The 576716-nt window shown below is 43.0% G+C and overlaps 1 protein-coding gene and 1 long non-coding RNA gene across 7 annotated transcripts; one reads left to right on the top strand and one right to left on the bottom strand.

Moving 5' to 3' along the window:
- Positions 1-92436: 92436 nt before the first annotated feature.
- On the bottom strand, positions 92437-99361 carry LOC144307907 (uncharacterized). Its single transcript, XR_013374574.1, has 2 exons — positions 98853-99361; positions 92437-93188 (listed from the first exon to the last, which is right to left on the bottom strand). It is a non-coding gene; the product is annotated as an uncharacterized LOC144307907 (long non-coding RNA).
- Positions 99362-104938: 5577 nt separating this feature from the next.
- AFF2 (ALF transcription elongation factor 2) lies at positions 104939-575986 on the top strand. Of its 6 annotated transcripts, none has more exons than XM_077888753.1 (21): positions 104939-105204; positions 256644-256764; positions 266045-266905; positions 389809-389853; positions 418124-418210; positions 423851-423887; positions 424250-424283; positions 466258-466354; positions 484212-484249; positions 535729-535888; positions 537652-538659; positions 540223-540344; positions 543861-544080; positions 548816-549105; positions 549662-549725; positions 553233-553369; positions 557716-557787; positions 558138-558231; positions 560755-560807; positions 566035-566225; positions 571300-575986. In XM_077888753.1, the coding sequence occupies exons 1-21, from the start codon at positions 105158-105160 to the stop codon at positions 571419-571421; spliced, it is 3900 nt and encodes a 1299-aa protein (XP_077744879.1). In that variant the 5' UTR covers positions 104939-105157; the 3' UTR covers positions 571422-575986. The 6 variants fall into 6 exon arrangements, with proteins under 6 accessions (XP_077744879.1, XP_077744878.1, XP_077744882.1 ...); XM_077888752.1 differs by having other exon boundaries at positions 256644-256776; XM_077888756.1 differs by lacking the exon at positions 266045-266905.
- The last annotated feature ends 730 nt before the right edge of the window (positions 575987-576716 follow it).

Here is a 576716-nt window from a genome sequence, read left to right as displayed (position 1 = left end):
TATATACCCATAGGCTATAACCTTTAGAGACTGGCTTTCTTCACTCAGAATAAATTTCTCCAGATCTATCTAACAGTTCATTCCTTTTTATTATGTAATAGTATTCCATGATATGGATGTACCACAGCTTACTTAATTGTTAACTCATTGAAAGATATGGGGGGGTCACTTCCAGTCTGGGCTATTTATTAATAGAGTTTCTATAAACATCCATATACAGGTTTTTGTGTGGGTATACATTTTCATTTCACTGGGCTAACCATGAATGCAATTACTAGGTGGTATGTTTAAGGTATGCTTAATTTCGTGAGAAAGTGTCAAACTAATTTCTAGAGGGACTGTAACATTTCAAATTCTCACCAGCAATGCATGAGTGATTTGCCAGCACTTGACATGGTATTTTCAAAGTTCTTTTTAGAACTTTTTGTTTTAAAAATAATTTTAATTTTAATTTTTTAAAAACAGGCATGTATGTATGTATGTATGTATGTATTTATATGTTAGCTCCACACCCAATGAGAGGCTTTTAACTCATGACCCTGAGCCCAAGAGTCTCATGCTCTACCAACTTTTGCTATGTCTGATATCTTGTCTCCTAATCCTATGTCATGAAGATTTTCTCTTATGTTATCTACTAAAACTTTTATGGTCTAACATTATATGTTTGAATTTATTATGCATTTATTATCCATTTGAGGATAACAAGATATGAAGTTTAGATTGAGATTTTATTTTTTTGCCTATAGATGCCCAATTGCATCAGCATCATTTCTTGAAAAGACTATCCTTCTTCCATTGAATACCTGTGTTTCTTTGTTAAAGTCTGTTGGTCATACTTCTGTACATCTATTTCTGGATTCTCGATTCTGTTCCACTGATCTATGTATTTATTCCTCTGCCAGTGCCATGCTGTCTTGAGTAATGTAGCATTTTAGTAACTCTTAAAATCAGGTAGAATGATTCCTCCACTTTGTTTTTCTTTATAAAAATTTTTTTGGCTATTCTAGTTCCTTTACCTTTCCATATGTATCTTAAAATCCTTTTGTCTATAATCTAAAAAATGATCCTGCTAGGATTTTGATAGGAATTGGGTTAAACCTGTATAGCAGTTTGGGAAGCACTGACATCTTTCCTATGTAGAGTTTTCCACTCCATGAACATAGTGCGCCTTCCATTTATTTAGGTTTTTAAATTTATTTTATTAACATTCTGTAGTTCTAAAAATATTTTGTGGATTTTTTATTGGATTTATATGTGAGTATAAAAACGACCAGGGTGATGAAGATGGGGGTTGTAATTTCAAGTAGATTAATCAAGGTAATATTTGAGAAAGGACATGAGGGAGTTAGTCATGCCAGTATCTGAGAGAAGATCATTCCTGGTAATACAAAAACCTCACCAGTGCAAAAGCTCTAAAGCAGGAGTATTCTAAGCATAGCAAGGAGACTAGTTGATGGTTAGGGCAAATGAAGAGGAGTGTAGTGGGAGAGGCAGCCTGAGAAAGAATGGAGGGACAAGGCCATACAGGGCCATCTAGTTCGGGCCTTACGTAAGATTTTGGCTTTTATCCTGAGTGAATTGGTGAGCTACTGGAGGGATCTGTGTAGAGCCGGGCCGTGATCTGACTTTGATTTTAAGAGAACATCTGTAGCAGCTGTGTTGCGAATAGACTGTAAGTGATCAAGGATGGAAGAAATGAGACCACTTCAGGAAGCTAGGGTAGTAAACCAGAAGCGGTTGGGTTCCGAAGAGTTGGTTCATTCAATAAATAAGCATTGACCAATGGTAAAGGCTATAGGAAGTCGTCAATGATGCCACCAAAACTCAGGTAATGATCTGGAAAGTGACAACTCTGAAACCAAATTTGGAAAGGAAAAGTACATTACAACAGCATGAATAACCATCTAATTACAAGTGTTAAAACCTAATTAGTATTCAGTTTATAACACCTAAGGTGCAAACAGCAGTGTGTGGGAAGTGTAGGATGCTGTCGGACCCATCCTCTTTTCTTGGATGAACACCAGAGTATTGTCTGCAATGGGTCTCCACAGAAATATGGATGGCATATCTACTAGCTTTGAAAAAGTTGTAAGGACTCAGTATTAGAAATTAGGCAATTAATTCAGCTGAAATAGTACTGTACCATGGGTTTACTCCTTGAGAAAACCAAAACTTGAATCAAACTAAATCAATCCTGTTAATTTGAGAAGCCAAGCAGAAATTTACTTAGCTTTGTTTCTGCTACTCAGCCAATGATATGTGACCCCAAATTACACCTCCAGTTTTTGATGTGTGCATTCGTAAATGCTTGTCATTGGGCCTGATATAATTAAATGGATTTTGAAATGTTTTTCGAGGTACATTGCCCCTCCATCCTCAGAGCACTATGGCCATTATACCATAGATCCTCATTAGGCAAAGGCTTACAAATCTTCAGTGACTTCATAAGGAAGGATTATAAAATTAAATCAGGGTTTTTAATGTTGAAACTTATGAGCTGTAATTTTATTAGGGCATATTTTTCTTCCTCCGACTGCACATATCTGCAAATAGCTTATACTCTTTGTATAATCCCAGGACTAGTTATAGACTATTTACTTGTTTTAAGAAGTAATTTAGACTGAAATGAATAACTATGCCTTAATAGATATAAAATATGTTGAACTTATCCCTGTGATTAGTTCATCATTTTCAGGAGGCAGGGAGTGGGGGACAGAATTTTTCATAAAGTGATTTAAAACCTAGTGGAAGCCTCCTGAAATAATGAAATAATAAATGTGAATTCTCTAGCTTTTTATAGAATTACTGGACAATGTCAGCTTACAGGTAGAAGGATATTTAGCTGTTATCTAGAACCATATCTTCCAAAGGAACAAATTATTTCGCCAAACTCCCTAAGATTTGGTATCAAGCCTCTGCTTGGACATCCTCACCAATCGGGAGCTCACTACATATTGGAACAACCTATTCTTATCAAATCTGTCTCCCAAGCCCTTCTGCCTACTAGTTCCATTGGAATAAATCAGAGCTGATTTATATCCCTCCTCACCTTGAGAATCCTTCAAATACTTGGGGATCCCTGGGTGGTGCAGCGGTTTATCGCCTGCCTTTGGCCCAGGGCGCGATCCTGGAGACCCGGGATCGAGTCCCACGTCGGGCTCCCGGTGCATGGAGCCTGCTTCTCCCTCTGCCTGTGTCTCTGCCTCTCTCTCTCTCTCTCTCTCTCTGTGTGTGACTATCATAAATAAATAAAAATTAAAAAACAAAAAAAGGAAAAGAAAAACAAATACTTGAAGCCCACTGTTCCTGACCTCTAGACCTTTCCCCAAACTGGTTGCCTTCCTTTGGATGTGTGTATGTTAGTTTGGCTTTGAATATCAACACTTTGGTATCTCATTTGTACCTTTACTGGTGCTTCCTGAGGGTTCTGTCCCAGAAGATCATTTACCTTCATAAGAAAAAAAATCTCCACAATGTTTCCAGGTCTGTGTGGGCTAGAAGGGGAAGGAATCCAACCATTTGGAGTCCAAGCTAGCTCAAGAGTCATGCAGGATACTCTTTAAGTATGGACAGGAGATCAAAGAATGCAAATACAGTAAAATCTTTGGGTTCTCCTACACAGGTATGACCCTCCTCCTCAGGTATAATCACACAAATATATTTGCTGGAATTTTCTGAAACCTTGCAACCCATTCTGCCCCTCCATACTATAGCTAATTGCTAGCTGTTACATTTCATAGTAGTGAATTAGGCAACTAAATGTCCTATTTGATTAGTAAGGTGACATAATGGGCCTACAAATAGGGTAAGGTTACCTCAGACTTCTCAGGGGCTGAACTGGATCAATAAAACATTTGATCCACTATTCAGTGGCTGACCCTCAGAAACAAATGCTACTTTGCTTGGTTTGGGTTTATTAATAACAGCTAATATTTATTTTTTGCTTAGTATGTGCAAGACAATGTGTGAAGCATTAGGTCATTTAATCCTCATAACAATTTTATTATGGAAGTTTCATCATCCACATTTTACAGATTAAAAATTGAATGTTCAGAGGGTCGAGTAATTTGGCCTGGGTCACATAGCCAACAAATAGCAGAGATAGAATTCAAATCTCAATCCATCTCACTGCAAAAGTCTAAGGTTTTGATCCTTGCATTATTCTGTAGTGGTCTGTGGAATACAGCTCTATAGCTGTAACATCAGATTTAAGGCCCATCGTGCAAGTCTGTGGCAAGGGTAGAGGTGGAGTTCTGGTGGATAAATTGAATGCTGGGCCATTCTAGCAGAGATGTTGTCAGTTTATTAACTATGTTTCTATTTTCACCCTTGGTATCATTGTCCAGGACCTGCTGGGTATCCTTTTTTACTCCCACCCCCCATATCTGGATTTCGTCCTTCACAAAAGAGTTCTCTCTGGATTCCAAAATGTGAAATATATGATAGGGTAAATAAGTTCATCCTAATCTGTAAACAAGAGATGGCTAGAGCACGTATGACTCAGAATCTTCTTTATCATCTCTGGTAACATGTTCTTATTTAATGGGAGACTTCTGGCTGCACACCTCTGTGTTGGATGTTTAACCTTGAACAATGATTAAAATGCTGGGGTCTCAGGTCAGGCAAACTCCCTAGCAAGCAGGTGGAGGAGATAATTTGGATCAGATATGACCTTGAGAGCCTTCATTGATTATAGCTTTTGTAGAGCTAATTCTTTTTGTAGATGCTTGATGAAAGCAATCAGTTTAAAACTCGGATATCACATCCACTTTGCATAAGAACATACAATTCGTGGAGTGCCTGCGTGGCTTAGTTGGTTGAGTGTCTGGCTCTTGATTTTGGCTCAGGTCATGATCTCAGGGTCATGGGATCAGGCTCCACATCCAGCTCTGCACCCAGCAGAAAGTCTACTTGAGATTCTCTCCCTCCCTCTATCTCTCTAAAATAAAATCTTAGAAAAAAAGAACATACACTTCATGTGCAGAATCTGGGCAATGTTTCTATATGTGGAAAAGCCACTGATCAAGTCACTTAACTAGGTCAATCAGATTATTTGGTTTCCTAACACAAAAAGTCATACTGAATAATAAAGCCAGCTTCTTAACTGCAAAATAAAAGATAAGGTTGTATGTGTGTGTTTAAATGCATTTCAGATAACAATGAGATCACAATCACGGGATTCTAGGGTCTATTGGCTATAAAGTGACATACTAAATATTGCTTTCCAATTTTTAGTTGTAATGTGTGAAATAGATAAGCACATCCTTTTAGAATAGAAATAGAAAATGCAAATCTATTGGAATAGCGATGAGAACTATATGGTATTAATGAAGAGAGAACTTTTTGAAGGAAATAATAGATGTTTGGGACTTTTTATCACCAAAGATCTGTTTCAGAAGTTAGAGGTTGTATTTTGCAATTGACTCCATGTGGATAACTGTCTTCCAAGAATTGCTCTCATGTTGTTCCAAAGTGAGCGAAGGGGGAAATGTAGAAACTAGGAATCTAAAGAAGCAGAGCAATATAAAAATGATAAATCGGTGGAGCATGTGGAATTAATTTAGCAAACAACAAATACTTTATTTTGAATGTCCAGTCTGCATGGTGGTTATCTAGCGTTTATTCTGAGTAAACACTGTAGCATAATTACAGCTTCATCCTAGTGTTCTTGAAAAATGGTATAGTTGGAGTGCCAGGGTGGCTCAATTAGTTAAGCATCTGGCTGGTAATTTTGGCTCAGGTTGTGATCTCTTGGGGTTGTGGGATGGAGCCCCACATTGGGCTCTGTGCTTGTCAGGGGTCTGCTTGAGATTCTCTCCCTCTGCCTTTCTCTCTCGCTCTCTCTCAAATAAATAAATAAATAAATAAATAAATAAATAAATAAATCTTGAAAAAAGGAAAGTGGCATAGGTATTCATTTGGGGTATCCATCCAGAGTGGATTAGTATTCCATTAGCATTCCATTCTTAAAATAAGCAAAAGAGCCAAAATAATTTTTGTTCAATGGGAGAATAACTGTTCCTTAAGGTAAGCCAAAGCAATAGTGTCTGTATTTATTTCCCAGGGTGGTTTTAACAAACTGCCACAAACTTGGTGGCTTTACACAACAGAAATGTATTGTCTCACAGCTCTAGAGGCTAGAAGTTTGAAATCAAGATGCTGGCCGGACTGTGCTCCTCTGAAGGCTTTAGGTGAAGAAAAATATCTGTGTCTTTCAGCTTCTGGTGTTGCCAGCATCTTTGGCCTACAGATATATCACACCAATCTCTGTCTCACCTCCACATGGCCTACACTTCTGTGTGCCTGTATCTCTGTGTCTATAATCCCCTCTTCTTATACAGGACACCAGTTGTTGGATAGGCCCCATCTTAAGTTGGTTATGTCTGTGAAGACTCTATTTCCAAACGAGATCACATGCATAGGTATGAAGGGCTAGGACGTCACTTGTCTTTTGGGGAGATGCAGTTCAATCCACAGCAGTATCCTATAAAATTACTGTATTCTTGAAAATCTCCTTATTAAAGAAAGAGATGCCACTCAACTACACTTTGAGGGTGGTATATCTGCAAGACAGACTTTGGAAACTTGAATGAGAAATTAACAAAGGGCAGAACCTGGACCTGAATACTCTCTCCAGACTCTGAGAAGCTCTCTTCTCACCTACCACCTCTGCTGCCCATGATACCTCCTAGGGCCAGTGGAGAGTGTCGGGAGTATCTTTGAGCGACCCAAATGCCTAAGCTTCATTTGATCCCCATTTCTCACTGTATCTCTGGTTAACAGCACAGACTCTAGAGCTGGATTGTTTAGGTTTAAATTTCAGCCCCGCTGCTTGTGAACTGGCTGTGTCCCTTAGTACCAACTCCCAGGCAAATTGGAGGGGCTGACACAATTTTTTTAATTGAGTTTCTCACAGTGAAGCTGTTTAGTGACTTCTATCATGTGGCGTCAGACTCACTGCTCTGCCTCTATTATCTCTGGGACACTTTTTTTTAATGTTTTCATCAAAAGAAAAATATACTTCTTGATGCATTCCATTCTTTTATTCGTATACAACTGGATGCCTAGCTCTCTATTCTGAACCTACTGCTCAACGTGGGGTCTGGCCCATTGACCTTTACAGTCTAGTGGAAATGAGCACAAAAATATTTTCTGGGAGTTCTTTTTTTCTAAATATTATTTTTGACAAGTGCTGGATATTTTAACTGATCTTTGACTTAAACCCTGGCAGTCTTATCTTTTATGTCCTCCTTTACTCTTGTGGATGCGTTTGGGTAATTATTCTGAAAAGAATGTCAAAACACAGCAAATGGTTTAGAATAACTCTGTTTATATCCCTTAGAGTGAGAGGGGAAAGGTCTTGGGAGAGAATTAATAATGTCCTATAGCTGCTTGCAGGGGACATCAAACAAATTGATAGTGATCTTGTTTGTAACTGTAAGATAGGACTGAAATTCATAGAGATGAACTAAAGCTGCAGAGCCTGGACCAGATGGAGAGGGTATTTCTGTGTGGGTCTGCATTGCTCATTAGCGTAGGAAGGAAATGCAGAGACAAGATGGGTGGTCAGTAAGCCCATTGGAGAAATGTCTCTGTGAGTGCAATGAGGGTATGATTATTTATAGCCAGCAGCGGAGTATATTTGCTTTTGTCTACATTGTGAAATTATTCTGAACAATTTTGAGAATCACTGGCTTCCATCTGCATCTCAAGGGAATCCTTCCAGGCCACTTTGAAAGGAGCTTTATCTTTTTCTTCTCCTAGGTCACTGAGTATTAATGGGACAAATCAAAACTCCATGGCACCAGCATGTGTAGCAGGAAAGAGCAAGTTGCCCTTTAATAAAACTAGAAAACACCAATATTTTCTCAGAAGAAATCGCAATTTTCATTTTTAATGTGTTCTGATAAAGTCGCAGAAGATTCAGGGCTTTCTCTGCTGCTCTCAGGTCAGTAGGGGTCCTTGACTATTATTTCCAGGCCTTCAGTCGAGCCCTCCTCCACCTCCTGGCCTCCCAAGGAACCCAATCCACACCCGGGGAATTCTATTTCACTTAGAAAGCACAACGTGCAATGAAGGCTCGACCTCTAGGGCAGGAAGTGGCACGAATGTACCTGCAGCTCATTGTAGATGTTCTAGGAGGAAAATTGTTCCCATTTCCAAGCAAAACTTGTACCCGGGAAGGAGCAAAAATTTCCAGAGCTCCAGGCAGGAAGGCGAGTGGCCAGGGTTCCAGCCCCAGCCCTCCCACCGGCTCCCTGTGTGGCCATGAACAGGCAAGTCTCAGTGTTTCCATCTCAAACATGATCAGGTTTGACCAGATGAAATCTAAGGGGGTTTTCTTGCTCTGGAGCCGGTGTGTTTCCCAATACTCTGCAGCTGGTGTCCCAGTGTGGGTTCTTGGACCCATCTCTGGGGCCAGGATCTTCCCCCCACGTCTTTGGGATCATTTCTTTTTTTTTTTAATAAATTAATTTTTTATTGGTGTTCAATTTACCAACATACAGAATAATACCCAGTGCTCATCCCGTCAAGTGTCCCCCTCAGTGCCCGTCACCCATTCACCCCCACACCCCGCCCTCCTCCCCTTCTACCACCCCTAGTTCGTTTCCCAGAGTTAGGAGTCTTTATGTTCTGTCTCCCTTTCTGATATTTCCCACACATTTGGGATCATTTCTATTTCCTCCCCTCCTCTGCTCCTTACCTTTCTCATCATTTTGCCTTTTCTCTGCCTTTTTGCTGATCCCTCCTCTCTTTCCCCTCAGCCTAAATTAGCAGTAGGTGAATTCCCTGTGGGCTTGGCTTAACGTTCAAGGTGGCATTTGGCTCTAACGAGGCTGTCAACCTCTGTTCAACAAGGCAGACTTTTTATTTCAAATCAAGTTTTAAAATGTATTCAGGAGGCTCTTAGTACCACTAGAGTATGATGAGGCATCCAAAAGATACTGCTGCAGTCCTGTTTTCAATCCAGCACTCAGGGGCCCCTTCCCAAGGCTGCTGACATTATGTCTGCTGTCCAAGCCACCACCACCACCACCACCACCACACCTGCCCCAACTTTGGAGGGTTGCCCAGGGCTGGAGAGACAGGTTGATCTGATGGGACTCTTCGCTGAAACCAAGACACTCTGACTGCCAAAGTAAAGATGTTGGTCTGGAAGCTCTAGGGGCCGGTCCACCTCAGGAGCCACTGAGACTTGGTCATGCTGGGCGTCTCCATCAGCTGGCCCTCACAGCCTTGTTGGGGCCACTACTGGGAGAATTTGCCATCCCCACCCCCACACCCAGCAAATAGAGGTCTGATTTGTTTCACTATTTGTACAGCAGACTTTTGTAGCCTTCTAGGTTTTCAACAACCACAAAATTACTCTCTCGGCTCTGTTGTGGGAGCTTGGAAATGAATAGGAGCTAACACATGTTTGCCATGCATTCAGTCCCTCCCCGCCAAAACTCCAGGGGGTAGACAATGTGCTTATCAGCCCCATTCAGTGGCCAAGAAAGTTGAGGCATGACGATATCATGCAATTTATATAGCATGCAGAGCTAAGAAAGAGATGATCCAGGTGTCCAACCTAGGTAGCCTGGGCAAAAGTTTTGACATGCAAACATCATGCCATACTCACATGTGCTTTCCCATTGTTCCACATCTGGGCACTGGTTGGACTGGAACAAGAACCCATGCCTGTCTGGGGCCAGAGACCCCAGCTACCTAAGCTACCATGTCCCCGCTAGGGCCACCTGGGTGGCTCATTTGGTTAAGCATCCGACTCCTTTTTTTTTTTTTTAAGATTTTATGTATTTATTCATGAGAGACACAGAGAAAGGGGCAGAGACACAGGCAGAGGGAGAAGCAGGCTCCCTGTGGGGAGCCCAATGCGGGACTCGATCCCAGGACCGTGGGATCACGACCTGGACCAAAGGCAGATGCTCAACTGCCAAGCCACCCAGGCGTCCCAGCATCCGACTCTTGATTTCAGCTCAGGTCATGATCTCGGGGTCCTGGGATGGAGCCCCACGTCAGGCTCCATGCTTAGCGGGGCATCTGAGAGTCTCTCTCTCCCTCTCCCTCTGCCCTTCCCCCTCCAACTTGCAGATGCGGGCACTCTCTCAAATAAACAAATCAATCTTTAAAAAAAATAAATAAATAATTGAAGTGTGGGGAAAATTCTCTGAAGGCAACCAACAGTGGTAGGTTGCCAGGCTCTGGAGCGTCACTTTGTAAAGCAGAAACATGAAAGTTAATGTACACCTTGAGAATTACAGAACTGCCAAACGAAAATGGCAGGTAAATTGTGATACCTGAAACCTGGGCTCCAGGCAGAAACTAATGGGGGAGGGGCAGGGCAGAAACTCAGTAAAATAGATTTTTAGCATTCATACAATGAACTATCTAATAAACTTGGCAATTGTCATAATATTTGGTTTCATTGAGAACACAGCCTGTTAGCAACAGGGAATAACTTAATCTGTTAATTAAATACAAAATTCAGTTCTCATAAAAACATCATAATTAGCCTTTTCTTACCTTAGGATATCTGCATCAGCAAATACTGGAATTTCTCAAGAAGGGAAATGAGGGGGTTCTTATGTCTGTGATGCTCACTGTGGCTTTGCCACTGTAGCTTTGCAAGTTCAGCACTCAGGAGACTGTTTTTTCCTTCTAGATGCTTTTCTAGCAATTAGGGTATGCTACTATCCAGCGACAGCAGATGACTCAGTTAAATTCATGTTGCTTGAACTACAAAAGATTCATACATTACAGGTCCGAGTCTTGCTGTGAATTTCCACTGCTCTAAACCCGACTAAACCTTGCCTTCTCCCTTGCCACCTCCCACCTCCAGAAAAACACCTCATTTTAAGAATTTCAGAAGCAAGTCAGCGAACCATTCATTGGTAAAGTTGATAATTGTATAGAATGAGATCAAAGGGACAAACACTTGGAGTCGTGGATAATCATAAGCACCTGTGCAGGTCGGATGGCGAAGTGGTGAGGTACCCAGAGACTCTGAAGGACCTGGTTTCACAATCCAGCTCTGTATCTGTTTAGCCTCAGGATCATAGGTAGGTCAATTATTTAACATCTCAAAGCCTCCTTCTCTTGTGTGGAGTTAATTATATGTACCTATTGTAGTTTCATTGTTGTGAAGATTAAGCAAGAGAATATAAATGAGAGGCTTGGCCCAGGGCCAAGGTCACCCCCAGGCTCCAGTCACTGAACCACCTATGTGGTTTTCTATGAAAGCCAGGCTAGGGTCTCGCTTGTCCCTCTCAAGGCCTTCTAGTTCCTTCACCCAGTGGTGCCCTTTGCCTTCTGTCCTCTCCATGCCCTCTAGGCATGCATTCAGAAGTCACCTTCCTTAAGAAGGCTTCATTACTGTTAATTGTGTTAAGTGTGATAGCAATTATGTTTTATAAAAGTCCTTATAATAAGTTGAAGAAGTATAATAAAGTATAAGTGAAATGACAGGATGTCTGATAGGGCTTGAAATACTTCAGGAAGAAAATGATGGGAAGAGAATGAATGAAAGAACTGTCAACAGTTATGAAGCTGGGTTATGGGCGCACATGGTTTTAGTGTACGTTTTGTTTTCTTTTTGGATACATTAAGCATTTTCCAAAAAAAGTACACAGATCTTTCTTGACCTCCCTCCTCAACTGGATTAGATGTTTTTCCTATATACCCTTTAACAATGCCATTCTATCATCCCTTAAGTGCTCTCCGAATCATCTGGTTCCTTGATCGTCCCCACTATTAGACCATGAACGCTGTCAGGGTGGAGACCTCCATATTATTCATTTATGTGTCACCATCCCTGGCACAAAACAAAAACATAGAAAGATCACTTGGGAGCAAACTATTCATTGAATTGAATATACATTTTGTTTGGAATGTCTCTTTTATGTTTTGAAGCCTCCTCCTCCTCCTCCTCCTCCTCCTCCTCCTCCTCCTCCGAGAAGCTTGTTTTCAGGAACTTCCCAAGGTAATTTTAGGAGCTGGTAATCCTCTCCTATTCTAGCCACTGGCTCTGAGAATTAATTAAAGAAAAAAGCCATTATAACACATCTTGTGCTAAGAATCGAAAACTCTCCATCACCAGTTGTCTTTAATTAGAAGGAGGTGATTTTCCACTTTACTCAAAGAATAAAACATCCACCTTCTCCCAACAAATTCAAGCTGCAACTTTGATTTAATACATGTGTACACAACACTTCCTTAACAGTTCTCCGGCAATGGCTAGGGACTCCAAAACCATCTTTTTCTAGATTGTAAATATAGACTTCAGGCACATTTATGACAGTGTTGGTGCTACCTGTGGGTCTCCCAAACATCCGCTGGCCTGCCACTTTTAGATTATGTATAAAAGTAACAACATATATTTAGAACATATGGTATATTCCTGAGGATCAAAATTCCGATGTTAGGATCCATTCCGCTTAATCGCCAAAAGTCTGGAGTACTCTATTGCCCATCTTGAAGCACTGAGGCCTTTCATCATCAAATCATGAAAAGTGAGGCAGTCATTCCTCCAACAAATATCCATTAAGCTCTTCCCATGGGTACCAGGCCCTGTTCTAGGTACTGGCAATACAGCAGAGGACAGACCACACGAACGCCTCTGCCCTTATAGAATCTACACTTTAGAGTTTCCCCAGTCCCATTTTCAGGATGCAAACAACTAGTATTGGAAGTTGTTATTGGGGTTCCCAGTGAGAGTTATTCATGCACTACGTTTCTCCCTTCTCACCTACTAGTCAAGGAGCTTACGTAATAATCATTCTCTCTCTCTCTCTCTCTCTCTCTCTCTCTCTCTCTCTTTCTCCCTCCCTCCCTCCCTCCTTCCTGCATCATTGGTTTTATTTTCTCCTCAGGATCATTGTCATCAGCACACACACACATCACGATGTCTCTCAGTCAAGGAAAAAACAGCCCTCTCTGCTTTCCTTGCCCCTCTGTACAGTAAAAATTCCTTAAAAAACATTGCCTGTACACACATATGCACTTTCTCTCCTCTCATTCTCCACTCATCAGCTATTCCTTTCCACTGGAAAGGCTTTTTGTCAGGGTCACCTATGACCTTTACTTTGTTCAACTCAATGATCAACTTGTCATCTCCTGACTTTCCTCCTCAGTCTCCTCTGCTGGTTCACCTCTTCCCTCCATCCAGTATCTTGCCTCCATCTGCATTCCTCCCCACGCAGCTGTCATCAAATCTCATGGCTTTAAAGACCATCTATATGCCAACCATTCCCAGGTATCTTTCTCTGTGCTAGACCTCTCCCCTGAACTCTGGGCTCATACATCCCCCTGCCTGCTCAATATTCCCATGAAGTAGTAGACATCTTAAACTTCACATAACTCAAATTGACCTCCTGATTCTTCACTCTCCTCCAACGGCTTCCTATCTCCTTTACAGTAAAACTCAAGTTTCTATAATCACCTATAAAACTCTCTATGCTTGTTCCCTGGAATACCTTTCCTGCAGACATCTGCGTGGCTTCCTCCTGCCTTTCTTTCTGGTCTTTGTTCAAGTGTCTCCTTCTCGATAAGACCTTCCCTGATAATCCTATTTAAAACTACAATCTGGGGTGCCTGAGTGGCTCAGTCAGCTAAGCATCCAACTCTTGATTTCAGACCAGGTCATGATCTCAGGGTCCTGGGATAGACCCCCACATTGGGTCAAGTTCTGCGCTCAGCAGGGAGTCTGCTTCTCTCCCTCTCCCTCTGCCTCTCCTCTCCCCCTCAAATAAATAAATAAATCATAAATAAATAAATAATCAATCAATCTACAACCTTCCTCTGCCCTACACTCTCTACCCTCTTTGTTTTTATCCATAGCTCTTGCCATAAATGAACATACTACATATTGTACTTTCTTGCTTATTTTCTATACTCCTCCCTGCCCCCCACACACCCAGAATGTAAACACCAGAAGAGTCAGGGCTTTTTTTTTTTTTAAATCTGTTTTATTCATTGCTGAATCTCCAGTGCATAGAACAATGTCAGGCACATGGTAGGCACTCAGTAACTAGTTATTGATTTCTTGAATGAATGAATGAATGAATGAACACTTCTTCTTAGCCGAGCACAGGAGATACAGTAATCAACAAGACATAGTTCTTACCTGAGAAGCTCACAATGTAAAGAGGGGAAATAGAAAAGTTAACAGAATTTCTATTCAATGTGTTAATTGCAATACTAGGGATGCATACCAAGGGGGCTATGGGCACACATGGTAGACACTCAGTAAATGAATGCCTGGTAAATGTTGAATAAATGATTTCTAATTTTATTAATAACAACAGAAATACTTCTCTTGAAACACTGACAGCCTCCTAATGACTCTTGTCCTTTTCAGTCCCTGGGGAACGAGTGAAGAGAGACCCTGTTGATAGAACACTGTCCAGCTCTACCCTGTACCACCTAAAGCGCTGATCTTTGTTACTTGCTAAAATCACAAAGTCAAAATAGTGTTAAACTGAAAGCAAAAAACAAAAACGTGCCAGGATGCATAGCTCCCTAGAGAACTACAATAAGACTTATTATTCTGCATTAAGATGTAAATTGCATATACTCTTTTGAGTCAATATTTGCTGATTTTATACTTCTTTTAGCCAAAGGTGAGTTGGTTTCAGGTTGGGAAAAGAGAAAATAACAGAAACATGAGTTGCTGAAATGGAACCTTCCTCCTGCTGCTAAAACTTTGCACTGAAGCTGTGTCTGACAACAAAGCAATAGATTGGAAAATGAAAAATTGAGTCAACCAATTGTTCTGTCCACATGGCATGTATTCTTTGACTTCTTTCCCCACTGAATTGATATTGTGTATATGTGGTTTGAAGAGTTGAAACTAGGCCAATGACGGGGGTAGGGGGTATCATGAGAGGCATTTGGCTTTTCTTGGGTGGTGGGAGCTTGGGAGTCCCCATAAACTGTTCTACAGCTGTCCTAAATGCAGTGTGCATATTGGGATCCCCAGTAGTCCCATCTGAATTTCTTCACATCCTGAGAATAGCACCCCTCGATCTGTACTAGAAGCAGATGAAGTTTTCACAGGAGCAATTGGTAGTTGGTACTGTGGGTTAGGGGCACAGAGAAAGAGAAAAGAGGATGAAGGTCAGTCTCATAGGAACCCCTTCATTGAAGGGGCCCCTTAGAGAGAGGACATGAAGAGAACAGTCAGAGAAGCTGAAAGAGTGGTTCATTTCAGTAGTCAGGAAAAGAAAGGATTTATGATGGAGGTAAACAGCATCACATGCCTCTAAAAGGTCATATAAGATGAGGACTAGCCTTAAGTTTGGGTCAACCTAAATACCCATTGACTTATGAATAGATAAGCAAAAAGTGGTATATCCATGAAATGGAATATTATTTCATCTTCAAAAGTAATGAAGCACTGATCTGTGCTATGGTATGGATGAATCTTGACAACATCATTCTAAGTGAAAGAAGCCAGTCACAAAAAGACCACATATTGTATGATCCTGTTTATATGAAATGTCTAGAAGAGGTAAATCCATAGACAAAAGGTAGGTTAGTGATTGCCAGGGGCTGAGGGGGAAAGAATAGTGACTGACCAACACAAACAGGATCTCCTTTTAGGGCAATGGAAAATGTTCTGGAACGAGAGGCCATGGTTGTACATGTGGATACTAAATGCCACGGAAGTGTACAGTTCAAAATGGTTAACTCTACGTTAGTGTGAGTTTCACCTCAATTGAAAAAATATGATTAGGCCTTAGGAGTGGTCATGGGATCAGGAGTTGGTCAGTGAAGGCATGGCTGACCATTGAGGAAAGGGAATGCAAGGAGTATAGAGAAATCTTTCAAGAAGTAGCAAAACAGGGTTAAACTGTGAAGGTTAAAAGAGGATGTCAGTTATTCAATGTGAGTCTCTGTGTTAGCCCAGAAGGAGCCAGTGGAGAGAGTGGGGTTGAGGATCCAGGGAGATGTTGGCTGTCTGATGGGGCATGGTCTCTGCAGAGGAGGTGATGATGGGAGCCAAAGCAAAGCAAATGGGTGAGCCTTAAATAAAAGGCAGAACTATGCCTCCCCTCATATGGGAGGCATGAAGGAAGGATGCCAGGGCAGATGGGAAGGGCAAGAAGAAGCTGCGAACATTCCCATCTATTGGCATTGTCTCTGTAAGATGAGGAGGAAGGGCAACAGAGGAATGATTAAGACTGGTCACTTGAAATGGCCCCATGTGGCTACCAGAAGCTAGCTGACTTCCTTTCCTAGAATTTTTAGTGATGGAACAAAGATTGGTGTCAGGAATCTTTCATTTTTATTTATTTCAGTTGTCTAAATAAGCTCCTATTTTTCCATGTTAAAACTATTTATCCCACACACACATGAATTTAAGTTTTGAATTCCATTTGTCTAATGAGTAAATACAATTGTAATGATCAAAATAACAGTATGTTCAGTGAGTACTCCGATTGTACTAATCTACAAGTACAGTGTCTGAGGCATGGAAAGTTCAACACCTTAGAGAGTTAATTAAATCAAGTTAATTGGAAAAGATCTAATCTCCAGATAGGTAACATGGTTGATTATCTTATTTATGCTTAAACAGAGTAACAGAGGTCATTATAAGACTTTTTAGAAGATTATTGATTGATATATAATTTCTTAATTAATTTTGATTGACAATATCTCTTGCTTCTTGAATTCACCCCTCCTTCTTTGGAATCTCCTCAGCACAGTTGATTTATTGAAATCATGATGATTTAGCAAATTTTTTTTTTGGTTTAACCTAGTTTTAACAACAACAAAAAAAATCCTCTGCCATTTGGCATTTTATTGTGACTCTCTACAAATCAAACATGTGGCATGCAGCCAAGGGCAGAACTGGGAAGATGGAAGTTTCTGGGAGCATCGGAGGTACTAATTCGTGACTTAGTCTCCTTTGATCTTCCTAACTTTTTCCCACTCCCAAATTATGTGAAATAAACACATACTCCTGGTAAAAATCACGTGCTTGCTAGGCAAATGCAATTTGAAGACAAGCTTTTAATCCCTCTTCTCAACCAGTCTGTAACCTGTAAGCTCCTGCCCCAAAGAAATGCCAACATAGAGGGCACCTGGGTAGCTCAGTTGATTAAGCATTGACTCTTGGTTTTGGCTCAGGTCATGATCTAGGGGTTGTGAGATCTAGCCCCCAGGCAGGCTCCCCCACTCAGCACAGAATCTGAGTCTGCTTAAGACTCTCTCCTTCTCCTTCTCCAACTCCCTCCCTCTCAAATAAGTAAATAAATCTTTTTTTAAAAAGGTGCACCTTTACACTGAGTGGCTCAGTCATTTAGGTGTCTGTCTTTGGCTCAGGTCATGATCCCAGGGTCCTGGAATCAAGCCGTACATGGGGCTCCCTGTTCAGTGAGGAGTCTACTTCCTCTCCCTCTGCCCCTCCTCCCTACCTGTGGTCTCTCTCTATCTCAAGTAAATAAATAAAATATTAAAAAAAAAAGAAATTCTAGAGTAATTTCTGACCACTCTGCTTAAGGCAACCATTTCTTTTATTTTTTATTTTATTTTTATTTTTTTTTAATAATAAATTTATTTTTTATTGGTGTTCAATTTGCCAACATACAGAATAACACCCAGTGCTCATCCCATCAAGTGCCCCCCTCAGTGCCCATCACCCATTCACCCCCACCACCCGCCCTCCTCCCCTTCCACCACCCCTAGTCCGTTTCCCAGAGTTAGGAGTCTTTATGTTCTGTCTCCCTTTCTGATATTTCCCACACACTTCTTCTCCCTTCCCTTATATTCCCTTTCACTATTATTTATATTCCCCAAATGAATGAGAACATATAATGTTTGTCCTTCTCCAATTGACTTATTTCACTCAGCATAATACCCTTCAGTTCCATCCACGTTGAAGCAAATGGTGGGTATTTGTCATTTCTAATGGCTGAATAATATTCCATTGTATACATAAACCACATCTTCTTTATCCATTCATCTTTCGATGGACACCGAGGCTCCTTCCACAGTTTGGCTATTGTGGACATTGCTGCTAGAAACATCGGGGTGCAGGTGTCCCGGCGTTTTATTACATCTGTTTCTTTGGGGTAAATCCCCAACAGTGCAATTGCTGGGTCGTTGGGCAGATCTATTTTTAACTCTTTGAAGAACCTCCACACAGTATTCCTGAGTGGCTGCACCAGTTCACATTCCCACCACCAGTGCAAGAGGGTTCTCCTTTCTCCACATCCTCTCCAACATTTGTGGTTTCCTGCCTTGTTAATGTTCCCCATTCTCACTGGTGTGAGGTGGTATCTCATTGAGGTTTTGATTTGTATTTCCCTGATGGCAAGTGATGCAGAGCATTTTCTCATGTGCATGTTGGCCATGTCTATGTCTTCCTCTGTGAGATTTCTCTTCATGTCTTTTAAGGCAACCATTTCTAATAATGGAGCAGGAACTGACTGCTTTGTCACTGGAAGGCAATGCAAACAGGAGAGAGCATCTGTTTGGGAGGCTGTAAGAATTTCTAGTTTGGATAGTTTAGACTAATGTGATCTTCTGGGTGCATTTGATGATAAATTCTTTCATTACAGGATCTACAATAAGGTTGAACCAAAGAGATTTTGAAATCATTTAAGTGTAACTATCTATGTATCTGTGCGTATTTCATTGAAATTCCTGTGGTATAATATTACAACTATTAAAATATTTGTTTATCTCGGGGTGCTTGGCTGGCTCAGTCAGTAGAGCATGTGACTCTTGATCTCAGGGTTGTGAGTTCAAGACCCATGTTGAGTGTAGAGATTACTTAAAAATAAAATCTTTTTTTTTAAAAGATACTTGTTTATCTAGATCCCTGTTTCCTCCAAAATATTAATTATCATAAAATGTATTTCCTACCTTTTCTTAGAACAGTAGTTGTTTCTAAAAACATATTCCCAAAATACATTCTGAAGGCAAATTAGCCTTCTTTTCTGAAATATTCCATATATTAACGTTAATGATTTCAAAGCATCTATCTGGAACACACCACAAGCTTTTGGAGAAAAGGAGCTCACGTGGATTCTAACTCACTTTAAAGTGCTTGCTTCCACATTTCCAAGTTACCTTCACCAAATGTCTGCTATTCTGACCATTTTAGAAGCATAAAAGATGGAGTCCAAATGATCAAATTGAAAAGAATGGAGAAAATTGACAATAATACATAAAGCAGCTGTGTTTAAAAGAAACCTTCAAGTATTCCCCACCTCATCACTGGCACAGCTGTAGGGGAAACTGCTGTAAATGAGCATGTTTTACATTTGGACAGTATAATGAATTTTCCCATAACACTTAAGCAATTAGCTAAGCATTGGTGTTTTGCATAGAATTTTGTCCTTGTTATAATAATTTCTTACATGTTTATATCACTTTAGGGTTTACAAACGTGCTTTGATGTATATCGTCTTACTTTAACAAGTTTCTGCGCCAGGCACTTGGCACCCTCGGTGAGCTATTGCTGTTGGAGGCAGTAGGGTCTGGGATCGCAGTTTATAAATGAGCAGACTAAGGCAGAGCTGGGGTCGGTGCCTTGTCCCCACTGATGCAGTTAGGAAGCAGAGCCCAGCTTCTTGGTCCAATCCAAGTGGCCCAGAACCCATGCTCTTCAGCATCATGCTGTGTGGCCTCTGACGCTTTTCCTTTCTGCGTGCCTCGCCTCCTTTCTTTTCTAACCTGTGGTCCCTTTTTGTGCAAAAGTTTTATTGCTAGTCACTATGAAGGAGTAGTCATAAGAAAGAAGTGCTAAACACTAACAACCATAATTACAACAGTCATAATGGTAATTGCTAATATGTATTGAGCTTGACTGAGTGACTATCTGGCACTGACTGGGGGCTTTAGATCCCTTATCTCATGAAATGCCCACCTCGTGCCTATGTTGCATTTGAACCCGACTCAGTCCTGGGAGGCTTGCAGCACTAGTGTCATTCTTCACGTTGCAGATAAGACCTCAGGTTCCTTGAGCTTAAAGGACATGCCTAAGGTCACAGGGCTTAACAGTATGGATCTAAGAGTCCAGGTCATCTATCTTCCTGTCAGATACCCTAACTCTCCCCACTACACCTCACAAATACCAGGCCTTGGCCACTATGCCCCACAGATGATACTCTGCATGTTTGTTTTGCCATTTTATTTCCACGGCAGGAACCAATACTGCAGTGAAATTAATGATTGTGTCCTTCCTTACTGCTCCTTTATTCAAATTGCTTTATGCCCCAAGGAGAAGCAAGTGATGGCCTCTCTGTGCATCTGTGTCCCTTTTTCATTTCATCTTGTTCCTGACAACAAATTGAACTTCTGATGGGGATAGATAAGATTCTGACTCATTGAGCTGCAAGGCAGGAATGACTCAGTAGAATGAATGTGTTCTCTGGGAAGTCTACAGAAGTGATCTTAAGGAAGAAGAGTATGTACCAAGAAAACTATGCCTCTCTACAGGATAAGAGACTGAGTCAGTGCCCCAGAACCTATAACCCATTTTGTTCAAAGTGCTGTGAGACGTCCAGCTACTTTGCTTCTGTTGTCTAGGAGGAGGTGACAATAGGGAATAGGAGAACTGAGTTCTCAACCCAGCTCTACCACTAAGCCTAAGTCTCTTCATTGGCAAAAGGAGGATGTTGTACTAAATCATCTCTAAGTGAATGCCTTTCTGCATCAAAAAGAATGATGGCTAAGTTTGGTAGAAGATTTTATGAAATGCTTTTATGAACCCCCATCCCATTTACTCATTACAAGCCAGCAAAGTGGATGTTTGTCTTTCTCCATATTATGGATGAGGAAAGGACCAGGGCTCAAGAGCATAAGTGACTGTCCAAGGTCATACAGCTAGAAGTGGTGAAACTAGTACAAACTCAGGGCTTTTTGATCTTGAACTCCATCTTCTTACTATTATCGCATGTCTGTATTTGCTTATTCTATGTCTGGGCAATTGTGCTCAACATTGGTCTGGATCCTACTAATTGATGGGGTAGTCCCAACAGTTGATTCAGTTGTTTGTTTAGATTTTTTTCTAAATGGCCAATCATTACCTTAATTTGCTGACTTCCAATGTAGGACAGAGTATGCTACCATTTTGAGGGAGAATAATCTTTTTAAAAAGTAAATAACCTCCTGAATAGAAGCTATCATTTACAAACATTTCCCTATATTTAGGGCTTAAATTTACTCAGAACTCAATAAACCCCAAAGAAAATTGCTCCTCCTGCAAAGCCAGCCAAGATCTGCTTCTGAACCTCTTGCAACTTCTGCTTTCCACACAAAGGTCTGAGATAGAGATTCGGATTAATATGTGGCCTATCATCCACACCTTGTGACAGAGCCCTGGGGGTTGCAGATGTAGCTAGAAAAACACCTAGATGGACTTTTGGCTGGGTTTCTGTAGGGTAATTCTATCTTCTCAAAAGTAGAAAACATACAAGTTACTCCTTTTTATTACTTGGTGGGGACATTCAGGATCTATGTTTTCAAGTGTTCCTGTTAAGTTTGATTTGATAAACATGCATTGACCTCATAGACAGCAAGCTCTGTGTGAAGTGTGGGGAAGAAGGGATGAAGAGAGGTATGGTTCCTATTCTTAAAGAGCTTGGATACAAGTAGGGAAGACAAGCAAATCATAGTTATAACTCCACACAGGATAGAGTGAGTAATATGTGAAAATATGAACAAGGCATGGGCTATGGAAACCCAGAATATAGAATAAAGTAAATCTGAGTTGGTGTGAGGGGCTAGGGAGGTGGAGAGTGGACTTAGTGATCAAGTGATCAAGGAAGGCTTCATAGAGGAAGCAGCACTGGAACTATGACTTAAGGAAGGGTATGATTGCAAGATATGGAGAAACAGCATCCAAGGCTAAAGAAAAAAAAAAACAGCATGTGGAATGTCACAGAGACATGGATGTGCATACCAAGATCTAGATGGTCTTGAGTTCCATACTTTATTCTATAACTGGTGGGGAAGCATTGCAGGGTTTTGAGCAAGAGACAGATGTGATTCATCTAGAGTTTAAGAAGAAATCTTAGGTAGAGGTTTGGAGGAATGACTTGGTGGGCAGGGGTGATACAGGAAAAATTGGATGTAATCATGAAGTTATTATGACAATGGTGATGAGATTCTGAGTTCCTGAAGAGCAGTAACAATGGAAATACAAACATGAAAACAATTCTTTCAGCATTTTTACACTAAAGAGGGAGAATGTAATCATTTGGATGTGAGGGTGATGGAGAAAGACATATCTAGGATGACTTTCAGGTTTAGGACCTTGGGAACTGGGTCAATGTCTCCCTTCCACCAATAATAAAAATGATTTTAAAAGACACAAAACTTGGGGTGCCTGGGTGGCACAGTTGGTTAAGCATCCAGCTCTTAGTTTTGGCTCAGGTCATGGTCACAGGGTTGTAAGATCGAGCCCCATGTCGGGCTCCACACTCAGTATGCAGTCTGCTTGGGATTCCCTCTCGCTCTGCCCCTTCCCCTTGTTCTCTCTCTCTCTCTCTCTCTCAAATAAATAAATAAATCTTTAAAAAATTTAAAAACACAAATCTTGCATGGCACTTATGATGAAGCAGGTCCTGTTCTAAGTGCTGTCCATAGATGGATTTGTTTAATCTTCAGCCTTTATGAGGTAGAACCTCTGATCATCCCCGCTGTAAAACATGGAGAAGTTGAGGCAAAGTAAGGTATGATTATCTGCCCAAATTCACACAGATAGTGTTGTGGTAAACCTGACATTGGAATCCAGGCACTTCGGCTTTTTAATCATTATGCTAAGCCACCAATAGGACATGGAGTGCCTGTAACCCCACAGCCTTGAAAATACTTCGTGTACTGTCAAAAACTATTGCCAATGTAAGTACAAGAGAATGCCTCATAATTAATTTATATATTTTTATTATTAATAAGTTGGAACAACTTTCATGTATTTACTGACCATTTAAAATATATCCTACCTGTTTATATCGTTCGTTAATTTCCTTATTGGGATTTTTTTCAATATTGTATGAGTATTTTTTTTTTGTATGAGTATTTATATGTAAGGAACATCAGGTCTCTGTAACATGTATTAGTTTATATTACATGAATTTGCCAATATTTAATCACGTATGACTTACAAAAATGGCAATTTCAGATGGTTCTGCTGAATATTTTCATTTCATTAGTCATAGTGACAACTGGTATTTATTTAATACTTAATATTTGTCAGGCACTGTGCTTTACCTACATGCATTACCTCATTTAATTCTACAACTACTCCAGGAGGTATGTACTCTCATCTCCATTTTAAGATGAGGAATCTGAGGGACAGAAGGATTAAGTAACTTGCTATAATTCTTTTTTTTAAGATTTTATTTATTTATTCATGACAGAGAGAGAGAGAGAGAGAGGGAGGGAGAGGGAGAAGCAGGCTCCATCCATCCACACAGCCCAATGTGGGACTCCATCCCAGAACTCCAGGATCACGCCCTGAGCTGAAGGCAGATGCTCAACTACTGAGTCACCCAGGCATCCCTCTTGCTGTAATTTATGAAGCTAGTTGGTAGGCATGAGTGGGAGGCCTATCAAGAGTGAAACATGGTCTTTCTGCCTCAAAAGCCTATGATCCCAACCACTGCACTATATTGTCTTGCATTCTTCTTCTAGAAACAAGTTCCTCAAAAAACTTCCTGGTGGAATTTTAATTGGGATTGTCTTAAGTATAGATAAGTACAGGCACAATTGATATCTTTATACTATTGAGTCCTCCTATCTGAAAGCAAGGTGTGTTTCTCCATTAATTTGAGTATTCTTTTACCCCCTTTTGGAGTGTTACAGATTTATTCATAGAATTATTCAAAATGATTAATTCTAAGGATTTATTGAAGGTTATCCTTTGGGTTTTTAACTTTTGTGTTGCTAATGTGATAGGATTTTTCTTCCATTATATGGTCTAAATGGTTATTATTCATATATGGAAAAGCTATTGATTTTTGGTACATTATTTTTGTAGTTATCCATGTTATGGGATTTTCTCTAAGTACCTCTTCCCTCTTCTCCATCACAAAACCACCATCTTCTCTCAGCTGGGTGACCAAACAGCCTTCTAGCTGGCCTTGTTGCTTCCTGGCTTGCCCCCCTAAAATCTGTCCTCCACACTTTGCCACAGTGATCTTTCAAAAGTACCAATTTCATGTCCCATGCTGAAGACTCTTAGGTCGATCCATCCTTACTGTCTTTAGAAGACATTTATGCCTCCTCATAAGGTATCCAAGCCCCCTTGTGGCCTGCCTTGGTCCACCTACCTTCCCAGTATGTCTCTTGCTACTCACCCACATGGATTCAACATTGGAGCCAGACCCACCATTCATATTTCTCATAGCGCAGCATGAATGCTCATGCCTTGGCACATATTGCACTCTGAATGCTTTCTCCTTTTTTCCACTTCTGCCTGGGGAGCTGCCCTTTGGGTCTTAGCTCCTCAACTCTTCTCTGAGGTCTTCCTTGAGTGTCTCAGGCAAGCTTTTCCATGCCTTTCTTTTTGTCTCCACACCATACCCTGTATATACTCCCATTATTGCAACTGCCATGCAGGAATGTCATTGTTCCTCTACACCAGCTAGTGGTTAAGATGGATTTTTAGAATTAGATAGACCTGGGTTTATACTCAACACAGCCAGCCACTTGCTATTTGTGTGACCTTGGCAAGAATAAATACTCTTGGGCAGCCCAGGTGGCTCAGCGGTTTAGTGCTGCCTTCAGCCCAGGGTGTGATCCTGGAGACGTGGGATTGAGTCCCATGTTGGGCTCCCTGCATGGAGCCTGCTTCTCCCTCTGCCTGTGTCTCTGCCTTTCTCTCTCTCTCTCTCTGTGTCTCTTATGAATAAATAAATAAAATCTTTAAAAAAAAGAATAAATACAGGGCAACTGTGAGGATTATTTAGGGCAGTATGTGCAAAGTATGTAGCCCGGGGCTAGGCACATGGTAGATACTCAGTATGTTTTTAAATTAACAGTGTAGAAGATGAGAAGAACATAGACTAACCAGATGGCATGGGCCTCAGAGACAGAGGTGTTGCTATGGAGAATTGAGGGAAGTTACACTGCAGAGCAGAGAGAGGGATGACTTATCTTTGGGCCATTGTGTATGAGGGATATGGAAGACTGAGCGGCCTCCACTGAAGAGTATTGCTAGACAATGACATTTTAATGGAGATTCAAGTTTTAGTTAAGGCAGTGGAAGTTGCAGAGGGAATACCTAAGGTTTCCACAGGGAGTTGCATGTGATGTTGTACCTGGGAACCCTCACTCATCCTATACCAGAGACCAAGCTGGCCTAACAGTTGGAGGTAAAAATGGAGTGATAGTGGTGAGTCTTGGGATGGAGGCCAGTTGTGGAGCCACTCCACATGCTAGTCAGGTTGGTAGTGACAAGAGTGTTATTTTACTAGCAGCTCAGGGTTCTGACAATCCCGAGGCCTGACACTGAGGCTTCCTTCTGAGTCAAGTACAGAAAATGAATCCCAAAACCCTGCCTCATGATATGAGTTCCCCCAGCCCCTCTATGTGATAACCTTATTTCCGACCCTGCTAACCAGAGGCCCTCTAATTACTTTGTACATTTTCTCTCAGGATAATCTGTATGGCTTTGGTTATTTGGCAGCTGTGACGCCATGAGGATGGGAAAAGAGCATCCATTATCTTCCGTTATGGTCTCTGGCCCTCAGGCATCCTCTGCCTTCTGGGGAGGCCTTTCTGAGGGTGTGGCTGGTATCTTCACTCTGGTGGAATATACACCCTGATACTGTGATGTCTAGAACCAAGGCAGGCCTGGATTGGGGGTTGACCATTTCCTTGTCAATGCTTTTGCTTTTCTTTGCATAGCTCAAATCTTTGCTCTGGTGAGGGAAAAGATGAGAACGAGACAGAGACAGAGAAAGCAAGGGAGGAAGGGAAGGAGGTGAAAACAATTCACTATGTCTTTTCTTTGAAGAGAGAAGCCAGTCAAAATGCAGATGTTGGAGAGGGAGATGGAGGTATAGCCCTGCTTCACTACTTCTGACCTCTGTGGTGTGGGCCTAGTTGTTTAATCTTTTTGAGCTTTAGTTTGTCCATCTGTAAAGTGAAGATCTCATTGTATGACCATGAGCATCAGCAAATAAACATACAAAGAAATGGCAAATTTTTTTCATCTACATAGGAAGAAATTCTTAAAATTTTTTTTTAATTTTTATTTATTTATGATAGTCACAGAGACAGAGAGAGAGAGAGAGAGAGAGAGAGAGAGAGAGAGGCAGAGACACAGGCAGAGGGAGAAGCAGGCTCCATGCACCGGGAGCCCGATGTGGGATTCGATCTGGGGTCTCCAGGATCGCGCCCTGGGCCAAAGGCAGGCGCCAAACCGCTGCGCCACCCAGGGATCCCGAAGAAATTCTTTACAAAGCAAAAACTAGCCCAGAGGTTGTCTAGTTGAAAGCACGTGGACTCAGGATGCACCTGGACCCAGGCTGGAGTCCTGACCAGTGTGATGCTGAGAAAGCAACATCATGTTTTAGAGCCCTGGTGGCCTTCTGAGTGTGAAATTTATTCAATTGCATTGAAGTCGATGTAAAGTGTATATGAAATGCCTAGTGTAGCTTCTGGAATACAGCAGGGCCTTAGCAATTGTTAGCTCTTACTTTTGTCGTCATCACCTTCCTCCTCCTCCTCCTTTCCTCCTCCTTTCCTCCTCTTCTTCCTCCTCATTGTTTTGTGAAAGTTGACCCAAGCAGGGAGACTATGATTTGGGGGATATATACCAAACATGTTGGCTTTTCCAGGTTTGGTATCAATAGCAGCAGCAAACGTTTATGTGATGCTTATTCTATTCAAACAGGTATATTCTGTTTGTTATCCCACTTATTAATTAAATGCTGAATAGTCTCGAGTAATGGAAACAAAAAATGTATGGTGGCTTGGCTTATGTCAAGTCATCACCTGGCAGGATACAGGACAACATACCATCTACAGAGCGTCCCCGGAAGTTCTTTGTCCTCCAGACTATGTCCTGAAGCGGTAGTTATCTATTTCTAGTCCCCACATTAAAGAGTTTTTTCCCTCTTTTGTGTGCATATGTGTGATGAGTGGGGAGGTGTTGAAGGAAACTGGATGAAGAATGGAAGTGGGCCAGATCTTTTCCCTCTTTGTCATTTAAGAAAATGATTCAGCTTTCCATTTGGGGAGTTTCTAAGGGTCACCTTTATCCAATTATGACTCATTTTCGGTTTTTGTGTTATATTCTTAGACTTGAGAACTCGTACAAATGGAATTTTTTTAAAATATATGTTTTCTTAATAGTGGAAGTGACTAAAACTCACTAAAAATCAAAGATCTTTGTGAGCATGTCACTTAAAATTGGAAAAAAAGAAATCTTTTCATGAAAAAAACTCTTTTATAGGTAGTAGTAATTCCCTCTTCTCCAACAATGCCAAGGTGGAGAAGGAATTATTTCAGATTTTTTAAAAAAGTGGATGGATTTAATTTTTCACCTCCTGAATTGTTAACAAAAGAACAATAACAAAATATTTCAGTAGGTAGACATGCACACACACCTGGGACCAATTAAATATTTTCCTTCATTTTAATCAGAATGATCAGGCTTTCTTTTAGAGTAGACCTACATTCCCCAATTTTGAGAGGTTTTTAATGCTATTTTTTAATGCTATTTTTAACAAGCCACATTCAATGATATTATTTGGGGATTTATTTAAATCAAATAAATGACTTGATCTAATGGTAGTTATAATATTTCACATTTGGATTGATTTTACAGATTTCAAATGGCTTTCATATATTATTTCATTTGATTCTCCCACTAGAAACATGTAACAGTCTTGAAAGGTAAGATAGCCAGGCAGTATTTTCTTGCTATTTTACAGGTGAGAAGACTTTTTCCACCAGTTTAGGTAGCCACAAGGCCAGACTCAAACCCAGGTCATCTGACTGCCTATCCAAGTGCTCTTCCAAATGTACTACCTTACTACTTGATCTGTCTTTGTTTCTTTTCCATTCCTTTAAAATGGTGTGGGGAACCATATTAGTTTTCCACAGCAGCTGTAACAAAGTCCACAAACTTGTTGGCTTACAATAATACCAATTTATTTTCTCATAGTTCTGGAAGCCCAAAGTCCCAAATCAAGGATTCAGCGGGCCATGCTTCCTCTGAAAGCCCTGGGGGTATACTTTCCTTCTTCTTCCTCAATTTTGGTGATTACTGAGATTCCTTGGCATTCCTTACCTTGTAGCTACATCACTCCAGTCTGCGTCCCTTGTCATGTGGTCTTTCACCGTGAGGCTCTGTCTTTGTCCAGATTTCTAAGGGTGCCAATGATATTGGATGAGAGCCCACCCCACTCTAGAATAACCTTAGGTTAACTAATGGCCTGTGTAAGAATGCTATTTCTAAGTAAGTTTATATCAGAGGTATTCAGGGTTAGGACTTTAATGTCAATCTTTTGGGGAGACACAATTCAGCCCATAACATGATTGAAATATGGCTCTCTTTCTTTGGAGTGTAATTTGATAAATTATACTAAAGACCATAAAATATTTTTACACCAAGAATAAAAGGACATATGTAGATACTGACAAAAACACACACAAATAATTTAATCTGTGATATGCTGTTTGGTGATCGGAATCTACTACAAATGGTCAGGGGGGTGGTACTTTTAGTGCACTTTCTGGGCATTGATTTGCATGTGGGCATGTTTTATCCCATAAGTGACCTTTTTCTTTGAGGGCTATCAGAACCTTTTAGTTCCCAAAGGGAAGGAAGGTTACTAAAGTTGGATTTTTTTGAAAAACTGTCTTCAGGATTGATTTACATCTTTCATAACATGGATCTGGATATCACAAGAGCTGGAAATGAATTCATGTTGAAGCATGATTCTCATGAGCAATTGCCTTGAGAGGGTGTTTGGAGGGATTTTATAATTAGAGAAGAGTCATCAGAAGGTATTTTGGGCAGCCCAGGTGGCTCAGTGGTTTAGCGCTGTCTTCAGCCCAGGGTGTGATCCTGGAGGTCCAGGATCGAGTCCCACGTCAGGCTCCCTGCATGGAGCCTGCTTCTCCCTCTGCCTGTATCTCTGCCTCTGTGTGTGTGTGTGTGTGTGTGTGTGTGTGATGAATAAATAAATAATTTTTTTTAAAAGAAGGTATTTCTTTCGAATTTGGGTTGGAATATAAGCCTGGCTTTGCAGAATGTCCTGGATCAGTGCTTCGTAGTGCAAATCACCACTACCTTCATGACCACAGGCCTTGCAGAAGGCCTCTAAATAAATCATAGGGGTTTCATGAAATGAACATTTATTGAGCAGTTATCCTGTGCAAGGCCCTTTGCTATGGAGGACACAGGAAGAAGTCAGCCATGCTTTTACCCTTCAGGGAATCTAGTCAAGTTGTTTAATTACAAAATCCTGGCAACCTACTATGTGTCAGAACTGTGAAGACACTGGTGATGTGAAGGATGTGGAGAGTTTGAAAAGAGAAGGAAGAGGGAGGGATAACTTCACAGAAGGTGCTCCATTACTCATGGGCTGGGGAAGGCAAGTGGGAAGCCTTACATAATTCAATAGGATTCAAACTGTGGCTAGAACAGGGCCACCTAACACAGCCTGAAGTCTCAGGCAGAGCCATTGCCTTGCACAGCTCCAAGGGCCTCTGGTCACATAACTCGCAGTGTGGGAGTTTCTGCTTCCTGAGCTGATCAAGTGATGAATTAGACTCAGCCCAGTATAAAATGGAGCAAGGAGAGACCCACCACTGGTTCACACTAGTCTGTACATTAGCCCCTTTCTCTAGGTGGGTGCAGCCTGGTGAATGGAACATCGAAGTCTAAAACTGAGTCTGCCAGCAGGGTGGGGGCACAGCACTGACAACACTGGGAGGGGCAGGAGCTTTGGAAAGATTGCCCTGGCAGCAAAACACAGAAGAATGGAAGTAGGAAAGTGTGTAGGCAGCGAAGCCAGTTAGAGGCTATTTATCATGAGGGTCTGTTTAGACGAGAAAGCCATCATTTCCAACCAGGCCAGTTGCTTGGTCTTCCTACTCATCTGGCCCTGCTACAACCCATACCCCACCCAGCATCTAAATTCAGTGGTTTCAAGCCTAAGTCAAATCATGCCACTCCCTGCTGACCGCCTGTCGGTGGTTCCTTATTGTCTCTTAACACGGCTGACCTTGGTGTCCAAGGCTTGAGGATGGCCCAGCCTCCCTCTTCAAATTCTTCCCACTTCTCTCATCCCTTTCACTTTCTGCTCTCCAGCCAAACCACTTTCTTTTCAGGACTTGAAACGCAAAGCTCTTATCTGCTTTAAAACCTTTGCACTGGCTATTCCCTCTACTTGGAAAGCTTTTTCCCCAGATCTTGTTATTATCCTAATCTTCCAGATTTCAGATAAAATGTCATCCACTCTCAGAGAGGTCTTTACCTCACCACCTTATCTAAAGCATCCTCCCTATTGCCCTATCTCTTCATCCTACACACTGGACATTGCTGATTGCCGAGCCAGCAGGTAACCTCTGGCCCTTCCCCCTTCCTTCCTAACGAAAACTCATTTTGTTCACATACCCATCCTTTCCCCATTCAATCCTGAGTCTTAAGGGAAGCTGATGCTGCCACAGGTCCAGGAACGGACATGCTGGTCTAGAGATTATTTTAGCTCACTTGCCCATGACTGGTTGAGGAATGGGCATGCAGCCCAACTCTGGACAATTTATTCACTCAGAAAGAAATGTTCTGTACACTGTTCTACGTCCTGGGGATGCTGCAGGGAATAAAACAAATAAAATCTCTTCCTTCATGAAACTTGCATTCTGGTAGCCAGACAGGCAAGAAACTAGGGCAGAAACATGCAGAGTGGCTAGAAGATTATTGCAATAGGCCAGGCAAGTGATGGTGGCTGTGTTGACAGTGAAGGGGTGTGAAGTTGTAGATTCGGAGTATATTTTTATGGTATAGTTGATAGAATTTTCTAATATATTGAAAAGAGAGAAATCAAGGGTGATAGCAAGATTATTTTGCCTGAATAACTGAAAGAATGGAGTTGATATCAACCTGATGAGCCAGATGGCATGAATGTTTGTCTCCCTGACCACCCCTCCCCGCCCCCCCCCAATTTTTTTCTTACGTTGAAATCCTAAGCTTCAAGGTGATGGTATTAGGAGGTGAGGCCTTTAGAAGATGATTAGGTCATGATTGGGATTGAGACCCTTATAAAAGAGACCTCAGAGAGCTAGCTTGTCCCTTCTACCATGTGAGGTTTTTTTTTTTTTTTATTTTTTTATTTTTTTCCATGTGAGGTTTAATGAAATGACAGTCATCTACAAGGAAACAGGTCTCGCCAGACACCAAATCTACCAGCATCATGATCTTGCACTTCCCAGCCTCTAGAATTGCAAGAAGTAAATGTTGTTTATAAGCCCCCCGGTTTGTGGTATTTTTGTCATAGCAGCCTGAATAAACTAAGATAGCAGGATAAGCTGGATTTGGGGAGAAGGATAGGACAGAGTGGTCAAGAGTTCAGTTTGGGGCAGTCAAGTTGGAGGTGCCTATTAGACATACGGGTGGGAATATCAAATTGTTAGTTGGTTATGGAGATTCCAAAGAGAGGTCCAGATTAGAGATATAAATTTGAGAGTCATAAACATATAGATGATGACTTAAGGCTTTTTTAGAAGAAAGATTTCATTTACTTATTCATGAGAGACACAGAGAGAGAGGCAGAGACATAGGCAGAGGGAGAAGCAGGCTCCCTGCAGGGAGCCCAATAATGCAGGACTTGATCCCAGGACCCAGGGATCATGACCTGAGCCAAAGGTAGACACTCACCACTGAGCCACCCAGGTACCCCAGTGACTTAAGTCTTGAGACTAGATGGTATGACCATGAGACTGACTATAGTAGAAGCGAAAAGGACTAAGAAATGGGCCCTTAAGCTCAGATGTGCTGCAGATGAGAAGAACCAACAAAGGAGATGTGAAAGAATGGTTAGAAAGGTAAAAAGAAAACCATAAGTTTGTGGTTTCATGCAAATCAAGTGAAGCAGGGTTTCAGTGAGGACAAAGTAAGTGATTGATCAGTTGTGTCCAAGGCTATAGAAAGGTCAAGTAAAGTGAAAATGGAGGAATGACCATTGGATTTAGTCGCATGGCAGTCATTGTTGATGTGGAGAAGAGCAGTTGGGAGAGTGAGCCTGAATGGAATAGATGGGAAGAGAACTTAGAGAAAAAAAATCAAATACTGGGTTCATAGGCTATGCTTTCAGGAGTTTTGCTGAGGAAGGAAGGAGAGAAATTTGGCTAGCACCTGGAGGGGAAATCAGAGTCAAAAGAAGGTTTCGGTTTTTTTAAATTTCTGTCAAGAGAGAAGAAGTAATGACATATTTTTATGCTCATGAGAATGATCCATGAGAAAAGGAGAACTTGAGATGGAGAAGAGACAGGGAAATTCATTAGAATGAAGTTCTTGGTTCAGTGAGAGGGCATGGAGTCTACTGCACAGTTAATCCATCGTATCTGGGCAGAGTATGTGGGTGCAAACACAGGTGGGTGGGAGTTTGTGGGAGTTCTCTTCTGTTTTCTCATTGAAATGGGAAGCAAGGTCGCCAGCTGGGGGGCGGGAAAGAAGGAAAAGTATTGGAGGTGTGACAAGAGAAAGGAAAATATAAAAGAGTTTTCCAGGATGGTGGAAGAGAAAATGGACTAAGAAAATATGATCACAAGGCAATATGAAGAGTTCACCTAAGGTGACCATTAATCTCAAGTGAGACCAGTCATTACGGCTGTATGGTTTTCTCCTGGCACATTCAGCCAAATGGGTAGAGTGTAAGAGAGAAGATGGAAACAGTGAGATGGGGAAGAAGCCTACTACAGGATTTCTGGAAAAACTTTCCTCTCATTTGAGTAGGAGTAGATCCAGATTGTGTGGAACTGCAGCCTATCTGGTTTGAGAAAAATAATACAAAATTGCAAATATAAAATTATTACAAAACTTGATATTTAGAATGAGAAAATACATGAGGGGTTGGGACTTTAAAAATCTGACCTCACGAGTTCAGCAAAGCAGCACATTATTTTTATTAATGGCCTGACAAACCACTAGAATGTTTTTCCCCCTGGATTTTTGGTGAAATACTCTTTAATCACCTCTTGGAATAACAGTAATTGTGTAATATTTTCTATAGAAAGATAAACTAGTCCTTCCTCTAATGTGATTGATTAAAATTTTATGTTTTATGATTGATAACTTACAACAACACTTTCATAATCATTTAGAAACAATTCAAGGCTTTTCACTGGTTGTTTATAATTAGTGAGAATTCCCATTTTGATAGGTGTGAATGAAAACCAAATTTTGTCCTTATGATTTTACATGTTTGATTGTCGAAAAGATGTTCCACAGACTAGCTTCTGGCTTTGGATGTTTGAAACCTTGTTTTTTCCTTCAGTATTCACATATTCCTGAGGCTGGGCATGGTAGAACATAAAATTCTAGAACTCATGCCCAACACCTTCATTTCATAATACAAGGTGAGTCACCACAATGGGCAGTGGGAATATTCCTGAAAGCCATTGCTACTCTGGAATGGCTAGCGATAACTTAAGTTTGTGCAGAAGTAACTGAGAAATGTGTAAAAATATATTACTAGATCCATACTAAATATATCTACAACTCAAGTCTCTCCCTTAGCTGGATCCCTACAGTTCCCATGGTCATGCCAGTGCCCTCTGACACAAGGGGAAGTGTGACAGGACATGCCAGAGTGGAAAGAGACAGAGGCCTAAACGAAAGTTCTTAAAATACCTTATCTTTGCAAGTTTTATGAAAACCTATGATGGATGGGATTGCTAGGCTTTCCCCAGAGCTTTCAAAGGAGTTTGGGCAAGAGAAGATCTCTGAGGTTTAACTGAGCTTTATTAACAGCACAATAAGCCTTCCTCTTTCTTGCAAAGACACCCACCCCCCAAGAATGTCTCTCTTACACTTCTGAAGTTGTAGCATTTTCCCCTGGTGCTTAGAATTGCTGCAGCATCTTGTTCCCAGCCCAAAGATGAAGTCAATTTGAAGATGACAGTGTAGAGATAAACACTAGTTGGATACTTGATGATATTGTTGAGCCATTGATGAACAAACCCTGGAACCTAACTTACTTCCAGACTTCCTGTTACACAAGATAATAGATTACCTTACTCTTTAAACCATTTTGAATGGGAGTTTCTACTACACATAGCTGAAAGCATCCTTATTCCCTTTGTTTATTTTCCTCTAACCTTTAATTTTCCTAAAATTATGTTTTGAATTTATTCCTTTTTTTGGTCTATCTAAATGTAAGTTCCACAAGATTTTATCTTGTCTCATGTGGTAGCTACAAAACCGAAGACAGTGCTCCGTTCATAGTAGATGTTCAATAAATATCTGTTGAATTGGACAAATGAATGAAGTATGGCATTGGCAGTACATGAGGCCAGCAATGAGTCTTCACTTTTGTCGTGCTTTATACTCCCAGCTATGCACCCTCACAGAAAAAAAGTGCATTTCAGTAAAAATATTCTCCTGATATTTTGAGAGTGCTGTGCTGAGGCATTGCCATTGCAGACGTTTCTCTGTTTCTCTCAAGACAAGTGACCCATTGGTTTTATCCTGTCAACAAGGCCAGGCTGGGAAATGGACATGTAAACCCAGAGGTTGCATTGCCTTGTTTCCACATGAGTACTAAATTATGGGCCCCATAGCAGTTTAAAAAGCTAGACCTCTCGGTGGGGAAAAGGAAGGAATTTTCTTTGGAGAGTAACTTTTGGCTTCTCAGTATGCTTTGTTCCTCACATTCCATCTGTCATCATGTTCTGACATTTCCCCGAACAGAACATCATCTGTGTTTGCCCTCTTCTCTTTATTCCCTGAGTTGGCTCCTTACTGGAGTTATCTAGTGCCCTCAGCACTTTTGCAAATGTTCTCCACCAACCCACTCTCCATCTCTGGCCAGTTTCTCCCTTAATTCCCTACGTTCATAATTGCTTTCTGCCAAAGAGTCTTTAGTGGCTCCCTGGAGTCTTGGGGGTTAAGACCATGTTTGTTTCCTCTCAGTTTTAAGAAAAAGTTATTGGATTCCCTGGAGACAAGAATTGAGGACTTATAGAATTAGCACTGGTGACAGCAGCCAATTCCGATTAGAGGATTAACAAGGCACAGAACCATTCTACAAATCAGAGAATACTGCCTAGGTGTGAATCTTTTCTTTCTTCCTTTTCTCTTTCTTTTCTTCCTTCCCTTATTCCTTCCTTCTTTCTTCTCTCTTACTTTCTCTCACTTACTATGTGCCAGACACTAAGACACTGTGGCCAAAGCAGGGGGCCACAGAAAAGAATAAGGCACAGTTCTTATCTCTCAGGGTGCTCACTGGAAGGTCATCAAGCCCACTCCTGGTGACTCAAGCAATACATAGAGGAGGTGAATCCTACAGTCATGGATCAAGGATGAATATGAATTAGCTCAGTTTGGTTAGAGTATTGATGGAAGATATTCCAGGGATGATGAACAGCATGCACAGAGGTCTAAAAGCAAGAAAGTACATGGCACATTCAAGGCAGTTTGGTTGGTAGAGTGGCATTAGATAACATCAAACACATAAGAAAGAGCCATAGCATGGAAGACTTCAAGAGAAATGTTGAGGCATTGATGGGTTTTCAGCAAAGGAATGGCATGGTCAGATTTACATTTCAGAAATGTCACTATGGCTTCAGTGTAGAAAATTGATTGGAGAGGATTCTTACAGCAGTGAGATCAGTCAGGAGGCTGGTGCAGTAGCTTAGGTGAGAGATACCACTAGCTTGACCTGGGATGTTAGTGGTGATTGTGGAAAACACTGAATATATGTGGAACACATTTTGGAGGCATGTTTTATAGGAATTGGTGACTAATTGGTTACTGGGAAGTTGAAGGAGAGGGAGAAATCAAAATAAAGATAGGGATAGGCAAGGATTTCTTACACAGAACACACATTAAAACACACACACATACACACACACACAAAAACAAAAGATTGATGTAGTGACTTCATTGAAATTAGGAATTTCTGTTCATCCAAAGATGCCTTTCAGAAAGTGAAAGGGCAAGTCACAGAGTAGGAAAAATACTAATTTATGTATATCTGCCAGAGAACTCATGTCTAGAATATATAAAGAAATTCTACCCATCAAGAGGAAAAAGGCAATCCAGTGTAAAGTCTGAGTAAAAATCTTGAATAGTCATTTTGACCGGTATAAGAGCAACCGGGTGGATGGTGGTGCCATCAACTGAATTGGGGAATATGATTGCATTCGGTCTGAGTAAAAATCTTGAATAGTCATTTTATAAGTCATTTTATAAGACTTCCACATGGCCAATAAGCACAGGAAAAGGTACTCAACATTATTAGTCATAAGGGAAATGCATATTAAAACCACAATGAGATATGATTATACACGCACAAGAATGGCTGAAATTTAAGCCTGACAATATCAAGTGCTGACATGGTTGTGCAACAATTAGCACTTATATACTGCTGGTAGGAGTATAAATTGGTACACCCACTTGGGAAAATTGTTTGGCAGCATCTACTAAAGTTAAATATACCTATTCTGTGACTCAACAATCCCACTTCTGGGTATATGCCTGAGATAAATGAATGGCCATGCCTACCAAAAACATGCACAAAAATGTTATTATCATGGTGATTCATAAAAGCCCCAACTGGAAACAACCCAAATGTCCATCATAGAATGGACAAATGAATTGTGGTATATTCCTACAATGGGATATTACACGGCAATAAAAAAAACACAAAGTATTAACACATTCAGTGGAATGGGTGAGTCTTACAGCTACAGTATTTGTGAAAGACAAAAGAGTACCTACAATATGAACCTACTTATGTGAACAGACAAAACTAATCAAACCTGATAGATGTCAGAATAGCGATTATCTTTGGATGTTGGTAGTGATCCAGAAGGGGCACTCTGAAGCCTTCTAGGTACTAAAAATATTCCATAACCTAATATGGGTGGGGGTTACATGGTTGTATACATACGTAAGTATTCATTGAACTTTGTACTTCAGTTGTTTGTGCTTTCTGTATGTGTATAATACTTCAGAAATAGTGAATAGGAGTCAAGGATGAGAGGGAGGAGCAAGATGGCGGAAGAGTAGGGTCTTCAAATCACCTGTCTCCACCAAACTACCTAGAAAACCTTCAAATTATCCTGAAAATCTATGAATTCGGCCTGAGATTTAAAGAGAGACCAGCTGGAATGCTACAGTGAGAAGAGTTCGCGCTTCTATCAAGGTAGGAAGACGGGGAAAAAGAAATAAAGGAACAAAGGCCTCCAAGGGGGAGGGGCCCCGCGAGGAGCCGGGCTGAGGCCGGGGCGAGTGTCCCCAGGACAGGAGAGCCCCGTCCCGGAGACACAGGAGCTGCACCGACCTTCCCGGGCGGAAAGGGGCTCGCGGGGAGGTGGAGCAGGACCCGGGAGGGCGGGGATGCCCTCGGGCTCCGGGGACACTAACAGGCACCTGCGCCCCGGGAGAGTGCGCCGAGCTCCCTAAGGGCTGCAGCGCGCACGGCGGGACCCGGCGGGACCCGGAGCAGCTGAAGGGGCTCGGGCGGCGGCTCCGCGGAGGGGGCTGCGCGGCCCCGGGAGCAGCTCGGAGGGGCTCGGGCAGAGGAAGAGGCTCCGTGCGGAGGGGCCTGCGCGGTTCCAGGAGCAGCTCGGGAGGCTCCGGCGGCAGCTCCGCGGAGGGGGTTGCGCGGCCCCGGGAGCGCGAATCCACCAGCGCAGGCGCCGGAGCACAGGGCGCCGGGACACAGCCCAGGATCCCGCCTCCCCCGGGACAGGCAGAGGCCGGGAGGGCCCAGGACAGCCAGGACGCTCCTGCCCCAGCTGAGCAGAGCAGCGGCCCCGCCCCGGAGCCTCCAGGCCCTGCAGACGGAGTTCCTGCCGGAGCTGAATCCAGGTTTCCAGAGCTGCCCCGCCACTGGGGCTGTTCCTCCTGCGGCCTCACGGGGTAAACAACCCCCACTGAGCCCTGCACCAGGCAGGGGCACAGCAGCTCCCCCAACTGCTAACACCTGGAAATCAGCACAACAGGCCCCTCCCCCAGAACACCAGCTAGACTGACAACTTCCAGGAGAAGCCAAGGGACTTAAAGAACACAGAATCAGAAGATACTCCCCGGTGGTTCTTTTTTTGTTTTTGTTTTTGGTTTTTTTTTTTTTTTTGTTTTTGTTTTTGTTTTTTTTGTTTTGTTTTGTTTTGTTTTTTGTTTTTTTGTTTTGGTTTGGTTTGGTTTTTGATTTGTTTCCTTCCCCCACCCCCCCTTTTTTTTTCTCCTTTCTTTTTCTCTTTTTCTTCTTTTTTTTTTCTTTTTTCTTTCGTTTTTTTTTCTCTTCCCTTTTTTTTCTCTTTCTCTTTTCTTTCCTTCTTTCTCTCCTCTCTTTTTCTCTTTTTCCCAATACAACTTGCTTTTGGCCACTCTGCACTGAGCAAAATGACTAGAAGGAAAACCTCACCTCAAAAGAAAGAATCAGAAACAGTCCTCTCTCCCACAGAGTTACAAAATCTGGATTACAATTCAATGTCAGAAAGCCAATTCAGAAGCACTATTATACAGCTACTGGTGGCTCTAGAAAAAAGTATAAAGGACTCAAGAGACTTCATGACTGCAGAATTTAGAGCTAATCAGGCAGAAATTAAAAATCAATTGAATGAGATGCAATCCAAACTAGAAGTCCTAACGACGAGGGTTAACGAGGTGGAAGAACGAGTGAGTGACCTAGAAGGCAAGTTGATAAAAGAGGGAAACTGAGGAAAAAAGAGACAAACAATTAAAAGACCATGAAGATAGATTAAGGGAAATAAACGACAGCCTGAGAAAGAAAAACCTACGTTTAATTGGGGTTCCCGAGGGCGCCAAAAGGGACAGAGGGCCAGAATATGTATTTGAACAAATTCTAGCTGAAAACTTTCCTAATCTGGGAAGGGAAACAGGCATTCAGATCCAGGAAATAGAGAGATCCCCCCCAAAATCAATAAAAACCGTTCAACACCTCGACATTTAATAGTGAAGCTTGCAAATTCCAAAGATAAAGAGAAGATCCTTAAAGCAGCAAGAGACAAGAAATCCCTGACTTTTATGGGGAGGAGTATTAGGGTAACAGCAGACCTCTCCACAGAGACCTGGCAGGCCAGAAAGGGCTGGCAGGATATATTCAGGGTCCTAAAGGAGAAGAACATGCAACCAAGAATACTTTATCCAGCAAGGCTCTCATTCAAAATGGAAGGAGAGATAAAGAGCTTCCAAGACAGGCAGGAACTGAAAGAATATGTGACCTCCAAACCAGCTCTGCAAGAAATTTTAAGGGGGCCTCTTAAAATTCCCCTTTAAGAAGAAGTTCAGTGGAACAATACACAAAAACAAGGACTGAATAGATATCATGATGACACTAAACTCATATCTCTCAATAGTAACTCTGAATGTGAACGGGCTTAATGACCCCATCAAAAGGCACAGGGTTTCAGAATGGATAAAAAAGCAGGACCCATCTATTTGCTGTCTACAAGAGACTCATTTTAGACAGAAGGACACCTACAGCCTGAAAATAAAAGGTTGGAGAACCATTTACCATTCGAATGGTCCTCAAAAGAAAGCAGGGGTAGCCATCCTTATATCAGATAAACTAAAATTTACCCCAAAGACTGTACTGAGAGATGAAGAGGGACACTATATCATACTTAAAGGATCTATTCAACAAGAGGACTTAACAATCCTCAATATATATGCTCCGAATGTGGGAGCTGCCAAATATATAAATCAATTATTAACCAAAGTGAAGAAATACTTAGATAATAATACACTTATACTTGGTGACTTCAATCTAGCTCTTTCTATACTCGATAGGTCTTCTAAGCACAACATCTCCAAAGAAACGAGAGCTTTAAATGATACACTGGAACAGATGGATTTCACAGATATCTACAGAACTTTACATCCAAACTCAACTGAATACACATTCTTCTCAAGCGCACATGGAACTTTCTCCAGAATAGACCACATATTGGGTCACAAATCGGGTCTGAACCGATACCAAAAGATTGGGATCGTCCCCTGCATTTTCTCAGACCATAATGCCTTGAAATTAGAACTAAATCACAACAAGAAGTTTGGAAGGACCTCAAACACGTGGAGGTTAAGGACCATCCTGCTAAAAGATAAAAGGGTCAACCAGGAAATTAAGGAAGAATTAAAAAGATTCATGGAAACTAATGAGAATGAAGATACAACCGTTCAAAATCTTTGGGATGCAGCAAAAGCAGTCCTAAGGGGGAAATACATCGCAATACAAGCATCCATTCAAAAACTGGAAAGAACTCAAATACACAAGCTAACCTTACACATAAAGGAGCTAGAGAAAAAACAGCAAATAGATCCTACACCCAAGAGAAGAAGGGAGTTAATAAAGATTCGAGCAGAACTCAACGAAATCGAGACCAGAAGAACTGTGGAACAGATCAACAGAACCAGGAGTTGGTTCTTTGAAAGAATTAATAAGATAGATAAACCATTAGCCAACCTTATTAAAAAGAAGAGAGAGAAGACTCAAATTAATAAAATCATGAATGAGAAAGGAGAGATCACTACCAACACCAAGGAAATACAAACGATTTTAAAAACATATTATGAACAGCTATACGCCAATAAATTAGGCAATCTAGAAGAAATGGACGCATTCCTGGAAAGCCACAAACTACCAAAACTGGAACAGGAAGAAATAGAAAACCTGAACAGGCCAATAATCAGGGAGGAAATTGAAGCAGTCATCAAAAACCTCCCAAGACAGAAGAGTCCAGGGCCAGATGGCTTCCCAGGAGAATTTTATCAAACGTTTAAAGAAGAAACCATACCTATTCTCCTAAAGCTGTTTGGAAAGATAGAAAGAGATGGAGTACTTCCAAATTCGTTCTATGAAGCCAGCATCACCTTAATTCCAAAGCCAGACAAAGACCCCGCCAAAAAGGAGAATTACAGACCAATATCCCTGATGAACATGGATGCAAAAATTCTCAACAAGATACTAGCCAATAGGATCCAACAGTACATTAAGAAAATTATTCACCATGACCAAGTAGGATTTATCCCTGGGACACAAGGCTGGTTCAACACCCGTAAAACAATCAATGTGATTCATCATATCAGCAAGAGAAAAACCAAGAACCATATGATCCTCTCATTGGATGCAGAGAAAGCATTTGACAAAATACAGCATCCATTCCTGATCAAAACTCTTCAGAGTGTAGGGATAGAGGGAACATTCCTCGACATCTTAAAAGCCATCTATGAAAAGCCCACAGCAAATATCATTCTCAATGGGGAAGCACTGGGAGCCTTTCCCCTAAGATCAGGAACAAGACAGGGATGTCCACTCTCACCACTGCTGTTCAACATAGTACTGGAAGTCCTAGCCTCGGCAATCAGACAACAAAAAGACATTAAAGGCATTCAAATTGGCAAAGAAGAAGTCAAACTCTCCCTCTTCGCCGATGACATGATACTCTACATAGAAAACCCAAAAGTCTCCACCCCAAGATTGCTAGAACTCATACAGCAATTCGGTAGCGTGGCAGGATACAAAATCAATGCCCAGAAGTCAGTGGCATTTCTATACACTAACAATGAGACTGAAGAAAGAGAAATTAAGGAGTCAATCCCATTTACAATTGCACCCAAAAGCATAAGATACCTAGGAATAAACCTCACCAAAGAGGTAAAGGATCTATACCCTCAAAACTATAGAACACTTCTGAAAGAAATTGAGGAAGACACAAAGAGATGGAAAAATATTCCATGCTCATGGATTGGCAGAATTAATATTGTGAAAATGTCAATGTTACCCAGGGCAATATACACGTTTAATGCAATCCCTATCAAAATACCATGGACTTTCTTCAGAGAGTTAGAACAAATTATTTTAAGATTTGTGTGGAATCAGAAAAGACCCCGAATAGCCAGGGGAATTTTAAAAAAGAAAACCATATCTGGGGGCATCACAATGCCAGATTTCAGGTTGTACTACAAAGCTGTGGTCATCAAGACAGTGTGGTACTGGCACAAAAACAGACACATAGATCAGTGGAACAGAATAGAGAATCCAGAAGTGGACCCTGAACTTTATGGGCAACTAATATTCGATAAAGGAGGAAAGACTATCTATTGGAAGAAAGACAGTCTCTTCAATAAATGGTGCTGGGAAAATTGGACATCCACATGCAGAAGAATGAAACTAGACCACTCTCTTTCACCATACACAAAGATAAACTCAAAATGGATGAAAGATCTAAATGTGAGACAAGATTCCATCAAAATCCTAGAGAAGAACACAGGCAACACCCTTTTTGAACTCGGCCATAGTAACTTCTTGCAAGATACATCCACGAAGGCAAAAGAAACAAAAGCAAAAGTGAACTATTGGGACTTCATCAAGATAAGAAGCTTTTGCACAGCAAAGGATACAGTCAACAAAACTCAAAGACAACCTACAGAATGGGAGAAGATATTTGCTAATGACATATCAGATAAAGGGCTAGTTTCCAAGATCTATAAAGAACTTCTTAAACTCAACACCAAAGAAACAAACAATCCAATCATGAAATGGGCAAAAGACATGAACAGAAATCTCACAGAGGAAGACATAGACATGGCCAACATGCATATGAGAAAATGCTCTGCATCACTTGCCATCAGGGAAATACAAATCAAAACTACAATGAGATACCACCTCACACCAGTGAGAATGGGGAAAATTAACAAGGCAGGAAACCACAAATGTTGGAGAGGATGCAGAGAAAAGGGAACCCTCTTGCACTGTTGGTGGGAATGTGAACTGGTGCAGCCACTCTGGAAAACTGTGTGGAGGTTCCTCAAACAGTTAAAAATATACCTGCCCTACGACCCAGCAATTGCACTGTTGGGGATTTACCCCAAAGATACAAATGCAATGAAACGCCGGGGCACCTGCACCCCAATGTTTCTAGCAGCAATGGCCACGATAGCCAAACTGTGGAAGGAGCCTCGGTGTCCAACGAAAGATGAATGGATAAAGAAGATGTGGTTTATGTATACAATGGAATATTACTCAGCTATTAGAAATGACAAATACCCACCATTTGCTTCAACGTGGATGGAACTGGAGGGTATTATGCTGAGTGAAGTAAGTCAGTCGGAGAAGGACAAACATTATATGTTCTCATTCATTTGGGGAATATAAATAATAGTGAAAGGGAAAATAAGGGAAGGGAGAAGAAATGTGCGGGAAATATCAGAAAGGGAGACAGAACGTAAAGACTGCTAACTCTGGGAAACGAACTAGGGGTGGTAGAAGGGGAGGAGGGTGGGGGGTGGGAGTGAATGGGTGACGGGCACTGGGTGTTATTCTGTATGTTAGTAAATTGAACACCAATAAAAAAAATAATAAATAAATAAATAAATAAAATCTGTAAAACACACACAAAAAAAATTCGCATTAAACTAAGACAAAAAAAAAACAAAAAAAAATAAAATTCTAATGGTTAAATTTTTAGGAGAAAATGTTGCACATCCGACTCACCCTTTGGAACTGGTTTCTCGTAAAATTTTCTTGATGGAGGAAAAGGTGGGCTTCTTCTCTGGAGATTCATCCCAACATGCTCTCACCATGAGCACAATCTTTTCATTGCCCTCCTCCTCAGACAGGGAAGGTCGAAGTGGATCTGATGCCATGGGGTCTTTGATTCGTTTGATGATTTCTGAAATTCATGTGGGGTGTAGATAGCCAAATGTCTGCAAACTTCATGCCATTTAGTACACTTCACTTTACACATATGTGCTCTTAAATCTGTAAACTGAATTTTTAAATAAATTGAACAAATTGGAATGTCGGAGAAATCTGAATAATTGATGAGAAATATTCTGAATCCTCCTGGAAAATGAAGAGTCCATCTGTAAAACATGTAAGTGCCTTCTAATGAATCTGTTCTTAGACTAAGCTGTGTTCTTTTTTTCTAATAGAAGTTCTCTTGAAACAAAGCATATGTCTATGTGACTTCAGGAGTGTATAAGAATTTGGGGTTGGAAATCCCCAAAGTGCATCTTATACAATTTGCATTCCATATGAAATGTCACATTAAAGTTATTTTAATGAATAATAGTGTTACCCCCACATGCTGCCTCCGTGTCCAACTTTGCAAATCTAGTTCTTTCACTTCTGCATTGACTTCTACTGACATTTATTAAACATTCTGATTAACCAGAAAAAAAAAAGGAGTCAAGGATGATTTTTCAGATTATTTTTTTAAAGATATAATTTATTTATACATGAGGGACAGAGAGGGGGTGGTGCAGAGACACAGGCAGAGGGAGAAGCAGGCTCCACGCAGGGAGCCTGATGTGGGACTCGATCCCGGGTCTCCAGGATCACACCCTGAGCCAAAGGCAGGCGCTAAACTGCTGAGCCACCTAGGGATCCCCGATTTTTCAGATTTCTAATTTGAGCAACCGGGTGGATGGTGGTGCCATCAACTGAATTGGGGAATATGATTGCAGTCGGCTGAAGCAGGCATAGGGGTCGTAGGAGAGGATGATGTCAGATTTGGACATTCTGAATTACAGGTGCTTAAACACACTAAGGCATATCAGACTAACCTTGGGAAAGAGATCCAGACTGGATTTTTCAAATTAGTGGCTATTTTCCACTATTTGTACATTGTGCCCTTAAAATAAGATAAAAACATGGAGCCCATAAGAGTCACAATCATGAATGATCTCTGCTTTTAGAAACCCCCTTGCAGAAGAGTGTGGAGCAATGAATAACATTGGTGAAAAATAGTGAGACCAGCTGATGAAGGGCCCTAAATCTTCATCTGAAGAGTAAGGAATTGATTCAACATGTAGTTGAAAGCTATTATGGGTTCTTGAGCCTGGGAGGAACCTAACAGAAATACTCCTTAAAGTAGATTATTCCTGTAGCCATGTGAAAGATGCACAGGAGCAGGCCAAGGCTGGCATGGGAAACACCAATGAGGATGCCAGCTGCGGTCATTCAGGCTTGAGGTCCAGAAGGTCTGGCCAGAGGAGTGCCCCTGGGGATCAAGAGGAGCAGATGCAAGAACAAGGAACAGTGAGGAAAAAATCAACAGCACTTGCTGGCTGTAGGTGCGTGAGGGAGAAAGAACACTGAAGTCTAGCTCCAGCTGAAATCGTATGAGTTAGCCGACTTCTTCAAACCAGTACTTGAACCTGTTTCATAGTTATTGGGCATATCTAATGAGGCAATATGTGTAAAGTGGTTAGCACAGGCCTGACACACGCTAAGTATTCAATTAAGTTAGCTGCTATTATTCTATCTACAGCTGCTCACTGCTGGAGAACTTCACACAAGCAGGCGGGTTGGTTCCACTTTAAATTCATGTTTACCTACCTCAAGTGGGTCTTTTTTTTTTTTAATTTTTTTTTTTTATTTACTTACGATAGTCACAGAGAGAGAGAGAGGCAGAGACACAGGCAGAGGGAGAAGCAGGCTCCATGCACTGGGAGCCTGATATGGGATTCGATCCTGGGTCTCCAGGATCGCGCCCTGGGCCAAAGGCAGGCGCCAAACCGCTGCGCCACCCAGGGATCCCTCAAGTGGGTCCTTAACACAGCTTACTCTTTCATTTGCTGTACCCGCCAGTACAAATCTTTCCACCTTCCTCAAGCACCTTGCCTCACTCCACCTTTCATTCTCAGCATATGAGCTAGCCGCTTGCATTATGGAGAAAATAGATGCCGTTAGAAAACCTCTCTGTCAACACCTGATCACCCAGCCCACGTGTTTGTGTCTGCCCCATGTGTTTGTGTCCTCCTCACCTGTTGCTACCATGGGGAGGTGTGCTATCCCAAAGACTGGTACTCTAGACAGCACCATTTCCTGCCTACCCTGGGCACCTCTAGAAAACTTGGGGTCAGCCCATCACCTGTTGCTTCAACCTCTCCATCTCTAGAGCCCAGCAGGTCAATGTAGGGCCCTCACTGCTTGGGTTCATCCACTGGCTTTGTCACTTATCAGCCATGGGTGATGCTCTTTGCCTCTCGGCACCACTGGGTCCTCAACTATGAACTGTCCTCAGCTGTGAATAAGGACCGTCTTCTTGGATTGATGTGAACCTTTACTGAGATTGTGCATGGAAAGGGCTTAGCCAGTGCCTACTGTGTGTATTATCTATGACTTCTTGAGTCTTGCTGTCAGTATTTAAATATTCTCAAGTGTGTCATGTCTAAAAAAAAAGAAAAAGAAAAAAGAAAAAACCTCTGTGGATCCCACAGGCTCCTGTAACTATTGCTTCATTTATTTACTGCAATAAAACAAATATTCTGTGCACGCTGTACTCAGTTCCACCCCCCGCCCCCATTCACTCTTCAAATATGTCCAATCTTGTCAAGGTCACCAATGACTGAAATGTTGCTGGGTCCAACAGACGTTCTTCTATCCTCATCTTATTTAACCTTTCTGCAGAATTTCCATGTTTTCTGAACATGCCCTCATGTTTTAATGCTTCACTGCCCTTGACTTCAGGACCCCCACATCTTAATTCTCCTCCCACCATTCTGGCAGATTCTGTACAGTCTTTGCCACCCGATCCTCATCTACCCACACTTTAGCTATTGGTATTCTTAAGGCTCTGTTCTAGACTCTCCCATGACTTCAATTACCATCCACAGTAGTCAGGTGGGCTGTGTTATGCTGTGGTCACCAATTAGTCCTGAAATCCCAGGGATTGAACACACAACAATGATTTCTTCCTCACTCACTGCCAATACAGGGACTCAGGCTGACACCTTCTCATGTCATCATTTTGTGTCATGGCTTCAGTGACCACCACATCAGGGAGACAGGATGTGGAGAACTTCCACTCCCTCTTAATTGCTTCCAACTTTATAGTGACACCTGTCATTTCCACAGCCAGAACTAGACACATAGCTCAGCCCAACTTCAAAGGAAACTGGGACATTATATTATGTGCCAAAGGAGAAAAGAGCTGAATATGGTGAGTTCTATCAATTTCTAATACACCATTTACATGCCAGTGACTCACCAGATGATGTGTCTAGCTGAGACTTCTCTTCTGACCTCCAAATCTGTTTAAGTCAGGACTCCTGATTGCAAGTGATAGAAATCTAACTCAAATTACTTATGGGGTAAAATAATTTGTTTGAAAGATTATTAGATTGTCTTGAGAAACCTAGAGTCAGATATATCTATCTGATATATCTGCCAGGAATGAACCAGAACCATGGAAACTAGAACCTAGGAATGAGTGTGTCCATCTACCACCTTTTCCCTCTCTCTCTGTGTGTGTCTACTTCATGATTTCCTTTTGATTCTTTCTACCTGAATGTTTCTGACCCCAGTCATCATGGGAGAACATGATCACTGCCAGCAGCTGGGTTTCAAAGTCCTGTTTCAACCAGTAGAAGAGACTATGATTTCTTTTCCTCAGTCCTGTGTCCCAAATGCTGAGAAAGAATGTATATCGTCCAGCTTGGGGTAGGCACCAGCTCCCTGGTTAATTCACTATGTCCGGAGTGTCCGTCAACCAAGTTAGTGATGAGGGGGTGGGGCAGGCAGGGGGAAGACAATCCCTAGAAATTGAGGGCAGTTTGGGAATAAACAAAACAGCAGACATCAAATAAAAACTAGTTTTACATTTAGCAGATAGTTAATGAGTACATACTATATCCCCAAGTCCATTCTGGGCATCGAGCATACATTATGGAACAGGACAGAGCCCCTGGCTCTGGTGCTATATTCTGGTGGAGGCAAACTAAGGTGAAGAAATAATCATATAATTTGAGGTGATGATAAATATGAGGAAACAAAATGAAATAAATGGATTATAGAGTGATAAGGGATGGCATTCTAGCTGGGACAATCAGGGATCTGATAGGACGATCTGAAGAGGTGCTATTTGAACAGACACCTGGATGAAATGTGAGAGCAATTCATGAGAATATCTGGGAGGGAGAGTGTTCCAGGCAGAGAGAAGAGCAAATATAAAGGCTCTGCAACAGGACTGAGTGTGTCATGTCCTAGTAGGAGCAAGAATGCCCATGTGGCTGAAGCAGTGTGAGCTGAGGGCAGAGTGATCGCCACTGAGCTTGGAGAAGCAGGCATGGTCAGGTCATGGAGGGACTGGTTGGCTCTCTAAGGAATTTGTATTATAATCAGAGCATAGTGGGAAGACTTTGAAGAGGTTAGAGAAAGCAGCATGGCATGAACTGATTTATATCTTTTAAGGATTGTTCTGGCTGCTATGTTGGTAATAATCTCTAGCAGGGGGAAAGTAGAAGCAGGGCGCCTGGTAGGAGACTGAGAGACTGTGGCAGCATCCAAAGGAGAGAGGATGGTGACCAGAACGAGGGTGGTCACAGGAGGAGTGATGAAAAGATGTGGTCAGACTGTGGGTGTACTTTTTTAGATCATGGGTATAAATGGTGTAAAAAATGTTTTATACCACATGGGTGTAATTAACTCTACACCCAACATGGGGCTTGAACTTGCTACCCCAAGATTAAGAGTTGCATGCGCTATGGACTGAACCAGCCAAACGCCCCAACTATGGATGTATTTCAAGATAGAGTTTCCAGAGCTTCTGGTGAAATTAGATGTGAGGAGTGAGAAAGGGAGAAATCCGGTGAGAGTCCTACGTTTTTGGCTGGAGCACCCAGATAGATGGTGTTACCAGTTACTGAGATGAGGAAGATGGGGAGAAGCAGCCTTTAGTTGGGGAGTGAGCAGGATTCAGGTTATGTGTTTTTTGTTTTTTTTTTTTTGACAAATTGAATTTGAACCAACAGATATCCATGAGGTGGGAGCCATTGGCAGGTAGATGACACAAATCCAGGGGCTGAATGTGTCATAGCAGGCTTGAAACCCAAGCTCACAGGCTTCCCCCATTCTCTTCCTTGACCTATATCTTCTCCTGAGGAGAATATTCAGTCAATCACCAAATTACAATTTATTTTGAAGCCAAAATAGTCCTTGAATCCCACCACTTCTCATGGAAATGATCATGCCACCCCCTTGCTCAAAACTATCCAAGAGACTCTCATTGCTTCAGGATAAACCCAAATCCTTTCCCACAACCCACAAGGCTTTACGCAACCAACCTCATGGTCCTCTCAAGTTTTCTTCCCCATCTCGGATGCCTCCTTCCCAGCACACTCCACTCCTATCATGCCGGCTTTCTTTTGGTTCCTCGAACACACCAAAAACTCTCCCCCTGGACATTGTTTGTGGCTCCTGAAATATTCTTTCTCGACTTCTGCAATTTAATTTCAATAAGCAGTATTGCATCAGAGTGGCAAGGGCAGGTTCTGCAGCTGCAGGATCTCTGAGAACTGCCTAAATTTACTGCATGCCTCAGTTTCTCCATTTGTGTAATAAAGATATATAGCTTTTGTGTGGATTAAATGTTTGATCATATAAAAACCCTTCAAATAATACCTGTCACAGAGCAAGTACCCAATAAACAGATGCAGTTTTTATTATTTTTTAAAGTAATCTCTATGCCCAACATGGGGCTCAAACTCATGACCCCAAGATCGAGTCTCATGCTCTGCCAACTGAGCCACCCAGGCACCCCCAGATGCTATTCTTTTTTTTTAATTTTTTTAAATTTTTTATTTATTTATGATAGTCACAGATAGAGAGAGAGAGAGAGAGAGAGAGGCAGAGACATAGGCAGAGGGAGAAGCAGGCTCCATGCATCGGGAGCCCGATGTGGGATTCGATCCCGGGTCTCCAGGATCGCGCCCTGGGCCAAAGGCAGGCGCCAAACCACTGCGCCACTCAGGGTTCCCCCCAGATGCTCTTCTTAAATTAGTTCCTTTGGGTCCATTTTCCATGTCCTGTCCTAGATGTGCCCACAGTCCACTTTACACATCTTCACCTCCCTGATCATGATGGTAATTTCCTGTGGTCCTGAAGTTCCAATTCATTCCTTCCCAGTCACCCACTTCTGGTGGTTAAACACAGTGTTTCACCATATATCATGAGACAAAACAGCTGGGTGTCCCACACCACCCAACCCTTTGTACTACAGAGATGTCATGATCACTAAAATGTGCATCCAACTCTGTTAACAGAGTTTCAACATTCATCCTTAAAGAAATTAGTGTGTGTAAAAAAAAAAAAAAAAAAACTAGTGCCCTCATGGGGTGTCACAGAGCTATCCCTACAGGGAGTCATTGGGCACCTAGCTCGGTGGGAAACAGTTTCAACATATGTCCCTCAAGAAGTATACATGTAGCATGTGTTGTTAAACAGTGTTTCACGCAGCTATCACTACAGCGAGTCATCGAGTCATCCATGCACCTAGCTGGGTTATACAGCATTTCAACATATGTCACTAAAGAAAGTAGCACTTGGACCACACACCGCTAACCACACTATCTCACAGAGATGGGGCCATACCGGGAGCTCGCACATCTAGCTCTGTTAAATACAACATCTTTGGGGGCATATTTGGGAAGGAGGAAAGGGTCAAAGTCTACTCCTGAGGCCACAGCTTCTGTCTTGCTTGTTCCTACTCGCTGATCCCATTTCCACCTCATCACTCAGCCTGCAATTCCCAGGGAAGTGTTAAGCTTCATCCCAAGTATGGACGTGATCATACAAGCTTTCACAGGGAATCCACTTAAGAGTTCACTCCAGGGTACCTAGGACTGTTTCACTGTCCTTGAGCTGGGTCCTGTACCGCCCTCAGACCCACACAGCATACCCCTACCCTCAGACCTCCTCTGCAGATTCCCAGAGGGATCAGGCAGGTCATGAGTAGGATCTGTCCTTTCCCTGCTGGGCCACAGTGATTTCCCACAGACTATGTCCCAAACTCGGAGCTAGGTCAGAGTGAATCCTGGGGCTTAGGGTAGGGGCTTCATCGGGGCCTCCAGCACTCATAACCCAGGGCCTTCAGCATCTCCCCGCGGTAGTGGCGGGCTCCCTTACATGCCTCCCCATCTGGGTGACCCAAGATGTAGTTACTGTAAAGAGACATAAGCATACACACAGACATATGCACATCCCCAGAGGACACATCAAGATTCTCCAAATAGGGCTGTCTGAACCCTTATTAAGGAGGAGAAACATTTCCTGACTTTACAGTGATCAGCCCAGCTGACCCAAGACTGCTCTGGAAGTAGCATTTTAGTCTATTATGCAGAGCAGTACCAACCCCCCCTTTGTTCACTTTAGTGCTTTCTAGACTGTGCCCCAGGGCCTATAGGTGCATAAGGAATGGAAGCCATTACTGGGCTGCTTACCTCTTAATGGCCACCACTTAACTACACAAACACCTGGCGGAAGCTTTGAAATGAAAGGGTTTCCTTTGTCTTGCCTGTTTTTTAATTTCATAAATCTGACATATTACATTGTATAAATTTAAGGTGTATGGCATGTTACTTTGATATATTTATATATTGTAATATGATTGCCATTGAAGCGAATTTATCACATCACATCATTCCAGTACAGTATTATTGTCTATATTCATTACAATGTGCATTATATCTGCACAGTTTATTTACTACTCCTTACAAGTGTATACCCTTAAACACCATCAATCTTATCCCCCCCTACCCCCCATCCTCCGGTCACCACTATTTTACTCTCTGGTTTTTGTGCTCTTTTTTTTTCTTCCTAGTTAGAATTTTAGATTCCACATGTAAATGATATCATACAGTACTTGTTTTTCTCTGACTTATCCCGCTTAGGATGTCGTACTCAAGGTCCATCTGTGTTGTACCAAATGGCAGGCTATCTTCCTTTCTCATGGCTCAATAATATTCCTATATACAGACTTTCACACACACACAATATGTATGTATATACATTATATACATACTATGTGTGTGTGTGTATATATATATATATATGGCATATGTGTGTGTGTGTGTTTGTTCATTCATCTACTGAGGGGCATCTAGGTGATTTCTATATCTTGGCTATTGTGGATAATGCTGCCCTAAACACGGGTGGGTACATATCTCATTGAAACTCTTTTCATTTCCTTTGGGTGTACACCCAGAACTGGAATTGCTGGATTACATAGTAGATCTATTTTCAAGTTTTTAAGGACTTGCCATATTGTTTTCCGTAGTGGTTGGACTAATTCACTTTCGCATTGATGGTGTTATAAGTGTTCCTTTTTCATCACATCCTTGTCAGCACTTGTTGTCTCTTGTCTTCTTGGCGATAGCCATCCTAACAGGTGTAAGGTGATATCTCACTGTGGTTTGGATTTGCATTGCCCTGAAAATGTATGATGTTGAGCATCTTTTCATGTGCTTGTTGGCCATTTTGATGTACTCTTTGGGAAAATGTCTTTTTAGTTCTTCTGCCCATTTTTAAATCAGATCATTTTTTGTTGTGTTAGTTTTTTATGTTTTGGATATTAACCCCATATGTGATGCATGGTGTACAAAAAATTTTCTCCCATTCCATAGGTTGATCTTTCATTTTGTTGTTTCTTTTGCTGTGCAGAAGCTTTTGAGTTTGATGTAGCAACAAAATAAAAAATCAACAAATGGGACTACATCAATGTCTTCTATTTTGAAATGTGGTCACTTTGCTGGACAGGATGCTGAGCTGTAATCTCAGTGGGCCCAGGGGGGTCCAAAGTGAAGCTCTAATATCCTCTAATCTAAGTAACTGTCTGGGCTATAGATGCTGATGGGATAACAACATGTTACCCTTGTAGTTACCTAGAAAATGATTTGAATGATTACTTAGCATCTATCTTTGCCTCCCACTGTATTCTCCATGTTTGATTCCATACCTTAATGCCTGGTACATAGTAACTGCTTAATGAATATTTAGTCAATGAATGAATCTTCTGGAAGTATGAGTAGGTCATCATACTTTTAAAGACAAGTGATGAAGGAATTCAGAGAACTAACGTGGTAAGCTGATGGTAGAGGATACAAGATGAGCAGAAAGGAGACTGGCCAAGTTCACTTGGTGTTAAGAAGTAAAGGACTTTATCTAGGAGGTAAATGGGTATAGAATTTGTATTGCTAGTTACCACTGGTCCAGGCAGGAAGGTCAAGTCTAGAAGTCCAGGGCTGGAACACAGACAGAAACCCAGCATCATGAAACGGCAACTTTTCCAGGGAGCAGGCAAATGCAGGGGGAAATGGATGAGTTCCAGATGCTTGAGCAAGCACCCTTGGCTGGGGAGGGCAACAGTACTGGATAATACAGAAGCTGGATACTGGCAAATGGAACCTCAGCTCAGGGCAGCTGGGCAGCAGGAAACTAATCCACAATCTCAGGTGGACTCATCAACAGAAGGCGCCAATTCACACACCCAGAATATGGATCTGAGGCATAGAAGTGTCAGGTTTGAGCAGCGGGCCCTGAATTAGCAACAAAATTTGAGTCTACATCATAATAAAACAGAGGCCTTGCATCCTGTCTAAGGCCAGAACTAGGTTCCAAGTGTTGGCAGGATGGAACTGCCAAGTGCAAACTGACTTGGGTGTGGGAACGTTTACAAACAAAGGGAACCAAGCAGCTCTTGAAAGCAGAGGATGATGGAGTAAAAAGAGCACCCGAAACATCCTGACTTCCTGCACATGGTCCCTTCATTCCTATTAGTGTTCCTTTGGTTTTGCTCGTCTCTTTCCTTCTGTCAATTCCATCCTACTACTTTTATTGTTGTTGTTGTTGTTGTTGTTATTAAACAGGTAATATATGAGTACTTTTTAATATTCATTTACATAAGATTCTGATGGACTATTATTTCTCTGAAGTCCAGTATGTTCTAAAAGTCTTTCTGACCCTGACCCCATGCTGATGTTATAATGGATCCTCTTCCAACTTCTTTTTTTTTTCTCTTCCTTAGAACCTCTAAATCTGTTTTGTTATTGTTATTCTTTTTTTTTCTTTTGTGTCCCATTACTATGACCTCGATTATTGTTACTTTGAACGCTCTCTAGGATTCCATTTATGGCTATTATTGCACGCTTTTGAGGACAGGGTCTAGTTTCTTGGTAAACCCTGTCATCATCAATTCATTCCTTCAAAGCACCTGTTGAGTGCTTAGTCTATACTAGGTGCTTGTTTCATCCAGAGTCATTGCTCTCAGAAGTCATACTGGCCAATATACAGAATATATTTATTGTCTGATACCTCTTTTTTTTAAAAAAAAAAACAAGAATAAAAGAGGAAAGCAATTAATATTGTGAATGCTGATTTAGCAACCAAACTTAGTCCATTTTTATTTTAGGACTAATAGTTGGTCTGGCCTACCTGGATTGGCCTTTTGCCAGCTCTTTCTGCCTGGCCTCAAGTGCAGCCCTCTGATACCTGTTCCACTGACAGGGAAGTTAGCTGTTGTTGCTAAAGGTCATCGTTATTGCAGGCTGCTGTAGTTTATTGCTCCTAACCTGGGAGAATTCCCTTTAATGGGTTCAATTTTCATAAAGTCTTTTCTGCTCTTTGGAGCAGCCATAATTTAGTGCCCCCAATTAATTGAGGGAGCAAAAATTTCATACATAGTTAACTACACCTTCCATCAGTATTTGGTGCCTCGAAAATAAGTCCCCAATGGACATTTGCCCCTACAAGTCATGCTGCACCGAAAAATTGGTGCCTGTGTGCAGACTGTTTCTCCTTCAAATGTTCAAGTTCAACAATGAGAGCAGTCGGCCGAGTGGAGAGTGTTTCCAAGAAAAAGAGCACTCAATGCTACTCTAGGGTATCCGACAGAGAAATGGAAGTGACTTTAACTTCCTCCAGGTAGATGAGTCAATGGTTATATTATCCACTCTTCAACCCATGCTAAATGAGTGAGGGTCCCCAAGAAGCTATCCATTCTCTTCCAATGGGTTGTAAGTGTTTGGTAGAAGCAGTTACTCAACCCAGTGGCTGACAGGACCTCACCAATTATGGATTGTTCAGATATGGCCGCTCAACCTGTACACTCCTTCAAACCCCTGAGAAGAAATATTTTTAAAAGGTTCACACTACGGGCACCTGTCCATCTCAGTCAGAAGAGCGCGCAACTCTTGACCTCGGTATTGTGAGTTCAAGCCCCACATAGAGTGTGGAGATGACTAAAATAAATAAATGAACTAAGAAAAATGGAGTTTCACACAGATTTCTAACTGGGATGGCCACTGTGGGGAAGAGACTCTGATCGTTGTCAACTGTCACCACACAGTGCAAGAGAAACAACTCAAATGCCCATCAACTGGCAAATGGTTCAACAAAATTTGGTCTGTCCCACAACAGAATACTACTTGGCCTCAAAGAGGAATGGAACACTGATACACATAACCGCAGAGAGGAACCTTGACTACATCATGCTAATTGAAAGAAGCCAGACACAAAAGGCCACACACATTATGTGATTCTACTTAAATTAAAGGTCCAGAATAGGCAAATCTGTAGAGATAGAAACTAGATTAGTGCTTGCCAGAAACAGGAGGAAGGGGAACAGAAAACAACTGCTTAATGGGTACAAGGTTTCCTTTTGGGGATGATGAGCATGTTCTAGAATTGAATGGTGGTGGTGGTTGTACATCTCTGAGAATATACTCAAAGCCACTGAGTTGTACACTTTAAAAGAATCACAAGAGTAGCTTGTTGAAAACATGGATTCTGGTCTCCTCCCTTATAGATGTGGCAATCAGGAAGTCAGGGGTGGGTGCTGGACAATCCATATTTTTAACAAGTGGCCAGGTAACTCTAATTGTCAGAGAAATTTATTAAAACACTGTTGTAATGGCTTCCCTTAGAGTTCTTCTAGGTCTCTACTATTTGACTTCTTTGCTATTCATGTTACCCATTTGTTTATCTACATGCTGTGCACTGTACACTTGAATCAATGCACCAGACATCCCTCTGGGGAGATAGAGATGGGTGGTATAGACAGTCTTTGCCCTAGTGGAACTCACATGTGGTACTTTGGGTGCAGGGGATGCTTCTAAATGCCTTGTAAGTTCTAATTCACTTCCTATTGAACAACCAACCAATCTATCAAGAGAAGGCTGACGACATCTACCTAATAAATTCTTTTTTTTAGGTGGAAAAGAAAAATCAAGATATGAAAGTGTGGCTTTCAACCAAATTACCTTCCTTTGGTCTAGTCCTGCAGAGTCCACAGACAACATCCATAGTCCCTTTGATTAAATTAATAATCAAGACACTCAATAGATGGTTTTTCAGAGAAGTGCAATAATATGGAAGACTCCACACTGAGATATCATTTCTGGGGGAGCTTTGGTCCATGGCAACACAGTAGGCTGAATATAGTTGAGGTTTGGGCAGAGAGGCCTTCCTAACTGACCACTGGGAGACGGCCTCGCAGCAGATGCCTCTCTTGGCACTTGGAAAGAGCTGCTTCTCACACTATTAGATGCTGTCGCAAACCCTTGAAAATTCTGAGGTTGACCTTGAAAAACAGTGAAACCACGACACAATGGTGAGAGTGCTGCAGTAATTAATGCTGAAGGTTTGGAGACAAATTGTCTGAAATGATGCTGATGTTTTTGAATGCAATAGAAAAATGGATATTTTCTCTGTTTTTGAGATCTATTTATTTATTTGAAAGAGAGTGTGTAACTGAGATGGGAAGGGGCAGAGGGAGAGAGAGAGAGAGAGAATCTTGAAGCAGACTTCTTGCTGAGCATAGAGCCCGATGTAGGGCTCCATCCAAGGACCATGAGTTCATGACCTGAGCTGAAATCAAGAGTCAGACGCTTAACAGACTGAGCCACCCAAGGGCCCCTGGATATTTTCAACTAATAGCAGGCCTTCGATAAGTTCTTATAATTGAATTAAGGAAAAAGAAAGCATAGCAAAAGGCTTAAGTAGGGGGAGGAAGGAGTGCACCAAAAGGATTCACAGAGTTTCAGAATCCCTGACTAATTCTGCTACTGTCCATCTTCTGTGCATCTCAGAGGCTCCAAGGGTCTTTGAGGAGGGCTCTGCGTGGCCAGAAGACTGAAGGTAGAGGAGGAAGAAAGATGATGCCACCAGAGCCCTCACTTTTCCTGCAAAAATATTGCCACTCTGGAGAGAGCGATTAAAGACCATTCTTTTTTTTTTTAAACTAGAATGCTGGAAAGCTCATGAAGCTCTTCTGGTTCAAGTCCTTCTGTCTCTTGAGAGAACTAGGCAGGGCAAACTGGAACAAACTGGAACCAGAAGCTCCAGGTGGGACTTTCCTCCCTCTGGCTGGCTGCCAAGGAGATTCACACTTATTTCTCCCCTCCACTCTTCCCCCTCCATTCTCTTCTCCTTGCTGTCTTTTCTCTCTCTACCTCTTGTCCACCCTTCCTTGGGCCCTGATCCATGTTCTAAGGAACCAGAGATGAGTTAGCCTTGGTCACTGCCTGCAGGGAGCTCACAGCCTGTCAGATGACATGGACTTTGATGAGGGTATAGGAGGCAGAATGACACCGGCTGTACCAGACACATGGACAGGAGTTTGAACCCACTTGCACCATACACTGTCTGTATGAGCCTTGCCAGGAATGTGAGATTCAAAGGTAGCTGACTTGCTGGTTTTCACTGGGGACTCACGGTCATGTCTTTCCCTTCTTGCCACTTAGCCACAGCCAACATCCTAGGAGGACTTGCTTGTGGGAGATTTATTAAATACTTCAAACTAAATGCAGTCAGTAGAAGAGGATAGAGTTTCCCTTGGAGGACATGCTTTGAAAATGTAAGACCCCTTCTGGATTCCCGAGGGCTCCTGGGTTCCTGGATGGTTGCAACATAAATGTTTTCAGGATGGAAATGTGCCTATTAAAAATCACAGAATAAGAAGGCCTCTCTCTGACTACTAAGTAGCCAGGCTGTGGACTATTGAATGTGACAAGCTAGAATGAAGGCCGGGAGTCTCCTTCTGTCTTTTGTTCTGCAGGATATAAATAACGATGCTGGGGAGCTCGGTCTCTCACACTGACACACCTGTAGCCCTAAGCAGGCAGCACAGGGTGGTGGGCAGTGTCTGAGAGCTTCCGTCAAGGGTGACCTGGAGTTCACACTGATTAATATTTGTTCAGCTGGTATCCAATGGAATCCTTGATTGCACAGAACTGAGAAAATTAGAGCTGGACCAACCCTGTAATGCCTTCTTCCTGGTACCAGCACTGTTAAATCGGTCCTTGACGTCTAGTGTCAGTTCACCAAGCATTGCTTGTATATACACTAGTATCTTCCTCTTTAAAGGCTAAAATCTGAAGAAATGGTAATACAGTCATGAGCTATTGCAAGTAATCCGATGATGAGAAAAACAGAGACATATTGCTTATTTCTCACTTTTTTCTCCTGTTACCGAATGCCCTTCTCTCCTCTACTTGTTTCCTTGTGATTCTGTGCCACAGTTTAACACTGCACATGTCCTAATTCTGCAATACAGTTTGCCGAGTATCTCCAGGCATGGAGAATAGAGCTGAAATAAAATGTATTTTTAGCCCATCATTAACTCCCGATTGCCCATGCACACAGATGCTGTATTGCAAAGGATGCGGGCTTTGCATGGAGTGCAAAGGATGGAGTGGGAGCTGCATGGGAACCTGGTCCCACCCTTCAGGTAACAAATATTCATGGAGCAGCTGCCATTTTTCACTTACTCAGTGTGTGAACTTGGGTAACATCATCACCTGCACATTGGAAATAATAACTACCACTTACTATGTGCTAGGAATTGTTCTGAGTGTCTACACCTATCACTCCCTCAGGCATCAAAACAACCCCATTCCTATTGTAACAGAGGAAGAAAGGGAGCACAAAAAAACTTAAGTCACTTACCCAGGTTCATAAATTTTTTAACCTCCCTGGGCCTCAGTTTCCTTATCTGTAAAATGTGATAGTGATAGTACCAAATTTATAAGACTATTGCGATATTTAAGTAGGCTAAATAGACAGTCATTTAGAAAGAAATGCTTGGTACAGAATAAGCCCTCTCAATTTCCACGTTATTATCTTTAAGGAATATGGCCCTTTCAGAGGTCACCTTGTATATGTGCTTACTTGCTTATTTTCAGCCTCTCTCACTAGATTCTGTCTCTCTCATCAGATCAGGGCCTCTGTCTGGGTTCTTCTCTGTTATGTCTTTTAAATGCCTGTAACAGTGACTGTACATAGAAGGCAGTTAACTAATTGTTTTGTGAACGAATGCATGACCATGTTAATGACTTCTACAACGAACTGCCAAAGAAAATGACAAGTTCACCATGTTTCCATTTATTTCCTCCATGACAAGTGGTTCCTACAGATCAGTGACTTGGTTTGCTGTATGTTGAATGGCCCCATATTCTTTTTAAAAAAGATTTTATTTATTTATTTGAGAGAGAGAGAGAGAGAGAGAGCATGAGAAGGGAGGGGCATAGGGACAAACAGACTCCCTGCTGAGTGGGGAGCCCCAGGCATAGGGCTCTATCCCAGGAACCTGAGATCATGACCTGAGCTAAAGGCAGACACTTAACTGACTGAGCCACCCAGGCACCCAAAATGGCCCTATGTTCTATAATGAAAACTTTTCTACTTTTTAGCTGGCCTCTGTGTAATAAGATGCTAATAATCACACAGAGTTTTTTTTTAAAGATTTTATTTATTTACTTGAGAGAAAGAGAGAACATGAGTGGGGGAGGAGCAGAGGGAAAAGGGGAATCTCAAGCAGACTCTGAGCTGAGCATGGAGCCTGATGCAGGGCTCCATCTCATGACCCTGAGATCATGACCTGAGCCAAAATCAAGAGTCGTGTGCTCAACCAACTGAGCCACCCAGGCGCCCCACGCAGAGGTTTTGTTAAAAGTTTTCAATCTCATGCCAGAAAACAATATCATCCCTGAATCACACCGTAATTCTCTGCTACAAGTCCTTGGAGCAACTTCACCTAATTTTCTTTATCTTTTTTGATGATTTTTAGCTCCTAGCTCAAAGTCACTGTCCCTGGTACTACTCCTGTATTTATTCTTGGTAATTTCAATGTTGACAAAGATGGTCCTTCTGGCACCCTGGCTTCTCAGTTTCTTAACCTCTTCCCTTTGTACAATCAACTTGTTCTTTCCCCTTTAGCCGGGCACCCCCAGGAACATACCAGAGCTCTTGTCATTGCTGATAACTACAACCCTCACAACTTCAGTTTCATGCATCCTAGTCTCTTTCCGCTACTTCCTGTCTTTCTGGTTACTCCCTCTAATGTCCAATTGCCAACCACCCCTTTAACTGTAGCAGACCCTGTAATCCTCTGATCCTATATGCTTTTCATTGTCTTTCTTCCACCTCGCATCCTCTCTCTCCTCCTATAGACATCCTCAACTCCTTTGCTCCCTTTTCACCGTGCTTAGCAACACTACAACCTACTTTGCAACTGTACTTGTGCAACTGGACGTGAATGTGAAAAACCCCACAAAGATGCTGGCTGGTTTGACTTTAAATTCACAACCATGACCCTCACATAGATCCTTAATGTGGCTTAGCAGCCATACACTATTTGCCAGGTCCTTACTCTTTCCCACTCTCAAAGATGACTATTTTGTACCTTCTCACTCCCCAAATTTCCATGTCCTCCTCCCTATCTTCATTTCAGTCGATAACCATGCTTTTTCTTCACTGAGAAAGTAGAAGCAAACAGGACAGTTTCCTCAGACTCCCACCATGACATCCACCTTCCCATCTCCCCTCCTGTTACACTGATCAACTGTGCTAAATGTAATGGTCAAGCTTTAGTTCTCCTCTTACCTGACAGCAACAGCTTGTTCACACACTTGAGCATTCCCTTCTCCTGGAAATGTTTTCTCAACAGTCAGGACCCCCAAACTCTTGGTTGTCTTCTGTTGCTACCTGCAACTCCTTAATCTCTTTGACTGACTCCCCCTCACCTCCCTAATCTCTAAACACTGGAGTCACCCTGAATCAGTGTCTACACTCTTTCCTGGGGTGATCTCAGCCAGTCTCATAGCTTTAAATACCATCTACATGTTGATGACTCCCAATTTATTTTTCCAACCCAGGCCTGATCCTCCTGCATGAGAAATGCAACCCACCCATATCCCCAGCACTGTCACTTCCACTTAGTAGGTTATGTTTCATTCATAGCTTAGCATGTAGCAATATCCAACATCCTAAGTGCTTTTAAAAATGTTTATTTTCAGGACACCTGGGTGGCTCTGTGGTTGAGCATCTGCCTTCAACTCAGAGCATGATCCCGGGGTCCTGGGATCAAGTTCCACATTAGGCTCCCCACAGAGAGCCTTATCCTCCCTCTGCCTGTGTCTCTGCCTCTCTGTGTCTCTCATGATTAAATAAATAATAAAATCTTAAAAAATAAAAATAAATAAAAATGTTTATTTTCTGTCTTCTCTTATTAGAATAAGCCCCAGTGAGACAGAATGTTGTGTCTGTGTGCTTTTTTCATTGATGTGTCCTTAGTGCTCAAAATGGTACCTTCCATGAAGTAGACGTTAAGGCTATGAAATAAGAATTTTCAGAAGAAAAGTCCTGGCAATTGGTTTACTTAACATGGATGCAAGGTGATTGCTGACTATCAGGAAAGTTGGGGGAGGTCTGGCCTAATCAGACCTTCTAGAAGCTGGCCCTTCCTTACCTCCGCAACTTAATTTTGTTCATTCTCTACCTTCCTCATATTGCTCTGTCTCATTGGTGTTTGTTTGTTTGTTTTGAGGTATATCAACATAATAATGTGTTTCAGGTATACAAGGCAATGATTTAATATTTGTATATATTGCAAAAAGATCACCACAGTAAGTCCAATTAAGATCCATCATCATACATAGTTACAGCAAAGTTTTTTTTTTCCCATGATAAGAACTTTTAAGAAATACCACACTGGCTTTTTTATGGCTCATATAACATGCCAAACATCTTCCAACCCCAGGGCCTTTGCAATTTGATGTTCTCTCTGCTAGGAATGTTTTCTGCATGACTTGTTTGCTCAGTTTATTCAGGACAATGATTGAGTTGATGTAGTTTAATCCATTTTATTCAGAGCTAATAAATATTCAGGATTAGGCTTAAAAGATGCTCTAAGAGGTCTTTTCTGTCCCCATCCTCAGTCTGGTGCCTGCTTTATTGTTCTTCATAGCACTTATGGCCACTTGGAATTAGGTAATATGTTTCTTTTTTGTCTGTGTAGACTACAATGTAAAAATAATAATAGCTGGACTATCTTCCAGGTACTATTTTAAGTGCTTTGCATGTAATAATTTTTTTGATCTTCACAACAGCTCTAAAGTTGCTATTACCATACTCACTTTGTGGATGTGGAAAATTGAGGCATGGAGAGGTAAGTAGCTAGCCCAAGGTCACACTACTAGCAGGCAGCAGAGCCTGGGCAATCTGGCTCCTGAGACTGCCTTTTGTTAGGTGACCTGAAAATAAAGATTTATGTCTGTTTTATTTACCATTATATCTCCAGGCCTGAAACATGGTGGGCACCTAGTAGGTGCTCAATAAATAATAGTTAAATGAATCATTTGGGGCTTTTATTAGTCTGTTAGGACTGCTATAACAAAATACCACAGACTCAGTGTCTTAAACAACAGAAATCTATGTTCTCATACTTCTGGAGGCTGAAGTCCAAGGTCAAGGTGTCAGCAAGTTTGATTTATCCTGAGGCCTCTCTCCTTGGCTTATAGGTGCCCACCTTCTCACTGTGTCTTCACATGGCCTTTATTTACTCTGTGTGTGAACACCCCTGGTATCTCTTCCTCTTCTCCTAAGGACACCTGCCCTATTGGATTAGGGTCCCTCCCTAACGAATTTATTTCACCTTAGTTACCTCTTTAAAGCCTTATTTCTAAATACAGCTATGTGGGGTTAGAGCTTCAATACAGAAATTTGGGGGAGACACGATTCAGTCTATAATAGGGTGGAAGCTCCAGTTGCTAGAGAATTAGCAAGATCAGAATTGTTACCAAGGACAAGACATGCCAGGGTAAAGAGAAATTTATACACAATGTAGTCCATTGGCTTTTGAAATCTTTTTTATTTTAATTTTTTTTTGTCTTTTAGTAACTGAAGCCCTTTCTCAAAAGTGATCTCCAGAGGAAGCCTACTACAAGCATGCAAACATGTTTTCCCTTTTGAGAGCTGAGATGGAAGGCCATGTGAGTACTGTACCTGGAAGGCCCCCTGACCAAATCCCAGCACCTCACTTTACAGAAAAGAGTTTTGAGTCTATAAAGCACCTCAAACACTTTCTACATTCTCCATGTCTCACAACAGGCTTGTCAGCTCAAAGAGAGGGTAACTGAATCTCCAGCTCAGGATTTATGGGCTCCAGGTAGAAGCCTGGAGACCTAGGCCACAGGGAGCTAGGTGGTCTTTAAACATAACCAAGGGAGGGAGAAGGGTGCCCATTACAAGCACACCAGGTGTAGCTGGGGAGGCCTGACCTCACCCCAATCAGAATAACGACCAGGCTGCTGCTGCCTTTGTATTAGTAGCAGCTCATCATTTTTATGAAAGGTTTAGGCCAAGTTTGAGTGAGACAAAACCTGGCAGATAAGTTCTCTGATTGTATAGATCTCCATCACCTTCATTCTAAAGCACTGCTGAAAACATTATAAATCACTCCCAAGTGCCTCAGTTCAAATATTATTTCAGTATGCAAATTATAGTCATAAAGCATAATGAAGCACATTTGAATATCTAGTACAAAAGTCACCATATAAATATAAAATAGAAGTGAATGAATGTGGTCAAAGTTTAATTTTATAAATGTAATTTGCTTCCTGAAGCCTTTAAAGAGCTCCTGGACAATACTTGGAGGACCCAGCTAAATCTATGACCAGGAATTCCATTGTTTTCATTTTGAAGGCAGCAAGAATGTGACTATATATATATATATATATATATATATATATACACATGTGGATATAGGTATAAATCTAGATGTAGGTAGAAACATATGGAGGTAGGCCTAATGTCATCTTGTTCTCTACATTTCCTACTGATGCCTGGGTTTTAAGTAGTTTCTCTGGCATCACCATTTGTTGCATCTGAGATTCTCTATAAGTTTGGAGATCAGAAGTATACCTTAGACCACCTTGCTGGCAGGGCTGGGGTGTGGAAAGAACTCAGAGAGATTGGCTAGAGGAACATGTGAACAAGTCAAGGATTAGGCTGCCTTGCTGAAGGGTCAGGGTCCCAAGTAACAGAGCTACAATACTGAAGAACCCACGGGGACTGGAATGATTTTTGTCACAGGAAATGTTAATGTTGTGTCCTGGAGTCTTGCTTGATGCTTTGGTATGACCTGAGTCCCTAGGATTTTGTTTAATCACAAGAGTCTCTACAGATGACTGAGTTTGTATAGCATAGGACCTCAGAAGTGCAAGTCAGATGAAAGAGAATATTACAAGGATAATACAAAAAGTTTTTCTTATACTCCAACCCAAATCTGTGTCCATCTCCAAACATAAATGAGAAGGAAGTTCTCATCCTTGGCCCTGTGCTTTGCTTTTGCTCCTGCCTTTCTTTCCTTCTCTTTGACAGTAATATCCTATTATATCTTTTGGATTACGTAGGTAATACAAGAGTACATCCGTGTCATATAAGATTCTGGTTACCATTGCTTCTGTCAAGACCCAGCTCCAGATTGATGTTTTCTAAGAAATCTTTCCCACTCTGATACCTATCTGATAATTTCATGACTGCCTCCTTGGAACTTTAGGTGTTGCGTTGTTCCCCACTATCAGAACTCATTGTCTATCATTTGGAAACAATTCTAGAGATTTCCTTACATGTTTTATCTCTCTGAGTAGATTACCATCTTCTCAAGCAAAGGGCTATATAAGGGTCTTTTATTTATTTAATAATGTCCCATGCTTAATTCAATAACTTGAAGTGTTTGTGGATTGCCTGCTCAGTGTAAAACAACGTATCAGATACTTTTTACGTTCGTGAATGAATGAATAGCTTTTGGAAGGAGAAGCTTCTGATTAGATTTAGAAGAGGTGAGCTGCAAAGACCTAAGCACCCAAGCTTCATGACCTTCACTGACTTCATTCATAGTCACTTCCTTTGCCCCTGGATTGGGAAGACTCTGTGCCTCTTGGCTTGAGGAACCCTACCCTTGTCCCCGAACTATTTTTTGTCCTTTTATATTTGATTGAAACTGAGTTTCTGTTCACTGTCAAAGCCAGACTATCTATTACAAAGGCCTCTTCAATCTTTGTTCTAGACTATTGTTTGGGCCAGTCTCCCTAGTGTGAGTTTTCTCAATATGTGTGCTTGATAAAATGTAGATTCCTAAACCCAATCCTAGACCTTCCAAATAATATCTGTGATGGGGTCTGGGAATCTGCATCTTAACATATCTATCCCAAGTGTTTCTGAAGCACATCAGAGTTTGAGAGCCCTGTTTCTAGCAGCTCTGCAGCCACTGTGGTAAGGTCTATCTTGACCCTCAGTGTCTCTACTTTGCCTCACCTTCCTTCACTCAAACAGTGCAGACTGCCTCCTCTCTCTGAATGGCTGTTTCTAGTCTGTGAAGTCAGCTCTTGCTTAGATGCAAAGCAGATCTGCCTGCACAGTGGCAGATGATCCCCATCATTTATAAATGGCATTTATATATTGCCATTTTCATTCACTATTTTCCACTAATTTCAGAATGCAGGTGCCTTCAGGAGTGTGGTCTTTCAGAAGCTTTCATAATTTGCTTTCATATTTTGGGCCATACCATAATATTTTAAATGAACATTGATCATGGTGTAGGTAACAGTCCCACCAAGGAAAGAGGAAGTTCTGAGTATATTCAAAGTCGTGTGCTCACACAGAAGCCATTTTCAACATATTCAAAATACTACCTATTTGCTTTAATTCTAGTACTATTTATTGCACACGCTTTATGTTCTGGATATTACACTAGGCAATATGGGGCTAAAAACAAGTATTAATGATCAATTCCTATACATGGTCTGTATCTTCACATCTTGATTGGTATTTGGCTGCTCAGCTTCTTAGACAGTTGAATCAAAATGAAAGAAATCACTTATTCAGCAAATATTTGATGAACACCATCCACTGTGCTAGGTCCTGAAGACACAATGGTAACCAAGACAGACATGGTTGTTGCCCTCTTGGAAATGGCAATCTAATAGAGGATAGAGGTAATAAATACATAAATGAATAGATGAAACAATTATGTATTGTTAGATACATAAACTCAACACAAACCATGGCATGCTATATTCTAGGGAATAGAGTGGAGTTGAAGAGATGTGGATGAATTCAAGATATAATTTGGGCATACAGCCATATAGACATGCTGATAGATTGGATATGGAGGGATCAAAGACCAAAAGTTACCAAAGAAGATTTCTAGTTTTCTGTCTTGACAACTGAGTGGATGGTGGTGTCATTTACTCATATGAGAAAGACAAGACTTATGATACCTGGCCAATAAATGGGTGCTCTAAATCAGATATGCTATAGTTGAGATGTTCTATGAGAAATGCAAGAGTATATGTGGATATGTGCACATGGAATGCAGGAAAGGGTCAGGGCTAAACATTTGCAGTTGGACAGAGAATGTGGAGAAAGAAGAGAGAAACTGGAAAGCTATAAAGTATTCGAAGAGAAGCTCTAACTCAGTAGTCACCTGAGAAATAGAAATTAAAACTACAATGGGATCTCACCCAGTGGAAAGAGGAAGTTTGAAAAGTGGAAAATGGCAAATGTGGATGAAGATATGGGATCAAAGAGCCTCAGGTAGTATTGGCAGGAGTGGAGACTGGAGCAGGCATTCTGGGTGGCAATCTGGTTAGTACATGATCACATTCAACACATACTCCATGATGTAACAGTTCAGTCCCTGAGTGTGCAGCTCAAAGGGTCAATGGGGGACACTAGCAAGAATGTTCACGGCAGCACCGACAATCGTAATAATTGTAGTGAGCTGGAGATAATCTGTATGTGTACCTCTGGGGGAGTGGATAGTCAGGATGTGGTATGAGTAAGCACACCATGGAATATTATGTAACAGTAAGTATAAGTAACAGATCAGATGGATCCAACTAATGTTGAGTAAATAAATGCAAAACAGCATGGCATATATAATGCAGTACCTTTGCAGAAGTTAAAATATGCACACACAAACAACTCTCTGTATTTTATAAGAATGCATACAAACAAAATGATACACACAGAATACATTAGAATGGTTATCCACAAGGCCAAAGGGAAGTGAGAATGGGATATGGTGATGAAAGGGAGTAAACACATAAATAAAACAAGAGAAAGGCTTTGTACAGGCCCCAGATAATGGGTTGTGATCTGAGGACCAATAAAACCCAGTCCTCCAGAGACCCAAATCCAAAGGAAATAAAATATGGGGAAAACAGCATGTGCCACACTGAAGAGCACCAGTATTTAGAGATTGGGGGAGATGAATGAATTAATTAATTCATTGGGTAGGTATCGTGTTCACCATGCCCTGAGACTACATGCAAGATGCACACAGATGTTGGTTCCCTGCCAGAAGACAGGGGTTTCTCCCTTCTCATTTTTTGGAACTCCAACTCATCCCCACTCCACCAAGGTTTTTATGGTTTAATTCTGGAGATAAATGATACACAAATCAGAATGACCATTTCTGATTTGTCTCAGGAGATACTATCCTTCAATGACTTAAATAAATGAGACAGCAAAAATATGTTGTGTCTCAGTTTTCTCAGATATGAAATGATGATCATATGGCCCTCATCATCTCTTGCGGGTTTATACCAACAGCCTCCTAATTGATCTCCTTGTCTGAGACTTTTCCAATCTACCTTCTATGTCACCAGGATGATATTTTTAAAATATAAATGTTATGAAGTCATTCCCTTCATTAAAAATGCTATGTGGCTCACTAGTGTATTCTTTTATTTTTTTAAGATTTTATTTATTTATTCATGAGAGACAGAGAGAGAGGCAGAGACACAGGCAGAGGGAGAAGCAGGCTCCATGCAGGGAGCCTCCATGCCAGGATCATGCCCTGGGCTGAAGGCAGGTACTAAACCACTGAGCCACCCAGGGATCCCCTCACTAGTGTATTCAGAAAAAAATGTCCCCTGCCAGGAACAAGGCAGCATGATTTTGGAAGAAGATCAGGGGCTTGGGAGTTAGACAAATCTATTTGACCACTAATTGGCTGTGTGACCTTATGTAAGTTATTGTACCTCTCTGAGTTTAATTTCTGTACCTCTAAAATATGTAATAAGAATTCTTACCTTATAGGGCAGTGGTTCTCATACTTTAGTATGTGTTAGAATCCCCCAGAGGGCTTGTTAAAATATGAATGCTGGCACCCATCTCTAGAGCTACTGACTCTGTAGGTGTGGGATGGACTTAAGAAGCCGCATTTCTAATAAGAAACTGCATTTCTAGTAAGTTCCTAGGTGATATTGATGCTAGTGCTGCTGGTCCTAGGACCACACTTGGCACACCACTGTTACAGGTTATTGTGAGGACCAGAAATGACGCATGTCAAGAGCTTCCCTGCTACACCATCCATAAATGGATATTACTGTTGTTGCTTTCATGTCCTGCCGTCTCTGGCTCTGTACTTCTCAAGTTTCATTGCCCACCACCAGCCTGCACACATCCTGTGTGCCAACCACAGCCAACCACTCACTGTTCCCTGAACCTTCTGTGCAGTTTTTGTCCTTGGGGGCTTTTATGCCTGTTCTTGTCTTTCTTCCAAGAATGTCCCTGTCTTTTCTCCCACCCTTACCACAATTCTACTTTGGAAGAGCTTCCTTTTCAAGGCCCAGCTCAAATGCCCAGGAAGTTTCTGCCTATCTTCTCCAGTTAGGATTAATTGGTCTTTCCCAATAATGCTTCATCCATCTGTTCATTTATTGATTCATTTTGTAAATATTTATTGAGTGTCACTATGTGCCAGACTCTGTGCTAGCTGTTGAGTGTACCGTGGTGAGCAAAAACGGATACTCTCCCTGCTCTCAAGGACTTCAAAGCCTTAGAGGAGAAAAGAGATGGCACTCAAATAAATACAAATGAATGTAAAATTACAATAGTGACAAGCAGTAAAGTGGGGAGGGTGCTGCTGCTTTAAGTACTATATAACACAGGAAGTTCCACAGAGGCTTAAAATGGCCCATTTTCTATAGGAATCATTGAACTCTGTAAGGTTGGAATGGGGGAAGAATCCAAAAATGACTTGAGTATGCATAGTGTCTTATATACAATGCACTTATTTTCTGGTCTGTTACAAGATTACTTCACTAATTCTCATAACACCATGATATGCAATCTCCCAGCTAACACTTGTTGAGCACATACTATGTCCTTGCCAGTAGTCTAGCTGGTATCAGAGGTTTCCAGATAAATAAGATGCCACATTTAATTCATTCCCCATACCACAGTAAAACAAAACAAAACAAAACAAAGGAACAAACAAAAAACCTAACACAACCACATAACTCCCTAAAAAAACCTTTTAGCTGTTCCCTCTGTGCTCTTGGGAGAAGTCCAGACTCCGTGAGCTTTAAGGCCCTTTGTGATCTGGATCTGGTATATATCTTCTGTTTCAACTAATGTCCAACACCAGTGCCCCCAATGTGGTCCACCTAGAGTTGTGGTTCCTTGAATAGGCCAGACTCTTTCCTGGAAACCCCACTCCTTACTCCTGTCCATTGGCCAGTGCTGGTGCATATAGGCTAAAAATTGAATTTCCCCATATTGGGATAAACCTACCTTTCTTACATCCTACCTTTCAATGGGGATGGGGTGGGAAGATGGAGTTATTTATTACTGACAGTGTCATTAACAATTGAAAGAGAATCCCAATGGTCTTGCAGTACCTCCAGACACTTGTAGCTCCTGATTTAGCAACACCATTTTCAAATTAATTTCAGATGAATATGTGATAGTTTGATGAGTCAACACAACAGTTGCTGCAGAAGTAAGTAATAATGACCCTGTCCTTCAAGAGAATCTTTCCTATTTTGTGAATCAATGAGAGACCAAGAATGTTGTCCCTTGTGCCTCTGCTAGGGACAGAGCATATCTCTGCATTTCAATTTTCTTAACCTATAAATGGAAAATCAATCTGTGTCCTTATCTGCAGAGAGCTTCAGGATCCCAAATGGGTCTGTCCCGTAAATTCAAAGCATACCGTAGAAAAAAGGCAAACACAAAGGTCATGGCCAGATCCTGTGGCTGCTCCTCAAGGGAAGCTTTAGTCTCTTAGGAATGTCTGCATACTCTTCCTGCCATGCTGTTGACTGTTAACACCTGGCCTTTCCGTGCCATAAGAAGAAATTTTATTAAAATATTTTGGCACTTCTGCTTTTAGTAGAACTAGGAAGCCGTGAAGCATGCACACAGGGCATGAAAATGAAACACACCCTGAGGATAGTTATGAAACTTTTTCAGACCCAAGAAAAGTCTCACTTTAGGCTCCATATCAGCTTGGGTGGGAGCCTGCATGATTTCCTTCACTTAGGCCAGCAGATCCACATCTATTTCTGACTGTTCACTTCTTGACTAAAATGGCCTATTGGCCTCCTCAGGGCAGACGTGGGCAATTCTAATGAGGTCAGGCAGTGGACACTTCCAGGTAGAGATGGGCCTCTACTGTCCATTCCCCTCATCCTAAAGAAGTCAAAAAGTCAAGGTTGACTTAAAGACTTCTGAGCAAACACTCAGTAAGCTGAATCAAACTCAGCCAGTTGATCTCATAATATGGCTATTTGTGTGCCTCCTTTCTCTACTAGCATGTGAGCCAGCACACTAACATGAATATAAGCAACTTTCTGATTCAGTAAATTTCACAAAGGCCTGTAAGGCACTGTGCCAGAAGCAGGGGGGTGGCAAAGGGAGGTTGGAAGAGGATAATGCAAAAGATTGAACAGAATCTGATCATGTTAGTATGTTGGCCTCTCACCACAGACCAACCTGTATTTGCTATAGAGTTGAATGCAATGCACCGAGAGGCCATCTGGGACCTCGCTCTTCTGGTGGGTTAGTGCTGCAGTGCCAGGAAGACTTCCCAAAGCACAGGTCCTGAGTCCAACAGTGGAGGGAGGCTTCCAAGTAGCAAAATTATGCCTTTTCCCTTCAAGATTTTCTTTTCATTTAATTAGTGGGAAAAAATTGAGTTATCTTTCTTTCTTTACATGATGAGAAACATGACAGCCGTGCCATCCATTTATAAATATATCACCAGTGAAATATCGTGATGCTTAATTTTCCGACCTCCATCATACCCACATCCTATTTATGAAATGAAGTTAATTCACCTAAAAAAAAAAAAAAAGAAGTGGCCCCTGCCATTCCTCTGTTTCTGCTGGTCTGGCAGGTGACACATAAATTCTTGGACACATTCAGGCAGGACCTGGAGGCATAAAATGTTCCAGGATTGTGAATGATGCTGCAAAACCATTTTGCCATGGCCAATTGGGAGAATGAAGCAAATGGAGCTCTGGACACTGCATTCTGGTAAGCTGCTGGCAACTGAAATGTATGCAGCATTCTCTTGTCCTCTCTGTTTCTAAGAAAGGAGTTATAATTATGAAAGGGCAAACCACAACATTTGGATGCTTAGATAACTGTATCTTTGATGAGAATCCATGCTGTCTCAATGTGGGCTGGGAGCCTGGTTAGATGAAGAGTTGAGAGATTCCCATTTGAGAACCATTTTGGAAGTTTGGGCTTGGCATATCCCTGGAAGGACAGTGTAAATGATTTTCATCTTTAACTATTTATTGTTGTTCTGGACACCAAAAACTATCAGTAAAAACTAACCCAGAAATACATTTCTAAATCAGAAAGTTGAGAAACTGTCAGTTCAGGTCTGCACTGATGGTTCCTATTCAACTGGGCCCCTTTTGAATGAGAATCATTTGCCATATCAAGTTTCCAGTGCCTCTGTCTAAAAATCTTGGAGCAATCCTTGAATCCTTTCACAATTCAAATCCAAGCCATCAGGGAATCCTATTGGCTCTACCCTCAAAACCTGTCCAGAATGTGACCAATTCTGCTTCCACTGGTACTACCCTGATTGACAGCAACAGATTGGATTACCCGGTAGTTCTTTCTTGGATCTGTGGGTTTATACTTTTCATCAAAATTGGAAATCTTTGGGGCACCTGGGTTGCTCAGTGGTTGAGCATCTGCCTTCAGCTCAGGTCATGATCCCAGGGTCCTGGGATCAAGTCCTGCCTTGGGCTCCCTGCGGGAGGAGCCTGCTTCTCCCTCTGCCTATGTCTCTGCCTCTCTCTGTGTCTCTCATGAATAGATAAATTTTAAAAAATTGGAAATCTTCTTACTATTAATTCATCAGTATTTTTTCTCCCCCCTCTCTTCTCCTTTGGGGACTCCAGTTACACATATATCAGGCAGCTTGAAGCTAACTTACTGCTCATCAATGCTATTATTTATTTTTGTGGCGGGATTCTTTCTTTGCTCTGTTTCATTTTGGATGATTCCTATTTCTATGTCTAACCAATGTATTAACCTTCTCTCATGCAATGTTGAATCTGTTACTAATCCTAATCCAGGGTATATTTCATTTCAGACATCATTATTTTCATCCCTGGAAATTCAGTTTGGATCTTTTTTGTACATCTTTCAGGTCTCTGTGTAATGTTTGGTATTTCCCCTAGCTTCCTGAATATATGGAGTACAGTTTTACTGTTCTTATCTCCTAATTCTGTCATCTGTGCGAATTCTGGGTCTTTTTCAATTGATTGACTTTTCTCCTCATTATAGGTTAGTATTTCTCTCCTTCTTTGCATGCTTGATAATTTTCAATGGGATGCTAGACTTTGTGATTTTTTTTTTATTTCGTAGTGTGCCATGTAGTTTTTGATTCTCTGTGGATATTGTTGAGCTTTGTAATGACCATATTTCAGCTTTTTGGGGGGCAAAATCTGTGGCCTTCTCTATGGTACCCTAACCTTTTCTATTAGATAATTAGTGTTACTGTGGTGTTTGGTCCTTTGACAGAAACAACTGTCTACAAACTTTCCTGTGAAGTTTCATTTGAACTAAAATTCTCACTTATAGGGCTCGTTTGTCACTTTTCCCATTCTGAGGGGATTTTATTCTACTATTGGCACTACTTTATTCATCTCCTTCCCACCTTTGCTTCTTCCCTAAGCAGCTATCCCTCCACCGTCCTTGTAGTTGTTTGGGGTCCTGGCCTATGGCTGTTAATGAGCATCGCTGAGGGCCTGTCCAGGTTCAAACTCTGTATCCTCTTCAGTTGGAACATTTAAGGCATCTTTGAACAAATAAAAACTAGATATGGCTAGGTTGATCCAAAGAACATGATTATAAGCAGGGGTTTTCCAAATTTCTTGAGGAAATCTACCCTACTTGCTTCTGATATATCTACAATATATCATAATCAATATATTTAGTAAGTGTTGTACCTTAAGTATATGTCATTTTCAAGCAGATTCAGATCATGCTTGTTAAGGGAGGACTAAATGATGACAAATGGAATGGAACCATAGCATTTCCTGTATCCAGTCTATTGAAATTCACTCTAAAGTGTAAAAAATTAGGTGGCACAAATGTATTCCCTCTTGAAAGGCTTTTGTTGTATAATTTCTGTGTGGGAAAAAAGAAGGATAGATGACAGTTAATAGTTTTTGTAAATGGAAACAGCACCGAGAGTCTGCCTGAGGAGAAATTGTCTATGAAGATCATATTTCTGAATGAAAACAGGATTTCCTTTGTGGCTTAATTCAATGAGCAATTATGGGAAAACATTATTAATTCAGATATACTCACTTTCACAGTGGACTGAAGCTTACTCTTGTCTTGCAAGTTTCTTCTTTACATTTGGCTATTATCTGTAACTTTGTCTTATTAGTCCCCCATCCTTCTTAATTCTGTTCTGCTTTTCATCATTCTAGCTACCTACCCTCCCTCACAGTTCATTTGTAGCTCATGTTCTCATCTTGATCTCAAAGCAGAGACCCCCATGAGCCACATTAATAATGATCTTTTAGATGTATAGAGTGATTTTCACTTTACAAAGACTTCTAATATTTATTTATTTTTGATCCTCACAAGAGATAATTTTTCTCCCCATTTTACAGATAGGAACATTGAAGTTCAGTGTGGTAGTTGTTAATACTGTTTACCAACCGTTTGCACTTCTTCCCCCTTCCCATGCAGATGCTAAGATGGCATTTCCTGGCTTCTTTATGGTTGTGTGAAGCCAGATGACTTGTACTCACCAATGAATGGATAGTGGAAGTGACATGCACCACTTCTAGGCTGATCACTTAGTTGTCAATATCATACCCTACAGAGTAATCCTTTCCCCTTGCCACAGTGACTGGTAATATTTGTGACAGTGGCTAATAATAGCATGATCTATTGGGATTTGGGGGCTGTAAGTTTATTGTAGGCATCTCAAGTGTTGCATTCAGTAATAAATATAAATAGGACTATGATGCAAGTCTCCTCACCCATCCCAGTTTCTACTACACTGGTGTTTCCAAAAGACAAGAATGTCTTCTAGCGAACAGAGTTAAACAGTATTCTCTTTAACTTGGTTTGTCCAAGACTCTAAATACTAAGATACACTGGGAATCTCCAGGAGGTGACTAGTTGTGAATAAATAGTACGTGAAACTTTCCAAAATTACTTGACCAGGAAGATTTATCTTTTCATTTATAAGAATTGCTGGATTAGGGCACCTGGGCGGCTCAGTCAGTTAAGCATCTGCCTTTGGCTCAGGTCATGATCCCAGCATCCTGGGATCAGGTCTCACATCAGGCTCCCTGCTCAGCGGGGAGCCTGCCCCTCCCTCTCCCTCCACCCATCCTCCCTGCTCGTGCTCTCTCTCTCTCTCTCAAATAAATACATAAAATCGTTTTTAAAAATTGCACAATTAGCATTGTACATAACACACTTTGGAAAGCATTGCACTAGTCACCCTGTGCTTCTCTTCATGTACCTTTTTTCATCTTTCTGGGGTTAAAAACTTTGGTTAGAGATGTGGTTAGGGAAGTTAGGTGGAGGTCTTGAGGTAGATTAGGGTTAGACTGAAGACCACTTATCAGCAAGATCAGCCCAAGTTGGGGAGCGTGGTGGCCAGGGGGAATATGTAAAGGAGTAAGACTAAGGCAAGCTGTAGGTTCACAAACACAGTGTGAACATGAAGACAGAGAGAAGGGCAGCTGCCTAGAGAATGCTATAGGTGATGAATATCCAAGTGAACCTCCAAAAGACATGTAGTTGCTGAAGATGGGACAGAAGACCAGTCCATCAGTGAGCATGAGAAAGGTCAGAGGTGTCACCTTGCAGACAGCTTTGATACCAACTAACAAAGCCTGTAGTTAGGGAACTAACTAAGTGCTAGGTACTTTGATTAGCACTTTACATTTTATCACTTAATCCTACAGCTGTTGTTAGTGTCTCGATTCACAGATGAGAAACTTAGCTGTTGTTACTCAAACAGTAAGAGAACAAGTTGGGATTTACATCCTTATCAGTCTAATTTCACCACCAGGTATTGAGCCATAGTTCATGTAGTCCAGTTCTTACCAAAGATACCTCCTGCCACATTGACTTTTCTCTTTAATAGCCTAATTAGTGGACTTGGAGTGTATTGTCAATAGAGAATCCAGAGCACTAGACCTGTGGGATAATATAAAGGGGACTTTTATGTTTGGGCAGCCAAGTATTCTGGTTTTCTTCTCCAAAGTCAATCGTATAGATGAATCATCTTCCAAAATTGTGATAGTAAACAAAATGCCTTCAAAACACCTTGATGAATAGAATTTACTTCCTAATCTAAGGCAACATCATTCTCATGTCAAAAACAAACTGGTTACAACTTGATCTTTTCTATGGATCGTTTCAGTCATTTGTAACTGAAGAAATAAGTTTTAAATTGCTAAGCCTCTGAAAGAAGGTGATTTCTTCTAATTCCAAAGTTTCTTTTTCTTCTTGCACTGCTAAAAGATTGGATTTGGACCATTTAGTACCCCCTACAATATTTAGTTTCCATGATTAGGTCCACAGAATTCAAGAAATATGAGTCATAAACTTTGAAACTAAAAAGCTCTGATTCATCTAGAATTTGTTGAGTAGATGAGTCAGTGTATTGATTAACTTGAGTGGTTATGACATTTTCCCCTTTCATTACTAGTCATCCAGACCCAGATTTGGTAGTGAGATACTGTTTTATGCTTTTTGATCCTCAAACTTTGTTTGCTGTGGTTTGATTAGCATTTTTTAATTTCTTAGTTGTCTCTTCAGGGCTGAAAATCAAGCTATAAACAAAGGCATTGATTGACTCAGTGAGTTGAATCACTTTAGTGTTTAATTATGAACTACTTGGAGATTGTTAAAAATTCATGCAGTCTTGTATTTGTGGTGTACAGGTTTAAAAGTCATTAAGAAACAGCATGACTAGCTTAGATAATTAATATTTGGCTTGAAAAATAAAAACATTGCAATTATGAACAGCATGACCCATGGTCAATTATCTATCCCATTTTTTTCAAGTAAACCCCACAGCTCAAATAGATTCATTATGAAATTAGCCATTCATTCATTCATTCATTCATTCAACAGGCATTTTTTAATGATTATTAACTACTAGGTGACACGAACTATGCTGGAAACTGCCAAGGTTACAGAGATGAACAAAATACTTCTCTGTCCTCAAAGAGCTTATAGTCTAGCAGACGAGTTAATACCTCTGCATACAAAATACCAAATTAATACAAGATACACGTAGAAAATGAGTAATAGAAGGAAAATAACAAAGTAATTCAGAGAAGAGATACCTTACCTCCAGGGGAGAATATAGGAAAAGCTTCATAGGACATATGGGATTCTGAGAAGCAATAGTGGACAGAATAGGCATGATTAGAAAGCAGAAAATTGTGAAAATCAAGGAACACTCAAGGACTGATACTATGATATTTTAACAACTACAAATACACAGTGTGAGGTAGTGCCTCCCAAATTCTATCATTTGTATAAAATGTGAAGGTCTTATGAAAATGGAGATTTTTTAAAAAATTTCTTTGGCAGGTCCAGGGTGGGGGATACGGTCTGCATTTCTAAACAAGCTGCCAAGCGACATCCATGCTGTTGCAAAATGTAGTCCACATTTTGAGTAGCAAGGTCCTAGGGCACTGCATTAGGAGTCAAATAGCAAGGAATGCTAATGGTCAACAGTGGGATACAGACTGGGTTTGATAAGAAGTTGAGGTCAATGAGCACTGGAGTGATTAGAGAATGTTTCAGAAGAGAAGCAGAGCTAGAACTAGGATGTGGAAGAGTCAAGGACTCAATCAAATGTATGTGAAGAGGCAGAGATTCTAGGAAGGTAAAATATAGTGAACAAAGGTGCAGGGGAAGGAATGCATAGGGCGTCCTCAGGTAACAATAAGCAGATGAATCTGGCTGGAGTAGAGGCATTGTGGAGGGGATAAGTGGGTCATAATGCTAAAAGCATAAGGTTAGGACCACATCACAGAGAGCCTTGGCAATGAGACTAAGATGCTTGGGTGTCAGCTTTTCTATAAGCTTGGCATGATGAGAGTACACATTGAAAAGTCAACAAGAAACACAAAAGTACTGTCCGATTATTGACCCATGTACCCACAGCACTGGCCCTGCCTGGAAGAGATGCTTTTTCCATTTAGTACAGAGCTGCATATAAGCACCTGGGAAGGAAGGCTGGTAAGGAGAGTATCAGGCTGGTTTGGGCTTCCACAGAGGGTTTATTTGCTAATTCTTAGTACTCCTGTAAACCAGGAAGAAACATCAAAACTCAGCTGCTCTTTTTTTTTGAGATTTTATTTATTTATTTGAAAGAGAGACAGCATGAGTGAGAGGAGCTGAGAGAGAGAATCTTAAGCAGACTCCAAGCTGAGCATGGGCATGGAACCTGATGCAGGGCTCAATCCCAGAACCCTGAGATCATGACCTGAGCTGAAAACAAGAATCAGACATTTAACCGACTGTGCCATTCTGGTGCCCCAAGACTCAGCTAGACTTAAAGGACTGAAGACTGGGAGGAAGGTCACCGTTTCAGCCTTGGAAGATGATGAAATTGCCCAAGGCAGAAGTCTAGGGCAGGAGGTCTTAACGTTTCCTGGACCCCTTTGAAATCTGATGAAATTTATGGACCCTTTCACCCAAATTAATGCATAGATGCACACGCAAACACAATTTGTCATAAACGTACAGAGATTTCCTGGAAGTCTCTGGAGCCTGTTGGTTAATTGGGAAGTTAGGAAACTCTTCCTTCTAGAGGGGAAAAGAGAAGAGATAGAAGCAAAAAGGCTTGGAAGAAGAAGTAGTAAAGACAAACAAGGAGTTCTTGGTGAGTAAGAGGAGAGTCTAAACACTTTGGTATAGCATTGCCTGCACCAAGGGAAAAGAGAGTTTCTGGGGGACTGAGTATGTCAGCATTATTGTAGGTCAATGATGGGAAAACATGCTGATCAGGCAAAGTCAAGGTTGTTGTGCAGAAGAAATTTTAGTAGTGTGTTGAGTACATAAAACCCTACAAAGACAGTTAAGGTGTATGTCAACCATGAGGCAGTGAAGTTGGAAAGGACTTGAAAAAAAGAGGGGGAGATGATGGAAAAGATGGGTAAGGCAGAGAGGAATTCTAGCATGAATCTGAAGAGAGCTGAGGAAGCTCATGGCAGTAAGTTAGGGCATGTGGTCATTGACCAAAGAGGGCATGGCAAGTGGCAGCTTGAGAAAATGCTGGAATTGGCATTGTGAACATAGAGAGTCCATCAAAGATGAAATCAAGGTTTGCGATCAATACCTGATGTACTACTAACGATGAAATGGATGGTGCTTTTGAGTTTGCAATATTTCTCTGTGCCAAGTGTCCCCAAGGATTGACCACAGATATCTGACACAGTCAATGGCAGGGCTAAATACTTGGTGCAAAAGGCTGGTCATAAAGGCTCCAAGCTGTAATCTCATGTTACTGCAAGTTTGTTTTCTGTAAACAACTTTCCAAGAGTGGTTATTTCACCCATTGAGCCAAATTCTTCCTGTGGAAAGGCAGCGTTATCTGTACAGCCAATCCATTGGAGAGGCAGCTATTGACAGCAAAATAAATTAAATACTGCACCTATTGTACCTAATCCACTTAATTGAAACTACTGTATACACATGCAGATGGGGTGCAATTTCATATTAAAATGTGAATGTAAATCATGAGTATCAGATAGCCAATCAGCAGGAATTTGGAATATATAATGGTTATTGGCATACTACCCAGCGTAGTGATAACAGTCCAATTTGGAGCAGACTAAATACAGGCAGATTTAGGTTTCCTCTGCTTCCTGGCGAAGGGTCTAAAGTCCTGAGGGGGAAGTTGTGTGGATCAGGAGGGATAGAGACTGATCCAGGCTAACATGGTAAGGCACACACACACTTTGCAGACAAATTATAAGTTGTTGGTGCCTGCCCAAATTGTGAGTGGATCTGCAAGATTGATTAAAATGATTGCTGGCAGTGTAGGCTATCAGAAATCATCACTTTCCACTTCTATCCCCTCTGACAAAGGTGCCCACTGAGATAGCACGCGGCCAGCACCTCGTACAGGGCCTGGTAATCACAGGGTATGCACCCAGTGGATTCTCGAGAAGGGCACTTTCTCCTTCCTAACAGGTGATTGCAGGGAGGAGGCACTGCTGTTTTGGTAATAGCACAGTGAACCCAGCTTTAGCAATTAAGGCTTCCACCCATAGTGAAACTTCATTTTCATTTTAATTCATAAATAGTTAGATTTTCGAGCCTCTGCATGAATTTTGTCGACATTTGTCCACATTACAAAAACGCAACACCAGATGACACATTTTGGCGCTGCATTTAATCTCCGTTTGAGAGACAGAGAATTGTAATGGGGAGTTGGCAGAGGTGTGTGTCTGCATTTCTAGCCGGTTGTAGCGTTCCGGTCCTCTTTGAAGCTCTAAAAGTTCTCACTTCTCTGAAGCTGTGAGAAAATGGCCAGACTCTCTGAGATGCCAATATTTTACCATCATCAATTCATCCAGTGCCAAAGAACACACTCACAAGTCATCTACGGTGTTCTAACAAAAGAACCCAAATGGAGCCTTGTAAAATTTGGGGTCCTAGCCTACCAGCCATTCAGCTGTTATGTGTGATATAAGCACAGTACTGCCTCCATCAAAAAACATTTGCTAAAAACCTAATTGGCATTCTGGAGTATTCTAGGAAGAGAAGGACATAAAACCCAGGGCTTCAAAGAGGAAGACATGGACTTGGGGCCCTCAGAGGTCCCAAATGCTACACGAAGCCAGTGGAGCATGCATACAGGGAACAGAATAAACATGCTCGGCCCTGCGTGACCGTCCAGTCAGGCATATGGCAGATAGGCTGTCCTCATTTGGCGTCTTTCCTCTGTTTTGGTATCTCACAACCAGTTAACATCTATTTTTGAGGGCCTACAATGTGCAGACCCTCATGTTAATGTCTGTGGTCTGTGGCCCTCTTCATTACCATGGGGAAAGGGCGCTATCACCCACTCCCTGGGTCAGCACTCTGAGAAGCAGAGCAGGATTGTCGAAGATGGGCCATGTGAGTTCCGATCCCAAATCTGGCACCTTCTAGCTGCATGACCTTGGGCCAGGCAATGCCTCGGTTTCCCCATCTACAAAGGGGTGATAACTATAATACCTGCCTCATTGGGTTATTCTGAGGACTAAATGTGTGAAGTGTTTAGAACAGTGTGTGGCCTATCATAACAGTAATCACTACGTGAGTGTGGTTGGTGAGGGTTGGGGACAGGCCCCAGAGTGATTTCCCTGCAAGCCCAGCATGGTTTTAGGAGCAAAAGATTAGAAACAATGGGGGTGTCTCGAGGCCGAGGGCACAGAGGCAGCCTCCTGGTCTTCCTCAGCTGAAGAGTGGCACAAAAGAGCAGCTGACGTGACATCTGGATCTGAGAAGGAGCCAGGGTGGGAAGAGGGCTCACAGAGGGGAGGGAGGACACAGTGGTGGTGGTGGTAACATGCGTAGGTGCCAGCATGGGAGGATGGTGCGTGCTAACGGACCTGAAGCACTTGTCCCTGGAACCCCAGTGCTGAGTGAGCAGAGAGCCCCTGAACTGACACAATGTGTCCACCACCCAGCAAAACAGGGAGCAGAAAAAGGAGCAACTGTACTCTGTGCTAATTGTTGTTATTGTCACTGTATAGACAAGGAACGTGAAGCCGAGGAAGGTTATGTGGCTTGCCCAAGGTCACAGGGCTAGCTAGGGACGGAGCGAGGATTCCAACCAGGTCCCTGGGGCCAGAGGCGTGGAGGGAGCATGCACATCCAGATCTCGAGAAAGTGGGACTCAGGCAGGCTTCAGCAAATGCTAGAAAGCACGCCATGTACCTTCTGCTGGGCCTCCATCTCTGCCCAGGACTTGAGCAGGTCCATTTTACATGTCAGAATGAACCTCCCAGCCAGGGCCCTCACCTCGGCCCTGCTAGCCTTTCCAAGCTCACCTGGCAGGTTTCCCAGAACAAAACAAGGCAGGGTCATTTCATTGCCAGGAAAAGAGCTAGATAACACTCATTCGAGCTCTTTTCACATGGTGTTATTTCTTACAGTATGAAATAAATATGTCAGACATCAGACCCTCGGTGACAAGAAATCTCCAAGAACATCTTGGATACTGTTTTTGAAAAAAGGCCTAATCCAAAGATTGGTGTGTCATTGGAACAAAGATACTGTAAACCCTTAAGCCTGGAATTGTTTTGGCAGCCAAGCCCAGTGCTGCCTTCTGACTCAAACAGACAGTTCCTCTAATTGATTTATATCTCTAGAGGCTATTTTACCAGGGCTCTGTCTCACCTGTAATGCTGTGCCTGCTTGACTACAGTTTCCGATAATTTTACGTATTAAAGCACGTATGAATCATAGCTCAAAAGGTTAAGTCAAAGAGATGCAAAACCAGACAGAAGAAATTTTAAACTAATGCATTGATCTGGATGCAAGAGAAATCCCAGTTCCAGCATCCACCCTGATTGTTCAAGGCCATGCTTGAACGGAACCCAGAAGATGAGTATAAGCATTGGAAGGCTCAGCTGCTCAGGGTTTGGGTTGTCTGGCCTTGGCCTTGGCCTTGCAAGGGCCCCTGGTAGAGAGCCATTATCTGGGTTGAGTTTACCTTATTCTCACCAAGCTTTACTCAGCTACATAAGCCACAGAATTTAAACACTTTGTAGAAGTGCACATAATACATGATGTGCTTTTATTTGTAAAAAATCTCCCCTACATATGCAAAGAATATTGAATCTTATTTCCTTTCTATGTTTGGAATGCTGGCTGAGCTTATTTAAATCTTCACTGACATACCTTTAAGCAGTATCTCGTTTGAATGCTTTCATTGCCTGATGCTAATAGTACAGTTTTTCTTGATGCTTTTGGTTTCACTTTGCTTCCTACTAGGATATGGCATTTTTAGGTATGAATGATCATAGGCAAAATAATGCAACGGGGATTTAGAGCCACAGAAAAATCTTACTTTGTGCTTTTCGCAGAGGATAAGACTCTCCCCACAGATCTGAAGGCACAAGACTTAGCAGGCGTACCTACTGAAAATAGTATCATAGCGTCAACTCTTGATTATCCACATAGACCTTATCCTCTTTGTGACTTGTTTGCATTAATTTTGTAATGCCCGTATCAGCTTCAACCTTCTTCCAGTCCATCTCTCCTCATTGACTGGAGCCATTTACATTCTCATTTGCTGGGAGTGGTGACTAAAGTTAAAAATGTAAAATAGAATGAGGAAAGTAAGCTTAAGTAAAAGACATAAATGTCCTAAGCTAAGACAGTACACTTCTAAAACCAAATAGCAACGACTTTGGGCTTTTCGGACGTTTTGAGTTACCCGTCCTACAATTCCTCTCCCCTTTATGGCTTACTGAGAGTTGGCTACAATTTTCATTGGTGTTGAATCATGCACATACAAGCAGACTTCAGCCAAGAAGCTTGTACATCTTCCATATGGAGCTGTTACAGAAATTAGCCAGCTGAGGTTGAAACAGTGAAAATAAGAGGCCAATCTCGCTGGAACAGTAGAAGTAACGGGAAGATAAAAGACCAGAGGATGGAAAAGTTGACCTCCATTTTCTTATTTTTCCTATGCTGCTCATTGTTCTAACAATTTTTAAAATAAAACTAGCTGTTGGATATAGAGCTTTGGGCGAAATTCATTAAAAGTTGTGCTCTGGAAAATGTAGATTAAAGTCACAATGAAATGTCAGATGTATTCATTGTAAAATAAATCTCAACAAATTAAAAGGAAGTAAAAAACAATTGTGTTCTGGGTGGGCTCATGTTCTCATCTCTCTGAATCACTGATCATGGTGAAACAAGCCAACTGTGCGTGGATGGTGGTGAACCTAGCAAATCACTCTTCAGATATCTGTAAAAACTTCAAATGTCTTTTTTCAGACTCTTTTTTAAACAGAAAAGTGAATCTGTGCATTTGAGGAAAAGACTGATAAGGAGATGCTATGTATTATCCAAGTAAATCATTAAGCCTTTTAAAAGGATTTTTCTTGGAGACCAAATGTCCGGTTCTGTGAAATTATACAGACGTAAAATGCAATAAGGTCATGTTCATCCAAGAGGAACTTGGAAACTGATGTTCATTGTAAACTTCAGTTAAATTCATTCTTACTTCTTTCCTCTGGGTCTTTGTGAGTAGCTCATAAAAAACATTCTCAGTAAAGCACCTCTCTAAGCAGTATCTCGTCTGAATGCTCTCATTGCCTGATGCTAATTTCACAGTTTTTCCTGGTGCTTTTGGTTTCACTTTGCCATGATTAAAGAGGATAAAGAAGAAAGTCTAACAGTGGAGGCTTTTTTTTTTTTATCTTGGTTTCATCTGGCTTGATGTGGCTACATGACCGAAATACCAGGATTTGCTTTTTGTGCATTATCCGTGCATCTTGCTTTTCTACCTAAATCAGATTATGCTTGGGCCATGAGTAAATCAGCTCTTGCTTGTGATCATGCTGCAAGTGAAGTGTTGAGTTTATGTCCAGCTGGAAAAGAATGAGAGCCAGCACACGAATGACAAAATGTCTTCTTTACTGACAGCAACCATGGACCAAGGCATTTGATGTTGGATTAATTCCTTTGAAATTTGGTCCCAGGTGCACCGCGGGGTTGAGACTCCAAGTTTATTTAGCACGACAGAGCAAGTAAACTAGTCAGAAGCACATCTTTTCAAAAGCTTGAACCAGGAGGTAGTCCAGGAAACAGCCTGAATGGAGGCAAAGAGCAATGGATGAGGGCTCAGGAGAACTGGGGGACTTTGGATCAGTCACTTCCCCTCCTTGAGATGATATTTTTCCTCTGCAAAGTAGGAGCAATAATATGCCCCCTGTGTTCTTGTGAGGATGGCAGGGAAGAGTTTTCCAAGCCATAAAATACTAGGGGCTTGTACTGCATTCTTATTATTGAGAAAGGGGATTACTATTCTCCAAAGAGAACAAAGAGACTGTTGGTTGTTTATCTTTATGTCATATGTAATATGTGATTTGTTGTTGTTTAATAACTATAGAATGTTTATATTCCACTAGGATGCCAGCTGGCAGAGTTTGCACTGAAGTCAAAACAGATAAAGGAGGAGATGGATCATATTAGAAGTAATAGTGGGAGGCTTCTTAAAAGTCCTATCCTAATGGTTATGCCTAAATCAGTTTCCATACCCAATTTTTCAGTTAGGAATTTATGAAATGTGGTTTGGTTTCTTTGAGTTTCTAAATTCTATTTGGATGTGCTACTGTTCCCCGATACAAATTCCCTCATTTGGAAAGTGAATAAGCCATTAACAGTCTTTACAATTCAGTGCCTAGAATATGCAGTGTGCTCCAGGTATTATCAACTGGTGATACTTAAGAAGGAACCAAGTCATTTTCTGGCCTTTTTTTTCCCTCAGTGACACAATGTCACAGTGACATTCTCAATTCTCTTAGTCACTCAGGTCAGACAACGTCACTGACTCTGAGCGCTGTGCCTGGCATGCAAACTCTCCGTGCTTCCAATGAACACCCTGTGCCATCCTTTTTTTTTTTCAGTCACTCATACATATTGGTGTGGCTTTCGATTGCTTCCTTAAGCCACATGAGGCATAAGTACAACAGGCTGATCAGAATGAGAAAAACTTTGAAACATCCTATCTTGGTTTTAGGAAGTAGTCTTAAAGTGTTAGTGACAATGAATGTGATTTTGGAAGCACTTAGACTGGAGATATCCTTGGAGGTCTTTTCCAGAACTACTAGAGGCAACTCTTCTGAAATCATTAGCAGATATTGTTGGTTGGCAAGTTTGACAGCCATTTTCAGCTCCCTGTGGATCCTGGGAGCAAAGTATCTATAGCTAGTTTTGGCCATGGGGGTTCAGTGTGGGACAATGAGACATAGGGGGAAATCTGTTGTAATACCTGGGAGATACTTGTGGTTTCTGGATAACAAGGCATATGTGGCTCCCCCTTTTTATTCTTTTTTGTTTGTTTATTTTTTTTATTTAAGTCATCTCTACACCCAGCATGGGGCTCAATCAAACTCACAACCGCAAGATCAAGAGCTGCACACTCCTCCAACCAAGACAGCCAGGTGCTTCCCACTTTTTATTCTTCTTGCTAAAATGTAGACAAAATGTGTGAAGCTGCAGCAAGTTTCTTATGACCATGAGGTGATAAGACCTCACTACCATACACATATACACACAAAGCCAAAACTTTGAGTGTAGCAGAGTAGAGAGATGGAAAGAGCCTAAGTCCTTGAGGACACTGTTGAGCCATCTGCCCAACTCTGAGACCACCTATTTCATACCTTATTGTAAATTAAGAGTAAATGTTCTTATAGTCTTATAGTTCTATATTCTTCAGGTACTATTTACTTTTTGCCAAAAGTGCTCCCAATGACTATAAAACACAAACCTGCATGACAGTTTCAGAAAGATAAAGAGAGAGGCATTTTTCCTTATAAATATTCATGACTTCTATCCCTTGGCTTGCCAACAAAACTTTATAAAGTATACTGGAAGCAGGAGTCTGACAGTAGAATGTTTTCATTAGACATCATTTTGTATCTAAAAGTTGGATTATCTATTCCTAATGGGGCGGTCCTCCTGCCACAAAAGTAAATTCTCATACTTAATTCTCCACTGAGTTGTAGCAATATTGCTGTTATCTATTACTCCCTTTGACAAAAGGAAGTGAGATTACTTTTTTCCAAGTTGGATTAAAAGCATCTTAAATAATTTAAATAAATAATAAACACAAACTAACAATAAGTAGCTGACAAATAATAGTCCAAATGGATTTTTTAAAAAGGAAGGAAAGAGGGAATCTATATGAAGACCAATCACTCAGCATAACTTGAAGACAGAGAGTACCCAAATTTCAAATAACTGTACTGGAAAACAGAAAATTTACCAGTTCCCAGAATGTGATCTCTCATGGCCCCAACCCATGCCTGCCCTCTGTAAGGCTCTGTGGCAAGCAAAGACAAGAAAAACTTATGAGAGGACAGGACAGGGAAGTTGGCAAAAGGTCCTAAGTTTATTTTAAATCTATTGCCGGAAAGACTAAGTCAACACTAAGTTTGAAAATACTAAAAGAAAAAGTTTCTAGGAAGATCAGAGCATGAACCACAAGGAGGGAACTTCAAATTATACATGATTGAAGTGATACCTCTGGTCAAGCCCTAGTTAACCAGGCAGGCATGATGTAAAAGGATAGGCACGGTATAAAGGAACAGCGTTCAAAACACATAGCTTGGGTGGTGGTGGGGGGCACAAAAAGGAAGAGAAAAGAATCATTTGGCAGTTGGGTAGTCAAGAAGAATACAAAGGAAAAGGGAGAAAATTTAGGGCCTGAAAGAGAGCCACAAAATCTAAAATCTTCCCACCTCTACCATCATTACAGAATTACCTGAACTTCACTATACCGACAGAAGAACTAGCCTGTATTAAGTTGGCTTGAGCTGCCATAACAAATATAATAGACAGTGTAGCTTAAACAATAGACATTTATTTTTGCATAGTTCTGGAGGCTGGGAAGTCCAAGGTCAAGGTCTAGCAGGGTTCAGCTTCTTAAGAGGGCTCTCTTCCTAGCTTGACATCAGCAACTTTCTCACTGTGTCCTTACATAGCCATTCTTCTATGCATGAAGAGAGAAAGAGAGAGAGAGAGAGAGAGAGAGAGAGATCTTCCTCTTCTTCTACGGCCACCAATCCTAAAGGATAATAGCCTTACCCTTACTTACCTCTTTAGAGACCCTATCTACATGCAGTTACCTTGGAGGTTAAAGCTTCAACATATGGATTTTGAAGGGAGGCAATTCAGTTCATAGCAGTGCTGTTAAATTAGAAGTCCTGTAAAATGCCCTAATGCCATAAACATGAACCAAAGAAAAGAAAGCTATAGCAGAAAAATCAGGAAATAAAAAATACATATGAACTGAGGGCAGTACCCCTCCCCCAAAAGAAGACAAAACATGAAGCCTAGAAAAAAAACCACATGTGAACCACCAGACATAATTAAATACACTTAAACAAGTTCTTAAGGCTATCAAAAACTACCTTGAATCAGAAATTCAAAAACTAAAAATAGAAATGGACTGAAAACAAGGAGAAATAAAGAGACTTGAATGGGCCTTGGAAATAAATGGAAGAAAAAGACAAAATTATTTCATAAAAGAAGAATAAATTACAAGGGGCCCAAGGGAGGGGGAGAACAGGTTGAAATGAAAAAAAAAAGGCAGGAAGGTTAAAACCAAGAGAATAAAAATGCTGTAAAGAAATGAATAAAGGGATCCCTGGGTGGTGCAGCGGTTTGGTGCCTGCCTTTGGCCCAGGGCGTGATCCTGGAGACCCGGGATCGAATCCCACATCGGGCTCCCGGTGCATGGAGCCTGCTTCTCCTTCTGCCTGTGTCTCTGCCTCTCTGTCTCTCTGTGTGACTATCATGAATAAATAAATAAATAAATAAAAAACAAGAAATGAGTAAAAACAGTCATGTAGAAGGCAGTAGGAAGGGAAGAGAGGTAAAGAAGGAATAATATTTGTATTATTGGAGTCCCTGGAGAAGAAACAGCAAAACACTGAAACAGAGCTAAGATTTAAAACTATACAATAAGAAAACGTCCCATAAACAGAAGACCTGAATTGGCCCACAGGCACCTAGGGAAATTAAAAGAGAATGATCAGCTCCAAGACATGACCTGGTAAAAGTATTATATTTCAAAAAGAAAAATAAAATCTCTGAGGCCTCCAGGCAAAAAGATCAATTAGCTTATACAACAATTAAGCCGGCATAGACTTTTCAAAGCAGACAACAATGGAACACTGCAGCATTTAAAACAAAACAAAACAAAAAAGAAAACCAAATTTAATGAAAGATAGCATAAAGCAAGGATATATATCCAACCAGGCCATCTTTGAAGTTTCCAGACTGCAGGAGACCAGTGTGCAACATACAGGAACTCAGGGAAGTCTGCATTTCTCAGGTCATTTTGAGGAATACCGTAAGGGGTGACCTTTATCTAATCGTATGGCTGGGGAACTTCTGCAAAAAGACTGGCAGTGGGCATACTAAAATATATCTAAGACAGAAAGGAAGAGTTGTGGTGGGATATTTGTGCACAAAACTACACATTTGGACAGAGTAGAAATAACCCAATTACCATTAGGAGGAGGAAGGAGAATGAAAGACGAAATGGGAAAGGTGATAGGTGTGTGTTACAGTAACTAGGGAGAACAAATACAAAAACCAGACAGTAAAAGATTAAACAAGAAAGCCAGGTATGTTTTTTTAAAAAAAGTATGAACCATAGTGGTAAACACTAGGATGAAAACCAAGGCCTTCCTGAGTAACAGAAAAAAATAATAAACAAAAAAGAAAAGTATTTGTATTTTGTAGAGAAAGGCATAGAAAATATAGCAAAATAAGCATAAGGATATAATATTACAGCACATTTGAGAGAAAACCTATCAGTCATACCAATAGATGCAGATAAGCTGAACTCATCAATTAATTTTTTTAAGAGAGAGAGAGAGAGCACATGTGCACACACATGGGGGTGAGGAGGGGCAAAGGGAGAGAATCTTCAGAAGGCTGCACGCCCATCACAGAGCCCAATGTGTAGCTCAATCTCACAACCCTGTGTTCATGACCTGAGCCAAAATCAAGACTCGGATGCTTAGCCGGCTGAGCCACCCAGGCACCCCCATTAATTAATTCTTAATTAGCACTGTAGTTGGCTCAAAAGAGCCAACTATAAGCCACATACCAAGCTGGACCTAAAACCACTCGATGTGGCAAGGCTACAAACAGAGATGAATGAAAGAATAGCTGACAGATGGAAACCAAAAGAGATAATGAGACTGATACCAGACAAAGCAGGTGTCAAGCCACAGAGCATTAACTGTGACCTAGTAGACAACTTTTTTCTTGACTAGAGCTTAATCAGTTTTATTAATCTTTCAAGGAACCATCTTTTGATTTCACTGATTTTCTCCATTGTGTTCGTCTTCAATGTAATTGATTTCTCTTTTCATCTTTGTTCTTTACTTCCTTTTCCTTGTTTTGGGTCTCATTTTCTGTTCTTTGTCTATTTAAGGTAGAAACTTTGGTGGATAATCTTAGATATTTCTCCTTCTGCCCCCCTAATTTGTGCACTTAATGTTCTAAATTTCCCTCTGGCACCATATTAACTGTGTCCCACTGATTTTGATATGCTATTTTCTTATTTTTATTCAGTTCAAAATACTTTTTTTTGTAGATTTTAGAAATGTATTTATTCATGAGAGACACAGAGAGAGAGAGAAGCATAGGCAAAGGGAGAGGCAGGCTCCATGCAAGGAGCCTGATGTGGGACTCGATCCCAGGACCCCAGGATCACAACCTGAGCTGAAGGCAGTTGCTCAACCACTGAGCCACCCAGGTGCCTCTGTTCAAAATACTTCTTAATTTTCCTGGAAAATATCGCATTCACTCATGGGTTATTTAGCAGTATGTTGTTTAATTTACAAATATGTGGGCATTTTCCAGATATCTTTTTGTTATCAACTTCTGTACTAAAACTGTTATAGTCTAAGAACATAATTTTATTATTTCTATTCTTTTAAATTCAATTTTTGCTTTATGGCTCAGATTATGGTCTATCATGGTGATTGGTCCATGTACCCTTAGAAAGAACATAAATGTATATGCTGTTGGCAGGTGGAACATTCTATTAATATCATTTAGTAAGGTGGTCAGTAGCATTGTTCAGCTTATCTGTATACTTTCTGCGGTTCTGTCTACCTGTTTTATCAATTACTGAGAAAGGAATCTTGAAATCTCCAACTAGAAGGATAGATTTGTCTCTTTATGCTTTCAAACTGATCAGTGTTTTTGCCTCATGTGTTTTGAAGCTCTGTTGTTAGGTGTATAAATGTTAAAGATTGTTATGTCTTCTTGAGCAATTGACCTCTCATCATTATGTAATGTCCCATTTTATCCCTGACGACATTCCGATGTCTACTTTGTCTGAAATTAATATAGCTTTCTTTTAGTTGCTGGTTGTGTATTATATCTTTCTTCATATTTCACTTTTAACCTATCCACTTATTTCTATTCAAAGTGGGTTTCTTGTAGACATAGGGATGCATATTACTGCTAAAAGCCATGATTCACAATAAAGATATATCATTTATGAATATTTATGTACCAAATAAGACATCAACCACCTTTATGAAGCAAAAACTACAGGATATGGCACTAATAATGGAGAGATTAATAAACCACTCTCAGCATAAAAAAGATCAAGCGGACAATAATTAAGCAGAGAGATGAGCTAAACAACACAGTCAATTGGGTAGATTTTATGGAAATATGTTAAATTCCCTTATAAGAGCAAATGTACACTCTCTCAATAAACCATGGCACAGGCACTGATTGATACTAGAGCATAAAAAAATATCAGTAACTTCCATAAAGCAAAAATATTACAAACAATACTCTCTAATAATAATGTAATAAAAGTAGACATTGTTAACAAAACAAAAAACAGAAAATGCTCATCAAATTGGAATTAAGAAAGCCTTCTATTAAACAACAGTTCAGTAAAATAGAAAATGTAAATTACATTACAGAATTTATAAAATAATTACATTGAAAAGACTATACATCAGAATCTATGAAATACATTCAAAACAGTGATCAGAGAATAATTCAGTGCACTATACACCTTTATCAATAAAAGGAAATGCCTAAAATAAATGAAATACTTAGCTCAAAAATAACTAGGGGGAAGCCTGGGTGGCTCAGTGGTTTAGCGCCGCCTTCAGCCCAGGGCCTGATCCTGGAGTCCCGGGATCAAGTCCCACGTCGGGCTCCCTGTGTGGAGCCTGCTTCTCCCTCTGCCTGTGTCTCTGCCTCTCTCTCTCTCTGTGTCTCTCATGAATGAATGGATAAAATCTTTAAAACAACAACAACAACAACAACAAACCAATAATGTCATAATAGGGGTGCCTGAGTGGCTCAGTTGGTTAAGCATCTGCCTTTGGTTCAGGTCATGATCCTGGGGTCCTAGGATCAAACCCTAAGTTGGGCTCCCTGCTCTGCGGGAATCTGCTTCTTACTCTCCCTCTGCCCTTCCCCCTGGCTTGTGTTCTTTCTCTCACATAAATAAATATAAAAAAAAAACTTAAAAAATAACTAGGAAAAAATTTAAAAATGTACAAGGAAGAAAATAATAAAAACAGGAATTTATTCCTTTTTGAAAATTATCAAAATAGTTAAATCAGTAACTAAAGAAAAGGAGAAAGTAAAATTGTACAAAAGAAGGAAAGATAAGAGGGAAGAAATATAAATAAAATCTGAGATACTACTTTTCATGTCTTTATGTAAAAACATTTAAAAACCTTAATTAAGTGGATGATTTCTTATGAAAATCTAGATTACTGAAAATGAGCTTTTGATTTTTTTTTTTGATTTAGAAAGCTAAGCTGACCAATTTTCATCAAAGAGATACAGAAAGTTTAAAGGTTTTACTCCCATACCAAAAGAAACACCAGACTCCGATGATTTTACAGGGGAATTATATCAAATCTTCAATTACCAGTTTGTCCTAATGTGCTGTAAATTCTTCCTGTGCATTGAAAAGAAAGGAAAACTTTTTAACTCCTTTCAGGAAGCAAGTATAACATGGGTAACTCAATGAAATGAAGGCAATATTAAGAAACAAAACTAGAGAACAGCATCACCCATAAATATCAATGCAAAAATACTAGATAAAATATTAGCAAACAGAATCCAATACCATATTATGAAAATAATACACCACGACCACATGAGATTTATTCCAGGCATGTAAGGTTGGTTTAATAATAGGATGTTCATTAATACAGTGTATTAATAGACCTAAGGAAACAAATCATGTAATTATCTCCATAGATGTTGAAAAACCTTTTGACAAAATTTATTATCCATTCATAAATAAAACATTGATGAAAAGAATAGTTTAATATGTGACAAAAGTGTTATCTCTAATCACTGGGGTCAAGATAGTATAAAGATGGACTTTTTCATAAGAATTTCCGGGAAAACTGGGAGGTTATTTGAAAAAAAAATGTCCTTTTTTGTTCACATAAAAGACATAAACAGACTCCAAATGGATTGGGATCCAGATGTCAAAAATGAAACCATACAAGTACTGGAAGACTGGTGGGCAAATTCCTCTTAACTTTGATATAAGGGATGCCTTCCTAATTATAGCTCAAAGTCCAGAGCCAATAAAAGAAAAAAAATCAATGAATTTGACTATGTACAATTAAAAAATACATGGCAAAGAACTATAAACAAAGTCAAAGATAACTGACAAAATGGGAGACAAATATTTGTGACATACACCACAGACAAGAAGGCTTATACCCTTCCTCTATAAAGAATTCTTAAGGGATCCCTGGGTGGCGCAGCGGTTTGGCGCCTGCCTTTGGCCCAGGGCACGATCCTGGAGACCAGGGATCAAATCCCACGTCAGGCTCCCGGTGCATGGAGCCTGCTTCTCCCTCTGCCTGTGTCTCTGCCTCTCTCTCTCTGTGTGTGTGACTATCATAAAAAAAAAAGAAGAATTCTTAAAAACTTAGGGACAAACAACCAAGAACCCAATATAATAAATGGGTAAAAGACACGAACAGACAATTCGCACACATGAACACATAGACACAGACTCACACACGTACACACACATGCACACACACGCATACACTTTCCAGATCTGTCTGCTGAGAGATGTAGGAGCAATGATCCCCTATTAGCAATGAATACACCCAGTGCCCAGATCTTGGTTTCTAAATCCCTTGCTCCCATAAAAGCAATCAGAGACCCTTGAGGAAGTAGTTGATTCCAGAGCCGAAGCAAAGAAAATGCAAGATGAATGTGGAACATGTTGTGGTAACTAAAAATAAAAAATTGCTCAAAACAGTGGGTGCATGTCAATAGGAAAACAGATTTCAAACTAAATGAGCTTCCAATGGCCAAATATGGTACAGTCTGTGAAGGAAACAAAATAATGATAGTATTCGATTATAACTTATAAAAGATAATAAGTGTACATGAGTCCATGGTGATATAAATAATTCAATAAATGGGGGCAGCTCTTCCTTAGAGAATGATGCCAATTGATAAATGAAGAAGGAAAGAGGAAAATAGAAAAATCACCATTAAAACATCACAATAATTGTTGCAGCACCATCCATTGATGGATATTAAAAATGATGGGCAAAAATTTGTGGAGAAAGATTATTTCCACAGTCTCAAAGTGTCTTCCCCAAGGTCTTTATTAATTATGATGGGCAAAGTCATTACTTTATAGTGGAGAAACCCAGCAGACACTTTAACTGGGTGATCAAGGTTAACATCACCAGAGATAACACGTTAGCACCATGAACCCCATGATATAATACACTGAGGAGGGTGCAGTATTACATCTTTGATATTTTTACCAGAATTGCATGACCTCAATCTAATCATGAGAAAACAGCAGACAAACTCAAATTGAAGGACATTCTCAAAATAACAAGCCTGTGCTCATCAAAAGGATCAAGGTCATTAACATCAAGGAAAGACTGAGAAATCATCACAGATTGGAGGAGACTAAAGTGACAGGGCATCTAATGCAACATGGGATTCCAGATTGGATTCTTGAACAGGAAAAAAAAAATGAGATTGGGTGGAAAGGGGTGAGATTTGAATGATTTCTGTAGTTTAGTTACTAGTATTGTACCAATTTTCCTTTCCTGGTTTTGATCATTTTAGTAGGCCTCTGTAAGTTGTTAACATTAGGGGGAGCTGGGTGAGGAGTATATGGCAACTCTTTGTACTACTTTTGTAACTGTTCTGTATGTCTAAAATCATTTGTAAGTAAAAAGTAAAAAACAAAAAGACAGACAGATACACCTCCCCTTCTGAAGCTGTTGTTCTGATGGGGAGAACAGAAAATAAAGCATAGACATAACAATAAACTTTAAAAAATGGAACCTTCCCCGCCCCTCCGGAAGTACCACAACGACCTGGAGCAACACCCAATTTTAAGGTGTCACAGGGATAAAGGGACTTAAAATCCTGCACTTGAATAGTTTCTGTTTGCTGCCTTGAGCTGCCATCGTGGTTCTTTGAGGAATCCTTGCTGAATTCCTTTTTGGATGTTAGTATAAATACATGGAGCCTGAAACAGTTTGAATCGGCCATGACAAGGACTTGGCTGTTGTCTTCCCTCACTCCATTCAATTTCCTTTGATGGAATCCTCTCGAAATCAATTGTCCTTTTCACCCCTTCTGAGGAATATATCTCACTGAGGAGATCACTACCGATGTACATCTCTTAGAGAAACAAAGGCAGGGGCTTGGTCCCCAGGGGAGATTGGCCCTGGGGCTTCTGCAGAGACCCTAGTCCAATCTGTGCACAAACTTTTTGATATGAAAGTTTAATTTTTACAATTAAAAGGTAATACAGGGGCATTACAAAAATTTCTGGAAAGCACAGAAAAGTGAAGGAAAAAAAAATCACCCAAATCTCACTCCCTCATCTTCCCCCAGAGACTACTATATACTTTTTGATGCATTTGCTTCCTCCAGTCTGCTTCCAATGCACCTGTTTTGTGTTTCTCAGGGCCACACTGTTTATATAATTGTGTGACATAACTTTTACATTCTGAACACAACCTTTTTTTATTTTTATTTTTTGGAATATTACAAGCCTTTTGTAAACATAACTGGAGTGCCTCTATACCTCCTCGAGTTTGGGCTATTTCATTGGGAGAACTGACTTGTTGCTCTTTCTAAATGATGCCAACTATTGGCAAGTTTTGCAGAGAACCATGTGATGGAGAGGAACAGGCACTGAGCTTGATGCGGGAGACATGGGTTAGAAGCTTGACTCTGTTCCTTATAAAACTTTCAAACTGTGTTCTGCTCATTTTCCCTCCCTGGTCTTTTTCATTAGCCGCAAAATGCCATAACCGATCCACCATCCCCCAGGGTTCTTCAAGCTCTAACATTCTATGAGAAGAATATTTTATTTTTTTAAAGGATTTTATTTATTTATTCATGAGAGACACAGAGAGAGAGAGAGAGAGAGAGAGAGAGAGAGAGAGGCAGAGACACAGGCAGAGGGAGAAGCAGTCTCCATGCAGGGAGCCCGATGTGGGACTCGATCCCAGGTCTTCAGGATCACACCCTGGGCTGAAGGCGGCGCTAAACCACTGAGCCACTGGGACTGCCCCAAGAAGAATATTTTCATTAAAAATTTTTATGAGGCTTTTTAGCAATTTTCAAAAATTCTGTATGTCTATGTATCAACATTGACATTGAGATTTACATGTTGATACCTCAAAGGTTATATAGGACATATTTATATGGTTCAGAATGTCATGTAATGGCACCCGCATAGTTTTGTTTTGCTAGGAGGCACACTATTTGGCACCTGGGAACTCTAAAAAACTTTTAAAAGTTTTATAAATTATCCCCTGCTTTGTATAGAATGCCCCTGTTTATATATTATAATAGTTTGTATAGTCTTAGCCACATTCTCAGAGGTCCTTGATTAATGGACTCACCATGAGATGTTTGTTCCTTATTTTGTGATTATCTTCAGGTCTTATTGAGATTGGGGACTTGTCCCTATAAACTGTCCTAATGCCTCTTCAGCCTTAGAAAATGTTAACTATAACCAGAATTCTTGCAGAAAGTTTTTATTGTTATGCTATCAGGAAACTTAAAGGAACTACACTTTGATGAGTGCTATGCATAGGTTCTAACTGGCTACATGGAAGCCTATTAATACAGGCTAATGGCTCCGAAAAAAACAAAAACCTCACTCATTAAAAATGTGCTTTAGGTCAAAGGCAGATACTCTAGCCAAAACAGTGGTACATGAAAATGGAAGGAAAATACCAGGTAGCATGTAGGTCCTATATTGGCGGGATTTCCATAACCCACATATACTAGGAAAGGATACCACATTGGAGAAAACACACATTACTAATAAGATTAATGGGAAATGAAAGTATAGTCAGCGCATTTCCCTTTCCAGAGCCCGTGGCTTTGTTTTTGGTTTTATTCTTTAATTGAGAACTATTTTGGTACCTTATAGTCCAGAGTCAGTATAATTCTTTCCAGGAAGGCCTGCTTTAAATAAGGTAAATTGCATGTGTTTTCTAAGAAGAGCTGTGTTTTCTCTCTTCAAGCAGTGCTATGGGGCAAAGTGTCTACCTAACTTGGGATCTTTGGGAACTTAATGAACACTTGTTGACAGTTATTGACTAGAGACCACCAATCCTCAAAACAACCAACCACCTTGAAGATTCTATTACAGACTATTGGATGGAAATTTGCAATTTTTCTCCAAAGGAAAAGACTTTGCTTAATAGGTCAAAGAACAAGTGTTTTATGATGTCATTACAAATGGTGCAAGATGCAACAGCTTGAGATTTCAGGACTGCAGGATTTAGGCATTCTTCAGAGGCTTAGGACACATGGTTATGGTTCTGACTCTGATAGAACTAGCTTTGTGATCTTGGTGAGCAACCCGGGCCCCTGTTGGGCTAGATATAATCAATAAGACTCCCAGTGGTGCTGATGTCCTATGATTCTTTTTTTTTAAAGATTTTATTTATTTGAGAGCCCGATGTGGGACTTAATCCCAGGACTTTGGGATTGCACCTAGAGCCAAAGGCAGACACTTAACTGCTGAGCCACCCAGGCATCTCTGATATTCTATGATTCTATGATCTATAAAACTAAGTGCTGACAGGAAAGAAAAAGGCAATCTTGGGGGCATTATCCTGCTGATAAATTCAAATTTAAGTACAAAAACAAAACAAAACAAAACAAAAAAACCCCTCATCATGGCCTAATAAGTAAGGTCACAAGATCTGGGGAGGTGACATAAGGAAAGGCTACTGAGGCTCCAGGATGACACCCTGAAGTGCTGGGGAAGGGATGTGGCCCTCTTCCTGGCTGTAGTCTCTCAGAAGAAGGAGCTTTGGACTGGAAGACACCTTTTAATTGGATCCCTTTTAGCAGAGCAAAGTAGAGCACTGGGTAGAGACGGGCAGGGCCATCTCCCATTATCGTTGGCAGTAGATCCAGAGGGGTCTGACTCATTGAGGTGGTTGTAGGTTTAGGAAAGGAAAGCCTAAGTCAGGCTGTTGGGAGAGTGGTAGAAAGTCTTCTCAGCCACGCATCTGCTCCAGTCCAGCTGACTGTGGCCCATCATCCCTATCTGGCCCAAGTGCTGTGAAAAAGAGCAAGGGACAGGTGCCTCCCTCCCCCCATAGAACAAATGCACTAATTGTACCTCTGATGCTCATTCTGGACTTTCAGTTAAAGGATGAATGAGTTCTGGGATCTAATGTTTGGCTGATATATAGGGATCTAGCATACAGAACTAATGGTACTATAGTTAATGATACTGAACTGTATACTTGAAATTTGCTAAGAGAATAGATCTTAAGTGTTCTCAACACACACACACACACACACACACGGTTACTATATGAGGTGACCTGTGTGTTAATTAGCTTGATTGGGATAATCATGTTACGATATACATGAATATCAAACCATCCTTTTGTATATCTTAAATATATACATTTTAATTTCTCAGTTATACCTCAATAAAGCTGAAAGAAAGGAGAGAGTACTTCAAAGGAGGAGGGACTTATCAGTGCATTTTACTTCCTGAAAATAGAAAGGCAGAGCAGCTAAAATTTACTGTAGGCAGTCATTTCATGTCTTCTAATGCCACTGCTAAGGATTTGATTGTTAGCAACTTAATAGAAAAATAAAGGTTTCACATGATGCTAAGAACCAGGAAACCTTAAACAAACTCACTGATTTAAAACTCTTAAATGTTTGATTATGAAAATCAATAAGCTGAACCCTTTCCAAAAAATGGTTACCAAGTAAAAAGAAATTTCTATTTCTTAATATTATTTTGACTTACAGCTTATTAGCCGGACTCAGGCACCCACGGCATGTGTGTCCCTTTGCCAAATAGAAACAAATACAAAACAAAACAAAAATACAAAGGCAATCCCTACAAACACAACCAGTGTAGTCAGCACCGCTGATCTCGCCTGATGGAGAAGCCTCTGAGACAGCAACCCTAGGGATGAAGAGAGCACGTATCTATATGCGGCTTTTTACCATTTACAAAACAGTTTCAGAGACATTAGGTTCCCTCTCTCTGACCACCGGGAAAATGCTTACCTTCCCTCTGGAATTCAGCCCTTCAGCCTTGCAGAGTGGGCTCTGGGAAAAGACTCTTGGCAATGCTATGAGAGCAGCCCAGGGACAGGGCTCTGAGCTCCAGGAAGCAGATTTTTCAACCACCGGACCAGGAACGGAGATGATGGATCTGGGTAATCAAGGTGACTCTTCACTTTACCTCTCTCATCATTACAAATTACCAATCTGCACTTGGCCATGGATGGAGGGTGGGCGGAGGGTGTTGTATAAAGGGACTTCAAATCAAGGAGCCCTAGAATGTCAGGGCTGGAGTGTTTCCAACCCCCTTAATTTATAGACAAGACAGTGGAGTCCACAGATGCAGGAGAGGATTCCCCAGTGACATCTCAGAGCCAGCCACCAGGCACTCCCCCACAGTCAGCCTAAACACTATCTTCAACCTAGATTTCTAATCTCCAGGAAAAAGACCCATCTGAGTCTCCTTAAGTGATGAAGCAAGAATTACTCCACCATCTTCTTGCTTCCTGTTGCCTGACTGACTTTCTTTAATATGAGGGCATGGCTCAGCCAACTGCCTTCCCCCACTTCAGCCACAGTTGAGATGGGGGAAATTGCACCATGAGAATTTTTTTTTTAATCCAACAGTTAACTGATGCCACTGCAGTCCCAAAGTCCCAGAATCTTAGAGTTCCTGGGAGTGGCCCTGGGACTGTAAACAGTAAGGTGGGAAGGAGAGCACATGCTGGATTCACAGCCTAGATGACCTTGTCTTAGTTTTCATCGCTCAGTGGTCCCATTGTATAATCTTGGCAAAGTCATTTAACGTGTTCCCTCAACTGTCAAACCGAGATAATGGTCCCTTCCTTGTCGCCTTCCCCACAGCCACTGTGAGAGGAAACCCTTTGTGGGTGCAGAATGGAGGGTGCCAGGCAGCAAGGATGAGTCCCTGAGCTTTGGCAGCAAACAAACTAAATGCTCTGTGACTCTGGGCAAGTCCTCGGCCTCTGAGAGCCTCGGTTTCCTCTTGCAAGATAACATATGATAGTAGCGCCTACCTCAGAGAATCATGGTGAGGAGTAAATGAAATAATGCACATCAAATGCTTGGCGCAGGTGACCTGGGCGGCTCAGTCGGTTCAGCGTCTGCCTTCAGCTCAGGTCATGATCTCAAGGTCCTGGGATCAAGTCCCACATGGGGCTTCTTGTTCAGCCCTGCTTGTGCACACTCACTCTGTCAAATAAATCGATAAAATATTTTAAAAAAAATGCTTAGCAGAGCTCCTGGTACATAATAAAGGCTCAGTTGACATAATCTCTTTTTTCTTATGCTAAATATGTCCAAGAAGTCATAGGAATGTGCCATATAAAATCATAAAACACCATCATCAATACTGTACATCTAAATAGGCAGTGACTGATATGAAGTTTGGTGGTAGGTGATATTTAGGACTCAACGGAAGCCCGGAGCCGGGGACTTTGGAAGATCTCTGAAATGGGGTCTTTGTCTACAATAGTCAGAAAGCCCAAGAGAAGAGACTTTCCACTGTGATATATGATTGAGACCCAAAGTACAAAGTGGTAGAACAAGAGGTTCAGAGAATTGACTTGATGTAATTTCAGTTCATCTCCTGGGATTGCCACCTTAATGGAGACTGGTCCGGCAGGCCCTGGAAGACTTGGTACACAGCAGATCCTGTGCTAGGCTTTGATGACACAGACCTAGGCCCTTCCCTCAAGAGGCTTACAGTTTCTGGGGGCACTGACACAGAACAAGGATGGATATTCTGGATTCTTTTCTCTTTCTTTCTTTTCTTTCTTTCTTTCTTTCTTTCTTTCTTTCTTTCTTTCTTTCTTTCTTTAAGATTTCATTTATTTATTCATGAGAGACACAGAGAGGGAGGCAGAAACACAGGCAGAGGGATAAGCAGGCTCCTGCGGGGAGCCCGATACAGGACTTGATCCCAGGACCCCAAGATCATGACCTGAACCAAAGGCAGATGCTCAACCACTGAGCCACCCAGGGGCCCCTGGTTCTTTCACCTGTGTGTGAGAACTGCCTTGAATTCAGAGTCACATGGGTCAATTCATTCCAAACTCATGACAGCACCAGGCTGCTCTGCCAGAGGAAGAGCCACAGTAGTAGAAGTTGGTGCGTCCCAAAATGGAGCCCATGGAACCCTTCCAAGCATGCTTGTTTCCGCAGGTGAGCTGTTACCTTGACCAGAATTTCTTCCTAGAGAGTAACGCAGCCTGACTGCACAGTGGGTCAGAGAGAAATGCTTCATATTTTAAGCAGAAATCTGAGGTGTGACAGGATGACACATGTATCACACGCTGTCGATTTGTTCATTTCTTGGAACTGACATTCACAGTGAAACTTTCCTAAATTAATCTTAATTTTAGACACTATCTACCAGAACCTGTGTGATAGTGCCTTTACTACAACTGCAAGAATGGAAGATTTCAAGTTCTTTGAAATGAAGATTAGTACCTGGAGACTCCAAATTAAACTCCTTTAGAAGTAATTCAAGTCAAAATCTCACTTTAGAAAGTCTGAGAATCAGCATTTCCATACAATCAAGCCTCTTAGAAAATGATTTCTGGTTTTGCCTCAAGAGATAAAAGACCCATCTAGCCTCTTCTTCGTTGTGATTCTGTTCTCTGGGGCCAGTGGTCCTCCCAGGAGGTTCTTTGGGTCAGGGTTTTTGGATATGGGGGGGATTGGTCAGGTGTGGAGTCCCCCACCCCCTCCCCCGACTGGGTCAGAGAGAATGGGAGAGAGAGAATGGGAGAAGCCAACAGAGCGAGGAAGGCCAAAGGAGAGGGGATTCAGCTTCTGGAAGTTGGGCTGAACTCAGAGCTGTGTGGCCAGACCAGAGAGGGGCTTTTCCAGGCAAAGCCAGAACAGCCTGGCCCAGAGGAATCTTCCACCTTAGCCGAGGTGCCCGAGGAGTGGAACCGGACAGAGGGAAGCAACGTGACCCGAGGGACTGGATGTCTGAGCTGCCAGTAGGACAGCAGCACTTGGCTCTGATCCAAGACAGCCTTATTTCCTTTCTCTTGCTCCTGCCCTCCCTGCAACCCGCTTTCCCTTTTCGGAGCTGCTGCTAAGCGCACTGGAGGAAGCTTGGCTCCGAGGCATATCTGAAGGTCCTCTAAGGGGCTGAGTTCTAAGGCTCTGGGGCACCATCAGAGCCTGAGCTGGGGTCGGGGGGGAGGAGGAGGAGGAGGAGGAGGAGGAGGAGGAGGAGGAGGAGGAGGAGGAAGGGAGAAGGCAAAGCTGCTACCCTGTGTGGGAGCTGATGCTGACAGTGAGCGAGTGCAGGGCCTGGCAGGCTGGCTGGCCTCAGGGACAGCCTGGCCCCTTTGATGCTGCCTGTCTCAGCGGCCTCCCTGTTCCAGGAGGGTGGCTGGGAGTGCGAGCTCCTTCTGCCCAGCCCAGCCTTCCCTCCTGGTTTTGATCTCGGGAAGAGAAAGCCCCTGCCCCTTTTCGGAAGCAGCAGCAGGCACCACTTGTCTCTTCTCTCCTTCCCGCAGGCACTTCTGTTCCGAGTGCTGCCTCTTGCTGGCTCCTTCTGCTTCTGCTTGGTCTTCCCGCTGATTGGGAAGAAAGTGCACCAGTGGGGTGATGGGGGTCTGGAATTCTTAAAGGAGCAGCTTTATTTCTGTTGGAAATTTATTTACCCAGCACATAATTTTTCTTGTCTTTCCACAATCGATACAATCTGGTGAGAAAAGTGAATACAAAGTGACCATAATCACCACATTTAAATGTTAATTGTGGATGTTCTGGTTTCTCTCTAAGGATTTTCTAGCAGATCAAGCCCTAGCCCTGGCAACAATCATTATTAGCAATCAAATCCAATTTGAGAATCGTTTACGGAGGGCACAAAGGTTGGGGGCCACAAATCTGAGCAGGGCAGCCCCTGCCACCTCAAGGGTTCCCAGGCGAGGGCTGGAACTCCCAGGAATAAAGAAGCAACCGAAATCATTTGAAAATCCCCTGCACCAATTTTGCCAATAGCTTTTTTGTGATGGAGGCTTTGAGCAGAGGAGTTTACAAGAAGCCAAACTGGTAAGGCAATCTGAAATGTAGTCTTCCTCTGGTTGCTCCTTGGTCGGTTTGCACTCAGTCAGCCAGTATTTGTGAAGAACTTGTTTTTTTTTTATGCAAAATACATAAACATTTGAGCAAAGCCTCACTGGGTGCTAGAGTAGCCATATCTTAGCCCCCTGTTTCTGTATGTCAGTGATGTGGTTTTTTTTTTCTCACACTGAGATTGCACAAGAATTGAAACTCTGGGCCCCTTCAAGCTCAGATTCTGAAGGCAGCCACTTCTTGAAGCTGTGGTACCTTCTACCTACTTGAAGCTGTGGCTTCCCTGATTCGAGGTTCCAGTCCAGTTTCCCCTTTAGGAGAAATGTCATATCTTGAGCAAAGTACCCAGTCTCAGTGCCTCTGTTTCTTCCGGGGTGGGGGGGCGGAGAGGAGAATAAAGCGAAGCCATTTGGATGATTTGGAGAATATGAGATAGTCTTAGAGAAACATATTCAAACAGAAAGAGAATGGCCAGGATGGCAAGAGCCAGATGGCAGCTGGATCAAGTCTCTATTCTTAGGGATGAAGAAACTGAGCCCCTGGGAAGAAACTTTGCTGAGAGTCACACAGAGAGTCACTGATAGGATCAGAACTGGCACCCTGCTCTGTCAATTCTCAGTCTACTGCTCTTCCTAGGAGTCCCAGCCTTAGGATTTCAATAAGGCGCCAATACGATTTCCTCTGCAGAGGAACATGAAGAAGGCAAGGGAGATGTCTGGGACTCTAGAGCACGAGCGCAGCTGAAACGCAGAGCCGGGTCCCGCCCCTTCCGACACCCCTACTCCCTTCTCCCACACCCCGACTGCCTTCGAAGGCCAGGAAGCCTTACCCGAGGGCATTGGCTAAAGGGCTGCACTCAGTCCTGGAGCACCACTGGCGGCTGAAGAGAGGGGTGAAGCTGCACGTGGGGACAGATTCTCCGGCCAGGAGTGAGACAGGCAGCCGGCGGGTGGGCTAGTGGGCACACACCCGGTGGCTCTCCGTTTGCGGGAGGAGGAAAGAGCAGAAGTCGTTTGCCCCCCGGGCACGTGGCGGCTGTGCGGGGAAAGGTGATAGCGCAACCGACTTTCCCAGCCTCCTAATCACGTACCCGTGGTTCTCACAGGGGCAGTGGCTGCCGCCTACCCGAGCAGCCCACGGAATCCGGGGCCCCGAGCGCGCGGACCTACTAGGTGCGCGCCGCACCCCGCAGCCCGGCACGACACTGCGGCACGGCTGGCCGGCCTGGGTGCGGGCACGCGGCGCCGCGGGGACGGTGAAGGTGACCGCCTTCTCCTTTCCGGCCCCGCGTGCTCTGTGCTGCGGGCCCGAGGGATGCTCGGGCCCGCCAAAGTTTGCTTTGGTGCTCGGGAGCCGGAGGAGAGTCCCCCGGGCAGTGGGGGGTGGGGGCGGGGTCGACCCCGATCCAAGCAGCAGTTTGTGTGCCCTTTTCTGGTTCCCACCAGTAACTCGCGTGGTGGGAATGGGCGGGGGTTCAGAGAGGGGGGGTCCCTTTCTCGGGGCCTGTGTCCTGAGTCCCCCGTCCGCATCCCCGCAGCTGCCCCTCGGGCTCGGGCCCGGGTCCCCAGCTCTGCAGCCGCTCTCGGCAGCTGATTTTGACAGAGGGGGGTCCCGGGCCCCGCAGGCGGGCGCGGCGAGCCCCTGCCAGATCCGGGGCCGATAACGTGCCGGCTCCATGTCGCGGCTTCGGGCTGCCCAGGCTCCGCCCCCTGTGAGTGTGTAAGTGTGTGATGCTGCCGCGGCCGCCGCCGCCGCCGCCGCCGCCGCCGCCTGTGCAGCCGCCGCCGCCGCCGCCGCCGCTGCCGCCTCGGCTGCCGCGCCGCGCCGCGCCGCTGCCGCTGCCGCCCCGGCCGCCCCCGCCGCCGCCGCCGCCGCCGCCGCCGGCCCGCAGCCCGCCAGGCGGGCGGCCCCGCCGGCCCGAGCCCCCAGCGCCTGCAGCCGCAGCGTCGGGGCGCTGGGCGCGCGGGCAGCTGCCGAGCGAGCGGACCCGAGCGGGCGGCCGGGCACTTCCTCGCCCCGTGCCGCCGCCGCCGCCGCCGCTCCGGAGCGCAGGACCCGGCACCCCCGGCGCCCGCCGCCGCCGCCGATGCGGCCTGGGCACTTTTAGCCGGGCGGGAGGGCCGGAGAGCCGGGCCGCCGAGAGCAGCGAGCGAGCCGCGCCGAAAGCCGCGCCGACCCGCCGCGAGCAGGGACAGACGCCCGCCTGCCGCCGCCGCCGCCCGGCCGCTATGGATCTATTCGACTTTTTCAGGGACTGGGACTTGGAGCAGCAGTGGTAGGTGTTGAATTTTGCCTTCTCCGTGCTACGCAGGTCCCCCGGCTGGGGCTGGGCTTTTCGCCTTTGTTAAGAGGAGCCCGGGCTGTGGTGGGGGCGCCCCAGACGCCCTCCCACTTGATCTCAGCCACCTCTGGCCCCGCCGCCGCGACTCCTCGGTCGGGTGCCCGGGCGGGGGTGGGGGGAGGTGCGGGCACAGGGTGGGATGCGGGTCCCCACAGCGTCGCTTGGCACTCCAAGTCCAAAGAGTTGCGTCTGGCCCAAATCGGAACCCGTGCCGCCCGGGGGGTTAGCCGCACGACCTCCGCGGGGATTTTCTCCGCGCACCGCTGGCCCCGGCCGGTCCCCCGGCGCACCGGATCCTGCCCGTCCCCAGTGCCTCAACTTTCCAGGTGTCCAGCCGCGGGGACAGTCGGCGGTAAGGTGCCGCCGGCCTCCCTCCGCTTCCTCTGCGGCCACCTCCCCCGCCGCCGCCACCTCCGTCCCCGCGCCGCGCGCACACCTTCCCTGCCACTCGCTCAGCCCAAGTTCCCCGCTCTCGGGCGCCTAGTGGCTTCGGGGGCCACCAAGCGGGGGTCCCCGGGTCCGGGCCGACTTCGGCGTTGCCTTTCTAGCCTGAGGGGTTTTGAAGTTGGCCCCCCGAAGTCGGCTGCTCGGACGTCTGTGCATATTTGATTGCCGGCTGGACCCCTATCCGCCCCCACTGGGAGGCGGCCGCAGATTTCTGTAATGGGCACCCAGCTCGGATTCCAAGATTTAGTCAGCTTTACCCAAAATACCGTAAACTTGTCTCTGAGAGCGTTTTGAAAGATGGTGCAAAGGTGATTGGGGAGCCGGAAAGTTGTTACTCACTGCATGCTGTGCGCGCGCGTGTGCATAAATAGTGATATACATATCTATTAACTTCTTAAAAAACTCCATCTTCTGCCACATGCGTTATTATTGTTAATCCGTCACAATATTTTAACATATCAATCGCCCCCCCACAGCCCGTGGAATGAGACGGGGGTGGGGGGGAGGATGCGGCTGCACCGATTTAGAATTGCATTCTTGGTTATTGCCTTTTTAAATGTAGTTAGGGTAATCCACAATAGCGACCGATTGTGCGAAATCTTCTGCAATGTTAAACTGCTAGCAGCCGTTGGCTATGAATACTGTGTATTTTTACAAGGATTTCCCTTGCTGATGTGATATTTTAGGCAATTTCCTTCTTTAGAAAAGGGTCATACTCTTAGCCAATAGCTTCATTATACCAATCGTGACTCCCTTAGTTGCAAATCCAAGATAATCAGAACTTAAATACATTTTATTTTATAGCAATTCCGGGTAAATCCTTGAAGCCACAAATTACGCTGTATCAGTATTAATCTGTAAGGCATTTTTGATACCATGCAGGGTTTTATCAGCCCTGCAGAAAAACATTATGTTACAATTTTTAATAACCATGCTGTTATTTAAAAGTAAAGATCACAATAAAATTACTCCTCAATTAAATATTATGCTCTTGCACACAGCCTTTACTCTGCTTCACTAATTTATTTTGCAGACAACTGATAACCACAGCATTACTATTTGCATACAATTTGCCTAATATATGGTGTGGGTAACATCATTAATTTAACAGACATTGTTATAATTGATTTTGTGGGTGTAGTTCAAATGTCAAACATATCCAAGGTATTAGGTTTTTAAAAATGTGTTTGTTATATGGTTTTAATTTCAATTGAATCTTAGACACATGCAGTTGCATATTTAATGTGGATGGGCTCTTTTGATTTCTTTTTTCAGAAAGACAGGTTCCCCCCCCCCCTTGGAGGGCTATTTTTTCCCTTACAAAGGAAAATTCAAAACCTTTTCTCCTCCAGTTCTGTAACTATGCCCCATCAGTTAAGAAACGTGCAGACTTGGACACTCTGTAGATATTATGTGAAATACGGATGAATTAATGTAACACATCTGCATAAATAAGCTGGCCTTTTCCCCCTGTGCACAGGTTCCAGGGAAAATTCTCCTTCTTACTGTTTGATTGTGAGGGGCAAACTTCCTTATGAATCTCTAAACATTTGTAATGAAGTTTGTGCATCAGTTTTGACCCCCCCCCCCGGAAAAAAAGGGGAACATAAATGTGACAATAGTGGATGAGCTCAAAAGCTTGATAGTGCCTTGAATGGAAATCTGTCCCTTTCCAAACTCTGTGGACATCTAGAGCATGCCAATTACATGTTCATTACATGTTCACTTCCCCTCCTGGGGAGTAAGTAGCTGCTTAGAGTGCTGGCATCCATTCCCCCCCCCCAAGGAGGTCCAAGGAGGAAAAAGGCGCCAGCCAAGTGAAGGGTCTCATTTACATTGGATCTTTTCTCAACATTCACTTGTGGAACAGAAAACTCTGAGCTGTCTCTCCCGCAACCCTAGACGTCTGACAACAAATGCATCAGGCCAGCGCAAAAACAAACTCATTTACCTAGACTTAATGAAGGAAGACTTTACATACACAGGCATATGTGTTATTTGCAAACACTTGACTACAGTAAACAAAAAGTACATGCCCATTTATAAACACACATTTGTCAGGATGAATGCAAATGGGAAGGATGGGGCATGAATGACGCTGCAGTGTGCTTCTGTGCTGGGTCTGGGCACGCTCAGTGCCTAAAGGAACAGACCCCTGCACAAACTGCACAAGTATCTTAATGGGTCATGCTCTGGACTCGACGAAAGGGCCAAAGCACAAGTTCTTTAAGATTCATGGATGAATGAGCAATGTTCACCTGAGTATGAATTTAATATGAACCATTCTGTGAAAGAGGAGGAAGGTGCAGAAATCTTGTCTGTGTGCACCAAAGACACCATTGCTGTCACAAAAAAATGAAAAAAAGGTAAAGAAAAAAAATGAAATGGAGCTGTTTTAATCACTGCATAGATTTGCCTCTAGTAACTCGGTAAATGAATTCTTGAGGTGTCTGGAGATCTTGTGGCTAGATTTAGGCTTGTTTACCAGCAGTGGGGATGTCATTAATTCCCATTTAAGAGGGTATAAAAAGCAAAAGCAGAGAGCCTACAAAGCGTACAGCCTGTCAGTCCGGTGAGCACCACCTCCCCCCCCCCCCATATTGATCGGCTATTGCTTTGTGACAGGCCAAGGTCCTTTGTGGGGATGCTTCTCTTCTTTTCATTAATTAAAAAGAAAGAAAGAAAGAAGGACAGACAGATACAGAAAGGGACACATTCTTAAACATCAGAAATGAAAAGAAAACCACCATGGCAGCAAACTCAAACTGTGAAAAAGTCTAGTGAAAATTGTGGTGAGGCAGTTGTGACGGTGGCTGACTTCTCGCGGCGAAGGCCGGCAGCAATTGCTTGTAGTTTTCAGTGATGTCTCACAAGTAGCCTAATTAGAGGCGAGCTTGCACACGGGCAGTTATACAGGAAGAAACTTAAACTCACTAAACTGTTATATAAATAGAAAGTTCAAAGGTCTGCAAGGGGCTGTCAAGGCTGGGAAGGGGCCATGTGCACACCAGGCTTCTTCTCCTGGGGGTGGGGGGAGGCAGGCCCCCCCGGGGGGGCCTGCCCCAGCAGCCCCTGCTTCCCCCAGTTTTCCTCAACCTCACGGGGGAGGGGGAGACCCTGCCTTTCCAGACAAAAGTGAACTGTTTCAGATGCAGCCGGGCATGGCCCGTGCACTGCAGCAGCCTGGCCGCCACCGCCAGCTCCGGGTGCACAGGTCCTGCGAGGCCTCTGTGGCTGGCATCCTGCGCAAGAGGGGAACAGACCTGTTTATAGATGGGAAGGTGGGAAAGGGGTGGGGGGAGAACCCATCCTGTCCTGGCCTTGGGGTGGTAGGAATGTGCAGGCGGCAGGGCAGGTCCGTGTTTTGATTAAGGCCCACAGGTTGCCAGGATTTCTCATTCTCTACCTGCAGCCATTTATCTTTCCCCCTTCCCCTCTGTTTGTCTTCCATTAAAAGGGAGGCAGTCTGTGGTCTGTTTTCTTTGCTAGTACAATCTGCATTCTCCAGTGTGCTGGAGCATTCATTCAGCCACCCATTGGGGGTTGGGTATGGGGAGGCTAGACTTGAGGCCGTGAAATTAGCTGATGTGATAAGGTCTCCCCCCCAACACCCCGCCAACCCCCCCGCCCCAAGAATAAAAGCTATTTCTGTAAATCTTAAAAAGGCCCATCTATTGGGCAAGAAAGAAAATTATCTCATGTTAGAAATCAGTTTAATGATACATGAATTGTTTTGCTAATGATTCAGTCAAGCATTTAACAACTTTAAAATATACAAATCAAGATTGAAAATGACTGCCTCAAAAATGAATCTGTCATTATAGACATAAACGAGATTCCAAACATTTAAGCATTTTGTAGATGGATAAAAATTATATTGTATTTAAACATGCTAATTATTGTTGAATAGAAATGACTTTAATGTGCCGAACCTTTATTTCATGCCCATTATTCTTAGCTAAGACTATTTCTTGCGTGCAAAATTTGTACGCATTTTACGTAATTTCAGAATCATAAAGGTCCAATAAAATGGCCATCTCTGGAACCGTCTAGAAGCTGTAGCCCTGTGAGCTTGTAGTTCCTACCTCAGAAAGCAAAACTGCCGGATACTTGATTAGCCTGCCATGTAGACAAAACAACTGGTACAGTGATAACATTTTTCACTTTTAATTTTGTCTTTCTTTTTCTGATTGTTGTGGGATAAAGAAAAATGAAAAAAAAACTTGTTTACTGTTAATGGAAAGAAATGTGTTGCTGGTTAAAGAACTTGAAACCACAACTCAAGGAAACCTTTTGAAGTGTGTGTGTGTGTGTGTGTGTATGAATCTGTGTGTGTTTCACCTGTGCATATTAGAACGCATCGTCATTGTTGCTACTATTATTTGAGTATTTACTCTGTGCCCCAGGCATCACCGAGTGCTTTAAATAGTCAATCTCACTTTATCCTTCACACATCTTTATGCGATAGGACCTGTTATGATCTCTATTTTACAGATGAAGTGATGGAATCACCAGCTACTTGGTGATGCAGTCCAGGTTCTACCTTAGATGGAGTTGACCCCCAGAGCCTGCACCACGGACAACTGACGTTTTGTCTGAGCCTTTTCGACATGTGGAATCCTTTCCCGTGTGTCACCTCATTTGGTCCTTGTAAAATAGGATATGCAGGTGGTATTCCCATTTTACAGATGAGCAAACAGCCCTAGAGAGGTTGTTTGATTCACTTAAGTTCACGCAACCTGGTTAGTGGTAGAACTAGGTCAGAAATCTACATCTCCTAATTTCCAGGTCAGGTACCTCTCCCTGAAACCTCATTGCCTGTTATTTATTGTTATTGCAGGATTCTGAGCATTTAGCTGTCACTGAAACCAATGGATTGGATTGTGTATATCATACTTGTGTTAAAAAAAATCTGTGGAATTAGCATGTAATTGACTAGCCATGAAAGTCTACTTTTTTCTTTTAAATACAAAAAAGAACAGTTCATGTACTGATATAATCTCTTAGCACTTCTTTGGTGGATGCCCCTTTAATGAAAACATGTGAAAGGCAGATTTTATATATATATAAAGAGGCAGAACTCAAGTCCTTGGGAACTGTCCATTTACATTTGAATGCCTTCAGTTTGAAGATTTGACACTTGCACATAAAGAAGACCATGGTATATTTGGTTGTTTTGGAGCCCCAAAACTGGGAATCGGAGATTGGATGACATTTCTTTCCAAAGCTTAGTCACCTAAGTCCTTTGATTTGATCCTCACGATAACCTTTTGGGTTTGTCAAGACCAATATTGTTAGCTGCATTTTATAGATGAGAAAACTGAAGTTCAGAGAGGTTAAATGCCTTGCCTAAGTTTACACAGTAAGTGGATGGTCTTAGGATTTGTGTTCATTGCTCTTTCACTGCGTTACTGCTATTGCATTAAGTCGTTTATGTTTAAATATCCACACTGCTTCCTAGGGAATGGTGTATCACCCTCTTGCATCATCTAGCACAGTGCCTTTCCCATTACAGGTGCTCAATAAACATCTGTTGATTGATGTTAGAGCCCCTCAGCTCGGAGGGTCCTATGCAAATGCTTGTATCTTTCAAAGATAGTTGCTCAGTAAATCCTGGTGATAGTACTGGCCCTCTGCCTCTTTGATAGTGTTTTAATTGTCTGTAATGTTTTTGAAGGGCTCCTAGCCAGTCTGGCCTCTCTTGCGAATGTAATGAGAAAGAAAAACGGTTACAAAAAGAAGCTTGAGAGGACGAGGCAAAATCAGAACTCATGTTATTTATTGGTGTGATTTAAAAAAAAATTCCTGTGAATTCCAAGATACCCGTAGAACTGAGAAAGCCAACTTTTAAGGCATAGGACACGGGAGCTAACGGACTAGAATTGTGTCTCAATCCGTACGGAGAACGTTAAAGAAGAATGTGTGACAAAAATCTGAAGGAATTGAATGGTGGAGGTTGGGATTCCTCCAGCTTTCCTTGAGTTTCAGCCTTCATGACTTGTATTTCATCACGGGAAGGCTGTTTTTCTACTTAACTGTAGCAGATCCACGCCATAAATTATCATGACTGTTAAACAAAGGTCCAGCACTAGGTTCCTCTAATGTAAAACTTTTATGTTGCACTTTAATGAAATTTTATATGCATGTTCAAAGCAAGGCACGCTTTACGCTGCGGAGAGGGCGATGCTCTGAATTGTTGAATTTATTTTAAAGTAAATCTTTTCGATGACCTTAGCTGCTAACATCCACCTACTTACTGAGCTGAGAAAAATTATCTGAGGGCTTAAATAAAATGGCATGATTTAAGCAGGGCTGACAATAGCACTACAGCGAGAATCTGATTTTGATTATGGATTGCTCGGTTTATGGAATGCCATTTTTTTTATATACCTGTGCATTTTGCTTCATTTGAAAAAGAAAATCAGCCAGTGATTTAAAGTAATTTTTGATTTGGTTCTTCAAGAGGCATGTGCCGGTATAGGAAGGTTTAAAAGCCACACATTGGGAAGTAAGCTAAGGAATCAGGTTTGGCTTTCATTACCAACTCAAAATCACTCATCTGTTTATTTTTTCAATGTTCCCTTTGGTAAAAAAAAAAAAAAAGGATAAGAAAAAAACTCATTACCTCTGTCCTATGAAGAATGATTCATTTTGTTGCATTTCCAAATAAGTTTTGTTGCATTTCCAAATAGAGTTCTCTGTATTGTCTATGATCCTCAGTGGAAACCAGATCTCAGTAGCAGATACTGGTTCACTTGGTGGCCTTGATTAAACTATATGCCTGGAGTCCGAATTTTGTGTTCTATAGGCAGCATATCTCCTGGAAATAGCATTGAAATGGTTTCTTTCTTTCTACATTAATAAAAAGTAAAACTCCACTTATCTGGTAGTAATACTGCAATTGCAGTGTCTGCTTTAACAATCATTGGAAGAAGAAGTTTCATAGGAGTCTGATGTCTGCTTGGTCTGGGGGTCTCTAGCATGGTTTGATTAGACCAGCCAGCCAGAAGAAGCATGTTACGAAGTCAGTTTAACCTTCTGACTGTGGCAATATGTACACGAGGACCAAGCTATCTGGTGAACAATGAAAAATGCAATCACAGAGGCTTTACTTCTCCTTCCAGGATGTCAGTCAACTAATTTTTTAAACAAATTAATTTTCCAAAGGGACTGGTTGTTTTCGTGCCAGGTCGGCACAGCCACAGTAACTAAATTAAATTCCAGCATGATGGATGTTTCTGATGAAGTGCCATGGAATCATGGAGAGGTCTCATCAATTAGCCATTATTTATTTGCTGGCAAAAGGCTTGGCTCTGGTGTTTAGAAATTAATCAATCCCTCCAACCTGGTGCTTAAGAATCGTGTGGTCCAGCCTTCTCATTATACAGATCGGGAGACTGAGGCCCAGGATGAGGAAATTGGCTTGCCCAAGGACACACGATCAGTAAGTGACACAGCTGGGTCGGGAGCCGGTGCCCTCGTTCAGTGTTTGTCAACTGTCTCAAGAACTCTTCATTTTTTTTTTTTTTTGGAAAGAACTCTTTTCACTGTGTACCTGCTCTGTGCTCAGCACTTTGTGAGGTGGCCACTTTCTGGGGGAGGTGAAAGGAATACCAAGCTGACCTCTGGCCCCACTGAATTGACAGCACAATGTAGAACTAGATTTAGGGAAATAGCGTGTCATGGATATAAGTAAAATAGGAATTCAGAGAGAGCGAGAATGTGAACTAGAGTCAAAGAAGTGGTCCTTATTGAGTGAAACTCTTTGAGTACCATCCACACAGTCCAGAGTGTAATGGAAAGCCAGAAATCTAGATTGTTTAGAGGGCCAGGAGTAGCCAACACTCGATAGTAAACAATGACCCTAGCCCCTTGAGTTCTCTGGTTTGACAGTAGCTCACACTTGTGACATCATTACCACAGTTATGTTTCACCATGTGGATGGAGTGTTCTCATTAACACTGACCACCATTTGCTGGAGGGCGACCACAGAACTCTTGACAACTATCTTGACTCTATGAATTATGGAATTATTTGCACAAACATTCTTCAAATAAATACCAAATGAAAATTTGTTTTCCTGAATCAGTTGAAACAAATGCTTGTAAATTGGTACAATTGCTGACAAAATAGCTATTTTCTTTCCTTTAAAAAAGATTTATTTACTTATTTATTTGGGGGGGGGAGAGCAAGCGCACACAAGCAAGAGGAGGGGCAGAGGGAGAGGGAGAAGCAGGCTGTGGGGCTGAAGCAGAGGGAGAGGGAGAAGCAGATGTGGGGCTCCATCCCAGGACCCTGAGATCATGACCCAAGCTGAAGGCAGACACTTAACCAACTGAACCACCCAAGCGCCCCCAAAATAGCTATTTTCAAAAGAAGTGTATGTTGTGGCTCTTGAGATGTACCCAAATATATTTCTTCTTTTGTTTTTCTTCTTTTTTTAAACGAAGAATTAACTCATTTTTCTGGAAGGTGGGTACCAAGATTTTGACTTTTGTATTTCCTTTCCCTAAAGAGTGAGTTGGTGCCTTGGCACCATTTAATTAGGGTTTATATCTGTGTTTATGATTAGTTGTTTGGCCACCAAATAATTCTTTGTCTGGCTATCTCATCTGTCAAATCTTAGCTTGGTCTCTGGGAAGCCACTGGCTGTCATCCCCCTGCCTCCTTTGCCCAACAAACTCCTGCCCTGTCGTGTTAGACTCCCCTCCTTGGTGCTGCCGTATCACCTTGAACATGACTTGTGATGTACCTGAACTGTCCTGAGGGATGGGAATACATATTTTATTTCTGTATTCCTAGTGTCTGATCCATTCAGAGTGCAGCATTATTCATTTATTGGATTCATTCAGGCACTGTGTTAGGTCTCAAAATATGAGGTGTAGGTGGGAAGCCATAGTAAGAATAAAGTGAAAATAATAAGCAGAGCTAACATTTCCAATGGGACAGGCTGGTTTGTGTTATCTGATTTCCCAGTTATACAAGGTGAGGAGACTGAGAAATACGGGTTCAGTGACTCGCCCAAGGTCACACAGGTAGTATATTGCAGAGCTGAAATGAACACATAGGCCACCTGAATCCTCAGCTTCTTTGCTAACCCGAGAGGATACCCCAAGGGAGATGTTAGGCAAGTGGCAAGCATGTTGTGGGGCACCGCAGTGGATTGGGTTGATGAGGTCTTTGTCACCCAGCTTTGGTATTTACAAATCAGGCTGTGTTTGAGACAATAGAAAAATCGGAGATGTAGCTGGCCTGGTATCTACAGCAAGAGACCGCAAGATTCTCTCCTCTTGGATGTAAACAACAGATTAGGTGTATGGCAGGAGACCGCAATGATGTGTAAACTTTGAGTTAATTCAAACTTGACAACAACAGGAGCTCCCTGGGGATGGGTGTTTTGTTTTGTTTAGTTATATTCACTAGTGCTTCGGCAGTGCTCACAACCTTGCCTGGCACACAGTGGGTGCTCAGTGATTTTTGCTAACTGAATAAATGGATGGATCTATGGTAACCTGCTTCATGCTTTGTGTGGTCACGTTTGTGCACAGAGAGTTCAGAGATGTGCAAGAATGAGGTCTAAAGAGAAGAGTTAGAATCACGGTGGTCAGACAGGTAGGTACAGGTGGGTGTGTTGCCTTGCCTTCAATAGATATATTCTTGAAATAGCATGCTTATTAACATGCTGTCAATTAAATGCTCTATATGTGCATCTTGCTTGCCAGGAATCCTGTGGGGAATTCTTTATTAGGGCTCCCTGATAGCCCTAACTAAGCTTACCAGGTTTGTGATTTTAGATTTTTTACATACAGCATTCCCCCACCCCCTCCAATTTATGCCTACATTTAGTATCTATGGTAATGCTGTGATGGTAATTGTGGCAACTTAAAAAAAAGATGTCTTAGTTTATTGTCATCACTGGATGAGACAATTTTTTTTGAGGCTTTTGACTAGTACTAAGTGTGAGTGTCGGGGGAAGAACACACCTTCAACTTTTGCGGAGTATTTTTCTCCACACTTTTATAGCATTTTCTCCTGTGAGCCAGATGCCTTGTTTGTTTGTTTGTTTTGTCTTTCTTCTTTAAAAAAATAGTTTCTGCTTTGATGGCTAACCTAGGATTTGGGTTTTCCTAACATATATTTTTAGACTGAACACATTTTCTATTTAAGCCTCTGGAGGATTAAGATTTCAGTTTTGTCCCAAGGATGTGCAGAAAAGGTTCCATATGTTTTGTGAAATGGTTTGCTAGTCGAGGTATGAGACCCAGCATTTGCAGAGCATCATGTCACATGCTTTACGCACAAGACCTCATTGAACACGCACGCCAAAAGAGGTGTTTTACCCCTGCCTTCACAGAATTAGAATCAGCTATGTCTGAGCCGGACATCATAGAGTTTGATGGGTGATGAGGAGCATCTTTTCTTGTGTCCTTTGGCCATCTGTGTGTCTTCTTTGGAAGAATATCTGCTCATGTCTTCTGTCCATTTTTTAAAATTGGATTATTTATATTTATGGTGTTGAGTTTCATTTTTTATATAATCTAGATACTAGCCTTTTATCAAATAGGTGTCATTTCCAAGTATCCATCAACTGATGAATGGATAAAGAAGTTGGAATATTACTTAGCCATGAAAAAGAACAAAATTTTGCCATTTGCAGTGACATGGATGCCGCTAGAGAATATCATGCTAAGTGAAATAGGCAGTCAGAGGAAGGCAAATACCATAGGATCTCACTCACATGGAATTTAAGAAACAAAACAGAAAAGCAAAGGGAAAAGAAAGAGAGAGAGAGAGAGAGAGAGAGAGAAATTAAGAAACAGCCTCTTAACTACAGAGAACACACTGATGGTCATCAGAGGGGAAGTGGGGTGACAGGATGGGGCAAATAGGTGATGAGGATGAAGGAGGGCACTTGTGCTGAGCACCAGCCAATGTATGGAAATGTTGAATTACTGCATTGCACACCTGAAACTAACAGGACACTATATTTAAGTCATTGGAGTTAAAACCTAAAAAAATATTCTAATGGGAAACTTCAAAGTATTAAAAATAGTCTTGGAAAAGAACCTCTAAACATCTGTTTACTGTTTTCTTAGTGCAAAATTAAAGGTGACACAATGGACATTAAGGAAGACAGACAGATAAAAGGTAATAGAAAAATCTGGGACATTTTAATCCAGATAAAACAGCCAAGTAGTTCAATTAATCAGATATTAAGATACATAGTGGGAGGAGGGACTGTAGGTACTTACAGGTCTTTAATACGTTAGGTCACATAATCAGAAACGAAACATTCCTGAGTAGCAAAGATCCAGGAGAAGTTCAAGAGCTATAATGGACCTTTTTTTTAAAGATCTGCTTATTTATTTTGGAGAGAAGAGTGCAGGGGGGAGGGGCAGAGGGAGAGGGAGAGAGAGACTCAAGCAGAGTCTGTGCTCAGCGCTCAGCACAGAGCTGGACATGGGGCTTGATCCTACCACCCTGAGATCACAACCTGAGCCAAAAAGCAAGAGTCAGATGCTCAACTGACTGCATTCCCCAGACGCCCCCACAATAGACCTCTTTTTTTTTTTTTCCACAATAGACTTTTAAAAAAAAGTTAAATATAGGGCAGCCTGGGTGGCGCAGTGGTTTAGCGCCTGCCTTTGGCCCAGGGCGCGATCCTGGAGACCCGGAATCGAGTCCCACGTCAGGCTCCCTACATGGAGCCTGCTTCTCCCTCTACCTGTGTCTCTGCCTCTCTCTCTCTCTCTGTGTGTGTCTCTCATGAATAAATAAATAAAAATCTTTTGAAAAAAGTTAAATATAAACTATATCCCTCTTGCTACAGTTAGACATTTTGACCAGTCACTTTTGAAGTTCTATAACGGTGCGTATATATTCAGACCGAATAGTAGTAGTCCCCATCTAGAATGATGAAGCCCATTGCTTTAGGATTTTGATTAGTATTTTACTCAGAAATTACACTAAATGCCAGTGCACACTCTAATGCCATTGAAAATTGACATGACTGGCACACTTCTACCATTCAAGGTTTTGTAAACAATTGCAGTTATTCGTGTATTTTCAGCAAAAAAATAGAAATTTGATAACCCTGTTTCAAGAGGTGTAAAAAGCTAAAGTGAATTCTAAATGTAGATTAGTAGCAAATGATGACAGCCAAACTAGTATTACCTCAGTTGATTAATCTATAAGGATACTGGTCAATGATTTTAACCAACAGCTATGCATAGTAGAATCCTAATGGGATCTGTCTGTTAAAATTACATAAAGTAGAGCATTTGATTTATTTCATAGTTTCTCAAGGCTCAATTTTAACTTCATACAAATAATGCATTAGTCACTCGGGATAAATGACACATTGAATAAAGTTGTGATTTTGTCTGCTTTTCATAATCTGATTTAGCACAGGATTACATCTGGCCTCGTAGTTTATGCCTATCCTAAACGTTTGGAGGGAGAGTGGGATCCTTACGTCTCCTGCTTCATATGTCATTAGATGAGAATGGACAGTATAGCCCTTGCCCAGCCTATGATGTGTGTGGAAGTCTTTCTAACTTGGGTGTAGTATTAAGAACTACCACATCTGGGGTCGCCTGGGTGGCTCAGGCAGTTAAACATCTGCCTTTGGCTCAGGTCCTGATCCCCGGGTCCTGGGATAGAGCCCTGCATCAGGCTCCATGCTTAGCAGGGAGTCTGCTTCTCCCTCTCCCTCTGCCTCTCCCCTAGCTCATGTTCTCTATCTCTCAAATAAATAAAATCTTTTAGAAAAAAGAACTACCACAGCTACAGTAAGGCAGATGGAAGGTTTTAGATGTTGTCCCACTTAATAGGTGATGAGCTGACACATTTCAGTTTTGGTTGGTAACCAATTTGAGGTGGGTTACGTTTTCAGGCCTGGAATATGCATTATTATAAAGGACATTTAATGAAAGAACACAAATCACTAAAATTCACTAAAACAAGTTAAAAAGAAAGAGACCACCAAACTTTGCCTAGGTGCCACATTCCAGCCCACCATCTCTGGTCATGCCTTTACCCTTAGCCCTGGGGTTGGGAAGTGTTTCCCTTGGCCCATGAATGGGGTAGTGGTTGCTCCAGGGGGGTATATCCCTCTGAGCCTTACCATGTCACCCACTACCCAATTTCTGGGCCGAGACCTGACAACTTTTTCTACTCTGATCACTGTTATTGCCATCTTTCATTAGGTTCGTTGCCGTAATGGAAGGTGGAAAGGTGAGTTTGTCCAACAGAAAAGCTTTGAAATCTGTTCGGCTTATAGTTGCATACCAAAATTAGAAGAAAGGAGGGGTTTTACATTCATAGCTGACTGGAAATATGTGGGCTTATATTTTTAAGAAGTAAAAAACATGATTAGTAGAAAGTTCCTAGAACTTCATGGACATCAAATAACTCTTAGAAACATGTAAATGATGAAGTATGAGGTAGATTTCTCTAAATTGAACGTAATCATAAAAATTCAGGGAGAAGCAATATATTCTGCAAAATTTATGAGTTTTTTGCGGGGGGAGAGTTTGCAAAGCTTGACAACCCCCAGTGCATCTGGCCTGGCACATTCCTGTTTGTAATGAGAACCTTATGAGGTTCTGGGCTTGCCCCCCAGGGGGTATCATAAATGATATGCAAGTCAGAAACTTCATGGCTCATGGCATTTCTCAGAGATGTTTTAGTTAACCCAGCCACAGGGGCAGAAGTTGGGAAGAGAGTCCACTCATAAATCTTCACAGAGCTTTCATTAAGTCATTTCTTTGCTATTGTTTATGGGAATTAGAGAGGGGAAGACAAAACTGAATGGATATACCCACCTGACCTCACAGAAATGATCCATGTTCTTGGGGTTGATGTGACTTTCATCATTTCATAGCCCCCCCCTTTTTTTTAACAACCACCACCACCACCAGAAAACCACAGAAGTGTAAATACCAGTAATGGAATCTCGAATGTACAGAGGCAGAAAAAGAAGGAAGAGTGCAATGCCAAAGTGATGGCTGTTTTTTTCCAGGTGTTTCTTCTGTCTCATCCTTCCTTATCTTCCCCATGTGCTGTGAAAGATTGGAATCGACCGCGGTCTCACTCGTGTAGGATGGGTGGCGTCCAGTGGCTGGGAGGTCATGTGCCCGACGTTTGTGAATTCATTGGATTTGCTGAACATAACTGTGATGCCACTTTATCATCAAGAGATGGGACCTTATTCCAATCTCGATGCTGCCTTTTGGGGGGGTGGGGAGTGGGGGTGGGAAAAGCTTGAGTTGACTTGGCCTGTGTAATGTTGACCCTTTAACGAGCTCCTACCTCCAACTCCCCTGTGAATTCTTGCCCCTTTCTGCATGTGCCCAGGGCTCAGCAGCCTTTGGGAGAAGCCTCGTGTTGGTTTGAACTGCACCACCCTCCTTCTGGGGTGTGGGGGGTGCCTAGCTGCCTCAGTCGGAAGAGCATATGACTCTTGATTTCAAGCGCAAGGTCCTGAGTTCGAGTGCCATGGTGGGCGTGGAGATTACTTCAAGAAGAAAAATGAATGACACAACCCTCCATCCTCTTTCCCCTGCCTTGCTCTCGCCATCTCTCGAATTCCTGACATCCATTCCTACAAACAGCTTAATTGTTCCAATTTTCTTTGCTTCCTTGGGTAGGTCTAATAACATTCAGGCAAAGACAGCATGGGCATCACTGTCCTTTTCATTGTCTTCCTTTTAATCATATCTGTTACATCTGATCAATTTTCAGACTTGTTTACCCTTTATTAGTGAGCTGGGATACTTACAGCCGTGTTTGGAAAGGGGAAAAACAACACTGCTTTCTGGGAGCCATTTAACTTATTTCTCCTAAGGACTATTTGTGCATTTTATGAGAGACATGCTTAAAAGGTTATAGTGAATGAGGCAGCTACCCTGGAAGACTGAGGAGATGAGACAACAAGAAACATTTTTTTTAAAGGGAAAAAAGAGCAGTTTTCCCCCTTCATAAGTTTATTTAGAAAGGGTGACAGAGAAACTGCGCTGTATCCTCAGCTGGGAAAGAAGTGGCAATGACATCTTGCAAAATGTTTCTGTGAATTCCAAATCGTCAGTTCCAAACTCTTGCAGGTGATAGGGATTTATGCCCTACGAACTCGAAGAATCGGAGAAGGCCTCTCTTATTATTCAAATTATTTGCCCTTCATCTTCAACAAAATGGAAGGACGCTGGAAATGGCAGCCATTTTGCTTTGGCCACTTCAGCCACACTTGTTTCTACTTCCGGTGTCTAATAGTGAGATGGAATTGTCATAAACAGAGAATGGTGGTTGATGGAGGCTTCCTAGCACCAGTCCCGGTACTCTGCATCTACACCTCCGTTGCATATTGACGGGAATTCAGGCTGTCTGGGAGGCACATTTGTTTTCTCACAACGATAATCTCCCATTTCAAAACTGAAATGTAAAAATCATAAAAGCTATAAAAATATAAAAAGAAATATCAATTTTCATGAATCAATTTGAGCTCCTTTTCAGTGGTGTGTAGGCAAAATGATAAATGCAGCTATGGCTTGATTCTCACAAAATGGGAGATCATAAAGAGCTGTTGCTGTCTTCGAACTTGAGGCTCGTGGAGCTCTTGGAGGTTGTTAGAGCGCGGCCCTTTCCTCAGTCTCCCCACCGGTCGGAACCCAGCCTCTGCCAGGCCAAAAAAACTGGAGGAGATTGAAGATATACTTCTTGAGACAGCTAATTCCCTATGTGGACAGTTCTGATAGAAACTGCATGGTATGTACGAAAGGGGCCTCTCTGAGCTTCCAGTTCTGGGTTGCATTTCTGCCCCGGAGACCACACAGAATAAATATAATCTCTTTGGTTCACCCGAGCCCTTCGTGGGTTTGAAGACAGTCTTCCTGTGTTCACTGTGTTCTCATTTCTTAGGGCAAAATGCCCCAGCTTGTGGATAATTGCTCAGAGAGACTCATAGTGACCCTGCCTTGAAATGCAGATGGGAGGTGGCTGTGCCCCGAAGGCTCTCGTCCTGTTTTTTTAGGGTAGTTAGACCAGAGGGAGGCCTCTCTGCCCTGTCCATACAAACTTTTTCAGAGGTTGGGGTGATGAGCAGATCCTCAAAAGCCCTTGCTCGAGGAAACTTCCCTCTGGATAGTTTCTCCTTTAATTGCCACAATATGGGAATCCCAAAGGATGGAAAGACTAACAGGAACTTTTCCAGAAGGAATCAAATAACTAAGGTTGAATACTGGGGCCTCCGGGGAAACTGTATCTCTCTCACTGTGGCCACGTTGGCTTATACTTGGCAGGTGCGATGGCCCCCATGTATTGAGCAGCTACTGTCCGTCAGACACTCTTTCTGAACACTTTCAAAGCATGAACTTTGTTCAACCTTGCAGTAACCCTGTGAGGTAGTAGACATGTTTATCATTGACATTTTTACATCAGGGAGATTGCAGCCCAAAGAGGCTAAGTCAGTTGCTCAGGATCACGTAGGTAGGTGTGGTAGCAGATTCGAACCCTGGCACTGTAATAATGCACTGTAAGACGGCTTCTCGGAGACAAGTCTTGAGATGTTGCTCCACACTGGCCACCTCCTAACAAGCTACTACTTTGATGGTGCAAAAAGCCCCTCTTCTTCTTGCTGTGACCATCACTTCATCTCACACTACACCCTTGACTGGTCACATTCTCCTTGTGGTCTCGACCAAAACCCAACCTTTGTGATAGATGAAATTCTAAGTGTTTGGTCTTCTGAACTGGGAAATAGATGTTCATTCATTCCTTCATTTGTTAAGTATGTGTTGGGTGTCTACCACTGGCCAGGCTCTGGGGATCTCATGGTGGCCACTGTAGAAATGGCCCCTGGAGACTGACCACTAAATGCTGGACGTAGGGTGAGTGTTGGGCCAATGTTCTATCTGAGGATCCTTTCAGTTGTAAGGATTATGACCCTCTTTATGATGACAAGAACAGATACCCCTTGACCAGTCCTACTCAGTACCACTGCTCAGGTTGGTGTGTGCTGGAGATCTACGTGAAGGAGGGAGCATGAGAAAGAGGATTGGCCGGAGCCACCGCAAACCATCTCCAAAGACACCATTCTGAAAGGGCTCGAGTCATCAGTCATATGTGGAAACGTATGGCACAGGGCATCTGGCTTTCTTTGTGGCTTCCAGGAGGCAAGGATGACCTCACGCTGCCTTGAATAGTTTCTTTGGTGTTCAGTACTTATTATTTTGTGCACCTGTTGCATGAGAGGGATCTTAAATCAAAATCTAGCCTCTCTGACATTGTGCTTCAATGTTGGTTACCACAAAGTTTCATTCACTATTCAACAGACCATTTCCTGTACTGCACTACTGATGAATTTACTGTAAAGCCCCGAATTCAGCTGTACGGTAGGGATTCTCTGCGCCAATAGCAATCTAGATTATGAAATAATTTTCTCACACATTATTGTCACTGCTACTAGTGGGGCATCCTAAGATGAGTAATTTCTTGCTACTGAATGCTTTTTTGGTAAATATTTAGTTTAGAATCCAGACCAGAGCCTCGACCTGGAGGATGAGCCCAAGGAGACTTTAGATTCCATTTCGTTTTGGTCCAGTCTTGGCACTGGAGTACGAATTTTGCTGACAAGACCGAACACAACCAGCTGTTTTCTTCCAGAGAGTCACCTTGACTCTCAGTGTGCGTGATAGATGACAGCCGTGGTGTTAAGAAGTTTATTTTATTTAATTGGATGGTGGTCCAATTATTTGTATTTGCAGTGCTTTGCTGGCATGGTCTTCCTCTTCCACAAGAAAGTTCTACATGACCATGGGTCATTTACTGACTGTCAGGCGAAACCTTTATAAGCCCTGTGCTCTTGTGCTCTGTCCCCAGCAGTGACCCCACAGATGTCTGACCCTTGATGGGGAGACTAAGGAGTGGCAGGTGGCGCTTGGTCACTTTCCACTTGAGTAGAGGTTACTTTGTGGAATCTCAGGTAGGGGAGTTTGTATGTCTTGTGTTTAAGCTAAGACTGGCTGACCCTTATCGGGAATGTTGTAGAGGGGATTCCAGCGGTAGATAAAGGTTGAACTAGATGACCTTTGAGGTGGTTTCAACTGCTGAGTTTTTATGATGCTTTAAATTCCCTTAGGAGAAAAGCTGTGGTGTAGGGCACTGGCTATGAATCTCAAGCTTGAAATTGTCGGAAAATAATGCCCCACTCCAATCACGCTACACTCACTTTAAATTTCAGAAATATACGGCTCACCATATTTTGCCTGATTTGGGAGGAGGGACTGTGGTGAGAGGGAGAATAGGGAAGAAGATTACTTGCAACATGAAATACAACAGACAACGAAAATAGCATCAGCACCCCAAACTTTAAATTAAAAAACATTTTTTTAAAGGATTGGGAATCACTGACACATATAGTGTCTAAAAAAATGTTTGCCTCATTTGTGAGCTCGACAAATGGAGCCTGTTAATTACCATTGCTGCGTATTGGCATTTAAATGGTGCCTTATCTAAATAGAGAGAGTGATGCTGGCTGCTTCTCTCCCAAACTTCTCTGTTCTTGCACTCCTGCCTCCATTTGGTTATTGGCAGGCTTGTTACAGAAGTGGCTTAACTCTTCTCTGGGTCAGGAGGGAGATGCTAACACTCTCAGGGTGGAGGATGTGTATTTACCTCCCTCTTAGCCACTCAATTTCTACGTGTCATCAAAAATCAAACCCAGGCGTCTTATCCTTCGTTGTTAATAACACCATGGAATAAATACTACAGTCTTGAAACACATTCTTAACAAAATCCCTTGCAGCGATTTCTAGCTCAGTTTGGTTTATAGTAAATGTCTCCCACTCATGTAGACCCGAGAACAATATAGAGGGGAAGAAACTACAAATTAAAAAAAAAAAAAACCAAATGAGAAAATGAGAGCTTAAAAACGCAGGGAGGAATTTCACCTGTCCCTTGTGTTCACACATCATAATGTTCACCTGTGCATATATATCGCGTAGACTTACACACACATGTAGACATACATATATGTACACATGCGTGCATACAGAAGTTAGCCATAGATTCTAGGCTTTTGTGAAACTTAATCTCTTTAGATATGTAGTCCTGATACCCAGGACCCACCTCCCTCCCCGGTACATACAAACAACCTGTCTTACTCTGTTAGCCTTTTTGTTTGGTTGAGGGCTGTTTTGTCTAAACAACTTATGTCATTATTTTCTTTTAAACACTCTTTCTTTTAAAAACAATAAAATAATCAATGCCAGCTGCCCAGACACTTGTGCATTTAAAGAAAAAAAATGATATAAAACCAGCTTATATCGGAGATGCTTCAAAGGGGGAACTTTTACTATCCAGCATTTCTAACCATATAAAATCTGTTAATGTTCAGGATGCATTCTGGGCCTGATGCTTGTCTAGAATGAGTTTCAAGTGTTTCTGAGTCCAGGAAAACCCCAAATGTATGTTGCCCCATGCCCTTTAACCCTCTTTAGTTTTGAGACCACTGTGTATTTGGAGGGAAATGTAATCCATCTGTTTCTGATTCATTTACACTCAACTCATCAAAATGGTGTCTTGTAAGAGCCATTTGATGTTCAAGAAGCTTTTGTGCATTCTTTAAAATAAGCTTTTGAAAACCTTCCCCAGCACCCCCACTTCCCCTCAGAAAGGCGTGTTTTGCCGAGGATAAGCAGACTGAATTGCCAGGGGGCTTCAGGTGGCAGGCACTGGGCTCCCATGTTTGCGCATTGGGTTGATGGGCTCATCAGGTCACAGAACTCTTCTGGCTCTTCACACTGGCCCAGCTGGCTCTGTTTTGGATGCAGTGGAAGGGATCTCGGAATAAATCTAAACAGAACAGGGAATTGACTGCCCTTAACCAGAACTTTCATTCACCTCTTCAGAGAAGAAGGGCATTTGTCCCAATTTGTCATCTGAAATAATATGTCTGAAAGTGGAAATAACTCCATACCTCACTCAGGTGCAATGTGTCCTTTATTTTTAGACCTTCCAGCTTTTGAAAAAGAATTTAATTTGCCTCACCGGCAGTTAATTTTTTTCTATTTACTAAACAATACGATATAAAATAATCAGAAATCTCTTTGATTTCTGCTGGTGGCAGACAGTGTCCCCAAGAAGAAGTCTGTGTGGAAGTCAGTTTAGTGGAGCATAAAGAGCACACGTTGCTAAGGCCAGTGTGGGCATTTATCGGTGCACTGCCTACATTGCACTGAAAATGAACTTTGGCCTGACAGGAGCAGTACAATTACAGGGGAGCCTCTGATGGTGCCACTGTCACCATTCCTGCACCCTGTGACAACACAGAGGGCTGGCTAATTGCAAACCCAGTACGGCCTCTAGTAATTACTTCAACTCAAGGTACATTCAGGTATAACTCATGATAGCTCCACAGCCTGGGGAAGAAACTTTTGCTTTCTTCTTATTAAGAAGTTCTCTTAAAGATTTATTAATTTGTTTGAGAGAGAGCGAGAGCGAGAGCGAGAGAGAGAGAGAGAGAGAGAGAATGCAAGTGAGCGAGGGAGGGGCATGGGGTGGGGGAGAGGGAGAGAATCCTCAAGCAGACTCTGTGCTGAGCATGGAGCCCAAAGTGGGGCTGGATCCCAGGACCCTGAGATCATGACCTGAGCTGAAATCAAGAGCTGGCCGCTCAACCGAATGAGCCACCCAGGCTCCCCAAGAAGTTCTCCTAAAAAAGAATATGTCTACTTCCAGGAATTAACACTGAAACATATCATAAGAGATCATTTGAGTTCTCAAGAGACATTTTCCTTCTATTATAAACAGTAAGAAAGTCTTAGGATCAAATTATATATATTCTGTAGTGTGTGTGTGTGTAATCTCCAGGAATTTTTTTTTAAGATTTTATTTATTTACTCATGAGACACACACACACACACACACAGAGGGAGAGAGAGAGAGTGAGAGATGCAGAGACACAGGCAGAGGGAGAAGCAGGCTCCATGCAGGGAGCCCGATGTGGGACTTGATCCCGGGCCTCCAGGATCACGCCCTGGGCTGACAGCAGCACTAAACTGCTGAGCCACCCAGGCTGCCCATCTCTAGGGATTTCTAAACTTGATAACGCCAATCCTTGGATTTGTCCTGATGTGGAAGCCAGTGGCTCCCTGACTACCTAGGTTCTCAGTTGGGGCCACGTGAATATTTCACATGAATATTTCAGGTCAGATTCGATCTGCTCATAAGTTCTTATTCTCATAACTTGTGAGTGTGTGGCTTCAGTGTGAAAAAGAGAGGGGTCAAATGAGTTGTGTCTGGGAGTCCTGCAGTGAGGTTGAAAAAGCATCGCATGTGTGGAACAGGCCTCACTCCCTCCACAGACAGCAGCCCTGCCAGGTCGGGACAGTGAGCAGGGGCAGAGAGTTTCAAGTGAAACCTTTGCCCAAATGTAAGCATCTGTCACTGCATGGCCAGTGAGCCGGAGCCTTTCCCTCTGCACTGGGGGCTGCGCAAGATCTTGCAGCTGGCCTCCCTGGGTCCCAGCGGGTTCCAGCTTGCCTTTGGACTCTCAAAACCTCCCCCCAAAAGTTCTAATGCAAAATAGTCAAACCATGGCTGTTATTTGCCCGCCACCTGTCCCGACCTAATGTCTTCACTTCTCCAAGCATGGCAGGTGCACAGCGCTCTATATTTAACTTCGTGGGCTGTCGCCGAGGCAGTTGACAAGGCTGTGCACGCATTTGCGTGGGCTGGATGACCAGCTCTTGTCTCTGGTCCATCTGGTGATAAGGACAGTTTCACATTATGTGTATTTTGGGGGGCATTTTGTATTAAGAGGCGAGAGCGGGCTTTCTGGGCATGTACTCACTTGTTTATATAGAAACAGGCACACAGTGCATCTACGAAACATCAGAAGAAAAAAAAAAACACAGGCTTGGAGGGAAAACTTTAGTTCCTTCCTGCTGGGGCATCATGCTGCAGGGACCTTTTCAGTTTCGTATTCACTATTTTACTATTTGTTCTAGGGCTACATTGGGTGGGACTTAAATTTTAAATGCACATTACGTCTTTGAAAAGACTTTTCACATACCATTGTACCACAGTTGCTTACAATTGATGTGGATTTCCGCTGACCCCTGCTAAGCAGGAGTAGCATCACCAGCCCTGTCTCAGTTTTTGCAAAGAAAAAAATCCCTCAACAACCCTAGTTCATTAAGATATCCCTATCTTGTTGATATGATCAGGCTTATATTTTTAAAAAAGATTTTCTTTATTTATTTGAGAGATGGAGAGAGAGAGCGAGAGAGAGCATGAGAAGGGAGAGAGGCAGAGGGAGAAGCAGACTCCCCACTGAGCGTGGAGTCGGACCTGGGGCTCTATCCCAGGACCTTGGAATCATGACCTGAGCGGAAGGCAAATGCTTAACTGACTGAGCCACCCGGGCACCCTATCATGCTTATACTTTGATTTGTTGCAACCTAAGCTTTTGGGCACGTACTCATTTATAAACCATTCCAATAGCTTAGTGTACACACATACACAGAGGCGTACACATACATAAAAAGGAAACTGAGGCACAGAGAAATCATGCACCTTTTCTGAGGTCAGTGTTTATGTTGGGCATAGCAGTGAGAAATCATCCCTGAAATTGGAATTCAACTGCAGTTGCTAAAGCACTTGCTCCCTGCAGCATCTCTGTGGAATGCAAGGGTGATGTATATACATATAAATCTTCATTAAGATGAATGTGAGATATTATAACTGTTAATGTTAATATCTATTTTCAACATTAATAACCAGATGAGCAAAACGAGGCCAATAAATCTCGGTTCTGTATGTGATTAAAATTATTTATTTTCATTTCAAGTGAAAATGTTAAGTCAATTGCATGGTTTCCTCTGGATTTGTAATAGTGACATTGTAAAACATACACGTGCACATATACCCCATTCATGTAATTAAACCGATTCATCAAACATATTGTTGGAGAATCTCGGAAACGTGTGGGACAGAGGATTAATTAACTCAGAAGCATGTAAACTCCAAAAAGTTTGTCAGTCTATTTTTATTATACATATGCTCTTCCATGTATGATTTGTGACAGCTTAAGGACAGATGGCCAAGTGATTTACAACTCTGACTTCAATTATATACCATGTAGTCCAAGTGAAAATAGCTCTCTTGCAGCCCAAATAGAGATGTTAGCAACCATTTATAAGTGTTTTGAAATTCGAATCAAAGTCGAAGCCTTCTTTGTTTGATTTCAGGCAAAAAAAAAAAAAAAGTGGATCTCCTGTTCTTAAAATAATCTCTGAATATTAATTTCTGTTCCTTGGGCAGTTTTAAAAATGTGCAAGTTTAAAAATGATGGTTTTTTTCCCTCTTTTGTGTAATTCGTAGCAGATATTTCAACCCTGTCACCTCTTAAGAAAACCCTTAGATCCAGCTTCTCCAGATTTTTTTTTTAATTTTTTTATTTATTTATGATAGGCACACAGTGAGAGAGAGAGAGAGAGGCAGAGACACAGGCAGAGGGAGAAGCAGGCTCCATGCACCAGGAGCCCGACGTGGGATTCGATCCCGGGTCTCCAGGATCGCGCCCTGGGCCAAAGGCAGGCGCCAAACCGCTGCGCCACCCAGGGATCCCTAGCTTCTCCAGATTGAGGAAGAAATGATCCACTGCTCGGTGTCATCATGTAGGCAGGGATGAGGAGGATGGTCAAGGGGAGAGAATTCTTTTTTGTGTTTTGACATGTAAAGGCACCCACCCCACCCTTATATTTTCAAAGTGGCAGTGTGATTCTCATTCAAAGCATGGGACACCATGGAAGAAACCCTTCTTTCTTGCCACTTATTGTTAGTATTTCAGTATTGATGCATAACTTATGTTAAAGCCTGTGGGGTATGTGCGTTTGTGTGTGTGCGTGTGCACGTGCGCATGTGCACATGTGGTCTTGGTTGTGCTGGTGATTTGAGAAGTATGTGCCTCCCTCCTGCAGACTATAACCTAGCCTTTTAATGTGAGGAGCGAGAGTAAAAATAAATATATGCCTCAAGAGAGAAGAGGTGGTAATATATTTTTGCCTTTCCATTTTTAATTTGCCCATCCTAAATACCGTTCCAGAAGGGTTTGTATGACTTTATACTTTCCAGAAATATTCTATTTTTGTAGGCTAATGGTTCAGTTTACTTCTCATTTCTTCATTGCCTTTCAGATAAGTACTTCCCCAGGAACTTAGTATTAAAGTTTGCCTTTCCAAATGTACCATATGGAATTCCCAAAGGAAATTATTTTCCAAGTGTCAGTCTCACTCATGAATTTGGCTGTAGAGTTGAGTTCTTTTCCTAGCACAACCCCCCCTCCCCAATTTGAAACATTTTCATAAATGAAAATACAGAGGGACTGAAAAAGGATCCCTGGATACTTGATTTCCATAAACATTTATTCGTGTAGAATTTTCCAGAACATTCCCGTCATAAAGGGAATGTAGAGGCAAAATCTGAACTGACAAACTTAGAATCTAAGAGGCCAGGCTTAAAGAGCACTTTTCCATCCTCAGGGTTGTTTTCATACGTAGATTCAGAGACATTTTCTATGTGTACTGCTGATGCCTTCCAAACAGCAGGCAGCAGGCGGCATGTGTGTCCTGGGATGCCGGTCTAGCCTTCCCCTGGATTCAGGACTTGTGGTTGCCACATCACCATTTGGAGCTACGACTTATAAAGTACTCAGTCTCCTTGTCGACAAGTGTTGCACTCCTCCCTACAAGTTCTAAGAAATCAGGTCAGTTGAATTTTCTAGTATTTTTGGAATGCAAATTACCCCTACAAAAAGTTTCAACTGCAGTTGTAATTGTGGCTTGTTAAAAGTGAAAAACAGAGTTGTCAGAATTCTATTAGGAAGGAATAGTTTGGGTAATATTTTTCTGCTGTATTGACCTTGCTACTCTATAAAAAGCAAGTGAGTACAACATTCAATTTGTGTGTGTGTGTGTGAGAGAGAGAGAGAGAGAGAGACAGAGAGACAGAGACAGAGAGACAGGGAGACAGAGAGAAGTTAGTCACTGGTTTCCTCTTCTTCCTTTCTATAACCAAATGTAAGATGTTAAAAGAGCTTTGACATAACATTTAAAGTCTAAACTACAGCCAATGTCAATATTATGTAGCTAATATTGAGTTTAATCAAAAAGGTCTGGCTAATGTTAAAGCTTATAAAAAACAAACAAAATTGTGACACTTATCACTAAACTACCACTATTCAAGTCTATGGGCGATAACCTCAGCTTAGTGAATGAGCTGACTTTCAGAGATAATGGTGCTATTAGTCAGATTTGGTCCCTTTACCTTATCTATATTACAGATAAATAGCTCATATTTAAATAATCAGAATAGAAGACTTCATAAATATACATTAGGTTTTGGGCTATAGATTTCAACACTGTCTAGCTGTAGATAGAGCTCCAAAGAGATGGATATTAAATGTAGTAAGTTATCACTTAAGTGTTTTGTAGTATCACTGAAAGGGATCACACCCGAACCATAATTAGAAAGATTTTAAATGTTGGAAAAACAATTGAGTGGTGCGATTCACAGGGAAAGGCAGGAAGAATGTTTTTGAACAGTTAAGCCAGCTTGGAGATGAATGAAGGCAGACGACAGGTTATGCGGTGTGTGTGTGTGTGTGTGTGTGTGTGTGTGTGTATACACGTGTGCACGTGCTTACCTATATAATTCATTGCGTGGTGGAGTCCCAGTGTGTTAGTGGGCTACAAAGAAATCTGGAAGTCCTGAGTGCCCTGAAGGCTCAGAACCTCCACAGAGCACGAGACCTTGATTGCCAAGTTCGGGACTTCCAGGACTCTGCAGTCGCCCAGGCACAGCTCTCAGAGACAGACCCTTAGATGTAGTGACATCCGCAGATGTTTCTGAGAGTCGTTGCAGTAGTTGTTTTGAGTCCATGCGATATCTTGGGTGAGCAAGAAAACTGGCTGAAATGGATTAGGAAATCCAGGCAAAAAACTTGGTTTTCTACTCTGAGAGCTTTTCCTTCTCCCTTATCGATCGATTTAATCACTTAATCAGTTGACTCTTATTTTATTCCACTCTCCTCTGTTTGGGAGAATATTATTTTTGCATAAGTAGTCCATCCAGCACAGATTCCTAACTAGCTGGGTATTTCCCCTCTCCCCCGTGGCTGCTGGTGTAAATAAGCTGCATCTCTGCATTGGTAAATAGCACCAACACAATTTTCAAAAATGACTTTGAAAAAAGACATTACTGTCATTTGTATTTATTTCCAACATTCAAGATAACTGTCGATTCAGACACACTTGTCAGAAATAATACACAGAGATCCTCTGTACCCTTACCCAGTTTTCCACTTGGTAATATCTTACAAAACTATAGTACAGTATTACTGTCTCATTATCGTGAAGCACATTGTCCCAGACTTCACCAGTGGGAGACTCTTCAAGTTGGTTCCTGTGTTCTTTTGATCTTTGCACACTTCCTTAATTTCTGATACAGTGAGATGCTCTAGCCCATCTTGTGTTTTTTTTTTTTTCCTTTTTTTGCTTTATCCCTGAGGGGCTTTGATTCCTTTTATTGGAAAATGGTATTTAGAGAACAAGACCTGGGGGTTAGGTGTGCCTTTTTTAAAAAAGATTTTATTTATTTGAGAGGGAAAGAGCACACGCACACACAAGCAGGGAGAGTGGCAGGCAGAGGGAGAGAGAGAAGCAGACTCCTGGCTGAGCAGGGAGCCTGATGCAGGACTCGATCCCAGGACCCGAGGATCATAACCTGAGCTGAAAGCAGACTCTTGACCTACTGAACCACCTGGGCGCCCCGAGCTGTGCTTTTTACTACTAGAATGACATTATTTGTATGTTATCTCAGTACACGCAGCTACAAGATACTTGTATGTGCTTATCCCCAGATATACACATACACATGCATCTGTATCTATATCTGTTCATCTGTATAGGTGGTAAAATACCACAAGGTCGCACTCCTACCACCTATTCCAGTCAAAGACCACCATGTTCCTGTCTTCCCCCTTTGTTAAATGGTAACTCCTTCCTCTAAAATCGAGAAACCTAGCTCTCACAATCCACAATACATTTTTTTATTTGGGTCAAACCTACCATTACTAACCCACACCACTAGGAAAAAATGATTCAGTCAAAAGTCACTGATAGATTCTGAAAGTGGTGGATGGACATTCGAGGAGGAATGAGATATTTACACAATTTATGTGTCTCTGTCCACAAAATATCGCAAGGGGAATAAGAGTACCTTGCATTGGTGAAAGCTGGTGGACACCACCTTAGCCAAGCGATCAAAGGTGCCATTGTTAGATTTGGGACAGGTTGACTTCATCTGCCTCCCGTTATGAGGTATTGGAGAGGATACAACATCACTCTTCTGTGTGGTTCTTGATGAAAATGTGCAACTTGAATCTGATCTTGAAGAAACATCAGACAACAAACCCAAACTGAGGAGCGTTGTACACAATGTCAGGGTCATGAGAAACAGAAGAATGTAAGGACTACTACTTTAGGTTAAAAGAAACTCAAGGCACATGACAACTACATGTACTGCATGAACCTAGATCAGCTCCGAAGTCTATTTTTAGTTTTTTATAAAGTGTATTATTGAGGCAATGACAAACTTTAAATCAAGTTGGTAGATTAGGTCTAACAGAGTATCAACATTTAGGTCTTGATTACATGATAGTTACATTGTGGTTCTGTAAGAGAACGTTTGTATTTTCTGGAAATATACACTGAAGGATTTAGAGATAGAGGAGAATCATACCTTGGTAAAGGATATATGTATGGGCTTTTGTTTCATATTTTTGTGACTTTTCTGGAATTTTGAACTGTTTTCAAACCAAAAATGTTTTTAAAAAGAGGTAAGTGAAGGTCTACTTGTCTACCTCTATCATTTTCTGGAATAGTCATAGGGTCCCTTCTAAGCCATCTGATGCCATCTTGTCTGCTTGCCCTCACTCTAGTTGGGCTCAGATGAGTGTGCCTCTATCTTCCATCACTTCTGACTGCAGAGAAACAATTGAGGGACAGTGTACATATTGCCCCTCTGCTTACCTCTCCTCACAAGCTCTCCAGTGACCATTTGCACCAAGACAGTGATGATGCTTGGGAAACAGGGGCAGTGTCCTCTAAGTGCAGATTTCAGCTTCCCTGATGAGTCCAGAGTAGCTGATGGCAAGTAACAATTTGTGCCAGGAGAAGAGCTAGGATAATTGTAATTAATTTTGTTTCTTAAATTCACCCCTGGGAAAGGAAGAACAACACAGCCAGTAAACAGTTAAGGGCTTCATTCATTTGTTTATTTGGTATTTGCACACACAGGTATATCTCACTTTATGTATTTTGTCTACTTTGGGAAATCATTAGCACATTAGTCAAGTGTGTAGTATTTTTATGTCTCGTGATGGGTTTTCCACTTAAAAGGGAATTGAGGGGTGCCTGGCTGGCTCAATCGGAGGGGAGCATGTATGGCTCTTGATCTCACAGTTGTGAGTTTGAGCCTCACGTTGGTGTAGAGATGATTTAAAAGTAAAATCTTTAAAAAAATAAAGGGGGACTGAAATAAATGCCTTTGTAAAATAAGACATCCCTTCCTACTTTTGATAAGGGAAATATTTTTCTGTGTTCGTCTATCTTTTGCTGTGAAGTGCACTTATCTGTTAGAGATATTCTTATGATGTGTTTGGTGCCCTTAGACAAAATTCTGATCACAAGGTCTTGAAAGGAAGGCATGATGTTATATGGGAATCACCTGGATCAGGAAAGGTTCTAGAACTGTGGAGGGAAGGCAGTGCCTTCCTAGTAACATTTTGGATTCATTTCAGGTCGTTGTGGGTTTTTTTCCTAAGTAACTATAATAGTTTAAAATTATGAATATTGCTAAAAGAAGCCATTGGTCTTCCATTCACTTAAACCAATGTATTCAAAAAGCCACATAGATGTTATTTTCATTCAGAAAATGACACAGCTGGGTATGGAATTTGCTTCAACTTCAGCATGCTGAGTGCAGGGGCTCCTTCTTCTTTTTATTTTTTTTAAAGACTTTTTTTTGGAGGGAGGCAGGTGGTAGATACCTAAACACATACAGACACCATGGAAAGGATTCAAATGAGACATCCCAAATGCTGATAAATTCTTTGGAAGACTTTGCAAGCCCAGGGCTGGCCATGGTGGGCACGGAGAGAGATGTGCGGGTCGTGCCTGGCTCTACCATCTTCACCATCTAGGTAGAGCTTTCCTTCATCCTTCGCAGAAGATGGCATAGGCCACAGTGTTGTCATGGAATGAACCCTGGAGTACGTGGCGAGGGAAGCTCTGCTACCTCCTGGCTCTGGGCTTCAGCTTCTTGAGAGGGACCAGAGAATCTCACAGGCACCTTTCTCGGGCCCCTTCTCTGTTCCCGTGAGACGGGGCTTCTATATGCAAATCCAAGGTACAGATACACATGGCCACAGCAACGGGCTGATGGGTAGATGAGTCGACTGGCTATGCTGACATTGCTGTTCCCAACCTGATCATTAGTTTGTTTAACCGATGGTTGTTAACATATCAAAACCAAGCTTGAAAAGTGATAAATTGGGTGCCTGTTTGTTCTCTTGTCTCTGATGCGAAATGATTTTTTTGAACAACAATCTTTTGATGTGTACAGATCCTCCAGTGAGGTGAGGGTAAATGAATTGTGCTTTGAAGTTTCGAGCACCCTCGCAACCAGGTTTCCAAACCAAAGAATGAGGCATCTTGCAAACCCACCCAGATTTTCCTAAGTATTGCCAGGTGGTCGTAAGGATTATTAAAACAAAATTGGAACATTTTTCTTTGCTTCTGTTGCTGGAAATGAAGAGACATAAATGTCTCTCTTGGCATGGCCTGCTGCTTCCTCATCATGTTAGTCGCCTGTCTCGCAGGGTGGTTGTGGCTGTTGGACAGGTTAATATGTAAACGGGCCGAGAGCCTGCCTGGCTCGTCATAAATAGCTGGGCCTACCTCACAGGGCTCTCGGGAGCATTAGATGAGTTGACACATCTAATATACATTAAAAAGTATCTAGAATGGTTCCTGAGTCATACTGTTATAATTATTACCCTCAGGTCATCTGGGGGCAGGTTTGCTACTCGTTTCATTTGAGGAGTAGGTGCTCAATGAATGGTAGCTATTATTATTCAACAGTATTAGGCCCAACAACATGTAATAAGTGCTCCATAAATATTAGTATCCTTACTATTAAAATTATTATTGTGCTATGAAAACTCCCAGAACTCTCCCATCTGGTCGAGTCGACAACATGTTCCAAGGTAGATGATTTGACAGGTGTTGCCTTGGGGTGATTTGCAGATTGGTCATACTTCCAGTTTGTATCTTCCCCTCCCCGTGTTGTGTCCTCCTCTCTCCATGAGAACTAACCCCATGTGTGGAGATCTCCTTACTCTGGTTGTAATTCTTGTAAAGTAGCTCTTTTTAGCCTGTTTGCAAATGTCTAGTATAGTTAAGCTGCACTTCCTCGTGTCACCAGCAGGTGCTGACGACTAACAGTGTGTGTCAGCCTCAAAATTTCTGTGATTGGAAGCTGGGAATTCAGGGAAACAAATTAATGCCGTGCTCAGTAAACGGGGACATTGGAACTTGTGTACAATGAATTGGCCCACAACAAGTAATGCCAGTAGGTGTGGTACCCTATTTTTTTTAAAGATTTTATTTATTTATTCATGAGACACACACACACACACACACACACACACACACACACACACGGACAGAGGGAGAAGCAGGCTCCATGCAGGGAGCCCGACGTGGCACTCGATCCCGGGTCTCCAGGATCAGACCCTGGGTTGAAGGCGGCGCTAAACCGCTGAGCCACTGGGCTGTGTACCCTATTTTTGTCAGAGAATTTAAAGCTTAAAGCCTTCTGCTCTTGTTTGTTCAATCACTTAGCAAATATTTGAGTGCCTACTATCTGCATGGTGCTCGGTTGAGTACTCTGGGAGCCAATGACAAGAAACCATAGAAAACAGACTTTAACTTTGCCCTGGGGCTTTTCTTTCTTTCTTTTTTAATAGGTGTGCACACACAGGAAAAATGGCTTTAATGGTAGTTTGTCCAGACAAATAGTACTTCTGTCATTAAAACAGACTTTATTGAAGGAGTATCAGAAAAATTAAAGAAAAAAATAAAATTAAAATATAGTAAAAAGGACACCTGGGTGGCTCAGTTGGTTAAGCATCTGCCTTTGGCTCAGGTCATGATCCCAGGGTCCTGGGATCGAGCCCTGAATCAGGCCCCCTGCTCAGCAGGGAGCCTGCTTCTCCCTCTGCCTCTGCCTGCTGCTCCTCCTGCTTGTGCTCTCTTGCTCTTTCTGTCAAATGCATAAATAAAATATTTTAAAAAATAAAATATGGTAAAAATCTGAACAGAACATTCAAATGCATTTTTGAGAATGAGGTAGAGGTGAGCCTTAGATGACACAGTACCTTCCCACCTCCCTTTGGAAGTAGTCTTTATAAAACACTGGCTTTATTAGGAGGACTGAATATTCACTTTCACAAAAGAAGGCAATTTAACTTCATACTGATCTAAATAAAATGAACTCCCATGTTCCAGAACTCTGAATATTTTCCTGCTGTATCTTCCATGTGGCAATGATATACAAGGCACATTTTTCCAACCTGTCCTTTACCTTGTATTTATTTTTTTCTAATATTTATTTATTTGAGAGACAGAGAGAGAGAGAGAGACAGAGAGAGAGAGCACGCACACAGGGGGAGGGAGGAGCAGAGGGAGAGGGAGAGAGAATCTGAAACAGACTCCCCATTGAGTTCAGAGCCCTACACAGGGCTCCATCCCAGGACCCAGAGATCATGACCTGAGCCAAAATCAAGAGACAGATGGTTAACCGACTGAGCCAACCAGGTGGCCCTACTTTGTACCTTAAATAGGAAATTGTTATTTATCAGCATCTTCAGGAGCTCTATGGTGCATTCCACTGGGGCAAGACTGTAAATGTGTATTTATTTGTGCATGACCACCTTCTATAGGTAAAAAGTGACATAGAGGAAGGAGCCTGGGACCTCTAGGAGACTCAGTCTTTCCATCTGTGTGATGTGGCTTTTGTGAAGGCCCTAGGAGACAGTGTAGGCAGAAGCACTTGTAAAACTCTTAAGCACTGGGATCCCTGGGTGGCGCAGCGGTTTGGCGCCTGCCTTTGGCCCAGGGCGCGATCCTGGAGGCCTGGGATCGAATCCCACGTCGGGCTCCCTGCATGGAGCCTGCTTCTCCCTCTGCCTGTGTCTCTGCCTCTCTGTCTCTCTCTGTGTAACTATCATGAATAAATAAATAAAATATTAAAAAAAAAACTCTTAAGCACTATACAAATGTTGGGATTGGTTAAGGGGTTAGTTTTAAATTTGGAAGTTATAGCAGTATGGCATGTGTCTGTCCACATAAGAAGTTGGAAATATTTGTCTTCTTATTACCAGGAGATCAGATATTTGGTGGCTTCAAAAGGCACACAACTCAGCTGATTTCACTCTACTTTTATTTTTATTTATTTTTTTAATAATGTCTGTGTACCTTTGTGGGAAGAATAAGTATTTACAAGAGATCATGAATTGCCCTTTTCAAAAACAAAATATTGGACTAGCGTCTGCCTGTCTTATTTGTTCAAGTGTTGTTAACACTCTTCAGGGGTGGTTTTTAATCAGTTCATCAGCATCACCAAAAAGTACATCATTGAAATCTAGATTTAGTAACACAGCTAAGGCAGATCATACAAATTGACATTTGTACATTTTCCTGATTCTCATCTTGTGCAAAGCTAACTTAAGATGCCAGTAACTCACAAAACATATTGTTTAAACATGTTCAGATTGCTAACAGACCATACTGTTATGCCTTTTAGATTCCAATAAACCATATGAAAATGCTAATTATTGAGTCTACATTAATTTGTATAAATTATGCAAATTGAGTAGCAATTAAGCACTACTGTGGTTGAGGTAGATTCCATGCTATTTTTTAACTTAATGTTGGACTGACATAGACTCTGTTCACTAAAATAAATTGTTTTATTGTTGAGTGTTTACAAAGCAATTGCTGATGGTAATTGGTTGTAGATGACACTATTGTGCATTTCAGTAAGATTTATTTAACCATATGCACTGCAACTGAAACACACGCACATAGGAAGAATGGTCAAGGAACGGCTTTATGGCAGTTCATTCAGAAAAAAAATAGAACTTCTGTCCATTAGCATAGACATTCCTCATGAAAGTCATTTGAGAAAGATGAAAACAAGAGAATGGGAGAGCACTTGGAGAGATAGACTTAGGAATACTTGAAAGCAGACTGTAGCAGGAGGTCAAAGCACAATACTCAAGTCTTTTAAACCGAATACTAGGGAGTAATTATAATTTTATTTATTTTTAATTTTATTAATTTATTTATTCATGAGAGACACAGAAAGAGGGGCAGAGACAGAGGCAGAGGGAGAAGCAGGCTTCCTCCGGTGTTCCCGGTGCGGGACTTGACCCCAGGACCCCAGGATCATGACCGGATCCAAAGTCAGATGCTCAACCACTGAGCCACCCAGGAGTCCCAGTAATTGTAATTTTAGATTGCTCTTTGGTATATGGATGAGAAGTCCAGCCCTGATTTGGTCTAACCAGTTGTGTGTGCTTTGCTCTGGCACACAGTGGTTTCTCCCAGATCTCTGGATGTGCACAAATACCTGAACCACATAGTATGCCTGCATGCACACACCCACACGTGTGTGCATTTAGCAGTGGGTGGAAGGGCATCTTCATACTCGATCAAACATTAAATTATTAAGTGTCATTGCCCTGGGAGCAGCCTATCCAGTTAGAAGGCTAAAACTCTGCAGGAGCTCATGTCCACCCGTTTCTCTGGAAAACAGGAATCTGCAATCTTCTGTTCCCACTGAGCAGACCTCCAGGCCAACCACCTCTTTGTCTTTGGGATTCAGATCGGGTTTTTCAGATGCAAAGGTTAAGCACGTTGGTACAATAATGGCAAGAGGAAGATAAATCCTTCCTTTCCTCCAAAATTATTCTGTGAAAGAGTGTGTAAGTTATGATTTGCAAGTGCAGTAATGGCTTTAATGGTGAAACGTGGCATTGTGGTGAGAAGCAGATCATGTCAGCCTTTGGTAATTTATTTCATTTTAGTTTCTCTAATCGGCAATGGATTTGGGGAATTCATAGCAAGATTCATAGCAAGTGATCTTCCTGAGACTTTGACCAACATGAAGAGAATATGTTATGGAATGTCTACGGAGGTTATATTTATGCCATTATTCTAATAAGAACTTTAGTAAGACAAATCTGGAAAGCGATTAGTTTTACTGGCTTCATAAATGTGTTTTCTGTAACCTCCAAACCAATTTTCATCGGTTTTCCTTGGCTTGAAATATATCAGAATTCTGAAAAATCCATTGAGTAAATCATTAACTTCAGGTTTCGTTATGTAATATTTTAATAATGAATGATATATCTCCTCCAGGACTTTTTCATTTTAAACTTTATGGCTTGAAATACAGCTCACTAAGTCCTTTGGTTTTCCTCTACAAACCATAATTATAATCCCTGTTACTTTTGCCAGATTTTCCGTTTCCCTGGCTAAATCCATCGGGGGGAAACAAGGTTTTAGAGCAAGGTCTGTACTATGAAAATGTCATTCACACTAGCTCACTAAATCATTTAGAGCCAAAGGATTTGAATAGACCTCTACTTCCAGGAAAAGAGGTGAAGCTGTGCATTACCACGGGAGTCAAAACTTTGTTGCAGCTCTCAGATGGAATGGCTGGGGGTGGTGGTGGGCCAGCACTGAGCCAAGAGTCCAAAGACCTCTGTTCCGGACCAGCTTCGTGGCTTCAGACCTATTCAAACTCTGTGCCTGAGTGTCCTCATCTGTGAGAGTCCTCATCTGTCGCTTCCATAAAGACCAAATAATCTGCATATGGAAAAGCTCTCTGGAAATCTGAAAGGATGTCTAAATGTCAAGGATTATCATTTGTCAATAGAGCAAGATATTTAAAAGTCAGCATCACGCGTTGATTGAAGCTCAAACCATGATACCAGACAGGCCTCAGTTTCCACATCTGTGAAAAGGTGAAAAGGACAGATCATCCACCTTATGAGATTGTTATAAGGATTAAACCAATTCATGTCTGGCGCAGAAAAGGCACTTAATGAAGGTCAGTTATTAATGTTGGGACCCATTGTATTACTGTTGACAAAATAGAAGCACTGCTCATTTGTCAGGTACTAGATGTCTGGTAATGTTTTATTTCTTTTTGTGTTTATTGTCTACCTACAGAAGCTTAGATGCTTAAAACTGTATCGAATTCTCCAGGCTACCCCAGATTTGCCAACAGAGTGCCATTTTGCTTCTAGATCATGGATCCAATCTTATGACCTACTTACTCCGTTGAATAGAATGGCCCCACAAACGGCATCTTGAGATGTCATGTAGTGAAATGATGTTTAAAAAGTGGATTTCTGGGATCCCTGGGTGGCGCAGCGGTTTGGCGCCTGCCTTTGGCCCAGGGCGCGATCCTGGAGATCCGGGATCGAATCCCACGTCGGGCTTCCGGTGCATGGAGCCTGCTTCTCCCTCTGCCTATGTTTCTGCCTCTCTCTCTCTCTGTGTGTGTGACTATCATAAATAAATAAAAAAGAAAAAAAATTAAAAATAAAAAGTGGATTTCTGTGGTCAGAGGGGCATGGATTCAGATGCCGACCTTTTTCTCATTGCAGAACGGAGATACTTGTAGTACCTGAGTCATAGGATACCTGATTATGAGATTATCCACACAAGAACTTGACCTATCATATTTACTAATCTTGGCCACTACCACCATCATTGTGATTGTTCTTCCAAAGACATTCTTGTTTTGATTTTTAATAATTAAGTCCAAATTCCCGAGACTGTCCTTGATTGATTGAAGTATAGTTAATTCACAATGTTACTTTAATTTCAGGTGTATAACATAGTGATTCCAGAACCCGATATGTTATGCTGTGCTCAAGACTGTGGTTGCCATCAGCGTACAACGCTCTCTCCCTACTGCTGACTGTACTCCTCACGCTGTACCTTTCATCTCCATGACTCCTAAGACTGGCATTTAAAATATGGCATTTAATATGGCCTACCTCCATTCTTTTCTTTCTTCACACATCGACATTTTAAAGGATAAGTATATCCCAAATCTTGCAGGGGACATCCTTCTCCCGAGTAATAATTGGTTATTTATGTGATATTCAGATGTAACCTGGCGTCCTATATTTTCACTTGCCAAATCTGGCTGCTTTCCTCCCATGTATGCTTCTTCTTTTCCTGCTTCCTCCCCTTCCTCCAAGGGGGAAAGACCTCTGGGAAGATAGAGCCTCCCCACCCACCTCTGGAGTCTCTGCTTGAGAGCTGCTCAGACCCCTGATTGTGCGATTATAGCAAGAAATGTTTTTATTCTTTTCCATTCATTTCTTTTGGTTAACGTTTTTTTTTTTTATTCTTGCTCTGCAAATGTGCGATGTGTAGATGGGGGGCCCACCCACTCTCCTCGTGGCTCCTGGCTGCAGTGGCCAACCTGGGTCACTGCCCTGCCCCGCCCTGCAGCCCCGGGACTCTCCTTGCAGTGCTCCACCCTGGCCAGTGGCATCCGCTTCTCTGGCACCGTGCCCCCAGCATTGGCATGTTATATAAGCTCTCCTGTGTGATGCTGATGTGTGGCTTGGTAGGGAATAATTGCTAAGCCCATGCTGCAAGTTGTTCCTTTGACCTGAGGTGCCCCCTTCATTCCCATGTGCACATTTTTCTCGTTAAAAATACTACCATCCTTGAAGACCCCAAATCCTGTCCCTTTGGTCATCTTCCCTGGACACTCGTCACCACCTGACTTCCATCAGGGGGCAGCCTTCTTGTGTCTGGCACCTTCCCCCATAATGTCGGAAGCCTGGAGGGCTGGGGTGCCAGCTGGGATTCACGGTCCCTTCCCCTTGTGCCACGGTAGGCTGCCCAGTGGAATTGACTGATCATGTAGAGACCCCGACCTACTGTGAAGATACTAGAGACAGAAACTTGGTATGACTGCTCGCAGTATGTTTTCCTGGAGAATTAATGCAGATATTTAGCAATCGTTTTGTAACAAACTAGAATTTTTAACTACCTGTATTAAAATTTTGTGTTTTTTTAAAGATTTATTAATTTGAGAGGGGGTGTGAAGAGGGGCAGAGAGAGAGGGAGAGAGAATCTCAAGCAGATTCCCCACTGAGCATGGAGCCAAACGTGGGACTCGATCCCACAACCCTGAGATCTATGACCTGAGCTGAAATCAAGAGTTGGTTGCTTAACCAGCTGAGCCACCCAGGTGCCCCCCTATATTGTAAAGAGAGTAATAAATATCTTCATAGGAAACATTAATATTAGGTTTTGGTTTCTAGTTTTACCTTGCTACCTCAAGTCCTGTAGAAGTTGTTTCAAAACCAAAAGAGGAAGCATTGAACTGGCTTAATTGTATACTTCACAGTCATGAACTTTGGGAATTGTAGTCTCCTATGTGTGACTCCTAGACACCCATTATGATATCTGTGCTTTTGTTTAAAACTGATTAAGCCAATAGGAAAATAAAAGATCTTTACTCATGTCAGTGAGCAGTGAAATCTGAATCTATAGCTTGCAATTGAAACTATTTTTTTTCCAAAGCCTTTGAGGGCTGTTACTCAGTCTGGTGTAAACAATTTATTGTTAAAGTCCTAGAATATTTGCATTTTAATTAAAGAAAATTTTAATTAAACTAGAAACTTTGTTCAGAAAAGGCAAGTTTGGGCAGCAAGTACACTTGCATGCTAAAGCTCTCATTCAGAGATGATGTACACTTCGGGAATTCTGTGTTTGGTGCCATTTAAATGTGGCATATGTGTCTGTCTTGCTAACTTATTTGAAAATGTCTCCCAGGCACCTTTGGGGATCCTCTGCTGGAGCAGCCAAAGGAGGCTGGCCTCTGAAGGGCTGCAGACTGGCTGGGTGTTGAGATGTTTTAGACAGAGATGGAGACAACAAATTAGATTTTCTTTGGCAGGGGATGGAGGGAGGTTAGAGAATCAAAAGAAATACAAAAGCTATCTTAATAGAAATATTTTAATACATTTTTGTGCACTGTGACCATGGGAAATAGATTTGACCGCACTGAAACTAAGTGCTTTTACTAAATAGCCTCTTAAAATAGCACCCCTATCGGAAGTTGGTCACCACGATCCAGAGGCGTGGATCTAGCCTTGGATCTACAGCAAGAAGATTGCATTCAGGTCTGGCTTCTGTCCCATTTTAAAAGCTGTGTATCCTTGGACAGGCCACAGAATAAAGATTGTAGACCTAGCCTCTCTCTGGACCTCAGTTTCCTTGCCAGTGATCACCTCTGCTCTTTGAACCACACCAGGCTTCTGTGATGGTCAAGTGATAGAATGCATCTGGAAAACTAGGCAGACACAAGGACCATTTACGCGCCCTATCAGTTTAAAACATATTTTGGTAAGATCTGTGAGGAAATCTAATGTAAAGTACAAAAACGGTGAGTGATTCAAACATTCAGGGGAAGTTCCTCATATTGTTGAGATGCAAAGTAGACGTCTTGATCTGTCACGATTCTTAGTCCTGCTAAGAGTAAACCATGGCTTGGGTGTTGAACCCAACTTTCAGGTTGCCCACGGTGATGCATTCATTTCACCTGAATCCGGGAGTCCTCTGAAAGATGAGATGCCTCAGTTTCTCTAAAGAGAAGCGTGACACTGAGAAGGCTTCTTAATATCCCATAAGCAAGTTCTGCACACATGGCGACAGATGTCAAAGAAGAGGTTTGGCGAGCGTGGGTCAAGTTCTGGGGCAGACACGGCTTAGGTGAGAGGTGTATCTCAGCAGGAACAAGCCCTACCTGAGCTCCTCCCGTGTGCTGGGCACCGAGACACCAGACCTAAGGCTTTCCCAGACTGGTGATATGGTCCAGCTCTAAGTTGTTGACAGCCTGCTCTGTGACGGTAGCGGTGGGATTGGAAAGGAAAGGAGGAGAAATGCACTTCTAAGTTGTCATTTGTCCATGGTGTTCTTCCGTCCAGTGAGCGCTTATGTAGGGGCAGTCCTGTGGATCCTGCCTTGGCTCTCTCGGGAGAATAACAGGTAGTGCAGGTTTTTGTTTATTTTCAGGAGCTTTCTTTTTTTGTTTTATTTACTTATTATTAATTTATTTATTTAAATTCAATCAGTCAACATATAGAGCATTGTTAGTTTCAGAGGTAGAGGTCAGTAATTCATCAGTCGCATATAACTCCTAGCGCTCATCACATCACGTGCCCTCCTTAATGCCCATCACCCGGTTACCCCTCCCCGCCACCTCCCCTCCAGCAACCCTCAGTTTCTTTCTCATAGTTAAGAGTCTCTCATGGTTTGTTTCCCTCTGATTTCTTCCCATTATGTTTTTGCCTCCCTGCCCCCATGATCCTCTGCACTGCTTCTTTTTTGTTCATATATTGAAGTATTCACAAATTTTTATTTTATTTTATTTTATTTTATTTTATTTTATTTTATTTTTCATTGAAGTTCGATTTGCCAGCATATAACACCCAGTGCTCATCCCATCAAGTGCTCCCCTCAGTGCCTGTCACCGAGTCACCCCATCCCCCCGCCCGCCTCCCCTTTACAGGAGTTTTCACTGAAGTCCATTCACTGTTTGTGCCCTGGTGGCAGGCCTTGCTTCCCCTTCCCACTGCTTAGCTCCCAGCTGCAGGTAGATATTTGGCCATTTGGGGAGGTGGGGATGATGAGGGGGATGATGAGGGTGTCCCTTTGTCTTGAGATGAAGCTCAGAGAGCAGAGGAGGAAAAGGCAGCAGTTCAGGGAGAAGCAGAAATGGCCCGATCAGTAGCATCAGGATTATTCAACAGTTCTCCTATCTTGTGGTAGGAAATGAGGCATTTTCAGCCGGGCGAGCTCTGATAGCTGTGTCCTTGTGGTGCCACGCAGGATGTGCGGGGGTGTGGGTGGTTTGTAATGAAGCAAGTTAAGAAATAGACCCAGACGTGGGCCATTTTCTCCTCTCCATAAAGGCGGCCTGCAGTGTGATTAGACCAAGCCCCCCCGCCCATCCAAACCTTAAACAGAAACGCTGACAGATATCTGACTGAACCCAAGAAAATCTGCCTTTTCTCATGTAGTAGCTGTTTATCAAGGAATGAATTCAAGCAAATGTCATGGGGGCCTGTAGTGAATGCTTACCGCATGTAAGGCACCATACCTAATACAGTCACTGCACAGCTAGAAGCACACAGATTGCTGGGCTCAGCCCCAGAGACTCAAATAAATGGGTCCATCGTGGGGCCCAAGAAGCCACCTTTTAACAGGCTTCTAGCTGACGCCCACGCTGCTGGTCCGGGGACCACACTTGGAACAGCCAAGTTGAAAGGCACCCTACTAGATTCATGCTTCTCCTACTTTTTAATGTGTTAAAATGCAGATTGCAACTCAGTAGATGCAGAGAGGCACTGGCCGAGTCTACCTGACTGTTTGAGCAAAGCCTCTTGATGTGCTCACCAGAACAATCTGATCCTGCCAAGAACAGCATTTAAAAAGAAAATAAGCCTTGTATCCCCAAATAGCTACCATTTATGAATTCTTGCTGTGTGCAGCATGCTGTGCTAAGTGCTCTGCAGGCCTTCTCTCCTTTAGTCCGGACAAGAACTGACTGAGTGGAGACAATGCCCATTCCACAGATGAGACAACTGAGCCTCGTTGGGATTGCTCCTGTGACATAGGTATGTCAGTGGCAGTCTCCAGACCTGAACCCAGCTGTGGCTGACTTTGAAGCCCTGGACTTCTGGACGATACTGTTGCCTCTCATTGCTACCCCAATATCCCCCTGAAGACTTTCATCTGATACTTCGAGTACCTGTCCTTCGATGGGTTCTCTGCTAAAACAGAATCTTTATGGCTCCACACAGATAAACAGACAGGCTCTGCTAACTGGAAATCTTTGCAATTCTCCAATAAGCGTGTGATGGATTACAGAGTTGTACTTTGTCTTCAACTCTGGGTAACCTTTAAATGTAGTCTTATGAGAGTTATGGGCAGACAAAACAATGTCATATATTAGGCCTTATTATGTACCTTGGACTTTTCATATCTGTTTTTCATTTCCAACTCTCTTTACTGCCCTGAAAGTGGGAGTTATCTCCTCTCGTTTGAACATATGACAACTACAGAAGCTCCTTGAGCTGCTCAGCATCCCACAGACAGAGAGACTGAGCTGTGCCCGGAAGCCAGTTCTTCCTCTTAGGCCCTACTGCCTCTCAGTTCCTTTTCTGTGAAATGGGGAGACTAATACCCATTACTCAAGCAAATCCTAGTGCATGGCATTGAGGAGGTGTTCGGTATAGGGGAGCTGTGTAGTAGTTTGATTATTTTGATGAAGCTCCCCATGGGTCGGAAGCCCTTGCTCCTCTCCCTGCCTCCCCTCCCCACCCCAATTCTCTGAATTGAAATAGACCCTGCCTGGCCCCCAGTGTGGACTTCTGTATCTTCCGGTTTGTGGCTTTGGCTCTTGCCGTCAGTTTCAAAGAGTGCCATTCACTTCCCTTTAATTAAGGTCAATGCCCCATGTCACTTGGAAAGTTTCGGTGTTAGATTCTGAGCTGTGGGTTTAGAAGGACCTGATTGCTAGATCGAGACGTCATTTCTGTTCTCGTAGCCCTAAACACCAGCTTGTTCCAATTAGAAATAACTGTAAGGCATCTGCTGAAAATATGTGCACTTTTGGTAATCTGGGGTTACTCAAGAGAATGGAAAAGAGGTTTATATATTACGCTGGCTAATAAAGAGAAATGTTAAATATAAACAGTATTTCAAGATGAGGACTAAAACAAAATACCTGAAGCCTTACCAACTCCAGCTGGTTCATATTTACATTGCCAGGAGGAAACACTGCAAATGCACACCACCTTCTGCATTCTTAAAATTAAAGGGACAAATCGTTATCTGCAACGAGCCGTGTGCCAGAGTGGGTGGTGGGGGTGGGTGGGTATAATAGGATCGGCCAGAACAAAGACCGTCACTGACCAGCCAAAAAGATGGGCTCCCCCCCACCAACCTCATTTTTTCCTGAATCTAAAAACGAATCCCATTAAGTTGCATCATGACATTAGGACCCAGCTATAACAAAGAAAAGCCAATACCATCACAGAAGCGAAGTTTATACTCTGCACCCCGCCACCCCCGCCTAAGCAGAGATGGGCCTGTGGTATAATTCACATTGACTCCGCTTCCCCTGGAGCAGACCCCACTTTCTGGGAGTAAGTGAAGCATTTTTGGTAGCAGTTCTCCCAGTTGGTCTCAGGCCACTAGGGTCCCATTCACTAAGTTATTGCTTCAGGACACCGAAGGGTGCCCTGGTGGCCCAAAATGAATGAATGCAGCTTCCAGAAGATCCTCACTTTCAGGAGTAGCTGGCACACGAGGAGAATCTGCTTCGCATAAGCCACGCAAAATCCATGCCACGAGATGCTTTGGAAGCTTCCAGAATCCTGTTACATCCAGTGTGGGTAAGAATCGTTGACATCTTTCACAAAAGCAAAGCTGCCTTCTTGCTGCTTCTTGCCCTCTCTGTAGCCAAGGCGGGTGGGCAAACAAGGCTTACAAATTTAAGAGCTTTCAGCTTCGCTGGATGCTTTTGGAAAGAAAGAGCTCAGTCATTCAAACAGCGTGATTTTATGAAGTGACATTTTAGATTATGATATGACATTGCAGATTTGACATGATTGTGCTAATTGTGAGAAAATGTGCTACTTTGATCAGACTGGGATAAAGGAAATAAAAAGACATTGTGGTTCAACTTGTAGTAAAGAGTGGCTCATCCTCATGGCTCTCGGATGGTTGCCATTGGTATCTGCTCAGCATGGCACACACAACACAGTTAACGTGTCCCCACCCGTAGCCTGTTGCGTGCTCATTGTTGAAAGGAATTTAACATGTGAGCTTTCGTATGAGTTGTTTGCCTAATTCTGATTCCTTGTGCTGACTGGCATGAGACAGGGAGCTGGATTGTATTTAACTGGTTTTATTGTGACGTGACTATGATGGATGTGACAAGGGCCTCTATTATTCGCTGGGGAGTGTGGCCGTTAATGAAGCCATTAGCTGAGCTAAGGCAAGTGAGGAAAATAGGGAAATTACCATTATTCTGAAGCCATTAAGTTGTAATCCACCACTTTCTCTCCTTACTCAAAAAGGCATCTTCTTTTTAAGGCCTCCCTGACTGTCCTTTAAAGATTCATTAATTCATTAACTTTCTAAGGAGATGGGGGTGGATGGCATAGTTGAAATTTTAATCAGTCCAGCATATCATATTATTACCATTATGCTGGTGTCTGTGTTCATTGCTGGACCACATCAGGTTAATTTTAAACAAACCACATTACAGCAGATGTTGTTCTGTTCTGTGTGTAACAGAAAGAGCTTCCATTTGTAGAGTGCTTCAGAGTTCACAGAGCTCTTTCATGCTCAGTAGGTACACAGGACAGGCAGTATGTACCCCTATTTTACAGATGACTGAACTGAAACTTAGTGAGCCTAAATCACCCGCGGAGTGAATATCAGGTGGGAGGAAATGGGTTTCACACTCACATTCTCCTTAAATGTTTTTTCTTTCTTCTTCTTTTTTTTTTCTTGCTATTATGACTCGTGCTTTCCCCATGTAAATTTTTGGCCAGAAAAGTGAAACTAACCCCTAGTTAGCACACATCTCTTGAAAAGGAACGTCTTGCATTATATACCATACCAAGTGTATCTCTCCTGAGTCATAGCTAAGCAGGGCTTTGCAAAGTTGGTTAAACAATGCCATTGTGCTAGTTCTGGCTCTGTTGGGCATGGTCTGCTACTTCTGCATTTCTGTGGAGGAAAGGCAAACGCTGTCTGGGCGAGTCATAGATGTCTTCTGCAGCACCGGGAAGCTTGCCCTGTGGTTGGTTTCAGTTGACTCAAAACACACACACACACACACACACACACACACACACACACACACGTTTTGCTCAGTCAAATTGAGCAAAGTCTACTTTCTGGCAAAGCAGTGGTTTCTTAAAGACACAGGCCCAGCTCCTCCTGCCCTCAGGAAATTACTGTTAGGACAGCTTCTCTTTTAGAGGGATGGTGAGGTCAATTTCCATGCCTGATTCTTGATATACTAAGGAAGTCTGCCACCTGGAACCTGTGCCTTCGCTCACTAGGCTTGGCATGACCCCAGATGGATGCATTTCCAAACCTGTTAGTACAGGTATGGTGCATATATGATCGTGATTATATACTTCAAGGACCAAATGGGTAAGGGGTAGAAATGAAAGGCTTCTGCACCAGGGTATCAGTCTCAGGCTGTCCTGAAGGGGGGTGAGCAGATCTGCAGTGACCACCTTTGGTTGGCCATCTGTGTATGTGTACACTGGCTCCAAGGCTGAGGGGTGGCCAGAGGACACAAGGTAGTGGGATGGGAACTGAAATAAAGAATATGTCTGGTTACATGTTTGTGTGTTTCCCCAGGTGGGCTGGAGCCTAGCCCTGCCTAGAAGCTCTGTGCATATTTGTTAAAGGGAAGGGGCGCTGGCTGGCCAAGAGCGATCTTGAGGGCCATCCTTCTCTTCTTCACCAGCGAGTCCATATGTGGAAGTGGAGCTTGGTCCTCCCCATCACAGGGTGGGGCATCTGGGGTGGAGTGGGAGTCGAATCTCTGTTCCTGCTGCCACCTGGCCTTGAGATGTTTCTGTGTCAGGTAGTAAATGCTTTCCTGATGACTTTTCATACTCTGAGTGGCAGAGCCAGGACTTGAATCTGGGCCTTCCTGAATCCTCAACCTTTGCTTATCCAAACTGGGGTCTCTGGACCAACTGCATCTACCTTACTTGGTGTAGCCTGTATGAAATGCCCAGTCTCAATGTCTTGCCTGCAGCGTCACAGGATTCCCGGGGGATGCAGATGTGCAGGAAGGACCCAGAAGCCCAGTCCCTGGAGCACACTGCCGATAAAGCTTGACATGCTTTGAAATGTGAATCTTGCACTGAATGAGCAAAAGCTAATGTCCTTGCTTTACTTTTTCAGAAGAAGAGGAAGGGACCTGACCTTGACTGAGGCACCAGCTGCTGAACATGCTTGGCGTGTTAGAGCCGGGCTTGCTCAGCCTTCCCAACTGCCCGGTGATGTAAGCACTGCCTTCGTCACAGGATAAAGTAGGAAACCCAGACTGAAAGACATGAGGCAGCGTGCCCACGGTCATGGTCATGGTCATGGTCACGGAGCCATGGTTTATGCAGTTCCAAAGCCTTCCGAGGATGGCACGCTGTAGGAGGGAGCAGAGAGGGGAGATCCAGCGCAGGTGGCATTGCCAATGCCTTCGGGTGTCTCCAGAGAGACCCCTTCGTTATTGTTACTTAACAGCTCCTGATAAACATGTGGTAACTGTTATTGGGGGAGAATATAACACTGGGCTGTCGGTGTGTGCTTTTGTCAAGCGCTCAATTATCTGCATGGCTTACCTACCACTTTTTAGGAATGGGGTTAAAGCAGGTGTTCAGACGCAGGTGTTCAGACCCTTTGTTGTCACCATCCTTGTCGTTTATTTTTTTTGTCCCCCCGTGTTCCATGAAGACAGAAGTCTTTTAAGCCAAAGCGTGTAATTACCTTCCATGGGAGGGAGCTGGAAAGATAGAAAACCGCCACAAGGTCAGGTCACTTGAAGCTGGTGATGTGCCATGGTCTGAGGTGAGGCAGTCCTTTCTGAACTCGGAGTGGACAGTCACTAAGTAGGAGGCCTTCCATAACCTGCCTAATTCATTCTGCAGTCACATTTCCCCTGAATGAAATACTCATCAGGTTTAAATAGAAACTAACCTTTGTCTGAATTACTTTTTACAAATGATTTTGGGATTCACCATTTGTTTTTTTTTTTATTTATTTTTTTATTGGTGTTCAATTTGCCAACATATAGAATAACACCCAGTGCTCATCCCATCAAGTGCCCGCCTCAGTGTCCATCACCAGTCACCCCCAACCCCCGCCCACCTCCCCTTCCACCATCCCTTGTTCGTTTCCCAGAGTTAGGAGTCTCTCATGTTCTGTCTCCCTTTCTGATATTTCCCACTCATTTTTTCTCCTTTCCCCTTTATTCCCTTCCACTATTTTTTATATTCCCCAAATGAATGAGACCATATAATGTTTGTCCTTCTCCGATTGACTTACTTCACTCAGCATAATACGCTCCAGTTCCATCCACGTCGAAGCAAATGGTGGTATTTCTATACACTAACAATGAGACTTATGAAAGAGAAATTAAGGAGTCAATCCCATTTACAATTGCACCAAAAAGCATAAGATACCTAGGAATAAACCTAACCAAAGAGGTGAAGGATCTATACCCTAAAAACTACAGAACACTTCTGAAAGACATTGAGGAAGACACAAAGAGATGGAAAAATATTCCATGCTCATGGATTGGAAGAATTAATATTGTGAAAATGTCAATGTTAACCAGGGCAATTTACATGTTTAATGCAATCCCTATCAAAATACCATGGACTTTCTTCAGAGAGTTGGAACAAATTATTTTAAGATTTGTGTGGAATCAGAAAAGACCCCGAATAGCCAGGGGAATTTTAAAAAAGAAAACCATATCTGGGGGTATCACAATGCCAGATTTCAGGTTGTACTACAGAGCTGTGGTCATCAAGACAGTGTGGTACTGGCACAGAAACAGACACAGTGATCAACGGAACAGAATAGAGAATCCAGAAGTGGACCCTCAACTTTATGGTCAACTAATATTCGACAAAGCAGGAAAGACTATCCACTGGAAAAAAGACAGTCTCTTCAATAAATGGTGCTGGGAAAATTGGACATCCACATGCAGAAGAATGAAACGAGACCACTCTCTTGCACCATACACAAAGATATACTCAAAATGGATGAAAGATCTAAATATGAGACAAGATTCCATCAAAATCCTAGAGGAAAACACAGGCAACACCCTTTTTGAACTTGGCCACAGCAACTTCTTGCAAGATACATCCATGAAGGTAAGGGAAACAAAAGCAAAAATGACCTATTGGGACTTCATCAAGATAAAAAGCTTTTGCACAGCAAAAGAAACAGTAAACAAAACTAAAAGACAACCTACAGAATGGGAGAAGATATTTGCAAATGACGTATCAGATAAAGGGCTAGTATCCAAGATCTACAAAGAACTTATTAATCTCAACAGCAAAGAAACAAACAATCCAATCATGAAATGGGCAAAAGACATGAAGAGAAATCTCATAGAGGAAGACATAGACATGGCCAACAAGCACATGAGAAAATGCTCCGCATCACTGGCCATCAGGGAAATACAAATCAAAACCACAATGAGCTACCACCTCACACCAGTGAGAATGGGGAAAATTAACAAGGCAGGAAACCACAGATGTTGGAGAAGATGTGGAGAAAGGGGAACCCTCTTGCCCTGTTGGGGGGAGTGTGAACTGATGCAGCCACTCTGGAAAACTTGGGATTCACCATTTGAATTACCCACGTGACTTCTTAGAGTCACGACGGTTTCTTAAAGCATCCCACATGGGAAATGATTTGATGCCCTAAGAAAACAAGGGGGTTTCTATCCATTCTTCCATTTTTTTTTTTTTTTGGTTTCTTCAACTTGGACCAACAGAACTGTCACAACAGGCATCTGTGTGTGTGTATGAGTGCATGTGCACATGCGTACAAGTGTGTGCTTGGGTCTCGAATCGTCTGCTTTAGAGATTGGGTCTGTTGCAGGGCAGCATTGTAATGGGCAGGTTTGCCTACATGTTTATTGCTAATCTTAATGTTTTCTCTTGTGTTTTGTTTTATTATTATTATTTTTAAGTAGGCTCCATGCCCAACATGGAGCCCAATGCAGATGGTTGAGGGGGGGGCTTGAACTCACAACTCTGAGATCAAGGCCTGAGCTGAGATCGAGAGTTGGACACTTCACCTACTGAGCCACCTGGGCGCCCCTTTGTCCCGTGTTTTGTTCATACAAGTCTGTGAATCAGCTATTGTCTTATTCTTATTTTGAGGCTTTGTCAATTGCCTTGAACTCAGGTTTATGAGTATTTCAGAAGACGTTTTCTCAAAAAGCCTTTAGTGAGAAAGACAGGAGACTGTGAGTCCATTGAGCTCAGTTCGTGTGGGTGGCCAGGCCAGCCATTGGCAGAATTGGTGGTCCCATGTGACAGTCACCACAGTCATGAGTCAATTTGGGAGGAGACACTTAGAAGCTGCACAAATATCCTGTTGCTCTTTACAGTTTCGCCTCAACTTTAGCATCCATTGGTGGATGTTGCCTGCAGAAATACTTACTGTGGTGTTCTAATGAAGATTTCCCACTTTCCTCCTTCCTTCTACTTTTATTAATTGGAATCCTTCTGCAAAGAAGGGCTACTCTTTCCCCCTTTTACTTCTTTATTCAGTCATTTATTTATACCAGTAGAAACTCACTCATGGACATTTATTTTATTCTATGGGTTATAATCTAATACCATTATTATTCATGTTCCTGCTCAGATTGTTCTAGCTTTAGCCATTGCGGCCCCTTCATTTCAGACTGGGAAACTTGAGTTTCATAGTTGGGTGCAGGAGGAACATGTGGGTGTTGACCCACATGTCAACAGCTATGCTCAAGTCTGTCAAATACTCGGGATTTTGCCAGCACAATTCCCTGAAGAATGGGATTTAAAATAAGAGGGGTGCATCTTGTATGCATTTTAAGTGGTTACCCCATCATAAGGCAGCATAGGTAGGGGGGCCACATGGTCAGCTTCCTAGTTTCCCTGGAACAGTCTTAGTCTGTACCTGTTTTCCAGGTGCGATAGTCAGTAATGTCCCCTTTCTCCCTCAAAAGTATACAGATTTGGATGATCACTCATACAGTCGCCCCAAGCCACTAGTTTTCAATCTTTTGCTCCCCATCAGAATCATCTGGAGGGCTTGTTAAACCACAGACACAGTGCCCCACCCCCACCCCAGTTTCTCATCCATGTAGTTTGGGACAGGGCCTGAGAATGGGAGTGTGTAGCAAGCTCTAAGGTGATGCCAGTCTGCCTTTTGGGGACACCACTTGAAGAACAACTGCCCTAAGCATAGGACAAGCACTCACAGGTGAATGGATGGATGAAGTGTCCACTGTATGACAGGCACTGTACTAGTTGCTAGTCTAGTGGGAGCAGAGGGGCAGGCAGATGCAGGGTGATGAGATACTGCAATGGGCAGTGATAGGGCAAGTACAGGGTGCTCTGTGAGTGGATCCCAGAGGCACCTGCCATAGAATTGAGGCCTCTCTGCCTGGACTCTGAAAAGAAGGTTGTATTGAGCTTCCAGCACCTGATTGAATCACCTTTTTCCTAGTCCATTCTACAAATGTCATAATTCAGTCATTGGACACCAACCAAGGGTCTAACTCAGCATTTTCTACTCTTAATTTTTATTTATTTATATTTATTATTTTATTTATTTAGTCATGAGAGACACAGAAGCAGAGAGAGAAGCAGGCTCCCTGTGGGGAGCGTGATGCAGGACTGGATCCCAGGATCCTGGGATCATGACCTGAGCCAAAGGCAGAAGCTCAACCACTGAGCCACCCAGGTGCCCCAAGATTTTTATTTGAATTCAGGAGTTAAGGAAACAGTTGCTTTCCACTCCCAGGATGGGCATGTACTAGTTCTAAGCACGATACATACACATGCTTGTCAGGTTGAATTGGATTCCATGTCTCAGTTATGTCATGGAATAAGGATGGAGTCATTGCTGTCTACTACCTGTGTGCATCTCTTAGGCTGAACAGTGTTCAAAAGTGACCTTGCATCTCCATGGGATCCAGAAGGATAAGTACCTTATTACTGTATTTATTAAGGCAGGAAACATGAAGGGTTATGGCACATTTTGGAAGGAATTTTAGCAATAAGAGATGGAATAAAAGATTTTCAACTAACTCTTTACTTAACCACAAAGTGTACTTAATCAGAACAACCTATCCCTCAAATAGTTCATAAAATTATGTTTCCTTGGGGGTTCATAGTTTGAATATAGTGATGGGGGCTGTTTTTCATAACAGCACTAGGAAAAGTATTCCATAGGCCAATCACTCTAGTCATGTACATTTTCTGGTAAGCACCTTGCCTTCAGACTCTGTTCTCAAAAAGGTTTAAGTTCACATTGAAATCTGTCATTGAACGTGGCTTTTCCTCATATCACCTAATGAGAGGAGTTCAAGCTGATGGCATAGTCATTGGCTATCTAGGCTCTTGCTTGGGGTTAGGAATATTGTCCTACTTTCTAGGGCTAATTATTTGGCTTGGCCTCCATCCATCACCTGTTGACCAGAATTAGCAACAGGTACTCTCTGTACTGTGCTTTGATTTTAGAGCTAAGATGAAAACAAAAACGTTTGGAATTCATCACCTTCAGAGTCATGGATATACTGTGTGACTAGTAAGGTAACCTCAAGAAATGTTTCACTTGTGGGCATTATTAACGTTTGTTAATAGAAAGTGATCTTTTATACCTTGGCACGATGCCGTGGGATAGATTCATTTAAAATATTTCTCACTTTTTCCAACCAGTAAATTATGTTTATAGAGATGTGGTTAGTGACACAGGCAAGATAATAGTAATAGCATTACTAATTATATTGCTGTACATAAAAAAGTGACATCGATATTATCAAGTACCATTAGTGGTTCCAAATGGTGTTGGATGCAGCAACCTCTGATTTGAATATAGCTTGTAAATCTTGCTAAACCTTTTTCTCTCCCTCCACATTTGCAATTTTGCATTGGCTCTGCAGTTAGTTTTTATTTAAAGAGAAACAGAACCGCTTGGGAGAGTCAGCCTATCCCTTTTATAGTAGTGGCTGTGGGGACAGAGTTGACACCTGCTTCCTAAATGGCTTGGGTTGATGACCTTTATTATCTGGTATGCTAAGGACAAGGTGATCTCGTGCCCTGGTCCTTCATGTAAAGGAAGCACGAAAGATGGATGTGTGTGTGCACAGGTACCAGTGACTACTATGATGATGGCAAACTTAGAAGCAGTCTTTCCTTTTGCTATTTCTTGGTAAAAGCCAGTGTTCCACCAATAGCATCTCTAGCTTTTTCATGGCTGCCATGTGTGTTCTGCATCACTCCCCACATAGAACTGAATTTGAGACCCAATATGTATCATTGTATCATGCTGTGTTTCCACATTATTGTCTCCCTAACACCTTGTTAATGTTTGAATGCTTCAATAGTGGGTTACACATAAATTACTTTCCTCCTTGTCTCTGAGGGAGAAGATCCCTTGGATGGGTATCTCACCGTGGTTCTAATCAGATTGTCAATAATACAACAAAATCCTGAAGGCTTGTGTCTCAAGTATTCTCTCTCTGTAGGCCAGGTATATTTAGAGCCTTGGAGGAAACTGTGTTAAGTTGTGTGCCCCTGTTTTGTGTCTGCTTCGGTCACATGCAAAAAGATACCACTATTCAGCACTGACTGGGTCTCAGGAGTTGTTTGTGTTTATTGAGTGGCTAGTAAGTGCTAGGGGCTGTGAGAAATAAGCATGTGATCAAGACATTGGCTTGGCCCTCGAGTCCTTTGCAGTCTTGTTGGGGAGATTATACATGCCCACAAACACTCTGAAAAGTAGACAGAATTAGGGGCGAAGAGAGAGCCTGGTGGGGATTCAGAGGAAGGACTGTTCCTTTCCCACGGTGAGGGGTGAAGAGCGGCCTTGAGATGGCCTTTGTACGTGAGTCAATGAGAAAGGACAGATACAGGAGAAAAAAGGCAAAAAAAATATAATAAAGTCCAGAGAATGGTTTGTAGATTTATGTGTCTGGTTGTGAGCCAGGAAATAGGACAGGAAGCCATGGGTGGGTCGCATGGGCTGGGTGTCTGCTGTGAGGGTGGCCCACTGTTCTGCACACCTCAGGGAGCCACTGTGGCCAGGGACACAGCAAACTACGCCAAAGAGTCCAAGGCAATCCTGATGCAGGTGGCCTGATGCTGGCCCTTGGTGAAACGCAGGGACTGTCCTTTCTGGGGCTAAAAAAGCAGTGGGTCTTTGTCCACCAGCAACCTGCCTGCTGTGGGCCCAGGACTATGGTGGGGATCCTCTAGACCTTTCCTCATTTCGTCCTCAGTGTTTCCCTGTGGCCGAACAAATGCAATTTCCATGAGTTTCATCTGGTCCCAAGGCCCCTCTGTAATTAAGAAGCTCTCAAGGGAGAAGCTTTGACTTCTCAAGCATCCAGGTTTAATCAAAATCACACGAGGAGAAAGCCCTTCCTTGAAGACATAAATTGAGCTGGAGGCACCCCCTTCTCCTTTGTGTTCCCCGTCCGTCTGGGTGTGTAGCAAGATCAAGGTCACATCTCCTCTCTTCGTCCTGTGTCTGTGTCACTCTCTGTTGCTTGCCCTGCCAGCCTCTCGTCACTGGGCAGTTACTCATGACTCAACAGAGGCCTCGTGGAAAGCAGGACAGTGGCCCTTGCGACTCAGCTGTGTCCCCACTGCAGTGGGCCTGCTGTGGTTACCTGTAGGTCTTGTGCCCATGTCACACTTTGGGATACACTGCGGTGGGAGGGCTCAGATCAGTTCATTCTGCTCTGGCCACCCACGGCCCTCGAACACTGCCCTGTGCCCACTGGGTCTCACCCATGGACACTCTGTGCTGGAGACATGGGCCAAATGCTTCGTTTCCAGCCACCGCTTCCCAGGGTTTCGCTACATGCAGAGTTCTCATTATTTGTGTCTCAGAGCTGGCTGTGACTGAAATGCCCACCTTTCTCAGGACAGGAAGCAGCCCTTTCCTACCAAGTTTAAAACCTCATATTCTAGTCCCACAGTGTAGCCACCTCCATATGGTGGGAATACCTTGCACAGAATGGACTCTGACCACTTAGCTCATGGAACCAAGAGGATAAAAATGTAATCTTTTCATGTTTGTGTGTCTTAACATACACTGGCCAGATCGATCTTTCATCTTATTGTAATTTTTTAAGAGGGAGAGAGAGGGGGTAGGCACAGAGGGAGAGGGAGAGAGAGAATCTTCAGCAGGCTCCACACCCAGCATGAAGCCCAATGTGGGGCTCTATCTCACGACCTTGAGCTCGTGACCTGAGCTGAAACCAAGGGTTGGGCGCTTACCTGATGAAGCCACCCAGGCACCCCTAGATCGATCTTTCATCATCTTTAAAAGAGTTCAGATGTGATCTGCCATGAAAATAACTCTGCACTGGCATAAAGGTTTTGGTTTTATGATTATTTTCGGTCTTGATTAGAAAGGAAGGACCAGACAGCTAAAGGGAACTTTTAGAAATCATCAGACTTATCCTCACAACATAGAGATGAACCATTCTAGGCAAATGAATATGTAGTTTGCTCCTGAAGGTGTCCTGAGAAGTAGTTGCCACAGCCTTGAGGGTGGGTAACTTTCGTGTTTCCTTACCTGTGAATCACAGGAGCTCAACAAACACTCATCGAATTAACGAATGAGCGTTTATTGGAAACACATTTAATTGGCCAGCAAATAGGTTCTGAACACGTTTTTGTGGAGTGGACGCCTACATGAAGAGTGGACAGACAAGCCAGTAGGAAAGTTCTCAGCAGAGCTAAGGTGATTTTCTCCTGTTGCAGATAAAATCCTTTTCGTCTTACTCAGTTTGTGAAATGTGAGTGAGTTCCCTTGGCTCTTCCCATCCCCTGGATATTTGAGGGAAGTAATGAATTCTTCCCTCAGCCCGGCCTTCCTCCAGCTGGGTAATCACAGCCTCATTTACCTTTCTTCGGAGTTTCATCTTCCCAGGCCTGGAAGAGTCTCTGTGGCTCTCTGAGCCCCGACTGCATCATAATCCTCTGTGTGTTGTGGATCCCAGGCTCGGGTATGCCAAAGTGAGGTTTACGGAGGATTAGTGAGTGTTTTGTTTCTCAACCTGGATGATGGCAATCACAGACTTCATTAGTGGCTGAAGGAAACCCTAAGACAATAGAGGTTTTGTTGGATTTGTGATGAGTTTCTCGAAATCTGGTCTGACCGCTCTTTGCTCTTCCTTCCCCCAGCTGCTATTTCTAGAACTCACAGTTGTGATTAGACCGCATCAAGAGGGGAGGCTACTGTGTTTCCCTCTCGGTTATTGAAAACGATATGCTTAATAGTTTATTAAGCATTTTCAAAGAGCTTCCTCTGAGAGCTGGAGCAAGATCCCCCCCTCCAGTATAATTCCATGGCTCCAATATTGTCCTTTGACTGGAAAATATTGATCTGCCGTTGTTTAGCCCCCAGTGGATTGCTTCTTATCTCCGAGACTGGAGTTTTGTGAGAATGAGGGCTGACAGAAGCCAGATTCAGTCGAGAGAAGTATGTCAGGGCGGCAAAACGGCCAACACTGAGAATAAATGGGGTGTTAACTTGGGACATTTTGTGTGAATTTTGTGAAATGAAGTTATATCAGGAATCAGGACCTTTGTGGTGCATGTTTGTTAAAGCTAATTATTTAAATGCCCCAGTCTCCTGGCAGATGGAGGGGACTGGTTTCCCTGGGTTCGTTTATATAGGTTAAGTCGTAAGATGAGACTGAAATGGGAACCCATCCAGATCTTCAACAGTAAGAGAAGAATTGCAGAAGTTGGGGATAGCCATATGCTAGATGATAGTGGATTTGTCTTCTTTGTACTTTTAGGAAATTTTCAGCTTTGTTTTACGGTGCCCCCAGGTTGCTTTTTATACATAGGCCTACAGTGAGCAAGGTGTGTGGGTCATTCTCCTCAGTTGTTGCACCTGAGCCGGGTCTTGGGGGGCCTGATGCAGATGTGGGTCCTCTCGCTCATGGCAAGTGAGGGTTCCAGAAGGTTAGGGGTGAACTGTGGGGTGAAGACTCCACATCAGTGCCTTCGCCGGTGTGTGCACGCTCCGATTGAGAGGCCACAACTGGCTGCAAGGCCCTCTTGGGGGCAGATGAGAAGGGGAGCCCAGGCCCCGGCCTGGAACACACTGCACTGGAGCCTTGGAGCTGTCTCCACCTGGGGAGGCTCGTGCTCGCCCCCCCTTCCCCATGGAGTCAGACACATGGGGACCCTTGCCAGGGTTGCCTCTGCCGGGCAGGCAGGGCAAAGGCAGGCCTCTAATTGCATTTTGGTTCTCGATTGTCCTGAGCAGTGTTCCCAAATGGCTCGCCACGCTCCTTGGCCTCACTTGGCTGTTTTGTTTTGGAGTGGAAGGACCAAGTTCAATATTACAAAGTGAGTCTCGACTTCACGGTACAGATCAAGATACCTTTGCATGAAGGAAAGAGTCAAATCTGGGAGAATGGGAGGCTTTCATGGTTTTCGAATTTTCTCTCACATGTTTTGTTCAAAGTCTGTTTGCCTCTAGTTATGGAAATCAGGGACATCCCTCACTTATTTATTACCTCTGTAGTGACAATCCCTGAGTCAGGGCCCAGCTCACTTTGAGTCGTCATTGCTCTGTGGGAGAGCAAGCAGATAGGAAACGAGAGGCTTCTCTCCGATAGTTTGGACTCGGTGGTGAGACAGGGACTTACACCAAAGATCTGACATCTAGTGGGATTCACAGAATGCTCAGGGTGGTTCTCCCTTTTATGTCAGAACATATTCTTTGAGGGTGAGAAAAGAGGAGACTCTCTTAATGGGCAGATCTGAGGCGTTCACTTCAACGAGTGTTGACGGTTGCGTCCACCCAGGTACCAATGACACAAAGCAAGGTAAAGATGAGCTCTGTTCGTTAGCAGTTGATGTCGCCACATCCATAATTCACAGCGGTCTTGAGCCACGTTAGAAAAGAAAAAAAGAAACAGGTGATGACAATTTTAATACTAGAGTTTAACCCAGCCATTCCAATTTCAACACAGCATTAGTGTAGAAATCGTATCCAGAAACGTTACCACTCTTTTGAAACTTGGTATACATGACACAACTCAACTTAGATGCTAACTTTTTAAAAAAATATTGTAGTGAACCACACATAGCATAGATTTTACAGTGGCTTTCTCTGAAAGGAGTTTTGAAAAGGTGTTTGAAATGAATGAGTAGGGGCTGCCCGAGTAGAATACCCTCCCTCGGTTTCCACTTCCCAGTGCCACAGAATTCCGGATCCCTGTGAACAGAAGGTAGTCATGCCTTTCTGTGACATAATCTGAAGACATGAACTACATGTGAGCCTCAGGCTGTGCCCTTGATCTATTCTTTTTCTTCCCATCTCTGACCCCCAACTTCCTTCCACTTCTATTACATTACTGAGTGCTTAGTGAGTGCAGGGAGCTATAGAGTTGCTAGCAAGGGAAAGACGGTGCCATTGTCCTGGTCCCAGAGCAGCTGACAACCCAGTGGAAGGAGACACTTCCACATGCCATTGTAGACAAATAAAGACACGGCCTTTGGATTAGATTAAACTTCTGGAAGGTGAAGCCTAACCTTTAAAGCATGGTTAGAAGTTGATGAGGCAAAGCAGAAAGAACAGGCACGAAGAGTGAATAGAGCCTGAATAGACAGGTGGCTAGCTCCACCATTTACAGGCTGTGTCACCTTGGGCCAATTGCTTTATATCTCTGGGCCTCTTTCCCATCACCTATAAAGTAGTGATGAAGAGACCTATGTACCAGAGCTGTCAAAAAATCAAACAGAAAAAGATGATTAAACACCTTTTACAATGATTGGGTCATTCACTCGTTCAACTATTCAGCAAGTACCTTAAAACCCCTACCACATGCTGACTGCTGGGAATATTGTAGCATGGTGTGTATCCTCCCAAGCTCGATGTCTGTCCAAGGCATTTAATTTACAGTAGCTGTTTTATTGAGAGGAGAGGCAGGCTGGAGAAAGGGAGAGGTTAGTGGAGGGAGATAAGATTGGGGACAAGAGTGGGACCCACCTCACAGTCTCACTCTTGCTGAAAACATTTTGAGACTCTTCTTCAGTGTTTACCAATATCTGGGATTATTTATCTACTTAAATAAAACCAGAATATGCTGTCGTGAGGATAACAGGAGACACTTTAGTTTGATTTGCATTTGCCATGTCTTACCATCCAGATTTCACACTGGGATGTGGGACTGGACTGTATCAGAATTGTTCACCCCATTCCTATGCTAAGTCCTTTCATCGTGCTACCCAGACTTAGGTTTTTCTTGACTTCAGTGAATGCATAGTCCCTGGCGTCAGACCTGGCACATGATGTTGGCTCTGTAGATGTGGGTTGAGAAGCTGAATGAGCAAATGGGTGGTCCAATACTTGTGCGCATCAAGGCTGCTCTGTGAGTCAAGCCTTGCAGTGGAGAGGCATGTAGCTGCTCAACCAAAGGGGCCCTGGTCTAGAAATGAGGATGTATGGATTGCAGCCCTATCTCTGTCTTTCATCTGCCTTGTGACTTTGGGCAAGTCACTTAACTCCTCTGGGCCTTTCGCCCAACCTGCAAAAGAATGAGTCTTGACTCCATGACCTCTGGGATCTTGTTTCACATTCCATGATCATCTGGCTCCCGGGGTTCATTTCCTCCATGCTCCAGGCCCCTGGCATGCACACATTGTGCTTTGGGCAACTGAACTCACACCTATTGAGGATGGAGCATGTGGGCAAGACTTTTAGTGGTGACAGCTCAATCTGTTGTTGCCACAGAGGGGTAGCAAGGGGATTCTTGTCTCTGTTGGGGCCCATGTTTGGTTCATCTGAGCTGCATTTAGAAGTACACATTAGTATTGTGCCCGAGTGAGTCTGGATTCTGCCCTCATAACGTAGTTTCTATCCTGACCTTTTCGATCTTTAATATGTTCTGCGTCCTAATTTGGACACCAGACCTGGACTTGTGAAGACATGTCTGGCAGCAAGATTGACGTTTCTTTTTGTAGTTGGGTTACTGTGGGAGCAGTAGGAGTGTGGATTGGAGGTGTCCGAGCCCAGGACCATTTTGTATGGTCCTCCCATACAAAACTAAAATAACCATAAGAGAATTTTCTGCATATGGAAGAGTCTGCATTTTCAGCCCTGGACTATCCATTCAGTTTTTATGCATCAAATTATGCACATACCAAGAACCCTGTAATTTATGGATGCTTGCTATTAGGTTTTATTTCAATGAGTTCCTTCCAAAAGGAACCAGCTTCTGTTCTGAAGAAATAAATAAACTGCATGAGGCAAACTTTCCTACAACTGGTTTTCAGCATGGAGTTTTCAGGGTGTAATTTAGAAGTAGCTGTGGTGGTTTACAACTAGAAAAAGGGTATGTAGGTATGTAGGTAGGAGGCTACACGGACTTACTTGTGAATGAATGGAAGCCAGGGGGCAGAGGGAGAGATCTAGTGGTGCGGATTTCAGCTCAGTTTCACGTCTCTACCCTAAGGCATTCGATGCTGCTAATTCTTCAAAAGCCAAAGATTTGTTTTACAGAAGAAATTCTGATTTGATTAAGATATTGCTTCCAGACCTAATGTTCCTTTAGCAAATCATGCCTACATCCATGATTGGAAATAAACTGCATGTTATCTAAGCATAAAAAAGCCACATGATTTGGAACTATTCTACAGAAGTAACATTTAGTGTAATTACAGTACATTTAGATTAATTATAGTGCTGGTTCCGGGCGCCACCACACTTAAGACCATATCAGCGTTTTCATCATTAACCCTGTATGGAAGAAGTTTGTCTTCTGGCTGTATGTTTTTTCCTCCAGGAAAACATTTGCATCTGATATGGGGCCAGATCACAATTGAAAGCCCCTTCTACTTTTAAGGTGACTTTATGAAGATAGAGTCTCGGAGGAATTATTCTTAAGACTGCTACTTCTGTGTAGGATCTCAAAATAGGCAGAGATTCTTTTTCAAAAAGTGAAAACGGTCAGAATGCCTAGGTAGGAGATCGACTTGCTAATAAATGGCTTGTGCCTCCCTTTCTGGGCTTTCCAACATTGCCCAGAAGGTACCGAGTGGCTGCTGCTTAACCAGCGGGCCCAGAACCTACCTGTCCACGCTGGCTTTGGCTCCATTCAAAGTGACCTCCTCGGGAGGCCTCGCCTTAGTCCATCAGAGCAGCTGCACAAGGTAACGGTTGGCAGTTTCATTCGTTTTCAGTATCATTTATAGGTCTCAGCTTCTCATCTCTCTGTAGCGTCAGTGATTTTTTTTTTATTTCTGAAACCACCAAAAGTAATTTCGAGCCAGATTTGGCTACGAAGGAGGCTGATAAGGTCGAATACACATTTTACTAAAAAATGAGCTATGGCTCTAAAATAATGAGCTTCATTTTCATGCATGGTTCATAACTACAGCTGAAGGTAATTCCCTCAGAGGAATTCCAAACTCTGTTGAGCAATGCCTGTCTCCTTGAAAACAGCGTATAGCTTCCTCTTGGCGCTGCTTCCAAGGTGCTGGTATTCATTTGAATGTCAAATGTCTTCTGGCTTGTTCTATGAAAAGTCTCATTATTTTATGGTTCTACACCATATAAATAAAAGGAGGTTTCTTAAGAATTCTTAGTGATTGACTTAAATGGCATGAAAAATCATTCCGGTCTGTTATATGTGTCTAAAAAAATCCCCTAAAATATAACTTTCTATAAATGAATATACATATTCTCCAAAATATTAGTAGTAATAAGTTAGCATCTTACTGAAGACTTTCCATGAGTCAGGCAGTGTGTTTTCTGTGCTTTAACTCATGCACCTGTAATTTTTTTTTCTGATTTGATTTTTTTAAAGCGATCTCTATACACAACATGGGGCTTGAACCCACAACCCTCACAGCAAGAGAGACATGCTCCGCCAACCAAACCAGCCACCTGTGATTTTTTTTTTTGTAAAGAGCTTCACGTGCCCATCTTTTCACATGGTATCTGTAACACTGACTTGTGAAGGGCCAATCTGATATTTCACCCCATGTGATGCATCTCTACCTGTGACAGGCACATGCATTGTGGGTAGAGCCACAGTATACTACTTCCCGCCATCCTCTTGGAGGATGAAGGTGAAAATTGAGACCATGTAGGCAAGTTTTACAGAGCAGGTTATGTTAAATGAACAAAAGAATCAGGGCAAAAGCAGTGCATTTTTTAAAGGCCTGACCTGGTTTGATTTTTCTTTTTCCCTTTCTACTTTGCCCTGCGAGGTTATATTTTCCCTTTTCCTGGTACAGTCGTGCAGGCGAGTAGTTCTTATCAGGAACAAATGATGCCATAAATCTGGACCGAAATCAATGAGGTTCTGAGCACTGAGAGTGAGATGTTGTTTTCCATGCTTACCATGCTGCATATTTGAAGGCAGAAGCCAGAGATTTGGGTGTAGTTTCCTACACAGCTCTCTCATTTACGGCCCTATATATAGCTGCTCTGTCACCAAGCTGGGTTCCCAATACCCATATCCCCCTTTTAAACATGAGGAATATTTAGAAGATATAATAGAGAGCACATATGTTCTCATGTCTGTCTCCAAACATATAAGAAAAGAAATGGAAAATGATGTGCCAAACAAAACCACCTCTTGGTAATAACGCTATAAAGTAAACACTGTAGCCTAGAAGTCTTGGAAGTGGCTCCCTACCCACTCCTGCCCTCCCCAGAGAGACTGGCACTGGCTCTTTAGCTTTCCTTGGCTGGGGGGAACTTATTTACCATTGCCAAATGCATGGATTTAGTAAAAGGGAAGAAAATAGCGATGGAGAACATTCAGCTTTCTGATGACTGAGTATGGCCATTTCCTAACGTACTGACTTTACTTGGGGAAAGCCCCTGGATAGAGACCCCAGGAGTCTCAGGCACCAGTTAGGCCTTAGAGCCACCTCCTGGGTGCTGTGTGCTCCCGTTCTCAGTTCTCACCCCCTTGGGTGTGCTAAGTCACGAAAAGTGGGGGCAAGCGCTGAGGTTTGCCCTCCCAAGAAGACAGGTCCATGCCCATCATTTCTTAGGTCCTGTGGGGGGAAGATAGTTTGGGGGTTGGAGTGGGTCTTCTCCAGTTGAGTTTGTGGACAAGTGGACTGATTGTCTCCTCTCTCAGCACAGAGATTTCTTGACTTGGGGAAGGGCCAGGCCTGGGGTGAGGCAGGTGAAGCATTTGCCCGAGCCCTGTGATTCAGGTGGCACCAGAGCCTCCACCATTGAGGCAAGGGATACTGAATGTGGTATTTGTTAAAAAATAAAATAATCAAAATCAATGTAAAAAAAATCCATGATGAATGAAAGATCTAATTGTTAAATAAAGACAGGATCAGTAGCAGTGCTGTTCTGAGCGACGGTGGAGCCCGGGGCAAAAGAAAAAAAAAAAATACCACATTCGTTTTAATTAAAAAAAAAAAAAAAGTGCCTTAAGATTCCATTTATCTTGATGACTGAGATTTTTGGACACGTCCTGCTCTCCTGAAAGCCCAATTCTAGTGCCATCTCTCTCAAGTTTTCCTTGATTTCTCTCTGTCCCCCCTCCACTGGCTTCTCTGTCAGGAAGTATTTTACCTCTGGGCTTTCACAGCACTTTCTGCAGGTCTCCTGACAGCATTTGCCATGGTAGGGTCTAATTATTTGTTTGGGGTTTCTGCCTCTTTCAGAAGACTATGGCTTCCTTGAGGATAAAGACCACGTTGCCAGCCAGGCATTCAGGAGGTACTCAAAAATATATTTGCTGGCTGTTAGAAACAGCACATGAGTGCACAAATGTCTTAAATGAATAAGTGAAAATGACCTTTGAGTCTTTAGGGCTGAGTGGGTGGCCATTTCCAGTTATTCCTCAGTATTACCTTGGGTCGCTGGGGACCCTGTCTTTGGGAATCCCAGGTGCCAGAGAGAGAACTTCCCTTTCTGAAGATGGAGCCAGGAGTCGGGCCATCATTAAGTTGGTCACACACACTGGTCCCAGCATCAGGAGTATGTCGGGGAGCCCCAGCTCAGCAAAGCCCCCAAGCCCAGAAGGATTGTGCCCAATGGGGGCTTTGGGAGGCCCTCCACGGCTTTCTTCCTCCCGGGGCCTGGCCCCTCCACCAGGGTCAGAAGAGGGGGTCTCAGAAGGGGGGTGCTCTCCTGAGATGAGATGCCAGGGGATGCCCAGGTTCCACCTCGCCCCACCCCACAGAGCCAGAATTTCCAGAGGCAAGGGATGGGAGGGAGGTGGCTGCCCTGATTTTGAAGGGCCATATGCAGTAGTAATACATGACCACACTCAAGAACACAGCCCCAGGCTTCTGTGTGTGCTGGCTGTGGGGATGGTGGTGGTGGTGGTGGTGGTGCTTCACGTTCTTTGAGAGCCACATTCTCTTACATATTTTTATGGCAGTGACTCAATGGTGAATTGCCCTGAACTGAAATGGTTCATCCTAGGGCCTCGTACTAAAAGGGGGGCGGGGGGAAGAAAAGAAACAAACAAACGGAGTGAGGCAAGTTATACAATATTCATGATCACTTCCAATAAGAGACGCGGAAGTAAGGATTGAAATGGCCCCTTGCACATGGAGCTCATGATTAACACGCAGGGGCCGTGGGTTCTAATCCTAGCTGTAGGACACTGGGAAATCATTGAGCCTATTTATGGGAAAATGTTAATGAAAGTGAGGCGATCCCCAGCCCCCACCATTGTTACTTCTTCAACAATTTAAGGCGACGGAGTCGTGGGGGCCTGTGGCAGTGTGGCTCTGTCTACCTGATGACAAATGACCGGTCTGACCCATTTCTTTCATAACTACCACATTTAATCACTTGGCAGGTTGCTCTGGCATCGTGGAGACATAGCCTGGGTTTCCCCAGGAGCTACGTATTGATCTAGTGTTAAGGAGCTGGGGCCAAAAGGCGAGGAAGTCGCACAATCGTAGAATACAGACCCAGGTCACACAGCTGTGAGATACAGACCCACGGCAGAACAGAGACTCCGCTGCTCAGTGTGTGGCCGAGATGCTCGGGAAAGCAGCCCCTTTGGTGGCTCCTCTTGGCGCCCCGTGTCCTGCCCGCGATCTCAGAAGTGGAAGAGGCCAAATCCAGCCTGGGTGGCCTGCGAAGGGCCCGTCGGAGTGCAGACCCGAGCGCCGAGGGGAAGCGAGCATCTTCGGGAAGCTACTCCAGGCGACGGCGGCACAATTACAAAAGGCCCCGAGGCGGGGACATGCTTGGCTTGTTGGAGGAACAAAACGAGCCTTGTCGAGGACAGCAACCTCTCCGTGGAGGAGGTCAGGACCAGAGCAGTGGGTACTTCAAAGGCTGACATAAGCGATTTGAATCTGTTCTACCTGCAGTGGGAAGGCATTGGAGGATGTGAGGCAGGGGGAAGACACGATCCAACGTATGTGGAGCCAAGGCCAGGGCCAGGGCCAGGGCGGACTGGCTGCTGGGTGGCCGCCACGCCGCCACAGGGAGGCAAGAAGGAGGTGATGGGGATTTCAGGGTGGGGGAGGCGCAGAGGTGAATGATTGGAGGCAGAGAGTCCAGTAGGTGCTGCTGGTGAGGCCCGTGTGTAACGTGGGGGGGCGGGGGGCAAGACCAGGGAAAGGGACGCATTGGGCGGGCCCTCTGTCTTCGTATTCCGTGTCAGCCGGACAGCGGCTTGGTTATTTATCTGGGTGGTGGCCCGGTCATTGGTGATGCTTTGCATTCATGTCACTAGGGTGTCTGCTGAGATGGTTTTCGAAAACAGAGGACTTATCTTTGCCAAAGAACGACTGATGTTTTTTTGCTTTGGTTAAATAATAATAAACTAAAGCAGAACTACTTGCAGCCCACTCACAGTCACCTCTCACCCCCCCAGCCCACACGCTCATTTGGAGGCTCTCAGATGTCCTGAGTCAGTGCGTTCCGTGATGGTACATGAGGCACTCTGTCTCGTTCCTTCTGGAGCTTCTCGTGTCATTGTGAATGCCCCGCACATGGCAGGACTTTGGTAAGTGCTTGTTGAAAGGCAGGAAAGAAAGTCCCTCGTTAGAACTTGCCTTCCTCTTATTTGCAGGGGTTATCTCGAACACGAAGGGGATATGTAAAGGGAAGTAAAATAAGGGAATCTCCACAGAGTGGGAAAGAAACCTTGGTTCACCGAGAAGGGGAAGACATGATTGAAGACAACAAACATGCTGAAAATAATTTCTCTCTCCCTGCGGAAGCATTCAATAAACCTACCATGGCACTTCCTTATCTGGCAATATGATAATGTTTAGAACTGAAGTTGCAACGCTAGTTGATGATTTGAATTCAATCCCAGATACATTTTATTAATTGTTTTTTAAAGATTTTATGTATTTATTCATGAGAGATGCAGAGAGAGAGAGGCAGAGACACAGGCAGAGGGAGAATCAAGCTCCCTGTGGGGAGCCCGACATGGGACTCAATCCTAGGACCCTGGGCCGAAGGCAGACGCTCAACCACTGAGCCACCTGGTGCCTTCCAGATACGTTTTAGATGTATATTTGGTTTATGTCTGGACACTTAGGATGACAGGTATACTGCCTTAAGACTATATTCAGTGACTAATAAAGGAATTACTAACAAAGGGAATTCCTAAATGGCCAGGGAAGTATGGAGGAGCTGCTTCATTCACTGGATGCAGTCAGGGCAATGAACTATCTAGAAGAAAGGTATTTTTCTGCAAAGCATTTGCTAGTTGTTCTTGATTAAAGGGAAAAGCGTCGACATTACTCAACACACTGTTTTGGAGGCATCTTGAATTGGCCTCACCTGGCTTTTTGCACGCGCCTTCTGCTCTGCCATGTGACACCATTTCACATCCTTACTTACTTCTTCTTTCCTTCATTCCTCTTCTGTGCCTTTACTCTTGCTCTACCAGTGGTCAAGAAGACCCTTCCCTCACCTCACCTCCAGTCGCCTAATTATCCTTTAGTGTTCGGCTGAAGTGCAACCTCCTCCAAGCAGCCTTCCCGATTTCCCCAGGCCGAATGTCTAGTCTTCCCGTGTGTTTCCTCTGGCTTATGTTATGTTCATTTTTTTTTATTGGCTGCTTCACACGACTACACTGTACCTATCTTCCACAGTCCCTAGAGAATGAATTCCACAAAATAATGCTCAATAGAGATTATTGATGACTAAGGGGGATTCCAATAATATCATGATCGTTTTTCTCATCTTCTTGCTCTGCATCGGAAGGAGTGTGCGTGAAGAGTTGGCTGCTCTCTGCCGTGCTCTTTACAGCAGTTCAAAAACAGTTGCAAGTTCTGATACATCCCATGCAATCGAAGTGAAGAGGCAGGAGCAGGGATGCTTGTTATTAGTAGGATCATGGACATGAGAGGGGAAATGATGCCAATGACTGCCCTGTTAGTCTCAACCTAAGAAACTGGCGGCGCTTGGCTTTGTGGCTATACAGCCTAAGACTTTGCCACAGTATATATTGGAAAATAGTTGAATATTTCTCAGTACTTGGAGGAGCATTATGTAATTCATCTCCAGTTTATATATATGACAAGAACAAATTCTGTATCCCTTGTATTTTATTTTCTTAGGTTGTAAAAACTGACTTCTTTCAACCACTTTATTCCATATTTCCCCAAAGGCATCAGCAGCAAAAATTTATGGATATATTTTATTAGAGATGATTTGGTTTTTATTCCTTGGAAACAGAGCCAGAAAAACTTTAAGGTCATTAGCCATAATAATCTTAAATACATAGTCGTTTGAGTACGTTCGTTTCAGCTTTTTGGTTCTCTGCTATCTTTAGCTCTTTCCATTTTAAGTTCATAACAATAAAAATAAATCTCATATTTATTAGCTTTTTTCATCCTAAGGTGTTTCACAAACCTTAGGAGTGCAAATGTAATGTTGTGATCCATATGCTCGCTTCTAGGTTTATGGCCCCGAGAGCGCTTGATTACAATTAGTTGTATTTGTTGCATAACAGCTATGTGTTGCATTCTGAGCTCAACCCTGCAGACCAAAAGGTCAATAAGGCTGTCAGAAGTATGGATAAGTAGATAGGGATGTGTTGTTTAGCGAGCAATAAGGTAGGTTGTATGTATATAGCAATAAGGTAGGTAGGTATCTGCACACATACGTATGTATATACAAAGTATGTGTAAATGTATATGTCAGAAGTCCATTGTCAGGTGTGTGCCTATGCTAAGCCCTCATTTCCTTTTTTTAAAATTTTATTTATTTATTCTTGAGAGACAGAGACACAGGCAGAGGGAGAAGCAGGCTCTCTGCTGAGAGCCCGATGTGGGAGTCTATCCCAGGGGGATGAAAAGTATGAAAAGTATGAAATCAGTTGCACCAGTATGAACACCAAAGCATCTGTTTGTTTGCTCGATACGTGCTTTGGGGGTAAAGAGCCTCCAGGCACCGGTGCTCCGTGTTGGATTCAGAGCATGCAGTACAGCATTTCAGCGACTGCTGCATTCCCCTCTGTTCCAGCTAAACACCACCTTATTGAATTACTTTCTGGTGTGGTCCTTTCACTGTCATCATGGTAGCAAAGAGGGAACTTTCATACTTAAAATGTGTCAAAACGCCAGCTGAGGCACCAGGGTAGACCATGAGGCCCCCATTCCTAAGGATCTCTGTGTGGAGAAAACCATTTCCTCACGAGAGCTGAGCCATCGCCCTCTCAAGATCTCAGGATTTGGGACACCTGGGTGGCTCAGCGGTTGGGCGTCTCCCTTCGGCTCAGGTCATGATCCCAGGGTCTGGGATCGAGTCCCTCATCAGGCTCCCTGCGTGGAGCCTGCTTCTCCCTCTGCCTGTATGTCTCTGCCTCTCTCTCTCAGCCTGCATCTTTCATGAATAAATAAGTAAATCTTAAAAAAAAATCTCAGAATTTTGCAGAACATGCATGTTTCAAGTTAATTTCACCTTGGGGGGGGGGGTGGCACACCCCGCTGTGGTTGTCTTAGGATGAGCAAGGTGCCAGCACCACACCAGCGTGTCTCTGCAGCCCCAGAGACCAGCTTTTCCTGCCTCCTAGGTGCTTGTAGCTCTGGCTTCGAAGTGTCTAATAATTGCAGTTCACCTTAGGTGCCACTGTTTGCTGACTGCCCGTGTCCCGTGCTGGATTGGGAACTTGGGGGAAACAGGGACTGTGTCTATGGCTCGGCGCCACACCTCACCTGCCGTGCTGAAGACCCTGTGACGGGCACTCAATGAATATTTATCGAGGTGGGAATAAATGAATGGAATCTGGTAGCAGACTCGACACATGCGACCACGCGGCGGATTTAGTCTTGATTGATGCCACAGAGAGCCCCATTCTTAGTTTTGAAGAACAGGCCTCGCTCGATGCCTCTTTCATGGCCTAACAGCTCTGGGGGTTTTATGTGACGGAGGGCAGGTCTGTTTGCTTGGTGATTACAAGAGACAGATACAATATTTACTAGCCTTAGCAACTCCTGAGCAAATGTGGTCCCTGGAGAAGGACACACAATAATAAAGCAGGGAAACCCAGCCGCTATCTTGCAGCAGAGCCACCCAGGCATCACGGCCGTGACTCCTGATCCTGTGGTCAGGTGCTCCGGAGTTCTCAGGGATAATTCACGGCTACACTGTGAGACAGAATTCATTGAAATCCGGTGACGGCTGAAGCATTTTGAAGGGACAAAAGTCAGCTCGCGGCTGGGCGGATACCTTGTTGACCTCTTGTCGCTCTCCCATCCGGCAGTGCTTCGAGGGCTCATGCTAAAGTGCTCGAGTCCTGATGCGACCCAGGAGATGCGGACGGACCACGGCTGCTTCGCGCGCTGGGGACCTGGGTTTCGGGAAACGGAGCCCGCGCTCAGCCCCACTCAGCCCATTGTTCCTTGATTGGTTAAATGACGCTCTAAATGGACAACTGTACTAGCGAAAAATAAATGTTTTATACAGCGCTAGAAAAAGCTTTGGGGGGAAATTTTAGCCAAAGAACAGATTCTTCTCTTGTTTCTATAGAAACCGGTAGCGATCGGGGGAGTGAGGGGTTCTTTCAAGTGTACACGGTAGGGAGGCCAGCTCAGCGGTCCCCTGCGCACTCCAGGGCTGGCGCAAAGCCCCGCTCACTGGGCGCACCCCCGGCTGTGTCCCTTTGATCTCCCCGGGAGCGGGGGATACCTTGCTGCCAGTCCTCGCTCCCCCACGGGCCAAGGAGGGCTGCGGTCTGCCCTCGCGCAGCATCCCAGGACCAGAAAGGCTCTTAGTGGGTGTCTCTTGTTGAAAGAGGAAGAGAAAGGTGAACCTAAGGGAAGCTCTACAGGCCTTCCAGCCGCTGCCCTACCATCGTAGCACAAAGTGTCCTGCTCCCATCACGACCAGCCCCCTGATGAGTGGCCCAAGCAAGCATTGGAGCCATCGGATGGTTAGGACAATTTGCTGCCCTTCCAACGTGCCTGCTTGCATATGATCTCTTTCTGAATGAAATTCGAATTAAAGGTGTCTTTTTTTGGTTTCGTTTGTGAAGCTGTTACATCCGTGACAAGGGAATGCTGGGCAAGACTTAAATCAGATTCTGAGGCAAACGCTTTTCTAAAGCCTAATCAATACTACAGCTTTAAAATGAAGTTTAGGTCAAATGTGATGACAGGATGAAACAGGCGTGTTTTGCTTCAATCTGACATGTCCCAGAAGGTAAGAGGAATATCTAGTAACTGACAAAAGGGTTTTCCCTTTGCTTGACATTTACTTTGTATGTAAACAATCCAGTATATTGGCATGTCAATGTATTAGTTGGTGGTGGTCCAACACATGATGTGAATTTAGATAGTCTATCTTTCTGTTCACAAAAACACACTCTTGATCAACAAGAGAACATTTATTGCAGTCTTGCCTTGCAGTTGGCACAGCCGAATGAATCATTTTGAAATATAAACTTCCTCACATCTAAAATATATCACAAGAAAACACAAGACATAAGGGGAGTGGATTATGAAATAAAAGGAACACAGTTAGGAGTCCATAGGTTATAAACATCGACTGTCGTCAATAAAATACTGGGACAAACGTAGAAGACTGCGTTTAGTGAGCATGGCTAAGAGCTGTGTCACTTCTCGAAGCTGTGCCATGGAGGCGGTGTGGAGGGTGTGGAATGACCTCCTACTGGCTGTGTGAGCTCAGGTAAGTCACTTCCCCTCTCTGAACTTCAGCTTCCTTATCTGCGAAAGTGACCATGCTAGTAGTGGGCGTTTCTCTTGTACCAAGTGTTCAGCTGTCATCTCTCCACTGGGAAACGAGATCCAAAGTTTTCCTGAAAGATACTTTGGCAGAAGAGTAAACAGACTTCCCTAAGTCAGAAGCTTACGTGGAATGACAAATACCCCATGTTTCCTAGATATGTTTTATTCCGGCTCCCCTTCCCCTGGGAGTAGAATTCTGGTGTGAGAATCTATCACATCCTTCTACGGATTGCAGATGAAGAAACCTTGGGACCTGAGGCTTTTCTGGAGGATTGTGTGTGTCCCAGAATTCACTCTGGGACTAGAGTCAGAGCATCAGCCTCATCTGCCATTAGTACTCAGAGGCTCTTCCTATTTCTGGATAAGCCTTGGCTGCCTAGCAGGCATATAATGGGAACTCGATAAATATCTGTTGAATGAATAAATGACAGTATTATGGAATGAAATTAAAAGTGTAATGCTTACCAAACAGATCTCATGACATTTGTTTCAATGCTTTTTTTTCCCTCCCATGCGATCCATGGGTCATATCAGCCCATGTGCAACACATGAAAAAGGGGTGGCTGTAGATAAAATGGGAAGAACCCTGGTTTCTATGTCGCTGGCCTTATTGAAATATATACCAAAGTCTCCTATTGACGTGATTGATTGGATTAGTATCTGACTTAATTTTGACTGGACCATGGTGCAGGCTGTAGTTTCTACTAACCCAAAGTGACTGGCATTTGTGTGTGGTGATCTGTAATCCCCAGTCATTACTACCATCATTTAACCTAGTTTGAACCCTTCTAGTTAAATCACATCATGATATCTATGTAAATACTAAGTCACTGATTTCTGGACTTACTTAGCTCACAGACTCATCAATTTGACCCACACGGCCATTGCTGGTCCTTTATCACACACCATACCCACAGCCAGAACAAGACCTGATGTCTCGTTGTATTTAGTGAGGTCGACACATGTGTCTTCAGAGAAGAAACGTGGAATGTATACCGTGTTGTTCCTTTTCATTTCCAAGCTGGTGCTAGTGACGGGGCTGATGGGGTGGCCATGCAGATATGGTTGGAAGCGCCACTGTAGAACGCGACAGCCCTTCCACCTCAGGTACTTCAGAAAGTCTTCCCTTTGCCTAGTGCCTGGAGCTGTGTTTTCGCTTCCTAAGGTTGCTGTGACAAAGTACCACAAACCCTGTAGCTTAGTATAACAAAAATGTATTGTCTCCCAGCTCTGGAGGCTAGAGGTTTGAAATCAAGATGTTGGCATGGCCATGCTTCCTCCGAGGGCACTAGGGACAGGCTTTTGGTAGCCTCAGGTGTTCCTTGACTTCTAGACACATTGCTCTAATCCTCTTTCATATGGCCGTCTCCTTTCTGTGTCTTCACATGGCTTTCTGTCTGTGCATGCCTCTCTGTGTCTACATCTCTTCTTTTCATAAGGACACCAGTCACACTGGATTCAGGTCCACCCTAATGATGTCATCTTAACCTGACTGCCTCTGTGAAGGTCCTATTTCTGAATGAGGTCACAATCCAAGGTAGTGGGAATTAGGACTCCAGCAGGTCTTTTTTGAGGAGAGACACAATTGAATCCACAATGACCTGTCATCTCGAAAGGTGGTGATTTGCAGCTGTGCCTCTGACACCTGTGGCCCAGATGGAACGTTAGCCCCGTCAAAGCAACTCTGATCTTTGGACCTGCTTGCTGGGCAAGCCTGTGGGCTACTTAATTGTTGCCCAGGCCCCAATATGTTAGGCCACGTGACCTAAGGCCCTGCTTCTATGGATCCTTAGACATGGACATGATTGCCATACCCGATCAGTTACTGCAGCATTGCTTTCCAAATATTCCGGAACTCAAATTTGTCATGAATTCAGCCTGGCTTGCCCTCTACTCCCCTCCCCTCCCTACCCTGCAGTTTGTCTAGGTTGGTAAGTATAAATGGATCTGAATGATATAAAGAAAATTTAAACTTTTGGGCAAATTTAATTTAAATGGGAAACCAGATGGCAAAGCTGTCTTGGATTGCAAAGTACAAGGTAGTAGTGATTAAAGAAAGGATTTCTAAAAGTCTTGCAGCTACACTGTGTTCCGGTGGGAGAAGCTGCTAAGTGAGATCCTCCGAGGTAAATAATGCCAATTTAGGAAAAAAAAAGTTCTGAGTTCACTTGTTCTGAAGCAAGCATTCACAAAATGTAGCATTATCATTTTAAAACTACTAAATCTTTTCGGGAAGTTTGAGAAGGTTCCTTGTCCTAAGGACAATGGACACCTGATAAAGCGTTGATGTTCCAATCTAAGGATCAGCTCAAGGTTAGAGGGCCAGTGGTAGAAGGACTGATATTCTAGATCCATCTACACAGAGGAAGTACTTTGTAGAAATAATGAAAAAACTCATGCAGCGGCATTAGCAATTATTTCGTTTAAAAATTGAGAGGGGTTTTCAATGGACATGATCAAGAAATTGAAAAGGTATCCCAAGAATGAGAAGAAACGTTCACAAATCATATATCTGATAAGGTACTACTATCTAGAATACATAAAGTGCTGGTACAACTCAATATTTAAAAAAGAAATGACCCAATTAAAGATGAGCAAAACCCCTGAATAGACATTTTTCCAAAGAAGATAAATAAAAGATCAATAAAAACACGAGAAGGTGTTCAACATCCTAAGCCATCAGGAAAATGCAAATCAAAACCACAACGAGATAGCACTTCACATCCTCTAGGATGGCTAGCCTCAAAAAGATAGACAAGAAGTGTTGAGAAGGATGTAGAGATATGAGAATCCTTATATATCAAGGAGGAGGTAAAATGGTGCAGCCACTGCGGGAAACATTTTGGTGGTTCCTCAAAAGGTTCAACATACAGTTACCATATGGCCCAGCACTTCCACTCCTAAGTATATATCCAAGAGAATTGAACCCATACATCCACACAAAATCTGTACATGAGCATGAATCACAGCATTATCCATATTAGCTCCAAAGTGGAAACAACCCAAGTGTCCGTCAACTGGTGAATGGATATACAGCATATGGTTTATCCATACATTGGGCTGTTAGCCACAAAAAGGCATGAGGTCCTGGCACTTGATACCACATGGATGAACCTTGAAAGCCTTATGCTAAGTGAAAGAAGGCAGATCCAGAGGGTCATATATTGTACCACTTCATTTATGTAAAATAACCAGAATAGGTAAATCCCTAGAGCGGTTGCCAGGAGCTGGGGGAAGGGCAGAATGGAGAGCACTTGGTAATGAGTACAGCATTTCTTTTAGGGGTGATGCAGATGTTCTGGAATTAGATAATGGTGTCGGGGACGCCTGGGTGGCTCAGTGGTTGAGCGTCTGCCTTTGGCTCAGGTCGTGATCCTGGGATCGAGTCCCACATTTGGCTCCCTGCATGGAGCCTGCTTCTCCCTCTGCCTGTGTCACTGCCTCTCTCTCTGTGTCTCTCATGAATGAATAAGTAAAATCTTAAAAAAAGATAATGGTGTCGATCGCCCATTTCCGTGAATATATAAGAACCGCTGGAGTATGTACTTTAAAACAGTGACTTGTATTTATATGAATTCTATCTCAGTAAAGCTGTTAGAAAGAAGCTTCACTCACTAACTTTCACATTCATTGATGATTCATTGAAACAGTAACTAGATCCACTGTTTACAACTTAGCCCAACAAAATTTCTATCGGGGAGGAGTATTTTATCCCTGGCATTTAGAATTGTTGTTGCACGGTGATAATAAATAGCAGACAGCCTTAAAAGTTGTTAGGGAAGATGCACTGCAATACATTAATCACCCTAGTTAGGTAAGAATCACCAAGCTGCTGGAATAAGAAACACAGAAAATTTTCAGCAATGGGCCAGGGAACAGTGGCAGTCAACAGCCAGTGGTTTGCTGGCTTTCCAGTTGGATGATCAGCCATTTAGGGTCCTGTGAGCCTCTGGGACCCTGATCCCCAGCACCTCCACTAGAGGGGGAGCAAGCCAGATATGGGAGACTGGAAAATCCAGGCTAAGCATACAGTTTCTTGTGTGTGTCTGTCAAGGGCAAGTCGATACCAACCTTGTGCTCTTTAAGATGGTGATCAAGACAAAATTTTTGTCCTCAGAAATACCATAGAAGAGTCATGAAAGTTAGAATCTGTTTCAGTTGAACATCGGGGTTATTCTGAATTATATGTTGTTGTTTTTGTTGTTTTAAAAAGCATGCGCGGAGGAAAGCTAACTTTGATGTGAACACAACTGTTAAAAAGCAACAGCATATTTAAGGTTAATATCTCTCTTATTTCCACACATGGAGACCTTTAGTGTTTTCTTGCAGTCCTGGAAACCAGTTCCAGTTAAGTAATATAGGGATTTGCAATTTCATCCTCTGGAAAGAAAAGCTGAATGATGGGGAAAATGGGACATTCTATATATTTGAGGAGAAAGAAAAACCATAATTTGGCAATAAAATTAGTATTAGCTGTCATGTTCTGATCCGACCACTGAAACTAGGAATGTGTGGCAAATGTGCATTTCTGAGACTCCAAACTGAAATGCTTAGAGCTGGATTTTCTCACCCTTAGCATGATGTACTCTGCCTTGATAAGGAGGAGACAAAGGATAAGCCACCAATCTTTTAAGAGAATAAATATAGAGGTTATGTCAGAGGGATAGTGGAGATTTAGCCCAATCTATATTTCTCAGAGTGGCATCAGGGTTTATGATGACCTGAATCACCCAAAGAAAAAATAAATAGTGTTCAGTAAGGATTTAGTAACAACTGGATTTTATCATTGTTTGAGTCCTGAAAATTGGTAACCCGTGTCTATAAGCATACTGATGGTTCATGAAAATATTCAGTGATCCACATTAGCTCGTTCAGTCCGGACAGCGTATTGTCAGTTCTCACCAATCTATAAACTGATTTTCTGATATGTAGATTGCTTGTGGCTCTCATGCCCTGGTGACAAAGGGGAGGGCCGGGGCTTTGTGAATGGATCTGATTGAATAGCCCTATAAGTGTTGGTGTTGACAAAGCCAAAGTTAGTGGATTCTTCATTATGATTCATGGCCTCTTGTAGGCAGCCGCACAACAGACTGAGCCATAACCACAGCTCTGGGTCTGGTTGCTTTGATCCCAGTCAGTGACCTGGAAATCTCTCTTAATAATAGGAGCACACACATTCGTTCTGTAGCACAGCAACTTGCTTATTCTTGCTTGGGTCAAACTGTTCATGGAAGGGAATGTGACTGAGGATGTGCCGGGGACAGTGGGCTGAACAGGTGGTGCTTTTTCCTGTCCCTATGCTTCGGGGAGATGACTGATTAATTTGGTGCTAGGTGACTTTGGCCTTAGCCTTGTACCCACTTGCTAATCTGTAACAGTGATGATTGCCATTAACTGGGACTGGACCAGGCCCTTTACTCACCCTGCCGCTTACTCCTCAGCAGAAAGCTAAGGGGTACACATTATTCTTTCAGTTTTAGAGATGATGAAACCGAGAGTTTGAGAAGCCCCTACAGCTGGTACCATTCCCTGCCTCTGTTAGGATATTGCATGGATTCATGAATATATGCATGGTGCTGGTAGACCCGTGTGTGTGTGTGTGTGTGTGCTTGCACATGTGTGTGTGATTGGAAACTGAACGTGTTGCCTGGGACATGAGAAGGACATGAGAAACCCTCAGGAAATGAAAGCCATACTTCTTTTGTCTTGCACAGCCCTGAGTATTTTACCAGTGCCTAACAGGTTCGATAGATAGTAGGCGAATTGAATTAAAATCTTGCTAAATAGATTTTGCAAGTTGGCTTTCCTTCTGTAATTAGCTTTCTGACAATTTGGGTGGTAATTGGTTGATGGAAAGAATAATTAATAATAAAGGTGGTTTATTTGTGGGGTAAGCATTTATCATAGTTTTCAGTCCTTTCCATCAGCATTTAATTCACGAAAAGGCTCATAAGTTAACGACAGAGAAATTATATTACTAAATATTGAATAGTAATTACAATATATGATATGTTTTCCCTTTAATTAGCAGATAGGCTGTTCATTATGTTTTAGATAATTGTTACATATCATTTGATTTTATTTCTTTATCATTTGTGGCAGGTGATTACATTTCCACAGGGTATAATTTTTTATCACATTATTTTGAAATTTGATTGCAAGATTATGCCATACAGAATTCAGTGTATTCAGATCACCCTGAATTCTCTCACATTCTTTGCTTCTGGAAGATTTGCATTTCTTTTTTCCTTCCCTGTATGTGCGTGATACATAACCTCGATAATTGTGCAGCTCTCTCTAAATGCCCCAAATCAGAGACCTTGGAACTTGAACTTGGGAACTTCTGCTGGTTTCCTGTTGTGATAGCCATCGCTTTGAAAAATCTGTCTCTTTTGCTAATAAATGCAAATAACGTATCAATGTAAACAACAATATAAAACGATATATAATAATGCAATAATGTATAAGCATTAATGATCTTGTAATCTCTAACAGTGTTGCAATAAATACAAATGACGGTAAAAGCAAATGTTACGTCCACACATCTCTGAGCCCTGAGGGAGCTCAAAGCCTGGTAGTGGTAGCGGCTGGCTTACCTCTCCCTTCTCTTTGAGTAATTGGGCTGATAATGCCCCTCATTGCCCTGCTACAGGATTGACACTGTGAGTTTAGCTATGACAGGAAATCAGTAACGGTGTGTGTGTTGCTTGAATACATTCAGACCTCCCTGCCTCTGCTTTGATAATGTTATTTATGATGAAGGCGAGATCACAGGCTGCACAAATTATGGTTATTGCGGTATTCAGGCATTGGCGGATATGGCACCCAGATGCCTGGTCACAATTTGTCTTATTAACTTGATTATCTGATTTCCTACAAGTTCTGCAATGTCTAAATGGCAGCCTTTGAGGGGAAAGTTTCATAGAATTAGCACTGTTCTGTGCAAGGCAACCGGCTTGCTTTAAAATAAGATCCAATCAGAGGAAGGGGCAGTGGCTGCAATTATATGGACTCACCAAGATTGTTAGGATATTAAATGTGAGACAAAACTCTTTCATTCCCTCATTTCATTTTGTTCCAAGGAGTTTAAATAATACTGCCTCATGCTTTCAGTTCGATGTCAGTACTTCAAGGGAATAACTTTGCTATTTAGATTTGGTCATACAGTCTGTTTAACAGCTATTCCCTTTATAATGGCATGTTGCGGTTCCCAGCATTCCTTAGGGCATGCAGGGAGAATGGCATGGACCTCTTGAATAATTAATATGGTTTTCAGAGCAGTAGTCATGGAAACCCAAGCAGTGTCACATATTTGGATTATAAGAATTAGGCACATTTTGAATATTACATTGAACCAAAAGAAGTGGCTATCCCCCAGAGACAAAAGTGTTTTTCCCAATTCCCCCGGCTCAGTGAAATGAATCTGGGTTTGTTTGTTTGTTTGTTTGTTTTTAGGGTGTATGTGAGACTACTCCATGCTTCAGAAGAAAATTATTTTTATACTTTGGTGTTTGAATTGCTTAATTGGTTTCCTTTGCTCTATATTTGGATTCCCTGTCTAATTGAGATGTTTTCACATGCCAGCTTCTGTTTTCATACTTTATCTAGTGCTGCTCATGGTCACAGGTTATTACTTTTTTATTAAAGAGAAAATGTAGAACTTAATTTACAATAAAATAGCATAGACCACTTGCTGTCTTGAGTATCTTCAAGGTATCACATCCTTTCTAATGCTGCCCCAAACCTCTGATGATATTAGGATGGAGGGTTCGACAGTTGCTCTGTACAAAAAGGCTGCAGTGATCCCACAAAGTTTCTAGACCTGTTCTGTTAGATCACTTGTATGGCTCCTTTATTTGTCTCAAAAGGTGTCTCTTCAGAATCAGTATCGTCATTACCTTGGGGGTGTGTGTGTGTGCATGTGTGCGTGCAGGTGTGTGTGTGTGCACGCGCGTGTGAGCGTAAGAAGTCAACCAGGCAATAGCAAAAAGCTATCATCCAGTCTTCAGTAAGAGTGTACGTGTAAAGAATAAGAATACATGGAAGTTATTTATAGAGTGTAAACCCTCTGGTTTCATAAAGCATGTTGTGCTGTTATTTGCTCAGGTTATTCCCACAAACAACTGCAGCGTCTGATGCTCCCGAGCCTCTGCTTTCCTACAAGTGATGAAGGAAGTGATTAGTAAAACCCTTAGCACAGAATGAAAGAGTCAGGATGATAAAGGAAAGCAAAGGCCTCGTTTCCTTCCTACTGCTGGTTTTCTGCCTGCTGTTTAAGCTTGACTTTCTCACAAAAACGTGTCCATTCAGGGAAGCCCACCCTTGTTTCACCTGTTTCCTCTTTGCCAAGTGCCCCGGAGCAGCCGGGTCCTCCCTGGAGTCCCAGATGCTCCGCTTGCCTGATGTGGAACTCTCCTCTAGGATGCACACGCTTAGTGGTGTCATCCTTTCTTCCCACAGGTTGTTACAGCAGTGCCACCATGTCTCACCTGCACGAGACCCCACCTGCTCATTGCCCCTCAGCCCGCACTGGTGCTTGCTGTAGGATTCGGGCTGCGTTGCTGGCCCGGCTTCCACCCATCTGTTGATGAGTTGCAGCTTCTCTGCTATTGTTTTGGGAATTACCAGACAAGCACTGGATCAGTGCTTCTACAGAAGCTCTTGGTTCTTTCTCTGGTCCCCCAGCCAGTGCACTGTCCTACTGCTTTGTTGTTGTTTTTATTTTTTTTAAGATTTATTTATTTATGATGAGAGAGAGAGAGAGAGAGAGGCAGAGACACAGGAGGAGGGAGAAGCAGGCTTCATGCTGGGAGCCTGACGTGGGACTCGATCCCGGGACTCCAAGATTGCGCTCTGGGCCAAAGGCAGGCGCCAAACCGCTGAGCCACCCAGGGATCCCCTGTTGTTGTTTTTAGATTAATTTACTTATTTTAGACAGGGGAGAGGGGCAGAAGGAGAGAGAGAGAGAGAGAGGGAGAGAGAGAGAGAGAGAGAGAGAGAGAGAATTTCAAGCTGACTTCCCCACTGAGCGTGGAGCTGGATGAGGGACGCAGGGCTTGATCTCATGACCCTGAGATAAGACCTGAGCCAAAACCAAGAGTTGGATGCTCAACCGAGTCACCCAGGGCTCCCCATTACTGTTGTTGTTTTTATTTTTGTCATGTATTATAGTTATTGTAGGTCTTGGCCTTTAATTTTTTCTGTGAACTGATCCAGTCAGAAAATTCTGAATTACCTCTGATTCGAGGTGCTCTACCTTCTTGGAAATTCCCAGTCTGTGTTCATGGAGTCTATCTGCTTGCAGAGGCTTCTGGACTTATTCCTCTCTGCCTCTGCTTTACACCCAGGGCTGTCTCTTGGCTGTTGCCCCAGTCCTGACTGCCTTTCATGGTTTCTTAAGGTCGTTTGCAATGGTTTTCCAGTCTCCTCCCTCCATGCCCATTGCTTTTTCTAGCCTGTCCATACTCATCTTCGAAGGTCCTAGTTGAGGGTCATCTCTTCCCCTTTCATGGTACCTGGTGCCCTGAGATTGAACCAAGTGCCCTGTCTCTAGACACTGCCAGAGCACTAGCAGGTGTGTTGGATAGATCTACTCTCCTGTTGCCCCCACCACCCAGAAACAGTGAGGGTATTCAGGACAAGCACTCTGTTTTATTTTTGTGGTCCCAGCCTTTTGTACAGTGTCTAGCACATAGGGGGTGCCAAATAAATGTCCCTGACAACATTGGTTCCATTTCAAACTATGTCAAGATTGTCACGTTGGTTTTGTTAGCTCAGGTGATTTCTGCTACCTCTGGATGTGCTCTGTTTGGGAAAAACAAGCAAACACATCATGGGCCACTCCGAGACAACTTGTCACCTAGCTGGTGCTTCGCAGGACAAAGATGGTTCGATACAGACTGTGAAACATACCAATTTAAAATTCAAAAAGTTAGGGCAGTCCCCGTGGCTCAGTGGTTTAGCACCGCCTTCAGCCTAGGGCGTGGTCCTGGGATCCTGGGATCAAGTCCTGCGTCGGGCTCCCTGTGTGGAGCCTGCTTCTCCCTCTGCCTGTGTCTCTGCCTCTCTCTCTCTGTCTTTCATGAATAAATAAGTAAAATCTTTAAAAAAATTCAAAAAATTAAATCGATTTGAAAATTCTCACTTAAGTATGCACAGCCATTGAAAAAAAATGTGCAGGGTGTCCAGTGACATAAATGTTAGGATCTGGCCTCTTAGGCAAATGTTTTAGAATGGTACTTCCCATCCCCTCCACCAAATCACTGCTTTCACCCTAATTAAACACCAATCGAAAGATCTCCCCTGGAGAGGGGCTCCAGGAGTTACCCTAGGAAGGACACCTTTTCCCAGAGGCTGTGCTTGGGTGTTACCCTAGTTGCAGATTTTGTTTCTAGGCTGGAGTCAGCCACGCTTGAGCCGTGCCTGTGTTAGCGCGGTCACTAAGCTGTTTTGACGCATGAGACACCAGGGCTCTTGTGAACTTATGGAAAATGTGTCTGTGATCAGGAATGCAGCAGCAGACAGAATCAAATAGTAACTTGAAATAGAAATGTTTTGTTGTGACAATTAAGCACCATTGTTAGTCTCCATATGCTGAACTGAGAACCCAAGTAAGTCTGTAATTGATGGCTGGAATGGCTGAATATAGCCTCCGTATTTGTTAGCAGATTGTTTCCAGTGCATTTTTGTCTGTAAATAACATGGGAGTAGTACACACATCTATATGGAGCTAAATTTCACCTGAGATGCACGCTCACAATTTTCTCTGAGTTTAGTACAAGGCCAAGCACAGTTTAATTCAGTGAATAACAGGCTTTTATCAGCAACATGTATATCATAGCCACATGTGTTTTGAAAAATAAAGTGCTTGTTGTCATTTGCCATCGTGAAAAGGGAGTTGTCTGTAGTAATATATTTACATGATGCTATTAGTCACTCATGCCCCCAATATAAATGCTGTGTCCTGTTTGTTTTATTAAATATAACAGGATAGCAAAGAATCTTTCGATGCTCAGAGCCCTAACTGGAAACGGGGCTAAATAAAATTAAAGAGCAATCAGCGCACGCAGCGTGTGGGAACCAAGTGAAAAGAGTCTCGTGTCTTGTGATCGCGTGGAAAGCTTGTGATGAAACTATGGGCTGGGCTTTATCACACTGGGTCCGCGAGGTGGGCAGGTAGACATGAAGCTATAGAAATATTTGTTAGAGTGAACGATTGGGAGGTGCTAGGAGGGGCAAGGAGAAGCAGCTGAATCTGGTTCTTGGCGTGCGGGCAGTAGCCAGGGGAGGATGGGCAGTGCTTCTTTTGTGACCCTATTAAACTGCTTTCCTTTGGGTCCTGCATTTCTCACATGTATTTGAGGGATAACACGTGGCCCTTGAATTTTTCCATTGCTCAGCTATGTTATTGCTGTCTCCTCTGCTGCCAGGTTGGTCTTTGCTCGGAGCCTGCGGACTGAGCCGGACATGCTCTGCTGCTTATAACCAAGGGACTGCTGTGGGACTGGTGCTGCAGCCACTTCTCTGAGAAGCCCTGGATTTGCCCGGCTAAGCTTGGCCATTCATATCCAGTGTCTTTGTGCCCCATGCCTCCTATTTGCCAGATGGCTGCTACTAGTTATGAGTCAGTGACGCTTGTGCTTATCAAATTGAACTCAGCTTCTAGGAGTCTCAGCTTCTAGGGGGCTTATCCTTGGAATGAGCCCATCCACCTTTTATAAAAGGGTCCCCAAGGGAAAAAAAATCCAGGTCATTGGATATGTCTTTTAAGGGAAAAATTGTTAAAATAAAATGAAAAATAAATTTTGCCCATTCTTTCAAATAACAGTGCCATCCAAACAGAGTTGGAGAGAGGGCCAAAAACCTTGTTTTTTTTCCCCCAAGGGAAACTATTTAAAATGAGACACTTTGGTGAAGAAATTAAGAAAAGAAAAACTAAACTCAGACCACTGGTTGACATTAAACTACTTAATGTAAATAATAAGCAAGATCAACTTTATACTACTATTTAGGCTCAGTTTTTATTTTAACTTTTAATTTTTAGAGACGTTCAGACTCACAGAAAAGTTGCAAGAATCCTGTGAGGAATTCCCGTATATACATGTCACCCAGATTCCCCCAATGTTATCACTTTACCCCATTTGCTATTTCCTTCTTTGTCTCTCTATATAACTGTCTATGCACTTTTTTTCTGAGTTATTTGAGAATCAATCATAGACATGGTACAACTTCACCCCTAAATAGTTGAATGTCTATTTCCTAAAGACAAATGAATTCTCTTACATGAGCACAACACATTAGTCACAATCAGGAAGTTGACATTGGTGCGATACTGCCATCTCATCTAGAGATAGTCCGAGTTTGCCAACTGTCCCAATAATGTCCTCTATAGCAGTGGCAATCCAGCTTTCAGCCTTTATGTCTTCTTTTTTTTTTTAAGATTTTATTTATGTGTCAGCTTCCTCCTCTGTAAAGTTAACATTTTTCTCTTTGTAATTAATATCTTAAGGGGAGATACTTTAAGGGCATGTCAGTTATTTTGCTCCTCAGCACAGTCTTACCTACAACTCAATTGAAAAGTGGGCAAGAGCCTGTGCCTAGACACTTCATCAAAGAGGGTTTACAAAAGCAACGATGGCCAGCATCATCAGCCACCAGGGAAATACAAATTAAAACCGCAATGAGATTGCACTTCATACCCCCTGGGATAACTCTAATCAAAAAGACACACAATAACAAGTGATTGTTGAGGAAGTAGAGATTGATGAGGAGGTAGAGAAATTTGAGTCCTTGCATTCTGCTAGGTGGGAATATAAAACGGTGTAGCTGCTGTGGAAAAAAGTTTGGAAGGCTCTCAGAAAGTGAAACACAGAGTTACTGTGTGCCCCAAGAATTCCACTCCTGGGTATATATTCAAGGGAACTTAAAAGAGATATCCACACAAACACTTGTACACGAGTATTCATAGCAGCATCACTTATAGTAGTCCCAAAGTGGATCAACAACATATGCTGTATCCATGAAATAGAATATTATTTAGCCTTAAAAAGAAATGGAATTCTAGGGGCCCCTGGGTGGCTCAGTGGTTGAGCATCTATCTGCCTTTGGCTCAATTCGTGATCCCGGGGGTCCTGGGATCAAGTCCCATATCGGGTTCCCCGCAGGGAGTCTGCTTCTTCCTCTGCCTGTGTCTCTCTGCCTCTCTCTCTGTCTCTCATGAATAAATACATAAAATTGTTAAAAAAAAAGAAATAGAATTCTCATATCTGGCTAAACCTTAAAAACATCATACTGAGTGAAAGAAGCTAGTCCCAAAGGACCACATATATGATTTCATTTACATGAATTGTCCCCAATAGACAAATCCATAGAGACACAAGTACATTTGTGCGAAGTGTTTTGCAGTTGGTGGTGATGGTTGCACAAGCTTGTAAATGTACCTGAAGCCACTGAATTGGCATTTGTTGATGATTCATTGGTGACCTCATCAGATCAGTTATTATGGCGGTTGCTAAATGATGATTTTTGATTCCACCATTCTGGGCAGCCCAGGTGGCTCAGCGGTTTAGCGCCGCCTTCAGCCTGGGGCCTGATCCTGGAAACCCGGGATCGAGTCCCACGTCAGGCTCCCTGCATGGAGCCTGCTTCTCCCTCTTCCTGTGTCTCTGCCTCTGTGTGTGTGTGTGTGTGTGTGTGTGTATGTGTGTCTCATGAATAAATAAATAAAATCTTTAAAAAAAAAGATTCCACCATTCTTGTGACATTTATGTTGGCTTTCTTTTTTTTTTTTTTGTTTTTTAAATGTACCACTTTATTATTATTTTTTTTAATGATAGAGAGAGAGAGAGAGAGAGAGAGGCAGAGACATAGGCAGAGGGAGAAGCAGGCTCTACGCACCGGGAGCCCGATGTGGGATTCGATCCCGGGTCTCCAGGATCGCACCCTGGGCCAAAGGCAGGCGCCAAACCGCTGCGCCACCCAGGGATCCCTATGTTGGCTTTCTAACGTGAAGACAGTCGTTCCTTGTGTTGTCTTTCAGAAGTGTGGATTCTTATGTTTTCCAATAGGCTGTAGTCCTTTACCCATCATCCTGTGTTCTGATTCTCAAATTGTTCCTAGTTTGACCAGGGAGAGCTCCATGAGGGTGGTTCTGGTATCTTTTTGTCATGTGCCCATCATAATGTAAGTCTGTTCTTACTTTATACATAAAGAATAATCCTGGTTCATGCTGTACTTTCTCTGTTCCAGCCCTGGAGCCAACTGTTTTCCAAGGAATACCGTCAGTGAAAACAGCATTTGAAAAGCAAGATCTGGGCACTACATGTGCTAATTACTACTGGGCCACAATTGAATCTAATCCCTCTTAGCAGATAGAGCTAGAAAATGCAGGTGCATAGAAATGTGTGTATGTACGTACATACATACACATTTATTATGTATTTGTCTATGTCGTATAGTCTTCAATATATATATATATAGACTTCAATATATATGTATAAATGAAACCTATAATTTATACACGCCCCCAAACACACAGAACCATGAATTTGTACTTATACCTCCAATTCCAATCCAACAATAGGGTTCATTCTATTCTTTTCTCTTTCCATATTTATAACTCCTTTTTCTGACGTTGAGAAACCTGGATCCCTTTACTCACTGTATATTACCTTCTTTGCTCAATTCTAGAATACACAGAAAGTCTCAAAATTGCTAAACCATGATATTATGAAAAGAAGCCTACTAACTAGTGTACAGTATTCACTTGTAGCTTTCTTTTTGTTCTTTAACCTAAAGGTATATAGTTAAAAGATTGGTTTCAAAAGTTACCCGGGTTCCTTCTCCATCTGCCTTCTGCCCTCCCCCCCCACCCCTGCCTTTCCCGAGTGTCGTTATGTTCTTCGTTTGAACCATAGTTCAGTTCATTTGTTTCTTTGGGGGGCGGTTGTTTCTCAGTCTTCAGTATTTATTACTTTTCTTCTGAAATCGTTGTGAAACATTTTTAACATGGTTTCAAATGTTCGAGCTTTTTCACTTAAAAATATGTCTTGGAGCTCACTCCGTAGCAGTTCATAGAGCTCTTCCTCATTTTAGAGCTTATTTTATTTTATTATTTATTTATTTCTAAGATTTTATTTATTTATTCTTGAGAGACACACAGAGAGGCAGAGACACAGGCAGGAGGAGAAGCAGGTTCCCAGTGGGGAGCCTGATGTGGGACTTAATCTCAGGACTCCGGGATCATGCCCTGAGCCGAAGGCAGAGGCTCAGTCACTGAGCTACCCAGGTGTCCCTAGAGCTTATTTTAATTAAACGAATCTCTGGTAAAGGAATCTCAAATAATTTATTGCTTCTTTACAAAAAGTTCCCTTAATCTTTTATTTTGAAACTTATTTTCAAATGCCTGGGACTTTTAAAAATGATGGCAGAGAATATGAAGGCATCATTAGCAATCCAAGAGGGAGAACTAGGACAATGGCCATTGTAATCATCAAATAATCAAGGAAGGGATTGAAAAACTGAACTTTATTATGTCTGCTTACCAGCTGTTAATGTGAATCACCAAGGTCAGCATGACCTAGTTATGTGTCCTTGGGGATAAATCATATCGTCACTTTTTTTTTTTAACTGAGTATCTACTTTGTACCAAGTGCCATTTGGACATAGGAGAAACATGAGATATAGTCCCTGATCTTAAAGAGCTTCAGATCTAACTGAAGAAAGAAGCCAAACATGTATAAACAAAAAAATCAAATCTTGCAGAATGAGGTGCCGTTCCAGGATAGTAGATAATTATTTAACAAATGGATTGTTCCAGCTCCCAAGAATGTCATGACTGCTCTGAGGGTTCAGAGTCCTGGCTCAGCCTGGTCCGGTCAGGATATATTTGAAAGCTGGCATCTGAGATGGTTTGGGAGAGCACATGGGCAGGTGCAGGGAACAGGGAAGCTGTTGCAGGATGTGAAACCGCTAGTGGGTACAACAGAGGCGGTATACATCCAGTGGTTTTGAGGCCAGCACCAGAGCCAGATTGCCCATCAGTGACCTTTGTCTCTAAAATGCAGGGATAATGGTACCTAGCATCTGGAGAACTTGTGAAGCTTAAACAAGATCACATGTGCAGCATTTAGCACAGAGTCTGGCACATGGTGTGCTTTCAATAAATATTTGCCACTTTTGTGTGAAAGCACAAAGGCAGAAAGCAGGGGATGTAATTTAAGAAGAGTGAGTAAAGCAGTCTGATTGGATTGGAATGTTCAAGATGGGAGCAGTGGGAAGCAGAGCTTGAAATATATGTTAAAGGATGCCTGGGTGGCTCAGTGGTTGAGCATCTGCCTTTGGCTCAGGGAGTGATCCTGGGTCCCCGGATCAAGTCCCACATTGGGCTCCCCACAAAGAGTCTGCTTCTTCCTCTGCCTGTGTCTCTGCCTCTCTCTGTGTGTCTCTCATGAATAAATAAATGAAATCTTTTTTAAAAAATATATGTTGAGACTCCCTCATGGAGGGAGCAGCATAGTAGCTAATATTTATAAGGGGCCTACTGTGTGCTGACCACTGTACTCTGTGGTACACATATCAGTCTGTTTACTCCTCTCATGAACCTTGTGATCTAGGGATCACTAGTATCCCCAATTTGTAAATGAGGATCACTTGAGGCACAGAGGTGTTAGGGAACTTGCCCAAGATCACACTGCTTCTGAGTGGAGGACCCTAGGTGTCAGTTCAAGGAGTGTGAATTTTGTTCTGTAGACAGTGGGGAGCTATTGGTGCTCTGTAATTGTATGTGTGGGCATATGGGAGATGATTTACATCTACTTGCTTGAATTAACTAATTGGTCAACCTGCCTCCGATCCTAGACGAAGCCAGAGAGAAGAAGAGAGAGTAAGGGAAGGAGGGAAGAAGACAGGATGGCAGAGAGGGAGAGAGAGATATCTAGGGCTAAGTAAATGAATGAATAATGACAGTTCCTCACCTTGAGCTTCCTCTTTTAGTGTGTATAATGGTGTGTAATAGAGAAAGCATCAAGCTTAAGAAAATATGATATTCTTTTTAAAAGTCTCTAAATTTGGATGCCTGGGTGGCTCAGTTGGTGAAGTGTCTGACTCTGGATTTCAACTCAGGTCAGGATCTCCGGGTCGTGACATTGAGCTCCACATGGGGCTCTGCACCGGGTGTGGAGCCTGTTTGAGATTCTCTCCCTCTCCCTCTGCACCTCCCCTCTGCCTCTCTCTCTCTCAAAAAAAAAAAGTCTCTAAATTTGTTCACTGTAGATTCACTGATCCTGAATGTGAAGTTGTACAAATACTCTTGTAGGTTGTTAATAGAAGCACTAGCTCAGTAGACACACAGCATTAACTAGCCTTGAGTTATAGGGTTTGTGCATACTCGGAGCGATGTCATCACGTCACTTCCGGGAGCTGTTAATTTGGAAAGTGGAGGAGTTAGTTGCAGCAGTGCTGTAATTAGCGGAAGATAATCTCAGCCACAGTTTGATGGAAAGACTTTTTAGGCTTTTAGAGATTCAAGAGATTAATATTCTACACATGTTCATTTTAGGTGACATGAGCTTTCTTTCCTCTCCTGAGTATACATTATTACAGGAGGATAATACTCAAATTGTTGAACTAGAGTGGTGACAAGTGTTTTAGTAAATCTGTGGAAACACTTTGGAATCTGAGCCCTGTCAGTCTACAAATTAAGCAAATATATGCCCAGTTCATCTTTCCAGTGCAGTTTAAATATTTGAAACAAAGAATTCTCTGGCGTTTGGAGAATGGGGCAGATATTAGACTAATAAGGGGGGTGCTCTTCTGAATACTTTGACATGTTTCCATTGGCAAGCAGAGAGCACTTTTTAAATGATCTATATTACCATTGACCTCAGTGGGTGGTTTAACTCCTAGAATCACAGACTTTTAAAGCTGGCAGGAATTTTAGCCATTGTCTGGTCTACCCTCTTCATTTGACCCACTAGAGAGTGAGGCTCCCACACCTAGAACAGCTGGCCTGCCTTCTTTCTTTATTCCCTTTTCCTTCCTTCTTCCTACACTCCCCCCCCCAGCTCCCTTCTCCCTCCTTGTTTCCTGGTTTCCTCCCAACAAACGTTTATGTCCTGGGAACCTTCTAAGTGCCCAGCAGTGAACGAGGCAGCAAAGCTCCTTGCTTGCATAACCTCAGTCTGGAACTCTTAAACGTCTTTCTTCCAGACCGGAGCACGTCCCCACCCTACTCCATTACTCTGCTTGGGATTCACCGACCAAGATGATCTAGAGGGGGAGGTAGCTTCTGCTTTAAGCAAAAGCACACGTAAGTAACATTATGCAGCCAGCATTTTGCATATTTTAGGGGATAGGTACTGGAAGGGGCTTTCCTGTTTACCCTGGTTCTGACAGCATTTCCAAAGCCAGGAAGGCCGAGCACTCCAAAATTAGATGACCAGTGGGAAATTACTTTTGAACGTATCACTCATGATGAAAAAGCATGCATTTTAGTGTATGAATATTTTATTGAGCAAAGTGCCTGCAAATAGCTCCAGAATTTTGTAATATGCAGCATGAAGTATGTAATAAATTTCATAATTGAAAAAAGAGAGGTGATTACAAAAACATGGCTTTAAGGGGTCTAATAACTCCTAGAAAGAGCACACCCAAGCGTAACTGCTTGAGCATTAGTGTGCTCCATCTAACAAAAGGCCTGTAGTAAATGTTAGAGTTGAGTCCTTAAAAGAAAACATCACACTAAAGGTACCTTTATGTCTTTGCCACGGGAAAGAGGCTGTGTGGGGAAGAGCAGCTGACCTGCATAGCCTGGCCCTAAGCACCTTCGCAAATGGGACAAATGGAATCCAGAGTCATACTGGCTCCTGTTGGAAAAGCAGACCTAGAGATATAGAGATGTATTAGGTGCCAGTCCAGTTCTCTGTTGACGTCCTGCAGTTTCCCGGTTACCTGGCATGCACTTTACACAGAGGAGGCATCCCCTGCACGTGGGCTTGTAGGCCCAGTTTTCAGGGTTTCTGCTTCCCCCATGATGCAGCCCCCCCCCGCCCCCCGCCGAGGTCCTCTTTAGGGAGCACCAGTGTGTTTTAGCTGATATGGCTTCACTAGTCCAGAGAATGGCTCTCTTGATGCCCTCGGTGGACTTTGAGCAGGTTTCCGGCACAGGCTCTAAGGCAGCGTGTGCACACATGTGGCCATATACGTAGCACGGCTTTCCACTTTCGGGAAATGTCAGCCTTGATCCAGGAGCAACAGTGTTTGCTCATATGGGTAAAATGTTAACATTTCTAATGCGGTGACAGTGACGTGAGCTGGCCAAAGTCACTCTTTGACATTATGGAGGGGCAGTAGTGCTGGAGCTTTAAGGGTTTTGTTCATGAAATGTGCAGAGGCCATAGATGGACCCAGGCAGTGGATATTTCACTGTCATTGCTTCATCACGTCTCCTCTTTCGTAGCCCTCCCGACTTTTGAATTTGCCACTTTGCACCCCAGGACGAAACCGGAGGGAACCTATTTCTATAGGTCGGAGAGGGAGTGGACCTATGATTCTGGATTCCAGTAGAGAATGCATTGATCTTTGGGGTTGGTCAGTGACTCAAGTCACAGAAATTATGTGAAATTTTTCCTCCAGACCAATCATTTCCTGTCCCCGTTAAAAAAAAAAATCAGGGGTACCTGGGTGGCTCAGTGGTTGAGCCCTTTGGATCAGGGGTTCTGGGATCGAGTTCTGCATCGGGCTCCCCACGAGGAGCCTGCTTCTCCCTCTGCCTATGTCTCTGCCCCTCTCTGTGTGTCTCTCAGGAATGAATAAATGGAATCTTAAAAAAAAATTAAAATCTGAGTGTAAACATATTATTAGCGTGCTTTCCTTCCAGTGTGAAAAGTTGTGCTCAAAGTCAAGTGGAAATACCAAAGCTTATGCAATTTACACTAGCTTACCAACGCAAAGGCCCAGTTGGTTTGGTCACCGGCTCGCCACTGTCACTTTGTTTTCTTTAATCGTCTTGCCCTGGGTTGTTGGCGAGAGCTGATAGGAGAGGAGGCTAGGTTAAAGTGAGTCCCAGGGTCCCCGATCCTTCTGTCCACAGAGTTTGTCGAGGTGCAACGACACCCTTGCCGTGGAGATGAGAGGAGCCGCTGTGTGGCATTGGCTAAAAGAGACTGACACCGTGCCATCCGTGGAGCCACATGGCATGTGGCCAGTGGGGAGCTGAGCCAGGTTGGCATTCACAGCGGTGGGGTTGGAGAATTGCCCAGGTCACACCTAGCCCAGCGGGTCTTTCAGTGTGGTGACAAGACAATCAACTTGACAGACTTTGAGAACTTTCCTCTTGGAGCACACGGGGGGCGGGGGAGCGGACACAGAGGCAGTGCGAGGCTTTTAACTGTGCTGATGTGACTTTTTAAATTTACTGTCACTGCTGCCGTGGATGGTAATTCTGGCAGGGCTAATTATGAGGAATTCAAGAGCCACTCGCAACAGACTGTACCCTTCGCACTTTGATAAAAACGAGGCTCCGGCGTGAGAACGTTCCTTCATTAATATCTGTCCCCGAAGGGCTACTGCATACGGTGTTCTGAATCTGAATCCAGATCCAGATCCTTTTTTTTGAAAGATTTTAAAAAATTTATTTATTCATTAGACACACACACACAGAAAGAGAGAGAGAAAGAGAGAGAGAGGCAGAGATACAGGCAGAGGGAGCAGGATCCGTGCAGGGAGCCTGACGTGGGACTCGATCCCGGGACTCCCGGATCACGCCCTGGGCCACAGGCAGGCACTAAACCACTGAGTCAGCCAGGGATCCCCCAGATCTGAATCCTTTCACTAGCAAGGGGTGCTGGCTGAAGCGGAGGAGGCAGGATTCCGAGGCCAGAGTGACCATTTCAGGAAAAATCCTGTAGCTCCTGCCTGTAGATCACCCATCTGGTGACATCCGGAGAGGAGGATGTATTTATTTGCTTGCTGACGTGTTCTGAGTTTGGCAATACGGTTTTGACCACATTCTGTGTAGACCCCGTGGCGCGTGGGCTCCCGGCGTGTGTTACCCTAGTGGCTCTAGGGTGTGCATTTTCATTTTTGGGAAAATTGCGCCAGCACCTTACAAACTAGGCATTTGTCCACCAGCCTGATGCATTATACCAAAGAGCGATCTTGTTACATGCAAACACATCGCGGAAAGTCAACTGCGGAAAACACCAATGTGAACAGTGCTGCTGTGAGGCCGTATTATGGAGGAAACCCATCTAGAAATGGAAATCGGTAAAACTGTTAAAATGCTACCTTTCAGCCAAACTGCAGCCCTGTTGTTCAACGGGTTGGGCATCCAGGCTGGTCACAGAGCAGCTCTCCATGTCAAGACTTGTCGGAAACACGAGTGTTTCAGTAACGGCATCTGCTAATCATTACCAGAAAGCACACAGTTGGATAGACATTAAAATCTACTACCTTGCATACAGAGCAGAGCTGGCATTGTGAACACAGAGCTCTTCTTGGATTTGCTGGCTGTCTGAGGAGCAAAGGCAGCCATGGGCTAGTAGGAAAAAGAAAGAAGCAAATCCATCAATATGTGATTAGCCCTTCCCTTCTGTCTAAAGATCATATTGCTCAAGGGGACCTAGACAGGCACACCACTGTTTCTCTATCTGTGTGCTCTCTTTAACACCTTTCCCTGCCTGGTGAGTGGCCACCTACCTGGGCCTCGCTTCTGGTCATCAACTAACTCTTTGCCTATCCACGGTCTGCACACTTTCAGGTCTTTCTCCTTCTTCCTCCCTCATCCCCTCCCTTCCTCCCTCCCTTCTTTTTTTTAATTTTTTTAATTTTTATTTATGATAGTCACACACACACACACACACACAGAGAGAGAGAGAGAGAGAGAGAGGCAGAGACACAGGCAGAGGGAGAAGCAGGCTCCATGCACCGGGAGCCCGACGTGGGACTCGATCCCGGGTCTTCAGGATCGCGCCCTGGGCCAAAGGCAGGCACTAAACCGCTGCGCCACCCAGGGATCCCCCTCCCTCCCTTCTTATTTTCTTTTTTTCTTTGGTCTCTGGAGCCCCTGAGACACTGGAAATCCAGTGAATGTATCCTCACCTGCCCAGATTCTCTTTCTGGAAGCGGGAGCAAACCCAGCATTGCCTCCTTCATGGTTCCAGGGTGTCTGAGTGTGGTAATGTTCTCAGTGGCATCTTTCTGGAAGAACCAGAGAGTCACTAGGGCAAGGTGGAATGGAGTCCAGGGTTACGAATATCCCAAATGAGGCATTTCCACATGTATTAGATTTCTTTAGGAAATGTTTCCTACACCCAAGTCTCAGTAAAATGGTTACTTTTCTTTATGATTTCGTCGAGGGGTAAATGAAGGCAAGGGAGGGGTTGTATGTACAAAACGACTGGAACATAACCCCAGATGCCATGTGTATACTCTTGTGATTTTTCCATTCAGAAAGTACTTGCACATATCAAAGTAGTGGGGGCGAGGTGGGGTGCAGTTTACTGTGTAACCCCCGTTTTCAGTTTACCCTCAAATGCACAAAATGGTTGTTTTTGCTTCCATTTGACTCACTCTTGCCGCCACTTGGGTATTATAGACATATCAGTATAGGTGGTGAGCTTGTATGGTTATTGAAGCATTAGCAGTCCTCATTCCAGTGTATCCTTGGTCTGGTTTTTCTTCCTCTTGAGTTTCTTGTTCTTGGTGTACTGCTGGTCCTGGGAGTACCATCAAAAGATAACGTTGGAGGTAAGGTCCATCCACAGACACGAACCACGGGGAGTAAGGGAGACATAGGTCATCAGTTCTTGGGAAGTGCTGGAATCAAAAGAACACTTGAAGTGTGTGGAGGTTTGTCTGCAAGTCGGTCCGCTGGGTTCATTGTAGGGCAGAGAGTTCCAGAACTCTCGAGTAGGAAGAGCTGACCCAGCCCCACTACTGACAGCTAGGTTAGTTCACCTATGAGAACTTCAGTTTCTCTCTCTCTCTCTCTCTCTCTCTCTCTCTCTCTCTCGGATCAAGGCGATAATCATTTCTACCTTGCTTTTGTCATGAAGGATCAAACAAAATACAGAGCAAGCGCTTCCAGTACCAAATAGTGTCACGCGCGTACCGATCATTCTTGTGCACTGTATATTATTATCTACATCCTTTATTTAATGGCTTCCAGCCTCGATCAGCTCTTTTAAGGCATGGGCTGGATTTATTGCATCATTAGCAAAGAAACTTCCTTTTCTGAGAAGCCCAAGATTAGATTCTGTGTAATGTTGCCTTTCCTAAAAGTGACCACTTTCAAGTACTAATTTTACGTGCTCTTGAGCATTTGGCAAATGAAGTGGAACACTTTTGAAAAAAAACATCTTTCCATTCAGACAATTGTTTCAAAACACAGACCTATCATTTCTGATCAGAGCAAGGCACACCGTTTTCGATGGGATTTCTTTTTGTCGTTGAAAAGGCAGCTCGTCCCCAACCTGTTCCTGTCTGGGGAAAATGCTTACCGCCACATTTCCTCATTAGCTTTGCCTAAGACGGGCTCCTGTGTCACAGCTGATGGAGCCTTTATGAGCCTTTTAGCCAAATGACTGATGTTTGCCTCGTTATGTCAGATCTGAGGGCACTCCTGGCATCTCTCTTTATTCCCTGTCTAACACCATCAATCGAGCAGCTGCCGTGCACCCATGATCAGGCTGATTATGAAAATGTGCTCAGGAGCCTGATGACGCCAATTGCCTTTTATCTGAAGAGGCCAGTAGATGCTGCCTAGGGCTTGCTGTTCTGTGAACAGCGTTTCCTGTTCCGGGACGGGCAGGTGAGACTCACCCGAGTCCGTTGGCACTGGGTATGGGCCATGCAAATGAATTTTGGTTCATTATGGAAGAAGTTCCTGGAAGGGATGATCTGGTCCTCTTTAGCCATTTCTCTATTCACCCGAGAAGATTCTTTGGTCCTTTCATTTTGATTTCTTGCCCAATAGACAAGTTCATTATTCCTGGTGCTATGGGAAGAAAGATGAAACCCAAGGCCTGCTACATAGAGAATATGTTTTTCTAAATGCACTTTAAAGAAATGAAGGTAAATGCTTGTTTATAGAGAGCAGCGGATTCCAGCTGTACCTTCACAAAGTTTTCCTGAATGGGTAATGACAACTTCCTTCGTTGCTGAAGATAAAGATGATATGTGAGGTTTTGTGGTTCTGGGACTGCTCCAGGCCTGCCTGACAGGTGGACTGCTCTGCATGTAATGGGGCTTGGGCTTCCTTAGGAGATTTGCAATCCCCCCATTCCCAAGCCAGTTGGATGGGGTTAGGGGCTATTGGCCCATGGCCTCTGGATAGAGAGTGGATAGGGTGGATAGGTGCCTTGTGCAGTGTCAGCTATGCAACCTTGGTCTCATCAATGGCATGTGCATTCAGTGGAGCTTCGGCAAGGTGACTGGTCCCTGATGGCTCTGAGGTTGTGGCAGCCTCACTGCCTTGCCTCCTTCTGGCTTGCCACTCACCCAAATGTATGCTACCCATGTAGCATTTCCCTCGTTGCCCCTGGGTCCAGCCTCCCTTTGTATACTTCCTGGCTTGGAAAACCAGAAGCTTGTTTTTAAAATAATTTAGTTCGGGACCTCAGGTTGCCCTAATGGTGTTTGAAATAGATTGTTCTGCAGACCCTGCAGGTGAGTGCAGGCTGACTGTACAGAAGGGCCTCCCCCACTTATTCAGGGAAACTTGGAGAGAGTGTAGCTGGAACTTGACATGCTCATTTCTCGTCATTTCTGACCAGCTTTCCATTCTCTAAACCAGCAAGTTCCTGTGGTGGTCAAATAGTGGGTGGGTGGGGAGCGATCTTTATATCTGTTTAACATTTTGTATAAATAGTGTATCATGATTGCATTTGTCTGTAATGACAAGGAGTCTAGTACATGGGTGTGAATAAAGACATGGTGGTACATAAAATATATCATTCAAGGCCACCTGGGACCTAAGGAGGAAGTTTGGTAAAAAGCATAGGTTTGCAACTCTGGCTTAGCATCAGACTCGCCTAGGGAGATCAGAAAACATACCCGGGTCTAGAATGCATACCTAGCAGTTAGTCCAAACCTCTGGGGAGTGCCCTGGTGTGGGTATGTTTGCACAGCTTCCCAGGTGATTTGAGTGTGCAGCCAGGGATGAAAACCACTTGTGTGGTAGAAGAAGTGTGGGGGTTTACCTCAAAGATGGGGTCTTAGCCTAGTCTGTGTCTTTATTGGCACTGTGAACTTAGATTATTTAACCTCTCTGAATATCAGGATCCTTATCTGTAGAATCAGAATCAGAGGAATAGCTACCATTTATCGGTTGCTTCCTATGCACCAGCCATGAGCCGACTGCATTACACATGAAGTCTAATTTAACCTTCACAAAACCTTCAGAACGTTTGAGTGCTACAGTTAACCCCATTATACAGATGTGGAAGCTGAGGCTCAGGGAGTTTGGAGAATTTGTCTAGGGTCATGCAAATAATGAACGTAGAACCAAGACTCTAACCCAGGTGACATGGACTCCAGAGTCCCGAGCTCTTAACCATTATTCTAGAAAATATGGAACACCAGGGTCATGATAGTTTCTTTGCAGAGTTTTTTTATGTCTGAATATTCTTTAAACTGTGTGTGGATATGCACGTGGAAGTTGTTTATTAGTAGTGGTAATAGTAATAAGAAGACTGGGCTGGGAATTTCAGTTTTTGACACATCAGCCCTTTGGAACGGCTTATTCTGAGCCAGCCAGGTTTTACTGAGATCTGGAATCAATTCAGAAATACATCTGGGACACCATCCTCAGGACCCCTTTTTACCTCATGTTTATGTCTGCCAAATTTCAGGTTCTTGCTCAGTGTACAGAGGTACCTATGGAACATCATATGTGAATTAGCTGCTTTGACTTTTTTGAGTGCTGGATTGATCACATGTATCTAATTTTACTCTCTTCCAAAGCCATACCAAAACTAGTGAAGGGACTTTTTCAGAGGGATAAACCCCACAGGATAGGGAAGATGGGAGAAATTGAATTTGGGAAACTGGAAAGCATTCAAATAAATAGTAACTGATTTAGCAGATCTAGAAATCGAAGTCCTAGCAGATCTAGAAATCGAAGTCCTAAGCCTCCAGTTGGAAAGGCTGAGAATCAATCCAGCTCATGGAACAGAATCTCCCAAAAGCCCAGGGATCAGTGGTGCCAGATATCCCTGGAAGTGGCAGTGACTAGAGTCTGAAATATAGAGGATGAATTGAGAGCTGTGTAAGAAAAGTAGACTTCCCACTCTCCTCCCTTACTCTTTCATTCTCCCACCTCTACAGAAAATGGGAAGTCTGTTTTCTGAGAGTATAAAACAGAAGGTTTTCCTGGGGTACTTCCCTGGAAACAGGGACATTAAGTGAACACATGCATATACCACCAACCAAATTCAGGGACTGCCAGGCTGCTTCCCCCAGAATGCTGGCAGCCAGGATTCATCGTGATATTCTAGAAACAAAAGGAGATAAAGAGAAATGTCCACAAGCTCCTCAAACAGGAAGAAGGAGGAGGGGAGGGGAGGGAGACAGAGAAAGAGAGAGAATGCACAAGCACGCATCACACAAAGGGACAGAGATGTGTATGAACTTCATGGCAACTTTGGAAGCTAGAAGACAATTCTGAGTGAAAATTACTTCCGACCTAAGATTTCTACCCTAGCCAAATTATTGGTCAAGTGGGAGGGCAGAATGAAGACAATTTCAGACATCCAAGATCTCACAGAGATTTGCCTCAGTAAGCTACTGGAGGATTTGTTTGTTCAGTAAAGTGAGGGAATATATCAAGGAAGAGGATGGCATGCATACTGGACGGGAACACAGAAGTGCCAACATGGGAGACAGGCCAGGACAGGCTGCTGGAGGATGATGGTGAAATGAATTCCACGTGTAGAGGGGACCAGTCTAGATTGGGGAAGGTCAGAAAGCTCTGAATGAAATTTATCAATGATCAAGTGATGGTATTTTCACAACTGGTATAGTTCAGGTTGGGCTCAGTGATAAGTGCATAAAAAAGCCAAAGACAAGGATTAACTCCAAAGAAATGTGCAGGAAAGGAAAATCAGAGTTTAGTAGATGGCTTAGTGTTGAATGGCATATGTAATCATAAGAATGTAAAGAGAAATTTCCAGGGGGCACCTGGGCAGTTCAGTCGGTTAAGCATCCAACTCTTGCATTTGGCTCAGGTAATGATCTCATGGGTCGTGAGATCCAGCCATGTCAGGCTCCATGCTCAGCAGAGTCTGCTTGGGATTCTCTCTCTGCCTCTGCCCCTCATCACCCCCCCCATTCCCCTCCCGCCCTACTCGCATGCATGTGCGATCTCTCTCTCTCTGTAAAATAAAGAAATGCATCTTTAAAAAAAATTCTACCTAACCAAACTTTTGATAAAACATGTTAGGAAGCTGGAGGGATGGGAAGGACATCAATGTGGTGGTGTAGGGACAAAGGGAGAAGGTTGAGTGCTCATCTTACACTGAGGTAAGTCAATAAAAAGTATTTGAAACTGAAAAATCCAGAAAGAGCCATACAGTTGTGTCATGGAGAGAGAAATGGGGGCATATGTGTGGAAAGGATGGACTCAAGAAAAGTTACAATTGCCTCTTGAGGAAGGAGAAGGAGATGGGGGTTAAGTGCAAACCTGGAGACTGCTGTTTGTCTTCACAAATCACTTGGAACCAGTTGACTCTTTAGCATCATGTGCAGATATAAATTTGATAATATCTCAAGCATCTTCTGCTCCTTTTTGCAAAAACAGTGAAAAATACTTTGAGATAGAAAATGAACAAAGTAATAGAAACAATCTCACAGCAAGAAAGTGGGGTCTGTGCAGCCAGGGGAACAAGAGGCTGCCCCTGCCATTTGTGACCACTTGCATATTGACATGACTGCCTAGCCAAGGGGCCAGGAAAGCAGCGCAAGGACCCCTTCAAGGAGCCAGGTCTCTTCTTTCATTGCCTGCATACCCAGTGGCACTAACTTGAAGACAATGGACACTTTTGAGGTAATCTCTGAAGAGTATAAAGTGGGATTTCTATGTCCCATTTCCTTTGTCTAGGGATCGGGATTGTCCCTGACTTTACATTGGCATCCCTCTTTAGTATTTCAGCTTTCTAAATGAGGCTGAACTCTGGGACAGATCCTAAATGCCAGTTAGCAAGGTTTAATGAAATCCAAGTGCTCAGCGCATGGGAAAATTGTATTAACAGATATATGTAGATATTTACATAATTGACATGACTCATTAGTTTAACCAGGAGAATATGGGAAATATTTGTTACTGTTTTCACCTCCTTTTGTCTTTCTGCATAATAAAGATGTGGCGATGGCAGTATGTGTTGACTAACTCCTCAGGGAACATGATATATCTTGCCATAATAAGAACCCTGATAAACTCTCAGCGTTATTAATGAGTGACTCAGTAATCATGCTATGTCAACACTTCCTCTTGGTCACCAGGTAGCCACCAAGGGGTTGCCGTAGCTGGACTCTCTAGAGAAAGGGCCAGCAACATCAGATGAGGCAGATGGGCTTGAGGGTGTTCAAACTACTGTGTTTTCTGGGGTGAAGCTCCAGTGAGTTCATTTGAAACAAGTTGTGCCTTGGAGTTTCCAAAGGCCCTCCGCCTGCAGGGTTTTGTAACAAGGAGGAGGGCTTTTAAGCTGGAAAATGCTTAGGAGCATTTAAAATCTCCAGCCCTGCTGTTTTCCTGTGTTGCCCTAAGAAAGGCCCTGGAAAGGGGTGAGGAAGCAAAGGTGGGTGAAGAAGGGAGTGCAGTAATCTCAAAGAGCATGGTGGGCTGGCCAGGGACTCTTTTTCTGTGCACCAGGTAAAATCCACACAGGAACCCTTAATCGCATGTTGTTCTATGGTATTATTAAGTGAATACATTTTTCATGGCCCACCTGCTAGTGTAACTAATTAACAGCCATTCTCATTAATTACATTGATCAGGATCATAAAATAATTTCAAATTGCTGAACATGATCAGCAGGAGTAAAATGGTTTCACTTTAATCCCTTAATGATTTTTTCATGATTAATCAAACAAAATATATGTAGTTATTTGATCCATTTTTTTCATCTTGGAACTGCAACTCAGGGCAATTATAGTAGACATAAAGTTGATGCAAACAGAACTACATTTCGTGCAGTAGCTAATTAAGCAATAAGGCACAATGGGGTGGGGGGGATATGATTATCATGAGATAATCACCCCCCTGAGGAGTCACAAAGCAAAAGGTACAGTTGAGTACCTGTGCTCCCACAGGGCTGTGATTACCTTCGGATAACCACATATCCCGCTGGCGCCTTACTGCTGATCGGAAACTCATCTGTTTTACGCAGAAATACATTGAGGAAAAATGACTTTGATCATAAGAAATGGTTCACTACAGTATAAAGGTTTCATCTATTAATAGTGACAACATTAATGCGTGCTTTAGAAGGTTAAATAATCAATCATACTGTTCTCATGTCCTCCATGGGTGTTGGAACTATTTTCAATTTATTGTTTACACTTTGGAGAATGCATACATTTGGTGGCTTGGGCGTGTAAAACAATATCTTCAGATGCTCACACATCTGATAATTTTTTATCAAATCGGAAAGTTCTTGCCTTCAAGGTACTAAACATTTTTGGGAATGAAATCATACAAGGATAGTAGGGCAACTTACAGAGTCTAAGAAAGAACAAAATACATCTGTTATATTTTAGCCATGAGGCCCTAGATCACTTTCAGCTACGAAACTTTCACCGGGGGCAGCCCGGGTGGCTCAGCGGTTTAGCACCGCCTTCAGCCCAGTGCCTGATCCTGGGGTCCTGGGATCGAGTCCCACGTCAGGCTTCCTGCATGGAGCCTACTTCTCCCTCTGCCTATGTCTCTGCCTCTCTCTCTCTGCCTCTCATGAATAAATAAATAAAATCTTAAAAAAAAAAGAAACTTTCACCGTATTGTACAGCCAGCTCCAGATGTGACAGTGGGAATGCACAACCATTTAAGCAGGGAGGATGATTTGGGTTTCTTTCTAGGACATGACTCCCCTTCCTTTCTTCCAAAGGAAAAAGGAATGACAAGAATCAGACCCACACAAGGAAGAACAAAGCAAACTGACGGATATCCTTTCTGTGCGCAGGGCCAGCTGGCAGGGTAGAAGGTCCTGCTCTCTTGGGTGCCACTGTCTGTGGCATTAGTTTCTCCGTCCTCACCTGTGCTCTCCATGGTGAGGGAAACGTGAGTTCACCCCCACTACCAGAAAAGAGTTATTTCTTCATTTAGGGACACTAATGGGATTGTGGCGGGGCCATGCAAAAGGAGAACAAAATAAAAATAGAAACCCCACCAGTCGCACCAACAGCTTCTAAGCAGCAGTGTCAGCCTAACACCTAATGGTTGACAAACTCACATTTGGCAAGGGTGCCTGGTGGTGTGCTGTTTGCATTTACTGTACAGAACTATTTCCTTCTTGGGCACCTGGGTGGCTCAGTCGGGTAAGCATCTGCCTTTGGCTCAGGTCATGGTCCTGGGATCCTGGGATCGAACCCCACATCGGGCTCCCTGCTCAATGGGGAGTCTGCTTCTCCCTCTCCTTCTGCTCCTCCCTCCCTGCTTATGCTCTCTCTCTCAAATAAGTAAAAACATAAAAAAAAACCTGTTTCCTTCTTGCCAACTGTAAAGAGATACCCTGTAAACTTTATTTTGACCAACTGGTCTTCCTTTTTTGTTATTAAAAATCACTATATTTGAGTTATACCTAAAATGATCAGATTTATTTCACTTCATATTACCTTCCCCCTCTTTGGCTAAAATATTTAGTGACTTTTTGTTTGTTTTTTTCTATTTTCACTGTAGACCAGTAACAAAGAAGTTGAGTGATTGTTGATTGGTGAAGATGTTCATCCAAATTGGCCCAGGTTTGTTTCCAAATGAGGATGCCTGGTTTAGCATCTGTGGGCTTTCTGAAGGAAATGTAGCTGTGTACTTATTGTGACCCTGCAAAATGAAGATAAATTGTGTCACGTGTAGGATACATTACTGACTTTATGACATGCATAAATTGACAATTGAGTGCATCCCTTCCATAAAAGCATCCTCCCATTGCTTATATTGTGTTTTTAATGTAACGTTGTTAACAGTGCAGTGCTTTGAAAACTGTGAAGGTAAAACAGTTGGACACCAGACCCAGGGTTTTGCCTTCAAGTGTCAGTAAGTGCTAGTTTTGAAAAGAACAGTCTCACTTTAACCTTACTAAGCATTCAATTCAAGCCATGTTGCTTGATCAAGTCAAACCATTTGGCTTCATGTGGCTCTCTGCTTGGCATGGGGCTCTCTCCCCTCAGAAGCACATTTTGGTCAAGGTTAAGAGTGAGCAAGATTTTATTGAAAAACAAAATAGGCGCAAGAGATAGGCAATCAGTATGATCTTGAAACATTGGCTTCATACTGAGTGTACTGGTCTTGAGGCTTATCTCAGGTTCGCAGCAGTACTCAGGCTTACATTATGCATTACGAAGAGGAAATGTCAGTTATTAACTTAAGTAGCATAGGTACGAATTGTAAAAGGGCTTTTAAAGTGCCAAACACTGAAAAAGGAAATTAAATGTAGCTATTTATGATAGAGCTTTAGAAATACTTCGATTTGTTCTTGGGAGACCTGGCATTTAGATTTGAACCTATGTGCGGTCTTCAAACTCGCACAATTTATGTACAAATAATAATGCAGGCATCTTCCAGTATAATCATCCATGTGTGCCATACATGTGTTTGGCTGTGGATAAGCCCTCCCCCCCAAAGCAACCATCATGACTTTAGCCTTCTCTACGATGTGAAACGTCATGGTAGCTGATGAGTGAAAACGATGACAGATGAAACTTCATGGATGAATGAAGGTCATTTGAAAAACTCTATCAGTTGCAGTGAGTTAATTTTTTTGAATTCCTGCTAGTCATCAACATTCGGTGGAGACCGAATGGAGGAGTCTGCGCCTGTAAGCATTGCAGGTGTTCTGATCTTCCCAGGCTAAGCAGACCTGATCAAGTCGTTAGCTAGATAGCCCATATGATACCAATGAAGTGCCACTTAGGACATGCTCATTGGCCCCAACAAGTGGGAGGCAAGCTTGGCCAGACAGATAGAAAGGGCTCCTTTAAGAAGGGATCAGGGAAGGCACTGCTCCTCCGCTGGCCTAAATCCACTAATCTGATGTTATTATTAGCGATAAGGAGCAGTGGCCAGAAGAAAATCTCATTCTCTGCAAATGTCATTTAAATAGGACTCTGATATTTTCTGGTCAAGTCGACAGGCTTTAGTCAAATAGTGAGCACTTTATTTGTAAATGTGGCCTGGTGGGGGGAGCGTTGGTGGGAGAGAGAAAAGATTCAGTTCAGCAGTTCTTTGGCTGTCGGCTTACCAGTATTGATTAATCGTCCAGCAGTGGCAGCTGCTTCTTTATTAAATGTGCGGCTCGCCAGACCAGAGCTATCAGGTGTAAGAAATGTTTGTTGACAATTCACCTTTTCTCCCAATATGGCGCACCAGGCTCTTGCATGTTTCTCAACTACTGTTCCTGGGAATTCAGCCCCTTCCCCTCTCTACTCACTGCCTCCTCAAGCATGAGCTACTAGGGTGAGCCACTCCCCAACAGGTTGTGACTGCACAATTAAAAAAAATCTTTGGACATATTTTATCTTTCTCCTCCTTCTTCTTTTTTGGTTATTGTGAGGCTCTGTGGGAAGATCTTGCCACTGAAGTACCAATTGTAATTACAGATGTAGCTCATATATTGCTTATGACTCCTGTTCTCAGAGTTGTGAAGCTACTACCCCTTGCTTGGGGCATGAGGCATCTTAAGAAGCCCTAAGAGCACCATGGGACCACTGGGGTCCTATGTCACAGGTTACCTGCTTTTTGTTTTGAAATCATACCCCAGCGAGGGCAAAGCCTTCCCAGTTTCCTTCAATATCTCAAAGTCCGAGGAGAGTTGACACTTTAGAAGAATCTGACATATATGTCAATCTCCAATGGGTTTACCCCAAATGCACCTTTAAGAAACACAAATCCGATCAAAAAGCTTTCCAACCCCTTCCAGATCTACCTTTAGGGATTCCCCAGCTCTTTAAGCTTCCATGGCATTTCACTTCTGTGGCCTTCACTTGGCATTTGGTGTAAATTATGTGTGTGTGTTACAGGTGCCTTTTCTTCCACTTCTGGCTAGAGAGTTAGAACTTTGTGTAAGGCAATGACTTTTTGACTGGGAATCATATATTGTGAATGTTTATGAACAGTTCATTTTAAAAGATTTTATCTAAGCCTCATAAATCATCATGGTGCCTTAGAAGGGTCAATATCTCAGCATCCTAACAACCACCTCTAGAAGCCTCTTTTGGTAAGTGACCTAAAAATGTTTGGTTCTACCCCATGTGCTCATTATTGATACACAAAATATGACCAGTATACTGATTTTTCATTCCTCATTCAGTAAATTTCCACTGCATGGCTACTATGTGTGCCACATTCTAGGTACTTGAAGATATGGCAAACAGCATGACAAAGCAAAAGGTAATACGTACCATTAAGGAAATAGCACTGGCTAATGTTGACAGGGAGGGACCGGGTGCAATGATGGAGTGAGGCACTACCTTTGTTAGGGTGCTCAGGAACGGTCTTTCAGAGGAGGTGATATTTGAGCAGAGACATGAAGGAAGAGCCAGGAGAAGAGTATTCTGTGCCGGTTGTACAACACATACAAAGGCTCTGAGGTGTGAGGGAGAGAAAGGAGGCCGGTATTGACATGAAGAGAGTGATTACGTTGGACAGCGGCATGAGATACATTCAGAGAGAGAAGAAGGGATAGATACATTGCATTCTGAGTGCAGTGGGAAGCCATTGGAGAATTTAAGTCAGGCAGTGACAAGATTTGATTTATGTTTTATTAATAAGAAGTTGCTTTGGCTTCTCTGTGGAGAATGGATTGGAGGGGGGGGGGGATAGTGGAAGCAGGAGGTTATTACGGCAGTTGTCCAAGTGAGAATTGGTTCTGGCTTAGACCAGAGTCATGGACTTATTCTAGATGGAGAGGTAGACAGAGAATGAAGGGAGTGGTAGGCAATACGGTGTCATTGTTAGGAGCTCATGCTTTGGAATGGAGTGGCCTTGGTTTTGGGTGAGTTAGTTCACTTTGTAGTTCTGACTTTCTCCATCTGTAGAAAGTGGATAATAATAGTTACTTCATAAGACTTTTTTTTTTAAAGGAATATGTAAGAACTACTGCCAGTAAAGGGCTTATTAGCAGGGTACGTCATAACAAGCCCTCTGAAGATACTTACAAAGGAATGTTAGGAGATGAACAACTTTGGAACTTTGTGTAAGTTTTTATTAAATAACTGATTAGGGGCACACCCCCCAGTCAATGTGAACTGTCTGATCTGATGTGTTTAAAAGTTGAGTCAGAAATTCCAGGGGCACCTGGGTGTCTCAGTAATTGAGCATCAGGCCGTGATCCCGGGGTCCTGTGATTGACTCCCACATCAGGCTCCCCGGACAGACCTTGCTTCTCCCTCTATGTCTCTGCCTCTCTCTGTGTGTCTCTCATGAATAAATAAAATCTTTTTTTTTAAAAGAAAAACTCCAGTTAGCAGAGGGCAAAGTCTGTAGCATAGCTGGCTATCTTGAGAAATTTCCCCTACTCGAATCATAAGAAATAACAGCAATTGGAAAAGTAAATTCTACGCAACACCTACTGCTCAGCATAATTTGAAGACCAAGAATGCCAAAAGGGTGAAACAACTGTGAGTAAAAAAGGGAGAAATTTCCAGATCTCAGGGTGTGATCTTCTTCTTCCGCTCCACCCCCTGCTCTGACACAGGGCTTTGCATTGAGCCAAGGGAGACAGAGAAATACTTCAAAAGCAGCTCTTGAGTGTGGAATTCGCTGAGTTCTTGTATGTTGAAAACATTTTTTCCCCTTTTTCTTTCTGTAGCCCTGATGTAACCAGCCAGACACAAAATCTAGTGACTCTCTTTCACTGAATTGAGTTTTTTAAGGGCTGCTCCATTGCTTCTTTGCTTTTGTAAATTCCGATGTCATTCTTTCTCTCTTGCCTTTGTGAGTTACTTGATGGTTTTTGTCTAGAGGTCTTGAGAGCTTTGTCTTTATCCTTGTAATCGAATGGTTTTACCACTTTATGTCTTTGAGGTGATCATTCTGGATAATTTTCCTAGGTATGCATGGAGCCCCGTTGGGTGAATTTATTCTGCTCTTGCTTTATGTTTGGGGAACATTTTCTTGTATTGTAAATTTAAACATTAATTGTTCTACTGTTTTGTTTTTCTTTTCCAGGGACTTCAGTAACAGGGGTATTATTTCTTCTTGCCTTCTTTCCTCTTGCACTACTTTCTCTCTGACCTTTTACACTTTTGTTTCTATGACATTTTCAGTCTCTCTCTGTTTTCCCTTCTGCAGTGTCTTTTCTTAAATTTTCACTTGAATATATTTTCCCCTGTAATTTATTCTTTATGCTCCAGATAATTTTGTCTTCTCCATTTTGTTCCTGTGTTTCATCAACTCACTTCTCATTCCTTTCTGTTTTTCTTGTATGTTTTTAATTTTAGATTTTGCATTTCTGATTCAAGGTGGTTTTTCATATCTTCAAAATGACGTCTTGAGAATGGTCTTTTTAGTACGTTTCTCTTTACAGTGTTAGCTTAACACTTTTCTTGTGCTTCTTAATTGTTTCTTGGAAAGGGCATTCCCACAATTGATGAGTATAAATTTTCACTTCCTATGTGATGACAGCTTCACAAAAAGTTAACATATATTAGGTCACAAGGCAAACATCAGTAATGTTCATAAAGTAGAAATAGTGCAAATGACACTCTGCAATCATGGTGTAATAAAACTAGAAAGCACTAGTAATATAAAAACCAGAATGCCACTTTTATCTAGCAATTTTAAAAGCTCCAATTACTTCCTTCATGAAATAGGAAATACGAACTTAAAAATTATAGATTCAAAGATAGAAATGATAACACCACATGTAAGAATCTCTGGATGCTTTTCGAACAATGATCAGAGGAAGATTCATCACAGTGAACACTTGTACCAAAAAAAAAAAAAATACGGAAGACTGAAAATAAATGGGAAAATACCCAGGTCAAAAAACTGGAAAAAAGACAACAGAATACACCAAGAGAAAACACAAGGAGAGAAATAATAAAGATAAAAATGGAAAATAATGAGCTAGGGAACAGAAAAAAAGAGTAAATCTAATCAATAAATCAAAGTCCTGTGTCTTAAGAAATTATTAAAGTAGAGAAACCACTAACTTAAAGAAAAAGAAAGGATGGGAAAAACTTTACAAAATAGTAGATAAGAAGGAGGAAATATCTATTTGAAAAAAAAATTTTTTTTTGAAAAAAATTTTTTAATCTCAAGAGACTTGTTTTCAAACATCCATGGAGAGTAGAAAACTTAAATAAAATTGATAATTCCCTAGAAAAATACAGGCTGCCAGAATGTAGATGATTTGATTTAGAAAGCCTTGAACATCTTAACACCTATGAAAGCAATAGAGAAAGTTATTAATGAACTACCTCACAAAAGACCAGATGGTTTCATAGTCCTGAAACTATGTTTATTTTAGGGTTGATCACACTTGTGAATATATTATAGATAATGAGTGTAGATGTCTCGCTGTTGGAAGAAAGAGCTACACAAAAGCAAAGGAAAAAGGGTGGAATGAAATTTGTGGTGTTGGATTGCAATTGGAGGTATCTAATGAACTCCTGTAGTGTAGATAAGTAAGTGGTAAGTGTGTTGCATACATATATATATTTCCTGGCTTGATCTGCTATGAGAGCCTAAACGTAATGGCATTCTCATAGCAATGAGCACACCTAGCACCAAGATTTTGTTTTTTAAATCCCATATTCCAACATGGGAAACTAGGAACACTTGGTGAATAGATTGATTCTAGCACTAGGATGACAAAAGAATAAAATTCTGAGATATCTTGTGTCAGAAGTAAGGAAGTGCAAAAAGTTGTCACACCTTGGCAGAAGGACATAGGAGCCAACATGAAAAACCACAGAACGGTCAAATCTCAGACAATTTGTACAATAAAATAAATAATGGTAGTAATGCAGTGTAATTCATAGAATAAAATTAATCTCCATTAGCTCCTGTTTCTAAGAAAGAATAAATGAATGAATGATTGAAATACAAAGTCCCTATTTGACAAAGACCATGGTATTGTGTAGCAGGCCAGATCCACCAATGACTATTGAATCTGTAGATGAACATTTGAGGGGAAACAAGATATTAGTGTGGTCACCAAATCTCTCCCCCAAATTTTGATCAGTGGCAAAGGAGAAAAATGAAAAAAATTTAAAAATTAGCGATGTTGCAGACATCTTGGGTTAAACGATGGAGGTTCCTATCACTAGTAATAAGATATATGGACCTCACGAACTTCCTGAGGTGATGCGTGGAGAAGAGTAAGGTGACTTGAATGTCACTTCTGTGCAATTCTTGCCTATATGCATAACTTACATATAACTGTGATAAAACATCTGACATACCCAAATTGGGAAACCTTTTACAAAACAGTTGACCAGTATTCATCAAAAGTGTCAAGGTCATGAGACTTTGACCTTGAGAGAAAAGATGTGGTGTTGTCACAAATTGGAGGAGACCAAGGAGACCTGACTAAATATAATGCTGACTCCTGAATGGGATCCAGTAACAGAGACAAGGACATTAGGGGAAAACCTGATGAGATTTAGTGTTTTATTAATGTCGATTCCCTGTTTTGTAATAATTGGATTGCAGTTACGTAGGTTAACATTATGGAAGGCTGGGCAGAGGATGTACATGCGTTCGTTGTACTGTACTTGCAACTTTTCTATAAAATTCGTTCAAAATAAGAAAAATTAAGTCAGCCTTGCAGATAGATTCATAACACTTTCTAGCCGCTCTCATGATTTTCAGTGTATTCCCAAGCCTTATAAAGGCCATAATGTGTTATTATGAATGGAATGTTTGGCTCTCCCCTAAAATTTGTATGTTGAAACCCTACCACCCAATGTGCTGGCATCTGGAGGTAGGGCTTATGGGATGTAATTGTGATTAGATGAGGCCATGAGGGTAGAGCCTCACAAATGGGATTCCTGCCCTTTTAAGAGTCACAAGAGGGTTTGCTTCCCCTCTGTGCCCAGAGCCATGTGAGGATTTGGTGAGAAGGTGGCCATCTTCAGCCCTGACATGAGGGCCCTCACCAGAACACAGCTATGCCAGCCTGATCTTGGCCTCACAGCCTCCATAACTGTGAGAGATAAATGTTGGTGGTACCCCAGTCTGTGGTACTCCTAGCAGACTAAGATACATGTGAAGGCCCTATGGCACATTTTTCACAGTTTCTATGCCATGCAAGTACTACCAACTTTCATTCACTTAATGCTAAAACTCTATTGGATATAGGGATCCCTGGGTGGCGCAGCGGTTTGGCGCCTGCCTTGGGCCCAGGGCGTGATCCCGGAGACCCGGGATCGAATCCCATGTCGGGCTCCCGGTGCATGGAGCCTGCCTCTCTCTCTCTCTCTCTCTCTCTGTGACTATCATAAATAAATAAAAGTTAAAAAAAAAACTCTATTGGATATAAACCTTCAGAGTTTGCATTATCTCTGGATCAGGATTGTGAATGTCTTGTTATCATTTTACAACATAAGAGACACACATGCAAGTGCCAGCTAACAGATTTCTGGTTGACATGCTGCCATGTTAGGCAGTATCCTCCCCCATTGAGATCTGAGTTAATGAGAGTGGAATAAATAACTTGTTCTCTCTCTTTTTTTAAAAGCATGAACCCTGAGGGCAGCTGACCTTGCTTCTGGGCATTACACAGCTCTATTGCCCAAAGGCCATGAAGAAGACTTTGGCTTCCTATGCCATGCCATTTAGGATCATGTGCATTAAGATGTAAGTTAGAACATTGAGGTCCTGCTTGGTGCTCAGTACTTCAAGATGGGAAAGCAGACTCTTGGAGAGGTACAGTGACTGGCTCCCCATGCTCCCTCAGCCAGTGAGTAGCCCTTTTTCCCAAAGCGTTCAGATTCCAAAACCTAGGTGCTTTGCATGATCTCAAGTTGTTTCTAGAACATAAGTATTAAATCATTTGAGGATATGACCAGTCTAGACATGGAGGGTCAGCATACACCACTCTCTAGAAATCCTGGGGGAATGTCCTGTATGTCACAGATATGTGACCTCATACAAACTCTTTCTTTCATCATCTGAAGATTTCTATCAGTGAGCTTATGGCATAAAAACTTTATTTTGTATTTAATTATAAAGGAACAGATCGCTTTGGAATGGTTCTAAAAGTCTGGGTTTTCTTTCCTTTTATGTAAGTTATATCCTGATAATGCGCCCGGTAGACCCTTGCTATTTGATCAGACCTACAGGAGGGTTTGGACTCTGAAGGATTCCTACCTGTCATGTGTAATTAGAGAATAAGAATGATAAGATGAGCCTTGTAAGAAGTTGTGGATGCCTTGTCATCTTTGGAACTCCTGCGAAAAAGGAATATTTAACATACCCTATAGAGAGGCGATTGTGTTCTGTGTGCTAGAAGTTCACTATACAGCTCGGATCTAGCCTTGTTGCCACTCCTGAGGTCCAGGAGACAATGTGACCCCTGAGAGTAGGGTCCTTGATTGTCATTGACCTCTCTCTGTATCTGGTATTTGATTAGAGAAGTTGACAACAAAGCCATGGTGGGTTATTGGATTACGTAGTCTAGCAAGGCTAATTCCAGGATTCACAGCCTTGGGTTTGACATGTCCCAGCGTGTCAGTGCATTTGTCCAGATGGTGTGATAAAGCTATCAAATTCTGTTCAAGCAAAATTAATTTTATTTCATTGTATATTTTTTAATATTTTTATTTATTTATTTAGGATAGTCACAGAGAGAGAGAGAGAGAGAGGCAGAGACACAGGCAGAGGGAGAAGCAGGCTCCATGCACCGGGAGCCCGACGTGGGATTCGATCCCGGGTCTCCAGGATCGCGCCCTGGGCCAAAGGCAGGCGCCAAACCGCTGCGCCACCCAGGGATCCCTATTTCATTGTATTTTTAAAAAAAGATTTTATTTATTTATCTGACAGAGAGAAAGCAAGAGAGTGCAAGCAGGGGGAGGGGCAGAAGGGGAAGGAGAAGCTGACTCCCCACTGAGCAGGGAACCCGATGTGGGGCTCCATCTCAGGATCCCGGGATCATGACCTGAGCTGAAGGCAGATGCTTAACTGACTGAGCCACCTGGGTGTCCTGCAAAATTAATTTTATTTCGATTTTTTAATAAATAAATACAAACCATGCAGCACTTCTCTATAAAGGAATGGGAGGGGTGTCATGAAATCTGAGGACACAGATAGGGGATTGTGCCTTCAGAATCAGTGGGAAATTCTGGCTGCCTGGTGACTTTGGGGACGTTGCCTGGCTCTGCAGGAGGCAAAGGTTTTAGTTAATTAGTTAGTTAGTTAGTTAGTTAGTTAGTTAGTTAGTTAGTTTATTTGGCAGAGGAGTTGGTGAAATATTCCAAACTTCTGTTAACATCTCCACAGAAGTCTGCATTTTACGTTCTTGTCCTCAAATTCAAACTTACTTTGCAGTGGCATATATATGTAAAGGTGCCTTAAACAATAGGAATGTTTAGCGCAGTGTAGAGAGTCTTTGAGCCAAATCCTGCCTTCGATGTGCACTTAAGTTTCCATTAAAGGGGAGTTGCAACTGAGCTTGCAGAGCTGAGGGCAAAATTTGAATTCTGCTGTAGGAAATCAGAGTATTAGAAGCTAGAATATAGAATTTCACTTTTCCCAGTGCTGACATTGACTTTCCTCTGGAGCATCACTAACTAGTGAGATCTAGTTCAGTTGCATGATTTTTTATTTTTCTTCACTAACCCAAATCCAGAGATACAAATCCGGGGCTTAGGGGGGGTCTCATATAGATTTGCAATATTCCTGAGGGTCTGTGATATCTTAATCACTTTCATATTTTATTTATAAAGCAAATGTTTCATGACATTGAAACATTAAATGGATTTTACTCAGCCATGTGCAATGTATAATTTTCTAAAATCTCCGATTAATTTAATATGGGTGATTTTCATTCTTTGATACGTAGCCTTACTGTAATTTACAACAAGCTATAAATATTTGAAATGCCGTGGAAATGTGGTTTGGGGAATAGTATTAACACCTGCCTTATATGCTAGTTGGGTTATATTAAGCTCTGAACATACATGGGTGTGTTTCTGGGACACCATTTGAATTGTGCTCCATGTGAACCTGTGTATGTAATGACTGGCTGGATTATAAGGGGTTCTGAGCATTTTCTTAGCTTTTGATCCAAAACCAAGTCTCAGTTTGGGGAGTCTTATGGCAGCAGTCTGTCTCTTATGCCCTTTTAAATTTGTGTCAAAGCAGAACTGCCAAATCTGATCTTTCTCTGCTTCTATGGAAAGGCAGGTAGAAAGACAGCCTACAGCCCGGAGACGAGACTTTTCTCTGGGATCAGTGGCCTGCCCTTTGTCGCTCCGGCATCCAGCTTGTCCTTGGGAAGCAGGGTGAGCGTGAAGCACTTGCCCAGTTCCACTGCTGAATAATCTGAACCTCATGGAACCTTACGGAACCTCACTTCCATTTTCTGTAAACTAGGATTGTTTTCAGAATTAGGTATTACACACGCGTGCACACACACACAGTAAGGGAAGGAGAGCGCACAAGCTCCTGGTACATAGTATGGGAACATCATGATTAGCACTCTTGTTCATTTTCTGCTGTGAATAATCTTGATCGTGAATGGCTTGGTATTAAGTCACAGGCAGTAAAAATGGTCTGTGTGTTGGTCCTTTGGTAACTTGTATTAATGACCAACCCACAAGCAGAATCTGAGGTGTCTCACTCCTATTTACGATTTATTGCACTTGATCATGTGCTTTCTGCCCTCTCAAGTATCCCTTGGCAGATGATGTCTATGCTGTGATGCATTTCCTTTCCAAACAATAAAACAAAACAAAGGTTCTTGCAGATAATTAACCTGTAGTGGGGGCAAAGTGAGGTGTACTTCTCTTTTCTGTTTTGTTCTCTTTTATTTTGAGGGAGCTGTGGTAATACCAGTAAAAGGTGTGGAGCTCCCTCTTTTTTTGGCCTGCAAGATTAGTGATTTATGGAGTCAGCTGGGGATCGCTTCTCCCAAGTGAATTTCTGACATTCTGACTGCATTTCTAATGGGTACCATGCCGGGAGAGGTGTGTGGGCTGATGCAGCCAATGTGCCAGGTGCTGCTACAGCCTGGCATTTGGGAAGTGACACAAGGTTATCTCTGCACAGCGTGACACTGGTCTCAACTGGTCCTGTCAGCCTTTGCAAAGTCCACTGTGTTAAGAGGTAGGATGAAATCTATTTCTCATAAATTTCATTTCTCCATATAAACAAGAACGCCCCTTACAAGGTGATTCAGGGACATTATTAAACGGTAAATACAGCTAAGGAAGAAAGAACACTTTGAAAGAATTGTGTTGCAGATACCAAAACCCACAAAATTAAAAAGAAAGTTTTTTTTTAAAAAGATTTTATTTATTTGTTCATGAGAGACACACAAAGAGAGGCAGAGACATAGGCAGGGGGAGAAGCAGGCTCCCTGTAGGGAATCAGATGTAGGACTCTATCCCAGGACCCTGAGATCATGACCTGAGCCAAAGGCAGATGCTCAACCAACTGAGCCCTACAGGCACCCCATAGAAGTTCTTTATATATTTTGGGTATGAGCCCTTTAGTGGATATGTTGTTTGCAAATATCTTCTCCTATTCAGTAGGTTGTCTTTTCATTTTGTTGATTATTTCCTTTGCTGTGCAGAAACTTTTTATGTTGATGCAGTCCCAATAGTTTAATTTTGCTTTTGTTTCTCTTGCCTGAGGAGACATACCCAGAAAAAAATTTTATATGGCTGATGTCAGAGAAATTACTACCTAGGATTTCTCTAGGATTTTTATGATCTCAGGTCTTACATTTAGGCCTTTAATCCATTTCCAGTTTGTTTTTCATATGGTGTAAGAAATTGATCCAGTTTCATTCTTTGGCATGTAGCTGTCCAGTTCTACCAACACCATTTGTTGAAGAGACCGTCTTTTCCCCATTGCATAGTCTTGTCTCCTTTGTCAAAGATTAATTGACCATATAATCGTGGGTTTATTTCTGGGCTCTCTCTTCTATTGATCTCTGTATCTATTTTTGTGCCTTCCATGGTGCATCCTTGTGATGTTGCTTTCTAATTTATTAAAAATGACAATGATGAATGCTCTAAGACTTGTGATTTTGAGAATGACATACTTTGCAAGGTGACACTTCCAGGGAGGCATTCGAATTTTAGGAGGTAATCTCCTAAATTACTGACTTGTTTGCCTCCTACTTCTGGATAGTTCTCATTGTCTTTCTGTCTTGTCTATGATATGTTGTAATTAAAAAACAAATTTCAGGTAGTATGGTCTAATGGTTAGCATGAGGCTGTGAAAATGAGAGATATATTTGTGTATACATATGCAATATTAGTTTTCTCTGGCTGCTGTAACAAATCACCATACGCTTAGTGGCTTAAAACAACACACGTTTATTCTCTTACCAGTTCTGGAAGTCAGAAGGCTGAAATGGGTTGATAGGGCTCTGCCCCTGGAGGCTCTAGGGGAGAATTCTTTTTCTTGTCTTTTCCAGTTCCCAGAGGCTGCCTACTTTTCTTGGCTGTTGGTTCTCTGTCATCCTGACCTGTGCTTCCATCATCTTCACCCACCCTCTCCTCTGATTCTACCTACCTCTTCTAAGGACCCCTGTGATAACAATGGACCCGCTTACATAATCCAGGATAATTTTCCCACCTCAGCATCCATAACTCAATCACTTCTGCAAAGTCTGTTTTGCCACGAAAGATAACATAATCCCTGGGTCCAGGGATTCAGATGTGGACATCTTTGGGGGATGTTATTCCGCTGACCACACATATGATTAATCTTGTGCTTCAGTCTCCTCATTTGTAAAGGACTGGGCAAAAATGCCCCCCATTCCCCATGAACCCTTCTACTCCTTGGAAATTTAGTGAAGTACTTCCCCCAAAGTGCTTTAAGTGCCTTGGGAATTAGTTTCTATGCAAATAAAAAGTAATCAACAATGATATGCTAGTTGATCTCTGAAACGTGAAACTCAGGGATCCCTGGGTGGCGCAGCGGTTCGGCGCCTGCCTTTGGCCCAGGGCGCGATCCTGGAGACCCGGGATCGAATCCCACGTCGGGCTCCCGGTGCATGGAGCCTGCTTCTCCCTCTGCCTGTGTCTCTGCCTCTCTCTCTCTCTCTCTGTGACTATCATAAAAAAAAAAAAATTTGAAACGTGAAACTCAGAATTTTCTTACCTTGCCTTAGGTTCTTCCCTGCCCTTCCCTGCATTACTTGGTATCTTCCACCCCCTTAATCCATTTTACATCTTCACCTGAGCTTGGCTGAAAGCATCCTTTGGCAAAAATCATTTCTTCCCTGAACTGTTTGATGGAGTCTGAACTCTTTGGCCTATACCCCACACCTTCCATGGTGCCCCCAAACTACTTCCCCATACTCATCTTCCTTTGCGTTCCTAAGTATCCTCTTTCTTCAGACAGACTCAGGCGCTCACCATCCCCTGGGTGGGCTGCATGGACTCCTAGCCCTGAGCCTCGTGTCCCGCCCCCATCCCCTGGGCCTCCTTGGGCACCCTCCCCCTCTGGCACGGCTCTGATTTAAACTCATCCATGAAGCCTTGCTTGCCTACTCCAGCCTTCAAGGGTTTTTTTTTCCCTTCTGTGAGCCCTCTAGGAGTTATAATCTATATCACTCATTTTGGCCACTGTTAGGGAGGGTCTAATTTGGTTAATTGTCTTTGCGTGTCAATAGGTCCTATTTCTCCAAACAATTATCATCTCGAGATCAAGGGCCATACCTTTCATACTGGCAAGCTCTTCACTCAGCATTTAGCACCCAGTAAGCCTTAAATACATATTTCTTGATAACAGTGTGTGTGAATAGGGATTAGCTTTGCAGACCTTTTGTTCTGGGATTTATTTTCCTGTGCTATTAATCAGGCACTTTAGGCCATTTAAATATATGGACATTTAATTTCTTAACTTGCACATGGAAGTCTCCTCTGTCTGCTCTAGAAAATTATGTACTGCTTCATTTTTCTGACTGTGAAGCTGTATGAAAGTTCATGTAATTCTGTGATAAGCTCCACAGACAACCTTTTGTAGTTCTGAGAATTGGGAGGTGGTTTTTTTTTGTTTTGTTTTTTTATTGTTGTTGTTGTTTTGTTTTGTTTTGTTTTTAGCTTCAGCCCATATTATCTGACCAGGCACATCTAAAGAGATTTCTCATCTATGGATATTTTCTCCCTACTTGATATACCCTCTTTCCTTGCATTTTATTTTTGTAAGGCATCATCTGTTTCTGTTTTGTTTGATTTTTTTTATTTTTGAGAGAGAGAGAGCATGAGGGGGGTGGGCAGGGGTAGAGGGAGAGCGAGAATCCTAAGCAGATTCCATGCCCAGCATGGAGCCCAACTCGGGGCTCAATCTCACAACTCTGTGATCCTGACCTGAGCCGAAATCAAGAGTCAGACACTTAACCCATGGAGCCACCCGGGTGCCCCAAGTAAGGCATCATCTTTGTAATTTCCTCCAAAGATGCCCCCAACATGGGAGAGTAAACTCTACGCAAGCTGTTGTGTACACACTGCTTTCCCAATAGGGGAGCTCCTACCTGCTGCTGCCCTCCTGCCGGACAGAAAGGTCTGTGTGACTGTGTTAGCAGATGAAGATCGACACTGTTTTTGGAGAAAAACGTTTCTAGGGGCTTTCAAAGTGATAGGAAGACATGATCCTTAGACCCATCACAAGTTTGTGGGTTCCCTAGAGCTGGATTTGTGAGTTGATCATTCTCCTTGTGGCATACCGGTCACGGGAGGGAGCTGGCAGTGAACATTTAGTGCAACATGATTTGCTGGTTGGTAAGAGGAAATAACCAATGTGCAGATATTTACGAACCTATTGGTGGAAATTCCAAGTGGTTTGAGGCCCTGGAAAACGTGGCCTTCGTGATCTTGGTTTTTTCTTTTTCTTTTTTTTTAAATTTGGTCTTTTAAAAGGAAGGGAAGGGAAGGGGGGAGGGAATTGTCCACAGACGTTACAAAAAAATCACCGTATTTATGTCAAAGCTGCTTTTTGAGGCTATAATAATGATCACATCACAAATTTTAAGATGGTCTTTCACTCCAGTTTCTAAATTGGAGAGGCTCTTTCCAGGACACTCAATGGTGACCATAAGGATCGTGTTTAGCTTTTATTCTGGCATGCCTTCATTTCGCACCCCCTAATATATGAGGCCATAGAAATCAGAAGTGTGAATTCAGCCTTTCATTTATCATTGCAGTTCCCCACTTACCATTAAATCCTTAATTTTGAAGGCTCAAGTGCCTATTGTGCTGGCAATTAGCCAATTGCAGGTGCAAAATCTTGAAGGCATCGATAGGGAGGTCTTGGTGGGAATCGTCTTAAGAAGTGGATCTCGTTATGTGTCGGGGTGCAGGATTTGTGAAGGGTGAGTATAAAGAATAGTAAATGGATACAGATGCCATTCCAGGAAAGAATTGCTGAAGCCAGCGAAAATGAACATGACATTGCTTGTCTGGGGGTTGACCTCCTTTGCTAGGCAAAAGAGACCATTCACCCTAAGCCTTTCACAATTGAAATGGCCAGAGAGGCGGTTAGAGGTGCACCACAGCTCTCCCGTTTGTCTGCCTGTGAGAGTTCAGTAACCGTGTGGCCTTCCTCTCTGTCCCATTCAAAATCAAGGCCGGAAAAATTAGAGAGGGAGACAAACCATGAGAGACTCCTAACTCTGGGAAACAAACGAAAAGGTTGTGGAAGGGGAGGTGGGTGGGGGGATGGAGTAACTGTGTGACGGGCATTGAGGGGGGCACTTGATGGGATGAGCACTGGGTGTTACACTATATGTTGGCAAATTGAATCTAAATTTAAAAAATTTTTAAAAATCATGGCTGGATGTAGGGGCTTGGCTTATAAACCGAGGCACAACTTGGCTCCCAGCTTTGTCTCCCATCCAGCCCCATTCCCCCAAACCTTGTGCCGTAGTCCTGCTTTTTTACCCAGGCTGTTCCCTCTTTCTGAAATGCCTTTCCCTACTCTATACCCCTTGAACAGTCTGTCAGGAACCACTTTGTATCCTCATCTCTCCTCAGAAACTTTTCCAGATCCTTGCACCCAAAGGTGAAATCTTTGTCAGCCACATTCTTGTGGCCCCTTGTACCTCTTTTTTTTATACTTAGACCTGAATTAGAGTGATTTATGTCTCATCCATCTGTGTATTCCTATAAAACCTAGCCCAGTGCTTTGGCACCAATTCATTAATTAATAACAACCATATATCCAGCTTAGGAAAAACTTGGCATAAGAAAATCTGAGCACATTTCTTTAAATAAGATATATGAAGAGTTGGCAGCTCATTAACGACTTAACGGAGAGGCTGGGGGCCATCGGAGACAAAGAGCTGAATTGTTAGGATAAACTATCAATTGGTGATCAATTGGAAATGAAGACAAACCATTTTTAAAACTACAGTCGATGAGAAAGTGGCAATTGACTAATGGTAGTTTAATTGGCACGCACCTTTGCAAGAACACAGTGTCACACAGCCCTGCGACAAGCTGTGTTTGGTTTTTTAGTCTGCTACACCTTTCTGAAATATCGGGCATTATTGTCGAATTAGATGGGAAGCTGCATTGTCCTTTGGAGAGGGAGAAGCGTCGTTAATGGCATTTGTGGGTCTAATGTTAGGGGTACAAGGGAGCAAATGAGATACAGTATCCCAATTTTCAGCAGGACTCTTGAAAACCAACCTCAAGAGTCAGCTGAGTCCAAATTTCTGTAGCAGGATACTTCTTGCACAGCTGTCTTCTATTGCTTATTGATATTCTCTCTTAACCTGTCTTTCTGGGCAAAGAGAAAGGACTAATCATTTTCCCTGAACGAATGATTCTGTGCAAGAGACCCTATACATCGCTTCCCCTTCCTTCCTCCCTTCCTTCCTTCCTTCCTTCCTTCCTTCCTTCCTTCCTTCCTTCCTTCCTTCCTTTCTTCCTTCCTTCTTTTTCTTTCTTTCTTAGATTTTTTTATTTATTCATTCATGAGAGACAGACAGAGAGAGAGAGAGAGGCAGAGACACAGGCAGAGGGAGAAGCAGGCCCCATGCAGGGAGCCCGATGTGGGACTCCATCCCGGGTCTCCAGGATCAGGCCCTGGGCTGAAGGCGGCACCAAACAGCTGAGCCACCTGGGCTGCCTTGCCTTTTCTTTTCTTTTCTTTTCTTTTCTTTTCTTTTCTTTTCTTTTCTTTTCTTTCTTTCTTTCTTTCTTTCAATTCTCCAAATGAAAGTCCATTTCTGTTAACCTGAATAATTCTTTGCTTAGCTCCAACGATTTTGTCATCAGTTCCTGAATGTCTGCAGCAAGTTTATATGGCCTTGGACACCCCGCACAATTGGTGCCTGCCTCTTATTCCTATTATTTCCAAGCTAAGGGCGTTCAAGCCCTTTTTGGAGTTAAGAGAGTAAAGAGAATCATGAAATCCAAGAATGCTCTCGGTGGCCAAAAGACAGACTCTCCTGGGCTCATGCACCATTGTGGCGTCTTTTTGCGACTTGCTGCCTTGCACATGGGAGATGTGTGATTAGTTGGGAAGAGTTAAAATGGAACTTTCCTTGGACAGTGTCATTCTGGGTGTTTTAAAGTTTAGATGGAGTTGTCAATTATTACTGTGGCTCTGCCTCATGATCCCTAAAAGAAAATTACCGTAGGTGAAATTAAAATGAATCATTCCTGATTTTCCAGTCTCTTTTCTATTTGTGCCTTTAGGGGGCCTTTAAGGACTAGAAGGCAGAATATTATGAAAGGAGATATATTTGTTCTACTCCTGTGAAGGCTCGATGCTCTTGGCCTCGCCGCCTGTGAATCATCCTGTCTTTCCTCCCTTGAAGGATAAATATGGCATTCATTCCAACCCATTTAGCCCATTATTCTTTTGTATATAAAATAGGCCCAATTAAGACATTCTTGTGTTAATTTCTGCATTCTATGTATGGCTGGAAAGAGTTTAAAAATATCCATCGCAGCAAACGTCTCAAAATGCTCCGTGCATACTGAACATACAGCCCTGGCCCCCCTCCCCAACCGAAGGCAATAATTCACCCAATCACGGAGATTTGCGATTTGCTGTTTTCCACTTACCTACATTAACGGTCTGTCTATGCACAATCCAATATTTAGATGAAAACATGTGTTTGTAAATATCTAGGGTTTTGACTAAAAATTTTAATTTTCATCCAGATGTCTGGCATTCTAGAGACCCAGACTAGGAGTCTGCTCTCTCTCTCTCTCTCTCTCTCTCTCTTTCTCTCTGCATGTGTTAACTCATTCGTGGCTACTCCAGTGCACAAACGGAAGGAGTTGTGCTCTCCCTCCTCCACCTCTGCCATCCCTGCTCCTCCCCCCAGTGAGGGGGCACGGTCATTGCTTCGAGGTGTCTAACTGAAATTCCATTTCGTGTCTGCCGTTGGTTATGCCAAGTCATTAGACAAACCACATTTGGCCAAGTCTGGAGGCCTGGGCTCTAGTCCTCCTCCTATCACTTACCAGCCATGTGCTCTCCAGAGATTTATTTAACTTCTCTGGGCATCTGGCTTCTTCAACATTGAAAAAGGGAGTCCAGGGGCGAGTTAGGACCCTGTAATCATTAAGATTCCATTCTAACCCAAAGTTCTGTGGATTCCCTTGGCCCTCCCCACATCTAAAAATTAATTGCTAATGGATATTATGGTGCCAGCGTGCCTTTTGGTATCCCTACCAGCTGTGAGGTTGCTTTGGCATCTTGTGGGTAAGTGGCTAAAGTATACGATAACTAAACACATGGTTTTTGAAAAAAATTTTTTCAAAAGACAATTCCATTTTCTTTATGTTGATGTGACTCACTGTCGCCTCACATTCACTTCTTGTAAAATCTTTCTTATATATACCTTTTTGATAAACTTAGCATGTAAGAACCTCATATAAAATATCTATATCCCAAGATGCCATAACATTTGGTTACTAGAAAGATTAGCTTCCAGAAAAGATTCAACAGAGTTCCTCTGAATTATGATATAAAGCTTTGAATTTCAAAATGTTGCTTTCTCTTAAAAGGTGTCTTATGGCAGGGAGAACATGATAAACCTTTAAACTTAAGTGACATCTAGTGAAAATATATAGAGTATATACAATGAACCTTATTCCTCATTCATGTTCACTTGCACATGCGCACGTGCGCACTCTCTCTCTCTCCAAATATATAGATACAGATTATTAGAAGAAGCTGAAAGTTATTTATAACCTGAATTCTATCCCTCCTGTAACTAACTCTTACAAAGAATCTAAATATCTGTTTGAGTCATTAAACAAAACTCATTTTCTTACCTAGGGGACAATTGAAGCTTATAACCTTTGAGATGAATCTAATTAAAAAAAATCATACCGTTTCATTCCTGTATGAATCTTTCCCTGTATGATGACATCAGCAGAAACTGGTACAAGGTACATTTTACAAGAGGGCCTCATTTTAGCTGGGAGGGTTTATTTAGGTATGGCTATAATTTTCTTAATGAAGAAGATAAACGAATTCCGCTACTGGAATACAGGGGCAAGTCCTACACTGGAAGAGATTTCTAGCTGAAATGGATACCCACTGATCGATGCTTCTGGACCTGACACAGTTTGTTGCTCCCTGTGCCTCACTGCAGGCCATAGACCCAGTGACTGTCCCACAGTCCTTCAGGAGGAAAGAAGCCCCTATGCTCCTGAGTGAGGTTGTGGCCCAGTTGTGCGGAGGCCAAAAAATGGGTGGGAACACTCAGGGACTCTGGGGGGAACTGAGGTGAACATTGTTTCCTTCCTGTTTCTTCTCCAGCTGCTTGCATTCTGTTTTCCTTTACCATGGCCTGTCATTGGTCTTCAGAATCCCTCAAGCTGTGGGGTTGGGAGGATTCCCCAAGTAGCCCGACATACAAGCCCTCTGGCTTTCAGAAAGACCTAATAATTTGTCCTGCAGGAGTCCCTTCTGACCTCTCTTATCCTTCGGATCCCGACTTCCATACAAAGGGCTCAGGTGGTAATGTCAGCAAAGCAGGGCCAGAGATGGTGGGTGCTTCATGGCAGTGGAGGGGGGGTGCCATCTCACTGTGGAAGCGAATGTGGGATGGGGACTTTTGACCAAATACATGGCTGAGCCTGGAGCATACATTATAGACAAAACCCTCCAACTGCCCCTCTTGACGGCTTTTCCCCCCAGATAGCTCCAGTGTGTTCACTATACCTACTTTTTGGCAGAGCTGTTCACAAACAAATTGGGAGAAACACGAGTTTCATCTGTTGTTCCTGCTACTGATCTTCTAATAGGTGGTAGGATGGCTGGAAGACGAGGGATCAGTGGAAGAGGAACCGTCAAATTGATCTAAGACTTTTCTGTATTGATCAGAGCAGTAAATCCCACATATGCATTCTGGAAACAGCCATGTGGGGGTGCTTTGTTGTATTTTGTGTGTCTGAGCTCCCAGCTGCACAAGCTACATAGAGAAGTCAAGGAGGAAGATATGTGCCTAAATATATGACGTGTTTTTTTGTCATCTCGCATCTCTGGATGACTTCCCCAAGGGCCCTCTTGGTGGCTGCTATTTTACACTTGGGCTATGTGTTTTTCTGAGTTCTGTGTTTTCTACCCACACAGTTTTGTTTGCTCTAGCAGTTTTGCCAAGAAATTCTTAATTGGGATTATTGTCCTGACAAAGCATTTTCCTCACTGTGATTAGAAGTTCATCATTTGGGAGAGTGACGGTAATTACCACCTCGATGCAAGCCCTTTTGTGCTTAGCTTGGGAGGACTATGTCCTCGACACGCCACTGAGACGAGCATGCAGATGTCGTCAGCATTGTCAAACTCTGGAATTCAGGCTGGGCAGAGCTGTCACCAAGATAGGAGTCAAAGGCATTAGTTTTTCTTGGGGAATAATGCCTTGAGCCATCGGTTGTATAAAGTAGGGCTTGTTTCTCATTCCTACTCAGTGGTCTAGCAAGTGATTTTCTTAGGAAATCCGTATGTGGTGGTTTGTGGCTAGCAAATGGAATGAGCCAGGTGGCAGAAGAGTTGGGTTTGTCATAAAGATTGTTTCCATGTTTTCAAGAACAACCTTCTGTCATACCATTCTTGTTCATAAGCTATACCTTAGAACTTCCCCAAGATATAAGGCCAGGATCTTTGAAAATCTGTGTTAATCTTTTCATTTAGGGGACACTAGAATTATAAATTGGTGCATTTCATCTCACCTGATTAATTTCAGAATCACTCAACATGCCCTGGGCTCAACACAGAATATAGCCATATCCTCTGTTTATGGTGATTTTGGGGGGTTGCAAATTCGACTGGTCTTACTCTGGAATGATGTCCAGATCAGAAGGGCTGGATTCCAGTCTCTCTGACACTCTGATCCTGATTTGTGACTTGAAGCAAATGGGCTTATACATCTCTACTGGATCTTAGCTACTCTGCCCCTAGTGGGGCTCTGTTTTGGCTCTCTAGGAGGTTTCAGGACTCTGTTCTCCCCCAAGGAAAGCAGTGCCTGTTTAGCCTCCAGATTTTAGCCAACTGTCGTAACCACTCGTTTCGTGAAAACCTTTTATCAGAAGTGCCAACTCATACCATAAAGGATAGATGGACAATCTCAATTCTTCTTTTTTCTAGTCTGCCCTCTGTTGGCAATACCAGCAAGTATTCGCACACTTAAGGACACTGCCAGAGAGTGAAATAATGATAGAAAACACTCTCAAAGGGAGAGCCATCCAAGGCAGTAAAAGCTTATGAACCAGACAAGTGTATGAATTCAGAAGAGGCAATCTCTGGGATCTGTACTGGTCTGGCTGCTGTAGCACAAGTGATGCAGTAACTAAGGGCATACCTTTCCTGAATTATGGTTCCTGCATTAGAACAGGAGCCCTTTGGGATGAGATTGGGACCAGTGGTTGGTTCACTAATCAAAAAGTTAGAGCAGGGAATTATTGAAAAACTATGAAATATAAACCATTCTACTTTGATTTAACATGTACTTGACATACATATATATGTATGTATGCATTTTATATGCATATATTATTAATATTATGTATTACATATATTATATTGTATTAAGATTTATTTCTGAGAGAGAGCACGATGGGGGAGAGGCCGAGGGAGAGGGAGGAAGAGTCTTAAGCAGACTCCAAGATTAGCATGGAGCCTGACACGGGGCTCAATCTCACTGCCCCGAGATCCCCACCTGAACTGAAGCCAGGAGTCAGATGCATAACCGGCTGCGCCACCCAGGTGCTCCATGCATAAAATGTATTTACTCACTAATTTTTGGTGGTCTTTTAAAATGTATCAGATATAATATAATATAATATAATATAATATAATACCATATAATATATGGAAGAGTATGTCTCAGGAGATCCGTACTCTGTCTCTCTGGGCAAATCACTGTCCCTCTCTGGCCCTTAGTTTTCTTACATGTAAAATGAAGGGGCTGCATAAAGTGTTTTTACAGCTCTAATTGCCAGTGATTTTAGTTGACTCTTCATGCAGAAGACCATGTATGGTCATTAATATTGAAAGGATCACAGACTGGGTTTCCTAAACATTTGAGAGGCTTAGAGCTTGAAACAAGTTGTTTTGCAAGGCACTTGGCTGGCTCAGTCGGTAAAGCATGCAACCCTTGATCTCAGGGTCATGCATTCTAGCCCCACGTTGGGTGTGGAGCCTACTTCAAAAAAAATTATTTTTCTTAAGATCTGTATGAATAGGGATCCCTGGGTGGCGCAGCGGTTTGGCGCCTGCCTTTGGCCCAGGGCGTGATCCTGAAGACCCAGGATCGAATCCCACGTCAGGCTCCTGGTGCATGGAGCCTGCTTCTCCCTCTGCCTGTGTCTCTGCCTCTCTCTCTCTCTCTCTCTCTCTCTCTCTGTGTGACTATCGTAAATAAATAAAAATTAAAAAATAAAAAAAAAATAAAAAAAAAGATCTGTATGAATAGGCATGCCCTGAAAAAAATGACAATGTCTTTGCATCCCTCTAGTCCATGGTGCCTAGCTGAGTGCCTGGCACAGGGGAGATGTTCACAGAAACGGGAGTAAGCACAGAAGGATTGGAAGGTTTCTTTTAGTCCTTATGTCTTACAGAAGTGTGTTAGCAGTTCCGTTAGGTAGTTCGTAAATGTATGTCCTGCGCAAACATTTGACTTAAGATGCCCTCGTTCAGTTGGTCTAGAACGAATGATCACATGTTTAAAACCACCTCAAATAATTTGAGGATCGAGGAGAGTTATAACTAGACAGGGAAGTCAAATGACACAAATAAACAGACGACCTCCTGGAGGGAAGATCCGGGTAGCTGTTAGTCATTAATGTAAGAGAAACGGCACCCTTCCAAGTGTCTCAGGCTGCCCGGGCCACAGCAAAGCCACAGTCCTCAGTGGAAGCAGCTCCTGTCCCGCCCAGCTCTGTAGGAAATTCTGCTCTTTTAAAACGGGATTTTGTAATTTGGGCAGCACGTGTGCCCTTTAAAGCCTACAGGGTCAGGGCAAGGGCTGCAATAAGCTGACAGTTTTATATTCAGATAGTGATTTTATAAGTGCAATTTGACAAATGCCACGCATTTAATTCTTAAGTTGTTTCTAAACCAGTAGCTCTAGACATCGCAAGCCAATGATAAATACCATAGCATAGGCTTTTTTTTAAGGCTAAATCTTTACAATTTCTGATTTATTGGGCAATTTTGAAGTGTTGAGAAATGCATCTTCTAAAGTTAAGCTTTTGCGAATCAGCAGAGGTTTTGCAGTCTGCAGCCCTCCCCCATCACTGCCTCTAAACTTGTCACCAGCCACTGTTTGAGGCTTCTTTCCTTTACTGCCTACATTTTCAAAAAAAAAATCTTGTGCACGCAAAACTATAATGGCATAGCTTTAAATGTATTTGATCCCAACATGACATTTTTATTTTATTTTTTTAAAGATTTTATTTATTTGTTTGAGAGAGGGGGACGGAGAGCATGGGTGGAGGTAGGAGCAGAGGGGGAGTGAGAGAATCTCAAGCAGACTCTGTGTTGAGTGTGGAGCCCAACAGGGGGCTTGATCTCATGACCCTGAGATTATGACCTGAGCCAAAATCAAGTGTCGGCTGCTTAACTGACTGAGCCACCCAGGAGCCCCACGACATTTTTTTTTAAAGGCTTTGCTTTCTTTTTCAGTGCAACATTGAAGTTGCTTCCCACCTTTGGAAGTAACGTAGCCATATTACCAGCATGACTTTACTTTCTATATCTGCATCAGTATACCTTTTATGTGGCCTGCGCAGTTCATATTTAAGTTGCTCATCATAAAGGGATGAGTTTCAACTCATTTTTACATTTTTCCCTTTATGCTATACGTCTCCTTTTTATAGAACAATAATGACCAGAAGGAAAGTAGGACTAGATTGTTCCAAAAATGTGCCTAGTGTTCACTTCTCTTTACATTTCTTTTTGCTTACACATCAATAGAATTTATGATACCATGTTACTTTCAATGTAAGACAAATTACTACTGTCCAAAGACAGACTCTAGGGCACCTGAAATCCAGGTGGGAACTAAAATCTCTGACATTTCCAATCCCATCTCCACTCTTCCCCCATGATGGCAATCTTTCTCCTCTTTAGAAATTATCTATGCCTCAAACTGTATTCAGAAACATGGATGGCCAAAAAATGGAGTTCTAAGTAGTGCTGAAGGTTGTCTGAAATTTGGTTTGTACTCAGCCAATAGCACAATACAAGTGAACACAAGCAACCCACAGCCCGCACTTTGAATCTCCGAATGGGAGCTCCCTTTTCTCCTCTGTTTTCTCCCTTTGTGTGCTAATCAGACGAGGTGCTTCTCCTGGTGTAGCTGTCCTACGGGGGCTCTGATCACTTTCCTTGGAACGAGGAAGGACCTGCCACTCCTCATTGACTTCTTCCTTGTAATTTGTTTTCTCTGCAGCCTTTGCTTGTCCACAGGGATGAGCTACTCCAAAGGAGGGAGATCTAACTTGGGGCTCCCCGCACAGCAGCCACACCCAGTCATTAGTTGTGAATAAGGACCTCTAGGCATTGAGCTACAAGATTGATGTGTCTGTGGCTGATTGAGCATGCTGGACCAGCGTGACTTGTGGAATTGTTATCTTGTCAGTGATAGATGTGCTTAGTGGTGGTGACTTTTGACCCCCTCCTCCTCCCAAAAAGGCCAAAGGAGCAAAAGGGAACTTCAAAGAACAGGAGTGTGGTCACCCTTTGCAGACCGAGAGAACATGTACCGTAATCAGCCTCATTATCCATCACTTTTTGCCTTGTGCTAATCGGACTACTTTTCGTTTAGTGATATAGTGCTGCCCCTCCCTGCCTCCTCTGGATTGGACATCAAAGGATTCAGATTCTTTCATTTCCCTCATCTTATTAATGTGCTGTAAAAAAAAATCACACTTTCTTTCCACCATCGGAGAAATGTCTTTGTTCCTAAAGATAGAAGATCCTTCAGCCATTCTGACTTCGAAAGAGAAGTAAAATGCATTAGTTCAATTTAAGCACGAAAGACCGTTATCACCAATGACCTGTTTCAGCAGGGCATATCATGGGGATTAATGACAGACTCAGGGGACCTGATGACCCACAGCAAAACCAAAGGGCCATTAACCCCCATCAGTCATTTAATTCCCAGGGAAAACCCATTGAGAGGTAATTATTGCTGTTATAACCTGAAAAAAAGAAAACAGAGGTGCATGAATTACATTAATGAGCTCTGATCATTTATTTTATAATGTTAGCCCAAGAAGAAGTAGATGGACCTAGAAATGTGAGTTCCCCTATTAAATCTCTAAGGAAATACTCTTTTGCAAACAGTGGTGGTCTCAAGACAAGCCCACAAGGTTCGGTGGACTCCCTCCAATATTCTGTGTTCGGTTCTCGATCCCAGACAGTGTGGACCACAGAGACATGGACTTCAGGCTGTATAGTCCTAGCATGTCCTCTCTGGACCATTTACTTTTGGTGGGTTACTTGTGCTCAGAGTAGAGATGAGGCCTATGAAGCCAGGCAGGCCTTCTGCTTTCCAGCCCACACCCGAGTCTCTTCCCCCTACTGATGCAGGGCCAGGTTGAAAGAGGTAGACTTTTACATTCAGGTGTGTACAAGGATCCTATAGGGTGGGATTGCATAAGTGTAGGGACAGGACAATGGAGGGATTGGGGGCAGAGTAGAGACAGAGGATTGCCCGTGTACAGGCTATAGAGTACAGGGGTGAGGGACAAGTTTGCAGAGATGGACCAAGGCCATCCTTCAGGCTTGCTTGAAAGAATAAACACGGCACGATAGGGCAAGAAACTGTGCAGGTGCTTACAAGAGAAAGGGAACAAATTCGAGCCAGGCCAGTAGCATAGGAACTGATGGGAAGGGTTGGATTCTGAAGGTAAAATTACCTGGAAGCCTGTCTATGTCACAGACGGAGTAAGTGGGCCCCAGGCAAGAGTGAGTGAGAGGAGAGCAGCAGAGATGAGGCCCAAATGGCAATCCTGCATGTCTGGGATGTGGGTGAAATGGATGAGAGAAATAAGCAACACATGAAGAGGAGTGAGCATGGGAGAGAAGGTGAGACCTTGGAAGGTCAGGCAGGAATGCCACTCAACCAGGTGAGATTTCGGGGCTTGAGTTCAGAGGGATGTCACAGCCTAGGGATTTGGGGATCTTTTATGTAGGGCACTCTTCCAAGCCCTGGGATTGGCAAGCCCTAGGATTGGCCGGTGTGACAGAGGGCACGTGTGTGGTGGTAGAGAGTGAGCAAGCACAAAGAGAGAGTTGGAGACCTAGTCCACTAGGAGGAGCAGAAGGTGTCAAGAAGGAAGCTGGTGAAGGTGCCTTGCTGCAGAGTTCTGTGTCCCAGAAGCCAGGTGGGAAGGGGTCGGGAAAGTGGGACCTCTTTGGGGGAACAGCAGTTTTGGAAAATAGCGGTGCTGGTCACACAGCATCTGTGAATGTCCATGCTGCCCCTGTGAATTGTGCACTTGGAAATGGTTAAAATGGCAAAACTTCTCATATATCTACTCTGTCTCTAAAGGTATTCTATTGTCTGCAGTCTGTATTCTATATCTCTATAGATAATAAGGGGTAAGAATTGGGAAGAGGAAGTGAACCGCTTTTAAAATCCTTGCCCGGCAGAACCACGATTGGAAAGGTCACGTAGTGGCCCCCAGTCGCCCTACTTCTTTTGGCCATTTGGAAAATCATATTTGCATGGGGCTTGCTTCCTCAGGTGTTGGTCTTGGCTTGACATTATAAAAAGACTCACGGGGCTGTGAATGCATGGCCTCCTTAGAGCCGAAGTGGTCACATTCGTGTTTAAACATCGGAGCAAGAGAAGGGAACTATGAGATAGGCCGTTAGGAGTGCAGCCACAATGCTTGTAGATAATGATATGCTAATTGCCGTAAAGATACAGTGGCAGTTTCTTCGAAACTTTGCCACCTTCTCTGGATTGACAGAACAGCTGCACTGTAGTGGAAAACTAACTTCTGTCTTGGCAGATGAACTGTGGCGGTCTCTAGTAGGCACCTCTTGGAATGCTAAGCTGTTAGTTTTGCTCTAATTTCTCTTGGATGTGTTGGTTGGCATTGCCATAGCAATGAGCCTTTGCACCAGACATACATGTAATTTTTGATAACTATCATTGTCCTGTTCGGTAAATGGAAATGAAATATGAACTTCCTAAAATATGTCCCATTTTAAAACAATGATCCAAGGGCAATAGAAACCTCATAGAGACTATGAGCCGCTCTCACATTAGGCGTCTGGGGTGACTGAGTGTGTGAGTGTGTGTGCCTGCACAGGCTGTGGGGGGGTGAGGGGAGGAATGGGAGGGGATAACCTCCCTGGGCCTTAGTTTTCTCATCTGTCAGTGAGGGCCCAGGACCAGTTGACCTCTGAGTGTACTTTCAAGTGTAAATATTATGCGCTCCTAATATTGTGAATGGATCAGCAACAGACATGTCTAAAAGTTCGAGATAAAGCCTTATATGCTTTCAAGTGGCAAGTTGTTTAATGAATCAAAACTTTGAAAAGTCAAATATTTGATTAATTGCACCATTAACCTATTCCTATTAGTCGATTGAAACAAATTGTTTATTAAATTAATTTCCAGTTGGTAATATGTAAGTTTGTAATTGAATTAAAATCCCATTATGTATTTTCTTAAGACAAAAAGGCACATTGATATATAGTTTGATGAGTGAAGCGTAGCAAATGCTAAGGAATCAGCTCAGCTGCAAGAAGGATGATCTCTTACCAAGCTCTGCAGAGGGAGAGGGGGGCCCAGGAACCGGACCCTCTCAGAATCATGGTTAAGCAAGCTTTTTATAGAACGTGCCCTCCACTGCACATTGACCAGTGAGTATGGCTCACGCTGTCCTCAACAAATCTGAAAAATCAGCATTTCAGAGATGAGGAGGCTTTTGGAGATCATTGGGTTCTCTTCTTTGGGCGTGAATTAGCAGCTGCCAGTTTAGCAGTCCTACAAGCCTGCTGGAGCCCCTCTGGTGATGGGGAGCTGGTGCGTCGGCTGCCCTCCTGTTCTTTTGGGTGGAGCCAAGCCGTCCCCCATGTCCCCTTATCAGCCCCTCAGAAGGCAGCTCCTTCTTCCCCCAGCCTGCCCTTGGGAAATTGAAAACCTGGGGCCCCTCCATGCCTGGAGCCTTGTCTTTTTTTAAAGCCAAACATCCCGGCCCTTTCAATCAAGCAGCGTGCACAGGCGAGCGTGGAGCCCCCTCCGCTTCCCTGGAAGCGGAGCACATTCCATTTTGCCTAGTTCCGCTGATCAGTGGGCCCATAGAAATGCTCCCTGTGGGGAGTCAGGGTGACCAATTAGACTTACTTTCCTTCGGGGGCCTTTGTGCCTGCCTGGGAGGCTCCTTGATGAGGGGGCAGGTGTTTCCTGCAAAACATCCTTAAGTAGGCATTTCCCAGCAGGCATTCAGCCCTCACTGGGCTTTGAAATGCACTGGGGACCCTATGGGGCATTTGGCATTTTGGTTTCCATTTTCTGGGTAAAGGACCTAGGGTTGTTGGGGAGATACAAGATACATTTGCACTTGCCTTTGTAATGTAATTCTGGGGCTCTAGGGGAAGTACTTCTCCTCTTTGTTGTCCTCAAAGCCTTCCCTGGGTCTCCCAGGTGGGGAACCCTGTGGGTCACCTGGGGGCACTCCTCCAGCAACTTTCTTCCCCCGGGCTGGCCCCTCGCTCCTCACCCTGTTCCCCCCACCCCTGCTCTGGGTTGACCCAGGTGTAGACCCAGTCTCCACTGCTGTGGGAACCTGGGCGGGGCTTGCAGACACGTGACCTCCCCTGCCCCCCAACCCCACCCTGTGCCCCTTCCTGTCCTGGGCTGGCTCCTTGCTAACCTTTTTGGGGCCCTTTCTCCCGACTATGGAGCAGACCTCTGGTCCTGCCTGATGTCTTCTTCAAGGCTGCCATTCCAGAGCTTTCCTTTCTCCGGGGGGCTTGTCCTCCTCTTATCCCCAGGCTCTGAGCAGTTGGTCGCATCTTATTGTCCCTGAGCCTCTCCAGCTCCAGTCACTTTCTGCCTCGCCTGGGGAGCAGAGTCCTGCTCACTCCCACATTCACCCCTTGGTCTGGGAACACTGGAGCTTTCTCTCCTCTTTATTGTCAGGATTGAGTGTCCTGGAAGATTCTGTTTGCCTGAAGACTCACCACCAGAGGAGCTACACCCTGCATGCAAATAAATCCCTTCTCCATCTAAGAATATGTAGTAAGGTGATACTGATAAACTTTTGAGGCTTAAAGCCACAAAGGAAGGAGGACACAAATTCCTGATTTTGCTAAGATTGCTTTAGGGAAGTTTTCAGGGAAAGCAAAAAAGATACATATGGTTGCCAGGCATACACAATCAAGACAAGGCCAAGGCCAAAGCCTGATGGATTGGACTGGAAAAGATACTAAGGGGAGGCAGTTTCCCAATGAGGTGGTTTGGTGCACACACAGACAGTGCAAGGCAGCATGAGCTGTGGGGCCAGGTCCCCTCCTTCTTGGTGGACATAAAAAGAACATAGAAGGGGGAACCTGGGTGGCTGAGTGGCTGAGCATCTGCCTTTAGCCCATGTCGTGATCTTGGGGTCCTGGGGTCGAGTCCCATTTCGGGCTTCTCTCTCTGCTTGTGTCTCTGCCTCCCCCTGTCTCTCATAAATAAATAAATAAATAAATAAATAAATAAATAAATAAATAAATAAGATCTTAAAAAAAAAACAGGGAAAGAAGAGGGTCTGGGTGAGCAGTGGGTACCCCTTTGCCAGAGTTCCAAGGTGGGGGGTGGGGATTGGCCAGAACCAGGAGTTGATGAGAAACTTTGTCCTAAGGGTCTTCCAGGGCAGATGGGGAGGTGATTGGGAGCAGGTCTCGGGGCCTCTCGTGTTCATGGAGGAGCACGGGGCGGGCCGTGGAGACTCAGACCAGCTGTGGCTCAGGCCTCTGCCTCCATACAAGGTGGCCAGGGTGCCGTGGCAGTGCCTTGGCCCTACAGCTGTGAAGGGCCACATAAAGCACAGCTAATAATGCTGTGTCTTCCTGTCTGTTTTAAAGCCCTCCTGTGTGAGCTGAGGGATTCTGTGGAAATGCAGCCATCATTTTTGAGTTTCAGTGGCCTACGAACCCAGTAGCAAAAGACCGAAAACTAATTTCTATTTAACTTGAATGCTAACTTAATAATCATATAAATACCTTCATGTTTAATGCTTAGGCAGAATTTCATTAAAATTTCTTTGACGTTAAGCCAAATTTTGAAGTGAATTGGAACTGGTTTGCATTTCTTAAATTGGTCTTTCTTTGGAAATAATGAAAAAGTGTTAGAGTCTTGGCCGAATTCCAATGACTGTGACTCAACTTGTTAAAGTTAAATTTTAATATTTACACATTACATAGTATAATATTTATACTAGGCAACAGATTGGGAGTGTGGAATTCAAAATAGGATACACTTTGACTTGGAATTCCAGTATGGTAACCGTTACACCCAGAGAATCGGGGGTTATCTAATGCTGAGGCTGGGGCCGTTGGAGCAAAGGGTTTGGAAATACAAACATTGCTAAGTGTGCAGTTCTTGCTTGCACTTGTGTGTTGGGTTTCATGGCAATGTGTGCTTTGTTTACTGGATGATCATTGATTTCTGTCTCATGGAGATACTTGGGGGGCGGCTGGCTTGTACACGACACTGGGACCTAGCTTGGCTGGTATTAGATCCAGTGAGGTGGCCGGTGACCTGTCCCAAGCCTGCCGGCACCTGGGCTGCCCCAGGGGTGGTACAAAAGGGATGGGCTTTCCATTGGAGAAGGCAGAGAGAGCTACCAAGAGGTGAAAACCAACACGCAGGACTCTGGAAATTAGCCAGTATGAGCACTGTGTTTTACATGTGAGGAAACTGAGGCCCCAAAGGGTGACATAATTTGCTTGAGGTGACCAGGCTAGTTTGGGATAGGTCTAAGATGGGAACCCAGTCTCCAGACTCCCACCCAGGGAGCTTTAGCACTCCCAGTGGGAAATCCGCATGCAGCTGCCTGAAGGTTACAGATTTGCTGCTGTAAAGGGCATTCAAGAGTCCATTGGAGGCTGAAGGGCAACTGGATGATGTATTTGTTCCTCTCTCCTCCTCCTCCTTGTCTTCATCTTCCTCTTCATCTTCTTCTTCCTCTTCATCTTCTTTAAGATCTGTTTGAGAGAGAGAGTGTGTGGGGGGAGGGGCAGAGGGAGAGGGAGGAGAACCTCAAGCAGACTCCCCCTGAGCATGGAGCCCCACCGTGGGCTCGATCCCAGGACCCTGAGATCATGACCTGAGCCAAAACCAAGAGTCAGCCACTTAACCAACTGAGCCACCCAGGCACCCCTCTCTGTTCCTTCCAAAGCCTCCCAGTCAGGGTTCCACGGGTGCTGTGAAAAAGCGGCTCAGGTCTGAAGCCAAGAGGGGGAGGATCCGACACAATGCCCTTTCTCCCCAGTCACGGCCATGTGCAGATGGAGGTTTTGTTCTTACTGAGTGGAAGGCTGGACAGCTGAACCAGATGACTTTTGGGGTCTCTTCTACTCTGAAATGCTCTGATAGAAATCCACCTCACTAAGTTGTGGATGCGCCTGTGTGGCCACACTCAGGGCCCACCAGCCTTCACTGCATCCCGCCACTCAACCAGACTGTGGGGTCAAGAGCCTCAGGTTGTGCCTACCGACAACATTGAGGCAACCGGTTACAAGGAACACGTTCTGTCACTCACTTGCCCGTTAGTCGGCCCCTCCTTCTTTATTTAATAACTTTCTCTGCTTTGTGCCAAAGCATGGGCTTTCCTTGGAGGGCTTCCAAGTTACTTCTCTCCCCAAGTAATCCCACACAGTCTGGAATATGACAGCCTTTTCACATGGAGTAGGTTGCTTGCAGACACTAAGGCCTGCTTAGTTTTTAGTGATTCATGAGTGTTGGAGAGCAAATTTCCTCCACCCCATTTTCTCTGTTCAGCCTCCTGTTTACGAGCCCCTTCTTGGATGCCACTTCTCCATAGCCTGGCCTTTCTGTCCCAAGCAGCAAGCTGGCAGCAGCAAGCAGGGGTCAGGGAACCTGAAGGGAGAACACAGGGAAGAGAGCACTAAATTACGAGTTGGGACCTGGGCTCCAGTCCAAGTCATGCCACCGCTGCCCAGGTGGATGACACTGGGTGACCCAGTTCACCTCTTTATACTTGATCTTCCCCATAATGGCAAATGACAGCTTTGATCTTGACACCCTCTCAAGACCATGTGATTGAAGGTTGTTTTCATGCTCAATTTTCTCCCATTTTCACATTCTCGGTTTGAACGACAATGAGGGTTTTGCAGGTGTGTGGGGCCTTTCGGGATGACTTCGCTCCTACTGGAAGATGTATTGTCATCCCTATTGTTGTAATGTCATGGAACCGTCTTATTAATCAATAAAATTGACGGGTTAATGTGTATGACTTGATAAATGAGTAACAATCAGATTTCACACTGCTGTAATATGTAAACAGGGCGAACCCATCTTTGATTGTTGTGTTCAACTACAAAGTAAGAGGGCAAGTGGGGCCCCACTTATCTTGAGCAATTGAGCATCTAGTCATTTGAAGTAATTTAAATGTCTTGTGCCAGTCTCTTAAGCTACTTGCATATGAATAGAAAACGTACTTCAGGTCACTTTCAGATGGCTCTTCTTATTGAGATTTACTGAGTAATGATACCGTATATCTTCTGTGGAAGTGGGCCCTCTTCCCTCTTCTCTCTCTCACCCAAAGGTCTGGTGTGTCTTTTCTTAGTGATAACAAGGATCAGGTTAGGCAACACAGACAGAGCAAGCTACTTTCACAGACCTTTTCACATACATTATCGGATTTGATGGTCACAGCAAGGCCCAGAGACACTGGTGAGAAAAGTCAAGCCTTGGAGGCTTGTCATGAGCAGGTGCTGAGGAACATGGGCTTTCGAGCTTTGCCCTGCATCCCCCATTTGGCAGTCTTTGTGTGTGAAATACTTTCCAGAAGAGACCTTTGAAAGCTTTAATGAATCATTCTTGTGCCTTCACTCATTCATCCCGTTAAGAATATTGAAGCCGTATTAATGCCATGTAATGGCCTTGGGCACTGGGAGGGCAAGAGTGATTTATCTGTGGCAGACAGAATAGTGTTCCCCCAAAGATGTCCATGCCTCAATCCCCCAAACCTGGGGGTATGTTACTTATACAGCAAGAGGGACTTTGCAGGTATGGTTAAGTGAAGGTGCTCTAGCTGGTGAGGTGATCCTGGATTGAACAGGTGGGCCCTCAATGTAATCACAAGGGTCTTTCTAAGAGGGAGGCAGGAGGGCAGGGGTCAGAGTTGGGAGACGTGTCATCATGGAAGTAGACATAAGAGAGAGATGCTCCGCTGCTGGCTTTGAACTTGGCTGGAGGGGTCATGAGCCAAGGGATGGGGGTGACCCTTGAAACCTAGAAAAAGCAAGAAAACCTATCCCCCCTACCCCATAGCCTTTTGAAGGAAAGCAGCTATGTTGACACCTTGATTTTAGCTCAGTGAGCTGCATTTCAGTCTTCTGATCTCCAGAACTGAAAAAGACTAAATGTGTGAAAGAGACCAAGTAGGTGGCAGTTTGTCATGGCAGCCCCAGGAAGCTAATGTAGTGCCTGGCTCTGGAAAGTCACCCTCTGTTTCGTAGGAAGCAGTTCCAGGAGAGTGGAGTAAGTGAATTTGAGGAGGAGGAACTGCCAAGTGCCGGAGACCAGGGGGCTCTGCTCCTAGCCTGGATGGAAGGTGGGGCATCCCGCAGCAAGGAACATGAGTTCCCAACATCTGGGGCACTCTAGGGGGAAATGGATCCCCTGAGGATTCCATTTGTCCTAAAGGCTGGAGGACAGAGCAGTGGAGGACCCACTGCTCCTGAGGATTCTGTGCCCTGCCTGGCCTTCCAGGTGCTTCCATGAAGGCCAGCAAGCCCACCAAGCGGCCATCGGTTATAGAACTATGTGAAATCTACATACATGAAATATATATGAGTGTGTGTATCTATAACTCTGAAGATCCATCTCATGCAACCCAGCATATATATCAGCACAATATTCAACATCCATTAACTTAGGGACACACTGTGGAATTTGAAACAGCTGAAGCTTGAAGTTGATCATCTCCTTTCTTTCCAGTTTGCGTTAGAGCATACATTACGATGAATGGAGGCAATTACAGGCGGATTCAATGACAGTGCCATCATTTATTGGAGTATAATTCCTCTAGCCAATCAGTGCTCTAAGTAACAATAAATTATATTAGACTTCCAAGTATTACTTGAGCATGTTGGGGGCTATGGATCAATGGGTATCTGATACTTGAAAAGCTTCAGCATTCAGGTCTTGTTGAATCTGTAATTAACAAATGAAACTAAACTAATCATAGCAAATTGTTCATTTGACTACATCCTTGTTGTTGAGCACACTGTGTGCTGAGACACAAGAGTGGAGTGCTGTGGAGCGTGGGCTGGTGCTCTTGTGTGTCGCGGTGCCCTTCAGCAAATGAATGCATCTATCAGAGCATTCGGATGGTGTGTTCCTGTGATCAAATGCTTCATCCTTGCAGGCTGCTGATTCATCTGGCTTGCACAGTATGTGTTAATCAATGATTGTTTTATATTAGAAGGCACAGTTTAATTTTGCTACAGATTGGCTGGCGATTTTCCAAGAAAATATCAGTAAACTGAGGAGTTCTAAAAGTAACGTGTGAAATGTATGTGAAACAGGTAGAAAGAAACTGCTGGTGGCTTATGCTAATCAAAATTCTTCCTAACTATGGTAAGCACCTTGGAAAGAAAACAAGCATAGAAGGCTTCGAAATTGCACAGGGTTTAGATTTAAAGGCACAGTTATTGGTAGATTAAGTACCACTCTATTATTTATTCTCTTTAGTCTCTATATCTGAACAAATGCCTTTGTCTTGTAAAATGGAATTGACATTAAGCCTAGAAGAGTGCTTAGGCTCCTTTGATAATTCAGAAAAGGGCCCGTGCTGGTACCCCCCACACGAGCACGGTGTTTGCAACGCTCATTAAAAATATTAGGGATCACAGTGTTCGGCAACTACTTAGCATAATTTTGTTTTATAGTTTACTATGCACCAGTGATACTCAATTGAGTCATAGCATTAATACGCTTATAATATACAGTGTAGTGCCTCCATATGGTGCATCGGGTAGAAGCATATTAAACATATTACACAAACAGAGCTCAACACCTCACGTACTATTGATCAACAATGCACCAATTAGACAATACTGCAGTCAGGAAAAGAAACACTGGCATATGTGCCCGAGGCCTAACGGAAAACGAGATTGAGGGAGCAACCACGAATAGAGACGGGGACTGCTAGGTTAGGCTGTTACAACAAACCCAAAGGTACAGAGTCTTTTACGGCCCTGGGGCAGAGCTCTGAAACCAGGATCATTCGAACTAAGTGGGTTATTGAGTAGAACTAGGACATGACTCTTTTGCGGCCAGTGCTGTCCAATAGAAAGATAAGGTGAGCCACAAACACAAGCCACACAGAAAAATTTGAAATTTCCTGGTAGCCACATAAAAAAATAAAGGTGAAAACAAAATGATGAAACAGGTGAAATGAATTGTAGTAACATTTGACACCGTGTATGCCAGATAGTATTTCAATATGCCATGGTATCAAATTATGAATTTTATATTTAATACTACTTTTGTACCAAGTCTTCGAAATCCGATGTGTATTTTATCCTTACAGCATGTCTTGGTGCTCAGTTTCCCCAGTGGCTGCAAATTAGACAATGCAGTTTGGGATGATCCCACTGCAGTATCATGTACTTCATTGGACAAGTGGTACTTTCAAAGAATTTGACCATGAGGCTGAAGGTGTTCACTGCAGAGACAGGCCAAGAGGGGCCCAGTGACTTACTCAAGGTCACATAGCTTTAAATGAAAGAACTACTCTCAGAGGTCTTTCCACTGTATGGTATCCTCCTTCCAAGATCCCATCCTGTATACATCCCTCCATTTTTTTTGTTTGTTTTATATGAAGGCACACTTACAGGCTATTAGCTATGGACTACTAATAATGATAACCCATGGAAGGCAATTTTCAAAAAAAAAAAAAAAACCTGAAAGAACGTCCCTTTGCTGTCACACTTAGCCACATTTCCCATGTTCTAGAAGAATAGAATCAGCAAACAGTGATTAGAGCACAAGGTGGCACAGTAGAAACGCAAAGCACTTCCGGACACAGACAAATCCCCTTTGCTTCTTGTTGGCCACACCTTAGCTGGGCTACAAGTTGAATATTAGGCAGTTAACTCATATGAGTCTCAGTGTCTTCATCTGTGAAATGGGAGGTCACCCTCCTGTTTCTCAGGGTCGTTGCAAATCTCACGTAAGATCATGCTTGTGTAAAGTACTTTGTGAAGTGAGAAGTACCATGCAAAAGTAAGAGTCTGTTGCTTTTCCAAAGAGGAGCAAAGATTTAAAATGTTGGTATGTAGCCGCTTCATTGATGTATTTATTTTGTCATGACGTCAATAATAGGTGAATCTGCTTACCTTCAAAAGTTACATTAGTACAGATGAGGCCAAGCCCCCCTCAGCCAACCCCTAATTTCTTCTTCCTCCCCATAGCCACCTGCTGTGCATCCACCTATATGGGCCTTTTGTCAAGGTGAGGATGTTTGGGTTCAGGCACTAGATCCTGGACAAGCAGTCAGTGCACATGTACTGTGGAACAACAGGCTGAATTAGTGACCTCAGGTAAGCAGAAGGCCCTCCCCTGCACAGCACAGCATGTCTCAATGCCACAACGTATGTGCTTATTTTTTTTAGATTTTATTTATTTATTTATTCATGAGAGACACACACACACAGAGAGAGAGAGAGAGAGAGAGAGAGAGAGGCAGAGGCACAGGCAGAGGGAGAAGCAGGCTTCATGCAGGGAGCCTGACATGGGACTCGATCCCGGCTCTCCAGGATCAGGACCTGGGCTGAAGGTGGCAGTAAACTGCTGAGCAACCCAGGCTGCCCAACGTATGTGCTTATTAAGTGTGTGTAAGGGGGTGCACACACACACTGGGCCAATCCATCGGATCCCTACTGGAAGCCTAACATAAACCTGCCTCTCCCATGGACTCCTTTTCACAAGACGTGGAGAAACAAGAAAAGCTAGCACTCTCTTTTCTGTATTAATTGGCAGGAAGGTTGGCCCTTAAGCCTTCTGTGACATATTTGCTGTAGAGAATTTTCTCTTTATTCAGTGATAATGGTGGAAGGGAAAGAAAAATCTGCCACCGGACACTGTCATGGCCCCTTCAGCGACAGTAAAATAATGATGATAATGATGAGAGATACAGGAACTGCTGTTTGATCAACGAGAACAAGTTAGTTTTGTTTCAGTGTGAAATATTAAAATATTACATTGCAAGACATTGTCCATTTGTGTTCACTGCTCTTCAGAGAGCAAATGCAATGTGACAGAAGGATTTTAATAACAATAGCAAGCATACCTAGAATAAGCATTGTTAACTGATGTCATTAACATGTGTCATGTTTTCAAAGATGAACGTGTTGTTTTAATTTGCTTTTTAAACATCCACAACAGGCCCTCTCTAAGCATTTAAATAAAACAGAAATAGTTCATTAGAACAGAAGGAAACTATCTGGATAGATTGGTCACAACTTGCTTGCAAGCATTTCTGACAGCAGCCCTCTGTTGAAGGGAAAATTGCACAAATTGCCAGTTATTATCATTTTTAATAAATAAGCCTTCTATCTTCTCCCTCCCTCCCTCTCTCCCTCCCTCCCTCTGGCTTCTGTGCGATTGTGTTCAACAAGCATATTTTCAGTGGGACCATTTCTATTACAGAGTGATTGAGCTCTGATTTACACATCAATTACCCACCTTCATGGAGATTTTCATGCTCCCCTAGCTGACATCAATGAAGCATAACTGCGTAAACGCTTTATTTCATACCAGTTTTGGATAACTGAGACTGATAACTAATCATATCGAGAGACAATGTGCTATAATACAGGAAACAATAAATGCTTCCCTTTGAAATCTAATCTATTCTTTATGAGCTCACCATTCACATGCTTATCTCAGCCATCCATTTCTTTCTGTATGGTGCTTCCTCTCCGTATCACAAGTGCAATTAGGGTTTTACCCTTGAATATGAGCATCGGCAAAGACCAAACTCTCATTTTCCAGCTTCCCCAAAGAGCAGGAAATCTCACTGTTTTGCCGTCACTGTTGTAGACCAATTTCGCCAGACATGGGCCATCCCAGGGACGGGGCTTGGCTGCATCTTTAATCTTTCGTTCACGCGTCCATGTTTGTCCCATGGGATCATCTTTGGTTAGCATGTACTTGAACTATCTGATGTGCAGGATGTGAACCCTTCCATCACTCAAGGCCCAGCCAGAACCCAGCTGCCTAATTTTGCTTCCCACCCCACCCCAACCTGAGAATGTTCCCACAGCGCTTTGCTCCTATAGGCATAGTGTATGTCACCCTGTACCAGGATTATTTTGGAATGGATTTGCCTTACCCTTCTGGGCTGTGAATTTCTCCAACACTTGCAACATGTCTTTTTTTTTTTTTTCTGAGCACCAAACATGGTGCCCGATGTGACGTAGGCACCCGGTAAATGTTTGTTGATTAAATAGACAAGTTAATTAATATATTAATTAATAGATCTTTGTCAACATTTGTCACTGAACTTGGGCAGAAAAAATATGTTTGCCTGTCATTTGTTCATGCAGTCAGTTAAAAAAATTTATTGAGAGCTGAACACTGAGCTTGGCACTTTTCCAGATAAATAGGAAGCAAAAATGCGTTAATTCCTCTCTGGTGACAGTTTCATTGAATAACCACAGTTCTCTCAGAGCAGAAGAGAGGGGAAGAAGGAGAGTTGTGCTGGAGTAGAAGGGAGAGGAATGGGTGACATGTCATTGGGAGTAAAACAGAGAATCCTAAGGTCTGGATCATCTGCACGTGCTCTGATGTGGCCTGACGTTTTGCTTGTGAACTGGCTCAGAGGTGCAGTCTGAAGGCGGGTTAGTTGGCTAGGGCTGCCATATCAAAGTACTACAGTCTAGCAGGTGTTAAACAATAGAGATGGATCGTCTGTCTCATGGTCTGGAAGCTAGAAGTCTGAGGTCCAGGTGTGGGAAGGGTTGGTTCCTTCTGAGGCTGTGAGGGAAGAGTGTGTTTAGGCCTCTTCCTGGTGAGGGAAGAGCATGTCCCAGGCCTCTTCCCAGGGAGGGAAGAATGTGATCAGACCTCTTGCCCAGCTTGCCATGACTTGCCAGCGGGCTTCAGTGCTCCTTGGCTTGTAGCAGTATCGCCCCCATGTCTGTCTTCATCTTCATGTAGTATTCTCCCCATGTGTTTCTGTGTTCAGTGTCCCCTTCTTACAGTGTCACCGGTCATATTGGATTAGGGGCGACCCTTCTCCGGGACGACCTCCTTTTAACTTACCTAGTTTCATCCACAATGACCCGATTTCCAAGTAAGGTCACATTCTGAGGGAGATGAATTTTGAGGTGAACACACTTCAAACAGCACAGGGCGCCTTGTCGGGCACCTCGTTTAGGCAAGAGGGAGAAGTGGGACCCAGGAGAACCGTGCTCCTGGGTCCGTGCGACCTGTGAGAAAACAAGCATGGGATCGTGACTGTAAGCGGAGGGCCCAACAAGCCTGGCTGCATGCTCAGACCAGAGCTCCGGGGGTGCCTGCCACAGAGGCAAGGGTCCAAAGGGTGAGCTTTTAGGGGGTCGATTTTGCCTGGGTAAAAATTAGTGAGTACACGGGGATCAAAGGGTTTGGTGAGACTCGAAAATAGAGTCAACCTCCAACTGTCATTTATCAACTGCTTGTTAAGGGCATTAATTTCCTTAGTTGGAACGTAATTCAGCCTACGATTTCTGAGAAAATATTGTTTTAAATTAAGTAGTTATTGAAATTGTCTTGCTTATAGCTAACTGAAAATAAAACACCTTTTAAAAAGTGTCATTTACGAGAAGCCAGGATCTATTAAGGCTTTGACTTGGAAAAGAATTCCCAATCTTTAATGGGCATAGGGAGGAAATCCTTCAGGGGGCTTTTTCCTAACTCAAAAGACAGAGTTGTGCAGTGTGGGTTGGCTGCAGAGGCAGCAGGTATGGAGCTGGGGACAAGGCACACGGGACGGTGCCAGGATCCATTGGGGCTGGACAAGCGATCATCAAGAGCAGAGGGTCAAGCCAAGCCCGGGGCCAGCCAAGCAGGGTGCACTGCCTGCCACAGGGCACAATTCCAGCCCACGACAAAGACTTCTCGAGCCATCAGGAGTACCCCAAGCGTGGCATCACTGTCTCACACGTGGATCCATGGACTTGTTTCTATTGACAAAAGCTGCTCAACGTTTCCTGCAAGTAGATCAAGGTTTAGATCGAGAAGCTCTTTAAAACTCAGCATGATTAGCCTCAACTCTGAATAGTTTAAAGAAAACAATGATAAATGAGATCATTTCAAGTGGACATGAAAGAGGGCATGGAGGAACATTGGACGAATAAACAGGAAAATAATAAAACTGGTTACATGTGATTGGCAGGGACACACAGGGCTGGCGCTGACAAGAGTGGGGATGAGAATGTTCTATGGCATTTTGATTTTTATATAGTTTTGGGTTTTGAACCCGTTCAAGAGCCATATAAGGAAATACATTCACTATATTCACTCTCTCGTTGTGGGTACTCTATTCTTCAAGAAGGTGTTTGGAAGGCTTCTGAATCATGAAGTTGTTTGCAGCTGTCTTGGTTTGGCCACATTGAATGCAAGGTGCTTGTCAGACACTGGTTTGTGTTGACCGGTGGGTCAATGAGCCAGAAGTGATAGCAGCTTGTCATTTTTAATGAATGGATCAGAAGTAGAGTTAGTTTTAAGTGATTTTCAATAAGAATGGAAATCGGACACTTCACCTAAGAAAATGTTATAAAAGCTGAAAAGAAACTCCGGCACGTTTATATTTGTATTGTGCAATGCTGTCTTCTTGTAGTGGGGTCCCTGACTGTGGAAGATGAAGGGGTGCTTGACATGAAGGTGAAGGAGATACAGGACCATGGTTGTCAAGGGATAGCTCACACATTCTGAGCCACCCAGAAGAGGAGCTGAGGAGACGGGGTCCTCTCTCCAGCAGTCACGATATTGGACTGTGTCTCTTAATCAACGGCTAGAGTGTGTGAATACAAAAGAATTTAATTTCACTGCAAAGACTGCTTTTAAAATGCATTGTGACAGGCTTCTAGAAGGTTCTTGAGAAGCTGAGTGCCACTGCAGGCAGATGGGAACCTTTGGGTTGCCAGACTCATGGTCATTCTATATGAAAGTGGCACCTCAAAAAAAAAAAAGGAATTTTAGTGCGCTCTGAGAATATTAATAATAATATCCACTTGAGTATCTACCCACGCTTGCTGTTCTGAGAAGCTACAAGAGCACCTCCCAAGCCAAGATATGCTGCAGGGAGTTCAGATTTTAGACATTCTCCCCTGGATCATTTGTCCCATGCCTGTCATGTCAGCAGAGCTTAGATGTGTGCTTGTGCCCCCTCTGTCCACGCCATCTCTTCTTCCTACTGGCATCTTCTTTTAGGCAGAGAGGGTGGCTTCGGAATTCTGGCAGCTTTCACGGCCACTCTGCTTGCACTGCATACTAACTGTGTGATGCTTGGCCTGTTAGCCTCCTTGTCATTCATGTGACACAGTTTCCTCATCTGCAAAGTGAGGGTGGTAGTACCTCATCAGAGTTTTGGTGAGGATTAAGTGAGATCATACTCATAAAATGCCTAGCTTAGTGCCTAGCATAGAGGAAGGAGTCAACAGAGAGTAGCCATTGGGGTTATTGTTGTTTTTTCTGCCTGACAAGTCTGTTCTTGCAGTAACTGCTTTTCACCTTCAAGGCATTTCTGCCGACATATATTAGCAATGTAGATTTCTGAATAATAGAATACATCTGTTCCCTACAGGGGCCTGGTTCTTGATTTACCTTCATGTTAAGTCCATCAGATTTAAGCATGCCCAAATGGGTCCAATAAAGAAGTTTATATACGAATGATCCTATCATGAACGACGACCAGAAGGTGTTTTAGGCCGGATGCCTGAGACCCACTCTGGGACATTCTGATGCGTTTGGTCTCACATGTGACCTGGGCGTGAGGATTTATACAATCTTCCCTGGGTGATTCCCATGTGCAGCCAGAGTTGAGAACCAGATGATTGAAGATTAATAATGTTTAGGAATATTTTATTTTATTTTATTTATGACAGTCACACACAGAGAGAGATAGAGAGGCAGAGACACAGGCATAGGGAGAAGCAGGCTCCATGCACCGGGAGCCTGACATGGGATTCGATCCCGGGTCTCTAGGATCGCGCCCTGGGCCAAACGCAGGCACCAAACCGCTGCGCCACCCAGGGATCCCTAGGAATATTTTAGATTAAAAAGTTATGACTTTAAACCTCATGTCAGTATTTGTGAATGAAGTCCATGTATTTGGAGCCTCTATCATGTAGATCCTTTTTGAGTCTATGGAGAAAACTTCTCAGCGGGAATCTGATGGAATATACACTTTGCCCTCATCTGTTACTAGAAAGACTTTAGACCTCAGCAATAATGAAAATTTGCTATAATTTTTGTGGAGTAAAGGGAACTTCTGCAAGCTACATGTGAATATATTTGGCATACACAGGCCTTGTAACAGTGTTTCAGACTTTGCAAGAGCCCTGAACTAGGAATCAGGCGAGTGGTGTCCTGGATATAGCTGTCATAGTCTGGAACAATTTTCTGAACCTCCATTTCCCATCCTTACATGGAAATCATATTCCCGGCCCTGTTAATTTGCCAGGTGTTGTTGAGGCGCACATGAATTAACATGCAGTGAAGTTTGCTGTGATGAAGGTCAAGTCCAGTCAGGGTGCCAGTCATCCCAGCCATTAGTAGTTTCCAAGAGCTCTTCTCATCCCCCATCATATTTAACCTTGATACCAGCTGCAGGAAGAGGGAAGAGGAAGATTATTCCCGTTTTACAAATAATGAAACTGAGGCTTAGAAATAGCGCTCTATAAATGATCAAGTGATTTTGAAGTGAAAGAGGTAGAGCCCCAGCTCAGCTCTCCTGAAAATAGATACCATCATTTCTGGACACACTGCAGAATTCTTCAGAACGCAGAACCTGTTTTATTGGTTGATGTTGGTTTTGTTTTGTTTTGTTTTTTACCAAGTTTTTTGCCATTTCTGGATGTAATCAATTGCCTTTGCCGCTTGAGTATTGTGTATTTCTTAGAAGTATCACCACATTTGGGGAGTTTGGTAGGCTAGTCAAAATACTTTTGTCCTAAGCCTAAGGCAAATACTTTTTAAATTTATTTTCTGCACAATATCTGTATTTGACATGATTTATTTATGTACAGGAAGCCTTGCTGTGATCACCTGTTGCATGACTTAGAAGGGACTTAGAAGCCAAAGACCTTTCCTTTAAAGAGTAAAGTCTGTTGGGAGACAGGGAGGACCCCAGTGAAATCATTATAAGCTCACAACAGTGAATCCCCTTAATAAGCATGGTGTAATATAGGACCAGGAAAATACAGTGGAATATTATTCAGGTGTACAAGGGGTGAAGTATTGATCTGTGCTACACTATGGATGGGCCTTGAAAATACTATGCTATGTGAAAGAAGTCAGGCACAAAAGACCATATATTGTATAATTCCATGTATATGAAATGTCCAGAATAACCAAATTCATTCAGAGAGAGAAAGTAGATTAGTGGTTGCTTAGGGCTAGGCTGGATGGGAAGATGGGGGTGGTGGTGACCAGTAATCAAAGGATATAGGGCTCCTTTTGGGGTGATGAGAATATTCTAAAATGCTCTCACAGTAATAGTTGCAGAACTCTGGAATATACTGAATACCCCTGGATTGCACACTTGTTTTATTTATTTTTTTTAAATTATTTATTTATTTATGATAGAGAGAGAGAGAGAGAGGCAGAGACATAGGCAGAGGGAGAAGCAGGCTCCATGCATCAGGAGCCCGACGTGGGATTCGATCCCGGGTCTCCAGGATCGCGCCCTGGGCCAAAGGCAGGTGCCAAACCGCTGCGCCACCCAGGGATCCCGGCACACTTGTTTTAGGTGAATTGAATAATATGTGATTTATATCTCAATTAAGACTGCTACATTTTTTTTAAAAGAAGAGGGTGGGGACCAGGAATTAAGGGGAGCTAAGCAACACAGACTCAAGATGAGGAGAGTGGTTCTTGGAATGACTGCCTGACCCCACTGCAGGATGACTTGACAATTTTTGCCTTTGTTTTCAGAAGTGGAGGGAAGGGGGGGGTCTCCTCAAGGTGCCCCGACAAGGATATATCAAGCCAGGTTCCTGCCAGGACTCCTGGGAGTATTGGTGTATGCTTCATTTTAAAAAGCACAGATTTAAGGGAACTCTCAGAATAAGCATTCACCCATTTCCCTAAGACCTACAGAAATTGGCATGACCGAATGGGCAACTGACAGATGTGTAAATGTCATATGTATTTTCTTTCCTTTTTTTCCTATCTTTTTTTTTTTTTTTTTTTAATGAGAGCCAGTGTGAGTGGGGAGAGAGTCCATACGGTAAAGAGAGTGGTTGTATACAGAGGTCTCAGTGAGTCCTGCTGTCTAAACATGAGTTAGAAGTTCCAATGATTTAAGATTTCATTTATTTATTTGAGAGAGTGAGAGTATGAGCTAGGGGGAGGGGCAGAGGGAGAGAAAGAAGCAGACTCCCCTCTGAGCATGGACCCCCACATGTGAGTCTTGATCCCAGGACCTTGGGATCATGACCTGAACGGAAGGCAGATGCTCAACCACTGAGCCACCAAGGCACCCCTAGCAGTTTGCATTTAAGTGCTCATGGATATTAACAGATAAAATAAGTACATAGCTAGGGCGTGGTGATTTTGAGGGTGTTCGATAGCAGAGATTTTCTTTTTTTTAAGTAATAGGAGCTATGTCAAGATTAGGTCAATGTCAAATTCAAAATAGGGCTGGCTGTTGGGAAAAAAAGTACCACTTGGAACTCTGGAACATGTAGTAAGTATAAATACAAATTTTATAGAAGGCAGAAATTCATTCAGGAGAGCCATAAGGGGTGAGTTATGGCTTATGTTTGTCCCTTGGGTGAATTAAATATGTATTTTTTATGCATTTACAAAGATATTAGCCAAAATAAAGGTATTTTAGTGCCAGTTGGATTAGAAAATGAGATTGAATTATTTACCTTCATGTATGTCATTACTACAGTAAATCCTGTATGAGTTGGTGGTATTTTCAAACAAACTTGTCATTTTAAGATATCAGTTCTTTTTTTTTTTAACGTTTCCCCAACTTGCTTTGTAAAATCACCAAATTAGGTAAACGATGATTATTATACTTCATGAAATACACAGAGCAAATGGACTTCAACTGGTTTTACTCTCTCCCGCTCGGCTTCTCCCTGCAGATGTAGTTAATTTTTACGATCCCTTTAGGGTCTGTGCATTTGGTGTAAGGAAACTAATGCTCTTTCTATACTCGAATCCAAATTAAATTCCTAAAGTTTTTTTTTTCTTCCTACTGGCAATCTCTAATCAAACACAATCCTAAGGAACCAACAGCGTGCAAATAGGACTGGTATTTATTCTTGAGTGCGAGAGAAGCCTTCGGCTGCAGAAGGCGCAGACCATGGGGTGTTCGGAGGAGACAAGTCTGGGCACTGGAAAACCTGCTGCGGGTCCCATCACCTTTACGAGCTCAATTTTCCTCACCTGGAAAATGAAGAGAGCAGAACTGCCTGACTGCTAATGTCTCCTCCTGCTGACAGTCTTTGTTCTAAAAGATGAGCCTGCGTTGTCCTCAGCCGGAGTGTGCTGCCACCAGGAGCTAATGAAGATGGCATGATTGAACTTTCTGCATCTCCGTGAATCTACAGGTGCCCTGGGTCTTACATCCTAGCTATGCACCTGTGGCTTCTAGTGATGAGAACTGGGGTTACTGGTGCACATGACCCGGTTTAAGTTCCGGGAGGGGAGCCTACCTGAGAGGAGAAGATGAGGAGGAGAAGTCGCTTGACCTTGGAGGTGCTAGAGGCGCAAGTTCACATCTTCCTTTGCCTTTACCCTGATGAGGGCTCGGCTCCACTCCCTGTTTTTCGGGAGGACTTTGATTTCCTCCTGTGTTAATCAGGGCAGCTTCTTGGGGACTGAGGCCGGAGGGGCAGACTGGTGTGCGAAGTCAGAGCTGACAGAAGAGCCCCCTTCTAGAGAGAAGCTTCTCACCATTCCACCTTGCACTGGAGTGAGTCACAGAGTAGTTACATGCCTCTTGTTCTTTATGTAGCTAGTGCAGGGCTCATTGAAATGGGCATTCCAAGACCTAGGCTGGGGAGAGAGAGAGGGAGAGGGAGAGAGGGAGAAATCAGAGAGGCCTTTGGTTAATTCAGAGTAAAGTGAATTGGGCACCTGGGTGGTTCAGAGGTTGAGCATCTGCCTTCGGCCCAGGGCGTGATCCCGGGGTCCTGGGATCGAGTCCCGCAGAGGGCTTCTTGCAGGGAGTCTGCTTCTCCCCTGTTTCTCTGCCTCGCTCTCTGTGTCTCTCATGAATAAATAAATAAAATATTTAAAAAAAGGGTAGAGTGAGCTGTGAGTGGCCGTTGGTTCTGATGGCACCCTACTGTGTGACACACTGTATTCTGTCTGGGAGACAACCAGCTGGGAGGACATCCTAACTCAAGCTGAGCTTTTGGGCTCAACCTTCCAATAGGGAAGTGGGTTTTCACACTGATAGGACCCATGTCCTCCAGTCCTCATCAGAGTGAATAGGGTTGAATGGTTCAGATTACTGAACTAATTCAGATTCCTGGCTCGAGCATTTCTTCATGGGCTGTAGAACCCTTCCATTCTTTGGAGAACAAGCCCAGGGGCGTCAGGATACCTCACATCGTGGCGGGGTTGGGGGAGACATATGCTTTTACGTGGCCCCCGCAGGGCTCACCAGTTCAAACGCAACCTGCCTGCATCCTAAGTAAGAACTTTAGTTGAGTAGATAAAGAGGTCCTCATAATTATAAACTGCAGTGGTATAACAAGAGGCTAAATACATAGCTGTGGTTTTAATTAGCTGGTGCTTCAAATTAGTCCTTTTGGTTTCAGTCAGAAATCGGTGACGTTCTGCACTGTGAAAGCCTCACCACCATGTAGCCCCTTCTCCATTATACCTCGCCCTGGGAAGCTTTCACTACAACGACCTGCTGAGTGAAAGAGGAAAAAGTTGGAGAGATTTGGTTGCCTTCCAAGCGCGGTGGTGCTCTGTGGAGATTAAATCCATTCTTGCCAGAGATATGAGAATTAACTGTTCTTTGTTATATGTGTTAAAAAATGCAGCAGGCAGTTTGCTTGCAACAGATAACACCCATGTGCACACTCAATCTGCTATTCACATTTTCATCTGGAATTTGGTAGCTAATGAACTGAGGCAAAATGGAGCCAAGAGCCTCCTCGCAAATCAAACCCAGGTCAAAAGCGCCCAAAGTGCCCTGACTGCTGGCCGCTTGAAGGGTTGTCATGAGAGTTGATGCACGTTTCCTTTTCTTCTTCTCCTCCTCCTCCTCCTTTTGCCTTCCAGGTTTTAATTATATCTTTCCCTTGGAGGAGAAGAAAGGTAGTTTGCAAAGCCAAGAGACCCGAGTACTTCGGTTCTCTTCATGGGAGGATTAAATGTGATCTATGGGCCTGTCATTCTGGGCTGTCAGGTGCACTGAGGGAACAGATCGCTAGCAAACTGACATCCTGCTTGCGTTGCTCAGAAGCGTGAGGTTTGGGCTCTGGTGTTGGGGTGGAGCAGAGTCATCTGCTGTGGCAGGAGAAGAAATTAGTGTCTTCTTTTGCAACCAACCTTCGTGGTGCCCGCACTGACTGCTTTGCCCGCCTCCACCCCAGGACACCTTCTCCCTCTTACGTTGTGACACAGCAGTGATGGGCTTGGGTTGTGCACCGCCAGTGTATGGTGTTGGAGTCTGATCCCATGCCCCGTGTGCAAGATCTGAAGACGGGACTGTGTCTGGCTGGTCACACTTCAGCCTCCAACACAAAGATGTGGGGACCCACAGCAGCCGTTTGCGGCTCTGATCTCACCCTGTGCCCGGAGAGGAAAGAGGATGCCAGCAAGTGTTATACCTGTGGGTGGTGTCTGAGACTCCAAAGGAGAGTATGCCTTCTAGGATCTGGACTTGGCATCTTCCTTGACCAGATGGGGTCCAGATGTGGGGCCTGGGCTTCGTGTGTCTTCCCCAGATGGTGATAACACCTGCTGAGCACTCTCATGACTAGTCCAGCGAGCTCCTCTGTGCCTAGCATTGTTCATACAGGGAAAGCATAATGTACGTTTGGATAGCCTTTCGATGTTGCCACTTTTTTTTTTTAATTGGAGAAATGAAGTGTTGATTCTGGAGACAAGACTATCAAAGTCACTTTGAATTTGTCAGTTCAAGGATTCCTGTGGAGAAAGAGGGATGATGAAGTGTAGTGGCATCTTGCACTCCGTGTATATCAATATCTAGTTAAGCTGCCATGGATATTTCATGCTCTGGACTCTTATTTTGTAAATTAAAAGTTACGATCCTCAGGAGCAAACTAGGCTACCAAGGATAGGCATTAAGGTCTGGGATATATTCAAAACCTGTGGACTATACTCTTCTATCAGTGTATCTCTTGTAATTCCTTTAGCTATTATGTTCATTTGCATACCAATTATCTAATTAAGTCTTAACATGGCAGTATTAACATGGGGAAGAAAAGCAACATTTGTATAGCACCTGCTAGGCATTTTACATACATTTATACAATTTACACTTGCCCCCCGTATATTTGCTCACTTTGGGTAAGATTTCAAAGCAGAGGGGAAAGAAGACCCAATGGACAAAATAAAATCCACCACTTTTGAGACGTACAGATTTAGTGTGATATGCACATCCTTGCATTACCAATGAAGAAAACCATTGCTTCATCAAGAAGCATTTCATTGTATAAAATCCCAGGGCCTGGAGTAGATCTTCAGTATTGTCTGGAAGCTTCTGTTCTGATCCTCCAATGGGAAAGCCTGAAACGCCACTGTCTACACAGCGCTTATAAAACACATGTGCCTTGAGGTCATTCAAGGCTTTTGACATCTTTCATTGTTAGTAGTTTGCCATTCAAGCCAAACACCTTTCTTTGTGAAGAGCTTCCTCAAAAGGCTGTCAGTTGCCTATGACTCAAGCTATGGGCAGAGCAAATCGACAGCACCACCACAGAAGAGGAAGCGTGAGTGAATGAGTGATTCAGGGTTTTGTCGACTTCCAAAAACATCCTTCAACTCTCCTGTGATTTTGTTACAACAGGTGAACTATGGCTATGGGCTCAGGACAGAATTACAATTGGTCTGTGACATCTCAGTTAATTCCTTTCCCTTGGGACTTTGTAACATCTATGAATTCTGAGCCCTAAGTGGTTGGCAACACAGAGCAACTTGAGTTCAGTACCATTCTGCACAGTGGACTGACTTTGGGTGTGGGGGTGGGGAGCCTGCAATTGCCGGGAGTATTCAAGCAAGGGCAAGAGGAGAGGATTCTGGAAGACTAGCAGGCATGACTATGGTCTCTAATAAGCCATTTTCTATGTTCTTCCGTATTGCAAAGAGCTGGTCAAAATCTTAAAATCATTTGGGAGTCAAGAAAAGGTTTCTCTGCTCTCTGTGTGACGTATCCGTTCGGGTAGCCTTGGCTTGTATGGTTTATCTTCTTTTTGATAACAAGGGAGATCTGAATGACCTACATGACTAATTAATCTTTTTCTCCTTTTGTCTTTCTCTTTTCCTCTCAGCCACTATGAACAAGACCGTAGTGCACTTAAGAAAAGGGAATGGGAGCGGAGGAATCAGGAAGTCCAGCAAGAAGACGATCTCTTTTCTTCAGGCTTTGATCTTTTTGGGGAGCCCTACAAGGTAGCTGAATATGTATGTAATTTCTCTTTCTGGAACATGGTTGCTTATTACGTTTTTGAACACGCTAATCAACATTTAATCTATTTTTAAAGCTCCCAGATCATTTCCAGGAGAATATATTTGACAAATGAAATCTTTGCATACCCTGTGCTGGGGGCAATTGCAGCTTTCTGAAGAAGTCTTCAGAGACCAATTCTGTCATCTTGGGGGAGTACTGTCAGATGTGGACGGGACTAGCGAGACTCCCCATCTCAAAGGAACCCTCTCCCGCCCAGCACTTCCTAGAGTGGACAATGCCTTCTTGGCGCTTGTCCCCACTTTGACTATCAGCAAGGCAGCCCCTGAAGGCTTCATCAGAAGGTCAATGGCTCTGTGTCTTTTCTCCTCCCAATCAGCGCCATCCACTGCCGGCAAGGCCACTGCTTTCCTTTCCCATGTTAGGTTGTTAACAGCTGTGGAGTGGTTTGAGTGCTCTTTGAAAATCATTGTTCTAGGACAAGGGGAAAAGCCAATCATTTTTTTCCTGGTGGTTAATCATCCTGCATGGGGAGATTGCCTCAGCCAGGGAGGGGGGTGAGTATGCCAGGTTGATTGCCTAGTGCTATCCTAGCTGGTTTGTAGCTCCAGTAACACTCATGCCACTATGTCTGCAAGTACTGATTTCATAATGACTGCCTCTGAACTTTCTATTTGGGGTGGGGCTTGGGGGAAGGATCTTGTGGAATTGCTGGCGGCTGGTGAGAGTTTATTGAAATTTAGTAGCAGTGTCATTTTTGTAATGAAACAAAATGATATAAGAATGAAGACAACAATCCAGGGCAGTTTTTGAGAGCCATGCTTTTACAAGGGCACCAATTAGGGGACAGTGACTTCTGGAAAAGGAAATGACAGCATGGGCACAAATACCACTTTTTGGGTGGAGAGTAAGCTGTTTGGATTGGTGACCAGTGAGACCAGAGTCTTGCTACCTTGTTCACCATAAGTAAGCAGCTCTTGACTGAGACTCAGGTGCCTTCCAAGTTCAAGAAGTCTGACCAAGAAAGAGAGTTAGGTTACCTAAACTACTCTTCTCCAATCTGTCAATAGTAGTATGATCCTTAAAACAGCACTTTCCCTAGCTCAATTGATTAAATTTACATACTACCTTTGAATGCAAGTATTTAGTGATATGATGAGTTTAGCAGACATTTGTTGAAGGCCCGCTATGTACTAGTCATGTCTTAGGCCAATGTAGAAAGAGGAATAATGACTTTCTGCCCAGTGGCAGATCTCCTCACGAGCGAGGGAAGGCACGAGTGCATGGTAGCTGCTACAGAGATAGGTGGGAGAGAGGTTAGCAGAGACTTGGCACCTTGTGCCGAGGAGTTTGGACACAATTCTGTACCTGAAGAGAAGTCACTATAAGCTTTCAAGTAAGGGAATGGCCAGAGCAGACAGAGAATTTTCAAGACGATGTTGAAAATGTGTTGAGTTGGTTGGAGGTAAGGCAAACAAAAAGGCAGATAGAGAAGATTTGTAGTTAGCTAAAGGGCGTTCATGGCAGGGAGGATTTCAGGCAGAGCAAGGAAGTTGACATGACAAGACTGGGGATCTGACTGGATGCAGAGAAGGCAGGACAAGAGTGAAAGATTCACATATTTTTGACTTGAGTAGATGGCAGTCTCATCAACAGGTTGTTCAGGAGGAAACAGGGTTGGTGCTTGCAGAGAAAAAAAAAAAAGAATTCTGTTTTGAGCACGCTTGGTTTGAGATACCAGTGGGACTGAAGGCAGATATGGATGTAGGGATCTAGAGCTATTGAGAGTGCTCAAGAGAGCAAGTTAGGTGTTAGCAGGTAGGTGGCAGTGGAAGCTGTCAGATTATTGAGCAAGAAGGACAAAGATTATCTTGGGGAGCAGCAATGTTTAAGCAGTGAAAGAGATGGCAAAGTAAAGTCCAGGAACCTAAAAAGGAGTGATTGATCACAGAGGTAGGAAGAGAACTAGGAGAGAATCCTTTAATAGAAATCAAGGGGATACAGGGTTGGCTGGAGGAGTGATTTGTTATTTGTGTCCCAGAGGTAAGGAAAGGTCAGGACTACAAAATGCCTGTTGGATTTGGTAGTTAAGGGAGGTGGATCAGTGACTTTAGGGAGAGTTGTTTTATTTGTTGATGGTGGCACTCATTGTGGGGAGCCAAACTGCCTGGGGTCTGGGAGTAGAAGAAATGTGAACACGTTTAGAGATTGATGGGAAGGCCCCAATGTCAGTCAAGAGGGAGAGGGTGAAGGGACAGGAGGAAGAGGTGATGATGAATGAGGTAGGCTCCCAGAGCAAGCACAAAATCAAGAACATGTGAAGAGTGATCAGCCATGGGAAGATGTTGTGGCCTCCATTTTTTTCCAGAAAATGGAAGAGAGGTTAAAAGATGGTAGATGCCTTCTCCCTTCTTGAGGAAGAGGAATAACCAGATGAGTTTTACACCTCATCTTTGGATAAGTTAGAAAAATGAGCTTTACTCAAAGAGTCATTCTTAAAATTCAAAACCTACTCCATTCCCAATGCTATTTCCATTATGAGGTGTAGAACCCTTGGTTTATACCCCTTCATAACTTTAAGTCATGTTGAATTAATGGCCTTGTACCTCTAAGGTAAGGGCCATCCCTTGTTAACAAGCCTGTAATATAGACATGTATTTATTTTTAGATGTAAGCAGTGTATTTCTGAGTAAGCAGTTAAAAAACCTGAAATCACCATTTCCAGAAGTTTTCAAAAGTCATCTGTCTCACTATGACAAGGGTATATCAACGAGAGGCGCTAGGTGGGAACATTTGTCTAGCTCAGGGCCAGGCCTATTGTGTGATTAGTAGCCTGTCACCATTATGTTTCCTGATGGGGAAGAGCTGTTGTTCTTTAGTCAAGACTGTATAGGAGAGAAATTAAGCTAACAGTTGATGACCTAGTGATTCTCTTTCTTTCACCATTGCTTTGATGACCAGCTGCCATCTTTGCTGTGTCTGTGTTCAGGATTCTCCTGTGTTCAGGAGAGTATGCTTTTCCTACTCCCTTCCCATATTATGATACTAGAACTGCTGTGCACCTCCATCAGCTCCCTAGACCTGGACTGATGTGGACACCCTTGGAGTATCTGGACATACCAGTGGCAGGGAGAGTTTTAGAGCTGGCCCATGGTCTGTTGGTAGAGACAAAGACATATCCCAACCCTTCCTTAGGGTTGTGGTGGGAATGCTTATCAAATTAAAAATCACAACTTCTGGTGGCGGATCAGGACTTTCAGGAAACTTCTTGCCACCCTAAAGCCTAAAATGTGGTCTGATCAGTTGTCCAGTAGTGTTGGTAGTTCATGAAGTAGCCAATGAGCATTGGTCCCTAAAACCCCCTGCCCTTTCTCAGCAATTAGAAGAAACCGTGATCTCTCATCATCCTGGCTGATTTCTTTCCTTTCATTGCTTCACCCCTACCATTCACAGAATGGAAAGAATGTTGACCACCCTTATATTTGGTTGGTGATGGGTAACTTCTCTGGGCAGCTGCTTCTGTCACTTATAACTCAAATCCGACTTTGTGCTATGGTGTTGAGAAGGATGTCTTCAAAAGCACTTGGAAAACATGAAGCTATATGACGTGTGTAGGCTAGTGTGGGAAGACTGGGCGAGATGAGGAACTGGCATGTATCCAGTGCCTGCTGTACACCAGGCACATGCTAGGGCTTTATATGTGCCTGGTTAGTCCTTATGACACCTGGAGTACTCGTTTTCCTCATGTTGCCCACGAGGAATTTGAGGCTCAGAGAGGTGAGGTAGCTTCTCTACAGCTTCATATCCATGCCAGTGGTGAATCTTGACCAAGTTCTGTGTGGTTCAGTACCTGTCACAGGAAGCTGTTTATCCTCCCACTGGAGGTCAGAAGACCTGATAAGCTTATTACCTACCTCCTATGGGACTTTGATGAAGAAACTTCATTCCTCTGACCTATAGTTTCCTCCTCTGTGAATTGAATAATAATACCTGATATGAAATAATCCCTGATAATAGTAATAATAAAGCAACAACAGCAACTAACATTTTATAACTCTTTGCACTCTACGAGAACGAGGAAAGCGAGGCACATAGAGATTAAGTGGCTTACCCAAGGTCATTGGGGTTGGGAAGGTAGAAGCCAGAATGAGATCAGAGCTGCTCTGCTGACTCACATGATGGTTGTAAGGATCAAATCAAACGAGTTGGGAGACCTTGCTTTGAAATCTGGGAAGTGCCGTACAAGTTTGAGATATTATCGTTATTATAATTAAAGAAAGAAATAGCAACTTACGGCTTAAGAGATTAACTGAAAAAATATTACAATTAGAAAAAAAAGGAATGACTAAATCACACACATTAGCCACAATGAAATAAAGGGAAAAAAATGAGCCTCAAAACTTAAATTATTTTGCTTCTTTTTATCAAAAAGAAATATGATGGTACAGTCGCCTCCTAGCGCATTAGTCTTGTAAATGAACTTCTACTACTGATTTGTAGATAGCATTAGAAGCAAACTGAGGCAACTTTGCGTTTCTTGGAGCAGCGAGAGGAAAAAAGCTTAAATGAAGGAGTGCTGTTAGTCATTAGCCACAAACCAGACATGTAATTTATGCCTGAAAATACTTGGAAAATGCATTTCCTTGATGATGGAGAAATTGTGATTACTTAGAAAGTAAGAGCTGCTGAGGTTACCTTTGAGAATCAACCAATTATCTAGAACGGGAAGTAAAGAATTGGCCAATTGAAAGAAGCCTGTAATTGATCGAAATGGCTAAATTTCATTTTTGCCATGTTTATAATGTCTGATCAAGACTGCCAAGAATACCTTGCTCCTTAATAGGATCACTGAGACTCTGGAGGGTGAAAAAGAACATTCAGTGTAAATCAGAAGTTGCTGTTGTGTATAATGAGAGTCCATTGTGTAGGTTTTCTATCCGGTGGCTCTCATGTGTACATCTTGAGAAATTTAAAAACTGCTTGACAGTTACCCAGCTCCAGTGGTGGAAAGACAGGGAGGCGACCCAGGCGACCTAGACTGTACTGTTAATTATTTGGAGATTGTTAAATGGTGGACTTTTTGAGGCTATCTGTCTGTGTGTCCTCTGTGCCTTACCCTGCCTGGTGATTGTTGACTTTACCAGTATGTGTCTTAAGCATGACTATGGTAATTTCTACTTGTAGCCACGGCACGTCTATTATGCAAAGCATATGGATCTTCCTTCAATCAGCAACTCAAAGTGTCGCCAGTGAACTCAACCTTGAACTGCCTGCCATGCAGTTCCGCTCACAAGTCCCTCTGAGGCCATTGCTCTGTGAGGAAGCTAGTATAAGGGAGTTGACGTCCCTTCATTCCTCCAGGTTCTCCCAATTCGGCCCCTGTGTCATTTGTGCACAGGAAAACCCCACACCTGGAGCTCTTAGCCTAGCCCCTAACTCCACATGTAGATGTGCCTTCACTGAATTAGACGTGAATGCAATGCTCTTCCTTTAATCATCATAAGAAAAAGCCACATGAAGAACATCATTGCATCTTCTGTAGAATTGGTGCTGAAAAAAAATGTTTTATTGTTAAGTTTCTTTTTAAAAAAGATTTATTTATTAGAGAGCGCACACGTGTGTGTGCATGTGCAGGGGAAGAGTAAAGGGAGAAGGAGTGGGAGATGATCTCAGTCAGACTCCATGCTGAGCTCAGAGCCCAACATAGGGCTCCAGCTCATGATCCAGGAGATCATGACCTGAGCCAAAACCAAGAGTCAGATGCCTAACCGGCGGAGCCACTCAGGTGCCCCATGTTTAAAGGTTCTTGTAACTGAACCAATAAGAATTCCTTTTTACATTTTAGTATCTGGAAATCATTTGTCTTATTTAATAAATTAAGCTATGCTTCCTTCCATCAGACAAAGAGAATTCTGTAAGCTCTAAGCTTTTCCTTTTTGTCTTCGCTACCAGGGAGCTCAAAGTGCAATTTGATGTTCAGTCACAGTAATGGAATCAGACTGACTTTTGTTTTTCTATTTACGTACCTTTTACTCCAAGCTGTTTCAAAGCCTTTATTTTGATATAGGTAGGGTATGAATTATAATTTGATTCTGTTCGTGTTAGTAACAGTTTTTTTGAGTGCTTGATATACACCTGACATGGTGCTAATAAGTCTTGAGGATATAAAGGTGAACAAAGGGTGGCCTCTGACCTTTAAGAGCTCATACTTCTGTGCAGGAAAATAAATCATTACTGTAGTATACCTTCAATGGTGGGAGGTTGATTTTCTAGACCTAGTCAGAGAACTTTTAATTTTCCTCTGATTTTATTTATGTAGCTGTAGTTTTAGACATTGGCCAGTTCTCCTAATTTCAAGCATATTTTAAAACCTGGAGATGGGAAAAAAATCTTTGCATGTATTGGAAACCCAGAGCATTATAACAGTAGAGGTAAATTAAGAGACATTAAAACCTAATCAAGGTTCTCTCCATTGAAGAAAAGATGAACATGTCCCTTTTATTTACTACTGAACAGGAACAGAAATGTGACTAGCTTGCTTGCAAGCAAATGAGTCTTAAGGTTCTTGAGTCTTGACCACGTTGGCCTGGAGAGAGTGAGTTACTTTGTGCTGGTCTCTTTGACATCTCGAGGCACAGTTCTGATTCTGTAGAACTCAGTTTCTTTTTTTTTTCTCTCCCCCCTGCTTTTTTTTAAACTCCGTTTCAATGGAAGTTCAGACAACTTTTAATGAATGTCCAGGAAACTTCCAATGAAAGTTCAGCCAGTTGAACTTTGAGCTTCCTGGTAGCTAAGGCAAAAAGGGAAAAATGCTTATCTTACAGAATAATCTTTGAGGGAAGGAAGCACATCCAAATTCATGAAATGAGGCAGTGTAAAACAAAGGCATTTTACATGGAAAATGAAATGGTGTTGTCTCCCCCACCTTGCTGGGTCAGATTCTTGAAAATAGTCAAGTACTAGTGTTCATTAGGCCATCATCTGACCTAAGAGGTTAACTGTTTGAGGGGCCAGAACAAGTTTGCAAGTATCTAAAGCTTGCATCAAATTCTTACTGGGCGCTCAGCACGATGAAATCTCTTCATTTTGAATGAAGGGACTGAATGGGGGGAGACTGGGTTTTGGCTGCTGCCCAAATGTTTAGTCACAAGCCACCATGGAAGGAAACCACCATATCCAGAGTTTATTCTGGCCTTAGCTGAAGAGTAATTTGTGCCATTAAAATGGACAAACCTAGGGATTTTCAGGGAATGTAAGTGATTTCTACCCGTCTCTATTAAATAGGCCTTTCAGATGTACTTCTGAAAATGGAGTGAGCGATTATCCAGCCGAGGATTATATGGAATGTTAATTGTTTAATCACTGCTTTAGCACCAAGGTTGCATGTGATGCAATATCAGATGTTCTTGTGGATAAGAAAGGTGAAACGGACATTTATTGGATTTCCGAAATTCCCCATCCCCAACAGGACCCTTTTAGCAGTTATTGAGCATACTTTTCCTTAATCTCTGGAATCCTATTTCCCTCACTGCCCTCATTTCTTTGGAAATGTCTTATATGATTTCACACATGCTATGATTTGGATACCGCATACAGTACACGGAGATCATGTTAACAACGAGGCCAAGGTCACCAGTTTGATTACTTCTCTGGTTGCTCCTTCTTGGTATCCTTTGCAGACTCCTCTTCTTCTCTCGATCGCTTAAAAAAGGTTGATACATCCCAAGGTGGCCTCCTGAGCCTGATCTTCTCATTCTGTATTTTCTTTCTCTGGGTGATTTCATCCATTTCCAGCACTTCACCCTCCATTCATCTGCACACTTCCATCATCACATACAGAGAACAGCACACAGCCAGACAGCCTAGGTGTAGACTGAGATCCCAGACTTGGGTAGGCACACTCCCTGTGTATTGCCAGGAGCTTGGGCTGAGTTAAGGGCATGTGAGAAATCTGAGATGTTAAACATCTGCAGTGGAGGCTGTACCAGTGGGGAGGTTGTCACCCCTTCCCATGCATGGAGAGCATGCCCATGGGCTCTTGGGACCGAGAGGCTACATAGGGTGGGGGTGTCTTCCCCATCCAGTGGTTCTGCTGCCACATGGCTCCATGGATGCCTGTAGCCTTGTTTCATTGCAATGGCTCGTACCAGGGTAGTGCAGCCTGGGTACAAAGAAGTCCTTTGCCCTTCCAAATACAACAGCTTGTTTTGAGAACACCTCTGTCTTGTAAAGGGAATAGTAAGAAGTCACTTTCAAAGATGAACAGCTGAGCTTTCTTCAAAATCTATATGCCGTTTCCAAGCATATAGCCGTCTACCATTTTCTAGTTATGAAAGCCGTGCTTTCTGTATTACAAAAACCCATGCGGCAACTTAATGATTTGAAAAACAACCACAGCCATTTTAACAAGATTAGTATTTCCTACAGGGGATGATATAACCGGTCTGTTGATTGTCCATAGAATGATTTAGTTGCCAACATCACTTTGGAAATCTGACTTTGTTTTGATTTACGTAGGCAACAGTTTGAGTTCTTGAACAAATTTTTTCTAGATCATTGAAAAGACACAGGAGAGCTTGAGTCAGTGTTGATGAACAATTGCACTATTTCAAAGTAAACAAACATGAATCATCAATATATACACAGTTGTCCCCAGAATATGTGGGCTGACACCAGTAATTTATACAGTCCTTTGATGAAAAGGAATTAGATTCGCTTTAGTCATGTTAGCTCAATTAGATGTTGAGCTTTTCTAAACCAATGCATTCACGACTGCACAGTTTCACTGACTTCCTTATCCAATGGGCTAAGCCTTTTTCATGGTATAATGTGGCGCAAAGGGCTGACGTGTCAAGAACAAATGTAAGTCAAACGTTCCATTACAATTCCAGATCACTAAGCTGAAGTTGTTCATCACAATATGGAATATAACCATTCAGTTCATCTGACCTAAAGTAAGTTACTTTGCTAATAAAATTCATAAGCGACGTAATTTAAAACTTTCTCCCAATGAGCATGTTTAAGGACAGGCCAGGGAGTATACAGACGTTAATCACACAACTCATTCCAAGAGGCTCTTTCAATAGTGTTATTGATTTTTTTTCTTACATAGCACATGAAAAGTATGAAATTATATGGCAGCATGAGAATTTTAAAGAACCCTATATGCTAGTCTACTTAGGGCATCTGTTTGAAACATTAACATTAGGAAACACAAACCTATTCATTCTCTCTCCTCCCACCCCCATCTTTTTGTTATTTTAGACAAACAAAGGGGATGCACTTGCCAACCGAGTCCAGAACACGCTGGGAAACTATGATGAAATGAAGGATTTGCTAACTAACCATTCTAATCAGAATCATCTAGTGGGAATCCCAAAGAATTCGGTGCCCCAGACTCCCATCAACAAAAATGAACCAAGCTTTTTCCCAGAACAAAAGAACCGAATGCTCCCATCTCACCAGGATAGCACTCACCCCTCGGCACCAATGCCTCCACCTTCCGTCGTGATACTGAATTCCACTCTAATACACAGCAACAGGAAACCAAAAGCCGAGTGGCCCCGAGATAGTCAGAGTGCTAGCACTGTCCCAGCCAGCCAGGCCAGTGGTCAGCCAAACAAGTTGCAGCCATCTACACAGGACCAGCCCCAAGCCCGACTGGAAGACTTCTTTGTTTACCCAGCTGAACAGTCCCAGGTTGGAGTAGTTGAAGAGTCAAATGCATCTGCAAAGGAAGATGGTAGTCTCAAATCCAGTGCAGGGGATCCGTTCAAAGAAATCTTTCAATCCGTCTCACCAGAAGAATCTGAATTCACAGTGCAAGCTCCTGGGTCTCCCCTAGTTGCCTCCTCTTTGTTAGCTCCCAGCAGTGGCCTTTCAGTTCAGAACTTTCCACCAGGGCTTTACTGCAAAACAAACATGGGGCAGCAAAAGCCAACTGCATATGTCAGACCCATGGATGGCCAGGACCAGGCATCAGACGTCCCTCCGACACTGAAGCCCTCAATTGAATTCGAGAACAGCTTTGGGAATCTGTCATTTGGATCCCTCTTGGATGGAAAACCCAGTGCAGCCAGTTCAAAGCCTAAACTGCCCAAGTTCACGATTCTCCAAACAAGTGAAGTAAGTAATTTTTAAAGTTTTGTTTTGTTTCATTTTTTTCCTTGGTTGACTGCTCTAACCTCTATAATCAAGTATTCACCAGCAGCTCTTATTTACCTTCTTGAGCCATAGAGGAGACTCTTCAAGATCAGAGTCTCAGTCTCGATCTTCTGTCACTTCTGACTTGGCTGATTACCATTCTGCAAATACAGTCAAATCTCCATAATGTGGAATGGCAACAGACAAGGTCAGTCTGAGTGAATGAGAAGTTGCACTTAGAAAATAGTCTCAGAGAGTGCACTTGTAGTGATATGTACGAACTAATAACACTGGAGATTATAACTGGTCATAAGCAGTGTGAGGTCCACGCAAAGATTGGGAGTCACCGTAGGCCTTCACTAGCAGATAGCATCTCATAAGCACAAAGCACAGAAGCTCCTTAAGGTACAAGAATATAAACATGTGGTTTGCTGGCATCGGAAGTGGAAGGCATTCTTTAAGAATCTTAGTTTCTTGAATGCTTACTGGGGCCATTCCTTGGCAAGATCCTAACGTTGTCTTCCGTATCCCTCAATCTTGCCTTCTGCACCAACCGTCTTGCACAAGTACCTTCATAGCCCTCTTATACTACCTTGATCCCTTCTGTCAAAGCCAAAGGCATTATACTCAACTACCATCCCACTGGGTTTAGAGTGACTAAATGTCCCACCCATCTCAGGAATCATTGCCTTATAAAAGAGAAGTCGGAGGGACCACAGCCTCTCCCAAAGGAGTGAATCGCTAATGATTGGATCCCAGGCCTTGTGGCTCCTGGGTGGGGGTCATATATTGGGTGCCCCCCAGATACCACCACGTAAGCGGCTGCCCTACTGCACCTCCAGCGCTTGATTGGAAGAAGCCACTGCTTTTAGATTGGATTCCTGTTACTGGTGCCTAAAGGCTTGAAAAGACACAGAGGAAGAAAGTAGGTTGAAATTCTTACTCAATGGGAGGCACAGACAGTCGGTGTGAATTGTTGCAGATTCCAAGTTAGTGGTGTCTGAATTAGAGAAATCTGACTGTATGCGCCGCTCTGGCTCTCGCACCCTCGTTCGCACTCAGCAGATGCGGGGACTTCAGAGGATGACGGGAACACCGAGGGAGGGAGGAATGGGGCTGTGGGTCATATATTCGGAATGCATGTTTTTCATATCTTTTCATTTCTGAGGCCGTCTTGCTTCTTGTATCATTATTCATCAAGTCTTGTCAAGCTTCCTCCCAAAGATCTCTCCAGCCTGTCCCCTCTTTACCCTCCCTGCCTTCGGAGTGCCCGTGGGCCCCTGTGACGGCCCCTCCTCTCTGCTCTCCCTCTAGTCTCACCTCTCTTCCAAACCATCCTCCATTCAGGCTGACATCATGGGCAGATCCAACCATGTCACTCCCTGCTTTGGATTCTTCCAGTGCCTTCGCATCGCTTCCTGGACAAGGTCCAAGTTTCTTAGTCCTGCATACAAAGCTCTTCACTCTGATTCCATGCTCCTTCTCTGACTTCCCATTTCACCATTTCTTCACCTGCAGACGAAGTCTCAGCCATGTCGAGTGGCTACCTGTGGTTCCCCGTCATGTCACGCGATATCATGCTTCCTTGCTTTTGTGCCTGCCGTTCTCTTAGCCTAGAACGTCTTTCCCTCCCCTCCCCTTTGTCTTCTGGTGAAGCCCTGTTCCTCCTTCAAGTCTGCTAGTTTGTTCCTTTCTCTGTGAAAGCTCCCCTGCTTCCTCTGGGCTCCTCTAGTGCCTTACCACTGATTTATGTGTCTGTCTCCTCTACTAGACTGTGAGCTCCTGGAGAGCAAGGAATGTCTCCTTCTTTGTATCCCGAGCACCGGCAAATGCCTGGCACCCAGTAGATACTTAATAAATATTTGTTAAATGAATGAAATTAAAAAATGGTTACTTGAGTACATTTTCTAAGCCATGGTGTTAATCAACTACCCGAACAAAGGGAAATGAATGCTTGAAAATCCATCATCAGTTAAATCTCTTTAGTTGTGCCCTGTCTGCCTGTGTCTTACTCTGCTCTGCTCCTGCACAGTCGTTTCGAAGTCTTCATCCTCATTTCCACTGGATGACTTCATATGGGATTGAAATCCTTAAAATCCAACAAGAAGCCTGTCTTGGGAGAGGAGTATAATGAGAGGCTGGCATGTATCATTCTTGTCCCTTCTCTTGCCCTGGTATCTGGTGTCATTCCCTCCTGCCACAGCAATGCCATCGCTTGGGGCCAGTCTGGGAATGGCACTGGCCCATTAAAAGGTCTGTCAACCTGCGTCTGGGCCTCATTAGCCAAGGGACAGGTCACAGTCCCAGTGAGATTCACTCCATTGTAATCTCTCTCTTAGATATTCACAACATGGCTGACACAGATTCAGAAACGACTTCATACTTTTTCTTTTTTTTTGCCTTTCTTTCTTTCTTTCTTTCTTTCTTTCTTTCTTTCTTTCTTTCTTCCTTCCTTCCTTCCTTCCTTCCTTCCTTCCTTCCTTCCTTCCTTCCTTCTTTCTTTCTTTCTTTCTTTCTTTCTTTCTTTCTTTCTTTCTTTCTTTCTTCTTTCTTTCTTCTTTCTTTCTCCTTTCCTTTTTTTTTAATTTTTTTTTAAACTCAATGCTCTGGCACACCAATGAGAGCTACATTTCCAAAGAGAGTCTGAGCTGTCTTCAACTCTGGAGATGAACATCCAAAAAGCCACCTATGTGCACACAACCTTTGGTGATGGTACAAATAGACTTTGGTAGAGCCTCGTATGGAAAATGGGTCAGATGTAATAATGTCATGATGAGAGATCAGTGGAGAGAGTACTTATTTTAAAATATAGGTCTCAAGGAAGGATTTGAAAGAGGGATGGTCAGAAGCTTAGGGCCCTCAAGTCAGGGGAACATATTGGCTTCAAGGGAAATGTGGAAGCCAAGAATAGGATGCAAGGAAATGAGAAGTCTGACAGCCGGCCTGAGAACTTACAAGGGTGTAGGTTAAAACATGAGCATAAATATAGACAGGGTGGAGCATTATGGAGCATTGCACCTAATGGAGTTTATGTGGCTAAAACTCTGACCAAGTCTGGAAATTCACCCTATTAAATCTTGATGCACTTTTCAAAAGCACTTAGCATGAGAATTCAGCCCCAGTCCCTGGCGCCGAGAGGTCCAGGCATTGGGTTCTGGGTCCCCAGTCAAATTAGCCATCACTGATGAGTGGTAGCATTATTCCTTGGTTATTGCTAAAAGGGCTTGTCAGGAGAGCAGTCAGGGGGCTCTGTGAGTATTCCCCACTTTGTCCCTGGCTCTAGTGAGAGACGCCAACTTGTATGTTCATGAAGTACATTTGGGAGCTGTGGGAAGTTGAATGACCAGAACACAGACAGTATTCTACGATGTACAAATAAGCAGATATGAATATACTTGTGAGTTGAGAGACTGAAGTGGAATGAGCATGTGCGTGTGCCCATGTTTGCTTATGTGTCTATGCTCATGTGTAGAGTGGGGAAATTTTATTTATGGCCCATCCTTGAAACATTTCCTTGCTTCTTAGAATTTCTGTATCCATGCTAAGGATTCTAGAAGTCTAACCGACTTTATTGCAAAAGGTCCGCTTTTCAATGGAAGCATGCTTTTGGAACAAAATAATTTGTTTAAAACTTAGTTTTGCAGAATTTACTAACATACCAGGCAACCTCCCCCCACCCCCCCCCCACCGCAAAGACTGATGTGTTTTGCAGTTGAGCTTAGAAGAATTTTCTGGGAACTGCGTCTGAAAACAGTAAAAGACCTATTTATATCAAGTGGAAACTGAGGGTAGCTTGCAGATGGTATTTTATTAGGAAATGAATTTGTTAATAAATGTAGCTTTATACTTGATTTTATTACAGATGTTTTACTTATGTTTCTCATTAGGATAAAAATCTTTTGGTGTGGCTAGCTTTGCATTTTGGCACAGTTCATTGGTAGGATTGTTTGGGGGGGTAAATAATCACATGTAAATTAAAGGATCGATGATGGATATTAAGTATTTCCATCTTAGGTCAATAAGCTTTCATAAGTACAATACTAATGGGTGGAGTGCCATCACCATAAAGTATCATTTGCCTCACAAGCTGCTCTTGCCTGTGACCTAAGGCTGTCTGAGGCCGCAATTGCCTCAAAATTAGGAATCTCTTAGAAGAGTTTAATGGAACTGATACAAATGATAGGAACTGCCTTTAGCTTATTTTAGTGGCTGGCTTTGTTGACCAGCTGAAAAGTTATTGCTTGCATTTGTGACTGTGCTCTATTGGTTTTGCATCCTATGCAGTGAACACTGTGTATAATTAGCTTTATTTATTATGAGGTAGATAGGAAGCTCAAGTCCCTTGTGGGAGAACTGCAGAGAACACTGGGAGCTTAGCATTCATGTGCTGGATGTGCCCCAGCAGCCCCATAGAAACCACAGAGGCAGCTCCTTCAAAGGATGGAAGGCCATCAGCTACTGGGTGCAACCGGGCCAAACAGATTTCACTTGATATACATCACGAGTTTATTTTTGGCCCATTCTTATGGAAACAAAATAGTCTCCAGTCCAGGGTAATAATAGGTTTTATTCTCACCTCATCGGGAATGAATGAAGATACCTCTGAAAGTCTTCACACATTCAGGGTACCAGCAGAGGCCTTGATCTTAGCACTTATTCCATGGAAGTGTAAGATCCAGAAAGCTTTGTAGATCCTCTGCCAGCCCATCACCTAGTGCTTGCTTTTTATTGAGGCTTTTTGACTAACTCTTCCAACCACATGGTGCCATGGGTGCTAAAATTCATTTTCCTTACCACGCCTCTTCATTCCCCCAGAATTTTAGTGTCTCCCTAAGCTGACTGAAGTGGCCCCAACTAAGCATCTGGAAAGGATAGCCAGTAAGACAGATAGAACCCAGCCAGAGCCTTGCATTGTTTGTGACTGAGAGGAGAGAGGTGCCGAGTGATCAGGAAGGGCGTCTTGGGGAAGGGTAGCCAAGACCATCCTCATAGTCTTAGGGCTGTTTCACCAGACATTGATGCATAGGAGCAACTCCAGAAGGTTTTACAGAGATAGGATGCAAGATAAATTTTGAACCTAGGATGCCTGGGTGGCTCAGTGGTTGAGCGAATGCCTTTGGCTCAGGTCATGATCCTGGGGACCGGGATTGAGTCCCACATCAGGCTCCCCACAGGGAGCCTGCTTCTCCTTCTGCCTGGGTCTCTGCCTCTCTCTGTGTCTCTCATGAATAAATAAATAAAATCTTTAAAAACGTTTTTTTTTTTTAACCTGACCTTGAATACTGGGTGGGATTACAGTAGGTGAAGAAGGATCAGGAGGGAAGTTCATACTTGTACAATTCAGTGACGGGGGGAGATTGGCAAGTACAAAGAAGGGAGGTCAGAACCTGCAAGATACATTCTGAGGATGGGCCAGTTTGTCTGCAGCTGTGGGGTTATGGCACCAAAGTGCGATGTGGCAACTGGATGGTGATGGTGAACTTGAAACTTCACTTTTGCAATGGCTTCATGTGCTCTGACCGAGGACCTCGCTCGAGCCTGTTGCTCTCACCAGCTTCAAGCAGTAACTTCTGAGCTCCGGTGTTCCCTCTTCCCTCTTTTCTTGCTTTGGAGACAAAGCAAGACTGTCAGCTTTTCCTGACAGTGCTTTCCCAAGGCTCTTTCTACAGTAGTGCTGAAGTGGTTGTTCTGGACCACACTCTCCTTCCATGCTGCCCCCCAATGTGCATTGTCTTCTTTCCATTTGCTCATCAGAACGAGGCAGACTGAGGAGTAGGGCTCAACTTTTGGCTTTAGTAAAGATCTTGCAGATCCCTGGTTTTGTTTTTGAGTGTTTTTTTTTTCCCTCCTCATTTCCTCGAGTCCTGTTCTTTAGCATCTGTGTTTTCTTTTCTGAGGCTGGATGTAAGTGATTGTAGCCCTCGGCATCCTGGAACGTCTGCTATTTTTTGCTGTGCTGTGCTTTTGAATCCCTTGTCACTTCTAACATTCTTTTATTTGGAAAAAAGCCAAAAGATTGACTTGTTCTTATTCCATGAGAAAAAAAGAAAACCTTTAATTCCTATACCACGCAAATTTAAGTCATCCTTAATAATGACATGTCTTTAAACATCACTGTTTATTAATAATTTCAGTGAATCTTTAGAAGCTAGCTGAAAGTCAATCTTATGTGATGGAACACATGGTGTACTAGCAAGTAGGGCTTGGATGATGTTCTACTGAGCTGTGGATTCCACGTCTGGCCTTGACTTGCTCTGTGAAGTCTTGAGAGAGCAATTTTGCCTCCTGTTACATGAGGAGTTTACGCTGGGTCTCCAGTGAGGTTTCTTCCAGCTGTCCATCTCTGAGGGCATGCTTCTCCTTTGCAATGGGCCCAAACCTGCCTTGCTTGGGAGGTAACTTCAGTTTTCCCTGGTCGCCCACACCCCACTGAGAGTCTGGGGACAGCGTAGAGGGATGTGAACCCTGCCTGCACCAGCCTCTTAATCAACCATTCTTCAGAACAGCTGGGGAAGTTTTAAGACTAGGTAAGTAGGGGAAAACTAGAATTGGATCTTCCTTTAGGGTTGGATACTAGCTCAGCCCAGATTCAACTCATTTTTAAAAAAGATAAACAGGGATCCCTGGGTGGCGCAGCGGTTTGGTGCCTGCCTTTAGCCCAGGGCGCGATCCTGGAGACCCGGGATCGAATCCCACGTCGGGCTCCCGGTGCATGGAGCCTGCTTCTCCTTCTGCCTGTGTCTCTGCCTCTCTCTCTTTCTCTCTCTGTGTGACTATCATAAATAAATAAAAATTTAAAAAAAAATAAAAAAATAAAAAAGATAAACAGCTATCTGCTATAATTCACTGGAAAACACCAAGCTGTGAACTCAGGAAATAGCCTCCTAATCCTTTTGTCTCCACCCACTCACATCATGAAAGATGAAGAACTTCTATTTTCACATTACTTCTCGGAAAATATTTTGACAGATTCAGTATGCAGTAAAATGATAAGCTTTTCTTACGTGTGTTCCAAATCATCCTGTTATCACTGGATATATCGATTAGCTTAGTACATTCTGAGCCAGTCATAAAAAACAGGCTGCTCACATTCTGTGTTAAAGAATAAGAAAAATTGACAAGTAGATAACCATATTGATTCAACCCAAATAGTGAATGCGAAGGGCTTTAGAAAGGAGTTATAAACTCTTTATGGCTGTTGTAAGTCTCTTTAGTATTTTTTAATTGATGTAAGAACAAATAATCTTTAATTAACTATCTTTTTAAGAAGTGCTGTGCTTTGGTTACCAATGGAGTTTATAATGTTGGTGACTATAATAAACACCTTTACCTTTTGTACTTGATAATTTACAAATGCTTTCACATACATCATCTTATTTTCCCCTAGCTATATTGAGGAGTGATTGACAACAATTGTGTCTGTTCAAGGTATACAAGATGTTTTGATATATGTGAACATTGTGAAATTATCCCTAGATCAGGTTAATTAATATATCCATCACCTTGTATATCTGCTGGTTTTTGAGTATGTGGTGAGAACACTTACAATTTTACTCTTTTAGAAAATTTCAAGTATACAATACAGTATTGCTAACTGTGCTCACCATACTGGATAGTTGATCTCTAGAACTTAGTCATCTTCCATTACTGGAATTTTGTACCACTTGACCAACGTCTCCCTATTTCCCGTTCCCCCTAGCCATCTTATTTTGATCCGATTCTAAGAGCATCCAGGGTTATCATCATTCCCTTTTCATAGATGCAGAAGTGTAGTCTGATAGAGACTTAGAGTTTCTCGCCTGAAGTCACACAGCCAGCAAGTGACTCTGCTGGGACTAGAAGCCAGGTCCTCAGTGTCATTTTCATGATGGCATTTGGTGTCCAGCGTGCTACTATATATGTATGGGTTAATTTTCTAAAAGTAGCTTCTCTGCTGGCACATAAGGGGCAAGAGAATAACAAGCTGAATCCAGCTTAAGTTGAAATTCCCTTGCTGGGTTCATATTTCAAAAGTCTGGGGCCAAGCATACCAAAAGAGCAATTTTTCTTGTGGTATTACAGGTTACAGTCATATGTTTTTCATTTACAAATATGGTGAGAAGTAGTGTTTTTGCAATATTCCTAAATGAGTAACATATGACACAACTTGTTAGAGGACCTTTTCTTGGTTCATGAAGTTTCCGAGTTTTTGGCTATTTGGTAAGATGGTTTAAGCAGAGTGCTCAGACAACATAGCTAAAATCTGGATTTCTGGGGCTGAAACAAAACCACCATGGAGATAAACCTGACACGTGACTGAGAGGTCAGTAAAAAGCAGGCATGTAAATGATCTCTATAGAAGGTATGAGTAAGACTTCTCTCAAATGTCTGAGCCCCCCACGTAGACTGATGGAAACGGCTTACAGATCATCAATTTGCAAGAGTAGTTATCAAAGGATGGGCAGGTTCCCTGGCTTTTATTTGTAGATACTACATGGGTGATTCTCCCTGGACGTCCACACAATAATGCAGGTCATCCATGGACTGCCTGTCCAGAAAGTCACTGTGAGCATAAGTGAGCTACGTAGCTGTGAAAGGTCTTTGAAAAATTTATAAGACTCTAGAAATGGAAGATATATTACTTTTCTATAGATGCCCTAACAAAGTATCATAAACTGGATGGCTTCAAACAGCAGAAGTGTAATCTCTCATGGTTACTGAGGCTGGAGATCCACAAGGGTGTTGGCAGGGCTGAATTCCCTCCACTTGCTCTACGGGATAATCTGTCCTTGCCACTTCTACCTTCAAGGCGGCACTTGGCTTGTTGCAGCTTTGCTCCCATTGCTGCCTTCATCTTTACTCGTCTTCTCCTCTGTATGTCTCTCTGTGTCCTCACTTCTTCATGTAAGGACATTAGTCATCGGATTTAGGGCCCACTTGATATCCAAGGTGATTTCATACCTACAGCCTTAACTAATTACATCTGCACAAAGACCAGATTTCCAAATAGCCACATTCTGAGGTTCTGGGTAGACATGAGTTTTGGGGGGCCGCTAGTCAACCCACTCTGAGAAAGGGTCATTCCTCTACTTCCCAGGCCAGGAATGGAGGGAGGCCAGGCAGTGTTCATTGTGAAAAACCCAAGCCAGTCCAAAGGAGGAAGGTGGGCTCCTCCATCTCAGAAGCCACTTCAGGTTTGTAGCCCAGTTCTCTGAGCTCTTTAGCTTGACTGTGCCTATGTGAGAGAACATTTCTGTGAATAAGTGATTCAATACAACTGCAGAAAAGTGATTTTTAAAAATCTTCTAGAATAGTAAGTATAATGGGTTTTTTTCTCATTAAGTAATAAAGAATTTGTCAATACAATTGACTCAATTATGAACTAAAGCTTAGGTGGGCAAGCTTCTTCTAAACATTTTCAGTTTTGTGGGCCATACAGTCTGTGGCACATACTCCACTTTGCCACTGTAGTGTGAGAACAGCCATGGGCAGTACTTGAATGAACGGGTGTGGCTGGATGCCAATACAATTTTACCTTTGGATACTGAAACTTAAATGCCATGTGTTCCCATGGGTCATGAAATGTTCTTTTGGTTTCTTTCAACCATTTTACGGTGTAAAAACCATTCTTAGCCTGTGAGCCATACACAACTGGGCAGCGGGCTGGATCTGATTTGGAGCACGTAGTGTGCCGAGCCCTGGACTAGATCTTGACAAAGCTTCAGACAGCAAAACATGCTTGGTGTCCTCTGCCTGTCATCACCAGGAAGATGTTTGAGCAGAGAAGAGAGGGAAGTCAGCCCTGCTGATGGTAGAGGGCAGTATCCTAGAGATGGGAGAGATAGCTATAGTTGAGGTAGAGTTGGCCCCTGGAGTAGAGGCTCTGCTAGGTCTATACACAGGTGGATAAAAAAAGGCTTTGCACCCAGGATCAGAAATACCTTTTGCACTACAAATCACATCACCATTCGAAAGGGTTCTTTTTCCTTAGTAACTCATGAGGTGACAATGATGTGTCTTTTGCCGTCTTAGAGCTGGAGTGCCCGAGCTCCCAGGGCACTGACGTTTGTGTTTGACTTGGGTGGCGTCATACGGGTTTTTGAGATTCCAGGAAGAACAGATCCTCTTGCACAGCCTGAGACTTTGAGTTAAACGGGATGAAAGGACTGATGGTGTGTGGCAGCCTGCACTGGCTCTTCAGAGCTGCTGTGTCAGGGGTGTTGTGCACGTGGGTATGCGTCTGGATGTGTCAGTGTCCACATGTCTCTCTGGGAGGCCAGAGAAAGCCATTGGACTTCTAGGAGGAGAAGGTTGGAGAATGACGGCTTTCTTGGTACTCCGTGAAGTTTTACCTAGCCTCCAGGAAGATATCTAGGTTCTGGAGGATGGGTAGGAGAAAGGATCTATCTTATTAAGGCTTTAAAGATGAAACAAGGTTAAGGTAAAACTTCAAATAGCTAAAATATGTGCATTGATGGGAAAAAGGAATTCAGATCTTAGCTAGATCAAATGAGCTAAACTAAAGCTGTAGAAATTAGTGGGGTTTCGAGGGCCATGCTCCTGTGATAGAGGGGTGCCATGATAGCTCACTGCTTAAAGTAGGTACTATAGAAGAATTGTTACATCTGTGTTGTACTTTCATTAATTAGGTTGGTGGTGGCCAAAGTAGCTGCCATCTTATACAGTCTCAGGAGTCACTGTTCACTCAGGCTACATGTGTGAACAATGACTCTTGAAGCTGGTTAAGAATGTGTCCCTGGCTTTAAAGCAAACCTGCCATTGGACCTCCCCTTGCCTGTCAGCATCTTATTCACCCAGGTCTTGAGGTAAACTTACCGGAGAAGCTGGCATCCTCTGGGAGACCCAGAAATGTCCTCCCAGGCACCCGATAGAGATGCATACCAGGATGGCTCACCCAGAGTGGGGTCCCACTAAGTGTACCCATGTTGTCTCTCTGTAGTTCTGCACTATTTGCTTGAACAAATGTGATCTTCAGATCCTTGGGAAGATGAAGAGATCTAACATCCTCCCAGGCAAGATTGATGGGTAAAGAGGACCCACATTAGAGAATTCAGTTTGAATCCACAATCCACCTAAAATAAATCTCAAAGAAAATGGTCTTGTTGGATATTTGAACACAACATTTGGCCCAAGGACAGACATAAAAAAAACTCCAAGTGTAATATTTTGAGCTGTTCACATTGAATCTGATATTATGAATTGTGATGTTTTAAATCTGAAAATATTGTCATTTGCATTGTGGGAAAGGTCTGTTAGAAGAGAATATCTGTAAGGCAGATCTTCTTTATTCTGTTTGTTTTATTCATTTATTCATTTGTTTGACAAACTTTTATTGAGTACCCATTGTGTGCCAGGCACTATGCCAGGAGCTTGAAGGCCGACATGATGAAGACATGTTGCCTGATCTTAAGTAGCTTAAGTCAGGGGATGTAGACACAAAAACAGAAATATCACAGTGAAATATAATAGATGGTTGTTGAGTATTCTTTGGGAGTGGAGAGCATGGCTGGCTAAGACTGTCTGAAGTGTTCAGGAAAGCCTCTTCAAGAAGGTAGTAGCTGGTGTGCTAGCTCTTGAAGCATGATTGGAAGTTTTCTTGGTGAAGTGGCAGTACGAACATTTCCTACAATGTCAGCCCACATCAGGCTGTAAATGGGCTTGATGATTCCTTGAGAGGCAAAATAATCCACTGTGTTTGGGGAGTTCAGATGGAAGATTGGTTGGGAAGATTGGGGTCTTGGTGTCAGCCCTAGGTGTTGAGGAGCTTTTTAATGCTCTAAGTGTGGCAGGTGATACTTTAGAAAAGCCATGCTGGAGCAGGGATTGGCTGGATTGCAAGAAGGGAGTAGCGGGTATGATAGGGCTGGAGAGGTTTAAGGCAGAAAGAACACTGAACAAGCTATTAAAATATTCCAGGCAGAAATGCTGGCAATTTGAATTACAGCCATTCTTGAGATTTTTCAGGTTGATTTGATGAGATTCAGGGATCAATTAGATGGGCCATTGAAAGGAAGCCAGCAGAGAGGGTCTGAAATGACTGAGGTTTCTAGCTTGGGCAGTCTGTGGATGGTGACACCATTACCCAAGATTCTTTACTTTGACACCTAAATCTTCATAAAACAAGTAAGTTTCTTCTGTCTGTTTTACTGTCATGTTGTCATGATATTATAGCCTTTTAATGTCATGATATTTGATTGATGTTTGCACGGTGCTTCTTATGCAAGGCGTTGTACAAAAAGTCATGATAATTTTCTTATGCTTCAATGAGGGATTTATTTCCTATAAATGGCCTTTTTGGTTCTCCACTTAAAAATTAATATCTTAACTCAGGAAGATTATAGTACTTCAGAGAACATGGGAAACTATGCTGAATACTTTCTTAGAAATCATAGAATTGAAAGTGACAATTTTCTCTAAGTTATGGAGTATATTAAATGTTACATTATGTTTTGTATGTTGTAATTTTTGAAAATTAAATGAATGCATTTCCAGTTGAATTTCTCTTGTAGTGATAGCTGTGGACTCTACTATGATCCTTCCTGATTTTTTGTTCCTTTAGATTCACGCTGTCTCCACAGGGAACATGTTTACAATGGTGGCGTGTTGCGGTAACTTTCTACTCAACACTATCCTCATCCTGGCCATGATATAATCTTAGGGAGAAATTTCATTTTTGATGTTGGTGGAGTTGGAGTAGGGTTATTGCGACTGGCTATTTAGGTAAATTGTTACCTTAAAAACTGTTCAGCTCTGCTTCCTTGCCTTTATTTGGTGGACATGGTCATTGCCTTTTCAGTTAAGGTCATGAATTTCTGGAAGTGGAAGCAGAAGAAAGGAGCAGAATTGAGTTTGCAACATGTTTGCATTCCATGGTTACTAGGATTGAAATGATGTTTTTCGAATACAGGAAAAGATCAAATTTACTCAATTTTACTTATCCACTCCTCTCCTGTCATCAACTGCTTTAAATCCTCTCTGAAATTTCTACATACTTCCATATTTGGAAATTCTTCTACATGCAGACTTTGGGAGCTGGAAAGCCTCACTTCCCACGTAGAAGCCAGGTGGGAAAAGATCTCATCAAAGGCCTCACTGTGCCAAGTTATAGAGCTGAACCTTGAACTCCAGACTCGTAACTCTGGACATTAAGTTAAAGGAAAGAAGTGGTCACTATCTTAAAAAGCAATGGTACAGCTTGTATAATTAGAGAATATTCATGCTGTAAGGACTCTGCAAAGTCAACCAATCCAGCTGGCTTAATAGAAATGTGTTAGTCTGCTACTAGGCTGCACATTCCTCACTCAAGAATGGGCAAATCCTTAAAGGCCACACATGAAACTTTCATCTGAGAGTACTTGCACCAAAAATAATCATGTGCAACATGGAAGTTGGCCACTTTCCACATCTCAGAGATACAGATAAAAGTTCATTTGTTGGGATGTTCCAGCAAATATATTACCAATTGTGAAAAAACAACCTCTAGTTTCCGTATTTTGACTTATGAAGGAAAAGGCATCCATATCACATAAATATGTTCTTTTCACCATCTGGGAGGAAAAGAAAAAAATGACAACTGTGGTGTGTTATTGAATCTTCCAGAAATTAGCCTGTAAGGTTTGGGAAGATTGAAAACTTGAAGGCCAGTGCCTTCTACACACACAAAACCAAAAAAAGGCACGCTCTCCATTTGCTTCAGCACTGGTTCAGTTCTTAAATAGAGTTAGTCCAAATCCCTGTTCAAAATGTCCATGTGTTCTATATCAAAGCTTTGAGATGGTAAAATATATATTGGGTTGGGAAGAAATTACTGATGAAATATTACACTTAGTTTGTGGATTTTAATTGCAACATAAATTATTATGTGATTTCTACAGGTAGACATAAATACATTTCTTTCCAAATTGTGTAACGATATAACACATAAAAGCCATACAGTAAAACAAGCAAAAATTGAACTAGATCACTGGTAAGAAAAGATTACTGTAAATTTTTTTTTAATGGCAAACTGATATTAAAGTCAAAGTGGCATGGGAAAAAAGAAAGAATTCACTAATAGGAGTTTAAAAATTGTGCCTTCAAAAATCAAGAGGATATAGTACTTGGAGCTAGAAATAACAGTGTTGTGCTTCCTGTTTTGAATATGCCATTAGGCATTTTTGTCTTTGCATTCCTAATTAATCTGTACAGCATTATTTATTCCAATAATTAGTGTTAACTTTCTTGGCAGTAGGCAATATAATTACCTTTAAAATTTAAATGGAATAAAAATGCCTTGAGAACATGGTTTAGGAAAACTCTTAATATTTATTTTCAATTGCCTCTTTAATTATTCATTTAGTAGTATTTGAGGGGAAAAAAAGGCATCTTGGAAACTGAGAGGCCACTGACAGAATGACATCCCAGATGAATGGCCTCATTTCCTCAGTTGGTTGAGTAACATCATAGACAGCGAAGAGCTTAGCAATGCCAAATGGAAGCCCTGCTACCTGTACACCTTGCCTGTCTAAATATACTTCATTTAGATCAGCCCATGCTGCTTTTTCTTATTCTGATTGGTTCTCCCTAAAATAAGTCTCTATCATCATCCCTGTCCCTCTCCCTTCTAGGTATGTAAAATCCCAAGGCTGTAACTCACTGAATTACAAGCTTTGACCTCTCCACTCCCTGGGCAAGGAGGCACTTACTTCAGTTTATTGGAAGCCTCTTTGTGCCATTTATGTGACTCTTGATTTCAAATGTAAATATGAAAGTGATTATTTTTGTAACTATATAAATTCATTAGAAACCACTTTTTAAGCTTAATAAACCCTATAATTCTGAATAAGCATGCTTAGTTTCAAGGAAAATCAATGTCTCTAAAGATGGGAGGAATAGAACTGGCCTGTTCTGAGCCATTATGAAGAGCAAAAGCAATCTCAGGGTAACATGGATAGTTATTCATTCATTCATTATGTAGTGAGCACATCCACATGCATAATGTAGTTTCAGCCTTTATGGGGGACTCGAAAATGTTAGAAGAGACGACTGGGTTTTTGCCAGTTATAGTCAGAATACTTGGCACAGAATAGGTGCTCAGTAAACATGTGCTGAATAAGTGAATGAATCCCTCGAAAGAGTCAAGAGTCCATAGCGTGTCTGAGGTGACCAGGAAATGGTGACGAGAAAACGTGTCTTCTGTTGTGTGCTAACAAGGTACAAATGGAAGGGTATTTTTGGCACAGGCCTTTCTATCAGATGAGGGCCCTAAGATTGACCAGCCAACAAAGATAGGACTGGAGGAGGTGACCCCTCTAGGTGAGAGGAATTAGATGACCAAAGATGAAGAGAAGAAGTAAGAGCAGTTTTGATGAGGAGCAGCCAGTCACTGAAGCCGCCTTGTTCGACCTTGTCAGGTGCCCCTGATGTGCAGAGTACACAGGGTGTGGCTTTGGGAGAGATAAGAGTTGGACAATATTGTGCCCTGTATTCAATAAACTTCTCTCTAGAGGGGTGACGATAGTATGTGCACAAATATCCACAGAACAAGACCAAATACCAGGGTTCCAGGAGAGTGCAAGCACCATGGGAGCCCAGAGGAGGGAGGAGGTGGGGCAGGCTGGGAGGCAGATCAAAGATGGGTCTGGGGAAGCATTGCCATCTACTCCACATTCTATAGAGCACTGGGATGAAATAATGGCAATTCATTGTCTTTGAGAAGATGATGAAACCTCTAGCTCCTTTCCCCAAATGAATAGATCCAAACATTTGTCTATACAATTGCTTAGATTTCCTGAGGACAGTCTGTGCACCTTCCAGGGTATCCCTGTACCCCAAATTGAGACCTCTTGTGTAGTGGGCAAAATGGCTGAGCTACATTCAAATTGCAACTCCATAACCTCTCGCTATGTGATTTGGCCACGTTTTCAAGCTCTGTCTTGATTCTCTCATCTATGAAACAAGGACAGTAATACCCACTTCAGAGTATTGAGGCATGAAATGAGTCAGTAGAAGTCACGTGGTTACATTGTGAGGTGCCAAACACATTCCACTTTTCACAATACCATGTGGCTGTGTATGTTGCCCCTAGAGCAGGGGAATTGGCTGCAGAGCTGGGTTATTTTAGTAAGTGCTTTCTTTCTTCTGCCCGTTCCCACCAACCAACAAGCTATTTGTTTTAAAATAATCCCCAGTACATAACAGGGGATGAGCATAGGGGGCAAAATTAACTGGGAAATATAATCCCACACTGGATTCCTAGCAAAAGCAAATTAAAAAATGAGCCTAAGCGTTCTCTCTTGATATTGTCCATCACAGTGTGCTAGAAGGGGCATGTGCGTGTGCACACATTTGTCCATGTATGCATGTGAATAATGGGGCTTTGTGATCTCTGTTTCACCTTCCCCTCCAGAGGGCTTTGTGCTTTCACACACACTCGATATGCCTTGAAACCATCTTCCCGTATTTCCCCATGGTCTATTTTGATTTATTGGTGGATACCTCGAGATTTTGATAGGCGCATCCTTATTTGTACAGAAATACAAACACAGAAGTACACATATATATTTAAACACACACAAAAGCCTGTATTACAACAGTACAAAAGCAGCAGGTGACAAATGCATACTGTAGTTGTGGTACAAACTCATAATGTAGCTTTACAAACATGATATTTACAGAAGTAAAAGGAGGGTGGCAATGGGTGGTTGGGTTTAAAAGCAAAAGTTACGCAGCTGGTCATCATACAGGTGACTCAGGTTGGCTTTGTACACTGTGAGCATTTTGATTGCGGGGCTTAAACGTATGTAATCCTAATTTTAAGAAAACTGGTGAAATAAATACTCATTGCACAAATAAAAGCCCTTCCATTCAGCTTTTCATTGCTTTGCAATTATTTTCTCCCAAATAAAATGAGTAATTATTGGAAAGTACTTTTAACACACACACCATGGGGGCTAAGCTTGTTCCTGACATCCACAGTCCTTTGAATGGAAGTGCCAAAGGCTCTGCCACGATGGGCCACAGCCAAGTGTCCTGTGAATCTGCGTCTCACAGGTTACCTGGGAAAGAAAGGACTGCCACACCAGCCTGCTCCTGAGAAAGATGCAAAATGCAAGGTCTAGAGAAGAGCGACAAGGTCTTGTGTGAGACTAGACACTGATTAGGTATTTCATACATGTATGTTGGTGGATGGGCGGATAAGCGGGTGGGTAGATGGACAAATGGATGGTGGGATGGATGGAGGATGGTGGGCAATTCGAGCCACCCAGTGAGGTAGCAAGACTAGAAACTTCAGAATAGATCAAGGTTTGGTTATTCACTTACACGAAAAAAGGAAACTTTCTCAAAACAAGATCTTGTGATTTGGTTCACAGTAGTGAACGCTCCGTGATTTTCTGATAAAAAAACTCACATAAAATGATCCTAACCTGTATTATTTGGCTTTCTTTCCCTTTGTGCTGAGAAACTCCACAAAGTTGATGATTTAGGTAGGTTCTAATTCCTCCAGCTCAGGTGTTGGTGAACTATACGATAGAAATCATGGTGCTCAGGAGATGGAAGGTAGTATTCTATTGTTGTCATCATTATTGGAAAGACAGTCTTTCTGGAGCCAGGAATAACAGTGGGTACATGTTTGGCTATACCATGCCCTTACCCGAGGTGAACAAGATGGAGAGATCCAACGAGAACTTTACCAGCAACTAGCAGATCTAACTTGTGGTCTTGGGTCTTCTTGTATCAGGCAAGTCTCATCTCTCCTGCGAGCCGCATATTTCTCGGCTCTATAAGAGGGAGAAGTGATCCCTGCTTTTTTTTCCTTCGAAGGCTACATGAAAATATCCTGAGGTGATGGATGTGCAGGTGCTGTATAAACTGTGAAGTGCATTATGCATGCAAGACGAGAGTGTCCCAGATCCTTTTATCTGCCCACTTGACACCACGTATGTGTTCTTCTTCATCACCATGGTTGTGAGTGGGAGTGTATCTGTCGGTGTAGTACTCAGTGGCTGAATGGATTGATCATTGAGGTTAAAATACTATGTTTTGAGCTCTAACTTTGCATGTTTGCGAACGTCGAGAATTGCCCACATGGAATTGCCTTTTCTGCTTTGCTTTCTTGTGGGGGGTGGGGAGGGGTGGAGGGATCTGGAGTGGCCCTGGATCGTTGCTGTATTAATTTGGCCCATATGCATTTTATATGTTGGTCTCAGGTCTTTTTAAGTGTAGAGTTTATATTCAGGGCCTGTTCTCCCCTCTCCATTGATAAGTTGTGACTGTGGTTTTTGTTTGTGAGCTTTCCAAACCTGGCTGTCCATCATTCCACTCAGCTTTTCTCTTGATGAAACAGGAGCCCCAAATGCTTTGTGTATTCCTGGTCAAGGTTTAGATTTGAGCTCTTCCTGAGTGGTAAGACACTTTTAGTCAGCATCTTGTCTCTTGGAAGACCACTTTGCTGGGATTGCTGACTTTTGTTGGCTTTTGAGACTTGGGGAACTATTTAGGACATTTCTTTTTATGAGGCAACATTGCCCAATGGAAACTGGCTTTCTGTTGACTTTACATCATTAAAATGAATTTGTGCCTGGCTTACATTAATTTTACCCATACCTAATTGCTCAGAAGATACCCCGTGTGAGAGCCTATGCAAACATATTAAATGAAGATAAGCTAATGCACAATCTCGATCTGAAAAGCATTAAAAAATTTAAAAGCATCGTCATTGGAGAGGAAGTGATGGGGAGGCTATTCTTAATCCGAGCAGGATCGTTATTGTTAGAAAATGATTAATGAATATAATTGGCCCTTCCTAATCAGAAAGCTTTCAAATTAGAGTCAGCCCTTAGAATTCTGACTCCTTTCAATTCAGCCATGCCCACCAGTTTTGATTTTGAAGGAAACTTTTGGTTGGCCTTTAAATCTGTACTTTTAGCTTCAAATGCAGCATCTGTCTGCAGTGTGATATGTGAGCCCAAATAGCATTTGCTGAGAAATGCAATTCGTTTCTCCAAAACATTTTTAAAAGGCAACATAGCAAGTCTGATAAAGGGATCACCTGTAAGTACATCATTAATGGCAGAGTCCAATTTCCTAACCTGGGCCCCCTCTTCAAAGCACAAATTCCTGTAACCGCTCGAAATAGCACTTAGGCACTTAGAACAAATATATACCTGGCCACCTACACACCTATTTGATTTTCTAAATGTCAGAGCAGAGCTCCAGAGTTTAAAAGTGAACCTCAGTAAGCAAGTACCAATTTACAGAATAAGCACCCTGGTCACTAAATTGAGAAATGCATTTGTAATTATTTGGTGAAGTAGAAATCAGGTCAATGCAGTTACACGTTGGTTGTTGTACCATAAACTCAAAAGGGAAATGTCTTCATTTTTTTTAAAACTAACATTGCCATCTTTTAACCTCGAGTTTGTTAGAACCTATTTTTCCATGAGCCTTATCTGTATTTTTTTAAAGATTTTATTGATGTATTCATGACACACACACACACACACACACACACACACACACAGAAGGGGGCAGAGACACCAGGCAGAGGGAGAAGCGGGCTCCCTGCAGGGAGCCCGATGTGGGACTCAGTCCCAGGACCCCGGGATCATACCCTGAGCCAAAGGCAGACACTCAATCCCTGAGCCACCCAGGCGCCCCGGCATTATTTATATTATATGTTTAGACACCAAAGCAGTTCTTAGGATCCAACAGGTAAGTAGAAATAAACGTGTACTTTTTGAGAAGCTTCTCTAGTGTACAAAGAGCGACCATTGCTTTTCTGATTTAAGTAGTAGAACTTAGAATGGGATCAAGGTTAGACATTTCCAATGAAAGACATTTCTGTAGGTGCTTAAGTTCAAGTTAAATGTGTTAAGGCCCAAGTTAGAATCAATCTGATGTGAGCCAGTTTCGTCTGAGCCACAGTCCTGGGCAATGACAAGTGAAGTGCTAGGTCAAGGCTTAGCTCGGCTCTTGGCACTGACATCATGGGGGAGGGGCTGAGAAGGGGGAAGGGCAGATGGAAGAATAGTGACCAGTGGCTAAAAGTAATGTAATAATTAGTTCTATACACTCATTAGTTCTTGCAATATTTAAACAGAACCAGGAACATTTTCAGCTCAGTTAGTTACACCTGTCCCATAACAGGGATTATTGAAGGATGCCAAAGGAATACACCGGGTCACCTGAAACATTGGCATAGAGATTTTAAGGTTTCATTCCTTTCTGTCTAGCACAAATTAGCACAGGGGGTGACTTGATTTTCCTATGAGTTTGACTTTTTTCTTTTCTTAAAATACTGGATAACATTTTCGGAATTATGAATACCTAAATGAAATATCCAAGCTCTAGAATGGGGCGATAAAATCCCTTTGGACAAAAATCTCTTCTGGTGAAATATCACTGTAGATAGGAGCCATTTCAGAGGTTGCATTCCTATACAAGTACAGGTTTTGGAACTTAATGTTCCAGTTGGCCAAATATCTCCCTTTTTCTGAAGAGCTCCCTTCCCTTCCAGTTCCCTACCAGAATACCACTTTATCTTCATTTTTAAAAATTGCTGGTCTATTTAACTCTTGTGCAAAATTTCAGAACTTTAATATATGGCTTTCACTCATTCATTTCATTTATTCATATCGTTCTCCTTCTCTTTCTTTCCATCCCTCCTCTCCCTCCCTTTCTCCCCCACCTTCTTAACCTACATTCCCTCCGTCCCTGCTCCCCCACTTATACTTTCATTTTCTCCTCAGGAGATTTGAAGTCAGAAGGCCAATGTACTTTTTAATTTCAGAAATTGCCGGCATGGAATTTACTAGTATACTTTTGGTGAAAATTGTCAAGTCTGTGATTTTTAGCAAAATCTAAATGAATCTGTGATAACTAATACAAATGTAATAACATGTTGTGTTTCTGTAATGATCTCCATTCTGACAAATTCGTGCCAATTTCATATATATATTTCGTGTGTGTGTGTGTGTGTGTATCTGCAATTCAGAAATTGAGGGAAGAAGTGAAATCATTGAACTCGTTGCATATGTGCTGAATAAGAGGCCCAGGCAGAAAGCAGGTCTTCAGACTCTCACATAAATGTATACAGCAGGAGTGACCCCTTCCCTTCTGCTTTTCATTCCAGAATGCAGCACCCAGTGACCGAGCACCTACTCTGTGCTAGATACTGACAGGGTGTGACCCATATGACAATATGAGTTGTTCTGAGTGGGATACTTTAGAAATGGAGAGAGACATGAACCAGTGCTCAGGCAGTTGACATCACTGGTGGGACCTTTAGACAAGTGACTTGTTAGCCTCTCAAACCTTCACTTGTCTCAACTGGAGATGAGAATCACACAGACATACAGGTGGTGTGTGCGTGACGCCTAACAGTGCCTGGTTCACACAGTAAGTCCCTCCAAAGCATTCATTTCTTCCTCTTCCCTGGAAGCCTTACCACCACTGCAATCCTGTGCATTTTTGTCTAATACTTAAGGGCACTGGGCAAATGCTGTCTTCTGTTGGGGTATGTAGTACGCATGCATGTCTTCTAATGCTATTTGGATCATAATTCGCTAGGGAGCTGAGTGTGCCTTATTTATCTTTGCATTTACCAAGAAACCGTTAATTGATTAGCTATTGATGGAACACCCTAATTTCGCAGCAATGTTTTTGAAACAAGGTAGGTATAGATCAGCAGGCAAAATAAAGCATGCCTACATGGGATGAATACACAAGAACTTGTGAAATTAAAGACCTCATGTGGCCTCCAAACATGCTTTAGTGTCATGCTCCAACAGTGGCTGTGACCAAGGACATTTTGCCAACTAAATTCTGATATCGGAATCATCAGTTTAGATTTCATAAAACATGTGTTGGCGTTTTCATTAGAATTGGGTGAAAGTGAAGAAATGGCCATCTCTATATGACAGGATTTCTCTTTAAAAAAAAAAAAACAGATCAAATGATCAGGTTTCAATTTCAACTATTTTAAAAAAAATCTTGCCAAAAACGTGTTTTAAAACTTGCAATTTTGTACATTTGGGGATGGGTTTGATTTTTTTAGATGTTTAAAAATAACATATGGAGATTGCAAAAATCGAAAGTTTTCTCATGGTGGTAGCCTTGTTTCTTTATTTTTAATTAAAGTCAATTAGGTGCATATCAACGTGTTGATTTGGTAGCAGCAGAAAATTCAGTAGTGCCTTTCATACTAGAAAAAAATGTTGAAAGGCATATTTTCAAATGTCATTTAGTTGATGAGATTTAGAGTTTTCTACATATTTAGTTTGCTCCTTAAGATGATATTGGTACTTAGATAAGAGCTCATTATCTTGAGACTTTGATTTCCCTTCTGCTTGATCCTGCTGTGAAACCAAAAGCTTGTGTCTGTAACTTCCTGGTCTCTTTCTATACAGTGTTTTTCCTTCATGGCACAACTGAGGGTGTAGGGAAGTGTGCCAAAGGGTTTAATTGACACTGATGTTTAAACAGATAAAGGTGTTAGAGAAAACCAGCTGGGTAAAGAATGTGGCCTTACATATGATAAATCTCATCTCTGCTTTTCTCCTTCTCCTCCTGTTCCTCCTCCTCCTCCTCCTCTCTCCTTTCTTCTGTTCTGAATACCTGCTATGCACTAGACATCAGATATGCATATACAGCTGCCTTTTAGACGTCTGGACTTGGATGTTCCCACAGGTGCCCCATACCTAACTAACACTGAATGGTTGACGGCCCTACCATGTAATCACCGAAGATTCATTCCCACTTCCTCTTGCCCTGTCCCCTATCAGTCATGATGGCGTACCTTCATTTACTTTGAAACTGTAGCTCCAACGCTTTCGCCATCACCTTACACCAGGTGATCGTCATGACTCAGCTGACTGCCATACCTGCTTTTCTTGCCTCTGGTCTTGTCCTCCTTCTCCCCATCCCCCATGCCTTCTGTGCCTTGCAGCCAGGCTCACCTTTGAGTGCCTCTCATTGCCTAAAGGTAGAGGTGAAGCCTCTGGAACTCTCTTTTGACCTGACCCTTGCTCCATGTGTCAGAGTGGATGGCTTAAACAAGACACTTGGTTTGTGTGTGTGTGTGTGTGTGTGTTTGGTACTTCTTGAGGCTAGAAGCCCAAGGTCAAGATGTCAACAAGGTTGATTTCTTCTGGGGCTTCTCTCCTTGGCCTGTAGATGCCCTCTCCTCCCTGTGTCATCACATGGTCTTCTGTATGTGTCTTTGTGTTCTACTGTCTTCTTATAGGGACACCGCTCATCCAACTTGGCCTGAATGACCTCATTTTGACTTAATTAAGTTTTTAAAGGCCCTGTCTTCAAACACAGTCACACTCTGAGGTACTGGGCTTTAGGGCTTCAATACATGAATTTTGAGGGGACAACTTGCTTTTCAGATACTGGCACTCCAGCAGACACTTGTCCTGCTTAAGGCCTATCTTACTATATATGGAAACACATGTTGGGAGTGTGATTCTCACAGTGGGTACTAGGGGTATTGGGGAGTCCCAGGGTTTTAAGCATGTGTGTTCCCCAAGACCGCTGCTGGGCAGAGAATGTATCTTCTTCTAGGTCATGGATTCAGTTGACCTAATTGCTTGAGTGGCACTGCCAATAGGCTGTTCTGTAGAGCAGAGGTGAACAGATACCCTTTGATAATGTTGGCGGCACTGCCTAATCCCAAGGGCTTTTCCCTCAATCTCAGCACCCAAAGCTCTTGTCAACTATTTAACATGTGCCCATCAGTAGAATGCCATGTTGATTTAATCAAATCTAATCATTTGCTTTATTGCAAGCATATTTGAAAGACTTTATCCTTAGCTCCTCTGGGTTGATTTGCTGCTGCAAAGCAGACATGGATACTCAGAGAGCAGTTGACTGGCCTTGGTGCATTTGTCACCTTACAGATGAATGGAATCTACTGGTTATTTGTTCATTTAGAAATGTACAAATTATCAATAGCCTATTCTCCCCTTGGTGTGTTCAATTGACTGGCATTGTTTGCAATCTCTAAAGTATTCTTTGTGTATACAAAATTCCAGAGTCATGTGCAGTTGAAATATGAAATTAAAATGTTATCGAAAGACTCAGGCTTTCTCAGCCAAGTCTGACAGCTCATCTAATGGAAGGCCTGTTTGAATCAATGGACCCCTGATGTCATCAGACCCAGACTGCTCTGGTCAGAGGAGAGGAAGTGTCTAGAATCATAGATCTTCCAAAGGAAAAAGGCTGCTCATTTGCACTGGCTGCAGTTTGCAGTGAGGGATTGTCTGTAAGAGGCAACTTGATAAATTTAGCAGTAGTGATCAAATATTTGAGGAAGAGAATGCCCTGAATGGTCAGCATATAGAGTTGATGCTTGAACAATGCTGGGGTTAAGGGGCCAACCCCTCCCTGTGCAGTCGAAAATCCATATCTGACTTTTGACTCCCCTCAAACTTAACTATTAATAGTCTACTGTTGACCAGAAGTCTTACCAATAACATAAAGTCAGTACACACACACATACTTTGGATGTTATGTGAATTATATACTGTATTCTTACAATAAAGTAAACTGGAGAAAATAAAATGTTATGAAGAAAATCATAAGAGAAAATACATTTGCAGTACTGTCCTGTATTTCTAAAATAAAAAAAATCTGTGTATATGTGGACCTGTGCAGTTCAAACCTGTGTAGTTCAAGGGTCAATTGTATAATCATTCAATGGCAAGTCAAAGATAACTGTATAACCTGGCGCAGAGCTTTTTGTTTTCCACTGAATCAACCGTTACTGCCAGCTCTCTGGCCATGTGGACCAGAGACTTGCTCAACTACAAAGGATGAAGGAAGGATCCATAGGGATCATTTAGTCCAAACCTCTCATTTAGACATTTGGGGAAAATGAGGCCCGACGAGAGCAACATGTTGCTTTGGACAGTGTGTTGTGCCAGTGATAGGGCAGGGACCAGGATTTAAATCTCCTGACCCTCAGTCCAGCCTTCTTTTCTCAGCATGCCAGGGGGATTAGACCTCACCATTTAGAGGGACCATGGCTGGCCAGCTCAGTGGAGGGCAGTATTGCTTAGTGGTTAGGAGCATGTACTCCAGGACCAAACTGCCTGAATCTGCATCTCGTATTAGCTCTATGACCTTCAGCAAGGTATTCTGTTTGTCTTAGTTTGCTATGGCTGCCTTAAAAAAGTATCCCAGGCTGGATGGCTTAAACAAGAGGAGTTTATTTCCTTACAGTTCTGGAGACTGGTAGTTTAAGATCAAGGTGTTGGCAGGGTTGGTTCCTGGGGGCTCCTTGGCTTGCAGATGGCAGTTTCCTCCTGGTGTCCTCACCTGGTCATCCCTCTCTGTGCGTCTGTGTCCTAATCCCCTCTTCTTAAAAGGACACTGGTCATATTGGATGAGGGCCCACCACAATACCTCATTTTACCTAAATTACTTCTTTAAAGGCCTTATTTCCAAATACAGTCCATTTGAGGTACTGAGGTTTAAAACATTAACATATGAATTTTGGGGGGCATGCAATTCAGCCCATAACCATGACTCTAGGTCTTGATCATCTTATCTACAAAACAGAAATGATAATAGGTCCTCCTCCAAAAAGGTGTGGGAATTAAATGAGTTGGCCCCCATAGAGTGCTTAGAGCAGTACCTAGTATGTGGTAAGCCCTCATGAAACCTTACCTAATATTCTGGAAAGTCAGGTCCAGAATAGTTTTGAGGCTGTTTTGTTGTTGACCTGTAAGCACAGTAATAGTATACATTCCTCATTTCCAATGGATCTTTAATTTGTAAACCAACAAAGACATGATCTAAAAGACTGTCAAATCAAACTTCTCTAAATGGATCAGTATAATTTGAAACACACTGAACCTTCATGCTGAGGGTTCTGAGAGTTGGAAATGTATTATGTTTAAAGGTATAGTCTTGGATAATGACCCCGAAGGGTAAAATTAACTAACAAAGGATAGAATTGTGGTTCTGTTTGTGCTTCTACTCTCCTGGGCTATTATTTAATAGAGCTTTTTTTCTTGATCAGTTGGCTACCACCAGAAATCTCTTTTGGGCCCTAGCTCCCTAGTAGATGAAACATATGAAATATAGACTTTTGAAAATGTACATACATTTTTTTTTACTTTCACTCATTTATTCAACAAATGTTTATTTTATGTCCATGGATCTTACATGGTGGTAATTGCCATCTCTCACCTCAAGAAACTCATAGTATAGAGAGATACAGGATTATAAGTAAAGGAAATGAAGGAGAGATGAGTAGGGAGGCACCCTCTTAGACGCACTAATTCGGCCTAAGAGAGCCTAAAATGTTTCCCAGTGGATGTGAGTGAAGAACTAAATCATGAACTATGACTACAAATTGGCCACAGAGCCAAATGAGGGCACAGTATGCATGAAGGCTAAAGAATCTGGATGAGTGTGGTAGTGAGTGGACACCCCATAGTTTGCTATTGCTGGACCATCTCACGTGCTGGCTGGAGTGGTCTGTGCTGAGACTGAAGGTCTTGTGTCATCCTCAGGAGGTCAGATTATATTCTGTAAAGTGGAGTTGGCCTACAGTGATGGCCAGCATTACTGCTTGGTAGCAGCGCTCACTCCCAGTGAGCCTGATTGAGGCCTCCGACTCCACCTGGACACAGCCATAACTACTCATCACCTGAAATTGGCCTCTACCTTAGCTGTGGCAATGATCAATGAACAAAATTAAGGCAGAAACATTGTTTCTCCTAAAAACAATTAGTCTTGGAGTAGTAGTCTGAAACTATCCAAGTTGTTAGTTTTCAAAATGTTCTTTCTTGCTTGATTTGTAGATGCGAGAGAAGTAGTCCTCCGAAGAATTGAATTTAGATGAGATGCAACAATTTGGGTTTACAAGGGTTTCCTGAATAAAGGAGAAGATAGAACTATCCCTACATGTTCATTTGAATGTATAAAATTCTTTTTCAAAGGTTTTTAAAATTTATTTATTCATGAGAGACAGAGAGAGAGGCAAAGAGAGACACAGGCAGAGGGAGAAGCAGGCTCCCTGCAGGGCACTTGATGAGGGACTGGATCCTAGGATCCCGGGATCACACCCCGAGCCAAAGGCAGACGCTCAACCACTGAGCCATCCAGGCGTCCTGAATATATAAGGTTTTTAAAGTACAATGGAATGTTCAAGTATCATCATCGTTCCGTGGCCATGGGTATCTTGGCCTAAAACTCAGCATGAGAGAGTTTGAAGAATGATTCACTTAGTATTTTTACATTTTCTCCAGTGGATAATGATTTTTTCCCACAAATCCAAACAAAACAGAACCCCTGAGATTACCCTCACCTGTAATAAGGTAAGCTTTAGAACACAGTATATTGGTCAGCATTACCAATTTGTATCACAAGGTCTATGGGCTGCACCCAATATTCTGGAAAACTTGACTAGGTTTTCTGTGTGCTGTTTTGATACTTGTGTTTTAGTTCACCATGGGAGAGGTTGCTATTAAGGTAATTTAAACTTAACTGGCCACTTCTGGTTTGGGTGAGGTTTATATAATCTTTAACAATCATGAGTTACTAATTTCTGGTAAGGTGAAGTCACATATATTTTGGCACTAGACATATATAAACATATAAAACCTAAGATATAGTTGCACATTTTATTTATTTTCTGGTGTTATGTACACAGAGATCACGGATGTTATTGACATGTAATGATGTTCTCACAGTTCAGTTTCGCGAGGAAGCCAACTCTGAGATGGCGATTTGTATGTGGGAAGCATTTTGAGGAGTGCTTTTAGGGTCAACACCTATGAAGGAATAAACTGAAATAACTTTTCAAAGTTGTCCCAAATTTAGACCAGGTGCCAGGCCTATAAACCACTGCATCATCCAGTTACTAGATACATGCTGTCCCCAGGAAGGGGATGCGACTTTGCATGAGGAGCTCTCTTAGGCTAAGGACAATCCCTGGAAAGGTAGTTCAGTTAAGGGGAGTCAGAATGCTCTCAGTTGCTGGAGGAATGCATGCTTCTGCCTGGAATAGAGGCAGGGGTCTGGGACACTGGGGGCACTGCATGGACACATGCATTTATACAAATATGCATGTTCTTTGCATCTCATGGAAAGTGGTCTCTCCACTGATGGTGGTGTACCTAATAAATACTTAGCTTAGGACTTTTCTGCCGATTTTTAGTTTTTCCACTATTTCTCTCCGGAGTGCCCTGATTTACATATATTTCCTTAAACTGTCCCCAGTTGGTGTAACCCGATCCTTGTTTCTGGCCCCCTGGACCAAGCCACATGAGGAAAGGCTTTCATTTGCTATATACTGTCATAATTCTGTCTTTTATATGCATGCGAGTGCCCGAGCCCATTGGCTGTGCCTGCCAAAGGACAGGAAGCCATTGTCTCAATTGAATGAGTGTTTCTGGCCTCACCTGCCAATAAGCTGTCATTTGGTATAGACTTATATTGAATTCAAGTTCCTTTCCTCATGCCACCCACCCTTTAAAAATGAAAGTCAAAATCAGAGTCCTGTTTAAGGATGAAATACCCAAGGGCAGAAAGCTGTGCAATTGGCTAGGACCAGCCTCCTGATGGTGCCTTACAGGGAGAAGCTCTTTTAGCTGGAAAAGACCCTTCACTCAAAGGCATGTGCTCTAGGGCATGACTCTTGTTAACCTGGAAGGGACCATTGGATACAACCTAGTGTCCATCCACAGTCCCAGGTAGGGTGTGGAAGAGGGGACAGTAAAGCTCATAAAGTTCCAAAGCTACTCATGAACAACATGTTTGAGTATTTTCATATCTTAAAAAGAAAACATTGGCTTATCAGGCTTAAATTACCTGGGGTTTGTTTGTATGTTTTGATGCTCTAACTCCAGAGAGATACATTCACAGAAGCATTTGCATTCATGCAGCAATTGTCATTTAATTATAATGAATGAATTTAGGAGAATTACTTGATTCACCATTTTCCAGTAAGGGTTTTGAGATGTTGTGTTTGTTTTTAAATTTGGAAATAGAATGTCTGTTTTGAACTATGCATGGGGTATCATAAAGCATATGATTTATTAACCACCATGCAGCCTGCCCACTCAGTTACCATTTGTGTGGACTAGGTTTTATTTCTAGCCTCATTTTAACTTCCCAAATATCGACCAAGTGCCTACCAAGTAGAAAGCAGAATTTGTCTGATAAGACCCCATCTGGTGATAGGTAGCGAGGCTATGCATTTGGATGGTGCTGACGCCTGGTCATGATGGAATCTGTGCCATTGGAGACGTTGCCCCAACTCTGTCTGAGATAATGACACTGTAGTGTAATGCATGTATATAGAATCAGAAGACAGCCCTGATGAATAACAATACCATCTGACAGCAAATAATCAACGCGGGAAATTTAGGCCACAGCAGCTTGCTTGCTCTTTACACTGTCATGGTTGATTGGTTATTCTCATCACCCTTTGTTTAAAATCATTTCAGAATTAATTGGCATTCATTAACGAGAGTCTTTGCAGTGGAATTGCAGAAACAGTCATTAATGTAGCTAATAAACATAAAAAAGAAAAAAAAGGTCCTATTACTGGGTCCCTACAGGCTGTTAACTAACATTTTGAATAAGAATACATAAACATAAATTAAACATTTTTCAAACTGCTAAGAATGTGGGAATTTCACACGGTGGTCCGCAATCATGCTTTGAACTAATTTGTTCCTTTTTAAAAAGTGTGCTCCAGAGAAAGTAGTTCAGGTTAGGAATCTTCGTCTTGGGTGATCTCTCAGAGAAGCCAGGCCAAGGCCAGGGATAAGCCATCCCATCAGCCAGTAGAGCTTACGTAAAAGTGGTCTTTTAACATGCTGGGTCTAACATCATGGCATTATTTGATCACGCAGGAGGTTCCCAAGGTAAGCACCTTCCTGAGATTTAGAGAAAGAATCATTTCACAAGAGAGAGAAACAAATCTCTAAGAACACATGATGATTTCTTGACCAGGTGTGGCGTATCAGCGTTATAAATGCCAAATCTTCAACCACCTTTCATAAGAATGAACTCCAGAAAACATCCACATTATTTTGCCATGATGGAATGATGCTGACCCCTCTGTTTCCACCCAAGGACCCAGGCACTAGGACTCATGAATATTTTCAAATGAGCTTTTAACCTGCGTCCCTGAATATCTTCATATGCACAGATCCACTAATGCCCAAAAGGCACAGCATTCAGGAAGTGATCTGCAGCCAGGCTAGAGAATCCATACAAATTTCTCATTTCTTTTTTTCTGTGATGCCACCAGACATTTCCAGTGAGCTGAGTGGAAGTGAAAACAAAATATGGTTTTAAAAATTCACTTGACTATTCAAAGGATAGGATATTTGTATTGTATGGTAATGTTGTGTTTTTAAAATATTTTATTTATTTATTAATGAGACACACACACACACACACACACACAGAGAGAGAGAGAGAGAGAGAGTGGCAGAGACACATGCAGGCTCCATGCAGGGAGCCTGACATGGGACTTGATCCTGGGTCTCCAGGATCAGGCCCTGGGCTGAAGGCGGAGCTAAACTGCTGAGCCACCCGGGCTGGGCTGACCCAATGTTGTGTTTTTAAGAACAGTGCAAGGCATGGGAGTGGGAGAACCCTTGCTCTAACACCAAGTACCATACCAGCTTCCTTAACTTACCTCTGCCCAACTGTGAACCTGGAAGATTCGCCAATGTTCTCTAAGCCCTGTGGGCAATGTCCTGGCTGCCAGAGGCAACTTTCAGGTACACCTACTGCTTTAGCTCCCACCAGTTGAATTGTACGGCTAGCGGGAGGTTAGCTGTTTGCCCCTAATCCTGTTAATGACAGTTGTATTTAGTATTGTAATTATGTAATTTAACTCAGTATTGTATAAGCCAGGGAAAAATGAGTGTGAAAAAAGGAAATTGTTTCTCCTATGACATGAAGTTGAATGTTTTGACAAAACTCAGTTCTGTTAGTCTCCCATTGTTGTCGTAACAAATTACCACAGTTTAGTGGCTTAAAACAAATTTATTCTCTTCTGCTTCTTAGAAGTTAGAGATCTGAAATGGGAATCATAGGCAAAACTCAGTGTGCCTGTCTCTTCTTTCTGGAGGCTTTAGGGAAATTTTTGGTTCTTGGCTGCTTTAGCTTCGAGGGGCTACCTGCATTTCCTGGCTTATTACCTCTTCTTCCATCTTCAAAGCCAACAGTGCACCATCTTCAAATCCTTCTCTCTCTGACCTCCACTTCCATCCTCACATAGCCTGTTCTATTCCTGTTTTCACTGTCACATTGCCCTCTCCAATACTGACTCTCCTGCTTCTCTCTTACACCTTTGAAGACTCCCGAAATTTTGTTGGCCTAGGATAGCCCAAGACAGTCTCCCCATCTCAAGATCCTTACCTTAATCACATCTTACAAAATTGTTTTGGCCACAGAAGGTAACATATACAAAGGTCCTGGGGATTGGGCTATCGGCACCTTTGAGGAGGCATCCTTCTCTCTACCACAATCCAATCTCTGGGCCTCAAAGATTCATGTCCATCCCACTTGCAAAATATATTCACCCCATCCCAACATATCCAGAAGGTCTCCCTCTACCTATTACATCAGTAAAGTTCACTTGTTTAAAAAATGTCATAAAAATAAGTATTGATGAGACAACTATTAAAGATTGAGGAAACAATTATAAGAACCTAAAAGATTCTGCACTAGGATTACTTCTTTTTTTAAAGATTTTATTTATTTATTCATGAGAGACACAGAGACATAGGGAGAAGCAGGCTCCCTGTAGAGAGCCTGATGTGGAACTCGATCCCAGAACCCTAGGATCCGACCCTAGCCAAAGGCAGTTGCTCAACCACTGAGCCACCCAGGTGCCCCTGTACTTGGATTGCCTCTTAAGCATCTTAAGTTCCTAGTCCACTTGCCAGAATCTCAAACAAGCAATGTTTGAGGTTGTACTAGAGGTGTGGTTCATGTGAGAAGTATGTTGTGGAAATCCAGCCTGTGTTCTGTACTCACAGGCTTTGGCCTTGGATTATAGAGATTTATAAATGAATTAACAGTTTTATGGGTGAGGTTATAATACAACTTTTAACATACCAAAATGTTGTGCTACACCATTTGAACAAAATCCTTTGATTCAGTGACCAACTACAGGTTGTAATCAAGTCCAGCTGAAAAAGCTTCCTTAACCATAGAGTGTAATTCTAGGCTGAGAGTTACTATCTCAGATGAATAAACAAAGTTGGGAATTATGGGTCTTGTGTTTAGGTCTTGCCACTACATCATCTTCTGTCAGCAGATTGGGCTACTCACTGACACCCAAACTCCTCATGCACATGTCTGTCTTTGGCAACAAGGGACATTTGTCTTATCTCTGGTTCTCTTTTAAAAGGAGTCAATTTAGGTAAATTTATAATTCTGAACTTTGGCAATTTGATGAATAGCTTCCATAGCGAAGTATCTGAGGTCACTGCGTCCACAAAGACCTGGTGGGGGTGTTGTATATGCAAAACAACAGAGTCCTGCCCAGGGCTCTGGGTGTCTTGTCTACTGACAGTTATTTCGGAGCGTCTAGAAATGATGATACTGTAGCCGGTTTCTAATCTGTTATAGATTTAGCCTAGAAAAATATTTGCTAATGTATTTGAGCATAAAGATACCAGGACTAGGTAATTTGTAATGGGATGCTGATACAGTTTTAATAAATGCCCAGTCTCCTCAGAAGTGCAAATGCTGAATGTATTGCAACAAAACATAATTTCATTATGGCGGCAACCGTACACGCGTGTGTCTGGGGTATCCATGTAACTGCGGGCATCATAGTACAGGGGATTTCATATTTAACTCTTAACTACAACTAAAGTCAGTCCTGATGTGATAAAGAAAAATTGTGTTAACCTTTGGTAATTAGAATATAAAACCAGGAAGACTAAAAATTGTTAGTCTAACTTTTGTTTATTGACTAGAACATCTAAATGGCTTCAGGCATCACAAAACAATAAAAAAATGTGGCTTCCTATTGGGTCTTTGATCCATTTTAATTTATTTTTGATGCTGTATGCAGTTTCTGAATATCTTTTGTGGCTTGTAATAAAATAGCCGCAGTGCAATTTTGCATGTATGTCAAGCGACGCGTGACCTGCTATGCAAATGTAATACCAAGGTGCCAAAGCTGAATTCATAATGTTTCCCAGCTACAGAGCTGTTTAAGGCAGTTTAGAAATCAATGAATATGTAATATGAAGGTGATAAGACCTAAATAAAAACCCTATTTATCTACTATGAAAAAGTATTTATACACAGAATACTTAGCACAAGCAGAAAATGGACAGAGTTTCCAATTATATGGTTTGCATAAACAAATGTTAAACTGCGTGCTCTGCATAGATAATAATGTAGGCAGTCCCTCTGCATTGTACTTTAAACTTTGAAAATGTTTACAGATGTGTTCTCCCTCGTAGGATATAAATAAAATGAAATGTGCAGCCAAAGCAGTGGATGTCCTCTGAGTTCCAGTATTTCTTCCGTGTAGTATGTCAGCTTAGATTCTATACTGTATCAAGGACTGAATCTCTTTGATACCAGGGTAAACAGATATGTGTCTCCTGATGTCTTGCAGTCAGTTTTGCAATAAGAGAAATCAATTGACAGCAATTGATGAGAGTGAGAAAATCTTTTGGCCAGGTTATTTTAGAATGTGTAATATTATAAGGGTCTCAAAGGTACCTTTGAGTACCTTTGAGTACCTTTTTTGATACCTCATATCAATATGCCACTATTCACATCGATGTAATGCTCTCGATTCTGAGGGAGTAACTATGCCATAATTTGAGGAAACATCTCAGGAGTTTGCTGACTGGTTCCCTGTGTAGTAACTGGCTCATCCGTGAACAGAGACGGATGGGGAGGGGAAGACAGGACTTGATTGATGGGCATCCGTCCTAGCTTTTTATCGTGAGAAAAATATATTTCCACTTCTCCCTAGAGAGTGTTACAAAGCGAGCTAGTGTGTTTGTGTATATGCAGTGTGTGTGCACACATGCATATGTGAGTATGCATATGTGTGCAGCGTTTTTGTGTGTGCACGCATGCATGCACACACATACATATACACACTCAATCTGCACTGTTTTATGACACCCCTGCCAGTCAGATTCCAGACACATTTATATCTTCTGGCTTAGAGGAAGCTACCACAATAATGACTAATAGTGTGTAGAGCAGTCAAGGAAAATGTAGGGGTGGGATTTGAAAAAGGCATCCATAATGCCATCTGGGTGGTGCTGATACTTGGAAGAGCTGGAGATGCACCTATCTGGAGGCCAAATGCTATCATAACAAAGTCAGAAGAAAGTCCAAGTGATAGGGGCATATCACAACTCTTGGTAGATGGTGATAAACTTTCCTACTGGGTCTGTGTTTAGGTCTTTCAGGGGGAAAAAAATCAGTTTCTAGAAACGTAATGCCGTGAAAGCCACAATTTGTCCTTAGACCAGTTGCCAGAGTAGACACTAGAGCTAGAAAACTGGTGGGTCTTTGCCTTTGAATTTTCACTTGCCATATGTTTCCTTTGGAAAGCAGCAAACTCAGTCAGAGGGCTTAAAAATCAGGCAGTAATTCTGAGGAAGGACAAAATAAAGACTAAATGTATCTAATATAATCTCAAGATTTTCATAGCAAATTTTATTTGCATTGGTGTTTGTCATTGTGTATTTTCCATTAAAGCTTAAATACCCAGTAATTTATGCATTTCACTCGAAGGTTACATATTGCTTTCTAAACGAGATGTGATGTCAGGTACTGTTCATCTTATTTAACAAATGGGGAAGCTGTCAGGGTAAGTAATGTGATCCTCCAAAGATTGCTGACATATTTGGGTTGTGGAGATGGTGAAATGGAGATTTGGCAATTATCTGGGTCATTTCATCAACAGAGACAGCCAAACTTGATAATTCAGACAAAAAATAATCTACCTTGGCCACTTTTATTGAACAGATGAACTGAAAAATTGCCAAATCCCTACTTCCTCATGCTCCGTTCAAACCAGCCTTGCCTGCAACAGTGCCAGGCAAGCAGGCTGACTCCCAGGGTAGGCTCTCGTTCTACTTAGCTTAATTAAATATCCCAGACACCCAAAGTGATGGAGTTACCCATGAGAGTCCTTGAGCCCCATATTGAACCAAAGAGAGGTGTGCTATTTGGCGTTAGGAGGTGCCACCCCCGTGCCTAAACAAGCCACGGTCTTGACACGTAAGTCCTGGCAACCTCCACAAACTCTCCTCCCATAATGCATTCTTCCCAGGAAGCTCTTCTGACCCTGGCCTGGTGCTGATGCTTTTGGGAAGAAGTGGCTCCTAAGGGATGCTTTGGAATATAGCTACAGAAGAACATTAAAAATTGTTGTTGTTGTTGTTTAGAAGGAACATCTGTAGATGCTATTTTTCAAGATTCAAATTTACTGCCATCAAACAACAGGCCAAATGACATTATCTGTATTTAGCCCTAGTCTGTTGCTGTACTCCTGAGGATTGAATTGGCAAGCAAATGTCCTGTCAAAATGCTTTCTGGGGCTGGAAATCTTTCTAGCTCTTACAGATTATAAGGCTCAAAATGAACTAGAATTCCCCTAATAAAATTTTAGTTTGTCATGTAGGGCCTTTGTCCTTTGTATTCTGTGAAAACCTTTCTTTCCTGGGTATGATGATAGGGAGTATGTATGTGTGTGTGTTGTGCCCATGTGCACATGTGCCCACACCATTATGGTAAATTGCCTTGGTGGATTCCACTCAGCTGTGCAAAAATCTGTAATGCTGGCAGGAGCAATTATATCATGTCCATAATATTGAAATAGACCTCCCAGATTGAGAAAAAAGTGGTGTTTGAATGGGCAGACAAAATCGTGTTCTAAGTGATGTGCTTGTAAGCATTTTGATGAGCATGAGCTTATGTGTGGAAAACATCTGAACTGTCTCTCAATACCTAGTCAAACACTGGCTGGTTTGAACATTTAACGTGCTCTTTTTTATGAGACTTTTAAAAACTGTATAGGGCCCTCTGTCTATTCTGATTTCCATTCCTTTGTGGATAAGAAAAACCTGTTCATTGCTCTATTATTTATTGCCGTGATAAATGACGCAATTTCGAGGGAATTCATATAAAGTCCAAATGATGAAAAATCCAAAGGGACTCTGCACTTAAAATATAACACATTGATCACTTGCAACAATTATCCATGATTGTGGATTTTCAAAAAAAGCAACAATGTTTTGAAGTTATTTGAATGCTCGTGCAAAAGAGCACTATTTTCCTAAAGGAGGATTTTTCTAGACTCGTCACTTTAGAATGTAGTTTTTGGCGTGTCTTAGGGAAACCTCTTATGACATACCCATGCTCTCGTTTTTAACCCTGAAGTGTAATTTACTTAGCAGTTAAATGGATTTTATTTGCGGTTGTGTGTCTGTACATTAGTCTGTGACTTACTGTGAAATTTGCCATCTTTGCCATGACCAACCCATGAAATTTATCATCTGTCTTTCTGATTTACATAAAACTCCATTTACAGTCATCAACCCCAGTTCACACGCGAAAAGTGTGAGATGACAATCCTCAGCATGGAAGCATTTTGACTTTGTATTTCTTGTGCGATGAAAAGGTAAATTGTGAGAGTGAAGCACGTATAGATATTTTGACATTTATATATTTAGGTTTCATTTGATCTTAAGTGTGCCATCGTTATGAATTCATTTGCTATTACTGGAAAAGTACTTAGTATAATGGATTCATTTGGTATCCATGTGGATGTCACATGTTCTTTTATACATGTTCTACTATAATTTTATTTCAATTCCACTTTAATTCAGAATTGGTTAATGGACTCTATCATAACTATAGTTCATTTTTTAAAAATCCAAACCTCCCAACTAAATTTTCTCATACTTAAAGCTGTTGAGCGTATGCCTTGGAAGTAGCAAATTTTACTTGGTCCTTGTCAGAACTATGGAGTAACAGCAGCTCCGTCAGAATGGAGTGCATTGTTGATAGCGGGGCGCAATGCAAGGGAAACAGAAATGGGTGGGGCACTGGGTGTCTCTTTCAGTTAAACCCTTGACTCTTGATTTCAGCTCAGGTCATGATCTTGGGGTTGTGAGATCGAGCCCCATGTGGGACTCTGCACTGGCCATAGAGCCTGCTGAAGATTCTCTCCCCTCACTCTATTTGTGTGCTCTCATTCTCTCTCTCTCTCTCTCTCTCTCAAATAAATAAGCAAAATAAAATAAATGGTGTTAAAGGTAATGGTGGTAAGGGAAAAACAAACACCATTTCCAAGCAAGTTTTTCTGTACTTGATATGTTATTCTGTTAAATGATGCCTTCTCAATCCATCCTTTGTTTTCCTCCCTGCCCCACCCCACCACCCAATCTTCATACTTTCTCTGTCCCTTCAGGGCTTCAGTAGGGATACTTTACCTGGTAGAAGGATTATTCAGCATGGTCAGGAGTGTCACATGAAAGCCCTTCCTGGTATCTCCAGACCATGCTGATCTGTCATCCCCTTGTGGAGGAGGGTTCTTGGAAGTCACTTTGACACTTAAGCAGTACAATTACTTAATGTGGCAGCCCACACCCATGCAATTCACAAGGAATCTTCCTAGGGCATTTTCAACAAAAGTGGCTTCGTAGCCAATTACATCGGAAAGGGCAGACAGTCTGCATCGAAGCTTTGGATTGCTGAGAAACAATAGCATAAGGTCATAATTTTAGTTTGTTTGTAGAGCGATCGTGAACTGTTTGCCCAAGATTCGGTCTAGGGTAAACAAGGCCCTCTAGACTCACTTGGAAAAGCCAGCAAACTCACTGAAGCTCTTCGCCTATTAGGCTCAGGATGAAAAGGCAAGGCTGAAAGCTGCCAATATTTATTACAGTATTTGATTCAGTTGTTTTATCTAATAGTAAAACCAGTCAGGGGGAGACAGAGACTTTGAGGGACCAGAACAAACAAAAGTATATATAGATATAGATATAGATAAAATTACTTTATCAAGATGTGGTGTCAAGGTGTTCAGATCTCTCTATCCTACTGCCTGGGTTTCTTGTTGCCTTTAACAGTGTGCCATTGGTCTACTCTACGGTCTATTGCAGTTTTCTAGATCAGGAGCAGATTACATAGTAGAGTTCTTTTCATATCTCAGGGCTATGACAACAAAGTAGTGCAAGTCTCAACCAGGATATTTCAGGTTATGACCTGGGTTGTTTTTGTTTGTTTGTTTGTTTTGTTTTTTGACCCTCATTCATCATTAAACATGATTTCCTCCTCCCATTCACAATCAGAAAACATGCGTCATGCCAAACGCTTCCTTTAAAATCATATCTGGTGCCTGTATCATGGCTGGACGTGTATCCCAAGGAGAATGATTCTCATGACTTGGATGTAGCCCCCAAAGCACACCCAACTTGGAAAGTAAAAGAGTAGCTTTGTTGTGGAGGGGGGTCATGAATTATGAAATTGAGTTTTTGTTTTATAGCTGTTTGAGGGTGTAAATGCCTTGCTTTATTCATCACTGATCCAGTGGCACAGGCAGTATATCCATAATGAAATTTCAGAGGATTTACTGTATGGTTCTCAGCCTTATCCTGTACCTTCACCCTGCCACCGATGCTGGTGATCCTCAACTTACATCTCCTGTCCACGATCACATTTCTAACTACACAGTAAATGTTTACCTCGATGCTTTGCATATACTAAGAAAGCCAACTATTTTATTCTTAACTGTTACACTTATATTAATGAGTTATAATTATTAATGAAACCTTACATAACTCAGAAAGATGGACCCCCATAGTCTTTTACAACGTCATATTTTTCATTTTTGTCTGATGAAAGGCCACCATCCACACAGGCACCCAGACTCCCATCAGACACCCACTCCGAACATCCCATCATTCGCTTGCCTGTCCATATACCCACATTCTCTTCCATCTAACTCATTTTCCATATTCTTTGATTGACTAATTTAAAACAAAACAAAACACTTGTCACCATTTATTTCTCTGCTCAAAAACCTGGACAGTATTATGTTTCCTGAAGAGTGAAGTCCAACCTTATCTCAACTCTCAGCCCCAAGCCTATCCCCCATTTTCCTTCTCCAGAGCTCCATTCTGCTCCCATGAGCCTTGTCTTCCAGCCTCTGATGTCCTTGTGTGTACCAAATGCTTTCACATCTCTGTACTTTGGCATAGGCTAGTTTAGGTTGGAATAATCTTCCTTCCTCCCAAAATCCTATTTATCCTTTAAAGTTATCTACCAAAGTACCTCCTTCTGGGACATTTATAGTGCTCCCACATCTCCTAAGCAGAATCAATGATGCTTTCCTCTTTGGACCTTTCTGAATATCTTAGTCATGATATGTATCACACTTTACTTTTTTGTCATATCACCTCTGTCTTTCTTTCTGGAATGTGTGTTCTCTGAGTAGGCTTTTTGTTTTATTCATCATGGTATCCTCAATTCCAAACACAATATTTTCACATACTAGGTACTTTATAGATGTGTGTTAATTCAGTCTGCTGGAGTCAAATGGGATCCACGTAAGCTGCATAAGGTCAGGGTACAACAGGAATGACTTCATGGTGGAGGCATTATGCTTCTAGTGGTTAGCATGGGATGTCTTTCTTATTGTGATCAAAATAACAAATAGGTTCTTGGTCGGCCAGGAGGAAGTCTACAGTGTTTTGCAAAAGGTCAGTGATCATTGCAGTTGACTCGGAACTTTTAAGAGTGTGACATGAGAGTTTCACTGAGGGCTGAGTGCCACAGTTAAATGGAGCATAAGCTGGAATGGATTAGAAAGGGAAGGGAGGGCTCCAAGCTTTATCATAGGAAACAGAGGCAGTGAACTTAGAGGAAGAGAATATACATCTTCCAATCTGTCAAATGGAAGGGAAACTGGATTAAGCTTGTTCTTTGTGGCTCTAAGAGATGGAATCCCAATCAATCAGGGAGGCCAGTTTTGGCTGAGTGTTCAGTAATGTATGCCTCATCCTGAGGCAGAGGAGGTACAATGGATTTCCTGCTGCAGAAAATATGTAAGGAGAAGCTGCACAGGAGAGTCAAGTATCACATGGAGATTTCAGCTAGATGACCACAACTAAATAGCCCTTCCAACCCTACAATCCTATGGTTCTATACATTCAGGAGGGCTCTCCTTCACATTCCATACAATGTATATGGACTCAAGTTGTCTGTGTACATTTCAATCCTCTATCAAACGACTGGGTTTCTTAAGCCCCTTAGCTGGTTTATTTGGTATATTTATTTAGCTTCTTTTTTTAAAATTTTTTTTTAATTTTTATTTACTTATGATAGTCACACACACACACACACACAGAGAGAGAGAGAGAGAGAGAGAGAGAGGCAGAGACACAGGCAGAGGGAGAAGCAGGCTCCATGCACCGGGAGCCCGATGTGGGATTCGATCCCGGGTCTCCAGGATTGCGCCCTGGGCTAAAGGCAGGCGCCAAACCGCTGCGCCACCCAGGGATCCATATTTATTTAGCTTCTGATGTCACTTTTCTAACTTCAATGTAAGAAGCACCTGTGCTGTCCAGTTAAATCTTCAACCTTGCATCTCGGAGCCTTGCACTGCATTTGCAGTTACAGGGGCGCATGCTTCCTGTGGCCCTGCTAGCTGTGGTTCTTTCTAGGAAGCCATATGGGCAGGATGTCATTTTGGACACTGTCCAACCAGCAAGGAAACAAGTGCTTAACCTTGGGATACAGAGCAATAGAATTGTACACCAGAAGGAACCCTTCGTAGTTTCTGTAAGGGATCTCCCACTGTTGAAGCCACTGGCATTACTCTTACCATAAAAGCTACATGTCACATAAGCTCAGCTCTCGGAAACTTTGAAAACACCCACACATTAATGGTAACCTACAAGATGAGAAGAACTCCCAATGCTGTAATACCTGCATTTCAACTGAGTTGTCCCAGATACGTTTAAATACCCGAGTGTTTCATTTTCCAGACTTAAAATGTTCAGGTTAGAACCATAGGGTGTGTTGATGTCATATCTAGCCTGGAGCCCAAGGATGCTCTTTCTTTTAAGGCATAGAAAGATTAAATGGACTAGCTCTTTTGAAAAGAATATGGTTTTCTGTCTTGCAGTTTCTGGTTCACTGAGCATTTACAAGGTTATTCTATAGTTGATGAGTGATACTTTTGAGTTTATTGGGAAAAAACTCATTGGCCACTTTGAATACTGTCTATAAATAATCTTTAAAAAAAGGGGGGGATCCCTGGGTGGCTCAGCGGTTTAGCGCTTGCTTTTGGCACAGGGCATGATCCTGGAGTCCCAGGATCAAGTTCCGCATCAGGCTCCCTGCATGGAGCCTGCTTCTCCCTCTGCCTGTGTCTCTGCCTCTCTCTCTCTCTGTCTCTCACTCTCTCTGTCTCTCATGAATAAATAAATAAAATCTTTTAAAAAAAATAAATGTGTTGTCCGATGCTTAAACCAAAGATTCTTATTTTAGGAAAGATAACATTCTTTCATCCATCTGGCTTTAGAACCAAGCCACCTCTCTCAATGGTCTGTCATTTCCTTGAGGGCAGAGATTATGTCTTGTCTTTCTTTGTGTCCACAGGGCCCATCAGAGCCACTTGCACTCATGGTAGGGGCTTTGGAGCTGTTTGCCGGAGTGAATGGTTTTAATTTAATTTGGAAAGTTTTGATCTGCTCTAGCTTTTAATTCAGTTTTGGTTTCCTAACAATAGATCTGATGCACAAGTTGGAAGAACCTAAGCTGTTAGAAGAAATCCCAAAAAGCAATATGAATATACAGAGAGACAATTTAATTCTCCTTTCTAGGAATAATAATAAGGTGACCTCTGACACTCCTCTCAGTACCTCTCTTTGAGGAGTTGAAATGCTCTGCTTGCTGTATTTGTACAAGGATATCTTTTATTAAAGTTTGATCTACTCATTGTAGGGACTAGGATCTGTGCATTGTAATCCATAATATATTCATCTGTTTTAATTATCCAAAATAGGATCTCTTTGGCACTTCTGTGTTTGGAAATTCTGTCCCAGAATTAGGCAGATTTATAAAGAGTATATCCTGTTACAGAATTTAAAATACTACATGTTTTTTTTTTCTTTTTCTTTTTGGTCATTTGGGGAGAGGAGTAGAAGTTGCATTTATTGAGTGTCTCGTATGTGCCCAAAAAATGTGATTGGTTTCAGTATGCAGCATTTCATTTCTACAATTCCTGGAAGCAGGAGTTGTCATCCTTCTATTTCTATGAAGGTTAAAACTGAGGCTGTAAGGGATTCAAGTATCTGGCCTGAGGGCACAGAGTAAAAGAGTTAAACCTAGATCTCTCCAGTTTCAAAATAGATGTTTATACTACAATATATCCATTGAGTTGGATTTGGGGCTTGCGGTACAGTGTTTTTAATTTAATTTAATTTAATTCAATTCAATTTAATTTAATTTATTTTTTTGAGAGAGGGAAGTGGGACAGAGGGAGAGGGAGAGAGAGAAAATCCCAAGTAGACTCCACAAACAGAGTGGAGCCTGATGTGAGGCTTGATCTCATGACCCTGAGATCATGTCCTGAGCCAAAATCAAGAGTTAGCTGCTTAATAGACTGAACTGCCCAGACACTCTGGTATGGGGTTTTACATTAGCAGCAGTTTTAATGTTGATCCTGTGACTGTCACCATTAGAGCTTTGTAACATCTGTCATTTATTCCAAGGATAGCTAAGATAGACAGGGATGCACAAAAGATGGTCTCTCAAATTTTAGTGTTGGTGGTGTCAGGGAGCTGGGGTTCCAGTGGTTGAAAATATAAAATAGAAAGGATAAGCCTTATTGTCAGAATTATCGTGCAGCTCCTCCCCCCATCTTTTAGGCTTCATTAACTTATCGTATTTGTGGGCTTGTCATTGTTACCGTTCTTGTATTTCATTTTTTCTTTAATGCATGCTCACTCATTGTTCTGAGATGCTCTGGTAATTAGATCTTTAAAAAAATCTTCTGTATATTGTAGACGAGCTTGTCTGTAAATTTGCATGGATTAGAGCCTGAACTGTGTGTTTTAACCACTACACAGAGATATTTACAGCATCCTAGGAAGTTATGCCATGGAATAAAAAGGAGCTAAATTGAAGGGTTACCTTGCCTCATGTCACTCTATTAGAGACAACTACTCACATGTACCATTGTAGTCTAGGTGAAAAGTGAGTTTTACAAGTAATAACTTTTTTCTTATATTCTTTGATCAACTCAACTCAGTTGGAAATGCACAAGCAATAAATCTCCAGCAGGTTAACTCTTTGCCTTTCATCTACTTTGGTCAGAAAGATAAATCTAGAAATAGGGTAATATGATACAAAATGGGCCACTTCAGACCAAAATTTCAGGGGTCAACTTTTACAGTTAAATTGTAGGCTAATCAAATTCTAGGGATCCCTGGGTGGCGCAACGGTTTGGCGCCTGCCTTTGGCCCAGGGCGCCATCCTGGAGACCCGGGATCGAATCCCATGTCAGGCTCCTGGTGCATGGCGCCTGCTTCTTCTCCCTCTGCCTATGTCTCTGCCCCTCTCTCTCTCTCTCTGTATGACTATCATAAATAAATTTTAAAAAATTTTAAATTCAAATTCTAGAAAAAGTTGACCACTTTAGCCAGATGTGCTGGAGTCATTTAACTGCCTCTTGACCTACTGTTAACTTGAATGTGAAAAGGTAGTATCAGAATGAGTACAATTGACAATTTTCAAAACATGTCTTCATGTGTCCTTGACACTGAGACCAGTGGCTGGCCCTCAATAAGTGGTGGGCCCTTAATAAATGAGTTTTTTGAACATGAATTAGTTCCTTAATGTGAGCACTCAGGGGGGAAAACACAATGTACTATGTACCACCTCTGCAATATTATAATGACAATTATCTCATAGGGTTGGTATAAGGATAAAATTATATAATCTTGTAAAGTCCCTTGAATAGTATGTGGCATGTTGTAATCACTTAATAAATATTAGAGTATAAATCAGATAGTAATGGCTTCTTACAGTGACTTTGCTGTTGGAACTAAGTTTGAGACATGGATGTACACACACACACACAAACACACACACACAGTGTGGCATAGTAGAAAGAGTAACATACTAGTGGCCAGGAGTAGCAGTTTCTGAAACCCATTCCACAGTTTGCATGTCCTCTGACCCCAGGAAAGCATCATTACCTATCTTGCTTCAATTGTCATGCCTGTAAATGGGAATTATAGTACTTGAACTGCTTAAAGGCAAGGTTTTAAGACAAAGCCCCTCTAGAGGGCTTTTCTACGATACTTACTGGCCATAAGCCAATGATAATCTTAATATAAATTGTGAAAGCCTGATATGAGAATAGATTGATGATCTAGAAATACTTAATCTGAAAATTGTGATTGTGGTGATGATCAAAGACTCTGGAACAGTGATAGATTCTTCGAACTGAAAGAATTCCTCACACAGCAGATTTGGAAATAGAGTCCCAGTTAAATGAAGTAAATTTGCCAAGGCTGGTCCCTGTTACTTACTAAGGGGAATATTCTCGATTAGAAATTAGGTGTTCAGCTGGTGATGAGCTCGATCAAGTTATTTTTATTGCATCACTGACTTGGATGAAAAGATAGAACAACAGAACTGAAGACAAATAAGGCTCTTAAAACATATGCAGTGATAAAATGGATCTCTTTGAAAATGGATGATTCCCTGTCCCCTTCCTCTCTGCCTCCCTTGATAGCGGCGCCCATCCATCACATAGGCAATACAGATCTGCGAGCAACATTTATAATATTTTCTAGGGTTCTGTTCCATCTTCCTGCTTAGACAAATGGAAACATTTAAATTCTTATGACTTTATAAATAACATAGCATTTAAATTCTTTTATTTTGGTGGAGTACAGAACACTAGGTTTACCATTTTTACCCATTTGATAATCATACCCAGTATGATTCCATGGCATTAAGTACATTTGCAATGATGTGTAACCAGCACTGGGATCTGTTGCCAAAACTTGCATTATCCAGAACAGACATATAGCATTTTGGAAAATAAAATAGACCTTGATTTTTGGAAAATTGTGCTGGGATGGTGCATTATCTCCACGTCGGTAAGTGGATTTATTCCATGCATTTTGCTCCTGTTCAATTCAATTTAAACAATTGGTTTTATCTTCTAGGTCTCTGCCATATTCCTCTGAGGCAATCTTCACAATTTTGCATCTGTTAAATCTTAACAGTTCCAGGAGATGGGAGGAGGCACTGGTTTTAGGTCAATTGGCTGGCTGACCTATAATTATTAACTCTCTTGAAAATAATGACAGAGCTAATTTTAGTATTCTTCATACTGATTGCTGTTTTTATATGTTGTTTAATTATTTAGAAACCTCTTTTTGTAATAATGAATTATACCTGATGAAGTTACTAACATTACCATGTGTTTAAATGTGCCAACTGTAGTCAAACATAATCATTGAAATGCTTGACATACCAAGTTTAGACTGCATTGTCAAGAGCAACTGTGAATCTACAAGGGCTGAAGGCATTGGCTCCATGTAGACTATCTTTTCCCTTGCTTGAATATATCATAGTTTAAAAATTTCTAGGAGTGAACAAAGTCTTCAATCCAATTTGGCGCTGGGAAAAAAAATCATTTTGTAAAATGGATAAACTGCCATTTTCCATAGCCAGTGATTCATCATGTATTTCTAAATTCTGATAAGAATTGTTACAAGTCTTTTCTGTAGCATTATTTGAAAAATCTACATTATTATGTATGACAGACCATGTCAAAATAATTGTGTGTGGGACTAGTCTGGGTTAAGGAGAATCATATTTGATGTTACTAATTTTCACATTATTTCACCCATAAAAATTCTTCTAGCAGCAAAAGTTTTATTGCACTGTATTTCAGAGTCTCTAATTTATTCATGGGATAAATGTTTCATATAATGAATTTTCAAGTAAATGTATTCTGAAATTCATGCATAACCACGGCTGCTGTAAAACCATAAAAATTTGGTTAAAATTGAGGCATCTCTCTATTCCTCTTGGAAAGTGTAGTGGGGAACCTGGAAGATTTTATGCTAATGAAGACAATATTGTTCGGCTTTCCTTTTTATCCAATATAGCCCTTTTATTGAGTTCAGGCTATTATCACAATTAATAACTTTAAATGGAAGCACTTCATCAATTGTACTGAGCCACTACTACTGCTTAAAGGATAGCATGTGCTAGATCCATTTGGTGTCATTGAACACATGCCTCTTGCTAGACAAATGTTCTCTATATTGCCTTCTGAATGCCTTGGGCGGTAGTAGTTCAAGAGCCCTCCCCCTTTTAGTCTTATGCCTTTATGCCTGCCCTTCCCCCCTCGCTCCCTCTGTGTCCCACTACACCTATGGATGTTGGTGGTGGTGGCGGTAGTTGTGGAGCTCTATGCGTGGACCTTGCTGAGTGGCTTCTCTCTACTGTGACCCATATACGATAAAGAGACATGAATAAAAGCAGGGGTTTTAAGCATGGGTCACACCTGCCTCCATCCTCACCTATAAAAGTGGGATCAGATTACTTCACCAGGGATTTTATTCTAGTTTTCATTCTTTTCAATTCACAGAAGGAAGAGGTAATCCTAGGATTTGGAAGAATAGACTCTGTGTTCATCGCGAAGATCAGGAATCCTTGTGATGTGGGAATGTTTCTGTATGCCAAACCCATGGAATTACATTTAAAGATTAAGTTCACCAAAATAACTCCGATTTTGAAAGCATGCTCTAATACTACATTTGAGAAGTTTTTAAGTAGAATACCCCTTTAAAAAGAAATCTGGAGTTCACTCATCCTCAAGACAGTGTTTCTTAAGGACCAGGACAACACTAAAGTTAAGGGATCACATAGCACATGTTCCTGTCTAGACAGCCTCTCTGGTTTGGAATCCTTCCTTGAAAGATGAACAATGATCACCATGGAATGGGCAACCCCCTCCTCAAAAAACCAAAAAAGAAAGAAAATGGGCTATTAGGTATGATTTTTTTTTAGTGAGTAGAATCAGAAATTCAATATATAATTATCTGTCTCATTTGAAGAGAGAGGAACTATTGCACATGCAGACCTGTTCATTCATTCAACGTTAATTGTGTACCAACTATGGGCCAGTCACTTTTCTAGGCACCAGAGACATGATAATAAAGCCACGTCCCTGCCCTCATTAACCTTCTGTTTCAGAGAGGGGTGGGGGAGTGGTGGACAGAATACACAAAGTGGGTGTAGACTAAAATATAGACTATGCGGGGTAATGGCAGTGCTCAGGAAGGCAGCAGAGCAGGGAAGGCATTGGGGCACGGGTCACAGGAGCTCAGTTTTTAAGAGAGTGGTTAAGAGAGGCCCTGTTGAGAAGATGATATTGGAGAACAGACTTGAAGAGGTGAAGGAGCAAGCCGTGGGGTTCTGTGTGGGAAGAACCTTCTAGATAAGGGCAATAGCAGGTGCAAAGTTATGTCTAAGAAATACAAAGCAGGTCACTGAAGGTGGAGCAGAGTGTGCAAGAGGGAGAAAGGTAGGAGGTAGGGCAGAGAGCAGGAGGTCAGATAGACAGCAGGTCATGGAGCATCTTGGAGGCCATTTTTAAGGGCCCTGGATTTTGTTCTAAGTAACAGGAGGCTTTTAAGCAGTATGAGCTAGGCACCCTTGCATGGCATTTTGGTCAATTAAAAAAGGGGGGGGCATCAAATGTAGTCCTCTTCCTTGGTTTGTAACGTAAGCTTTAGTAAGAAGATATGGTAAAAACTATGTCTCTGAGGGCCAGCACCTTTGGGGTAGGGGAGATCAACCTTGCCTGGAAGGATGCACAGTTGGCCCTGATCTTAAAGGGGGAGAAATAGATTTCACAGGAAATGCCTCTAGTATAGAATTTCCAGAACTTCTTATTCTACCCAATGCACAAAATTTCTGACAATAAATTCTGTTCCCAAACCTCTAGCAGCCAGCCTAATTACAGGCACCTAAACAATCCCCTCTATCCATTGGCAGAAATAAACTTGAAAAGTCTGCCCAGTTATTGACTCTGAGTCCCCAGATCAATGTGAGGTAGTCAGTTCTCAAATAGAAGAGGGTGAGGAGGATGCAGAAAGAGGCTTGAAAAATTAGCCTCTTCAGAAATGCAGGAAGAGGATGTTTGCAGTCTTCTGGGGGTGGGGGTAGGGAGGGGGCATACTTCCTAGCAGCCTGTCTTGGAGGAGCCCAATTGAGGCAAATGAGTTGATCTTAGTCTGCTCCAGAAGTTCTGTTCTAATGGCTTTCAGGGTATGAAAATGCAAAGTGAATCCTCAGACGACCAGATGCATGGAAGCAGGTTTTAAATGACCACAGTGTAATTGATCTATGCTGCCATCAGTTGTGACCCAGGTAATAGTGGAGCTAAAACAATTTCAAGTGGGTCAAGACATCCCTGGAGTACTTGCTGCCGTGATATAGAAATCTCCCGGCCATGTGTCTTAAGTCCTGTAAATCACATTAGACTTAATGAAACCTTCTGCAGGAGTGTTCCATTTCTATGATGCATTTAACTGCAGTTGTTGACATGTTGTATCTGGATTGAAGAAATATGTAAACTTTTGATTAATTGCTGTGGTCCTAGGAAGATAAAATATACAAGCCACCAGTTTTTCCAAGGAAGGTTCAAGAGTGCGTGTCTGACCTGAGGTGTTGTATCACAGTTACTGTTGTTGCCGAGGCACAATTGAGTTTGATTGAAAAATACTGCTAGTCAAGTCCAGTCCTGTGGATGAATGCAGTGACTATGGAGTGCCTACTCTGTGCAACACTGTGCTTGGGGAGCATCTTCACTGGGAACCGGTTAGAGACCACAGTCATAACACAAGGCTACTGGGAACCAAAATTTATTATTTATTTATTTATTTATTTATTTATTTATTTATTTATTTATTTCATTATGAGAGACACAGAGAAAGAGGCAAGAGACATAGGCGGAGAGAGAAGCAGGCTCCCTGTGGGGAGCCCGATGCGGGACTCGATCCCGGGACTCTGGGATCATGACCTGAGCCAAAAACAGATATTTAACCACTGAGCCACCCAAGGCATCCCAAGAATCCAAATTTAAAGCAACACATGGCATTGTCTCCTGTCTCTTGCTCTCTCTCCCCCTCTCCTTCCACCACACTCTCTCTCTCCATACACATACATGAAACATAAATTTAATCTTTGGAGCAGAAATTTTGTCCATTCTCTCGTTTTTTTCCCCTCTTGGGCTTAGTAAACATCTATGGCCAATGCTCCATAGCTGTTCATTTTCAGTCACAGTGATAATGGTGGTAGAAAGAGCAAGACATGTGCTATTCCTTGGTGCTTTTGATCTCATGTACCAAATTAAACATTAATGCTGCCATCAATTACTCCCCAAAAGATGGTGGAAGCATATTTGTTAGTAATATTTTGATAATAACTATATAAACATATTTGTCATGCTATTCTGACTCCTACATTTTCGTTCACGGAAGAACATTTTATTTACATTGTCAACTAAGAGGGTGGCAGTTTAACCAAGACTTGCAATTTATCACTCAGTTTGCTTTCCAAGGCAAGTCCTGGAAGTGGCTTCCCACCCTACCCCCACCCCCACCCCTGAAATGGATCTATGATAATTCTCTTGAAATGTCTGTTTTATGTTATGCTCAGAAGGGAAAAACAGCTATCTGTATGTATATATTTATATCTATATATACCCTCCCTCTGCATCCCAGGATGCAATTTTCTTTTGAGTGCATACTTCCCAGGCCACAGTGGGGTGGAAGCTTGGATGCACAAGAGGTAGCACGAAACCGAACAGAATTGGGCCAGACTAAAAAATATTACATGCAAAGGGAAACTCGAACATGGCAGTGAGAAGCGCGTGTTCTGGAGTGGTATGGAACCAGCTCTACCACTTATTGGCCATGTGGCATTGGGGAAAGTCTTTCTGGGCCACTGTCTGCTCACCTGTGAAATGTGGACAACAGACCCTGCCCCGTGGCACCGTCGTGAGGCTCAAATGAAACAAATGCATTTAAAATCAATTGTGAGGCTAACACTCCTGAGGGTTACAGGAGATAAGGCTTAGCTGGCAGTGATCACATGGAATCACTTAATAGACGAGAGTAGTCAGCAGATGGACTGTCTGTGGCAGCCCCTCCTTAGAATGGCACCATCCACCTCAGGCCAGCAGTGGAGGGCAGGGAAGGGTTATGGGCTGATGATTGTTTTCTGACTTTTAGGGACAGGTCATTTCAGGCTTGAAGAGACAGAGTGAGCCTCATGGAGGAGCCAGGATTTTATTTTATTGTTGCGATTCACAAGTGTATCTGTTTGCTAGGGCTGCTCTAAAAAGTACCACAAACCAGGTGGCATAAACCTCAGAAGTGTGTCGTCTCACTGTTCCAAAGGCTAGCAATCTGAAATCAAGGCAAAGATAGAGCCATGGTCACTGTGAAGGTGCCAGGGGAGGATCCTTCCTCACCCCTCTCAGCTTCTGGTGACCTCAGGTGTTCTTGACTCGTACCTGTGCACTTAGGATGTAGTTCAGCCTGACAGCAGGTATGTTTCAAGGTCCTGCTCCTCGCTGGGTGCTGGTCTTAATTGGGAAGGACTGGCAGGCAGGGCAGAGGAAGGAGGGCTTATAAGTGAGGGACATCACATGACTTGAGGTTCCAGAGAAGAAAAGCACAATTCTGTCCAGGAAGTAAGACGCCGATGTGCCGGGAGCTTGTGGGAGGAGTTGCAGGGAAGGTGGGCTATGTCACATGTGACAGCCTGCTGATATCTGGAATCACAATGGCCCCTTTTGTCTTACTGCCCAACCTGGGGACTGGCCTTGTCCTCTACTCACCCTCATAAGATGCAAACCTGCAAGACATCCAAGACTTCCTACCTCTTCCCACCTCCATGTGCCTCTCCTTGCTCAGCCTTTAGGGCTGGCGGGTTGACCTCTTTCCTACACACTCTCACTGCCTGGGACATGGCTATGTTTCTTTCTAAGCTGTTGCTCTGACCCCAGGTCCTCTGTCTGATTGATCTAACATACCGCTGCACATTTCATCATGCCCAGCTCCACATGGAGACCCCTTCAGTGGTCCTCAAACACCTACATGATAAAAGTCAAATTTCTTGTTTTAGCACAGAGGCTGAACATACCTACCCCTTCACTACTGGACCCCATAAGGACTTTTTGTTCCTATCACTCTGAACTCCCATCTGGAGCACCTCAACTACCCCATACTGGGTCACGTGTAATGCCTTCTTCACATCCCGTTGCCCCGAGGAGTGCCTGCTTCCTTCAGCCGGTTCACTGTCTTGTTAGTTCCTTCTCATCTTCAACACTCAAACATAGTCTCCTCCAGAAAGCCTTTCCTGACCCCCTTTCTGGTCTTCAACAAGGTGTTCCTTCTTCTCATGCTTCCTGAGTGTAGAGCTGTTGTCACTTCTCTGCCCGGTCTCATGGCACAATGTAACACAGCACCGATGACCTTGGTTTTGCACTCTACCACACGGTGAGTGCTTAAAAAGGGCTGGGGCTAATGTCTCTGTAGCTCCCATGCCTGATGCTAGGCCTGGCCCAGGGAAGGCTGTCGGAAGATGTTCATGAGCTACAGACTGGAAGGGTACAGGCAGGCCAACATCATGGCCTTTGAGCTACCCCTGAGAGAACTGACCCCCTAATGTCTTCTGGCAAAAATGCAGGTAGAAACGTCTTCTCCACACCCCTACAAACACTGTCACTGAAGAGGAATGTAATTCAACTGAGAGATAAGGGGAGAAACTTTCTAATTATATAGCCCACGGGCCCCATCATTTGGCAGGGACCATATGCAACACTCACTTTTCTCTGTTTTAATCCACCATTTCCCCAAGTCTAATTATTGAGAGAACATTAGGCAGAAGATGGGGAGGGAGGAAAAAACTTGAATAGACAGTCACCTTGTAAACATCTTGTGATGAGGATGGCTATTAAACCGGGACGCCCGGCACCAACTGAAGCTCGAGCGAGCTTAGCCAAGCAAATCAATGCAAGTTAATCTTTCAGTGTCAGCTGGCTGAGTTTTGGACGAGTGATGAATGCCTTGACTGGAAAGATGGAATGCCGGAATGCCAGCCAGTGCTCTGACAGCTACAGATGGTGCCAATTACTGCCAGTGGAGCCTGTCCTGCTGTGAGCCCAAGATGTCTGATTTGTGGCCACAGGAAAATGAAAAAGAGGCCTTCCAGCTGGGCCTGTCACCTGTCCTTTATTGTTTTGTAACCAAAATCGTATTCAGGTGTGAAGACCTTTTTGGTGATGATGGCAGGGGGGCGTCGAGGATGGAGAGAGGACAGCGTGCCTCATGTTAATTACACAGCCATGCTAATTGCCAAGCATATGCCCAAGAAGGGTGGGGCAAGTCACTATCAAGGTTGGCCACTCTGTCCCACCCCATTCCCAGCAAACAAAAGACTAACTATAATTCATCCTGGAATACTGACAAAGGCAAAGGAAAATATCCCATATACTTGTGATTTCTAAGGAATTGTCTACACAGCAGTATTTAGTATGTTGTTTGATTAGGTGTGCACTTGCTAGAAGCATTGCTGTGCTTCGGTCCTGTGGCAGAGTTTAGAGCTGGGCTCTTCCTGTGTTTAGATCTTGGTAATGAATGAGCCCACGGTCTTCAGTAGTCACTCTCATTGGATGAGAGCTGCTGATGCACTTTTATCTGAGTTCTTCTTAATCTTAACAACCTTGCCTACGAGATATTACCCCACTTTAAAATGCAGGGACTCAGCAGCAGAGTACCTGAATGGCTTTCTTAAGGGCTCAGAATCACCGAGTGATGCCACCTGGATCTGAGTACGATGCTCCAAATCTTAAGAATAAGTAAGGCCAAGAGCAGAGAAGAAGACTATTGGTTTCCATGCCACATAGTTGAAGAGTAAAGTGCTTGATAAATGTCGGTAGGAACAGTAATACATTTTTACTTATCATTTTACTAAAATCATTTTACTAAATCATTTACATTTTTACTGTTATTGGTAGCCATGCTTTCTCTCCAGTGGGTCACCACTAAATCTGACAGTTCTGGCCTTGGGTAATAGTTAGGCACCAGGGTGTGTTTTCCTGAAGTAAGGTGATAGAGACAACTGACACTCAAAAGCTTGAGTCAAGAGGAAATACCAACCTACTCTAGTTGCTGAGCCTTGGAGGGGCATTGGACCCTTTCAGAATACCTGAAAGAAACTACTCCGGCCACACTCATCAATAGTTTTGTCATCCCTTGGGAGCCCCAAAGATGCAGGGTGAGGAGTGCCAAATGGGACTGCAAGGACCCCCCAGCCCATGGAGACCACATGGCCTGTTCTTCATCCACACACCTCAGCTCTGTCCACGTGGATGTGGTCCTCCACACAGTGTGGTTTCCCTGGACGGAGTGTCGTAGTAGGAGTCTGCTGGGATTCTCTTCTCAGGATTTGGGAGTATGGGTCCCGTGTTTGGAGTATCATATATTGCATTAGAAGACCATCCTCCCTTTGATAAAATATGAAACAAAATCAGGCTTCAGTGACCTCTGGGAAAGCCTCAGAGACTTAACACACAGTGTCTTCAAAGATAGTCCCTCCAAGTCTGTGGGCCGGTAGACATAGCACTTGGGTCCTAAGGAAACTTGGCTCAGTAGGAGGTGGCTTGTGTCTTCAGACCATTTTGCTTTTCCGACACAATTCCTCTTTGATAAACTTTCAGTACATTTCTCCCTTTCCTACTTTGTTCTTTGGTACATTTTTTTTTCCTTTTTCACCACAAATTACCATTTACTGCACTTCCACATTTCTTTTTCTTTGTGATATTTAATAGAATTAATATCTAAGAACCACTAGATAGTGGTTCTAGGAACCACTCTGGTGGCAAGTTAGAGCTGACCTGAAAACCTTCTGGGGTTGAGGTGCTACCACATTAGGGCACATACACCAAGTATGATCCCTGAGGGCCCGTGTGGTCCCTTCTGCAGATCAAATTTACCATCCTAAATTCGATGTGACACAGCCTCCCATGTGACTGCTCCCCCCCTCCCGCCCCACAAGGGGAAGTGGTGGCTCTAAGGGGTAGGAGTAGTCCTTTCCAGCTAAATTTAGATGTTTGCTTATCTACTTACATATTTATTTAAAATTAGTAATGATCTAATGATTAACCCAGTTTAAGCAAAATAATGTAGAGATCTGCTTTCTCTGTGGAATTCTCTGGCTGGAATTACCTAACTGCTAATAGTTTGTAAATTGAGATGGAGAAAACATTTCGCTCTCATTTTATTAAATGTGACCTATAGGAATTGAGCTATTTTGCCCTTGACTTCACACATAGACACTTTGCAGATTTTAGGATCTGTTTTACCATAGACAAGTGGCCCTATAAAAATGACTCTTTAAGCACCTGGGAATCTAGTCAGAAGTCCCAAGAAGAGCCTTTGTTTGCCAGTTGCATACGTTCAATTTCCAGCCATAACACTTTGGAGAATTGGTAGCTTCTGCTCCAAATGACTATGAATAGCTAACATGTAGTCTCTTAAGTGGGAAAAGTGGTTTTCAATGCTAGAATGTTTGGAAGCGAAGGTGAGCAGAGCGAGTGGCACAGGGCTCAATCAGGATGTAGCACTTGATAGTTTACAAAATATTGTCTCGTCGATTCCCACTACTGTCCTCTGCGGTTGGCATTCTCATTCCTACTTCATAGGTCAAGGAAGATGGAAGTGGGCACCTGCTGCACATTACTGTCAACCAACAGATAATAAAGCGGGGATCCAAGCACAGCCACCTGCCTCCTTGCCTCCGTACCCTTCAGTGTCACCACGAGGCTTGGAACCATCCGCCTTCACCTGACTCCAGCAGGAAAATGACTTTAGGAAAAAAAAAAAAAAACACTACTTTGAGTAGTAGAGAAAACCTACTTTGTAGCCTCCTGGCACCTCTAGACTGATCTTTCCCTTGCAAATATTCCTCACTGCTTCCCTTCAAGGATTCCCAGCTACAAAGAGGTTGTATTTTGTAGGTTTTGGGCAGGTGATGGGATGGATGTTTGGGTAGATGAGAAGACACCAACTTGCCAAGACTTACGGACTATTATACAATGTAACCTCTGAGTGTCACAGGGGCTGGAGGAGCTTTTGGCTGGCAACACTCCTGCCAATAGAGGTGATCACCTGAACAGCTCCGTAGTTTGTTTGCCTTACTAGTCAGACCTGCTGCTGCTGAGCTAAAGTCACCAAGTCCCTCTGTTGGTGGTTTGGTGGTTTGTGTGGATGAAGCTGCTTGCAAGGTTCGTGTCCATGCAGAGCTGCTCCCCCAGTGGCCCCAGGCTTTCTGGCCATTTCCCTTTGTCCTAGACCATTTAACAGCCCATCTCCAGGCTTTCACCTTCCCTGGGCCTGGCCTCTTGCTAAAGGAATCTCTGCCGTCTCCTGAACCCATTTTCATTTCCTGCCGGCAAGAAGAGAAGGGGTAAAGCTGGCGCAATCCAGAGGCCAGAGGCCCCAAGTGGACAGTTTTCTGCAGAGCTGGAGAGGACGATGGGCGGGTTTATGTAACATTAAACCCAGGCGGGCACTTACCCACTTTGCCTCAGTGTAACTCGTCTAGGACTTGGCACAAATTGGTGTGTTTGCGTTTCATTCCACTTGGCCACTGGCCAGCAGGGATATTCTATTTTCATTTTGAAATTCCACTTGGCAGATCCTTAAAAGTCACCAGAGAACTTTTCCTGAGTAATAAAAAGCAACTTTTATTGAAAACTAATTATTTTTTCAGATGAATATGCCAGCTGTTTGAAAATGTTCTGGTCACGTTAAAGCATATTTTAATAGTGAGCTTACAAATGCGGATTCAGTTGTGAAATCCTTTTTGACAGTCACTTATAAGCACTTTATTCCAAAGTGCTTTGAAGGCCTGGGTCAATGCAGGTCTAGAAATCTGATAAATGGGAAAAATAGCCACTAGTTTAATAAATCAATGAGTTGGGGAATGGGCAAATAGTGTACAATGTCAATATAGAACTTGGAGCATTTTTTCCCTTTGAGCTAAGACTAACAAAATAAATCCACATTTCATTTGTTGAGCAGTTCGAAGGTTTTAGAAGCAAGTGGGACCCAATGACCTGGGAAGGTTTGGGTTATGCTAAGTGTACTTGGTTTTGTGTTTCATTATTTGGGTATACCTCTGCTGCTGTGTTTCTTGTGTTCTAGGCTCTGTACTAGCCACTAGGATGTGTATGAAACACTCAGTGGAATTAGACATTGTCTTTGCCTGCCAGGAATTTTTAGACCCATGGGGTGAATCAGAAGGGGGGTGAGAATAGAAATGTAAGCCAGCCAGACTGATGTGGATATAAAATGAAGGGTTAAGGGGTATCTTGAGCAAGCCCAGAGCCTTGTGTACATTCTGAACGAAGGGACCAAGGGAGAATGTGAGAGAAGAGGGACCATTTGAGTGAGGCCTTGAAGGACAAGAAAGTTATTGGCAAGTGGAATATGGAGAAAGGCCATTTCTCATTGAAGGAGCAATCACAGAGGCACAAAGGAAGTGGAAGGGCATGGTCTGAAAGAGACAATGTAGAAGGAGATGAAGCTGGTTGGAGCAGATGATGGAAGGTCTAAATGTCATAGTATGGAGGGTAATCTCTTTTCTGCAGGGGTTTTGTGAGAAGGAGACTTACATATATAGGCTTCGTTTTAATTTCAGTGGAAAAGGGATTGGAGGGGCAGGAGACAGGACTGGGAAGCTGACCAGTTAGGCACTGTTGCAGTAGTTCAGGGGAGGGTTGATGAGGGGCGTTAAAACAATTATCCAGTGAATTTAATCAATGCAGAGTGTGATCTGACTAATCTGGGGGTGGGGGTGTGGGCGGGCAGAGGCACTTTACTCTCAATCACTTGTTTTTATTGGCTTGACTTGGCCAGATAATTGTCCCAACTCTCCACTTTGCTTTGCCTTTGTCACAGCCATTGTATAGTGTGGACAAATTGCTCAGTGTCTCTAGGTTTCCTTTTTGCCAGCTGTAGAATAGGGATAATAATTCTTGCCACCAATAGTAACGGCCTCATAGGAATGCTCTATGCATTTGTGTGAGGGCTAGTGTATTCTTGGCATGAAATGATCATTAATAACATTTCTAATACTTCTGGTAATGTGCTTCGAGATCTTCAGAAAAGTCAACATCCCCAAATACTAAACATTTTAGATATGAGGAAACATTCCAAAGTAATAAAAGGTGACACCATTTCGTTAAGCAGCAATCCCCAATGGCCTTTCCTTTCATTTGCAAATCCTCTCTGATCCATTTTCATTTAATTCACAGAACTTCATTTTGTAAAACAAATGCAACATCCAAAGTTGTCTGGAGAACCTTTCTAGGGTTTTTGCAACAGATGGGAGGCTCCCTTCCACCAGCTCAAAGGGTACTCCAAACTCCCAGAGTTAGCCTGTCTGTCTGTGGGTGACAGCTGAAGTCCACCGGTTGTCTCCAAGCTTGGCAGAATCCTTTGCCTGTGGCTCTAGTTTGCCAGGAAATGCAGGCAAGTGACAGGCTGAGCTCTGCATTACTGGGAAATGTGGCTTTCTGATGGCGCTATGGCCTCAAGAAGCCAAGCTGTGGAAGAGAGAAGCTTCATTTCAGCCATTAATAGTCCATATGATGTGGAATGAACCTTATTCCTGGATGAGAAGTTGAGCAGGGATCCCTGGGTGGCGCAGCGGTTTGGCGCCTGCCTTTGGCCCAGGGCGCGATCCTGGAGACCCGGGATCGAATCCCACGTCGGGCTCCCAGTGCATGGAGCCTGCTTCTCCCTCTGCCTATGTCTCTGCCTCTCTCTCTCTCTCTCTCTCTCTGTGTGTGTGTGTGTGTGTGTGACTATCATAAATAAATAAAAAAAAAAATTAAAAAAAAAAAAAGAGAAGTTGAGCAGCCAAGAAGACTCTAAGTACACATATGGGTGAGATCCCAGAGGCCACCCTCAGAGAATCACCCCTCACTGACAAGTCATTTCAGGGAGACAATCACTTCAAGGAACTGCAGCCAGTTCCTTAAGTGGCCTAAATTCCCTTGATGTTCCTCTACCTGTCCTCCCCACCACCCGAGACCCTGTTAACCTTAAAAATAAAACTGTCAGTTATTGTACCAGCAGAAATGCGTTATTCAGGAATAGCAAGGAATTGTGATTCAAAACATACAAGCTACAGCAAAACCATGGGCAAATCTGAAGAACAAAGGAAAGGACGGGTCCTTTATAGAGGAGAGAGGGAGTGGGAGGGGCTGTGGTGAACACAAAGCCCATTGGAGTGAAGTGGGACTTTGGGGTGCAGTGGCTTCTCATTGGCTGGGCTGTTGCCAGGCAAGGAGAAGATCTTTCCTCCTGCTGGGGTAATAAAGTAGTAGCTTCATCCTATTGAGAATAAAGGTATTCTAAGGCATGTCTTTTTCTGGTGCAGTCTGCAGTCGATAGGGCACAAGAGCTTTCCCCTTTTAGCTTCCTGACTCCATTTGATATGAGGTTTCCTTTTAGTACTGTTCTTTTTTTTTTTTTTTAAATTTTTTTTTTTTATTTATTTACTTATGATAGTCACAGAGAGAGAGAGAGAGAGAGAGGCAGAGACACAGGCAGAGGGAGAAGCAGGCTCCATGCATCGGGAGCCTGATATGGGATTCGATCCCAGGTCTCCAGGATCGTGCCCTGGGCCAAAGGCAGGCGCCAAACCGCTGCGCCACCCAGGGATCCCTTAGTACTGTTCTTATTTCCAAAGGGTTCACCTCCGTGCTTGTCCAGGTGCCTTAGACCAGCTTCTAGAGAACTGTTCCTTTTCATGTGTGCCATCCTCGGGATTTGACAGCATAGAGCCAAGCCATGTGTCCTTTCCTAGCTGGTTTTGCTGAAAGGTCAGTCCAAGAGAAGTGCATCTGGGGTGACAATATTTGAATTGAGCAGAATGGGTTTCTTTAATAGGAATGGGAAGGAAGATGCAGCCTGCAAGACCATGGGCCCTAACCTGATACCGGACTACTGATTCACTTTTCTTTTCTTTTTTTTTTTTCTTCTTTTTTTTCTGATTCACTTTTCATACCACTCTCCCAAGCATCTCAGAAGAAGTATTTTCCTTTAGAGAACAACCTTTATCTTGTCTTAGAAGTAACAGGAGAAAGGAAGCCTTTGGGACAGAGCATTTACTTCTGAACAAGATGGAGAGCCCTATTTATTTTTGGAAAGGAAGAGTTCAAAAAGCATCGGCTATAGATTCAAAAGGTGTGAGGTGCAAGGAGAAATTCTACTGATGGTTTTATTACTGTGATTTGGTGTAAGTCACTTCAGCCTTCTGACCATCTGTCTCTTCTCATAGAAAAGGGGAATATCTAGGTACCTGCTCCACTGGCCTCAGCATTGGTTAAAGGGTCAAAGAGGATGTTCCCTATACTCGGTTCTTTGAAAACAATCAAGGATAGTTTATTTGGAGACTTCTATTTGGGGTGAGGACTGTATTATGAGCAAATGGCCTGTGATTGTCCATGTTAATTACCTGCCAATAGAGGCAGGAAGAATCCAATAACCCAGCAGACCACTCATATTCAAACAATACTGAATGACATGTTTGTGGCTTCCTTTTTCCTTGTATATAAATAGCACTAGCTTAGAAGTGATTTGATCTTTGGTCAAGAGGTTATCACTGACTCTGATTTAAAGATGCAGTTAACTTTCCATCAATGACTGTGGCTGACCTCAAACAATTATAATAATTATTCTTTTCCCTGCAAGGTTTTGGCTGGAGGTAGGGTTAACTATTTTTTCCCATCAATGAACTGGTAAGAATAAAGTGATCAAATAGTTTATTTTGGCCACTCATGCAACATATCATCCACGGGTTTTATATTATCTCTTAAGGACATTTGATTATGGATGAATGATGTTGTCATGAGTTTATTCGTAAAATGTTTGTGACACAGCATTCATATCTCCAGCACTGTCACCTTAGGTTACTAAACAATGTAGGATTTGTGGGGGTTTTTTGCCATAAACTGTTGTGTGTCTCTCTCTTTTTTAAAGATTTTATTTATTTATTCATGACACACACACACACACACACACACAGAGGCAGAGACAGAGGCAGAGGGAGAAGCAGGCTCCATGCAAGGCGCCCAATGTGGGACTCGATCCTGGGACTGCGGGATCACGACCCCAACTAAAGGCAGATGCTCAACTGCTGAGCCACCCAGGTGTCCCAACCATTGTGTCTCTTAAGCCTAGAATACTTTTCTGTCTTTTGTATATTCACTCATTTACTTGATAAACATTAAAATGAACCTTTGTTCTTTCTATGGAGCTATGCTCATAGTCTGGAGGTGGGGTTCAGTAGGCTTATCTATGATCCCTAACATGGAGGAATCTCTAAAACTTATTTTTATGAAAATGAAAAAATTAAAACACAGCTGATGAACAAAACTATAATTTTATTAAGGCAAAAGACACACTTCCCAAAACTCCATGATTTGTGTTTTTCTGCCTGTAGGGTTTTTTTCCCCTCCTCTGGAGTGTCACCACTGAGTTAACATATCAGTAGGTGCACAACTCACCAGAATATATCATGAATGCTTGGAAATTTTGGGTCTTACCAAGCACAGGAAAATGTCCCAATTTGACAGTGGGCCTGACCAAATGCTAATTATTCGTAAAGAAAAAACTATCCAGTTAGGTAGCTACATGCATATGGTCTGTAATCTAAATGGAAGCAGATCAAAACCTCCTCGGCAATTTCCAAGTGATAGCCCCACTTTCAACAATAGTACCATTCTCCATAGACCATTAAATATCCACGCAAGGCATGATTTTATGTAATTATACTGGTATGGCGTCAGGAGCCTGGGGACAGAATGTGTGTGCCCTGGCCCTGTGTCCCCTCAGGGGAGACCTCTCTGGCCATATTACCCTCACACAGTGGGGATGGTGGAGAAGTGTTTGCTCTGTACTTTCTCTGCCCCCAGTTCTTATCTTTGGATTCCTTTCCTGTAATACGCCCTTCTTTGGCTCTTGATCTTGAGATCTCTTATGATCTCAGCTTAAGAGTCTTGTCCAAGTTTGGAGGAAGGGACCATGGGGATGGCAGTGCTGTGAGACCAGCCATGGAAAAAGGAAGAGCGGGTGCTTGGGTGGCTCAGTCGGTTAAGCATCTGCCTTTGGCTCAGGTCATGATCTCAGAGTCCTGGTATCCAGCCCCGCATCAGGCCTCCTGCTCAGCAGGGAGTCTGCTTCTCCCTCTTCCTCTGTCTGTGACTGTCCTTGCTTGTGCACATGCCTCTCTCTCTCTCTCTCTCTCTTGCTCTCACTCTCTATCTCTCTCTTATTCTGTCAAATAAAATAAAATCTTAAAAAAGAAAAAGGAAGAGAAAGGATCAAAGTTATTAAGTATATACTATTGTGCTTGGGACTTTGTTGGGCCTTTATACACATCATTTCATTGGAACTTCCCAACATCATTGGGAGAAGGAGCTAGTATTGTATCCCCACTAGTGACCAGCCAGCCTTTCTAAAGCCATGTAGTATGTATGGAGTCAGGATTCAAACTCAAGGTCACATAGATGCCCCACATTGTGCTCTTTTCTCTATGCCACACTGACTCCCTCTCCATCTTTCCTTGTTGAATCTGGAAATGACAGATGATCATGAATGAAGGCAGGCCATTTTGTTGGGTGGCTTAAACTGAGCAGTGTCATCATTTTTAAGATGTTTACTTAAACCATTTTAGAACTTTAGAAGATTTTAAAAATCCATCTCAAGGTTTCCCAATGTGAGGCCCCCATTCCCACTATTTCTACCAAATAATGGGGGCAGTGAAACCCATCTACCAAAACAGTACATTGTAAACCTGGTTTTCTTTATATCTTGTGCCTTTGTATTTTTTGTGTGCATTCAACCAATTTGCATATGTACCAAGAAACAGGTGTGAGAACTAAAAGAAGCCTCCATGATCATTCAGCACATTTGAAAGACGGTTAAACTGGAATCCAGAGGAGACTCTTATTTCTTCCAAAGTCACCCAGCAAGCAAGTGGCAGCACTAGAACTTAACTCTGAAGAAAGTGTCACTGTGTGCCTTTAGCTATAAATTTGATCACCCAGACTCATTGGTGGCAGTTAAGAATAGACTCTTGGGTTTTGCAGTGGCTTGACAAGTATGTATGAGTGGCTTGTGTGGAAATTGGATACATTTTAGGCATTAAAGCAAGAGGCAGCGCATCATCTTTGATGAAAGGAAAACCAGAGACTTAGTAAAACAATTATTCATTGGAGAATGAGTACAAAAACACTCTCATGTTTTTCCGATGTACAGTTCCCCTTGAAGATCTGTGTATACTTAGATACATACCCACCCTTTGTCTGTTCATTCTTTCTTTCTTTTTTTTTTTTTTGTTCATTCTTTCAATCCTACATTTAGCTCTTTGGAATTTAAACACTGTCTGTGTTTTTTTGCTTTTGTTGTGTTTTGCATTTTGCTCGAGCACATTAAAGACAACATTGGAGGTAGAACATGGCTGCAGAATGGCTCTACCATACAGTTTATAATCTGTAAATAGGTCAACAGATGGATGCATCTTAGAATATTAAAATTTGTTTCTCCAGTAACTTCACTTTTTTACTTATTAGTTAAAGAAACAAATACAAGTCATTGGAGACTCTTTTATTGAGCAGCGCAAATAAATTTTCTTGGTGTGCATAAGTTAAATCAAGATGGTACCTCTGTACGTTCCAATCTATTAACTTTAAGACTTCTGTTTCAAGCAATTTACAGATAGAAATACAAATTAGTGTTCAGCAATGTTTGCTAGACAGCTTTCTGCAAATCTATATTAGTTTCTGGATAGAAATTATGCTTGATTCACCAGGTCCTCTTAAAACTTGGAGTCGTGTTTTCATAACAGGGAAGGAGAGAGTAAAACTTTGGGTCTAATAATTCCATTTTGTATGGATTTGTAGAAAGTGCTAGAAATGATCAGTTTTGAGTTTAAAAAGTATAATTAAAAGCTCTAAAGGGAAAGCAAACTTTTTATTTTCAGTTTGTTGAGACTAATAGCATGTGATTGTGGAGTTACCACATCAGAGTCAGAATGCATTGGACATCTGTTTTCCTGTCTTTAAAGTAAAAATGGAACTTAAATGATCTGTAAGGTTCTTGAAATTCTGACATTGTGTGCTTGGTGAACTTGCATCTGTTTTGCAGGTAGGGAAATTAAGAACCATGTTAGTTGCAAAACAAAATGTGTTTTGAGTATGATTTTGCCACAGGAATAGGATGACTGGATTGTAATGTTAATCTTAAAAATCAAACTGCCTGGGGGCACCTGGGGGGCTCAGTCGGTTAGGCATCCCACTCTTGATTTCGGCTCAGGTCATGATCTCAGGGTAGTGAGATAGAGCCCCTAGTCCAGGCCTGCACTGGGCATGGAGCCTGCTTAAGATTCTCTCCTTCTACTCTCCCCTCCCCCCTTCTCTTAAATAAGTAAGTAAGTAAGTCTATTACTTTACCAACAAAAATGGGTTTCTATGGGGAATGTTAGATAATTGCAGTTTGGGACATGTAAAGCTATGGCAAAACCACGAGCAAGTTTTGGGAAGGAAGGAGGGAAGCTCTTTGATAGAGGTAGAAGGAGGGTTGTGAGGGGCTATGCTAAAAAGTCGGTTGGAGTAAACTGGGAGCTGGCAGTATATTGGCTCCTCATTGGTCAGCTTGTGATGGTCTCTCCATTGGTGGGGGTGTTGCTGGGCAGGGAGAAAATCTTCTCTACTCTTCTCTACTCTAGAGCTACTTCTAGTAGCTAAAGTCAGATGGACTTGCAGGGTAGGGCTCTTCCAGTCTGGTCTGCCATTTTTGACTGGCCCAGCCGAGAGATCCGCCTGCTGTCTTCCAACTCCATTTTGAATGTGATATCCTTTTATTAATCATCACACTAAACAGTAGTGGTTCATGTTGACGAACTTGGATCACTTCATCTTCCTGCCAACACTCAAGAAGTCTGGGGATCCCTGGGTGGCGCAGCGGTTTAGCGCCTGCCTTTGGCCCAGGGCGCGATCCTGGAGACCCGGGATCGAGTCCCGCATCGGGCTCCCTGCATGGAGCCTGCTTCTCCCTCTGCCTGTGTCTCTGCCTCTCTCTCTCTCTCTGTGACTATCATGAATAAATAGATAAAATCTTAAAAAAAAAAAGTCTGTAAGTTCTCTAGATTTCTTCTCTTGGCTTCAGAAATTTTATTTGGATTTTATTCTAGCCTCCATTTTCTTGATTTATCCAAAACTGACTGCTTTTTATACTGTTGCTGTTTTCTTCTTTTGGTGATTTGCTACTATTTTGTGTTTATTGGCAGAGGTAAATCGTATACTGTTCATTTGTTTTCAGTTTTATATCTAGCTGCCTCTTCCTGCCCTAACTATCACTGTCTCTAATCTGGCCTTAAGCTTTTCATTTTCTTTTCAGTTTACAGTTGTTTTTTTCCATAAAGCTTTTGTGATACTACTGCCTTATGGGCCTGAGATATGATGGCATAGTATTGTAATGATCTAATGCAATCAACTATTGTGCAGATGAGGTGTTTTTCAATGAATAACTGTATTTCTCAAGCATGTGTTACTCCATTTTGAATAATGGAAGGCATTCACTGTCCTTCAATAGTAACAATAGTTGAAAGTAAAGACTTTTCTGATCAAAGTTTATATGTTTTTGGGGGGGCAGCCTGGGTGCCTCAGCAGTTTATCACCTGCCTCAGCCCAGCGTGTGAGCCTGGAGTCCTGGGATCGAGTCCCACATCGGGCTCCCTGCATGGAGCCTGCTTCTCCCTCTGCCTGTGTCTATGCCTTTCTCTCTCTTTCTCTGTGTCTCTCGTGAATAAATAAATAAAATATTAAAAAAAACCCTCAAAGTTTATATGTTTTTTAATGAACCTGAGAAGTGTTGCGTTTATTTATTTTAAGATTTTATTTATTTATTCATGAGAGACACAGAGAGAGAGGCCATAAATAAAGATATGTAAAAGAAATATATAGAGGGACACCTGAGTGGCTCAGTCAGTTAACTGTCTGACTTTGGCTTGGGTCATGATCTCAGCGACCAGGTCCTGGGATCGAGTCCTGAGTTGGGCTCCCTCCTCAGCAGGGAGTCTGTTTCTCCCTCTGCCCCTCAGTCGTGCTCATGCTCTCTCTAAAATAAATAAATCTATAAATAAAATATCTTCCAGAAAAAGAAATACATAGAAAAAATGTGTAAATGTGTGCTTATATTATTATTCTTTTCACTATGTTGGGATTTCTGTATAGAAATAGCCTGAGAAATCCTATTCCTTTTTCTTTTTTAAATATTTTATCTATCTATTCATGAAAGACATAGAGAAAGAGAGAGAGAGAGAGAAAGAGGCAGACACAGGCAGAGGGAGAAGCAGACTCCATGCAGGAAGTCTGATGTGGGACTCAGTTCCGGGACTCCAGGATCACACGCCGAGCCAAAGGCAGACTCTCAACTGCTGAGCCACCCATGCGTCTCAGAAATCCTATTCCTAATTGTTTACATTTTACGTGTCCAAAGAAAAGAGTAAGTAGTAGTGCTAAAACCCCAAGAAGATTACATTATACTTTTTAAATTGATGCCTTCTACCTCCTGTCTTTCAGTGCTCTAAACAGCTGTGTAGAGGAGGAGACCCTATGAGGATAGTTAATTTGGGCTCGGCAAGGTTAACTAGCAATCTGCCCTAGAGTATACTGCCAGTGAGTGGCGGGCCTGGGGCTCAGACCTGACTTATAACCAAGCGTGTTGTCTATTTTTCATGATTGAATTTTATTACTGTATGATGTTAAGAATTTTGCATATATGTAAAAGTGTATAGAAGAAAACAAAGCTAAGGCTTAATATCATCACCCAAAAATATCAGTGTGTTGGTTTATGTATGCATGTATGTGCATATAGACAAGAAGAATTCAAATAGATCATCACAATAGAGTTTTGCTCTTTGTTTTATGCCTCTTCATGTGATGTTATGAGCATCTTCCCATGTTATTACATAGGATGCAGGATTGAAATTTTAAACTCTCATGCCTTTCTCCTGGCTTATGCTGCCTCTTTTCAAAAAAGACAATGCCGCACATGGAAACAGAACACATGCTGATGTTCAAATATTTATGATTGTATTGTTGTGTGGAAGTGTCACTGTAGCGTTTTGTTTTGTTTTTGTCTGTGTTTTGGTTTTTGGTTTTTGGTTTTGCATCTGTTCCAAGGAAGGCATGGAGAGAGGGGCCTCTGCAGCTAGTTGTCAGGTTTTCAAGCTGCCCTTACTTCCCTTCATACCTCTCTAGTTGTCATAATCTCCCTCTTATTTCTTATCTGTAAAGTAGGCATGTCCCTCACCAGTGAGGGCAGGATTCAGTGAAGATTCAGCATCTCTGAACATGTAGGACTGTGGCCAAAGCCATAAAGGATAGTCTAGGATTTCTCGAGATATCTCTACCATGGCATGGTGTGTGGTGACCTCTGTGCCTGGGTCCCTGCTTTTCTTACATAGAGTGACCTGTCAGGTGATTATTGCTCTTGTAAATATCCCCTTGTCAATATCCTTTTGAGAATCAACTGGTCATCAGCACTTCTGGGTTTTCCGTGTTGCCTTGTCTAATTGCTCTATGGCCCCAGCCATTTTTTTCATCTTTGTGGCTTCATCTCTAAAATGTTAGACTCTCAAAAGATGGGACTAGCTGATCTCCACATACCTCCAAATTCTAAATTTGGTGTATGACTTTCATCTCCTGGACAGTGAATGACCAAACAGAAGCCCTCTAATGCAGCTCTGTAGGCAGGGATGCGGAGGTGGAAGACATACATTTTCTGATTGCCATTAATCCTTTCCCCCATGTACCCCCCACTTCAGGATTTCTTTTAGAAGGCAAGTGATTCTTGGCTTCTTGCAAAACAATGTTTTGATGTGTTAATTTAAGATGGATCAGCAACATATGGACTCTATTTTACTTGAAATATCCATTGGTTTAAAAATGAAACAAACAAAAAGGACTTTGGCAAATGTTTTTCAAAGTATGTTGAAACATAACCCAGACTTCCTGTGACTATGCCTTTCTATGAATGTGGTGATTATGGTTCCCTTTTCATTAAATTCCCGAGGCCTGCCATGTCCATTACGATTATATGCGCACTAAAGAACCAGTAGGTATAAGCTGACAGTCATACTGTATCACTGGCAGCAGGCGCCATGTAGCTTGTCAATTAAAAAAAAAAATCATGACCCAAGCTAAAACAAGGAAATATCAATCAAAATGGCTCCTTTATTAGCAGTGGGTGATGATGCTATAGGCAGACAAGGAGCAATAGTCTTCTACTTTATATGCATTCTTTTTTTTTTTTTAGAGAGAGAGAGATTTTGTCTTTACATAATCTCCACACCCATCATGGGGCTCAAACTCACACCGAGATCATGAGTCGCATGCTTTACTGCCAGAGCCAGCCAGGTGTCCCTATTTCTGTCTATTCTTAATGAATCTTGAATCCCTGACAGGTTTTTCATTGAGAATTCTGCTTTCGGCCTTTGAATATCGGCTCTTGTTTGTAAGACGCTACTTAGATTTCCCCTATCTAGAGCCTAACCTTTTCTGTCTGAAGCCTTTAGAAAATGAATTATTTCATGGCATCATTTGCCTTCCTTTATGCCCAGAGTGTTTGGGAAACTACAAATAAGGGAACGCAGGTTGCAAAGCCGGGCAAAATCCTTCCTCTTACTTTTATCGTATCAATCAGAGTGTTGGTTTCTCTAAAGGGATCAATGCCGTTTATCTGTTGGAACACATTAAACCCCTGACTAAAGGATTTAGACTAGTGTTTTCCCTTCTAGAAAGGAATTACCACAGCCATACAAATCAACAGAGTAAGAGGTTAAAGTCATTTTATCGATTGACTCATTCATTCATTCATTCATTCATTCATTCATTTATTCTGCAGTATCTGCTGCTTCCTCTCTGGCACAGGAGGCAAAGCAAATGAACAGTGGCCACAGCATGCCCTCCAGTAGAGAAATGATTGGGGTACTGGGAACTCAAGCCAGGAGGGACTCAGTGCCATCAGGGAAGGCTTCTCAGAGTGGATTTACTCTCTGGAACCTTAGGGCCAGTTCACTGGTAGGAATCGGTTGCAAATGTCATCCCAGCAAGTAGAAACTGATTGTACCGAAGCATAGAAATGTAAAAGGGTCTGGACTAACCTCAGAAAGAAGGGAATTTCGGCCAGTGTAGCCGTTGGCTTGGTGGCATAGACGCAGATGATCTGGGGACAGGGTTCCCAGACACGAGAGAAGCATTAGGCACTTGATGATTTCTCTTAGAAAAATACAAATCTTTTTCAAGTACATGTTTCACTGTGACCCTCTGACTTCGACATGGAGCTTGCCAGACTCACCCATGCAGAGACACAGGTGTCGGTAAAAGTTATCATTGGCAGTAACACAGACTGCTCGTCACAAACTCCTACTCACCCCTGAAGACCTAGCTGAAATGGCTCTTTTGCAAGGAAGATCACTGACTGCGGGTACACTAACATAGCGCTTCTCACACATGATGGGCATTCCTTTTGAAAATTGCCTGTCCTCTACAGTAGCCTGGCCTGTGTGTCTCACTCACTGCTCCATCTTAGAGCCCAGCATGCCTCCCCCCCGTCCCTAGTCCCTAGGAGGAGCTCAATACATAAGTTCCGGATGTACAAAAGAATATGTGTTAAGCCCATTAAAATTCTATGAAGGATGTAGGCACAAGCCTGAGCGAATATGCAAAAAAGGTAGAAACCTTTTTTGGCCTAAAGAGGAAATGGAAGTAACAGTTTGAGCCTTTCTGGCAAGACCTGGATTACAAGGCACCAAGTTTGGTTTTCCAGGGTCACTTCCCAGATAGTCCTGCCTGGGACTGTTTTGTTGTTTACAGATTTCTTCTCCCCACCCCACCCCCCCTTGCTGTTATTTCCATCAACAACAAATACTTCAATGGGATGCTAAACTGAACTATATTAGATCAGCTAGAAATCTTTTAGGCTCTCAAAGCATGGGTATTACATATTCAAAACAGGACCTAATGTTTCAGAGCTTCATATTCTACTATAATTATATGGTTCAATGCAAGTGATTATATCTCTTCTTCAGTAACGGGCTGAAAAGTTTTGGTTTGCTGGTTCCCTCATAATTTACTGCCTAGGTATAATAGGCCAGTCTTGCGGAAAAAAAGATGATAAATGATGCTGGCTAGGATTCATAGATTTATTAAATTTCTATCAAACAGTGCAACAAAAAAAATCTGCTTAAGTTAGAAATGGGCTCAAATTTTTTAATCAAAATTCATGAGTCCTGATGCTTGGTTCAGTAGGTCCAAGGAAGGCTTGAATTGAAGACTGATTAAAGAAAATAAAAGGCTTATTTGAAGTAATTTTTCAATGACGGCTTTTAATTGGATGTTAAATCAAATTCTTATCTGCCTTTCTGCAGATAGCACATTATATAAAATACAGTTAGTGGCACTACCGCTGTAACGGATACACTGAATAACAATTGACTTCTCACTTTACGCCGAGAGGGGAGCAGGGCTGCGGTTGTCAGCCTGTCAGAAATTAAGTATGTAAATTAATGCTTAAGTGTATGAATATGAATATGATTTACAAGAGGCTGGGAGTGTTGTTGGGGGAAAATACTAAGGTTTTTCTTTCCCCTTCAAGGTTAACAAGTGCTCAGTGACCTTTTCTAGGCGATGTGCGTGGCTGTGCCCATGTGTGCATTTTGCCACCAAGCCCTGGCTGGGCGCTGGAACATTCCCGAAGAGCAGACACTCTTCTCTCGTTCTCTCATGTCCCTGTCTGCCATCCATGAATGTCAGCCCATAAAGGCAATTTCATTAGCATTTCCTCATTTTCCGATATAAGCCGTGTGGCCTAATCTTGGGCTCTTATCCAGCCTCTGCAGAGGACGAGTGCTGTGCCTCCTGGAGGGAGGGGGCTGCCGGGGTGAGCAGAGTGGGGGTGCTTGGGGAGCACCCCAGTTGCCAGGTGGGAGCACTTAGGGCCCCATTTGGGTTTGGGTGGGCTTTCCTGGAAAAGCCTGTTCCCTTCTGGAGGCGGCCTTTGCAGGAGAGGTGGAACTAATGCCTCTTTCACAGCTGACTTAGGTGGCCATGGTTTGCAAGAGTTAATAGAACTTTCTCGCAAATGCTGAGTTAACTCCCAGGATAGCGTTTACAGGCTGCGGGAATGGAGTTTGCATAGACTGGTTTTCTCATATACATTTTTAATGGTAGATCTTTAGTAGACAGCTCATTAATTTCATGGTTCTTTATTGCCAAGAATAATATCCTGTAGGCTTGGGAAAAGTTTCTCCCGTTTTTGTCCTGATTTTTGGAGGAACTGTAAAAGCTGCGCTTCATGGAATTTTAACAGGGGAAACCCTAGTACATAGCTCGGATCCAAATACATCTTCGTTTCCCTGCTACCCTAAATAGAATTGCATCTGTATTGGCTTTCTGTGTTTGAAATTACACACAATGTAGTCATTTTGCTGCTTGAAAATTATTCAACCTAGTGCAATTTATGTTGCCTGACTAGATAGTCTTTTTTTTATTGTGTGTTTTGTTGACCTTTTTAAAGAGTAGACTTCAGTTTAATTTCCTGATTCTGAATTTCGTTAATAATACTACTTACGTCTGCTTCATATTGAGGACCTACTTTGGGGCCAGTCACTTTATTTTTTTTAAAGATTTTATTTATTTTTTACTTTTAATTTTTTTTATTGGAGTTCAATTTGCCAACATATAGCATAACACCCAGTGCTCATCCCACCAAGTGCCCCCCTCAGTGCCCGTCACCCAGTCACCCCAACCCCCACCCACTTCCCCTTCCACTACCCCTTGTTCATTTCCCAGAGTCAGGAGTCTATCATGTTTTGTTACCCTCACTGATATTTTCACTCATTTTCTCTCCTTTCCCTTTATTCCCTTTCACTAATTTTTATATTCCCCAAATGAATGAGACCATATAATGTTTGTCCTTTTCCAATTGACTTATTTCACTCAGCATAATACCCTCCAGGTCCATCCACGTTGAAGCAAATGGTGGATATTTGTCGTTTCTAATGGCTGAGTAATATCCCATTGTATACATAGACCACATCTTTAAAGATTCTATTTATTTATTCATGAGAGACACAGAGGGAGAGGCAGAGACACAGGCAGAGGGAGAAGCAGGCTCCCTACAGGGAGCCCAATGTGGGAATCCATCCCAGGACCCCAGGATCCCGACCTGAGCCCAAGGCAGACACTCAACTACTGAGCCACCAGGGTGTCCCCAGGCCAGTCACTTTAGATTGGTGGTCACAAAGCCAGAGATCAGTGCTGGGACCCTGAGGAATGGCCCAGGGCCATGAGCTAATGCTAAAAGTGACCAAGCTGGCACTGCAGCCCTGTATGGACTGACCCCAGATCCAACATGCTGCTGTACAAGGCAGCATGCTTTTTTCCCCTCAAACCTTCACTGCTCCAGCAAGGTAGCTGGCCTGAAGTCCATTTTACAGATGGAGAGGCTGAGGCTCAGGAAGGGGGAGTTACAACATGACTGTGGGGGCCGTTGTGCAGTCTGTCCAATTCATCCCTTCAGCCCTTCCTCCTGCCGCTGCAGGTACTTTGTCCACCAGCGCCCCTGATACTCATCTGGAGCCTCCTAAGCAGTGACCCATCTGTCCACAGACCTTGTCTTTCTTGGGTTGACTTTTTGAAAGGCAGCGCACATGCCACGGTTCCCAATCCTCCTCTCAAAAACTCTTTCGATGACATTGCATTCTATCTGTTCTCAGCTCCATCCCCCACCCCCACCCCCTATCCCCCCAGGTCTGTCCTCTCCCACCCACCTTTCCCTTCCATGCCCCACACTGGGGGGTCTGGGTTTGGATCTTGAGCAAACTCAGTCATCAGGTTTATTCATTCCTAGGGCTCCAATTCTCTTAACCACGGATTCCTTCCTGTGCTGTGTCTCCCACGTTCCTAGCCATCCACTGCTTGCACCAGATTTGGAGTTAAACCTAGATCCTCCAGAGCACCTGCCCTGTAACCTCAGGAAAGTCAATGAACATTTGTAGGCCTAGTTTTCTCATTGGTTAACTAATAGTGCCCCACAGAGTTTTGTAAGGATTGAAACCAAAGTCATAGAGATATAGGACTGAGTGCTACGCCTGGCATGGAACACGCTCTGCGCCAATGGGTGTTGTTGTTATGAGTATCAACACTCATCGCCAGTCACCCGTCACCACCCGCCTTGCACTGTCATTTTTAATGGCTGCGTCTTGCCTCCCTGAGAGCCCATGAGCAACTGGGACTGTAGGTATCTATCAGTGTCGCTCAATAAAAAGGCAGATCCTTGACTCCTCTTTTGGTGGCCAGTAGTTCATTTTCATTCTCTGAGCTGAGCAGAACAATCTTTGCTTTTTTCCAAATTCTCCAGTGTTTACAGATTGTAATTGAAACCACATAAGATATCACGGTTATAACACAGAGCTAATAATTCTGTACTAACAATATTGTCTAATATTTTAACGAAAGAGCCAGTTTGTGTAGAGAAATTGCTAGTTTCACCAACGTTTATGATGAGGTTACTGACTTGGTTTGTTCAACTGTGGCCAGGTCACGGTGCTGGATTGGAACTGCTGTAGACAGTGGAAGAGGCCCAGCAGTGGTATGCAACGAGTTCATAAGCCTCATTCTGATATATGCGAGTGCTAGATCATTCACTCTGTGGACTGTGCTGCTTTCCCAAAGATGGAGTTGCTTTGGGAATGAGAGAGGTGTGGTATCTCCAGAGCACTTTGGGATTCCTAGATTTCTAAAGTAGTTATGTACACCTCTAAGATACCCTACTCTGGAGGACAGGGCATGTGTGTGGGTACGTCTGCCCTGAATATGTGTGTGTGTGTGTGTGTGTGTGTGTGTGCACATGTGCGCATGCACATGCGCGCGCACATGCACGCATGTATGTATATCAGTGGAGGCCAGGAGCTTATGAGTACAGAATACATCTTGTTTTGGGTGGCCAAATGTCAGGTGTTTAAAAATTACTGTGGTAGTGGCACCCATCACCCTTTCTTAACTAGGCCTCTTGGATTCTGCTCCTTTCCCTGATGTGACTTGTTTTTCTGTCCTCCATACCTTTTTAAAAAAGATTTATTTATTTAAATAACCTCTGTGCCCATTGTAGGGCTCAGATCCAGAAACCCAAGATCAAGAGTCACATGCTCATCTAACGGAGTCAGCCAGGCACTCCTGTTCTCCATGCCTTTATATATATATATATATATTTTTTTTTTTTCCCCCAGGGGCAGGGGACAGAGTGAGAGGGAGAGAGAGAGAATCTCAAGCAGGTTTCACACCCAGTGCAGAGCCAGATGCTGGGTTTGATCTCACTGAGATCGTGACCTGAGCAGAAATCAAGAGTGGGATGCTCAATTGACTGAGCCACTGGGCACCCCTGTCATCCATGTCTTTAAGTGTGCTATTCCCACTGCTAGGGATGCCATCCTACTTCTTCTCTGCTAATTCATAACCATCCCCACTTTCCAAATGCAAGAGAGGCAACAAATGACTGTGTGAACTTTGTGCATGCTCGTCTGTTTTCTCTCACTAGGCTGTCCACCTACCCACATATGTCCAGTATCCAACACAATGTCTTGAACCTAGAGTGAGCTCTCTGACTGTTTATAGATGGAAGGAAGGGCATGGCGGGGAGATAAGCAGAAGAGGGGCAATTTAGTCACACCACTGGGGAATCCAGCAACTCATTAATAATCAGCTTCGGAGTTTGCGCATCCGGTCTTATTCCTGAATAGCACCCCAATTAAAAAAATTGGATTTCAAGTGAGAGAATGTCATGGTCACATTAGTATTGAACGAGCCAGAGCACGTCCCTGATTTAATTATGTTATGTGAAAATCTAAGTAGTGATGTAAGAACATATCCCTTTTGGGGCATTTGCTGTTTTTTAATTTAACCTTTGTGGCAGCTGAAACCATCTCCTCCATAAAGCAGTATTATCTGGTGAAGACCTTAATGAACATTGGCAGAAATTCGTGTTTTTCTTTTAACTGCATAGAAGAAAAATAGTATGTTACTTGTGCAGATATGTTTCTAATTATAGCTTTTGCATTATACTGTTTTAATTGTCTTCTTAAATGCAGTGTTTGACATCCTGCCAAGAACTGCTCAGTGATTTCTTCATTGAACAGAGGATTTTTCGACATTGATTCCACTTCTTAAAACTGTACATTTTAACAACATTAAAATCTCCTCTTTCCTCCCAGAGTCACGTTGCAGCTTGTACTCCTCCTTTCCCAGGGCACCTCGTCCCCTGGGCCTGAGTGCCAAGGCCAAAGTCCTGAGCATTTGTAAGGCCTCCTTCTCCTTTTGCAGCTCCAAGACCTTGGAGATGTTGTGAGGATATAGCTGTTTGTGGGGGAGGAAATAGGATTAAATTAAATGAAACCATACCAGAATCACTCAACTCCACATTTTTATAGTGTGCATAATCTGCTTTTTTTTTTTTTGCCCTGGAAGTCATGAAAGATGTTCTTTATTTCTTGTTTTACAAAAATAGCTGCCCCCGGGTGTTGATAATGCTAGTTTAAATTCTTCAAAAGAATCCGTGAATTGTAACTGCTCTGATAGTTCTGCAGCTATTTTTAAGTTTGTGTTTTTTGCTCGGAAAATTATACACTGTGGGGTAAATTTTATGTGCAATTATACGTTGCCGGAGGAGACTTTTGAGGCAAGAACATAAATGGACTTAGGAGACAGCGTCCTCATAATATGGCCCAGCCGATTTTGTGACACGTACATCTGGTCATACATGCTTTGGCACCCCTTCATCTATCTCATTAAACTTTTTCTGACATATTGTTTTCATGTTAATAGCTTTTCTGATCTCTGTGGTTGCCAAAACATCACCATTGCATCTTTTGTGGGAAGCTACTACCATCTCTGCCTTGGTCTCCTGGAGCTGCAGAGCCTGCATTTTATTGAGTGGCAGAAGGACTGCTTGTCCTTGTTGCTTATGACCGGGATCACCTGTAGACATGAAAATTCCATCCCATGCCCTGAAATGACAGTTTCCCACAGATCGTTGATAGAAGAGGGCACGTGGAGTCTGTGTTGGTCGAGTGTGGCTCCAGATTCCATGGCAGCCACCACCACCTGGCCTGCCACTTAGCCTTCCAAGCCTCTCTCCCATTCCTTCTAGATAAATCTGACCTCCCGATCTTCCTACAGGCGTCTAGCTAAGATGTACATAATAAACTCCGCAACTTCCCTATACTGAAGCAAGCTCTTGTTTTGCACATGAAGGGACAGTGTGAGAGCAGGCCTTTTGTTTCTGATCAAGAGCTCCCCATCCAATTAATCAGGGCTACTATCTAGAGTAGGCCAGGAAGGCAGAGAGCACAACTGTAAGCCTCCAAAATCACTGAACCTAGCAAAATTATGTTCCAAATCCTATTAAAAGAGCACTAATGTACAACACACATCGATTATACAAGAGACCTCATTATGCCACATATAATATGCAGCACACATGAGCAACTGTACTATTAAGACTTTTTATCTCTATTAATCTAATAAGCTAACTCTAATAAGCATTAATTCAACATTTAATTACCAATAATTGTGTTTGGCTTCTTAGAATTCTAAGGAACTTTTGGCAATTGATTTGGTTTTCCACATCTCTTTAAAGTCTTTTTCTGGGAAACCATCAGTACCAATGCCTTGCCCTTAGAACTGCTGTTCTGCGTGTACCCCTGCTTCAAAAATAGCCATTGTTGTATTAAAACCACTAGAGGCCTTGCAAGAAACTCCATGATAAAAGTCTGGGGAGCAGAATCCTCTTGGTTCTTGTATTTTCTGTTTTGCGCCTCTCTGCAACTAACCAACCAACCAACCAACCAAACACCTCTCTCCAAAAAAAAATCGGGTATATCTCTGAAGCAACCAGCAATCACAAAACATTAAGTGGTGGCCGCGGAAGAAGATGAAACAGAAGGTTTTTTTGGCCCTGAGAATGCAAGGACTGTTCGTGGGCTCCCTGCATGGATCCAAACATCTGACCTTAATGCCACTAATGAAATTAGCCACCATTGACCTCTTCTTCCTGCTTTCCCCCTCCCCTCCTCTCCCCCAGTTCCTTTCCAGCACCAGCAAGACGGAGCACCCTACTAGACAATCCATTTGGCCTTTGGGTATCGATGATGCATTGTTGGAGGGATAGTTAGTCACTGTTGGAGGGGAGTGTTTCAAGTACTGAAAAGTGGGAACTCTTCTTTCCTGTTGTGAGATGGTTCCATTTAAATGCCCCGTTAAGGAATAATAATGAATGCCATGTATTCCCTGCCCTCCAAAAGCTCATCATCTATTAGTAGGGGAAGAAAAATATACAGGAAAGCATGATGACATCAGTAACAGGGCTCTCTCTCCCCCCTTAGCATCTTTCTGGGCTGCGTATAAACCAGATGGTGGCATGAGCAGGCTGGTGGCGTTCACTGTCTCATAGATGGGGATGTTGGTTGTAGTGATGATTACGTTTCTGTGATTGTCAGAGCGAGTTTGGGAGTTAAGGGGATAGATTAATATATGAAACTTCCTGATTGCTTTCCATTTTGACATCGGGTTATCGCTTTACGTGTGCTCAAACCTGAAACTCCCATGTCCAATCAGTTCTTTCCATACTTTGTTTTTTGCCCTATCTTGATCATGACTGAAACTGCTTTTGTCACTTTTGTTTTTAAACCATGGTGATGCCAAGGCAGTTCAGTTCTTTGTGCTTAATTATGATATTTAGTTACAGAAAAATGTTTCCGTTTTTTTTTTTTTCAGCCTACACTAATCAAAGCCTTTGGTATTGACCTCTTAGCTCTGGATCATGTTGTGTTTGCTCCGCAACAGAATAGCAGAGGGGGTTCCTGCTCAGGTTACACTAAATCGCAAACTGATGAGGGGCGACAGGTTCTGCAGTAAGGTGGAATCGCATGTTGTTTGATTTTTGCCTCTATGGGCCAAATTTCGACACACAGACAAAAAAGACATAGGAGGTCACTGCACATGTGCAAATAGTCTGAAATGAGATCACAGCACCGCTGTGACAGCATCTTATTCTTTAGGTAAGAGAACCATATCGAAGTTTCCAACAACAAAACACAAAATACCCAAACATCATTAAAGCTATTATACAGTAAAATACCCATGTATATATTTATATTGGTGTGCATGTGTTCTATATTATTAAATATCTATCTTTTAGGAGAGATACAGTACCTTTGTTCATATCTGTCCTCTTCTATATACCATGTCATCTTATGAGATGTTTCCTAAATTTTGCTTGGAACTCCTGAATACCTTCTCTGAATCAAATGTGCTGTTGGTCATCTGAGCCCTTTGCTCCTTCAAAAAAAAATCATTGAAGCAGAACAGCTGACGTTGAGACATTGGCAAGTTTTAATGTTTGTGATTAGTGATTATTTACAAGTTTGATGGACTGAACTTGTCCAGCAAAGTATATAAAGAGAGTGGGCCCATGTCAGTAAAGAACAGTGAAGCATAGGGGATTAGCATAGACCAGACTGTAGACTATGAGAGCTGGTGTTTATGTCCAGGAGCTATTTCATACTAGTGTGGGCAAGATAGTGAACTGCCCTGAGTCTCATTTTTCATTATCTATAAAATGCAGATAATAATAGCACCTGCCTTAGAGGGTCAGTGAGGATCACGTGAAATAAAACATGAAAAGTGCTTAACAAAATATGTTTTCTATGTACTAACATTTAAATAGAGTGGGTGGCTCAGTGGTTGAGCATCTGCCTTTGGCTCAGGGCAGATCTTGGGATCCTGGGATCGAGTTCTGCATCGGGCTCCCTGCATGGAGCCTGCTTCTCCCTCTGCCTATGTCTCTGCCTTTCTCTGTGTTTCTCTCATGAATAAATAAATACAGTCTTTAAAAAAATAAATAGAGTGGTCTTGGTGGAAGAATGGAGCTGACTAGGGCTGCAGAGGACAAGCACGGTTAATGGTTGGAAACAGTAACACAGGCACTTTGCAGACCTTGAACTGGCATGATCTCACATGCAAGAGTCCACTCCGTTTTCCTCCTTGCTGATAAGTGAAGTAGGAGGATTCTGAATTTTTATGCCTTTGAGATGTGAACATTTCATTTGATAGTGGTTATTCGCATCCTTTGTAATTTATAAACAATCAACTTATTTATTCGCCATAAAAAAGGCAGTTCAAGAATTGCTTTATTTCTCTCTGTTATCTGGTATTAGTAAATTGGGAGGCTTCATTCCCTGTGTCTGAACAGTACTGAAACCTACCCAGGCATGGTAACCAAAGGTAGAGCTTTGGATTTTAAAAATAAAATAAAACTGATGCTTTGCAGCAAAAGCTTTCTCACTCTCTGGATGATTTGATTGATTGATTGATTGATTGATTGATTGATGTAAAGATTTTGTTTTTAAGTAATCTCTACACCCAATATGGGGCTCAAACTTAAAACCCTGAGATCAAGAGTCTCATGCTCCAGAAGCTGAGCCAGCCAAGTACCCTTCTGGATGATTAGATTTATTTTTTTAAAATTTTTTTAAATTTTTTAAAATTTTTATTTATTTATGATAGTCACAGAGAGAGAGAGAGAGAGGCGCAGAGACACAGGCAGAGGGAGAAGCAGGCTCCATGCACCGGGAACCCGATGTGGGATTCGATCCTGAGTCTCCAGGATCGCGCCCTGGGCCAAAGGCAGGCGCCAAACCGTTGCGCCACCCAGGGATCCCCGGATGATTAGATTTAGATGGTGCAGGATGAGTATTTTGAGGGCTCGTGTGGCAGTTTAGCATAGTGTGTGTTCATGAGAGTTATGTTTCAGAAAGGAACTAACACCTTAAATAGAGACACCTAAATGTGAGCAGTGAATGATAAGCAGCTAACTCTTGGTTTCTCAAGTCATTACATTTGACCTGTTGACCCCGGTCAGGGTGAGTGTTCAGGGAGTGACCACGTGATATGAGTACATGGAATCAGCAAAAGGGTCAGGAGGCCTGGATTCTTGTCCTCCAAAGGGGGTAGGAAATTTTGTTCTATAACAGTCTTGCTTCAGGGTATGATGTTCTGGTTGTGGCCAATACTATATCAAATTTCATTTGGTCTAGAGTAGGGGTTTACAAACTATAGACACCTGTTTTTGAAATTAAGTTTTTTTTTACAAATAAAGTTTTATCAGCACACAAGCATGCCCATTTATTTACTTAATGTCTGTGCTTGCTTTTGTTCTATGAGCATAGTGTCAAGTAGTTGTGACAGGGACCATGCAGCATGCCAAGTTAAAAATATATACTCTATGGTCCCTTACAAGGCAGATTTGCTGTCTTAATGTGCATATGTGCATATAATATGCATAAAATATATATACATATAAATTTTAGAGCACCATATATACATATTTATTGGAAAATAAAATAGATTACCATGCCATGTTCTTGGCATGGTAGTTGATTGCCTTAGGTGCCAATAAATGAGACTTATTCCTAGATTCTTAAGGAATAGGGGCACTCCTCAAATATTTGATAGATATTTTTGTGGTTTTGTTTGTTTTGGGGGGTGATTCTTTGGCAGACATTTCCAATAACTTGTTTTAATAAAAGTAATAGAAGTTGACTGTGGAAAAGTAGGAAACTACAGAAAAGTGTAAAGACTAGACTGAAAATTACGCATAATCTCACCAACTAGCAATGACCACTGTAGACATCTCCATGATATCTCTCTCTCTCTCTTAACTCAGATATTTATCTCCTCCAAACAGAATCATACTATGTATACAATTTTCTGTCATGCTTTTTTGAGCATTCTCACTTACCATTAATTTTTAAAACTTTATTTTAGGGGCTGATAATATAATATCATGGAATATGACTACATCGTATTTGATTTAACCATTCCCCCTTCGTTGAACATTTAAACTTTCCATTCTTTAGCATAGTAAATAGAACTTCAATAAATAGTATTATGCATGAGTCATTTCATGCATGTCAGGCTTTTTCCCCTTAGGATAAAATCCTAGAAGTAGAATTATTGAATCAGAGGGTATGAACATTTTTAAGGCTATTGATGCTTGTTGTCAAAAGTCTTCCAGCAGGGTGAGAGAATGCCAGTATCCCCTACTACTCCTTGATAGACAGCTCTAGGTGACATCACTTTGAAAGTTTTGCTGTTTTGAAAGTTGAAACATATCATTTTGAAATGTATATTAACAAAATTTTTCCCTTACCTCTCCATTGGCTATTTTTTTTTTCCATTGGCTATTGTTCAGGCATCTGGAGATGCTCTGACATGTAAGACTGAGTCTTTGACCTTCAGGAGGCTTTGTAAGAAAAGATGTCTCTGAAAGTAGGAACATCGTATCTCTCTTTATTCAGAGCCCAGGCCCAGGCAATGATCCAGGTCTTGCTGCCAGGGAACGTATGTTCTAGATAGGAAGACCAACTGTCCGTTCTTTCTTTCTTTCTTTCTTTCTTTCTTTCTTTCTTTCTTTCTTTCGAGCACAAGTGAGTGGCAGGGGGAGAGAAAGACAGAATCTTAAGCAGACCCCATGCTCAGCACTGAGCCCAACTCGGGGATCAATCTCATGACAGATCATGACCTGAGCTGGAATCAGGAGTCTGACGCTTAAAGGACTGAACCACCCGGACACATACCCCCACTCCCCTCCCATCCTGCATTTTCCTTTTTTAAAAAGATTTTATTTATTTATGACACACACACACAGAGGCAGAGACATAGACAGAAGGAGAAGCAGGCTCCATGCAGGAAGCCTAATGTGGGACTCGATCCTGGGTCTCCAGGATCGGGCCCTGGGCTGAAGGCGGTGCTAAACCGCTGAGCCACCCCGGCTGCCCCATCCTGCATTTTCAATGCTCGACTGGGTAGTCTTGGCAATCCAAGACAGTTGTTCACTCTGTTTTGCTTGGTATCACCCGGACATAAGACTTGAATCCTGGAAATGTTAGACAGGGGATTTGAAATGTGAGGGAGTCCTTACAGAAAGCTACATTTCTGTGAAAGCGTCTTTCCTGTGTTTCGCAGGATCCTTGAAGATATTTACAAAATTGTAAGCCATTCTACTTTTGAAGCTTTGAAAAGTTTGAGTACTGGACTTAATTATTTGCATGACTTTACGGGTTCTGGGACATATCTTATTTCTTTTGAACTATGGAAAAAAAAAACACATTTAAACCCCAAACCAGAAAGAATGAAGGGTTTTGCTCCTCCAGAAATATTGTGAAATGAGTTCAAGGATTGTTACTGAGATAAGAAGGTATGAATGCAGTGTGACAATGAGGGCACAATGTATTCAGAGAAGCAAAGTGGTTCTGAAAATGACATTTTCTGACATAGTTCTCAACTGATGCTATTGTAACTACAGAATGCACCGTGTGCAGATGGTGTTGATTCCAAATCACAGTAGGAGAAATAGAGGGTGGAGACAGTTTTCATTATCTTTTGAGGATGGAAGGATCATTATGTTATTCTAGGGATAGTTTTGTTAATGGAAATACCTCCGATCTTCCCTATATCCATCATAAATAGACTCTGATAGCTTCAAGGACACTGATCCTGCCTCCCACTCCACTTCACCTGGTACCGTGATGATGAGAACATGTGAGAAAGCCAAGCTGCACTCAGGCTGGGATGAGAATCATTGTCCCGCCAAGTGAATCCCATAATTTCATCAACTTCTTAGGCACGTTGTGGGAAAAAAAAAAAAAAAAGAAAGGAAAAAAAAAAACCATGAAGAGCTTTTCTTTTGACACTTGTGTGTTGAGCCACAGGTAGAAATGATGGAGGGGAAAATTTGCCTGAAAGAACGTACTCATTTTTCTAGGAACGTTATCTGCCCCACAGCCAGTTTTACTCTTTTTATAATAATAACTAGCATTTTAAAGTTAAACACAAAACATTGAAATGAAGCCATTTGCTGTTTTCTTTGTTCCAATGTGTCACCGTTAGAATTTTCACTGGATTGGAAACACCGCTCACTCCCTGGCTAAGGCCTGGTACACCAGGTTTACTAACCAGAGCCTCTGACCTAGGCGAACCAGGATTTGAAATGGAAACAGTGGCACACCCCTTGAAGTCTGTGAAGCAGCATTGACTGGCGCTGCCTAAAAAGCCAAAGTGTAGTTTTCGATGGATCTCCGTTCAAAGGATTCTAATTCTTGCTTGTACTACTTGATTACACAAAGCGCTGTAAAGGGTGGGTGAGAGACACCCCCTTTCTTCCTTCCTCTCTGACAGAATTTACAAAAATGTCCTCAGACTTTCAGCAGTGTCTCTGTGGCTCCTCCAGAAGAGACATGACCCTCGGGCCTTGTCATATCTCTTTGGGGAGAGACACCCCCTCACAGCCGGGCTGGCTCCATGGACTCCCAGACAATGGAAGGGCGAGCTGTTTGTGACTGAGAAGAAGGGAAGGAAGCCACTGAGAAGAAATTGCAAATTTTCCATGTGTGAAAGAGTGGAAATACTCTGAAATATAGATGTGCACACTTAGACTTTATAGCCTTCGTCTTCTGGAATGCTGGTAGCATTTTCAGAAGTGTCTCAAGCAAGGCCTTGTTGGTTGGATGGTTTGTCAATAAGGGTAAAAAAAAAGCATCTGCAACTCTTGGGAAAGTTTGAAGTCATTTTTCCAGAACATAAATGTGCAGGATTTGAAAATGTGCCCATATTAATCTGCCATCCCAAGCCTACAGTTGTGACACCTCAATGCCTCTATGTGCCAATAGAGGATCTTCTGCTTTGGGCTCTTTCCATGTTACTTCATGCATCTTCTGGTAGCCTTAGGAGGGTCTTAAACTGTAGTAATACTATTTCTAAGTGTTCTAGACTCGGTTTCCTTACATATCAAATGACCTTTATGTCTTCTGACCATGTTGTGGATTTGTGGGGCAGTCAAGAGCGATAGTGTGTCAGCTGGCCCAAAGTGCTAGGACTTACAGCTCCAGCTGCAGTTGAAATATTCAGCTCTTTGGAGACTTTTAGAGATCGTAGTGTTTTTTAAAATTGTTTTCACCTATTCTTTCTAAGTATTTTTGGATATTGTACAGTTTGAGGAAAAAGTCATTGTACTTCTAGCTCAGTCCTGTGTATATATGTTGGGGGAAGGGAACCATGACGCCACAGAATGGTAGAGTAGATCTGCAGAATAGATCATGATGGCATATCACTCAGCTGAAAGGGTTCACCATCCAGTTCCTTTCTACTTCCAGTTCCAGTCAAACCCTGACCATTCAGTCCACTTCTGCCCATTTGCTAGCTCTCCAGACCACAAGGTCATTTGGTGGTTGATTCAACAGATGTTTTCAGAGTCCTGATGCACAACAGTCCTTGGACCATTGGGGTGCTGCTTGGGCAGGGTCTGTTGTGTCATTTAGCATCTCCTTATGAAGATCTGGAAAAGCAAGTCATCTCAGAGCTTTATCCAAGCCAAGGGCTCTTCCTTGGCATCCACTTGGCCCCTTCTAACTTTATGTGCCCTCACCCTCTCCCTAACTTCTCAGGGACCCCTGTTTGCTCTGGCTGCCAGGAACCAGCTCCTCTCTTTTGACCCACTTGCAGTAAGTATCCAGGCTTTCATAGAAAGCATTTGGGCTAAAAAAAAAAAAAAAGGCATTTGGGCTAAAAAAAAAAAAAAAGAAAAAGGCATTTGGGCTACTTAATCTTGGCCTAATCCCACTGTCCTGATTCCTTCCATTTTTATATCCTTGCATGAGGTTTATCTCCACAGGCTGCCTCATACCTATCTTGTGACAGGCCAGGATTGAACTTGGGGAGTATAAAATCAAAGTGCATGTGGTATAGCCTAGGCTGATAAGGCTTTTTCTGGATAACTTAGTTCTGGAACTCTGGGTGTGCTTGCTGAATTACTTTATATTTTCAAATAAATGTACATGGCCTTTCTCAGAACAACAAACATTGACTTTAAAAAAAATACCCCTTCTTTTAGGATTGAGAACCTCAAAGCATTTTGCAGGCTAAAGACATCTAGACTTAACCATATGCTCCTGGTAATGACTTTTCTAGTACTTGGCATTGCACTGGGCACTCAAAACATGTTTGCTGAATTGACTTATTCTGTACATTTTACCTGAGGATTAGAAACCCAAACCAAAAATCTTGGTCCCTAAAATATGCATTAATCCTCAGGCTGGCTTTTAATGCTGGATTCTGGAATCCGTATTTTATGACACCATACTCCAAACACCACTTTCGGCTTTTCTTCATCTGATTATTTTTGTGAAATAGCCAGGTAAGTAATTAGTAAGAGAAATTGAAGATGAATGCAGGGATGTTCAAGTTCTGGACCTCCAGAGAGACTGCTTCGATTGCCCAGTGATCAATTTTTGTCTTTACCACTGCCTTTACAGTGGTTCTAGTTAGAAGCATAGCATGCAAGGTGTCACCCAATAAAGGAATTTGCTCAGGGAATAAACTATAACCATAAGGTTTTCCTGGGAGCAGAGGGAGTAATTAGAACAATAACTTTTAGAGACTTGATTTCAGGAAAGTTTATGCTTTAATATTCAAATAATAATTACATTAATCTGTAGATTAGTCAGCTGAAATTTTAAATGCTTTGGCACAAGCTTAATGAGAATTGTCCTAACGGTGCCAAAAAGAAATCTTATGGTCGCCTTTTAAATACCAAAGAAATTCCCCATTGTTGTGATAAAATACAGATGTGGCTTAGAAAGGAACTTGCATGGTGAGCAGAAATAGAATATATAATTAGAACAAAGAGGGCTTAAATCAAATTAATCTTCATCTGACAGGAACAGTTACATTTACATCATTGAGTGCAAAGTCATAGCCAAAATTGAAATTAGAAACAGATAATTATGATAAGAGAGGACACTTATGCTGACTTTTCTCGTGCATAATTGGAAAGCATACAAAATGCAATGCTTGTTCTAATTAGAATTAGCATTAAAAGATGCCAGTTTTGATGAATTCTGGGTTTTGCTATAAAGTAAGTTGTTTAAATAATTGGACTATGGACATGCAAATTTATTGGCCTGTTTGTTCAGGATCAGAACAGGAAGCTAGTTTAAGAATACAACGTTAATAGTAGCAGCAATATGACTTATGTTAATTTCTTTTGTCAATGGCATATTGTAATTTTGTGGGCTTTGTTTTGTTTTGTTTTCAGGAATCTGATTTTATTCTTAAAACCTGCCTTTTGTTTCCTTTTGCGAAGCCTATTTCTGCATGTGTACCTACATACACACATACCTCCTAAAAACAGAAGATCCACTTGTTCACTTGTCACGCACGACTTTGTGACATGAAACTGTCTGTGACGTTTCACAAATGCAGATGTCAAAAGACTTTGTGATACAGTCCCGTTATTTCATCTTGAAGTTGAAATTTGCTCTTTCTGAATGATTGCGCTCAAAGGGAAAATTTGCTTCTCATTGATAGAGCCTTTCGAAACACTTGCTCCTGAATTCCTTACTGGAGTCAATCCCTTTGGCTGGGGGACATTTGCAGTGATGCTGGCAGCTGAGAGAGGCAGGACAAGGTGTTGGCCAACATTCTGGGGCTTCGAAAGGAACCCCAGGGGGTCATTGCTCTATGGTACATGCTTTACCACTCTGTGTCCTCTGCTTTTCCTGATCTCATGCCCTGTTACACTTTACTTACTCCTTTTTCCTTCTTCTGGGTTGAAGATTCTGGTTTCTTCAGTAGCAGTAGATGGCTGAGCTGTCTAACCAAGCCTCCAGGAACCCTTGGGGGTGATTGCATTCTTTTCCATTAGACCCTTTCTGTCATATGTGTGGTGATGCACATTACTGTGGATTGGGAAACTCCTAATGCCACCTTTATCGGTAACAAATGGGTTCCTAGTAAGAGACGGACCAAAACACACACCAATGGAGTTTGATTTTTTCGTTTTTAAAGAATGTATTTATTTGAGAGAGTGCAAGCAGGGTGAGGGGGCAGAGTAAGAAATAGACTCCCCACTGAGCAGGGAGCCTGATGCGGGGCTCCATCCCAGGACCCTGAGATCATGACCCTAGCCAAAGGCAGGTGTTTAACCGACTGAGCCACTTTGGCACCCCTGGACTTTGATTTTTATTTTATTTTATTTATTTATTTATTTATTTATTTATTTATTTAGGAATTTGATTTTTAAAGCCCCTTACTTCTTGACTGTGGGTAAAGAGTTTTGTCTATGCATAAACAAAGGATACCTTGGTTGCTTTCTGAAAGTAGATGAATCAAGGTTTCTAGAACCCCTTTCTGCGTAGCATACAGGATTTCTTTTTAGGTCAACATTGAATGCCTCACCATTTAAGTGACGTTGTAGATTTCCTTCCTAAGAAGGTCTTTATAAGCAAGGATTCTGATCTGTCAAGGATGATTTAGGGTGATGTGCCTGAGGTTTCTCTAATTCTACGGTAATCCTGATCATTGTCTGCTTTCTTCTTGGCTTAGTGTTCTCTCAGAATTTTCTAGTGCTCAGAAATGCCAGAAGTACTGAAGTGTGGATTCTCCCTTGATTCTGAGTAGCAGCATCTTTCTTTGGCCTTCACATTTCTGTTTGGATTATATTTTTGTTTGTTAGGTTTTGGTCTCAGGGCAAAGAAGAGGGTAGCTAGTGTCTGATCTGGGGGAGCACAGTGATAGAATATGCAAAATGCCACCTGAATACAACTTCTCAAATTGTTGTCCCACACTGTGGTACAGGCAACTCTGTCCTCGCCAACATGAATTATAGGAATGATTCCTATATTGTCCATTGTTTCAAGAAAGGCACTTGGGGAAAAAAGGGGATTTTCAGTGTTAAAATGAAACATGATAATTTATCATAAGGTTCCATTTGTATTATGAATACAGTGAGGCGATGTAGGTCAAAAGATCACAGTCGATTAAAAGATAGTTATAAAAACTAAGCATTAATAACTTCTTGAATGAAAGGTCTTTATTTGAGAAAGTGACATCATGGGAGGAAGCATGACCGGGATGCAACGAATGGCATCAATGTGACCATCCCAGGAAGAGTTCTGTTAAGAAGCAAATGAACCCCCTCCTGTGATGGAGGCAGAAGAGAGTTTTCACTTGAGAGATGGAGATATACAGGCTGATTGGGGGCAGGGCCCGCTAATGAAGACCCCCTGCAACATAAAGCACAGCCTTATGAGAGAAAGGCGTTCCAAAGCTCGTGATTTCAGAATATCCTTGCAACCACTTGCCGAATGAACTCATTTGCTAAGAACTTAAAAGGGCTGGCAGACAAATTACAGCCATCTTGATAGAGGGTGATTATTGGCATTACTGACTCAGTTGGTTATTCTTAATGAAATAAGACAGCTTTATTTTCACAACTGGGCTTGTAATGTAGGTGAAGGATATTTAATGTTTTTTTAATGAGCAATACGACGCAGCTCTATAGTGTTTTACATTTGCCGGCATCATTGAAGTCAGTTGTGTTTTCCTCTCCTTCTGATTCTTCTTTTTTTTAAGGATTTTATTTATTTATTCATGAGAGACACACACACAGAGAGAGAGAGGCAGTGACACAGGCAGAGGGAGAAGCAGGCTCCCTGCAGGGTGTCCAGTGCGGGACTTGTGCATATTGTGACTGCTGGTGGCTCTTGCATCTGAGACATGAGCCTGGTTACCTTCTGGGGTAGAGATGGCAGGGGAGCGAAGCAGCATTTTGGGTTCACTGACTGAAATGCTTTTGGTTTGGCAGCAGGTTATGGGACATGTTTTTGCATGTGTGGTGATTTGGTGGCCATACAGCCTGTCAGTGAGGAGCCTGTGTCTCCTCCTGGCTGCATGGATTTAGGAATCACATCTTACATCATCTCACTTCTTTTTCTTTCCCAACCTTTGCCTTTGAATCCCCTTCTGCAACCCTTGGAAATAGGTGCTGTTCTCTCCCATTTCTGGATGAGAAGGTCGAGATTCAGAGAGGCCCAGGAGCTTGGTATGTGGCCACTGACCGTGCCAGGTGTACAGAAGGTCTGTGTCCTGAAACGGCTGCCTCTCATCTCACCCAGCACGATGGAGTGGGGACCCTGCCTGCCGTAGAGAAAGTTGATAGGTGAAAAACCATAGTACAGAATAGATAATTTTGGATTTTTCTTGTAAAAAGGCTTGCTATAAAAATCTTTACAGTTGGACTTGCTTTCTGGAAAGCCAGATGCACCTTCCTTACACAGGGGCTATTTTGAATCCACTGGAGAAAAGGCAGTTAGAGCGGCATGAAGGCTGCCAACCAGCGTGAAGCGTCAGTGGTTTCCACTAATGGCAAGAATACAAACCCGTAACAGAAGAAACTAAGGTGACAGGGTAGCAGCCAGTGCTGACAATGATGTATTTTTGTTCCCCATTGATAAACTGTTAAACAGTTTTTAAATGAATCGTGCTTTATGTCCAAGTGTGTCACTGGCTACCCCAGGCAGAAATGTAGAGCCCTTTCTTGGTACGTAGGGGACAAAGACTTCACACACACACACACACACACACACACACACACACACACACCCAAACGCTGGGCTTGGCTCCTGTCTCCCTCTGGGGGCTGTAGTTTCAGTGGGAGTCCAGAACAGACATTCTGAATGATTTGGGCGCGAGCCAGAGTTGTTTGAGTAATGTGGAAAATGCTGTTCCTCGGACCCAGGACTCCAAATTAATTGAACAGATTCCAAACCCAGACCCCTTCTCATTGCCCTGATATTAAATTTTGGGCTCTTTCCCAGGCAAGATCTGCAGATTTCCAGCTGTCCAAATGGGAAATTCATTTCAAAGAAGTACATTTTGCATTCAAGTAAAAACGGTTCTATAGCATTGTGATTCCCGCTGCTGCAGGCAGAGCTTTCTTTGTGAACACGTGCCTTCTTTATAAGTCCAGTTATCAGCAAAATTCATATGGGCCAATTCAAAGCCTTTCCAGATTATTCCGTCATCCACCCACCCCCAACACACATTTGTTTGGTGCCCACTAGGTGTGAGTATCATTAGACATTAGTGGTGTGTGATGGGGAATGAATGAAGGGTACAGAAATTTATCCTGGTTGGACTGGACCCTGCCTTCATGCAGCTTGCATATAGAAACGGAAGCCATGCATGTGGCAAGATAAACAACCCGAATGGTGGTGGTTTGAGGTAGAAACTACTGTAAAGGTACAGAGTAAGTCCATCCAGGGTCATTGGGGAAGGCTTCAGAAGAGGAGATGGCATTTGATCTGATCTTTGAAATTTCAATGGGATTTGTAATTGTGGAGTTGGGGGAGGTGTGTGGCCTTGAGGTGTTGCAAGTGGAGGAAGTATAATAACGACATGGACGAATGGGTGGGATCCCATGCAGATTCAAATTGCACAGTAAGTGATATTGCCAGGTAGTCCCTGATCCTTTGAGAAATTAAAGGGATGGCCATGGCTCCTTTGGCCTGGGAAGGCCTCACAGACGGCTTGGATAGAACATTCGAAGAACCTGAATGGGGAATGCATTTCATTCCTCCATGAGGGTTGACTGAAGAACATATTTTCATGCGGAGCCTCCCTCGACTTGCTTATGATGACTTTTCAGGGTCCAGTTGCTCCCTGAAATTATTCGTGGCTTCATAGAATGAGTGCATTTCACTGCAAGTGTATTTGTGTGGTATCGACACCATAATCTTTAGAAAAGCCTGCTTGCAAGGTTGGCCCTTGGCTGGGGTCTGGGAACTTGGCTTTGGAAACATTCCCTAACTGAAAAAGCTGGCTTACTGTGCCTCAACTGTTTCTTCAAGCGAGGTGATTCATGCTGAGCGCCTGATTTCTTTCCAAGAGTCTGGAGTTTGGGTACATGTCAGGTAGACAGTGCCCGTGGGGCCAGCCCCAGATGCAGACCTGGGCAGAAGCATCATGTGCATGTGACTGTGTTTTCACCATTGGGGCAGAGCGTTCTCTGTGTGACCCTTCCCAGCAGGGAGAGAACACAAGGAATCCTCCAGACCCACCTGTGTCTTTTCCCCTCATGATTTTGCCATGTGTCCTTTGTTGTTGGAAACCTTAGCGGTGACTCTAACTGTATGCTGATTCTCGTGAACTCTCCAAATGCTCCAGAATGGGACTAAATGACTACCTAGGACTAAATGACTAAATGTCATCTAAGAGAAGAGAACATCCATTTTCGGATGCAGCAATTGCCACAAACAGACCCGAGACCTGCATTTGGTCCTTAATAACCATTTCTTCCTTCACTTTGCCGACTGTGATTGCAAGAAAGTGGCCCCTGATTTCCGTATTGGACTGCCCGGTAATGAACAGTCCCTCCACCCTATTGCATTCCCAGAATGGAAGCCACCCTTTTGGCCCCATCACCATCTTGTCTGTGTTGTAACTGGCAGTGATCCAAGTAAAGACAGTAGTAAAAATTTTTTCTCTTCTCACACCAGGTGATCCTCGGTCGATCTGATTGCTGACTCATTTCCTCCCTCACTGTAACAGATGTTGCATTTGGAGATGGAAATCAATGTTACAAAGTATTAACAGGAGGAGAACTTACAGGAAAGTGAACCCAAATGACTCCCTGCTTATTTAATACAGCATGATCTTGGCCTGTTGTTATGTCAGGTTTTGCCAATAGATTTCAAGGGACATAATTTGAAGTAGGCAATTAGTTCTGTGAAGTGCATACATGCATCCCAGATAGCCAAGGTAGGAAGGAAGACGAGACCCCAATTTGAAATGAAAGGACAGATCGAAAGTTTGCTTGCAAAAGACACCTGCAGAATTCATGCAAGACTGGATGTAGGCAGGAGACCGTTGGCCCTACAAATGTGTTATTTGACCCATAATAGGTTACAGCCTGATTTAATAGGTCACATTTCACTGCCTTTATGGGCATCCTTACATCTTCTTTTCAGGGTAATTATCTCAACACACATCTGATGTGGCAATGTAATTGACTCTTGCTTTGGTACAGTTATAGGTTAATGAACCAGACTGACTTTTTAAAACTAAATCACTCATGTTTTGTTTTTGAAATGAGATAGAAATGTATTTAGAAGGCGATGTTTGATACATTAAAAATTCTCAGATGGCTGACAACTTTGATTTCTCATCCTTTATGCATCCCAGTGTGTAGCCACGAAGAAAGGATTATAGAGGCATCTGAAAGCAGCTTGGATGTTTGAAATTTGGAATCCGAGAGGAAAGAATGGCAAAATGATGCTTTTTATGAGTTTAATATTGGACATATAAAATACCATGTGATGATTATAGAAGAGTGCTTTACACATTCAAGAGTTTGGCTTTATTTTTTCCACTCTTGTGAATTTCAGGTATAATATTTGGTTATGTTAAAATTTCTCTCAAAAACCTTTCCAGAAGTCTGTTTGGAACATAATCATTTCATCTTCTAATGAAAGCTGTGTGATGATTTCTTTATTAGGAATCTCCAGGTAGCTGAAAGCAATGAGGAAATAAGGGATATTTAGGCTTAGAAGTGGATTAAGAAAACAGATGCCTTATGCATTTCGTTTTACACGTTTTTATTTGTCATGGAGTTGCAGTACTATGGAATCAAAACCAGCATAAGAAGACAAACTATAATGATAACAAATCATTCATCCATTGATCAAGAAGCAATTGATTATCTATGGTATAATCTATTTTACTTCTTAAGAAAGTTTATGTATGTAAAAAAGAACAAAACACTAGAAGAGCATACACTGAGATGTTCTCTCTAGTAATTTCTAGGTGGGGGGAGTCTATAGGGTCTTTTTCATTAATTGTATTGCCTAAATTTTTTATAGATACCATGCCCTTTTTTGTTATAAGATAAAATTATGTATCTTTAGGGGCATCTGGGTGGCTCAGGTGGTTATGTCTGCCTTCGGCTTGGGTCATGATCTTAGAGTCCTAGGATTAAGACCCACCTTGCCAGGCTCCCTGCTCACTGGGGAGTTTGCTTCTTCCTCTCCCTCTGCCCCACCCCCCAACTCGTGCTCATTCTTTCTCCCAAATAAATAAATAAATAAATAAATAAAATCTTTAAAAATTATATATCTTTGTAAAAAGAAGTGATTAGTGTGAGGAGCTATGAAAGTAATAGTGACTATATATTTGAATGTAGTTACTTTTTCCCCCCAAATCTTTAAGAGGAGATAGTACCCCCCTCCCAATGAAGGGCTGTTTCTAGCTCTTATTAACCAGCCTCTCATAACCAAATTGAAGGCCAGGGCAATTTTACAAGCACTTGTGAAGAGGGTAGCCTCCTGAGTAGTAAATGAGATTCATCCTGGAAATATGCAAAATTGGAGAGAGAATTAATCAGAATGACATGCAAATGATGCATATGCTATAGAGATGTAAAGCTGCTATTGGAAAAAACATTGTCAAAGGTTTGGTGAAATTAGCTTTCACTTCAGGAGCCCTTAAAGCAGGAAGAGTTTATGGGGAGAAAATAAGACAGACAGTAACTTCTCTTTTTGTCCTGGATGGAAACCATCTCGAGAAGTGTGTTGGCTCTGCAGAGTCCCTCAATATTAGAAATATAGAGAAAAAAAGAAATATAGAGAAAACAAGTAAGAAAGGCCCTCAAATGTACAGAAAAGTAGGCCTCTCCCAGAATATCAGAGTGAGAAGTCATTCATTTTGCAATGACTTAAAATATAGGAGGTGTGTGACTACCAGGCTCCAATCAGTTATTTCATGTAGGCAGTCTTGAGCTTTTGAAAGAAACCCTCCATTTCCGAGAGTTTCCTCTTCGTATGAAGATGTAGGGCTCATCTTCAGTTGTAGATACAATGAGCAGCACTTACTGGTCAGAAATGGCAAGTCAGTATGGCTGTCTCTATCCTATCATTTTTTTAAAGATTTTATTTATTTATTTATTCATGAGAGACACAATGAGAGAGAGAGGCAGAGACACAGGCAGAGGGAGAAGCAGGCTCCATGCAGTGAGCCTGACATGGGACTCGATCCCGGCTCTCCAGGATCAGGCCCTGGGCTGAAGGCAGCACTAAACCGCTGAGCGACCCCGACCACCCTATATCCTATCATTTTTTAACTCACTCGCTATTATTGGTTTATGACCCAGCTCGCCCCCAAAATAAATCAAGGCAGCAAAAAATTAAAATGAATATTGGCAAAGGCAATTCAGATAATGTTTAAAAGTGTTTCAAAAGCTATTTAGGAGAAGAAGGAGGAGACATACCAAAAACCTTATATATAATCATCATCCACAACTGAGCACTTACTTTAGCTCTGATAATTATCTTTTTAGCAGGAGGTGGACATCCTCTTCACCATATGTGAGCACACATTGACATGGAAGAAAACAAAAGAGTCTGGAGACATGTGCCCAACACCCTGTTGACCCAGACCATTTTTCTGTGCTTAATGACAAGCTCTTTAGCCATCTTCTCTCTTCGCCTCCTTTTCCCCTCTTCCTTCCCACTCCGCTGACTTCATATCCCATATTTCTCCCTCATTCATCAGCCTTTCTTGTGTATCCTGCCACATTTATATCTCTCTGCTATAGAGTTGGCTATTACTGTCACAATCCTGATGGCCACTTAAAAAAATCAGGGGATCCCTGGGTGGCTCAGCGGTTTAGCTCCTGCCTTCGGCCCGCGGTGTAATCCTGGAGTCCAGGGATCGAGACCTGTGTCTACCTGTGTCTCTGCCTCTCTCTCTCTCTCTCTCTCTCTCTCTGTCTCTCATGACTAAGTAAATAAAACCTTTAAAAAAAATCAGCCCAAGAGCAACTGGTGCAATTTTAGAATCCACCCCCCTTCCTTCTCCTTCCTATTTATGGGAGCATATTGGTTTTGCATATTCATTTCTTTGGCCTCAAGACCAGTAGGTTGGGTGTGAAGTTCACAACTAGCTGGAGAGGCCACGCTCTGCAGAAAAATTGCCCGAGGCTGTTCCTTATTCGTGGGCCAAGAAGCAGAAAAAAAAATAAAAATCAGTACATGTTCATCATGTAATGAACTTTGGGAGCCTTTTGCGTGATCAGAAAGAGCGAGTTGGACTTTATTGGACTAGAACCTGCCGAGTAATTTTTATGGATTGGGTAGTTCAGCTCTTTTGCCTGATTCATTGTAATTATGCACAATCAACACATCCTTATTTTGAATGATTATTCATGCAAATGGATCTGCCCTTAGTGAAAAGCTCTAAGGCATAGTGTAGCCCTCTTCATTCATTTACATATGGTTGATATCAGTGCTAGCGCACACTTTGCGTTCCTCAGTAGCACTAATACGGGGGCTTAAGGGTGCAGTTGAAAATCTGCATGTAACTTTTGACTCCGCCAGAACCTAACTAATAGCCTATTATTGACCAGAAGCCTTACTGATCAGATATATGTGGATTTTCTTTGACAAATATTTTATCTTCCCTGTGATTTTCTTTTCTTTAGCTTACTTTATTGTAAGAATATAGTATATAATACACGTAACATACAAAATATGTGTTGACTGGGCAGACTCATTCAGTTCAACCCTATGCTGTCCAAGGGTTAATTGTACTTATCCGCAAGTTGATCACATTCAATCTGTGAGGTAGACTTCACTGGGTTCATGTTACAGCCAAGCAAAGTGAGGTCCAGGGTTGTATTAGTTTCTTCTGGCTACTATAGTAAGTTAATGCAACTTGAGTGGCTTGCAACAACAGAAGTGTATTCTACAATAGTTGTAGAGGCTAGAAGTCCAAATTGAAGGTGTATGCAGGACCTTTGGAGGCCCTGAGAGAGAACCCTTCCTTGCCTTTCTCAGCTTTTTCATATGCTAAGAACTGCCAGTGGCTGTTCCAGTCTCTGTTTCTGTCTTCACATCAGATTCTCTGTGTGTTTCTATGTCCTCTCCTGTTCTGTGTCTGTCTCAAAACTCTTCCTTTATATAAGGATACATGTGATTGTATTTAGGGCCCACCCAGATGATCCAGGATAAATTCCTCCTTAATGTAATCACATCTTTTGTCATAGAAGCTAATATTCACAGATTCTAGGGATTGGACATGGACTTATCTTTTTCTTTTTTTAAAGATTTTATTTATTTATTCATGAGAGACACAGAGAGAAAGAGGCAGAGACACAGTCGGAGGGAGAAGTAGGCTCCATGCAGGGGGCCCGATGCAGAACTCGATCCCAGGACTCAAGGATCACGCCCTGAGCCAAAGGCAGTTGCTTAACCACTGAGCCACCCAGGCATTCCAGGACTTATCTTTTTCAAAACTGTAATTTTTTTGGTCTTCCGCAAAGGTTATTCAGCCAGTAAGTGGAAGAACTGAGACAGACTCAGTTCTCTGAAGTCCAGGTAGCTGAATACCCAAAGCTTGTGTTCTTTCTAATAGCATCTGCAAACTATACCTTCTATCTGCACCAGAACAGATTTGGAGATCACCTTTAAAGGTTATGAAACTGAGTCCCCCTAAGGAGAAATGTTTTGGAGATATTATTAAAGTTTGTTTATTTATTTATTTATTTATTTATTTATTTATTTATTTATTTAGGAGGGGTGGGGCAGAGGAAGAAGGAGAGGGAGAGAGAATCCTGGAGTAGACTTCCTGCCAAGTGTGGAGTCTGCCACAGGGCTTGATCTCATGACCCTGTGAGATCATGACCTGAGCCGAAATTGAGAGTCGAATACTTAAGCAACTGAGCCACCCAGGCACCCGTTGGAAATATTAAGAAATCAGGATGATAAACATAAAAACAAGTCACAGTTAATACAGGCAGGTTGTTGTTTTGCTGTTTCTCTATAAGGGAGTATAGGTTTTCCTTGGTATATTTCACACTGAGGACTTTGGGATATTATTTAGACTAAACTAGGCTAAAAAGAATATTTTATTTCATTATGCATTTTAGTGAGCTTATTATCAGTAATATGTTTAGCATAAAATTTATTAGTGACATGCCCTTTAATTTAGCCTGTCTAATTGGTACTAATTTAGTTAGATTGCATTAAATTACACCATTTAATGTAGCTATACGTGGGTCAAGAAATCTATTTCAACAAGTTAGGTAATTTTTCATACAGCTGAACAGTAAAAAAAAAAATATGGCACTGAGGTGGCTGAAAAATGCAATATTCCAAAATAATAATTTTCTTGGAGTCTTGTTGGAAAGAACTTAGCACATGGCATTTATCTTTTGTCTCATCTCATTTTCCCAATCTGTAAAAATTAGGCAAGTACAAATGAGGAAAAGAGGATTGATACGTTCAAGCATACCAGAATCTTTACACATGGTCCTTGTTCCAGCGTTCCATTTCTGATTCACCATGTTAAGGAGTAAATAACGTCGGGCGGGGAATGGTTTTCCATCTTTGATCTGTAGGCTTCCTTACCTATTCAAATCTTACCAGTTAGAGTTATTGACATTTTTCCTCTCAGTGGTATAAGAAAAAAGCAGTTGACATTCAGAAAACACAGAGACAAGCACCTGAATGGCTCAGTGGTTAAGCATATGCCTTTGGCTCAGGGTGTGTTCCCGGGGTCCTGGGATCGAGTCTCGCATCGGGATCCCCACAGGGAGCCTGCTTCTCCCTCTGCCTGTGTCTCTGCCCCTCTCTCTGTGTCTCTCATGAATAAATACATAAAACATTTTTTAAAAAAGAAAATATAGAGACAATTAGAATATCACCCCAAACCCTCTCGGGGGTGCGTGATGCTTAGAGGATGAAGAGCAGGAACAGGTGGCACGTTAGCAGTCACCTTGCTGCATGGTCTCCAGGTCAAGCCTCCTGTTTGCTTTTACCTCTGCCCTTCAACGACGTGTATCACACATCACCCATAGGTGACACAATTGGTGCCACAGCATGACTGGAGTTCATTCTAGAATGTAAGAACAGTCCTGGGGTGTGACTTGTGACTTGTCTCTCTAGAAGGAAGGATTGCCTTGGTCCCTGGGAGATCTACAGGAATTCAAATTAGACCCACAGGTGGTTTTTTCTTTGGTTTCTTTGTAGATAGCTAAGACACGGGGCAGAGCTGCTGAACTATATATACAGATTGGACAGACTTCCGCTTTTTCTAATGGGGTCCGCAAGATCACAGATGAGTCAAGCCCTGGGTGCCTTGTAAACTGAGTGTGGGCGCTCCTCCTGGACTTCCAGCACAATCTCGCCTTTGCCTCCCTTCCTCGGCATTCTGTGGTAATGAGAGTGAATGCCTTACAGCCCAATTGGTTTTGCCATTGTGCACATCTGAAACTTGAGCCTTTAAAGAATGTTCTTTTCAGTGGCAGAAGAGACACTCAGCCCGGGAGTGACAAGAGTACAGAGTGGATTGAAGAAAACTTACTTAATTCCAGAGAACTAGCAAGGTGTGCCAGGCATCGCTGTCTACATCTGACAGCATTGTCACTCCCAGTTTTGCCCTACCCCTGGGGCCTGGCTATGGGTAGCACCCCGTCACTGCCACCCACTTTGTGGGCCTCAGACCCAAGACTTACGAGAGAGGGAGCTCTGCCAGGAAAAACTGCCGGAAGCAAGTGAATTGGAGGCAGCATTTTAAAAGAAATTGAGGAACAAGTTGGGTTTGCTGAACCCCCGAGCTGAATACCTTGGTGAGATGAGCCAGTCCCTGGCACCTAATGCTGGAGTGCTTTAAGGATTAGATCGCTCTCGCTGAGTACCATTCCTTCTAATAATAAAATTAATTTGACCATTTGGAACAAGATTTAGTAATGGGCCTCATCCAAGCCTCTAAATATGCATATTCCACTTTGGAACTGTACATAATTGCTCAATTGCACCTGCAAATCATGTTGTTAGCTCACTAATTATTCAAATAGTGGGGGCAATCCCACAATTGTGTGTGTAATTGTGTTAATTGTTAATGCAGTTAGGTACAGGTGCACCGTGACTAATTATACATGCAGGAGCGCCTCCCGAACAGCCCACTGTCTCCATGCAGGGGCTGTCCCTCTCAGAGACAGACATAAGTGGGTGACACACACAAAGCCACAGGCCATCAGTGGGGGTTGATCTGGCGCAGCTTTCACTTGGGAGCCACAGCATATACATTTGGGAAACAATTAGGTCTTTGACTGAATTCAGCTGTTGATGCTTTTGCTTCTCTTGTGCCCCCTGCGCCCCCTGCGCCCCCCGCACCCCTGCCTCCCTCCCTGCATTAGCAGAGAGAGCAGGGGGTGCATGCTCCCATACAGTTACATGTTCACACACGGTCACAGAGTCACACAGTCACACGCAACTTAGTTTGTGGAGCTGGCCCGACTCATCTTTTCACTGATGGTTCCCTTGTCTGGTGAGATTAGCCTTTAGTTGGCGGTTTTCTTATTTTCTTTCCCAGTCTCCCATATGGTATCAGGAATCTCATGTGTCGGAACCCGGTGTCTGGATATTTATGTCACTTTCAGGGTAAGATGCAGCCTGGGAGGTGAGATTTAGGTGATGTCTAGGACATTATGATGCTTTATGTTTGTAGGACCAAAATAGGGACTGCTGCTGTGTTCACACTTCCCCTTCTCACTCGTCTCTTCAGCCCCTTCAGCCTTGATGTAGGGTACTGGGGAGAGTCCCCCCACCCCCACTCTTCAGCCATCAGACAAGCCTGGTGAATACCAAGGGTTTCTGTGTCTGTTGGTCAGGAGCTGGGTGCATACTCATGCTGCAGAACATACACTATTGATATGTCCTCAATGTTTCAAGACCCCCCGAATTTCAAATACTCTGCCCAAGCATCCCCATAAGCCAGAAGTCTTTTAACCTTTGATGGATCACAGTGTATTTTGAAAGTTTGATTGAAATTATTTCCCTTGCCAGAAAATGCACATAGGCATGCACGCAAAATTTTGCACACAATTTCAGATCCCCTTAAGCCCCTTCATGGATCCCAGGTTAAGAACCCATTCCACAAATGCTTTGTGTCTTAGCACCAAACAAGGTACCCAGTTCATAGAAGAGCTTTGATTTCCTTAAATACATTATATGATGGACCTCAGCTTTGGAGTATATGGTAACTGAATGAAGTTGGTAAGAATTACAATGCAAATATACTCAAGCCTCTTTCTCTCTGTCTCTCTCTGTATCTCTCTGTCTCTCTCTGTCTCTCTCATGCACACACACACACACACCTGGGAGATGATAAATTCTACTTTTTTGTTTGGAAAGATACGGTCAGCATTAGCTATAGGTTTCTGTTATTGTCATGACCATCTGTTACTTTAATAACAGTTGGTAAGTTAAAAAATGAGTATTCACCGCCAAGTACGCATTTGTTGCTCTGGAGCTTTTGTGCTTGGGAGGGAGGGAGGGGATCATGAGTTAGGGGGTGGTTCAGTGTAGACCCATAGACTCACTTGGACACAGAATGTGGGACTCCTGGGTCTGCACATTGCACCTGGGGCCCTTTAGCACTCCATGTCTACTTACTTTTGATTTTGTGCTCTGGAAGCCAGGCTCTGGGGAACTGGCTCTCTTAGGAGAATCTTTACATACCCTCCCTGCTTTAAGGAAGGAAGGCCAGCTGTAAGAAATTAATTAGCACTGGCTTGGAAGCTCAGTGCCAAAAAGGAAATGGACTACATATAAGATGAATCAGTCTGTGAGCAATACAGGAGAAGCTTTTTAGGGGATCATTGAGGATAGGGGTAAGGAAACCCACCTGAGTGTGGGCTTTGTCTGGAAGAAGAGGCACTCTGCATCCCTGCTGCATGGGGAACAGAATTGAGTAGCTTCATACCCAAGTTTGTGGTCTGGCAAGTGCCCAGTGGAACATGGGGATAATGCTCGCACTCACCTCCCAGGATTGCTGTGCGGATTAAATGAGATAATCCTTGTGGGACATTTAGCGCACTGCCTAGCACCCATTAAGTACTTAGTAAATGTGACTATAATTTGTATCATTATTAATCATTACTGTTATTGCAGTTCTTATTTCTATTGTTGTCACTTTAATCTATCAATGTGGGGAATTATTCTGGCAGGGCTGTTGCCTTCTCCTACCCCCACCACAGCAATTAACACTGTTGCCCCTGCCATTGAACAGTGTTCTTACCTTCCTTTTGTCGTTTCTTTCTTTCTTTTTTTTAAGTGAGGGAGAGAGTGGGGTGAAGGGGGAAGAGCAGAAGGGGAGGGACAGAGAGAATCCCAAGGAGGCTTTTATGCTGGGCGCAGATCCTGACTTGGAGCTGGGTGCCACGACCCCGAGATCACAACCTAAGCCAAAATCAAGAGTCACCCGACTGAGCCACCCAGGCACCCCACCTTTCATCGTTTTGTATAGTCTGCCTTGTAGCATGGGCATGCCTATGTTTGTTTTTTCCCACCAACTAGGCCAATTGACTATGTTAATTTGCTAAGGCCACAGGAGCAAAGTACCACAAAGTGGTTTAAACAATAGGAATGTACAGTCTCATAATCTGAGATCAAGGTGTTGGCTGGATTGATTTCTTCCTAGGGCTGTGAGAACTGTTCCAGGCTTGGACATGGCTGTCTTATCCCCATGTCTTCACAGTCTCTCCCCCATCTGCATGTCTTTTCTTTATTGTGCTTTGCGGATACTGTGTTGTTGGTTCTTTTTGCAAGATGAAGGTGGGTGACAACACTATTGAGCAAGTCTATCGGTGCCACTTTTCCAACTGTATTCACTCACTTTATGTCTCCGTGTCACATTTCGGTAATTTTGGGAATATTTCAAGCTTTTTCATTAGTATTGTATCTGTTGTGGTGATCTGTGATCAGTGATTACGACTCACTCAAAGTCCAAATGATGCCTAGCATTTTCTAGCAATACAGAGTTCTTGTTTAAGGTATGTACATTGTTATTTTGGATATAATGCTATTGTACACTTTATAGACTATAGTATAGTGTAAACATAACTTTTATGTGCACTGGGAAACCAAAAAAAGTCACTCGAGTCACTTTACTGTGATAGTTACTTTATTGTGAGCTGCAGTATCCCCGAGGTGTGCCTGTGTGAGGGCATCAGGCATATTGGAGCAGGGCCCACCATAATTGATCTCATTTTAACTTAATTACGTATGAAAAAACCCTATCACTGAATGAGGACAGATCCCGAGGTACTAGGGGTTATGACCTTAATGTGAATTTTGGGGGACACAATTTAAACCATAGCAATGAGCATTAATGGTTGGGCCTGTGTTTTACATGTCTTTGGAGCATTGTCTAGTGCCGTGCCTGGACTACAGTAGAAGAAGCAATGGGCCTGATGTGGTGGAGACCAACAGGCCTAGGTTCTCATCTCAGTTCTCTTTATCCATGGGCCAGTTAGCCAGTCCTAGCCTGCTCCCTGTCTAAATGTGAGGCACTGGTTCCTACCTCATGGACATTATGAACATTACAGTTTATATATGTGCCAAGTACCTGCACATAATAGATGCTTCAGTAAAGGGTGGTTATTAGTCACAAATGTTTACTGAATTAATTAATTAATTAAGAACCGAGGTGTCTGGTCACAATTTTTAGCCAGAATTAGGTTTTTAACTTTTTTATTAAGGTGGTCTCTCTATGATTACATTTCATGATTTTATACCCAGTTCTATGTAATGGAAGGGAACTTGTGCATCAGTATGGAATGGTGTAAAAAAAAAGTATGGAATGGTGTGAAAAGTTAGTCAACCTTCTGAATCAGTTTTTTGAATAACAATCAATATGTATCTGTGTGTGTATATGTGTATGTGGTGACGGGGGTGGGGGGAGCAGTCTAAGCTGCCTCTTTGAGATGTGATATTTATTTTGTGGATAGGCAAAGCTGTTTCATTATCACTCCAAACTGAAATGTGTCTACTACATTTCCAAAATATGTGTCATTATGTAAAAAACCCAAAACCTCCCAATAACAACAGCGTATTATAGATGATTGGCCACAATGTCCAGTAGTTAGGAAGCAGAAGAAAGGCACTTGTTATGAGACTAGGAAAATTGAAAGTTCACATCGACGTTGTTCTTCATTATAGTTTCAGTTCATTAGCATCGGAGTGTCAAAATCAAACTCAGATTTCCTTTTGCCTGCTAGTGTCAACATTGCAACAGTGGCTTAATGTGCATTATTTGCAATTTGGTTGAAATAGATCGGAAAATCAGTAACACCAAAAAGCCAACCTCATAATCACCGATTTTTAACACTGTGTCAATTGCTGTAAATCACAGAGATATAGATACGTGTAGTTGTCATGTTGAAAGTGATTAAAAGATGCTGAATCTCTAATCACTACAATGAAAGAGATTGTCATCAATAAAGAGACTCTAGAGCTGGGGAATTGTATTGATCCGAGCAGAGGAATTTGCAAACTCTCTTTCCCCGTTCATCTTGTCCTTCTAGAACTGTAGCAGACACCTTTCAAGATAGAGTGGCACATTTGGTGGTTGAAGAAAGTCCATATTTTAGTTAAGGGTACTTTGTTCAGTTTCAGCTTCCAGGTTCTAATGTGAGCCTTCTTAGCGGATGGCTAAATCATCATCTGTGTTATCTGAGACTTGATGTATCTCTCCCCACCAAGCACAGCTTCAGTGCCTCTGGCAGCACATTCTGACTGGTTTAGACCTCATGGAAAAAATCATCTGGGGCGGGGAGAGGGACTTCAGTGATTGTTTATCTTTCATTGGAATTATCCACAGGCGGCGGTTGGTTTCACACTCACTCCAGAGCGGTATAGAATTGTGTGTAAAATGCATACTAAACGGCCTAATGCCATAAAAATGAAGCATGTACTTCCATTAGGTTTTTGGTTTCCAGCAGTTCCACAAAGCCACATATCGAGAACTGTGTCTGTGTGGCTCCCTATTCATATAGAATCTGTGTGATTGCAGGTCCAAGGGGCCCTGGCTGTTTCTTTCTGGGGCCTTTACCAGCGTTCACCGTGCAGAGCCGACCCACCTTCCCACTGTCCTGCCCCCAATCGCGCCACCCTCTTCTGCATGCTTGGGTGGTCAGATTTTGAAATGTCCCCAGGCCCGGTTTGTCATGCAGTCACGTTTCTCATCACATCTGAAGGCTGTTGTGCCTCGCATGGTAATGAGGCCCTCTTTGTTTGGCTGCCGCACTGCTCCCAGGAACTCCCATCCCTCACCCTCCCATTCTGCAGTCTGGGGCTAGTGCGGTGAAGGCAGAGAGCCTGGCGGGGCCTCTCGGAGCCAACAGCTCACCTAGTTTTTAAAAACTGATTCCTGTCGGCTTCAGGTTTGAAGCTGTTATGTGTACTCTGGTTTGTTTGTTTGTTGTCGTTGTTGTTGTTAACGTACTAACACAATTTAGGAGCATCATTTGCAAGCCCTGCTTGTATGGCACAGGCACGTTTGCCTGGATTATTGTGCTCATGGATACAACTTACTGCATATTTACTAAAGAGGCTGAACTAAATGACGCCCACTTGGATGTGTTCTAGGGAGAAATGATACCCCTGGAAGGCATTAATTTCTTGATGAATTTAAGAGCTGGGATGGTATATTTCCCACCAGAACTACTGAAGAAGATTATTGTCTGTCATCTCTTGGAATGATTATTTGGTTTTAAATTGCTTTAGAGTGTGTCCTAAGAACATGTTGCCTTTACAGGCATGTGGTCAGTCAGCTTTCTAAAATAATGCACCCACGCCCTATCTCAGCCAAGGAAGAATCTAGTCCTGCAGTCTTTATCTAAACCCCAGAAATGAGTGGCAGCTTGATGCTGGGAAAGGACGATGGATTTGAGTTTTCTATCCTACCAGTTTAGCCACTTGCTAATTGAACCACTGTCCCAGTGGGATCTGCATCCTCTGATTTGGGACGGATATACTGGTTATCACCAAAGGTGATTATTTCGCCTTAACACTCCAGGAGGTCCTGCGGATCATGGGGATATGGATAGAGGCTCTTATACAGTATAGACCAGGGCGAGAATCAGACTCCTTCATTTCATCAAGAAGTCTTTGGCCTGGAGAACAGAGGTGATTCACCAAAGACAAACACTTGATGAAAAATGGACACCAACTATCAGAATAAATAGTGAGATTTGGCTCAGATGACATAGTTTGAAACTATCCAATGTTGTCTTGACAAAATGAAGAAGGTCTGAGAGTCCAAGCCTTACTGAGCACTCTGGATGAAAGTATAACTCGCCTTCCGAAAAGGAATCATTACTTGTAGGTTATTATAAAAAGATTCTCCCAATCTTCTTGATTTCAGTATAACCAATTCATTTGAGCACCAGCCACAGTATTATTTTGGGGAGCTCTGTAAAATCTGGGATATGTGTTCTTTCCAGTTTCTTCATTTCATGGGTGAGAGATCCAGAAGGAAGAGTAGAACCAGGCTCTTCTGACCTCGGCTGCAAGGTTCTTCCATTAGCTACCCCCGTCCTCCCTTGGTAAACCATACATTTTAAAAACTCCCCTCTATTGTTGGTAAAATCAGGCAGGCTAATTATGAAGTGTATTTATCATCCAATCTTGGGCTCTAGAAACAGAGAGTTGGAAATACAAGTCTCTTGGTAAGTTGAATTGACCAGACAGCGGAACCGGTTGTCAGAGGGTCAGCTAGACCATGATCAAAGTGTAAGGAGCATTGCAAACCTGACTGGACCACAGAGTTTTTCACTTTGAAAGCTTCCAGTCATGATAATACAGGAAAGAGTAGGTTTTCTCTCATGTGAGCCAAATGGAATAAACAAACAAGTAGTGTATCCATTAGAGGGAATTTGTGAGAAATGCAGCCTTTGAAAAATTTGGCTTTGAAATTCACTCAAAGAGGATCCATTTTGCCATTAGATTCTCAGTTGTGGGTCAGTATATATCTATTCCATATACACTTGCATCCATATTTCACATCTGCAGAGAGAAACACTAAAGTTTCAAATGCAGAAATCCATAACAGGTCAATTCAAATTTTTCCTTTTCTATAAACTTTCACTTCTGAGTGACTTGTCTCTATTCAACAGGCTCTACATAATCTTACATTCTGGTTTGGTTGAATTTGTTATATACAAAGTAAAAAATGCCACTGAATCCTTTCATGGCCATTTTAATCAGTTCCTCTTTGAGATCCTTTGAAATAGCCCATTAAGCTTACACATTTACTTTGTATAGATTAATTTGAAGCGATTGCATTGGCCATAGTAGTTGTGAATGCAAAGAAATAATCATGATATCTTGTTTATCCTACACAGCCGGGCATATATAATCTTATGCTCATCCGAACAATGGAAAAATTGGGCTTGTTGAACTGCAACTTGTATGTTCACTACATTCTGTTATATTGGTATGACAAAGGAGTTTTACAAAGTGAAAAGAATTAACACAACTTTAATAAGGGCTACTACGTACTTTACTTTTTTGTAACATTTTTTTTTTTCCTCAGACAATGGTTAAGAACCATTGTCATACAGACATGGTTTGCCATCTTGGCTTTATCACATGTTAACTGTGTGACCTTGGGCAAATCATTTAACCTCTCTGAACCTCACTTTCACCATCCATAAAATGAGGACAGTTATACCCATGTTATAGGTTTTGTTGACATCATAGTTTGCTTGCGTAGTTTTTGCACCTTACCATTAGCTTAGTATACTGTTAAGCAGTTAGCTGTGAAAATAATTATGTAAGATGCTATTGCTGGGGTAGTTTGCATATAGCATTCAGTGTGCCTTGGGGGCAGCCAAATGTTCACTCTAGAGTCTAGATGGACTAGGCCTGGATGTTGCTGTCAGGCCATAGGTTGGTTAGAGGTTTAGTGTTAAAGTGGTCATGTAGATGCTTATTGTTCACAGAAATGTTTGTGGGACACTTACAGGGGGGTGGGCCTATCTCTGAGCTTACTTCATCTCGATGAGCACACTATGATGTAGTCATTTGAAGGGTCATTTACAAAATGGGTTTATTCCTCTAACCTTCTCTTCTCAATACTTCCCAGTTTCTTGTCTCTTTACTTTGATTGCCTCAGGTGTTTAGACCAAACGTGGTGCTGTGGAAGCCAATGCAATGACCATTACCGCTATGCCCCTACCTACAGAGCCAAAGAATCTAAGCAGGACCTTTGGCCTGTTGCCCAAACCTCCCCCCATAGCTCCGGGCAGAGCTGGATTCTGACTTTCTGATCATGCAGCCTCTGGTGGTGCTGGTGGGGGAGGGTGGGGCCTGTGCTGCCCCTGACTGAAGTGTGAGCAAATCAAAAATGCGCCAGACACTGCCTCCCTCTTAGGTGTCTTGTGGCCTGCACACGGCTTTCTCACATGTCTGTTGTCACACTCTTAACAATCGCTGGGACACCTGGGTGGCTCAGTGGTTGAGCGTCTGACTTTGACTCAGGGCATAATCCTGGAGTCCTGGGATCGAGTCCCACATGGGGCTTCCTGCATGGGGTCTGATTCTCCCTCTGCCTATGTCTCTGCTTCTCTATCCCTCTGTGTGTCTTTCATAAATAAATAAATAAAATCTTTAAGAAAAAGCAGTTGCCACGGCATCACACCATTTAAAATTTAAATTTTTTGAAGAGATGCCTCATTTAGATCCTGTTTTCAGGAGTAAGGCCAGCATTACTCTGCCTGCTGCACCCCTGCTGCCCTCCTTCCACTCCACCACTTCCCAACAGAATACAGAGGAGACTGTGTAAATAGATCATTTAGATCTTCCAGAAGAAGCTTGAGCAGAGCTGCATTAGTTGTTTAATTGAATTGACGTGACTTGAATCGGATTAAATGGAATCTGAGGTAATGAGTCTTCCATCATGGGGATTATGTAAGTTAGTGGTTGTATAATATGATGACAAAAACTTGACCTTTTCAGTCCGATGGACCAGAGTTTAGCCCCAGTCCTTCCATTCTACCTGGCCATGTGACCTTGAGCCAACTCTTTTACCTCTCTGCACTTTATTGGTTCTTAGTTTTAAAATGGGCTACATGTTGGAAGGTTGGAGTATATAAAACCCCGTCCTTTTTCTGGCAAGAGTATATTGTGAGATGAATGTATCCATTACTGGACAAGCAACTAAAAGCATTCCATTGAGAACTAAATTCTCAGGTGACAGATGGCACGTATATCACTAGAGAGTTATTTCACTTATTACCTGGTCCTTCTCCTCTCTGCCCTCCAGCAGATTTAGTAGGTCATGATCAAAACTTGAATGCTTTGGGCCAGAGGCCTCCACCAATACCTGTAATGGCCATCATGGGTGGTCTTCTTTCAGAGTACCCATCTTACTCCAAGGGACCCAATTTCTAAAGATGAAAAAGTTGCCCCTGCCAACTCTATTTGGCTACTTCCCCATTCCTTGAGTGGAATAATAAAAGGGGAAGGATATGTTGTGTTGGGTGAGCAAGTGTCTTTCTTCATTCCAGCCTCAGCCTGGCACCAGTAAGCTCATTTCGCCAGAAACCCATGATTTCTAAAATCAGTATTGACTGTGACTGTTCATGGGAAGACGGTTTTCATGGCCTATTTGGACTGCCCATGAATCTGTAGGAATTTCCTTCAATTGGATGAAAATGGTCAAGAAATGGAAGCCAAAGGGGGAGCAGAGTAGAGTAGCAAGGTGCTGACCTGAGTGTTGAACTTGGAAAGCCTGGCTGGAGGAACAGGGTGGTCTACTGGTAACAATAGCAGGTACTCTTCAAAGCACAGACACTGATTGATGATTGGACAGGTGGTGTACCTTGAAGACACTCTTCTTCCTCTCTCAAGTTTTCAGTATGCCATTTCATAGGTCTCTCTTTAGACCACAAGTGATCGTTTTCCTGTTTTTGTTGATGGTTTGGAATTTGTTAGAACGTTATTTGCCCTGTAACAGAGGTAAGTATCTTCTTGTCCCAGAGGGGAGCCTTTGTTGCAGTCTATGAACTTGTCTCCTGAATTCCTGTGGCTTTCATGGGAACTCTATCAATCTATGTTTATAGACCAGCAGCACGAAATGATGCCACCAGGGACCTCTTCTTGGAGTTTTGAATTAAGGGGTTAAGATCTTCACATTAAGGATTTTGGAAATCTCACTTGGGTTTAGGTTATCATTTATAGAGAAGAGAAACTGAGAATTTTGAAAATGCTAATTGGAAGGTTATCATTACAAAATAGATGTTTGATGCCACTCCAAAAACCTAGTAGCATCCTGATAAGGTATCATGCCTGCTTCTGGAACACGGATTGTAAGACAAAGGTGAAACATTTAGAAATTGATGAAATGTATTTTTATAGTACACCTTAGTGTGAGGCAGGTAATTTCAAGATGAGGGTGATCACAATAAATTTTACAGTATGCCCTCAGCCCAGAGCCTTTTGGGTACCCAGCTGAATGCACACTAAGTATTAGTAATTGCATCGTTTAAATTGGCATATTACTTTACATTTTAAAAGTCCCTCTTCTTTATGATAATCCATTTGAATGAAGAATGCCCTTAAAACTGATTCTAAAGATCATCAAATAACACTTTATAGTATAATATATATTGGTGAGTTTATTTATCTTGAGTTGGGAGCTTTTATAGATTCCAGCTATATGTCTTCACCACAAATCTTGTTTTTTGTGCTCATGGCATCAGTGAGAATTAATGGAAGTTGTGAAGTCTGTGAAGGCCACTGGAGGGGATTTCCCAATCTCCTAATATATCAGTATCTTTTCGTGTCTGTTTCTGATGGGGTCCAACAGCAGGTCAACATCCTTAGGTAAAGAAAGGCTTCCTCAGAGTGAGCAGCAGTCATTGAAAGTAAATTAATGAAAGCCAGAGACTGTTGATCTCTTTGACAAGACGGAATTCTTGCTGCCAACATTTAGAAACCACTAGAAGTGGTCTCCATTGGAAACCAGGTTTCGACTTTCTGCCCTGGGCTGCCAAAAGTATTGTGGTAGAAAATGCGAAAGTAAGTTGAACTTTGAATTATAATTTCAATGTCTGTCTAGTGAAATGGATTCATGCTCTGGCACTGCACCTTTCAGGCTCTGGGTTGATTCGCATAAGATAAAAATCTGTCTGGGCTGACAGTCGAAAAGGTCGTAAGCACACTTGATGTCTGGTTGTCTCAATACGTTCCCAAATCTTGATTAAAAAAGGAAGATTTAGGAGCCATTATGAGATTTTTCAAAATCACCTTTTCAAACAGACCCATTTCTACATATTTTGGCTTCAAGTGTATTGACTTAGCCAAGTATAGATTATATTTTCACTACCATTTAGGAATAACCTCTAACTCAACGCGAAGATCTCACATGATTGAGGCACTTTGCTTTGGGGCCAGCGTGTTCTTTTTGAAAATGACATCTAATTGTCGTTGTGGTCTCCCTGATAATAAAAAGCAAACCGTTCACATTTTAAATGCTTCCACTGAAGTTCTAATGCATAGTGTCTGTCTGTTTCCATTTCGAAAATACTTGCTGAAATGGCTTGACATTTTTACTTCTGTAGATTGTGTACACTCTACAACTTTGAAATTGCTAGCTCTTAATTTTAGATTGGAGACTTCTTTTTTAATATAATGCTTTTTTTAAAAAAATTTATTTTAAGTAATCTCTGCACCCACTGTGGGACTCAAACTCACCAACCTGGTGTCAAGAGTCACATGTTTTTCTGGCTGAGCCAGCCACGTGCTCCTATATTGGAGAGTTCTTTTAATGAGTGATCAGCTGATGAATACAAGTTGAAGTCTTAAAATTAATTTGTTTTGGACCACAGACTGATAGACTTGTTTTAACAGGACTGGAGTCACTTCTGAGGCTGGATTCTAGGCCAGCCCCTTTGTTTTATATCTGGAGAAACTGTAACTTGCCAGAAGGCATACAGTGCCTACCTACAGTTACTACCTGTCCAAATCTGTTCTTATTCAAAGGTAAGGTCAAGTCTCACTCACTTCCTTGCCTGACCACCCCAGATCCACAGACAGGTTTCCCTCCTGTGACTTCCTGTTACAAGTATTGTCAAAGCCATTCATCTGTCCTTTTATTTATTTTATTTTTTAGAATTTTATTTTTAAGTCATCTCTACACCCAATGTGGGGCTCGAACTCATGACCCCGAGATCAAGAGTCACACGCTCCACTGACTCAGCCAGCCAGGCATCCCACATCCTTCTTTTTTTTTCCACATCCGTCTTTTTTAAAAGCAGAATTGCCATTGGGATTTATGGGATGGTCCTGATGTGAAATAATCACTTTCATTCTTTCTGTATTAGATACTCTGGAAATTCGCACATTTGGTCATCCAAATGACTGGATGGCCAAACTGGCTCTCATACTCACTCAGTGAAAAATCCTCCTGTCCGTGTGCCTGGTTCAAAGATCAGAAAATATGTGCTAACTGGCACTGTCATTACTTGTTGTAGGTATGTAGGTCCTGTATGTTCATCTGGAGTATATGCTCCCTGTGGATATTTAGTCTTTTATCATCTACTGCATTTACTGAATTTCCCATAATGCTTAACACAGGGTACTCTGCGGAGTGGGGATGCAGTATACATTTTCCATTTGGGACAATTTTCTTAACATGAATAGATTTTTTCTAAACTCCCCAAGTTTGGAAGTCCTCCAACCACACTGATTCAGGAATAAGTGTGGTTATCTCACTGAGTGTATTTTATTTGTATCAGTAATGTGTTGTAATTATACCTGGAATTATAAACACCTGCCAGGTGTCTGTTTATCCTGCAGCCGTTCACAGCTCAGAAGTAACCAATCCCAGGTTTTCGTGCGGATGTGAGACAAGTGAAGATCATTGGTGCCATGCATATGCTGTCCACATTAATTGGCATAAAATGTTAGACTCCATAGACCATGGTACACCATGCATCACTCCCTCTTTGGTCTTTGGTGTATAATACAGTGGTCTCAAGATGCACCACAGAGCAGGCCCACACTTAATGCCACAGACCTTTTCTTTACGATGCTGTGTCAAGGGTCTGTGTTTGCAGAGTGATTTTCTGGAAAAATGCCATGCCCTTCCGTGAGCCAAATGTTTCAGAACGTCCCATAAATGCTCGGAAGATGGGGCCTTGGGGCCATCTCTCAAGCTAACTGCAGATACTAAGTAAGACCCAGGGGAAGTTTAAGAAACAGGAACTTCTTGTATTTGTTCTATTGATTTTTCTGCCAACAAAAAAGTGTAACCAGTTGTGGTGTTTTCAAATAAAAGCATCAGGAATAAAGTCCGGTTTTAGAGAGCAGTTTCGGGAAACACGAGCAGGTGCATTTAGGGGAAGTCTGGATGGAGCTGGAGACAAGTCACAATGCCAGTTCGCCTAACAAAGCAGGAAGTGGTAAGGGCCAGGATTGTGAACCATTATTTATAATCAAACAATGTGGTAATTTTGCCAACTCTCTGTTCTCAAACACGAGACCATCTTCATGGTAATCAAACTATTACTCTGACACAGTTTACTTATCAGGAGACCAATTTGCAATTGTGACCTGAAAATGGAGGTTGTCTTTCAATTCATTTGAATTGCAAACAGGGTAGACAACCTATAGCTACTGTGGCATATTTTTTAAAGCAAAATCAGGCACCTACATTGACCTCCTATTTACATTTCTTTGAGAAGAAAAAAAATCGCATAAAAGCTATCAAGAAACACATTTCACAGCAGGCAAATTAATTGGTTTTACAGTATTTGAATGGAGGGTTTGTCAAATAAAACATGCCGTGACAGTTAATAGTGTCATTTAGAGCCAGAAAATTATTGGCTTATTTGTTATTGGATAAAAGGAAGGCAAACATTTTGTATTAGGAAGTTTTAATGTGTTTAAAATCCTCATTAGGGATTAATGGACATGCTTGCTTAGCATAGCGCCTCATTAATTTGGGGCTAAACAGTTATTTCTGTGTTTCAATCTCAGTGTTGTTTCTTAACATTTTTTTTTACTTCTCTTTAATTAGATCTTGCATTTGAGTTTGGTCTCTACACCATTGGAGATGTAGAATTAATTAATGAGATTTATAAATCTAATGGAAGTGAGTTATTCTTAGCTATCGTTTCATTTTAGCGAACAGTGAAACCACGTGTAAGTGGGCGCAGATCTAAGAGATTTCAGAAGTATAGGGAAAAAATGTGAACTTCCCTGAATATATTTAGCAGTGTCACTTGGCATTAATAGATAAAAGTGTTTTAATTAGAGTTATAAATAATAGGGGAGCTGGTGAAGATTCAGTCCCCATGTGTGCTGCTTGTTCTTTGGGATCATCACTGTCTGAGAAGAGCAACTGTAACTTTTTCTGTGGAACGTGGTGTCATCCGCTGGCAATTAAGACAATCCTAAATGCAGGGTTTAGAGAGCCAAGAAGGCACCAAGTTCATTAGAGGTTAGTCTGAAAGTGGAGCCACTCTCTATCAAGTGTATGATGTTGTCACATCTTTATTGAGGGCATGTGTGGGTACAACTCATAGAGTCTGTTCTGCTTATGTGACTCTAAGGAGAATTTAGCTAGATAAAAATCCAACTGAAATCTGGGTTTCTCGTTTTACAATAGACATTTATATCATTAGCTGCGTATTCAGAAGACCAGAGTGCTTTTCTCTTGGGTGAGAGATTATGAATGTCAAGGAAAGACCTTCATTTTCTGCAAGTTTTTCAAACAATATAATCCAAAGATAGATTAAAAGGTTCTTTTATAAATGGGTTACAGCACTTAATTGAAGACCCCATAAGATGCCCGTAGCACTATCTTGAGGAGCTACCAGAAAAACAGAACTCCTTGTATCTTTATACAACCATAAATGCTTTTGAGGAACTTGTCCATCCAAGGTGTATTATAAGAGAAAATCATCTTTTGAAACATCTTTCCTGTTGAGGCACCTGGGTGGCTTAGTGGTTGAGCGTCTGCCTTTGGCTCAGGGCGTGATCCTGAGGTCCTGGGATTGAGTCCCATGTTGGGCTCCCCACAGAGAGCCTGCTTCTCCTTCTGCCTGTGTCTCTGCCTCTCTCTGTGTGTCTCTCATGAATAAATAAATAAAATCTTTAAAAAATAAATAAATAAAATCTTTCATGCTAATGAGCACATGATAAGTGTTTGTGTAAATGCAAAATATTTGAATAATTTAATGCAACTCCTCTTGAAACGATCTGGCAACTTCTTTTCCATGCTGTATAGGAATGCTCTGTCTCAGGAGGCTGTGGGTTAATCGGGTTCTCTGCTTCCCTAGAGACCAAGTTGAATTCATTTAGCCCCAGAGAGGAGATCCTCCAGCTCTGTGGCCGTATTTGGCCCTGGGCTTATTTTCATCTGGCCTTCTGCATAATATTATGGGCTTCGCCACTGTGTGGTCCCAGAAAATCATTACTCCTGCTCCTGGGCTCTCTGCTTGTTTCATACAGAGTGAAGCCTCTCACGGATTAGAGCAGTTGGAGAACTGTGAACTGTAGGTAATTAGCTAATCAGTGCTGGAAAGGGCAGTACTATTAGTGGGGAGCAGAGTGTCACCTCCTTCTAAATCACTGGAGCTACTTGGCCTCCAGCTCTTTCTCTTTCCCCCTGCCTCCCCCTTCCTTTCTCTCCCAACTGAGGGTATGCACAGCATCTCCTGTGTTTCTCAGGTAGCTCGCTAGTGCTCTCTCTTCTCTCTCCCTCTCTCTGTCTCTCCCTTCAACATCACCTGAGAGTTCTGTTAGGCATCCCTAGCAAATCCATGGTTCTGTTCTCCAAGACAACTATTTCCCGCCTTTCCTTTCTCTTCACATTTCCAATAACTACCCCCCATCCTTAGCTGATGACCTTGCCGCGTACTGCATGGAGCAGAATAGATACAATCAGACAAGGGCCGCCGCATCTTCTCATCTTTAATTGCTCTAACCCAATTGCTTCTGTCTATATACACTCTGCCTTCCCTCCCTGTTACAATGGAAGGAGCATCCAGAGTGTCCATGCTCCTGTTTCAGGCCGTCTTCTCCAATTGTGTCCCGATGCACTCTCTCCTCCTCAAGGACTTTGCTTTTACAACCATCCACTTTCTCTTTTGCAACACTTTTCCCCTCTCTCCACCCACTGGTTTATAAAATGCCTTAATATCATCTCTCTTAAAAAAAAAAAAGTAAAAACCTTGACCTGGCCCACATCACCGCTTCCTCTCTCCCCATTTTTCTGCTCCCTTTTACAGGAGGAATCGATCATTTGCTCTCTCCTTCCATCCTCCCACTCCCTCCTCAACACACTCCAGTCAGCTTTGCGCTCACACTAGCCTCACAGCGTGCCACTGAAACAGCTCTGACCAAGGTTGCCCATGACCTAGACCTTGCCAAACTCAACCTCCAAGTCCTCATCCTTATCTTATTTAATGGCCATTTTCTCTTTAAAGCACTTTCCTCTCCAGGCTTCTAGGACACCGTGCTACCTGATTTTCCTCCTGCCCCTTCCCCCACCCCAGCCCCTCCTAAGAATTCATGTTGGGCTTTGGAATACACGGCACATGATAGATCATATGCTGTACTGTAGGGAATGTGGACTCCTAGCAAAAGAGACTGCAAATGGTCTTTCCTAAGTGGTCTTCAGGTTCATCTTCAGGATGACTAAGGTGTGAAACCAGTTTCACAGGTAAGGCCCACAGGATGTGTGTGCTGTGTGTTCTGTGTGACTTGTTACATGAGGGTTGCTTTCTTAATTATGTTTCTGTTGATAGGTCCAAAAACGAGTCTGCCTCTCTTGTGCATTTAAAAGCCATCTGCAGGGAAAGAGAACAGTGGTCCATGGAGAAAATAATCCATGGGTAGGAGATAGAGAATTGACTGTCCAGAAGTCTACTGCTACGTAGAATAAAATATAAGTAATGTAACAGAATCAAATAGAAGGTGTGTCAAATTACAAAATGCAGAAGATACCCCAGAGATCATCTCACCTGGCAACCCGTTCAAGACAAAGGTTATTCTGTGGCAAAATGGGAACTGTAAGAACGGTGGTATGTATGTTTGATGTTGGTCTAAGTTTGCTGTCTTATGTTTTGAAGAACCTGTCATGTATTTGGAGATTGTACCTTTCCTACCTTTTGGATATTGTTTTTGGAATGACCTTTCATGGCAAACTAAACAGTTGGTTATCTTATGTAGGTCTCTGATTGTTTTTGTAACATCATGTGAGACACAAAACATTAGGAACTTGTAGCATGTTCCCCTGCCTTTCTTGTAGAGGCTGGAGAGCAATGAAGTGAATTGTCCCAAACCACACAGCTAATTAGTGCTGGAAAACCTGGACACGAAACTGTTTCCTGTCGGTATGTTTTCCTTCCCTCCTTTATCAGATCATAGTTAGCTGAAAAGGAGATGGCTGCCTGGCAATGGTTTGGTTGCCATATATCATGAGAATTTGCTGTGATCGTGGGGTGTTAGGATTATATGAACACTCTAAAACCTCTAGTGTTTATTCTTTAAATGACAAAATTCAAAAGTGAACTTGCTTCTTGGAACATCTTCTCGATACGTGTCCATCATGCATGCTGGCCTCATTAACGGCAGCTATTGATAGAGTTCAGAAGTTGCCTGATGTCACTCCAGTCTGTATCTGTTGCTTTCCAGTACCCTCTTTTACTAGAAGATTATCGGCCTGCCCACAATCCTGCTGTTAACATTAATGGTTAATGGCAGTGTGGCAAGTAGGGATTTACTGGGATAAGATTCTTATTTTAAATGGTTCTTGGTTCTAGAAATCTCAAAGGGGAGAGACCACAGCCAGAGGGTCTGTGGGTTATAGGGCAAGAGCAAGGCTAAGATCCCAGGCAGGAAAGGGCAAGCAAGGTGGGCCAGAGATTGGGAGGCTGGCAACGAGGAGGAGAATACACTTTATGTGTGAGCAACACAATTAAGGAATCTAGGCACAAAACCTCGAGAATGTGTACTCAGGGGGTCTGGCCCTGGGGCTCCTGCACAGTGAACGGTGTGTAGCCTAGGATTGGCTGTGGATAGCGACACAGTGGCAGTGGCCAGAATAACCTCGTTGCCCTGCCCAGGTGACCAGAGAACTTCCAGATAGCCTCTAGGTTTCTTAGGGCGATCTTTCTAGATGTGTACCTTATTTTTCTTTAAGACCATAATCCCGCTCCCCATTTATAGCTCACTCTTCTATAGAAGCTAGTTATTACACCAAATAAATGAACAGTGAGCTAATGGCTATTCAGAGCCCACTGAATTAAGTACTCTTCACTTGAAATTCCATCTGCCATTAGGTACTCTCAGCTGATGATGGGCCTTTCTGCATATGCATTCTGCCCTTGCCCATGCCTAATGTAATCAGAGAAGAGATGTCCTCATAATGAAGCACGTTGCACACTCTTCCCCCCTCCCACCCCCACAACTCCCCCCGCCCCGTCACTCTGTTGTCCTACCCCCCTCATGTTCCATCTTCAGCATCATTTGTCATCTTCAGGGAGAGCCACCAGATGGAGCAGCAGCCCGAGACTCCTTATACGTTGGGCCCCCTCAATAGGCTTTAACAATTAGTGACATGCATGTGATGTCATGGGGGCCAATTTACAAGGAGACCAGACTGTCTCCTTGGTGATTCCAAGTGTCAAGACACCTGGCTTTGAGGCAACTTGCAATAGAAGTTGGGAAGGGGGCTTATGATGTACATCTCAGACACATAACGGTACTACAAGTGTATTTTTTTATTCCCCTCCTGTAGTTAGGTAGACACAGACTTGGAGAAGTTCAAGGATCTTGCCCCAGTTCACAGAGCAAATTAAATATCGAAGCTGAGATTAGAATCCGAGTCGGTCCAGCTTCAAAGACCGTATTCTTTCTGCTACCCCTTGATGCCCCCCAAAAATAGAGTAAATTATCTCATTTATTTGCTCAAATAAATAAAATGTAATCATGCCCCCTTCCTATTTAGTTTAATGCCATATAAGATTCTAGACAGAAGGTCATTTTTTGATACTTGGCCCATAGTGGTAAGTACATTAAATTCCTTTGTGTTTCCTCTTTTACTTCGAGGGAATGGTGACTATTAGCTTGCTTTACATAGGCTGTTTTGACCATGTGACTCTCTTAACTATTGGTCAAAAGACATGTTTGAAAGTAAAATTCAACTCTGGACAGCTAGGAGTTTGGCTAGATTAAAAAGATTATGCTGAGTGAAATAAGTCAATTGGAGAAGAACAAACATTATATGGTCTCATTCATTTGGGGAATATAAATAATAGTGAAAGGGAATAGAAGGGAAGGGAGAAGAAATGGGTAGGAAATATCAGAAAGGGAGACAGAACATGAAGACTCCTAACTCTGGGAAATGAACTAAGGGTGGTGGAAGGGGAGGAGGGTGAGGGGTAGGGGTGAATGGGTGACGGGCACTGAGGGGAGGCACTTGACAGGATGAGCACTGGGTGTTATTCTGTATGTTGGCAAATTGAACACCAATAAAAAATAAATTTATTATTAAAAATAAATAAATAAATAAATAAATAAATAAATAAATAAATAAAAGAAATCAGAAGATGAGCTGCTTGGCTGTACCCGTGTAACCATTGTGAAACCTTTTTTTGTTTTGATTAAAGTTATATTACCTGAGGACTTTCGTCTGCAGCTTATGTAATATTAACTGTTCCTGTTTAATCAGAGACTCATGAATACCAACTAGAATAGGGACAGGTTAAGGTGAGGCAGGAAGCCAGGGGCTGATGGATCCTAATGTGAACTGGGTTTATAGTTTTCCAAATTAGAGAACCCGAGACTCCCCGGATGGGGTGCAGAGATCAAGGGATCCCCAGGCACATGCAAATCGGAGCTTCAGAGGCTTGTTGCCTCTTGTTTTTACAAATGACCAACCATGGGGATTAAACATTTTTAAAAGATGGCAAACTCATTTGGTAGTGCAATATCACAACCTGACTTTTCATTCTATTAGTGATGCCGTGTCGGGGGAGCTCTGTGCCCCAGAAATCAGTCGTGGGGATAAATGTGGCAGTTTGTTAATGAAAATACAAACGGAATTAGTCCGGAAGCACCGTGGGGTGTCAGTCATGCATATTGTTTGGCTGGGCGTTTAGGGTGGTATGTGGCCATGTGTCACTCAGTCACTTGTATTTGTTAGGGGAATCCAAGCATTCGCCGGCAATTAAGCTTGTGATTTTTGAGTTTTACTTTGCGAAGTCTATGTCAAGGTGGAATATGCCTAGAACAGTGAGCTTTGATTACCAGATACTGTGGGACAACCTTAGGGTGCTTTTAGGGAAAAAAAAATAATGACCCTTCTGTTACGACAGTCCCTTAATAGTAGCGTACTGGGAGGTATGCACTGAGCTCCCCCTCCCTGGGTTATGGTGTGATGATCATTATTCTTTGAATGTTTTACATCCATCTCCGTGTTGTCTGTTAGTGCTAGCTGCTGCTTATGTCTCTCAATGCCTCAATCAGGGTATTTCTGATATCTTGTATTACCCTAATCGCCAAGAAGTATGCTCCAAACTGATTAATTCCAGGATGATTAAACCATCCTCTGCAATTCGTTTATTGTTGCTGCAGTTAATTGAATATTTGATGCTTTAAAGGTACCCTCGTTATTTCCTGAGATATGTATTTATCAGCGGCCAGACGATCGGTGCATAGTCTCTCTGTGGCTACATGCAGTGGCAGCCTGCACGGTCACGTGCAGGGGGGGACGGCTCTTGTGAGGGCTCCCCATCAACTCCCCACCTGCCTGCTGGGCACCTGCCGTCCCTGGCCCTGGGAGGACCGCATCCGTGCCTGGCCTGAGACAGGGTGGTGTGGGGCCAGGCAGGAGAGCTCAGCCTCCCCTGTGCGGGCGTGCAGCCTGCTCTCTGCTCTGGGAGGAGGGGGCGGAGAGGGGGGCATGCAAAGGACGCCGCCGCTCTGAGTGGCTAACTTGTGCTTTGTGGACTATCTGAGTGCTCAGGAGTGGATTGAAAGGGAGGAGAAGGTGGCTCGGGGATTAAGCGGCAGCTTGGCAACTCGGCGGGCAGTAGTTCTAATCCCACTGTCACCACTAGTTCTGTAGTCTCCTTTCCCACCTGTCCGAGTGACTCCTCCAGAGGGGTGTGCGTGCGTGTGCATGTGTGCAAGCTCGTGAGACAGAAGTGGGGGGGGGTGAGAGTGCCACTGGGCAACATCCCGGGGCTGAGCCCCAGCCTCAGTGCAGCTGCTTTAAGTGTGCAGAGTGACCCCCGCGCGCAGCTCCGCAGGGGGCTGAGACTCAAGTGGCCTCAGGTGGCCCCACCACTTCTTGCCATGTCAGATCCTTGGCTCCTCACTCCCATGTGGAGTGAGGACGACAGTGGGGACCTCGGCGGCTGGGAGCTTCTGTCGGACATGGCTCTGTCTGTGAACCCGGTAGGTACCCTCTCCCCGCCACTTTGTCAGCCCTCCCGTTCCCTATTGTCTGTGTCCCGTGTCAATGTTTGTCTCCCCAGTTTGCGTGGAGTCTTGAAGCCAGGAATTATGTTGTCTTCAGCGTCCTCAAGCCCTCCTCCCCTTGGCACCATCCTGAGCACAGTGTGAGCTCAATCAGGATTTGTTGTCTAAAGAAATAAATGGGGAGGACTGATGAATAGGCGGTCGGGTGCTGAATACGATCCTATTACCCTTGTCACGACTACCTTACAATGTATGTCCCAGTGGGTCTCTAATTGTTTGCTTTTGCTGTCCCATCCAGACATTTAACTCCGAGAGAAAGAGGCCAAGTCTCATAGCTGTTTGTGTCACCAGCCCCCACCACACCATCCCTAACACTAGTCTAGGCGCAGAGGAGATGCTTGCTGGTTAATTCAGAAGCACTCGCAGAAGGGAAAGCCCTTGCTGCTCAAATGTAGTTGTCTTGAGGGGAAAACAGCTGTGGGGCAGGCTAGACCAGTTGCAGGACTAGTGACTCCATGCCAATACTGGATTCCAGTATTTTCTTAAAAAAGAAAAACAATCTGAACAGTCGGCATGGACGCATACTTCTTTGACTGTCCTCGTCCGTAGAGCCCTTCCCCATCCTGATTGCTCCTGACCCCAAGAAGTCATTATTAGATTTCCTGCAAAGCCCCCGAGTCAACAACTCTTTCTATTTTGACAGCGGTTACCCCAGAAGGAAATGGATATTTATAATAGCCGGTGTAGGAATGGTATTTGCAGTTGGTGAGAGTGAGTCAGGTCTTTCCTTGAAAAGATGGAAAGACTCGACTTTGTAATAAAGCAGTGAGGAGAACAATGGGACAAGGGGTAATAACCTAGATCATCGTGTGGGGCTTTGTGGGGTGCAGAGCACATGTACATCACTTATTTCATTTGCTGCTCACAGACCACCGGTGAGATTTGAAAGGAGCAGGTATTATTATGATGGCGATTTTATTTTATTCTACTTGGTTTTACAGTTGGGGAAACTGGAACTCAGAGAGGTAAAGTTTCGAAGTCCCGTTCCCTAGTGGTAGGGCCAGAACTCCCACCCACCTCCTTATAGACGCATAGGCAAGCGTTCTTGTTGTGTCTGCATATTGCGGGTATGTTTTTCTCTGTGGTTTAAAAATTAACATTACGTTTTTGTGTGGAAGGAGAAATGTATTCACTTTTTTATGAAAGTGGCACATACATTTTGAGGCCAGACAGCCCACATGGATGGAATGCAACAACGATATTGAAATGTTATTCTGCTATAATCATCTTGGCCTTTGTCCCGGGTTATTTGTTGGAAGTTCAAAGGCTGTCTTGGAAAATACAGTTGTTGGAGCATTGAGCAATGGAATGAGATTTTATCTGCTGTTAAGACTAACCAGTTGAGTTCTGTAATCCTGTAGTATGTTAGACCAGCACCTCCCAGAGTGTGTTCTGCAAATGCTAGTTCCATATGGAATGGTGGTAATTGTTGATTGGGAAACAAAAATCACAAAAACTAAAAACCCAGGAATTCATTGGTCAAGAAAGTTGGGGATGTGTTGCACTGAACAGTTAGATCCATGGCTCAGAGCCTTTAATTCATGTGGTGGATTTCCATGGTGGGGGGTGGATCACAGTATTTCCCACACTTATTTGGACAGAGAATCCTTCATTTGGCGATTCCTCCTATCCACCTTACTCTTGAGTCTACAAACTGCATGAGGGAGGAAGCTGTGTGTCCTTTGGCTTTTCACTGTATCTGTGCCTAGCATAAGGCAGGAGGCACGGTGGGCCCTGGCCCTCAGAAAATTTGTTGAATGAGTGAATGACCTGTGCCAGGCCAAACTACCCGTGATTCCCACTTTTTCAGCCTCTTTCTACTGTTCTTTCTTTTTTTTTTAATTTTTTATTTATTTATGATAGTCACACACAGAGAGAGAGAGAGAAAGGCACAGAAACAGGCAGAGGGAGAAGCAGGCTCCATGCACCGGGAGCCCGACGTGGGATTCGATCCCGGGTCTCCAGGATCGCGCCCTGGGCCAAAGGCAGGCGCCAAACCGCTGCGCCATCCAGGGATCCCTCTACTGTTCTTTCTACCCGGTACTGGAATATTCTTGTGCCAGGAAGAGTAACTGTATAAGCCATCATCCAAACTGCGACATTTTTGAGGGAGAAAGGTGACACCGTCAATAATTACTTCAGGGTAACAGGTGTAACCTGGAACCATACGGGATAACCCATGGCCCCTTTGTTATTGGTGACTCTTTCTCAGCCTGCGTCTGCCACTAGGGATTTTATGCTCCTGAAGCAAAGACCTTTAAACAAAGGTTTAAATTAATGCCTGTACAGTAGCGACCTTAATGCTAAATTAAGATTTGCTGATGGTTGTAGCATGTCCTTTTTCGGGTTGAAGGGAACTGGGGCTATGTTCTGTTTTCCACTTCCCCCAAATAGAGTTATGTCCTTACCTCAGCCTATCCGGGTAAGTAGGGGTTCATCACCCAATTGCCCTTGCAAGAGGTCTGGGACATAGAGCCTCTGGCAGTGCTGTCTTTACAGGACTGACCTTTCGTCCTCTGAGGCAGTGAATTAAAGAGACCAAATGTTCTCCTTGCCACAACTGGAGAGAAGTGGAAGTAGAAAATTGCAGTCCTGAAGAGGGTGAAAGTGTGAAGGAGACAGCGATATTTGGGGGATGCCTGTAACTCACACAGGTGGTGTCATGCCTGCAGACCTTTCTCTGAGTCCCTCCCAGTTGCTGCTTTAGAGCTGGTGTCTCACTTTGGTGTTCAGCTTCTGGCTTTCACTGATTACAGAGTCCCTGGAGGATAGAGCCATGTGCCAGACCGGCAGTAAGTCCTCAGTACATTTCTACAAGTTGCTTGAATTTCGATTGATTAGGAAGATGTCACACTAAGAGAGATGGCTCATGGGATTCACTTTGTATGTTTGTGACATTCTCTCTAAGAGCCAAGGCACATGTGCAATTTACCCATGAGTTTGAGCCTTGGTTTTTTGGATATGAATTGTAGGCATCTGGCTAGACTTCTCTAAATTAAAAAAAAAAAAAAAGAACTTAGTCCGATCATAGATATCCTTCTAGGCCTTGTCTTTTAAAAATCTGTGATGATGAATAATACATTAAACTCTGTCAGAGGGTCAAATGAGCCTTAAAGTTAGGGAAGTCAAGCTCCTTCTTTGGATGAATGAGCCAAGTAAAGCCTACATGATGGGGGAGGACAGCCCTAGCCTCCTACAGAAAATTGGTGATGGAATGAGTCACCCTCTTTCTGCACCTTACCCTGTGGTCTTACTGCTTCATTAAAGCAAAACAAAATTGGCCACTAGCAGACACTTTCTACTTTGTACTTAACAGGAGAAAACCCTGCATTGATAGCTCTCATTCTTTTCCTTATTACCGTTTTTCCTGCTGTGTAAAATACTATGCAACAAGCTTCTCTGAGAACAACTAGATGGTGCTTAATTTTTGTTTGTTTATTTTCTTTTAGGTAAGCCTTCCCAGTGATCCAAGCTGTGTTGAAGAAATCTTGCGGGTGAGTTTAAACCTTTATTTCTGTGACTTTTAATAATGAAGCAATCTATCTGCTTAAGCTGTTTAAAGTAATTACTGTGCTGTTTCTGGGAGTATCCTGATGGGGAATCCTCACGTGTCACCTCAAGCCAAGCCCCTGGTGCTCACACCTCCCAGCTCATTTCCCACCTGTCCTCTCCACATCCCCGGCCAAGCTAGTCTTGTCATCTCACCAGGCTTCCGTTTCATTCTTGTGATTTTCTGGATCTTTCTTCTGAGACTCCCCACCTTCCCCAGGAAACTCTCCTGATTCCAGCGGCCTACCCTAAATCTTGGGCTTTCTGCTCTCTGGGATCTGAGCCTCAAACCCCTGCTGCCTCCCTTACCAGCATGGGTGGGAACGTGGTTGTGGGGACTGTGGCCCCTGGTGCGGGGGCCAGATGTGGGAGGGTGGGGACGGGTGGTGAGGAGGAGAGACTTGAGAGAGAAGGCAAGTTGTAGGAACCGCTACTGATGGGAGGGAATGTGTGCCTAAGAATGGCTCGGAGGCAGCCCAGAGCTGCAAAAGATGTCAGTGACAACTCCCAAAGTAGACACTTAAGCGAAGGGAAGAACCAGAACCCAGCTGGGAAAATGGGTCTCCTGTGTCTGGCTGTTAGCGTCATAAGGCGAGGTGACATGGTATATGAAGAACAGGAGTTCCAGGGCCTGCCCTGCTGTTTGTCACTCTGTGATTTGGACGGAGAACTCCCATCGTTCTGAATCTCCATTCCTTGTCCGTGAAACAGGATAATAATACCTGTCCTAATTCCCTTAGAAGCTGCCAAGCGCTATAGATGCTCATTATTATGATAAATGATGATCAGTGTGGCCATGAGAAAAGCACGCAGGCTTGCCGCCCAGGAAAGAAAACAATTTGTGTGCCATTGAAAAGTCTGCACCCCCCTCCCTCCACCTACTGAAGTGAGGAGCTCACCATCCCTGCCTGCAACACCCTGTGGTGCCTGCCTTCGCTCATGGCAGCCCAGGGTTCCTGGGGACCCTGTGACAGTGCAGCCCAAGGAATAATAAAGAGGACAAAGCTGTTTATTGTCAAGTTGACCTGAGCACCAATTTCACCTGTTGGGGATATCCGTGCCTCCTTTTCAGCCCACGAGCATTGTTGATGAGTCCCATTACCCTGATCAGAGATGAGACTCTATGAATTGGTGATATGCTGACTACTTAAAAAAAGAAAGATTCATATATTTGAGAGAGCATGCACACAAGACAGAAGAGGGGCAACAAGAGAGGAAGAGAGAGAGAGAATCTCAAGCAGACTCCCTGCCGAGCGTGGAGCCCAAGGCAGGGCTTGATTTCATGACCCTGAGATCATCACCTGAGCCAAAACCAGGAGTCGGACGCCAAACCAACTGAGCCCCCCCAGGTGCCCCTATACCGGCTACTTTTGTGAGAGCCCAGGAACCCCTCTGCCATCTCTCCTGGGGCCCAAGGGTCGGGGTGGGGGGTGGGGGGCTGTTGAGAGCTCCATCGGCATGCAGCACCTTGGGACTGCAGCCACCTGCTCCTTGCATTGGGCAGAGATGGGTCAAATAAAGCAGAGACAGCCAATCCTTGCTAGCATGTTGGCTGCCTTGTTCAGAGAAAGGTTACATGGCAACGTTTTCCTCTCTTCCAAGTGAAGTCAGCACTCTTTTCTTAATTCCCAAAGGAATGTCAGACCCATTTCAAAATCACCACCTAATTGGTCACAACTGGAGTCTCTTCTTAAGAGCAGCCTGGCCCTGCTGCCTGTGTGCTTGCACGCTGCCTGAGAGAGGGGAGCCAGGGGAACACCTGGCAGAGGCTGGCGGCCCCAGTCCGCTGGAGGAGCCACTTAGAGAAACAACAGAATGTCACTTAAACATGGAAAGAAAAGAAGCAGGTTGCCTTAATAAGCTCGTAAAAGATAGCACCCTTTGAGGAAGTAACAAAAGTCCTTCTGTTCTTGAAAGAGAATCTAGGGAAACGTATTTTTTTTTTGAAGGGCTATAGATTGTATAGAATTCTGTTTTTTTTTTTCTCAACAGTCCCATTAATGAGTGTGCTTTCCTTTATTGAAGAATACCATGTTTCATTTCCCATGCCTAGAATAAAAATAAGAATCCTGAAGCCAATGTCCTAAATTTTGTGAGGGATTCTTAAATCTGTAAAGCCCACATTGTATAGCACAACAGGCTTGTGTTCCTGCTCGTTTGAGGGCTGTGGAGCTGGGCGGATGGCGTCACGGTGCTCTGTGTTGCCCTGCTCCCCATCTGCCTCCTTCTGGGGTCGGGGGTACCTCTTCTCTCCACCTCTCTCTGACCCCTTCTGTGCTTTTCAGACCGGCAAGTTCATGTTCTCCGTGGCTGAGGTGTAGGTGTGTAGAGGAAGGAGCTCAAGCCCGGGGGTGGGACGAGCTGTGTTCATCACTCTCTAGCTGTGCAGCTTTTTGATCTATTCATGTAGCAAAGAAGGGGTAATAACTCGCCCTCCCACCCCACTATGCACCTGCAGCGAGAGAACCCTTAAAGCGTGCACACAGTCTGCATGGGAAACCTGGAGATAGATCTCAATCTGTTTGTTCTCCCAACATGCCCACCTCACTGATCCACACACACCCCTTTTTGCCCTCCACAACCCAGCAAATGAAGCATGCAGACCCACTGCATCTCACATTGGGCCAGACTTCTTTTATTAAACCAACTACAACAACACTGGCCTCTCCCCTCTCTCAGACCCTCAATCCCGTAGCAACAGAAATACTTTGTCCTAATGCATTTTATTTCAACCTCCTTTTCCAAAGCACCATTCATATTTAGACCAATTGGCTTTCTTTGCAAGTTGCCCTCACCTCTGATCGTGGTCTCAGCTCTCCCTCAGGCCACTTCTTCCACTTCTTTTTCTTTGTGTTTCTGCTTCTTATACTGTCCTGTAGCCCACCTCCTCTGATAGAATGACCTGATTTTTCTATGGCACATGATTGCCTTGGCAAGCACATGAACCCCATTATCTTTGATACAAAACTGCGGCGCCATCCCTAATTATTTCAGGAGATTGAGGCCCAGAGAGGTTATAAATGACCTACAGCGAGGGTGAAGCTAGTACACAGCAGAAGCAGAAATGGAACCTGGTCTTCAGTTGACACTACACCAAACTGTCCACTGCCCTATCACAAACCTATGGGGAGAATCTCTGGATTTAAAAAAAAAAACAATTGTCCCAGATGCTGGCTGACTTAGTTCTGGCAACTTTAAGAATACCACCAAACCAACAGAATTGGAGCAGGTGTCAGGAATTATTTCTTTCCTCTTGCCCATCCTCAATATTGTCAAATCTCACCTCAAATAATCAAATAAGAACAGTGACAAATTACTGCCACTAATGAAAACTAATAGTAAAGTGCCACTTCCAGGGAGAGTAGTTGAGCACATTGAGTCGTGTGCCTCTCACGACAGTCCTGTAACTCGGCATTAATAGTCACAATTTGCAGAATAGGAACAAGTGGCACCTAGGGAGGTGTCAGTTGCCCCCAGGTCTCCAACAACCGCCATGCTTTCCGTTCATTCTGTTCCTGTTGGCTCACTCAAACCCACTCCGATTTCACACCCATTGTGATGGCATCAGCCACCAAGTCCTTTCAGCTGCTGTTGCTTCCTTAAGATGTACAAATCCAGTTATGCCAAAATAATTTCAAGTAGTTTGCAAGCAGACCAGAATTCCCCAGCCTATAGCACCTCTGCCTCTAACCACCCTTCCACCATAAAACAAGCCACCCCAATTCACTTGTCTTTGCTACCTATCAAGTACATTGTTGAATATTATACATTTTACAAATCAGAGACTTAAAGGCACACCATTTGCTCTTTAGACTCAAGCTACCCTTGAGTCCAAACAGAAATGAAAACCAACAATAACTCTGGCCCTGGTAGTGACGTTCTGCAGTTACAATTCATCTACTCCAAAGCTGTTCATATGTAATAATCTAGGCAGAGGCAGCTTCTTTCCTGAGCTCCACAGGGTTTGATGAGTCCTAGAGTCATCATTTCTGAAAGAGTTAAGCCAAGGAGAGCAGCAGGCACTAAATGCTACTAACTGAGGATGGATGTTCAATGATTATTTGTTTTGCAGTACTATGATTTATTTGTTCCTTGCAAGAACTGACTTAAAAATATCAACAAACTATCAATTAAGTCCTTTCTCAAGTCAAAAACGCAGATAGAGCGCTTCTCTTAGGCTTGACGCCGAACAGATTGTGTTTCCTAGCAAAGTACCTTCAGTAGTTGATAATTTCATAGTCTAACATCTGTAAGGGTAATTCACTGTTTATGGGGAATGCTGAATTTGCTAGCTCAGATTTAGGGAACTTGATTTGATAAACTGTATCATCTTACAGATCTCTCCCTGCCATATGGATCAGGTTGGTAAACACCGACATGGGTACCACTTTTGGATTATGGCATGATCTGTGTTTACAGCATTCTAAATTATGGCAATTCCACGTATTAGGTCTGTGTTTAAGTGCACAGTTTTAGCATGGAAAGATCCTACCAAATAATTACAGAATAATCGTGCACAGTACTTGCTATTTTTTTACTTACACGAGGGGGAAAGAAATGAAGAAGCCCATCTTAAGAACAAGAAAGAAACGAATTGGGGAACAAAATTGGTCAATTATGTCTGAAAGGAAATTTGATTATATTATCATAACTATGCACCATAATCAAGCACCTTTCAGTAGAATTTCTTTGATAAATTTAACCAATAATTAGGCAATTGATTTTATATCCTGTCAAATTAATGTATAAATAATGCTTAAATTGGAATCATGCAAACGATTTTCTGTATAGCAGTCTTAACTACTAATCCTTCCAGAATGCTTCAAAAAGAATCTCTCCTCTTCTGGTGTGGACTTTTAAAATTATAGTTTCTTGAAATAGTAATGTAGTGTTCCATCCAAGAAAGACAACAATTGCTAAATATAATTTAGACTATAATTAATGTTAACATTGATGGAGTCAAATAAATGAACTAACTACTGATTGCACCCTCTGTTCTTCTGATGACTAGCTCTTACCTAATGACATTGGGAAATATGTAAATTTATCAGCAGGTGAAAATGCCCTTGACTGGGTAAATTATGTGGAGTATTACCTTTTCTGAAGCTAATTCAAAGCACTAATGGACTTAATACGTAGTATGCATATGTGAGGTGAGCTATTCATGGGAGCAAATTAGCCCATAAGAGATATTAGCCATTATTTGCCTCCCAGTAATCATTTTCTCTTTTCTCAAACACAAACCAACCCAGAAGAAAGATGCTAAATTTAATTATAACAACTATTATGTGAACAATGTGGGTAAGCCATCTAGTGTGCTTCCAAATGCACTTAGAGCCTGTCAAGCAGTTTAAATATTTTCATGTGGAATCTAGGGGCTTGCAGCTATGTATGATGTGAATTTTAAATGATTACATAGACGTCATTGGGAAAATGAGTAACGTGAGTAACGAGGTGACTGGCCCGGTGATTCATGGGAACCTGTCAAATGTGGGACATGTCAGGGAAGAGATGATGTCAAATACCAGTAACTTAGCAACTCAGCATTTAGCTGTCCAGGGAGTGAGCAAGAGTAGCCCCTTTAAACTAACTGAGTCAATATATGAGTCCCTATATATTGTAGGTGTGCTATAAAAATAAGTCTGTTTTTCTGACAACCTGTTTCTGTCTGTGAATATGGTGATTTATTATTTTCTATTGAATTGAATGAAAGCAGGTGAGAATTTAAGCCACGTGTAGAATTTACACCTGCTTTCTGTATCTTGGGTATACAGAGGGTAATGAAACAGTGTATTGGTTTGCCAAAGAGCAGTCTAGTCTTATCTGAAAGAAGTAATAGCTTCCAACTGTTGTTTGAGAACCAGCCTTATACTGTCCTGACTGTGCTAGTGGGATTGGGTTGGCAAAAAAAGAGGTAATGCCAGGAGGCCAGCCATCGCACTTGCATCTGTGTGGAGGTAAAACCAGCGTCTTTGGAGATTACATTGAGAATGTCACCTCTCCAAGTCAATTTGGCATGCATCTTTCAGTTTTGAAATGAAAGAATAGAACAAGGCTCACATCCTCTCTTGTAAATCACCAAAAGCATTATGGAGAACGAGAAAAACAAATGTTAACTCCGTAACTGTTCTAACTAAAAGACACACATACATAAGCCTAAGTCACAATTTATTTTGTGAAGGTCAAACAGGGAAGTATCCAAAGGATGGTTCCCATGGTCATAGATTGAGAGCATAGCTGATGAAACACTGCTTTTTAGGATAAGTAACACAGGGGTGCCAGGGTGGCTCAGTTGGTAAAGCATCCAACACTTGATTTCGGCTTAGGTCATGATCTCAGGGTCCTGGGACTGAGTCCCTCATCAGGCTCCCCACTCGGGGGTAAGTCTGATTGTTTCTCTCTCCCTCTGCCCCTACCCCTGCTTGTACTCTCTCTCCCTAAAATAAATACTTTTTTTTAAGAAAAAAGGATAAATGGCACACCATGTAAAGCAAAACCAATACAGAAATAATGGGGATGGATGTGAAGGTTTGTAATGGAAGCTTCTATGAACCAAATCTGGAACATGCAGATCTTGAGAAGTGGGAAAGGCAGAAATGAATGAGAAGTTTCGTAACTGATCCACATTTGTGGAAAGCACTTTGTTGCTGAGGCAAGGTAGAAGAGTGAGGTGTTGCTTTATGAGCAGCCTGTAGGCCTGATATCTCTTGATAAGACAGAAATAAAGGCCAAAGCACTTGATCGCACACACTGGTGTTGAGAAGAGAACTCCTGCTAGTCTGGAATGGAGCCACATCCCCTGCTGCCACAAAAATATCCTGCAAACCACTCTTGTCCAGGAAAAACTCTTATCACTAAAAAAAAATTAGTAATAATGAAAAAATGAACAACTGTAAGAGCTCTGCAGAAATACCAAACAAAAACAAAAAGGAAGAAAGGGGGGGAAAAGGAATTTTAAAAATGTTGCTAGGGAATAAATCAAAGCTATGACCAACACAGTGGCATGAATTATTTTAAAATGAAGCAATTTTATCTTAAAAAAACAAGAGCCAAAGCAGTGATACAAGAGCCTAAAGATGCAATTTTAAAAGTAGATAAAGAGCTGCAAAGTAATGAATTTTAGACAGAAAATCATTAGAATTAGCACATTTAAGATACATCTTTTTCTGAGATAAAAGAGGAATAGCAATCAATGATTTGTTAGTTAACCTCTCCAAGAGAAAAATGGGGGGAAAGCACAAATACATAAAACAAGGAATAATTAAGAGTAATAACTTTTCAGATACAGAGAAAATCAAAATAATTGTTAGTGGCAATTTACTCACCTCTGCACAAATAAATATAAGCATCTAGATGAGATGGATAATTTTTCTAGTGAAATGTAATTGACTCAAACTGTCTCCAGAAAAGAGAAAATCTAAACAGACTTATTACCATCAATGAAATGGAGTCCCACTCATTCATGAAATCATCAATCCCAGGTGAGGTTTCATAGGGAAATTAAGCCAAACCATGGAGGAACAATACAGCTCAGCAGTTTCAGAACATAGAACCAGAAGAAAATATTGCAAAGTATTTTTTTTTTGGGGGGGGGAAAGCCAAATCAGCACATCACATTGATGCCAAAATCTGACAAAAACAGCATGCAAAACAGAAAATTACAGAGTAACATCACTTGTGAATATTGATGCAAATTTCTTCAGTGAACTGCTAATAGATTGAGATAGAACTTTTAAGGATATGAACCATGACCAAGTGGGTTTTATTCCAGGAAAGTGAAGCTGGTTCAGTATTAAGAAATCCATTAATATAGTGCTTTTTATGGATAGAATAAGAGAGAAAAAACTATGTGATCATCTTCATCGATGCTAAATGATACTTGACAAAACTCAACACTTACTCTGGATAAAGTAGAAATAGGTGAAAACATCCTTAATGTGACAAAATACATCCATCTCAACCCAAAAGCTGGTGTAACATTTCACAGAGGAACTCTAAAAGCATTCCCATTATAGTTGAGAAATCAGACTAAATGTTCTTTATCACCATTATTATTTAATATTGTCCTGGAGGTGAGCCAAGGCAATTAAACAAGCTAAAGAAATAAGAGGTATTAAAATAGGAGAGAATATGTAAATAATTATCTGTAGATAATATATGTGTATACACACACACACACATACACACTATTTTCCTGAAATCCCCAAAAGCACTATTACAAACAATACAACAATTCAGCAATATTTCAGTGTGCAAAATATATAGAAACAGTCTTTACATGTAAGCAACCAACTGTAAGATATAATGGGCCAACAGACTCAATTTATATCTTATGAATTCATTTAACAAGAAATGTGCCAGAAGCTATATGAACACATTAAGTCACTATGAGAGACACTAAAGAATAAAGAAATGGAAAGGCATATTATTCTTAGATAGGAAGGATGGTATCACAAACATTTCTGTTCTCTTCAAGTTAATCTTGGATTCCTACCTCACACCACACAACAATAGTATTTCCAGATGCATTAAAGATCAAACTCAAAAACTTACTAGAAGTAAATGCGGAAGCATTTCACAATTTTTTATTTCCAGCCCAAGTCTCCTGAAGAGCCAGTAGAGGTTGGAGGTAATCAGGGAAAAGTTTAGAGGTTTGAGGAGATTGGAGAAGGTTTGAAATAATCATTGACAGGGAGAAAGGGGGCTACCTAAGGAATACTATTAGTAAGATTATGAGGCAGTGTCAAAGTTCCAATCTAGATTTTGTGTGATTTCTCCAGAAGTGCTTTGCTCATTACCCAGAGACCACTGACTGATGGGCCAAGGGCAGCCTGGAGGCCTCAGAGAGGTTAAATAATTTGTCCCAAAGCACATAACCATATAGCTACTAAAGGGATTGAAACAGGACTGGAAGTCAATTTGGCCTGAATTAAATGTACACACTAGAGGTGCCTGGGTGGCTCAGTGGTTGAGCATCTGCCTTCGGCTCAGGTAATGATCCTGGGGTCCTGGGATTGAGTCCTGTATTGGTCCCCCCGCAGCAAGCCTGCTTCTGCCTCTGCCTGTATTTCTCATGAATAAATAAATAAATAAAATCTTTAAAAACAAAAGAATCTACACACTAATAATAATATCAAATGGTTGCATAGCAGATTTTTATACCTAACACTGTTTTAAGGAGTTTACATATAGTAACTCAAATAATCACCACAGCAATGCCAGGAAGCTAATGCTATCATCATCCCCACCAATGCATGTAATGAAATGGAGGTACTTTGAGCTTAAGTGACTTTCCAAGTTCAACAGCTAGCCAGTGGCAGAACCAAGATCTCAACCCAGGGAGCCTGGATTCCGTCTTTAACCATGATGATATAGGGCTGAAGAAATAGATTTTAAGTGATTACTGCAGGGCTCAGCCCCTGACCCATGGGTAATGATGAAACTAAGCAAGCTTGCTAACAATACCATGTGTCGGAATCAGGAAAACAGCTTACCAGATGGACCAAATCTAATAAAATGAAGTTTCATAAGGGTATATCTATATGGTAATGCACTTGAGTCCACCCGTGTTTAAAGTAGATAAGAAAAAAATTAGTGGTAACATGTATTACTGCCCACAGATGTATTCATGCAAGTATCTAGAGCAGGATTCAGCAAACTTTTCCCATAAAGGGCTAGATTGTAAATATTTTGGCTTTTTAGGCCATATAGTCTCTGTCTCAACAGCTAAACTCTGTTGTTTTAGCATGAAAGCATCCATAGGCAGTGTGTAAAGCAATGCTTGTGGCTATGTTCCAATAAAACTTTATTTACAAAAACAGGCAGTGGGCTACAATTAGCCTGTGAGAGGTAGTTTGCCGACCTGTGATCTAGAACTCCTAGAATTAAGAAGGGGATAGATCCACTCTGCCCTGTTCTACTTAGACCACACTTGGCATGTGCTATTAATTTCTGGCCAGCTCTTTTTTTTTATTCATTCAGCAAAATTTATCTTTTTAAAAATTACATTCATGTGGGCTTTAACATGTGTATAGATTCCTGTAATCAGTGCCTTCAACAGAATATAAAACAATTCCAGTATTCCGAAGAGTTCCCTTATATCACACTTTGGCAGTCAGACTCTCCTCCCTACCCCTAACCCCTAGCAAACACCAAACTTTTCTCTGTCCCTACCATGTTGCCTTGTCCAGGATACCGTACATAAACAGAATCATGCAGTATGTAATCTTTCCATAGCGATTCTGTCACTCAACATATGCCTTTGAAATTCATTCAGGTTGTTGTATTTAGAAATAGTTCGTTCCTTTCTGTTCCTGAATATTATTCCATTACGTGGATGTTCCACAATTTGTTTCTTCATTCATCCATTGAAGAATACTTGGGTTGTTTTAGCTGTTTGGTGATTATAAATAGTGTTGCTATTAATAATTATGTACAGATATTTGTGTGATCATGTTGTTTTTTATCTTGGATATATACCTAGGAGGGGTTTGCTGGGGGTCAAGTGTATGCTTAACCTTATTTTTAGAAAGTGCTGAGTTGTTTTCCAGAGGGACTGTATCATTTTGCATTCACACCAGCAATTTGTGGAAGACCTAGCTCACATCCTTGCTGGCACTTGATCTTATTGTTACTTTTTTATTTAAGCCTTTTTAATAAATATGTAGTGGTATGTCATTGTGGGTTTAAATTGCATTTCCCAAACGGCTAATAATGTTGAGCATCTTTTCATGTGCTCATTTTCAGTTTTGTATATTTTCTCTGATGAATTGTGCATTCAAACCCGTTATCCACTTTAAGAGATTCTTTTTTTTTTTAATTTTTATTTATTTACTTATGATAGTCACAGAGAGAGAGAGAGAGAGAGGCAGAGACACAGGCAGACGGAGAAGCAGGCTCCATGCATCGGGAGCCTGATATGGGATTCAATCCCGGGTCTCCAGAATCACGCCCTGGGCCAAAGGCAGGCGCCAAACCGCTGCGCCACCCAGGGATCCCCCGTTATCCACTTTAAAAACCAGATTGTTTGTTACCTTGGTGTTAAATTTCCAAGGTTTTATATGTATGTATATGCTGGATATAAGCTTTTGGCCAGATATGTGCTTTGAAAATATTTTCTTTCTTTCTTTTCCTTGACAGTGCCCTTCTAAGAGCAAAAGTTTTCTTTTTCTTTTTTTTTTTTTTAGCAAGTTTTTTTTTTCTTTTGCTGGAGTTGAATTTATCAGTTTTTTTTTGTGTGTGTGTGGTTTATGATTTTGGTGTCAAGTCTGAGAACTTGTTATCTAACCCAATGTCATAAAAATTTTCTCCCGTGCTATGTTCTAAAAATTTAATAGTTTTATGTCTTACATTTAGGACTATGACCTATTTTGAATTAATTCTGGTATATGTTGCAAGGTGCAGGTTGAAGCTCATTGTTCATTGCATTCTGGCACCATTTGTTGAAAACACTATCTTTCTCTATTGGATTGATTTTGCAGTTTTGTAAAAAGTAGCTTGACCTTATTTATGTGGTTCTGTTTCTGGTTTCTTTAGTCTCTTCCATTGATCCATGCCCCTGACCTTTCACCAACACCGTAGTGTCTTGAATACTATAGCTTTAGAGCAAGTCTTAAAATCAGGATAATATGAATCTTCCAACTTTGTTCTTTTTTCTAAAATGATTTGACTATTCTAGTTTCCTTTTCTTTCCATATGAATTTGAGAAACATGTTGTCTGCATTTATAAAAAATTCTACTCGAATGCTAGTTAGTATTGCATTGTATCAATAGATGAATTTACCTTGGCATGCCTTTTTACCTCATGAACACAATGTGTCTCTACATTTATCTAGGTTGGCCATCCCATTTTTAGAAGGACGTTGATCATCTATCATTCCATTTTGGGGAAATCATGATACGGGGGAAATTCAGACCCCTAGAAAATCTATGTGAACAAAGTTATTCATTACAACATGATATATAATAGCAAAAAAAATGCTACTATATGTCCAACAATAAGGGGATAGTTAAGCAAGTTCTGATTTATACACTCAGAAAAATAATCGGCCATTGAAAAGATGGCTTTGAGGATGATGTAGTGAAGGAATAAAAAAACAACCTTACCATATACTGCAAAGTGAAATAATCTGCTATAACATTTTATGTACTTACTTTTTATGGCCATGTAAAGATATGAATAAAAAGAAACTAAAGGAAAATACCCTGAAATAATAGTCCTTATTTTGTTAGGGTGACAGGATGATGGGTGAGTTTTTTCCTTTTCTAAATTTTTTCAATTTCTAAAATTTTCATTAGTTTCATAACCCGTTTTAAGAGTTATGCTGCTGAACTGAAATACATTTAGCAGAAAGTAAGTAGGATAGTGAGTGGATTCACAATCAGAATGACTGAAGAGAGAGGTTATCCAAGAGAAGATGGAACTAGAAGAGGGAGCAGACTACTGCTGCCTGAGGGACTCACAGTGGTGGGAGCAGGGCTCAAGGCTGGATTTAGGCGAGGAGACTTCAAATGGTGGAACCCAACCCCTGAGGGGCAGTTACAAGGGGATAAGTATCTGAGCAATTAAAGGAAGAATGTTTGGGGGTCATCTGGGTGGCTCGGTGGTTGAGGGTGGTTAAGCGTCTCCCTTTGGCTCAGATCGTGATCCCAGGGTCCTCGGATTGAGTCCCACATTGGACTCCCTGTGGGGAGCCTGTTTCTCCCTCTGCCTGTGTCTCTGCCTCTGTCTCTGCATCTCTCATGAATAAATAAATAAAATATTTTAAACATATATTTTTAAAAACCTGGGATAATACAGCCAAATTTTCAGGATTAATAGGAGGATCAAATGAGCTGATGTATGTTAGTTATGCCCTTAGGATGTGCTTGGAACACTGGGTAAGTATTAGGTCCTTCCTCTCTCCCCTGTTCTAATTGGTTAGTTTGTTTGAGGATGACGGGAAGTGACATTTCTGGCACTAGAGGTGTTCACGCAGAAGTATTGTGCTTCCCCAACACCTAGAGGATGAATTCCCAAATCCTCATCTTGGCAGTCATGGCCCTTCTGACATGCTGTCATGGCTTGTGCCTACCTCACCTCTTGCTACTTTTCCTTCATTCTCCAGAGACTTCTTTCCCCCTGCCTCCCACCACCTCTGTCTGGCACTCCATCCACTCCTGTCTGCCTGGCAAACTCCTGTTCACACCATGGGAGAGCCAACACTAACATTGCTTCTTCTAGGGAGCCCTAACTGTCCAAATGAGGTGAATCTCTCTCTCCTCCTTCTGGGTCCCCTCACTACCTTTTCCACATCCATGGTTGTCACCTTTGTATGTTGGGAAAAGCTGCCTCTCATGGCATAATGTGAGGTTCCTTTGATCAGAGTCTGTGTCACATTCATCTTTCTGCCCCTTAGCCTAACCCAGGAGCCCCTTCTCCCCCAGACACAAAGGTGACAAATGTAGGTGTATTAAAAAATGCATAGAGTAGCTGTTTGTTGAGTGACTAAAATTTATAGAGGACTGGTTAGAGAAAATGGTGTCACAGTACCATGTCTGCCCTTGGTGAAGTAATAATATGTTTTCTATGGAGCTATTGTAAGTTAATAAGCAGATGATAGTGTTTAGTGAGTAGAATAGTGATACAAATGCTAGGCATTATAATGACTCCATTTCTTATTTCTTCCAATAATATATTTAGTGCTACTTTTTGTGCTAGGGTTTTCCATTGCCAAGTATTATTTAATACCTTTGCTCTAACCTATTTTTAATATTGCTCCTCAAAGTACAATAATGTTGTCATTATCACTTTAAACAAGGCATTGATTAAAAGCAAAGGTGGAAGCCCCATATGCTACTGTAATCCCAGAGAGCTGATTTGAATCTCTTAAATCATGTTTTAAAGGGGCTGATTTGGTGCCACTACACTGTGCTTATTATCATTGTGGTCACAAGAAAGATGCTTCCATGACATGTTTCCCCCCGCCCCCTCCGGAGGGAATTTTCCAGACCTTTTTTTTTTTTTTTTTTTTTTTTTTGTGGCTGAAAACCTGTATGTTGTTTCTATTAGGCACTCTCAGCCTCACAGCAAAGATTGTATCAAAACAGAGCACTTCCCCCTAATCTCCTGTTCCTGGGGTGAGCATGCTAACACAGTCTAGCTCATCCAGCTCTTTCCTGGCAACATGTTAATTTGAAATTGCCAGTTCACAAAATACAGAACAAAGGCCCATGGAACAGTAAAGCAGAACAAAAGCATCCCGCCTGTCTGGGCCTCTGGTGGTTTTCTCTCCAGTCCCTTCCAACTTCTCAGGACCTGTTGGGGCTGGAGAAAACCCAAGAAGCTTGTCTACCCTCACATTCTGCAGCCTCTTTCCTGCTCTTCAACCCAACAGCCCCTAGCACAGCCTCACACGCCCACAATTTTTAAAAAGATTTTATCTATTTATTCATGAGGGACACACAGAGGCAGAGACACAGGCAGAGGGAGAAGTAGGCTCCCTGCAGGGAGCCTGATGTGGGACTCAATCCCAGGACCCTGGGATCACAATCTGAGCTGAAGGCAGATGCTCAACCACTGAGCCACCCCACATCCAACACTTTTGATACCAAAGTGAATGGTGGTCTGTGTTAAACAGCAAGACCACAGAACTCCAACCTTTGAAAGGACTGGGATTAAGAGGAAAGCACTGGACTGGGCACCAAGAGACCTCAGAGCTAGCCCTGACCTGTCCACTACCTTCTTTTGTAACCCTTGGCCGGTCTCTGAACCATTATGGGCTTCAGGTTTTCCATCTGTAAAATTGGACTGTTGACTAGCGTGTTCTGTCCAGTATGGTAACGTGGCTGGTTAGTGATGTTTAAATCTGTTCAATTATAATAAAAGTTCAGTTCCTCAGTCCACGAGGCATATCATAAGCCCTCAAGAGCCACATGTGGCCAGTAGCTATTGCTGGCCAGTACAGAATAACAATATTTCCATCATTGCTGAAAATTCTAGTGAAGAGAACTGCCCCTGGCTTCTCTCTTAACATCTGCTTCAGGTCTTCATTCTGAGTCTGATCATTAAATAAAACCCAATCTAGTTTGACTTTTTGATGATGTACCCTTAGCCATGTTTAGAGTCTATCTGAATCATTTATTTCCATCCTGAGGCTTATGTAGAATCTATTGGTCAAATGCGACTCTAGTTCTGAGTGGTACTCCTACTATATCAAAAAGAACCAAATATCGGGCTAAGTAGGTAGAAAGAGATAAAGTGAATGTACCCACAAAAGAGAGAAGAGGAAGGAAATCTGAGGCATGGATGCCTGGCTTGGTGGGTTGTGCAGGGAAGTGCCCACCTACACTCCAGGCTTCAGGCACGTTGTTTCCTCTGTGTTCAGTAGGATTGATAATGCCTTTATATCCAGGTTCTGGGAAGCAAACATACATGAGACCCTGAAAGGGCCCTTTCCAGAAAAAATGGTACTATGAAAACCCAGCACCTGATTTGCATGCACTTCCCCTCTTTCCCCTCCCTCTCCTTCACTTCTCTTTCCTACCATTTCCAGCTTATTTATGTCTTGAGGTAGTCACCTAAGGCCCACCATCAAAGGAAGGACCATGGGCAACACTTGGACAGTTCTGGAGACTCTAGATGACCCATGACTTTATTAGGGAAGTTGCTCACCTACACCATGATCTAGTACTCTTACAGGGCCCCCGAATCTGGATTATTAAACTTAACATGGCCTAAATCCTGTTGACAGCCACTCATTGGATTCTATGTTAGTGACAAGGCTCATTTAATAAGTCAAGGCTTCTCCTTAGAGGTGGACTTATTGCCTTCGATTTGCCATCCAGATTGTATGACGCACACACATGACAATAAATTGAGAAAGTAGCATGAGTAAGGGCAGGGGTTTCAAAACAACTACAAGTAGCTCTTAAAATGACCAAAATACGATTAGCCTACAGAAAGGTGACCAAGCCTGCTTCCTGCGGCCTCTTTGACAATATTCCCTTTTGGAGAGCCCATCATCCTTATGGAGCACAGTGGTGGCACAAGCCCAGAGGGCAAAGCCACTGCTGGGACAGAGGTCTTTCGCCCATCACGAGGTGGCTTCGTGACTCTGAGCCAGAGGTTGCTCTTCTCTAGGACTCAGGAATCTGATCTATGAGATGAGAACAAGGAGAGCTACTTCCCTAGATTCTGGAGTGGATGAAACACAGCAACATGAATGAGACTTCGGTGCATCCAAGGCAACATGAATGAGACTTCGGTGCATCCAAGGCATTCTAGCCACTATATACATGCAAAATTCTATTGGGTTGAATTGTGACTCTTAATTGTTCAGCAATCCCAAATATCCTTGAAGCATGGCTTTGAATTCCATGTTTCAAGCCTTTCACAGGCTCCCAATCCAGTTGAGCTGAGGAGTGTAAATTGCCCCTGCGATGGTTTTCCTCATGATTAAATAGATGAGCTCCGTTCGTGTCTTTTAATACAGGGCATTTTTCCCCTTTTTCATTTTTGACCACTCCACGGTTCATAAGGCACTTTGCAGCTTTTCAAATTGTCACATTTGTTTAATTAGCCCAGAGACCCTGCCACGTCGGTTTCTGTCAGCTATATAACAGTCTCTGTGGGTAGCTCGCAAATCCCTGTCCGGGATTGTTTTTAATGATTTTGCACATTTCTTTTCTTGTTGAAAGCAAATGAAGGACAGACTAGATGAGCAGGAGCCAGTGGCACGAAGGGGCCAGGGTGTATGTGACTAGAGCCCCAGTAGAAGACCACTGGTTGACAACTGGCAATTGGACAAGAGATACAAATTGATTACACACCATGGTCTGAAGCCCAGGCCTGAGAGAGGGAAGTTTATGGGGGGAGAGTCCTCCATGTGCATTTATTTATCTCGAGTCCAATGTGACAGTTGCTCATTAGAACTTTTCCAGCAGAGGGTTTTGATAATATTCTCTTTGGATCTTCTCTTTGGTGCTTTCCTAAATTTATGCCAGGGTGTAAACGTATTGGTCTAGTGACCCCAAGAGATGATATTGGCTGAAAACAGAAGTTTAAAGAGGATTTAGAGACATCCATGAGCCGTGGGTTCCCACAAGGTCATTACCAAAAGCTTGGTGGGGGGAGCAGGGGGTGATGGGAGAATCGGAAAGTTTCCCTTTCTCGTGGTGTGCAAATGCTTTGGAAGCCTCAAGGATATCAACGGGAAATTCTTAATAAAAAGACACTTTGATGACAGACTCTATGATTGTTACCTTTTTAATAATAATAATAATAATAATAATAATAATAATAATAATAAACCAAACATGACGAGGTGGTAAAATGCAAGAATCAGATTGAATTTTTGTTTAGTAAATGCTCAGCGTATGGTATCTCTGTGTTCTGATTTCCAAAGCCATATCATGTCAGTAGCTACTTCTAGCTTATGCTGTTTGGTAGGTAGCTGTATTCACCAAGGCAAACAGGGACCAGCCTTCCTGATTTTAACAGAGGATTGAAGCTTTATAGCATGCCTGTGGAGCAAGGTTTTATGTCCACACTGCCTGTCCCCTAGAGCGTTCATATTGGGTTTAGAATGTTCTCTTTCTCTATTAGCCAGACATCCCTAGAAAAAGATATGGCTCTCACTTATGCGGCTTCTTTGCCAGTCTTAATATGGAATAAAGAAGCTATTTATTTCCCATTATTTGAAGTAATTGCAGAAAGAAACTAATCTGGAGAGAGGAGTGACTGTCCAGGCATTGAAGAATACTCAGCCTGTTAGGGGCTTGGAATATTCTGAGGGGGATTTCTGAATCAGTTTCACCGAGGCTTAGACGTGGTTATAATGTTTTAAATTCAGGCAACTGCAGAGAGTGTGATGTTTCTGTTGGCTTATTTTTATTTTTAAAAAAATTTAAAGAAGGTTTTATTTATTTGAGAGAGAGATAGCACATGAGTGGATGGAGAGGGAGAGAAGCAGACTCCCCACTGATCAGGGAGCCCAATGCAGGGCTCTATCCTAGGACCCTGCGATCGTGACCTGAGCTGAAGTCAGACAGTTCACTAGCTGAGACACTCAGGCATCCCTGGCTTATTTTTATTTTTACTGGGGGGAGTGTGTTGATGGGGGAGGAAGACCTGGTGTTCAGTAGCTACACCAAAACCTTATGATCAATTTGTTAGTTAATTTTTTGTGAATGGGGCAAACCGGTTCCCTTTCATCCCCCTGGTGCTGTGATTCTGTGATTCCACGAGGAAAGACAATTCCATGCAAATCATATTGGCTGGAGTTTCAGCTGTATTAGTGGCCTGACGCCTTATTTTTACTGAGCTTAGAAATAATGAGAGAGCAAAGCTATGGCCAAGTTGTTCACTGGAGGGCTCTTTCCATGAAAATAGATATTACTTCTTTTTTTCCTCAGCAATTGAGCCTTTGTTCCTTCTAAAAGGAGTTGTCATGAACTCCTCATTACCATTTTTCTTAATGTGATAAGTGTAAACTACAAGAAAGCTATCATGTTTGAAAAGCTATGGCAGCCCTTAGAAAGGAATACTGATGCCTTGTGTGTGTCTTGTAAAAGGCTTAGACTGGGAATTGCACGAAATGTTTCCTCCTGCCTCCCTTTGCCTGGACTTGTCTTTCACTTATGATATAAGCTGTGTCTCCGCACCTGCAGGCTCAATCTGCCTGTCCCATGGTGTGAGATCAGCCCATCTCTGGTGATTTCTGGAACACGATAACAAATTGAATGTGACCTTTTTTTAAGCCAACTCTGACAGGTTTACTTTAGTTCAACTTTTGAATGATAACCAATAATTGCTATTATTTGATACCCATTCCAATTATGAATACTCTAGTTACCTAAGTAGAGCCCAGCTACACCCTGTGCCTGGACCTGGTCCAGATACCTGGCTCTTAGATACCTTGCAAAGAGTAGACAATAATTTTTTTTAGATGAATGAAACTGAATGTAGATCATTAAAGATGGTGCTGGGGGAGCATCCAATGAAGGTGTGTTAATTTTATCAAATTGCTTTGGCTGACCTGAAGCTAAGGGAGCAAATTGGAGATTAACCCTAAAAAATTCTTTCGTGCTGTGAGGATATGGTGTGTCATTTCATCCAGCAAAGTTGCTCTGAAACAAAAAACAAGGGCCACACCATTATATTATGTTTTAAGTGATGGTCATTTGGATGCAGTCGATGGCAAAATAATTTGAAACACAAACTCAACAGTGAAGCTTAAAAAATCACTTTTGAAAAAAAGTAATAGTGTCAAAATTAGTTTCTGGATGAAGAAAACAAGTTCCTGAGTTAGAAAGGGAAGAGATGGCCTTCAAGAAACCTCAGAATCCTCTGATGCTTGGGCTGGACCACAGAGCAAAAATATTTCTCAATGGCCATTTTTTTTACATTTCTTACTCTTGAACTCGTGCTAATTTTGCCTTTACCCAGGAAAGCAATTTTGATTGAAATCAACCTAGCAGCATTTCCTACTGGTGTGGCCAGTCTTCTGTACTGGTTGCTTTGACCAATGGAGACAGATGTCCTGACAAGGAACCAAATTTACAAGGCCATCATCTATGGGGGTGTTCAACCCCATTAATTAGGTGAGCTGCAGCCTCAGGGTTCCCCTGCTGGAAACACATGCAGAACTCCATGGGTCTGGTTGAATTCAGCCCAATATTTCACCATGCTGGTCTGCCTACCTATTGCTGCCCTTAGAGAGGTTTCTTTGTGGATTCTGAGTGCAGAGCATCTGACAAGTAACTTCCCATGGCTATACACATCCCTGTTATGTTTAGCGAATGAAATGGAATTCATTGCATCTGGCAATGGCTAGAAGATGGACTCATTGCCTGAATGAACACATGGTGAAGCCATAGGATCACTGATCACTGAGCTCCCCAACTGCAAATTAGAATTAGGCCTTTTAAAGTAGAATCCTTGTTGGGGGTGGGGGTGCCAGGATGACGGCAGCCAGTGTGAGCTGGACCTTTTGCATGTACAGCCCTGGGGCTGATGAAGAAAATTTTCAGAGTCCCTGGAACAACTGCTGGCACTGAAGAGTTTTGAATAAAGCAGTCAATTATTTATTTGAAGAAAGAAATAGTGACAGGATTTTTATACCATGTCAGTGAAATCATAACTTAGTGTTAGAAACTTTTTTAAAAAACATTAGCCTTGGGATCCCTGGGTGGCGCAGCGGTTTGGCTCCTGCCTTTGGCCCAGGGCGCGATCCTGGAGACCCGGGATCGAATCCCACGTCAGGCTCCCGGTGCATGGAGCCTGCTTCTCCCTCGGCCTGTGTCTCTGCCTCTCTCTCTCTCTCTCTGTGACTATCATAAATAAATAAAAATTGAAAAAAATATAAAAAAAAAACATTAGCCTTTTTTTTCTTGGTGGATTGCATTTTGTGTTGGACCATTATTAGGAAGTTATGTTTAACAGGACAGTTAATTTTATACCTCTTCCCTACGAGCACTTGCATAGAAATTGGAGATACACTCTCAGGAGACTGTCTTAAGACTGTTCCAAAGAGAAGAATATTCATTCAATTTCGTGGAACAGCATTTTGACCACTAGAGAGGCTTGGCAGGAGTGTTAGTGATCCAGCCCAGGAAAGTCTATGGTTCCACTGTTGTTGGACTTTCCAAGAGCTGAGCGAATGATCAGACAAATGAGGCTGTTGGCTTTCACTGTGAGGTAGCAGGCCCTCCCTGGTACTCCTCCCCCACCGTCCCTGGGAGAATGATGAATCTCCTTAGCCAATGTCGCCATCCATGTTTGTATGTCATGTCAAAAAAAAAAAGAAAAAAAGCAGATGACAGCCCTGCTGTCTCAGATTCAGTTTGCCTCATAAATATCCTTGACTTCATCAAGATGAAGAATATGATCATAAGATCATTGGTCCTTAACCTCTTTGCCCCGCCTCTTTAGGAATCCCTTTAAATCTCCTGCCTTTAGAGATGGGCCCCCATTGCCTTCTAGAGCCATCAGCTCCATGATTGGAAAGCTCATATGAATGGAAAATCTTTTATAGTTTGAGCTAAAATTGGTCTCCTGATAACTTCTACCCATAGGGCAAGCCCTCACCTCTTGGTCTATAGAACAGGTCCCAAATCTCTTTCATATGAGAGCCCTTAGGGTACTTGCAGGCACCTGTCAGATCTTCCCTCTCTCCCTCTGCTGTAGACTAAATATTCCCTTTTAAAGGGAATATCCATGTGATGAGCTTTCCAGGCTCTTCTGGTTCTCATGGCTGTCCCTAGTAAGAGATTGCAGTCCTCCGATGCCCCTGCCAGCATGGGCCCATCCACAGTGGCCCTGGTTCTGATGCAGTCTGATGCAGTCTGATAGTCTACTGTGTGCTATTATCTACTTACTGCCTTCCACACCGTGGCCGTCAGACTTGCCCTAATATCACCTGTGTTGGCATTGGTTCTTTTGGCTGGTAAATCCCCCAAACTAAAATCCTCGGGGTTTTAGCCCATGAATTACATACAGCTATGTCAGGCGGGCTTTCTCATTCTGCGGTTTGACACTTGGTTTGTAGAACATCATTGTGATTTCCATTTACCTCTGCTAAAATTCATCTTCTTGGCTTCAGGCCGGGTTTGGCAAGCTCTTTCTGAATTTTGATTCCTTGCCGTTTACTGTCACCTACAATTTTGATAAGCAGATGTTCTGTATGTTCATAAGTTGTCGGTTAAATGAGATAGTGCTTCTGAAAGTGATGTCTTGCTATCAAAAAAGCGCAATAAAGAGGAAGGCAGCATTCTCATTAAAAGTGGTGATCAAGGAAGGAGCACAAGTGGCCAAGCCGTATGAAATGCCTCCGGAGGCGGCTTTCAAGGTTGAACTTGTTGATTCCACAACTCGTGTAAGTTTGTTCGGCTGCACTGTAAATCTACCTGAGTGCGTGATGACGCACCTTGTGCATCTCCACCCTCAGCTGAGGGAGTTGTGAGGTTCGCTCGATGCCTTACTGACGCCAGGATGATCTCTGGTCATTTCCCAGCCTTCCAAGTAGGATCTTGTTTCCCCAGTGCTGTCAACGTTCTAGATTGTGGCCTGGCCAGTGTTAAAAAGGCCCTCGAACCCTAAGTAAGCAGCTTATTTTTATATGAGCATATTTAGGACAAAACATTCTGGGAAACACAACGTCTTTCCTGGAGGGGTCCAGGCAGGGTGGGGGGAGAGAAAGAGAGAGAGACCAGTAGCTCTTCCCATGTGCCCTGCTTCTTCGCATGGGAACTTTTATGACCCTGGCCAAAGGGTTCCATCTTCCTGCCCTTGTCCTCCCGGGGCCTGTCAGAAGGAGAGCCTGCCAAGAGAAGCAGGAAGGTGCATGATTCTGCAGGGACTGCATGCTGGTGGGCCACGCTGGGAATAGCAGCCTGTGCGGACTGCATACAGTCAGCTCGTGGATCCGCTCCCAGCTGACTGCTCAGCTCCCTGCAGGCACCCACCCCAAGGCCTGCTCAGCTCCCATGGTCCATTTCCTAGTGAACAGCCAGCCCCACTGCTGCTGCAGGTAACAGAGCTAATACTCCTGCCTGGCTTCCCTTTCCTATCAGGGGGAAGCAGAGCCTCCTACAGGCCAGTGAGCAACTGATCGCGGATTGAAGACAGGAATGACCTGGTTGCTATTCCCCCGAGGCCTGATTCCCAAGGCCGGCCCTTCTGGGGACCCCAAGAGCCCTTGACCCTTATTGGCTGGCAACCCTCATGCCTAACTCCACCTCACTCCCCTGTTTCTGGCCTTGTGAAGAACCATTAGGGCCCATGGATAGAAAGATTCTAAATCATGTATTCAAGCAACTTAGGTTTTCTGAGGAGTTATTAACATGTCCCCTACCCCTACCCGCACACACTTGTGCTTTTGCTCTGGAGAAGGGAGAGTCCTTTGGCTAAAGAAGCAGAGTTGACTCTAGTGAACACCCCTCACTTGGATATTTGGGACCCATGGACTGGACTCACTAGTTTCATGTTGTAGTTAGTTTTGGACAAAGGAAGGTGCTGATGTTTCTGTATTGTTAGGCCCTGACAGCATGTCAGACTGCACAGTGTATATATTTACTTTCCTATCATGCTTCCTGGAACTAGAAACAGAAAAAAAAAGTATCCCCTCCCCCAATAGAAGTTGGAGTCCAAGGTCATTTAAGTCCAAGTCTCAGTGAAAACAAACTCAGACCTGATTTTTGTGGACTTCTTTGTCTATTCAATCATATTTGTATTTTAAAACCACTCAGCTGTTCCCATGTATTGTTAGTCTTCCTCACAAGAATTTGTATTTCCAAAATGGCAGTTATTTTATTCTTAGCATTTCTTTTTTTTCTTAAGATTTTATTTATTTATTTGAGAGAGAGAGAGAGAGAGAGAGAGAAAGCATAAGTGGGGCAGCAGCAGGGGCAGAGGGCAAAAAAGAAGCAGACTCCCCACAGAGCAGGGAGCCCGATGTGGGTCTCGATGTAGGGCTCCATCCTGGGACTCCAGGATCACAACCTGGACTGAAGGCAGACACTTAACCAACTGAGTCACCCAGGTGCCCCTATATTCTTAGCATTTCAAGAGAGGGAAGGGGAAGGTGTACAGAGCCCCTCTCATCTGGAGCTCCAGACAGAGCCTGAGCTGCCTGCCTGCTAGGCTCATACAGGCAGTGCCTTGGCTCTGCTTGCAGGGCTGGTGGCCACAAGCTTTGGGTGTGTTTGACCCTGTGCTTTCTGGACCCCTCACCTGTGCATTAGCTCCCTTTCCCCTGTGGCAGGCCTGGAGACATGGCAGCAGAGGTCAACGGTGTTGACAGCTGAGAGAACCCCCAGAGGCCATCTCAGCCAAAGCCCACATGCTGTACGTAGGAAAACAGAGGCTCAGAGAGGGCAAGTGACTTGACTGGGGTCACTCGGGTAGCTTTCGGCCAAATGGAGACGTGAATTAAGCTCTCCTTACTCTCAGTCCAGGAGTCTTTAGGGGAGCTTTAGTACTCTAGCAACAACAATGAAATATGTGAGATATTGCCATTGTATTCATTAGGATGGTTATTTGAAAAAATAATCACTTCTTCACTTAACTCTTTGAGGTAGGGACCTTAATATTTATGTTACGCTATAGAACCTAAACATACACTGCTTGAACACCTACTGTGTGCCACATAGAGTGTTAGCCTCTGAAAAGAATACACATGCAGACACACACACATACATGCACACACATAGCTCCTCTTGCTTTCAATATGAACCCTTTCTCAAAAGCCTCACACAATGGATTCCTTCTGATGCCTTGGCACATTTCCCTCTTGAGGTGGTGAGCACATCAAGCAGAGTGAGTTCTTCTTGGGGAGGAAGGATTTTGACTTTTTATCCTTTTTATCCTTTCTAGATCCCGGTGACTGGCACTTTAGAAGTTAGTAGAACAAAATACAGGGCATCCACCAAACAGACCCAGCCATTTACTAATTGGGTGACCTTGGCCATGCCCCTTGACCTCCTCGTGTCTCCAAAGGAGTATGAGTAACCCTTGCCTCTTTAGTTTGTAGTACACGAATGCTGAGTATGGGAACTGAGTGCCTAGCACTGTAAGCACTTGGTGAATCTTAATAATTATTATTATTAATTCAAACACACAAACTTCAGACACTAATAAGAATATCTCAGATTAACCAGTTACTATATACTAGACTCTGGAGATGCAGAGTTGAGTAAAACAAGGCTTGAGACCACATCCTAGTTACTACAAAGAACAGCCAGACAGGGAGCTTTGTGTTGGGTGAGTACGGGATGCATTTGAAATTAGGAGAATCTGGAATCCAGACCATCTTCTGCTCCTTAGCCAGTGGCACACCCAGCAAAGTGATTCTATGCACAAGTTGTTTGGGATTCATTAGAATCCTCTCCGTGAACCATAATATGGTTAATATGCTGGAGAAGTAATCCCTGGTGGAAAATTGGTCATTATCTGGGGCACCTGGGTGGCTCAGTTGGCTGAGTGTCTGACTCTTGATTTTGGCTCAGGTCATGATCTCAGGGTTGTGGGATCGAGCCCCCTGTTGGACTCTGTGCTCAGTGGGGAGTCTGCTTCAGATTCTCTCCCTCCGCCCCATCCACACATCCCTCTCAAGTAAATAAATAAATCTTACTAAAACAGGGGCGACTGGGTGGCTCAGTCATTTGAGCATCTGACTCTTGGTTTTGGCTCAAATCATGATCTCAGAGCTGTGCTTAGGGCTCTGCACTCAACATGGAGTCTGCTTGAGAGTCTCTCTCCCTGTATCCCTCTCCCTTTGTGCCTCCCCCCTGCTCGTGCTGTAAATCAAGCAGTTGATCAATCAAATCTTTGAAGGATAGGGAAAATTGGGCTTTTTCTGATTTTTCTGTGTTCGATTTTGAAGTCTTCAGCTCACATTAATTTAAGCACCCATCCCGTTGTTACAGATTACATAGAATGCTCTGTTTCTTGTGAAACTCACTCTTTGTCAATTGCTGAAAGATAAAACATCATTACTTACCTAGTCCTTTCTCCATTGACTATGGTAGTCAACTTTATAATAACAGTCAACCTATCTGGTGTAGTGGAAAGAACGTGAACTTTGGAACTGGTCACCAGCATTCACTTACCACTACCCAATGGGAAGATGAGTCCCTGCTTTATTTCTCTCTCAGGGAGGACTAAGGGAGCCCAGAGATGAAGGAATTTCAGACCAATCACATGCATGGACGCATGCATGCAAATGTGTGTGTGTGTGTGTGTGTGTGAGGGAGAGAGAGGGAAGTTTGTTGTTAATGGAGGAATGACACTTGGTGTTAAGCACGGGTGCTCAGCACTGGAGCCTGTTGCAAAAGCCTTGGCAATACTGCGGAGCAATACTGTGCTCATCCCTACCTGATGAATACAGTACAGTGGGATAAGGGTGCATGGGTGTTCTTATCTTGGGAATAGCAAGAACATAAAAATAGATTAATATCCTTCAAGTGTGAATGAAAAGGATGACAATGGAAAATCTGCTGTGAGCTCTCCACACTTTACAGGTCTAGCTCATTTTGAGAAGCAAAAGAGTTTTCTCCAACGTTCCTGCCTGAAGATAGCCTTTCAGGAAATTATATTCCTTTTAACTGCGTCTTCTTACTCTAATCAAATGCATCGGTGGTAACATGGAATCAGCTTGCCATTTCATGAAATTTCACATTTCAAATATAGAGAATCAGTTGTAATTGAAAATGCAAAATGGGTTGCAGTTCTGCGTGGATTGGTCAGCAGAGTGGTGCACTCTGACGGTAGTTCAGGATAATCCCATTCTGCCACAGAGTCAATTCAGATGACCTGGGGGAGAAGGTACACGTTTGAGAGGGAGTTCATCCTTCCAGGTGTCTGAAACACCTTTCAACAAATCCAGAGGCACACCTCTAAAGCCCATGGTGAAAAGGGTTGTAACCAAGCCTCTCGCCGATTGAGGCATACTCTGTAGGTGCTGGTAAGAGACAGTGCTTCTCGATTCCCACCGCTGGGGCTTATAGCTCCTTGGTTAGCTCAGCCACGAGAGGACCAGTATGTTTGAGATGGGGACAAATTGTGGAGAAGACCAGCCTCGGTCAGAAAAAAGAAGACACCCAAACTTGAAAAGGAACTACCCAGTAATTGGAATTCAGCTTTAAACTGTTGTCACGTCGAGTTACTTTGGGCCAGTCTGGATGAATGCGTAAGGAGCGTTTGTCACAAACGTTATCAACTGCATATAAATGCACAACTCGAAAACACTTGAAAATAGTCTCTCTCTTAAGTAGGTTAAGCATCCCCTCTAAATCTTGTATGCATATTTAATGTCCTTAGCGCCTCCTTGTAAATAGTGCTAGGTAGGATCCAATCTGTGTCAGCCCTTGTCTGAATCATACTTACAAATTCTGCTTCAGCGTTGCACTGTGAATGAATCTGTGAAGTATCTCCTTGCATTACAGCTCTTCATACATCAAAGGCTCTTTTTGAACTGGGTAATTATAGAAGGGGGAAAAAGTTTTCATGCTACCTGAGTGTTCTTATTAATATTACCTTTGAAATGACTAATTACGTTACCCATAAAGATTGGGGGAAAGTATTATGTAACTGACTCATTAAAAAAAAAAAAGGCCTTTCATAAACTTTGATCCTCTCCACTCCTCCCCAAAGCTCTCCTTCTTTTTTCCCCCATGACTGCATTGATTTTGCTGTTGAGTGTTTATACACCAAAAATGTCTGATGAATACAACACACGCTGGCACCCTCTTGCTTTACAAACTTCGTCACTCTGGTGCTGGGACGTGGAGCCTGTGATTTGATTACCCTTACTATTCGGGGGAAAGCATGTTGGCCATGAGCCCTCAGAATCGAGCAAGATTTGAACAGCAACTCTTTTCACGCCAAGTGTTTGAAGGCATCGAGAAGGTGGCCCTGCTGATAAGGAGTTTCTCCTGCTTTGAGACCTGAACTCAGAAAGGCTGTGCGGATGGCTGGGCGGAACAGTGTTACCAATCTCGTAGAAACCTTCTCGATGAATGAGAATGAATTCTCTTCAGTGGCCTTTTCTGTGTATGGAAGAATCAACAGCATGCTCCCCATCTTGTCGCCAAGAGAAATGAGTATCAGAGTCTCCGGAATGAAGGTAGTGACCGTGCTGCCCTTCTCTGAGCTGGCATATCACACCCGAAACAGGATGCCATGAGTTAGATGAGCCCCAGGCAATCAGACAGTTGACAGAATGCAGAACTCAAGCATTAGAAGGAAAGTTGAAGTCTCCCAATGATGAATGAACAAGCTACAGATGTCTCAGACTAGAGAAAAAGCAGCACCAGGGGACAGGAATTGCTGTCTTCCAACAGCCGAAGGCTTGTCATGTGAAGGAAGAGATGTATTCTGTATGGTTCCAAAGTACAATCCATAGGTAGAAGCTCCTGAGAGACAGGCATTTAGTTCACCATCAGTAGGAATAGTGTGATCAGGTTGTCTCAACATGGGACAGGCTGCTTCAAGCATTAGGGAGCTAGCTCCTGTCACTGGCAGTGTGCAAGTGGATGTTGGGTGATCCTTTGTGCCATAGATAGGCTTCAAGCACCAGGACAGAGGCAGGGGGATGGAGCTGATGAATTTAAGTTCCTCTGAAAATAATTAAACCACCTAAGTAAGTATTTATAAGGAGTCCTGCTATATGTAGTGCCAAGGAAGTGTTTGGTTTTTGGAGTACCCCAAAATAAAGTTGCTTTGTTTTTCTTTACCAGGAGATGACCCATTCCTGGCCTGCTCCTCTCACTGCCATGCATACTTCTGGAAACTCTGAGAAGAACACACTTTCTACCCCAGGACAGGTCAATTCTCTTCCTTCCTCCATTTTCCTTTATCTTGTTTCAGATGTATCAGTCTTCCAGTTGGAGTCTTAAAAATAAAAATGGCCTTGGTGTTCTAGTGCCATAAAATCTAGACTTCCTTGGGGCGCCTGGATGGTGCAGTCGGTTAAGCATCCGACTGTTGGTTTCGGCTCAGGTCCTGATCTCAGGGTTGTGAGATCGAGCCCTGCATTGAGCTCCATGCTCAGTGTGGAATCTGCTTGAGATTCTTTCTCCCTCTCTCTCCCCCACCCCACCCTTCTCCCTGCTCATGCTCTCTCTCTAAAATAAATAAGTAAATACAATCTTTAAAAAAGTCTAGACTTCCTCTTGCCCCTTGGGATGTTAATAACGTAAATCTCATTTTTACTGAAGAAGAGGCTTTAAGATCATATATACACACAGACACTGGCATGTGTATTGTACTACCTAGAGCACTGCCCCTGTCTAAGTCACTGTGCCCAGAATTGATGAGTCAGAAGAGTGAGATCATCCCTTAGGAAGCCCAATTAGGTGATGTAACAACAATTTTCAATAATTTTTAATTAAAAAAAACTATACTCTTCACTCCAATAGGTCGATTTTCAATTTTGTGTATCACCTTCCAGTCCTTGCTCACAAGCACACAGATCTTTACACGCCATCACATCACACTGATAGAACTTCTACACTTCTATCGTCCAGTGTTTATTTTTTTTCCTCACCTGCTCCCAGTAAGAAGTGTTTCTCACCATCAGTTTTTCGAATGCCTAAATAACCATGGCTATTGTAATAACACATATTTTTAAAAAGTGTCTTTCTCCCTTCCTTCCTTCCATCCAATTAACCATCCATTCATCCATCCACTCATTTATTCAGAAATCATTTTCTGAGGTCATACAACAGACTTAAAGTTAGGGATGAAAGAAACCCTCTACTTGTTATCAGCTAATTGACAAAACAGTGTAGAAAGTGTCTTTGTAGAGAATGAAAGGTTCAGAGAAGTATCTAGCAGTCCCTGGGTGTTGAGGAAGTGCTCAGAGAGGTGGCAGCATTTGTAGGATGCTTACAGCTTTGACAGGTGGAGAATGGCCTAAGAGAAGAGCACTCCACGCAGAGGAACAGGATGGGTAAAGGTACAAGGAGATGAGGGATCATGGCATGATCCATACCAGTGTGGTCTCGAGTGGCTGGTTCACAGTTTGAGTGATGGGAAGTAGAGAGAGATACGAACCCCAGGCAAATAAGTGCATCTCTGTAAAAAACCTTGAGTGCCAGCAAGGAGTTTAGACTATTTGCAGAAGGAGAAACCCAGTCATCCTTCAGCATTTAGGGTCATGAGTTGAGCAATAACATTGGCCTAAACTGTGTTTAATTATCCCCTTCTACCTTTGAAAGGGGTCAGGAGGGATCCCTGGGTGGCGCAGCGGTTTGGCGCCTGCCTTTGGCCCAGGGCGTGATCCTGGAGACCCGGGATCGAACCCCACATCGGGCTCCCGGTGCATGGAGCCTGCTTCTCCCTCTGCCTGTGTCTCTGCCTCTCTCTCTCTCTCTCTGTATCTGTCATAAATAAATAAAAAATGTTTAAAAAAAAATGAAAGGGGTCAGGAGTAAGAGCAACAACCCTCTCTGTCCAATATCCGGTGTGTGTGTCATTCCTTTCCATATGCCCCCTGTCCGTCCCTCCTTAGGCCGCTCTGGGCTTCGTGTCCTCTCCCTAGCATCCCAGCCAAGGGATCAATCCAGCCGTTTCAGGCGTTGAATCCAACACTGGTACAGCAATTGCAGTGTTTTCAGCTGTGTTCTCCAATTCTGGAGATAATTTGCGCAAGTTGCAATTTTGACATTTACAAGTGTATACAATAGAACCAGTTGTTTAAATGGGCTTTTGTAGTTAGTGCACAATTTGGAATCAGGCACGATTTGCATTTTCTGCTAATTATCTGTGCTCCCATCACCACATGATAAAGGTAGAGGTGACTAGGATAAAATGGTGAAACCAGCATGGATACACACCCACTCTTTTGTTTCACTTGGCTCCTGCCAAAATGTTGGTTTAAAAGAGAAGTACATTTTCAATAACAGTAATGACATCAACAACATAAGGCTGCGACGTGCTTCACCTCATTCTAAGCACATAATACCTAGTAAATAATTCAATCCTCATTGCAACCCAGAGATTGGTATTTCGACTCTCCAAAATTCACAGAGGAGGAAACTGAGGCACAGAGTAAGGTAATGTGCTCCAAATCCCCCAGCTAAAAGAATCAGGAGACCAGCCCTTTAGACTCAGGTGTTGTGGCGATGTGTTTATCACACAGATTTACAGTTGCCTCAGTTCAAATTCCATTTTCCAAAATGTGGCTGTGTACAGTACACGTACCTGGGTGATCCCTCCTTCCTCAGGGCTTGCACCAGAACCAGGTGACCCCACCCTCTCAGGAAGCATCCATTTCATACATTCATGATAGAGCTTGAGCAGCCTAAAGGGTGCCATCTTCATTGCCTTGGGAGCTATAGACCTGGCTGCTTGAATCCTGGCCCTGCCAATTGCTAGCTAGGTGGTCCTGCTCAAGTTCTCCTGAGTCTCGTTTCCCCTTCTGCACTGTGTGCGTGTGTGTGTGTGTGCATGCATGCACGTGCTCCACGGGTGTCTGTGTGTACCATATAATCCCAGTGGATTTTTCAGGTCAAATAGTAATTCTACAAACTTACAAAAACAGACACGGTTGAAAATTCCCAACTTAGTGAAGTTTACTTATCCATCCCAAACTGAAAATGCCATGTTTTCTCATAGAGCATGGAAAAACTCACAAGGAAGGGAGTACTCCTTGCTAAACAGGAGTGGAGCTAATAGTGTCCTCAAGGGAAGTTCAGTGAAGGCTCCATGGAGGTAATCAAACTCCAGACAGAGGCTGGCAAACTATAGCCCATGGGCTGTTAGATTTTTAAATGGTCAGGGTTTTCAAGAGAAAAAGAATGTGAATAGTTATGAGCATTATGAGTTACTGTGAATGATACGAAATAACGTAAGTGATATGAAATTCAAATTTCAGCATCTATAACTCAAGCTTTCTTGGAATCCAGCCACACTGGTTCATTTAACGTATTAGCTATGGCTGCTATCACACTACAGCGGCAAAGTTGAGTAGTTATGACAGAGACTGTATGCCCCCCCCAAGGCTTAAAATATTTCGTATCTGGCCCTTTATGGGAAAAGTTTGCCAATTCCTGCTCTAGAGTCTAGATCCTGTGGGAGTGTCTGATTGTGGGATTATCATCAAAGTTATTATGGAAAATATTCTCACATGAATTTGTGAAAACAATTTGACATCATTATATTCTATTACTAAAATTACCTATATGACATGTCCATGAAAGAAACACACAGATCAAAGTTAGGCTTTTCTTTTTAAAAAATTTGTATTATGGGCATCAACAATTATTGCATGAACAATTCAGATTTTTCCCACAACCAGGCTCTTTCCCATCGGAGTTGGGTGTGTTTCTACGATAACTTGGGTAATATCCAAAGGTGTTTCATTTGTTTGGAATTCTAGTTTTAAAAAGTCTTATCTAGCTTAACATTAAAAACAGTATCAAGGGGCTCCTGGGTGGCTTAGTCGATAGAGTGTTTGACTCTTGATTTCAGGATTGTGAATTCAAGCCCCAAGTTCGGCGTGGAGCCTACTTTTAAAAAAAAAAGTATCAAGAATACGTAACTCTAATGACTCAAATTCAGTAAATAATGCAATCCTCAAATTCATTTTATGGATCACTGCCCTAATTCCTTGAACAACTGACTGTTTGGGTCTAATATCCAGAATACTTGGCTGAAGGTTAAAACTTCAGTCTAGCTTTCTGGGACCAGTAGTTGCTGCACATGTCACTCTCTAACCAAGTATTTGGTTTATTTGACTTTGGAACTTGTCATTTGTTTCCTAATGGTATACAAGCCCAATCTTGCCCCATACAATTGTAATGAAATCCCTTATAAAAATTAAACAGGGGGAAATATTGGATGTAGTGAAAGACATACACATGGCTAACCCCTCATTTATTTGGCATTCCAGGAAATGAGGTGTTCTGGATGATTGAAATTCTTGGATAACCAAAGGCCCATCCTTCCATAGGAATCCTGTTATACACATCATTTTGGGATGTAATTAATATTTTCCCACTTCTTATAACAATTATACCAAATGTGCTTTAGTCTTTCTTGATAACTTAGACATTATGATGAACACCAGTTATTGGACTATGCTGTAATTATGCCCTCAGGAGCTATTAAGATGGATAGGAATACTTGCTTCTATATTCAATGGCCATAGACTCCTGTGCTTTGTAAGTTCTGACTTTGTGTGTCATTTTCTTTGGCTCCCTGTGCTATGCGTTTTCATGGCTTGGTGTTCCCAGCAGCTGTACCTCTAGGACTGTTCTCCCCTTCCTCGCCATCCATGATTTGCTAAGGAGTGGGAAGCAAATGGCCAAGCTTGTTAGAGTTTTTCGTCAAAAGTCAATTCTCTATCAAGTGAAGGTAGAGGAGCCTTTGAGCAGCAAACTGCATGGGCTTTGTCATAGCTCTTCAGTTGAGAGGCCTTTTCCATCTCTTGTGGAGTTTATGGTCATCTTCTGGAGTGGTGATCTTGCTGGAAGTGAAGTCTCCTAGGCAGCAGAATCATGCTGAATAGATCGAAAAATCCACTTTCCATTAAAACGCAGTGTAATGGTTCTAGATTACTTCTCTTAAAGACAAAGGATACTGTGATTCTCTCTTTTCTTCCATAGGGTGGCAAAATTAGGCTTCAAGAGTAGATTACTTACATCAGTAGTTGATATAACTAAATTCTTGTTTTACTTGAATTCATGGTCTCCCTTTCGAAGCTCTTGTCTTGCAGTCAGTATCCTCTCTTCTGTCTGCATACCCTGTCCACTGTCACAAGGCTTCTGCCTGCAGGTTTTGTCAGGAGCCACACAGGTTTGTCATGCTTCCAGAAAGTCCAATGTGTAGAAATCTGTGTTTCTCAAAAACAGTGAATGAGCCATGTGCAGGGTGACTTTCAAATCCAATCTACATCCCTTTAAATAATATGCTCCACTTGTATATTTCAAATGACTTCCTATACTTCACCAAATTTGTAATGAAGTTTTAAGAACACTTCTCTCGTGAAAATGAGATCCATCTATCACATATGTGTCACAGTGAAGATAGAAAATTGGAGTTGTTACTATAAAAGGGAACGATGGAGCAAATCTATTAATTAGGGTCTTGTTTACACTTCTACCAAAACCAGGATCGTTTGTTAGTTTGAACTGGGGCCCCTTTCCTTCCTTAGAGACATCACTGCCTAGCTAAGTGAGAAATTAAACACTTGAATTTCACACGTGTGGGTCATTTATTCCCATGCTGCACACATTTCATCAGTGTGGAATGGCAGTTATGGTCATGTTGCAGCAGGTTTGACTGGCAAATGTTTATCCTTCAATAGAGCTATGAACAGAAGCTTTACTTGATGGAATTGCTAATAGCGGTTTCCTTTTTGGCAAACATTAGGCAAGTTCTGTCTTCAACAATAACAGATACACCTTTTGTTCCCTGTGTAGCATTTAACTAATATCTGTATTGTGTGTTCTTCCTTATAGGAATCCCAACACCTGACCCCTGGATTCACCTTACAAAGTAGGTGTTTTTAAAACATTCTCCTTCATCCAAACATTCATGTCATCTCCTCCCCCACTTTTTTCTCTTTCCTACCTGATGTTGTGAAAATGTGAATTGACAGTGGCAAAAATTCAGATTGTGATACATCCAATTGGTTCCTTTACTTTTTCATCTGTGACTTATGATAGGATGCTGTTCTTTCTATCTATCTATCTATCTATCTTATCTATCTATCTATCTATCTATTTATCTGTATATGCATTCTTCAAACATGCTACACGTTTAAAGATTAATTTCAAAAAAAAAGATTAATTTCATTCAGAGTGATCATTTGACAGTAGAAAACATGGGTAGTAATCATGTGTGCCCTTTCTTTTCAGAGTGGAGTGACCCAACCAGCAGAGCTTCTACAAAGTCAGTATCGCTTGAGTTGTGAGTATTTGGGTTTCCAAAGCAGGCTTCTTTGGGGGCATTTGGCAAGGAAACAGTGCCTGGCTGCTGAGTGGATCTTGTTCTCCTGCTCCATGAAAATAGGAACCTTGGCTTATAATAATGTGGAGTTTGGTTAGAGAAGAAAATGAGATTTCCTACAATAAGCGAGTAGCAGTAAAAATGAATGAGGTCACCATTAGACTCTCTAGTGATGTAAATACAGGCTACATTAATAATACCTGGAATATGAAAACAATTGTGATTCTTGACTAGTTAGTCTGAACATTATGTAACTTCAGCCACAGACCTCATTATACACAATATTCAGACACCCCTGACTAGGATGGAGGAAGGACACATCTCAGCAGCCATGATTGGACATGAAGTGTTGAGTGGATTGTTATGGCCAGTCAGCCCGAGACCTTGCTGTTTGCAGGTCATCTGGTGACTGTATATTAAAGATAAACAAGGACAGCCAGAAAGATATGGAATAAGAGCTTACATGATGCTGGGTTGAAGTTCAGAAGCCAGGATCCTGCGATTCTCTCAGCACTGGCTTCATTTGTTATTAATGCTAACTGAAGGAAGGGTATGGAGAAACCAATTTCCTCAGATTAACTACTGTAGATTTTGTAATATCCATTTGTCCAAGAACGTATCAAGGGAGTATTTCTCTCACAACTTCTTTCCTTCCTAATAATAGAAAATGAAAGTCGACTTTTCTATATGAGTAATAGTCACATACTTGAAAATTTTCAAAATGAAATAATTTATGACATTCAAGTGGTCTAATGGCACACTTGAAGTGAATTGCTCACCTTTTGGAAGATCACGAATAATTGCGTAAAACAACTGGGAATGACTCCCAAATAGACCATGGCTTGGAGAAAGTCAGTGGCATTTCCACTGTCCTGGTTCTGTTGAACAGGAGAGCCCCTAGAGCCCTGACCCCATTGTCAGTCCTCTTATTTGGTTTTCTGGCCAGATCTGTGCCTTCTAATTCAAAGTTCAATTTCAGCAACCAAGAACTCTCATTCAAAGAGGTGAGCAAAAAATAAGGAAGGGGGGGAGGGAATAAAACCATAACCCTGAATTAAGGACCAAATTATGTGGAAACGTGGAAACCAAAATCGTCTTTGATAGTGTTCATTTCAGCTTTTCCATTCATTGCATCTTGAATTGCCCTTTCCCTTGTTATTCTAGTAAACAATAGATCTTATTCTAATACCTAGCCCTCCTCCCATTAAAATGTCAGTAAAATTCACACACACACATGCACATGCTTGAACATTTAGAAAGTCAACACAGGTTTCCAAACATGAAAAAATATAAAAATATTTTTCCCACTGTAAAATGATCTTACTCCTAAAGCAAGAGTATTAGGCTCCTGCTGTGAAATATGCTGATTTCCATATAGACCATAAAATTCCATATTTCAGTAGTTTGTAACTAACAGAAATAAACTCGTCAATTGTGATTTATAGTTAGAGGCTGCATTTCCAGAAAACAGCACTTCATAGCACAGGGAGTATGTTGCGTAATTCAGTAGGACTAAGGTTCTGTATAGGAAGCATCGATAAAACTAGAAGACACTGAGTCCATTTTATGAATGAGCCGCTTTCTTTTTAGCTGCTGGATCTACAGACCAGGCATTGGCCATCAGACATCAGCTAGAATAAGTTCCCTTCTTTATGGTAGGGTGTCAGTTTAATACAGGACAGATAGAATTACAGTAATTGTTTTTAGCTTCCAAATGATTATCCGCTTAGCCATTACTATCATTATTCCCTATTTTACTACAGTGTGCTTTTCAAACCAGCTTCTAGGATTTTCCATGTGGCAGGGTAATCTCCAAGCAACTAAGAACATTCTGTGTGTAGACAGACTGCTGGTGGCTCAGGTTTGGTGGGAAACAACCCTAAAGTTGGCCCTGCTGCAGGAGAGACACCTTCCCAAGGCTGGCAAATGCCTGGGATGTGCTCCTGCCATGTACTGCAGTGAGAGAGAGGAGTCTTGCAAGCAGAATCCCTTAATTACTGGGATGCTTTATTAGTTTTTCTCATCTTGACTTCTCTTCTCCAGTTGATGAAATACAGATCTTCCTTTTGGGCCTGGATTGTTTTTAAGGACTGCATGCATGGGCAGCAGGCTCAAAAACACTGGTCCAAGTGTGTCCCAATCCAAACTGGGAACCAGCCAGGCTTCCCCTGTGTTCCTGAGAGCTGCTGCTCCCTCTGGGCTGACCCCAGAAGTCTGGCTTTTGGAGGCCGGGGTCTCTCCTCACTCAGTAGATTTCACTGACCTACAGTGCTTTTTATAGGATGTCCATCCTTGAGGTGACATCCTACCTGCTCTGTCTAGAACTCTCACTGCCCATGACACCAGAGCATTAGACTGGGGGACTTCCAAGACCTGAGTTCGCATCTCTGTTCCATGGTGGTTATGGTGTTAGGAAAGGACTGACCTGGGATTCAGAGGACACAAATGTAAATCAGGGGTGAACTTTATTTCAAAATATACAGGTAGAGTCCCCTGGGAGAAATTAAGCAAATTAATGAGCTGTACCTATGCACATAAAAGTACACACACAAACACTTGTCAGAATTCAAATGTAAACAGTTATGCTCTAAAAAAAAGCTATACTCTTTAGTAATTAGACTTAACAACATAAAAGTGCCTTTACTTTTAACCCTTGGTATATTCTAGGGGATAGAAGGCCCAGTTTTTGTTTGCCTCCACCTCTGTGAATCTTGAAACAGGCCTCATCCAGGGCTTCTAAATCCAGTGGAGCTTCTAGCCTCATTCCAAAAGAGGTCCCTCTCCCAAAAGAGGGTGGGCCATGAGCATCTGAAGGTCCAATTGTATTTTTCAGGGCTCTAGGGTTGTATATTCTTGCAAAAATATCAGGTCTGTTCTGCCTCTGGGAGATCCATTTATTTCCATTACAAGATTCAGGGATTGAATGTACACTGTTAATGAAGCCATTAAGGACTGATGGAGGACAAAACTGATACCAAACCCAAAGAACTTGGATTTTCTTTGTCGAGTTGGATTGCTTCATCTTGCTTATAACATCTTGTCAATTCCTTGTCAGTACAGTGGCTTTACAAAAATACATGACCTTGTTGGTCTTTGATAAGCCATCCTAAATAGGAACAGGTAAGATGTATTCAGTTGCCCTGAGAAGCATTTTCAGATAGCATCCATGTACTCAAGGGTATTCATGTAGCAGTCCTTGACGTCAGCTAATTTTGTGAGTACTATTGAGAAGATGGAAGCTCCAAATATCCAGTGCCTTTGTTATACTTGGTTGTTAGCATCTGGACTCTGTCCAGTTGGAAACCATCCAGACCCCCTTTTAATCAAGCAGCTCCTGTGTTTTAAGCCATGCTGTCTCGAACGCCTGGCTGGTTTCCATTAAAGCCCAATATGAAGGCAGATGTAGCCATAATGCTGTTCTTTCCTTGCCATATGACCAGTTCTTACACTTCCGGTATTAGCTACAGGTTTGAAAACATCCCAGCTGTGGTCCCAGAAAAACGATGAAAGGCTGTTCAGAGACAGACTAGTAGTAGCTAGCCTCACTTCACCTGTGGGTGATGGACACACATGCCACGCAAACAGATCCTTGACGGTAGCACCAGTTAGGAGGGAAAGATGATACTATCACAGGAATAGCAGAGGTCTCGGGCCCTTATGAGCACATATACCAGGCCCCATGCCAGTGCTTTTACACACATCACCCCTCCATCCTGGAGGGGCTCCAAATTATTTCCATTTTACAGTTGAGAAAAGCAAAGCTACAATAAACTCCCTCCTCATGAAGCATGCACAGTACAGTGTGAAGACAAACTGACCATGCACGCTTGTCTGGAATGGACATCTTGGCTCTGAGTATGCAGGAGGGCCGAGTGAGTCACACTGCTCCTTGGCAGGAAAGCCTGAATGCAGGCCTCTTCCTCCCACCACTGTGCCCTTGTGTGTGGGCTCTCATGAGTTCGGGGATTTGGAACGCCCCAGTTGGCATTTTGAACGTGGAAGACTTGTACAGCTGAAGTTAGTGGGAAGAAGTCCCACAATGAATTATACCCAAACCCGGTCCACATTGCTTTAAACAAAGCATTATTTCTGAACTCTTCTCTATGTGTTAGGAAGAGTTCCTTACCACAGAGAACAGAAAGATTATTAGAATGTTTTTCAGTTTATTATAACCAATAGTGAGCACTACATTATTTCTCCAGTGAATTCTGAGGGTATTTTTACACCCCCCCAAAAAAAAACCCCTCGCATTCATTACAACCCTGACCATCCTATCTAAATTTTTCTCTTCAAAAATGTTTCTTTTGAGAATCTGATTTGAGATTCGAGAACTGCCAGGGCTTATTATGGAGCAACTGGTGGCCCACATCTCTAGCAATTTCATATACTCTTCCCTAAGTAGATGTTTGGTCTACTTTTTAGATACAATTTTGGTAGCAAAGCCACTGTGCAATGGGGCAGGAGGAAAGAGGCTGTGATTTATTTAATCAGATGAATTCTCAATCAGAATCCGTGATTTGGCACTCAGAATTTGGAAATGCTATTGAGGAATGTGAGGCTTAGAGAGTCCAACTCAACTCTCCTGATAAACCAGTAATTTCAACGGCCTTCACAAGTTGCAGCCATTCCAGTGTTCAGTCCGAGATGTATGCCAACTCTTGCTTTGAACCTGTCTTATATGCCCTGCATCTCAGCACTTGCCAACTTTTCCTAAGGACTTAATATTTTTTTGGATGTTCTCCACCACATCAGGGACAGCCACCTGGGAGCAGAGAAAACAAAATTTGGCAGCCTGTTCAGGCTGTGAATTAAAGGTAATTCACAGTTTGAAATGAATCAGCATGAGGTCCTTAAGAAGAGTAATCAGACATCAAGAGGATTTTATTTTGAGGATTGTATATTGGCTAATGTGACAACAAGCAATATTGGCATTTGGAATGTTCGCATCAAGAAGCACTGAAGCTACTGGTGCTTGACAGGCGCCGAGACTAAAAAGTGAGGCTCCTTCAGTGGGAGGGGTGGGTTTCCACTTTCCTGATAGAAGCTCAAAACCCAGATGTTTTTGCTCAGCTAGCATCAATCTGGAAAAATCAGATTTGATCTTAACGTTGTTCGGGTACCCAAGATTCGTCTGTTTCTGGTGGATTGTGAGAATCTGGAATTAGAAGCCAGTGTTGCCCCCTCTTTCTCACAGGGAAAAGTTGAGTATCTCTTTTCTTTCCAACTGATTTGCATCCGTATTTATTCATCCATTCAAGCTTTCATTCCATCCCACAAAAATGCATGAAGCCCCTAGTGTGCAAAGCTCTGGGCGAAGTGTTGTGGTAAATTCACACATCCTTCCCTCAATGAGCTCCCAGGTCAGTGGAGTTTACACTCCCAATAGTAACACTAGTACCTCAACTAAACTATATTGGCCGAGTGCCTACTATGCGCCAGGCACTTTGTCCCTTTAGAGCAAGCATGTGGGAGTCACCTCATTATATTCCACAGAGGCAGAACCCAAAAGTCGGAGGCACTGTGTGAGTTGCCCAGAAAAGCTACAATAACGTGACAGGCTTCAGAGCACATGCCTTCACCTACACTAAAGCCACCCCATGGAAACTTTGCAGATGGCCCTACTAACTTCCAACCAGTTGTGATCTTACCCAGGCATTAGGCCCAAGTGGACTGACCACAATTGCAGGCCAGAATGGTCACTCTTAGTTTGGTTTAGATCAGGGAAAGCATTAGATCATAATACCGTCATTGAGAAGTCTTTCATATACTGCACCTGTGGACATGGATACAGTATAGATGAGCATGGATCTGTCCTCAGCTCAGGACCTAGAGCCCAACTGTGTCATCGTGCCTGTAGGATGCTCCCTGCAGAGGGGCAGAAGGGTCTGTGCCTCTCAGGGACCCATACCACCATGTCAAATCCCCATGAGGCTGATTTCTATGACCTGTGGAGGAACAGCATCCCTCTCCAGAAATCTCCATTTTGCCATCTTAGAGCAAACAGAAGACAAGTGATGTTTGGGTCTGTTTCTATGAGAGGTTCAGCCATTGCCCTGCATACTTACCAGCTTGGTTGATAATTGAGACATTTCTTTTTTTTTTTGAGACATTTCTTTATGTTCTCATAGTAGAATAATGTTTAAAAAGTATTCCCAGTGTGATCAACCAATGGCTTAGTCTCAAGTTCTCCTAGACATTTTGGACAGTAACTGGGAGTGAAGGAAGTAAGGCTGGCAGAAGGCACTGAAGTTCGTAAGCAAGGCACCAAAGTGAAAATAATTCCAGTTGTATAATTGAATGTAATGTGATCACACACACACACACACACACACACACACACACACACGTGCACCACATGCTCTGTATTACAGTGTCAGGTCCCTCTAATGGTGTCCAGTCTAATGAGATGCACGCACACATATGCACGCTCTTTTATTTTAGTTACTGATTGTAAAACACTACGACCAGGGCTACTTTCCTGTGCACTGTGATTATTTTTTTAAAGGATTTTTTTAAGATTTATTTATTTATTTGAGAGAGAGAGAAAAAAAGTGCATGAGTTCAAAGAGAGAGAGAGAGAAAGAGAATCCCCAAGCAGACTCCCTGCTGAGTGCGGAGCTTGACACAGAGCTGGATCCCACAACCCGGAGATCATGACCTGAGCCCAAATCAAGAGTTGGGCGCTTAAGCAGCTGTACCACCCAAGGGCCCCTGTGTTTCATTATCATAAAGGTGCCCACACAATGCATTAGTCTCACGTGATGTCACAGCAATACTGATAGACAGCCACAGGTGAAAGGAAACCAGGCCGGGCTAGGGGAAGATACTTGCCCGACGTCCCCCAAGCAGGGATGAGGGAGCTGGGATGGGAAGGCAAGAGTTCTGCATCCCCATTAGGACATGCTGTCTTGTCCCCAGAGTCCCCAGATGGCTGCAGGGCTGGAGCACATCATCCAGAGTGCCGACAAATCTTCCAAGTGAAGAAACTGCAGCAGCAGTCTAGACAAGCCCCTGGATTATTCCTAGGAATTAAAAAGAAGCAAACCAACCCAGCTGAGGCTGAGAAAGAATATCCACTTTGCTTCTAAACTGTTCCTTCTTCTTTTCCATTTCCATCCTATCAAGCATTTCACAAATGGCCAGATCCTTTGCCACAGTTATGTTATCGGGAGCATTGTGTTTAAAGGGTCTGCTCTTGACACCTTTCCGGAGCTGCTAAAAGCCCTTCCATTTTACTGACGAGTGGGGAATGGTGTTAGTAGAATACTGCAGATGCTTGCACAATTCCAGCTGCACTATCAGTTGAAAAATCTGACAAATGCCTTTCTTTGTGGTTCATCCATCCACATCAGTAATGAGGACCCAGACAGGAGAAGGTCTCAAAGCTATTCAATCGACATCTCCAAATATGCTGCCAAGATGGGGCCAGAGGGCCATAGGGACAGCACACCTTGCAAATCCAAATGAACACGGTGTCTTTTCTTTGCTATCCCCTGGGATCTTGGCACCCAATATCCACCAGTGCAGCTCCTAATACATTGCCTGGTCCTTAGGTCAGGGGAAAGGGGATCTGGGAAGCAGGGGGGATGGAAGGTAATGATTTACCCAGATGCCAGCCTACAGTTGTGCCACCTCTGTGACCAGTTTCAGGACTAACCCCAATTCTGCACAGGTTGCCTACTTCTAAAAATCCTGGGCTAATATCTCAATATTGTAATAACATGAAGTATTTCTAGATTTTCAAGAGAGAAATCCTCAAAAAGTCCCTCATACTCATAATATCTACACATGGTCTAGGATAGGTGGAACTTAAAAAGATTATTCTAGGGGCACCTGGGTGGCTCAGTTGGTTAAGTGTCTGCCTTTGGCTCAGGTCATGATCCTGGAGTCCTGGGATAGAGCCCCATGTCAGGCTCTCTGCTCAATGGGGAGCCTGTTGCTCCCTCTCCCTCTGCTGCTCCTTCCGCTTGTTCTCTCTCTTTCTCTCTCTCATTTTTTCTCAAATAAATAAATAAATAAATAAAAATCTTTAAAATAAAAAAGAAAAAGCTACTCTAGGTTCTCCAAAATCAGTTTTGTGTGTCCTGTAGTACAGCAAGAAAGGAAGCATAGAAACTGCATGTGAACAATGTGCTTGGGTAGTTCTAGCCACCACTTCTAGGCACCTTCCATGTGGCATCACCACCACTCCCAGGCTTGTCCTCACTAAGTTCTCACCCCAAATAGCCATGTCCACATGACTGCTGTTAGAGCCAACTCTGGGGACCTAGCCTGCCTAGCATCCTTTGCCTGTGCCCCTTCTCTGCTTCAGCCACCACACCACCCTCCATCCTACAGTGCCTGTGTAGGAGATTTGAAGAGAAGGAGATTTCCTCTTAGCAGGTGGATGACTTGGTCAGGATCACAGATCTTTTTTTTTTTTAAAGATTTTATTTATTTATTCATGATAGTCACACAGAGAGAGACAGAGAGGCAGAGACACAGGCAGAGGGAGGAGCAGGCTCCATGTAGGGAGCCCGATGTGGGATTCGATCCCGGGTCTCCAGGATTGTGCCCCAGGCCAAAGGCAGGCGCCAAACCGCTGCACCACCCAGGGATCCCAGGATCACAGATCTAATTAGTGACAGAGCTGGAATTTCACTCTAGGATTCTCAGATTACAGAACTCAGACTTCTGTTTCTTATACTTGCCACACCAGTAGCACATTTCAATAGAAAAATCATTAATTGTTAAATACGAAGGCAAATAACACTGCTGATAATAATAATGCTTTCTAGGCCCATGAAACTTGCTGTTTCTGCACTTAATTGTTACATTTGGTTTTGCCTCAATCCTGGGTGGCAGGAGATGGAGCGGCTCAGATCCCAGCCCTCTCACTCCTTGCCATGTGACTTCATGATGTCACTTGATGCTTCCCCAAGCCTTTGCTGCATCATGTTCTAAAATGGAGACTCAATATTACTCAGATTCCTTGTGAATTGTGCTGCTGTCAGACAAGCTCACGAATGGAATCACAGGCAGTTATTTGCCTTACTTCTCTGCCCACGGTAGAAATCAGGCAAGTCATACTCAGGGGGCTTGAGTGAGGTGCCCAGGCTTACACAGCATGTAGTGTTGCAAGACTCAGTCCCAAGCTTCTTGAGTCCAGGTTGAGTACTATTTTTGCTAATATCTGTCATTACTTATTGAAAGTGTCTCATCGATGTGGTTTGAATCAAAGGATTGATGCCCAGGGCTGACAGAACAGTTGACTTAAAATCAATCACTATGTTGCCACTCCTCCCCTGGTTACACTAGCTGTGCCCAACACATTTCTGGACGTTTCACCTCGTTGGCGAGAGTGAGTGCATTTTCCCACTTCCTCACACCCAAGGTACCATCTCTTCAGTTTTGTTATAGTTTGAGCATTTGTGGAAAAATTTGAAAACTCTGCCCCCCAAAATCACATACATATTATAGCCTCGCTGTCTTAGAACATGCAGTTTGGGGTTAGGATGGCCCTTTATCTTCATACTTTTTCGGGGTGCTCTCTTACTCTGAGATTGAAGGGGACCTGCGATCTGTCTTGACCTTTCCTACTGGGTTAAAATTCCAGGTTGCTCTTGTGGTAACTATACCTTGAAAATTAGATCTTGACAGTCACTACAAAATTTAAAAGTGCACTGCTGCCATGAACTTTGAAGAAACATTGCTTACCATTGTCAGCGACATCCTCCTCTTGATTGAAATAATCTGCCTTTCCGTCTGCTAGAAAGAGTTTGGAGGGGGGTGCAAAAAGATTATATCTTGATGGATTTTTTTAACATAAAAAATGGCTGTGCTTTGAAGCAAAGCTGTTTTCTGCATGAAATTTAAATCAACTTCAGCTCAATTTATACTATTCAGAGAGAACTGTGATATTTGGGGTGGCAAGAAGCCAAGATGCACAGTAAAAATGTAGAGACACTGAGAAAAGATGCTTCTGGGGGTCCATCCCGGACAAACCTCAGAGGTCTGGGAGTCCAAATGTCACCCACTTCCAAACCACAGATTGTGGTGCCCAGGGCTTGGCGCGGTAGAGAAATGCACAACAGCCTTTCAGATTAAGGGGGCAGTCACTGACTTGCCCGGTGGCATAAAGAGCTTGAAATCGTATTGAGGCTCCCAAGTCAGGGAAATGAAACAAGCAATGCAGGGTATCTCACTTGGGAAGAAGCTGAGGCATTGAGGCATTTGCAATTTCAGGGACTCTCTGGCTGCCCTTCCCTATCGCCTTTCCCTCCAGACGAGCACATTATGGTGAGTCTGGCTTTATAATTAGTTGTGGGCTATGTCTGTCGTTCCATAACATGATTTTTTTATTCGACTGGACTTTTAAAATTTTTTTGACATGCTCGTAACAAGATTTCAATGTGTCTTTCCTACACAACACATAGGAAATATCACTTGACCTCTCTGAAAGGGGCAATTTCAGACAGAAGTGATGCTCGCCCTCTGAGAAAGTTGGCATACTCTTTCCCACACAGCAAGTGTCAAACATTCAACCTGTTGGATGGTATCAGGTAGTTGGGAGGGAGGGATGCGGAGCAACAGAATACAAAGAGGTAGCTCTGTCTGAAGGCCTTTGGTGGGGTGGGGGGCGAGACTGCCTCTCACGTCACTTGAGAGCCTCTTCATTCTGGTTTGGCCAATCTGTGTGCCGAGGAGAACAGGGTAGTGCTGAGTGGATCATCGCGATATTCCTCCAAACGTAAGGAATGTCCAGGAAAACCCAGCCAGCAGTCTTCCACTCGTTAGCATTTTGAAATATTTTATTCCATTCCTCAGTCCACTTGGAAGAGGTAGTATCATAAGAAGTGAGGGGCACCTGGGTGGCTCAGTGGTTGAGCGTCTGCCTTTGTCTCAGGGCATGATCACAGGGTCCTGGGATTGAGTCACACATGGGGATCCCCTTAGGGAGCCTGCTTCTCCCTTTGCTTATGTCTCTGCCTCTATCTCTCTGTATCTTTCATGAATAAATAAATACAATCTTTAAAAAAAGAAGAAGAAGTAAAAAGATATGTGTGGGTGGGTCTGAGTACAGTTGAGTCTTGAAAAGCAATATAACAGAGATTGAAGTGTATAGTCTGGAGTCAGATTGCCTGGGTTCAAATCCCAGCTCTGCCATCTTGAGTCAGGTGATCTTGGGCAAGTCACTCAACCTATTACTCAGTTTTCCTCATCTGTAAAATGGGAATGGTAATAGCATCTACATCGTAGAATTAAGTGACTGAAGTGCTTATCGCAGTGCTTGGTACATAGAAAGTTCTTGGTAGACATTAATTATTGTTATTAATTATGCTCATGATTAGTCCTGAGTGCTCTGAGCCAGTATCATTTGCACTGGGTTCTAATCTCTAGCTACTCGGGGAGCCTTTCACTTGATTCCCTGAGTTGTTCTGGAGGTTCCCAGTTGGAACAAGACCTCTCCAGAGCTAGCAAACCTGGACTACATTGATCATTTCCTCTGTTGACCTACCTACCCCGGCCCCCGAGGATAAAAGTGATGAATAGCTAAAATGTCTGAAACACATACACTTTGGGTACTAGGCACATTCTTCTCCTTCTTGGAGTTCATCACAGCATCTTATCACAGCCTCTCTTGTGCCCTTAATTCTGTGATAATTTTTAAAAATAAAAGCTGGGCTTTATTCTGTGCCAGGCACTATGCTGAGCGCTTATCTCCACTAGCTAATTGAATAGTCACACCCCAATGAGTTGGAGGCACTACTGTTAGCCACATTTAACACAGGAGGAACTGAGGTTCGTGAGTTCAGGACGGTGGGTTCCTGTCTTGAACCTACATCTGGCTGACCCTAGTAAGAGACCCCTGAACCCTGGCCTTTCTACCTTCCCGTGGAATCACCAATTGCCGAATCCACCTGAACTTGATTGTTTGGGGGAAATGGCAGTACCTTGTCAGACATAATAGAGAGAACAAGCGAGGACCAGAGCTTGACCAGACATTCTCTGCCCCCGGTTCCCAGGATTGCCTCTCACCTTTTGTAAAAATCACCCCTGGCGTGCTTTCCTGAGTCATGATTGTGGACCTCTTGGTTCACATATATATGAATAACTGCTTCTGAAATATAACAAGCACATTGGCAATTTAATAATTAGATAGAACAATCCTTTTCTGAATTCCCTCCTTTTTTTGCATGCATAAAGGGATTCATCTGAATAAGAAAACAGATGAATAAAATGTCATGGGCTAGCCCCCGCCATTCTGTGAAATAAACACTCTATTCCCTTGCCTGGGCAAATCATTTCTGATGCCGCATCTCCACTTCTGTTTCCTTGGTCTAAAAAGACATTTCAGACTCTGCCTTTAATTATAATCAGGCTTGACTATGAATCCCTTGAGAAATAAGCTTGTTTTTGCTGGGAGGGAAGGTAAAATAACATTTAAATAGGTTTTAAAAATAAGAAAGAAATCTCAGAAGACACACTATTGTAGAACACACTGTATATCAAAATATATAAGCACGTAGTTGTAACAGTGACTTAGTAAACACATTGCTGAGTGAACTATGAAAAATAATCCACCGAGGTGCTATTTCCCTTACTCCTAAGCACTGACTTAAGAGAGCATTGCCATAAAGTAGATATGCACTGTTTAAAAATATTTGTGTGTGGTGTTTTTTTTTTTTAATATCTCTTTCGGACCCAGTAGACTAATCTTTTTTCTTCCCTTGCTAGGAAAAGTACACTGTAAGGAATTTAGTTAAGTGGTATATTAAGTGAAGGTCTAAAACAGTTTTAGAAGATAGCATTTCTGAGCAAAGAAATGTCTTGAGCAGTTTGATTTCGAATATGACATAGATCAACTATTAAATAGAATTAAAATTTGTCCAGTGAAACCTTTGCAATCTGTTGTATAATTTAGAATTTGACATCTATTGTATTTGCTACTGGCATCTTTATTAGTATAAGAGCTTGAAACTGTGAGTAAAATAAATATAGCAGTACAAGTAAATGAATTTCCATGTTTTGGAAAGTGATCTTTCTCTGTCTGGACAGCATGAATTCTGCTGGTTAAGCGACCACCTCTGTGGAAGAACAACCCTCTCAAAGACCATTCTTGGCATCAAGTTTTGTCTTAAACTCTTAGAAGCCCTGTTCCAAAATTACAGGATGATAGGAGGTATTCCTGAACATACGTCCCGCTATAGCTCTCCCTAAAACATTTAGATCTAAGCTGTAAAGGAACTTGACTTTTAAAATCATGCCACAATTTAGGTTTGTTGTCTTTTAATTCCATGTTAAAAAAAAAAAGTTTGACGAGATAGGATGAGACAGTTCATTATGCACATCAGAGCACGTCAAGCCATTTCCAGTTTAAAGCCGTTACATAATCTCCCACGTTTGAAGCCGTGGCATAAAACTCTTTTCTTAGTTGAATTCCAATAAAGGTTTCAAAGAATTGTTTCTCACAAATAGCGATTCAACAGTTCCTCCTTTTCAAAAGAAGGCAAAGGACAAAGCCGACAAATCATGACAGTCTCTCATAATGAACAAACTGAGAGAATGCACAGCCACGTGCCTGTTCCAGTGCAGTGCTGTTTGGCTGCATGATGGTTATCGCTGAATGATTGTAACTCACAATTTTACGTGGGAGAGAAAAAAGAAAGACATATAGAGATGTTTTCCCACTTGAAGCAAACCTGTCACCAAAATTCTAGCATATATTTCCAAACAGATAAAAAGGTAATTTTTCACCCTTAAAAAGAATCCTTCACTTTGAAAGTGATTCACTGCAGGTTTCCTCTAAATAGTAAGCTCATCTCATGCATTTACAATATGGTTTGATTTTCAAAACATCAATTTACATTCACTTTCCAGAAACAAATCTATTGTGCAAAGTGGCGCTTCCTTGTATAGCATCGAAAGGTAAAAGTATTTTTTTTTAAATTGGGGTCCATGATTTATGGAGTGTGCCCATCATTAATATTAATGATTTTGAGTCCAGCAGCTTTTGCTAACGCAAGTAGAGATGGAGATGCCACAGGCTGCCTCAGAGGTAATTCCATAGTGCTCGTTCATAATTAGCGAAATGCCAGATTGCAACAGCAGCCTATCAGATGCCGCCTTGTTCTTGTTCTCATGGGAACCTAATACTGGAGTCCCTTCTTTCCCCTTCAGTGTGCCTGGCCCATGGACACATCCCATGAGCTGAACATCTTATGGTAAATTACTGAGAAAATTAGGGCAGTTTTCATGACTACCACTGGAGATGGAATGCAATCCTCAGTGTGCAGTATACTCACAGCCACTGTGAAGTGGACAGGTCGGGCGCTGGAGATGAGGGGTAGTGTCTCTCAGAGCATGAATTCTCTAAAGCACCCCGGCAACCCGTTAGGGAAACTTGCCTTAGTATCATTGTTCAAACGGAGCAGGGTGCCACTGTAGAGGGAGGCAGGGCTGAGCCATGTAGCATCATATGACACCTGTGCATCTGGGAACTGCAAGCCAGTCTCGGTTACAGGGGACACACCTCCGCATGTTTCCCGGGAGGTTTTCATCCAGGTGCTGGATGGTTTGGCTCTTTAAAATGTGTTCAGTCTTTGTCAGAGAGAGGGTCAAACCATGCAGGCACATTTATGGCAAGACAGAGATAGGCACTATATGGATTCTCTCTTCTAAGATGCTTTCTTTGGGAAACTTGTCTTGCTGTGCATGAAAATAAACAGCTCCAGGGGTACCTGGGTGGCTCAGTTGGTTAAGCGTCTGCCTTCAGCTCAGCTGATGATCCCAGGGTCCTGGCATCGGGCCCCAGGTAGGGCTCCCTGCTCAGCGGGGGAGTCTGCTTCTCCTTCTCCCTCCCCCCACTCATGTGTGTGCTCTCTCTCAAATAAGTAAATAAAATCTTAAAAATTTGTTTAATAAACAAAGTAAACGGCCCCAGAAGTAAAGGCGAGCATTTTAAAACCCTCATCCAACTTGGCTAAACAGTTTTGAACTTCCATATGGAACTTTTAGCTTGAGCAGTTTTGCCAAAGGTTTTTAAGAACCAATTATATAGGGTTAATCTTGGGTCTTTTATTTGTGGAGCACTGGTTTCAGACTGTTTTTTTTTTCCTTTTTTAAAAGATTTATTTATTTATTTGAGAGAGAGAAATGGGAGGGGCAGAGGGAGAGAGAATCTCAAGCAGACATGGGGCTCAATCTCACAACCCCAAGATCACAATCTGAGCCAAAACCAAGAGTTGGACCCTTACGACTGAGCCCCCCAGGTGCCCCTTCAGACTTTTTTTTTTCCAAATGTAGCTGTCTCAGATCGTTTCCAAGAACACATTGAGGTACTCAACTATAAAACACAAAAGTCCATTTCTGTACTCCTTTGTGAGTACTGGGAAGGTTGGCCAGAGAGTCATGAATGTGGCATGGCTGGTTATTTCAAGGATTTTAGTATATTGATCTTCATCTTCTCATTGAGAATCAGGCTTTTACCAGGCTGTTTACAGTAATTTCCTATTAGTGTCAAACAATTTTCTTTGGAAGGTTTGGCTGTATGATCTTAAACTCATGCCATGCAAATGATGTGGATATTTGAGGCAAATCAGTTCAGTGGGAAAGAAAATAACTTCAACTTTTCAGTCAGTTTATGTGGCCATGTAAGGCAAAAGTATTCTATTTTTATTTATCTATTTTTTAAGATTTTATTTATTCATGAGAGACACAAAGAGAGGCAGAGACACAGGCAGAGGGAGAAACAGGCTCCCCATTGGGAGCCTGATGTGGGACCCCAGGATCATGACCTGAGCAGAAGGCAGATGTTCAACTGAGCCACCCAGGTTCCCCATGGCATTATTTTAGATATGAAATATCTAGATCCACCTTCCCTCAGTTGTTTATCATAAATATCACCATGGAACAGTAATTGTTACTCTGGGGAAAAAAGACTTTTATGATCCAATATATTTGGGAACCAGTGGGTTAAAAAGAATAACAAAACTTAACAAGTCTTTTCATGTAGAAATCCTTGGAGCCTTTAATATGCTAATGTTCACTGTGTTTCTACAGGAGGGATGTAGAATATGAAGTGTTTCCCAAACTGACTGGGCCATAGAATTTTTCCCCCAGAATACCTACCAATGCCCATGCAGATGTAGACTCTACTTCATTAGCCACCTGGAGTGGAGATGCTCCATGTTTGTTTATGCTGCTGCTCCTCCTCTGCTTTTCTTCTAGTCGCCTGGCCAGATCAGAAAGTATGCTTTAAATCTATAATGTCCCTTTTAAAGCAGCTTAGTGAAATGACAGCTTGTATTCAAAAATCACGGAGGCTTTATTTTTTTTTTTTTTGAGGCTTTATTTTTGTATTGGTCACAAGGAAGGTATTCTGGAATCCCACCAACTTTCACTCTGAAGATTTCCTTTGTGAGGAGCCTTTTGTCTGTTTTTGTTTTTTTTTTCCCCCAGACCACCTGCAATTGTAAGTTGTCTCCTGAGTGGTTGACTCCAGTCCTCCCATCATCTTCCCTCACTGTGGGGAGAAAAGCTGGCTGAATAGAGAAAGAATCTCTGCATACTCACTGAACATTCTTGGCAGATAATTTGCTGCCATGTTTTATAAAACCAGGGACTGGATGTGCTTAAGAGCTTTTTATTAGATATTGCCGAGAGAGATAATAGTCCTATTATCCTGGTGACTTTTGAGACCATTCTGAATGCTGGTATTATTGAAAATGCAGTAATGAAGTCAACTCTCAAATCTAAGCATGTGGATTGTCCACTTCAAACTGTGTCTTCCCCAGCTGGCAGGTCTGGGCTGCCTCCCTGCACGTGCGCGCGCGCGCACACACACACACACACACCCTTTTGCAGGAATGCATTTTTGGAATGTGACTTTGCATAATGTTAGATTGAGAAAAAATACAATGAAGAAGTTTTTTTTGTTTGTTTGGTTGGTTGGTTTTTTTGTTTTTGTTTTTGTTTTTAATTTTGGGAGGGAGGTTGCATCACACACAATCCAGAGTCTAAAGGGAAGAATTTCCCATTTGGCACTAGTGTTCTGTGTGCTACTTGGGTCTACCAGCACCAGTAATCCAGAGCTGATGTATTCCCTCCTAAACAGCCAAATCATATTTTCAACAAGGCTAAGAATGTGTCCTTTACTTAAGCACTTTCTTTATAACAGATCCCTTATTACAAGGAGCAGTAACTATGCAGTGAAGCTGGTATAAACTCCTATATTGGGATTTATTCTGATCTACAAGCTTAAAACGAAGAAGTTTCTGTGTACAGAGTACACCATTTAATTATCATTTTGAATTACTTTATTGACTGAAACATCAGTTTTGTATGCATTTTACAACAATGACTATAACATACAAGCCGTGTATAATTTTCATTATGTCTTATCTCATTCACATTATCTGAGGCATGATAGTAGCTAATTAGTTGATTGGGTATGAAAGTGCCCAAAATATTGATGGGCAGCAGAGATGAGCTCTGATTAGTTGCCTTCGCCAATTACATACTGCTGTTTGTATTTATTCCTGATGTATACTCATTATTAGTAACATGCTTCTTATAAAATTTGTAGAAAGTGAGATGGTTCAGTGATGGTATTTGGAATATATTGCAACAGCTACCTTATACTATGGAAGAATTCAAATATTGACATTTTTATTTCTGGGATTAACTTTTTGCCTTTAGATTTTCTCATGCATTATTATCACTATTTATTTTATGCATGCATGTCAGGGACACATTTTTGCAAATACCGTGTTTCTTAGCAAATCAGTAGGGTTGTTAGGAAATGCAGCAGCAGAAGAATGATCCACCCAAAAAATAACGAAGATGAAAATACAAAATGCTGAGAGGCTGGCTGGTGCAAAAGTACGACTGGTAAGACTGGACCCTTCTCGAGGTTGGAAGTTGTGGGGCAGGATGGCTGACAGTCACACATCATGATCTCTGTGCATCATGCTCTTGTTTACATTATCTTGATTACCTGGACTAGGAAGTGGCCATCCAACCACAGGTAGTGTTTACAAAATCTGGCTGATTGATTGCCTTATTCACCGAGGTCTGGGAATCTCATATTGAAACATCATCCAGGCTGTGTAGCAAGTTACTTTTCCAAGGGCATTTTTTTTAAAGGCACGCCAGTAAACTTCCCATCTAGATTCATGATGATTCTTTGAGAGAATACCTGAGTAGATACAGAAGCCCAGCTTATCTTGTCAGGTCGTAAAGTCATCCTATTGAAGGGTTGCCTCTTACTGTGAGTCAAGCCTTCTCTTGCTGTCCTGGTGTTTTCCTTCGTCCACGGGGAAAAAGGGGCTAGGCTGGGAATGATGCTGGAAATCCAGGTGGCAGTGTGAGCAGGCATGTGTATTTTCATCCGCAAAGAGAAGTCGAAATTAGATTCTTAGCAATCAGAAGACTCCTGTGTTTGCCCTCAGATAAAGTTCTGCCAGCTAATCAGCCCCAGGTGGACACGGCCTTGGGGTAGAAGGATCCTTATTTTGTGTTTCTCTCACTGCAGCTGAGTTCTGATGAAAGCCAAGAGAGACAAATTGAAAAGTATCAAACACGGGCTTAGAGACTCACTGAGGCTGCACTGTGTGTCCTTTGTTAATAAGGCCTGGTGCCCTCTGAGCACATCTTCATCATTTGGTGCATGTCCAGTGAGAGATATTTACCTCAAAGAGAAGCAGACAGAGTACTGATTGACTTTGACTCCGCCAGTTGGCCTACCTTGAAAGCCCAGAGTGGATTGGCTTCAGATGGGTAACCGATGCAGTTTTTCAAAGGGATGTCCAACTCCAACTCAGTGACTTCAAACCATCCAGAAAGGGTGGGAAGGCTTCTCTGCGTCTGTAACTGCTGATGTGGCAGTCAAGAACTGGGAGTCTTGTTGCTGATGCGGTTAATGCAGACAATGGGCATTGCCTCTGGAAAGGGGAGCCCTACTATGTGAGGTGAAGCCCAGTGGCTTGACTTTTCCCCACAGCCCATGAAAACAATAGTCTGAATGTATTTCTTTTTCACACATGTGTGTCCCAGTGTCCTAGAAACAGGTATAGACTCATGCAGATTAATTTGGCATAGTACAGCAAATTGCTGCTGCGAGATCTATTTTAGAATTACTTCCTAGCTCAGGCTAATGGCTAGAATCAAATAAAACATAAAAATAGGTTTAGGTAGATTGTTTTATAAATCAGAGAAAGCTTTATGTTACCTACTATTGGAACTGGACGCATTTTCGCAAGCAACGTTAAGGCTTGTTCATGTAATACTTTCATTTTTCCAGCAAGAGTGAAACAAAATAGAAACAAGTCCATTGAATTTAGCCACCATTAACTACCATTAAGTGCAATTTTTCCTGACAAGCTCTCTCTCATCTGATGATGAGTGAAACATTGGGAAAAGTCGCCTGAAAAATTGCATAAATGTTAATGAAATATGCCCTTGTATTTTAAGTGTGCCCAGTTCAGACATTTAAAATAGAGCAATTTGTAATGTGTTAGCAGCTGGAACTCCATCTTGTTTTAAATAAATTTATTTTTCTACTTCTTGCGAGACTCTAACTCATTGTGGGAAGGCTCATGACATTTCACTGCACTAGGCAGGTCACAAATGGAATAACGCGAAGTAACGTTATTAGGGAACCGAAGACAATGATATGGCAATAACGTGTTCTACAGTAAAATATGATAGTTCTCTAACGATCAATGAGTGTGTTTGTTACTTTGAAGTAAAAGGACAAAGGCTTCCTAATGGAATCTGGAGAAACACCCGAATTAAAGGAATCTTTGCCAGATGAAATGAACAGCTTTCCCAGTGTGCAGCGAATTCAGAAAATACAGCACGCACTTTGCAGTAAGAAGAAATATCCTAGGTGCTCTCTGTGATCACACACCATTATAAAACTACTCCCAAATGCATGCAAGTCCTCTCGTGGCCACACAGAATAAAACAAGCTGCAAGTCGCACGGGTCTTGTCCTGTCCCAAACATTGATGGAAGGGGCACTTTATAAAAGGAGAAAGAAACAGCGGGGCACCTTCATTTGCATCACCAAACGCTAATGATGGAGGCGCTTTTATGGACACACTGTGTACACAGAATAGGTTCAATTAAAAAGAAGCTATTTTACACTGGCCTTTACCCCACCAGGATTTAAAAGAAGAGGATGACGACTATGACAAAACAAAGACCATTTATCTAGATAACAATACATTACTTAAAAAATAATAATAAATGATCCCTAGTGTGGAATATAGGGTAAGCAAGAAGCATGGATCTCCCATGGTTTTCTCTCTGCCACTTCTCTTCTCATCCGGTACGCCTCTCAGACTTCATGAAGACGTGTCTTTGTCGAAATAAGATAAATGTGAATGATGATTAAGGTATGCAGGAACGTGGTAGCTGATCCTACTAAGAACAGGATTCAGAACTTGTTATGAGTTTAAAATCAAGCTGCATTAGCAAGGACCAAAAATGAATTGCTGTCTGATATTTCTGGCTTTGATAAAATGAGTTTGGGGTTTGAGTTCAATGCTTATGGACAGATGTTCCACAGACAAAAAACGAGGCTCTTAATTGGCACTAATTAGCACCCTTGTTGGCAGGGAGGGATTGACAAGGTTATTTCTATGGTACCCTGCCCCCCTGCTGACTCCCAGAGCTGTTCTTTCCAGGACAAGGGGAGGGCAATGTAGGTAAACTTCTGCTCTTAGCCTTCAAGGATTACTTGTGCCCCCAAACAAAGAGAGGCTTCACATTTCTAAGCTGTCAACTTAGTGAGATTCTTTGCCTAGGATATACATTGGCTTTTATTTTTAATTAAATAACGTGTAATTAGTAGGAAACGATCAATACAGTAGAGTGACAGGCACTTTTTTGTTGGTCTGTTTGTCCCTGCTTAAAGAAGCAGAAGCAAAAAGGGAAAAAAAAAAAAAAAACAGAAGAAGGTGTATTAAGGATGAGAAAAACAGTCTTGGCACATTCTAGATGCTCCCACTCGTATAGAACATAGGCAATGTTTTGTACCAGCGCAGATCCCTGCAACGTGCTGTGCATACATCTTTTCACTGTGCTGCTTCTAATCCCTCCCATCTGTAAAATGGGAAGAGCCACCAGCCTTGTAACAGGGCTCAAGTGTTGCCAGAATGAGGGAGAGCAGGCAGTAAGTATGTGATGAAGGAGCCTGTGGCTGCATTCTAATAAATCTTTAGCAAAGCTATGTGGAAATATGCTTTAAGTTTCTGCAAATGCTCCTCACTCTATAATTGCAAGCTTGGGAATTATGCAAAAGTAGTTATTTTTGCATTTATTCAATTTAGTGCTAATAAGGAACTCAAAGAATGGATTAAAGCCATTTTTAGTAACACGACAGATTCTCTTATGCTGTAGCATGATGGTGTACATTTCTGAAGAGTTAGAGAGGGTAGTAAATCTAGATTAAGCCCTTATTTTCTCCCAGGAAGACTAAGGGATTAGATCTCCCAAATGGAACAGACCCAAGAATGTCCATCCCCAAGACCCACAGATGTGAGAAAGGATTGGGGTTGAGGCAGTCGGATGTCCGGTTCCTTAGAAGCAGAGCCTGATCCAAGCGTTTCTTGATAATGCACCTGAAGGAAGAGAAACCCTTTTTTTTTAAGGTTTTATTTATTTATTCATGAGAGACACACAGAGAGAGGCAGAGACACAGGCAGAGGGAGAAGCAGGCTCCCTGCAGGGAGCGCAATGTGGGACTCAATCCCAGGACCCCAGGATCATGACCTGAGCTGACAGCAGACCCTCAGCCACTGAGCCACCCAGGTGCCCTGGAAGAGAAACCTTCTAAGGAAGCAAATAAAGGGAGCAGGATGGGGGTGGAATGGGGGATGACGGCCAAGCAAGGTGGTGGTCTCGACTGGAGCCTGCATTTAGTCTGATCCCACAGGGAGGACAACAAAGGGTTGTCCCTTATCATTGGATCATCAGAGAGAGGCTTTCCTACCCAAGAGCAAGGTGGCTGTTTTCTGCCAAGGGCAGTGCTCTGCAGAGCCCCTCTGGAGGTCATGAAGGAGGACCCACAGCAGCCGGAGGACTGGTATGCCAGCCTGGTGATGGGGATGTGGGAAGGCCCTCCATGCCAGGGCAGCAGGCTGGCAGAGCCAGGTAGCTGGCTGCCCAAGCAGGGCCCTTAGGTTCCTGAGCAGCTTTTGGGAGAGCAAGATTTTATTGAGCAGAATGAAGTCCATCCCTAAATATCCTTCAGTGGTCAGTGCCAGCACATAGAGAGAGGAGCTGAACAGAATTTTCTTCAGCGAGAACAGTCTCATTTTAAGCACAAGGAGACAACACGCATGCTGGTTTGGGTTCTTTTTTTTAAGATTTTATTTATTTATCTATGAGAGAGAGAGAGAGAGAGGCAGAGACACAGGCAGAGGGAGGAAAAGCAGGCTCCATGCAGGAGCTGGATGTGGAACTCGATCCCTGAACTCTGGAATCATGTCCTGAGCCGAAAGAGGATGCTCAACTGCTGAGCCACCCAGGCGTCCCTGATTTGGGTTCTTAATAGCGTCTATGCTATAGAAACCCAAGATTTGTTAGTTCTGCAAATAAGCTGTTCTGTTTCAGACCTGCCCATTCTTCTGTGGGCTTCCTGGGCTTCTTGGGCCAGTGGCCACTGAGTCCTTGTCATACAGTCCTCCCACAGGATTGCCCACAAACATGAGCAAGGCCTTCCAGAACACAGGAGCATCCCAGCAAGAAGTCATCGTGCAGGCTCTATGAATACCCCTGTCCCAGAAGCAAAGCTTCTCTTATTTGTCAACTGCACCCTTAAGTCTAGGGCCACCACTCCTACCAGCAGTCCCGAGCCCTGTGCCACTTGAGGTGCATTTCTTCTCCCTGAGAGTGTGAGCAGGTGCCACCAGGACACTTTTCTCACTTTCTCACCAGGAAGACCTGGCAGCCCTTCCCTGTCACATGTTCAGATTCTGTGCTGGCCTCCCACCCCCTATCCCCTCGCCTGCCCCACTGAACAGCCTCTTCCAGATGCTCCAGGCCCTTGCTCCCTCAGGGCCATACCACTACTCCACAGATAATGGGTGGCCCAGCCATGACGTTCAGGGTCTGTGGCCTCTGTTGCCCTTGAAAGGAATCTTCCTCAGGAGAACTTCATGGCCAGAGTTGTGCTTTAGAAAGACCCCAGCGGCCCACATGAGAGATGCCGTAAGCTTGAAATAAGGTGAGGATAGAGACGAGAGGAGATACTGGAAAGTTGCTCTGGGGTCCCATCAAGAGAAGTGGATGACTGACAAGATGATGGGAAGGAGAGGGTAGAAATCTTAAAATAACTCAAAGCTGTCTTGCTTGGAAATCTGTCTTGCTTGGAAATCTGGGTAGCTGGTGACACAATTGAGAGATGCAAAAAGAAAGCAGAAGGACCAAGCACTGGTTTATACTACAGCGTGGATAGATCTTGAAAACATCATGCAAAGTGAAAGAAGCTGGATACCTAGGGCCACATATTGTATGATCCCTTTTATATGCGATGTCCAGAGTAAGCCAATGCATAGGGCACAGAAGGCAGATTAGAGATTGCCTAGGGCTGGTAGAGGGGTAGGGATGGGGGTAGTGATAGCTCAGTAGTATAGGATTTCTTTCTGGAGTGATGAAAAGGCCCTGGAACTAGGTATACATGATCGCTGCACATTTCAAATGTATGAAAAAGCATGGATTAGACCTGTTCTAAAATGGTAAATTTGAGGTGCTTGGGTGGCTCAGTCAGTTGAGCATCTGCCTTTGGCTCAGGTCATGATTCCAGAGTCCTGGGATCAAGTTCCGCATCAGGCTCCCTGCTCACAGAGAGTCTGCTTCTCCCTCTGCCCCTCACCCAGCTTGTGCTCTCTCTTGATCACTCTGTCTCTCAAATAAATAAGATATTTTTTAAAAATGAAGGATAGGGATGCCTGGGTGGCTCAGTGGTTGAGCATCTGCCTTCAGCTCAGGTCGTGACCCCAGGGTCCTGGGATCGAGTCCCACATCGGGCTTCCTGCAGGGACCCTGCCTCTCCCTCTGCCTGTGTCTCTGCCTCTCTCTGTGTCTCTCATGAATAATTAAATAAAATCTTGTAAAAAGCTGTTAAAATGGTAAATCTTATGCATATTTTACCATAATAATGATAAATAGATAGATAGATAGATAGATAGATAGATAGATAGATAGATAGATGATAGATAGATAGATGATAGATAGATAATAGATAGACCACCCATAAAATGGATGGATGGCTAGATACTTAAATAAAACAAACCAGGAAGGGCGATAGGCTAGAGATGATGAGTTCAGTTTTGTTTTCTCGGGCTTGAGGCATTTGTGGGATGTGGTGGTAGACTGTCCAGTGGAGAGCAGAATCTATGAGTCCAGAGCTCATGAGAATGTTCTCAACTGAAGATGTAGATGTGGGGATCAGGGCAGTGGATGATGCCAACCAGAAAGAGTGGAAAAGCAAGCAGATCAAGGGGAAGAGTGCCATTTGCAGATAGGTGGATGGAGGGGGAACCATGTCTGTACCCCCTTTCTCTTTCATCCCCTTATGTTAGGAGACCTAAGCACCATTACTGGCCATGCCTCCAGCATCAGTAATTATCTTATATTCTGGCTTTTTCCTTCATGTCATACTCTTTGGCATCTGATTCCTCATTCTGTGTGACTCACTTTTGGTTTTGAGATCTTCTGTCCAGCATGTTCCAAAAGGGTGACATTTAAGCTAAGGGGACAAAAATCATGGTACAGCAAAGTTTTCATTCTAAAATGTCACATAGTTAAAGAGTTGGAATCTGCCTTCCGATGGCATGGTCAGAAATAACTGGAAACAAAATTCGGCTTTACCACTCATAAGAATAGAAGTGAAATCAATGAGGATTACCAAAAGAAAATAACCTAACTCTGGGAAACAAAGGGTTGCAGAAGGGGAAAAGGGGGGGGATAGAGTGACTGGGTGACAAGCACTGAGGAGGGCACTTGATGGGATGAGCACTGAGTGTTATACTATATGTTGGCAAACTGAATTTAAATGAAATATTTTAAAAATAAGCAGTATCTCTTAAATAGGATGAAGAGGGCCATGAGGTTCAATTGAGTTTAGTTCAGGAGATACTTTGACTCAAGAGGCTTGAATGACCCAAGTTTCAATTATTTCCTGCTTTAGAAAATTGATTCCCGGGAGGCTTCCTGCCATCAGCTTAGTTGATCATTTCTCCCAGCAAACATGTTTCTATCTCACCCCCAAATGTTTCTTTCCCCTTGTCATTAGATGGGGAGCAAGTGTATCAAAAGGTAGCGATTAGGAGGATTAGGAGTAGGAACAGATTAGGAGTAGGAACAGATTAGGAGTAGCAGCACGTCCTCCCCATGGCACATATCCGGGGGTTCTGGGAAGTGCAGTAAAGTCCCGTGTAAGTTTCTTGCTACATATTGTCTCCCAATTCTGGAGATGTGAAATCCAAGGTCAGGTGTGGATAGGATTGGTTCCCTTTGAGGATTGGGAGGGAAGGATCTGTTCCAGGCCTCCTCTGTGGCTCGTGGATGTCTGTCTTTCTCCTTTCTGCATCTTCACATGGCCATCCTCAATGTGTCCATCTGTCTACATTACCCCTCTTTATAAGGACACCAGTCGCATGTGATTAGGGCCCACCCTGGTGACCTCACTTTAATTTGATCCCCTCTGTAAAGGCCCTGTCTCCAAACCTGGTCACATTCGGATGTCCTGGGGGTGGGGGGGGGGTAGCACTCTGTATGAATTACACTTCAACCCACAAGAACCTGGCTCTTGAAATCACGTTTTCTGAAAGGCAGCGATTCTAAAGGCCTTGGCTAAACCTGTCCCCTCAGATGGCAGTAGTGATTGGTTCCTCTGTTCTTCTCTCACATCCCAGACAGTGGGAATTTGGGGGGCGGCAGTCGCACCCCCCAGCTCCCTTCTTCTCTGCCCCCTAAGAATGGCATAGAAGGAGGGAGCTGACTCAGGAGGCATCTGCAAGCAGGCATTTCCAGATAACATTGTTCCCGCAGTTACCAAGTTAAGAGAAGCCTGCCCAGCCACTCCTTGGGCGACTGATAAAGTAATGGGGGAGAAAAACACACACACAACAGATTTTCTTTTTCCTGTGGAGACAGACTGTTTGTAGGAAGCAGTCCCCACATTCTGTGTAAGCAGGGCTGCCGTGGCTTTTCCCGAAGCGAGCCGAGCCTCAGACCGGCCTGCCTTCCTGTGCTAGTCCGTTCTCGGGCTGCGTGGTAGCACCTGATGCCAGTAGAACCCACCGGAGACCCGAGACACAGATCAGGCTGTTGTCCCACATCCTCTCTCCGCTAAATCATGTGGGGTTTTTTCTTTTTTGTTTCCCCGGGGGAAAGTGGCTATTGTCAAACTGTCATGCTGAAGCCAGCACGCTGGGCTGACGTCAAGGCCCCTGGTAGCAATAGCAGCTCTCACTGTGGGCACCAGCCCTGCACACAGTGACGAGGCAACCGGGCCTTGAAAGGTGAGCCATGCAAAATAACAAAAGGTGAGAAGGAGAAGAAGAGGAGACCCCTAGGGCTCCGTGGGCCAGAAGCCAAGGAGGCAGCCCAGGATTCCGCGCTTGAATCTGGCCCCCAGACAGGACATCTTCTCTGAAGTGGCCCTGGAGGTGTCCCCTGCTGGAGACAGGGGATGGAAGGTGGGCCAGCAAGGTGTACATCTCGTTCTTCGGGCTTGACAACTGGAGCCTGCACAGGGGGAACCATTCTTCATGGCGTCCTATCTCAGCTCGTGAAGGAGACACAGCTAAAGGGAAATGCTCTCTCTGCTCAGGGGAACCCCAACTTAAACCAGTTTCGTGACCTAACATTTGCATTGCATGGGAGCTGCTCCCTGGCACTGGGCACCCCAATCCCCCTGCAGCAGGGTCTGGACAATTGATCCCAGGCCCCGGGCTCCCACTCAACAGAGGTGGGGATGGCTGTCACACCAGCAAGAGGGAGCTCCTTTCCCCAACCTAGACACAGGCAGCAGTTTCCGTCCCACGTTCCCTTCCGGGGCTTAATGAACTGCTTTACAAAAGGATCGGCCAGCCGAGGGTCAGCCCTACCTCCTGGTCCCAGCTTCTCCTTCCTTTCACTGCTGTACTGCAAGCCTCCTTCTGTAAGTCCTGACATCCGCTTACATCAACTCATCCAAATTGTCAGCCCACATTAAATATGTGCCCGGGGCACCTGGGCGGCTCACTGGTTGAGTGTCTGCCTTTGGCTCAGGTCGTGATCCTGGGGTCCTGGGATCGAATCCCACATCGCGCTCCCCACAGGGAGCCTGCTTCTCCCTCTGCCTGTGTCTCTGCCTCTCTCTCTGTGTCTCTCATGAATAAATAAATAAATAACATCTTCTTAAAAAATAAACATAAATAAACACATGCCTGCCTGTGGGTTTTATGGGGTTTGGAGGAGGAGGAAGGAGAGAGGAGCCTCTTCATGGACTGTTTCCTCTCTTTACTTGCCTTGGGTTTGGAAAATCTGAAGTCACGGAGGGATAGAGCGTCTTTGCTGAAGGGTTCCTGGCTTGGTCTCCACCCCATCCAGACAGCTGTCTCTTGAATGTAATGTTTTGTCACTCCTGGAAAACACAAAGCCTTTTTCCCTTGGTGCAGCTTCTGCTGGCTATATCAATTGCAGTTTTAATGTAGGAAAAATGGGAGGGTGAGAGGGATTACATGGAGCAAAATCATTCATTTTCTCTCAGCATGTTTCTCCATAGATGTGAGTAGGAATGTGTATGAGACCTCCTGCCAATCTCTTCTATGCAAGGTGGCACGTGCTGTGGTTAGGGACATGGGTTTTGGCATCAGGCAGGTGTGGGTTGTCATCTGGGCTCACTCTCTTCCACTTGGCCAGCTGTGTAACTTTTTAAAAATAGCAGCTTTATTGAGATTCACATACCATAAAATTCACCCTTTGAAAGTGAACAATTCAGTGTTTTTTTGTTTTTTTTTTTTTTTTGTTTTTTTTTTTTTTTGTTTTTTTTTTTTTTTTTTTTTAGTAGTCACACTGTTGTGCACCCACAACTTCCCTCTCTAGTCCCAGGATATTTTCATTACCCCTAGGAATCCCGATGCCTCCCCATTCCTCTTCACCCCAGCCCCTGGTGACAAGTAATCTCCTTTCTGCTTCTCTAGATTTTCCTGTTCGAGACATTTCATATTAATGGGATCATTTAATATGTGACCTTTCATGTCTGGCTTCTTTCTCTTTAGCATCATGATTTTGGTGTGCATCCATGTGGTTGCATGTACCAGTACTTCACTCCCTTTTACAGCCAATGAGGGTAAATTTCATGAGCATTTTTAAAAAAGATTTTATTTATTCATGAGAGACACAGGCCGAGGGAGAAGCAGGCTCCCCGCAGGGAGCCCAATGTGGGACTTGATCCCAGGACCCCGGGATCATGACCTGAGCCAAAGGCACACGCTCAACCACTGAGCCACCCAGGTGCCCCATTTCATGAGCATTTTGGTGATTTCCACTTTGTGTCTATTTCCCTATGACTAACAATACTGAGTATCTTTTCATCCACTTACTGACCATTTGTAGATCTTCCTTGGGAGACATGTCCATTCAGATCCCTGCCCATTCTTTAATGGGGTTCCCTGTCATTTTCTTGTTGGGATTTCCAGGCTTCTTGACATACTGCGGGTACTAGACTCTTATGAGATCTGTGATTTGCAAGTATTTCCTCCCATCCTCTTCTTAACTTTCCCAAACCTGAGTTTCCTTCCCTAAAAACAGAAAAAATACAAGTACAACCTTCCAGATTTCTTGGAAAGAGTCAATGAAGTGATCGATTCATGTATTTAGCAAAGTGAATGTCTGGCATACATTAGGCTTCCCTGGGTAAGTATTGGCTAACTTAGATTCCTTGTGACACAGGGGCAAGATGTGAGCCCTCAAATCATAATTACACATCTGACAGGTATTACATGGAAGGTTCAGAATGCTTTGATTGGACCAAAGTGTTATTCCTAGAATGACTGCAAAAGTTTTGGGGGGACTGATTACATTTTTATCACAAATAAATTTTATAGTTCTAAAAATGAGATGATAACTACTGGCCAGTATTGGGATCTTCCACTATCCATACATCTATATTTATAACTCTCTCTCTGTGTTTCTCTATCTAGACAGCTAGTTACCCATCTATCACGAAGGTGAGTCTATGACTAACAAGATAGAAATAGCCCAGAGATCCCTGGGTGGCTCAGCGGTTTAGTGCCTGCCTTCAGCCCAGGGCATCAGCCTGGAGTCCCAGGATCAAGTCCCAGATCGGGCTCCCTGCATGGAGCCTGCTTCTCCCTCTGCCTGTGTCTCTGCCTGTGCGCGCGCGCGTGTGTGTGTGTGTGTGTGTGTGTGTTTCTCATGAATAAATAAATAAAATCTTTTTAAAAAAAAAAGATAGAAATAGCCTTAGTCCTGGGGCAGATATTCAAAATTGACACTTTCTTACCTAGAGCCAACTCATGAAAGAATACATTTTTCAATTTTCTACAATGTTTACCTACTGTATGTAACACCTACTCTGATGGCTCTCTGTTGTTCTAAACTACTTTCTTCCACCAGAGTCGGGTGATCTCCTCTGTGGTGATTTTTTTTAAGATTTATTCATTTATTTTAGAGGGGGGAAGGCACAAAGGCAGAGGGAAAGAATCCTCAGCAGACTCCTCACTGAGCACTGAGCCCAACATTGGGCTTGAGCCCACGACCCTGAGATCGTGACCTGAGCTTAAATCAAGAGTTGGATGTTTTACTGACTCAGGTGCCCCGCTGCAGTGATGCCTTTAAAGCTGCTTATGAATGCATTGTTCTAAGAACTGGTCTCCAGTTCTGATATCAGTAATAACAAAAGTAGTAGCATTTATTAAACACTCACCATCATCTTTTCACATGTTATTTGCATCACTCTTCACAACAACCAAGCAAAGTAAGTATTAGCAGCCTCCTTCTAGAGATAGACAACAGAGGCCTAGAGAGGTCAATCAGTTGTCCTAGATTCGCACAACTGAATACAAGGCCCAGACTAGACCTCTAGTCCGTCCAACTTCCAAGTCTTTGCTCTTTCCTTTGTATCGTGTCGCCTGTTAGGGGATTAGATTTACCAGAGCCCTGAATCATTAGGCACCTGGATCATTTCCATGTTTCAGAATTAGAAAGCCAATCCCTTCCGATTCATCAAGGAATGGTAGCACATAACAACTGAGATCTGTATGCCACTCGGTTGTCAACAGTGGGCCCTCCCCTATTTTGAGAATCCTCTCTCAGAAATCCAGCTCTTGTTTTGGTGTCAAGGGCAGTGATCAGGTGAGGGCCTTAGATGTATTCAGCAGGGTCCCAGGGTTGGGAAACTCAGTGTATTGGTGATCCACAACAAATGCTATTGCAATGAGTTGAGGTTCAGAGAGAGATGGCCAAAATGACTCAACATGGCTGGCTTTCCACATCAATGTGATTGTGCCATGTGCTGTAATTTATAGTGTAAACAAGTTTTCTGCAAAAGCTAAATATATCATGCAACTCATTTAACATGCACAGAAGGAGCTGTTAAATTATTTCAGTCCCATTACTCAAAATGTTCAGAAAATTCCTCTGTATTAGAGCCAGTGCAGGATTGGCTCTGCAGCCAAGTGCATCAACATAAATGTTGAATTCCTGGGGGAAATGCATGTTACTTAGGGAAAATATATGCCCAGACATTGTGGAGCCCCTTCTAAAACAATTCTCATTTTGTTCAAACAATAGGATCAAATTTTCAGTCATGTTACCCAGCATCTCTGCATTTGTAAGGCTTGCAGGCAGACATGAACGTCAATAAAATGGTGATGTATTTTTAAAGGATTAATACTTTATGAAATGTGGAAGTGGAAACTGAGGTTTTCCATGTCATTTTCTAATTTTGTCTTTACCTGCATGGAAAGAATCCCTTGTGAAAATCATATGTGATGCCTCAAAACTGCTTAAATTACAGTAATGATCAGAACAAATGGTGTCATTGGATATTTGTTTGTGCTCCCTATGTCTACCCAGTGAATCAACATTAATACAGACTTTTAGAAACACTTGAAATATAGTCATCTGTGATTTAATTTTTTATTTAAAAGACATGTTTAAAAATTGATCTAACCTTCCTACCTGCTTAAAACATACCTCTAGATCCCCAGTTTTTCTTTACATATTCCTTATCCAGAAAGGATGTACCCCTTCTCTACCTGGGTTTTAAAGAGCCTGGGTCAGAAATGTGGGTGAAATGTTATCAAGTATATTTTGGCATCCATTAAGATGATCACGTGGTTTTTATCATTTTATTTGTTGATGACATGATGTAGTATACTAATAAAGTTCTCAATATCAAGCTGTAGGTAGTCCAGTTGCATTTTATATAGGTTTGAATTTTCCAGATTTGAAAATGTTGATATAACGATATTAATAAAAACTTTGTACCCCCCAAATTGTTCTACTTCTACTTCTGGCATGCAAAAGCTATTTGTGGAGAAGGTACAGTTATTTTTCTTCCCGTAACTTGTGCTCTAACATGAGAACAAGTGCCCTAACACAAGAGAATTTCTCTTGTTTCTCTTATTTTCAAATAAAATGACATCTGATATGTTTAGGGTAATCTAGGCTGAACTGTCTTGAGCCAGTAACCACAGTAAGTGATAAAGATTGGCTGATTTCTATGTGCTAGGGATGTGAAGTGGGTTCTTTCATTTAGTCACGGAAGCCTATATAAGGTGGTGCTGTTATGATCTTCTTTCAGCCAGGCATTTGGAAGTTCAAGGAATTTGGTCCAATATGACCAAACAACTACAGCTAGGGAGGGTTTGAACCTGGGCCTGTATGTCTGCAGAGAAGGCTCAGGCCCTACCTTCACTGTGCTCAGGAGTAATCTGCGAGTCAGTTGGCTTTGCAGAGAGGAAAGTTGCTGGTCTCCCAGGAACCTGAATATTGGCTAGTTCCTGCATATGCATTTCCTTGGACTCAAGCTATGGCTAGCTTAGCTCACATTCATCACTTTTAGCAGAGAAAGAAGTCCATTAGCTTTTTTATGCTTCTGGTAATAATACCTAGCCTTTGTTAGAACTTAAATGTGGGCAGCACGTTTGACACGAGACATCAGTAAATGAGGACGTTCAGCATGGTGCTAGAATCTGAAAAGCAGCTCCCACAAGGAGGAGTTATCAACTGACTGAGATATCTGGTGGCATAGGGGAACAATCCTCCCACAGCACTACGGACATCCTGAAGGTATCCAGATAGGCCAGGAGGGTCGAGGTTTGAACCACAGCTAATCTAAGTCTTGGCAGAACATATAGTGATCCTCCCAGAAGAGGAAAGGACAAGAAGATCTTGAGATGTACTTTTAGTCCATCTGCCACCTGCCCCCTCTATCTTCTGGGAGGCTGTCATGAGACCATTTCCCATCACCTCCCCTGTTCTGATGAGGTAGAGAATGTTCTGTCCCACCCCCTGGAGAATAGACCCGCAGCCTATAAAGCCCCTTAACTGAAATCTGGAACAGACTCCTCTGGAACAGGATATCCCACAGCTTGCTCCGCAGCCCTGGGACACCTTCTGTTTCACGGACATATTTTCTGGTGTAGGGAACAAGGATCCAAGGAGCAGACACCTTTGGCAAATCTTCCTTTCTTTCATCATGTGAGTACTAAACTGAATCAACAAGTGAATTGCTGTATCTTCACCAGTTGAATCACTCAGGCCTTGGCCTTGGCCTGTCTTGTGTGTGAGCGTGTGACAGGTAGTGTGTAATGTGCTCATCTGATGGAATGTTCACAGGGCTATGCTCCTGAGCTCCATGTACCCAAGAAAGTCTTCCAGCTCTTGCATTTTACAAGGCTGAAATACCATCAATGTGGGCTGTGAGACAGTTCCTCCTTCTATCCTAAATGAAAGTGTGTGTCAGGGGGTTCCTTCAGATGCCACGGAAAGCACCTGAGCATAGAAATCAGGTTGGGTTTTCATAAAAAAATGGGGCAATGTTGCCTGTCAACATTTTTGTTGGGCCTAAAATGTCAGGTGTGACCATTTCACTTAAACGATATGAATTAACATGTGAATTCTTTATCCATCAGCAGAACGGAAATTCTATCTGCTGTGTCACTTCAGGTAAACAGACCTTCTGGACGACCTTTCTCACAAAATGGGGTAGAAGAAGAGTTTAAAGCACTCCAAGTTAAAGTGCTGTGTTATCAGCAGCTGAGAATTCACGATGTCTCGGATCTAAGAATTGGTCCTTGCCCTCTCTTCCAGAGTTTGATGTGAGGCACGGTGGCTGTCGGCAGGCATGACTTGTAGTGCACTTAACAGGGACTTAGTATTGCACTTAACAGTGACTTAGTGTTTCAGTTGTTTTGAAGAGTTTCCCTAGATAGAGATTAATGGACCAGCTCTATAAAGGAGTTCTTAATCTGTTAACAAATAAGAGCTGATGTACAGAGATAAGTAATGAAATGGCCTCTGTGATTGGGGGGGTACTTTGGAGGTAACCATGGGGATTTCTTCTCTCTGATCAGCTCTTGTTGCTCTAAGATGCTGAAGGAAGGCTTCATGGCAAGGAGTCAGCACTTCCTCATCAATTAGGAATGCAGCTCACCGGGTGTGTGTCCAGAAGGGCAAGTTGAGAGCTAGAGAGAGACACTCCTTCTACCTAGCAGCCAAGGTCCTAGAGCATTATCAGAGCCTTGGGAGAATGAAGGGACAGCCATCAATATCGAGGGGTGGCCTAGGGTGGGGATGTGTGCATGCTTGGGAGTTTGGTGGGATTCATGATACAAATTCAGTGGCCTCGGAGTAGCTAAGTAGTCTTGGGTTGCCACAATCATCAGTGTCTCCAATTCAGTTGGTTCTAATTTTGACCTGTCTTGAGACTCTTGCCCCTTCTCTTCTCCACCCTCACTCTCTGTGCTCTGGCCCAGGCCATCACCCTCTGCCACCTTGGCTACTCCAGTGGTGGCCTAACCAGTTCCCTTGCTCCTTCCTTCCAGTTTATAGTCCCTGCTCTCAGAGATCTCTACTTCTGACCTTCCATGCTCCCCACCCCCACCTAAAAGCTTTGGTTGTCCTCCTTTCTGTTCTTTAGAAAGAGTTTCACCCCAACCTACTTCCTCAGCCTCCCCGCTTTTCAGTAGCACCTACACATAGTATACTCCAGCCAAACCAAGTACCCTACTCTCCTCAAAACCTCTGGTCTTTTGATACCTCTTTTTGTTCTCCTTAGGCTGCCCTTTCCTTTCTGACTCCCCTGGCAGATCATTCTGTCTCCAAGATATTGCTCGAAGGCCACCACTTCTGTGTAGCCTTCCCCAGCCTCTCTGTGTAGCATTGAATTGTCATTGTCACTGTTTATGAAGGCTTTGTCCCTGCTAAAGGGCACGCTTTATTAGGAGGAGGGACCAGGTCCCACTCCTAGTTGCTCCCCATGACTGTGTTTCAGGCACAGTCATGGCAAGTAATAATAACAGTAACAGTCACTATTGAGTGCTTGCCAACTATTTTTCATACATCATTCCATGTAATCCTCATACCAGCCCTCTGAAATAGGTCCTATTATTGGCTCCATTTTACAGATTAGAACATGGAAGCTCTAAGTTCCATAACTTGCCCAAATCCACACTCAGTAAGTTTTAGAGCTGGAGTTCAAATTAGCACAGACCAACTCTACAACCTGTCTTCTTAAGGGCTGCAGTTGGGTCTCACCCACAAATATTGGGCCCAGGAAATGGTCTCAGGTGAATCTCTATTAATCCACTTGGATGACTCTCTGTTGCCAGTATGACTCCAGGAAGTTTGTTCAAGATGACTTGCATGGTCTTACTGAAGAGTACAATGTCAGATATCCAGATCCATGCCTGAGATATTTTTAAAGTCAAAGAATTCTCTTTTCTCCTTTGGAATTATCTCAACATTTGATTTCAGGTCCAGTTGGGTCTACTGGGTTATGGTCTTCTCTGGGGAAATCCACTCTTAGATGTTTTTTACACACACACACCCTGAAAAAATGATACGATAGTGTTATGCTGTGTGTAACATTATTGAAAGCCCTCTGAATTATATTAGGCAGTTTGTCATTTGCATGATAACTTGGGTTCCCGCATTGGGAGAAAATTATATAACCCAGAGAAATATACCAATAAAATGAAAATCAAATTCAAAATAATGACCATGGAGCAGAAAATTGGTATGGTGCTGAATTTATGTGATCAATTCTGAGGAAGTCCAAGGTTGAAGAGGTGGCAGTTTGATACAAGACAATAGTCATATATATCAAGGCTCACGCTATTAGCTTTGGCTTATGCGTGTAGCATAGATATAAATCCATACGTACCACAGGTACATCTAGAAAAAGGATATTTATTCATTTCTTTTTTCCTACTATTGCCTTTTATGTACTCTACACTCTGCGCAAACTGACTGTTCAGCATTTCCTGATCTCCAAGAGACATATTATTTCATTCCCATTGCACAGGGGAGTAAACCAAGGTTCAGAGAGGTTACATAACTAAAATTTAGGTTCTCTAACAAAGTTCTATGAAATATCCATGAAGCCAGAATTACTCCAACAAATAAGATTTATGTAGCTGAGTTGTTTTCACACACTATGTTCCTCTAATCCCTGGGGCCCTCCAGATGTCCCCCAAAACCTGGCTGTGACAAAAACAGTGGTACCTTAATCTCTTTTTCATTGGGAGTTCCTTGTAAGATTTCACTGGGCAGGGGAAGGATTCTTGAATTTAAAGAGAATTTGAAACTATTGGCTTCAAGCAGAGGGTCCACAGACTTTGGTATGTAAAGGCTCAGATAGTAAATATTTCGGGTTTTGGGGGCCATGTGTTCTCTGTTACAACTACAGAACCCAGCCATTGTAGCATAAAAGCACAGCCAATATGCAAATGGATGAGCATGGCTGTGTTCCAATACAACTTTATTTATGGATAATGAAATTTGAATTCCATATAATTTTCATATGTCATGAAATATCATCCTTCTCTTGATTTTGTCTTTCTCAACCATTTAAAAAGGTCAGCGCCATCCTTAACTCACAGGCAACTTAAGAATGGAGGGAGGGTGGCTTTGGATGGAGAGCCTCAGTCTGCCAAGCCCTGGCCTGTATTATTCCTAAAGGAACTTCCAGTTCTCTTGCTAAGAAATCAGAATAACTTTACGGGGTGCTCATTTTATGAAACCCCTAAAGGCCATCAGTAACAAAAGACACTCCTTCTCTGATTTGCATGCCCATGGCAGAGTGCATGATCTAGTTTAGACCCAGGCTGTGGGGCCCACTGGGCGGCACTGGGCTAGAGGGCCCCACCCAACAGGCCTTGGGAAATTCATCCCTCTGGAATATAGCCTAGATCTTCAAACCATTTGTCACTTCTGTGGCCCTCAGACTGGGATTTTCTAGGATTCCCAGCAGGGTGGTCATGGAAGCAGACTGAAGCTAAAACCTTGAGAAAATTAAATGCAACTTCTCCCAAGAAAAAAAGCCAGAGCCTCCTTACATCAGGGAAACAGAATGAGTGCTTTGAAAAATATCACTGCCTCTTCCTCATTGCCCGCCTTGCTTACCAACAAATGATTCAGTGCTGCAGAAACTACATGGCACTAGGTAGGAAAATATAGAATTCCCCGAGTAATTCTAAACCAATCATGTTTCATTCCTCCCAGCCTACTTTATGAAGAAGAAGTACCCTTTAAGGAGTCAGTAGGGCTAAGTTACTATTCTAGAAGAGGGCCCTCAATAAGATGATTCCTAATTTTAGTTTAGAGCCCCAAACCTACATGAAGCAGCAGCCCAGCTCCTGCCTCCATCCCCAACCCTCCCATCACACAGTGTAGCCAGCAGCACTAGCTCTGTCCCTGACACCATTCCACGTCCAGGCTCCCAGTGTGGGGTGTGGAGAACAAGACTCAGGCTACCACATGGAAATTCCAAGAAAGCACAGGGCAGTTCCTAACTGGCAGAACTTTCTAACAGTTAAAGCTCCTGAACAATAGAAGCATTGCCCGCTACCCATCAGACAATGGCTTCTGGCCATGTGTGAGGGATATTGTAAATTTGTTCATTGGGTGACAAGGTGGAATGGATAACCCTTCCAGGCACTTCCAACTGTAGGAGCCATGATCTGTCGGAGTGTCGGTCACTAGCATTGCAGCTCTTTCCACAGATACTTGGAAGCTGGAATCCAGCCAGTATCAAGCAGTACGCCTGACAAGCTGTCCACCCAGAGGGGCGCCATTTTGTCATTCACAAAAAGGCAATCTGTAGGCTTGCAACCTACACATTCAGGGCTCTGAAGGTTGCTTCTGAGCAAGGATTCTGGATCAACTAACAGCCTCTGATCCTTCTGGATCAACCCTCGCCTTTTATACAACGGTTAAAGCCGGATGTTTATTGGAAATGCCTCTTGAGAGTGGCATGCCCAAAGACAACGTGCTCAAGGTGAGCACAGCTTCCGGTAGGGGCCATCTTTTGCTCATATCTCTGGACCTACAGGTCACCCCACAGACAGAAGGAGCAAGGTATCAGGGCCACTCTTATTTTTATTTAAACTTTCACTTGGAACTGTCTATGTGTTTCATCTTACAATAAGGCTTCAGATATCCAGGGGATCTTAAGTACTCTGGAGGATCTTAGGAAACCCAAAACAGCCATGATGAATTTGGAACATTCTTGAAGTGTAAATCCAAGTGCAGAAACTTTCCAAACTCCTTCAGAATCTCTGAACCATGCCTCACCTGGCATCCAATGATGCTTGCTATTTGATACCTCTGCCAGTCTTTGGGTCACCAGCAGAGCCTTTTGTTTTATTGTTCCATTCTGTAAAGCATCGTTTCTCAGGTAATAATAATGATAGCAATAGCAATAATGACCAGTATGCAAACAACAGCTATTTATATTGACTCCTGGGTGATCTGTACAAATGTGCTTTTTCTAATCCTTCCCAAACTCTCCAAAGTGCATATTATTATTGCTTATTTTCACATGTGAGAAAATTGAGATTCAAAGAGTTGTACTGACTAGTTCAAGAGAGCAAACCCAACTAAAGGTTTCATTTCCATAGAACCTTCTATAATAATGGTCCAAGCCTTCTGTTTTTTCCTCTTCAGAATCACCTAAGCATTCCATTATGTGAAGTGGCAGGGTTAATAGAGAGCGATCTTATGATTTTATGATTATAACTCACATAGGGCCTGTCACAGTGTCATGTGCTGGGATGTCCCAGTGCCAGGAGCCCTCTGAGGTTACCAGGATCAGCTTGAGACCCAGAGAGTTAGCAACAGAAGCTACCCTGGGTGCAACTCACCCTTCCTTCAGGGCAAGGATTTGGTTTTGTGGATGTAGTTTTTTGAACTATTTAACTTCATAATAATATAGAAATTATGTCTTGGTAAAAGTAAAAACCAGAGAGTTTTCACAGAGATAGGCACTATTAACTACCAGATCCCAAACAAATATCTAAAGTCACTAAGGAGGCCTACTTTGTTCCATTTTCATTGAATTGAGAAGTGGAAGAACAATAGTCATTTTTTAAGATTACACACATAGGAATACATATGAGCATGATTTTCTCACACTGTGAGATACCCAGCGTGTGATGAATTTGTCTATGGAGCTGTGACCTCATGAAAAGAACTTACCATCTTTCTGCTGAGACTACCTTAACTGCAGTGGGTGTGAATGGTGCCGCTATAATAATTAAATCCAAAATCTTTCATAATCCTCCTCTTTCCCTTGAGTAATGTTGAGTATTAGCTACGGAAGGAAATGCAAACAAGTGCATGTATATTCAAGAATAAAGCTTAATAGGTCAGTGAAGGAGCAGAATGAAATGAATGCCTAACACGTCCAGAGATAACTAATGGTGGTTTGCCTTCCTAGTTACTTCTCAACTTGTGTTTACCAGGACTTTAACATATGCGTCCCATTGTCCTTTATTAATAACCAAATCCATACCAAGCTTGTTGCGTGGGGGAGGTGTTTAATGTCAATCACTATGGAGATCGGTTACCTATTTCCAAAACTGGACATTGGAAGACCTTTCACTTCCATGTTAGAATCACATAGAGTTGGTCGGAGAGGAAAATGACTGTTGAATTCAAGTCTCTGAATTATGGCTCTGGATGTTACTAGTTCTCCCCAAAGAAGAGTAGCTTGAAGACCACAAGCCCATTTTTGGCTTTAGCTTGGAGATTTTAGGAGACACGGTCTGAGTCACCACAAAGCTTACCTTCTGATTGCTCGGCAAAGGAAGATGACAACAAAGTCTCATGAAGACTTGCTTGTGATTACTTGTTAGCAGTGTTAATGGTGTACATTATTTCTAACTGTGATGACATCTTTCCAAACTTAATGATACCCTGCATTCATTTTGTGCTTTCATAAAGCATTTCACATGCTTTAGTTGATATTATGTTCACCACTGCCACCACCCTGTGAAAGAGTTTAATGATTATTATGCCCTTTAACAGACAAGGGATGCAGATAAGGTTCAGAGACAGTAAGTGACTTTCCCAAGATATCAGAGTTTATGAGTAACCTCAGTTGAATCTAAATATCTTGACTCACCAGTGTGTTTTGTGGGTTTTCTGTTGTTGCTGTTGATTTTCTTTAATATACCATCTTTTGTCAATTACACCCTCTAGGAAGACATTATATACTCTCGAGTTCTGGCTGGAGATGGCCAGTTCCATGTTTGCCTCCACGATTTCCTAGCTGTGTGATCATAAACAAGTTCCTTACCTCTCTAAGCCTCAGTGTTCCTTTCAGCCTGGAAAATGGGGCTAATGATAGCTGATGCTTCATACAGGCCAAATTACAAGCCTCTGGTCAAATACTTAGCACTTTCCGTGACACATAAATGGATCTTCTGAATGAGGAATTATCAATAATTTATTTTGCCCAACACTTCTATGGAAATTAACACATAGACATTGCCTACCTGAATTGAGGTACACACACATACACACACACGGAAAATGAGACACTTCATGACCAGCATAGGTAGTTTTAAAATATTTATGTTCTGTAGCTTATGAGAATAATATAGTCTCCGTCTGTGACAATGTGTTGTAAAGAATTATTTGCTCGGTGTCATCAGCCTGCAACTGCAAAAGAAATGGGGGGATACATTTTGTCTTCTTCTCTAAGATCTTCAAAACATCCTTTAGTCTCATGAAGGACAGTCATAAATCTTGCAAGTTTAGTTTATCTGAAACCAACTCAAACCAACTATCCAACCAACTCAAACAGCTATCCTTCCAACCATTCTATCAGTCTTTGGTTTTCAGACCTCAGTGAACATATCCTGGTTTTCTATGGCTGAGCATGAAAGTGAGAGAGCCGTGCTTCCCTCAGAGACTTAAGAGTGGATACCCACTTTGACCTGGATCTCTTTTGAACATTTGAACATAACTTCTAAAATAATTTATTCCTTTATTTATCAAGTTAGAAGTTGCCCTTTGCTTTCCAACTTCCTTTCTGGAAAAAACACTCAGGCAGAAATCAGGACATGAGAGTTTTAGGACTGGCTCTAGCACAACTAGCCGTGTGACCTTGCACAAAGCACTTGGCTTCTCTGAACCTTCTTTCCCTGTCTGCAAAATGAGGGTGGCAAGCGTTATCATTTCTGGGAAGACAGAAGTAAGTTGCAACCACAGCCATGCGGGAATGAGTGACCACTGTGGGCTTGCTCAGTGGAAAGCAGTGCTGTGCTCCAGCTGGACCCAGGGTGGGGCAGAAGGAAAAGGTGTTTTTTCTGATCTAGGTGTTATTTCTCAAAAGCTTTTTGTGGAGGACATGGTATCTGGCTGAGCTATGGAGGAAAAATAGGGTTTTCAGAGTTGAAGAAGGAAATTCTAGCCTGGGAACTGAGCCTGATTCTGAGTCTGGAAGTAAGAAAGAGCAAATCATGCTCAGAAAATGGTCATTGGTCCAGGGAGGCTGGGACTGCCCCCATTTGAAGGCTGGGAATGAGGTCTAAAGTTGTATTTAGTACTTAGAAATATTCACACCAATTGGTCTTTTGAAGGCTGTGTAACTAGAATTTTAAGATCATAAGTCACTCCTACTGTGGCTCAGGTTTGGGGATAGAGCGGGTGGCACTGTGGAAACAAGAGGCTCTGTGTGCTCGATAAACAATTTTGAAAGTGCTAGTTCATTGCCAAAATTCGGACCACTAGTATTTTTCAGGTACCTTGCCTTAGGAGAGAAAGATTTCTCATCCACATCATGGGCTTACATCTCTTGGATCAAATTTTACAGGAAGCGATCGGTCATATATCAAAAGGTTAATGACTAGCCATTTCTCTGCCCAGCTATTTTGTGGCCACAGAACTGCCACGGTGCAGAGGGCACTGTGAGGCAGCGGAAAGTTTGCTGGGCCTTTTGCCTCTGTCATCCAGAGAGCCCCAGCAGGCTACAACAACAGCCTCTAGAGCTGGGGGCTGTTACCCTGCCCCAATTCTTTCATGGGAGGCTCACAGCCTCCTTTCCTGTAGAGATCCCGTGTCACGTGCCACTCCACACTGATTGATCAGTACATTTATTACATTTTCAGTAGTAAAAATATATAGACTCCAGTCATCTCTGGAGATGCTGAAATAGTCCTTTTTTTTCCCCTTGATTTAGGGGAAGGTAGAGAGAGGGAAGATGTGTGCCGAGTATGACACATAAATATAAGAGCTCAAATATCTAATTAGCTGAAAGAATCTTGGTTCCCTCTGCACCTTTGACAGAATTGCAGCTGTCAGATTGTAGCTTCAATATTTTATCCTCATTGCAAGATGTAGCTGAGGATGATTTAGAAAAGACGCCTTCTAACACGCACATCACCCTGCTTTTCTTGTAGGATGCTTGAGGACGATCTGAAGCTGAGCAGTGATGAAGATGACCTTGAACCTGTGAAGACCTTGGCCACTCAGTGCACAGCCACTGAGCTCTACCAGGTAGGAAGAGCTTCACGCTTGGTTTGGGACCCAAAGGGAGGGAGCATAAAGGACCGCAAGGGTTTTGCCATCCGCTAGCCTACCCTCTGCTTCATCTCTGGGCTGCAGAGAGAGGGGAAAGCCGCACGGCTGGGCACAGTGGTCTGGAACAGGTGGAATCAGTTCATGGTTTCATTCAAGCTCCAGCGAGGAGATGCCGAGCTCTTGAAAACTGCTCACACCTCCTCCCTCCGCTCCCTTGTCAAACACACGTAGGGGTCGTCAGTAAGTGAGAGCCTGTCTTTCCCTCTCTCGGACTCAGCATTGTCTCGGGCGAGGTGTAACTTTCCCTTAGTGAGGCCGACGCGAGGCTTACAGCCCACGCTCATTAATTAATTAGGGCATCAACGCGAGGGCTGCATTCCCCTCTCCCAGGTGTACCACTTCAGAGCACGTGCCGACACTTGGCACCCAGCCTCCTGCAGCGTGCACCAGCCTTCGGACCAAAGGCGTTTGGCAAAAACTTGCTGCCACCCCGTCTTCATCCACTCTGCATTTGTAAGTGTGTACAGCACTTGCCCCCAAAGGAGAGAGCAGAAATGCCTTTACAGCATTTCTGGTGAGACTGGACTTGGGTTGGAAAAGGCCAAGGATCGTGCGTGAGCCATGAGAATGGCAGTGCGGTGGATGGTGTCAGCGATGCTTATGCATTTTCTCTGTGGCTGAACTGTCTCACGTGTGGGCTCCTCCTGGGTGTGTTCGTAACCTCCGATGAGGAACACAGGAGGAGTGCCTTTTTTAACAGCTGTACCGGTACCTGACCAAGTTCTTTGGATGGTCAAGTCGGCTGTGTTAGGAAACTGGAAGCAGACGGTTTTAAGGAATGCTCATGCACTGGTGTGTCAAGATAATTATCAAATACAGAACCCCAGGGGTGCCTGGGGGCTCAGTTAAGCGTCTGCCTTCAGCTCAGGACATGATCCCGGGGTCCCACGATCGAGTCCCTCATTGGGCTCCCTGCTCAGTGGGAAGCCTGCTTCTCCCTCTGCTCTTTCCCCACCCCAGCTTTGTTCTCTCTCTCTCTCTCTCTCTCTTCTTTCAAATGAATAAATAAAATCCTTTTTAAAATACAGAATTCCATATTCACTAAATGTGTTGTGAGGAGACAGCAAAGAAAAGCTTAGGAAAATCTCTCCGGGCTCACCTACCCTGTTCTCCTATACAGTTGTGTGCCACGCCAGAACTCCCGCCATTTGGTAGAATTTTAAAATTGAAAACAAAAATACAGTACAATAAAAGAAAATTGAAGTCATTTGCCATGTTATGTGGCCAATACTTGGCTCGCCTTTACTTTCTCCTCCTTATTCCTAAGCTTGTGTTTTTTGCAACATGTAACAATTGCATCTTTGCACTGTGGTGCCTTGTCAAGAACAAGCTCCATTGTCTCCCGGAGGCTTGCTGTTCCTGTCCTGGGTGCAAGAAGTCCCTCTCCTATGTGAGTCATGGGCTTCAGAGTTGATGCAGAATGCATGCTGAAATTCCAGTGTCTGTTTTTCCTGTTTTCTACATTTAATAGACCAGTGACGAGCACAGTGGTGGTAAATAAAACAAAAAAATCCTAGATCATTGATTTTGACAGATGCGGCATTACTTTTTAATGGAAATGTTTAAAGCAGTAATCAACAATAAGTGAAAGTAGGTTTTGCACATTGACTTCCTCTCTGTGATTACATAAACGCAATCTGCTTTTTAGCCTCTCAAGTTGTTTTATTCTGTATTTACCTGAAGGAGCGGCAGTGGGTCTGTTGGCCTGAATCATCTGGCTTTTTAGGGTGTGTGTTTGCTGACTTCGTGTTGGTGCTGAGACCATCAGGGAATCCCAATTGGTGCATTGGCCAGCTGGCTGTGGCATGCCGCCCTTAGGCCAGTCATGCCTTCATCAACCAAGCTTCTCATCTGAAGGGGAGGTTGAATGGGGAGACCTAAGGCAGAGCAGAATGACAATTTATCCCCCCTCACTGGGCCCTGGAAGCAAGAAGTAGATGCAACGTTACAAACATTTACAAATAAGCCCCCTACAGAGTTTGAGGACTTGTTAAAAGGCAAGAAGCTAAAGACCAAGGAGAATGTCGTGCAGTAGCAGAAGTTATAGTACCAAGCAGTGTCTGGTAAGCTCTGGCTTTATGAGGCCTCTTTTTTTTTTTTTTTCAAAGAAGGATGCATTGAAATTATTCTCCCTTTTTTTTGCATTGTGGTAAAATTCACATGACATCAAATTCACCATTTTAAAGTGTACAATTCGGTGGTGTTTGGTACATTTACAAGATTGCACAACCATGACGCAGTTCCAGAATATTTTCACCACCCCGGGAGGAAATCCCACATACATTAAGCAGTGACTCACCATTTCCCCTCCCCCAGCCCTTGACAACCACTTCTCTGTTGTGTCTCTGTGGACTTGCTGATTTTATATATAATATGTAACCATTTGTGACTAGCTTCTTTCACTTGCTGTAATGTTCTTTAGGTCCATCCACATTATACCATAGATGAGCACTTTCTTCCTTCTTTATGGCTGAGTGATACTCCGTTGGATGGATATACCTGTTCCATAAACCTGTTTGGTTTACCTGTTCATCAGTTAGATGGATGGGCATGTTGAGGTTTCCACCTTTTGGCTACTTCAGATAGCACTGCTGTGAGGACATGTATATAAGTCTTTATCCGAGCACCTGGTTTTGGTTCCTTTGAACTGACTCTTTCAGGTGAGGTAACATAGTACTGTGTAGATAACAGGGTCCTCTTCTTCCGTCTTGTAATTGGGACTGTCATACTGCCAGCAACATCAGGAGGAGTGCTGAGCACTCCCATTGACAGAGCCACCCTTGCTCTGTGCCTGATATTAAGTTAGGTTCTCTGTCTTCTTTGAATCTTACCAATAAACCTTAGAGATATACTTGGGCTTCTGGTCTGAGCTACAGAATTACAGGATTATCCTATTTGTGGCAGGATGATTGAGGCAAAAGCATAGAAACAAATGCATTGGTGCATTAGGTGTTGTGTCCAAGGAGCCAGACCGTACCATTCGTCTGAGCTGACATTGTACTTAGAAGCTTTCTCAGAACCCGGAGGCTATATTCATGCAGACATAGTCCAATAAAAAAGCCATTAGCTTTCTGGAGACCATCTCAGATCATCTCACCTGTGATCATTGTACCTGGACTCACCTCAGGAGACCCAGATTGTCCAGGCTAAGTGAGAGTAGATACCAATCCTTTCCAAAAGCTCCTAAGACCTTAATGGTAGAGTTTGCAACATAAGAAATCCTAAGGGAATGCATTTCCAATGTATTTATGAAAAGGAAACACAGGATCCAGACGTGCCAGTTCCTACTATGGCATTTCAGTGCCAAGTGTCTCAGAATCAGAACAACCTCCCCCCTCCTTACCCACCACTGGCTAGGCTGAACAGGTCCTGTGCAGGAACACCAACAGAGCCTTTAGAGTGTGCTTAAAAGCGAAGCATTATTCCTGCAAACAAGAAAATGAAGCGTGAGGCCGGAATGGGAGAATTATAATATAGAAATTAAAGATGCCAATGGTCAGCCATGGAGACTCAAGGTTGTTTAAAAAAAGTTTTTAGGGCAGCCTGGGTGGCTCAGTGATTTAGCGCTACCTTCAGCCCAGCTCGTGGTCCTAGAGACCCAGGATCGAGTCCCACGTCGGGCTCCCTGCATGGAGCCTGCTTCTCCCTCTGCCTGTGTCTCTACCTCTCTCTGTGTGTGTGTCTCTCATGAATAAATAAATGAAATTTTTAAAAAATGCTTTAAAAAACGTTTTTAACACAAGCTTTTACCTTCTAGAGACTTTTTAAAGGCAGAGATGCACAATCACATATGCACATGGTTTTTGGGGAAAAAGCGATAGTGATCGTTACTCTGAAAACATTTGTTAAAAAGTTGTGTTCTCTCCACATTCCCTGCCACACTTTGCTTTCTCAGTTGAGACTGTTTAGGAAGCAAATATGTCTGTGCTACCTTCTAAGATGGTGTGGCCCTGCTGACACAATGTAGGAAGGCAGAGCAAGAATATACATACGTAGATAGATGCAGCTTGAATCTGTCTCTGCCACTTACTGGATGACCTTGGGCCAAAGGCCTAAGTGTCTCTAAAATGGCGGTAACAATAGCACCTACTTTACTGAGTCCTAGTGAGGATTTAGTGACTAAGTGAATGGATGTGGGCTAGATCGTCTGACACTTTGCTCAGCACATAGTAAGTGTGTATCGCTTCACACAATCGTCAGTGTCAGTGTCACTATCATTAGTAGTGATCTAAAAGGTCTCATGTTCTTTGGGACGTGGGCTACATTACTTTGCCTTTTGTTGTAAGGAGTAGGATGTTAAAGAGAGCTGCTGAATTTACTACCTAGAGAACAGTCAGTATGTGGCAACCCTGGCCATGGGAATTATATGTGTAGTCATAAAGAGCATAGCTTTTGGAATAGAGAATGAAAAAGCTCTGAAAACTATGAGCCCTACACAAATCAGTGGCTATTCTTCCCTGTGGCCCTTTTATTTTTATTATTGTTACTTTTTAAGATTTTATTTTTTCATTTATTTATTCACAGAGAGAGGCAGAGGGAGAAGCAGGCTCCCTGTAGGGAGCCCAATGCGGGACTCGATCCCAGGAACCCAGGATCAAGATCGGAGCCAAGGCAGATGCTCAGCTGCTGAGCCACCCAGATTGCCCCCCTGTGGCCCCTTTAAACATTAATTGGAAGTCCCCTCTTTTGGCTCCATTGGTACATAAAGCTTGCCCTTTGCTTTGGCTTTGGTGTCCATAGGGGTCTGCTAGAAAGAGAACTCAGTGTCCCAACTGGGTGTGAACAACCTTTCCTCCCCTGTGACACCTGGCAGGTTTTAAACCAGACATGACAGGAAGAAAGGCCAGGTTGCCAGTGACACTGCACCAAGTCCTCTGGGAAAATTATGTGTCTCTCAACAAGAGTTTCTCTTTGGAGGACTGACGTGGGTGAGCAGCTGAGTCATACTTTCTGATCATACTTCTTCCCTTCTTTCCTCCTGCCCTGGAGAAAGACAGAGGGTGTGCTGTGATGCTGCACTCTCCGTGGCTTTCTCTTGGAGCTTCGCCAGAATGGGAAATCATCACTTGAAGTCCATATTGGAATCTGGAATGTTTCAGAACAGGGTTTGAATCGGATACCGTGTTTTGTAATTAGACTCTGCGTCCATATCTGTGTTGTGGTAGGTTCTGTTTTTCAAGGTTGGACGTCACTAACATAGTTAGGAGCTACACGATGTCCAGTGGCCAGCTGACTGACTACAGTTTTTACCCCTCAGCTGGCTGCTCTCGACATCACAGACCTAAAACTCCAGCCTGGCCCTCCACATACCACGCTCACTGAAAGGACATCTTCCAGCCAGGCCTCTGGGGCGGGCAGGGAGTTCGCGGTGTATCCACTGGTGTGTGGCTGGGGCAGCAGGACCCAGTGGGCCAGGCTTCTCAAGAGCGGGTACATGCGGGGTTCTCTGCATGCCCTCACCTTGTCCCACTGAACCTGCAGTTTTCCTTGGGTTACATTTTTCTTCGTGTGCTTCTTGGGACTTAAAGGACCCCTGAAAATGAGGAGTTAAACCTGGAATCAATTTTCATTTACAGCTAAGAAGCAGTTATTCATGCTGTGCTTGCAGCTCAATAAAAGATCTAAAGATATAGACCTTGTGCTTCTCTTTCAATATAAGCAGCCTAATCAGTCTCAAATGTTTTCTTAACAAAGAAATTGTATTGACAGGTTTATTAAAATTGCTGTCTTTAAAGTTTTAAGCTACCCACAATTTGACCTATTCCAAAGACTTCTAGAATGTGTGGTGGCCAAACTCCTGAGCTCCCTCCAGCATCTATCCACAGAACCAGGTAGACATCTGCTTCACGTTTCACCAAATGATGATCGTGATGCTTGATTTATGCAGCTCTTGGCGTGCGGCCTCATTCTAGGCTGGCAGGACAGTCTGGGGGCTGGGGGGCCTGGGCTCTGAAGGCAGGCTGGACCTGAGCATGGCACTCTCAATCCCCAGCCATCTCCAACTGGCACGAGAAGCAGCAAAATTTAGAAGTACAAAGACTAAAGAAATGGGTATTGTTAGAAACCACCCTCAGGGCATTTTAATATTAATACCATCTTGTTATTAACGTGAATTAGACTGAGATTTTAGAGGACTTCATTTAGCTCCAGAAGAAGTTGAGCGAATGAGGAGTGTGATGGGAAGTGTTCAGTTAGTGACTGACTCAGCTCTTTAGTGGAGATAAAGCTTGGAGTGGCGTTGGTGCTTTAAAAACACAGCCAGGGGATCCCTGGGTGGTGCAGCGGTTTAGTGCCTGCCTTTGGCCCAGGGCGCGATCCTGGAGACCCGGGATCGAATCCCACGTCGGGCTCCCGGTGCATGGAGCTTGCTTCTCCCTCTGCCTGTGTCTCTGCCTCTCTTTCTCTCTCTATCATAAATAAATAAAAATTAAAAATAAATAAATAAATAAATAAATAAATAAATAAATAAATAAATAACAAATAAAAACACAGCCAGACAATTCAGATTTGCTTTGAGCACAAAGGCATTCTGATGAGTTGTGTCTGGATACGTTGTTGCAAGTAGCTCCCATGTACCCCGGTAGCTCCCATGCACCTGGTTTTATTTAACTGGATCTTTCTGCTTTTTCTGCCTAAGGATTGCTCTGGTACCCTTAGAGATGGGCACTTCTTTCAAAGTGTGTTACTGGGGATGTGTGGACTTTTGAACTGGAGGCTGGTGGTGGGTCTGCCCCTCAACAGTGTTAACATTGACCAAAAAAATAGTGTCTTCTCAGCTCTTGCCCTCCATTTCATAATTTTATTTTTTTGGCCAAAGATCACTCATTACCTCGTACACGGGTAGCTTACTTTTATTTTTTTTTAAAGATTTTATTTATTTATTCATGAGAGACACAGAGAGGCAGAGACATAGGCAGAGGGAGAAGCAGGCTCCCTGTGAGGAGCCCGATGCAGGACTCGATCCCAGGACCCCAGGATCATAACCTGAGTCAAAGGTAGATACTCAACCACTGAGCCATCCAGGTACCCCAGTAGCTCACTTTTAATCCAAGTTCTTGATTTTGGTTTTATATTTGATCCAGTTTTGCTTGTTTTTGTTATTGTTGGGCCAGTTCCCTGGCCAGGTCCTTACTGGATCATTGCAAATGAGCTGCCTTCCACGGTAGCAGAAGACACAAAAGTTCTGGCCACTTTGGGATATGTTTCTTATACCTGGGATGCATGTTACTCTTTCAAAACATGGAGTCAGGTTAAACTCAAGCCCACTTTCACATTTAAAGTTTGCTAATGGAAATGCGGCAATGAATGTTGCTCCTGCTATTAGCTGGCTCTTTGGAAGCCAATGTGCTGTCGCGAATGCATTCATTGTGACAACAGACACTCTTCCCTGCTGTAATCGGTCCTCTTGTTTTAGCCACAGCTCTCCCTCATCATGCTGAACAAGTTGTTACCTCCCTGGGGTTTCTCTGAATTTCCATTTACTTTGTTATCAGCAGAAAGGCTGGGGAAGGCCCCCTTCAGTAATGACATCAATATGGCACACACAGCAAGAGAGGTCAGCCTGTCAGAGCTAGAGAAACAGCAGATGGATTAGGATGAAACCAGGTGCAAAATAACTTTGATAGAGTCTTTTAATGTAAACAGTTTATCTGTCATTGCCTTTCATTGAAATCCCCCACAAAATGATAGAGTTTGGGCAGTTAAGGCTGCAGAATGTAGCTGAATAAAATCCGTGCATTGTCATACCCTAAGTACCCAGCAATTAGAGAATGAGAGGACATTTTAATTTATTCATTAAAGACAGGAAAGTAAATAGGATAACATATAAGGTTAATAGAATAACATTGGCCTTCATATTCCCAAGATTGTGTTTCCCATTTGGCTGTATTAGCATAGAGACTAGATTAATAAGAAACTGCTTAGGGCTTGTATGATGTGATTTTTTTAATATGCTCCAGGCAAGTCTGTGACTGTTTAGAAACCTGCATGCTGATTTTTTTTTCATTGTAATTAGCTCTTCCACTTTTAGTACCAAATATTTTGACTTGTAATCTCCATAGATTGCCTTTTTATTGTAATCTCAATAAAATGCTTAGAGATAGGCGAGCAGCGCAGTGTTTTTACATGGTATGCTTATCACAGCTGATGACCAGATACTGGCTAATGTCCACTACAGCTTATGAATTATCCATCTCTGAGCACTCCAACTGCAAAGCCACTGGCTCTTTTGCTTAGCCTGCCATTCCTCCCACAGTGAGTTGAAATCAGACATTGGCGACGGTGTGCTGTGCGCCCTAGGAGCCAAACAGAAGCAAAAATGGGTTTGATCGTTATTTCAGAAAAGGTAGCTCTCCTGTAGGACAGAGATGGCCATGGCCTTATGTTACAGGGCACCTGTCTGTGAAGAACAGGGCGGGGACGGGGGTAGCCACCATCTCCAGGAAGTTGGGGATCACTCAGTTGACTTGAATTGAAGTCCCCAGGGATGGTCTCATCTCCACTCTCACCCCACCCTATGTTTGGTCCAAGCATATCCTTTTTCTGAGGCCTCTCCATCTCCCCAGTTCGGGTCCCAAATCCATGATTGCAACTTGGAGGTTCTGTCTCAGAGCCATTAGCCAACAAACCCAAGGCAATGTACCACGTGTACCGGAAGTTTACTGCAAGTTTCCAAGTCCTGAATTCAATCTGGGTTCTAGCATATACTAGAGCAATATGAACATCTCCAGCAAAAGCTGGATAATAAAACACTGCCAGACTGAAAATGTGAGATTTTGAAATTTATATGCTGGCTTTGAAAAATATACTGGGGCTTTGGTTTAAGGCCAAGAATGCTTTCCTCTGTTCCCCAAATATCTGCCATCTGCTGGAAAAGCTACCAGGCAGGCTGCAAACACCCAGGACGTTGTCCTGAATGGGAAACGGAATCCATCTTATTCTTAAGCAGCTCTATATTTCTTCTATGTATTTAGTGTAAGAGCAAAGAGCATAGGCATTGTAAATACACAGAAGAAGTATCCAAATTTGAGATTAGCTACCAATGTAAGATTAACCATTCAGAATTCAAGTAGATGGGCAGATCAAAGCAGCAGATGCTTCCAGAATGTATGGGATGGCATAACCCATATATCACAGAGTACTACATGGGACTCTCTGGAACATCAGATAGAAACATTTATGAACTTGGCAATAAATCTTGTTTATTGCTAATAGAGGTAGACTCAGGTTCCATATTTATCCCTGAGTCATATATGTGTAGAGAGACTATAATACCTGTGTATGAATATGGAATACCAGACCTTAAAATGACCATGGAGACCCTTTATTCCAGCTGCTTCATGTTGCCAATAAGGACATTGAGGCACAGGAAAGTCAGTTGGTATTTGGTGATATAAGATAATAGAAAATATAGATATAGGTATATAGATATATTGGTGTCTGTCCCTGGTTCCTGGCATGGTATCCTAAGACATTATAATTTTCTAAGTGATAAGAGCACTTAGGAGCATCTTTTATTCTCACATTTGGCCTTTGACCCCTGTTGCTGATACAGGGCACCAAATCCCTTGGAATTTCCTGGGCAATAGGAGTGTTTTAATGAGGTGACTGCGTGAGCTCCTGGATGGGAGCTTCTCACCAGAAAGACAAAGTCATTCTGGAGCTTTAAGGCCTGTTCCCCCACTCACCCCTGAGACATGCACGCACGCACACACGCACACACACACACACACACACTTCTGGAGCAGGGAGAGAACCTGGAAACTGATGTAATAATAAATCACATTTATGTTAAGCCTCCACAAAATCTCAATAGTATGGGGTTTGGAGTGTTTCCAGGTCAGTGAACACATCCATGTCCTGGGAGGGTGATGAACCCCAAGTCCATGGGGATAGAAGCTCTTACACTCAGGATCCTCCCAGACCTCGCCCTGTGTATCTCTTCGTGATCATGGTATCTCCCCTGCCAGGTAAGTATACCCCTGTGTATCTCTTCATCTGACTATCCACCTGTCTCTTCAATCACGTCCTTTAACAAACTGGCAGACATAAGTAAACTGTTTGCCTGAGTTGTATGAACCACTGTAGTCAAGTAGTCGAAACTGAGGAGGGGGTCGTGGGTTTGTAGCAGACTGGTTAGAGTGAAAGGTGACAACCTGGGCCTGCCATGAGCATTGGAAGTGGGAGGCAGTCTTGTGGGATGGAGCCCTTAAACTGTGGGGTCTGACACTGTCCCCAGGGAGAGAGTGTCAGACGTGAGTTAAATCATAGAACACCCAGCCAGTGTAACACAGAGCTGTTTGGTGGGGACAACCCCTAATACATCTGGTGTCAGGAGTATTGTGAGCGTGGTAGCAGTGTGAGAGGAAGGGAGACTCACAGGTGGAACACTAGTGGGTTTTCTAATACAGGTATATGGATAATGATGGATATAGCGTTCTCACCTGGAGTATAACATGCTCCAAAAAGACAGAAAGCCTAAATACATTAGTATGCTCATGCTAAGGATACGTCATCAGTATTCACTCCCATGTAGGTTGTAGCATACTTCTATATAATTGGGTACCTACTATGCACTGAGAATATCCTTCCCATTTTCCTGGCCACAGATGGTAAGGAGAGAGTCTCTATTAGGTGTTGATCATCTCCCACCAAAAGACACCTGTCATTTTGCAAGGGGTGTCCCTCTAGCACCAGGGGCAGGGGGGCTCAGATTGGCAGGGGGAAAGAAAATTGAATTTTCAAATCCACAACCCCCAGGGGAATGGGGTAACTAAGTGCCTCTTACATTGGCCCTTCTAATGGGGAGAATAAATAATTCCAGCCAGTGCTGAGATGCTCTGCCTGGTGTCTCTATATTTACTCCACTTAGAGAATGATTAATGTCAACAGAAGACCCTTATGAGTGAAATGTGCTCTTTCACCAGAGACAGTGCATTTTTCCTTAAGTTACACTAGATCCAAACTTTAGTTATAAACAAAATCGCCAATTGACAAATGGATCTCACTAAAGGCACTTGAAAAACTCTTCGTGGTTGCCTTGTTAGCAAAATACACACGTGGGGACAAGCAGGACCTGCAATGAGGCCACCATTGAGCAGGTGCTGACAGGGTCTTGAACAACAGGGTGGGTGAGGCTGATGAGTAATTCAGTGAGCGGTGGGAAGCCAGGAAGGACTCTGAGAAAGTTGTCATTAAGGGATAGCATCAGGGATGGTGGCTCAAGTCGTGATCCTAGGGTCCTGGGATCGAGTCCCGCATTGGGCTCCCTGCTGAGCATGGAGCCTGCTTCTCCCTCTGCCTGTGTCTCTGCCTCTCCCAGTGAGTCTCTCATGAATGAATAAATAAAATATTTTTAAAAAGGGGGGAGCATCAAAGGGGGTAAAACAGAGAGATGGGCAGACCAGTGAAGGGGCAGTGGCCATCATCCAGGTGAACAGTAATAAAGAGGGGGCCAGCGCCTAGCTGCAGGAAGAGCCAGGAGGGCAGTGGCCTGCTGCCAGAGCACAGGCTGGGAAATCGCCGTCAGTGCCACTCAGACTCCTTCTTCCTGGGGTGTGAAGAGGAGCCTCAGGGGTCCTGGCAGCCAGGATCCAGATGCGTGCATCCTAGACCTTACCTTGGCTTTTGCTCCAGCACCTTTCCACGCCCAGAGCAATTCTCAGACCCCTCAGACTCACGGTGATCCCCCATTTATTTGTCCGGTCAGTGTTTATTAAGTGACTATTAGGTACAAGATGCAGTACCCTCCACCTGGGAATAATTTCCTCCAAGCTCTGCTGGTCAGGATTCTCTGGCCACCCCTGTTACATCTAGCATTGGCCTACTTCATATATGCATGGCAAACAGTGAGTTCAATTAAAATGGGAGAAGTCCAGTACTCTAAAGACAGGGAACATGTTTTTGCTTCCTACATGTAGGTTCAGTGTTCAAATACGTGACATTTCCACGTTTCCTTGTGGGCCCCTCTCCAGAGGGGTAAATAATAACAATAGGTCGTGTTTTGCTAAAGATTTCCAGCCCTAGATATTGAGTCAGAAATTCAGGCAGACATCCAGGTGTTGCAAAATGCTGAGTGACATCTCCTCTTCATCTGCAATTCCGGCTATGTGTGTGTGCTGCCAGCTGAAACCCCAGCCTATAGGAGATAATATAAGCCTCTGGCTGTTGTACTCATTCCGGTGAAATCTATTTAAATGCTGTAATTAAGCAATTCATTTTTATATTTGGGCAAGTGTTCTCAGTATATGTCTCTTTAATTGATTTAACCAATTCTGCAGGTATTGATTTTAGACCATCTGAATACCCTAATGATGAGTTCATTTGTTAATAGAGGAGTTTTCTCTTCTGGACTTAGGCAATCGATACGATTTACCAATACATGCCACTAGGTTAAGGTAGGGCTGCATCTCACAGAACAGCCCTGTGAAAAGTCAAAGAAGGCAAAACATAGAAACTCAAAAGCAATGCAATCGACTGTCTTATTTCCATAGTGCCCAATATTTAGTTATTTAAAATTATCTGAATGATTGACTCCTTACTTTTTTTTTAATCAAGAAATGTATTGTCTAGACCCAGCTTGGGCGCGTCTGCTAGGAAAATGCCAGGAAAAAAACATATAAGCAGGAGAGGTCAAAGCTATATGGAGCAGTGCTAATAGAATCACATTTTATGCTCTACTGACAACATTATTATTGATTAAGGAAAAAAGCAGTACCTGAATACATAGCCTTATGAAATGAGTCTACTGCTACAATATGTGTAGGCCCTCCGAGTACTCACCTTGACAGTGTCAACAAACAGGAAACGTATTGCATGGGGTCCCTTTTCTGCCAATCTGGGGGCAAGGGGAAAGCATTATCATAAGTCTGGATATCACGGTTCAGGGTATGCTTCTTAAAAGCTGAAAAAGATTCTCTCATTTTTAAAAAATATTTTTAAAAGATTTATTTATTTGGGGGGGCATGTGAGTGGGGAGAGGGACAGAGAGAATGGGAGAGAGAGAATCTCCAGCAGACTCCCTGCTGAATGTGGAGTCTGACAAGGGACCTGGGGCTCGATCTCATGACCCTGAGATCAAGACCTGAGCCAAAATCAAGAGTCAGACACTTAGCTGACTGAGCCACCCAGGCGCCCCAACATCTTCTCATTTTTTAAATAAATGTAATGGACTAGAGTAACACTGGGACAGAATTAACAAAGAGTTTTTTTTAATTAGATCCATCTTTAGAAGATGATGAGCAAGTATATGTAGCATTTTCTCCCTAATGAGACATGATGTTATGTATGCCGCAGAGGATGGGACTCAATAGACCGCCACTTTGTATCCTTCCTTCTTTCTATTTTCTTGTACTAGCTCTACAGTTTTTATGGTTCACGTAATTCAGTATGATCCCTGAGTCACTTGGGCTTTGGTGCAGCCAGGAGATTCTCCACATAACATAAAGACAAGGTCCTTCTTATTTTTTTTAATAATAAATTTATTTTTTATTGGTGTTCAATTTGCCAACATACAGAATAACACCCAGTGCTCATCCCGTCAAGTGCCCCCCTCAGTGCCCGTCACCCATTCACCCCTACCCCCCGCCCTCCTCCCCTTCCACCACCTCTAGTTCATTTCCCAGAGTTAGGAGTCTTCATGTTCTGTCTCCCTTTCTGATATTTCCTACCCATTTCTTCTCCCTTCCCTTCTATTCCCTTTCACTATTATTTATATTCCCCAAATGAATGAGACCATATAATGTTTGTCCTTCTCCAATTGACTTGTATTATGCTGAGTGAAATAGGTCCTTCTTATTTTTAAGAATATAGATTTAATGAGTGAGCAACTCTGAGCATGTCCTGAGCCACATCGTCCCTCCTGAGGAAATAAATTTGCTGCTTAGCAGGATACCATGAATAGTACAATGCTAGTAATAAGAGAAGAATCCGTTCATAAATAGCCCTTGGAAGGAGGGAAGCACCTTCTCCCTGGGCATATAATTTTTCAAGATCCCATATGACAGAGGAGGCTCACCTGCAGTAGCATCCTCAGGGCTTCTCAACCTTAGGATCAAATGTTAGCGAAAAAGCACAGCACCCTCCTCATGGAGTGAGATTTGCAAGGGGTGGGGGGTGTGCTGATGGAGGAATCCTCTGGAAAGAAGGGAGGCTTCCTAGGCTTCCTTGTGGAGGAGGGTCGGGGAGAAGGAGGCAGACAGACAGATTTGAGTATACACACCTGCACTTTTCCCCCACACCACCTCAGGTGCCCTGGCCTCCCTGCCACCAACACAAGCCCCCGAGAAGGTTCAGGGCAGAGGCCTGTGTGAAGGTACAAGGGCTCTCTCCTGCTGGCCTAGGCATGTCAGGATCTGAACACATACCAATCTCCCTAGAGTAGGACTTTTCAGACAGCAGCATTCTATTTAGCCCAGAACTGCTCCTGACATGCCAAGAAGAACAGAGTGGCTCCTGTAATCCTGGTTGGCATAACTGCATAGGTTCGCTACTGCATCCTGGTCACTGAGTCAGCGAGCCCGTGAATTGAACTCTCAGGCCATGCAGGTGTGTGCACCAAAGCCCAAAAGCAGGCAGGTCACAATGCACTGTATCTGCATAGCACGCAGTGGTTTCTAGAGCGCCATCGCAGAATGTTGGCCACTCCCGACCACCCTTGATTTAGGCAGGATGGGAATGCTTATCTTCATTTTTTAAAACAAGGAAACACAAGTGTCAGCTGCCTTGCTAATGTCCTGATGATAGTAAGTGGCAAAGACAGGAGCCAAACCCAGGTTTCTGGATTTCTCGCTCATCACTCTTCCCACTGTAGCCCACAGCCTCTCGCCACACTGCAGTGGAGTCTATTTTCTAGCATGTTAATTTATCGTATCATCCTTATACTAGAGCTTCGTTAATGGCAAGATAAGTATCATGTTAGGGAAACATGGAACAAAATAAGTAGAATATAGGTTTTAGAAAGCATATAGACATTGCAAATTAAAGCAGCATGAGTGTTAACTATCTAGCCTCCATCTTCCAATCAGTTTAAATTACTTTAATGTATGTTTTTAAACTCAAAATGAGCTGTAATCCCAATATGCAACCCTCTTAATGTGTGGTGAATTACACAAGATCATTTCATTTTGATTCCCCTCGTTTTGAACGGTATCTCACATTTCAGAACTGGGGATCAGTGTTTTCATGTCCCGTTATCTGCACAGAGGAATGTTCTCCTTGTATATTTTGTAGGCCACTTGTTAGACCTTAAAGACATATATAGTTTTCCTGCAAAGAATTCACTAAACTTTTTCTTCAAAGTCTCTGAGTTGAATAATTCTTTATAACATGCTTGACACAGTGTGGCATTACAGCGAGAGTAAAGAACACTAATTGTGAGCTCTTGTCTCTGGTCTGGTGGAGACTCCCTGCGACCGTTTAGCTTAGAGATGAAAGGTGGTGAGCACACAGGAGGATGATGTGAACTCCAAAGAAACGAGAACCTCTCAGCAGAGACATTTTCAATCAATAGCCAAGCAGCCCAGAAAACATAAATTTGAATGAAATTATTTTCCTATGATGGCTGTATAAAAAGACATAGGTTTCAAAGAAACTGGCCTTGAACATGATTATGTTCCTCTTGATCAGAGAAAACTAACTGGGTCTAATTGACAGTCCTGAAGCAAAGAGAAGAGAAGACATTTTCAAAAACTGTGTCACTGAATGAAAGCTAGGTTAAGCAATGTCACTTTGATTTCTCCCTCCCTGTCTTCTGCCGATGGCATGCTCATGCTATTGCATCCAGTGTGCTCTAAAAGGAAACCCCTTGAATACTGTGCTCGTGACTTTACGATCACCTAAGTCTTCTTCAAGAATAGACCTGTTTGGATTGCAAGGGATGGGAGAAAGCAGGCTCATGTCATTTCCACAATGACATGTCTTCAGCCCTCTACCATACCCCATTCCAAACCAGCCAGGACTGGGGGAGAAAGGGTGGTAGAGAAGGAAGCTGTAGGTGTGCATGGGCGGGCAGACTGGGTGCAGCTCCTGTTCCTTGCCACCATCCGCCTCTTCCTTCCCGCTTCCTTTCCAGGGCCAGACCTGCTCAGGGCCAGACCCTTGTACCCTTTTTTTTAAGAGTTTATTTATTCATGAGAGACACAAAGAGAGACAGAGACATAGGCAGAAGGAGAAGTAGGCTCCCTGCCTTCCCGCGGGGAGCCTGATGTGGAACTCAATCCCAGGACCCCGGGATCACGTCCTGAGCAGAAGGCAGACGCTCAACCACTGAACCACCCAGGTCCCCAGACCCTTCTATCCTAACTACATGTGAGACGTGACTTGAGCTGGCCACACACATATTGCTTATTTTTATCATTTTCACCTGTTACCTCCCGCTCTTGCTTTCTTGCTGCTCTACTGCCTGCCAAAATTCAGCCTCAGGCACAGATGGTGAGATGATTTTTGCCACTGAGAGCCAAAGAAAGTACCCAAATATTAATGGGTATTTACCTAGCAATGGAACTCAAGACTTAATAGAGGAGGGCTTGAATTTCCAACACAAATTTCTAAATTTGAGAAGTGTTTCATTTAAAAAATGGCTTTGGAGTGCGTTGAGCTGTTGTCATGCATAGAAGGGTCCGGGGTACTTACTGCACCAGGCGCCCAGAACGCCAAGTCTGATGTTATAAGTAGCTGCCCTTGCCCACTTCCAGGGTTCACAAATATAAAGGTCTCCAAATGGATACTTCTGGAAAGGGTCTGAAGATCCTAGAGACTGCCACACCACTGCTTTAGCACTCCCCATGTTAGATGTTATTTCTATAGTCTGCAAAAGTCTAGGGGAGTACCAGTTTGGTTCTGATTACATAATTATGCTACAGAAGTATGAAAAAAATCATCACTAAAACCCTCCAGGTGCTTAAACAGTTTGATAGACTGTAGCCATTCTGCCATCAGCGCCCCCAGCTGTGTTGCTTAGCAACATTTTAATTCCAGAAGAATCGAAGGAGATGCAGTCCCTGTGGAGAGGGAAACAGAAATAAGAGGGCTGTTGACAGATGATCTGAGTTGTTTCTTCTAATATACTGTGAAGATCACTAGCTCTTTTCATGAATGATAAATGGACTGTACACAGATCAATGGGTTCAGCAATAAACTGGAACCAGACTCCATGTCTAAGGCGACACAGGCCGAGAGGCCCACAGATTTCCTCATTTCGATGATTTGGTGTGTGTTTTCTTAAAGGTTCCACGGGAGGAAATTGATCCGAGCAGTCGGTCATCCCTTGGCCTTTTGTGGTCTCTGCTAATAAAAATGATTTTAGAAATGGCTACTTTGGCCCTGCTCTCACCATGCAGGTGCGGCCAGGTGTCAGGAGTCACACAGCATAAACGAGGCCCCACTGCAAATCTAAAAATCTCGGGTGTGCCCATGACCATCCCCGCTCTCCCACCACCACCACCTTCTCCGCGCCCACCCCCCCTGACTGCCACACCTGACTCCCCACTGTGTCAAAACGACCCAAACAGGCCCACCCAGGCGCTAAGATCTGAGTGTGAGGCAGGCAGAGAGGAATGAGTATCTGTGTCTGAAAGCTGCACTTGGACAGGTAACCATGTGCCTTGGGAAAGGAAATTGTGTTCTGTGTCTCCAGTCTGCTTATCGCAAGCAGCCTGCTTCAGTTAGGTCCTTATGTTTCGGAAGAGCATTCTATATTGCTTATCATTTTGGTAACTAGTTACGAAGATTATACCTGCTAATGTTGTCTAATTGCCTTTTTTCCTTCTGTTTACAGGCTGTTGAAAAGGCAAAACCTAAGAATAATCCTGTGAAGTAAGTTATTTTTTATTATTTGGAAATTTTAATTTAAATGGACTCTGTGCGTGTGTCAAAAGAGACCTCGACTGAAAAACGAAAACAAACCAAGGGGAATGAACAAACTACCTAAAACCAAAACCCAAATCTCCTATTGAGCAGGGGCCAGCTTTGATTTTGATTTTATTTTTGCCTGTGGTTCTGATGGGGAAGTGCCCCAAGTTGTGCCCAGTTTACATAAATTAATATGTGCCATCCATGAAGAGCTGCCAAAGACTATTATAATCCTATTCAATGCATGGTACTTCAAACCTTTGGGTCTTGCACATGCTAAAAAGATTATATTTTTAATTGCAAACCTTGGACCTATGACAGAGACTGAAATGGCTGAAAATGCGCCAAGTGATTTCCAGCCACGTGGGGAGGTTTGGCGCCTTGGCATCAAGAGCTCTTTCCAGCGCGTTTTATGGGACACTCTTAAATTATAAACAAGCAGCACAGCACTCTTTTAAATCTAGTTCATCTTAGACATCCTTGGAAAGTCTTCCACAGGGGAGACTTTCAAATTAAGAAGGCTGTTTGTCTTGTCATTTGGGTTTGTGGCATCTGATTATGGTGTTATGCAGACCAGGCCCACCAGCCGTGTGGCCTAGGGAAGTCCTACTCTCTTTGCTGGGTTATCGTAGGCCTCGCAATATCACATCTCTGGGAGCTCCGTATTAATTTATAATCGCCAACTTCCGTTGTAGTGAGCACCAAATGCCAAAATGGGGAGTGCATTAAATTTTAATAGTTTCTGGGAGACTGGATTAGCTAATACCAATGACAAGAAGGCTGCTTTTCCAAAGCACTAGGGTAGTGTTTAGCACACCATTAAATCCAAGCTCTAATTCATTTTTCCAAAAGGTTCTGTATACTTTCTTTTTAGATTTAATTTTCCAGGGATCCCTGGGTGGCACAGCGGTTTGGCACCTGCCTTTGGCCCAGGGCGCGATCCTAGAGACCCGGGATCGATTCCCATGTCGGGCTCCTGGTGCATGGAGCCTGCTTCTCCCTCTGCCTGTGTCTCTGCCTCTCTTTCTCTCTCTGTGACTATCATAAATAAATAAAAATTAAAAAAAAAGATTTAATTTTCCATAGGCCACGAAATAGTCCTTATTGGCTTTTGTAGCCTCTGGAGGAGCATCTGAAGTCTGGAGATATGTTATGCTAGAGTCATCCTATGGGAGTATTTCTGGTAGCTGTTGTCTGGTTATTTGATTGGGGTTGAAATCTTCTCTGCAGCCTGATTTCTTTTCTGGCTGTGCCCTGAAGGCTTCTCTACTGCACGCCTGTGGCAGGATTAGAGGATGGTGCTAATGAGGCCAAAGCCAGGGCTGCCTGTCCCTGGGTGGGCCATTAGTGATCGTCTTTCCCCTAATCCGATTGCACCCTTCCCTCCAGTCTACCTATGTGCAAATGTGTGCCCCAGGTCACAAGAGATGGGGCAAGAGCTGGAAGAGTGTAAACCCAGGCCTCAGTGGGACAAACATCCCCAAGTTCAAGCCCTCCCTGTAGGAAGTAAGCCCCAAGCTCTGTGTGGGCATGTGCAGAACCACCCATTGGTAGTATGTGGAGCTACACAAAATCAGACTCCAGTGGCCCAGTTTTGTGGGACCAGTTTTGTCTCTGCTCCTTGGCAGGATTCGACCCTCCAGACAATTATATCTTTTGAGGAGCTCTGGTTAATTCACAGTACAGACTCTATTTAACATCTGGCATTTTATGGACTATTATAAAGAGCAAACAGGAAAACTAGAAGAACCAAAGGATTAGTAATAGAATATGAGCTTTGTACTTTTAAATCTATCTGCAAATCTGCTTAGTTATAAGCCTTAGCCACAATCAACTGGTAGATGTTTAGAATCGTCTTCTAACTAAATAAGGTACTGTTCTCCACGTGCATTCAGGCGTCCTGTTGCAAGCAGGCTCACGATGCCTGACCCACCTTCCCAGCCACAACCACTGGGCGCTTGAAGAAGGGAACCTCCTTGAGACCTCAGCTCAGGGACAGAGATGCCAGAGCATGGTTCATATACACTGCCTGAGAGCAGAGCAGAAGCATAGTCTTGTGAAGTTTTATGCAGAGTGGTCCTCTTTCTGTTTCTGAGGTCTAGCCAAGAATTCCACTTACCCACAGTGCACTAAGAACCCAAATAAATGTTTTCCTGAATAAATGAACAGGGAAGCAAATTGGACACATCCCAAAGAATGGGCCTTCCAGGATCCTGGCCTGGAGGCTTAATGAGACTGGTGGCCCTACACTAGAGTGTTGGACCAGAAGGGGCCACGCTTTGTACCTGATCAAGGTGTCCATGACCCTCTTATTCTCGACTTACGCCATGGGTAAAATGCTCCCTACACTGCCCCGGTTCATTCCCACTACTTTGCCCCTGATCAGGTGCCGGCTTGCTCTCGTATGCAAGAATGAACATATGATTGAGTTTACAATGGAAAGTGTGTACAGTCTTGCCAGAAAAGCAGAGGTCTGGAAGCATTTACAACCAAAGCCTGAACACAGATTGGTGCAGATGATCATATGTGTGATTGGATGTCATCCTCTGGTGCAGAGTTTGGCAAATGGTTGGGGAAAAGAAATCAAAAGAATCTTTTGTGACATGTGAAAATCATATGAAATTCAAATTTCAGTGTCTATAAAAAAGCTCCATTGGCACGCCACGGCACGCTCATTTGTTTCCATATTGTCTGTGGCTCCTTTTGTGCTATGGTGGCAGGGATGAGTTGTGACAGAGACAGTACAAGCCACAAAACTGAAACTATTTCCTCTCTGGCCCATTGCAGAAAAAGTTTGCCAACCTTTGCTCTAGTTTCAGGTAGAAGAAGGCACAGAGAGTGAGCTTTTCCATGGCTGTAAGGGTTTAACTATCACCCCTCTGTCTTTTTTGGTTTAAAACATTGAGCAGGCATTGACCAAGCCCTTTTCCTGTGTTCTGGACTTTCTGGGGCCAATGTACACCCAATTCTCATTCAGAGCAAAGAGGCCACTCCAAATTTACCATATTTGAAGTCATTACGGGGATGAGATCCAGTGACAGGGCGGTGATGCCTCAGAAACCAGTGAACACAGAGCCAGAGCCTACTTCTCATCTTCCAAGTTGTGTGTGGATGGATGGCTTGCAAAAGGCATATGCATGTTCTAAAATTCTGTTACTCCCCAAGATCTAACTCAGGCTAAGCAAACTTTCCATTACAGCCATGGTAAATGATTCACAATATCCATTTTGTTTGTCTGTTTCCCTCTCTAAAGGTTCACCTCCTCCTCCCTATTTCTCAACTACTTGTTCAATTTACTTTTAATACCTTCATGGTTGTAAGCTTCTCTCATCACCATAGGGAGACTGTGGTACACATTAATTACACTCCATATAAAGGAGAAATTAAAATATATGCTTAGTGAATGTAAGCACATAATGTACCTGGATACACTAATGATTTTACCTTGAAACATTAAATATTACCTCTGAGGGTAAGGATCAAAATTGAATGTTCTTAAGATCAGTGATCAGGACAAGAGATGCTGGTGTATTTCTCAGTCTACTGGAGCCGTGCTGGTATCAAAGCTTGATTAGTATGTTCAAACTGTGGCTCTTTAATGTGTCAGAGAGACTTTCACTTGTATGTTAATGTTCTGCGGCAATTATCTTCAAGCTTTCATTGTGACAACAAGGCCTGAGAGATGTACAGATTTCTTCTACCATATGTGACTTATCACATACATTTTTTTAAAAACACATTTCTGTTATTAAGACATATGTGATAGTACACTTCTGCAAATGTGAATTGCTTTTGGCTAAAAGCCATGCACTAATAAGTTGAGTTGAATCTAACCGAGGTTGACATCTGCTACCAAAAGAGAGAGAGGGAAAGGGAGGGAGGGAGAAGGAGGGAGGGCGGGCGAGAGCACAGTTGTCAAGCATAACATTCTTCCTTGCTTTTACACTTTAACAACGTTAAACAACGTAGTTGTTGTCTTTCACAAATCAGGATCAGAATCCACTCTGCTTAGGAAATTACAGCTTTATTTAAGAACCAATCCATCTTCCAGATACGGTGGTTTCATTATTGAAAATGACAAATAGCCACAAAGATTGTCCTGACCGTGGTGTTTGTGCATTATTCATTTATTCATCCAATGAATATTTATTGAGAATCTACAGCATTCCGGGAACTGTGATAGATGCTGAGGGAATTAAAAATAAATCTGACACAGGTCTTACCCTCGAGGAGTTTAGAGTCCAGTAGAAGGGATAAAATCAGTTTGTAAAAAACTAAATACAAGATAGAGATGTTCGTTAAGTAGGAAACAGATAAAGTACTAGTGAAGCTCTAAGGACAGAAGGTGCTTCCAGTTAGCAATATTGGAGAAGGTGGGGGGGGGGAGGGCATTCACACCAAGGTTCTTTAAAGACTGTTGGTTTGAGCCATTGGTGCTGAGGTGGCAACGAAAAGTCAGGTTGGAAACCAAGGCTCAGAAATGGTCACTTAGGGACCTCAGGGCTTATCCAGATGAGAGAGATTAGCTCGGTGGAGTTGATAGTGGTGAAGAACCCTAACTTATGACTGAGTCACCATTGAGTCCCCTATTATTAAACATAAACAAAGAGTCCATAGACCTGGGATCTACTCCTTAATCTAACACTAGCTTGTGGCGTGAAATTGGACATGTTCCTTCCTTGCTACAGACCTCAGCTATATGATTTATACAGTTATTCCAGCTCTTGAAAAAAGCCAAAGCTCAAATGCCTATTTTGTAATTATTTTAGGAGATATTTGATGTTCAAGTTTGATATAGATGCATACAAGCACATACGTTGGAAACACATACATAATACACGTGTTTATTCACACACATGCACGGGCACACGCCATGTCTTTTCCCATCATTTCTGCCTTATATGCTTGTGAAATGAGGGCCAAAGAGCCACATCATTAGAACCTTCGAGAGATACATTAGAGAGAAGATGAGCATGCCTCCAAGAACATTGGGGTGAGTCATTTAGATGACCCCTTACAGCCAAAGAAAATTCTGCAGCTGGGGTTCATTTGTCTTGCGATGCTCTTGGAAAGATGCACAGCACAGTTGTGCAGCATGTCACTGGAATCAGCACATCTTCTCGGCTTGAGAAGGCAAAGGATCCTGTACTGTGAAGTGCCACAAACTAGCCTTGCAGGATCATCTCCTTTAGGAATAAAAGGTTCCAGCACCACAGAGGTTTGGCACACATGATCACCTCCCTTTCTTGGAGTGCCCCTGTGCACGTCTGAATAATGCAAGGTCAAAGAAGTCCTGTAACAAGAGGCCTGTTTTACTTTGTCTTATTCAAGTTTTCCCGAATGTGTTTAGCCAGAGGACAGCCTTCCCTGACATGGTGCTTCATGGAACACAGAATAGGATGCTCAGGTCCGTGGGAGATAAAATGACCACAAGGGAGCCTGGTAGTTCGAAAAACATAGGGCCTCATAACTTACATCCATCCCTGATAAGAATATATGAAATGAGCAGATGATTTAGAAAGTCAACCATGGAAAGGAAAGAAATCCCTCAAGTCTGAAATGATAAAGTATCTCTTATATCTCTTTTACAGTTTCACACTCTAAATGTTTTTTATGAATTGGGACTATCCTGGGGGCGGTCCTCAGTGAGGGGAATGGACATTTAGGGTTAGGTCCCTCGGAGTCAGATCTGTGACCCACTTGTTTTCTGGCAGGCACTCAGCCCAGTGCACTAGTGGACTAGCTATAATCAGATGCAGAAGATTTCAGCAGTCGTCTACACGGCACAGATTTCTGGACATCCTCCTTTTTAAAGACTTTTTTAAATAAGATTTTATTTATTTATTCATGAGAGACACAGAAAGGCAGAGACATAGGCAGAGGGAGAAGCAGGCTCCGTGCGGGGAGCCCATGCAGGACTCAATCCCAGGACCCCGGGATCATGACCTGAGCTGAAGGCAGATGTTCAACCACTGAGCCACCCAGGTGCTCCTCCCCATTTTTGTTGGCAATCAGAGTGGAGTCATGTAGGTGGTTCTAGACAAGGCAACTGAGATCCCGAGAGCAGACTACCCAGAGCCCCCAGGGGCCAGATCGTTCTTTCCACCTTGGACCCTTTGCCTCTTTCTCGTCACCTCTTAGGGACACACATGTCCACTTTAAAATTTGTGGTTGGTTTTCAAAGTCATATTAGCTAAGTTTACATAACATGTATGGTTTTCTTAGAGTATGGCACCAACTGTTTCAAAAATTACTGAACCAGCAAGTTTCCAGGCACTTGGACAATTAGGCCACCTTCACTTCTGGTAACTTTATATCAATAAGAAAGAGTTTCTTCGAAACTCCAAGCATGTTGGTTTGTCTCATTAGCATCACTGATCTTTTCAAAAGTATTAGGAGCACCTTTTTTTCGCGATGAAATGGATGTGGAAAGCACCCATCCATTGGTGAAGCAGAGGGACCTCACACAAGCCACCAAATGTGGGATCAAGCCACTTTAAAGGAAGTTAAGCCACTTTTTAAGCAACAGCATTCATAAAATACTTCTTTATCCAGGACTTTATAAAACACTGTCTTACTTTCTAACTCTCTGCTTCTAAAGCATGTACTGCTTAGACAAGAACAGACAACCCTTTCATCCATTCACACAGTCCAACCCATTTTTTGGTACATAGGAGTTATAGCTAGAATTTGACTTTAACGTGACTGCTCGGCAGTCTTTCAGAAGGCTGTCACAAACTCCAAATCACATAGCGGATCCGCACAAAATGCAAGCAAGCCCTGCACATGTGTTCTTTTGACAAACGTGATGGTTCCAGGCTCAGTGGATGGGGAGGTGAGTAAGGCACGGTGTCTGCCCTGGAGGTCCTCACACTCTCATATGGAAACAGACGCCCCATCGCACTACGGAGTGGATAGGCTCTGCGAATAAAGTGGAGGAACAAAGTGAGCACCTGCTTGGGGTGGGCTCACGCTGGCTCAGCAGGAAACCCTGGGGTGAACAGCGAGCAACACTTGCAAACAGCATGGTGAGAAGAAAGCAGAAACTGTGTTGTGAGCAGTGTCTGGTAGGTAGAGGCATCCAAGGAGAAGGGGACACTCTTCTAGAAAGCACGATCGTGAATTGCAGGAGAGGAAAGAAGGAAAGGAAGAGCTGTGTGTGCCAGGACACCCAAAGCATCAGGCTGCCAAAGCTCCGGGTCCCACTTTCAACAAGAAGAGGAGAGCAGTGCAATGTAGGTAGACATAACTAAGAAAATGCTCAAAAGGATTCTTTTGTTCTAGAAAGGTAAAGGTTAGAGTTAGGGAGGGATTAGAATCCACCCTTCTTAAACTGTTTGCAGAGAAATAGACATGTCAAATCCTTCCTGATTAGATCTGGCTAATCCCTCTCGGTGGACTTTTATGTAAATCTCAGCTCACGTAGGGTTCCTCTAAGCATCCGGCTGTTCCCTTGTGGCTTTATCCACCTTCGATTGTTTCTTACGTTTTTTAAAAATTTTGCTTCCGTACAGTTCCTTTCACGTTATTCAAACATCTAGTATTTTAGGCATGACACATAACACTATTATTCTAGCTTTATTTTCTGAATTTGTTGCATAGACATAAAAATTCTCTCTGAATGTATTTTTACCAGCCACAGACATAAGCACAGTAGGGCTATTTTGATTTCTAGGGAAATGAGGCATGCCCCCATGGTAACTACACACGGGGCTTCAAACAGTAAATCAGCCCTCCATCGACCACAAAATATGTTCAAAGTCAGGAGCCTAGGGTCATAAGTTATCATTTAGTTGACTACTAGTTGTTGGGGGCGGGGGGTGAGGAGGGAAATGAAGAACTATGGAGATGACTCTCTTTGGCCAGGAACTGAAACAGGAAGTAAAAAGTTTCTGCTTTATTAAAGCTTTTTCCCAAACCAACAGCAGTTGTCTAGAAACTCAACATTTAATAATAATAATAATAATAATAATAATAATAATATAGGTAAACAATCCTACCACAGTGAAGTGTTTCCATTTGTAGGATTTACAGCATGGGGATCGATGGCATGTCATTATGACCCAGTTTTATATATACACACATATTTATATACTTTGTGCATCAATATGGTCTCATGCTCCATGGTGATTTTTTTAATAAATTTATTTTTTATTGGTGTTCAATTTGCCAACATATAGAATAACACCCAGTGCTCATCCCATCAAGTGCCCCCTCAGTGCCCATCACCCAGTCACCCTCACCCCCCACCCACCTCCATGGTGATTTAAATCTAAGATGGAAGCACTGGTGATGGGCAGGTGGAACAGCCCTAACTATAGAGGTCCTGAAATCTTTCTTTTTTTTCTTTTTGGTGTCTGTTTTCCCTGTCCTCATCACCCCCTAATATTTGACTGTTTTCCTTCTCCCAGGACCATATTCCCACAAATGCATTCCATGTGGTTGGTGAAAATATTTCAGAAAAGTCTTGTGGCTTTTTGCTTATTTTTTTGGTGGCTTCAGGGAGCACGTGACTGCACACTTCCCTGGAAGCCCAGGGTAGTCGGGGGGGCTTCTTTATACTCACTGGCTCTGCATCATCAGACCCTGCAGGCTGAGTTGCCAGGAATCTACTAATCATAGCACCTATGCTAGGAGCACACCTTATTCATCTCTCTCCCACTCCCTAGAGATATAGGTCACTACCAATACTAGCTAAGTGAAGGTTTCACTTGCTTCAAGATGCATGAGTTTACTCAGCAAATTAGACAAGCTCACCACCCTGCTTTAAAGATAGGTGTGGGGGCACCTAGGTGGCTCAGAGGTTGAGCATCTGCCTTCTGCCCAAGGCATGATCCTGGGGTCCTGGGATCAAGTCCCATATCGGGCTCCCTGCCTGGAGCCTGCTTCTCCCTCTGCCTGTCTCTCTCTCTCTCTCTCTCTCTCTCTCTCTCTGTCTTTCTCTCTCTCTCTCCTCTCTCTCTGTGTCTCTCAGGAATAAATTAAAAAAATCTTAGAAAAAACATAGGTGTGGATGTGTGTATGCACTCTCTACACATATGGACTACACTGCTCAGATATAGATCAAACCTTGCCCATTTCCCCAAATGGATTTGACATGACTGAAACAAGATCATAGGGGAGGATGTTTAAAGGCGACAGAACACCCTGCTGTTTCCTAGCACCGTGGAAACACCTGTTAACATGTATGCAGCAACTAGCAAAATGCGCTATGTGTTTTTAAATCCACCCAAATGAGGGCTGGCCTACAATGACAGAGATGCAGGGACGCCGTTGTACAAAGCCTGTTGGGAGATCAACTTGCAGACCACTGGTCACACACTTGTGACCTTCTTCTGCCGGCGCTTAGCAATGGGTGCTAAATCCTGGAATGAGGGTTTAACTTTTGAAAACTATCCCAAGATGGGGACTCAGAGCCTTGACTTGAAAAAGTGGTCAGTAGGGAAATAAACATGCATATTGCTTCAAAATAAGAGTGATTTTCTCTTGTGGATACTGAATGCCCCCAAGAGGAGTTTTAAAGGCGTTGTGCAAGAGTGACAGCGTTGGACAAGCACCCCATGCAAAATAGCGACTGCTCCCACATGTACCCTCACCATCCCCTTTGGCCTCCTTTATTTTTTCCACTTTAGCAGTTAATATACTGTATTTGTCAGATTCATCTGTGTAGTGAGCTGTCATCTCTGTTTTCAAGGGTCACTTCCCACAAGAATGTAAAGTCCATATGGGTGTGAACTTTGTACACGCCACTATAACCCTAGCACCTGAACAGTATCTGGCATGCAGTAGGATCTCAATATTTGTTGAATGAATGAGTGCAGGTATCTTGGGAGGGGGACTTTGAAGTTCAGCCATCCGAGTTCGGTAGGTATATGAGTTTGGTTTTAGAGTAAGCCTGTTTCACACAGCCCTGTGGACAATTGCTGAACTCCTCACTCACCCTCACGTGAGTTACTAACTTTTTCTGGAAAGGAACCAAGCGTTCTTTTAAAATAGTCTGTGTTCCATACTGGATTAACTCTGAGGCATTTTAAAGTTCCAGTTCCTATCTTGACAGCGCTGGAATTTCACCTCACAGATGATTCATTCCTCTGGTCTATACCCACCTTCCAACTCAGGATATATTCCCTCTCTTAATTTTGAAGGGAGGGCACAGGGGTAAAGATGTTGGCTTTCCTATGAGTTGGGGTTATGCGTGGGTGGTTGCATGAGAGGTCATTAAGCATTTTCAAGAATGACAGAAAGCACATTTTTTGTCACTGTGGGACAAGTAATCAGAAAGGTTATTAAGCGAACAGCTGACAACACATGCTATTTCCTATTTTTGAAAGGCCACTCTGATGCTCAGAAATTAGCAGGATGGGACACAGAGCAGCCAGTAGCAAAACACCCACACTTGCCCTCTGCCTACAGCTGGGGAGTCTGAGAAGCCCCCTATCTCCTCTTCCTCCTTCCCATCATACTTCACCATCAGAGCATGAAGAAGTTTCCAGTAACTCCCCATGGGCCGATTGTCCCAGGAGCTGGATGGCTCTGCTGGTCTTTCAGCAGGGCTTGATACACAGAGTCACAGACATTTCCAGCCACAAGGGTTTAGGCAGTAACTCCAAGGAATGGTAAAAGTAAACATGCTTTCTTTTACTTGTTATTGTCATGAATATGTAAGTGCTGTAATTGAGTCCTTTGGTCACATCTCCATGACAGGCTTGAAAAAATTTCCCTCACTTTATATCGATGTGTATGAAAAAAAAGAGAGAAGAAAAGAAAAGAAAAAAAGAAAAGAAAAGAAACAAGACCAGGTTTCAGGAAATAACACTGCTCCAAGGTTAATTTTGCCTCATACAGCATTTCCTAGAATTGAATTGCCTGATCTCCTCCCTCGGGGATTGCTCTTATGCTTGCAATAATCGAGGCTGATTTTATTGGAAAATCACCTCTGGATGAGGAACGTACTCCAGAGGAAACTTTGTACGGGGCAGGCTATTTTCTGGTGCCAGTGGCACGCTATCCAGGCCCATGCTGTTCGGGTTCCTGATCTTTCTGTTCCTTTAGGCAGCACGTTCAGTAGCGAGCCTTCAGGAAGAGTAGAATAACTAGACATATTAGGGAAATTTACTTTGAATTGTGTTGGGGACTTACTGGCTAACAAGTCGGTAATCAAACTGTAGCTTTTAATATGCACATGAAATGTTTTACTAGTTGTGGCCGGACTCACTGTAGTTTTACTTCACCTACTTACCATAAAACCATTTTGTGTCATGATTTAAGTCCTCAAAGATTCTGGGTGCATGTCAGGGGAGAATTATGGAGGGTAGGATAAGGGGGAGAGGAGGGTGATGCTGCATATTAAAACTGACATGCTACCTTTGTAGGCATGGCTCATCTATCAAATAATTTCCTGCTTGTTGACTGTGTTAACTATAAGAAGGATCCAGAGTTATCTGGATAGAGCAGTGCAGCACAACTAACCAGGAGGCCCCAATTCAGAAATGTATCCCAGCTCTCAGACTCCTCCCCCAAGTGGAAATTGAGAATATTATAGATGGAATATATGGAGCGTCTAGAACAGAAGCAGGGAAGGAGAAAACTGATAGAAAGGCCACACACCAGGGGACTCTGGTAACCCTGGGGTGACATTGACTCTGAAGGCTGAAGGAAAGGTCCTTGAAAGCTGATTTGATTCATGAAGACAGAAGAGTTGGGTGGAGGAAGCCAGAAAGTATAGTTTAATGTGCAAGAGAAAGAAGCAGAGCAGAGGGAATACTCCTCCCCCAAGAGGCAGTAGTCCTCTAGTTTCTAAGGCAAAACCTACAGTAGGTAGGAGAGAGCTAATTCCCCCTATTGTGCTGCCATTAATAGTCTCCATGCTTGGGCCACTCATCGGAGCACAGGAAAACTTGATCAGGGGCGATGGGCTTAATGCCTACTGCTGGGTTTGAAATCATTCAGACACTCAGTGTAGAAGCCAAACTGCTGGTGTGTGCTGACTGGTTGGCACCCTTCTTTTATGAGTTTTGTGCCCAGATTATTACTATTATTTACTTTAACCAAGAGAGGAAAAGTAAAACGATTCCCATGATCCAACAGGCACACAAAGCTTTTTAAGTCCCGATGTCAGTGGCATATGGCTTAGTAGTTGGGTTTCTAGCAATCAAGGAAAAAACCTTGTGCAATATTACGGGAGCTGAGTTCCCCAGTGGGCATAACAGAGATGATTAGATATATTGAGTTTTTTGTGTCATTCAAAGAAAGCAGAATCTCATACACGTTGGTGTTAGCTTCCCCTCACTTCATTTCAATTTTCAATAACCAGTGTCATCACATGTAACAGTTTCTTTGTAATGAAACTTCATGTCAAATTGGATTTGTCTTTCAGGTGAAAGTATATTGTGAAACCCCCTGAAATCTGATTTTTCAAATAATTTTTACTGCCACAAAAATCATAAATATAACTCAAATTCTCCCCAGACAAGAATAATGCGGCCAATGAATGATAAAAACAAAATCTCTGTGTTTGAAAAAAAAAGTTATATTTCTGCTTTTGACTTTTGACAGGCCTGGGGAAAGCAGTGTTCCAGTTAATCAAAATGATTTGGTTAACAGAACTATCAGATGTAGAGAAGATGATTTTCAAGGAATTAGGAGAGAGTGAATGCCCCTGATAAGAAACAGTGCCAGGTATAATCTAATCCTCCTTCGATGGCTCGGCCACAAACAGTTGACTAACAGGGGTAGGCACTCAGTTACCAACAGTGAGCACCTAGAACTTCCAAATAACCAAGATTCCTGTGCAGACAGCACAATGAGAACTATTCGTAGTGTCCTCTCATAAAAACCACCAGAGATAACAAGGGTCAGCAAAGGTGTGGAGAAAAGGGAGTCTCATGCACTGTTGAGAGTGTACATTAGTGCAGCCGCTATGAAAACCAGCATAGAGGGTGCTCAGAAGATTCAAATGGGAACTACTGTACGATCCAGCGATCCCACTGCTGGGAACAGAGCTGAAGGCAACGAAGTCACCATCTCAAAGAGCTAGCTGCACCCCTGTGTTCATTGTAGCATTCTTCACCATAGCTAAGACATGAGATGAATGAGTAAAGAAAATGTGATATGTAATGGAATATTATTCACACACACACACACACACACACACACACACACACCAGAAGGAAATCCTGCCATTTGCAGCAACATGGATGAATCCTGAGGGGATTATACTAAGTGAAACAAGACAGAGAAAGGCAAATACCGTGTGATCTCACTTATATATTTGGAATCTAATAAAACCCAGACTCATAGAAACAGAATAGATTGGTACTTGCCGGGGGACAGGGCGTGGGGAAAGGGTGAAGGTGGTCAAAAGGTACAAACTTCCACTTATAAGATGAATAACTTCTGGGGACCTGATGCACAGCATGGCGACTATAGTTAATAATGCTGTATTGTATACCTGACAGTCGTTAAAAAGAGTAAATTTTTTAAAAGATTTTATTTATTTATTCATGAGAGACACAGAAAGAGAAACAGACAGAGAGAGGCAGACAGAGACCTAAGCAGAGGGAGAAGCAGGCTCCATGCAAGGAGCCCACTGTGGGACTAGATCTTGGGATCACACCCTGAACCAAAGGTAGACACTCAACCACTGAGCCATCCAAGCTCCCCTAAAAGAGTAGATCTTAAAAGTTCTCACCACATACACACAAATGGTAACTATGTGAGGTGATGAATGTATTAACTGAACTTATTGGAGTATTCATTTTGCAATATAGTCTATCAAATCATCATGTACACCCTAAACTTACACCACATCATATATCAATTTTATCTCGATAAAGAAGGGACAAAGTTCTAGGTGCTTAGATGTGATAATGACCAGTCTGATTTCCTAAAAGTATCCAGTTCTGTTCCTGGATTTTGTAGTTTGTTAAATCACCCCTTTGCTCTACCTGCTTCCTCCCACCTCAAGAAAGCCATAGTCAGTCTCACAGTGATGGGAAAAACTTTCCGGTGATATCCGTACAAATACTCCAATGTCCAGAGAAGTCAGGTATCACCTCCACCACTTGTATGCTCATTCTTAAACATGAAAAGAATTGAATTTGGGTGGTTTTGTGATAGGCTGTACAAAGCAGAACTTCCCCACCACTCCTTAGTGGCATAGATGACAGAAATGCTGATATATTGATCCTTGTAATCCTTGGGGTGGCAGGGCCCAGGAGCCATGGAGTCTGTTGATTGCAAACCATACCATTCTTTTGTGGACCAAGATGTGGAAAAGGTCAGGAAACGCTATTCTAAGGATTTGAGTGTTGTGCCTACATGTTCATATTTTTAAAGTTTAGCTTCAAGATCATGATTCTCTCTTCCTTTGGCTAATTTGATGGGCTAAATTAGCTTTTCCCCAAAGTGTGGTCTATGGAGAGTGTCTTAAAGGATGTTAATAGGTTATTCAGGAGACAAAACAGGTATTTGTACATGGGTGTATGTGTGTGGTGAAGAATTGTCAAATAAGTATGGGAAATGCTGGGTTAAAAAAGTTTTCTCCTAAGGTTGACTTTGAGCCCTTAATGTTCTAATGTATGTTGTGCATCTCTGTGAGGGGGAAATGTAGTTTACTGCAGTGCTTCCCAAGCTCGTTTGACCTAGAAGGCTTTTGGCTATGGAATCTCACAATCTACTTTGAGATATGCTGCAGTAGGTAAAGCTGGATTGCATTAATGATGTCAAGTCAGTAGCAAAGTAATTCTCACTTGAGGACAGCCCCATGAGCCAGAAACAGAAGTCTCTGTAGCCAACCTACCATTGGTATATGGAACTCCTGGGACATAACCTAGAAGGTTCACCAGCCTGCCAAGGAGGCCTCTAAAGAGGCCACTAGTCTGAATCAGTAGCCAGTGGTCCTGAACAGAGTCTTGAAGCCAGAGCCACACTGTAAGCAGATCATGTGAACTAGAAAATTGGAGTTATGGTCTAATGAGTTCACTAAATATGAATACCCATGTCATCTAGATCAGCATCCCCTGTAATGTCTGTTTGCTCTCTTAAAACTTTCTTCACTGTAGCCATAGAAAGTGGAATTTTTGAGGTGATAATGCAATCTTTTAAACAGCTATTTTGAGATATGCTCCATATAACATACAATTTAATGATTTAAGGCATACTGTTCAGTGGGTTTTAGTGTATTTTCAGATTTGTGTGACAATCATCACAATCGATTTTAGAACATTTCCATCACCCTGGAAGGAAACCCTGAGCCCATTGAGCCATCACTCCCCATTCTTCCCTCCACGCAGCCCTTACCACTCTGTCTATGGATTTGTCTATTCTTGGCATCCCATATAAGTGTGCTCTTATGTGGTTTTCCTCACTTAGCATAATGGTTTCAAGGTGAAGGGCAAGGGGCATGAATCAGTACTTCATTCCTCTTTATGGCTGAGTAATATTGTTCCATCTTATGGATAGACCACATCATGTATGTCCATTTGTCAACTGATAGGCATTTAAGTTGTTTTCACCTCTTGTCTATTGTGTGCAATGTGGCTGTGAACATGGGTGCACAAGTTTTTGTGTAAACATATGTTGTTCAGCTCTTTTAGGTATATACTTAAGAGTGGAGTTGCTGAGTCATATGGTAACTCTGTGTTCAGCCTTTTGAGATCATGCCAGACTGTGTTCTAGACTGGCCGTTCCATTTACATTCTCACCAGCAGTATATGAGGCTTCCCATTTTTTTGACAACATCACCCACACTGGTTTTTATCTGTCTTTTGATTATGGCCATCCTAGTAGGTGTGAAGAGAGAACTCATTGTGGTTTTGATTCACATTTACCTGATGACTAATGATGTTAAGCACCTTTTCATGTGCTTAGAGCCAATTTTGTATCTTTGGAGAAATATTTATTCAGGTCCTGTGTTTTTATTATTTATTTGTAATAATTCTTTATATATCCCAGCTACAAGTCCCTTATCAGGCATATGATATACAAAAGAGTTTTCATTCTTAGGCCTTATTTTTAGCTTTTTGATCCATTTTTTTTAAGATTTTATTTATTCACTCATGAGAGACACACAGAGAGAGGCAGAGACACAAGCAGAGGGAGAAGCAGGCTCCATGTAGGGAGTCCGACATGGGACTCGATCCCAGGACTCCAGAATCATGCTCTGGGCCAAAGGCAGGCACTTAACCGCTGAGCCACCCAGGGATCCCCAAATTTTCTGATCCGTTTTGAGTTGATCTCTATGTATGGTCTGAGGTGAAGGTCCAACTTCATTCTTTTGCATATAGAAATCCAGTTGTCCCAGCATCATTTGTTGAAAAGACTATTACTCGTTCCCTATTGAATTATCTTGAGGCCATTGTCAAAAGTCAGTTGATCATAAATGTGAGAGTTTACTGCTGGGCCTTATTTCTGTTCCATTGATCTATATATCTATTCTTATTTTAATACCACACCATCTTGATTACTATAGCTTTGTAGTAGATTTTGAAATTGAGAACTGGGATTCCTCCAACTTTTTTCATTTCCAAGGTTGCTTTGACTGTTCTGTTCTGGGTTCCAATTAACACATTTTTAAATTTCACTTTACTTCTGTAGACACCGCCTCTTAGTTTAGAAGGCAACCCCTGAGCCAGTATTTGGACTTCACATATGGGACACGAAGACAAAAAGCCTTAGCTCGGTGTAGAAGTGTATATTTCCAATTCTGAATTTAAGAGCCCCAAGAGAATGGGATTGGGAATTAGGCCTCACAACTTTCCAAAAGTCTCAACCTGGGTGGAACCAAGGTTATCTCCAAATCTGTGTGTTTTCCCTCATGAATCACCGTGATTGCGATTTTTCTTACAACCATGCTGGAGGCTGTGATTCCCCAGAGCATCCATTATGCTTGAGACCAACTAGTTGACTCGGACTAGGGAATGTCACCAAGAAAAGGGGAAAGCCTTCCCTTTTTTTATATTCCAAATATACTGAGGAAGAATTTAATAGTATTTTAAATATATTGGAGATATTACAACTAAAAGTAAATTATGACTTGATATTTAATGCTTAGAATAAAACAACTACGTCATGTGAATCCTTCTCAAAAGCATCTAACATCTTATGGCTTGGTAAGCTGGTGTGAAATATGAATGGTGTTCTTCAATTCCATAAACTGATTCATTCTACTTACAAAACAGGGGGGCGGTGTGGCTATTGTATCACATAGCCAAGGCTTCGCAGTCTGTGTTCTTACTTCTTGGCAGTTTTCTGTAATTTTATGAAACATTTTAATATGACAAAGTCACTTCAATTACACAGTCATTATAAGTTTTGCCAAGGTTGAGTATGGATTGTTTTGTGTTCATTAGAGCACAAAATTAGAATTTTCATTGCTGCAACTGTAAACACTGTTTTTGGCTCAAAGGAATCAAGCGTTTTCTCATAAAATCTTGGATAGCTGATAATTGGTATTTTTGCCATTTTTCAGCATCTTTTAATTTTTTGAAACTATTTGCTGTTTTCCCTCTTTTGGTCTATTTCAGGAAGTTGAATAAGTGATTCTCTCCCAAATGGATGGTACTGCATGCAGTGCAAGAACTGCTGGGCACAGAGAGAGCGGTCCCCAGAGTCAGGAGAAAGAGAATAAATTATTTCTTTTATTTTCTCAGCTTTAGTTGGCCCAAAGTCTGGCAGTTAGACCTGAGTAAGTCTGGAAAAACCATCTGGCACACCTACATCTGTTCTCACATTTGCCAATCAGGATTTATCAAAAATCAATGGCTCAAAAACATGAAGCCCTTAAGAGGTGCTAATTTGTGGCTAAAGAATAATTCAAATGCTGCACCATTTGGTCCTCATGGATTATAGTTTGGTTTTGGGGAACTGAGTGAATCTGCTTTATCTTACTCTCTTACGTTCCCTGGAAAAATAAGAAAATAGTGAAAAGTAGTTCACATCTGAGGACTTTCTTTTCCCTCCCTTTGTCTCTTCAGATACTAGAATGATTTTGCCAATGGGGTTTAGACACCTCAGTGCTATTCATTAATGGACAGCCAGACATCCCTACTCATTTCCCAGTTATTAGGATGTTCTCAGCAAAACACCAACACTTGATTCTTTCTTTTTTTTAGATTTTATTTATTTATTCATTGGAGAGATGTTAAGAGACAGAGAGAGTAGGGGGAGGGACAGAGAAAGAGGGAGAGAGAGAAACCTCAAGCAGACTCCCCGCTGAGCATGGAGCTCAATGTGGCTCGATCTCACAACCCCAAGATCATGACCTGAGCCACAATCAAGAGTCAGACACTCAACCAACGGAGCCATCCAGGCTCCCCACCAACACTTGATTCTGAATCATTGGCCACTTACCATCTCTGTTCTCCAACCTTCTGCCTGCCACTCAGAGTCAGTCATCTATGAAGAACACTCCCATCCTTTTCCCTCCCTACCAGCAAAAGGGAGAGGGCATTCATTATTCATTACAATGCTTCCTCTTGGCCAAGGTATATTCTCTTGCTTCAAACTCAGAACAGCTCATTGGCTTGCGGAGATCCAACAGCCACGGGCGGAGGAACAAGTTTATTATGGAAAGCACATGACTCTGCCAGATTTCACTGACAGATTTTAAAGCCGGAGCAAGCAATTGGCTGGCACTCTTTGTGCATTAATGTCCTTTGGCCCTCACCATGCTCATTGTTACACAGGTGCCCCTTATAAGCACAGAGACATTTCTAAGATAATGAAACAAATAATGCCATTCACATACCAGCAACTATGGGGAATTTATGCCTCAAAACCAAATCTGTACCACGACGGCCCATATGTAATAGATGAAATTATGGTTTGATACAATTATAGATTGCTTTTATCCGACCTTGTAGAGTTGATGATTCAATGGTTTACTTTTGTACTTTATGTGGCTGTATGCCTGGCACAAGGGGTTTTGTCGCTGAATTGCCAAAAGCACCTGGTTAAAAGGTGATTTCCTGACAAATAAATGACTTCCGAGGTCCAGCTTTATGGTGCAAGAGCTAAGTGCATGAATATTAAACTCTAAGTGCATGAATATTAAACTATACTACTGTTTGCTAAAATTTGGAAACTGAAACACAGCAAACCATGTCTAACTTACTAGTAAGTAAAAACAAAGCATGTGTGACAGATCAAATATGGGCATGTGTTAAAAATCGCAGTGTGCATTAGCGGAGTTGAATGGGGTCCCACAGATAGAGCATAGGGAATCGAAAAATACTTCAACTCCTAGGAAAACACATGATTATTTGCTTTGTAGGATGTATATAGCCTCTGCCTAGAAGGATTTTATTCTCTGCCAGGGAGTCTGCCATGTACCAAACACTCCCTGTCGCAGGGTCCCAAATCACTTTCTAAAGCCAACCAGAAGCTTCTCTGTCGGCACGTGTTTATGAGGCTGTTATCTAGCCCTTAGAGGGAAGAGGACCGTCTGCATGGATTTGTTACAGAAAAAGGAGGTTAGGGGTGATTCTCTGGGCTGTTTATCTGTCATGGAGAAAATGGAATATGTCAAAAGGGAGCCACAGCTTAGACTTTGGCAATTGCCAGCAGCTAAATGGGTCTAATTATATTTAAGAGTTCAGCTCTATTGACGTAGATAGAATAACATTAGAAACGACCCCCCATATTTTAGAGTTTTCTATAGAAAGTGAATTGAATCTCACCTTTCTATAGATGGCTGAGCCTCAAATCCTCTTAAGGTGGAAGGGCAACTGTGAGAACTCAAAACTGAAACTCTACTGCACACATTTTGATTTGCTTCAGGGACCTAATTAATGACCAACAACCATGATTAAACCCACCAGCTAATGAAATGAGAATAGTGAGAGTTGTAAAAAAGAAAGCAACAAACTATCATGTGCATGTGCGTGCGTGTATGTGTTGTGTATGTGTACTTTTAGCAAGCATCGATTTCCTGTCACTGAAGGCAAACATGTTTAGCTTCAGAGTTCTTACCTGTATGTCATGGCTCCCATCTAGATGAACAGTGCCTGATTTTTATGGGATCATGAAAATGAAGATAATTTGGACAGCTACTCCCTCACCCAGGAAAAGCATTCGGTATGATTTGATGCACTTGAATGGAAATGTGTTGAGCCTCTACTCTGCAAGACACTGTAGGGGATGCCAAAATGGGGGTGCCAACACCCGCCCACAGGGGCATTAGGGTTTCGTTGTGGGGTGTGGGGGTGAGTTCAGATACACAGATGCTTCTACTTCCAGATAGATGCCAACCTAAGTGTGATACAGAATCGATTTTTTAAATGTTAGAATTGAGCCAAGCCTCGCCCCCCCCCACACACACACATCCTGCTGGCAACAACAATCTTTTGGTAATGTGGGCTTGTGCAGCTCCCACTGAGGTCTAAAGTCTCTATGTTCTTCAGTTTTGTCAGATTTTACCAAGAGGATCTTCGTAGGTTACATATCACCCAACAACCCAGCCAGGTCTGCTTCAGAAGTGACACTTACACACCCAAATTTAACCATCGCACAGTGATAAGGAGATCGTTGTGATACTGGATTGAATCATTTTAACAATTTGCTTTTAAAAGCTACTGTCCAGGGGGGCACCTGGGTGGCTTAGTTGGTTAAGCATCTGTCTTCAGCTCACGTTATGATCCCAGGGTCTTGGATTGAGCCTTGCATAGGGCTCCCTGCTCAGGGGGGAGCCTGCTTCTCCATCTCCCTCTGCTGCCCCCGCCCCTGCTTATGCTCTCTTTCTCAAATAAATAAATAAAATCTCTTAAAAATAAAATAAAAACTGCTTTCAGTTGGCCTCCATTGCCCCCTGAATTGGAAAACAGAAACCACATGAGCTCTGTGGCTCTGGGCAGCTCTGATCCTGTCTAATCTATGAATCCATTCTGTTAATGTGTAGCTCCCTGTCATTGAGTAGCCATAGGGAGAGAGCTGAGAATATCTTGTTATTTTATTCCAATTTTTTTAAGTAGGCCACACACTGGGCATGGAGCTCAGTGCAGGGCTTGAACTCACAACCCTGAGCTCAACACCTGAGTGGAGATCAAGAGTTGGATGATTGACTGAACCGCCCAGGCAAATTTGAAAGATAGCTTCATAAGGACATGTGGTTATCATCTCTATGTTTAGAGGAAATTAGAAAAAATAGAAAAATAACTTGAACCTTTTAATCAATTTCAACAGTCAGCGTCTAGCACACAGTAGGAATTTAATATTTGTTTCAATGAATGGATGCAAGAAATAATGAAGGCAACCTCAACCTTTGGAACAGCACCTCTGCAGTGTGTCACATGCGCACACTTATCCCAAGGGATGCTAGCGGTCACTTCTACAGCACAATTCTGGCTGTTGGCCCTGGGACCAGGAGTCCTAGCCCTCTTTGTGAGGCTTTCAGAGAGTCCAGGTGATGGGAGGCATGGTGTGGTGATGTGAGGAGCACAGGCTGAAGTGTCGGTCCAAATCCCACTGCTGCCCCTTCCCCACCAAGTAGCTTTGGGCAGATTTGCCTCACTTCTTTTTGCCTCCTTCTCCTCATCTGGAAAATGAGGATAATGATAGAACCTGCTCCATAGGGTGCAACAGAGAATGAATGTGTTGATAATGCATAAGGCCCTCAGAATACCATAGCTATACAAGTGTCTGCCGTGATGTTGGTCCCTGTATCAGAAAGCCCACCGGCTGGGTTCAGTCACCAGAGCTCTGAACCTGGTGTCAGAAGACTAGGATTTGAAACCTGGCTAGCTTTGTGGCCTTGGGCAATTTCCTTAACTTTTGTCAGCCTTAGTTTCCTTATTTCTGAAATGGGATAATGCCTCCTCTAATGTGCATCAAAATCCCTGGCATATGGCTAGTGCTCGATAAACATCTGCTGAGTCTGCTGGATGCAGGTTCTTAGAGCAGTTGCCACGAAAACAAGCCACAGTTCAGCCTATCAGATATTTCTAGTATTTTCCTGGCCTTGTCTGGCAGCTCTCCTGCTTCCCATGTTCTGTGCATTATGCAAAGACTGAGTCCAGAGATGGGGAGGCATCAGGGCTGTCCTGGAAGTTCCATTTGAATTCTAAGCCTGCTATGTCATAAAAGAAAATAACAAAGTATGTGTTGGGTGTCCTCTGCCAAAAGCAGCCTCGCCACATCAAAGCCTGACAATCCTACTTATTCAGGCTCTTCTGAAATGAGAAGGCTGGATAGAAACTCCCCTACTCTGCATCACACTGGTTACATGAGCTCCCTGCTACTAACACTATCCAAATGGGGCTGTAGCTCAGGAGGGAAACACACACACACACACACACACACACACTCACACATACACACACACTCCAAGTCACATCACCTTTCCTATGCAAAGCAGAAAGTCCTTAAAGTTCGTGTGAGTGGCTTTTGTTGAGTATCTGTGGGGAAATCAGTTTCATTGCAGAACTGAGGTGTAAGCGGCCTGAATGCCATAGTTTCTAAATGAAGATAGAGCATATGGAGAACACAGAGTGGAATTTATGGCTCATCATTATAGAGGCTACGTTGGAGCGTCCGTCTTGCTGGTGTTCACAGCAATCTGCTCTCTCTCACATCAAAGCATGACCAAGTGGCAGTGACCTCCCCACCATTTCCCTGGCAGTGAACCTGGCCCACCCTGCTTCAGTCCATATTCATTGATTTTTGTCACTCAAATGGAAGCTCATTGGTGGATCTGCTTGGGTGACCTCTTAGAATAAAAGCCTCCACATCACGTGGAAAGCACAGCTTGGGACATCTTCCCTGATGCTCTCATTGAAAAGTATAGAAAACTTTTGGCTGATGCCTTCCACCCAGCTCTGTTTCTTCCCTGATAATTTAAGATTCTCCAACCCTGACACCTAAGTCTTCATTTCCCACACTGGTTCTGTTTGAGTGGGGCTTGGTTTGTTTTTTGTTTTTTAAATGAATTCTAATCGTTGGTTTACCTTTTGGTGCCACTTTGACTAATGTTAGGATTTTTTTTTTTTTTTTTGTATGCCAAAGACTTAGACTTTGAAGTTTATCCAGAGAATTGATAGATTCTGGAAGGAAGAGAAACTAGGAACTTGAACATGGGCATATAGTAATAACTACTGAATGCTGTGGCTGGAATTCTTGCATGAGAGGGAGTATGGCCAGGGCTGGGTTCAAGGCGGGAGCTATGTCTTGGCAGAGACCTGGCAGCAGCCAGACCAATGAGTTCCATCATTTTCCTCCTTCAATAAGTAACTCAGGCCACCACAAATCGTTCTTCTCTTTCTATTTTTTTCTCTCGCTTTTGTCTCTTTCATCGTATTTTCTCTTTCCTCTTCACTCTGCACCCGCCTCCCTCTCTCTTACAGGTTTTCTCAGAATCCTCTTTCACTTCTTGCCAGGACTCACACTCAGCCTTGTTCTCATTACGCTGCAGCCCGCAGCATGTGCGCAAAGCCAAGTGAGGGCTGGACCAGAGGTGAGGGGCCTGCAGCTAGTCTCTTGCATTTGGTTATTATTTTGATCATAACTACACAGAGATTCGATCACAAGGCAAAGAGATACCTCGCATTCTGCATCCCAGCCAGATGTTGGCTTCTTTCGTGGAGGGTCATGAAAAGTGTTAATAACGAAAGCACTGCCAAACTCCCTACTTTAGAAGACTCAAACAAATGATATTATCATGTTTTTATGTATTCACTGTCAACCTGGCCTTCATTTGACCGTCACAGTATCGGGTAAGAATTTGCCAGTGTTCCAGTGCTATTGTCATGTGCTGAGTTTACAAAATGAATGCAAAGATGATTAGGGGTTCTCCTTGTCTTCCAGAACATTCAGATGGTATCCAAAATCCCCTCAATGGAAGCCCTGGCTCTGCTTTTCATAAGCTTCCCACTCTGTTTAGATACAAGACTGTATCTTAAATATAAACCTATCATCAGGTTTAGCAAATCAATACCATAAGAGTGTGAAATGGTCCCCAGAACTCTCCACAAGGGCATTTCACAGTAAAAGCAATTGAAAAAGAAGCTGCAATGGAATATCTTATGAGATAGCCATTTAGATCACAAAAGGGCCATAAAAGTCACAAGCAGTTTGTGTGAAGCAAGGTTCATAATATAACCATACAGGACTTGCTAGGAAGAAAGAGGAAAATTGCAAACCAATTTGTAGTTATAGCTTTTTCTGTCAATTCTATTGGGATTTAAAACTTGTAAAAGGTAGAAACTTCTGCCAGCTTACATTATGTAGAGAGTGTGTGATAACTATAATCATAGCAGCCAAACAAACACCAATTATTTGAAGCCAATAAAGTCTTTATTAACTTCAAAGCAATTAGTGCTTCTTGGGTTCATTTAGCCACAGAATGGGAAGGTGCCACCCAAGATCATTTGTCAGTAACAAATTTGGGAGACATCCCAGGATGTTTCATTTACATCTTTCTAAAATAGGTTTGCAAATGCTGGATGAATCGTTGTGAGACATAGTAGACAAAAGGACGGCCCTGCCTTTGAGAGCCCAGGCAGCCTCCAGGACTCCAAGATGGTGCACAGAGGCAGCCTCAGGTGGCATTTCCGCTCTCAGACGCCTTCTCCATTGTTAAGGTCTCTGCAGACCAGCCCACCTTCTGAAAGCAATTACGGCCATAATTACAGTCTATACTGAGCACCTGCTGGGCACCACCCAGTCTACAGGCATCTTCTCACCTCGGCTCAGCAATTCTGCAAGACCTTGTTCTCTTTCTGTATGATAAAGCTGAGGCTTAGAAAGGTTATGTAGTAGTAGTGAAGAACCTGACCCAGAGCTGCTTGGAGTCCCCACCCGGGATCTCGCCAGGACGTCAGTCTCTTCCTCCACTCGATGAGTCGGTTGATGGCCAGAGCCACACACCTTACACATTTTTTTTTCCTTGGGTCACCCATTGGCATTACCACGTCGAGATTTAATCTTCAAGTTCTCCCACGCTGGAGACAGGAGCTGACGGATCTCCTAGACATGCACCATTCTGCATTTCTTGTGCTAGCTCTAAATTAATCTCTCCAAACAGTAAGAAAACTAATTAGATTACCATTGCGAGTCTTTTAGCATGAATCTTTATGATTTGCTGTTGATTACAAGCTAATGCATAGCCAGTCTACCCAGGTCTTTATTTCCATCTGAGCAATAAAAGTAGTTTCTGGTTTCCCTTCAGTTAACATTTCTCTTTAAAGAGCACCACTCCATTAATGAAGATATATGAAATGATATCCCATCTCTGCTGTACTCAATCCGATTTCTTCAAATAAATGAAAAGTAATACTGCCTCTTTTAATGTCATTAGAAAACCTGACTTCTCGTAATTATCTTTAGATCCTAGTGTAGCTGATGCAAGAGTCCCCATGTTTTTGCACCACTTGCGATTCGCCGAAGTACTTTTCTTCGTGTGGCAAAATGGATTCCACCAGACACCCTTGTCATCTGTCTCCATCTAGAGTAGCCTTTCTGAGACCAGAGAGAAATGTGTTTCTGTGTTTTGCAGAATCCACAGTCATCCTGATTCCATGACTGAAGGGTACTTTCTGCAGATGGTTCACTGGTCTTCACTAAGCTAGAGGTCAGCCCAGAACCCAGGTGTCATTATTCCTTTGCCTCACCTATGAAACCAAAGATGAAAAGAAACCTAGATTCGTAGGTAGTTCAGAAGAGTTCTGGAAGTTCCCAGCCAGGGCTCAGAGCCAGCTTCTGCCAGACCCTACCCAGGAGTCCTGCCTGCCCAAGTGAACAAAGCAGGTGTGCGGCCACTGCTTTCAGTGTGCCATGCAGCATCACAGTCTCAGGCAGAGCTATGACATGAGAAGCCAGGTAGGTGTCAGACAGACTCAGGCCATCCTGACACTGCTACGTGCTAGCATTATAGCCTTGAACTAGTCTAGTTTCCTTCAGGGGCATCAACTCTTCATTGGTCAATGGGGATAATAATCTCTGTGCTGGGGAGTGGTGGGTGTCAGGGTCATGCAGAGCACTTGCCATCTCCACAATGAAATGGAACTAACAGGGGGCTAGCGGGGGAGCTCTGTGCCCACAAGCCAGCCTGGACCACTGTGACCTGTGTGGAGTCAGCTGTCCCAGAATTCCTTCTCCAGTTTAGAAACTGGTTCACCTCAAATGGTCAGGGCCAGTTAGTAGCTGGGCCCTGCCCATGAGTCAGCCTGTCTTCAAAGGCTCTGTCCTCTATCCCCATTCACCACGGTCATCCTCGCATTCGGGTTTCAGTTGCATTGGTCCTAAGCCATGATGCACATCACAAAGCAAGGACTCTGAGGCCTCCAGTGGAACTGGAAAAATGTCTGTCATCTCACTCATCACTTACCTGCAGCTGATGGGTGCTGCCAGGGCACAGTGATCATGGTCTCACGGCCACTAACACAGTGCTGTTTCCATACCTGCTGCTGGCCTACTTCAGATAGGGACTCAGGATGAGGGGTATTTCTGCAAGCTGCAAACGCCTCTGATTAATTAAGGGGTTTCATTCATTTCATTAAAGACGGAATACATTGTAAAAGTGGTTGTGCTACGACGATCATTTAAGAACTCCTATGCAAGCTGTGTTTGTGATGTACATTCCAACACTGAGTTATGTCACACTATCTGCCTATTGCAGTGCATTGATATGTTAAATAATATCAGCTTCTTAAGAGTGAAAGAGAAAAAAATGTGTGAGGGTTATAATAGCCATCGTAACCTATTTATCAGGGTGGTACGTTTATAAATAGTACTTCTCCAATTAATTGGTAACCTTAGTCATTATATACACACAAATCATCCTGAGCAGGCATCTTCTCATTTGCAGGTCGTATACCACTTTTATCATCTATAATGACTGACATCGGTGAAATAAATTTATTAATGCCAACTCCAAAAGACAAAGGCAAATTATTTTGCTTTTCCTTGGGTTTGTAAATAAGACGAAGGTTGAAATGCATGTTATTCATTCTGCTCCAGGTGTAGCGTATCCACTTGGAGGGTGGTAGGGTTCTCTTTCCAAAAGTGCATCAGGAAGTCAAATCTTTTGACTGGCCGAGAGCATGTGAAGGATCAGCTCCAAACACCATCGTGGGAAGGACCCACTGCAGAAGAAGGGAGTGGCCATCACAGCGCATTGGCCCATAAGTCCAACCATTCATGTCATTCTCCTGCTATTTACACGTAACTGGGGCTTTATTTCTATCTTTTTTGGTGTTGCTGCTGCTACTGCTGATATCAGAAAGCATAACTTATGCCAATATCAGCCTCAGTATAGCAAATATGGCACAGAGTCCCCTGGGAACTCAGAGACTGGCACTCCCCCACCAAATCTGTCCCCAGCTCAGCATGTCCCTTTCCTCTATGGTCCCGGTCTGTTCTGAGTGAGAGGAATGGATGAGAAATTCTCCAAGTCCCACTCTGAAAACTTCGGTGTGGAATGCTAGAAGTTTGGATTTGCTTCTGAGGATAAATCCTGTGGAAGCAGCAGTACCATGCAGTTCACAATCGGGTGTGACCTGGGGCCACTTCATCTCCTAAGAATTTTCCAGATTAGAAACAAGTGCGAGGGATCCTTTTGGCTTCTTGGAGTTTCACAACAAACTGGAGGCTGTTCAGCGGCCACTACTCTTCTCCAGGTTTGGAAAGAAGGGGCAGTGGGCATCTACCAGTCTTTGATGTTCCTGTCTACATAATAGGAAGGGCTCTGGAGTCCGGCAGTCCTGGATTTGATTAGTAGCTCTTCCAGTTACTAGCTGTGTGGTCTTAGGCAAGCTTACTTCAGCTACCTGAGCCTCAGTGTCTGAGAAGCTGGATCCAGCTAGGTACCCTCTCAGGAGCCTTCCTTGCCCACCCCCAACATCAAACTTATCCACTCCTTCCCTCTAGTTGAGTCCAGCTGAGTTCCAGCACTCTTCTCATTTCTTTGGAGAATTACTGTAAGGCTAGAGGTGATTTATGTCAAGTACTCAGCTCCTGATACCAAATGGTTGCTCAGTAAACAGGCACTATTATTGATATTATGTTATTAGTGGTTTACTTTTCAGACATCGAATCCACCAACCTTACCTAATTCACAAAACACACACTTTGACACTTATTCACATTCATTCACACATGAGATATTTAACCAGAGGCCAGGCACTTTTTTAGGAACTAGGGCCAGAGCAGGAAACAAAACAATCCAAAGCTCTGCTCTAGAGAGATTTCTATCAGGTGTAGATAGACCGTAAACAACATACGGATATAATGATAAAATATGTTTCAAGGTGATACGTGTTATGGGGAGAATTCAGAGAAGAGCGCTAGAGAGAAATGGGGATAGAGTTGCGATTTCAGGATGGTCAGGGAAGGCCTCGCTGAGAACTGGAATCTTGGGCAAAGACCTAAAGAAAATGAGGTAATGAGCCCCTCAGAGGTTTGAGGGAAGAGCATTCCAGGAAGAATAGCACATGAACAAACCCTGAAGCAGGCAGGTACCCACATACCTGGTGTGCCTGGAAACAGTAAAGAAGATAGTTCAGTTGCAGCAGAAGTAAGTAAAGGTGAGAATGTTACCAGAGGAGATCCGACTATTCTCTGGGAATCATTACATAAGAGATGGTAGGCCATGGGAAGATTTTGAGCAGAGGAGAGACCTAATCTGGTTTCTGTCATAATAGGGTCACACTGTGGGGGAGGGGCAGGGGCAGAAGCAGAGAGAACAGTAAGGAGACTATTGCCATAATCCAGCTGAGAATTGTGATGGCTTGGACAAGGGTAGGGGTGGTGAGGGTGGTGACAGGTGGATGGATTAGAGACATATTTTGAAGGGAGCGCAGATTACATTTACTGATGGGTTCACTGAATGCAGGAAAAAAAATACGGAAATGAAGAATGATTCCAAGATTTTTAACCTGAGCACTTGAGAAACAATACTATTGCTATTAACTGCATAATTTATTATAATTATTATCAACAGCCTGATAACAATGAGATCATACGGAAATATTTGAATTTTTTTTCCTGATAAGTGAACCAGGAGAATGTTAGTCACTTCCTATCTTTCTTATACTAATATTGAAGGGGAAATGTGTAAAATACACCAGGACATTTCTCTTAAGCCAGCAGCTCTGAGTTTGGATGTACATCAGAATCACCTATGAAGCTTATTAAGAAATCCAGATAAGCGATCACCCCCTGAGATCTATGGAATCAGATTCTGTGCTTTAAGCATATGCACACATATACAAGGACACACGTCATGTTGTCACTGTTAGGTTTTTACAGCATTGAATTGGTCAGATGCCTGGTTTGTGGTCCATCACTAAGCAGCTTTTACAACAAAACAGCTGACTGTTTTAAATAAAATGTTTTTCTTCTCTGGATTGTTTGCGCTCATCAGCTCCTGTCCGCCACCAAAGCAAATTGGCCACAGCCGATCCTATCAAGGGAGGAGAGGTTAGGAGGTTGATTGACTCACTCACGTGACCTTTAGCTCACTGAACATACTACTGATTGGCTTCGGTTCCTCTTCTGACAATTGAGAGAGATGGATTCATAAATGCCCAGGGTCCTCTCTAGCTACAGGATTCTATGATACTATGATTCAGCTCTGTCATTATGAAATTGTTAGTAGAAGAAGGCCATTAAAATGGAGTTATTTACTAAACCAGAAACCCAATTGACAGTGATCGATATTTTATTTAAATTACATATGGGGATTAATCCCCAACCCCTGCAGGATAGCATAGTAGCAAGAGATCACAGCCCTTGGAATGAGATCTTTAAGCAAGTTGCTTCACTGCTTAAGCCTCCGTTTTCTCACATGTAAAAAAGTATAGAGTGGGCTTCCTGGCACAGGACCTGGCACGCTGTAGGAGCCTAATAAATGGTCATCGTCCTCATTACCATTGATATTAACTGAAGAATAATTTGTAAGCATTATGCATTTTCAATTGTTATTACAGAAGGCTGCAAATAATTTTGTGAAAGCATATGTTTAAAGGTTTTAGTACTCGTTCTCCGATAGATCTTTCTGAAAAGACACATATGGATGAACGATTGGCAGAAATAGAGCAGAACTTTTCAAAATGTGTTCCGGCAAAACAAACAGAAAAACAAGCGAAAGGAGAGATTGTTGCTGCCTAGCCTTTCACTGGCTGTAAGGCCTTGGACAAGTCACGTATTAAGAACTCAGTAACATTAGGAGCACCTGGGTGGTACAGTCAGTTGAGCATCTGACTGTTGATTTCGGCTCAGGTCATGATCTCAGGATCATGAGATAGAGCCCTATGTTGGGCTCCATGCTCAACGAGGAATCTGCTTGATAGTCTCTCCCTCTGCCCCTCTCCCCCACTCCCGCTCCCCCCTCAAATAAATAAATGAAATCTTCTTTAAAAAAAAAAAAAAAGAACTCGGGCAGCCCCGGTGGCTTAGCGGTTTGGCGCCGCCTTCAGCCTAGGGCCTGATCCTGGAGACCCAGGATTGAGTCCCACGTCAGTTTCCCTGCATGGAGCCTGCTTTTCCCTCTGCCTCTTCCCCCCGCCCCAGTGTCTCTAATAAATAAATAAATAAAATTTTTAAAAAAATAACTCAATAACATTAAATATTATTAGTATTACCATGACTACATACAATGTGGGTAGTAATGGTGGTTAAAAAAAAATGTTTGGTAGAAGAATTTTGAACAAAAGATATGTGCCACCTCCTAATAATACCTTCGGTAGGTCTTAACACTCAGGCATCAGAGGAGAGAGGAACTGATTTTGAAATTAGATTTATAGGAGACTTTCTCTTTATAGACTGTAGATTGTGGCTAGGCTAACAATAACCTGATTTTTTTCTGTCCTTTGAAATTACATATATATTCCATGTATATATAGGGTATCTGCTCATCCTCATGAACTTCCAAGCTCAAATTTCATATTCCTACCATCCTCCCATACCTCAGTAGCTTATTGTCAGAGGTGATGCTCTTGGGGCTCACTGTTCTCAGGGACAAGTTCAGTCCATACCACCTCATCCCGAACCTTCCTGCGGCTCTCTCTGCCCTCCTCCCTCAACTCTGTGATCAGTTCCAGGTGAGGACACAAACCCACCAACCACACAATCTGTAGTGTCAGGTGAGCTCACCTCCCCCTAGAGGCTGGAAAAGAGATGAGGACCCTGCACAAGCATAGACTCCCAGCTCTGCTACTGCCATGTAATCAGAAGCTTGCCTGCAATTTGACTATTTCACAATAATTGCCATGTTTTCAATAAGAATGATAAAAAGGCAGATACAAAGGCAAATATCAAGGCCTCTGGCTGACAAAAGCAGATTTCAGAGAGAAATGAGAAAATAGCAACTGACTTCAGCAATAAAGAGAGTATATTTTATACTCCAGGTTTTTTTTTTTTTTCGTTTTGTAAAATCATGACTTTCTAGTAAATGACATCCCAGAAGATATTTATCAAAGACAGAAAGCTGTGGAAAGGAGCACCTCGCATTCGCTTTAATATTTCGTCTTTTCTTTTGACATTTTCTTGCCTAGAGATCTAATTCCATTAAATATGTACATTTTTTTTTTTTGGCTGGAAGTCTTCTTCATGTATCTTTCAGATAAATCTTAAAAGTACATAAGGTCTGTAGGGCAGCTTTTTTTAAGTGCAAATGAGACACACAGTAGAATATTGTCTATGAGGGTTTCCAAATTATTTATATTCCTGCAGAGCTTTACCTTGCACTTTCTGTGATAATGATAAGAGGAAAGGTGAGATTCCAATGTGCCTTCTGTGGAGCACTGTCAAACCACATTAGTCATATTTAATGTCTGACAGGCAGGGACTTTCTTTGGTTGATCACTACTTTGATTGGCTTTATTAAGCATTGTCATGACCGTAACTTTGCCTGATGGACAAGGTAAATAGAAGTGTGACAAATTGTCAAGTTAGCAGTGCGCTGGGTAATATGCCATTGTGCCTTTGCAAATGGGCATGGGTTGACTATTCTGCTTCACTGTTAGACTTCTCTAGAATCTTGCTTAGACTGAAAGTGCTTCCTAAATTGGAAGGATTATATTCCAGAGTCTATAAGCACTGTCGGGGGATTTGGGACGTCTTGGAGTAAACCTTTCAAGCCAAAAAACTTTTTTAAATTGATTTATTTTTATTTCTTGTTTTTTAATTTTGATTCCCCATGATTAACATACAGTGTTATATTAGTTTCAGGTGCATGATACAATGAGTCAACACTTCCATACATCACCTGGTGCTCATCACAACAGGTGTACTTCTTAATCCCCATCCCTCACCACCTCCCTCTGGTGACCAGCGGTGTGTTCTCTAGAGTTAAAAGTTTGTTTCTTCACTTCATCACCCCTAAAAATCCCCTGTAGTTAACCCCTCAGTAGTAAACCACTCCACCAATCCCAGCCTGTGGAAACCACTGATCTATGGTCCATAACAGTTTTATCTGTCAGAATGTCGTATAAGTGGACTCATACAGTATATACCCTTTCCAGTCTGGTTTTTTTCATCCATGTTGTATACATCAGTACTTTCTTCCTTGTTTTCTGCTGAGTAGTATTCCATTTTGGGTGTACCACAGTTTATCTTGTTGGAGGAGATTTGGGTGACTTCCAGTTTGGAGCCATTATGAATGAAATGCTACAAATATTGTTTTTAAAAAGAGTCTATTTCTTGGTTTGTCCCTCTATGTTTTTCATTTGCTCATTTTTTTGCTTCTTAATTTCCACGTATGAGTGAAATAATACAGTATTTGTCTTTGTCCAACTCACTTCACTTAGCATTATACTCTCTAGCTCCATCCATGTTGTTGTAAGTGGTAAGGTTTTATTCCTTTTTATGGCTGAGTAATATTCCAATGTGTCTATGTGCCACCTCTTGTTTATCCATTCATCCATCTCTGATACACTCAAGCTGCTTCCATATCTTGGTTATTGTAAGTAATGCTGCTATAAATGTAGGGGTGCCTGTATCCCTATGAATTAGTGTTTTTATATGCTTTGGATACATACCTAGTAGTACAATTACTGGATTGTAGGGCAGTTCTATTTTTAACTTGTTGAGGAATCTCTCTACTCTTTGCCATAGTGGCTGTAACCTACAAGCCTAAAATTTTGCATCCATAATTTCTCCTCTTTATTTTTCATTCCCTACGTTTTCAACTATCTCCTGCATTCATGTGACAGTAAACTCTCACCATGAGTATTCATGAATACAGGATTTAGAATGTCATCTTTCATGGGTGGTTATTGTGGTGGGATCGGGGGGTTGCATTGCAGGGGACCTAGAGTTGGAGTGATCCAGATTTGTTTGCTGATATGCAACAGAACTACTGCTTCATTACTACATATTTTCTGGGTGTTATCTTTATAGCAGGTAAGACCTGTGTAAAACAAGAGAAAATGCAAAGTCATTGAATAATTAAAGTTAGTCATAGCACCGAGAAGCTACTGCAGGACAGAATAGTCAGGTTGGCATGTGACATTACTCAGAAACTCAGGACTGCAGTGCAGGCTCCAGCCTCCTCAGACCCTCCAGCAGAAATTCATGGTGGCTGCTGGCCTGGGGCCCTATGGGAAAGGAGAGGAGATCACCGTGAAGAGTAGTTTTTCCTTTGAATTCCGAGAGCAGGAAACAAGCGCCTGTGATCAGAACGTTCTCTGCCTTCAGGTGACCCCTCTGAAGGCAGTGACACTGAAAACAGATCCTGCACGGTCTTACTGCACACGCGCATGCGTACGCGCACACATGCACACACAGATTGTAATTACGCGAGGTGACAGAGGGGTTAACTAGCCCTATTGCGGTACTCATTTCAGGATATAGAAGTGTATCAAATCATCATGTGGTGCACCTTAAAATCACACAATGTGATATGTCAATTATATCTTAACAAAGCTAGGGAAAAAAATAAAGACAAATGAGACTAGACATCAGAAAGACAGATGTGAGAGCTCAGAGCAAAAGAAAGGGAATGAAGGGGGAAAATCTAGTCCAAAACGCAAATAAACCGTGTCCCCAGTCCACCTTCACCAGTTGGTTTGTAAAAGACATCTTTCCACAAGAGGAGCTCGTCCTTCTTTTCTCCTGTCATTGGATAATTGCCATGGCGTGACTCAACTAATTTTCCTATCACTGAAGACAAGGAAGTGTTGAAGTTACTACATGGTGGAGGAGATGGTGGGAATGACGGGAGAGCACAAAATCTGTTGCTTTTGCAAAATTGTCATCGAAAGGATAGCCAGAACATAAATGATACTGTTTTGGCTTCAAAAGGGTAAGCAGGTGTCTTCGAAGTCCCAAATGAGCTGTGTACAAGCTTGTACAAACAAGCGCAGAATCAGGCCTGTTTGTTATTCACACAAACAGAGTTTAAACCATCTGAATTCCACAGTTCCCAGAATTCAGATGGTGCACAATGGTCCATAATGAGCAGCACCTGTGCTTACCTCAATTAGCAGGCAGTTCTGAACAACGGCAGAAAGGGCTTACTAGAATTTTTTTTCAATAATAGATTTAGTTATGTCTTTCATAATTGGATTCAAAAGCTCAAAATTTCATTTTGCAACTTGTTCATAAAATTTGTATGAAAAAGTCTGGCATTTATTCAAAAGAAATAGTCTATGAAGGAAAAATTGCAAAACAGCCAACCGCTGGTAACTAAGCAGCCAAATTATAGTCCAAGCACTTGGCAAATACACCATCTTTTTATTATTTCAGTAATTGAATTTCTGTTAAAGCGTGGAGCATAATTTAACATGAGGAATTTATTTATAATACAATAGTGTTTCAGTAATAAATGCATTATTATTGTCACTTTTAATGGAGTCTTATGTATTCCCTCTGAGACTGCGTGGCAGACTTTGAGACAGCCACTGCACCAGTGTTGTTTGTAGACAATTGAATTAATTGGAGACAGGGTCATTAACTCGACCTGAATACCTCTGATTGCTTCTGTAAATAAGGTTAGAGAGCAAATGGCTAATCTTCATCGTCATTATAGATTCCTCTTACATTTTCACACTGCCTTGTATGTTAAGATCATTTTGCTAAGCAGCTTTTCAGACTCTCCTCATATTTACAGTATTGTCTTGCGTGGCACATAACCATAATTGTATCAGACTTATATTACATTCTCCATATCTTTATAAAACACGATACTAGAAATGAACCTATGTTGAATCACAACTCATAAAAACCATCAGACCAATAAATGAATAAACCACAGTGTCTAAGCCATCGTATTAAAGGAAAGTAAAATCACAGAGCAAAAGTTGCTTCGGTCTCCTCTTGCAGATCCATGTACAAGTTGGAAACATAATTAACACAAGATGGGCTCCCAAAGATGCCATCTCTAAAGAAAGAGCACAGCAAGGGGAGCCTTGATTAAAATCTCAGTATGTGCCAGGTGAGACTATGCCCCTTCTTTCCCTACTATAGCAGTGTCAATAACATACAAATTATAGGAAGTTGGGTCCTTTTTCCCTGTTTGTTCTGAAATGGAGTTAACTGACAACTATTTGAAACATAAATATTAAGAACTTTTAAATACTTGTTATTTTTCATAGATTAGCATGTTAGAGGCATATAAGATATTTAGGGAGGATTTGGGACAAAAAAAAATCTCCCATTATAATGACTCAAATAATTCAAAAAGACATATACTGGAAACATTTCTAAAAATGGACCTTCTCAAGTCATTTTAAAATACAATTCAGAAAGAAAAGACCATTAAAAATGGACAATGTTATGTGGAATAATGAGACTTTTTACAAGATACCAGAACGAGGCAGAAGAAGAGGAAGAAGAAAGAGGAAAGAAAAGTAATTCTATACTTTATAATTTTTCTTGACAAAACAAAAAATTACTGGAAGTATCAGATCATCAGTACTAGATCTGTACTACTAGATCATCTATACTACTAGGAGGGGGTTAATTCTATACAAGCCATAGCTCCAACACCAGGAATTTATCATTGTCTTACCACCAACTGGAAGCCTATCAGTTTTTTCAGCTTTATTGATATAAGATTGACAAATAAAAATCATACATTTCAGATGTACACTGTGTCATTTTCATAGTCATATCCATTGTGGAATGATTACCACAACCAAGCTAATTAACACTTCTGACACCTCACATGATTACCTTCCTTGTTTGTGGTGAAAAGACTTGATATCTACTCTCTTAGCAAATTTCGAGTATACAGTACATTATTATGAACTATGGTCAACAGGCTGTACATTACATCTTTGTAAGATGAGTAAGTTTGGGGCATCCCAGGTGGCTCAGCGGTTTAGCGCCGTCTTCAGCCCAGGGCATGATCCTCCCTCTGTCTGTCTCTGCCTCTCTCTCTGTGTCTCTCATGAATAAATAAAAATATTTTTAAAAAACAATGAAAATTTGTAATTTGTACCCTTTGACCAACATGTCCCCTTTTCTTCCAACTGCCCAACCCCTGGTAACCACCATTTTGCTCTCTCTTACTATGAGTTGGACTTTTTTTTTTTAAGATTCCACATGTAAGTGAGCCCATGCAGTATTTGTCTTTCCATCTGGCTTGTTTCCCTTAGCATAATGTCCTCCAGGTTCATCCACGTTGTCTCAAGTAGCAGGATTTCCTTCTTTCTTAAGGCTGAATAGCACTCCATTGTAGGGGCTCAGTCAGTTAAGCGTCTGCCTTCAGCTCAGGTCATGATCCTGAGGTCCTGGGACCGAACCCCACATCGGGCTCCCTGCTCAGTGGAGAACCTGCTTCTCCCTCTCCTCCCTGCTCATGCCCTCTATTGCTATCTCTGTCTCTTTCTCAAATAAATAAATAAAATCTTTAAAAATAATACTCCACTGTAAATACATAGATTGCATTTTCTATATCCATTCATCTGTTGGAAAACCCTTAAGTTGTTTCCATGTATCGGAACCCTGTCAGTGTTCATGAGTTTCATGGCTAACTGAAAGTTCTCATTTCCCTTGGCTACTTAATGAGTCTTGTCCAACAGATAGAAAAATAACCATCATTTAAGTTCTTTCAGATTTTTTTGCCTTTATACATTATTTATAAAACTAACATATGATGAGACCTTGAGTAATAGTTGACCCTCGTATATGTGAGCATATACTTGTGTCTCCTCTTAAAACATAACTTGAACCCAAATAGGGCTTAATGTAAACATTGGCCAGCAACAATATCTTCTCTATTAAATGCTGAATGCCCAGTATATACTACAGAGGCCAACATTTCTGTCCTTATGCAGCTAATAGCAACATTATTTTTAAAATTAATATTATGTACCTCTCTTGAAGGATGATACTGCTCCCAATATTTTTTACTTCTTAGCCAGCAATCTTAATTGATGCTGAAACTATCTGACTTCTCTTGGTCTTAACCATCTTGGATTTTAGCTAACAGATGTATACACAGTCACATATACTATCACTCACAGGCACATGGGCACACACACTTAAACATGGGCACACACACATTCTCTCATTCAAATACCTTGAATTTGGGTATAGCTGTCTGAAATATGTATCAAAACATAATTATCATCAAAGGGAACATTTTAACATATAACCTTTCTGGAAGATATTTCTCCCAACAGATTTTGTTTTTTTTGTTTTGTTTTGTTTCATTTTTTTGTCCATGTTTCCAATTGGCAGAGTCATTATGTAGCTCAAGCAGTGTAGACTCCTGGAAACTGCGAAGGAATTTGAGATACTGAGATACCATTGATACTGTCAGACACATAGTCACACCTCACTGAAAGTACCTGTCTCATGTGATTTGCAAATGAGCATATCTTTCTCATGTTGCATGTTTAACTTATGCCTCTAAGTTGTGAATGTTTTGTCTTCATTGTGACTCCCTAAGGTGGACCTTTGTTTGGGCTTAGCTGGTGGGGCTCTGTATAATTGTGACTTGCTATTGACATAACTCTCGGGACATGCACATTCCCAGGTTTTTCTGCTGACCACAAATGTAATTTGCTTAGCCTCACAAGACATTTTTAATTGTCTGTTTTTAAAGTCCTTTTTATTCTAAATTCTACCTTCTTTGGAATTGCTGAATTTCCCAAATTCTCTGCATGACAAATTTCTCCACATGACAGATTCCTCTTAATGACAAAACCAAACACCCTGACCTTATTACTACCGGCCTGTTTGTCATTATCTCAGATCCTGCCAGTTCTTGGAGAAATGCCGAAGTTTGTTTCCATTTCTTTCTAGGTCAGCTTTTAAGTGGCTCTGAGTTCATTTGTAATATGGGATCGCCATTCTTGTTGCTGCTGTTCTAGATTCAAGTGTAAGCCCTGCCATTCCATATACAGGAGTCAGCGTTGGCTAAGGCTGCCTGTGCTCAGCTATCTTATCCCTGGTGGCTATGCCCTGACTTTTGTGTAAAGCAAGTTTGGGTGCAAGATGAGGCGAGTGTGGTTCCCTCTTCTTCTCTCATTTGCACTTGACCTCCTTTAATTTAGCACTGATGAGAAGGGAGGCTGTTAGCTGGAAGGCAAGATTTGGGGGCAGATAGCATTATGGGATTAAGAAGATCCAGTGTTTCTTTGCTGTCATTCAAAATAACAGGAATAGGAAATTCTGTTTAAAATAGCTGGGCTTTTTTGACTTAGAGGGCTTCTGTATAGAAGATTTCAGATGTCAGCTTTAAATATGACATTGATAGTCTTAAGCAAAGAATGGGAGTGAATTCTTGTAGAAACTGTCGTTTTTTTTTCCCTGCCTGTTTATTAATGGTCTTTGTGATTTATAGTAAACGCTGGGGAGGATTTTCAGGACCATTTATCATGGGAAGGGAACACCTTCTTGTTCTTAATGTGAGTGTGTCATAATTAGCAAGGCATGTGGGCTAGGAGATTTAGTTCTATCTTTTGTGAAAGTCCTTCAACCTCATATTTAATCCCAAATTGATTGAATATTTTTTCTTCCATGAGGAAATTAATTATGCCACTAGGAAAACCATCAAGTAGAAAGGGAGTTAATATCAAGCACAATGTAGACTGGGCTGGTTAATGTATCAAAATGATATGACAAGAGTAGCTCACATTTCACACAAATCGGAATAATGGAATCATCATTTTAATTAAAAATAGGAAGGCCTGTGTGTATGTGCAGCACTCACTTTCAGTAAGAGCCACACCATTTATTTCTCATATTCATGCATGTATATGTACTCTGCAACCCATCGATGGCTGTTGCTCTAAATATTGATCACAGGGATCCCTGGGTGGCGCAGCGGTTTGTCGCCTGCCTTTGGCCCAGGGCGCGATCCTGGAGACCCGGGATCGAATCCCACATCGGGCTCCCGGTGCATGGAGCCTGCTTCTCCCTCTGCCTGTGTCTCTGCCTCTCTCTCTCTCTCTGTGACTATCATAAATAAATAAAAAAAATAAAAAAAAATAAAAAAAAATATTGATCACATTAAAAATGGCCATCCTAAAAAAAAAAAAAAAAAAAAAAAAAAAAAATGGCCATCCTGAGAAGTTGTGTTTTGCCAAGGAACTGAAGCTGAAGAAAGAGGCAGACACCATGATGGACCAGCATCCACTCAGCCAGTTGAAAGATTACAGGTCCATCATTGGGAAACCTATTTTCTTCATTATTTTCATCAAATTAACTTATAACTCAGGATATTTTGGTATTGCCTGGATTTGCCTAAGTATAGACTTCTGTTGAGAGTCAGCAATACATAGACATTTCACAGTTAAGTATCATTCTTTACCAGGTGACCTCATTTGTGTGGATTGTCTACTCATTATGCAGCCATTTGGAATATTTTTTCATCACCAGAAAATTGTATATAGGTTATTATGCTAGGCACCTTAGGATATATGAAATGACTGTACAATCTGGCACCTGCCATCACAAAATGTATGGTTTAGTTATGGAGGCAAAAGGTTAGCCCAATGAAAGAATTTGAAAATAATTAAGTAACAAACAGTGATGCAGTTAGAGCAAATAAATCAGAATAGGGAGGTACCAAGGAGAATTAAAGTCATCGGCAAAGACCTGATATTATTTGAATTTGAGCTTAAAAGATAAAGATTTAAGCAAGCAGAAGCAAGGGGGGAAGGTGCTATCGTAGACAGTATAAATGGGCTGAGCAAAGGCTTGGGGGCAGTGTGGGAGGAAGGAGGAGACAAAAGTGGCAGATGTGCTGGAAATAGAGGGGAATAAAAACCAGCACTAGGGTAGGGTGGCTATGGAGATAGATCTCAGCAAATCCCATGGAGAAGAGCACATCTACCTGTGAGGGAGTCATTGTGAATTCTGAAACCAAGAGATCTCATGTTGTATATGGTCCCTGGGACCAAGTACAAAAGAAGTCAAAGCTTTTAGTCCAAAAGGGAGTGAGGTCAAGAAGAGTAAGGGAAGGACACCTGATTTGCAATGGCAAGTGGGCAGGACAGGGATTAGTGGCTACAATTGAAAGCAATCTCAGTAGATCAAAGAATTACAAAGCCTGATTACTGGGTTTATAGAAGTCTCTATAGAAGTCTCTAGTGGTTAGGAGGCAGAACCAGCATGCGTTGACCACATCTTTAAGATGTGTCATGGTGGAGGAAGTTCAGTGACTGTTTCCTGATTTGGAACCTGCAGCCTGGTCCCACCGAGCAGGGCTGTCTCAGTGCCTTCTATTCCTTACAGTATGTGTTACGTTACTGCCTCTTCCTCGTGGTAGGGTGACACACTGCACTGTTGCAAGTTGTAATTTTTGCCATTCACTTGAGGCTTTTATTGCTGATGTTTGTAATATATTTCAGGCACTATTATGAGGACATATTTAGTAAGGAGACTGTATGAGTTTTATTTTAGAAATTATGTGTGTGACTTTGAATGCCACACATTGAATGCCCTGCCATCCCACATACAGGAAGGGCTTTTTTAAAAAAAGATATTACCTTTATAATTAAAAAAAACCTTTATTTTAGAAGTACATGCCTCAGTATTCATAAATATATGGGGCAATGGGAAGTAGAGGATCAGAAGATCAACTTTTCACTGTGTGCCCTTCAGTATCTTTTGGATTCAGTATCATATGTTTATTATCTATTTTAAAAATATATGATTTTTGGAATGACGCAATGGTGTGAAATCTAAAGGGCATTTAAATTTCCCCTCCTTAATCTTAACAAACTTTTCATGTATGTGGAAGAGTTATCCACTGTGAGCTATAAATCTCCTCATCTAGACTCAATGAGATTTCTCCTTTGAGTCAAATGCAGCACGGGTTTGCCTAGCGTAAAGCATTTATGGCCTTCAGTGTTTTCAGCATCACATTCTTGCAGACAATCTCATTTGGTCACTTGAATAAAGCATTTGGAATTAATTCTGTGTCCCTGTTGCCCTTTGATCTGATGACAAGGGTGGGTTTTGTAGTGGATCCCCAATCACTTTCATTTCCTCAAGCTGACTTGGCACTACCGAAGCAGCCACAGCAGCCTGATGAAACCCCTGCCTCCTCAGGCCTCAGACACATGACTTTGACTTAGAGGTCCTGGAGCTTCGTGGCCAAGGTGGACAGGATACCTGTTTTATCTACCCCCCCCCCCACTACTCACTGTTCTTATGACAACCAAATGAGATCATGGGAGTGAAAATGCTGGAACATTATCAAGTGCTCCACAGTTAAAAAGTATTTTGGTCTTATTCATCCAATGATGAGAGAATGATGAGAGTTTTGGGACCATGGGGACATAGACAATAGGCAGTGGATATACCTAGGGACTGTGTTCTCAGAGATCTATAGAGAAGACTTATTTAGGGCTTTACTCTAGGGTGCCTTAGGTTCATGACGCATTTACAGTGTATGTGTGTGTGTGTGTGTGTGTGTGTGTGTGTCTGATAAAGCCTCTGGCTTTAGAAGCTTACCCTCTAAATCAAGTGTCTGTGATACATCAGGTAACAAATCAGACATGAAGGGGAACAAACAATACTGATAAGGAGATTGGCATTGAGAGACATCAAAGAAGAAATGTAGTCTAGGGAGAGACTAGAAGAGGGATGCCCACTTTCCAAATCAAGAGACCACTCTAAGCATAATGGGCAACAGAAAGAAGCCATCAAGCAAAAAAAAAAAAAAAAAAAAAAAAGTAGAGGCTTGTGTTGAGCTGCTCTGAGCCCATCTCCAGCCTGCTCAACACTCTCCTGGTACCCTTAGCACTCTCCTGGTACCTTCAGCCTGCCTGTGCCCAGGCTCTCCTGCTCATCTCCAGACCAGTTGTGTGCATACAGTAAAGAGATTCCTACATTGAGCCAGCTTCCAGGTTTGAGTCACCCAAAGCACATATACTCTGCTCCATGTCAGATTTGTGACTGATGGAATTCTTTGTTGGAAGGCTTAGACCTTGTTTGAGATTCTTGGCATCAGGATCTCTCTGGGTTCCTTATGAGTGTGAATCATTCACCCTCTGCTTTGGTAGCAACCAGGGCTTGTGGGAATCAGTGTTCACAGCCACTTGCCTGCCTTCATTCTCTCCCTTGCTCTCATTTCTTTTAATTTTAAGATTTTTCTTTATTTATTCATGAGAGACACACAGAGAGGCAGAGACACAGGCAGAGGGAGAAGCAGGCTCCCTATGGGGAGCCTGATGGCAGGACTCGATCCCAGGACCCCAGGATCACGCCTTGAGCCAAAGGCAGATGCTCAACCACTGAGCCACCCAGGCGCCCCTGTTACTCCCATTTCTGTAAATGTACTTTGAAGGCAAAAGGGACAAAAATACTTGGCTGCCTATGATTTTTGGCCACCTGTTTAGCTGTTTGATTGAAGCAACTCTGAGCGACAGCAGAAAAGTCTGTGTGGCTTTTAATTATATCCAGAAGCATTTAAATGTCAGTTTATTCTCCCCAGTGCAAAGTGTGATGTTCTCAAGATATCACGGGCCCATTAGCCAGAGCTGAGCAGCCTTACTGGGAGCACACCGGCGCCTCCACAGTGCTGGCTCACCACAGACTGTGCTAGGCGGGAGCCAGGTGCCTTGGTTTTCTTTTTGTTTTTCTTTTTGTTTTTTCATTTCTTTGAAACTACACATTGAACTTTATCCCATAGTATCCTTAAAACTATTTTTCACCTTGACATTGTTTGTTACTAAGTCTCAGTATTCTCGGCTGTAAAATGGAAGTAGTAAGAGTGTCCTAGATATGGCCATTCCTGCAGTGGATCCCACCCTGACCCTCGGCTAGGGTGGTGGCAAGCCGCCTTTGAGGCTCGCAGGGAGCCACAGGCCACATTCAGGGAAGACAGTTGTGCCTTTGGCCAAACACTGGTTGCAGGCAGGCAGCCTCCGGAAAGTTGTCAGCTTCTCAGAAGGAATCTGATAAAACCTCTTCAGGCACAATTGCCCAAAGAAAGCTTAAACTTGACCAGGTTAGATTTAAAATAGCACAAGGAGATCAAATCTGTCTATTACTAAAGGAGGACAGAATAATTATGGAAACATAAAATCCACAGTCAATCTCAAAAGTCTATTTTTCCCCTTAGTTTCAAATTCACGAAATTACATTTTGCACGAGCAGCTTGTATCTGAATAGCCCATGTAGGGTAGAGCTTCACTCTTCTCTGTGTGGCCCACCGACCAAGAGTGTCACATCACCTGCCAGTGCATTAGAAATGCAGAACTTGGGATCCCTGGATGGCTCAGCAGTTGAGCACCTGCCTTTAGCCCAGCCATCACTCCAGGGCGTGATCCTGGAGTCCCGGGATCGAGTCTCACATCAGGCTTCCTGCATGGAGTCTGCTTCTCCCTCTGCCTGTGTCTCTGCCTCTCTCTGTGTCTGTCACAAATAAATAGAGTCTTAAAAATTAAAAAAAAAAAAGAAATGCAGAACTCGGGGGATGCCTGGGTGTCTCAGGGTCTTAGCATCTGCCTTTGGCTCAGGTCATGGTCCCAGGGTCCTGGGATTGAGTCCCACATCAGGCTCCCCACAGGGAGCCTGCTTCTCTCTCTGCCTGTGTCTCTGCCTCTCTCTCTGGGTCTTTCATGAATGAATGGATAAAATCTTAAAAAAAAAAAAAGAAATGCAGAACTCGGGTTCCATCGAGGCCAAGCTAATTTGATTCGAGTCTGCATGTTAGTGTGTCTCCAGGTGAGTTGCACATACACCACAGTTTGAGAAAGCTCCTCTAAATGTACTCACTCAGTCCTCTCACAGCCGATGTGATATAGTAGACCCATTTCACAGATGAGGAATTGGAAACCCTATGTTCAAGTGCTTAGCCTGAGGTCACACAATAATAAAGTATCCAAGGTGACATTCAAGAGATTGTCTGATTTCCAATCCCATGTCCTTCCCACTAGATTAAAACTACCTCTTTAAAACCAGTAGGGGAGGGAGCTCGCTTCTATTGGCTAGATGAGATGCTGCTTGATTCATGAGTCTTATTAGCCAATTAGATGTTTAAAATTAAAAAATAAATAGTAGGGGAAACATAGCTGTTTAGATGTGTGAAATAGATTGGAAATGGAGACAGGCCATAGAAGGAAAATAAGACAAGGGCCTGGGGCTGGTCAGTCCCCAAAAGGCTAACCAAGGGGCACCTGGGTGGCTCAGTTGTTAAGTGTCAGACTCATGATTTCAGCTGGAGTCATGACCCCAGGTCCTGAGACTGAGCCCTGTTTTGGTCTCCATACTCAACAGGGAATCTGCTGGATATTCTCTCTCTCTCTCCCTCTCCCTCTGCCCCTTCCCTTCCCACTCTCCTCCCCTCTCTAAAATAAAAAATAAATAAATAAATCTTTGAAAAGAAAAAAAGGCTAACCCAACTGGTTGCAAACCAAATGTGATTATGCAAAGTCATTGCCAAAATCACTCATCAGTATCACCTCATGACTTGAGGGATCATGACTTGAGCCAAAATCAAGAGACAGGCGCATGACCAACTGAGCCACCCAGGTGCCCCAGCTGTAGCATTTTAAAAGTCTTTCCTGATGTTGAGGTGAGATCTTCCTGACTAGATCTCTAGCTCACTAGTACCAGTTTTACCTTGGAAAAAGGAAGTAGGTGTCGATTAGGTAGGGACCAATAAGCAAAAACTGCTGGTGATAGACCAATAGGAGGATCCAGTCATTTTCAGTTTTTTTAAAGATTTTATTTATTCATGAAAGACACACAGAGAGAGGCAGAGACATAGACAGATGGAGAAGCAGGCCGCCTGCAGGGAGCCCAATGCAGAACTCAATCCCAGGACCCCAGGATCACGACCTTAAGGCAGACACTCAATCACTGAGCCACCCAGGTGTCCCTCCTAGGGCCTTCGTGACACAGAGCTCTGGCTCCCAGAGACCCTGTGACTACATGGGGCCACCCAGGTGATCCAGGATCATCTCCCCATCTCAAATCCTGAATATAATCATCTCTGCAAAATATCTTTTGCCACATGAAGTACCATAGTCACAGGTTCTAGGGCTTAGGACATGGACATCCTGGGGGGAATCACTATTTTGCCAAGCCCAGATCTCTTTAGTCAGAGCTTTAAACAATCTCGTGTTCAGGAACTTGCCCATGAAAATGAGTATGAGCGGGTAGGGGTGCATCTCCTTATCACTCCTTACAAATAAGTTGAGCAGATCCCATTTCAAAGACTATGATCAGACAAAAGGGCAGATACCCAGTGTACACATGTTGGACAAAGATTATCTCCTGTGTAGCCCAAATTGTAACTGGACAGTGATTCACTACCCCCGCTCATCAACAGCGTGAGTGCTTTAACACAAAAGACACTCGATCCCAGGTTGCTGGCGATAATACTGGGATGTCAAGCATTTTACTTTCAAACTGTGTTTGGGGACCACCTCAGGGAGGAGGACATGCTGCTGGCAATGCCCTCTCCCAACTCCTTTCCAGATTTCTGTTGCCACCAGGACAACTCTGCCCTTATCTGTTTTCTGTAATTACGCTTCTGCATACACTTTCTATTGGATGAGGGTGCCACATGGATTTTCTGGGGTAAGTAGGATAGATATCAAAACTACTGACTCAAACTAAAAATGGATTCCTCCTACCCCTCTGGCTGGGATAGGTTCAGAGTTCAGAGTATCTGCCTCTAGTAGCCTAGCGTGGTGAGGCAGGGGAATTGTTCCAGTTCCAGAACCCAGAGTTCAGAGAGGAAAATGAAGAAGAGAAGTAAGATCAGCAATAAATGTTGATTCCTTTGCCCCAGGGCCATCCCTTTACAGCCTAATGATGACTTCAAATATGGAAGCATTTCAAATTATCTGGGAGACAGACATTTGATCCCTATAAAACTGCAAAAAGGTAACATTGATGAAATTAGTACAAGTCCTAACTGAAGACAAGGGTTTAGTACAGGACACTCCATCAGACATCTCATGCTACAGGCCTTTGGCACATCCTGAGCCTTGTGAAATGCATTGCCAAGATCAGTAACATTGGGACTTGCTTGTCAGACCCTTCCTGTGTATGTTTCCCACTACGAAGTTGTCATCCATTCTGGAGCCTTTCTCGTTTGATGCCCACACAGCTTGATTGAGCAGAATGGCCAATTCATCATCCCTGTTTATCTCCTGAGAAAGGAATTTACAGTTAAATTAGGATTAGAATCAGCACTGATGCAGATGTTTGGCTTTCTGGAGGCTGTTAATCTGAATTAGTGAAAAGTCTGATTTATAAAATAGCCCTACAGAAATGCAGCGTTAATCCTCTGAGGCTCACACAAGAGCTCTGTGACTGATAAAGTGTTGCCAAGAGCAGGTCATTGCAGAGCTGCCTTAAGGAGCAGATTGGATGGTGCAGACATGTCCCCACACGCTTCCTCTAGGGTCCTAAAGAGCCCCTTATAATCCTTTATACACAATATTTTCATAAGGATCAGAATCTTTGAGCTGGAAAACATGTTAAAGATCACCCGACCCCATTGGGACCCACGATAGGAATCTGTCTTACAATGTTCTCTGTTGCCGGCTACCTGGTCATCTTCAGGTATTGAGCTCAGTGGCCTACAAAGCCTTGGCTTCTTTCTGTGGCCAGTTGTAGATTTTTTTTTAGACAGAGAGTGGGAGGGAGGGGCAGAGGGGAGAGGGAGAGAATCTTAAGCAGGCTCCACGCCCAGTGCAGAGCCCAAAGTGGGGCTTAATTTAATGACCCCTGGGATCATGACTTGAGCCAAAATCAAGAGTCAGGTGCATGACTAACTGAGCCACCCAGGTGCCCCAGCTGTAGCATTTTAAAAGTCTTTCCTGATGTTGAGGTGAGATCTTCCTGACTAGATCTCTAGCTCGCTGGTACCAGTTTTACCTTGGAAAAAGCCCAGAACAAACCCACCCCCTTTCGCTCAAGACAGACCTTCCAGGTTTATTGAAGAAGGGGCCTGGTCAGTGTAAGCATGGAGACACTGTCATGTCTAGAGATGAAGGTGCCTAGACTACCACTCAAAACCCGCCCTTCTCCCCTGGTATGCTGAAGCCTTCCACACCAGGCCAACCGTGCCTGGAACAAGGCTTTGTAAATGCCTCCCAATCTTCTCTCCCACCGGCCTGCTCTTTGATCCTTCCCTAGCCCTGAACTTCTCCCCTAAGGTCTTTGACTTGCCATGCCAGTTCCTTTGCCCTCAGTCTGGCCCCCAACCATGAGGACCTACTAAATGGACTTGGGGTTTCACTACTCAGTGAAGATCATTCGCACTGATGAGCACAACAGCGGATTCTGCTCTCTGAAAAGGTTGAGCTGCTGACCTCGAAGTTGTTATAAATGTGGGCCCTTGGAGAAATTTTATTACATTGGGGTGAAGTCACAGAGTACAATTGTAATATTTACAGACTATGGAGTAGATGGTTTTCATACACCGAATGTCAGTGATTTTTAGTATAACACGTTGTAACCACGAGCCTTCTTTTAAGAAGCAGTTGATTAAACTATGAGTGGATATGGTGCCTGGGAAATTATCCTAATACAGTTCGGTGAGTGAAGAATGTGTAAACTGCACATTCCTCCCTCATCTCCCAGGCAAGAAGGACCCAGTATCACGGGGGCTAGCTTCACTCGTAGCCACTTTTGTATGCATTTGGGAAATAAATTGGCGATGTATGAAAAGAAATGCAGCAGAAGGGGAGGAGGGATTTAACTGGCTAAGCAGCTAACGGTTCACTGTCAAGACCCGGAAGTGAAATATTCTGCTGATTTGCCCACTCGTAAGTTCCACCGTGGCTTCTAGACAAGAATGTGACCCCAAGCCTGTCATCCTCCTGTTGATGTCTGGACTGCTGGGGAAGGCAATGTTTTGGTTTTGCGTTCATTTTCTGTCCCCAGGAGCTGCTGCAGCTGGGTGCAGGGTAAGCCCAGAGAAGCAAGGGTCAGAGAGACTCAAATATGGGCCTCACATCCCTCAGCAGGCTGGGTGCCGCTGGATCCTCCAGCCAGCTCAGGAACAGCAGGTGGATAATAGAGGCAGAGGGAGGTACTGGGGAGAGCAGTTTTGCTTGCATTTTCAACAACTCTTATTCTCTCCCAGGAATGCTGGCTCTACTCCCCCCCAACCACCCCCCACCCCTGCCCCGTTTCCAACTGTGCAGCTGCCCAGAGAAAGCAATTCTTTCTCATTAAGATGCGCATGTCCTTGACCCCCAGCTGGAGTCCTCTTAGTGCCCTCTCTGAATTCAAGTCCATCATCCTCCTTGGCCCCCAGTATCCATGTTCATTGACAGAATACAAAAAGCTGGCGAACCTCTTCCTATTCCTTTTACACACATTTTCCTTAAGGGGTCATTGTCCACATTGACTGGCTGTGGGGTCCTCCTTGAGAACATGGCCATGGATTTAGCTGTAAGAAGTCTTAGGGACAGGGGACCCCTGGGGAGCTCAGTGGTTGAGTGGCTGCCTCTGGCTCAGGGTGTGATCTCAGGGTCCTGGGACTGAGTCTTGCATCGGGCTCCCCACAGGGAAGCTGCTTCTCCCTCTGCCTGTGTCTCTGCCCCTCTCTCTGTCTCGTCTCCACCATGAATAAATAAAAGCTTTAACAGAAAAAAAAAAAAAGAAGTCTTAGGGAAAATAATTTTAGGTCTCATTTTATTGGTCTTGGTTAAGGTCACTGTGACTTTTGAAAGTCTTTATTTTATATCCATATCTGTCTACATTTACATGTACATGTAGTGTCTGTTTTTTGTATGTGGTTTCTGTACATATCCACAATCCCTTAATCACAATTATGAAATTGAGAAAGTCCTGAGAGCTGTCATTTTCTAGAACTTTGAGACAAACTCATTTCATGACAGAACCTGACCTCTTACTGTAGCAGTATTAACGAGTCCTACGAAGGGGTGCTTCCCCAGATCCCACTGGAGGTATATGTTTGTGGTAGATTCATGTTGTTAAAATTAAAAAATCCAAACATCAAAATTCTTCTCCCCTGCAAAGGGCTTTGGATAAGGAACACCTGTGTACAAATGCACACATACAAGTTTCCAGCTAAGCCCATGAAGCTTTATTGTGGTATAGCTGATGAATACGTTTATTCTGGTCAATAAAACGTCTGTGCTTCATGTGTATCACCTCAATGCATTCAGCTTTAAGGGAATAATCCCTGGGATTGTTTTGTTTCTTACAGCAGTTGCTCAAAAATAATCCAGTAAATGGAAACACTATCCAGAAATATTCCAAAGTAAATCTAGACTTGAGTTTGGTAATATTAGAATGAGCGGAGTCTTGCGAGAAGCCAGACATTAATGCACAGATATGAAAAGAAACTAGGAAGCCGCTTTTCACTTGCAAATCATAAATGTGAGTATGAGTTCGATTTTATCTCAGTCCAGCAGCCAGTCAGCTCAGGGCTATGGATGCTCCGTGCCGGACTGGAAACGTTTCTTGGGGGGAATTGAGGCCAAGTTAGCATCATGTCTGGATTGGTCTCATTAAAACTGTTCCCTCCGTCTTTATTTAGTAACCAAAGACAAAAACAATTGATTACATTTAGAGGGCATTTTGCATAAATATGGAATCTTCACTGCCGTTAAGGAGAGACCTGAAAAAGAACGCAGGGAAGGAGAGTGCTGGGTTGTAGGTCCCTGCCCCCCCACCCCCACCCCACCCCCACCCCCCGTTGGGGACACACACGCTTGCACGCACGTGCTCATGCACATACACACACACACACACACACACACACACACACACACGTCTCTGAGTGCACTTTCCCAGGGGATACAGTCCCCTATTTCCTCTGCTTCCCCTAATCTCTTGGTGTATTTGGCAGAGAAATGTACTTTCAGATAGCATTTACTTAGCAGATAGCATTTTAAAATGAGCTTTGCTATATGAAAGAAAATACCTACCTGGGAGATTAAAGGAGCAGTCTTTAGGGAGGGCAAGGCACATGGCATGAAAAGGCTCTCTGCATCGGATAGGGACTTACTAGGGGGCCATGCTGCCTTAAAAGGGAACCTGTTCCTCCCCAAGCAGCAGCTGAGCAGAGCTCCAGCTTAGCAGGCAAGAGCTGTAATGTTGGAGAGAAATAGGCGCTGCTGAGAGAGTGGGGTGGGGGCAGGCAAGGAGTAATGCTCTGTGCTTCCAGAAGCCTTCAGCAAAGGGGTCCTTGGAGACCCTCTTGGTGCCATTTGAAGGTGGGACCACAGGAGGCTGATTTGTCACGGGCACAGGGAGCAAACGATTGGTAAGGAAAACTATAGATTATCAATAAAGACAGACTGGCAAGTGGTGTCAATTTTCAAGTGCCTTTCATGGTCAGCTTTACAGATTTGAAATCAAGCCTTAGACTTGCTTAGTCCTTTATGATCATCCCTCCCAGTAAGAGGTGTTTTCCAAAGGGTTCACAAAAATTGGGGTGAGGGAGGCCAAGAAATGGGACTCTAGTTCCTTCAGGGCTGGGTGCTGGTACTCAGCAGTGAATATGCTTTTCACAGCCCCTGTGCTTGGAGTTCCTAGCTCACTTCTCCGCCTAGGCCTGAGGCAGAAGCAAGCCTCTCTCCCTATGGACTTAGTTTCCTCCACTTAAATGGGGGTTGAATCCCCCCTCCTTGGTGAGAGGAGTGTACTGTGTGTATAGCTGAGATCACAGCCCCGTGACAAACCTCTGGGTTTCTCAACTAAATGGCACCAGAAAGTGAAAACTTACCCTAGCCAAAAAAGCCTGGGATCGTTAAGAATCTAAGGCTGCGCGTGGGTCTGTGGTATGTGCATCTGTGTCCAGAAGGCATGTGCCCTTGGCTTCAGGTTTTCATGTGCAATGTGGGAGGCAGGGCTTTCCCAAGAGGGACGGCAGTGTTGTGGAACCCAAGGAACTTGGCCACACGCAGGCTGGGTTCTAATGAATCATTTGACCTTTGGCCACACCCGGCGCCTCCTGAGCCTCACATTTCCCATCTGTGGAATGGGACGATGTGCTCTGCTCTGCCCGGACCTGACACATCACAGGCCCTTGTGCTGAACGGGGTGGGAGAGGGGCTTGATGTGCTGATTTGAGACGCAGTGAGGCAATGAGTGATGTGATTTTCTTTCAGCCCACTCCTGGCCACACCTCAGCCTCCACCTGCGGTGCCAGCCAGTGGGGCATCTGGCAGCTCCAGTGACTCTGAGAGCAGCTCTGAGTCAGACTCAGACACTGAAAGCAGCACCACCGACAGCGAATCCAATGAGGCGCCTCGTGCGGCCACTCCAGAGGTGAGTGAAGGGACCGGGGGCCTAGAGTGCAATTTGCAGGTCCCCAGGGTGGCCCTCCTGGGCACGTGCGTGTGCGCACAAGCACACACACTTCCAACACAAGAAAAATTTCAAGGAAGTATTTAAGCATCGGATAGCATTTTTCATTTAGCATTTCTAAAACATGTACATGCACAGTCCCTACAAGCAGACATTTCTTGCTGGGTGACTCCCATAGCTCCTCCGAGCCTCCAGCCTCCTCATGTGTAAATCTGGAATAGTGATAACTGAGCTAGCGATTTCTCTTTTGAGAGAACCAGTCAAGACCACCTCGTACTCCATGTCGAAGTGATGAATTGCCACTTGGCAATGAAGACCCAAGAAATGGGATGGCGTTTTCAAATTTCGACTTGCATCCTCCAAATGTATTTGATCATAATTCACTAAAGCATTCAACACGGCTCCCTACAATACCAAAAATATACTTTTGAAATAAAAAACAAGGTGCTATCTTCTCCTCCCATCCTCTGTGAGTCCAGAATAACTCCTCAGCGCCCCCAAGGCTGCACCTCATGGAGCAAGCAGATCCCTCCAGGGTTCCATGCACACTTGTTTGTAATAATCGGAAAGGAATAGTGGAGAATGCAATAGTGCTAATCGGCTGTTAATCGTAGCCAGCACTGCTCGATCACGGGCCCTGGGCCAGGCACTGCGAGATGCTCTTGACTTGCACTTTTTTATTTTTTCCCCATAACACTTCTCTGGGGTCCTTGCGATTAGCATCCCCATTTTATGGATTAGAGAATAAGACTCTGAGAGGTTAATAAAAAACTTTCCCGAGATCTCCCAGGCAGACAGTGGTCAAGCCAGGGCTGAAACCAGTGTCAGTGCACTGGCAGAGCTGGTGCCCCTGATCAACAGCTCCAGCCAACACGATTTCCCCGACCCTGGCCTGCATTGCTTTGTGTGTGCTGGAATCACAGCTACTCAAGTGTTTTTAATTCTCTCACCCTCTGTTGGCTGGTGCCATAAGCCTCAGCTGATTGGCTTTCAAAAGAAGAACAGTTCTAATAAAAATGATGGCTCTTTTAGTTCAACAGGCAGAATTCAGAGTTGGGAATCAAGCACCTGAATGGTACGCCTCATTTCCGTGGCTTAACAGCGGACACTAATGTCTGTGTGCATGTCCCCATAAATTGGTTATTGCCCATACACCGAGGAAAGTGAGGTGGTTTGGGGGAAGTCAAATCTTTTCATCCTTCAGTAAAAATAGAAAAGGCTTGTTCTTTTTGCAGTGAACTACTACATCACACAGGAAAAACTGGCACTTTGGCAGATAGAAAGCCTTTCCTTTTGAATTACACTTGAGGCACACTTACATTGCTTTTCGGGACCCGAGATCATTACCTCTGCCTCCTGGTGAGAGGTTGAGCAATGAGTCCCACCAGAGGATTTGGGAAACAGGTTTCCCTGCCAGGCCTCCATGCCCACCCTCTGGGAAAACTCTCTGTGAATAATTCTTTCCTTCCTGGCCAGAGTGGAGGCTGTTTTCAGAAGAGGAGTGGAAGTTCATTGAAATAAGTAGATTGGGGCTGGTTTACGGGGTATTTGTCTATCTGGATAATTTGATTAATTGAGATTCCGTGTGTGTGTGTGTGCATGCTTCTAAATGTGTGAATGGGCACTTCACATCCACTGCTTTTATCAGCACTCAGTGTACTGAGAGTCCATCCAGATCCTTCCAACATGTGAAATTCCTTCTTGCCGTTGTTTCTCATCTGCAGCCTGAGCCGCCCTCAACTAACAAGTGGCAGTTGGATAAATGGCTTAACAAAGTGACATCCCAGAACAAGTCGTTTATTTGTGGCCAAAATGAAACACCCATGGAGACGCTTTCTGTGCCTCCTCCAATCATCCAGCCAATGGAAGTCCAGGTCAAAGTGAAGACAAACCCCAGCCAGGTCCTGGCTGAACCCAAAGAGAGGCCTCTCCTCAGTCTTATCAGGGAGAAAGCTCGTCCACGGCCTACCCAGAAAACTCCAGAAACAAAGGCTTTGAAGCATAAGTTGTCGACAACCATTGAGACAGCTTCTCAAAGGACAATTGGAAAAAAACAGCCCAAAAAAGTCGAGAAGAATACCAGCATTGATGAGTTTACCTGGCCCAAACCAAATATTACCAGCAGCACCCCCAAAGAAAAAGAAAGTGTGGAGCCTCCTGAGCCACCAAGAGGCCGCAACAAAGCCACTGCCCACAAACCAGTCCCTAGGAAGGAACCGAGGCCAAACATTTCCGTGGCTGCCGAGAAAAAGAAGTATAGAGGGCCTGGCAAGATCGTGCCAAAGTCCCGAGAATTCATCGAAACGGATTCATCCACGTCCGATTCCAACACAGATCAAGAAGAGACCCTGCAGATCAAAGTCCTGCCTCCTTGCACTGCTCCTGGGGGCAATACTGCCAAATCCAAGGAAGCCTGTGGTGCCAGCCTGACCCTTGGCTCCTTAGTCAGCAGCAGCACCAACAACAGTGTAGCCACCAGTAATGAGGAGCCAGCTTTCTCACCCATCCCTGTCATGCAACCCGAGCTTCTGTCCCCTCTGCAAGATCAAGAGAATATGAAAAATCTCTGGGTGAAGATTGACCTTGGCCTGCTGTCTAGAGTACCTGGCCACCACGCACTGCCAGCAGCGCTGGCCAAGCCGGACCACAAGGAGACCGTGTCCAAGCCCAAGCGCCAGAGTGCTGCCGCGGCCACAGAGAAACCCATCCCTAAGGGCAAGCGTAAGCACAAGGTGAGCTGTGCCCCGGGGTTGGCCAAGGGATCACGAGCAGTGGCTCTCAGTTGGCCAAGTTGATCTTGAGCCTCATTTGCAAGGAGGTCAACAGCAATGGTTTGCAGTTTCTGGTGAAGGCAGTGATGCTTTCCATGGGAAATGGAGTACTTGACATGACAGGGAAGGAGGTGTTAGGAATAGTCAGGGTTTGGCAGCCAAAGTGAAGAGTATCCTATATGGCACATGAGGGGTTATGATGTGTAGGAAAGAAGACTGTGGAGACTGTCCCTGGGATCAGTTCCTTAAGCTGCTCCTGCTTCTAGGACTCACGGGGCCACACCCCACAGTCCCCACCCCACACCAGCAGGGCACCCCAGTACTCCCAAGTGCCTCAACATGCCTTTTAATTTGTCCGGACACACGTCAGCATTCTTGCCCCCCAGTTACACTTCGATGCCCTCAGCTCCTAGCAGACGCACAGTCAGCCCAGCCTGCTGGCACCCTGAGCTGTGTGGTTGGCCCGACTTGTGGAAACCTCAGTGCAAGACATTAGGGTCACAAACTATCAGCAGAAGGGCAGGGGTGCCTGGCTGGCTTGGTCAGTAGAGCACACAACGCTCAGTCTTGGCATCATGAGTTCGAGCCCCACATTGGGTACAGAGCTTACTTAAAAACAAAACAGAAAACTCTCATCAGAAGGGGAAATCCAGCATGGCCTCTTCCATTTCAAGTACATTAGTCTCATTTTGTTGTATCTCCAGATCTCAGGGCACTTTTTTGGAGTAACAGCATCTCATGGTGATATTTGGGTAATATTACTTTTAACAGCTGCCAAAGAAGGTCTGGGGCTCCTGCTTCTCACTATTTCCCTGCTCTCAGGGATGACAGTGGTGCAAGCAGAGGCCAAAGCGTACCTTCAGAACCAGCACATGCGAAGGCATGCCTTGCACATGCATTTTTGCCTTGCATGTTGTTGACCCTTTAAGTGACCTTTATATGTAACCCACAAACCCCACACTACTTGCACGCTTTTATGCCGTGTTAGAGTTGCAGTGGGTTTTTTAAAACAGTTTATTTATTTATTTGAGAGAGATAGTGAGAGAGAGCACAAGCAGAGAGAAGGGCAGAGAGAGAAAGAGAGGGAGAAGCAGACTCCCCACTGAGCAGGGAGCCCAACATGGGACTCGATCCCAGGACCCTGGGATCAGGACCTGGGCCAAAGGCAGATGCCTAACCGACTGAGCCACCCAGGTGCCTCAGGGTTACAGTGGTAGTTTCTCTACTACTCATCTGTGGGGGCATGGTTGATGGAAGAAGGGTCTGAAAATGATAGGTTCTCTTTACTTTGGGTAGGAGACTCCTGTGCCCCCCAATCTTTAATCAGAGGTTCACAGCACAGCACAGCTTGCTCAGATGCCAGCTCCTGGGCTGATTGCTTTTCTTTCTGATCAAAGGTGTGCATTTAACTCCCCTAGCTAATCTAGAAGTTAAAATAGAAGCAAACTGTCTACCTTGCTCATGGTTTTTAAATGTTTGCATGTGCCATGTATTTCAAGCTCTATATTTTTCTTCCCATTAAAGCCAACAGAAACTGCAGAGAAAATCCCTGAAAAGAAGCAACGCCTGGAGGAGGCCACCACTATCTGCCTGCTGCCACCCTGCATCTCACCAGCCCCACCCCACAAGCCTCCCAACGCTAAAGAGTGAGTTTTCCCTGTCTTCATATCACCCCCTGATTGCTCAGACCCTTCAGAAATCTCGAAGCCTTTTGGTGGTGGTGGGGTTGGGGGGTTCCTATTTCAGAGGAATGGTAAGGAAGGAAACAAGAGTTGCCCAGCCCATCCTGACAGCTGACCCTGGCCATCAGTCCTGCAAGCATGGGATAAAGGGTGGAGTGCAGGCTGTCAGATTTTGCATGACTCCATGAGCTTTATAGCAAGATTTCTTGACTCCAACTAATGCAGAGGACCAAAATAAGCCAAAGAGAACTTTTAGCACAAAGGGGAGAGTATATGGGGTAAGGGAGTTGAGAAGGGCCAGCGCCCAGCCACACCTGTCACTCAAAGCAGATCACTGGCTTCTGGGCAACTTCCAGTGTGGTTGGTAATGAAAGCAGTCCCTTGGTCTTGACACGATGACCCACTGCTGCTTCCACTTTGGTGCTATTCCTTAACCTCAGTACAGAGCTTGAGGACTAGGAGGTACATCCTGGCCTTGCCAGAGCCCAGGGGAAGGGGCTCTGACCCATTAGAGAAGGCCAAGGAGATGATATGTCTGGGAGTCGTCCTCCCCGAGGGGGTTGTGTGTCAGGGAAAGCTGACTGGGGGTACATTGGTTAGTTCCAACCAGCTGGCACATCCGCTGCCTCTCCCACTTTGCGTAAAGTACCAGAGTCAGGTGGGAGGCCACCCAGGCCCCTCCACACTCACATGGCCCCGGCCTTCCCTGGAGAGGTCCCAGCCTCTGTTGCTACCAAGTGTTGTGACCAAGTTCTTGCATCTTAGAAATACCACTTCATTAACAGTCACATTGGCTACTGGAAGTGTTCCGTCTGGATAATTCTTTCCATAAATTTATTCACTGTTAGAGATTACTTCCATCAAAGACCAGTTCCAGAGCCTATAAGCAGCCCAGAGCACAGAGGCAATGTGGCTAACTGCTGCTGACAGTTGAGCTCCCAGATTCCTGTTTAACATCATTGTTCTAGTACCAGTCCACCGCAGATAAGACATTGGAAATAAATTTTTGGCTTACAGTTTATTTTTTTTTTAATTTTTATTTATTTATGATAGTCACAGAGAGAGAGAGAGGCAAAGACATAGGCAGAGGGAGAAGCAGGCTCCATGCACCGGGAGCCCGATGTGGGACTCGATCCCAGGTCTCCAGGATCGCACCCTGGGCCAAAGGCAGGCGCTAAACCGCTGCGCCACCCAGGGATCCCCTGGCTTACAGTTTAGATCCTTCTTGTTTTTGAGATAAAAGTTAGGAAAAGATCAATTCCCACTGTAGCCCCTTGGGATGATATGGAGACTGAGGCCCTGAGCTACCCCTTCCCCTGATGATCCATAGCTCTTTGTTTAGCGTGTCTATACCCCTGGTATAACTTTGCTTTGAAGCATCCCATCACGTACTCAGAGTTCTCAGAAAGAGTAGTAGTTCTTCCTGTGGGCCAAGCTGATGAGTGAGCCAGGCCTGTGGGGAAGCCTGTTCCTTCCCCAGTGATCTCGCATGGATCACCACAGCCCTCCTCCTTCCCTGGAGGATTGACTAAATGGCATGGCTGTGGTGGCTGTATGTCCCCAGTTCCTGGGCTTTGACCAGTTCAGGCCACCTGATGGCACAGGGAAAAGGCAGGAGGTGTTGCCTCAGCCATCAATGTCCAATGCTGGTCTCTCTTAGCAGCCCAGGAACCTGTCGCTTCTCCCATCTCATGGAAGAGACAAGACCAAGCATTAAGTACACATCTAATAATTTGAATTTGTTCTTCACAAAATGGTGTCTCTAACTCATGGTTTTTGCAGTCTCTCTTCTATTGTAGTCATTAGAAAAGCAGTGTTTACCTAGTAGCATTCCTCATTCAGGAAGGGCCTGGAGCAGATTCTCAGGCTTCTCAAACAAACCTAAGTCCATGGTAAAAAAAATCTCCATAGCTGAGAGAGAATGAAGTGAGGACTAGCCTCTCAGGGCTCTTCTCTTGGAAACCCTCTCCTCAATTGCCATCTAGTCCTTTGTGCCTTGTTGAGCCTCCAAATGAAAACCTTGGAAATTTGTATGAGACAGCATTTGCCTTTCTAAATGAATGTTCTAAACCCAGCAAAGATTGCCATGCCAGATTATGACAGCTGCAGCCCTCCATCATCCAACAGGAGGGCCCTGCTGAGTACACACACACACACACACACACACACACACACACACACTGGTTCTACATGTCAAAGCACTTTTTAAAATCCATTGGCAAATATTTTTCTTAATTAATCTGAACTGATGAAGGTAGTGGCAGAAATAGCTAATGCTTTTAAATATTTTGCTGCTTGAACAAAAATTGATGTAGGGCCATGTTTATGAAACAAAAGATGAAGAAGATGGTGAATGTTATTACAGTGGCAAATTTGGGCAACACAGTGGAAGGGGAACAAGGAGACTGCATTGACTCCCAACATTTCAGGAAATCAGGCCACTGGAATGCTTATTCATCTTTGATTTGTTGCCTTGAGATATTGCAAATCTATATTCCTAGACACTGACTGAAATTGACCAAGAGGAAAACATAAATTCTTGTTGACTTAATTTGCTATTGAAAATTGTAGTCGATAATCATGGAAAGTAAATGGCTGCACAGTGCAACCAGAGTTGTCTAAGAAAAGATTAAAATTCAAGTAATCTTCATTGATTAGGCTAAGACAGTAACTAAAATGAAAATCCATGACCCAATTACCATGTTAAGCAGCTAGCATAAAGTTTTAGTTGTTCTGTTTTATTTGAAGTCTCTGTCTCCTTGATGGTACCCATTTAATGGACAGATAAATCAGTCTGAAAGTGCGGGAGTACTTCCAGGACTACAGATGTCTTGTGACGATATGACAAAATCGTTTTCAAATGGGTTCTGTAAAGTGGAGCGCACCAGCACTCCAGTGGAACAACTTAAGGTCAGGGGCTTCTTACGCATTGGCGTGGCCATAGAGCATTTTGAACAGACAGTTCACAGTGGGTCACAGACGTATTCAGTGTGTCACTGATAGCTGAGAAATGTACAAGTGTAATATTTCTTAAGAAAATATCCCTCCACTAATTGTTTATTGTACCATTTACTGTGTGATTAGGCAGTAAAGTCCTAGGGCAAAATAAGTAGGGACCGTCCTAAAAAAATTGACAGGATTAAAGTCTGCATTGGATTTTCCATAAAAATCTAATTAAGAGGAATCTTGAAAGGTTGCATGTATCACACCGTAGCACCCTCCATTAGACGTCTACATGTACCATGGAGTTCTGCTTCAAAGACATGTGTTTATTCTTGGATACATATATTTGCATTTGTTTATAGCAATATTTTTCTATCAGTATCTCTGTCAACGTGTGTTTTTATATATACTCTTCACCATAGGTAAAGGACCATCAACTAAAATAGTGCTTAAGCTGAGAAAGTACTAGCATCATGGGGAGAAAAGCATGAGGGGGAGGGAAAACTTTGTGACACTCTACACTTTTTGTTTACACAGAAACAATTCATCCAGGAGAGCGAATAGAAGGAAAGAAGAAAAGCTGTTTCCTCCTCCACTTTCCCCACTGCCAGAGGACCCTCCACGCCGCAGAAACAGTGGCAGCAATGGCCCCTTTGGTCAAGACAAAAACATCCCCATTGTTGGACATATCACCTCTACCAAACCTAAGAGGAATGAAGGCAAATTCTGTGCTACTTTCAAAGGGATATCCGTAAATGTAAGCATCTCAGAAGAAATATTATAATCATCAGGTAGAGACGAGTTGACCCAGCTTGTCTAACTGGATGTGACTGCAAGGGGCTGAGAGGAAGAGGCAGAGAGAAAAGTATACAGAAATATACAAATTCTGCATCATTTCAAACCTTGATTATTCTAACATAGGATGAATTTTTCATCCAGATTATTATGTCGAGACTCAGGGCTTTGGACATCCTTTGGTCCAATATTTTCATATCTCGATAGTGGGGACACTTCCAAAATAGTGATCACAACATTGGGCCCAGTGTGCAGGCACTGATCATTTAGTGAATGAAAGAACAAATGGATGGGGTGGGGTTGCCTAAGGTCACTGAATTGGGGCTGGAACTCCCAGATGCATCTTCCCACCACCCAGCTTAGCAGGTGTGAATGGAGTTCAAAATAGTGACTCAAAAGGCTGGAATTTAAAAGATAAATCTGTTGCTAAAAACCACACAACTGTGGTTCTAATCTCAACTAGAGAATTACCCAGCCCTTTGGATTTTCTGCACTGCTGCACCATTAGCATAGAAAAATGAGACTTTGTATCACTTTCCACATTCGCTTGATCTTTCCATCTGTCTCAGGTATAGGTACCTGAAGCACAGAAGCCACAAACCAAGTGTCGCCAGTGAATATTAATGGCAAATACATCTGCTTTTCCATGTAAATGCATCTATGTGCAGATGTAGCATCCATATGCATCTGGTCTCCTTTAAGTCTAATATAAAAGAGCAAATATGTGAAAATCAATGAGCTTTTGAATGTCTTGAGGCCAACCTGGTAGACTCTGAACCAAGAGTGCCAATTTGCCACTCCATAAAAAGCCATGAGGCCTCTGAGCTTGAAGGACTCCAAGGGGGAGTCCTCCATCATCTGAAATGACTGGCATGGCATGCATATCTAGGCAAATTTCATCACTGGTATAGAGAAATTGTACTATTATAAAATAGTCATTTTCCATACAAAATTGTGTGTATGCATGTGAGCGTGTGTGCGCCCACATAATATTTGCATTCACATTTAAAAATGCTGACTTTGTTAGAAATTAAACCATCTATTCTAAACAGTAATTATACTATCAATCCCATTTTTCATACTGAATGTAATTAATACTGTAAACTCCAATGGGGGCTCTTTTCTACCACGAGCTTTGGGAGGGCATATGCCATACCTAGGCAATTCTCTGTACAGTGCCTGGTACATTGGCACAAAGAATTAGATGCTTAATACAGTTGTGATCATGACAGTGGGAATGCTTAAAAGAATCTGCAAAGTCATTTCTACAAGAGCTAAAAGCTGCTAGGGAAACCCAATAAATACAGTTACATCTGCACCTAGAAAGGGATTGTCCTTCTTAAGGAAATCACTGGAATCTTCCATGAGAAGTCATGACTGACTTCCCATTGCCCCTTCTTTGGCCACTTCTTCTTTTCATAAATGGCTTGGAAGCTGGAAGATGAGTACATTTTTGGCCTAGCTTGGGAGTTAAGAGACTTGGTGCACGGTGCTAAAACTGCAGCAGGTTTTCTGTGGCCTTGGGCAAATTAGGAAACCTCTCCGAGTCCATAAACTGAGTGGATTTGACTAGATGATTGATAAGGCTTTTTCCACCTCCCAAAGTGTTTTCAATCTTGTGTTCTCAGTGTCTTCTGTATTCTACTTTTGCATGAAGTCTTGTCTTTTGACCCAGTGGTTGGCTGAGCATGGACAGAGGACATGTTCATATAACTTGCATGATCATGGTTGCAGTCAGACTCACCAGGGATGACATGAGTGTTATGTGCACAGTGGATGCAGTACTTCAGAGTCCTTGACATGTATCTTGACCATAGAGATGAGTGTGACCGTCTGGGGCTGACTCCACTGTTTGGTCTGAGCCATCTGACTTTGGCAGTAGAAACATGGAGCTGGCTTGGGAGTTTTAGAAACCTTCGATGTTTTTATGAGTTTGGGTCAAATAAAATCCATGCTGATTTGTCAACTGTTTTCTCCCTGTCCATCATAACGATTTTTAGATGTGTTAGCCTCTCACCACCTTTCTCTCAGTGATAAGAATTTCTGATAATCAGAAGATCCAGGATCAAGGAGAAAAGATAGACTTTTGTGGATGTAAGAAATGGTCACATTTGGCTGCTGTTTTTAAACTGACCCTTTTGGGATCCCTGGGTGGCACAGCGGTTTGGCGCCTGCCTTTGGCCCAGGGCGCGATCCTGGAGACCCGGGATCGAATCCCACGTCGGGCTCCCGGTGCATGGAGCCTGCTTCTCCCTCTGCCTGTGTCTCTGCGCCTCTCTCTCTCTGTGACTATCATAAATAAATAAAAATTAAAAAAAAATAAACTGACCCTTTTGATGAAGGCAGGTATAAGTGCATGCACTCAGCAAATTACTGGGAGCATGAGGCTGTGGGGCAGGGGGATGGGGTGAGGTAGTGAAGTCATAAATCAGAGATGGCTCCCGTGTTCAGAGAGCTCTCAATCGAAGGTCAGCAATGAGACATGTGCTCAAAAAAACCCACAATATAAAATGGCTGCTGATTGGTGTTATGGAGAGGGATTGAGACAGATTTCAGATCTCTAAAGGGACCAAGGGGAATTAAAGCACTTCCGGCTGTAAACATGAGGTGGCTTTCTTGGACGAGAAGGCAATTTGTTGATCTGGGCCTCAGTAGATGAGTCCAGTTCAGAAATGAATGAGGTGGTTAAACAAAATGTGATCTGTCCATACAATGGAATATCATTCAGCTTTGAAACGGAAGGAAATTCTGACCCCTTGCTACAACACGGATGAACCTTAAAAACTTGATGATGAGTAAAATACGCCAGTCGTGTGCATTTTACCACAATTCTTTTTTTAATTAAAAAGTAGAGAAAATTATCACGAGGCGAAAAAAGAAAAGCCATGAAGGGGAAGTTCTTTCAACTCTAAGACCCCACATGAACCAAAGCAAGAAAGTGAAGAAAGTGGAGTGTGTTCAGTTTGGGGGAAGGCCCATGGGAATGAGTAGTGGGAGATAAAGTGGAAAGCTGATGCCAGACCAGAGAGGACCTTAGAGGCCAGCAAAGAGCTCAGCCTCGGGTTTGTGTTTGGTTGCAAGGTGGTGAGATGCATGGAGCTTTGTGTAAGAAGCTCAGGCTGGCCGGCAGCAGATTGAGAGTGGATTGGGAAAGCTAGCTCAGAGGTCGGGGGACCAGTCCCGAGGTTGATGGTCTCAGGCAGAAGCCACAAGGATCTGCACTTGGAGGCTTCAAAGGAGGAAGAGACAGATCTGAGAAATAGTGGGAAGATGCAATGAATAGGACTCTGTAATTGATTGGATAAGGGTAATGGAGAGGAAGAAATTCAAGATGAAATAAAGCAGTAAAATTCACTTTATTTTGATGCTCTTTTCAAAAGAGTTTTAGGAACATTATCATTTTTTTTTGACATGGAGGAATTTACAGAACTTCAATACACAGAGCTGATTAGAGCAGCTCAGATGGAAGGCAAGGTGGGGAGTACACTGGTTCCAATGCTCCTAGCCCGGGGATGACCACAGCCCCCTTACTGACATGGAGAAACCCAGCCTCAGGGATGGGGAAGACCATCCTGCCATTAACAGAAAGAGGAAACTGATTTAGTTATCAATTTGATTTCAGGGCAATTTAAGGTGTTAATGTGCCATCTTGGTGATAATGATCCAGCGGTGATCACCGCACATCTGGGGCTTTAGAGAGAGGGTAAGATTGAGGTTTCCATTTGGCAGTGATCTGTGTATTGTCAGATCTGCGCCAACAGATACAGGATCAGCAGATCCTGTCAAGGTCAAGAAAGAAGAGATCTGAGGAATGAACCTCAGGAGATACCAACCTTAGGGAGATACCAACTCAGAAGAGCAGAAGGAGGAGGAGGCGCAGTGGCAAGCATGATCAGAGGTAGAACAATCAGGATCACCCCACTGTTGCCAGGTGGGGAGGGCGGAGTCTACCATGTGAACACAGCCCGTGGTCTCCTGACACACACTGTCACAGAAGTACAGATCTTGCCACCTACTTTTTTCATCTGGAGTCCATTCTTCCCATGGCAATGACAGTTCGAGTGAACCCCAGAAGCCTCTTCCCCCATTTGGTCTTTGATCTGGTCAAAATGAGCTTTTATCATCCCAAGACTTCAAAATGAGGAGGCACTCATGTAATGTTCACATGGCCAGACTTCAGTCAAGGCCTCAAAGAACAAAAGGGCAGCTTCAGCCTTGCTTCCAGGGTATAAGGCCTGGTTTGCTGCACTGGATTTGATATTTTGCAGAGTGACTGGAGTATTTTATTTACCCTAGTGAAAGTTTCTGTTCCCTTGTCAAAAATATAGATATCAGGGTTACCTCTCTCTCTCTCTCCCTCTCTCTCTCTCTCATATGCTCACTCTTGCCCTGTCTTCTCTCTCCTTCCTCCTATGTCTTTCCCTCCTCTCCCCACCTACATCTCCTGCCAGATTTGCCAATGGTTGTCTTCATGGGATCATGAGGCTTATGTAATCATAGCACCTGACTAGCTTGGTGATTGGTGTCATCACAGAACAAAAGCTGGTGATATACCAGGGTCACCTGTTTATTCTCAAGCTGTATGCATTGTTTTCTTTCTCTTGCCTTGTTTCCTAATGTGCTCAGCATCCAAAGTATATATGAAAAGATGTTCCAAGAGGCTGGACCTTATGGCAACTGTTTGTCCTTTTTCCCAGGATGGAGACACTCCAAAAAAGACAGCCTCTGCCACCGTCACGGTCACCAACACTGCTATTGCCACTGTCACTGCTACTGCCATTGTCACCGCCACTGTCACGGCCACTGCAACTACCACTGCCACAGCCACTACCACGACCACTACCACAACCATTTCCACCATCACCTCTACCATCACTACTGGCCTCATGGACAGCAGTCACCTGGAGATGGCATCCTGGGCGGCCCTGCCTCTTCTGTCCAGTAGCACTGCCAACGTCCGGAGACCCAAGCTAACCTTTGATGACTCGTATGTTGTCCCCAGATTATCATGGGCACGGTGTGAGAGTGGGGAATGGGGGTGGGTGCAGGCAGTCTGGTTTTTCTAGCACTGTGCACATGCCACTCAGAGTAAAACTCAGTGGCAACTCCTCCTCCCTACGCACCTCTGTCCCCACCAAGACATGTCTTTTGGTCCATTGTAGTCATGAAGATCTTTGACCATTTCCAAAGACAGGTGCTTCATTCTAGGTCGCTTTGTCCCCCTTTCTTATCTGTGTCCTCAGATTGGAGAGTGTGCTAGCAGCAGCTCAGTTCATTGGGGTCCACTGAATATTTGCACAGTGGAATGGTTGGGTTGGAGGGGGCACTTATTAATCCCAATGGGCCATCATGTACTTCACATCCCACTGCCAGGCTTCTTTTGAGGTTGGTGATTCTATGAATGATTGCACTCACCTAGCCTTTCGAAGGCTCTATATTAGGATGGATTTCAAGCAAAACCACTTGTGGCTCTTCATTCTTTCAGTGAATAGATGAGATGCTGGTTGTTGAAAGAGCCCGTTTTTGTTTTTTTTTTTCTTTAGGGTTCACAACGCTGATTATTACATGCAAGAGGCAAAGAAGCTCAAGCACAAAGCTGATGCGCTGGTAGGTTTTCCCTCTCATAGTGTTCCTCCCATTGTGTTGTTGTGCTCTGAAGGGAAACAGAGCTAGCTGACTTTACAAATGGGTCAAACTTCCTCATTGCTACTCCGACATAGGGAGATTGGGGCTAGTTAATTCCTTACCCCAGAGTTCCCAAGTTCTTGCCATATACCGTTGTTGGCTTTCACATGAATCTGAAATGACTTTTGAAACCACCCTGGAGCAAGTGGGAACTCCCACTGGTTCCAATAAATCAGGACTGGTATGGGCAGAGAGCAGGTTGTGGGGAGCTGGTCAAGTGGCCCCCAAAATTGGCTTGGGGAAACCCAGACTTGTAGAAAACAAACACAGCCCCGTGCTGCATTGATGACATGTTTCTAGGCCAAGGCCTGTAGCCAGGCTAGGCCCCTACACAGACAAGGGAAGTTCTGTCATCTGGAGTTCTGAGGATGCATGGACCCTGCTGCCTCTGAGGGTCTTGGCCACTGGGATCAATGATGAGCTCAGCATATGGAATTATCTTGATTGCTCCTCCTAACTGGGGGTCTCAACCACATGTTATAATTACTTGGGAGGGCTTTAAAACAAACCTGATCCCCAAGCCATACCCCAGACAAATGGACTGAAAATTTCTGAGACGGGGGCCCAGACATGGATATTTACACTCTTTGCTGCCCTGGAGAGGACACTGGCTCAGTTCAGAGTACTCACCTTTGAGTGAACCCGAGCACAATTAGAGGTATTAGTCCAACTCCATTATTAAAAAAAAAAAAAAACAGAAACAACAGCAACAACAAAAACAGTATCCTCCATCATGGCAGTGTGTCCATCCAAGACTTAGCTGACCCACGGTGTTTGACACCGGTGTGGGGCTGTGCTCGAGTACCACAACAGCCCCTGCACTATGACTCATGTCCCCATCAACTATGTCTGTTGCTTCCCTACTTTCTGTCATATTCTCACCATGGTCCAGATTGCTCTGGTATGGTCTACAGCTAACCTTTCTGTGGTATAAACTGGCCTTTGAAAGCTATTGTCCCCTGCTCCTGCAGACAAAAATGACAAGGCAGACTAGGTGCCTGCTCCCCTAGAGATGCTGGGGAGACTGCCTGGGTGCATCGTCTGGGCAGCCAGAGATTTGGAAGGCACTGGGTGGCAGTGCTGCTGTCTTGAAGACCAATGGTCTTCTCTGCATGTCCCTAACTCTGCGGCACCAAGTGGTCCTGGAGATGACCCTGTCCAAATCAGGGCAAGAGATCACATACATGTGCCCTTGAAAAGCTGGTCTGTGGGCTCATGATGAGTGGGGCACACATGTGAGACCACGTAGGAAAGATTCAGAATGGAGAAAAATCAGAGCCACAGAAATACGTACAAAGGATTCAATGAACCAACATCACTCTATACCTTCCAGGCTCATGTTTATGTATAGCCCCCAAATCACTTTTGGTCCAAGCAATTTAGAAAATGCATTTTAACTTGGGGAGATTCCATTCCTCCATGGGGTACAAAGACCAGTTTTGGAGGACAAAGTCAAAAAGCCAGACATTACAATGGTGCCCCACCCTACAGGCCACAGTGTGTGAAGAGATACTGAGTATATTTTTGGTATTTAAATTTCGGTGGAGATGTGTGAAAAATATATCTCAAATAGCTCCCACAGTGGCTGAAACAATGATTGAGAAACACTAATTTAGAGGAAACTATCTTTGCTAGGTTCATGTTTGTCCCAGAGCTGGAAGCCCCCCTGTAGTCTGAACCCCTCACTTTATGGATGGAAAAACTGAGGTTCTGAACCACCAATTGGCACTATGGCCGTGTAATCTTCTCTCTGGACTTCAATTTCTCCTTTTGGAAAAAGAGAGGTTTGGTTCAGGAGAGCTTTAAGAAGCTTTCCAGCTATGGGTTTGTGAATGAAAAGTCACTTCGAAAAATCAGGATGCAAAGATTAATTTCCCCATAGGAGAGTCAGTCAGAGCTCGATTACCGCAGAAAATGATCTTGTATGGCACAAGAAGGAGATAGTTTGCAAATACACATGTAGGTTTTCATAAAATCACTTTGAATTTGGTTGAAACCAATATTCTTCCACAAGAGCTTACAGTAAGGCAACCGCAGAATTCCTGCAGTGTGTAAAAGCTGAAGAACATTTATTGTAAGGAGAGTCATTTACAACAAGCGGTTCTGCAGGACCTGTAACTCATCATTTTATAGTTGTACTTAATCCTTTGCCAGAGACAGCCACTCTGCCATTTTGAGAATTGAAACCTTCACAGTTGCAAGAAAATATTTTGATAAAAGGTATACAAGAAAAATAAAATAGCTAAATCTGCATTATATTGGTTCTTTTACATAAAATTCTCTATTAGTAGAATTCTTACATCCAGCTATCAAAAATTGAAAACATTAAATACTGTTATAAAATACTCACTATAAAAGTGTCATATATAATATTCATTACACATAAAAAAGAAATCAGTATGTCTAAGTCAGTTTAATCATGACCATTATCAGGGCTAAAACCTTTTGCAATAAAATTTTACTAAACTAAAATATTTAGTAGTGCTATATTTTTTGGCGTTTTGACACACTATTTCAGACCATCATTTACAATGAAAGTGATGTGATTATTGTCAAGAGTCACACGGAAGCTTCACATTTTTCATGACAATAGCATCAATTTATTACTCGTTTCCTGGAGGTGGGGTTGATGTGCTCCCCAAGAGTTCCAAGCAAAGACTATATATGTCAGGTGTCCCTGAGGCTTAAAAAGAGCAGAGTGCCATTTGCAGGCTCTGTCTGGAGGATGCTACAATGCCCAGTGTAGTCAACTCAAAGGACAGAAACTAGTCAAGGGGGATCCCTGGGTGGCGCAGCGGTTTGGCGCCTGCCTTTGGCCCAGGGCGCGATCCTGGAGACCCGGGATCGAATCCCACGTCGGGCTCCCGGTGCATGGAGCCTGCTTCTCCCTCTGCCTGTGTCTCTGCCTCTCTCTCTCTCTGTGTGACTATCATAAATAAATTAAAAAATTAAAAAAAAAATTAAAAAAAAAAAAAAAGAAACTAGTCAAGGCAATGACTTGCATTCTGGTCCACCAAAAACTAATCACAACAGCAACAGCACCACAAATACGTTACAAAACCACACGCGATCCCTTGTCTGCATTTTTCTCTTCTCTCCCATCCTCGGTGTCATGACATAAAACCTTAGATCAGCTGTGTCATTGTCAATGCAAATTCACACATCAACCCCCCCCCAACTCCATCAGGGTTTCTCAACCTAATAATTCTCCACTTTGGGGGAGGCTGTCCTGTGTGCCTTGTGGGGTGCTCAGCAGCATCTCTGGCCTCTGCTGACTGGTCCCTCGTGCCAAGGACCCCAAATATCTCTAGACGTTGCCAAATGTGCCCTGGGCGAGGGGTGCAAAATTGCCCCAGGATTAAACCCCCCTCCTTTATATGAGGGAGAAAAGAGGCAATATTGTGTTGATGTGTCGCCTTCCTGTTTCAGTTTGAGAAATTTGGCAAAGCCGTGAATTATGCCGATGCAGCCCTGTCCTTCACCGAATGTGGCAATGCGATGGAACGTGACCCCCTGGAAGCCAAGTCTCCGTATACCATGTACTCCGAGACCGTGGAGCTCCTCAGGTTAATGGCCTTTCTGCTGCCATCTTCCCAAGCTCATTTCAGTCATAATTAGAAGCTGCTATGTTTTTTAAAAATATCATTTCCTCCTCCTAATGGTTTGTCCTCCGCATCTTCTTCTTGGAAGTCATCATAATTAGTTCTTGCCATTTTATTAATGTCATGGAACATTTATAATTGATGGACACTGCTTTTATAAATTATCCCCTTCAGAGGTTATAATGTGAGTGTGATCATTTGCAATATTCATAAAATTAAAATGGAAACGTAGCGGGTGGAAGTAAAGTATAATAATTTCACCATTTGGCATCGACACGTGTCTTTGCAAAGCTCACTTCTATAATTTGAGAAAGGTGGCGCTAGCAGGGTTTTTGTTATAAATCCCTGTTTTCTCAGAATTTCTGCCAGGGTTATTAAAAAGGGGGGGGGCGTTGTTCCCACACAGAGTTGGCGTTGAGGGCCGCAGGTGTGCGGTGAACTTCCTGCGTGTCTGTAATTTCAGGGAAACAGACAAGGTGGTAGCAGGGGGAGGGGTAAGAATCAGAGATAGATGAGAACAGGAGCCAGTATATTAACCACACAGATTATCAGTCTCATTTGCATGTGAAATGAAATTTCCTGGCCTATCCTTGGTCTTGCTGGAGTAGAATTTGTGAGGAATCAGAAAAATTCCTGGAAGAAGGGAAAAGAGAAGAAACGCCCACAGTTGTGTATTTTCCAGTAACGTGCAGATATTTGTAAAATAATTTAATCCCGCTCTGAAGAGTGGAAAGGCATCATCACTTGCTGGATGGACTAAATAATTGCTTTTGTTGGAATGAACGGTTCCTCACCTGATAGGTCCTTCTCTCCGGGTCATCACCTCCGGCTCCATTAGTTGCTATGCCAGGCCTGGTTTTTCCTATGTTGCCTGTGCCTGCATAAACTGTTACAAATCTGAGGTCCTTATAATTAAACCTTCAGACAAACATTGGACACATTTAGCAAGCATATTTTCCCAGCAAAGCATTCAAAAGAATGTGAACCATTATAAAGTGGGGGGGGGGGTACTGTGCTTGCATAGAATCAGAAGATGAAGTTAAAGCCACAATAGTAAGGGGGGGGCGGGGCGGATTATGACGAAAGCAGCCTTACCTTGCCAGGCCAGACGGCCACCTTTGGCTTTCCTCTGTTGGGAGAAGCATGTAAAGCATCTCTCAGGCCTACTTTCTGTTCTGTGAAAGCCACCACCATCACCGTTCTGTAGCTTTTAAGGGGAAATTGATTTCTCAGTGTATTCAAGGCTGCCAGTGATTTGTAAAGATGCACAAGATGAAAATGCTGGCAAAAATTAAAAATCGTGGGGCAGCATTATTGAACAAACAGGGAGAAAAATCAGGGTCTTTATCCATCCAAAACTGAAAACTTTTTTTAAAGGCACTTTTTAAATTAATAAGAAAACATAAAAATGCTAATACCTAGTGTTCATATACACACACGTGCGCACATGCGCGCACTAAATTATGGTGACCTAGGCCTCTCCTTTGCTGGTGGTGGAAATGGAAATTGATCGTTGTAAATTGAGGGCAATTTGGCATTGTGGAGGAAAACCTTTACAAATGAGCATTCATATCTTTTCAGCCAGTAATTCAACTTCTGGAAATGTGAATTTCCTCCACTGAAGAAAATAATTGTAAGAGTAGAGCGAGTTATCTGTATGGTGTTCAGTTTGGCATATATTATAGCACACAATTAGAAGCAAACCAAATAATCAATCACAGAAGAGTAAGTAATTACACTGTAGTACACTCAACAGAATTCTTTGCAGCCACTGAATTGCGGGCAAGGATGGAGCTTATGTAGCTGCAGAATTATAAACACACTACATTTCTGACCATGAAAAGCATGCTTCTGCCTGTGGCCCAAGCAGGAGGGGAAATGATTTCAATAGGGTGAAATTATGAGTGTTTCCCATCTCTCTGTATTTTTCTTTGTTCTTCATTTTCTTGTAGGAAAACACATGCTCTCTTAACGATAGAGAAGCTGAGCACCATATTTTGTTTCTGGTAAAAATGCAGTGTGAGTCTTTGAGTAATATTTATTCCCAATAGAAAATACTTCTGTTTTCATAATTATTTACAGTGGAGAATGTACAGACGTTCACTTTAGAGTCAATATTTTGCAACTTTACCTTGAGTTAATTGTAGATTCCTGTGCAGTTGTAAGAAATGATCTGGAAAGTTCCTGTGGCCCCACACCTGGTTTCCCCCAACACTATCACAAATAGGACAGTGACATTGATAAAAATCAGTGGACTTTATTCAGAGTTTTACATGCACTCCTTTGTGTGCCCTCCCTCTATATGTACATTTCTTTGCATTTTCTGTAAAGCGTATATGGGTATAACTTTTTTTTAGAGAAATTTCAGTTGGGAAATAAAATGGGCTAAAGCAACTAGGTCTTCTGGTCCATGGAAGCAACTGAAGTTTCGCCATCCACTCACTTCAAAAGTGGTTGCAATTAGAGGGTGACTATAACATGAACATAGTTTTTAGTAGCATAATATTGTGTTGGAGAGATTTTTATTTCTCTCTTTTTCTCTCTGACAGTATGCTGGCCACAGAGAGCCCAGTTTTCTTCCTTCTAGTAATTATAGTGGCTCTGAGCCTTGGGAATCTGCAATAGAAATGTATTGTGCAAACAAGTGGGGCATCACAATGACTTGACATTTCTGCGATCCAACTCAAAGGCAGTTTGATTTATTACATAATAAAAATCCTTTTGCTTAATATGGCAACAACAGCAGAAGGGACCCACATCAAGTGTGCAAGTCCTTTTATTGGAAAACGTTCCCTTAACAGAAGTGGAGCCATAAGCAGGAGAAGGAGTGCCGAGTCTTGGGGGGAAGTCCCAGGGTCCCGGTGTTCTGGGGAGGCTGTTGAAAACAGGGAGTCCATGGTGCAGGCTCACCATCACCTTCTCGTAAATGAGAACTAGTCCAGGCTGCCTGCACACTTCCAACTTCCTTCTGCAACACTGAACTCCATTACTTATTCCTCCACAGGCACCTGTGAAATTGCATTAAAGCTCAGACAATGATTTTATGCAATGAATTGATTTTCAAGAGTCTAAATGCCCAGAATGGGATGTGCTCAGCTAGAAGAAAAAAAAATGAGAACTGCTCCACCTTTGATCACCCCAGTGTGGAACAGTAACAATTAAAGAGAATGGAAAGACAAAATATACAAGCACCATAAATTAAGGGTGCTTAGACCTTCAAATGCTGTGAAATCGACCTTCCTTAAAAAAAAAAAACAAACAAACAAAAAAAAAAAAACACTTTCGCTAGGAATATATTCAAAACCTGAGCCATTAGAAAGGGACCTTTTTAACTATGTGATTGTGGGCTCCCTGTGCCCATGTCAGTCGTAGTCATATATTATTTATCTCGTCTGTCATAAACTCAACAGAGACTGACATCTGTGGCCACTTGTCATTGCAAACCAGTCATGCCGCTGTGATGCTAGAGTGGTCCTAGAGGACAGCCTTTTGCCAACGTGTTTTTTCCATTCTTTTTTTTTTAAGTTTTTATCTAAATTCCAGTGCATAAATAAATAAATAAATAAATAAATAAATAAATATAAATTCCAGTGATCACTGGATGTTATACTATATGTTGGCAAATTGAATCTAAACTTAAAAAAAAAACAGAAAAAAATTAAATTCCAGTTAGTTAACATAGAGACGGTGTTCTATTAGTTTTAGGTGTGCGGTATGGTATAGTGACTCAACGCTTCCATGCATCACGAGTGCCCTCCTTCATCCTCATCACCTGTGTCCCCCGCACCCCCTACCCCCACCCTGCTGGTCACCATCAGTTTGTTCTCTATAGTTAAGAGTCTGTTTCTTAATTTGTCTCTCTTTTTCTCCTCCCTTTGCGCACTTGTTTTGTTTCTGAGATTCCACGTATGAGTGAGATCATGTGATATTCGCCTTCCTCAGACCGACTTCACTTAGCATGATGCCCTCCAGGTCCCCCCGTGTCGTGGTGAACAGCAAGCTTTCATTCTCTGTTATGCTTTTGCCACACCAAACTAGCAGTAGTCCCACAGCCCCATCCTAGAATGTGGGCTCCAGATTCAGCTGACCTCTCCAGGACTAACTTCTGTGTGTCACTCTTGGGATCATCGCTGTGCACACATTTCCAGGAAAGTGTGCTCTTGGCCAAGAGCCTGAGAGTGTCCTCCCTGCCCCCCACCCCAGAGCAAATGTGGCACTAAGGTATTCAGGCGATGGGAACACCCGTGATTTCTGGACTTTTCTGAGGGGTCATAGAGATGGCACTTGAGCTTGTCCTTTCTCTTCCAAAGGTATGCTATGCGACTGAAGAACTTTGCGAGCCCCTTGGCTTCGGATGGGGACAAAAAGCTGGCAGTATTATGGTAAGTGTCAGGGAGGCTCTGAAGAAGCAGCTGAAATGTCACAGAAGGATTTGAAAACTCCAGATCGACTTAAGCTGCTTACCCCAGATCATTATTCTTGTTTTCCATTAAACTATTAAAGGATAACTAATGGATTTCTTCCCTTGCTGACTAAATGTTTACTCTCCTAATTTACGCCCTTATCAAGATGGGATTTTAATGCTCACCCCTTCTCTTTGAAAAATTCTTTTTTTTTACTTCTCCTCCATAACCGTAGGAGAGTAACCACAAACTGTGAATCAGCATTTTGCTGCCCGTGTGTAGCTTTCCTGAAGCCCCGGCATTAACATAATCCTCTCCTCCTCCCACAGCTACAGATGTTTATCACTTCTCTACTTGCGGATGTTCAAGCTGAAGAAGGACCATGCTATGAAGTACTCCAGATCACTGATGGAATATTTTAAGGTAATCCTTATTTTGTATAAGTACCGGGTGAATAAAATCACTAATGAGACGTGGCAGGCATGTTATTAAATGTTAAGGTTGTTGTTGCCAGAGGCTTAACCTCCATCATTTGAGCCGGCCATGGCCCTCCTGCCTCGCCTCCAGGACTCAGCAGAGTTCAGGTGTGATTTGATTCCAGGATGAGAAGGTGCAGTGGCACAATCCCCTGATTATCTTCTAGACTGACCAAATGGCCCTTGGCATCTTCCTGGTTGCAGTCAAGGGAATGATGCCTTCTTCTCTGCTCTGTATGATGGACCCACCAGGAGACCCAGGGTGTGACTGTGGCTGTAGCCAGTCTTGTGTTAAGTGAGCGGCCAGCCCAGAAAGTTCTCAATAGTGGGAAAAGTCACTGTGGCCACCCTGGGCTCAGAGGGGATAGCCATTCCCATAGAAGCCCTTTGGCCATGGGGAGTCTTGGAGCACAATGGTTGCACTTTAAAACAACTGATCAAGAAGAAGAATAGAAAAAAAAATAAAAAAAAAGAAGAAGAATAGAATAGAATAGAATAGAACAACTAATGACTCTCATTACCAAAATAAACAAGCATACAAACAAGAAGCAAATAAATAAATCCGTGGTCTAGGGAGCTGGAGATTTTAATTTGCAAGCAAAAAAAAGGAAGAAAGGAAGAGAAAGAAAAAGAAAGAAAGAAAAGAAAGAAAGAAAGAAAAGAAAAGAAAAGAAAAGAAAAGAAAAGAAAAGAAGAAAAGAAAAAAAAGAAAAAAGAAAAGAAAAGAATAAAGAAAGGTAGTTAAACTGCAAAAAGAATGCCATTATTTGGGAATGAGCCCAGATAAAAACCACAAGCCACTCAAGTGTCACCGGCTTGATGGTCTCTGAAGCTTCGGCTTCAGTTGCCCCCCAGAACTGGCTCTGATTTAGATTTGAGAAGGCTCAAGGCTCCTGTTAGGTCTTGAAGGAAAAGCTGGTTATATGATGATGATGATGATGATGATGATGATTTTCTGCCAAGTTCATGAGACTGCTTGGCTAAATTACACTAAAGCAGTTGTCTGAAATGAATCAAACCATCACCAGAATCCCGTGAGTGGCAGTATGTAGCCGTATGAGGACACTGCCTCAGTTGGGAAAAAGCAAGTTGCAAGTTCACCAGCTATTATGCGGTGTGGCCATGATGCCATAAAGCTGGTGCTCATGTAGGTGAACGCATCAAAGATAACAGATGCCCAGCCCTTTCTATGTCTCTGGTCTCCACTCTGCTGTAGAAAGGCGGTTCTCGAACCTGAGTGGGCATCTGGATCCCCTGGAGTGCTCGGGGAACCAGAGTCCTGGGTCTCATCCCCCGTGTCTGACCCTGGAGGTCTGGGACAGGGTCTGAGCACTAGTGCATGTAACGAGTCTCCAGGTGATGCTTATGCTGCTCATCTTGTGGTTATGCTTTGAGAGCCACAGCTCTAGTATCTGTCCTCTTTGGCTTGTTCTTTGTGGCCAAAATACTGAACAGATGTTAAATAAGCCACTTTCCTGGCAGCATGTTGAGCTTCTTTTAGATTAAAAACTGGAGTTTGCAAAACACACCTTAGGGGTGAGTCTCTATGCTCCAGCGAAGTGTCGCATGTTCACTGGGCTCCTGAAAATGCCTGACTCTCCCTAGCACCCCATTTGCAAAGGGGACTGAGCCAGAACCCAAGAGTCAGGGGAGGAGCATAACCTTGGTCTCTGGGCTGAAAAGGCCGGTCTGAGTTAGGCTCAGGGCCCCAGGGGTCCTGATCTTGTGCACTTGGGGTTCTGATCTGGTGATGTCACTATAATGAGCTAGACCACTGTCCTAATGTGGTGGTGCTGGGTGCTTCACAACTGTGTGCCTCTCCCCTCCACCACCACCACCTCCCCACCCCCCGCCAATGCAGGAGGCCCATTTTTGAAACCAGCTCAGTTCCACCCAGAGGGACAAATAATACTTAGCAGTCCACGGCAGTGCAGTCCCGGACCAGTTGAATGGTTCATCAGGGACTTTGCATGTAAAGATAGCAAATCAAAGTGATGCATGACAAAACAAACCACAAAACACTGCTCAGTCCTGGCACATTCCTGGGATGTCAGAAATTATAGCCCACCTTGCATCCCACGGAAAAAGTTTGCCACGGGAGCTAAAGGTGAAAAGCTTGCCAGTACTCTGAAGAGCTTGTTTTGCAGAATAAATTTCAGATGAGGATAATTAAGCCACTTCTTGGAGAACTGAGTCTGATTTCACTGGGCCTTTTAGTATATAAGATCTTTCATCAAGTGACTTGCATGGTCCTGATTGGAGCCCGCTAATTATCCTACCCAGCTATTTTCATCGAGTGTGCGTCGTGGTGTGCTGACGCGCACGTACATCCCAGCTCCGCTAACGGAACAGGAGGCATCCCGAAATGCTGCAATCAATATTAATGTACTCTAAATCACACTTCCATCTGTTTCTGAATTAATAAAACACAAAATAGATGTCCTTATTTCCCTCTCTCTCTCTCTTTTAGCAAAATGCTTCAAAAGTCGCTCAGATACCATCTCCCTGGGTAGGCAATGGAAAGTAAGTATCTTATGAAAATTGCTTTTTCAGAAACTCAGTGATTGAATAGAGCCCAAATATTTTGTATTGACAACTCAGGAGTGAAGGTCAAGTCTGAGACTAGGGTAATTTGTGTGCACACGAAATTCTGCTCAGGTTTCAGCTGATGGCAAGACAGAAAAGTTTAACGTGATGTGATTCCAAATTTGTTTAACTATTTGATCTTTAAGCCAAATTATTGCCATAAAAATATCTGTTAATGAGATGGCAAGCACCATGCTATTTTGAGGGAGGCAGGGTAAAGTTAACTCCACGGCAGTGATTTTTCAATGATTCACTCAGTAATGAAAGACCAATGAAATATTCATTGATACATAGTAAGTGCCGTTTAATAAAACCAAAGGCATAATAGTGTTGAGAATGTGAAGGCACTTAGTCAGCCAATTATCTGAGCCTTCATGGTGATTCTTATATTAATACTAAAACACCCTGACCTAAAATACATAAAAGCATCCACTATCCTGCTGATCTAAGGCTCGATGGACTCCCCCACTCCCTCGGCTATAGTGGGAGCAGTGTGTGCCTGGGTCACGGGGTGTCCCTGCTGTGGGGTGCGAGTCCACCCATCCGGAGACTATCCTGAGCTCCCTGGGGGGCTGAGGGATGGAGCTTAGGACCCCTCTCCCACACTAGGCGTGTTTCTCTGGCTCTAAAAGGAAAGGGCCAGACTCAGTGGCATCAGAGGCCCCAGTGAAGAGATGTTCCTGTAGAGGAAGATTTAGAATCCCAATTCTATGCCGTGAACTGGCTCTGTGCTTGCCAGTCTTGAGCATCAGAGTTCCCTCCACTTCCAGTGCCTTCCTCCCCCCCCCCAGGCCTACTTGCCACCACCAATGGGAAGGAAAACTCATCCTGGCTGTGGACCCAGACTCGGGCAAAGAGCTACTTTTTCCATTTCTCATCATTTCAAAATTCTTGTGTCTCTGATCCATACACTTTCTTCCAGAGAAGACTAGTCCCATTTGCCACTCTATAAATATCTACAAAGTATCCTCCCAAAGCAGTGGGACTTGAACCCTACTTCAAGCTCATAAAAACATTCCGAGTGAGGGAACAGACCCATTAAAAACTCTGCATTAACTCAATCACTGTATTGAAAGGAAGTACCATTTAAATTGTTGATTCTTACTTTTATATTGACGAACAAAAGCAGAAAGAATGCTTCTCTCTGGAAGTTGAGAAAATAAAAATAACCATTAAAAGGCCCAGAGAAAGCTATTTTCTCTGAGCTCAGACTTGAGCAAGGGCAAGTTCAGGTAAGTAGCCATTAAAGGATTTCTGGGAAATGTTTTTTCTTTTATTTCTGAAATGAAAGAACTCCAACACATCCTAAGCTTGTGAAGTCACATTAAAAGCATCCAGAAAGGATGTTTTTGACAGCTTCTGTGTGAAGAGAGCACATTCCCTTTGGTAGGCCAGAGAGGTTTTATATGAGGCAACTCCAAATGATCACCCAGGAGTTACCTCCCATTCATTCAGCAGATGCTTCAGGTGCATTTCTATATGAGGGGCTGGGGGTTCAGCTGAATTTGATGGGATCCCTGTACTCTGGAAGCTCACAGTCCAGTGGAGGGAGGTGGCAGATGGGAACAAAGTTCCATGGAAGCCAAAGAGAAAACGAGCTTAGGCCTCCATGGATGGTCAGGGAGGGTTTTCTCCATGTGAGCAAGACCATAGCCTGCCTTTCCCAGCACCCCACAGTAGCTGGCACCACAGAGGGCCTCACAGGTACCTTCTAGAAGCAGCAACCCTGACCATGAGGGCTGGGAGAGAACATTGCAAAGGAGCAATTGGAAGAAGAAGAAAAATCTTAGTACCGAGCAGGGATTGGCAAACTTTTTCTGTGGCTTAGAGGCTGAGCACCATGCTTGGTACATGGTAACTTTACCATTGGAGCTGGAAAGCATACCCTCTCGCACCCCTAGAACTCCCACAGTTCATGGTGTGTACTTTGCCTTGGGCACTTACCCTAGATTGTCAGAAATTCATGGATCTGCTCTCCTACTAGACTGTTCGCCCTTCCCAATAAGGGGCCATCCAGTCTTTCCTTTGCCACCTATTTACTGAGTGTGTACTATGGGTGAGACACTCCGCCAGACACTTAATAGACACACCCTCCCATCTTTGCATTATACATTGTTCGCCTACCCTCTCCAGAGCATCTTCTATGTAGTGGATACTAAATAATGACAGAGAGATGGTTGGAAGACAGTTCATTCATTTATTTAACTAGCATTGTGCACAAGGCACCGTTCTAGATGTTGGGTATAGACATAAAAATCCCTGCCCTCCTTGAGTTTAGTGCAGGTCACATTCTTTTGGAGAAGCACAGCAACAACAACAACAAATATATATATGTGGTTTGCTAAATGGTGGTAAATGTCATAGAGCAAATGGTTACTGAGAAGGAGGATAGGAAGCTCGGCTGTGGGATGGGATTGGGGAACAGGACACCTGCCTTGATTAGGGATGTTAGAGAAGGATGGGGGAGAGCAGTCCATGTAGACACTTGAGGGCAGTACATCCCAAGCAGAGGGACAGCGATCACCTTCCAGAGTGGCCTGTGCCAAATGAGTCCCAGGAACAGCAAGGGGGCGAGTGTGGCTGAGAGGCAGATTGGACAGGCCTGCTAATGGTGAAAGCAGTGGGAAGTGTGTGCCTGTGTGCACACCCTCATCTGCGTGTGCCATGGAGGTGTGAAGAGAAAGACAAGATCAGCAAGTAGACCCTTAGAATGAGAACAGGACAAGGAACCCCAAGCAGTGCAGTGAGCCCAGTGGGAGTTGGAGGCCCCCCACAATGAACAGGGCATCACTCCTTCATAGCCAGAATCACAGCTCCATAGGCAGCTTTGGATTCTTTCCGCAGTGCAATGTGGCCTACAGATAGGCTCATGGGGAGCACACTCCCAGAGCCTTGTGCAAGATCGGCCACGATCACCAGCAAACCCATGACCTAGCTCCCCTTGCCCGAGCTCCCCTTGCCTCCACTACTGACCATGTACAACAAAATAGGCAGTAAGAGGCAAAGAAAGCCCCTCAACTGGCACTCTGATGTTACCAACCAAAAAGGTCATTTGGAGATGTAGAAAGGAAACAGAGGTGATGCGTTTCCCCATGGAACTTCTGGACATGCCCAGAAATCACTCAGTCCAACCTTGGCTTCCAGTCAGGGGAAGGCTTGGCAAGGGGAAGGGACACACCCAGGAGCACAGAGTAGTTTAGTGCAGGGCTGGGCTTAGAATACAGGGCTGCCGAGATTTCAGTGTGTACTTTGTTCCAAGCATGACACAGTTCCCCTTTCAGCATTGGAGATACCCACCAGCTCTGTGATTTTTGTCTAGCAATTACTAATGAGGGCATACTCTTCTTTTGCCCGAGGCTGGCCTCTAAGAGTTAATGAGCACTGCTCGGAGAAAAGAAAATAGCATTTGCAACCAGTCACAACAAAGAAATTTGGCATTCACTGTCTGCTTTTTTTGTTTTTTGGGGGTGGCTTTTTTTAATTAAATTAATTTGATTCTATTCTATTCTATTCTATTCTATTCTATTCTATTCTATTCTATTCTATTATTTTAGGTCATTAGTTAACCCTTCTGTGTTAGGCTCCTGAGCTTGAACATCTCTCTCCCCACCCCACCTCTGCCTTGAGAATAAATCTTTTTTTTTTTTTTGAGAATAAATCTTTCTATCAAGAAGTGCCAGAAAGCCTCAGAAATTATACACAGAGCAGGAACACCTTCACACCCTCTCACAGACCAGTGCAGAGCCAAGTGTGAGGATCTACTTTCCCCCTCATACTACAACATACCAGAAGACATACTGTTTCTGGAGATGAACCAAAGCTCTCACATGGCCTGGCACAGCCTGCATGAGTATTTTAGTCCATTGTGATTGCCACTGCCCCCAGATCCTATGTGCATGGGGCCTGACAGGGTGCACACCCGTGGTGTGAGCATGGATTGGCTCTGAGGAACACAGCCAACCTGGAAATCTAGAGTTGCCAGCAGCCATGGCTGGGAACAGTGAGGTAGGGGTTGCGGGGGGAGAGGTTGCCTCAATGATCTGCTGGGTATGTTTGGAAGAATAAGGAGTCCCAAACACAGCTTTCTCTGTTTCTTCTACTCTCTCAGAATGTTCTGTCCTAATAAAGTGGTGGTGCATTTGGGCACCATGAGGTAGTCATTCAAAGTCTCCCTGAAGGAGGATAGGAAGGCTGGGGGTGTGCAGAGGCCTTGCTCATGTGCACAGAAAGTCACCCAGGCCCTCCCTGCTATGTGCAGACTGCAGAAGACTCTTTGTTGCCGACGTCAATTTAATTAAAGAATTTAACTAAAAAATATATCCGAACATTGGTTCCACCCGAAGTAGGAACCGCAAAGGCTTCCTTTCATAAACAGGGTGCAGGTGAATGGTCAGCAATTAAGAAGGCATCTCTGTAGCATGTCTTAGAGAATCTCAAAGACACAATCAGAATTTTACTTTTTCCAGCTTCCTTAATCCTGCTTCTTGGGAGGCTTTCAAGAACTGCACTTTGTTTATTATGGTGACTGGATTTAGAGCAAATTGTCATTGCAGTTTCCGCAAAACACTTTGATAATAGCCCACTATTGCACATCAAGTCTTTCCTAACTGCCAGTAGCCATTCTGGCAGCAGGTAGAGAACTCATCATAGCTCTGAGCTGTTTCTTTCTCTGAAGCATCACAACGCTCGTTATGTGTATTCAAAATCAGAGCTACGTTTGCAGATAGAATTAATGCCAGAGAAAGATTCACCCGGCTCCCTCTGGTACCTTAAAACAAACGGAGCAGTCCTCACGGAGTCACCAGGGCTTGTCAGAGGCAGTGAGAGGTCAGCGTTCCACTGGGTTAGGAGAGGAGCACGGCTCATTCTGGAGCCCGGCCCTGTCACCCTGTGTGGCTTGGTCAGACAAAGCCAGAATGCGGTGACAACACATAAGCTCTTTCTACTCTGGGGCCTCAAGAGAAAACTGACGTGTTGGCAGAAGCTACAGGATGGCCTCTGAGAACAAGCCTCACCACACTTGGTCTCCATGTGTGGTCACCATGCGAAACCTCACATGGCAGTGATGTTGTCGTGAGGTCTCAGTGTGAGGACGGAGGCCTAGAAGGCCACTGTCATTCTTGGTGGCCAACCTAACCAGACCTGTGTCTTCCCCTCCCCCCAGGAACACGCCATCCCCAGTGTCTCTCAACAATGTCTCTCCCATCAACGCGATGGGCAGCTGTAACAACGGCCCAGTCACCATTCCCCAGCGCATCCACCACATGGCCGCCAGCCATGTCAACATCACCAGCAATGTGTTACGGGGCTACGAACACTGGGACATGGCCGACAAACTGACAAGAGAGAACAAAGGTATGCTCCCTGCTCCACCCTTGCTCATGGACCATGGCAGGCTCCCCCGTGCTTTGAAGCTCTTGAGGTTTGCGTGGTGGCTTTACCTTTCTGTCTCTGATTTCCAGGGTATAGATGAGGAGAGAGGAGTACATGTGTCCTCAGGGGGGACACAGTGACCAGTTTTTTTTTGCTGAAGGAGTGAACAAGGCCTGGGATGGTTTTCTTGTTTTGTTTTGTTTTTCCCTCCTTCAGAGCTTCAACTCATCTGAGCTGCAATGGGTGGGCAAGTGACTGCTTCAGATTTTCACTGGGTGGTCAGGGACAGCACTGATAAACAGAGGCAAAGGGGGAAAAGAAGGATTTGCAAATTAATTAAGGTCCTCTTAGTCTTTGTTGTCAACTTGAATTCTTTTAGATTTTATTTTATTTTTTTGGAATGGTGGAGTTGAAGCAAAGTCTGGCCACTTTCATTACAGCTATCGGCTCTGGGGAGCACATGATAACATGGCTTGTGCTCAGAAGCAGAGGCCAAAGCTCCCCTGGTATTTTCTGCACACTGACAGCTGGGATGAAGGACCAGGGTCCTGCTTATGGTAGCACGTGGGGTTTGCTGCAGAACAAATGCAGGGAGGACCCCGCTTCACCAGAGAGTGAGTCAGTGGTCTTTGGCAACTCCCGCTGGACTCTGTGCCCTTGCTGTCACCTAGGTTCTCAGCGAAGCCTCACTGTCCTAATGAAGGTGGGACATGCAAATAGACTAAGCTCCTGCCCTGGCCCTTCGTGTGGCTTGGCTGATGCTGGCTCAGGAGTCACAGACAGTCAAGGTGGGGACAGATGTGGGACTTTCAGAATCAGGTAGCAAAGAGGTACCCAGCAGTCGAGAAGGGGGAAACTGTCTGGCCAGGAAGTGAGAGGCACTGGCATCCCATGGCCCGGGGTGCATGATGCAGTGCAGGCTGCACTGAGTCATGGGTGCGGGTGCTACTAGGTCCCCAGCAGTGACCGGGCTTTTCAGGAAGCGAGCTGGGGCTGCAGGACACCGACAGGCAAATGGCAGTTCTGTGGATTTGACCAAAACAGACTGCTTATTCCCCCACCAGCCCTATCCTTCTCCCAGGCCCTAAAGTCCTCACAGCCCAGGCGGCTCCCCTTCCCTTCCTCCTCGGGGACTGAGGTTCTCTCCAGTGCCTGGTTATGGAAGGGCACACACTTCCCAGTAGTTTGCACTACTCCCCCTTACTCCTGTGGTGCTGAGTGTGTGGAGAAAACAGCCCCAGTGAAGTAGGAAGTATGCAGATTTTGAAGCCTAATCATTTAAGTTAGAATCTTGCCTGGGTCGTGCAGTGCTGGGCAACCTCAGGCAAGTGACTTAAATCTCTGAGCCCCTTCCTAGCTTCCTTTCTGTGATGGATATCCTAACATATAGAGCAGCTAGCATAAAATAGCAGGTATGAGGTACAAAGCCGACAAATATTCTCTCTTAATCCATATCATCATGTATCTATATAACTCCAGGATTCTGTGGCTATCAAAGCACATTCCATAATCTGAGACTTCGACCCACAGCCCAGTCATACACTGATGCTGACCCCTGGGACTATCTGCACGTCTTGCTTACATTGGTGACTGAGAAGAAATCGGGACAATTTCTACAGACCAGCCACTATACTATTTACCCGGTCATCTGTTGCCTCATTTGTCCCTGTTCTGTAGATAAGGAAACTGAGGCTCCATGAGGTTAATAAACTCACCCCTGACATCACAGCCCTTAACGCTGGAAGCAGGAATTGAGTCTAGAACTGTGTGATTCCAGAGTCTGAACTCTTAACCACTAGGCTACACTGCCCATCTAGAGAGCAAAATTTTTTTATAATAAATTTATTTTTTATTGGTGTTAAATTTGCCAATATACAGAATAACACCCAGTGCTCATCCCGTCAAGTGCCCCCCTCAGTGCCCGTCACCCATTCACCCCCACCCCCCGCCCTCCTCCCCTTCCACCACCCCTAGTTCATTTCCCAGAGTTAGGAGTCTTTATGTTCTGTCTCCATTTCTGATATTTCCCACACACTTCTCCCTTCCCTTCTATTCCCTTTCACTATTATTTATATTCCCCAAATGAATGAGGACATACAATGTTTGTCCTTCTCCGATTGACTCACTTCACTCAGCATGATACCTTCCAGTTCCATCCACGTTGAAGCAAATGGTGGGTGTTTGTCATTTCTAATGGCTGAGTAATATTCCATTGTATACATAAACCACATCTTCTTTATCCATTCATCTTTCGATGGACACCGAGGCTCTTTCCACAGTTTGGCTATTGTGGACATTGCTGCTAGAAACATCGGGGTTCAGGTGTCCCGGCGTTTCACTGCATCTGTATCTTTGGGGTAAATCCCCAGCAGTGCAATTGCTGGGTCGTAGGGCAGGTCTATTTTTAACTCTTTGAGGAACCTCCACACAGTTTTCCAGAGTGGCTGCACCAGGTCACATTCCCACCAACAGTGTAAGAGGGTTCCCTTTTCTCCGCATCCTCTCCAACATGTGTTGTTTCCTGCCTTGTTAATGTTCCCCATTCTCACTGGTGTGAGGTGGGATCTCATTGTGGTTTTGATTTGTATTTCCCTGATGGCAAGTGATTTTCCCTGATGGCAAGTGATGAGAGCAAAATTAATAAGAGGTCCTCAGAGATCTTCAGTGAGCTCCTGCCCTCACTTACCTGATGATGGGCCGTTCTTAACTTCTCTACTTCTCTAAATCCAAAGACAATGGCCCAGATGGCCAGGCCCATCCAAAAGTTCTAGAATTGCAAGGGAAAGCAAAAGCATCTGAACACTTGCCTGGCTTGTCTGCCTCCACTCTTCTCCCCTGATTTTGTGTTGGTACCTGGGGGGCAGCTCAATATTTATGGATTTCTGTCATAATTGCATCCATTTTCAAAATCTGTTAAAGTAATTCCTTCTAAATTAACCACAGGACTTTCCAGGAGCCATGGGGTGGCTGTGCTGATATTCAAGGGAAATGGTGCTGATCTTGTCCTCTGCACAGTGTGCCAAGGGTCATTAGGTTCCCTGCCTAACAGTGACTCAAACCAGCTCTGCATGCTGCATGGAGTCAGAGAGCTTTCTCCCATCTGTCCTGTCCACATGGTGATGGGGAACTGAGGAACTTCCCTTCTGACTGGTACTCTGCATCCCAATGGGGACAACTGTGTACTTGCACTTCACCACCTACCCCAGTGGTGCAGTGTACCAACACCTCGAGGTGTGAGGTTGGCTAGCTTCCCCCGGTGGAAGGTTCCCACCCCACCCCACACCCGGCCACCCATGCAGCCACACATGGCTTCTGGCAGAGGATTCTAGTGCTCACATGGGCCAGTGGGGGTGATGCTGCCCCCCAGCCTTTGATCTAGAAGCCCTGTTTGCTGCCTCCCCAGCTGCTTACTCTAAGCCACTATCAAGATGGTGACTTGGGTATCTAGTTAGGAATGCCACAACGGGCTGGGTACAGAACACCCAGGGGATGTCCCGGCTCACATGCGGCTCACGTTCATTTGGCAATGACTAGGTCCTCTAACATTCCCCCTTCATATTGCATTACATAAAAAGGCATTTCAAAAAAAAAGAAAAAAAAAAAGAAGGCATTTCGGATGCCAAAAATAATTTACTCCTTTATCAGCAGAAATTACTTTTATTGCATAGTGCGGGTTTAAGAGTATCACATAATCAAATGAAGTTGATACCTAGAGAGGGAGCCCATATGTTATACATAACGTGAAGAATCGATGCATTGTTCAACGAAATACCATCCGCTGGTCAATCAAGCGCATGTAGCCCCTGCATGGAAATCGCCTTCCAGGAAGGTGGGAGAGCATCCCAACCACTTGAAGGTAGACCCACCCCCCACTCCAGATTCCCACCCCCGGCCAAAACAGGCCTGGCGTCTTCACAGTTGGGACTGCTTCTCCTGTCTAGAGCTGACAAAGAGCCCTCTCATAACCAAGATCAACGCTGTGGCAGACAAATGCATTCAGACATGGAAAGGGGGCACCTAGGTGTTTTTCTAGACATCAGATAGACTTCATGTATCTCCCACCCCACTCCAAAGCAGGTGATGTAAAACTCCAGCCCCAGTGGCTGGCAATGTGGCCTCAGCACTACCCCTTCTCCAAATCAGCTGGAGGGGGATCAGCAAGGGAGCCTTACCATCTTCAAGGCAAGGAGGGTGTTAGCGACAGATATTTGCAGGTCATTGCCCTTCCCTAAAGGAATTGGTAATAAGACTTACCGAATCAGACTTACTGAATGCCTTCTAGACGTTTATTCAGCATTAGATGCTGATGGCTATAATTGCTGTCCAGGTTCACTGGCTATGTCTGCATCGTGCCGAGAAAAATCACTAAACTCAGTTCATTTAGAGAAAGGGAAAAGCGAATACTTTCAATTCAGTAACACATATGATGGCAAACAGCTCGATATCCTATTGACCGTGGCCCCCTACCATTTTGGGTATATGGGCCTCTTTCTAAATATAAATTTGTAATATCTAAAAATTCAAATTCTCTACATAATTTTAATATATATTCAAATATATTTTATTTTAATATGTAATTGATGTCTATCCTTTGACTTCTACAAATGTTATGTATCTTTATTATATGAACATATACAAATATATAAACAAATATGTTTTTATATATAATGTTGTGAGGTGTGTGCACACACACACCTCCACAGGATTATAATATACTTGTAGAATCCACTGAGAGAATATATAGTGATTTGAAAAATCTTGCTGTGAATCAACAAATTTAAACGAATTTGTGTTTTATTAATCACAATAACACAAACATTATTTATGCTGCAGAATTTTTGGAGCTACCTAAAGATTAAAATAATAGTGCCTCCTATACATAAGGAGCTTCAGTTCCTTATCACGTAGTCTATAATTTTTTGTTAAATGAATGAACGATGGAAACTTTTTCAGCATCCGCGTGGTTGTGTAGTTGTGCAAAGGCAACCTGAGAAACGCAGTACATATTTCTGTGATGATATTTAAAAGCCTGACCAAGGTCTGCTCTGATTTTCAGAATTCTTTGGTGATCTGGACACACTGATGGGGCCTCTGACCCAGCACAGCAGCATGACCAATCTCGTCCGCTACGTTCGCCAGGGACTGTGTTGGCTGCGCATCGACGCCCATTTATTGTAGTGGGTGTGCCCTGATCTCCAGCATTACCACCCATCACTCTACCTCTACCAGAGCACCAACGGTCACTGGTGGAACTCCACTCATTTGGGAAAGTTCTCTTTGATTATGTTTGTTTTTACGCTTCTTTTGATATCTGTGAAAAACAGAAGTCATTGTAAGTGGACACTACAACTTGAGAGCAGTATATGTTTTATTACTTAGTCATTTTTCAGTATTTTATATGCATTTCTCAGATCCCACCATCCTTTTGTGCTTGATACAATGACACAGTCCCTACAGTATTGTTTTAAGTTCATACTACCCAAAACAAAGAATGGGAAGTACTTGTGATGATAACAGGTTCCTGAGAAATGAAATGTCATATATATATATATATATATATATATACACACACAAAGGACCTACAAAGATTCAGATTTTCCATAACAGCCATTCCCCAAACTGTACTCTTATGTCCAGAAAAGAAAGTATTTCAGAATCCATTGTTAAGCTTTTGTGGTTCCCACAGACTCAGTCTTCAGGTGAGAATTTTCATTTTCAAAGCCCACTGGTTAGATGTTATAGCCACATCATAAAATCAAGAGTATTAAGAAAATAAACGGGCATAGCAATGCCACTCTTAAAACAAAACTATGGCGTACAACCAGAGGACTTGCTTGCTGGCATCCCTTCCCTGATGCCCTATTTTTAAAATTTATGAGATGTAGTGGCAACATTTATTTCCACAACTTTAAGGCATCAGCTGGCATTAGATATTTTTTGAACTCCCTGATCTGAAGCGTAAATCCTCACCTGGGATTCTCTTTGTGTAAAGCTCTCCTTTTGAGGGGCATCTGAGTGGGTGCACACCCTAGGAGCCAAAATTTGGCACCCCAGTCTTAGAGATGAGAGATAGGAGAGATCTGGAAATGTCCAAGGAACTCATACCTCTGCCTCTTTTGCAGTTGGTAGGCAGGTCCATTACTGGCAGGATATTTTTTATTCTGTTTTGCTCAAATCTCTGGAAACAAAAGTCATCACTACCTAGGAGTTAGAATATACAGTCTGCTTCCAGTTATAATCCACATCTTCTCATTCGCAGTGCTTCTCCTCCTCTTTTTTTGTCCTCTTCTTTCTCCTCCTCCTCTTTTCTCCTCTTCCTCCTCCTCCCCCTCCTCCTCCTCCTCCTCCTCCTCCTTCTTCTTCTTCTTCTTCTTCTTCTTCTTCTTCTTCTTCTTCTCCTTCTCCTTCTCCTTCTCCTCCTCCTCCTCCTCCTCCTCCTCCTTCCTCTTTCTTTGATCTTTCTTTTCCTTTGTTTGGGCTCAATAACTTTTGACTGAAATACTGAGATCACTGATTTTATTCAAGTCTATATTAGCATGAATCATTTCCATGAACATTCCAGAGAAAACTCCAAATTCTCTAAGTAGTGGCTAGCCCTTTAACAAAAAAAAAAATGAGTCTTGGGGTAACGCTTCACCCCAGGGTGCTTTGAAAGACCCCTGAAGATCGGGAACAGCTCACCTAATTTGGAGACATTTCCACATCACTTTTAACTATTCCCACCCCTTCTGATCCTCCACATTCATTTATGTCCCCAAACATCACAATGTAAATATCATCTTTGGTGTTCCATCTCACTGGAAGAATCCCCCACATGTAGTCAACACTATTCATACATTAGTGCTTTATAATTACCTGCTGGTATAGAATTCCACATCGCCTTTAATCTGTTGAGTTTATTGAATTCTGTTCATGAGTGATGACCAGATAAAACGATAGACATATGCACACGAAAGGTGCAAACTTGTATGATTTTTAAAGCAAGTCATGGAAGTCTGTGACAGGAACAGCAAGGGATCACCCTGCACTCTCGTTGTCAAGGTTAGCTACATCCCCAGTTGCAAAAGAGCCAGACTCAAGCTCCACTCTGGTCATCTTTGAGTTCAAGACCCTTTGTTTTATAATAAGGTTGTGGAAGTTGTACTCCAATGGCTGAGGCCATGTTGTCAGGTGACTGCTGGGAGCATCCCAGCAGCTGAACCCAGCACTTTCTATGCTCCCAGTGTGGTTGAGCTTTACACGCGCAGTCTCCGCAACAACACACAGACACACACACACACACACACAGACACACACACACACACACACACATGCAGACATGCACACAGACAAATGAAACCTGAGAGAATCTTCTCTGAGCCTCTTAAATGGGGAACATGATCACATGAAAGACTCTAAACACCCAAGGTGGGTGTCACACATAAAAGTTAAGCTGATGGTTTTGCAGGGATTCACGTTCTCTGTTAGGTTTCCGTGGCTTACCAGGTAGAATGCCTCTTACTATCTAATGAAGCCCGCTGGCTTGACTTGTAAATTCAATCTAAACTATGATCCTAGACCACCATGGATTTAGGGGTAGATTCCTCTTGGAATTCAGTCTCCAGAAACTAGACACTCAAATGCTAAGGGCAGTTTCCAAGAGAAACAAGCATCTTGCCTCTTGGATGAAAGACTTGTAGCTCTAGTTTCAGCGAGTCCTTTTATCTACTTTACATACAACGGGGAGGCAGCAGCAGATCCTGCTGCCCAATGTCACCTCTGGTGGCTGACCATACAGTGTGTGCCAAATCAGCAGCACGATGATCAAATCTGACAGTTGAGCCCAGGTTCACCACCTGACTATTCAGTAGACCCATTTGTAAAGCAGCTTAGAAACCAATTAAACATGGAGGATGAATGGCCTTCCCATCCCTGGAGATGAGACATCTTTTGGTTTCACAATTAAGGATTATTGCCATTTTCTGGGCACTGTATCCATCACACTGTGAATGGTGATGTGTGTCGTAGATGTGCGGCTATGTGAGGGATTGAGATATTTTGTGAAGTAAATCTCTTCAGTGTACCAGTTTGTGGGAGGGATATAGGACATGTGGATGGCAGTGAGAGATCCTGCCTCAAGACCTTGACGGAGACTTGGAGAGACACATCTCCATGAGCACGCGGAGGCAGGGGGATGGGCAGAGTAATGGGAAGCTCCACTTGAGCAAATACACAGAAGGATCTCGGCCCTGCAACGTGACCCAGATAGGGCCACCACTATGCCTTCCTTTGTCACCCAAGCTCCAACCACAGAGAGTTTGACAAGTTTGTGTTAGGATGTTGGCTTGGCTTTGTATTTTTACTTAACTTTGGATTTTTTTAGTGGTTTTGTCATATTACTGTCTGAGTTTGGTAGGTAGGATTAATTTGAAAAAAAAAAAAAAGAGTATACTAGTGTGGTCCTTGGGGTAGAATTTAGCCGTAAGCATGTTGTTAGCCAGCCTGTAGACTGTTAATTACTTAATAATCTCATTGGGAAAATACTCGTAGTTTTATATTTGGATGACATCATTGGAAAAGCAGATTAGTTGCTGCTAACGTTTAAAAGACTTGAGGTTGACAGAAAAAGATTCACATCTTCAGTCAATAACCAAGTTGCTAAATTAGAAACCATTGGCTAAAGTGTGTTTTGTTGAGTTTCAAAATGGACGGATTTGCATGTGGACATCGCACCTCTAAATGCATTGGAAAGATACTTGCTCTAGCACATCTTTCCCAAAAGCTGTCTGATTCGGAGTTTGTTTTATTCAAATTTGCATCCTGGAGGTTGAAGTTGAAGTTGGAAAGTGTTTTTGAAGGCAGAATCAATTTAGCTGTGAGGGCTTCCCCCTCACATACTTCTCAACAGACATGAGAACATTCACCTGCATGAGTTGGCAGGTGGGAGAACCAAACTGGATCACTGGGTAGGACTACTCAGTGAGGCAATGAACTGCTCACTTAGAGAAGCATCACTATCCCCATTGAGAAACTGTGTGGCGAGACAGTGTAGCTACACAATATCAAACGAATGGGTCGATTCAGTGCCCCCAAATTCAATTCTGTGGGGGCAAAATATTGAGCCAGTTGTCACCGCTCGGTTACATGACTGGCAGACAAAACTCTTCGTCGTTATGGTTGTCGTTGTTGTTGTTGTTGTTGTTGTTGTTTGTCATTTCCACCCGCACAGCCTTATTCTCATAATTAAACCCTGATTCATTTTCTCTTTGGTGTTAGCAAACTCCAACAGCAGAGATGGCATCTGTGTATTGATAATTGGCATTTACCCTGGCAGGAGGCTAATCGGATAGGCTGGTCTCAGACGTGGATCCTACCATCTGATATTTTTCAGGGAAAGAAAAAGTAAATCCCTTTCCATTCTCCTCCTCACAAATCTAGAAGCCCTCTTTACCAAGAGCATCACATTTCCTCTGTAATCCATCGACTCACAGAAAATTGCATCATGGGGAGGGCGGAGGGGGGTGGGGTGGGGGGTGGAGGGGAGGGCAGTCCTTCCAGGCCAGGCTGCAGTTCTTGCCCCTTTCTGCTTCTGACATGAGATGTTAATGAATCATTCATCAGGCTCACATGGGGTTAGGGGACACTGAACTGCTTTTCCGATCCATGATCAATCATCGTTCTTCTAAGAGATTGGAGCTTTGCTGTTTCATTAACTGTGCAGTGTAGACTAATGGTGTTTAATAAAAATCATTCAAAATTTCAAACTCTTTTGCCAGTGACCTCAATTTTGTTGGCTCTTTGATTCGTACTAGACTTTGAGGAGGGAAGGGGGAAGCAAAGGAAGCCTGCTACCAGGTGCCTGGCAGGATGCTGCAGGGGCAAACCCAGTGCCTGCCAGCACTTGCTGGTGAGTGGCAGCGTGCAGACCAGCTGGGGGGAATCTCCTGAGGGATGCCACAGTGGATGCTTTCAGCCGGGGATAGCTTGTTCCTACTGAGGGACTCGTTCTCCAAGCCTCTGCAGCAGGAAGCCAGCTGCCGTATCCGGAGCTTAATAAGAATTGTAAATGCTCTACCTATCTGGTTTTGGCCTGCCCCACTTGCATGGCTACCACATAGGAGAAGTATCTCTAAGAGTAGAGCCCAGGGGGCGACAGCAATAGCCAAATGCATCCCAGATGCTCCAGCCTTCTGGGCAGGAGGTGAAATCAGAGAAACCCCCGCCCCCCAACACACTGAGTTGGTGCTGTGTTGCCCAGAGAACTAGCTTCTCCTTTGGTCAGCCTGACATGCAACCGGTGGAGTACTGCTAAAAATGTTGACCAGCCAGCCCTCTGAGAACAGAAAGCACCTGACTTACTTGTAGCGTTGGCCAATTTCCGTAGTGTCAGTATCGCCACCGTGGCTGATTTCGGGCTCCTAACTGTGATGTTGCAGATCGCAGAGTTGGGAAGGGATGCACACAAAGTTGGGAGTCGGAGCAAGGCCACTCCAA

This window comes from Canis aureus, chromosome X, assembly GCF_053574225.1.
Source record: "Canis aureus isolate CA01 chromosome X, VMU_Caureus_v.1.0, whole genome shotgun sequence".
Taxonomy (NCBI): domain Eukaryota; kingdom Metazoa; phylum Chordata; class Mammalia; order Carnivora; family Canidae; genus Canis; species Canis aureus.
The sequence above is the reverse complement of the archived record's forward strand: the minus strand, read 5'-3'. Positions and strand labels throughout refer to the sequence as shown.

Bases quoted from the DNA above. Each gene is read 5' to 3' on its own strand.
- AFF2 (XM_077888752.1), top strand. From the start codon at position 105,158: ATGGATCTATTCGACTTTTTCAGGGACTGGGACTTGGAGCAGCAGTG. The intron at 553,370-557,715 runs GTTAATGGCCTT...TCTCTTCCAAAG, and splicing joins GAGACCGTGGAGCTCCTCAG to GTATGCTATGCGACTGAAGA. The intron at 566,226-571,299 runs GTATGCTCCCTG...TCTGATTTTCAG, and splicing joins ACTGACAAGAGAGAACAAAG to AATTCTTTGGTGATCTGGAC.